Here is a 554,923-nt window from a genome sequence, read left to right on the forward strand (position 1 = left end):
GAACCTGACTCTGATTTCACTTCTGTCCCTTTGAAGTAATAGAGTTATTCCAGCACAGAGTCAGAGCAAAGTCAGAATCGTGTGCTTCTCACTGCAGTGCCTACATGCTGACAGGATGTTATGAAACCACAATACCATTCCAAAATGGCACACAACACATTTCTTGGTATATGGAATATGTTCTACAATAAGCTAATTGTTGATAAAAGCCTCTATCATGTTGCTAATTTTATCTGTAGAAAAGGTACAGAGAAGGATGGCAATCCTGACAGGTAAATTCTTGAGTGATGTGAAGTACTGAAGTATATACAGAAAGCTGTTCTTTTATTACCTAAGCACTAATGGCAATTTCAGAAGAGGAATTCAAGTAAAGTGGCACATAAGAGGAGATCAGTCAGAAGAGTAATAAGTAATGCTATAAGTCAGGCTAGTGACTAACTCTGGCAGGAATATAACCAGCTGGCTGGCTGTGATTGTAAAGAAGCTATGTGTTATATTTACTGCATAAAACAAAGATATTAAAGGATTAGGCAGAACAAAAAGCATTTAAATGCACAGGATCAAAGCCTATCACATGTTATCACTCTGTTTTATAGAATCCACGAGATGTGAAGAGTCTCCTAAAATGTCAAGCAGAACATCAACAGCAGATTCAAGATCAATTCAGGAATCTTGCCTCCCTGTGGTGTGTGTGTGTGCCTTATTTACCTGATGACAATGAGAGGAGCTGTCCTTTGTGGGGAAGAGAGAACAATTTTCTACCTTGCCTGACATATCACAGGCTATGTTTTCATACAGCTGATCATAACCTAGTCAGTGATAACCCAATCATAAAAAAACCATTTATTTAAAGAAATTAAATGTTCCCTTCAACAACAAAATTCCTTATCAAAATGCAGCTCTGCTGCTGGTTCCATATAGCAGGAACAAGTCCTACAAAGTGCTGGATGCAGTCAGTCTATTAACACACTGTATAAGCACACCTCTATTTTTGCCTTTGGGGAACACAATTAAATTTTTCTCAGTCATTTCACAGCTGATTTTTCCAATGCATAAGAACTCAGCTGTCTTTTGGGAGTGCAACAACACAGCTGCCTTTTTATGTGGGGAGGAGTATAGTGTAACCAATACCTCTCACAGGCAGCCCTCTGTGGACTGGCTTTTGCAAACACAGGGCCACTTAGGGCCCTAAGTGCCTTCTTTCACGAGGTATGTCCATGCATACACGGCAAGTCCTGATTTACCACGGATTTTCTCAGTGCATGCAATGATTCCATGGGTCTGCTGGAGCATGCCTGGCTCGTGAGCAAAGCAAAGATTTGGTTCACGTGCACAGCTCACTTTCTCCCTGCCTGTGTGAGCAGCACCTGAAAAGGAGCTGGCAAGGGGCTACTTTGGCCAAACATTCCTCCAGCCTGAGGCCTCCTAGGGCACAGGTCCTGTAAATACTTGTGTTTTTAATGATCTACAGAGCTAAGACACTTAATGCTGCCCTGCCATGGGCATCTGTTTGGCCATCACATATTTCCAAACAGTTCCTGTCCAGCTAAATGCAGTTCAGGGCTTGGGGTCATCCTCCCTGTAAGATCCAGGACATAATGATAAAGCATTCACACCCTGTCCTTTATCCTCTACTCTCTGCTAAGCACCACTGTTTTTACCAAATTGAGATCATCCAAGCATAAAATTAAAATGACACACTTTAAACAATGTGTGGCAGTTTCCTATCCACTTTCACAAATCTAAGCATTATAATAATTGTTTTTTTATACAGTCAAAACAAATTCCAACCAAAGCAACAGATCTCCCTCAATCCAAACCCAGAATGTTACAAAAAAGTGTATAATTCACAGAAATTAGCCAGAAGCATTTTTCTCTTCCTCCTTACCTCTGCCCCTGCTCAGGTTAGGATGCAGGGAATTCCATTGCTGCAGGCAGTCTGGTCTCCAGCTTTGAGAGTGAAACCTGCAAGACAAGGGCTCTACAAAGTGGTACATGATAAAGAAGATACAGAAGCACAACAAATGCAGATCTCTAGAAATGTGCTGGAAGATTAATTTCTTTCCCTGAGTTTATTTTGGGACAAACAGTGAGAGCCTTCAAGCAAAGAGAAACCTTCTTCAGTGAAGCTGTAAATGCCATTTCCCACATAGATTGCATAGAAATCATGAGAGGAGTTTTGAGCTATTCAAATAATTACCATATTATTTCAAGCATTCATTTTTATACTGCTTATTTAGCAAGTCAGTCTTCACACTTTGCAAATAAAATGCTTTTATGTAGGAATGGATGGGTAGGAATTACTTGATGAATTTAAGAGAGCCAAAAACTGTGCAGGGACCACTACAAAGCAGTTTGCAGGGCATGACTGGTGATATGAGCCCTCAGCCAGAGGCACAAGGAATCAGGATGGAATAGGCAGCTTTCAGAGCATTCACTGTGGTGCAAGTCTGGAGCCTGCAGCATGCCAGGTGACAGTACAGGGGGCAAGATGATTTTGGCAAGTGTCACCTGGTGTCTAATGTCTATGGTGGTGGTTGTGCAGGTATTAATGAGAAAGTTTGTAACCACTTAAAGGAAATGTCACTTATGAATTTTAACTAGCTAATAAATCATGCCAGAAACCCTGACTAATGAGCAAATCATAAAAACTTCTGAAATGGAAGCATAGCACATATTGTATGTTGATTTCATTAAAGTATCTAGAACAGGTTATCACACTTCAGTTAATGACAGAGGCTAGCACAGGGAAGCTTTATGGGTATAATTATTATTGCTAGATTGATAATTTTCAAAAATAACTGGATTGCCCACAGCAGACAGGGCCCCCTGGCAGAAAAAAATGAAAGGTTAATGCCAAGTTAGAGGGCAAAATTTCACTAGAAAAGGATATGTAGCACTACTTGCCTGGCAAAAGCTGTAGGATGTACATTGGACTGCATCACTGATACCTCTACCTCTTCACAACTGCTGTGGTGGGAAGAGATACTCCCCTCTTGAAAAGTAGAGTGGCATCAGGTGGGATGACAGTGGGATAAAAGATATGGTCCACCCTTTTTTTAATGTTGAAGTACATTAATTGAGAGATGGGTAACTCAGAAATTATGTATAAGAACAGTGAAAATTGATGATCCTTTCAAGGACAGGCCATGCAAGCAATGACTCAGAGTGATTTTCATCTGAGAGCACTTTACATGCATACATGAACTAAGCTTTTCTCTTTCCAATGATGGGATGTTGCTATCCAGAAATCCTCGCAGCTGGCAACTTCAGTAGAGCTTAAAATGTAATTTCATCCAGACCCCACCTTTATCTGCACAGAGGTACTTACTTGGGTTCAAGTCCCACGAGAGACATCAGAAAGGTAGCACAGGGAAATGTCTCTCAGTTGTGCATACTGGGACTGTATGGATAGAGAGAAAGTCATGGTTCAAAGCTGGTGTTTATTAAAGCTTCTATAATTAGAGAATACAGATGTTTTCTTTATGTGCATAATGTAAACTCCACATTGTGTAAATGCAGTAACAGTGAAGTGAAAGTTTCCAGCACACAATTTTTCTATGCAACTATTCTAAACTATTTTAACTATTACTTTCAAAAAACACCTATGAAGATAATTTAGCAAACTGTCTACAAGGAAAGCTGACTGTCTCTGGTGCAGTGAATCTCATTCTTTTCATGCTGAAAAGATGAAAACATAGGTTTACTATAAAAGCATCGCTTAAGTGCTAAGAAGCTGCCTGTATAATTTGTTTTTCTAACTCAGTGTGTTGACAGAGAATTCTTGGTCTCAAAGGATATGATTAATTGTGGGTTGAGGGGATGTTTCCTTGGTTTTACTGGTCCTGCAGAACACATTGGAGCACGTTTGGCCTCATAATAACTTCACTGAGTTCCTGAGCTGAGGCAGCTTGCATCCAAGCTGCTCAAATTTGTTGTGCCCTTATGGATGGGCTGTAAGGACTTGGCCACAGGACCAGAGGGAGTCAAGAGGAGAACAGGACAGTCTAACCCAGCTGCAGATGAAGATGGTAACATAAACATCTTTCTTATGCTAGACTATTTCTGTCTTGGTATGATTTGAACTCACAAAAGAAGGACCACCACTGCCTGTAGGCATAGAGGTGTCCAAATTATCTTTCAGTGTGGCAGCTCTGGCATGGCAGTGGAGACATTTACACTGCAGAGACCCCAGCTCCTCAGCAGGTTCATCTGCAAGGGCTCTGTGCTACTGTCACTGCTAAGGAGGCACGCCCGAACTGTTTCTCTTGAACTTCGCCTGTTTTATATTAATGGCTTTCACTGCTTGAGGTATTTTAATTGTGTTCTATTGCCAAAGGCTTTGTAATACCTTGATGATGTTTTATGTAGAAGCAGAAGTTTCTGGTTGCTTGAAGACTGAGATGACACTCTGAGTAATTGCATAGCTTAGGAAGATGATATCTGAGTATATGCCTGACAATTTCACATTCACATTTGATAATCTCATAATTTACATGAATAATCTAAAACCACAACAGAAATGCCCCAGTGGCTCTGATGCATTTATTTTTAAAGGCAATTAGCATACAGACTTCTCGACACTCCCAGCTATCTAGCCAGCTTTTGGTACAAATTAACTGGATGCTGGTAAAGAATAAAACAGCTCCATGTGGCTGCCCTCCCCTGAATTGTCCTTTCATGGTCCTGTTTTGCTACGTGAGATTCCCATTGACGCATGGTCACTTTCTGGCAGGATAGCATTTGGTGAGGTAACAATTTCAAATCATCTATTCTGCTTCATTTTAATGTAGACAGAACCCCAATCCAGGTCACAGGATTATCCCACAAACAGCTTGAATGAGGTGATGAGGTCTGTGCCACAGCAGTGGAAACAAGATGGGAACTGGCTGCCTAACATTTTGTCCTGAAAATTATGCTACATTAGCACAATTCCTAAGGAAAGATTATACTCAAAAGAAAGATCTAGAGTATATTTTTCTGCCTTTTAAAATTTTATTTAATTTTTTAAAAATTTATTTTGGGTGAAAGCTTGTTCTGTAATAATGCCATCTTTAAGTCTGAAACAAAAGACAGACTATTAATAAAGTGGAAAATATTATTTATTTATTTATTTATCTTATAGATGACTCAAGATGCTTTAATTCTCCCTTCCAGCCTTACTAGCACTGTTGAATAAAATACACTTTTCCCTCACATACGACATGGTCACAACTATGCAGCTGAGCAGCATTCCTGTTTAGATGAAGACTTCATCCAGTCCTGATAAAACTACTGTTAATTCATGCAACCCAGATACTGCTCTCACTGAAACCCATCTTGTATGCTCATTATATTTATAATATATGTACAAAGCTGACCACAAAAGCCAAAGGAATGCTGCATGGCAAGCTTGAAATTTTATTATTTACAGAGATTGTGCCACTATGTAATTTCAGTTTTCACCTCTTGATGGTTTTTGCAGAGCTTTATGTGAAGATATACACAGATAAGATGCTCAGATAGTGGGAACCTAAATGTCTGGCCCAAATAGGAACTAAATCAATTACCTCAAGATTTGATCCAGGCTTTTGTTGTTCAAAAGCTTCTTGTTTCTCACTGAAGCCAGCGTTCAGAGTGTGCAGTGTTACCATGTGCTGCTTTAAAGATAGTCTGGTTGCCAGAAACAGGGAAGGATGTCTGTGTGAAAAAAAAAAAAAAAAGCAGCAGGAGCAGAGGAACCTTTAACCCATAAGGGTTTGTAATTTTCAGGAAAATGTACTTAGCAATTAAAATCAAATGGAAATATATTATGGAAACTATATAATAACAGAGCTGGCTTTGTAGAAATGTTTTCTTGGGGTTTTTTGCCTCCACTATTTATCAGCAATTTTAAACAAAAATTACTTAATTAAAAAATTATTTAGATGACTACAGTAATTAATCAACACAGAAATAGATGACAAAAGACAAAGCTGAGGTAAAAACATATGATTGCTTAGTGAAGAGTAAGTGTCCAAAAAACAGAACAAACCACAATGTAAAAACTGATGTGATATTATTAACTGACATTTATAGAGTCTATTATTCTATATTCAGCTAAATATGACTTCAATTTCCTATTCCTTCTAAAATTCAAACACTGTATTACACTACTGTGCATTTCCCTTTTTTTTGGCACAGAAATACCCCAAACACCATTAAAATACACAAATGAGTCGAAGCTCCCATAGAGTTTTACTGCGTCAATACATTTTAAAGGATTCTCTTTAGTTTTGCATTTTAAATAAAGTTGATGGTTTTTTCTGCTTAGAGACTAGGATGACTTTACACTTCCAAAACTTCTTACCTTTCTTTGAACTGTTCCATCAGTATTAATGCTTCCTCTCTGGTTTTTAACTATTCAGGATCTTATTAGCAGATTAAAAATGCTGAAGATTTTTAAGCAGTTGATACATTTTCCTTCGTCTTTTCTAACTTGATATAGATGCTGCTGCTTATGAATAAGATATTGTGAAAGCTGACAATTATCCTGTACTGAATCTTACAACCCCTTTGGTAAAGAGGGATTTGAAAAAAGTCAATTTCTAAATAGTTATTCTAGTCCTTAGATGAACAGATTTATTTTCTAAAGGAAAGCAGGGTAATAAAAGGTAATAAGTAGTTTTCAAAGAAACACATTTAGTAATCAAAATAATTAATTCTCCTTGATGCAAAGTGGCCATCATCCACTGCAGGCACCTATAAGCTTCAGGGTTTATAAATGTAAGTCCACTTATTGACCAAAATTTAAAGATCTGTCTATAGCAAGGAAATGTACCATCTTTTAAAGGCACGTTTATCAGATATATATAACTTCTCATGCCACATATTTTACTGTATTATAGAACTAGAGAAGGGGGAGAATTGCTCATTTAAATGAAATAGTTACTGCTGGTCATACACAAAAGACTTTATATAGTACTAGTTAGATACCATTAAAATATGCAATTAAGAACAACTTCTGTAACACTTCCAGAGGCTCAAGTTTACAGAACTGTCCCACTGAAAAAATATTTTTCCATATGTGAGCTACCCTTTGAATTTCAAGTAGTCTATAAACCCCTCCTTACCATGCCAAAGTAGCAAAAAAGGAAAGAGAACTGTATTCCATCTCCTGTTTTGATTTATTACTGGTTTATTTGACATTTCTTGTCAGAGTAAGTGGCCTTCAGTGATTCACACAACAGTTAAACAAATGCCAAGTAAAATCAGATAATTCTGCAATAGGTCCTTAGCTTTCAGTTTGTCCTTGGCTGAAAAATTCTTCCATGTAACTTGGAAAGCAATAGTGTCGTCTTATCATCCTCCTAAAACCTGAAAATAATTTCCCCCTGTTAACAAGGATTTTATCTGTATCTTCATAGATACAAATATTCACTGAAAATTCTGGTTTAGGGAATACACAAAGCCCAGTATAATTCCATTTAAAATCTGCAGACATAAGGAAGTGCAAAACCAGATAATTCCACGTTCCAAAAGCTGTATAAATTCATTTTTAAAAACGCTGTATTATTTTATACGTCTTACAGAATAAGTCTATTTATTTTATTGAAAATTAAATTTAAAACAGGATAATAGAAATTAAGCTCTAACTTTAACAAAATTTATTAAAATTCTCAAAACATAACTGAGATTTAATGTCTTGAGCAGTTCATGCTTGTGTAATAGACCAAACCTCAGCATCAATAGGAAAAGTCATTAAATAGACTGAAACTTTATTGAAGTGATATTTCTGAGGTCTTGGCAGCAGCTGCTTCACTTGCAGGTGTAAAGAAAATTCCTTCAATGCAATTATTTCAATACCCATCTTATACAAATTTGTGAGCTCTGGCAAATAAGTTCAGCAAGACTCACTTTTTTTTTCCTCTAAAAACTGTAGTAAGAGGTTGTCCATTCAAAAAAATGGACAAATACAGTAGCCACAACATATATGTTTAGTAATCACATATAAAGTTTCCTCTGGTGTAGAAGTAGAGCAAGAAAGTTGCAATTCAAGAGCACTTATGTTATTTTTCAATGTTGTCTCTACATTTTCATGGAATCCACTTTTGAATGAACATGTAATTGGGTGGAAACTAAGTCAAACTAATACTTTTTGAGCAGTTAATGCTTTTATTGGTGATTCTCAAACGCCATTCACAATTGTCTAATAAAATTAAATTATAAAAATAGGTAAAAATATTTTCCCCTAGGAAATATGAGCTTTGTACTTATTTGCAGTTGCAATCTTTAATGGCTGCAAGAGAGAGGAAATCTACTTCTACACAGAGAAATTATCAAATTGGCACAAAAGTAAGGCAAGTTTAGAACTATTATTTGATTTTAGTCTTCCTGATTGATTAGAATAATCAATAAAAACATCACTTAAGTTGAATCTTTGCAGCTTTTATTGCAATGCAAGCAGTGTTGCTTGAGTCACAACTGAGACATTTGCAGTGTGGAGACATCATGTTTATAACTCACCTGTACCAAATCCCAGTACTCAAGAAACTCAAAAGGGTCAGATTAAGGTGGTCAAAGGAGCATTTTAGTTTTGGAAGGCCAACACAAGTTTGGTCAGAGGACACCAAAGATGCTTGGCCTTTGATCCAATCTTAATTTTCCTGAGAATAAAAACCATCTGCCTAGTTTTTCAAGCAGGATCCAACAATGAAATGCCCAGTGGATGAAACTGCTGTCAAGAATGTGTATCTACAAGGTCACCAGTTTTAACATTATTACGTAGCACAGGAAAACATTTCAGCCAGGAACTAGCGAGGGTTAGCATGGCCAGTGCAGAGCTGGAAATGCTTTAAACCAAGGTCACTGCCAGCCCTCTCCAGGCCACAGCCTTCATCAGTGACATTTCCATGCCACAGACAATTTTAAAAATAAATACAGCTTCCGCACAACACATCTCTGTCCCTCTCCCCAGCATGCCAGACTGCCCCCTTCCCCACAGCAGATCTGGTTCCCATGGCAGTGAGGCCACCTTCACCTGCTGTTTGGTAGCACATCCCCCACATCCAATGTGCAAATTCAGGCAGCTTTGTTAAAATTAACAGCCCGGGGGCTGGAGGGATGTAAACTCAGCCTCCTCTCTCGGATGTGGATCACCAATAACCCTCCTGGAGCTCGAACAAACAAACAAATGCAAGAAATGCCAACCATGTGTCATGGAGTTACTTCTTCGCGTAACCATGGCAAAGCGTGGGCAGCTAAGCACAGCCGTGATCATTTGCAATGGTTTAAAATATTCTTATTGTCATGAGGGAGGCCAGCGGATGGCCAAAACACAAAGAGGGTTCAGACCAACCATGTGATCCAGGATTAGGCACCAAACTGGCATGGTTGGTGTGTCTCTTTGCATTGGACTTTGTCAGAAAATGTCAATCTAATGAGAAAATTCAAAATTATGTTTCATTTTTACACAGCTCATTTCCCCTTTATCCCCCAGGATCTAAATCTCTAAGCATCCAGGACCATGATATCAAAATAAAAAGGACACAGTGCGGGTCCCTTTGTCCCCTCTTTAAAATTTAAAAAGCCATCATGGGCAGCCTGTTTGCTCCCTGCACATTTCTGCATAACTAAGCCAATGATAACACATTTAGGAAAATGTTCTATGAAGATTTTGCTGGTTAGCAGCTATTGCTGTTAGGAAGTCTAATGGTAAACTAACATTTAGTGTAATATAACTGCAAATTTTTATGGCTTCTTGAAAACCTCTTAGTACCTCATCTGAGCCGTGATTTTTCCATACCATTTATATTTTAATAACAGTGTCTCCGCACCAGCTGACAACTTTTGCATGTTTTATTTTTCCCCTCTGTGTTGCAACATGACCAAGGTTATTGCAAACTGCCATTCTCTTCTTATTTTATTTTTACATCCATCTTATCTAATATTACTCATCTGTTACAGCTGCAAAGCCACATCAGTAAAGCAGACAGCTATGCAACTGCGCAGCCCAGCAGAAAGAACTTAAATTTACGTACATGAGGGTTCTCTGGATTTTTTTTTTTTTTAATTTGATAGGAAGATGAGCAAAGCAGAGACACAGGTGCCTTCTGCCACTTGAGAAAATTGTGGCCTTTCTCTCAGCTCCATTGAGTCACTGAATCGCAGGGCTCATGGACATTTGGCTGTGTGGGCCCTGCTCAACAGCATTCCGAGGAGGAAAAATGGCTGAATGGCATCCATATGGCTGACAGCTTGCTATGACAAGCAGCCAGCTCAACAATTTGTCAGCAGAAGAGGGCAAAAAATACATTCTGAATATAACTTTTTCAACATATTCATTTAGGAGGAGTAGGTAGTTATCCAACATGCTGTATGTTCATCCGGTGGAGGATAGCTACCAGTGAAGCTCATTGTTCTCTGTATGTGCAATACCTGAATAGTTTGAGGGAGTTGTCATCATGATGAGACCTACAGCCAGAAACTGGAAATAGTGATGTGACTTACAGGGTGCTGAGCTCTTAGTTTAAAATCTTTTGATTGGAGGTAGAGATTAAAGTCACTGGAGTGAAAATACTGAATACAAAATAGGATCCTAAAATTTTGCACCGTTTATGTCTTTCAAGAGATTGTTTCCATATTGTATAATGAGCCCTTGTTTCCCTTGTATAATGAGCTCAGCATGTTTATATAACTCAGGATCAGCCTTGTGATGCCTTAAATGTCTTCATACATCAAAAATCTTAGTCTAAGATTGTACCTGCCCTGCCTTCTCACTGATAAACACGCACAGTCCATCTGAAAATGCTACCAGTCTTTATTTTCTCAGCCTCGGGCAGTACCGACATCTCTTCCTCTCAATTATCTTTGAGCAAAGTGGAGGTATGCAAAACACACAAAAGTAAAGTAACCCTAGCCAACCTCCTCCCTATCTCTTTTCTCCCTCCACTCCAAGATCCCTGTGTTTTAAACATTATTTATGGGGAAAAAAAAAAGGATGGAATTCTTTAGTGACGTCTGTGATATGGAAGTAGTAATAGCACCTATGGGAACAATATTTTTTTTATTATTTTATCAACTCTGAGCTAGAGGGTGATCAACACTAACAATCTCTCTCAAAAAAAATTACAGAAATAAATCGAGGAGAAGTTAAATATTCATTCTTCCATCTTCTTTCCTTCATGGAATGCTATCCTTCTATTTATTACTCCTATCCTTTAATTATAATAGAACAGGAACCTGCAAATTAGAATGCTTGACAGAATGAGTTATACTTTCTCTTCTCCATACAACACTCTGGATTAAGGACCTCTCATTTCGAGTGCAATAGCCTACCTGCAATAGCACAGTACTTTTTAGTAGGTCTGATTTTCATCACAGATATTTTTTTATACAAAATTTTACACACACAAGTAATTGCAGACATAGTTTTGCTCTATTCAGCAACCATTTTGAGGCCCATTTTAAAATAATCAATTGACCTATTACTTATCTATTGCAGTGAAGTATCTAATTCTAGGTGACCAAATTTCAGAAATCTGATCCAAAAGCTGCTCAAGGGATATTTTCAAGGGTATGCCAGATAAATCCAAGAGATGCCACAAAGAAAATCAAGTTTTGCAATCAATGTGCTTGTCACCATGCAGGATGGCAAGGAAATTGCAGCAGCACTGATTAAATGTGAATTTGTGCAGGATTTCCTTTTAGTTTTTTATTAGTATTACAAGGGCACAAAAGTACAGGTAGAGAAGCAGTATCACAGAATACTAATCCTTAATCAAAGTGGCCTTTTTGTGGATTCTCTCCTGTAGCTTCATCTCTTTTTTTTACTGAGAAAAATTACAGAAAAATTATGCAAAAAAGTAATTTTGATTGTAAAAAGCAATTTCTAATGCTAATTTCAGACTCACAGCATTAGAATAATTAGGTTTTTAAATCAGTCTCTGAATAACAGATAAAATTAAGGCAAAAAGTTATCTAGAGTAAAATGAGAAGAATATTTACTGTAACAGATGCTGTATAAAAATGTCCCTTCAGTAATAATGGATATGTCTTAGAAGCAGGGGAAGAGTGGTTTAGGCATATATTAATGATTATTAAGAATAAATATTTAGTTTCTTGATACATTTGTCCTGTTCTTATTGTTTTAGTCTTCATTCTGTCTCTTCATGCAGCTGACAACAAAATCAGTTACTGCTGAGCCTTCAAAAACTAAAATTCATATTCAGTAAAACTCATAAATGAAAGTCTAGACCAACTAAAAAGTTCCTCTGTAATTCTGCATGTTTTACACATGGCTCTGGATCAGTCTGTTGTTTTCAGACCCTAGATGTGAAGGAAGAGCCTTAATAAATTGCTTAATGCAGCATCTAATTGCTACTAAATGTCCAAGTTTTATAACATGGGTTATTTGACCTTATATGTTCTCTCAGCACTTGGGTTTTCACTGATTTGTGGTGTGTATTCTGCTTATTCATTAAATCAAAGCATGTGACTGTTAGAAGACAAGGATCTCTATTTTTCTGAAGTGCAGGGGTTTGAAAACACAGAACATGTGTTACTCATCAGCAGTAGTAGAAAAGAATATTTGAAATTCTCCCTTTTTATTTGTCTGTAAGACAACACATGTAAACTTTTCCTCATCTGCTTTGCAACATTAGATATGCAACAGCAAAAATGTTTTTGGAGTTAGTCACTACTTAACAAATGCCAGATATTAATTCCAAATACTTTAAGAGCATCACATAGCCATAAATAGATTTAAAAGTTATGCACAAATATCTGTGACCACAATTAATTCCCTAGAAAAGCTCTGAAACAGCATTAAGCACCATGGGAACAAGAGAGTACAGGTGATTCTCACTGAGATTACAAGAAATAGAAGGAGCTGTATGTGGCACTTGTTAATAGCAATCAGTGCCCAAATGTATAGAAATATTTGTCTTCAATGGAGCAGTTAAGTGTAGCTACTTCCCAGCAGTGCACAGGCAAAGAAGCCTGCTTGCTAAGCTGAATTTATCAACCTCATCCTCAACTACAACAAGCCAAAAGAAAATAAATAATTTTGGACTTTACCTGTACCTTCAGGCAGGCTCAGATTTAATTGAAAAAAAAAAAAAAAAAAAAACAAACCAAAAGTATCATGGGCAAGGCTGGTAGATTCTTGCTTGGGGATCTTCACAAAAATACCTTATAAATTTCCCACAATAAGTAGAGAACTACCAAATTCAAAATGCCACAGCTATCAATGACCCAGAATAATTTCTTCAGTGACCTATATGAATGATAACACTTCAGTTATTTGGATTTTTTTCTTCTTTTTAAAAAGAAAAAAGCTTTGAAGGAATATAAAATATTATTTTAAAAAGGCAACATGCACCTCAAAAGACATGGTCTTCCAGTCTGGAAGTTTCCACAGTGGATCAATTTGTATTTATTTTTGTTGTGAGATGGATTCTGAGTGCCTAAACATAAGGAAAACTTTATAATAGACAACTTTTTTTTTTTTTTTTACCCTCTGAGGTCTCCTTTCACAGGAGTAGTCAGGCAGTGAAAGTACACATTCATTTCTATGAAGGCTGAAGCTCTTTATAGGACAAGGAAATTTAACATCCCTATATAAGGCAAGTGAGGGCTGCTTATACTTTGTTATCAGTGAAAGGCACCTTGTAAGGCAATTCTTCTGCTACTCTACTGCTATCATTTTGCTGAAAGACTTATTAAATCAAAATTGAACATGAAGTGTCTTTACAATCTGTGAAACTACAGAGACAGTTCTATATCCAAAAGTGCTCTATGAGTCTTCTGGAAAACCAAGCTAAATGTTTAAATCACTAATGCTAATCTGAATTAATTTTTTAACCTGTTTGATTAAATTATAGGCTGCTTTCGTGCCCATAGTTATACACTGAGCATCAGTGAAACATTTCTATGCTGTCTACAGCATACTTAAAGAAAAATTCACATAAGACTGAGGCACAAGGTGGTTTTATAGTTTTTTTCCTCCTCACTGTTCTTCCTTTTTGAAGCACAATAGGCCATCAGTTCAGAGCAACTTATTCTTTTGCTACACGAGCCTCACTGAGCTGGTCCCATGTGAGAATGCAAAGATAATAGAAAAAGGAACAATAAAAATTAATCTCCTTGTTATAGTTCACAAGGGGGAAGTTTGCACTTGGAGATGCTTCCCTAGCCTTCTTTTTTTTTATCTTTGCTAATACCATGGTGCACAAATCTCTGAAAACCAAGTAAATTTGTGTGCAAATCAGAACCAAGGAGGCCTGACCCTGTAAAGATTTGTGGCTCAATCTAACTGCTGGCTGGTAATGAACCCAAGTCCCTGTCCTGCTCCCTGCCAGTGTCTCCAGCAACTCACTTACCTGCTTGTTGTCACTCTTTTGTCACTGACAAGAAACTTGTGGCCACATGGTCAGCTTATTTATCCACATCTGAGTTGGCCTGGCCTAGAAATGATTCATTTTGACCCAGATTAGCAGATAGTTCTGGTGACCACAGAGCCACAGGATTGAGAGCAGCATAAGGGAGGAAGCAGCAATGCGTGGCCTTTTCTCTCCAGGAACAGCCCACACTGGAAAATGTAAATATATCTGAAACATCTAACCTTTTGTCAAAATTTGTTAATGTCAGCAACAGACTGAAAACATGAGGTGAGAGCCTCAAACATGATCAGAGAATCACAGAATATGCTGAGTTGGAAGAGACCCACAAGGATCGCCAAGTCCTTGTCCTGGCCCTAGGCAGGACACCCCAGGAGTCACACCATGTGCCTGAGAGCAGTGTCCAAACACTTCTTGAACTCTGTGAGTCTTGGCACTGGGACCACTTCCGTGGGGAGCCTCTTCCCAACCACCCCCTGGGTGAAAAGCCTTTTCCCAGTATCCAACCTAAACCCCCCTGACACCTTCAGGCCATTCTCCTGGGTCCTGTCACTGGTCACAGAGTGCAGAGAGCGGTGCCTGCCTCTCCTCTTCCCCTCATGAGGGTGTTGAAGACCACAATGAGGTCCCCCCTCAGTGTCCTCTTCTCCAGGCTGGACAGAAAAGTGACCTCAGCTGCTCCTGACACAGCTTCCCTCAAGGCCTTTCACCATCAGGAATGCAGAGGTTGCATCGGGCTAACAATGTTTTGTGCAAAAAAAATGTGAAAGATTTGTCCCAGGACAATAAGAAAACCAGACTACAGGCTGAAACCGCACATCACTGCTAGCTGGCATGACTTTTTAAATAAATCTAACGTGATAGGAACTTCTTGATACTTAACTGCTTGAATCAGAACATTAAGAACTCTGTATTACTTGCTGCATGAAAAGGAAGTTTCCATCACTAAGAATTGCAAAAACACCCTTGAAAAACAAACTGAATTTTAAAGACAAATAGATTTTGGTTTCTCAAATCGTAGTAGTACGGCCAAGTGACCAATTTCCCTCAGGAAAGGGAGTAGAAACAAGACCTAATTTCTGAATGGCCATAGTTAGAAGTACCAAGCACAGGAAAAGCTTAAATTTGGAATACTGTCACTCACTTGACAGATAACAAAAAAACACACATTCATTAAGACTGAAAGTAAAGGCATGGAATTTCATCAAAAACCGGAAAGAAATTAATTTTTGGTCAATAAGCATTTCTGAACTAGCTGGAGCAGTTTCTGGAGCAGTTAATTTCTTGGTTACTGAAAACATAACATGTTTTTATTTCCAGCAGATGTTGTTTAGTTGTTCAGAATCTCACTATTTTGAAATTCAAGGAAAAACAGCAACCTAGCTTCCAAAACTCTTAGACAAGTTTCAATGTCATGAAGTCTGTGATTCTTTAGCTTTGACTTTTCACTTCTGACTTTTGAATCAACAGAAGACAATCAATTCAATATTTAAAGAGCTCCTCTGCAAAGGCAGACTGCAGACATTCTTACAGTATTTCACTTTAATGAGAGACAATGTTCGTAGTGCAATTTATTGATTCCAGAGCCTTTAAGGAAACACCCAAATCACGAAACTTAGGAACAAAGCTGAAAAGAACACTTACAGATTTGAGGAGACTTAAAATACTTGGTTTTATAAAAGCTTCCGCAAAGTACAAGTTGGCACCATCAAAGTTTTAACATCATCACAATCAAATCACAAGATTTGAGTCACAAGATTTGATTATGAGACTAAACTGATATTACAAAGCCTATCTATCCCAAAAGTTGGGCACCATTGGCTATTCTGTTTTTTGTCACTTTAGAGAAACCTGATCCCTGAAACCGCTTCCAGAGCACCTGCACTTGCATATGAAATTAATGCTTCTTTAAAACTAACTTGAACATCCCTGAAAATATCCTTCCTGTGAGTTCTATACGATGTTACATTTTCTTTTTAAGTTACACTTCATAGAGACAATATTTTAATTATCCTGAATCCAACTGTTTGCAACTTGGGGAAAGGAAAATGCTATTGCCACTTCAAAGTAGTGAAAAACCTCCTTGCAAGCCCTATATATTCCTAAATGCCCAGTCACTGTTGTAGACAGTCCATAAAAATGTCTTGCCTGAATGAAACTCTCAGCACCAAAGCTCTCTAAAACAGAGATTATGTTAAAAGCCTTTATTTCTTAAATCCAGGTGGTTTTGTTTTGTTTTCTTTCTTCTAGAAACAATATTTTTCCCCATCACAAAATGTGATAAAATATATGCTAAATAAAAAAGATACGTGGCTTCTTCTCCCTTTATTTCACAACACAAAATAGACATAGTGCTTTCTTTTTGCTAAAAGATGACAAAACATATATAATAAATATAACTTCTTTAGGATGGGCAAAATAGTCTTTTCTTAAACTCCAGCAATGCTAGCAACCTCTGTCAAGAGATGGCCAACTTGATTTTCAGGGATCAAAGGCTGTGTTTGAGATATGCAGGTAAATTTGTAACAAAGTTTGTGCACAATTGACAAAGCACTTTTAATAGAACCCACTAATCACTGTTGGCTGAATGTAAATTGAAATACATTGCTGCATTTTCAAAAATGCTTGAACGAACATTTGCCAGCATTTTATCCATCAGAATACACCAAGAGCAGCTTTTAAAAATGTAGAAATGCCAAGTGATACAAGAACCACCAGAGGGAGCGTCTCCAGCTCCATAAATGTGCTCCAACCCTACAAAGTCTGGCCAGGAACTTGAACATTACCATACTTTAATGCATGAAGATGCAGGGTTCAAGGTGCAATCCAGGCTTCACTCTGACCTTTGTTCATACAGTCTAAGGTGTTTAAGAAATAAGATTTCATGTATTCTTTCCTTTCCTGTAAAAGCAGAAAGATAACACCCTCCATCACATATTTATCCATTCCTAATACAAATCTTCAAATTTTTAGAAACAGTGCCACAACAAATGGTGCTTATGTATCAAAAAAGCTATAAACAGCTGAGATTGCCATGGCAACACCTTGGCTCCCCAATTTACATAAATCCTGGGTTACATTCTGACAAATCCCAAAAGAAGAATTTCAAAGGGAAAGGTAGGTCTCTGCCAAAAGAGATCTTGGGACAGCTGTGCACAAGGAACAACTGGAATTATTACTACTCATGCCCATCCCACTGGTGAAGTGAAACTATTTAATCTCTGCTGAAGGCGCCATTGGCTGACATTTATGACATTACAGCTTAAATGTTAAATGCTGCAATTAGATTTTATGCCGTTTATAATTCTTGTGCATTGCTTTCATCTTCTGTTCTAATTCTCACACCTGGAGCTTCATTATATTTTTAAAGACAAGGCAATCAATGGCATTTTCACAAATGTTTCAGTCACTCAAGTTCTTCTCTGGAAAAGCCCTAAAAACCCCATATGTTCTAGACAGTAATTCCAAAAGGGGGTTCAGGGATTGCTGCTATAAATAAAATACAAGTCTGATCTTCTGCTTTCCAGAATTTTTGGTTTTGTTACTATATACGATATCACACACATTATTTTAATTGTAACAGGAGTCATACACCCAGCAAAATGGGTGTCCTAAAGAACAGCAACCAACAAGCTTAAAAATTTTATAGAAAACCAGATGGTACTTGCACATAAGATGAAGATAACACAGGAGTATGGGGCAATATGTAAAAAGCTTATTAACACAAGGTTTCTCCACTCAATGAATAAATTAGAAGGAACAAACCAATATCTGTTAAGTTTCTGTCAAGATCATGAAGAAGATAATAAAAAATAATCCCTTACCTGTAATAAAAATAAGAGAAATAAAGATATAGAGTGTGAAAGCTCTCAGATCAGAGATTTATCCCTGGGAACAGCAATAAAACTAGGTACTGCAATTTAATTATGAAAGGGAAACATCTTGGACAACAAATTTATGTGAGCTTCCAGCACACAATTTAAGATACAGTATTTCGTATTCCATAGAATTATCTCTACATACCATAAATCAACAGAGGATGAAATTAATGTAAGACCCAGCAAAGCTAATCAGAAAGCTACCACTGCCTTCCTGGGGTTACAAAACAAGTCCTTAACTCAGAAACTTTCCTTTAGATTCAGAACAGGAACAGCTGCACCTTTTTTCTCCCAACATATTCTCAAATAGTAAAGGAGTGCATGCAAGAGAACTGCTGGCTTCTTTCCTTCTCAAAAGGTCTAATTAAAGAGCTATGACATAAAAATCAAGGACACCTCACAAACCTACAAAATATGCCAAGTTGCAAGGTTTGGATTAATTTTTCCTAAATTTTAGAAATGGTGTTTCTTTTTCTGAAGCTTTCACTCTGACCCCTAGCTTTTTATTCCATGAACAGCACAATTAAGAAGTGCTGGATTTCAGAATTTTGCATAAAAATTAAGATTTACATTCACTCCTTTTGAACTTCTACAATGGTGTTCTTAGGGACTCAAATTATAATTATGTGTGTGCTGAAGAAAATCTAAGGCTTTCTGGAAAACTTTTAAGAATGCAAAGGCCTGATGCTGCTCCCTGTTGACTTAGAGGAAAAATTCTATCATTGTGTCTTTGAAATCAGACCTAAAATGAAGAATAATTTGTTCCTACACTACTGATGATTTCCAGCACCTTGAAACCAAGTCAAACAAAATACCTATAATTTTAAATTAAACCCTATATAAGCAAAGGGCTAACAAAGCTTAGTAAAGTAGGTATTTATTAACAGTTTCTGATTTTTCAACCTTTCCTTGCACATAACACAGCCTGACTAGAGCTTAAGTACTTCATGAAATCAGACTGGATTTGAGCATATGCTTAAGCAGCATGCTGACACAGGCCTTGGGGATCTCTAAACAGGATTTATTATGGAACAATTCATTTATTTCACTTCTGCTGAGGAAAGATTTGACTGTCATGGAACACACTTCCTTATGATCCACAAGAGGCTTTGGATGGTGTTCTGGTTGCTGTCCCTCCATTCACAGCCCAGCTGGATTTCCATTTTGTTAAGTTTTCACTTTAAGCTCTTCTCTAATCCAGTTTAAAGTAATGTAGTGTGAATGGACAGCAAGCCAGTGACTTAAGCACTCAGTGAGGTGGGGAAAGCAGAACAGCTGTGCAGAACTTAGCTGCACCACAACAGACTCATTTTTTAGCTACTTTTTGTATTCTCTAATTCTCCCTTACACTATCATTCTAATTATCCAGCTACATATCCTCAGTGACAAGCACTTATAATCATACAGCTTAATTAAAACATGACTGAAATACCTGCCGTGATAAAAAATACCTCCAGGAAAAAAAAGCATTGAGTGTAAAGGAAGCTCACTTGGCATGTGCTGCTAGACCCTCTCTCTGCTTTTTGCACCCTAACAGCAGAGTTTTCATTGGTGCTGTGCAAGTTAAGCTTGTCTTTGTACTCAGTCACCACAAGAATTTGAAATAATACTGCAGTTCTCCTATGAGGAAAAAAAAACCTAGTTCCAAATTTTACTGACACTTTATTTAGTCACATATTTTTGTACATGATCAGTGAACAACTGGTGAAGCCAAGCAATTCAGTAGTAGTCATTTAGAGGTTCTTTCCACAAGTTACACATGGACCATGCAGGGAAGACAACCTTGGGCTCTCCAAAGCATTCAGGCTGATAAACATCTTCATACCATGGCTGAGCCTTCAGAACAAAAATATGTGCTCCCCACATATGGCTCAAGCCCAGGAAAGATGACTAAAGGACTGGAGCATCTCCTGTGAACAGCAGTTGTGAGAGCTGGGACTGCTCAGGCTGCAGAAGGCTCAAGGGGGATATTATCAGTATATATATAAATGAGGTGATGGAGGCAGACACTTCTCAGTAGCACAAATTGAAATACAGGAAATTACACTTAAACAGAAGTAAAAAAACCTTTGCATTGCAGGGATGGTAGACACAGTATAGCCTCACTTTTCTCTCTCTTTCACACTATCTAATCAAAGCTGGATATCTGCATGGCTTAGCATACATCCCTTCAAAACTATATAACGGTTCTTTATGTTGAACTTTGTTTCCTTGTGACTTTTGTTTTTTTCGCCAAGCAGCTCTTATTCCTGACACATTCTCAGCAGTGTCCCGTTCAGAAAATCTAATTAGCAATTCAGATACTATAGGAGAAGGTAGCTGCTATGTCATTATTTTTATCAGTTGATGGGGTTCTCTGCAGATCCTGAGGAGGTATCTTAAAGCTGCAGAATACAACAAAAACTTACTGTGAATCTGAGAGAAGAGAAAGGTAGTTTCCAGAAATCATTGCAGTACACTTTTTATGCAATTTACCTCATTACATCAATTTTCAAACTGCATTTTACCTCTTCACTATTGCATGCATCTGTGCCTTTTCTGCTTAAATTATTCAAATTCAGCATTGACCTAGAAACCCCTTGAAAATCAAGAGTCATTTAATACACTAGCAGGAATATTACAGGTTAAATTATGAATATGTATCCTTATAATTTGTTTCACTGCACATGTAGGCATGCACAGTTCTTAAGCGCTATTATAAGACACTAGGAATTTAAATGAAATATTAATTAGAAAGCGATTACTGGATTTAGCAGCAGAGATGTCTGGACAAGAGTTTGCACTAGGAGTTTTCTGAGCCACAGGAGAAAAGGAGACTGATGGTGCCATCTGTTGGTCCATTCAAAGTGGACAGCGTTAATGGAGGTTTGCGGTCTCCTACACCGGAGATAACTCCAAAAGCTCACCCCTGAGCAGTCTTAATTGTGACCCTCACTGTTCTCAGCCCAGGAGCACGTGCAGAGCACAGCAGAGCCACAACGGCCAGCACAGTCAGGGAATTGGAGCTCTGCTCCAGCACACACAGCTGACCTCCTACAACATCCCAAAGTATTCTTTATGCAATGGAAAAGGTGAAGTGGTGCCGAAGCCCCCCTTTAGGTAAGGGGAGGCTCTGTGTGGTGGAAAAATCTCTCCTCCAGCCCTTGCTTCCAAAGAAAGGCTCAGCAGTCTCTTGTTTTTCGGTCTCGTGGTTGTTTATTGCAAGTTATCTAAAAGATTTTTTTCTCGGGCTGCTGCAGTTTGCTCAGCAGCTCAGGCAGAGACACACACACCCCTGACATCCTCTCTGTCCCTTGACTTCTTCTCTCTCCCCCCTGCCCAGGGCTGCTGCTGTCTTTTATATGGGACATTACGTGTTACATGTTTACAGTTTTTCCCCAATACCTACTACCTATATTAAATGGTGTTTTCTACTCTAAACCAATCTGTGAGTGCCAACATCACCAAGAACATGGAGGTAAGGAAGAAGAAAGAGGAAGGACAGGACAGGCCCAGATGCCTCCATCTTGAAACCTCTGACCCCCATGTACAAAACCAAAACCGCCCTGTACAGGACTTAAAATCTCCCTGTACAGCACTCAAAAATTCTTTCCTCTATATTGTGACTACTTCTACTATAATATCTAAACTTGTATGACTTCTTGTTCTTCCTGCAAGATCAGTAAATCATTCCATTGTTCAAACCCAAAATCACAGCTGTTTCCAGCTGCCTGCCAGGGTCTCAAATGCTTCTGACCTGGATCCGGAACCTCCAAAAATGTCTGAGGGACATTTTGAGTTCCGACAAAGTGGCACCCAGGTCATTACAGTTCAACTCTGAAGAGCCATGGTAGCACCCTTGGAAAAGTTTGTGTTTTGCTGTTTGCTTCACACACCATTTTTATGTCTCCCTCTTCACACATCCCATTACCTTCTGTGCCATGTCTGTATTCATTTCCACACACACAGAGAATCATGTTGGCTCTTGCAGGAAATAAAGATTTCCTCTGAACAGTTTTGCTGACCAGATTCTCCCAATCACATTTTTGGCCTTTGCTCCTTAGCAAGCAGGTGTTTTCTCTGTAATGAAGTAGCAGGGATCTGGGGAAATGTCATGAGGCTGTCACGAGGCTGCCACAACAGAATCACATTCCAAATAGATGTTTTTAGTCTTTGCATGTGAGAAAGGTGTGAAGAGCTTGGCCAATAGAGAAACATTCAAATCCAGCCATCCATAGGGACTGTTGGCACATTGTCATAGACATCATTCCTCACAGAAAGGCAACTGCAATCTGATTGCATTTCAGAATTAAATACAAAAAAGCCCATTTGGTTGGCCATGAGAGCGTAAGTCATGGCTATGTCCAGATGTGGACAATTTCAGTATATAGCTCAGGAAACCATAAAGAGTAAAGGTGTAGTCAGCACTTCCCACACTCCCTCTGAACATTGTGGACATCTTCTGGAGACTCTGGTCAGACTTCTCCCATGATACAACTGCTCATCACAAAGAGCTACTGACCACTGGGAGTGGTGGTTCACTGTGCTCTGTAGGACCAATCTTTTAAACCCAGAAACAGTTTTGTGGAACTGCATCTTGTGATGCTCCAGCTCTGGTGCCAGCTCACAGGAGACAGCATTGACTGGGCTCTTTAGCCTGAAGTTCTGCACTCACTGCTGTTTTCCCCACATCCCCAGGACTGAGTTCATTACCCAGGCTCACAGTATCCTGCCAGCTGAGGGCACAGTCACCTCTTGGCAATGACTTACTGTCAGTGTCCACCAGACAACAGGACATTTCAATGGAGAAAAACATCTCCTGAGGTGAGGGACCTTACCAGATGAACTGCCAAAGCCTCAGAAGTGTTTTTTCAGGCAGCACATCTGTTTTCCCAGTGCCAATACTCAGCATCAGAAGGTTGTTGATTGTGCCCTTTGTAAACAGGCAGGAAGAGAAGCACAGCAACAACAAAATGAAGAACAGAAATAAAATTTAGGTTTCATGGGTATAGAACCCATATCCACAAAAAACATTACAGCCAAACATTATTTCTCTGTCACATAGGAATTAAAAGATTAAAGAGCTAATGAATATTCTTGGCAGCAAGTATGAGCAGTACTAGGCTTAGGTAGGATGCTGGGCAACAGCATGATGTGAAGACTGAGTGAGGATCTTTTACAGATTTAATGTCAAGGACATCACTTTTGAAATGTATTTACATACTCAGATTTACTGTTGGTCTCTGTTCTCTTTTCCCATCCATCACCAATTTTTGCAGCTAAGCCATTAACCATGGTATGGACAGGGAGGAGGGTGGAAAATGCTGATTAGTGAGGGAATAAAACAGACATTAACAAGCTATGAATTTCCTCTCCATTCACAAAAAAAAACACAAAACAAAACAAAAAATGTATTTCTCCTTAAGTACAATAACTTTTTTGTGACAATTAGCATGCTTGTCTATATAAAATTAAGTCCTAGCAGGGAGAGGGGGAGGAAACCACTCTACAAAACTTCCTCTTTATATGTATATGAAATAAATAATTCTAAAACATCACAGTTTTGAATTCTCAACTCAAAATACATACAACAGTCTTTTGCACAAGAAACTGTCAATGCACTCTGTTGTGACAAAGTGCAAGAGAGCACAGCAGCATGTTATACTCCATAAAAGTTTTTGGTAAAATCATTAAAGCATATAAAGACTGGAAAAGTATTTTCATAGTTTCACCAAATTCAGTTTGTTACCCATAAGAATCTGACCTTTTATATTTTCCACAGCAAATGTTACCAAGCATTTTTTTTCTTTCTTTCTTCAATTTATTTAAATAAGGAGTAGCATAAATTGAAGAGGGTGGGGGGCAGAGACAGGGAGAGAAAGAAGCTTTAGGCAACTGAATTTTCCAAAGTGTTTGGAGAGATAATTGGAAAATGGATTGAAAATGCTGCCAATCACCTTAATAGATGCAAAAAATCACAGGAGACACTCCTGTGGGACACCAGGAAAGAACTCCACTCTATTTGTTTACATTGAAAGAAATTTCAGGCTACACCAAAATTTCATTAAACTCCATTAAACTTCATGTCTGTTCCCAGTCATACTGCTAATTATTACAATCATTATTCCATTCTAGAGCACAAGAAATATTAAAATATAAACACAAACCCACTCTGAATGAAATAATTTTTAAGTATTCTGTAGCATGAAAATTTCCCTGATGTGGAGACAATCACAGTAGCCAAAAAAAAAAAAAAAAAAAAGGTAAAAGAGATTTCCTGCAGTATTTCACTATTTCTTTACATTTTCCCCCTTGGATTACTGGTGTAAAACTGTTCCAAGTCTTTGGTCAATCTTCACTTTTCCCATGTCTAGAGGACACTTTCACCAACTACGGAACCACTGTTTTTACTTGCATCTCTGTATATACTGAAACCAGGGATACAAGATTCAAACAATATTACAGATTTCCTTTTAAGATTTAGAAACAGAAAAGAAATTGAATTAAGAAAAACAAACATTAATGAATTCAATTAATTTTTTAAATTAAGAAAAACAAGTGTGTTAAGCATCTATATAAAATGATTGAGCAATCTATCTTTTACCAATTCTCTTCTCTTTCTGCACAGTTTACCTTCACTTAATATTTGGAATTCACCATCTTATATATTTGGGTTAGTCTTCTCTGGCTAAGTATCAAAAAAAGGAATAAACATCATAAAAAATAGACCTCTCACCCTAATTGGTATGTTTTTCAAAAGAGGTATTATAGAAAACAGAGAAGGAAATGGACAATGTGTTGATCATGTCCAGCTGAAAGGGTAGGAATTGATTCCAGCAAAGTGGCAGCATGGAAACTTGCATAGAGTAACTTAATTTTCAGAAGAGCAGGTGGCTCACTATGTATGTATGAGAGTCCTGACTTAAAAGATAGTTTTCTCTAAGCCCTGCTGACAGTTAGCACAAGTCACATTTGTCAGTGAAAGCAAACCATGGCACATCCTGCTCCTTATTCAGATCCTGTAATCCTGTCTCAAGCCTTTGGTGCACGTCAAGAAGAGGAGTGCATTTATATGCCAGACTAACACGTTGTAAAGGAAAACATTGTACTGAGCTGTCATTCTTCATATGCAAAAATGAAAAACACGAGATTTACCACTGCCATCCTCTGTGACCTGGAGTAGAGCAACCCCAACAGCGGGTGGTTCAGCTGTTTTGATTTAGCTCTTATCTAGGAAACTCACATAAACCCCATTTTGCAAGTCTAAATCTCCAACAAGACAGTGCTGAGCAAAAGAGAGCTCCAGTGTTCGAGCACTGAAAATGCCTGGGCAGAGATGTTCTCCAGGATCACAGGAGTTCCCCAGGATCACACAAAACCCTGGCAAATGCCAGGCTGTGTGTCTGCTGTCTGCCAGCAGCACACAGACCGGCTGCAGGCTAGCACATTTCTGAGCTGTTTGGCTGCCACACAACAAAAAGGCAGCAGCACACATATGTACAAAGAGACCCACAGAATCCAGTCCCCCCTCTGCAATGGCAGTTTGAATGCCATCAGCTTAGTTTAATTTTTAATTAGATTTTACTGTAACAAATACCATAGATTGTGCTACAGCTTGCATACATGAGTACTGCTGCCAAGACTGCTAATAAAATATTATGTATTTTCACGATTTAGATAATCACAAATCTGCCCTTTCCTTTCAGCCAAAACCCATTCTTAAAATTCAGAATGAAAGGTTGTTTTAAGTTGATGAAATAGGCAAGATAATTGCAGAAACAGCTCATTTCTCTCAGAGATGATAAAGAGGATATAATGACCATCCCTCACCCACAAAATCCTATTTATTATTGCTTAGGACATTTGCACAGATTCTGGAATGCAGCTTTATGATGCTATTTCTTTTTACCGTGCTGTTACATCCTCTTTCACACAGTGTTTTGAAAAACATTCATGTTAGACCCTTTTGTCTTCTACATAGAATATTTATGGAAGATTTTTACTGCAAGTCACAAATTAATTAATAACAATAGACTGTAATACCAAGAGCCAAAAAACTGCCCTTATAAAATACTGACTTCTCAAAGAAGTTAATGACACTCCTTTACATAAGATACCAACCTATCAGAGATTAAATTTCTATCCTGAAAGAGATTGCGTAGAGTACCTATGGGGTTATATTTATACATTCAGAATCTTTAACATGATGATACACTCCATAAAGGACATCTGAATAAAATAAGGAACTAATTTGGATGTGTTATTGCCCAGTCACAAAGTTGGACCTCATGTCTTTATGACAAGGAGAAACTTTGTTTCTGATGCATAAAAATAGTTTTGTATAGTAATTTTCTGAAGCTGCCATATTTCAAATGTCATACAGATCCTTTATAGAAGCACAGTGGTTTCCAGATAATAATAGCTACTTCAGTGTCTTTCCTTTAAAATACAAGTTAGTTACCCACTAAATGCTGAAGGTTTATATTCCTCTTTCAGATACCTGTTTAGGACACTTACATTTAGTTGCAAAATAGCATATATTGTTGCTTGATGCAACTTATATTAATCGTAGGAATATTTTATATGTTGATGCAGAGGGGGTTTTTGATAATATAATCAGGTTTAAATGTAAGATGGCATCACAGTACAAAACACTGATTAACTGGTTAAATTGAGAAGTACATCAGTTTAAAAACTATTCTTTTTTCAAATATAAAGTGCTTCTTTCATTGAGTTAATGAAACTAAGGGGTTGATCTGAGGTGGGTTTGTTTGTTTTGGGGTTTTTTAAATTGTCAATGCTTTGCTGAGGTGATTAATAACTTTTATAACTACTCTTGGGGCTTATGGATGTCTACACAGATCTGCTTTTCTTCAAGGGGGTGGAAAACAAGAGAGGGTTGGGATTGTTCAGCCTGGAGATGTGGAGGCTCCAGGAAAACCAACTGGCAGCCTTCCAGTGCCTAAAGGGGGCCTACAAGAAAGCTGGAGAAGGACTTTACCCAAGGGCATGCAGTGATAGGACAAGGGGAATGGCATTAAGCTGAAGGGGGGCAGGTTTAAATTAGATATTAGGAAGAAATTCTTTACTGTGAGAGTGGTGAAGCACTGGCACTGGTTGCTCAGACAAGCTGCAGATGCTCTATCCCTAGATGGGGTTTTGAGCAACCTGGTCTAATGGAAGATGTTCCTGCCCATGGAAGGGAGGTTGGAATGAGATGATCTTTAGCATCTCTTCCAACCCAAACCATTCCATGATTCTAGGTCAAAAAATCAAGTTAAAAAAAGTTTGTGAGATTCGCTGCGTTTAAATTAGGTGTAGAACTTCAAGGAAAATGACATTCAGGATTTTTTTTTCATTTACAGAAGAATTTTTAAAAATTTAATAGTCACAAAACGCTCACAATTTTCCAGATGTACTAATTTAGGGGACAAGATTCTCTTCCAACTTCCACCAATCTAAATTAGAACAACTGAAATTAAACCAAATGGCAGCATTGTAACAAAAAGCATAAATGAAAAAGGCTGTTAATTTTATTGCCACAGCCTTCAGAAAACTGGAGACAATACAAGAAACACAGAATGTGTGAAAAGCCCTGCATAATACTTCATCTTCCCGCCAGCCCTGGGTGCAATCTCAGCAGTGCTCCGAGTGAGCTGTGCATCATCTATTACTCCAGCACTTGAGAAAATCCAAATCGCATCTCAAATCACGCAATATCCCAGATGCCAGTGATTAACAGAGGTAACTGTTTTATCTGGATCTCTGCGGGCATGAAAATGTGCACTTGTCTAGGAAAGCTAACTCTGGGCAAACAGCTCTATTTCAAGCTGGAGGGAGGTAGCACAAGGGTTAAGAAAAACTTTACCAGCCCATGTTGTATTGGAGCAATCACTGTAATGCCAGTGCTCTGGGCAATGACAATCTGTTAGGTCTTTTCGAAACCCAGTACAAGCATTTGTAATGCAAATGTTGGCACACTGAATATATCACACTGTTCCTACATCCATTGATACCAGCAAGGGGAGGAATCATGTGGTTCCATCCTCCCTCTGCAGCAGCTTGTTCCCTTCAGCTCTTCTTTACTTCCCTGTGTTTTCTCTAATCTAGTTCTAAAGGTCTTTAAGCACAGTGTTTGTTGTTCAGGACTAGTTATAGCATGTTAACCTATTTTCTCCCCTTTCATGTGATTTTTAGCTCGGTTTTGTCGAGCTGTGTTCAGCACACTATGAACAATCCTCCTGTTTAGAAATTGAAAACAGGAATAACGGCCAAGAGTTGTGAGAAATTTATGACTCGATTTCCTTGGGGTCTGGTAAAGTACTTACACTTGGTAAAGTACTTACACTTGGTAAAGTACTTAGAAAAACTGGGAAACTGGGTCTGTGAAACTGAGAAAAGTTCAAAGACAAAGAAGAATCTTCTAAAGGAAAATTATAATTTGATATTGCCATTCAGTTTGCTGCAGACAAACAGATAAATAACACACATATAGCCTTTTGCGTGCATCACGACTCATTTGCTCTGGTTCACAAACATCTTTTGTTTAGAAGCCACCATAAGAATTTTACCACAAAAAGTGATGAACACTTGAAAAAAACAATTTAAGCCCACCACAGCTTATCTTTCTGACTGACTTTTAATGGATATGCTAGAAACAGGCCTCAAGATTTTTGAGGGACCTGTAGAACAACTTGGAAACAAACTGGAAAGTGTTACATGAGAATATTTACTTTTTCCCTGACAAAATCACTCCACTTACAGCTCACCATGCTGTGGTGAGCTGCATGAACAGGAAGATTTTTTTCCCAGTTTCTCCTTACCCTTTGTTAAAATAAACAAAAACCTCTCAGGAATAAAAGTGAATCCAGCTACTTATCTTGGAAGAAATTAGCAGAGACAAATATATGACAAAAGTACATCAAACATATTCAATTGTTTAAGTCCGTTTAACCCAGAAAGCTAAATTTTCAACTTATTTCTCCTTTCCTTTAGATGCATATTTGAAAACTAGGAAGCCACCAAATGTTCAAGGTCACGGCCATGTTCTTTCAAGGCAGACACATCTGTAAGAGCAGTAGGCATGAGGTCAAATTTCAGGGCTTTTTTGCACCAGTGCTAAGACGGAGTTCACAGCTTCTCACTTCTACTTGTACAGAGACAACAGAATAAGTGATATGACCTAAAAATTACACTGGAGAACTTGCCATGACATGTATGTGAGCTGAACAAAACACAAGAAAAAGGTGCTAAGTGGCCTGCACAGAGGGTGAGCTTCCACATAGTTAAAATATCTACAAAAATCTCACAGGGAGGGCTAGGAAGTACAGTATAGACAAGAAATGTGGGAACTGATCTTGCCCAATCCCAGTGTTCAGTTGCAGAGGAAATTCCCATTCCAAGTGGTGTATTTGCAAAGCAGTGGGAACTCACAATAGCACTGAATTAGTACAGATTCATTGGAATGACCATTGCATATATGAAAAATAAAACAGCAATGAAAAGCAGAGTTTTACCTGATACACTAACTTTAATTTTATTTCTATCTCTATGTATCTCCTAGTTTAAGAAATCACTGCTTCTAAACATGAAGATAGAAAGTGTGAAGAACTATGAATACATTTTCAACAGTATCTAGCACCACAGCTACTCACAAAATCTGAAATATTTAATGGTGAAGGCTAAAGTTAAACTGACATAACCTTCACAGACAGACATAAGTAAAGCAGGAAGAAGTTTCATCTTCAAAACAGGAATAAGCAACTATTTACCATTCTACCATAGGACTGAAGAACTGTTTGTGATGACACAGTAAACTAACAATTTGAAGACATGAGTCTTGTTTGACTGAATATCCCTTCTCCCTGCAGTGGACTCATGCACCTACTGAGGTGATTGTTATGAAAATCCAACACTACATGTAAAAGTTTTCAATTATTAAAAGAAGCACCATTTCTCAATTTCTTTCATTGACAATCAAGGACTTTCCTGGGTTCTCTTAAAAGTGATCCCCAAGCATGCAAGCCATTAAGGATGAGTATTCTTCATCTACCTGGCTGCATATATTGAAAACAAATTGAAAAACTGTAATTTCAGAATATAGGTTAGACAGGACATTTACCTTTATACTTTATAGAGTAAAATAATTTAACTCAAAAACTAACTTGGAGGAAAAGAAATGTTAGAATGGATAGCATATAGCAACTTACCTTATTGCATTTCTAAATGTATAGAACAATTCCATTTTGAATTGAAACAAACAAATTAATAATACTTTAAAACAACAAGGTCCACATCTCTTCCTCAAAGTATTTAACATTACCATCATTTCTTAGGGAAAAAAAAAAAAAAAGATACAATTCTATTTTAGCATATCAATGAAATTAGGAGGGAAGTCCTGCTGAAGGACTAACTCTCCTTAATGCCCTTATTCTGCCTTCATTATGCCACTGATGCCCCATGACAACAACATTAATTTGACATGGATGAGTTATGACCCACAGTGTCTTGCACAACTCTCAGGAAGCCTAAGGCAGGGTTTTTCTGCTTTGGGTATTGGGACCAGAAGGACCATGCAGAAAACCAGTGCAATTGAAGGAGCAATTAAGCTACAGGTTGTTTTGCTGTCAGCAGTTAAGCAGCTGTCCCTAATAAATTATTTGATTATATAACATCTTACAGCTTTGACATAGAATGTAACCGTGCATACAACTAACATTCAGTAGCTTTGTATATTTGCTTGTGTGATTATAACTTTTAATTCCTCCTGCGACTCGTTAGTGCACCCTGGCAATCCAAAGCACTGTTGGGTTTTCCATACCAATGGTCAGCATGCACAGAGCACTTCAAAAACATGGACTAAAATACAACCATCTTGAGAAGAGGGAAAGGATTGCTATCACTTTTTGCTGCTAAAAAACAAGGCCACTCTCACTCCGAGCAGAAATGAGTAAGAGGGAGAAACTGAAGCACATATAAATCATATGTTTGTATATTTACAGTGGACACATGCAAAACACAACTCAGAGGTATCTGAGAAATTCCTGAACTAGAATCCTGATTTATTATTTTTTAATAGGTAGAATACCATGCTAATGGACACAGCTTCTTTCTGGCACTTGCACTACCTTCTTCAGGTAGCAAATTATCAGGTAGTCAATTATCTCTGTATGCAGTGCTTCCTGCTTGGGAGCTGAAACTATGGACGTCACATTCCCAGTCCCACACTGACCCTGTGCTACTCTGCATGCTCAAAAATAAAAGGGGAATTTGCTCTGTGCAAGGTCTTGCACAAAACTGAATTAAAAAAAAGTTCATTGCAAACATCCTTCATAACCACTGCAAGTCTGAAGAGTTTCTCCCCATCATGACAATCATTTCCTAAAACATGCTGGCATATGAATCTTTTCCATCTCCTCATGTGGCCACAAAGAGCTGTGGACCCTGTCATTGTTCTCGAGCTGAATGTCCCAATCCTCCTTCGAGGACTCAAAAATTGTCAAGATGACTCAGAGGACCATCACACACCACATATAACAAAGCAGTGAATTAAGCACATCTCCAAAAAATTCAGACAGCAATTCATAAACTATTAAATGGAAGATTATAATAACAAATAGATGAATTCAGTCCTCCATGGATAATACATGTAGAAAAATGCTAATCTTTGAGGCTAAATTATTCACCACGAATGAGTCAATCAGCTCTATTCCCTTATAGACCACTGTTTCCGGGAGCTATTTATAAGTGAGACAAAACTGATGTGCTTGTATTATCTATTTCTCTACAAGAGGAAAGTGCATGATAATTCTCTTTTTATTCCCTTTATTAAGGCATTCCATGAATGTGAATGGCAACAAAAACCACAAGAACCATCTGTAATTGATACTGCAGTGACAGCTAAACAGTTAAGTTAGTGAATTTGGCCACCATTACAAATTTCCTTGGTTCTGATCAGGCACTTAATAATGAAATACCTCATTTATTAAGTGATGTAGTCAGCAGAACTTTGAACAAAAAAGCCCATGCCAGAATGCTGTCACTGTCTTTTAAAATAACTGGTATACAGGGACTATTCTTTAAACCAAAATATCTAATTCCCAGGAGCGGCTACAATCAGAAATCTCTACCAGAAAAAAAAGTAAATCACACATGTCTCTTCCCTGACTTTCTAGCTAGCTGCATTTCCCCAGCCACAAGACTCCCTCCTACTTGGAGGGACTCAGATCTCCAGGGCAGCAGAGAAAACTATGCAAGTTCCAATAAAGGGAATTTTCTGCTGAAAGAAGGATCAACCCCTTGAGGGCAGGTTCAGAACAACTTTAAGGGACTGGGTCATCAGAACTCTCTGCAGTCCATGTTCTCCCTCTAAAATAGAACCAAAGTTTGTAACTGTCATGCACACTTTTTTTGGCAATTACAGCTCTATCAGAATTAAGGAGTAAGTGAACTTAGTGATGATATTTTATAAGCAAACAGTTGCCTACACATTACTCATTTCAAAGGAAAAGAGAGGACCACAGAAAGATGCATTTCCAAACCAATCTAAAGGTTAAGCCAGACGAGTTCTCTGAATCAGGATCTAATTAGATTCCAAGGCTAAGGTCGGGAGACTTGAAGATGTACCAGCAAAGGAGAGGCTGCTCACACCTCTCCTGTCAGAGACAGCTGAGCCTCCCAGAAGGATACTGACACTTCCATGGATCCTGGCTACCTCATTTACCAATGGAACATCCCAATTAACTTCTGTAGGGATTATGCATCGAATTCTTGCTGAAATTAATGTGCTCAAATGTCTTGCCTGGCTCTGTAGGATTGAATCCTCATTTATGTGTGGCTGAGTGCCTCTCCCCACCCTGGAAATGGCATATATTTTATCCTAGCTGTATATAGTGACAATGGCATTAAAGGTTTAAGAAAGAAACTGTTAAGTATGATGTACAAATACAGTTTAAACTAATAAAAATAAATGCCTTTTCAAACAATGAAAACAGCATTAGTTTCTTTTTTCTTTTTAAATTTGCTTGCACAGACAACAAAGAGAGCACAGATTCAACTAAAATCAAATTAAATTCAAAATTGCTTCCAGTGTTGGTGCTGAAAACAAAGCATGCACAAGGGTCTACTACACTGCTCTCTTGTAAGGCATAAACCAGGTCTGTAATAAACTGCTTGACGCTGTCTTGCTGGTCATAAAGCTACCAAAAAAAAAAAAAAAAAAAAAAAAGGGATAAAAGGGATATGCCATTTTTTTATGACTCTTTCGGGTCCAGTGCAATATAAAATATATCTGTCTGGCAGTGTATGCTTTCAGAGCAGATTCTAGTGACTTTGAGGTTTATATATACTTTTGTCAGAGAGGAACTGAAATATTTTTTGTTGGATTGGGCCATAGGCAGCTATAGCTGTACCCAAAGGACAGTGTAAATGACAAACATTCTAAACCTCGGAGAAAATATAAATCATTACCAACAAGACCAAGATAAGAGCTCCTTGAACTGACATTTCCAGTTTTAAGAGATAGTTTGCTATTAAAAGAAATACTAACTTTCCTAAATATATTAAAATTATCTTCACATGGATTCTTCAAGAATACCATCACAATGCCATTCAATAAATAAAACCCTAAAAGATCATTTCTTTGGCCACATTGCCATTTTCATTGCCTCCTTCTTTGGTTGTCTTCAAGGTTTTCCATGGCCTATCCCAGACTCCACACCCTCACAGACCACACCAATTCCTTCAATTCTTTCTAAGCTTTTAGGACACTGTTATTAATTTTGCTTCTAAGAAGCATCTTTTGTCTTCTCCTTACTGATACTTTTTTCTAAAGCTTAACTTCTTTTTACCTTTACACCTATGCACAGACAACATGTGAGGCTACATAACTTGACTTCTGCTTTCTTTGCACAGCCCAGTTTGTTGACACATACTATTCCTTACTATTTTGGGACAATATATTCTCGGGGGATGGACTGATATTTCCCCCCCCCCTCCCCCCCCACATTATGCAGCATTCCAAACCCAAAGCAGCCACGTTCCTAGATAACAATGTCAAATAAATAACAATCAGCAATAACACCTCGCTGGATTTTCTAGGTTTTTAAGGCATTATTGTAGAACAACTACCTGTAGTGTCTGTTACTCAAAAAAAAAAAAAAAAAAAAGCACACATGTTCTTAATCTGAACCTATACAACCCAATCTTTGATGTGTTAAACTTTGATGTATAGTGAACTCCAGCTAAATTAAATGTAGAAACTTGACCACTAATGCAGCATTCTTCCTGGGCAAAATACACTGTATTTTATCTAAGAGACACACAGGGAGTACAAACAAGAATAACACTACCAAAAAGATCTTCTATTTGGAACTTAAGATCTTCTCTCAGGATCAACAGATCTGGGTTATAGGGAAATTATTTGAAAATAAGTTGCTGAAGCAATATTCCATCAAAATGACTACTATCAGCCATAAACATATGGGACCCTCTAACTACCCAGGGTAATAAGTCTTGTATATTATTGCTGGGAATTCCTCCAAAGCCCAAATCATTTTTAGTTTGTGGAGCTCCCTAATTTATTTTCCATGGTTGGGAGGAATCTGGTGCTAAACACAAAATACAGTTCTACCCCCCATTATCTCTGCAGATAAAGAGTCACAGAGCTTTGGGCTAGAATTAACATGAGATAGGTTATTATGACTGCAAGAACATTTAGCAGTCCCTGTTGACTTTGCAGTTTGCAATAATAAATATCCTCCCCATAATATCTTACTCTATTTTTTCTGAACTTGATGCCTTGAGGAAGTCTTGAAGCTTGTGATAAAATGCTAACAGTACTTACCTATTTTTTTGCTAGCCTGGAATTCCTTTTCTCCCTGGGAAAAGTCATTTAAAGAAATGATATTTGCAAGCAAAAGCTCTTAAAAGTATAACCTCTGATTTCATGAATGCCCTACAGAAATATGATGTCCTACTGTATTTGATTACTGAAGCAAAACTGACTCTGCTTGTATAAAGTAATGGCACTATTTTATAGTGAAGCATTTGCTCTTCTAGAAGGAAAAACCTTGTAATCAGACGTGAAGGTTATAAAAGATGCAGTTGCAAGTCAAAAGTGTCCTATTAGCACCAATCAAGGTGATAATTAAGACCAGATTTCTGTAAGGAGGGGGTAGGCTTTTAGGGGGCTTCACAAAGTACTGTACTTCATGCACATAATAAGCAGTTCAAAGTACCCTTACTTTATTAAGAAGATGCTGAAAGTGGCTAAAAGTAAGGTGTACTCTTGCATACATAAACATCTTACTTTGTTAGGCTAACTCTGTGCAACAGAAAAAACTTGCCTACCCTCACATATATTAAGGATGAGGGAGTTTGGCAGTTTTCTTTTTGTTGTTGGGGATTTTTTTAGGAGTAGAGTTATTTTGGGTTGGGGGTTTTTTGCACCCAGAATTGTTCATAAATGCATTTAGGAGAAAAAAATTGAAATAAAAGCAATATCCTTTATACATTCAATGTTTCAGTTCACTAAAAGCCTTTCAGCAAACTAAAGTAATGTTTCACATTTCAGGCACTACAATTTTCCTTCAACTCGTTCTTGCTGGTTTTTACTTATTCATAGGTCTGTCAAGCAAATTAAGCAGAGTATCAAGCAAAACATGCACATCACAAATACCTTCTATCATAAAAAGACAATCTCAATCTCCATAGATGTCAGCAAGTACTCACAAGAACAAATTAAATCAAGCCATGCTTGCACAACTAAATGTGCATTACCCTCTACCCGTTGCACCTTGTGTGGTATAAAGCTTAGAAGAGGGGCAGTCTATTGGCAATTGATTCTTTTTAGGCAGGGAAAGCAAAAAACAATTAAGTTATGAATAAGACCAACAATACACTCTGCTTCACACACATGCCCGGTTCAAGTTAAATTGTGAATCGATAGAAAGGGAAACATTCTCATATATTTCAGCTTCACCACATTCCTCAATATTTTTCTAGATCAATAAAAATACATTTTTTAAAAATTAAAATGTTTAAAATTATAAGCTATTTCCAAATAGGCAATCTACTGATCTTTAGCTTACTGACTTGTTTCCCTTTGCCACCTCATTGATGGTGGCATTAGTCTTACTGAACAGCAATTCACTATGGGCATTATTTGTCAACAGTTAATTTTCTCTTATGAAATCAATTTCAAAAATTTTACTTTCAGCATTTATAAAGGTTATTTTCATACCTGTGTATTTGCTGGACGTGGCTCCCCATTTTCCTCCTACAAATGAGGTATTTTTCAGTTCTCATGAGCTTTCCACAATGTTGCTGGAAAGGTGTCTAATCTGCAAGGTGAGAGTGAGATATGCTGTATAAAACAATGTTTTTACACTTGCACAAATAAATAAGTGCTTTCTTTTTTAATAAAGCAGGCAAATTAATCTGGACTCATTTAAACGCTCTAGAACTGCAGCACTGGAGAAAACCTCCACCATCTTACAGCCACAGCATTTCCCATACTGTTCCTCCTCAGCTTCTCTATCCTCTTTACTAGGGCTGCCTTCATTTATTGCTACCATTTCCAACACCTTACTCGTCAAATATTTGCACCCTGGTTTTGTGCTGGGCACCACTCCTCACCTGCTCTTTTCTGCTTCACTTTCTTCTAATCCTGCCAGATTTTGTGCCTCTGTATTTCCATGCCCTCCCCACCATGGAGAGCACACTCCCAGTGCCAGGTTCCACTACTAATGGGTGCAGTTAGAGATAAAAGGATGACACACATTTAACACCACCACTACATTGGACACAGCCACAACATTCCCCTAGTGCCACTGCAGATCCAGATGTCTGGGTGAACTGCAGCCTGAGCTTCATTAGGGTCTGGAATTTTCCCCCTGCTTTTTCCTTTCTGCCCCCCTCCTAGCTCAGCCCACCTTCACATGACAAGGTATAAAGTCCTAGTAAGTACTTTTACTCCCATGGAGCTCCTCCAGGATAAGGTAAAACATTTCAGAATTTGGAAAGTGGCCACTTGCTGAGGCACCAAAGACACTTCTCTTCATAACTTTGTATAAATGTGTTGCTATGTGAAATGTGCAGCACTTTACATTTAAAATAGTCTTTGATCATTTATCTTTCTCAGGCCTCTAATTTTCAAGTTAACCACTTCATTCTTCACTACACACAGCCTCATTTAATTTCCTTATATCTGCAGAGCAGGAATTAGGCCCAAAATAGATCAAGCAGTGCTGAATTTGGGTCATTATCCACAAAGCAACCCAAGACAGCTGTCAGGGAAAGTTCAGTTGCAATATTTTACTCACACTAGAAAAGGAGATAGGGAAGACTGGCAACCTTCATTAGACCGCAAATCTTGAAAAGACTTAAAGCATGACCTCAAGAGCTTCTTCGAGGCTCACAAATCTGAAAACTCACCTGTCCTTTTTCTCCTGAGACATGGTCAGGAAAGGATTTTTTTTCAAATCAGATTCTTTATCTGCTAATCTATAGAACAGTACCTGAAAGCACCAATTTTTCCGTGTCTTGTTATCCGTTCATTTTTCATATTTTGATTTGAAGGTTTTAATTTTTAAATTAATACAGAATATTATATCCTCCTGCTAAACCAGTTGTTGTGTCCCAGTTTCACTGTAAATCCAACAAACAGGAAACACAGATTCCTTGCTTTGGTTTGCTAGAGATATTTGCATATAGTCACTAAGGAAAGGTTATTTATTACATCTGATTGATTTTTAAGATTTATCTGTAGCATAAAGAACTAAGGTATTTTTTTTTTACATTTTTATTGGTGATTAGATCCTGAACCAAATCAGAATCTAAAAGAAACACTGATATCCAAGCATTATAATGTAAAAGATAAATCTCTTGTCACTACTATCAATACATACAATAGCATTCCAGCATTCAGGCTTACAACACAGAAAAGTAAGTCTTGGCAAGCAATAGCTCAGACATACTGTATTTACTGCAGTCATGAAGCCTATTATGGACATCTTTGTTTATCTCATCACAATTAAACATTCATGAAGAAATATTATGGAAAAATGCATTTCTGGTCTCATAGCTAATTAGCACAATTTAAGAGTACCCACAGTTAAGCTGCCCAGCCTCTCTCTCAAGGAAAGTGGGGATCTGAATCTAAATTACAAGTGCTCTCCTCCCCCTCATCTGTGCACTTTCAAAACCTGAATTTCAGTCTTGCTTACTAACCCATGTCTGATCTGACCTAACAAAGAGTACAGACATGCAGGAATAAACTTCTAAAGTGTATTTTATTTAACTTGCCTCATGGAGAAGCACCAAATTTCCACAATATTGATGCCATCACACATGGTCTGGATTTCAGCCTGTAACAATCAGTGAAAAATAACTAAAAAGACACATGCAAAACAATGAAAACTTGCTATTTACAACAAAATCAGTGTTTTCAGAGAATCAAGGAATACTGACAGCAAGCACACAGTCTGTACTGTCCTATGCTGACATACATGCTTACATTGCTATTACAATAGTCTAATAGATTGTTGCTCCATGCAAGGTTATAAAAGTGTGGTTTATTAGGGTACTGGAACCATAAACTTACGATTGTTTCTCAGGCTGAATTTATATCTAGCCATCAAAATGCATTACTACATTCCAGTCACTTCTTTTTTTCCTTGCACATTAACATAATCATCCCCAACACTTCAAAGTAAGGGAAGTTATATCTAGCTGGTATTCAAACCTACAGCTCTGTCTTTTTTAATAAAGGCCCTCTTTTTATTTTCTAAGGGCATGATGCATATGAAGGCAATCGCCAACAACGAAATCACAGCTATGTTATAAACTACCTTATTAAAAATTTAGGATTGTAATTACATATTGAAACCAAGAAAATTATTGTTCCTTTTTCCGTACTATTGTGCACAGCAGTGCTTGTGACCCTCAGACAAAGGCATATCCACAAAAACGAATGTGTAATCAGTTCTCCAAACTCAGCAATGGCTCGGGGTGAGGGCCCAGAGCCGGGATGATCCCGAACAAAAAATCCCGAACCGCACGGTTCATATATCATGGACAGGCAGCGACCCCACTGCTTAATTGTGTGTTTAATGGACCCGTGCCCAAATCCCTCCAGCTGCCCACGCACCAGGTTTCCTTAGAGAAGCTCGCTGGATTCCCATAGTCGCTGTGCACACATGATCTGCATTTCAGCCAGTGAAAAACAACTAAAGGGGCGCATGGAAACCACTGAAAACTTGCGATTTCCAACGAGACCGCTGCCGAATTAACTTTTGATATGCTTTCATTTTAACCTTTAATAACTACACGTACAAGAAGAGACCCCAAGGTACCGAGCGGGACAGGGAGCGGGGAGCCGGGGCATCCCCGCCCGTCCCGGCTCGTCCCCAGGATGGCCGGGCCGGTCCCGCAGCGCCTCTCCCGGGGCTCGGGGTGCCCAAAGGAAGGCGGACAGACCGCAAAAGCCACTCAGGGAGCAAGCGAAGCGCCGGCCACAGCCGCTCCCGCTGCCCGGGCCGAAGCCGAGCCCCGCAGGGTGGGCGGGCGCAGCGCGGAGCCCGGCCCGGCCCCGCCCGCCCTCGGCGCCGGGAGGCGGAGCCGGGCGGGCGATTGCGGCCCGGCCGCTTCCTGGTCAGCGGAGCGGGAGGCGACAGGAGCCCGCCGAGGCGGTGCGGGGTCCGGCTGCCGCCATGGCCTCGCTCTTCAAGAAGAAGACCGTGGACGGTGAGTGGGCGCCCGGGGCGGCCCCAGCCCTCGCACGGCCCCGGGCGCGGGGCTGCTCCCGGCCGGGGCTCCGGGGCAGCGGGAGCCCGGCGGGGGACGCAGCCTCGGCCCCGCGTCCCGGCGGAGCGGCAGCGGAGCGGGAGGCCCCGGCCCGCCCGCCGTGTCTCCCCGCGGCGCTCGGGGAGAGCCCCCGGCCGGCCCTGGCACGGCGGGGTGAGGCATTCCCGGCGCACCGCAGGGTGGAGCCGGGCCCGGCCGGCCCGGGCCGTGGGTGAGGCCGGAGGAGGAGCAGCACGGCTCGGTAGCAGCCAGGGACGCAGAACAGGCCCGCCGGGAGCTGCTGGGCCCGGGGGGAGCCGGGACGCGCTCGGTGCCGCCGTGCGGGAGCCACGTCCGGGCTGCGGGAGCCGCCGCCGCCCGCCCCGGGCTCCGCGCCGCTGTGCACACAACTTGGTCTTGGCTCTTTGTAGCCAGCCCGGTACCAAAACGCTTTAAACTTCAGCTGGAGCAGCGATCCTCGAAGTACAGCCCCCACGGACGCCTCGGCTGCCGGCAGGCCGCTGGGCCGCGCTCATCTCCTCACTGCCGTGCCCCAGGGCTGGCCAGCCCCAGGTTCGGCTCTCCGGCGTGTTGGGGGCCCCGTGGCACAGCTGCTGGGTCGGCGTTTGAAAAGGGCTCGCTAAAATGACGCTGCACATCAACCAATTGTGTGTCACCGGAGGGGAACACGCACAGGTTCCCCCGGGCTCTTCCCGTTTTAGATGTGGCACCTGAGAGGGGAAGAAGGGGAGTTGGCATTAAGCTTCCATGACCAAGGAAGGGTTGCAGGAGTCAGGTCAAGCCCTGCTGGATGTCTCTTGTCCATCCTGTTTTAAGGAATGCTTCCTCCTTGCCCTGGTTTGTGTGTGACGATAGTGTGACACGCAGGAGTGGCTATTAGCATAAGATTTATCTCAGAATAACCTGTCGTATTTTGCCTGCTCTAGTAACTGGGAATTTTCCTCAGTTATCAGAAACAAACAAGAACCAAGTTCTCATCTTGGCCTTCACTTAAAAAAACAAATTAAACAGTTTGTAACTGCAGATAGTTGTTTTCAGTTTATTCCTATCTTTAGTTTAAGCCACTGTGGGGGATCAGAAACTACAGAAATAAGCATCATGCTTACCCTTATTGTCTCCTAAGTACTGTTCTTGCTTGGTGTTACCTTGAAGTTCCTACCTCTCAAGCTCACTATACTAAGGATTTTTTTTCAAAGTAGTGTAGTTAGAAAAGCCAGTCTTGTATGTAGCTGTCATGCTTTTCAATATCACCAAGTGCAGTTGTGCAAGTAATATACATTTATCTACCTTCAAAATTACTTGCCTGTAGCATTTTCAGAATTATATTCTCTGCTGTTTTGCCAGTGTGAAGAATGCAGTTGTATTCCATGCCATCTTTCAGTTCGTAGTTATTGTCCACTTTTCAGTGCATCTCCCAAGGATGCTTTTTCTGTAGTACTCACAGCAGTAGTAGCATTGTAAAAACAGGTGTCATTTTCACACTGTTTTTTTTAATATACATTTCTTTGCCCAAGAACTGGGCAATCTCCAGCAAGGTTGGAAGAGGAAATGTATATTCTGTCTTTAAAATGCCACTAAAGGTTTGGGATTTTGTTCTGATTCAAACCTATTAACGTTGTTATAATTTTAGTAATGGATGTTACAGTATTTCTGGCTTTGGGAGTGAAGAACGTGAATGTTTCTCACTGTTTGTAGCAAAATTGCCTCAAACCTTAAAAAATGAACAGGGTGGCCTGTGATTCTGGAATCTATCCTTCATGAGCTCTAAAGAAAGTTTATGTGAAAGTGTACTCCTTTCAAACTCCCACCCACAGTGCAGGCATAGAAAAGGAGTAGCTGAATCTCTCCTCCATAATAACTGCTTTCTGCTATGGAGGTCAGAGGATGCTGAGTCACATGCAGACATCCTGCTCTGCCTTTGCCCAGGTGAATCACACCCAAGCATGTGCTGTAAATCCTGTCAAAAGTTAGTTGCATCTAGCATGATTGATGCCTAGACTGTAAATAATACTTGCTTTAATAAGAGGATGTTATCAGTATATAATTTTTAATAGTATAGTGCACAAAACTTCTATGAAGGAGTCAGTTTCACCTGACAGTGTTCAAGCTTTGCTTGCTACATCAGTTGTCAGTAAATTGAAATTTGTTATAAAGGCCTCCACTTTCTTACCTTACTATTCTTAAGCATCTCCTAATTAAAGAGTTTCAAACACTGTTGCTTTATTGACTGACTTGGAGAAGGGCTACACAGATGTGGAGGAGAGGAAGTTCCCCCAGAGCAGAATAAGGACAGAGAAGAGTAGGATCCAGGACTTGCACCTGGGATTATTGTCACTGTTTTGTGGAGCTGGGGACTCCTCACCTGCTCTGAGATCTCATAAATCAAGGCTCCTTCAGCTGCCCTACCTGTTGCAGTTAGGCCTGGCTTGGGGAAAAGCAATGACCATAATATTGCTGAGTTAGTGCTAGGCTTGCAGGAAAGTGTGTGTACAGATCTCTTACTGTGGGGTTAAGGCTCTTGCTATGGTTATGGTGCAAAGTAACATCCTAGGTAAAACAGCTTTTTTTGATTTTAACAGGATATAGCCCACACTGCTGGCACAATGATGATGTATACACCAAATTGTGTTTTGCTAATATTTTCTTTATCTGAAATGCTGACACTTTAGTCTGAACAAAGGGAGGTGTCAAACATGCTGCATGTCTGCAGGGTGCTTAGCAGATGTTTATGGAGTGTTGAAAAACTTTGCCCAGCTATCAATATTTTCTTTCCAGATATAATAAAGGAGCAAAATCGAGAGTTAAGAGGTACACAGAGGGCTATAAGCAGAGATAGAGCAGCACTTGAAAAACAGGAAAAACAACTGGTAAGTATGACAGGGAACTTTATTTGCTCTTAAAAACACAGTGATACACATGATAAAAAACTTGCAAGGTTTTAAAGATACAAATCAATGCATAATAATGAAATACTAAAAGGCAGTTTTCTTCCCCTTTTCATTTCTCAGTTAAAATTGTGTTGGAAAATATTTACTGCCTAAAAGTGATTCTCAGCCTTTGACATAGGAAAATCCTGAAACATTGTGTTTAGATAAAATAACCACATTGGGTTTTTCCCTACAATTCCCAGCATTCTCTGTCTTTCAGAAGGTTTTTTTTCTAAAAGCTTTGTAAATCACTTGTCTTTTGGTGGAAAAATTAAAAGAAGTAGAAGTGCTGTCACGTTACCATGACTGTCCAGTGGGAGAGAGTACTTGAAAAACCACAGGATATCACGAGTACCCCTAGAATTGTTCTTTTCATTCAGATAGAACTTCCCTAAAATTAGCTGATAATAGTAGGACTGTTTGCCTAAATTAAGATGTATTCAGAACTTTCTGTGTGTGAGCTTTCAAGTACTCAGTGCCTGAATGCTGCACCTGTGTGGCTCTATAAGAGGAGAAATGGATGTGCCAGATGGTGGGGTTTGATGCGTGAAGAATGCTCAGACTGTGGGAAAAGCTGTGCAAATCCAGCCTGTTCCAGCAGCTATTGAGGTGCTGGTCTGTGGCAGCAGGTTGCATGAATACCAAGAGCTGGGAATAATAAACGAAAAGATCAGAGAAACTGTTTTTGAAAGCCTTGGCCATGTAAGATATAGTAGGTTGCTCATAAATAAGTTAAAATTTGCTGCTGGAGTGAGAGTAGCAATGGACAATAAATACTAATTTTCAGTGTCAGATCAGGTGAAGAAGGATCAGGTGCCTATCAGTCAAGCTCAAAACATTTCATTATGTGCTTTCTCTAGAAAGACCTTTTTTCCACTTAATTTTAAAGTACTACTCTGAGAAAACCCAGTTACACAGTAACATTAATTCTATGGATGAAAATACCTTAATGTATGCGGACAGCTCTGTTTCAGTTCAGTAACCTGATATAACTATACAAATTTTGATTTTTTTTTCCCCCCAGAAGAACACAAGAACTTCAATAAGCTTGCCCCAGACCTCTCAAAAGCAGATAATGCACACCAAATTTACTTAAGTTCTTTTTAATTAGGAATAAAATAATCTGTATATAGGGTTTGATTTCTGCAGGTGGATTATCTGCAGTGATTTAGCAATGGTTTGTATTTTGCTTTGAAAAAATCAGGTTATAAAATGTCTTTCAACTTACTGAGAAAATCCCTATATTCAAACATCTGCTGTTAAAATACGGGATGCTGACTGATCCCTCCAACCTTCACAATACTTTAGACACAAAAAAAAAAAGGAAGTGATATTCTGGTGATGTTACAGGAATTTTTGTGGCTTCTGTGAGCTACTTTCAAAGAGCACAGCTTTACTTCTATTTCAGGCCTCTAACGTTTGAACAGTCTCATGCTGCTTCACTGCCACTCTGTACCCTCCTGGATTAAAAATAGTGTGTGTGACACACCCTTTAGAAATTAGGAATCTGCAGAGGAGATTTTGTGCCAGAGCCATCTCTGGAATAAACTTAACTATGAACTTTTCTGGTAGGGTAATGCAGTGGGCCAGTTTACACCTGCCTTTAAAGGTGACTGTTCTGCATGTTCTGGGGACTAGGATTTATCTTTTCATAGCTTCTTATAAGTGCGGTTTTCTGGATTACCAGTGCACATAAAGTGAAGCAACTTCATACCTGTAGCAGGCCTATTCTCCTGAAAAATCCAGGAGAAAGCTGGTCTTTAAAAGCTGCTTTTATTTAATAGTAAAAATCAAAATGGACAAATGGACACCTACAGGAAACCGAGCCACTGTGGCAAGTCCTGCTTAAAAATGCTGTAAAGGAAAAAGTTGTTGCAATTTTTACATTACCAAGTCACAAATCAGAAGGCACACTTAGAAGAATCCCAGTTGACAAGATTATTTGTGCCAGGCTTTTTCCTGGTACCTCTGGGCTAAACAGATTGTTATTTCTCTTTGAATTGACAGACTGGGATTTGGTTTTCTAAGACAGAAATGTCTTTCTTACAACATAAGCCCATGTTAAATTATGCTATTTTTTTATTATGATTTAAGTCCAGCTAAATCATAAGAGAAAAGAGCCTATAATTTTTGGCCTATAATATAACTTTATCTACTTCCCCAAAAAAGCTGTGAGGTTCTTTTGAGGCTGAAAGAGAGTTGAAAAGAACTGTCCATTTCTTACATGAGTGATGTTGTTTGCAAGAAATCCAAGTTTATTAGAAACATGGCACCAGTACTAGACATCATAATTCCTTCACTTTCTGGGGCTTTTTTTTGAAGTGTGGCTGCTTATCCAGATATGGAATCAAATGTGCACATAGCAGTGGATGTGACATCATGCAGAAATTGAAGTCTTTGGGGGAACTGTGTGCTACCACACTGTAATTGAGTTTCATTGAGTTTTTTCCTGTGGTCAAGTCATGCCAGTGTGACATTGATTCTGCTAAATGGCCTTGTTAAAAAAGCAAGGAACTATTTATATAACTTAAATGTCTTAAAAGATTCAAGAGGATAGTTAATTTTGAATTTCATTATTAGAGCTAAGGCTTAATTATAGTCTTTACATGGATGAAAATTCTGTGGAATTAATATCACACCTTTTTTCACAGGAACTGGAAATCAAGAAAATGGCTAAGACTGGTAACAAAGAAGCCTGCAAGGTGCTGGCAAAGCAGCTGGTGCAGCTGAGGAAGCAGAAGAATCGAACCTATGCTGTGAGCTCTAAAGTCACATCCATGTCCACTCAAACCAAGGTCATGAACTCCCAGATGAAGATGGCAGGAGCTATGTCAGCTACAGCAAAAGTAAGGCACCACATTACATTCAAATGCAGCATGTGGTTGCAAAAATTGTGTTATTTTAGGTAATTGCAGGGCTAAAACTCACTGCACAGGGGTGGTGAGGCTACAGTATGGAAACATAATTTGGATTTATATTGTTACATTTTTGTTTGGTCAGTCTATCCACATAGCACTTACATACTTTCTTGGGCTAGACATCTGTCAAATGTTTACATAATAAAAATAAACTAATGCCAGTAAATGATTTCTTTTAGTACATAAAAAGCCCCAAACACTGCTGCTACAGTGCTTTGCTTGTGTGTTTATTGTCATAAGCAGTTTTTACTGGGAATAAGTAGGGCATGATTCGTCTAGAAGTCAAGGCATGTGCCACAATAGCTTTATGGCTTTTGGAAAAAGTAGGTTATTGCTTTGGATCTTAAGTTCCTAAAAAAATCTAATCTGGAGTTTGCTGTCATTCTCTCTATACTCTCTCAGGAAAGAGTATTGCATTAAGTTTTCTCCCAAATCTCATCTTATAAAAGAGTGAAAATTCTCAGTTTTCTGAGCTAGGTGTGAACTTTCCCCTATTACCCTGAATTGATAAAAAGGGATTTGGCTTTTGACAAGGAGGACTGTTCAGCTGGAGGTGCAGGAAGCAGAATTAGTATACATCACTGTAGGCCAAGCTGGGCTTTGGATCCCAGTCCAAGTCAAATCCAGTTAAACACAGCAATGCAACTTGTTGCAGAAAGGAATTACCACAGAGGCTTGGTGGTCAGGTGCCTTTTTAGACACAGCATGAGGTCAGATTCCAGCCAGCCAGTGATACAGAACTGTGGCTCTGCAGCAAATTTACAAATTGGACTTGTCTGACTGATCAGGTTCAACACCTTAGTAAGTGTTCTTACAACAGCACTCCTGAACAAGTTAGTCTTGCTTTTTAATTATTACATGGGTGGCTTGCTTTTATTTGTGATAGATCTTGGATTAAATTTCTCAAAACCAAAGTCACGGGAGTAGTTAGGAAGATTAGGTCAGTAGGAAAAAAATCCAAAAGTATTTTTAAACAGCAGGTAATTGTACGTACAATTTGTGTAACATTATTGGAGAGAAAGGTCTTAAATTATTTTGATTGCTTTTAAAGTGAATATTTTGCCTTACCAACATGGGAAGCTCAAATAATTGTTAATCCCATAAAAGCATCAGTAAAAAATGTTTGGGATCAGTTGCCTTAACAAGCAAGGCAAATATGTGAATGCAAAGCTTTTCAAGTATGTATACTTTCCATATACTTCTTAGCATATATGTTGCTAATTTTGAACATAGTAAAGTCCAGCTGAGTTGCCTGTTTTTCATGCATTTGATCCTTATTTTCTGAAGATATGTAAACTCTCTATCAGTGCAGATACTTTTGACAACCATTTATACCAACACCTTCCAAGTCCAGAACAACTTCTTAAATTCAAATAATGTGACCATGAGCACAGTCTTTGAAATTCAAGTAACATTAGTATCATAATACATTATCACCTTGAAAAAATTCAGACATGAAGGCAGAAGCCCTTCTGTGAAGCCTGTAGTGGCTTGTTACCCTCTCTTTTAATTAACCAAGTCTTTTATCTCCTCAAAGATAGTTAAATTTTACATTTGAATTGCTTATGTCTCTATTTAGATTCTGATAGTCCACAGTAACTTGCTTTTTAGGAAAGAGGGAAGCACCCCATAGCAGTGCCCACAAAGGCAGTGCTGCACACCTGTATAGTAAAATGGGTGAAGTTTATTTCACTGCCACAGCAAGATCTCCACTTATAACACAGGTGCACCCTAAACAAGTACTTCCTCAACACTTGGAGATTTTCTTTCCAGAGTAAAGTAATTTTTCCATTAAATTGTAACATCAAGAAATAATTTAAGTCCTGTCCTCCAGTGGTGGTTCAAATAAATGGTCCTTTCTGAATAAGAACCTGCAGCTATTTACTTCTTTAATGTGTGTAGCCTTCAACTTAGGAAATGTTGGCCATTCTTTTCATTCAGATCAATTGGATTTTTCCTAATACAAGGCCATGGGAGGGTCATGGTGCAAGAAAGATGCACACATTTAAAAGTCTGTCTATTAGGTCACTAGACAGCAGTATTTCTTACTAAGTGCAGGCTGTACTGTTGATCTGTCACTTACCTGCAGTTCTCATGGGATGTAAAGAGACAAGGAAAGTGAAATTTGGATTAAAGCATTTTTCTTAATGAATGCATTGATATTTACTAATGTCTCATTGTATGATTTAAGAGTTTTTTCCATATTAATAGACAATGCAAGCAGTTAATAAGAAGATGGATCCACAAAAGACACTACAAACTATGCAGAATTTCCAGAAGGAAAACATGAAGATGGAAATGACTGAAGAAATGAGTAAGTTCTGCATTGCAGAGGACTGGCTTCTCTTGGCAGGGGAGAATCAGCCTAAAAACACTGATGTTTGAAGAGTTAATAAGACTGACAGCAAAAATGTAGAGCAAATAAAACAATATATATCTGAGTAGGAATGCTGAGCCTTAGAAATTTTAGAAGCTCTAGGTATTAAATCTAGAATCTGTTCCTTCCCATCTTCTGCAAAACATCATGTTTTTAGAAGGAACATTCTAAAAGGTGGAGAAGAGGGTTTGAGGCCCATTCAAGGCTTTGATGGCATAACTGGTAGGGGGACTTGAAAATGTGCCTTAATTTAGATACTGATGATCTCAGCTTTCTGCACATGGTGGTATGATATGGTTCTGTCTCCTTTTTCTTAAATTAAGCCATAAACAATTTTTTGGGGAGGCAGCAAGTTTCTTGTTCCTGAGTGCATGTGTTCACTGTCAGCTAATTCCTGGTGTTGCTCACAGTCTTTTCCCCATCCCAATTCCTGCCCTGTTGGTTATATTAAATAGCATGGACTCAAACCAGTGCTGTTGACCAAGATGGAAACACCTCAACTGCACACAAGTTATCTGAGTAGTTAGGAACTTGCAACATACTTGGAGGAAGAAGAGAGGAAGGGGATTTTTATGAAACTATAGGTGTTTTGCAGAAGTGTTAAAATCTAATGGAGGGGGAGGATACAGCAGCTGAACTCCTTTGGTGGAACTGAATACTTTTATAAAAGCAGCCATGCCTTACCCTGTTGTTGCCCTGGCTGTGCTCACAGGCTTTGCAAGGCAGAGCTAAGAAAGCCTCTAACGCCTTCTGCTGGAATCTTACACTGTAGTGTTACTGCTGTGTTCTGGGAGGGTAGAAAGATGGTACTAGGCCATGCTAGTCACCTTTTTGCTTAATACAGTCTGGATTCTTTTTCTTTCTTTTAAGTTAATGATACTCTGGACGATATTTTTGATGCTTCTGATGAAGAGGAAGAAAGCCAAGATATTGTTAATCAAGTGCTTGACGAGATCGGGATTGAAATCTCTGGCAAGGTATGGCTATTTTTGCACAGTTCATGTGCTTTTTCCGCTGCATTCCATTTTTTAAAAATAGTTTGTTCTAAAAGTCAGCTTGCATTATTCTGACTGAAGAAAACTTCTATCTTTCCAGATGGCCAAAGCTCCCTCAGCTGCCAGAGGTTTGCCGTCTGCATCGGCATCGACCGCCACCACCATATCAGATGAGGAGATCGAGCGCCAGCTCAAAGCCTTGGGCGTGGATTAACTGATCCAGTTCAGAGTCTGCCTGCTGGGTGCTCAGCTCTACACACATGTACAAAGTGCAAATACTCTTTCAATGCAACTGATTTCTAGGAAAACCCTGAAGTCTCAGAAACGACAACTTGAAGATGAATTTGCAGAGAAAAGTACTTTTTTTTTTGACCATTGCATGGAGTCTTTTTGACTCTGGACTAACCAGGGGTGTGGTTCTAACAATAAATTCACTTACACCTGATCCAGATCTGTCCTTTGGATTCCAAGTTTTCTCCCATCTCAGTTCCTGATCTGTCACTAGAACTGGCTATTCTGTGGCTGGTCATGCCATTTCCTAGGACAGCACCTATGTAATATTTATAATTGGTACAAAATTATCATTAGAGAAACAATTTAGTCTGTCATCTCTTAGCACAAATGAAACTTCACCTTGGCTCTTAGTTGGAAACTTTTTTCCATGAGAAATAGCTTTGAATGTCTAGCTAATTTAGGCAGAAAGAAACAGCATTTTATGTATTTCTTCAAAATTCCTTTTGAGTTGATGAAATAATAGCTTGTTATTCTTCTTACCAGAATGGAAGGATTCACGCCTTGTGCAGTTAATTTTTCTGGAAGAGGAGTTACATTTATTAATGAACTTTGTTGCATGAAAGGCACTGATCGAACTCTATTGTACTGTTACATAGCTGGTTTCAACAGAATTGCTGTGCCTTTATGTATATAAATCTTGTACCTTTGTGATTTTCTTTCAGAAGGAGTCTTTGAAAGGTGAGTAAACTTAATAATTAAGATGGTTTTACAAAATGCTGTGGTGAAACCTCTCTGTACACTTGATGGGACTCAGTGCTGAAGTGGAGAGATGCACTCATTCAGAAATGCAACTTGTGCACTTGAAAAAAGAACATTTGCCTGAAGCAACATTTGTATATATTTTACAGTACTTCTTAATGGAAGATAACTGCATAATTGTATTGTTTGCTAAGATGCAACTGATCACATTGATAAACTAAATCTAAATATTAGTTTTGAGAACAATTTTGGATCATAAATGATAACTACTTGTATAAACACTATAATAAAAGTGTTCTGATTCTCTGAAGGGTTTTCTATGGTCTCTGAACTGCATCAACACAATTCTAGCTTTAAGTGGAATATGCATTGTGCTAAGTAATAAAAACTGTTGGTACAGGAAATAGACAAAATGAGAATGCAGTTCCCAGTTATTACTTCCTAGATGGTGTGATGCTCCTCAGCCTTGACTCTGCTGGAAATATTTACCCCTCAGTGTTGATTTAGTGGTGCTGCTCATTGAACAGAAACAACAATCATCTTGGCTTTAAAAAGAGAAAATCAAAATACCTCCTAAAAGCAAAACCAGTAAAACTGGGGGGAAACAAACCTCATAAAGAGACTTTACAGTTAGGCAAAGTATAGCAGGAAACCTCAGTAAATCTGCTGTTGTTGCACCATCTACTGTTTAGGACTGAAGTCAGCAAAGAGAACTCAAAGGAGAGCCTTCCTTGGGCTTTAGGCCTAGAATTGCAGGTATTCTTTCTCTTTCAAAGAAATAATGCAAAACTCAGTCTGTCAGGTAGTGGGTAGGAATGTGTAAGTGAATATATTGCATATATCCAGTATGGGGTGATTTTTTTTTACAAGTTATTTTGTAAAAATCAAATAAAAGGCTTTTTATCCCACAATGACTTTGTCCTTTGTAGGGTTAGTCTTACCCATCTGTCTCTTACTGGGCTTTCTTTGTGAGCTCTGATAAATATTGTTTTGACTTGCTTTGATAAAGCACCATCATATTTATTGCTCATGGGCCTTTGCTCCAGTCAATATTCAGTAAAGACTTGTTCAAGTGTGTGTTCCCTTGTCTGAAACCTCATGCCCAAGTACTGCTCTGTGGTACTGAAAGAAATAATGGGAACACAGGGATAAAATGTTAGTGGTTGTTTGTAGTTTGGTTGAACACCAAGGCTTGTGTCCTTTCTGAATGAGGTGTGCAGTTTATCCTTTTAATACCTGTCAAAATTGGGCATAATTCCATAATGAGTTATTTTCTCTGGGTCCTTGAGGAGCAGGAAGAAGGGTATTGCTTTTTTGGTGCCATTTGGACTGCTGAACTAGGCCTGGTGTCAGTATCAATCCCTTGGTTTGCTACGAGTTACCATTTCAACCCTGCAGCTCTAACCTGTGTAAAAATCTTTGGGTAGCAGGGTGAGAAATGCTCTATGTGTCTGCAATTATGGTCAGTATGCTAGATCAGTCAAAAAAATTGCACCTCCTGCTCAGATATAAATTCCTTTTAAATCACATTGAGTGATTTAAAAAAACCCAATAAAACCCCTCAATCTTTATCCCTCCTTTATCCTTGCAAACACCTAAACAGGAACTGGATCTGAGTCTCCATCTGGGAGCAATGATGTAGTTGTTCACACACCTAAAAATGGCTCTACCCAGAGTCCTATTCCTCAAATGCCTAGAGGCAATTCCCAGGGGAGCAATGAGAACACAATGAACATCGATGATGCTTTTTCCCTTAATACTCTTCCAATCTCTGTTTCAAAAATAAAGTACATTCAGAGCCCTGTGCAAATTCTACTACACACACCAGCTTTAATTGGCTTTCTCATCTGAGAACTCATCCATACAAAGGAACTTCTGGCACCCACATGTTTTCCTTCCAAAGATACTTTTTCCCAAGCGTGTTAAAAACCACCACTTTGGTTTCTTTTAACTTCTTTCCATTTTCCATCTTCCTGTGTTTACTCCTAGTTCTTATATTTGGTGAACAGCTTTCCTCCACCAGCTTTTTAGTACAGTCCATAACTGAGCAGACTCTATAGCACCCAGTGCACACACATTAAGTCTAGCAGAGAGTAACTTCAAGTTATTCACCTTACCTTTGCTCAGCAGCTTGGCCTGTTCTTGGTCAGTTGTGCCCCTCACATGAGGGCATCACAGTTCTGCAGAGACAGCTGAACCTCAGATTTAAACGTCATGATAATGCCTTGTTTTGCTCTCTAGTGTGGTTTCAACAGCCTGCCTAAAGTTAGCATGGGAAAAGAAGAGCAAGAAAACCCACAAATATTTCAAAAACAGCACAGCATAGCTTGGCTGAATGGCTAACTGAACTGCAGGTTTATAGAGCTACTCCTTGGAAATCCTGCCTTATATTCAGGTTGGGCTCCCCCCACCCCAATCAAGAGTAATTGATGGCAATTAAGTTGTTCCTAGTGAAGAAAAAAAGAATTGCCACTTTCTCTTAAGTAAAGCTCCAGCTGCAGCAGTTGAAATTTATTTTGTCCAGCTTTTCTTCTTTAAATAATTTAATTTGTATTTATGTGGCAGCATAAATACAAGCAGGTGTGCTTAATTTATGGCTGCTTTCTTGCCCTTTTGTCATTCCTTTGCAAGACGATTTTGTTATATGTCACCTTTAATTTTATTTTATTCTGTTGCTGCAATTAGCTTTCACTTGTGAGACTTTCTGAGGGGCAAGAGACCACCACATTACAGTGAAGCTGCTCTGGAACTATCTGTTTAGAGCATTTTAAAATACATTTCAGCATGACACACAGCTAAAAAAAGAGTAAAGTGTTACCGAAACAGAACTACAAACCATTGCCTGGAGTGCCAAAAGTATAGGAATACTTTATTGGATGAGGAGGTTGGGGAGTACAGGCTGATAGCATTTCTAGGAAGTGTTTTATAATTAAGAAAATAATTTAGAATATAAATACAGATTTTATATACCAGATAGTGATGTCAACATAACATTTGACCACATCACATGAAAGGAACACCAATGCATGCCACCACTTTTGCTGAGTGCTGATCCTCTCAGCTGAAACTTTTTTTGTAAAGTTCATGACCTGCTGATAACCTGTGGTGGATAAAAGTGTGCATCTTGGTCTCTGCTATAGTGGGTGAGCTATGCTAGTGATGAAAGCAGCCTGAAAGGAGTACATGGCCACAGTTTCTCCCCTTTGAGTGATTAAATTGAACTTTTCTTCTCAGTTCAGAGCTTAGAGTGGTGCATTCATGCATAAAAATGTATTTTTTTAGAAATCCAGGAGCCTGATTTCCATTGCTGAATATGCTTACAGTCACTGTAATAAGTATCAGAGATAATTTAATGTACACTGGAGAGTGAGCACTTAACTTGTACATGCTGCTCCTAAGTGGTCTTGAACATTAAACTCCTTTGGCTTTCTGTGGGCCTATTATATAGACATTTTCTAAATCATCGGGTTTGTTTTATGGAAAAATAAAATGTATCTGGCCAGTATTACTTGCGTGTACTCACTTAATTTCAGTCCTGGGAAAACAGTCAAAATACTTACATGGTAATGGGCTAATTCCCATAACAGTTAGCAGGGCTGATGAGATGGCTGGATAATCTATCCCTGGTGAGTACTACAGTCATTAATTCAGTTTTCTCAGTGCCTGCCTGATAGGTGGGGCTCTGGCACTGATATTCTTTCCCCTCGATTATCTCTAGGCTAGAAGATGACAAATAAGGGATTATTTTCAATTAGTGGGGTGTAATAGAGGGGGAATGTGCAGTGCAATAAATTCTTTTTTTGTATACTTTTTAGCTTAACACACCAGCTTTTGTGTAAGTAAGTCTACACATGGTTTTAATCAGAAGAAAGTATAATGCAGAGAAAGATCAATGTAATAAAACCCCTAATAACTATTTTTCTTCCCCTCAGGCCACAAAGTCCTAAGGTCAGATAAACTGTGTTCCTGTTTGTCTAGCTAAGCCTACCCAAACCAAACTTTGAGGCACATAACAAATTAGCAAGAATTACCTTTGATAACAAGCATTATCCAAGCCACTTCTACTTGACAGCGGTTCGAGGCAGTCTCAGTCTGCTGGGCTGAGACAGAGTGTGCAGTAGGAGCAGCGTGACAACTCTGTCCTGGTGAGCTCACAGTGCCTCAATTAATGACAGCAAAATCCTTCCCATGCTACAGCTGCTGCTAGCATGTAGGAGGAACGAGCGCTTTACTGATTTTTCTCTTTCCTTTTTTATAACAATACAGTATTTACAATATTTTCAAAAAGCAAAACAGAAATCCACATCTGTACATGGAAAAGCTTCACCGGCATTCATGGTGCTCCTTGATAATAGAACTGAAGGCGTTCTGGTGTAAACTGGTCTTCACTCTTTTTTCCCTTTGTCTTCTGTTGCAAAACCAAACTCTCACGACTTCTTTCTCAAGATTGAGCCCCTCAGCCATCCTCATAATTTCCTGAGAAGACGGCTTACTTTGTTCTCCAAAGTGCCTCTCCAGGGCTTCTTTGGCAGCGATGCTGGATACAGGGGTAAAAATTCACCTTTAAAAACTTTTCTGTACATTCAGGCTTTCGCCACTAGTTCAAGAAAAAGATCAAGTAACAACACTGAAGGCAGTGACTTGGTTTATTTCATCTTTATGTAAAAGGAACCCAAAGCACTAAAAATACTCTGTAGTTCTCTGCTGACACAAGCAGCGTGACATCATACAGAATTTTGGCATGAGGTGATTAAAAGGCAAAAAAGCATCGAGTTCAGAGCAATTTCAATGTTAATTACAAAATATTGGTGCTTCTCCTAGATATTATCTAGGAGGCACAGCTACTAACTAGTTATGAGTGGGGTCACAGGAACTGGAACAAGCCTGACCACCCTTCTGCCCCAGGAAATGCACATCAGTGGTGTTACCTGGTTGTATCAAATAATTTGGGTTTACAGAGAGGAAGAGCTCTATCACGTAGATTTGGGAAATACTGTGTTTTGCATCTCACTAATTATAGAGACAGCACTAGAGTATTCCTAGAAATCACAGAGATTATGTCCAGCTGCTTTAGCCATCATTACATTCTCCAAGTGTCTGCTCTCATCCGTTCCTCAGAGTCAGCAGTGACCAAAACTGAGTGGTTCACTAAACAGAATAATTTAATACTCATTTTTTCTTATTTCCAGATAGAATTTGCTTCCAATTTCTGTTACATACTCTAAAAAACCCACATATGTGACATGCTTGTGTGCCACTGGGAGGCATCCAGAAGTTTCAGCAGTAGCTGTAATTTCTTTGGACACAAGAGGGCACTTCATGCATTATTCTGGAAGTGAAGTGCAGGTATTTGCTACAGAAATACAGTATCTGCTTGAGTTCTAGTCCTTTCATCTCCTGGTCTTTCATTTACAGGTCAGTTTTTCAATATTTACTACTGTTTAACAAAACTGGCTAATTAATAGCATAGTGTTCTGCACATACAGAAGAATAGAAACATCATTACTTTTGACTAGCAACTTCATAGGTTTTGAGCAGAGTATGAAATATAATACTTTGGAATTAATTGGGGGTCTGGAGGGTTATGCTGGGTTATTTTCACTAGAATATTTCCAAATATTGGAACTTTTAGAAGCCCAAGATGTAGATATTCATTAATCAAAAAGAGCACTTAAATTTTGATGGAAGAAAAAGAAGCATTTTAGCCAAAATTGTTCCTAACCTGTAATAATGTAAATATTTATTACCTTATGGTGGTTCTGCGCTTCCTCTTCCGTTCATTCAACCCAACCTTTTCATTGTACAAAGCTGTATTAAAAAAAGAAGAAGCAGCCAAACAACAAAAGCTGGCAGTTACATTCCACAGGGACTGGAAAACAAGAACAATCATTTCCAGAAAAATAGTCACTGTGTTTGAAAGAAGAAGAAAGTACAAGAGAAAGTGCTGCTGAATAAGAGGAGAATCAGACACAGGATCTTTCCATTGTTAGGATGGCTGGTCACTGTTTTACCTCCAACTATAAACGGTTATAGGCAGAAATAGTTAGAAGCAAAAGGACTTTGCTAGTGAAAAATCCCCATACACTGTTAAATGGGCTGTCCTGCAGATCCTACTCTGGCTCTCTACAGGACTGGAATTAGTTTGCTGGGATGGGACTGGAAGAAATTTCTTCCAGCAGCTCAGGAGATGTTACTGCTATTCTGTATACTCCATGCACTTCAGTTTTCCCTCCATGCTCATCCAAAATTAAGATTACTATACTTTAACACAAACACACCACAGCATTTAAAGCTGGTAAAACAAAATCTTTAGTCCTCAGAAGACATATAATAGCCCTAAAACATTTCTATGGGATTCTGCTTGAAGTGCAAATCACTATTTAGAGGATTTCAGTTTCTCTACCTCCCACTTGTTCTGCTTCCTCCAGCCACTTGGACAGGATGGATTTCAGTTTGCACGCATTCTTGAAGCTCAGCTGCAAGTTCTCAAAGCGGCAAATCGTCGTCTGGCTGAACTCGGAGCCGTGCACAGCAGCCAGGGCTTCTCCAACGTTGGTTTGTGTATAACCTGCCAGAAACAAAGGGAAAAGCAACTTTGAAGCTTTCTAGGAGGGTTACTTTCCTTGAGATGCTCACCCTCCGCTGCTGGCTCTCGTGGACAGTGTGTGCTGCAGTGCCTTCAGGCTGAGCTTCCTGCAGCGGTCCCTGTGGCCAGCGGAGCTCACCTCAGAGCTGTGCTCAGTCTCCTGGTGGTCTCTGTGGAGTGTGACACTGATTTAGTGGAGTTTCACACTCTATTAGGGAATTGAGAAGGATCCAGACACAGTATGTCTTTCTGTAGATGGTGCAAGAGCAGTAAGTGAATTGCCAGAGGCACTGCTGCTCTCCTGTCACTTGTTGCAACAGCTAAGCTGAAGTCCTCAGAGAAATGCTGCAGTTTCCATGCAGACTCTGACTTTGCTTCAACAGCTTCCTGCTCATTTCTCTGAATTTGGATCTGCTGTGGCTGGGGGACTGGATCATCATCCTCCTTTTCTGCTTTGGTGCCAGGACAAGGCAGGATCTCTTCAGGCACTCAGTGTCCCATCAGGCACCTTTTAAACTCCTTTTTGACTGCACTAACCCGGTGTCTCTCAGACCCACAACCTGTTTTCTCTTGTAAAGCTCAAACTCAGATTATTTTTCCTGTGCATATTGCATTTCTCCCATTCTACAGGCTCCATGTAATTTGCTTACACCAAAGGAAGTTTTGTTCCCTCAAAAATTCAGGATGAAGATGCAGCGATTAACTATGTGTGGCCTTCCATCGCTGTGGCTGACATCAAATAGAAGATATACAGGAAAATTGGCCAGTTTGCATATAATTTTTAAACCCTAATTTCTTTTATTTCTGTTTAGATTGCAAATGGAACATACTGGCTTGCTAGCTCTTGAGATAATGCACATACCCCATATAAACTTATAATTTTTTTAGATTTATAAAATAAAAGAATTCCCTATAGTTCTGATGCAATATTATAAGTGATAATGCCAAGGAGGACAGGGCTCAGCCCACCTTTGTCCTCAGCAGTTATCTCACAGCAACAAAGATATCAGTTGCTTCCCAACTGTGTCATGGCACAAAAAAACAAACCAGAAAGAGAAGCTTCCTACTGGAGTGAAGGATTTCCATGGATGTCATTCAGTGTATACTGAAATGACAGCAGACCATCAGATGAAACACAATGGGGAAAAGAATAGGTATGGGAGGTTAGATGGTTATGAGAGCTACCTGCCCTTAGTTGCAGATAATTTGGAGCTGTGCAAAATATTGCACCTGACACTGAAAGTAAGTTACTGAACAGAAAAAAATTTCTATGCATTTGACACAAATAATTTAAGGGCAGGAAAGTTTAAAGCCCATTTTTGCAAACTAAAAGCTGACATTAATTCCATGCAAGCCTTCTAGGAACGGAGAAAGTTTTGCAGGGCAAGGCAGGATTAGAGTTATGCTCAGACAACAGCAGAGGCCAGACCATAAAACACTCAGAAAGAATTGGGCTTTCACTGGAATCTTCCAGCCTTTTGTTCGTGGACATGAAGCACATACCCAGCTTGATTCTCCGCAGCTTAAACTCGTTGGCGAATTTCTCCAGCTCCCTGATTTCAGGGGAGTCCATGTCCACGGGCTCCTCCACGGGCTTGCTCTTCCTGCGGAACTCCTGCTTGAAGTCGGTGGCGGTGGGCTCGTCCGTCAGGAGGGGCTGGGGCAGGGCCGTGAAGCCGTGGCCCAGGGCACAGGAGCCGGCGCCCAGCGCGTGCTCCGGGAACTTGTACAGGCAAGGGGTCAGACCACCTGGGCGACGCCAAAGGGAAAGCTCATTGCAGTCACCCTCTGCCTTGTATCCCTGCAATTTTTATTATATAATACACCTGAGAGAATCCAGGAGTTAGAATTTCCTAGGATGTGTTTTCTCTTTTTTGCCCCAGTATATGGAAACCTATCAACAACCCCTTTCACCAGCCACAGGCGTCCTGACACTTAGCAAACTGTGAAGTACTTAAATAAAAGGCCTAAACTTATATAAATAAAAATCCATGCTCTAAGCTGGACTTAACTGGCACAACAAGATCAATGGATCTGTGTCATTTTGAGTCACTTAAAATTTGCCCATCTCTACTTTCTGGTACAAAGAATACTTCCATGTAGATGCCATTTGATGCTCAGACAAGGCACTATCTTGTCTTAGCTGCAGCATAGAATTTTCTTGAGGAAAGTAGACAGGTAAGATCTCAAAGGAAGAAAAAACAAACCAGAACTCATTCAGAATGATCCTCCAAAAATGAAATTGCTCAAGGATAAAACAGAACTATCTTTCACTACCTTTTGTTCCCAAATGTCAGACTTAACAAAGAGATGCAGTTAAAAGTGAAGGCTGATTTTTCCCTAGATATTGTATGTAGAGCTAAAAAGTCTCTGACCCGATGGAGGCATGGAGGGAATTACTGGAGAAATATTAATGCTCCTCTGTGTATCTGGAGCAGCCAGTAAATTCCAGGTTCTCAGGTCATCCTTCCCAATTTTCTAAACTACACAAAACTTGTAGAAGAACTCAGAACTTCATTAACCTCCCCACTTCTTCCTCCATTTATTAGGGCTAGGTTTTTCTTCACTGCCCAAATTACTTCCATCAGTCTTGGAGGTTCTAACCCCATAGAACTATTTTATACACTTCACATAGGACAACCACCAAAAAAAAAAATCCCAAAAAATAATGAAAAAATCTTTAAAAGAGGGGGACTTGCTTTGCAAGGTGCTGACACCATTTACCACATTGGGGTGGGGCATGCTGCATGTCTGTAAGATGCGAGTCTGGGAGAGACTTGCTGAGAGCATCTCTGGAGTTGCAGGCTTGATGCCTAAGAAAATAAAATAAGAAAAGAAGATGGAAATAAAAAGAAGAAGAAAGGAGAAGAGTACAAATGTATTTATTTTTTAATTAAAGAAAACTGATTTCTGAGCAATATAATTTATTATTACTTCTTAAAATCCTCCAGGGACCTGGACAATGCCAATGTTTGCAAGACACAGACATGCATCATGAAATACAAAAATTTGGAAATTTGCACACCATTAAGGTGTGAACATGGGGACACTCTGTCCCCATGCAGACATATTAGTCCATGTTGATTTTCTCTAGTATTTCTTTAATTCTTAAATGAAATAAAATTCTGAGTTTGATTTTGGATTATTTTCAAGTCCCAGTTATTTCCTGGGAGTTATGCTAACTTGGTTCATGCCGTTATCTCATTGATTGCTGCTTAAACTTGCACAGAATAAAAGTGAGCCTTACTTTTACTGGGCCTGGGACAGGGAAGAATGAGCAGGATGCATTAATGAGTGTAAAAACCAATGATCACATGGCTGATCTGCCTGCTGAATTCACCTATCCCTTCATTTGACATAATTTTATTTTATAGCTTCAGCCAGGGCTTCATCAACCCAGGTACTGGTCACACACAAGTGTGGTGTGTATGTCACTTCTGGCCCCTCAAAAAGTGATAATCACCAGGAGACGTGGCCAGAGGAATGCAAAAAGAGCAGGACTTTCCCAGCCTTGTAGGGAGACATAAGGTACAGAATGATTCACAAGAGATGCAGAGGTTTGGGACACTCTGGGCACTAATTTCCTAACGCTTTTTCTAACACCTTAATCCAAATCCCATCACCTTCTTTAAACGATTGTCTTGGATTGGTCCCTCTAAAGGAAAACTGGCTAAGATCCACATGCTGCCAGCCCATCCAGCTGAGGGCTGGCCTCTTACCTGTCATCACCCCGTAGGTGGAAGGCTGATTCCCATAGTGACAGGAGGGCACGGAGTAGTGCAGGCCTGGCCAAGGGCGTCGCGGCGTTGTCGCGGCAAAGCCGACGCACCAACACGCACGGGTTGGGAGCAGAGAGAAAACAGACAGGACTCATAAGAACTCAAGATTCAAGACAGAGCCTTCAAGTTCGAGGCAGGCAATGCCTTCTGTGCAGTTGTAGCTTCCTCTGTGAGCGTTCAACACAGGACCACAGGCATCAGGTTAACAGGGAGAACTGCCACTAGAACTAGGGGGACATCCTGTGAGGCAGGACAGGAATTGCCGTGCTGCTTTTGGTGTAATCTATGGGCATAATCCAGTTTGTGCAAACTGCTGAGCAGGGGAAGCATTGCACGCTTCAGGAGACCTGTTTCCTCACACAGCTTCCGCAGGCTGATTCATTCTATCTCACACAAAAACTAATTCTATGGTCTCAGGAAAGTGCCTTCCCTGTCGAGCAAACTCTGCAGCAAATGAAGGCCTGGGTTTCCAAAGGCAGCAGTTTGGGACATTTGCTTTGATGTGTTCAAAACCCACAATTTCTTGCGTGCCAAGCAATTTCAGAGTGCTTTGGCAAGGTGGTCGAGAAACAAGATGGTAAATTCTGGATTCTTCTAACAAGTCAGGCCTAAGTAAACATTTTCCATCACCAGCACCAACAAACACATTTAATTTGTCTCTAGTGTTTTCACAGGGGTATTTCGGGTCTGTGCTCAGTAATAGCCAGTGCCTGAAGAATGAGACCATTTTTTGCTAAATGCAGTATAGAGATATGTCTGTTTCTCATGTATAAATATAAATAAAAATGCATGTACTGCCCTCTCTAACAACTGCAATAAAACAGAATATTAAAAATTAATGCTCATGAACATTCAGATACGTAAAACCACATTTTAAAGAACACATTCCTGTTGTTCAAAACAGTCTATTTAATTAGGGATTAGAATCTTTGAGTTTTACAACAGTAATCATAACAGTAAAGTGTCCTATTTAAATATACTTGTACAGATATAAAATCTACTAAGATAAACATGCTTATACTAATGTAGATGCAGTGAAAATAAAATTGTATTAATAACTGCAATGCATGCACAGCAATTCAACTTTTCTGTCAAGATCTGAGCCTTTATAAGTTGCATTTTTCCACTATTTCTTAATCCACATACTATAAACTTTATAAATTAAAATACAATTTTTGATTTGCTAATAACGATTTAAAATTAAATAGTGAGGATGATGCTATTTAAATGAAATAATAGCAGTTAAAGTGTTGAGCATACTGCAGAGCATCAGCTAAATGACACAATGTAGTACTTGAACAGAAGTATTTTTACCTTTCTTGTGATGAAGAATTGTTACATCCATTTTTAAAACTTTTGACATTTAAAATGAATTCTTTCACTATTATATTTTACACAAATTCTCCTCATGTGCACTCAAAGTGGCACTTTTTATGAGAATTCCTTAATCTATGTATGAAATTTGTAAATCTTGACTCATTGTAGTTACCACCATTCTGTTTCTGCCTTCCCAGGGTCATTTTTTTCACAGGATCATCTTCTGGATGTGATCCTGCAATCAAAATTTCCACTGTCTGCAGTGACATTTGTCCTTGGGTGGCAAATACAAAATACCAAAACCTAAAACTGCAGCAGGTGAGCAGATCCTTTGGGCCAGCCCTCATCGTGAACCTAGAAAATACTGCTGGGATACAGACACATAAATCTGACCTCATACAAAATTTAAATTCTCCTATTCCCTGCCACTATTGCTAACCCACAGCTGTACTGGGATATTTTGAGCCTCTTGCTTAATGTATAAGATGATCCTATTTTCTGTTACCAAAAATCCATTTTCACTACATACATGTTTTTTCTTTTCATTAAAATGCTTTATTACCAATGCTTTTCAGGAAAAATCCGCTTTCTTGTTAAGACTCCTAATGAAATTGTAATGTTAATACAATTTCAAATAAATCAACTATTTCTTTTTCTTTCCCTGAAGGCTTTCTATCAACAATTCCTGTATTCCAGAATCCTGCCTCTGCAGTATTAACACTGCAAGAAAACTCTCTTTGGCTCAGATATTCAGTAATTAAATAGTCCTAGCATTTAAATTAATCAAATTGGATTATATACACAAGCATACAAGATTCAAAGATAATGACAAGTTTTCTACTACGCATTTTGAACTTCACACTTAAACCTTAGTCTTGATTCAGTTTGCAGTATGCCTTGCAAAGCAATGTTTTTCCTTCTTTAAAACTCCCCCAAGATATATTTACACTTGAGGTCTTTTAAATATATTTCCTATTTAAGGTAATATATAATATTTCAAATTATGGCTGCATAATAAACAACCTCTCAAATAATTTACATGACCATTGTCATTTGAAGACTGTAGTTATACCAGTGACAGTGTCTGAACCTAAGTTGGCAGCATATTTGAGTCTAATCTTGTAACAAACTTAAAGAAAATTACGTATTTAGCTAGAACACCAACATTTGTGCCTTTCCTGATTCACTCATATGCAGAGCTTTGTGAAATTGCTTCTACTGTGGCACAGTCCCAATCATACATAACACCGACACTGAACACTTTAAACACTGAGAACTCAATTATCACCCAAAAATTACAAATGACACCAAGAGTATTTTCAAAAAGTACCTGTAGACACAACATTGGTGGTATGGTTGGAGACCTGCAGGCACTCTGCAGCGCTGTGATGCATTATCAGAGGCAGAGAGGGAGAAGAGTCAGAATTCAAGGGCACAAAGGTGTCTGAGGAAGCAAATGCTTGGCAGCTCATACCCTCCTAGAGGCGAGAGAGCTGCCTGTCCCGTGTTCTACCAGAGCAGATCCTGCAGGATTAATGGCACCTCAAACTCTATTCCAGGATTTTACCTGGATATACCCACAGAGGAGGGCTCCGGAGCACAGGGACGTCGTGTGCAGGTATTTATACCACTAGGAAATCCCTTTATCCATTTTAATGCTCTTTTCCCAGCAATATTGCTACCCTGGTACAGAGCCTCCTTCCTTCCCACACAAACACAATACGTGTCCAATTAATGGAGGGGCGGGGGAAGAAGAGGGAAACCAGAGACATGATTTGACAGATATTTTCAATTAGGTCTTTTGTGGAGGACAATGACCAGGGAAAAAAATTAAAATATCGTCTCCAAAGTCGGTGGCAACAGACAAGTGAGTTTAATACTAAGTAAGTTTCCACAGTTAACACCTGCCTCCAAAATCTCATCCAGGCAATTGTCTGGAAGGCAACCTGTCTGAGAACTCAAACAGAAGTCTGTAATAGTCAAGAACCTATAGCAAAATAATCTGAATTAACCTAATTCCCAACAGTTGCATGGTGATCATTTGTCTTGACCTATACCAATATTAAATCAGAGCTGTGTAATATAAAGCAGCTGTAGCCAGAAGGAAGTTTTTGAGCAGATAGCTTTCCATAAGCATGATGTGCTAAATGTTTATCTAAGATGAGCTCTTGAGAGAGTCCATGGTGTCCCTTAAAACTCATTCACAGCTCCTCTTATTAGTTTATACTACCACAGAATATGAAGTCTTCTTCAGAAGATCCTAAGTAAAATCAGAATCCTTACTCAAAGAAGAAAAGTGGTTTTTTTGAAATGAAACTGGAATAATTTTGGATCATCAGAGAGCATACAGGTTACCCTAAAAATGATTAAAAATTCTGCAGTACACCATAGTCACATACATATTCAATATAGATACAATAATTTGAGCTTGGTTTGGTTTTTGCTACCAAAGATATTTGGTCATATTTTATGTGAAGATGACAATATTTTTTCTGTGTTTCATATTCTAAACTGGGTTAAATGTCTGAACTAGAATTTTGACAATAGCAACTTCAGATACATGAGATGGGAGCAATCATACTTACATTTTTCATGTGTTACTGCAGAAAAGTGGCATTGCATGGAGCCATTCTGTAGAGTCCTTTAAGTGTGCTTTGGGAAAGGCTGTGTTTAAGATTGTGAAAAAATTTCAAAATTACTGCATATGGCAAACTGCACATGTCTTTAACAGTGGTTATTTGCTACTTATACAGGCACTTTCAGATTACAAAATATACAAGAAGCGTCAAAATAATTATTGCAATATTATGGAAGATACTGTCATCTAATGAACCCCATCTGCATTACTTTGGGCTTGGCTCAATGTATCCTAATGTCTGTGGATTCATATTCAAAAATTATTTTAGTTATTTTCACCTCCTCTTCCCCCTCAGCAAGGGGCAGGATAAATCTAACAGGGGGTCTCCTCCACATACCAGAGTTTTGAAGCCATGGGAGAAAAAGAATAACTTTACATCCCTGTGTCTGACAATTTTTTCCTCAAATCCCAACAGGTATCACTGTAGACAGCCATTCAGTACACAGAAAATTTACAGTTTCACTGGAAACTCATGTCTAGATGCAAAGAAGTTGCAGCCTGTCCCCAAGTACAGGATGGAGCTCACGTCCAGATTTCCCTTTCTTGCCCAGGTCAGGAGAAGCTTGCCCAGCTTTGCTCAGGTGCTCAGGCTTTTCAGACCTATGGGGTTCATTAGAGGGGGTGCTCGTGAGTTCATGAATGTCACTCACCCACAAAACATGCAACTGATTGGGAATGGGAAAGTAAATTCAGTCAGGAGTCACAAGGCACTGGAATTTCCTTCAGAGTGCAGTATAAAGGTGCTCTGTGTCAGCATTCCAGACACCACCTCAAATGAGTTTTTTCATGCCCTGGCTATTCATTATTGTGTTTTATAGTGCTGAATGAAAAAACTCTAATTTTTTGTGTTTGTGCTATATTGCCTACTTTTTGCTAATAACTTCACTATTTTTCATTTTGATTATGACCAAATTTCTTTAATTGCATTCAGTTTCAAATAAAGGTTTTTTGCATTATATCTGAGGATCCTGGAAAGATGGATTGTTACCAATTCTAGTTACTGGAAAAATTTCACATTCTTCAGAGCTCATTTCTAATACAAGTAGCACCTCTCATAAAGCTTTGTTACCACCCTCCCCAGATACTGTGCTAAGGCTGCAGATTGCCTGACCCAAAGTTACCCTATATTGTGATTTCTTGGTCAGTTTTAAGACTGCTTCACAGCACACAGTTGAGCTGAAAGCTTCTGGCAGGAATTTCAGGCCACTGACTGAAAGAGGTCATTCCTTCTCTACACTTACAAGTGCTCTCAAAATTTCAGTGGGAGTTTTCTGCCCTGAAACCCAGACCCCATTCTCCATTTGGATGGTGGCATGATGCTGGTAAATGTCACAGTGAATCTCATCTGCTTCCTGCTGAATCCTCAGTTAAACTGGCCTTTTGGGGGGCAATTACTTCTATAAGGAGGATGGGGGGAAATGAATATTTATTGGATAATTCTGAGCTTACCTTAATGTCTTTCCTTAGGTTGAACTCCGATCCTTATTCCATGTCAGTAGTCTGATTCTTTGCTCCATAAATCTCTTCTGATTGAATTCCAAAATAATGAAGAAAGCCATCAAAAACCCATTGAGGGTTTTTAAGACAGCATGAAACTGACTGTTTTAGTGGCAAAATGATCCCTTCATGTGGTTTTCTTAGCTCAGAAATAGCATCTCATTGCAAGATCTCAGGTCTGGCCATGAGACAGGCAGGGAAACATCATCATTTTCCTCCACAGGAGCACAGCATTTCCCTTCCCAAGAGATGATTCCATGCTGGTCAACAACATGGATTTCCAGCCTCATCTTTGCCAAGAAACACAAAATGACAAAAAAATCTGGCACAGTGCAAGTCTTGGCAGCATCTTTGATTCATTCACTCCTTTTCCCAGGTCTCCAAGCCCTTTTGTAGATAAATTGAAAACTATAAGGCTTGTTCAGATAAAGAGCTTGAAAAGGTGGACGTCTCTACAAGCCTAATCACTTATGACAGTCCTGCAGCTGAAATATATCCCACTGAAACAGTCACTCACTTATACATTTACACTCTGGAGAGAAGTGTGTATGTCTATCTATCTATCCCAATAATGCATCTCAGAGAACTTGTGGTTCTTTGGGAAGTGAGCTTCATTTTTGCCTTCACTGCACATGGAGAGGGTGAACTTCAACTCTGTTTTTCCTGAATAATACTGCAATTTGCATCCTGTCACCCTGTACACTTTTGTACAATGTGTAAATATTTGTGTCACATTTCATTTTATTCAGAATACTGAAATTCCCAGGTTTTAACTCCATCATAATTCTATGGTTATTTTTTATTGAGTTGGTAAAAACCGTAAAACTGCTCTAGAGATCTGCACATTTACCCAATTCTTCCCCTTGTTTTTCTTGTGCAGAAAGTTCTTGAACTGGAATGATCATGCTCATTGTTATTGAAACCACCACAAGGCAGAGGGATATCACAGATCCATGTTGTACTTCCCACACTGTAAATGAAAAAGACGTCTCTAAGTGCATAACACTGTGCATGGAGAAAGAAAAAAAATCTCTTTTCTTAGGTAAGACACAAACTGACTCACAAACTGTCAGTGTATGCCACGGATAGTTTCATTCACAACGGATGGAAGTAGGGAGGGTGGATTAAACATTTTCAAGGAAGACACTTTCCCAGGGAGCAGCACAATGCAATTTGCTTTTAAAAACCTATAGAAAGCTTATCCAGTCTTGCTGCCAAAGTCTGGCTCACTGGAGTCTGAGTAGAACACATGTGCAATTGCATTAGAGCAAACAAAAGCCTTAAAGCCTGATTTAGACTGAGTGGGACTACTTGCTAAAGACCAAAAGGAATGTAAGATTAGTTGTTTCTCTGAGCCACCTGTCCTTAACTTCAGATCACCTCTGCAGAAAAGAGGCCCCTGAACATGCAGCACAGACATGATCTGTTATCTGCAGGGAAAGGTGGTGTTCCCACGGCTCTCAAACAACCTGAGCCAGGGCAGCAGCTCCCATCATAAAATACAGTTAAACTTAGCTATAAGAGCTACAACCTGAAATAACAGATACCAATTCCACTGCTTTTCTTCATGCTCCCAGTCAGACTGGTGGTCCTCAAAATTTTTCACATTGCAAATATACTGGTGGAGACCCTGGCACTTAATGGAAATGATCCAATCTCATTCCAGCCTTATTCTAGTGAAAAGCAGGGTGGGATCATAACTGCAAACAGTAATGATTGGGACCAGACAGGGGACCCATACTAGGAATGAGTTAGGTCAAGTAAGTGGGAAAAAAAAATCAACTTGCACTCAACAACTTTAAAGCATTTAGAAAATATTACTACTGACAATGATTTCACATTTGTTAAAGGCCAAGTTTAAAACTCACATGTATTACAATTAAGTTTGTACAAACATTTTCAGTTTTTTCAGGACGACATAAAAACAACTTCAGTAGCAAAAGTCTTTTCCTCCCACGGTTTCCTTTGGAAAATCAGAACTCTTCTACAGAGAGAAAGAAATGTATATACCTAGTTATGAATTTTAATCCACATAATGCTATTTCTAGAAATCTAACTTTTCAGGGAGTGCTTTTATTCTTCTCCAAGTGGCTTCTTTCCATTTTTTTATGTCATTTCAGAAAGGGGATCTGTAATTTCAGGAAGTTTTCATCATGCTACAGTAGCCAAAGCATTAATTCTTTCCCAGTTTTGCTTGTAAAGGCAAAAGTCAAACATTGCTTTCACAAAGCTTTGGTAAATATTCCTGTACACAGAATGCAGTGCAAATGGTGCTTTGAATCTTGCACATGCAAGATTTAAGGTCCCTTCACCTAACATAAAATGGAGCAAAATATGCATCCCCTGCTTCTGCGTTTATGCTTTCAGTAGCAGAACATTTTTTTCCTCAAATGTTGTTAATCAACAAGTCTTGTTTATTGAAAAAAAAAAAAAGGAAATAAGGAGAATTGACCATTTCCACATCTGAAAAGCTTCAGAAATTCCCCTTCAGACATACCCTGAGATAACACAAAGATGGAAGGAAAAACTAAATGAGTGTAAGTACAGCAGGGCAAAACAACACAGGAAATTAATAGAATTTAAGGGAGATTGCTTGCCAGGGTAAAGCTGCTAAGCCAGATTGCTGAGATGACAAATCTGGCCCTAGAAAATACCTTGGAACCACCCAGGTCAGCCATTTGAATATCTATCCCATTAATACTGAAATTCATCAACATTGCACATCACCTAAGAACACACCATCTATTGCTGCATATCTGCTATGAATTTGTCCTTTTACTACTTAAGTTGGCAAGAAAAGTTTCTGTCAGAAAAAAGAATCTAATCAGCAGAACAAACTAGTCCTGCTAGTCCCCTACCCACAATGCAAAATCTACTGAACACAACTTTTTCTTGGAAATTTGGCTTATATAATCAAGCAATTGAATGAAAAATAAAAAAGGACAGTGAACAACCCCCCAGACACTTTTCTTGTAAGTATCTTTTACTTCACATGTCCCCGAAAGCAAAATTTCCTTTTTAGTTCCCAGACAATACCACCCTGAATACCACCCTCACCATCTTTTGAAAGGGTTTCAGAAATTTCCATGTAGAGGTCAAAAATCCTGAAAGGTTCAGAGTGCATTTAAAGGCTCAAAACATTCTTCCATGGCTGTTTACCACAGCAAGATGCCTTTGGCATTGCAGCCTGTGCCAGCTTTGAGCAGCTTGCACCCTCTGCTTTTTCCTGGGGAAAAGAACTCCGTGGTCTCGGTGTTGCTCCAGCCCTTGGTGGGTCACAGAAAATTTTGTGCCATAGCAAGACAACACTCATGAGCATCTCCATGCCACATATGTAGCCCCATCTCCAGCTCTTAAAAATTAACTTAAATAAAAGGAATAACTGAGAAAATTTCCTAGCCCAGGCACATTCCATGATTCACAGGCAGAGGTGAGTGTGCGCCTCACATGCCCAAGCCTCTCCAGGGAAGTCTGAGGGACACAGAACAGGCAACAGCTGAAATAAGGTTCTGTGAGGCTCATTAATACTTTTGCCCATTGGTTAATTTTATTGGAAGCCTGGGACAAGGATGTGGTAAAATTCACAGGGAATGTAATGAATAATGAGGATGTTCTTTTTTTCTCCGCCTTCTTCTCCCTCTGGAATAAAAATCAGCCTCTGCTGTGCTCATCTGCTTCGTGCCTCCTGTCCCTACTCCCCACTCCTCCCTCGTTATGTGTCGCACGAGAGAGAAGCAGGATGATATGTTCCCAACTACATTTGGATATCTGACCAGCAGAACTGATGAACACTCTTCAGCTCTAAAATTGCTCCAAAACAAAAAACAAAATCTTCGGCTTCAGCAGTTTTAGCATAAAATCAACGAATTTAAATATAAACTTTCAGCTTCAATAAAAAGTAACTCAGAATTTTGAAGTTCTCTCCTAATGCTCTGAGTGTCTTTCATGAGCTTTCATAAATTAATTTCTTTCTTTTTTTTTTTTTTTTTTTACTTCCTGAGGTTATTTTAGAAAAAATATCCAAATTTTGATCTGTGGCATTGTGAGCACTGTATGAGGTAAATTGTGCAAACAGAATAAACTGTGGGAGGAAAATTTCCCAGACAAACTGCAATTTCAGACATCCACTCTTTTGGAATTTATCTAGATTTATGATAATTTATACAATGTTACTTAATAAGATTTTCAGTAGTAAAGGCACAAGATAAAAAGGGAGTCTGTGAATTTTTTTTTAATTCAATTGAATTTTTGTGAGGTCTGGATTTTTTTAGACAACTTTAATACTTTAGATCACAACCTGTGCAGATACATTTTGCTCTTTTTTACCAAGTCAATTGTAATGTTCATACTTCAACATGGTAATTTACTTACATTCCTCTAGTTTGAGTCTAATGAAAATGAGCAATCAAGTAGGAAAAAAACAAAGAGAAAACAACCCCCAAAAGACTGAAATTCATTTAAAATATTGGAGTCAGATTTTGATATCTTCACTGAGCAGTGAATTAAGCAGTAAACATTCTTGCAAATACTTCAGAAACATTACTCGGTAAAAGTACAAGATGAGGGCTAAGTGGGACTTTCTGATTTCACTAAAATGATTAGTGATGAGAACTCAATTATTTTCTGTATTCATGGAGATCAGCGATAGAGTAACACCACTTTCTGTCATTATCAGTGTAAAATAAAGGTCATCAGCTGGTTACAAAGATCAAATCCTAAAGGACACCATTCTGTGAGCTCCCATAAAATCCTGGTCATCTATATTCATCCCTGAACTTTGCCTGCACACACTGCATGGATGAATATTACTGTCTTAGACAGACAAACAGCAGCAGCTCAACACGGTCAGCAGTTTTGTGTTTCATTACCAAACGAAACATCTTGCCAGCAAAGTGATTTAATTAGCATATTCAAACCACTGGCTGGCTCAGTCTGAAGGTCATTTAAAATTCCTTGAAATATGAGATAAAATTTTAATTCCTAAATCTCATATAACATTTAAAATGCATTATTCTTTAGGAAAGTATCTCATAACTCTCACTGAAAATTTAATCCACACAACCCGATTAATCATCACCAAGCAGTGTTAAAACTGAAAAGTGCACCTTCTCAGGAGCACAGAGTAATCATCATGGTAGAGCATGATTTTTGCCCTTCAGTGTCTCCTGTCACCTAAAGATCTCATTTTTGTCCTCAAAAGGTATTGCTTGAATATTTTGGGTGAGGAAATCACGTGTTAAGCAGCTTGCCCAAGAGAATACGAAATCAGAGGCCAGGCTGGGGATAGCAGCCAGACCTATTGATGACATTTTGATCAGATCTTCACATAAAACTGTACAGCTTTTAAATCTATTCCTGTGTCATGGGGGAAAGTATGAAACCTCTCACTGGGCTGAGATAAGAACTCAGAAATTGCACTTTCTGGGGTGTGCCCACAGGCAAAGACCATGTGAGTGCAGTCTTCAGAATTCAGAAGCCGCTGCTCAGGATCTGAGCTGATTCAGTCTCTGTGGAAGTTGACAGCTGGGAGAGCATTCTTTTCTTCCAAATATAAATGAGCATGGGGGTTAGGGAGAGAAGGATTTCTGGTTTATTTGAGGGTGAGAAGTAAAATTATATCATTTGTATATGCACACCTCTTAGAATAATATTCTAGTAAAAGATGGAAAGTAGGAACTTCCCAGACCAAAAACCAACGCAAACAATAGTGCTTGGAGCACCTGTTATTTACAATTTGCACAGGCATAGAAGAATTACTTACTCTTGGAAAACATTCAGATGTTTTAATTTCTCCCCAAGGCAAATATTTTAATGCTTCTCCTCAGAACTGTGTCTACAGCACTTTCACAACATCACTGCTCTGCTAAATCCCTTTGAAGAGCCCCACCACACAGACACCACAACAAGAAGCAGGAACAACAGGGTTTTGAAATTTCCTTTTAAATCCCAGCACTGCACTTGAGTCTGACAGCGTGTACATTTAACATATGGCTAAAACCTTCTCTCCATCTGTAAATGTTCTGACCTGAAGAAGCAGATATTAAAAAAAATCACACCATTCTCCAGGTGTTAAAACAAAAAAAAAAAAAAAAAAAAAAACCACAAAAAACACAACTGAAATAAATACAGGGTACCAAGCACAACACACAAATGCCAGGGATTTTAAACATGATTTTTCTCTGTACACTCCTTCCTATGTGGGCAAGGATTTCAGCAGAGTGAAATTCCTCCATCTGTAATTGCAGCCTCCCCTGGCAGGGAAAGGACAAAGAACACAAATTGACCACCATTCCCTACATTTTTACACCATTTACCAGGATATTGCAGTGGATTAGGGGAAATAAAGGAATTATTGCAAGGAAAAGGTAAACCAACCCTTGCTATAATTTAAGACATAAATTAAGACATAATACAAATAACATTCTTCATAAGTCACTGTCAAACTATTGGGGTTTTATTTTACAAGAATAATAATTATGCATGTGTGATCCTAAACAAGTCAGCAACACAGAGGATTCTGTGCAGACTCCATGCTCCAGAAGTGTTGTACACAGGGAAATACTCACTTTCTCTAATCACATACCTGGACCAAGGCTGGGCAGAGTAAAACATAACACTGCCTTATCAACTTAACACTGCCTAAGGAAGAATTCCAAGAGAATTCCCCTCCTCATTCACCCTCAGAGCAGTATGAATGAGCATTTTCAGAAGCAAAGGGGAAGCAGGCACAGGGACATGATTTGTAAATAACATCTCGGGGTTCATTCTGCTCTCAAGGTCTATGCTGATGCATAGACCACTGCACTATAAAATAGATTTCCATGTGTAGACTTCAACAGACCTCAACAAACTTCAACAAATAACAAATCTAAAGTTAAAAAAAAGAAAAGAAATGGCCACTTTTACTAGCCTTCCTGTGGCATGATCCATCACAAAACACAAGAAAAACCTGAAGACACAGACCTATACAAAATATGTTACCCTGAAAGATATAATTCAGCTGAGTGCATCTTCCCAAAGCTCTTTAGATAACCAAACAAACATGGAAAATTTTCACTTTTCTGCCATTATCTTTGTTATTTTCTCCTCTTTTCAAACATTGCTTTCCCCCTAACTTGGGACTGGCTATAATTCCCTTTTCCAAACTCCCTCCAGCTACTCAGTTGACTCAACCACACGGTGCAAGATCACTTGCATTGGAGAACAATGTTTTTCTTGTTGTCCAGTAAAACTTAAAATTACAGGTTGAACAAAAATGTACACCCTATTAAATAAAAGGTTGGTTTGTCTAAGAGAAAGTCTATATTAGCACAATTTTTTCAGAGATTAGGCATAGTCCAACCTGTTTATATTTAACTAGAAGTGACTTTGGGTGGTGTATTACTGCATCTTCAATAAGAGAGTAATGAATAACACAGCACTGTCACAAAACTGTAGTAAAGGAAAAAAACACCACCATTGTCTCTGCAACTTAGCATTTATTAGAAGCAGATCAGAGTAATACCCTCATATTCCAATTACTTTTAATTGACACTAGTTTTATAAAATCTAAGTGGAATTTTTCCAGAACATCCCTTTGGATGTTTTCAGACTAAGTATCTATTTTCCCCACAGGGGAGACGTTTCCTTAGACTGCATAGACACCAAATTTCCAATTCCAGTCCTGTTGGAGCTGTTTAAAATACCTGGTGCACCACAGAGAGCACGCAGGTGTTTGCACCCCAAATACAGAGCAAAAGGAACATGAAATCAGATCTCCCTTCTCTATTTCAGTTCACTGAGACCATGGTGACTTTTTTAAATGCCTGGTGGAAAAAAAACCCAAAACATTTGATTTTTTTAACATCCCCATGCTGATACGATTCACAGCTATTGGTATTTATTCTGTTTTACAATTTTCACACAGATCATCAGCAGAGCAACCTGAATGATTAATTAAGTTCTTACAATTAAATTCTACTTCTGCCCTTCATGACTGTTCTATACCAGCCTGAAACAAATTATCTTTGAGTCCCCAAAAGATTTCACAGAGATTAACAATGTTAATTCTCTTTAACAGAGAAAGATAATTAAGAAATAAGGAATTACAGAAAAAACATGCATTTCTAGCAATACCTATGATAACTTCTCATCTCCACAGAGCAAACACAGTACCTGAACAGAAGATTTCCACAAAGCCAGCTCTTAATCTCTTTCTTAATCCAACACTCAGCCTCATCTTCATGTTTGCAAAACATAACCACTTGTTCTTTTTTCCCTCCAACTGCTGAAATATTGTCCATATCACCAACAGAATATTCTTCTAAATGAAAAGCAAGATGTATTCCCAATAGTAAGCCATTTTTTCAAGAGGCAACAAACTTTATATAGAGAATAAATAAATTTATTAAATGAATACTTCATATCTGAAGAGAGAACTAATTGATATTACTAAGTGCCTCCACCTGTCAGAGGATTTTATTAATAGCTTTGTTTTAAATAATCATTCTCAGGTAAAGATTGCTTATTTAATTTCCACTGCATGCTCAATAGTTAAAAATTTTACAAACCACCAAATTATCACACTGGATTGTGTTTTTTTCATAAAAATCCCCTTTGTAGCAAAAGCTACCAGAGTGATATTAGAAAGGAACGTTGGAAAGGAGTTAGTTATATACTGACACAAAACTATTTCTCATAGAAAAGGGAGGCAAAGCACCATTTTAGTGTGAGCTTGGATTTAAACACATCAAAAATCCAGAGAGAATTTCCATGTTCTTACATGAAATTACATGTTAAAAATAAGGCTACTAATCTAAAAGAAGTTGGGGCAGCATGCTTTGTTCTCACGAGGTGATTTCTGAATTTCTGAAAAAATTCTGAGATCAGGATTTTTTATGATCAAAAATCATCTTTCAAACATAGGAAATCCATGGGGAAAAGGGCAAAACTTGCAGCATATATTTGTTTATATGCAAATGGTGTACATACTTTACAGCTCTGCTTCAGATAGAGGGATTGAGCTGATTGTGTGCTTATATTACACTCACAGCTGAAACACAGAAGCTGTTCAATATCTGCACAGCCTCCTCGAAACAGAGGTGCTTTTAGTTCCATGAAAAGACACTCTAAATGATAATTCTCAGAATTTTCATAAATATTAGCAATTTTGAGTAAAGCTGAAGAAACAAAAATATTAGGAAAAAATGGCATAGTGGAAGTTATAAAATATAAACCCTAGGACACATTTTGGCCACATCAGTAAGCACAGAATGTGAGAAGCATACCCTGGTACCAGGGTGTGTTAGGTCTAACTGGTACAGCCTGTAAATATCCATTGGTCACGCAAGGTTTTTTACTGTTCTTCCACCAATTCAAATTAAATGTGGAATAATATTTGAATTAATAGTTTTTCACTGCTGTGCAGAGAAAAATACTGTTAAAACCTTCCATTTTGAAAGTTTGCCACCTTTTTGTGTTCTCTGGTGCTGAGAGTTGTAGCTTTGAATATGACACAAAACAGGTTTCAAAAATAAGCAAGAGCTGAGGTTCAGCTAAGTGTAATCTTTAAATAAATTTCACTGAGGAATAAAATTGTTTTATGCAACATATAAAACCTTCTTATCAACTGCTTTAACACAATGATCACAAAATTAAACTTATTTAGTACCCATTTACTTTCAGATTTCTAATGTAAGCTACACATTAATTTAAACTCTCTTAGTTCCTCAAAAACACTCTTCCCCACATTAATTTTTTAAGTTTTTTTTTATTTATTAATGAACTAAGTAATAAAACATGCTGATGATTAACACCACCATGGTGGTCAATGAAATAAAAGATGCTCAGACACTTCAGTGTGAAGATCACTTCTAGAAAAAGATTGGACCTATGAACACATGTGACAGGTAAATTTTCATATCAAATAACTAGGAAAAAATTATGATTTGGGATTAAATGAAATAAACTGAAAGGTTAATAAAAGTGATTAGATTTTTTTTTCTAATTGAAAAATAAAGAAGCTACAAATCTATTTCAAAATTCGTCTTTCATAAAAAGAAGTAGCTGGCAGCATTCAGTGTGTCTGAATTGCAAATTTTACAACAGACTTCATTCTGTCTAAAGAAAAAAATTAGCATAAAAATGAATCGGTTGTTATGAAGACATCGATTAAAAAAGGTTCTGTCCTTCACACACACACAAACCTCTACATTGTACTCTTTCCATAAATTGGCTTGAATTTTTGGCACATCAGGAATCAAAAATAAGAGTTCTTTGTGTCAGCAGGCATTTTGCATCTCCATTCAAACTAAAGCAGAGTAGATAAATTAATGCTGTCATAGTCAGTCCGATGTCCAACTCCATGTAGGTTTCACCTTGTTTTTCCATAGAGGGCTTCAAAATTTGTCCCACAGAGATTTTAGGTTTTCATTTGCACCATTACTCCTTGCATTTAAGAACAATGGGGGATAAAACAATTCAGCAATGTTTCAGTGCTTAAATTCAATCAGATACCATAAAACTTAATTATAGGTCTGTTTCATTGTCTTCTCATTTCATTGTATGCCAGCTTCAGGCAGAAGCAACAAATTCATTGTGCTGTGTCAGCACCCAGTGACCCCACAATTTGAGGAATTTGTACCCAAAGGTTGGTAGAAGCTTCTCTTGAGGACTGAGGTCATAATTGATGAAATGATGAGTGGTAGTCAGAAATGGAGACTGAGATCACCCAGCTGTTGACCTCCTGCTTTAGCAAGTGTCCCACACCTCTTCTTTCCCAACATCACCCACAAGCTGCTCTGTATGAATACCTCTCTGTCACTACAGGACACTTGAAATCACAACGTGAGCCGCTGTTATTGCAAAGGTAAAAAAGAAGAAGTTTATTTTCTGACTCTATCATTTATACTTTTCCAAAGGTGACAGTGGATTGGAGGGTGGATGTGCCACCTCTCCAATGACATTGGACAAACTACCAGTACATCAAATTTCTCCGCCTCTATGGAGGAATGCAAAACTATAGATTGTTTACAGAAAGTTGTGTGAGAAAGTTCTCTACAAGAATGTAAACTCAGTAGGCTTTAGAAAAATCTTAAGAATCAGAGCAACACCTCTCCTTCATGATATATAGGTCAAGTTCTTAGAAAGTAGAGTTTTAGGCCTTCAGTGGAAATTATTTAGGTTGTTCACAGAGGTGCCTCATCTGCATTCAGTGAAGGAAAGATTGATTTGCCTTCCTTTTCACCCTTGAAGTACAGGTGAGACTGCACAACATCCACCTTAAAAAACAAAATAAAAAAAGTCCTATCTTCAGGGTAACTTTTCTGGTGTAATAAGAGGTCAACTTGTATAGTTTACCACAGATCTAATGGTTACAGGCAAATCAAAGCCTCTTTCTGCCCTAGCCTAGGCACACACATTATCTGCAAAGCCAAAACTCAAAATGTGGGTACCTCAAAACTAAGGATGCCTTCACCTAATCACTTTAAAATAAACATATTCTGGGACAGACACAAATATGCATGCTCTTCTCTTCTCTTTATATGCTTGACCTCTTTTGGTCCTGTATTCTCCAGCCTGTTACTTTCTTATATTTCCGTATCTCTGTCTCATCATGACTGCTCATCACCTTCTTGAAGATATTCATAAATATGGATTATTGCATTCTTTTAACATTCTTTTGGGGTTTTTGTTATTGTGGATAAAGTTTCAGTCTTTTCAATGTTATTTCCTTGACCACAGGCCAGTTTCCAAAGGCACATTAAAAGGCACCTCTTCTTAGTCCAAATTTTGAGCACAGAGAAATATAGATATAATTGAAAAGATGCTTTTTTGTATTGCCAGGTTTTTTTAAAAGATTATCAAAACATTTTTCCCTTGCTCTTCTCTCATAAAAGTGGAATTCGTGGAAGTGTCCATAAATATTCATCTGAAACTCCCTTTAAGCATAAAAAAATCTGAAACGGAGGTGTCAAAGCCAGGCAACTATAGCATAGCAAACATAACAGACAAAGGCTAGGGCAGTCTTAAAACAGGCTCTAGCTCAACACATTTTTTTAATAAACAGACTTTCAAAAGTCTTGACAAAAAGAAAAAAAAAGACATTTAAATGCCTTTAAAGAAACAACTGAAAGCCAAGGAATCACCTGCCTCATCTCCAGTGCCCACACACCTCAGCAGGGAAGGTGGGGAGAGAAGTAGAAAACAATTCTTTAATGAACTGGAGGGAGAGAGGGGAAAAAAGCAAAACCAAACAACAACAAAAAAAATCCAAAACAACAACAACAAAAAAAAAAAACTCACACAAAAAAACCCAAAAACAAAACAGACCAAAAAAATGAGACAGAGGCAACCTTCTGTACTCCCTGTCCTTATACACACACAGAAAGGAGAGAAGTAGGTCCCCCTTGCAGAAATGTCCCATGACCTCATACCCACAATCCAACTGAATCCACCTGAAAATTAATTCAGTGCTGCTTAGGATCAAAAGAGGGGCACAGATAATGGGATGGAGCAGGACCAGAGAGCACAGAGCTCATGGCCTTCAGTAAAACCACTCTGCTGTGTCAAGTCCCCTTCAAGCACCTGCCCTGCAGGTCCTCACAATGCCATTTGGGTTTTGCCTTTTTTCTTTTACAACTTCTCTGTGCTCTCCACATACATATTTGTAACTCTGTCACCTGTTGTATTAGGAACTCGTTTTCCCTGTAATTTTCCACAGCCTTTTTCTAGGCAGATTCCATACAAATTCCAGAGCCCCAAGCCCTGGGAGGTACAGGGCCCCAGTGCTGTCTTGGTTCTTCCTGGGAACCAAGGCTGAGAACAACTCCTGGAGATCCATTCTCATGGACAAAGCACAGCCAGTGCTGAATGGGAGCTCCAGAGAAGGGGCTTGAGCTGGGGTGGGGATTTGTATCACCACTTGTCCTCCTAACTGGTGCTTTTTGTCTATTATGCTAATTTCCTAAAAAACCTATAAAAATGTACTTACCCCTGGGTGGGGGTGAATACATTTTAGCTTTCCATAACTGCCCCTGAGGGTCTTCATTAAAGATCCCCTTTTCTATTACCTCTTTCCTAAAATTATCTCGAGTTTCATTTCCAGGTTGGGAAAAAGGCAACGCTCACACTTCACATTTGGAAAGTCTCTCCTTCCCTGTGGCTGCCACAGGGATGTCTCAGACCTTGCCTATGACCATCTCCCCTCCCCAGTTTATCAAATCCCTGCTCGAGTAGCAGAATGCACACACTCCACAGGGTTTTACATCAGGAACTGCCAGGAGACAGCTGGTAATTCTTGTGCTGTGCCAAAATTCATGTTATGCAGAAGACAATGAGATTAGATCCTGTGGCAGGCTGGTAGTGGCCAGCACAGAGCTGTCACACACCCCAGACTTTTGGAGCAGAGAACATCCTCTCACATCTCTGGGACTATTTACCTCTGAGTCTGAACATGGATATAAGTTTTCAATGCCACAAGTGCAGAAAACCTTCAAGGCAGCAGAGGTGCTGTAGGGAAAGGGAATCTCTGGAACAGGGATGCACTGTTGTTAATGTGACAACTTGCAAATCACCACAGTTTGTGTGTTTGGGTTTGAGACAGAAACAGCACAAGCTGTGAGGTGGACATGCCTAATTCCAGAAGGAAATCCACAGCACCTACCTCTGCCTGCCACCAAAGTCATGCTCTGGAGAGTGTTACATTGGAAAATTGAAAAATGAACAAGGCATCCTCCTCAGACAAAATAAAGGCTGTGTATCATAAGATTTCTCCACACGCTGACTTTGACTTTTTTCTGGGTACAAAAAACCTACGCTTTTCATCCTGACCAACTTTTGAAATGCATTTCTGGGTGAGCTGTCCAAAGCTGCTGTAGGCAAATTTAAAACCTGGAGTTTTAATGAGATTGCCAAATTCAGGTCTTTCTGGTCTCTTTGAAAAGCCAATTGCTAAAGTGGCTTAAAAAACCTTCAGTAAACTAGAACTGAGCCTGGCACTTTATAAAATTTAAGCACTGCTCTTTTTATATTTGGTGATCTGCATAATCTGCAAATAAACCAGCAGCACACCCACATAAATTATATTTGAGAAAAACAACGACTATAGCCACACTCAAAATAAATTCCCAAGATAAACCAAACCAAAACAAAAAAAAAAAAAAAAAAAAAAAAAACAAACAAACAAAAAAAAAAGAATAAAGAAAAAGGAAACCATTTAATCAGAGGAAATACTCCTGTAGTTTTGCTGTCCATTTATGCTCCTGTGGAAGGCAAAAAACAAGTTAGGGTTGTTCTTGCCAGCAGGGAGCAGTGCCAGCAAAGCATTTTCCCGGTTCCCAGCAAGGATGATGCTGCTGCAGCTGCATTTTGTGTGTGCACATCTGCTGGCACACCGAGAGCTCTCTGCCAGTGGTATGGATTATTCCAGGTTGGACTACACAAAATACAAGCAGCTGAGCCCATCAGAGCTGGCAACTCACAAGGATTTACAAGAATTGATTTGTTCAAACAAATTAACCATCCAACAACAAGCAGAAATAAACAGCTAACTGAAAACCACTCCAAATCCTACAATACAAAAAACCCCAACAGACTGTAAGAAAGATGCAAAGCCAGAGGAGCAGAGCTTGGTTTCAGCCCTCTGGCTAGTTTTGGGTGGGTACCTCAGGGTGGAGGAAAGCACAAAAAATCAGCCTAGTTGTTAAAATCAGAGTGAAGAAGAGTGGGGCGGGGGGAGCCAAACCAGCCTGTGGCCAATGTGGGATTAATCTTCCATTTATTTTGAAAGCTGATTTATTTCACTTAACTTTAGAGATCTGCAGTGAAGATGCCAACAGCTGGGCCTGGAGCCTAGGAGTCTTTATAATCAATAGTGAGAAATAAGTACTTGAGGGCCCAATTGCCTGATCCATTTTTAGATTACATTCTTTTTCCCTCCAGATGAGTTGAATAGGAACTAAAAAGTGCCTGTTTCTCTCGACTGACCACAAAACAAATCCAGAACAAGCAGGCTGGACATTACTGGCTTATACACAGATTTTCTCAGTAAAAGTTCCCTCCCTGGAGCTCTGAAAATCCATTAATCACCAGTTGAGACACAACCCAGACCAGCCACATGCTTATCAAATGTCCCTCCATCCCTCTAGGAAACAAACAAACCAGCAAAAAACAACAACAAAAAAATCTTCAGAAAGGTAGTCCACAGAATAAAGCTTGTCTCCAGTACTATCAAGGCATTTTCATCACAACCCACCCCCAATACTTTTATTCCTCTCATACACAGGTTTAAAATATGAATGATTCCTGGCAAACAGAGACCGCTTCATGCTTTAATTGCAATAAAAATCCATTTTAATTATGTGACCACCTGTTGAGAGAATAAGTTAACTGATGAGAACTGTATAAGCCAAGAACAATAAATCAAGCTGAATGAGTAAAGCTGAGAGAATTAGCCTCTAAGTATTTGATTTAATCCTTTGATAGAAGCGTCTCATGTACATATCAATAGTAAAAATTGTGAGAAAACAACAGGAAAAACTTAATTTTCTCATGGGTTAAACTCTCCTTCTCTTGATTCTGGTACCACACTAAACTCTTCACATCTCCATCTTATTTAATATCTTACCAGGTAGGACTGAAAACAGAATTTATGTACAGTAAAAAAAAGCATAAGAGACAACAAACCTGTGACCACCTCAATTGTTTTTGTATTTACCTTCATTATTCAGTATTTTTTTTCTCATGCATGGCATCCATATTAATACAATCTCTCTTCCCTCCACTGAAGCTTCATCTGATATTCAGTCATCGATTTTGGTATTTGTCCACCTGGAAAGACATCAAAAAAGAGAAACCACTGTACTTCAAGCAGCTGGTTAGTGACCTCATCAGTTCAAGGTTCAGTAAGCCAGAATTGAGTCTAAATATATTTCAGTTGATTCCATCTTGGCTAGAAAATGACACTTCCCAATTCTCTTCCAGAATATAAAGCAGTGAGGATTGACTCTAAATTCTGTAACTGTAGATGAAAACTTCCTAAGCTTCTGCTTCTTGACTGTTCCTGCAGATGGATAACTATCTTTATGATTTAAAAAGGCATAACCAGCTAAACAAGCTGGGTTTTTTCCCAAAGAAATCCAGTCAGTTTTCCAGATTCTGGAGGGCCACTACCTCTCAGATTGTGATTTCTAGTTATGGATCAGGAAAGTGTGACACGCTGCTAGGCACAGAGGAGAATAATAACCAGAGTTCAGATACTCAGGAAATCCACAGCTTCCCAGGGCTTTAACAAGGAACACCTGTCCTATTTTTACCATTCTGATCCTCAGGGTTCCCCTGCTGAGGATTTCCTTAGATTTGAAAGCTCCTGAACCTTGGCTCATTTCCCCAACCCTTTCCCTAAGGGAGATCCCTTTGGCTTTCATTTGCACTGTGATCTCTTCCCAACTACAGAGTTAGAAACCTGTATCCTTTCTGAGCACTGAAAATAGATTTTGGACAGAAATTGCTCTCATAGAAATTTAGTAATACAATTTTTAAAAAGTACTAGAAAGGTTTAAATTTGTAGTAGCAACAACTGATTATGTCAAACCCTAAGAACATTTTCTGAATCTCAGTGATTTGGAAAAGTAACCAGCTCACAAAGGAAATAATTAAAATTCCAGAGATCTGTACCTGCATCCAGAATGCTTTAAAGAAAGAGAACTAGAAAATGAATACTCCTAACAAATAACCAGGTCTTGCAACCAGGAACTTAATTATAAAACAATCCTCACTACTTATGGATCAAAAACTATGTAAAACATAGGGAAATGGCCACAAGGACACACTGAGTAGTGTGTGCACCTTCCAATAAGCACCCCAGTTCTCACTGGGCAGGGAATGAGCTGGCTATTCCCCACCAGCCAAGAAATCAGGACTTATGGCACCCCAGCAGATATGGTCGGTCTAATCTCTCCCTCTATTTCTCTCCAGTTTTGGACATCAGGCCAAAATTTTATCCTGCTGCTCTGCATGGTTAAACAGGGAGAGGACTCCAGCCCAATGCACTGAAATGTTTTAGAGCCTGTAGTTCATGGACTGCTGGTGGTTCATAAAACAGAATGAGGACTCTGAAATCCTTGCTACATCAGCCCCTGCTCCAAAAGCATATCCCCATACACAGGAGCAAAGAAAAAACAAAACAAGAATAAATAATAACAGTAGAATGTTCCAACTTCTGCTTAATATTTTCTTAGTTAATAGCAAATGCTGTGACAAAGTTGCAAACACAGGTGTTTTCCAGAAGGTAAGCTATCCATAAAAAAAAAAAAAACAAAAAAAAAAAAAAAAAAAAAAAAACACCAACTAGAAAAAGTACAATAAAAAGTACAAGACACTGTTTCTCTTAAAGGATGCCTTGTAGGCCCCTGGACTTCAGGGCTGTCAAGTATCCAAAAAAACAACTGCTTTCTCTTTAGGAAAACAGTAGAGGAAACACTGCAGAAGTAGCCTTCTGTTGAATTCTGTGTTAGCCTGCATTCACACACCCTGTTTGTGATGTGCAGAAATGGAGTCTGTGCTATTGCCAGTGAAACCCATAAATGTTATTCTCAATGAATTCAGAATCTGGACTTTATAAAATTAATTCATGTACAAATCAAAAAATATGACTTAAGCACTGATTGAAATCAACAGATTGCTTTTCTCCCTCAGTTCAGTCCCTACAAGACCGAGTTGTTCCAACTAATTTCCTGACAGGCAGGTATCCAGATCACAAACAAAACTCCAAATTAACATTGGCATTCTCACCAAAAATCTCAGCAGAGATCCAGAGAGGAGAGCAAGTCTGCAGGCCATCCCAAATACAGTCCAATGCGAATACAGTCTGAAAATATGATATTCAAGGGGAGAAGGAAAATATTTCCTATCTCTTCATGTGTGTTCCATACTCCTTTAAAAGCTTCTGGTTCCAAAGCACCACTGACTGCCTTTAGTGGCAGAGGGTGGAGGGGGGCTCCTAAATTAGTGACTGGTAGTTTTTAAGACTTATCTTGTTCTTTCTGGAAGGGATTTTAACTGTGTGTCTGGCCTTCAGTTGCTCTGTTTCTGAAAGGAAACCTTTATTCCTGACAAGCTCTAAGATCCCTGAGTGAAGAGTCGTTTGAGAACTCTCTTTTATTTTGTGAAAGATAAAAAAAACTTTAATTTCTTTAATAATTTCTGGTAGGACATTTACCTATTCCTATCTTATTTCCATTATTAGAGTTAATTAGAGTTAATAAGCAAGCAATGTAATTGCTTATTATTTATTTTGTAATTGTTACAGTTAATAAACAAACACAGGGAAAAATACCTGAGGTAACCTGTAGATGGGACCCTTCAGAGCCTCTGAAATGAGCAGGAAAACTGACATGGGATGAACTCTTTAAAGTGTTTTTAGGAAAAGGCTGAAGTGCTCCTCCTCCTCTCCCCAAAACACATATCAATGGGAGCATCTGTTCTTTACACTCCAGAAGTTGAAATCTGTCACAGAAAGAACCCAGGGTACTCAAACTGTCAAAAATGGCTCTTTTCTGTTACTTATAAAGTGGTAGAAGCAAGGATTTTGAAACTAGAGGGTGAGCTATATCCCAAACTCTGTATTTATATCATATAAGACAAATTTCAGGTTATAGATTCAGAAACATGATAAAGGTTGAATTGGTAGCTTCAAGACATTGTGCTCATGGAGGAAGCATTTTCATGCAGCACAGCAAAAGCCTGAACTTCAAAAAGTTGCAAATCCTCTAGGTCTCTATGAAGAAGATGAACAGACCAGCCCAGCTCCTGCTCTTCTCCTTTCCTGGGCCTCTGCTCGTTGCCACAGGCACAAGGCAGCACCCAGAGGAGATGAATCCAGCCCACCCTCAGCACTGTGCTTCCAAGCTGCTACAGCTTCCCACCACTGGAATTCAGCAGAAATGGGTTTTTACAAGGCTTTCCCCCAGCAGCTGCAGGGACACGGCAGCCTGGCTCTGCAAAGCCCATCAGTGATGCTCCTCTATTGCTTGCCTTGACTTTGTTCATTATTTTCATGAAAGCAGTGTTGTAGCACTTCACATCCTTTCAAGGGAGCTGTTAACTACAGCAGGGAAAACTTCCCACTCCACAAGACTGCAGGTCCACAAATCTGTCTACATTTTCTGTTTGCTATAGATGAAATGCTCTTTGCTGTGCCTTTGAACATGGGCAGCAAACAAAACAAAGCAGTAAACACATTTACTACCTTCACTGTTATGCAAAGTAATTCTCCTAAATATTCAAGCTCAATAGTGCAATGATTTCCTTTTGAATGAAAGGCAATCAAATATATACATACACACACACATATAGACATATCAAGGAAGTAGTATAGAAAATGTTAGGTGAATAATTTTCTTGCTTTGTTTGTTTTTTTCAGTGGTCGCAGATATCTGATGTATTTTCTTTCATTTCCAAACCTCATCAATTAAAAAGAACAAAACCACATTTTTTTAAATCAGTGGTTGGTCTGGTTTTTGCCTTTATCTTGTTAGAACTGGGTATATCAAGAGAGAAACCACTGTAATATTGAGAATGTGTGCAGGTTTCACAGTGCAATGCTCTGGGTATGCTGACTGCTAAGTTTGTTTATCATTGCATTTTCAGCCTTTTTTTACCAGTCATGTCCTGCCAGGAAATTCTCTATAAACAGAGATAATCCTGCAGAGAAGTTTGTAACAGCTGATGCCAAAATATAAGCCTACAAAATAACTTGTCATTCTCTTTAAGAAAAATGTATTATACAGCCTGAGAATAAACCCTGATTTAATACCAGCTACTGAAATTCCAATGAGCAGCTTCAGCAACAGTTGTCTGCCTGCAGTCATCTTCTGTGTGAGATGTAATAAAAAAAAGGCAATAAAAAAAATTACCTTTGCCATTTTAGAGCCTTAGAACTCCAAATTTCACAAATGTACTTCTTCATTGTCTGAGGGAAAGAATATAAGGCATTGTATTGCACTGCCCTCTTCATGAGCAGATTTCCCTGGCTGGATTCACTCTCCCTTGGAGGCATCCTGGCCCACAGGTTCCTAAACCCCTTTGGGCAGGGCAGTCCCAAGCCCTTGGCTCTGTCCTCAACCCCCCACAGGTGCAAAAAGGAGACAGGAGGGCTGCCCAGGGTGGTTCCTCAGTAGGTTTAAATTAACATTTCAGGAAGACAGCACACATCAAAGCCAGCCTGGATGGGGCTTGGAGCAACCTGCTCTAGAGGAAGGTGCCCTTGAACACAGCACAGATGATCTTTGATGTCCCTTCTAACCCAGACCACATTGTGATTCCATGATCTGCACCACTTTAGTCATGTTGGCATGATGGAGGAGTGGTGAAGGCAGTTTCAAGAATGGGATTTTCATCTAATGTTCTGATTAAGCCATTCTCATCAAATTTCTGGGCACTCCAGGTGAGTAAATAGGAATTATTTGTGTGTTATAGCTTGCTTCTAGAGTTTTGGTTTGTGGTACACACATCTTTGAATTTGGAGCATCTTTTTTTTTTTTTTCCTAGAAATGTCCAGGGTTGAGCAGGACTGCCACACTTCAAATACAGATGCAATTTCTCAAGTTGAAAATGGTGTTTCCCTGATGCCTAACTGTGCCTGCCACACAAGAGGAAAAATATCCACTGTTAATCAGTCTTAGATTTACAAGTGCAGACTCCTTCTCTCTAATGGATCTGAATCAACACATTAGAATTCTCTCCACTCCCCCCAACAAAATATAAGTTGCTCAAAATCCCAAACAAAAGAAAACAGAACATTCTTCTATTTGTACTTTATAACAATACCATAGTTCCTGTTGAAGTCAGCTATACCAAATCAAATACAAATGGAAGTTAATTGCAGGTATAAACAGTATGGGCAATGAAAAAAACCTATATATATATATATATATATTTAGTAAGGAAAAATCTCTATATTGCTGATGCACCATGTCTTGTGATGCCAGCTAGGAAAAGCATGCAGGTGTTCTCCTGACAAAAACCCAAACACAAACCCAAACACAACACCCACACCAAAATCATGTCTGTTTGTCCTGTAGCACTGTGTGATGGCTCCATGCTTTGTTTTAGAGCATTTATTCCTTTGTACTGCCTTTCAAAAACTTAACTGAATAACCCTCAGGTTTCAAGTGCTTCAGTCAAGGTACACTGAACCACTTTCCTTTCTAGTCCAAATCCTCTCTTTTGCAAACGTCATTGTTAAAGCCTCTGCCTCTCATTTTTTGTGCAATAGCACATTCAAAAAGTGCCATCATGCCCTACCAAAACCTGGAATCCAGGTTTGATGTGGAATCCAAACCACATCAAATTTAGTGAACTGACTGTGTCAGTCAATAAAAGATGACCAGTGCCTGCTTCCCAGGCTGTCAATGTTCATGTGCTTGGACAGAAACAGCTTTGTCCAGATTGTGGGCATTACTTTCTGCAGAGATCTCCTACATCACTCATCTCAGAGAAGCCAAATACATGGTGGTTTTCTATTTCCAATGAGCTCTTTGTGTCTAGATAAGCTGTGGCCATCTCCTGTTCATCACAGAGCATGCAGGAAAGTGGCAAATGCTCAGGATGGAGGCGTGACAAAACAGAATATTTTCCTGTACTTTCCTAAACTTGGCTGTGGTCTCAGAGCCTGCACTGAAGCAGGTTCACTATCTGCCTTGAAGTGACACCAAATGCTCTCCCTAAACCACACAGCCCCTCCTAACCCTCTCCAGACATTTCCTAGGAGGTAAAAAAAAGCTTCCCACTTGAGAGCTGTTGTGGACTTTCATACACCACAGTCTCAAGGCAGCCAGCTACTAACCACTGCATTTTGGGCTACACTGGAAACAGTCAACAAACACAGCTAAAAAGTGTTATTTTAAATTCCTGACAGGTACAATAGATGCAAAAAAGAAAAAGATGATAGGTCTAGTTGCATCGATATTTTTATCTCAACTCTTTCCATGGTTATTAGGACACCCACATGGACAAAATGGAGATTGTCACAAGCTGAGAATGGAAGTTAATTCCTGTAAGAAGCAGGAGACCATAACAGTTACTGCTATTAGCCAAATATCTAACATAACTGGTATTTGAACAAACAGTCAACATAACTTGTTATGTTGACGTAACTTATGCTAACAATAGTTAACATAACTGATATTTTGACCAAATAAAGGTCAGGAATTACAGCCAAGGCCAGAGTGGGAAGTCACCTACAGATTGCCACTTGACTGTGAAAAGGACAACCTTGTCCTTAAACAAACAAGTTATTTCTTTAGAGGAGACAGCTGAAACTAAATGAGCTTTTGTCGTGGAAATGAGAATTGAAGTTGACTGAAGGCTTCAAAATCAGTTATACTTAGAGAGCCGTGGTTTTAGACAAATAACAAAAAGAACATGCTGCTTGTACATGGGTGAGCACTTTCCTAAACTGCAAACCTGATTTTAGGTCTGTAAAATGCTCTGTAAAATAAGGCACAAATAACAGGTTCTGCTTCTCTGGACATTGCTGCAAATAACAGCAGCAGCAGCATATTTGGGGTTGCTCATAATCATTCTGATCCTTGCATTAGCAAGGACATCCATGTTAGTGCTTCCTGCCCAGCTTCTCTGGTGTAAACCTATTCAGCTATTCCCTATTTAGTTAAATCCAAGGTGGGCTATTAAATGTAATCCTAAAGAAAGATGCTAATATTATATTATTAGACTATATTATAGATGTAAATGTATTATATTAGTATTATACATAACAATCCTAATATAATCCTCCACAAGGTATTATCACACTGCTTTAAATTATTCAAATTCTTAGCAATTATTAGCCAGTTAATCCACACCTTGCTGGGTATGTAAATAGTGGGCAATGCACATCTCTTAAGTGGATCCTCTTCCCACACTTCTTGAAACCATTACTAGAAAAACACTCATTTTGAAATGTTAAAATTTTCTTTTACATCTGCAAATTTAAATGTAACACAACACACTGTTTATTATCTGTTCTGTGGGAAACCCAAATGAACATTGAGAAATATATTTTTAATTGGATTTTTTTAGTTCTTTGGTAGAGCTAAGGGTCAGAATTTTAACCCATTGGGAGAGGAAGTTTGAATAGTGCGATCCTAATGGGCCATATGGAATTCCAAGTCCATACTATGGTTTCCATATAGCATAGGAAAATGGATAGATCTATCCATTCAGCATTAAACTGACACTTTCTAAAGCCAAACTGTCCTCTTGGAATGAAGACTCAGATTCTTTATAAAAATACATATTTGATTAATAGTTTATTGATATGGGTCATTTAATAGCATGAAAAGTCAAAGCTCTTACAGAACTTCAGCTTAAAATTGTGAGTAAAATCTTCCTCTTCTCTTAATGTACATTGAATTACAAAATTACAGCATGCCTAAAACAGCTATGCACAATCAAAAGAATGTAGATAATTTCTTAGAATATTTCCTTATTTTCTCCTGTTCATTTACTAAGGAAATATAGAACTTTCAAAATATTTGCTTCTGCAACCATTTCAACACCCTATTTATATGGTGAAACAGAAATATGAACTTGACATTTGGACTCCTTCATAAGTTGTACAACATTCTGGTTACTAATATTTTGATTTAATTACTTGTATTTATGCTGCAAACCACCAGCAGTGAAAATTATTAATAACATAATTGACTATTGAATTCAAAATTGGCTCAAATTCAAGCATACAAGTTAACCTTTTATTTGCATCCAGACTAGCAAAAAACCCAACAAAACCAAAAAAGCCCCAACCAATCCCCTTTTGTCTCAAATTTTGAAGTGATTGCAATCAACCCAGATTCCAGCAGTAAATCATTTTTGTGCACAGTATTCCAGTCACCATGCAGACAACAGTTGAAAGAGGCACCATGCAAAGAACTTTCCTAGATTGACAGTATTTTTTTGAGTCTGGATTTTCTCAAGAATAAAAGGCAGTATCAAATTGAAAGTTTATACTGTAATATCATATAAAGTCTTGCACATTAAAATTGGAGCTCTGGATTTCACACGAGATATGCATCATGGTAGACACTACTCAAAATGCTGGAACAAAAAAAAAAAAAAAAGCCCATGTGTTTCCAGACAATTCTTGTAAAATTCTTGTCTTGCTGTCACTTGGCCTTGCTAACAATTTCTGCCAAATTAATTACTATGCAGGCAACCAATTTTTTTCTCCTTCTCTAATGCATATTTCTCCTTTAATCCACTACTACTGGTGAGGAGATATCACTGTTCTCTCGCATTAGGGTTCCTGTCTCAGCCCAATCACACTGACAGTGGGTTCTTTGCACTCAGATTTTGAAAATATCATTTAATTCTTTGTCCAGGGATGTTTTCAGGCTTCAAATATCATGTCAAACATCTTAAGTAAGCTGAGTGACACCTAAACATCATTTTTGCTCATGCACATGCAGTAAGAATTATTCTTACTGACTTATATTGTAGATTATAAGAACTCTGTCACCTCAACTTCACTTTTTGCCACAGAGAGTTTATAACATACATTCTGAGTAAGATGCTAAATTTGATGTATGTTTCATGCTTCTCTGCACTTAAATATTCTATCTTTGACAATAATATTCTAAAGAACTTTGCTCAAGATTTAAATACTCTAAACAGAAAAAAATGTGAGATTTTTGCTGAGTATCTTCTCCCTCCTAAGTGTCAAATACAACATATCATGTGCTGGGAGGGGAAGACTGAGAAGGAGGAAAATAATTATGCTGTGCAGCTTGGAAGGCTGCTACGTGTCACAGCTAAGGATTTTTTAGACTCATAAGAAAAGTTGCTGAGCCTTGTACTCTCAGATAATTTTGTGAGATGTGTATTCCTGTATCTTGTACTGCTGCATAGTCTTCTGCCATCTGCAGAGCTGAGGCATTGCCCTTCCACCTCCTTGTGAAATATTCTCGTGAGCAGGGGCAGAGCTGCCTGCATTGAAAAGCCAATTTCCTTGCTAATTCAGTAGGTCCTTATGACCTTCCAGAAAGCCAGAAAAAAGAAAGGACTGCAAACCTGCAGCACATCTGGGGCACCATTGGAGAGCACCAGGGACAGACAGCAGAAGAAAGAAGGATGGAAAGGCCAATACTGTGTTGCACCCCTAAAAAATTAAAGGACTGTATTCTCTCATTGCTCCACACAGGAGAAGCTCCATTCACTCCCACACACACACAGAGGACTCTGCATTTCAAACTCTAGCTTTGCTAGGAAAGAAACCCCAAAGAAAAGGCTGCCTTCTGTCTGTTCCTATCAACATTTTACACCCCAAATCTCTGAGTTCAGTACTTTTTTCATGTGCTTGAAATGTGGCCATGTCAGTCTGCCCAGCCTGCATGCACCACATATAAATGTCATCCTGACAAGTTTATTCTCTTTATCAAATGTAAAGAATAAAATTTGAACCTGTAGTAGAAGATACAGGAAAGCCCTAAGGCTGGAAATGGGTAAACTAAACTTTATCAAAAAGTTTACAACCCAATTTCCAAAAGATGTTTAAAGGCCAAACAGAGAGCACAAAGAGCCATTACTTGTTTTAAGTAATGATTGGAACAAGAAAGCAATTTCTCCCACTGATGCCAGTGCACAGAAAATAATGCTGTCATATACAAAGAAATCTCATCATTCAAAGGCTTTGTAGAGCACCAAGCCAGCAAAAGTTGTCTCTGTTCAAATCTGTGGTCCTGCAAAAAAATCAACAGCATTGTGCTAATTGTATCTTTTGAAGAGAAATAGATAAAACATGCAACCTTTGACCACACAGGGCCTACTTTGACATTTCTAACATCCTGAGTGAAAAAAAAAAAAAATAAGGATCCCCAAAAGACCATAAACAGTATCAGTTGTATTTTGTCATAGATTAAGAGATTGGAAATTATAGAATCACATTTGCTCAAGAGGAGAGGGTCATTATCATGGAATTTTGATCATGATGATAAAATTAGCATAGTTCTGATGTTTTTGCATGGTCTAAATCCTAATGATTTCCATTCACACCCAAAGTCTCAATAAGTTAGACACCTTACAAATCTTAGCAAGAATGAATCTTCTCGGAAAAAAAAGATATTAAAAAGACCAGTAGTTCTTATGAGGGCTAGTCTTCAAATGGCAAAATTAATGCCTTCATAAGTTGAAAGGCAAACAGGACAATACCACTGAATGCCCACGCTCATACTTCTGCTGGACACAAACCTTCTTGATGGCACTTTACCTCCAAATACCTAAGAACCAGATATGAAAGAGAAGATGGTTTTGTAAAAGACAGGAAGGTAACAGAAAACTCTGTCAGAGTAGGAGGACAGATTCTGCTTTCCCTCATTCTGAGAAGGAGCTGTGATGACTTTGCAACCCATCCTGAAGATTTCCTCTCACTCCCATCCTCAAGTGCAGTACCACAGTCCCAGACCAGCTGTAACCACTGCGCTAGCACAGGAAAAAGGGTGGAAAGACTTGAGAAAAGCTCCTTGAGAATTCAAGAATTTGTGTGCATGAATCCTTCACGCTCGAGGAGCCGCTGCCTCTTGAGGGAAGGCAATTACAAGTTTCTCACCTGGCAGTCTTCAGAATGAGCTGGGAGTCAGGCAGGCAGCGCTGGCATGCACGGGCAGGAGCTAATTAGAGTCAGCTCCCACATGGGGAAGGCTGCAATGAGAAAGTTCCAGCGTGGAGCATCATCAGGGCAGTCACTTCAGACGTTCCTTATTGCTGGCCCTCCACAGCAAGTCACCTCTGGAGCACTTGCTCACTGCTGCTTTGAGCTGTTCCTGCCAGTCAGATTTTTTTTTTTTTCAGAGCTGGCCTTTTACCAAATTCCTCTGTATTCACCTCAGGCTGTCTTTCTCTGGCTTGCTGACAGAATCACCTACAGGTGATATCTTTGTGCTGCACTCTCATGCCAAATTCCATTCTTGTTATGATATTTCAGCTATTTATGCCTAATGCACAGGTTTAAGTTGTGTCTTTTATCCATAAATCCATGCCCACATGAGGCCATCAAATCATCAGGATATTTTCTTTGTAAAGAAACTTGAGCTCAATTAAGATGGTCAGTAAGAAAAGACTGTTAAAAAAAAAAAAAAAGAAGAAAACAACAACTGAAAACCCACACTAAATAATGCCACACAAAGAGCAAACAGCCAATAGAGTTTCCCCTCCAAAAAAAAGAAAAAATAAATCAGAAATTAACCTGGGTAACTTTATAACGGAATCAGCCTTAAATGGGCTCCATAAATTACAGAAGTGCTTCATACAAATCCACACTACTCACATCCTGCCATTTCCAGCCCTCTTGCCCCCTCATCTGTGATTCTGCTTCCCATTTTCTTACTGATAGATGCTCCAACAAAAATTATTCATCAACAAAAGTAAGTTTCACTTAGCAACAGTTTCCAGGTGAGATGTGCCATGCAAACCCACATCAGAGGCATTTCTTTGACTGAAACAAAGGAAGATCAAACCTATTAAAACACTTAATACAAAATCTGTTCAAAATACAGCAATCTTTCTCTGTCCTAGCAATTACCATTCTCTTAGAAAAAATATTAACTAAGAAGACAAGCAGGAAAGTAATTTTTGCATCAGAGCAGGCAAGAGAATATATTTACTGGACAGCATTTGTTAGACAACCCAGGAAAAAATACAGCTGTATGAGGAAGCTGCAGCTCAGACAGGAAGATTTCAACTAAGCCTTGAAACAGGAGCACACAATATTAAAAAGTTCCCAGAGGATCATAAACTATCTGAATGCTTCCCAGAATTCCCATACAAAGGACAAATATTTAAAATGGCAATATGGAAGGAGAAGAGGGAAACAAAACCCATGGATACTTATGGAAACAGCTAGAGGGGGAAATGACAAATTCAAAGCTTGGCAAGAAGAACCAAAGACCTTTACATAATAATATGACACAGGTGTGTGGGGTGAAGGTTGTCTTTTTTACCCTATCAGTTGGCTTTTGCATTTTTTTGTCATCTACTCAAACAAACCTAAACACCCTGAGCTCCAGGGTGTCTAATATTACAGCATTTTTGAGAAAATATGGAGCCATAATCATTGCATGCAAATATAGTCAGGTAAAACTGACTGAGTGAATGCCAAGGAAAGGTTTTGTGGGCTTTTTTAAAACAGCTGTGACAATAACAAAATGCCACTGCAATGACCACAGCAGAGCTCAGGCAAGCATGAGGACTTCCTTACACCACTGTTTATGGTTAGAGTAGCATTGAAAGCCAAATTATTTGCTATGATGAGGACCATTATTGTTCATCCAGCCCTGCACTGTTGTAGGACCCCACTTGTTTACACCAGACACAAAAAAAAGGGTTGGGATTACACATAAACCTGGCTAGTACTGTAAGCACCAGATATCTAATTACTGCCTTAAGGCTTTGTTACATTTTTTTCTTGGATCCACCTGTTAACAGGTCATCTCCAACAGCTGACCCCCAAATTTTCTCTTTATAAGCAAAAAACTTTTCTTAAGTGTTAACAGGTCATCTCCAACAGCTGAACGCCAAATTTTCTCTTTATAAGCAAAAAACTTTTCTTAAGCTACATGAATACAGAAAGAAAGCACTTTGCATGTTTGGTTGCAAAAATGAAAGACTTTTAGGGTCTTTAATACTACAGCATAAGCTAAGAGAGACCAGTGGATATTGGGACAGAACAGGCAGATTTGAAAAAATCTCATGACATTTATAAACTTTTCAGAGTATTTCTGTCCATGAAAAACAGAAAAGACAGCTTTATTTAATTACAAATTCTGTCTTTTTGTTGATTTTTCTGTTTGCCATTTGTTTCAGTTTTGCTTTAATTTAGAAGATAACCTGATTTTTATTTTTTAAACAAAAATATAAGGAAGTTTTTGCATGACAAGCCCCAAGTATATGCTTGGTAAGAGTTCTTCACAGTAACACTTGAAATTCACTCTCATTCAAGACAAAAATGTACAATTAATTTAATCACTGATACACTCAAATAAGAAGTTTTTCTATCTCCAGTTATTTTTTTTTTAATTAAATACTCCTACACTCCAGGTAGCTATCAAATAGAAGTAAAAATGTAGGAAAATATATTTGGGTGCAATACAGATGAAAATTTTTAATCAATATTAGTTTATATCTTCTACCTGCAAGAGTATCTTTAGCCAACCTGGGGAAAAAATTACTACTTTCAACTTGGCTGCCATGGTAACATGAAATGGTCCAATTTATTGCAGTTATCACAAATGCCATTAATCCTGGGGATAACGATGGGTGGCAATGAGCCATACTGAGGAGGATTATTTTCTTTTAAGTTTTGCTAAGGGATTTGGGAAGAAATAGAATAAACAGTTCTGAAGATGATAGCTGAATAGAGACGTTGGTAAAATGAGTTAAAACTGAAGAGCTAAGCAATTTTTTTGTTCGTATTCCTATTCTGAATAGCACCAATCACTGAAAAGGTGAGCCACAAGTCTGCATACTTTTGGTGGAGAGTAGCAAGTTGAGTGGTTTCTTTTGCTGCTTTAGGTACAGTTGGAAACAGTTTTCTGAATCTGCAAGTCTGGTTTCAAGCACACTTTTATTTCCCGTGAGAACAAAATGAGACCTTTAACTGTTCTGTCTTTCCTTTTTCCTCTTAGACTTTTAAATAAAGAACATGCTGGTTTATATACCCTCTCCCTCCCTACCAGGGAACTTGACAACATGTCCAGATATTTGCAAGGTGAACCAAAGATCATTCTAGTGGAAAGGTCTCTAGAGATCATCCAGTCCAACCTCCAGCTCAAAGCAAGACAATCTTCAAAGTCAAACCAAATGGCTCAGAGTTTCAGCCATTCAAGTTTTCCATACCTCCAGGTATGGAGGCTCAACATCCTCCCTGTGCATCTGCTGTAATATTAGACCTCTCTGACAGCAAATCCACCCCCGCCCCTTTCCCCACAGCTTCTCTTATTTTCCATTGGAGTTTGCCTTTTCATGACTTATGGCTGTGGCCCCTTATCCTCTTGCTGTGTCCTGCCAAGGGGAGCTCATATCACCATCTCTCTAATACCCCCAGCAACCAGAACCTCTCAAAATCCTTCCTTCCCTAGGATGAAGAAATCCAGGATCAGGCCCCTGAAGGCACTGACAGGCCTTACAAAGCAATTGCTGATCAGTAGCAGTCTGAGATATTTTATTGATCAAAGAAAAAAATTAAGCAACACTTCAATAGAACTATTCTTAGAGTAAAATGTTTCCATGCTATATGAAAAGGAGGTGTCATCATCAGAAAATTACTGCAAGAAGATTTTCCAGCACAATCATTGTGAAAGCACAATCATTATTAGGGGCCAAGACTTGTATCATGCTGGGCTCTTAAATCTGGAGGTGATACAGATTGCAGGAAAAAATTCATACATTGTGTTGATATGATAGCCTGGAGTAATAGAAATGCATGCATCAAAATTTGTAGGATCAGCTGAGGCCCTTATTAGGTGGACCCTAAAAAGTGCCTCCTGATGCCCAGGGACTGAGCTCACTTCTGAGTAAGGGTTTCAGGTCTGCAGAATTTATAGAGAGAGCTACTAATTTCCACATGTGTGACCACAGGGGAAGGTTTTCCAGGCAGGCCTTAAGGATCATTGTGTCACTCCACACTTCTACACCCTCATTTCTGGCGCAATTAACAGTTTGTTAGAAGCTGTTCAACCTCCTATTTCACAAAGTGTTTGTACCTTTGATGTGCACAGGGAACGTCCTTGCCTTGAAGTCCCTGGTTGATTAAATATTTTTTGTTGCCTTTTTTCCCCTCTTTATTTGTCTACAAGCAAATAGTCTTGCCCCAAAGGTATGAACAACACAAACATAGGCAGTAGTATATAATTTTAAAAAGGCATCCCAAAAGAAGGGAAATAATTTCAAATTAATTCTTTAGTCTTGTTCTGCAGATGACTGAAGTGTAAAATAGGTATAAGGTGCCTCACAGTCACTAAGCATAAGAAGCTTCTGAAGTGTAATATGCATGGATTTCTACAGAATTATGCAGAGCTGGCATGTGTTGTTTACTAAAAAGAAAATCACACTTATTAATGTATTTGGGTATTAGGTTAATTGTACACTGGCAAAGGGTAAGTCTCACTTTGCAAGTGATTTTGTAGGGCCTTGGAACAGCCACCCTTTGAAATGAGTGTAAAGAAAATGCCTTTCCCTTTCAAATACATTTGTATAGAATCCAAATTGAAGCAATTAAAAGCATCCTACTGTTTGGAAAAGGATATTCCTGTCTTAATTCTTTGGAACAGTGAGCAACTATACACATGACAAAACCAAACATTATTCTAATCCTGGAAAACTAAATCACAAAAATGGAACTTCAAAAAGTCAGCACGAGAAAAACAGGAGATTCCTCCAGGCTATATTGTAACTTCTCATTAAACATGATATTTTTTTTTAACAAATAATGTTCCACAATTCCAATGCAAATAGAAATTTGTAGGGGGTAGCTGGAATTAAAAGACTTAACAAAGGTTTTTAATACAGATAGTTTTCTTGCAAATACATCTTATTAACAGAAGATTTCACAAAGGTTAATTGTTGCCATCAAAAGGTGATAATTAGACATTTCTCACAGTTCAGCTTACTTAGAGAAATACATCTCTATTCAGGAATATAATCAATCATATTCTTAAGATGAAAGGGAACTTCCCAGCATGCACATTTACAGGAGAACATCTATCACTCAAACCTCCTAGAGAATTAATGATAGAAGCATTTCCACTATCCTCATTATTTAATACTACAGATTACCTCAAATGGCAGGAAATACTCATTAATATTTATTTTTTGCCTAACTTGAATCAGAGCATTTCTTTTTCAGGCACCTGGAATAAAATGAAGCCAAGAAATAAAGAGATGGGCATCAGATTCCTCTCCACCCTCAATATCCATGGTAAATGGAAAGGAATGCTAAATTAGGAGACACTAAAGAGATTCGGATTAGAAATACCAGAACAACCAATACCAGAATATCTGATATAAAAGAGATTAGGGAATTTTCTTTGGAGTTAGACAGTAGTAGTTCAAATGTGCTTACAGAAGGAGGCACTGAACTTCAATATTCCTCACTATTCCTTATTGAATACATCATAAAGCTTGATATTCTGGTGAATACTTCAGTCCCAATTTAGTCATTTGAAAAGCATAATTGTAAATGAATGAGCAGTTTTGCTTTACCTAGAGCCTATGCTTCTCTGCTGATAGGACTGGTAGCTTAAAAAGTTCCAGTCTTGAAAAATAGCATTTATAAATATGCACATAAAAATAAATAAAATATAAAAATATCTTGTTTTATCATTAGACTGCAGAAGACTCTTCTTATTCTTCTAAAACTAACAGATCAAATCATTGAGGCTGGTGCTATCTATATCATATTTCTGTCTAAAGTTGAATTTTTAGGGTAAGGAGGGTTTTTCCTCCTTGCCTTGGGTGGCGTGGGGGCTGTTTTTTTTACAGGAGTCAGCCATTTCTGGAAGAAAAACAGAATAAAAGAGTTCTAGTTCTTTTAGAAAGGATAAAACATTCTCTAATTTAAAACCTCCTATATCTAATTTAAAGGCACTGAAGGATGGGTAGAAAGAGTGTGTCCCTGATTTTGGAAACACATAATTTCATCTGTTCAAACTTGGCAAGTTAAATGGCTTTCAAAACTCTGGGGGTCATGAGCAGTCAGCAGACACCATGACAAAAGCAATTCATTTCCAGGAGCCATCAGCAGCATCAGACAAGTTCCAGCTCTCTGGGAAGCTGAAGGATGACATTCTTACAGCCATCACTCTCCTGGCAGAATTTCTCTACTTCCCTCACAGGTGCATAAAGAGGTGCAGGAACACAAATGCCATTTAATGTCCTTGGCCAGCCTGCCACTTCTGGATCCCCAAAGGTGTGGAAAGGAGGGTGTATTACTTTAACAAAAGGCAAGATAGATGGCAAAGCAGCCAGATGGAGCAGCACTTAAACCAAGCTGGTGACAAAGCCAAGGAGACAGAGCATGGCTCAGGTGGCTGAGTAAGGAGCAGGTGAGTGGGACACAAAGTGGGATTGATTTCACCTGGTTTTAGATGTTCATCTGTGGGTTAGCCCACCCCTCATTCAGAGAGGAGTGCTGGAATGCACTCCTTGTTCTGTTTTAGGTGCCATCTGTGAGAGTTCAGACACAAAAGCATCTGTTGTAAATGCCTCTGTTTGGTTGTGTGGTCCTTCTGAAGCCTTTGGTAGAGAATGGGCAGAGCTAAGAGTCAAAATTGGGATTCTTACTCAGCAGGAGACCACCAGGACTGGGAGGTTTTGGTTATTTTTCAGACAGCCTTCATTAAATAAATGTTCTCCAGTCTGAAAGTGTTTCAGAAAAGATTCCACTTTTTGTGGGAAGGAAATAGTAAATGAACATATTAATGAAATGCATACAATGTGTGGGGAAAATAATTTTTCTTCTTAATAAATTTTAAGCCCCTCTCTCTTCTGTTTTTGAGTCTAAACCATTCATTGACAATCTGAACAAGCTTAGTATTTTGTTCTTGGATATATATTATTGTCAGCAAATCCTTTAAAAATTAAAAATATATATTCCATAAATTAATCTGGTTCTCCTTGCAGAACACCTGCAATGCTGCATTTTTTTATTGGACAGTATTTAACTCCATCTACAAACCCTGTAAGGAGTGAAGACTTTGCCCTAAGGGTTGCAAAATCAAGTAGGTGAGATTAATTCAGTAATTTATCTTCACATTGGTGGATTTATACCCAGCCAAAAGATGAATAAGTAATAAACTCTTTATAAATGCCTAGAGTTACATTAGATTGGTTTTATTCCTAAGAAATAATATATCTTTTGAGATTTTGTTATCAAAGAGAAACATCAGTCCCAAAAATTATTCAGACAAATGCCTTCTCGGTTCTATGTGTTCAAGTTCAGGATCTAAAACAGAGCTTTAAGTGAGAAAAGGCCAGTATATTCTGATTATTTAGATAGACATAAAACTGTAAAACTGTTCTCCATATGAAATTTTCTAGGCTTGAATACCCTCCCCCTTCTCCTGAAGCTTCAAATAAATCACACACTATGCAGTGCTTCAGTTGTACAGTGCAAGAAGACACCAATGACTTTGATAAAAACACCATTTCCCCCTCCACTAATCAGTACAAGTCTCCATCAAGTGCACTACATTCTCCATTAAGCAATTACTCTGCCCATTGTACATTCACTCCTCCAAGGGTTCTCTAACCTCCGTGTACTTAACTGGAGCCAAACTGGCTTTAAATCGCTGAGTGCGTCGTTCCCCGAGAGCTGAAGCTCATCCAGATGATCCAGGGTGCTGAAATTACTGAACAGCAGGACTGAGCAACTCACCCTGCATCATGCCTTTAATTTATGTGCTGTGATTTGGACACAAACCAATTCCAAATTTCCGTGCAACCTAATTGCCAGTGTTCTTGAGGATCATGGGATAATCTCATCATAAAGAGCATTGGAAGCAAAATCTTCTGCTTACACTTCAGGGTAGGTTTTCCTTCTGCCCCAGGCCTGCATATTTCCTTAACATTGCTCAAGTTCTGCTTGTTTTCATGCAACGTTTTCTAGAGTTTCCTTGTGCATGACAAAAAGCTTTATTGGTGTTTGTGACACCACAGATCATTTTAGGCTTTAATATCTTCATTAACTTTATCTTCCACATCTACCCTTTTTCCTTTATTTTACTACCCAAAATTTGACAAGCAGCTGAAAGTTTCAAGAATTGGAAGCCTTTCCTGTGTGTGTGAGTATTAAATAAAGCATGATAACAGACTGAAAATGCTATATGTACAATAATTACAGTTTTTCTAATATTGAAATATTTATCTATAAAGTTTGCTATCATATGGAAAAACTCTTTAACAATCTCTCCAAAGGGCTTCAGTGCTCTCTTCTTATTGCAGCGAAAAATACCAAAAGATGTGATGCACATTTAATTTGACTTTTCATTAAGCAAGAAATTCAAAAACCTGTACAAGCACAGCTTCCTGTTGCACCTTAGTTCCAATTTGCTAAGCTGGCACTGGGGAAATGCTCTTCCAGGCTATGCCATGGACAAGAAAACACCATTTTTGCAGACCTGGATTGGCTCCCCTAATGCCAAAGGGCTTAAAAGAGAGGTGGGGAGGAGGAGGAGGAGAAAAACTTGAAGTAACCCACTTAAAATTATGATAGAGGAAATGGGTTGGAAATGTAGGGAATTCTCAGATCTTTGGGTCTGTAAGCCAAAGCTTAAAATTAAACACCGGATTTGATCTGAAACCTTAGAAAAGGTTTCAAACTTAGGTGATAGAAGCTCAAAGAAGTGATAGAAGTTCAAAATGTTTATAGTTCAAAACAGAAACACATTAAGTTAAGACGAGGAAAGTTTAGAGTTTTAGAGTTTAAAATACAGAAAAAATAAAAGTAGTTATAAAGGTAAAGAAGAAGTTTAGAATGCAGTACCATAAGTTTCTGTATGATTGGCTAAGAAAGCTTACACTGTAGCATGAGTCCATAAAACAAAATATTAAAGAATTGGGTCAAAACCATAAAATATTCTTGTTGGCAGTATTTTATGGGTCAATAAATCCTTAAAAATCTGTAACTAGGGGTCTTGTGACCTTCTGAACCATGCAGTAAGGATGTGAATCAAACTCACCCTTCCTGTCTATGTAGAAAATAAGAAAATAAATTGTATCATCTAAAAAACTCACAGGTTCCATCTCTAACTCATTCAAAATTCCTTCAAAAATCCCCATAGAAATGTCTGAGGCTCTGGAGAGGATCATTCTGGGTGCCATTGCAGCAATTTAAGAAGTTACTCCTGACAAATGTTTTTAAACTGCCCACTGCTAATCTGTGCCAGGGGGTCCCAAAAAAACTCCACATGGCTTCATTCAGACCCTGATGGGCTCACTGGGACCTGAACCACCCCTCTGACCTTGAGCTGTCACAGACTTGCATTCCCAAAATCCCATGCCCACGGGATTCATGTCAGGTATCAGACATGGTCAATGGCTACACTAAACCTGAAAATCTCTGTTTATTTCTCCCATTAAGAGCAAATGGGTCTGGCACACCCCATCCTCAAGAACTGAAGTAAGCCCAAAAGACTAATAGGGGTAAGAATGAAATATATCTTCCATATTTCCCTACATTCCCTCCCCTCTCCCCTTCTCTTCAGGTATTTCTGCCATTCCAGCTATTTCAGACAGGGCCATCTGGTGGTCTTCTAACTACCAAGAAAAAGAAGGAAATAGCTGAGGTTGTCAAGAGACCAGTAATGAGCTGATACTCGGGCAATGCACCATAAAGGAGGATTTGTCCTGTGACAGGCTTCTTGCAACCAAAGCTGTCACTTGTTTGAGATAAATTCTTGCAAACAAAATATTGACATGATTTATCTTGATATTCAGTTTAGTCCTTCTGAAAACAAGAATATTCAAGAACATAGACTGTGCAGAAAGGGTTTTCTGTTTTATCTGTTGTCACAAGGCTATTTCCACTCTCAGATGCATTACTTTTCCTTTTTGGTACTACAGATAGCTATATTACAGACCAGTAATACAGTCCAGTCTGTGATTCCTTATTCAGTTTCATAAAATACATCTTGTGCATCATTTATTTTATAATAATCTGTTTTATTTATGTGAGAATCCTTCATTGAGATTCAAAACAAGTGGGTTAAACAAAGCTTCAAGCACACATTGGCATTCACAAGGTTATGATTTTATCTCAGCCTTCCTTTCCATTAAATACTATTGGCAAAAGTCCAAGGTACAGATCCACAGATCAATAAGAGGCAGGTCCTGCTTGCTTAGGTAGCAGACACTACCTAATGGAATTCATGGAGTTATTTAACCAAGAACAGTGGATGCTAATGAACTATAAGGTATAGAGCCAAAACATGCTTCTGCCCCAGTTTTTAGTGACATTCTAGGTCTCTATGGCATCACTGGGTACTACAGCAGCCTTCAGCCATAAATTATAAAAGGCACCCAAAAATCATAAATGATTTTTGCAAAAAAATTCAACCAAATGGCACCATAAGTATAATTTTGCATCCTAAATAAATTACCTGTCATGCTTTACTTTTCATTTACAAAACTGACCAGTTTTGCAGAAGAAGCAAATAGTCTTTGCTGCAAATTTCAGTTCAGAAAAGGACTTTCAAGTAAGAACTAAACACAAGGTTTGCCTTACTGATTTTTTTTTTTTTTTTTTTTTTTTTTACTCAGCAGCCAGTAGCCTCTTAAGGTTTAGGGTGTGCTCAAGCCCTGTAGGAGTCAATAAAGGATAAGCTGAGTACATTCTAGTCAAGTTAGGATGGATGCATTTGTATCAGAAACAGTTTAGCTGTTTTCTCATGTATAAAAAGTCACCTTCCTAGTCACTCTTCTTTGCTGAAGAAAGATGGTTTTCTATCACAGACAATTATTCAGCTAATAATAAGGAATTAGTTAATACGCATTGCCAATTTCAGTATAAGAAGCCTTGTACTACTGGACCATCCATCACCTTAAACTCTTTAAACCTTGAATTTTTCTGCAGCCACTGCTACCTGTTTGCACATGCCATTTGTATAAAGAATTTGACATGAAGAAGAACAAATGACCTCTTTGATGAATGCTTTATTGACTCATTTGTTCAAGAGGCCTTTCCTTCACTGGGAGGGAGGTTATTCATGCTGTCTCTTCAGCAGTTACTGGAACTACTGTCCTTGGCCACTGAGAAATGTTGAAATAATTAAGCTTTGGCATCTACTTTTTGAAGAGAGGTTTACATTAAATGGCTAAGGAGAAATATGCTGTCACGGCCTGAGAATGCTGGGCTCACCAGAGTTTCATTTAATCTTAGACTAAAATCACTTACTCTTTAAATGGTTTTTCTCAGCCTTCTCTCTTGTACAGACAGAAAATTAGCTCCTGGACTTCCTGAACACATTCTGTGCAATAGTCAATATGCTGCCATATAATTTTTTTGTGGTATTTTTCTCAACAAGCAATTGTTTTCAAAAAACAACCAAGTTTTCTAAAGACTATTAGCTTGCATAAACCTTTTTACTTTTATCAGAATCTCAGTGGAATGTAGAAGGAAAAACATCAAATTTCCTGCTCTTGCAGGTCTCCTCCATTTGTAGGTGCAGGAAGTGAAAAATGCAAAGCTGGGGGGAAGCAGATTAAGAAAACAATTATTTGAACATTATATATTTTGGCTTAAAAAATAATTATTTACTTGTTTCCCATTTTAATTCTCCACCATTGAAATGGTGCTCTCAGGAAGCAGCAACTTCCCCTGCCCTGATTCATATTGAACAGACAGTGATTTCTGAGGTTTTTCTTTGCAAGTGACTGGACAATTATCAACACCTAAAAGGCAACTCTGCTATCAGCTGCTACAGAGCCTCACTTGCAAAGACTCTTACTTGCATTTGTAAAGTCCTTTTCATTACAAAGCCCATTTGAGATTTGAAAGTTAAATCTCTCAGAACTAACAACATGATGTGCTATCAACTCTTCTGGTAAAACAACTTTGTAGTTGATTAAAAGCCATTCCCTCCCCCACTTTTATAGACTTATCAACTCCCATTGGGTATTTGTAGTCACTAAGTTTCATTTCACATAGAAATAAAATTCTTCTGAATGTCATTGTCAAAACTCCAGATAATTTCCTACTGTGTATACTCAAAGATGTTTGGGTAGATCTATGATCTTCTCAAGAGGAAATAGCTATATTTGTATTACAGAACAGAACTCATTTACAGTTTAGATCATGTGCAGCATGCAAAATATTTAAAATTGGTCCATGAGAACATAAGACCCACAAACTGACAATAAGATATTCTGAAGACTACACTACTGAGCATGAAAATACATAAATTCATGAGTAGAATTGTTCTCAGTATTCATGAGGAATATTTTGCCTCCTTTTCCTGACCTGATTCAATTGCTATCCCAGCATTACTCTTCCTGGTTTAAGCACACAGACCAAGACATAAGAGTGGATATAGATATTTTTATCCCTTTTGCTGATCCATTTATCACACTTGTGATAAAAGAAAGTGTTTCCACTTCAGCTTCTAGCTTGCTCCTCTTGCCAGAATTGCCTGTACTTACTAGCTGATCTTACTAGCTTACTTGCTACAGTCCCAGTGACTCCAGACTCCCCAGGGATGTAGGCAAAATCTGGTGGTGGCAGTAGCACCAGCTAGTGGGTGATATTCATCTTCAAAGGCAAAAAAAAAAAAAAAAAAAAAAAGCATAATACCTACTCTTTGGACTGCTGCTTACTCAAGCCAGCCTTAGTCAAACCACAAATATCTGAGCTATTTCAGACACCCAATCTCTTCCAGTTTCTTGCCTTTTCCATGAGCCAATGCCTGATGCAGCACAACAGCAAGTAACAGAATTGGATTGTCAGCACAAGGGAACTCAAACCTCATAAAGAATTCATTTACTTAGGTGATAGAAAAGCATGATTTAAAGTTTGAATAAGAACTAATTTCTGTTTATAACCAACATTTTGGCAAGGGACAAATGAAAAATGCCATCCTAGAGCTCAGCCAGTCCCTTGTGTGAATCCAGGGCTTCTCTCTGGCTGCCCTGGAAGGTCTGGGACCCTGGCAGGGGGTCAGGAACCCCCTGGACAGAGCCCCCAGAGACACTGTCTGGGATCTCTGTCCATGGAAAAGAGTTTTCAATCTTACAGGATAAATTACAAGCTCTGAGTGTTTGATAGAAGTAATAATTAAGTGTGGCACGGGTGCAAAAGTAAAATTTTAGGATTCTAGATTAGGGGTCCAAAGGGGACAAGATGGAGGGAATTGGGTGTTCTCCTTCTTCATGCCCTCCATGTTTCAGTGTGATGTTGGCATTTTTCTGTTGGTTCAGGCTGGGGACACACTGTTCAACGTAGGTGACAGATATTGGCACGTTATTGTAAATCCAGCCCAGGGAGTTTCTGGTATTTAATGTTTGTAACATCCCACTGAGGGCAGAGCCCCACACGCTGCCCTGCAGGACAGAGCTGGGCAGTCCAGCAGAACATGTTAGAGATAAACAGAATAAACAACCCTGAAACCAGCACAGACCAATTATGGCTTCTGCTTTGGCAGCGGGGCTGAAAGACAGAGACTTTCTACAATCTCAGAATCATCAATACCACAGATTCTGACAGCCCCTCAGCAGAGGTGTCTGCTCTCACCAGGCAGAGCCCTGGCTGAGGTTGTTTCCCTTTTACTGCAGAACCAACTCCAGCACTACACATCTGCTGGAGAGGAGCAGTCCTGCTGCTGCAGCAAATTTGAGACCAATGGATCTCTGATCACAGCTGCAAGCTGAATGTCCCTTCGTTCTGTGTTTTCATGCTAAAGATATCTACTGAGTGCAATGAAATACCTGGGGGCTAAACTGGACAAAACCTGATAGGTCTCTCTCAGATATCAAAGCTTCTGCATGTGATGGGCAGATTTTTAAAAGGAATCACCTGGAGCTGTGCAGTTCTTCTCTCCTACACTGCTGCCAGCCACTAGGTGGGAATGTTCACCCTGCAGACTCTTCGAGAGACAGCAGAAGCCCCAGCTGAAACCCCGCTTTCAAATAAATCCTCCCCTTGCTTAGAGATGTGCAGCCATGCAGTAAACCAGAAATGAATTTGTTTCCTTTCAGATCAACAATTTTATTTATTTTTAACTACGCTCACTTTTGTGCTAAGCACAGAGAAGCATTGTCACAGCATCTCACATCCATTTGCTGCTGTTTTTTCCTTGGACCTGTAAACTATTCCAAGGCAACTCCACACACCAGAAATCAATTTCCTTCAGTGGAAGTTTCACAGGGCAGATGCATGTTGCATCACTACCATTCAAAGTTGGTATTGTAGCATTTTCCTTTGTTTCTCTGATACTGGAGCTAAAAGATGAGCTAGGAAAGAATGGGAATTTTATCTTCCCAAGTAAATTCAGAGTTTATGATTTGCTCATAAAATGTTACATTGAAGTTCCCATGAAAAGCATACAGAAGAGGTCAGAGAAATCATGCACTGAATTTAAAGGAGAGAGAATATTTCTCTATGCATCCAAATCCTTCTGTGCACTGAAGAACTTATGAGCAAACGTGACAGAAAAAAAGAGGGCAGCACAAAATTCATATGCTCCAAGAACTACAGAGAATAAAAATGAACATAGAAATATTCTGAGAACAAGAATGAAAAATTAACATTCAGTTTCTACTCCGGATATTTAATCACAGTGTTTTTCTGATATTACAACTTCCCTTCATCATAAGCATGTTTTGTGAAGTTGAAGAAAATAGCTAACTTCTGCAGTTGGTCACAATGTTCTTTTTTTCCTTCTTTTCCCCTGAGGAACAAGGAAAAAAAGAAGATAAAACTACTTCTGCTTAAATGAAGGTTTGTTACACAGACCAAGAGAAAGTTAAAGGATCTGGTTAAGCTATTTTAGGGAAGTCCCTCAAAGCAGACTTATTCAGGGTTAGACCTATGCCTGACAGAGCAGAAACAGAACAGAGAATCTCTCGCCACACTTCAGAGTTTCCTTCTCACAAAGTCAGCAGGACAGTCTCCCCTGCTCTGTGTATTCAACTAATTAAATATTTAGAGGTTGAAAGGGGAAAATATCCAAATAGCATGAGTAAAAACCAGAACTTACCTGAGCCACACTTGCTCCAGAGATGAAAGGTTCAAATCACTACTGTGAAATGAAGTGACAAACACTTCTGTTCAGTCTGGTCTCTCACTGGCAGCTTTTTGGACCCTTGTGCAAACGTGTGCCACATCCTCACAGATGTTACCTGCACTGGTGTGGGAGAGCCCTGTGTACAAATGCTTGCCTCATTAAAAAAACAAACCACTATATTGCCTACAATCATCCCCTTGAAAACCAAAATCAATCCCTAAACCAGGTAGGAAGTTTGCTCAAACAGCAAAATTCACTCATGGTTACAAATTTTGGATAGATTTGTGTGAATTACTGCAATTACTTTGGAAAAAAATAGAAGAATTATTCATCTTAACCTAAATAATTCATCAGAGAAGACAGCTGCTGAAAGCCAGGGAAAATTGCAACACACAATATAATTTTACAGTTTTATTTCACCACTAAAGAAATCTTTTTTAAGAGTAGTTAAGATAATTTGAATTGCAGACGAATAGAACTTCAGGTCTTGGATTGTTTCCTGTGTGGATAAACCAGAATTTCAAAGGTCAAACAGTAGAATAATAAAAAGCAAGGAAAGTTAATGGACCCGCACCTACTTATACCAGGACATAATTTAAACTATTTGTGGGTTTTTTCCGCACATTTCCTCTCTGTCCCATTTAATGGAAACTCAGCAGCTAATTCCAAGCATTTTAATTTGTTATAGCTGTGTATTCTTAGATCGTATCCAAGGCTACCCTTGAAGAATTCCTTGTCAGAGTCATGAGTTGCCCTCAACTATACTTCTTGCTTAACCCTCTGATAAGCTCTTAGTAATATTGGCATGGAAAATTGGATCAGACCTTATGAAAAGGAAATAACTTATTCCTTTTCTTCCATACATCTTCATTCTATTTTCCTTAAATAGCTGCAGAATGGCAGAAAGGTCTGGGCAATGTCCAGTGAAACAGCCTGGCAGCTGAGCCATGGCCTGAAACTGTGCCCCACTAACATCAAACAGGAATTATTCATGTCAGCATTCCTTGTGTATTCATAGGTTGTGTTGCACATAATACTTCACAGAAGCAGCCCTGCTAGCTAAGACCAAATCTGAATATACTCAAAAAGCCATCTTGGCCATCTGATCATAGAATTGTGCAATGGTTTGAGTTGGAAGAGACATTAAAGATCATCCAGTTGCAGCCCCTGCCGTGGGCAGGGACAGCTCCCACCAGAGCAGGTTTCTGGAAGTCCCATCCAACCTGGCCTTGGACACTTCCAGGCAATCACAGCTTCTCTGGGTCAGCACAGACTTTTATGATTTTAAAGAAGAGCAAGCAGAAAGCCATGGAAAGAAGGACCAGTCCCCTTCCTGGGCACTGCTGGGCTGGAAGCAGCTCTAACAAAAGGACCTGGCCACAAGCCAGGGCTGTGCTCTGGAGAGCAGATGCCCAACAGCATCCTCGGTGCCATGGCAGCAGTACAGCTGGCAGGCTGAGGGACAAACTGGTGCAAACATCGACAGAGCTCCTCAGGGCTCAGCACAGGTTGCTCAGGGACTGGAGCTCCTGCCCTGAAGGAGAAGCTGGGGGACTGGGGGTTGCTCTGTCTGGAGAAGAGCTGGAATCTCAAGGCAATTTATCAGTGCCCAAAGTTATCAGGGAGCTGGAGCCAAACTTTTCTCTGCTGGGCATGGCAGGAGGACAAGAGATGAAGGAGTGAGCTGAAACATGGCAAGTTCAGATGAGCCATAGGGAGAAACTTTTGCAGAGGGAGTGTGGCCCAGTGGAGCAGTTTGCTCAGAGCAGTTGTGAAGATTTTCAACACCTGCCTTGATAAAGCCCAGAGCAACATGCTCTGACCTCGTGACCAACCACGGCTTAAACAAGTAGTTGAACTAGATACCTCCACATGTCCCTTCCAACTTGAATGATCCTGTCATTGTAGGAACTCACAACTTAGGCATTTAATATTAAAAGAAATTCTGAGAAAAAAGTCATCATTTACAGTGGTTGTGATGAAAACCCAGATAATATAATGGGAGTTTTCCTGCCTCAGATAAGCAAAGGGATTATGGCTCATTACCACCCATAATTTTTAAGATGATGAAATTCTTCCAAAAACTTTTAACAAGTAATGGGAACCATAAAGGGACAAAAATACATTTGAATACTAAGCAGCCATAAGCCAACTATATATATGGATAGTTTAATCAAACTGCTAAAGTGGTAAGAGAAATTCAAAGAATTAGTGATGCAAAAAAGATCTGTAATTACTTGCTAGACATAGATACAAGAAAATTTAAGAATTCTGGAAGTCCTTCATAAACTTAATGTTTGAATGCATATGTTGTCAGTATCTATTTAAAGTGTTAGCTTTATCTCTAAGATAATTCTAATAATGATTTAAGCAAGAAGGAACTGGGTTCTTGCAAATCCAGTCTGGTTAAATCTTCATGGTTTGGCATGATTACTTGGTTTTGACTCAAATAAATATGAATTTTCACTTACTAAGCATGTAATGAGTATCATAAAGTTATTTTGACATTACAGACTTTTGTGAAAAGTCACTACAAATATTAGGGCTTTTGATAAAAGATTTAAGAGACTTAAGATCCCAGCAATGTGGCCCCTATGACTAATGAACTATTTTTTTAGTTTAATAGTGGAAATATATCCCAAGTATAACAGTTAATCGGAAAAACATATATTTTTGCACTGTAATTAAGTCACCTTATTCTGCCAAGCAAAGTAATTTTCAAGTAATCAGCAATCTTATTTTATTACCTCCATATTCCAAATATAACTTAAATTTCTAACAAGAAAGAATATTACCCATGTATCTTGGATTCCTCCTAAAACTTTCTCTAACAATTGAAGTGTAAGAGAGAAGAACTAATCTTGAGGGAAAAAAAAAAAAAAAACACTCTTAAAAATAAAAAGTCAAACAATGCATCAAAGACATTAAGTTTTGTTTCTAGGATCAGCCCCAGCAAGGAAATTTGCTCCAAGATACCTAGTCTGTCTGGTGCCAAGAAATACATGTCTTGTGATGGTTATTTTTTAGTTTGAAAGTGCAGTTGGGTGTTGTATTTTCAGTAATGTAGTTCTGTCTGAGGAATACTTTAGAGTACAACAACCTCTGTGTCGTACTAGATCATTGCAAATGCTAAAATAATGGAACATTCCCTTAGTGGAACAGGCTACAGCCCTAGATTTCATCTAGTTTCTAAAATAATTCTCACAAAATAATTGGCCACCCAGACATTTGTAGTTTATCCAGCACTGTAACTTTACAGAGAGAGACCTTATGATTCTCTCCTCTTGGTCTTTCTTTTTCAATATTTTCCTTCTTAAATTCATTAATTGCTTGTAATTGACTACCATCACATCCCCATTTGATCAGCACCTTCACTGTTTCTTTTCCTAGCATAATTCATCTCCCTAGATGAGAGGGCATGAGGCACTGTCAGTCATTTCCTCCTCTACCCATTATCCTGACTCTTATCTCTGTACACTGGATTTGGTTGTGAGCAATTTGAAACAAAGACCAAACCTAATGTAAAAAGTTTAATTTTAAGTCAAGTCCCTACCAAGGCCTTTATGTAATGAAGCAAGAGATTTTCTCCAGAAGTAGAGATATAAAGTAAAAACAGGGAAATGCCCCAAGTTTCCAGTTTCTGGATCCCAGGTCCAGGTACCTGAACAGTTCAGAACCTCAAGAAAAAGAATTACAAGGTGTCCGTGTGGAGCCTCAAGCCCTTTAAGCAGCCTGTGTAATTTCTTTCTTTCTTAGTGAAACAGTGCTTAGGAGAGGGATTAAATCTCTTGATATCTAAACCCTTTTTTGTTTAATCAATTTTATCAGCAAACTTAAGAACATTGGAAATTTTCCACATAGTCACAAGTTTTTCTTCCCCCAGAGTAATTGTAGGAAGTTTGTTCCTTCGAGTTTCAGGGCATCAGCTATGTAATGTGCAATGCCTTGCCTTCATTAAAGCCTCAAGGTGACCCTAAATTAAAATTCAGAGCAAACATTGTCATGGGATATATACAGAATGAGCTGGATAACTGCTGACAAATTATAGGACAAAAAGTGAATAAAATGTCACTTGTCAGTGTCAACCCTATGTCAGTGATGCTGTTTAGAGAACAGACCTGATTGAAACATCAGGCTAATCAAGTGACCGACATGATGACTCAGATAAAAAAATATTTGTTATTTTTAACCAAATCAATTAAGGAGAAGGTTTGCCACAATTCACCCCTAAGAGATCTACACAAAAACTTCTTTAAAAATGACACAAGAAATTCACATAAATCAGACTTCCACTGTGTGGGTTGGAAGGGTTTGTTGCCTTTTCTTTTTTTTAGTAACAAAAAGAAATAAAAACCCTCAAAACTTATCAGCTGTCCCCCTAAGTTTCCAGGGAATGGGTTCTAGTTGTAATGTCAAACATCAACAGATTAGTTCTGCACTGCAGAGTCTGTAGTAGAGGGGAAAGCCAGGAGTTCATTCAATCCATGCTTCAAAGTACCACACTCCTCCACCTGCAATCTTTTCCTCTATTTCCTATTGCATGACCTGTTTTGGCACAGACCCTTCTGTGTCAGCACAAACTACATCCCAAAACAACCAAAATTTGCACCACAGTCAACAGCCTAACTCTGAAGCTTCACCTGTTGCTTTTTGTTTCCTAGGATTATTAAAAAAAAATAGCAACTTGTTGGAAATTCTCCCCCTCTGAACATACTGCACTTTTTTTTTTTTTCTCTTTATGTTGCTTGTTAAATATTTTGGCCCAACTTAGAGTAGCTTAGAGATCTCTACATTCCAAAATAATAAATCTTAAAAAAAAAAAACCTTGTAAAAGTTTGGGGTTTTTTGTCTCAACCCTCCTTGGGGAAAGAAAAAAATTAATATTTCTCTGTATTTAGTAGTTTAAGGGATAATTTTCTAGGGAAGTGTTAAAGTATTTTTTGTGTGTATATCTTAATAGAATACACACAGCTTTGACTATGAAAGCTCAAGGGCTTCTTGGAGCAACTCTTGCATGGTTACCAAGAATTGAAATGTAGATAATGCAGAAAACCCCCTTTTTTGTTATTGACTGAAATCTATTAAATTTCAATTTTCCATGCATTCCAGTTTAAGCAACTTGTACCACAGGGAACCAAGTGTATTTGGCTTGGCACTTCAGTACCTTGGCACTTCAGAAGCTGCAGAACTGATAAGGAAGAGAGCCAGAGGGAAAATCTGTGTGCAGACACACACAAAACACCGATTCCTTTCAAGAACAGGTAGGAATCTGTGTTATTAAATACACATTTCATCTTAGTTTGTGGCAGTAACTTATCTCAAGAGATGTTTTTGAACCACAGCCAGAGCTGTGTAGCAATGGAATAGTTTGTATTCCAAGGAATAGAGAGCTGATAATGGAAGCTGGTGCCAGCCTCTGCCCCCCATCATGATATCTTATATTATCATTCTCCCTTCTTGCACATTTAACCACATCACTTGAAAGGATGCACATAAAACCTGTGTTCTTTTAATCATCTCTCACTTCCAAGCAGAAAAGGAGCTCCATGGCCACCAGCAGTGTAAAACACCTCAGATTTTACTGTAAAACTTGTTTGTGTATTTGACCATCTCTGAGGAAGTGGACACGTGCAAGCACAGCATCAGATTGAAATGTGTCTTTATTTTACCTGTCTTTTTAAGTTTTCTGATGCTATTGTTAAAAAAAAAAAAAGACTGGATTATTAGATATTAATGAACATGAAAATTTCCCAACATAAATTTGGAATACAGTACCCATGTATCATAATGCAGTTCCAGTCCCCATTTCACCTTGCCACAGAACCTTTTCTTATAAGAAATACTTTGAAAACGTGCAGAAAAAATACACTATTAGGTTAGAGAATACTGTGTTTTCAAAACAGATTTATGTTTCAGACAGTTCCTAACAAAACACAAGCAGAAATACCAACAAATCTTTATGCAAGCACCTCAATGTGGACATGATACACAAATATAAAGCAACAGGTTACTGGTAGATGAGTAGTGAATTTAACTACTCCATTTGTCTTTTGTGGGAGCATAATGAACATCCTGTGGATTAGGATATTTGGATAACCTCATGCCCTAGCCTTTCAGCTCAATGATTTGAGGAGAATAATGTACTACTGGAGACCTGTGCTGCAAAGTGTCCATTTATCAAACAACAGGCAGTCTGTCAGAGTATTTCTATTCCACTCATGACATAGCTGCAGGTAGTTTTAAAGAGGGGAATATCAGTAGAAGGAAAATAGCCAGTTAAAACAGAACTTTAAGGCAGGGCAGAGGCTAACAAACAAGGGCAGGAGCACAGAGCTCACACTCCAGTAAGATACTAAACTAACAGCAGCTGCAAAATCTAAGAAGAGGAAATGGTCTACTTGATGAAAACTTCCAAGAATAAGTGAAAGAGATACTCTCTTCTGGAAGGGGCTAGAGAGAGAATTGTTTTCCAGAGCTTTCCTGAATACTATTCCAATTAGTGACAAGTAGTGATACTACTGAAAATGCTCTCTTTTCAGTAAGCTTATAGAAACTCAGCAGGGCATTTTTGAAGGCACTAAAATGAATACCATAACTAGGCTTATTCTCCAGTAATTTATGTAAATTAATTCATGAAATTTATTTAATTGTGGTCCTGTTGTATTTGCAGTTAAGGCTTCTTAATTTTTTGTACCATCATGCCACTTGCCACAAATGGAGACTCCATGAGACATTCAAATGCCCCAAAACTGAACAAAAACTTGCATTCTTACTGCTAGTGGGAAAATTTGCTTCCTCTTTCACACAAAGTCACATGAAATATAATTGACTGAAAACATTAGAGCTATCTTTAAGAGCAGGCCATTATTTGAGCTCTGATGTATTTCACAATACAAAGCCAGAAATAGTCTAACAGTATACAGTGTATCTCTAATTCATCTCCAATAAAGTAAAATATTTTTCCTATTACTCTATGGTGGGTTTTTGTTAATTCATGGAAAGTGCCATCATTAAAACATTGGAAGACTTAAAATGGACAAATTAGTTTCAACTATGTCTCTGCTTCTGCTATACTTCTGCTGAGGAAAAGTAGCACAAAAGAACATATTTTGCTGGTCATCATTAAAGGTTGCCAATTTACTTAGTGTGGTGATTTAATATATAGTCATTTTAGTTACAGGTCACAAGTCAGACCTAGCACCCAACACATACATAAAAAGAAAGGCTGGTAAAAAGACAAAGATATTATTAGAAAAGAATATGATATTTAAGTAGTCAAAGTTTTCAGAGAAAATTCTCTGAACTCTCTTCTCAAACTTACTTAGAGAAACTTTAGTTTTAGTAGTTAATTTGAAACACCTGTAAAATCATGTAAAATCAACATTATGATTTTTCTTTTATCAGGATAATCACTCAAGAACTGACATAAATTCAACTAAGTAAAGATAATATGCAAGAACTTCACTTTTCTTTTTCTAAGGTCTGTTCCCCTAATCATATCAATGACAAGGCCCAGTAACCCTGGCCTTTGTTCCTTGAATCAGATAGCTCATGAGACACTTCTGAGTTTTGCTCATGTAAAGATCAACATCTATAATTCCAGTCCCAATCACCATTTTTTGAGTTTTTTTCTGGTTGCAAAGAAAGGCAGCAAAATCAGGATGCTACATTTTATTTGGTGTTCCAGGGACTAAGTTATTCAAGAGAGACACCATTAAAAAAAAATATTCTTTTCTACCCCCCAAAAAGGGACTGTCTTTTTCTAGATTTAAGTAGTTTTTCTGAAGTGCTTGCACAGGCATTGTTACACTAAGACAACAGGAAATGTTGCATTGCTGTAAGATTCTATTACTTATTCTGGCATTTAAGTTTCCAGAACTGGCATTCTCTGTAGTGACCAATTTAGGAATAAAGAAGACACAAGAAAATGTAGGTAAACTTTTCCACTTTGGAGAATGACAGAAATTTTCCAAAGCAAGTCCTGTATTCCAACCTCACTTCTGGATTACTTCTGTAATTTCTATGGTGTTATACAGGGCCTTTGCACAGCCTATGGGACAAATGCAGAGATAAAAAATGTGGGAGTTGGGAAGCCATCCAAAGCTAACAAGATGTGAGTGGAATTGTTACCTTCCCAGGTGGATATGATTGGCCATGGATGTTTTTGGAATTGCTGTATTTACTGCCAATTTTTTTTCACATTGTATTCTCAGCTGGGCTGTTTGCTAGCAATCTTTTATCATTTTCAATATACAGAGCCTGTTTTAGTTAAAAACAATAATGGTACTTTACAAAAAAGATAAGAGCCTCCAATCAGCAAGTGCCAAATCTGTGGCTCAGAGATAAATTAGACATTCGTATTTGCTTAGAAAGGAGGTGGGGTTTAGCTTAATTTCCTCCCACAAACTGAATAAAAAAAAGTATTCAAACCCTTAAGCTCCACAGCCATGAAGCCAAGGTCTTGACCATATTAGAATGTAAGACATTAAGGATATACCCTGTAAGAGCAGCCAGGTTTGAGGGAAAGAAATTGCTGAAACATAAATCTACTTTAAGGTTCCAGGTCGCAGAAGGTATTCAGTGGAGCAGCAAAGACAGGCCACGGGCTCAGGCAGATTGCTCATCAAATGACTCTGTTACACCAATAATTTCACACAGGGATTGGCAAGGAATAGTTGTATATTAGGCTGTGCTACACAGCAAAAACAAGAGACATTGCAGCTTTAACACAATGGCCACTCAAACTGTATTCTGGGTCTTCAGGAGAATGTCCCGAATGGTCAATTTTGATTTAAATAGGAGGAAAGAGATAACTACCCAGCCCAGCAAGACCTCTGAGGATATTAAAACTCAAAGTTTTAATATCCTCAAAAACAAGTGCCATGTAAAAAAGTCAATTCCTTCTGGTGTGAGGAGAATCAAGCTGTTTAAGCCATGGGAAAAATCAACTTTCAGTGAGTGACAGTCACAAAGTAGGAAACAACTACATAGAACACCAGAAAAGTACAAAGACTATCAAGTGTGCAAAAGTATTTTTGAAGGATTATGTCTCCATTTTCATAATTCAATAGCATTTGAAATAAGTACATCACAGGCTGGCTTTCCATTAAGAAGCTTGCTTCAGCTTTTGTATTTTTCACATTAGGAGAGTAAAAAACACAAGTGGCTACAGATTTCTTATAAATTAAAGCATACATAACATGGGGGAAAGAAGTAGTGAATCCTCTAAAATTACAACTGCTTCCAACATAACTTACAGTTATAAAATACCACCTTTGAAATGTCACTGTCATCAAGGAACCTCAATAAAAATATTCATAGTAGGGTTAACAGTGGGACCCTGTTAAAAAAATAATTGATTCAGAGACTAACTTATGTTGTTCAGAATGAAATACATCCTGGGGTGTGTTTGTCTTGCACTAAGTGACTTGTGGAAACTTTTTGGCATTTCTTAAACACTTCCTGCCCAGCAGCACAGATTCCCTCTTGGAGTTGTATGGAGAAGGGAATCAATACCAATCCAGGCTGCTGGTCACTGATGGATTTTATTGGCTGGATGCCTTGGTGAGAAGCCAAGAGGAGCCCTACATTTCCACTTTTTTCAGAGATGTTGCCACCTGGGTGCAGACTGTCCACAAGCAGGAGCACAAGGGAGCACACAGGCACCAGAGATGTGTGAACATGCTCTGTTCTTGCTCTGCTTTGTTGGTTTGCTGCTTACCTGGCAACAGCAGGAGCATAGAGGGCTCATTCCAACAGATATTTATTTACCTGTACTTTCTAAAACACATCCCTGCCTCTCCCAGCAGAAAACAGAGCATCATGATAGAGAAAAATAAATACAAATAATGAAAAATAATCAGTGCCAATTAATTTACCTCTAATTAAATGCTGTTTGCAGGCAGTTTTCCTAATTATAAGACCTGTGTATGATCAATTTTGCCTTTAAACATTTAATTCTGTCTGCTGTTTTTATTCTTGCTAGTTTATCTGTACTAGATCCAAAATATCTGTACTAGTCCCAAAAGCAATGCAAGCATGATTCAAGTTTCATCAGGTGACCAGTCAATCAATGTCTGCAGACCCCATGCAGGTCTTCCCCTGTTGACAGGAGAAGCTCTCATACAAGCTAGTATATTAAAAATCACCAGAGAATCCCAGCTAAAGGAATACTTCCCCAGAGACTCTCATTTGGAGGTGCTCCCTCATTTCTGCTGCTCAGACTTGTCCTTGGTGACAGAGGCAGAGCACTGACACTCTCTGTGAGCAGCAGCAATTGTATTTCCTCTGCTCCCCTCATTTCTGCAGGAGCACAGCAATGCCACGAGCCGTCCTCCATCTCCTCCTGCTATAAAGACATTATCTGTCTGCAATTACATTACTAATTCAAGGCAAAGCAGGTGGTAGCTGGGAAGTTAATGAGAACAGAACACGAGCAATGTTTTGTTTTCAGATTAAGAATTCTCTAGAGAAATGACAACTTTGTAAAATCACTTGCAAAGCCAGGCTCTGTAGCAGCAGCAGCCCAAAACCTGAGCAGAGCTGCAGTACCTTTGCTGGGATTATTCCCACAGAGCACGAGTTCAAACAGCAATCAAATAATGTAAAGATAAATGCAAGGGGAATCTTCATACATCAAATAAAAATGAGGTCCTGGAAATAATGGCTGTTAAGTTTTACAAGATGAATATGAGGAAAGAATTCTACAGCAGCTATATCTGAGTTTTTTCTCATTTATACTTTGGCTTGTTGTGGCTTTCACAAGGTTGTCTTCCCAGTGCTTTTATTTCTTTCTTGCTGGGCTTAAAAAGTTCATTTTTGTAGGCCTCTTGTATCTGTTGGTTACACAGAAAGATTCTGAGCCTTCATCAGAAGTTGTTTCTCAAGATGGTATCAAACAACTCTAGATAACAAAGTACCAAAAGCAGGTTTAAAAGACAGAAGTTCCATTGTACCCTTTTCACTGTGGGACCAAACATGTTATTGGACTAAGTACATAATTCTTTATATCTGCATGACCCCAGAAACTCCAAGAATTATTACATCTCGCTTCATTTCTGTTGACCTCAGAGTTGTTATATCACTATTAGAGCCTGCCCTGAAAACTCAGAATTTTGGGTTCTCAGTTTTTTAAAGGAGTGAACTTTTCTGCCAAGAAAAAAATTCCACCACTTGGATGTATATAAAAATCAGACACAGCAAAAGAAGTGAACCTCAGTTTAAAAGAACAGCTATTAAAAATAAAACCACACCATACACTAAATTAATCCAGGAGATTAACTCAAGTTATTTCAGGATTATTTACTTTTTCTGCACCTTGTGCTGATCTTGTGGGTTATTTATTATTCAGGGTAGGATGGAGATAAATTAACTTCTATTCTGAGAAGGCCTTTGATTGCAATGAAGCACAAATTAATGGCTTAATTGACTTATTGCAAGTCAATATCAACATTATTACAACAAGCTTCCAGCTCAAGAAATAAAACTAGGTAAAATATTTTCAAAGAGGAAATATAGATGTGCAGAAAACAGTTGTTCAAACCATAAAGATGCTACATTAAAGCCAAATCTTACTTCTTGGACAGTGTTAAAATAGCTATAATAAATCACAGGTAATAAAGATCTCAGTTTTACAGCTCCTTTGAAAAATGGTTTCTCTGTAAGCATAATACAGACAAATGACACCCTTCATTCACCCTAAAATGACCTAGAATACACAAGGTGCCTATTGAATTACAGCATTCTGCAATGCTTCCCCAGACCTTCAGCCATGTGCCCCATCCTCATGCCAGGCCAAACTGCTCCTGGCTAAAAACAATTCTAATCTGGCAATGGGGATGGATCATGCCCACAGGTTTGTGTTTTAAATTGAAACCCATAGTAAAGCTTGTATTAACCCATTCTCAAAGCCAAACTAACATGCACAATGCAGAATTTTGCCTTCAGAGGCTGAAGCAAGGACTTGCTACCTGTAGGGAGAATCCATCCACTCATACTACTGCTGCCTTTGGACCTGTAGCAGAGAGAGTTTCACACAATATACAAAGTTAACATAAGGACTAATACTGAGTAAAAAGACCCAACTTCTGAATAAAAAAAAAAAATCTGAGAATGCACCGTAATTTTGGTTGGCTTTAAATTATGGTATAATTATTACTCTCCAATTAAACACAACTACTGCTTTGTTCTCAGTGCAAGATGACCCCATATTTAGAACAGCCAGTTCTTGTGTGCTGCTATCAGCTGACCTGATCAAACATGATATTAAATATCCTATTTATATGCCAAGGAAAGGAGAGCAGCAGAACTTTCATAGTCTGGGCTTTAGACACTATGAAATAAGGCAGAAGTGGCTGCAGTGAAGGGCTGTGATAGAGAATATCCTGTGTCAGTAGCAACAAAATTCTCTATGTCCTATTCCCATTCCCAAGGTCTGCATGCATTTAAGTTTGGCCCAAGGTTCCAGCATTTTCCCTGGATTAGGTGCAGATGTGTTCCACATGTGGATGTTCCTCACACCCCTCCCAAAATGCTTCTTGCTCCTCATCTTGTATGAAAAAAAACTCAAAAAACAAAGTGTCCTTAGAACAACTCCTGCTGGTTACAGCTCAGCAACATAAAATCCACTTCTCCAGGACTCTAACCTGATATTTATTCACCCACTCAAAACAACAGAAGACAACTATGATGTACAAAACCAGAAAAAGTGGTTCTTTCTGATGTTTACAATTCAGAACAAACCAGTACAACCTAAGCTACATTCAGCAGACCTCTGGGCTACATCCAGGCCCACACAATTTCTTCACTGTCAGCCATGCAATGGCCCTGCAAGGTCCTGTTATGCTGATACAGGGTACACAGTGCCACAGAAAGTTCCTAGAGTTTTCTCCTTCCTGTTTTACTGTCAATCATTTTCTCTCACTGTTCATTTATTCCGTGACTCATTCTATCTTCAGATTCAAATAGTCACAGAGAGAAAAAGGCCTTTATCTATGTCACAGAGCACATTAAACACACACAATAGCACCCAACACCAAAAAAAAAGACAGATGTTCTCTAATCTTCCAATTTCATCACTTAAACAGCTAAACTACAACTTCTCATGAAATCTAATCACACAATCTCCCCATTTTACTCACAAAATGTCACTGAATTCTGAGGCACTACTCTGCACTTTTGAAGATTTTGAAGCTCAAGACTCAAAATAACTTTGCTCCAAAATCTCTGTGAAAAAAAGTCTTTCTGTTCTGCTGGTGAAAACAGACTCTCAGAAGTTGCTGCTCAGAAGATGCAGCAACCCTCATTATGTTAAGCCCTTTAGAGAAGGAGGTTTAACTGTTCCCTTCCTGTTCCAGTAACTTCAGTTTTGTGGTTGTTTTCTAGAGGTTACACACGATGCAGCTCTGCTTGCCACAAACTTGTTTTGTGCCTTTATCCTACAGACTGCTTTCTCAGACACAAAATGGAACAGACTGGAATATATAGAATAGAATCTATTCCATCTGTATTGATAAAATGCTATCCTAGTTTAAAAACAGGAACCAAGTGTAGGCAAGTCAAAATGGGAATGTAATTTTGACTTGAGAAGAGAAGCAAGCACCTGAACAAAACCTGCTCAGGACCTGGTGACTGTTCACACCAGTGCTGCAGTCCCCAGAACCAAGCTCTGCTGTGAGTCAAGGACAATTTGGGAAGGTGTAGCTCTCTTCTGGCACTCACTCACAGTAAATCAGTGAAGGGATCACTTCAAAGGGCTGCAAAAAGTGAAAAGTTAGGGTAGTTGGGCATTAACTGTTTCTCATGAATCATTAGGAAACAGAGTCCTGACAGATACTTCCCACAGCACTTTTGGAGGCTCTCATTTAGAGCCCTGCCCTGTATGAACAGGCTTCACCTCATTTCCAGTTCAAGTGATAAAATCTTTCAAATGCCTCCCTAAGACAGACCAACTTAGGTCTCAAAAACCCCTTTGCTGTGACTTTATGTCACATTTCAAATATTATAATGCCAGTTCCCAGTGGTTTCAGCAATTTGATCAATAAGGAGGTGATACCATGTTCAAGACAATTGGTTCTCTATTCCAGCCTTTTTCACCCTTTTAGAAAGTATGGCAAAAATATGACAAAAATTTACTGCTGTAACTTGAAAGCAGGTGGCTGATCATTATGTAAAGCAGGTCTTCAAAGTAATTCAGTTGAAGTCCCACACTATCCAAAAATATGAAATATCCCATTTGTTCCACAAAAGGCAAGCATTTTTAATTTTAACAGTACCAATCAAATTACATCCTTCGTGGATTTACTTTATATTCACACTTCTAATTAGCCAGAAATACTTTTTTCTTTTTAATAAAATCACCATTATGCAAATAAAAGATGCCACTCTGTCATATGCTTGCACTGACTTCAACAAATCCTCAAAGGTACATCATTATTATTTCAAGCATGTTTTGAAGATTTCTCACTTTCTGAACTTGTTCCTTACCAGTTAATCAGTAAAAAACGGTCTCAAGAACATGATGAAATGAAATTTAGCAAAAAAATCTCAGAATAACAACATTATTCATCAATAGCACCAGGTTAAAAGCAATCTAAGACCTAACGTTTTTTAATTTATTCCACTTGAAACTGCTAAGATGCAATTAAATCCTAAGTTAGTTCTTGTCTCTTCAGCAAACAAGGAGCCCTGATTTCTGCTCATCCCACCAGACACATCCTACATGTGGACAATGAGGAGTGTCATTAATTACACTGCTGCTGGCAGAGACTGGTTAATTGTCTGGAGTTGAGATATTTTTCTGAGGTGCAAATATCCCTTCACACTTTGGAGCAGCCCCTTGGTCCTTTAATGACATATTTAGTAGTACAGGAAATTCAATTGTCATAATCAGGCTACTCTATTCCAAATTGTTCACAGACAACAACCACTATTGATCTTGTGAAGAAAATACAAAAAGGACCAAGAGGACAGTCCTTTGACATATTACCTGCTAAAAGGAGTGCCACAAAAGGAAATTAAGTCTCTTAAGAAAGGAAGAAAAAGATCATCTGATGAAAAGTGCAGCTCATATGCCTAACAAATGAGAAATTCAATAGTTTAAATTTAGCTTATGCTGTCATTGATTTTTCTACAAGAATGAATATGGCAGCGTGCATGTTGTCAAATCTCCCCTGATATGGCTCAAGATGAAAGAGGAAGGACTCATTCTGACAGAAAAAAATCCTGTGTGTAATGTAGGGGTCTGGTTCACAGGGCAAAGCTACTCAAGGCAAACTAACACCACTAATAACTACTGTCAGGGTTATTTACACGCTGAAATGGACTTATTTTGTTCCAAAAAGCTTTTATTAAAAGCTAAATTTCTTCATACAAACATGAAAAATGCCCAACTCATGGCTGGTGGAACAAAGGTGGCCAAGTCTCACCAGCTCACACACACGGATGTTCTGTGTGAGCTGCAGGGAGAAAAGCTTTAGAAAGCAACTCCTCCTGAGCCCATGCAAATGCAAACAGCACAAAAAACCACTCTGAGAACACATTCAGAGCACAGCTAATCAAAACCTCAGCACACATTACTCTGCTGCTGTCATGAAAATGAGACAGGCCAAACAGCAAACCATCTTGCACAACCAGTTGCTTAAAGAAGATATAAATTACAGAGCATATGCTGCTTTTCAAACAGCTATCCAGCACTTCAATGCAGCTGCTCTTCCATCCTACAGCAAAACAGAAAAGCAATTATTCCCAGTGACGCAGGCCCACCATCTGAAGTTATTGGATATACTTTGGCTTCCGTTTCTCTGAAAACAGATTAGTTTGTATAAACATAATTTTCATGATTTTATCACCCCAGACTGATTAAGTGCTTCCTGGACCACAAAGGAAAGAAAAGAAAAATCCCTTCTTTCTCCATTATCATCAACCCCAAAACTCACACTATCATAAGCCTGGCCTGAAGCCCTCACACCTTGGAATTAGAGGATAAACACCAGCTAGCAGGAAAAGTAACCACGATGGTCAGGGCAGCCCCATTTTTATGAAGAGCCCTTCTCAGCAGCCCCTGGGAGAGAAGAAAATCTATTCCTCAGCCTTCTCATGGCCATGATAAAGCCAAGTGTATAAGTCATCCCACACATTGGCACGGTCTGCTGGAAAGTTGATTTATCTCGGGACCTCCAACGGTATTTATGTGAGAGCCTAAAGCCTTCATGGCAAAGATAAAATGGGCATGGGCATTTGTGTATGGCCTCAATTTTATATATTGACTTATATTTAAATCAATCTTCTTTGATGAAATTTATTATTCAGTTGAAGTGTAATACAGCCTTAAAATGAGACAGCATTTCATATATTCCAAATTATTTTTAAGCCTGCATACAAATTGATAAAAATTGAATATAGGCTTAAAATAACTTCTATAATTACACTATCTCAAACCTAAAGGTAAATAAGTTAGATCCCTCCCTGCCTCAATCCCTCAATTTTTTAAACACCCTTCCCTAAACAGGATAGGTGATAGCACCCAAATTTCATAGAAGTGTAAACCATAGTTGTTTCACTCCTGCCATAGATCACTTAATTTAGACTTTAAATACATGTAAATCCAGATCAGTTTGCTAGGTCTGAATTTTTATATTACATTTCAGAAACAAATATTTCAGCATTTATCTCAAACTGCATGTCAATCACACTCAGAGCTAAGCTATGCCATCAAGTTGTGTCAGTCATTTAAACATCCAAACTCACAATTCCTGATAACCATTTCTGAGAATTTCATATCTCTTTCTCTTCATAGCACTTCTCCACTTCCACTAAAAAAATAATGGTACTGTCTAAAATAATGGCACAAGAGGAAAATAAATTTCTTATTCTTCCTCTTCATGACACTGTTCCCTTCCCAGACATGAGGAATTAGAGCCTTGGTAGCTGTCTCTGTTCCCTTTGGTACTAGCCCCTTCCGTAGGAAAAAAGCCAGAACAGGGGTTTCAGTTGGCTGATATATGTCACTGTCCTACATCACTGCACTGATAAATAGATTTTATGACTCTTTGAGACCTGCACAGAAGTTGGGGTGGGGGGGGAAACCCCGTTGTTTACTATATGATTTATATTCCAAATGAAGACAAAAAATATGGGAAGCTTCTAGGAAAAGCAAGATGCTGAATAAAAGAAGAGTCTGGTATAAAAGAAACACTTATTTGCTATGCTTACTGAATTTTAAAAGAAACACTATTCCTTCACATATAAAAGGTTTCAGAAATTCCTAAAAATTGGCCAGACTTGTTAAGATTAATTTTATTTTCATTGATGTTTCACTTATGCTTAGTGTGTTTAGGAGGAGGATTACCCCATAGCCTAACCCAGATCAGCATCAGATTTCAGAAAGCCTCTCCATAAACATATTAAAAGTTTTTTATTTGATATAAATGAGAAATAAGTAAAAATCAATGTAATTTAAGGTAATATAAAAGCAAATGGAGCAAATATGATCAATAAGCTGACAATCCCCAGAAAAACACCAGTGATTTATAGGAAAACACATTTACAGAAAAGTTAAGAGGCAGTTATCTTCCTTTGAGTATAGAACAGCCTCCATGTCTGCCCAAGCCCAGTACCCTGACTGGGTTCTTTTAAAACCTTCTGCACCAGGAGGGTTTAAGGGTTTTTTCAAAATACCAAAATCACAACAAAAGCACAACAAAAACTGCACCATACAGTTCAATCAATATTAATCAATTGTCATTATCAGCCTTTGTATGCTGATCATCATGACACTGGACTTGTTTTCTTTGCCAGTTCCTTAGTTTTCATTCCCTGCTATTGAGCTGAGCCAAGTACAGACTGCCTCCATGCTGAGCTGGGTGGCTCTTTCAATTAACTTGGGCAAACACATTTGTACAATCAGTTGAGCCACTCAAATATACAGCTGGTTAATCTAAAACAAAGGCCACCTTCTGGTTACCTTTTTTTTGAGGTATGTGTGGGTCAGTGTGGGTTGGGTTGGTTTTTTTACTGGTTGATGACTTGGAGTTTTTTCTCTCTGGCAGCTTGGGGGTTTTGGTTTGGGGTGGGTTCTTGGCACTTTTGTGAGGGTGGTTTGGGTGTTTTTTTTCTGGAACAGCTGCAGTCAGTCACACTCTATTTTCCTCCCTGAACACATCACACTTACACACCTCTGAGCCTTCTTGCACTGCAGGGGATTATTGAGTGGTCACTGTGCTGCCTCTGCATCCCTTATCCTTTATTCTTCCCACTTCCTCCTTCCTCTGCCCCATCACCCCATTCCCTTCATTCACATCCTCCTTTCTCACTGACCTTTCCACTTGGAATTGGCACCCAAACACCCTGCAGGGCAGGAGAGTCCAGCCCCACATGGCCAGCACAGTTCTCAGCCAGGCACTGCTCAGCTGTCGGCAGAAACACCAGGAGCACTTTAAAACCTTCTCAAACATCCAGAAAAATACAGCCAACCTCATAAGCAGCCAGCCCAGGGTAGACACAGGACCAGCACTGGGTGAAAAAGTGAGTGTGAGCTGTCACCCTCAGTCCCCAGCATCCCCACAGCCCACCTACACCTCAACCAGCCTTTAACACATTGTGATGCACTCCCAAACTTCAATTTCCTCCCTGTCAGCACCTCATCACACATTTAGGCTTGGGCTGGTCTAATCTTGGCCTACAGACACTGCAATTCTTTAAACATTATGCCAGCAGATAGGTTACCTGCCTGCCCATATCCTGATTTTAAGGCATCTGCAAAATAGTCACATAGCAACTTATTACAGAAATTAAATCTTTTACTAAATAATTGAAATAGCATTATTCCTCTGATCAGTCATATCACAATGAGCTGTGTTTTCACAGCAAAAAAATTAAACATCCTTGCTAACTCATTTTAAACCAACATTTTAAAATGGAAAGAAGGAATAAGAGCACTCCGAGGCAGTTCAAGAATCATACTGCAGATAATCCATAGCTAGGCTGCCACATACAGCAAAATCTGTCAGGTAAATTTTCCCCAGATTCAGGCCAATGACATTTGTCTGATATTTCCAGACAGTGGAAAATCTATGTGTCAGCTTGCCTTTGAGACACTAGGAAATGTTTAATCTCATATTTCAAGAATTAAATACCAGGTTAAACTCATAGCAAGTCCTTTAAAATACAGAGCTATGGAATCATTTTGAGGCTGAGAAGATGACAGCTTCCTTGCAAGGAAGTTGAATTTGTTACTCACTACCCATTAGGGGAAGAATGAAAACATTATTAATATTGCTACCTGAGCTTCACACTTGAAAAATGTCTGCCCCCTTGAAAACATGGATTATTTCAAGTGCTGGCTCCCTGTGACCCAAGTGCCAAAGCTGCACAGTGCTAGTCACTGAATGCTCAGCATCGTTGCTTTCCAAGAGTTATTTACCTTGTTGTTTAGGAAACAGAAATCATATTCCACAAAAGTCCCTGTTATTATCTCCCTCTGACAGTGTTTGCCAGCACAGCCAGCAGCTCTCACAACTTTCTCCTCTGTGCTGCTCTCATCCCACGCAGCACCTCGCAGCCTCTGGTCTCGGAGCTCCTGGAGACTCTCTCACTTCCCTCACAGAATTTTTGTGCTTTTGTATTTTTGTACCTGGCTTTAATGTCTTTTCCTCATTACTACCACACTGCTGTTTCTCCAGCTTTTTATTTAAAAATTAGCTCTTTAATAAAAAGAGTTACCTGGACACCACATGAGTATATTAAAAGTGCAGAGCTTCTAGCCCATTTACTGGGACTAAAAATATCTAAAATTATAAACCTAAATTCCTTGAGCTTGAACTAAAATGCTCTCTTCCAAAATACCTGTCAACTGAATTTCATGGAAATCACAACAGTAGCCTTAAAAGAAAATAACTTCTCCACGACAACTTTTTTACAGAAGCAACTTTTTAGTGAGCCCAAATAATCAGAATGCTTTAAGAAATTCCACCAATATGTTATAAATCATTAGGACCATCACAACAATTTTTAAATTCTTTTTGCAAGATGTAAAACAGCAACTATTCAGAAACCTTCAGAATCATACCAAATCAAAAAAGAACTAGCAACAAATTCAGGGAATTCTAATGGATGTTGGGAGTAGCCAGCAAGATTGAGAGATAAAAACATAAAATAGAAACATAAAATAAAAACTGGAAGTGGTCTTACCACAAGAATGCTTTTTCTAGTACATTGTTTCTTAAATTCAAAGTTCATTCCTTCAGCCTAAAGTATGCCATATTCTTTTTTCTATTATACTGCATATATTATCACATCAAACCATGATCTAGTTCTGTTCACTTTTGAGAATGCCACTTATTTAAAGACAGCTTTGCAAGAGTTACTGTGTTTATATTGCTCAATATATAATCAATATAAACATTGCCATCTCCTACAGCAGATGGAAAGTGCAGTTCTTAAATTATACATTGGTAAGAGGCTGTTCCTTTGGGTTTATCTGAAAGAGCCACTGAGAAAGATATGGATTAAAATTCAGCTGAAATTACATAAAAAGAACTTAGTGACAAATTGGACATTTGTGACATCAGCATTCCATGATTTGATATAGATTATGCTGAATCTGTAACTTAGAAAGACTTGGGTATAAGAAACAATTGGAGGGGTTGAATCTTTTCCCATTTTCTGCTGTGTCTTCGCAGGGCAGACAGGAACTCCACAAAAATAGTAATTTTCTTCGAAATGGTAACTCTTAGAGAGTACCCCTTTAAACTGCTTACCATGTGTGTGGACAAATACACACCAAAGTGCACCACTGGAAATTAAACCTAGCTAATGATACAGAATAAGGCAAAATAAAACAATACATAATGGGAATGCCCTATCTACAGTGCACATTAAGTATTATGAAGTTGCATGCAAAGATCAAATGAAACCACACCTAAAGTATTTTAATTTTAATTCAGCAAACCAGAGTTTCCTGGCTTTTCATCAGGAAGAAAATAATTTATATTTTCACCTGGTAAAGGTCAAAATTTTAATTCAAATTTGAGAATAATTAGTTTTGAAATACTGAAGCCTCCAGTCAAAACAAAGTTCATGGCATTTAACTCACCATTTCTTAAATAACTAGCCACCCTGCACATAAAATTTGAATAAATAAGATGCCACAGAACTGATCCAGTGCTTATGAAGCATTGTGAATGCCAGGGTGGAAGTTTTTTACCTCCTTTATTGAGACACATAAAAGCTCCAAAATATCTGCCCTGTGGAAACAAAACAGCATGTAACAGGGTCAGAAAGCAGTAGAAGGATCTGAAAAGGGCTTGTGGCTTTGATTATGGAAATCTAAATGTGCACATGGAGCAGTTCTCTAAAGACTGTTGCTACACCCTTCAGGCAAGATCTGTCACAACTTCAGGAGTAGGTGGAAGCAAACTGGGAAGAGGTACACACACAGATCAGCGACAGTCCAGCACTGCCATAAGCCACAATATTTTCCTACTTGTTAATTTAACAACTCCACTAATTCTCTGGTGTACCTGTAGGAGCTGTATTATTCATTCATTTACTGGAGGTATCACCACATTTGGCATAGCAATGAAAAGACTTTGGGCGTTTAGCTGAAAGCCTGAGCACCTGGGAAAGCTTCAGCAAGGAAATAACCCTGTTATTTCTACTTCAAACAGCAAAAAAAGCTGTTTCATATCTCATTTCAAGACCATGATTTCCAAGCCAAAACCCAGGAAACCACCACCAATTTTGTGAACTAGCTCTGTTTTAAATAATGACATCACCAACAAATGTGAACATAAAACACCTCCTAATGCAGCACATTCCCTCATTTTGGATTTGAGCATCACAGCAAGAGGGGGAAGGTACCATTCTGTGGCACTGACAGTACTGCAGACATATTTTCTAATTTTGCTTTTCTGTTGGGAAATTTTCTGTTGGAGTACAGACTAGTGCTTTTTCCCACACACTGATGTCACTGAGATGTAAATGGACCATTGGAAATATAGTTACATACACAGATGATTTCTCAGGCTTTTGTAGTCTTCATGGGAAACAACTCCTTCACAATCATTTTCTTGGCACAAAAAGTCATGTGACAACAGACATGAGCAAATCTCTTTTCAGCTCAACAAACCTCTGTGCAAACCAATTTTTCCCATTTCAGAAAAATCCTCCATGTTTTAATATTATGTGCCAGAATAATATGACAACTACCTTCTCTTACCTAACACATAGTTTGACTCTTTGGCTTTTCTTTAGAAAGGTTCAGAAAGTTCTCCTTTGTCAAGCTGGTTGGAAGAGGAGTGGGAAGAAGGCAGAGGAAGTCTGAGAAAACAACTTAGCTATAGGAATGTCTTAGAATATTGCCATCAGTGGATTAAAACCTATCTGCATGTGTTAGAGGGATAAGAAAAATGTTGCACTCTGTTCACTTAATTTAAACTTAGACTGACAGCAATTAAAATAGAATTTTTCACATTGTTATCTAGACAGTTCTATTTATTAAGTTTGGGTTTTTTTTTCTTTTTTTTTTTTTTTTAATGATAGAATAGTTCCAGCTGGATAAATTACAACTGAAAATAAAAAAAAAAAAAAGACTGCAGTATAGCTGCCAGAAGTTGTCTTTCCACTTATTTTGCTGGGGTTACAATATTTTCAGTAGGTGACACTTGGAGATGAAAGGTAGAAACAAGTCACACAATCAGTCTTGGCTTCTTGAAAGATAAAAATAAACACTGAATTACCTTTTCCTAAATAAAGGCACCAGCAAGAAAAACAATCCAAATGTCTCAAAGTCCTGTGATCTTTGAGTCAGTGTCATGTGGCATTACACTCAAGGCTTTACAACAAACTGCTGTGAATTAGTAGTTTAAAGAATTCTGTGTAATTAAGCAGTAAATTATTCATACAGCCATGAACAGCTGCTCTGTAGGATTCAAGACATGATCCATGATATTTATAGAACTATTATGCCTAGTCCTGTTTAAACAACTGGTAAACATTCCAAGTGGAAGGATTATTAGAAAGCAAAAAAAAAAAAAAAAAAAAAAAAGGAAAAAAGAGCAACGTAGGAATCCATCCCAGCCTAAGCCTCTCTCAAAATAGGACAGGCTCATTCACCTACATTCTTGAAAATATCACCAAGAGTTTGCTATTTGAGTTTTGGACAACAGCTATAAAGATATCGCTAAATAAGAATGGAAGGGGTTTTTTTTAACTTCTGGTTCAGAACAGATATAGAAAATAAATCAGGAGTAATTCACTTCATAAGCAACATTAAAACCAGGACACAAAAATAGCTTTTGATGAATGAAGTTTGCAATACCTTTGGCAGCTGTATTTTGCCTTAATTCTACAATGATGACTTTCTCAGAGTCAAATTAATAACATAACACATGATATCTCTATCTTCCAATCTGAAGACAGGAAAGTTTCCAAGCTATCACTGTCTTACGCTTTTCTTCATTTTGAGTAAGTGTTCATAGCTGAAACACAAATTAGTGTATTTAGAAATATTATCTAAATTATTTACTTTGTAATACTGTTCAAAATTATTTCTAGATTTTACCTCAAATATTAGCCTTTATATTACAAAAATGTCATCTGGTTTTGAATGGCATTCAGTTCTTTATGCAGTAATAGATAATTATTTCACTGCTTTTCATAGGGAGGAAGTAATTTTTTTAAATTAAATAGTCTGAAGATATTTCTAGAAAAATTTGTTTCCTTTTTGTAACTTCGTTTTTTTATTTTTTAAATGAGAATGTGAACTGTGAGACATTAATCAAAACAAGGATTCAGTCACAGAGGATATCTGGTAATGTAGCACAGCATGGAGAGGAAAAAGTAAAACGAGTCATAGCAATTCTCTTTTCAAACTGTTCTTAAAGTGGTTATTGAGTGATGTGATACTTTGAAATAGTAGAAAATTATGACAAAATGCTAAAATAATGAAATTTTCATAAAAATCTTAGTACCTTTACGATAAAAAACTTTACAATAACTGCCCAAGACGTGACTGTATAAAGGTGATGTTTATTCTTGCAGAACTGTCCCAAATGTCACCACAAAAATGTTAATGTTAAGTAAACTAGAATAATTTAAATGTATCAGAGCTCACTGCTGTACCATGTGGAGTTCACAGACCAGATGTCATAAATAGAAACAGAACCCTGGGTAATCCTTTACATAACACACCTATTCATTTATCCTAAGCTTGTTTGTTGTTCTGCTACATCTTACACCAAATTAATCTTTAATTCCACTGCTATGAGGATAGTAACATTGGAATTTATTAAGAGAATAAAACCCACATAAAATAATCCTGTCCACTCATTTCCAGATTTCTTTCTACTACAGTAAATTTCTTCCATTTCTTGAATGCTGTCATTTATTTTCATTTGATAAACCACTCCAAAACTTATTCACATGCAAAGCTAAATCAGACACTGTTTAATACATTCTGATTTATGCCAAGATTGTAAAATCTCTATCTCAATGAGCATTATATATAAAATTATTTCAACGGATGGCAACGTAAGTCAAGAGGCAGAAGAGGGTCTTTAGAGATTATCAGCATACCTAATTTCTGTCAGAGATAAAGTGTGTTGGTTTTTTTTTTTTTATAGCTATATTTGGAACACTTAGAGTCAGGTTCTGCGGAATGTGTACAAGCACAAACTCAGGCTGAAGCAGATTTGATATAAAATAATTTTCAGAACAAACATTTCCAGGCAAGCAGCATAGCCTCTGTTGTGGTAGAGAATCATCTCAGCAAAAGAACATGCAATATTTACCAGCTGAAAGTCATCTCAAAATAGCAGAAAAGTGTTTGTTTGTGTCATTGTTTGACACGGAAAAATAATTTTCTCGGAAAGAAGAGGTCAGTTTGGATATTGACCAATTGAAGGTGGACACGCCTCTGAGAACACAGAGGGGTTAAAAGCAGAATTCCCAGGGGAACTCGCTCTCTTTGGTTCCGCTCAGCCGCAGTGCAGCCTCTCCCCTGCCCGGCCGTGGCTGGGTGGGGAGGGGAAGGCCCATGGCCTGACTGAGGTGGGCCCAAGGGTGGAGGAGCTGGAACCCCTGCAGATGGAAGGGTGGAGAAATCTGGGATGTCTCCATTCCTCCCCAGAATTTCTCTCTCTCTCTCTCGAGAAAGAGACATCGGCAGTTTTATCAGCAGTTCACTGCGGGGAAGAGCTGGGGGGGGGGCGCAAGGTGCCCGTGGGAGCCAGAGTCTGGGCATCGAGCCATCCTGGGAGTTGGGACTTTTAACCCTTCCTGAGAAATGAAAGCTTGGTGAAATTTCACTCCTCCTCGGTTTGAAAAAAGAGAAAGAGAGACAGCTTGGACCCTGGGACGTTGGAAGAAGAAATTCTAGGTGGGAGGAGATGATGGAGTGGCTTTTGGCTGGACTTTTTCTTGGTAGCCACAAACGGAACCAATCTCCTCCAAGAGAGACTGTATTTTAGGAGGATGCCAGTGAGCCAAGAGACCTGCTTCAGCTGGGAAAAAACAGAATTGGAGCGAACAGAGAAGAGTTAGGGGGTTTGTGGTGGTGCCCTCTGTCCTCAAAGAAGGAGAAGAGAAGAAGATCTCTGTTCTTGGACCCTCGGCCCCAGGGGAAAATGGGGGGGACTGTGGTCCCAAAAATGAAAAACTGAACTGTTGGTTTTTTCCCCTCTTGGCAGGGCATACTTGAATGGAAAAATCCTAAAAGCAGTCTGTCCATCCATGCATTGGTGGTGAAAGCACTGTGCATGGAAAGGAGAAGGGTCACCATGGCAAACTTTTTTCTCCAGGCGATGCCATGTGTGACATGGAAGCACAAGAGGTGGCAGCTGTGTTTCTTGGGGGGTCTGTGGCACAGGGAAAAGGAATGCTTTGGAAGGTTTTCATTTTGAATTTTGTGTGTCTTTCTTTCTTTCTTTTTTTCTTTTATAGTAGCATAGTAGTAGTAGTAGCTTAATAAAGTTTTTTCTTGTTATTAAACTTGGGCCTGCTTTGCTCCATTCTCGATCGCATTTCACAACATTCAGTTGGGAGATTGCATTTTCATGAGGGCATTGGCATTGTGCCAGTGTCAAACCATAACAGCTTGACAATACAAACAGCCAGCACACAAGGCAAAGAGTACAACCAAGACGTATCTCCCAAATCTAAATGGAACACACGCTGAGAACTCCTGAGAGGAAACCTGTATCCACAACTATCTTTATAGAAGCAGAAAAAGGAACAATTGCTGATGTTCCTCAATCATCTCTTGGACATGCTTTCTTTTTCTTCCTTCTTTATTAGAAGGAACCTACAGGTCGGTTAAGAATGAGATGAGCCAGTATGCTCTGTACACACCCAACCCATCTCTGTCTGCTCTGGTGTCACCAGACACAAAAGGGGAGATTTCCCTACTCAACAGGATTTCAAGCAGTATTTGGGTTATCCATCTATGCAAAATCCAGCTGGAGACACAGGAGCAAGAGCAACATGTTCATCAAAAACTGTCATGTCACCAGTTTTCTTATTCCATTTGTTCTCCCTTCTCCTCACTCCCCTGGGGTGTGTGATTAGGCAGCAGAACACATGGATTTGGGCCCAAATGTTTTCTTCTCATATCAGACAGAGACCAGCCACTGAAAAGATATAACAAACAAAGCAACACATAATGTAGTTCCCAATGAAGTCTTCTCTGAAGCTATAAAACGTCCTCAGCCTAAATCCCCCCGTGATCTGTGGCTCTGCTCTTCAGAGTCAAGTCCCCTTTTAGAAGTATGGGCACATTAGTGGCTCAGCTGGAATCAAGATATATAAAGCAATCCAAAATTGAAACAGATCCTTTGAATACAAAAAGGAGCATAAGGCTTGATTTTACCTTTAATTCCATCTTTCTCCTTGTTTGCTTCTACTTATATAGTTTATCCTTAAAGATTTGGGATTATCTAAGATAAATCTCCTGATAGACTACCAGCAAAGTCTGAAAGCTGACCCAAACTGTAACATTTTTAAAAAATAATGCAAGAAGTGCTAATAGAGGAGGAAATATTTTAATCTCATTATTTGGATTACCATTAGGACTCCCAAAAGTTTGGCAACTAAATGTTTAGCATGATCATCTGTGAAGGTTTTTTTGCTTCCTCAAATTTAGGAAGCTGAACTGAACTGGAGCAATTCTAACCTTGAATCTTCTCATACAATTTATTTCACTGAGTTTAGTTAGGAGCCACTGCAGAAGCACTCACCTAATTTGGTCTCCTAATTTAGGCAGGGGGAGGTCAGTGCTTGGTTTTCTGAAGGAGACTCTGCAGAGAGCAGAGCTCAAGCTAGTACCTCCCCCCACACTTCTGCAAGGTGGTTTATGAGCCTGAAAACCAAAACAAAATGCAGATTTCTAATTCTGAGATAAATTTGGAAGGACTTCCATAAGCCTGAAATTATCTGGGTATATATAATGCATTTATAAATGTAACTTTGGTATTTTGCCATTCAAGTGTCTTGAAAGCAAAAGTTTCTGTGGAAATAAGGTATCTGACACAATGGAGAAAAAGTGAAATTCTAATTGCTTCAATAACCTCCAAATGCTTCTCTTCCTTTTCATTAGAGATCCATCTAACACATGGGCTGGCCTGAACGTTCCCTGATTATGATTCAAAAGGCAAAACAAAAGACATTAGGATTATGGAAGCCATAATATTGTTGTCTTAGGATAACTACTCAAATTAATCCACCACCTGTACAAAATCTTCTGTCCTTTCCCCCTTATTATATTAAGTTTTATTCTGCTTCTGTAAGGCTTGGCATTTTAAGTAACCACAGAGTCAGGTATCAGCTGCTCTGCCTGGACCCTAGAGTGTAAAAACTTCTAAAAATTATTTATACTAGAATTATTTTTCTCCTCCAGATTTTTTGTTTCATATTTCTGAGACAATGTAAGAGTAAGGGCAGCGCTGAGGAACAAGAGGGGCAGACCTGTTTGAACAGAGTTCTAGCAATTCATACCAGGAGTAGGCAGTTCCAAGTCCTCTTGTAAGACTGCAGGGCCATATCCCAAATTTTCACAAGCACAAAGCCACTGAGTACTTGAACAAGCTTTTATTTGTGTGCTTCTATTCCATCATGACATTTTAGGCAGACCTGCTCTGATATGTTCAGGGTGAAAGTTTTTCATTCCAAACCAGTGACATGTAGGTGTGTGAATGTTTGTGAACATTTTAGTGACACTTTCAAGAACCTCTAACATCAAACCCCAGAAGTTATACCCAACTTCAAGGTAGGCATTGGACTGGTAGTGAAAAGTTCTCCCCAGCTGATGAAGTAGCTGACTTCTTACTTGGCCATGTTTAGAAAAAACAGGAACTTCTCAGGCTACAAGAATCTCTTAGGTTTAAATTAAAAAAAAAAATATAATAAAAAAGATGGCACAAACATTAATATATATATATATATATATATATATAAAGGAAAAAAGGGAAATCACAGAATTATTAGGTTGGATATCAGGAAAAGGTTCTTCACCCACAGGGTGGCTGAGCACTGGAAGAGGCTCCCTAGGACAGTGGTCACAGCACCAAGACTCAGAGTTCAAGAACTTGTTTGGACACTGCTCTGAGGCATGTGGTGTAACTCCTGGGGTGTCCTGGCAAATATCCAAAGAAAAGGATTATTCCCCTTTTTGTGAAGTCCTGAGCCTAACAAGGACTTTGACCAGGACAGCAATAGGCCACCCAATCCCCAAAGCTGCCCTCACCACTTGTACCTGTGAGCTGGAGCCATGAATGAAACCAGTATTACTGGGGATTAATTTAAATACCAAAGTAATACCTGAAAGAAGGAAAGATATATGCTCTCAGCCCAGCTCCAAAGGGAGATAAAGACACTGTAAAGATGTAATAGTCATTTTCCTATGGTTGGCCTTTTTCTCTAGAGGCTTTCAGCTAATTCAGGTGAAAGCAAACTCCTGCTAAGCCATCCCTGGCTGCAAAGCTCCCTGAGGAGTTACCAAGCAGTGATATCACAAAGTGTTTCCCAAACAAGCCAGCAGTTCTTGATAAACATCATTTATTTATTAGTGATTCTTATTAACCAACAATGTATCATTTAAAGAGGTTGCAATTAAGGATCTCAGTGAATAAGTGAAACTTAACCCATCACAGCTTGTAATTGGAACTATGTTTAATTACAATGGGTGTAACAAACCAACTTACTTTGTACCACTGCACTTTTAGATTTCAGTGAACTCAAAGGACAAGGAATAAGTTCAGAATTTGTATGAGAGGGCCCTTCAGAGCAGCACTGACTCTGCTCTACCTTACATATGAAAAACAAGTTGCTACAGGATTACTTCCCAATTCTGGTCAGAGCATCCTGGCAGCAGCTAATGCTGCACAGGCAACACCAATGTTATTACTTAGTGGTTTCAAAACTACCAAAAAAATCTTAAAACCATTAGGAAGATGACTACTCACATTTATGAAGATTAATATCTGACAGGACTTAAATGCCTTTAAGTCACTGGCTACTGTAATACTGGGCTCATTGCTGTTGCAATTTTAAGGCCTGTAAAACTTCTTCTAAAGATGAAAGGATCATGGCACAAAACTCAAATAGCTTTGATTCGAAGTGTTTGTTTCGAGAAAAGCATGAGTAGCACAGCAGGTAAATTATGGTACAAATCCAGCCCGGGATGTCAAGTGAATTTCACAGTAATGAAATGAATTAGGCATGCTGGCAGATGGGAGCAAGAAAGATATGCATCAGTATGTTAATTGTGAGAGTCTGTCAATGACTTCATCAAGTTTAATCTGCTTGCTTGCTACTCTCCATAGCCTCTGTGACAAGACCACCCCATCTGTCTGGAATTATCAGACACATCCTCTCCTTCCTCAGTGAGTGCAGCTTGATCAGACAAGCAGCAACTGGCATGGAGAACTTTGGGTTATTTCAGTGACAGACTCAAAGAAACCAGGCAAATAATTTTCGAGGAGACAAACAAAAAACCGCTGCCTGAGCTTTGGATGTGCACAGAAGTGCAGGAAAGCCAAGTTACCAGGTAGAGCTGAATCAACAGACAGTAAAACAACTGCACAATTAGAGTACATAACTGTACTGAGTCTGGCAGGGACAGAGCTAACATTGCTCATAGGAGCCTGCAGGATGCTGTGCTTTGGTTTTAGGTCTAAACCCATGTCAATACACACCAGTGCACTGGCTATTGCTCAGCAGCACAGCAGGAAAGGGGGTTTGAGGTTAGGTTTCTCCATTCTACTCTGTCTCCAGTGATGCGAGAAGTCAGAAGAGAACACAACCAGGAGAGCTGACCTGAACTGACCAAAGGGATATCCCCTACCACATCTCCTTGTGCTCAGCAATTACAGCTCAGGGAAAGGAAAGAGAAAGGAATATTTGTGGTTATGGCACTTTTCTTCCCAAGCAGCCACCATATGTGATAAGGCACAACTGCCTGGACACCTACCTGCTGATGGGAAACAACAAATGAACTCCTTGCTTCAAGTTGCTTGCATACAGCTTTTTTTCAGTTTATTAAACTCTCTGTCTTGACCCACAAGTTTCCCTCTCTTAGTTTTTTAGTTCTCTTCCCTATCCTGCTGTGGGGAATGAGCAAGCTACTGGGTGGGAGCTTGGCTGCTAGCTGGGGTCAACCCACTAACTTAATATAAAAATAGAAATAGCTCGAGTTCCACTATCAGGAGATTGACACTTTCTGCCTGCAGTGCCCACTAAGTCCCTACTTTTTTTCCTGCTAAATTCTCATTTATATAAGCAGAAAGCAAAACAGCAGCAATGCCAATGCAAGTACGTATAACCTGTAATTATAAATACTGTGAGAGGATACATGGTCTTCACAAAGTACTGGTTTAAAAGCATTTGTAGTATGCAGAAGTATGCAGGTTCACACTGTCACAACATTTGTAACATGAACATTGGAAAAGAGCTCATATTTCTACTAGGGAAAAAACAACTTAGAACAGGAACCAACAGAAGGCTCTGGTTGCAGATTCTCAAGACCAAAACCTAAACATTTCTAACCTAGAGAGGCACAGAAGTGCTGCCACCAAGCCCCTGCCTGTGTGTCCCTGTCCCACGTGCCAGGTTTTTCCATCATGATGTGCCCATTTACAGAGCTCCAGGACAAGGTTTAACTGTCTGCGCGGCTTTTCAGAAGAGATGGATCACAAAAATCAATCTTCTATGTAGTGGAAGAGAAGGGTTCAGTCCCTCAGGATCTTTTGTGTAATTCCATGCAACTGCAATGAGGTGATTTGCCAGGGGTTTTTTTCCTCAAAACACAGCCTTGGAAACAGTTGAATGAGCAGCTTTGTGAAGTAGGCAGCTAATCAAATACACATTTGTAATAGGATAAAGGATTACATAAAGTCTAGATATGAATAAAACTCAGTTGCAAATAATCACACTAATTAATCAAACTGGTGAAAACCCTGAACTAAAAATATTGCATTTGCTCAACAAAAACAGCAGTATGATGGGATTTACACAGAACTGAGAACTTCTTCCTCTTATCATAGTGTATGGAGGCAAGCAGCCCCCTTCCCATGTACACCACCACCTATATGAGCAGCCCCAAAACCAGTCCAGCCCCTTTCCCTCACAGGGGACTCTCTACCACTCCACATTACTGTCAGAGTCAACATGAAAAACCCTGATGAATTTAATTCACAGCTATTTTAACAAAAAATAGCTAAAATCTTCACCTACTTTGTCTTCATTCACAACACCTGCCCATCAAACACGCAAAAGGATTTGTGATCTTACAGAAGAGAGCAAATTTTCAACCAGATGCCCACCACATCTTGCAGGAAATTAATCAAAGCAACCATTATTGGCATTAACAACTAATTAATGATCAATAATCAAGGAGTCATTTTCAGTATACATATGTTCAGTTTCCATAATTTTCTCTTTTCATGTTGTCCAATACACTTAAGAACAAATCCATTTTCACAAACCCAGTTATGTCACATTTTCTAACACCTGCACTGAACAAAAAACAGGAGTCATAGAAAAATATGAGAGAAGAAGTTAGTACCAGTAAAATCAGCACCTTTTTTCCTCTTGCTGTAACCAAGATTTCAGTGGAACACCTAGAAACCTCAGAGGAAGCTACATCAAGAAATTAACTTCAAAATCTATCCTCAACTTGTTGCCTAAAGAGAAAGAAAGGTTAACAGCTGTCTTACTAATAGGTGACTAAAAGCTACTGTAATTACAATGGCTGAGCAGCAGGTAAGATTTTTTTTGTATTAAAATTTGCTACTTTGTTGGCAACATTTTCACACAAATTATTCCTTTTCACACAGAATTATTTCCTTTCATCTTCATCAAAAATTTTGTTAATGAAAAGCAATATCCCTTGCCTTAAATCAATTAAGAATAAGCCCCTTTACCTTCATTAATCTTCCTGGCATATCCATTTTACTTTGGAATTGTTAAAATTTCTCCCTCCTCAGATATTATCCCACCAGCCATAAATTCATCACATAACACCTAACACTAACAAATTTCTCACTAGGTTCAAAGTATTTTTTTCAGTACCCAGTAAATGGACAAGAAAATAAAAAAGGATAAAAGAATTTCTGAAATAACCTGCAATATCCCTCCCTCTCTTCCATGAATACCCATTTTACTTGATTCACTGAATTCCATGGCTAAAAGATAGGTGTGAAACAGCTCTACTGGATTTTTAAAATTACTTTTGGCTAAGCAAACACTTTCCTTGCATGCAGTAAAAAAGACAGAGCAGTCCCATTCCTGGCATGAGCCAACACAACACACTGCAAAGATGTCTCAGGCAAAGCAGGAAATGAAGAGGTGAAAATTGTTCCACATTTCCTAAGTTCTATGCAAAGTTTTAGTCCCCCTTTTTACACTTTTACTATGAATACCACAAATATCAACAAATTTCTGCCTGTACTTTTATGAAAATGCAAAACTACATCTCATTTCATTTCTTGATAAATGCTGCTTTGTTTGCTGAAGAAAGATACAGCTACAGTCACAAATGACTAACCTAAACTGGTTAGGAAGTGTTATGTGTAGTAAATATAATTCACGCCATTTCTAGTATGATATATGTGATATTGAATATTTGTTGGAGTATACACATTTGTATAAGGAGTCCCCCCACCCTCACAGACAAGTCCTGGTGTATATTAGAACCCAATTTACAAGCCCAGGCACTGATCATCGCATGAACGACCCGGGATGGAGATCATGGACATCCTCGGGCAGATCCATGTGAATGCAGCGTTCCGGAAACTTCATCAAGGGATTCAGCAACTCCAGACACTGAACTGTTCTAACTGTTCTCCCTCATCACCAAAAAAGAATCTTATTAACATATGGACTCTGAATGGAAGAAAAGACTGATTGCTGAAATCTTGGCCTCAGGCGGAATTTTCCCTATAAAAACCGCTTGTGCCAGGATGGAGGTGTGTGGGCATAGGGGAAAACCTCTCCTGAGGCTGACTCCTTGTTGCACACCCAGGGCCCACCCCGGGCTCGGCTCTGTTCTTTCCTTGTGGCTGGCTAGATAGAATTTGATTGCAAAATAAATATCTTATTTTTTCATTTTAATTTGGCTGGACAAATTTTCATTTATAACAGAAGGATCACACCAAGTGCTCATGTCTAAATCTGCATGAGTCACCTTTGGTTCTCGTTCCAGTCAGTGGAGAAAAATGGGCATTCACAAGGCATGAGTCATCTTGTCCCAGCATCCACCGGATTGAAACGGGGTCAGACAAAACATGACCTAAGAGCACCCATGCCTTTTCCCTGACTATGAAGTGCCTCAGCTGGCTAGAGCCCAGATGAAGACATCAATGTTGTGCAGATATTGAAATGCAGCCGAAAAATCAAAACTCCAAAATTGGAATTCAAAATTCCTATAAAGATTTGTAGGGACAGTATGGATGCATGTGGGGACTCACTGCCCTTCAATGGACATGTGTGCCCCTAAGAACTCCTGATCCTTTTATATTGCCCTTACTGATTTACATATGCATAGAATTTCACAACAGGTTCGTGCATATTCATTCTGCTGATTTCAGATTACACCTACAGCTAGTTACACTTGTACTCAGTTTTTGTCAGAAAGTACAGAAAGAACTCCTGGGTCTCTGCCCTGTTTCAAGGTCCAAGGAGCCTTTCTTATCTCTTATCTCTTCAGCTTAGAAATTCACATTCTTTCTCTTCAGCTGGGGCAGTTTTATTAATGTTGCAAAGTTACCAGACTAAACAGCATATTTTACTTATGCTAGCAAGCTCAAAGCAGCACATCTCACCTAAATCCAAATGGATTTCTACCCTGTTGAATTTTCACTCTGTCTCAATATAATGGTGGATGATATGAATCCTGCCCATTGTGACCAGAGCACAGCACAAGGTGTGACTGTCACCCCGGTGCTCTTCACACAAAGCTCTTCCTGCACTACTCATCTTCTGGTCCAGATCTCCCAGTCCAGATGATTAACACCACATGAATAATAGGTATGTCTGTTTGGCAGCCAGACTTCAGACAGGACGAAAAAGAAAAATTACATTTCGATTGCTCCAACAAATGTTAAACACTTATGGGGGAAGAAACCTCATGTACTAGCAAAGTGGGAAAATCTCATCCTAGACTACTCTTCAGAAGCACTTCTCTATAAATGGGTGGAATAATAGCAAGGGAAAAGAGAATGAAAAGAGAGCATATTTCCAACATTATAGGAGCTGGGGAGTCTCTTGGCTGGCCATGATTACCTCTGCCCAATGACTTTTTTTTCTTCTTAAACATGTTACCACAGAGGCTTTATCACCATTTCTGATACCATCTTAGCTGGCACTGGCTCTGCTGGGGAAGTTTCTGGCAGCTCCTCACAGAAGCCACCCCTGTACCCGCCACTACCAACACCTGGCCATTGAATCCCAACATATTCTGCAATTCAGAAGCACTTACAGACACTCTAAATAATGTTATCTGTTACAACTGAGCATGTTAATCCCCTGACTTCTTCCCTGTTTATAGCACATTATGAGCACACACTGCAGTCAGACCACCTCCATCTGAAGCTAAAGGAAGGCAGATCTTTGTCTTCAAGATTGGACTTCACTGTCAAACTGACTCAAAAATCATTCACAGTAGTCAGGACTGAGCAGGACTGCTCAGTATTACAGCTTTCTTCTTTTAAAATAACATGCTACCACTTCCACAATAGCCAAATATCTTAAAAAGAAAAAAAAAAGGCCCAAACAAACTAGGAAACAGGAAAACCACAAAGCTCCTTAAAAGATGTTTCTGAAGAATGAATGCCAGCACGAGGTGCTGCAGTCTTATTTTCCAAGTCTGTAAGATCCAGAGAGTTGATGGCATCTTTTTTTAACAAAAGTTGTTTAAAATGTTGAAGGAAAATGTCCTTTGTCTGCAAATCACACCTATACTCCGCTGCAAGTATAATTGTATAGATCCTACTCTGTACAGTAAGTCATGATGAAATCAAAGCTGTGCAAGTTTCCTCTTCCCTCCATCAACTCTTCCTGACTAGATTCAGCCACAAAGAATGTTTCCTCAACTCTAGCTTAAAGTAAGACATCACAAAACCAGTAATTTCAGATGGTTGAAAGCTAATTAGTCCTGCTTGATGTTCAGCTGCAAGATTTTGTAGTGGGGGAGTACTGTGCCAGCTTATGTGATCAAATACCTGGTTTTAAAATATTTCAGAGTGGACTAAAGAGATTGTAATATCAATTACTTGGTTAACATCTCACAGGCAGGATTATAAACTTCTGTCAGAGGGTGCAATACTGCAGCTTTGCTGGAAGTTCTGTAATGAGGAACAATTTGTCTTTACACCAGAAATCACCCATGAAGTCACAGCTACTAAGCATCCAAAACTGCAGCTTGATTTCAGGGATGGGAGAGTACATGGATACATAGCTTTGTATTAAAAAAAAAAAAAAAAACAATATAAAACCCCAAACAAAAACAAAAAACCCCCACAACAACAACACAGCAGCACCACCAAAAAATGTTTGACTTCCTAGCCATGAAAATAGATGCACCAGGAAATGGGTGGTAATTTGAAAGCACTAGCTGCTCAGCTGAGTAAATAGATCACAGATGTAACAAAAGTACTTGAGATGTCCTGTCATTGCAATAAAGAAGCAAAAGGTCATGTACCCATCTGTCTGCCTACTTCAAGATCAGCAACCAAAATTGAGATGAGATGATGGAGATGGAGCATTTGGACAGAACAAGGTGCCTTTGGGTCAACACTGTCTGCCTCCCAGCTTTGGAGAAGTCTTTTGAAGGAGCTTTCAAAGCCCTTTTTGAAACATGTCACCTTATTTCTGGTTATTGCAGAAGTTGCATAAGCCATTTGAGACAGAAAGCAGCTACAAATGTGCAGTGATTTTGTCTGCAAGAGATTCTTTTCTTTTCATGTCAGTGAGAGACTGTGTGGACAGGAATTCTGATAGTAAAGTTATATAGATATTAGCCTATGAATTTTCTACTGTATAAAGCTACAGAAATTGGCATGTTTCAGTCTTATCCCCGTGTTGTAGCAACTACCTAAAGTTTAAAAGAAAAAAAGGGGGTGATTTGTAGCTATCAATTTCCACACAGCAGAATGAAAGTGACAGGAGAAATGCCTACAGAATACCTATTTAAAGGAGTTTTAAAAAACTTGTCTTTCATCACATTAAGATAGCACTTGAAGAGGTATTACCCCTCTTCATTTGCCTACAATATTACCTGGTTACAAATTCCAATGAGCAGTCATGTTGTAAAACTTCAGTCAGTCAAAGTTGGGTGGGGGAAAGATTGAAGCAAAATATTTGGAGCCATTACAACTTTCATACCCAGGAGACTAATTTTAATCCCTGACTTCCAGAAACAGGGTAACACAGTTCCAGCAAGTAGATGTTTTGCTGGTGCTGTAAGTACTGCAGAACAGCTTCTTCCTACAGCCACATCCTGTCTAAAAAATTGCTGCAGTACAAAGGGCAGAATGATGGCAGGCACAAGACCAAGTTCACCCTGCAATAGTGCTGCCTCTTCAGGTACCAAGTTAAAAACCCTTCAATGGTGAGCAAGAGTTCTACTGTACATCAGAAATATGCTAAAAAAAAAAAAAAAAAACACCAAAAGGCTTGGAACTGTGGTGTACAGCAAAATAAGCAGCTAAAGGCAGGGAACTGCAGCACCTGGGCACAGCTGAGTGCAGAGAGCACAGGGACCCAGAGCATAGAGTGGAGGGACTGGGGTAGCAGGACAGAGGAAAGGATGGTGACAAGGCTACCAGAAGTTGTAATTACTGTAATTACAACTCAGGAATTGCAGAAAACTCATAGCACTTGTCTTGTTACACTTTCTTACACAGCTTCAATTCTGCTGCCCATCCCTACCTGTACAGCTGAAATAGCAGCAGTGATTTGTTTTACCTGGGTATTTGTGTGGATAAATGGGTTTATTAAGAGTTTCAGATTCTACCACCAAGGAGAGCTGTGCTGGAACAAGGCTGTGCTTCTCCCCTCAGCATTCACTGCAGCTCAGGGTTTCTATTTTGCACCATTCCTCCCTTAGCAGCAAACACTCACTGGCAAGGTGCGTGTCCTCCCTAATTACTGGAGGATCTGCTCACTCCATGAAAGACTTTGGTTGCTAAGGGACAACTTTATTCATTCCCACTGAAGATGACCTGACACAGGGATCAGCAGAATTTCTGTTCAGCCTTTGCAGTTTTGGGGTGGGTGAGCCACTGGATGGAACAAGGCTGCTGAGGGATGAAGCAGTCGTAGCAAAAGCTTTTTGTGCAGAAACTCAGCAGCAGCTGCAGCTATGGGGTCCCTTTAAACTTTGAACTTGATGTCTGCTTTAAAGGTGCATAGCTCTCTGTGTTTTAGGCACAGAAAGAAGAGGTTTTGGGGCCTTTATTCAAACTCTTCAAATCCATGGAGGTCTTTATCCTGATATTTCTGCCTTTCCATTCCCCTTATGTAAAGTGGGAGGGTATCACTTCACCTTGAAAATATCTACATTGATGGTAGCAAAGCTTGTAAGATACCACGAATAAAAGCATTACCAAAAACCACAGTTATAACAAGTATTTTCTGTTCAGATCAGGATTTGAATAATCTATGTGAACAACACACAGGATCATCTTAAAGCATAAAATCTAGAACTAATATCAACTTGCTTTTAATGCCATCCATCTTACAAATTTCATGAGTCATAAATCCATGGAAGAAATATATGACCTCATAATTAAAAGCCATTGTAAAGCATATACACACACGAAGGAGCTTATATAGGGTAGCTTCTAAAGAGCAGTTGTTTAAAATAAATAGAATTTAGATATTACTAGAGTAGCAGAAAATATACAGAAGAAAGTATTCTCTATAAGTGTTTTTTTCCTGTGGTGTTCAAATCTTTAAAAAAAAGGCCTTTCCCCTTTCTTATTATCTCTATTGAAGTCAAGATGCAAGGCTGAATATATTATTCCTATAAACCATCATAGCATCTCCTATCCTGTGCAGTTAATCCCTTTTCCAGCAGTGTGTTTCCACATAGGTTTCACAGAATGGGTCAGGCTGGGAGGGACCACAGTGGCTCATCTGGTCCAACCTCCCTGCTCCAGCAGGGTCATCCCAGAGCACATGGCACAGGATTGTGCTCAGATGGTTCTGGAATATCTCCAGTGATGAAAACTCCGCAGCCTCTTCCATCAATCTGCTCCAGTGCTCAGACAAGGCACATAGAAAGTTATTCATGTTAAGGTGCACAGTTATCTGCCCATTTCCTCTTGTCCTATGAGCTTGAACTTTGTTTCCATTCCATCTCATCAGTCACTTTGGAAATCTCAGATACAAACCAGATGTTTAATTTGTCCTAAATTTCTAGGGGAAGCATAATTCCCACACAGCTGCCATCCATGTGCTGCCCGTAATATGGCTAAAAATATTTTAACTTCCAGTTTCAAAACTTGCTAATGACATAATGAATTGAGAGAGAATGAAAAAATACTTCAATGCACGGTATTTTACACATGAGGAAGGCTAAGAAAATATCACAATGCAGGGACTGCTGAAAATATTTCAGTGAGTTGAATTACACAGGTATTGCAGAACAGGGATGCAGTCCATTTGAAATCTTTTGATGCAGTGATCCCTAGTCCCAAAGCCAAATGGTCATAACCACATTGCCAAACACAACTGTAACATTTAATTTTAAATGTAAGGAAATATTAAAAAATAATAATTTTATCAAAACTAAATGCAGTGCTAAAACAGGTAAGCCATTATAATGTGAACTTTTTACTTTATCTTTAAAGTGTGGATGACATTTATTCTTCCACAGCATTGGCCATATCTTAGAATTACACTAATTAAAACTATAAGCCAACCTCTTTTATGAGCAGGAGGATGCAGAGTTGCTAGGAAACAGAAAGTTATGATCCCAGGGTAAACTTTCTTGACAGCTAGAGGCAATATTTCATTAGAAATCCAACTGGGGCATTTCGGGAACAGAATAAGAGACAATGGAAGTGGGAGTCTTTTCCATATTTAGTTCCTCTAAATTAATAGGACATTTTGTGTAGGCAAATTCCTGCATCTCATGCTAAAAAACCTGTCTTTGAGGAACCAACCTATTGAGAAATATTAAACAGAACAGAGCTTCCTCCCTGACTTACCCCTCCAATCAACTAAAAGCCACTAACACCCCCCATAAAGTCGTAACTGCAGTATTTGCAAACTAATAGCAAGTCTCTAGGTGGAAATTTGGGAGTTTAGCAGCTGAAAGGAGCTGAAGAGGCTCAGAACAGGTGTGCAACCATGGGATGGTGTTACCAGACTTAGAAATGGCACTTCCCACAAATGTATGAGGTAACCAGAAGGATGGATTAATATGGTATTAAGGACTTATGGGAGCTCATCTTTAACATTACACACTTTAATCAGTGATGTTTGGCTTTTGAATTAATACAGAAAGGTGCAGACACATGTGAAAGACCCTTTTATTAAGGAAATGGTGTTATGACAACATGAGAGTTCAGGAGCCATGCTATGCAAACAGAAACTATGTCTATATACACACTCAAACATATTTATATGTATGTACTTGGATATGATTCTAAACCAATGATACTGCATAAAAGTTTTCTAAATAAGATTTCATATCTACAAAAACTGATCTCTGCAACTGGGCTGTCTCTAAATAGAGTTCAGGTGGCTCTTTTTGTATTGAAATGACAATTCAGTATTTTGCTCATTTAGCCAAGTGAAGTGAACAGAAAGACCACAAAGCAAAGCAGATGGGACAGAGAATATGTGCTCTCAAATCCAACCTGGGACTTGTAAGGGTTAATCATAATTCAGTCCTTATCAGACCTCTGTAACCATTGAACTCATTCACTTCAGGAGCAGGGTGTTCACTTGAGGTTTACTGACACAGCAATGCAAAAAACCCCAAGCTTCCTACTTCTTATCTTACAGTTGGCTGCATATTTGTGTTTTCCCCACATGCACAGAAGAAGGAATTCCTCCTAGAGACAAGAACAATCAATCATTCTCACCTCATTATCAGTCCATCTGAGAAAGATCCCATTTCTAATCTCAAATCTGCTGCTGCTGCAGATGAAGACCACAGCATGCTGAAGGCATCCAAGAGATTTTGGTGTCTGCATTCCTGTCCCTGTAGGAGGCACAGCTCCCTTGACATGCTAATTTCCCTTCCCATTAAAGAAAGCCTCACGGGAAGGCAAGAAAACTGAACCTTAGTGTAGGCTAAGCTTGGGCACCTTCCCAAGGCTGTCCAAGAGCAGCTTAGCACCTGAGCCCAGCCCAGTGCCCTCCTGCACCATGGAAATTCCAGAAGGATACAGCTCAGCTGTGCCAAAGCTGGATGTTGGTGGCACTGAAGGGGGAGGTGTTGCCCTCCTTCCAGATTCCCTCCAGCAACAGCTTTGCCAGCCCTTCTATTTCCATCAGCCCTCTAATCTGACCATCAAATATCATATCAACGTGATTTTCAGACTGTGCAAAGCAATAAACAAGCAAGAGGCAACATGGGTTTCTCCTTTATAATCCATTTCACCCATAAGGATCAAAATTAATGCCCACTGAGGGTGGATCAGGAGTCTGGTAGAACACACTCAACACCAGCAGCAGAGCTGGGTGAGGCCATCACCACCCCAAGCAGGATGGATACCCTGTTCAATACAGAATACTCGGAGAAAGAAAATCTTAGAAATATCTAAGAAAAGCATGCCATTCAGTGTTTTCCTCAGTGCCTTTCTCCACAACATGCATTATTTACCTCAGTGACATAGAGAACAAAGTGCCCAGCACATCCCACATCCACTGGGACTTGGTTAAAACCACAGTTAGCAAAGCAGAGTGGGTGAAGAATAACAACTGAAAGACAAAGGCTGCATCTGGATTCCTTCCAAGGTCTGTCCTAAGGCAACTTTCATATTTACAGGTGTTTACAAAAAAACTCTAGTCTGGGCTTCAAATATTTTTAATAACAGAAATGCATTACTCTGGAAACTTCATAGGAAAGAGCTAGTCATCAGTAAGTCTAAAAGTTCTGTTTCTGCATGCAATCTTTGCCTTGCTTTTGTTCTCAGATCACCACTGCTATAACAACTGCATTAGCATTCTTTACAAAACCTGCTAATAATTCAGTGTCTATATACACTTTGCAGTACTGACCTGACAAAAAGCTTAGATCTCAGACATCACTATAATAAACATTCATCTTAAAGGACAGGATGTTTTCTCAATACCTTTGTTGCACATTACTGACTGCACAAAAATCCAATACTGCCAAGTAAAATCTGTCATTTGAAAGGCTACAGGATGCTTTGCAGAAGGGGCTTGGCAAAGCTCCCCTTTGTTCCACAAGCTAATTCCCAGGCTCCTGAAATTTGTCAAGAATCACAGCTGATACCTCAGATGAGGGAGGGTGATCAGGTTAAAAGACAATTTAAATGAAGTTTGGTGATGGCAGATCAAGGATTTTTATTTGGAGCAATATATACAGAATATATTTAGGATAGGTCTGCAGAGCCTGAACTCACAAAACACCATGTCTAAAACCCAGCACTGAAATAAATCAAAAGCTGAGAGGAGTATTCTAGCCCATACATTATTTAAAAAATTGTTTTATAAACCAAAATTCATTGTTTTATAACTGCGATGATTTTTAAAGACAGACAGCACTAGCCAGCAGATGAAAAGAGACAAAGGAAAAAGTTGAATGTAGACTCCCTCTGCATTTGGACAGTGTCTCCCCTTTTAGCAAGGTTGTGTGTAGGATGCTCAGACTTTCAACAACAGGAAAGCAGAAGTTTGTATCCCCAGGGATTCACATGTCAGGAAAGTCTGCAAGGAATCACAGGCCGGATATGGAGACAGAGGATTCCCCTTCTCCACTCCCATCCATCCCACTGCGAGGCCTGCAGATCCCCAGGACTGCTGTCCTGGAGTGAAAAGTGTGGTGAGTCCAGCATCCTCTAAAGACACCTGGTGGTAAAATCAAAGGCCATGGAACCAACATCCAAGCACTGCTGCTGTTCCTCCTGATTCAGGGCACGTAGCCACTGCTCCATTTAGCACATTTTGCTCTCTGCTCTTCCAATAAATATAAAATCCTCAGGAAAAAATTCTCTTAATTGCTATTTGCTGATCAAGATGTTGTGTGAAAACCATTTAACATTTTAAAATTAAGGAAAAAACAAATTGCCAAAAAAGAAGCCCAGCTCTCATAAAATGGAAAAAGTGGAACAAGAGGATTCTTGCTGTACTAAGTTCTCTGTTAACCTGTGATTTCTGAACATGAAATGGAGCGGAAGCAAGATTTCCATTGATTATCCCTTGTGGTGCAGGGAACTAAATTGATGGTCTCTTCAAACATCACTGTTTGGACTCCAAATACTAAGTCATTCCTCTGAGTAACAGAAAAATCCCTGCTGAGAGGCAAAGATTTTGGAAGAAATTATCTTTTTTTCAGTTCTGAATCACTGTCTGTATCTAAGTAAAATCGGGGCAGAGATATTTGCAGGTATCCAGTCAGGTACTGTAACTTAATATTTACTTTGAAAAAAAAACCCAGGAGCTATTCTAGGATATTCACCCGGGGGAAACTGAAAAACACTGTTTTAGGTAGTTTATTTTAATGTGAATCCAACTAACTTGCTGGTCCACATATGGCAGGGCTGTTTTGCTCATAATCCAACAGATCCTCCAGAGAAACTGCCTGCAGGATTTCAGCTAACACAGCTTCATTCTAGAGTTATAAACAGCTTCTGGATGGCTGAAGAGCGCATGAATCTAGGGCATGCCACTGACAGAAACCTCCAGGTCACATCAATTTCTGTTGGCCATTTATATTTGCTTCAGGCTTAGGTATAAGAAAGGCCAGCTTCTCTCTTCTCTACACGCATGCTCCAACCCTCCAAGACTAAATAACTTATCAATTTTCAGGGCTACATTAACTGCTGATTAGTTGGGTGCTAAGTTAATTAAGCTTGTCTCCTTTTCATTATCAGATATGGCCCAGTACTCCATTTGCTCATTAAGCAGAATGCCACGGTCATTAGAGGTGTTCTGAGTGCAGTTTTCCAAAGAGGAAGATAAACAACCCTTTATCTTTGCTAAATGTCTATATCTATGTTCTAGATATACTAAAAAAGCCCCAAACACAAAACCCCCAAACTGGGACATGATGTGGCAGCTATCTCAGGTGGGAGAGCAGGTGTGGATATTGTCCTGGTTTGAGGTGGGGTAGAGTTAATTTCTTCTCATAGCTGGTACAGCTCTGTTTTGGATTCAGAGTGGTGATAATAACACACTGATGTTTTGGGGTTTGCTAAGTTATGTTTATCCTAAGTCAAGGACATTTTTTTTTCCTTGTCCCATGCTTTGCCACTGAGGAGGTGCAGAAAAGAAAACTGGGAGGGAGCATAGCCAGGACAGGTGACCCAATGCTCAAAGGAATATTCCACACTATAGAACATCATGTCCAGTATAAACTGGGAGGAGTTACCCAGAAGGGTGGCCAGCCTGGGTTCAGGCATCAGTCAGCACAAGGTGAGCAGTTGCATTGTGCATCACTTTTCTTTATCCCCCCCCTTTTTTTTCCTTCTTTGTCCTCCAGATCGATTACAGCAGTCAAGAATTTTAAAGTCACTCAGTAAAAAAGCTTTACCAGAAAGAGTCAAGCAGGACAGGCAGAGTAAAAGAGGAGGAAGAAGCAGGACCGTCAAAAGGCTGACTTTTAGGGCCATCATCAAGGTCATAATCAGAACCAGAAGAGGAGACAGAAGAGAGGTCCATGACTTGATCCCTATTCCTGAATGAACTGCAGGAGATAAGAAAAGATTTTAGCTTTTGTCCTTGTAAACTGAGACAATGGAGGCAAGAGTGTGGAATTAGAGGGTAAGGAAGCCAGCTGGGATTACTTGCTAAGGAACCAGGCACTGACAACACAACTGGGAAAAAAACACAAGTCCTTTATCTCTGGATGTGACTCTTATCAAGTGTGAGGATAAGGTGTCCCAACAAAGATGATGCCACTCAGGCAAATGGGCTGCAACAGAGAAAGGTATTTAATACCAGAGGGAATTAGTCATGGGAGAAATTACATCTTTTGGAACCAGGACTTTCTCCACAGTGAGACTTTTTATATATGATGCAACTTGAAAGCATCTCTTTCTGTCCTTTCCCATGGTCCATACTGAAAATAAATCCATCTGGATGGATCAAATTACATCTAAGTGAAATTAAATTTCCCGTAATGCAAACAACAAATGTGAATCTTGGGTTAAAAAAATGGGTATCGGAGAGGTTTAATAAAAGCTGGGGTCCAACATAAGCTTAAATGGCAGAGAAAGCAAAGAAGTATTTGGAAGACATATCAAGATCTGTGAGGAAGATACTAATTTTTAACTTCCTTCTGTATCTTCATTATCTGTAAAGTAGTAAAATAATAAAAGTTCATGGACTTGTGAAACTATGGTTAGCAGGGATTTCAGATATTGGCATGGGTCTCTAGCTAAGAATTCTGGTACTTGACAAGGCTAATGTTGAAGGAAACCTCTTGTAATTCTTTTACCTATTTAAAGGCATATTAAATAAATAACAAAATAAAACAAGTGCTCTATGGCTGAGGGTTGAAAATAATTCAGAAACAAAGTGTGAGAGAGAATCCAAGTTATTTGTGCAGCTGCAGCATTCCTATAGTAGAACAATAAATCAGTCTATAATTTCCTTGCTACATTTCAATGTTTTGCATCCAAAACTGTTTACATGTAAATAAAAAAAGTATCTCTTCCAAATATATGGATGAGGGAAAAGCTAAGTTACCACCTGGTAGTTTTCAGAGATGACCTATATTTCAGCAATACATTTATACCCTTTCAGTGTAATTTCAGTTAAAAGCATTACCAAGACAAAAGCAGATTGAAAATTGATTCAAGACTTTCTCTGCACTTGCATTCATTTTTCTTATTGTCAGAGCCAGTCTATTCATATAATGGTGATATGCACAGTATTTAACCTGAATTTCAGGCCACCAAAGATTATAGTTTTAGGTTACAAGCTTACACAAGTGCTCTATCTGGTTGCAGTTATTACATTTCTGTGATTTATAGGTACAGTCTCTCCTTATGAATTACAGAGGCAAAGTGACACCTAGTTTGTGATTTCTGTTTGTTTGGGGTTTTTTTTGTTTGGTTGGTTGGTTTTTTTGGTTTTGGTTTTTTTTTTTTTTTTTTTATCTCACCGTAAAACACATCTCTCCTGTAAAAGAGCACCAGAAATAATTTTAAAATAATTTTACAAGAAAAAAATTCAGTGTTGGCCTTGAGATGCATTGCATATGAAGAGCAAGTTCACACTGGCATTGGGTATAACTCGATGTTCCTACGTGATCTGTGAAGCACACAGAGGGCAATTTGGGACAGCCCAGGAGTACTTTCTCCCTGTGGACCACACAGAGAGCTACAGCTCTTGATTCCTGCCTTCTCATTTAGCTAAAGGTGGGCTCTGAGGCATTCATGCCATCCAAGTGATAAAATGAGGTCATTTACATTTGTCTGCTGTTCACCTAATGTGCACCTAGGAGGCTCGAAGAGCAAAATCCATTCCTAGCACAAACAGAAGAAATGTTAATTGAGGTCAATAAGACAGGCATTTGCTTGCTGCAAGGCTGTCCTCCACTCCATGAGCACGGGGACATCACATTGTTCAGCTCAGAAAATCCTTATCTCCTGCCTTCTAGTGAAATGCTTTTCCACCCACCTCTTCCCATCATCAAGCAGTCTGTCTTTTGCTTTTTCTAAGTTTGTGGAAAGGGGACTGCTGAAGGTCTAAGGCTATTTTGATTTATCTCACTATACTTAGGAAAGCTGTTGCAGAAGCTGTATTCCTCAAATACCAGATTACCCGAGTTGGTACATAACTAACAGGAACAGCAGCTTCTACCTGACACCTCCATCATACCTCACCTGTTGGCTTAGATGCCACTAACATTTCTTTCTTTCAGGCCTCAATGTACATCTCAATACCAGGGAACAGAAAGAAAAACATGGATAATGGAATTTGGATTATATTATTATTATTAAATTCTCACTGTGCTTTCTGCACCAGAAAATGCAGAAGGGCAAGGACAAAAATCCCCCTATAATTAAGCAGAAGATGAAAATCGGCTGCTTATGCCTTGATTCAAGTAGAAAGATGTGCCATTTCACCATATACTGAACTAGCAGGACAGCAATAGGTACAGGTTAAAGCTCAACCTGTAGAGTTTAACCTAAAGATGGACCAAGGCAGATTGGATTGCACTAACCGAAGGAAAGAATTCTGGTAATAAAGGGCTTTAAATCTACCTTCCAAATTCTAGAAACTACAGACAACTATTCCATATTACATGAAGGTACTTGCTTTAGAAAGCAAAGATAATTAATTAGCAAGATGTCTGGCTCAAGGACAGAGCTTTCACTCTGTAACAATTTTAAGCCAACACAAGACATCCTGTAGGAGATGAGCCAGAACTGGGAGCCCCTGACAAGCCAAGAGGCACCTGACAAGTTTCTACAGTTAGTCAAGATGGGGGGGGGGGTGGGGCATTGTGTTATTTGATTTAAATATCTACACTTAAGTAAGAAAGCTATCAAGATCTTAGCATAAAACAAGGTACTTTTATCCTCAATATTCTCCTTTGATTTAAAAGTAGGTATCAACTACACTTGTGACTGCTCAAAGCACCTTCATACAGCAATATTATTCCTGTTCTCCTGAGATGAGACTCACTGCAGTCTGTTTCATACAGTCTTAACCCAGACACTACACTGTCACGGTAGGGCAGCCAAACAGGACATTGAAATGTCATTCAAAGCATTTCTGTAAAAGGTCAAGGCTATGTATTTTTTTATTTTAAACCAAAATCAGTGTCACCATCAGTTTACCATGGAAGAAAGCTGGGATTTTAATTAAGAGAACAGCAACTTCTCAGGTAATGCCTGGATTGTCACCTCTAAATTATCACTGCAAGCACAGACCTCTCTCACCAAGGACAGGCCCATCCCAAATTACTTCATATCCCATTAAAGCAACATGAAGGAACCTGTAATTGTCTCTAACTCCAGGTGACTCAGCACCAAGTTGGGTTTTTTTCTATTTCAATGAAGATCACAATCAAATCAGAGCATCTGTATCCATGTCTACTGGACTTCAATAATCAGACTGCCAAAGAGCTGGCACTTTTGGTCTGAAAGTTGCACGATTTATATTGCCTCCCTCCCCCATGAGCACTTTGCAAAAATACCAGATGAATCCCTTAATATCTTCATGTTGCAACTTCACTAGAAGATTTCTGGTAATATCCAACTTGCACTTTGTTAAAAAAAAAAAAAAAAAAAAAAAACTGAGAAGAAACCACCTGGCTTCACCCAGCAATTGCTATATAAAGAACTGGTATTAGCAATATCCAGAAGGGAAAAAGCAAGGAAACTGAAGCACTAGGAGGTGGCTGTTTTTAGTAGCATGACAGCACTGACAAAGCTGTGGGTCTGAGCAGGTCCTAGGATGTCAACAGAGCACTAATTGCTCAGATTAAGCACCACTGGCAAGATTCAGTACCAACCTGGATGTTGGGGAGGAAAGGAAAGAAAAGACAACAGCAAAACAAAGTGTTAGCTAAGGACAAAGAATGACCAAGTCAGATCCAAGTGGGAAAGCAGCTCTGGGCTTCCACCAGCCCACAGCAGCATCCTGTCTCTGGAGGACACAGAATCCACAGCCCATGGTGCTGCACACAAGTGGGGCTGATTCAGCACTTGCCTCAAGCACAGGCATTCCCCAAGGCTCACAGGGAAAGATGCAGCCAGGCAGAGTTTTGGAATAACCTCTGTTCTGCACAAGCTCTTTCTGAACTGAGCTGAGTAAATGAAGCAACCACTGCAATTTCCCTAGAAGCGAGAGAAATTCAGCTCAATTACTTGTATTACATCTAGGGGGAAAAAAAGTACACCCCAGGACCCTCACCGTCCTCACCAGAAGCAGCAGGGAAGCATTTGAGTATCAGGAATTGTAAACAACCTTCAGATTTCAAGGACAAAAGTAGTTTAGGGATATACAAGATCAACAATCTACTCCACAGGTACAACCTGACAAAATACAATCAATAACTACAGAAACTTTAAAAAGAGGTTTTTTTCAACTATCATTTCAGATTACACACTTGGTTGAAGTGCTGTCCAAGCTAAAGCAGGCAGCACAAACTGCAGTCAGGAAGATTAACTGAGCTGGATTAACTGAGTTGTGTACATTAAGTAGATGCTCTAAGTTTAGCATACATCCCATACCACTGTAATTGTAAAAACCATTTTTTAAATGAGTTCCTGAGTCAAGGGATGGAAAAGAGCCTGCACATCACAATCTGAAGCTGCATTACCAGAAAATGGCATATCTATACCTCCTCCCTACCTGTGGTGAAAATGTATCTCACCACCAAGTGCCCTTAAAACAAATCTACATACCAATTAATATATCAATTAACTGGGAAGAAGAGAGCACAACTCTGCAGCAACCCAACCTTTATTTATGTTGTGCAGCCTTGCAGGGTAAGGCAAAGAGCACCCACCCCAAGTTAAAACAGGATTGTTTTCTAATAGATCATAAAGCTGACTCAAAACACTTAATAAACCTATAGCTGTATTTTAACAAAATAGTTTTAAAGGTGAATAGCAAAGGTGATAGCAAAGGTTTGGCAAAGTTGATGCTGAAATGGATAAGGATCCAGAATGGATCGGGGCTGGAATTACAAATGGGGGTGGGGAGAAACCCGGACTGGATTCCCCATGGATGGAAAAACCGGGACTGGATTTCAGCTGGGGTACTGTGAAAAACACCAATCACTTGTTTTTAGAATTTTAAAAAGTTTAATAATAATAAAATGGTTATAAAATAGTAATACAATTACAGTAATAAAAATTTAGCATTAGAACAATTACAAGACAATAAAAAGCAAAGAATTACAGACTGGGATGTTTTTGGACACTAAGCTGCTAAAAACATGCCTTGCAAACAAAGGGATAACCCTTAAAAGCAATAGCCTGTTGCATATTCATACATCTCGCACATGATGCATAAATTCCTTGCAAATTAAGAATTTTTCTGGCTTTTGTTAACTTCTTCTCCTTAATCTTGCTGGTTCCATAAAGACAGAGAGAAGGTGGAAGAATGTTTTTCTTTTCCAATAAGGAGACTGTAACTCTGTGTCCTGTCACTGTCATCTCTGTGTGAAGAGTTTCTTGATTATCTCATCTCTTTCTTGAGCTAGTAAAAAAAATCTTTACATCACAGAGTTTCTATTTTAACATTATGTTATAACCTAAAATTACATTTAACACACCTCTCAAGAGAATTAATACAGCATAACTTTCTAAGATTAACATCTAGTATTCATTTTAGTATTTGAGAAAAGCCAATCATAACATGCATTTTTCACAGGTACGGACTGGAGGAAAAACCCAGACTGGATTTCAGCTGTGATGAGGAATGGAGGAAAATTCTCCCAGTGAGAATTTAGTTTTCTTGCTTTAAGTGTTCACCTTTAAAATAGCAAAGACTTAGGGAAATATCAAAGGATCAGTGCTTGGGTATGGAATGGCAAAAAGCCCAGACTGGATCTTCTGCTTGCAGGATGGATAGATGTTGCAGGGAAAAAGGGAACAAGATTAGGTTTGTTTAAGCAAGCAAAAAGAAAATATGGGAAGCTGCAAATTTAGGGGTTTCCAGCTTGTATCCTGAAATTCAGTCACAGTCATTCACAAGAATGTCTGAGCATGGTGAGGAGGAGAAAGCAGCACTACATGGACATTAATGAACCTCCAGTTTCACTGTCTCAGGAGCAAGGACAGCAGTGTATGCCTCTGTCTAAGGGTGAGCAACACTAAAATGAATGGCTATTTGGGGACTGCAAATATATTTGAGTTACATTTTTGTCTCAGACATGATACTGAAATTATTGTCCAGTTTTATTGTGGGGAAGATTCTCTCCTTCACCACACTGGTCTACCAGAGAAATAAAATCCAAACAAGAGAAGGAAGATGGGCAATGCCCTTTTTCCACATGCACATTCCACTGGGAGCCCAGTAGCAAAGATTGTAATTCCAGGGGTTTTCAACCCACTCTCAGCTTCCTATAAATAAAGGGTCATGGCCCGGCAACCTCTCAAGGTCAGCTTTTTTCTGTTGTAAAGCATGGCTCACAACACAAGAGAGTTTCTCCCTGAATTTATTGTCTGTTAAGTAAAACCTTCCTCTGCTCCTGGGTTCACAGTCCCAGGATATCCTGGCAAGCAAACACACACACAAGGTTGCACTTGGAGATCATTTAAATAAAAGAGAATTATAATGAAGAGCGGAGGAAGGGGAATTTTCAGAATGTTTAGTTTAAACATACTTATGGTTAAAACCTTCCACTGAATTAAATTCCGTTTTCTTGCTTTAGCATTCACCTTTTCAATGACATAAAGACTTAAGGAAAAATCAGAGGCAGCCAGTGACCCCTTTGAATGATACTGAATCAGGAAACATGACCACAACGTGAACCACTTAAACACAGACATCCATCTTTGGCAATTTTTACTTAGCTGGAGCAAACGCTCCATAAACCTGTTCTCTGAACACAGAGTACAGTCATCAAACATTTTCTTGTGAGGATAAAAGGGGAAGATGCCTCTCTAACAGTTTTTTCTTGCTTTTCCTTCTAACAATAGTGGAAATTTTTTTTTAAGATAAAAGTTCCAGAAATGTCTTTTCAGAGATATTGCATCTATCTCCTGCCTAAAATTTTATTTGCAATGAATTCTCATATTGATATCAACGGGAAAAGCCTCAGAGCAGTCCTGTATGAATCTTCAGCTACAACATTGCAGAGCAGCCTTCACAGCAGCAGTCACTCAGCAATTTTAACCTACTAAATGACTCTACTAAATAGCCTTTGTCCCAAATACAATCCCAAAACAAGCTGAGGAGTGATATTTTCAGCAGGTGTATGCCTCTTTTACATGCCATGCACAGGGCAGGCTAAAACAGCCCAGAAAGAATGGAAGGTGGAGAAATTGCCCTTTGAGGACCTGTGCAAAATCAAAAATGAGTGCAGTCTCCATAAGAAAGGAATTGGTGGCTTCACAGGACTAAAACATTTTCCTCCAGCCTTCCCCCACTGAAGGTCAGGAAGCCATTAACTGTCCTGAATGTCTCTTTTTGATAGAGCTGGAAGGATCTTTATAAAGAACACATAATTTTGAATCTGATTTTGGAAAAAAAATGCAGATACTTCCCCCTAAAGGAGCAGAAGTACTGCTGAAGAAAGTTGTTTTGTACCATTCACTGACATACTATGAGGCTTGACTTCTGATATTTCTATTTTCCATGAATCAAAAGAGTATTTCCCTGGTATTAGAACTGTGAAATTGCACCTGAAGAGAAAATAGTGCGTTTGCCAATCAGTGACATTTCCCTCTCCCCAATGTATCAACCTAACCTGAACTGATGTTTTCTAAAATATCAACTATATGCTTTCATAATAGTTAAATGTCTTGGGGTTTAACTAGAGCTAGTGAAATAAAATTTACTCAAGGATGGTAAATTAAACTGGGCATGCAATATTTGAACAGGAAATTAGAGTGTACAGCTATACTTTTTTAAAAACCTAGTGATTAGATAAACACAGACCTTCCTGTCTTTCTTTAGTGAACCCATACCCTATGTTCCTATAAAATATGACAGCCAGGACAGTTTCAGGTCAGAATATATATCTGTTCTCATCATTACAGTCTCTCCTGTCTCTGACACCTTGGATAATGCAACAACCCACACAGATGCATTTCCTGAGCAAAGTTACATTAAAAGTATTTTTTTAGAGTTGAATCCAAATCATTGGTTGAACCCAGTATCCATACATTTCTAACCATGTGCTAATAAAAATATACACAAAGGCTTAATAGAGAGGCAGGGACATGTGATATAATGTAAAAAGAAAATTCACAAGAATGAAAAGCAGCTTTGTGCTCAAGGACAAAGCTTGCCCTGGTAAATTGTTTTGTGCATATGAAGTCTCTCAACCTGAAACACAATATTTTGATGCCCCAAAATGAAAATTCAGTATGCAGGTCACTCCTTTGAACCCAGCACTCAAAGTTGTTTTAATAGCTATGAAGTTCAGGACGTCAGGTAAAGCAAAACTTTAGTTATAGATAAAAAAAGATTGGCAAAGTTATTTGCCCTGATTGCACTATTTCCACCCTAAACCAAAAAAAAAAAAACAATAAAACTTGGACCAGGAAATCATACAGAATAAACCAAAGTCCTACAGGTTAGTTTAAAGCAAAAATCCTTAACAAAAGAACCTACTCTATATGTACAGGCCAGACTAAAAATTACCTAAAATTTCTGTAAGTATATTTTTCAAATGAAAAATTTAATACAAAGGATCCAGTCTAGGAAGTTTCTTGAATCAGAAAACTTCTATCTGTTTTTAAGGGGATAACGAAACTGAAAGATTAATCTTCTGCAATTGAAAATTAGGCTTGAACTTATCAATTCTTTCATGTTGCTAAAAAAAAGATTCTTTAAATGTTCATTGATTTTTGACACCTTATAAAAGTGTTAATGGTGCTATATGAAAAAAAAAATATTCAGTGATGACTATGGTGAGTAAAATTCACCATGGAGAAAAATAAGAAACTACTTTATTCCCTGATTTTTGACTTCATACCCATAATTTGCATAAAAGATTTCTAAATGCACCATCTGGGAAGGACACAGATGTGAAGGATGAGAGCACACTTGATGTGAAGGAAGAGAAATTGAAGATACATCAACTACTTGTGTGTGGTCAGGGTGACCTGTAGGAACAGAGCCGAGAACTTGCTAAGCTTCATGCTGTAAAATCTCTGTCGATGCCCCATAAGTTAAAGGCCAGTTAGTGACCTGTTTTTCCTCTGGAAATGGAAAATTTTTCCATCTTCCTATGGTCCAGGAGCTTTCACCATTGGTTTCCCTTTTCTCAGTGCAGGCTTTTCTTCTGCTTGTGGGAGTCATATGTATACGTAGAATTGTTTGCAGCCATGCCAGGCACATTTCCAAGCAGCTGGAAAGTTAATTTTAAAGAGGATTCTTAGTTCCCCTGCTTTTTTTCTGTCATAAAGATATTGCAGTAAAGCTGCCAGCCCCTTCACCAAAACAATGCACTTCCAACATATAGAAACTCTCCTATTTGTATATTTTTTGCACAGTACACAGTTTTATTAGTGAATCTATGCCACAGAAAAACATTAAATCACAAATTTTAGAATATTCAATACCTTGAAGGTACAGCTACCACAGAATGACAGCTTCAGCTTCACTTTTGGGATCTAGAGTGATACAAACCCTGGCACAAGGCATTTTGTACAAAAGGGAAGTAACTTTTCCTGGAACTTAGAAAAAAAGAAAAACTTGGGGGTTCCCCATATCTGCTCATAAAATGATGATCTGATAAAACCTAGAAAGAGCAAGGTCATAAACTGTTATTTGGCCATGCAGCAGAGGGACTATGTGAGTGAGCATAGTGCAGTGGTTACATACCCCAAAAGACAGCAGTGATAGACACACTATGAATTTTGGCAATTTATCCCCTCTCCTGAACTGCCCTGTCACATGTATTACCTAGTAAAGAAGTCTCACTCCTAAAAACTTCTACCACACCAGGGATAGAAGTCATTTGATGCCATTGCAAGTGCACAAAGACAAGAGCTGCACAATGTTTCAGGTAAATTAAGATGACAGGATGCTGAAGGGTTCAATGAACAGTCTGTTCAAATGCTACGGCACAAAAATAAAATCAAAACTTTTTAAGCACCAGAATAGGAAAACAGCATATTTTTCCCCTTTGCCCAGCTTTCACCAAGCAGATAAAATTTAACTTGCTGTTCCATCTTGCTCTGGGAGCCTGAGGTAGTTTCTAGGTCAGACACTGAAACTGATGTTTCCAAAATATCTACATGAACATTCTTTCAAGCATCCTCAGGCACATTTCAGTGCACAAACAGGCAAACATTTGCTTAGGAGCAGGTACAAACTCATTCTTATATCCAAGAGGAAGACAGTGGCAGTGAGGAGGATTAGACAAAGCCACTTGGAAAAGAGAAGGAAAATACAGATCTGGAATAAGACTGAAGGAGAAGGATGGGGGAGATCTCTGCAGGAGAAGAAATGTAGTGGCAAAATGACCACCTGGGGAAGGGATGAGTAAGGAAACAGGATCAAAACTCAGCCAGCAGGCAAAGACTGAAGGATCCTACCTTGTCAGGAGGGGGGACAGTATGAATCCGAAATGGGATGTGCTAGAATTGGAAGTGAAACCAGGGAAAAAGGTTTCACTGACATAGGGTGAGTTAGGCAGGATACACAGAGTCCTATGCAAGAGGGGAAGCAGTGAACACTGCCTCTTCCTTGCTCTCTCCCACTTTTCTCTTTCCTCCCTTTCCTTTTCCTACTGCTCCTATTTTTTTATTTTTTAAGCTACCTAAACCCAGCAGTTCTACACACATCCACTCTGGCCTCCCCTAATTGAGCCTTGCTCAGTTCTGGTTGTCACAATTCAGATGAAAACCATGTCTTGTGTTTTTGAAGTGGAGATATTCAAACTCAACCATGTAGAAATGCAGCAGTACAGCACAGTCTGTCTTGGAATGTGAGACTTGAGAAGAAAAATAGTCCTCTATATTGTTCCTATTGTACCAAGACTTTTCCCAAAGTCTCATAGGGCCAGTGTTGAATCATTTCAAAACACAGATTTTGTGTGTTGCCACCACAATTGCTGGAGACAACCCTGTTCATATGTGTTGCCATATTATACAGCATTCAGCATCTCCAAACAGCTGTCCTAACACAAAGTCCTTTGTCAGTCAGGTCTTCAACTCCCCTGATTCCTATAGAGAGTTTGGAGGAAAGTGTTCAGAGAGCCTCATCATATTTTGCCCAGCAGTATTTTAGGTACAATGATTTGTTACAGACCTGGGTTTAGTTAAATTAGAGATGCTTTTGTTGCTGTTATGAAAAAAATAAACAAAAAACAAGACCTCAGCCACTGGAGTCAGGAAAGGGTGAAGCAATGCCTTAAGAACCTGTAATTCTGCCAGTATGACAAGTAATTGAAGCAACAGAAACTATTTGCAAACTTATTACAAATATTTAGTTTTTACTGAGAATATTAAATTTGTGCTTGGTACTCTGAAAGGTACTTAGCACTTACACATGAAGCTCAATTTTTGTCATGCAATGAGTTAGAAGAGGCAACAACCTGGCAATTCCATAGAGGTTAAAAGGTCAACAGGGCTTTTCTCAACAGATCAATGTAGTGATGGGATCTGAATACAAATTTTTTGTAACCATGAAGCAGTCACTCAAAGATCTGGGGAACTGACAGTTATCAACTCAGTTAAACAAGATATTGTGAAATAGCACATTTTAAGCTTGTTTTTATTTAAACAGAGGACAATTACACACTGAATCAGGTCAAGTACAAGGGGTCCCTGCCTTCACTGCCTGTTGCCACTACTAGCCATTGTTAATACTTAAGGAGCACCTAGCCAGGACATGGCTCTGCCCATTTTCCTACCAAGCAAGAACTGCTGCTGTTTGGTACAAAAACCTTCTGAAAAAGCAGTGTTGGTTTTTTGCATCTTATAATCCTTGACAGTCTCTCCCTCACCACCATGAATTCCTTCAGCTTTTTGTTTCCATAGTTTCCCATGGCAGGAGTCACACAGCTCAGTGGGCACCATCACGGTGCCACTCAAGCACCTCCTCTGCCTGCATGATTCTGAGAAGGACTTGAGGGTTTTCAATGCTTCTCAAGAGTCAGACCATGCTCTCAGATGAAAGGCTTTTTCTAAAGTTCTCTTTCATACTGATGCTGCAGTGAATTTATACAGCAAGAGCAATATCTGTTCTGCAGTTCTTAAAGGCACATGCACTCTGCTACTACAGCAATGGATCTTACAAAAACCTTCAAGGCACAAATTTCCATGTGTCTCCTTTCTGAGTTTCAGCCTTATCTTGTGAGCATAACCTCCCCAACAATCTCAGCCCAAATCTTTTCACCTCAGGCAAGTGCAGATCCGTGTGGCACAGCAAGTCATGACACTACTCATGCAGGAGTCACATCATACAATAGCAACACTTGCCACTCAGCAATACCAGGGAAAAGATTTCTGTAGCTGGAGCTCTTCTCCTCTAGATCCAGAGGAAACACTCTATCAGGTATTCATTAATTTCTTTGGGTTTGTGGTGCTGCTGTTAGAAGGTCTTTGCGTTTATTGAGAGAGAGATGGGGTGCTAAAATAAGAAAACAAATATTAGGTGATATTTGCATTCCTGTATGAAGTCTTAGCATCTTAGTCAAGCACAGGAGGACTTTACAGGCATAAAACGTCCACAGATTTTAAGAATTCTGTGAACCATAACTGAATTATTTCAATTCAGTAGACCAAGAACATGCATAGTGTGTTCATCAGCTTTGAGAATTATATTACCTCTTTTCCATTTTATTGAATAAATTACATAAGTACTTTCCATGCTCCTCTGATACACCTGTACTATAAGTTAGAAAAAGCTGAAAGTGCTACCCTAGTGAAAATCTACTTTTGAACAGGTTAAAAATGTTTCTGTAAGTTTGAAGATGAGAAAGCCACATGTTTTAGAGTGATCCTGCTTTCACTGGAGGAGGGTGTGAGGTAGAATAGCAGGAGCTCTGCAAAGAGCAGGAGAGGAGTGCTTGCCCAGAACATCTGGCTCAGCCCCCAGAACTGACTTGGGCTGTGCCATGGCAATCTCTCTTCCTGAGGAGAGCAAATACCAGTGCCCCAGGCAGCTCATCCCATCCTTGCCTGCCCACCTCTGCTTTCTAACCCTGGCTGAACACCTTCTGAGGGATGGCTCTCAATAACCCCTGCCCTTTTTTTCAAGGGGTACCACGGCCCAGAGCCCCTGCCCATCCCAGAGATGACAGCCAGTGATGACCCCTGCTATAACCCACAGGAGCCAGTACCAGGATGCTTAAGGAGGGCTCCTCCACCACTCTAAAACTACCATTTAATGGTCAGCCAGCCTCTCTCTGAGCAAACAGATAAACTGATAAGCAAATTTAGCCTTGTGGCTAAAGCCAGCCCCTCTTAGGCAAGTCTTGTTGTCAGGGGGTCAGACTGTTCTCAGCTTCCTAAAAAACAAACCACATGAAGATGGTGCAAGCCCAACAGCGCTGAAATATCTTTCACAATGCTCTCCACTAAGCAGCAATAAAGCACAAGCATTGTAAACAGATGTTCAGTCTTAAAGCAGCTTTCAGCTGCAGTATATAAATACAGCTTATGCTAAAGAACGGTCTTCAGTGAATTTTCTTAACAACAGCTCGTCATGAGAAGCCAGTATGTTTTTGTAGCAGCATTACAGATAGTTATTGTGGCTTTATGGGTAGAAATAGGTCAAATAGATTTATACAGCAGCCCTGACAATATAGTTGTTATTAATATAGGGGTAGTTAAGTTTATCACCAAACAATGTATTCTTATCTCATTTTCTCAGTACTCCAGAGCAAAGTCCACAATATGATGCACATATTACATACACACCAGAGCAGCAGACAGCTGTGTTATTAAAGGCACTGCACCACCAAGAACACTGCTTCCTAAGCAGTTATGAATCATAAAATAAAACATTAAAAGTGATATCCTTTGTGTGGACGTGATGAGAAGCTTTAATAGAATTAGATTCTCCATTTGGCTGTTGTTATGTCACAGAAGTGTTCATGTGCTATTAAGTAATTTGGCTGATTAACTCTTTTGTACACCAGGAACAAAGCTAATAAAAACCCAAAGACAGATTCCATTACCATCTTGTTAAACAGTATCAGAAACAAGGAAAATGTGTTTTGTTTTGCAACAGTGTGCAAACAAATACGATTCTTACCTACACAGAATATAAAAGCAAAACAACAACAAAAAGAGTCCTGTAATTGCCAAATTGCCATTGAAATATTCAGAGTTTTTTGGGAGGCCTTTTATTCTTTTCTATAAAATATTTTCTTTTATTCTCTTCTATAAAATATTGACTTTTATGTTTGAAGATAATAAACTACACAGTCAAAAAAGTTACATGTCTTCTCTGGCTTAAAACCAAGCTGAAGTCAATGAACCAAGTCAGGAATTCCTGAAGTATCTTGGTGCTAACACACGTCTGTAGGAACATCCTTCATCATCCTGTAGCAACATGGACCATAATGAACAGCAACTCCCACAGGCACAAGCTTTGAAACCACTTACCCTCACATTCCTAAATTGGAAATTACTTTATTAAAAGGCACTTTAGAGCAGAAAAGCCTCATCCGATTATAGCATTATTAGCCAAATAAGGAACTTTTCCCCTGTTTAACATGCAATTCAAATAAAGTTACAAAAAGCAAGCAGCTCTCAGCCTGGTTTGAGCAGCTCCCTGGGTGCCCTCCAGGTCAGAAGACCCAAGAAGCAGAAGGCAGCACCCAGCCAGGTGGCACCTGGAGGTGCCACTTCCAGAGCAGCTGCAGATCACAGAGGTTGTAGGGCTTAACCAACAAACCCACAGACACCAGGTACATCTCAGACATCTCACAGAATCCTTCGAGCTGTGCCAACCCACAGTGCCCCAACCCACAGTACTGCTGCAGCTCTTGCTTGCTGGAGCACTCTCACGTCATCAGTCCAAATTCCACACTGCATCCTGAGATCATGTTTCCCCTCCAAATATCCTCACCAGCTGCCCAGGATCCTGATGGCTTCCTGTCATTATTTCTTGAATAAACAAAGTGACTCTCCATCTAACTGAAAGGGTCATTTTGGAGCTTTCTTCAGTAGTTCTTTTAGTAGTTTTGTCTCCAGGAGAATGCTCCCAGACTTTGCACACCTCCTCTTAGCAGAATCTTTCCATACCACTAATTATTTTTGCTTCTTCCACCTCCATCTCTACACTCTTGTCAGCAGCAGGCTAAGAAAGCACACACTGCTTTCCAGGTGGCTGCACACCACACTGAGGATGACTGTCATTATTTCCCTTGTTCTTTCCCCAATCTGCTGGCAATTATGGTTTTTTTTATGGCGGAAACCCATTTGTTATTTGTAGACTGAAGGCAGTAAAAAGGAATGTAAACAGCACACATTATTCCTTCTGTTGTACATTAACTTTCATACACCAAGGAACAGTTTGTGCTATACAGTTGTTTTATTTTGCCAGGTCCTTGCAAAGCTCCTTAGGGTAGCACATATCTATTAAGCAGTAAACAGGATGCCTCAGGGTTTAAGAAAACTAACTTGAAAATGAACTATCTGAAATTGGACCTGGTATTTTCTGTGATGTGACAAAAATAGTAAATTTTACTCCCATAGCTTACCACCTTCCTTTAGGACCCCATCCTCCATCAGTTTCCCTGGTATATTTGGTATACTTTGGCACTTTTCAGAGGATTGTGAGGAGAAGGCAGGCACAAAGAAGAACTGAATATCAGGACTCAAGTCTGCTGACACCACCACATCCGTGTGTGCAGCCCCTCCAGGCACATGCAGAGGCACCCTTTAGCCCAAAACATTCAAAGCTCAGCCCAGTTTGAAGGCAGAAGGCATGGTTCATACAGATCCAAGGACATTTATGCCTCTCCCACAAAGCTCCAAGTGCCTTTCCTGATATTTGCTACTGCAGGATTGATATCTGGATATGGTTCTGTCTATAACTGCTCCTCCTAGAAATAACTTCCAATATAACCATTAGCTTATCTCCAAATGGCATCCAGCTGCACAAACATGTAGGCAGTAGATGACTACACCACTTGAAGATCTCTGGTTACTATTCAACATGAGTAAAGGTGACCCATAATTGGGCATTTGTTGCTCTTTATAGCAATCTCAATGTTTCACCACTAGGCAGTGTGATCAGAAACAACACTGAGAAGTCCACCTGGCTAAATCTGAGATGGATCTCTCCAAAAAAATTCATTCCTCAGACTAGAATGTTTCACCTATCCAGCAATAACACTGTGTGAGCACATAACAGCACGAATTTATGTAAAAGAGCAACACAGTGAGGGTGTTGCAAGAAGAAAAATGAGAACTAAGGCAAAGAAACACTTCCATAAGATGACTCAGAAATTTAAACATTTGCATGAAAATGCTTGAAAATGAATGTAAAAAAGGCAAAAGGTGGAAGAGCTGCAAAATATTGTAATTACCAAAAAAGAAACAACCAGAAGTAACAGTCAGTAGAAAACAAGGAGACATAGAAATGAGTTTTTATTCTACAGGCATTTTGCATATGCCTTGGTTGCACAACTAGGAGATTACAGAAGCCAAATATATTTCCAACTCTGCTGAAGGTCATTTGAAAACACAAGGTAAGGGGTGAGGGGAACATGGGGAGAAAGCTTCTTCTAAAAGGAAAAAAGCCTCCAATAGCAACAAAAAAATCCAGGACAATTTCTTAAAATAGTTGAGGTTTAAAATGCTTCAGAAATATAAAGATCCATAAAATGCTTGTAAAGCTATTTCAACACCTTGATATTGAAAAAGAGTACAAGGCATCCTTTGAACATGACTGTCATGAGCTGGGGAATTCTAGGATTGGTAGAAGTTTAGACCTGGGACTTTCAGGAAGCGCACAAAAGCCTTGTTGTAACTGCAAGACCCCACCAAAGCAAAACCTGACTTGGGCTCCACGTGTGCTGCAGAGAAAGCAGGCTGCTCCAGCTGGGTTAGCAAGAGCAGGAGGCAAGGCTGGAGTTACCTTGCAAGAAGCTTGCCATCAATCTGCCCAGTGCACCTACAGTCAATAAATCCTCAGGCAGCTCTGACAGACTCTTTATAGACAGCACCATGTTCAGAATTCAGCCCACACCATTACAAACTCCACCAGACTACCACTAAAATGAGGATTTCAAATACAGCATTGATTTCCTTCTCCAGCTGTTCCCAAGTCTTCTTATAAAAGCATCACTGGTATTTGTATTTCAGAGGAAGGATACAATCCAGGGTTCATTTGTTTCGTAAATAGTTGATTAGGTCTTAGAAAAAATGGGTTTCCCTTCTATCCCCTGCTATTTTATGTTGAAGATACAGGAAGGAAAAAAAAAATAATACTCTACAAGCACAGCTTGTGGTTACTTCATCTCTTTGGATTACATCAAGAGAAATGTTTTTGCAAAGTAATATTACCCAAGGCAACAACTATCACTCAGATGAAAAGAGAATTCACATATTTTCAGTCATCACTTAATCCAGTTTAGCATCTGTACTGACACTTCCACCCAGTTTTTTGCATCCATAATATCTCAAACTGATGTTTGTGCTGAAGGACATTTTCTCTCAATTCAAGGAAGGATCTTTGCTCTTTGCTCCTATAACAGAAGCAACAAGCAGACACCTCAGGATAAGCAGCCAGCTCAAATGTCTAAGGAAGAAATAAAACCCCAGATTCTGAGCAAAGAGAGCATCTGCTCTATAGCTGTGGAATCTCTCCCTGGGGCTTCATGGAAATGCAGTTGCTTGTTAAAAGCAAGGAGGCAGGATAGATTCAGGGTTTTTTTTTTTTTTTCCTACAGCTACTCTTATTCCAGAGGAGAAGCTGAAAAACAAGGAGAGAGTGTCTGTGTAAATCCCAGATGATGATAAAACTGGCACCTTGGGCACTTGGGCATATACATTTGCTCTTTAAGAATTAGGGTTCAAAGCAGGGAGAGATCCATGAGCACTCCAGGCAGATCTAGAAGGGAACTGGCCTAAGGAATATTTATTTGAGACAGCACAGAAAGAACAGAGGCTTAGAGATGCCTGCTGCACGAGTCCTGGCAGCACAGTACACCACCATATCCTGGCCATTAATTTTCAGTGTCAGCCTGTGTTTTTCTCTTTTTCTCAAGGACAACAAGTAGCTTAGAAAAATGCCCATGAGGAGGGAAATCCGGGGTCTGCACAAGGAAGCTGTTTCACTGAAAACCCATCCTTTCTTCTTTCTGCATGATAGAAGCCCTCCAAGAGCATTTCTGAAAAAGCACCTAAAACACTCACCACTCTCTCCAAACAGCTTCAGCTTGGAATTCATGGAGTACAAAGTAAAATAAACCACAAAGCCACATAATAGGCTGAAATATTACCCAGCTGTGAGGAAACATCAGAACTGAACACTATATACTGAGAGATAAGCAGCACAAAACTACTGGAGTAAAAGAAACATCAGCACACACATAGATCCAGGTTCTTGAGAGAGCTGCAGTCTGAGCATTCTGGTCACACAAACTAAAAACACAAACTCCAGCAGAAAGTGAGAGAAGAACAGAGAAACCAAACTTCTGGGAAGCAATCAAACAAAATTAAACCTGCTTGGCTACATCAGAAAAAAGATTTCCTCATCTTGGGAGCACTTAGTATACATCAGCTGGTAAAATATTGGACACTTGCTTCTCAGATGGATTTCTGCATCAGAGCTGTTTCTATCCACCTACAGAAGCACAGCTCTCCTCCTGCTTTACCTGACAGTGTATTAAGCTCTACAGCTACAGGAAAAGCACAAGAAACAGCACTCTGGGCACATCTCTTGAAGTAAATGAGTGAGCTGTTTACCTTGGAAAGTCCTGGATTATTGAACTGTTAGCAGAGATTTCAGTTTAATATCTTCTTGCTGTAGCACGCAGAAACTAAGCCATAGTTCACCCACACAAGATAGTGATCAGTTCAATGCATTAACATCAGCATGTCTTTTATGCTTGATCAAATAAAATCACTTGTAAATCATTTATTAGCTTGCTTACCATCTCAGTTGTTCCAGAAATGGAGTCAAACTGGAAGGAAAACAATTAATTGAACCACATGATAATGTTCAACCCTGGCTTGTGTCACTCAAAAATTGCTAACAGCTAAGACTACTGTAAAATCTAAGAGTAGAACTAAGACTGCATCACAACAGCATTCTTAATATCCAGACTAAATCTCCCCTGAACACAACTTCAGGTTATTCCCTTGGGTTCTGTCACTGGGCACCACAGAGATCAGTGCCTGCTCCTCTTCCCCACATGAGGAAGTTGCAAACTGATGAAGTTTCTCTTTTCCAGGCTGAAGAGAAGAATAGAATCAGTAGCAAGACTATTTGAAAGATCAATTCATTTGAACTACTACCAGTTACAATAGTCATTATGAGAAAGTAATATCAACTTTCAGGTGTGCTGTTTGTTGACCTGCTCTAAACATCAGCAAAAAATAACCACTAGAACACCCTCCCTGACAGTACTTTGTATTTCTAAAGTGACTTGTGGTTTGTACCTAGTAACTGTTCTCACAATTAATACTTTTTTATGCACAAAACCTGAAAGTCAAGATGCTGAATTATTTGCATTGATGCAGCAAAAGATAAATGCTGACAAGGCAACCACTACCTCCTATTGCTGAGAAGCACAGCTGAGAGCTTGAACTTACTCCATAGTTTCAGGTTGCCATTGGTGAATTTATTGTTGCCTAAAAACTTCACAGGATGTATCTCAGCCAGCAAGAAGTCAAGCCATGGCCATATTAAAGACAATTTGATAATATTTACCTGAATATAAATTATTTACATAATGGGAATCTGGTCTATTCATAAAGTGGAAACCTTAGGCCTCCTCCTGCCTTGTATCTGTGTTTTCAATAGCACCAACTCCAAGTACATCACAGGATGTTCCTTGGGATCACTTCCATGTTTGCACACAAATCTAAATATACTATAAACTCACCTTTCTCAGCCTTATCAAGCTACGTGATCCTATCATAGAAATTCCACTGTGGCAATGGTAAGAACAGTCATTTCCAAGTTCAGATCTCTTTCACTAGGAGTAGGAAGGACCAAAGGCATGAGTGTGACATCTCGTTTTTGACACAGCCTAGATGAGGCAAAGTGTTTTCTCCCCTTCCTTTTCAAAGAAAATGCCATAATAATTCCTACAAACAGGGCCACTCCCTTACCAGATCTGCTGCATGACCATTGACTGACTGCCAACTGCACCTATCCTGAGCTCTTTTTTGAATGCTGGATTAAATTAAACCAGAATTTACATCAGCTTCTACACATTTTTAAAAAAGTACATCAGTGGTGAGTTGTACAGGCAAGTGACAGTTGTTGGGCTCATTTTGTAGTCATTCACTTTTGGGAAGTCCTTTCACCTTTCTGAGTACCCATTTCAGGGACAGAGACACCAGGGCAGGGTTGCAAGCAGTGACTCCACACCCATTTGTATGGCTCTCAGGAATCTGCCTCTCAGATGTCAGGAAGACACAGTAAGGTCAGTAGAAGCACTGAAAAAGTCCTTTTGGTACTTCAAGCCAGCAAAATTGTTATCCACTTCAACCTGTTCCACTCAGATCCCTTTGATAAAAGCAAAGCCGTGTTTTGCAGCAGGAGTTTTGCAAGGACAGGCAGCAGTAACCTGTAAGTACTTTATCAATTACTGGATGTTTATTCACTGAGTTGGAAATACTACAACACTAAAGAAATACAGTCCTTGTTTCTGGAAACAAATCCTATTATAGCCCAAATCATTAACTTCCCCAAAGACATGATGAGTCAAATATTTTCCTGCATGATAACAACATCCACTGTAGCAGAGTAAAAATAACAGCATGTGTGCTCTGGCAGCTGAAGAATCACCATTTCAGTGGTAACAGCTTTTCACTGTAAGGATCAACTAAAACTTTAATTGCTTCATGCTCACCTCTCTTTTCCTGCTCATCTTTTTTTATATTATACCCATCATTTTTCTGCTGTACCACTGTCTTGCTATTCTCAGTTCAAAAGCAGAGCAAGCCAAAATGATTATCTTTAATCACTGAAAAGATGTAGATACTTGCATATGACTCAGTTTTACTACTTCAAAAGTATAACTTAATTTAGTAACTTTTATCTTGAAAGATCATTTCTCTGACCAGTATAATTTCAACTATTGCTCTAGCATCTTTGTTGCACCATAAATAAATTATTTCTTCCATAGTACTCCTCATATGACACAATGTCACTTTTTCCCTTCTTGCTTTACTCCATTTAATAAAAATGCAAATAGAACATAAGAATGTGAGCACAGTCACACCTGTTTATAAGGTATTGGTCCATTCTACTCATGCCTTTTTAAAACAAAAGCTTTTCAAATTTGAGGGTAGATAACTCACACCATCCATTTCAGCAGGTTTTGTCTTTCTTAGTATAGTGTATTAGGTACTACAGCCAAGCTCTTATATTATTATTTTCTTTACTCTTTTATTATTATCATCATCATTATTATTATGGGGAGGGGGCAGCAGGGAGAAGGAAGGAGAGGACAGAGGAAGCTCTCTTTCCCTTTCTATAGGAGAATACAAACTGACCAACCTCCTGAGCAGAAGAATTTGTTGCTACAGGGACACTAAAAATGAACTTGACTCAATGATATCACAGTGAAATGAAGGAACAGACTGTTGCTAGAATTAAATATTGTATAATAGCCCCTCTCTTTATAATGATCCACCATTTATCTAAATTTCACAAACATACATCTTTAGAAATTGCAAAAAATAGTAATGCTTCAAGATACTGCTAGTGCTGCAAAAGCACAAATCAAAATGCCTTCAGTTCTCCAGTCCCTTATGTATCCATCAAATAGGAATAGAAAGATGACTGGCTTTAAATTAACTGTCTGACAAAGCACTACAAAACACAGTTATCATGGAAAGATTGATATTTAGTTTCTTATGTTAATGAAAAAATAAATGAACACGTAAGCCTTACAGACAGATTCAGACTTTTAAAATAACTTAGCCCAACAGCATTAATGTGTCATTATTCTCAAGTTCAGTTATATTAATCCTTGCAATCTTTCCAAATGCACGGCTTAAAAGCATGTATTCCAAGCAGTTTGCAGTCCCTCTGATGACTAGGGGTTCATTCCAGGAGAAAACTTTATGTAATAACCTCATCACCAGTTACACAGGTGAGAAAAAAAGAAGTCAGAAAGCCTTATTTGTAGCTGTGTCTTTCTCTAATGACTGTTATAGCACAAGATTCTACGTAGGCCTAGCAATACATTGCTACACCTCAGAAAATACCACATAAGTGACAATACAGCATTTGTCCATGGCAACATATACGAGGGCAACAGTAACTAAAAGTGACAAGTGCTAAAAACAGCAGACGAACTCACAGAGAAGGTTTTCCTTGTGTGGATAGGCTAAAATCTGGAAGCCCTGTTCCATCTTCAAAGAGAAAAACTTTCTATTTTCTTAAAAAGTGCAATAGTTGTGGTTCACAAAGCCATCATAAATTAAGATGGTTGTTTTTCCAGCAGTTACTCTACATTATCAAAGTTTTCTTACTTTACTATTTCCTCAAGTACTCCATAACATCAAGAATTTGTGGATTTGAGGGGGAGCAAAGTAAAATAAAAATAAAAAGTATATGGGGAGGGAAAAAAAGTGTAGGCCACCAACAGGAAACATAATTCAGAGAAGAGCAAGTCAAAATCGATCCCTCCCATACAGATGGCTGACAGCGGTGCCCTCAGAACTAGAAGTGGAGTTGGTTATTTCATTTATTCTCCCTGCACAGGCTCTTTGGATGAGCCATCTTCTAGCTTTGAGCTGAGCTCCCAAATTGTGCTTTAGAGTAGATTTAATTACAGCACAACCCCGTCTTTAAAGATGAGGAACAGAGAGCACATACAGCTCCCCTGAGCTATCACAGCACTGGGGTTTGGTCCAACTCCTACATGCTGCTGTCCTTGTGCAGAAGTGTTTGGAACATGTTAAGAGCTGACTACACCAAAATACCCAGCAAGAAAAAAATATCCCCCGGTTCACAGGAGTGGCACACGAGTTCACTCCTGGTTGCAGGCAGGATTTAACCAGACAGCCCGGGGATACAGACCCCGCGTGTGTGGGGAGGGTGAAACCCCTCCAACCCCGCTCAGACCAGCTGCCAAACCGCGCTCGGCGCACAGCACGCGCTCCTTCCTGCTGCCAATCCCAGCCTTTCTGCCTAAGGCAGCGTGCTTCTAGCCTGGGCTCTCCTGGCTCAAAAAAAACTCTGTTTCCCTACTTGCTCTCTGAACATAAATTCTCCACAAGCTGTGCTGAGGCTTTGCCTCCCCTCAGTGAGTTGTTTTGCAGAGCACATAGGCTTCCTGTGAAGTATTTCCTCCAGCAAAGGGCTGTTTTTGACTTTTGGGCAGGATACGAAGCTTAAACATATTAATCATAGATTTATTTACAGGATTAGCAAATCCCCAAGTTGTGGTTTTGGTGGGAAGGGAAGGATGGTGTTTAGATGTAAAAACTATGATAAGACAGCATTAAGATTAAGGTGTTAAGATATGAAAACCAGCATCTCTCCCTTGATCAACTCAAATGCCTTTAACTCTCTTTTCTCCTAGAAGTCTAACTATCACTAGGAACAAGATGTACTTTGCAATGTTTTCAAGCCTGCTACTTTGATAAACCTTCTCCCACATACGGGATCATTCACACACAGCAGCCACTACGCCCAGTATCAGAGAAGAGGAAAAGAACCTGAGATGTCCTGCATAAACCTCTGGCTTTAGAGTTGCAAACACAAACCAAACACCATTAAATCAACACTGAAGGCCCAGGCAAACCAACCAGCAGGCAAGGTAAGGCAGGAGCCAGGCAGGGTCCCAAGACAATCCCTAAGCCAGTTCTGTAGGGTTGGACCTGGCCAAAGGATCCCCCATGCTTCACTGAGGGAAGACAGGTCTCACTCCCACAGGCATTTCCCATCTCACTTCTCTCAGGAGAGTGTGAATGATTTTTTTATAGAAGATATACAGCCATCAGCACATTAATAGCACCAAGAAATGTTTAGACTAATGCTCTTCCAGCAGCTGGGGGTGACCAGAGCTTAAAACACCATCAAGCCATATTCTCCATACTGGCAGAATTGCTGCTACTGCATTATACTTTCCATGCTGGTAGACACAGCTGGCAGGAGGAGCAGGTCAGGATTCAAAATATATTATAGCCAGAAATAGGCCACCACACACCAGTGGATCACACTGGGATAGAGCCTGCCCTAGGGAAACCATGGTCCAGTCCACAGGCATGGGTGAGTTGGCCACCAAAGACACAGCTTCAGTCACCAAAATCATCCTACACAAAAAATGCCCATGACACTGCACAAAGAGGCTTAGTGAAGGATTTGAAAGTGACTAAAATATTACAAAAATTCACCCTTCTCTTCTGCAAAACAGTTCCTGTGGCTGCTTAAGCAAAAGGGAAGATGATACCATCTCCGCTATCAACATTTGCGTCAGAGCAACAGCTTGCAGCAGCTAACACCACATTTCTGTGATCACACAGAATTTCTGGCCGGTACCATCTTCAGATTTTGTTTTTCCCCCTTCCTGAAGGGATAACAAGTCCATGCAGAGAACACATCATTAGAAATTGGAGCAAGGGGCATATAAGTGTCTGTTCAGTTCCATATCCCTCCTGATAAATTGGTAGTTCACAAATGTGTGCCAGCTGTTCTCAAATGGATACTCGTTCACTTGAATTACAATAGACACTTGTTTGGTATTGTTGCTGTGGATAAGCCACATCTACCTCTTCTCATCCTTTAAGTCTCACAGCAGCTTCAGCTATTTGAAATGCAGTGTAAGCTCTTCATGTTTAGCAACAGCTTCTTTTGTAATGTTTCCTGTTTTTGTGAGCTGTACAAAAGAAACTGAACGAGGAACAGGTCCTTGTACTAGCAAATAGCTCTGTTGGGTATCTTGGGATACCCAATCTCTCTCATGCCAAGACACCAGCAGCAGGACAAAACTGACACTCTTCCCTGTTAACTTCCAAAAAACCATTGGGATTCTCCATGAGGATCTTCCTCAGTGACTGTAGTAGACTCCTAAAGATTCAGTACCGTTATACAGATTTCTTTAATAAAAAAGGGCACCTGCACAAACCCAGGCCCCAAAATCAAGTGCATAGCCAGTTAGACATGGTTAAAATGCTGCTGTGGCACAAAAATAGCCTTCAAAGCTCTTTTCTGTATCTTTCCTTTTGCTCATAGCCCTCTGATTTTCATTTTTTTACAAGCTTTTTCATTCTCTCTTTCCAGTCTGAATGCAAGGTTTGCCAGGACATCCCAGGGGATCCACACAGAAGCAATGACCACTTTGCTGAAGGATCTCACATACTCGGGGAAGAGAAGTAAGAGCATCTTGAGATGCAAGAGCAAACCTCTTCCCCATCAGGGAGAAGTCAGTCACTAACAGCAAGGATTAAAGCAGAATCTGCTGTATTTTGATACCATTTTCTCAAATATAGTTTTCAGTTAAGACACTGGACAACACATCCTCTACCCAAGGTTTCTACCCCATGTCTCTTAGCAAGATTATCCACTCACACCCAGGGTCTGGAGCTCTCAAGCCTTGCCAGGAGTGTTTGAAATCCAGGTGTGCTCAGAAACCTCACAGCCTCAGCCTTTCTCAGCACAGGAAACTGGTACTGGAGACACTCCACCAGACTCTGACCTTACAAGTGAATCTAAAAAACAGTGTCAAAAAAATGTGAAAGTGAAAAGGCTTTTTATTGCTCCCCAATTGAGACAGCTACAAATTCAGAAAATGGTATTTTCAGACAGTTTTCCAGATTGCAGATGTTGGTATGAGCATACCAGCTCTTGGATTCTTTACCCACCAGCTCAACCTTCAGATTTTTCCAAATCATTAGCATAAGATCTCCAAGTAAAATATTTTCTCTGATGTAAAATATGAAACTATTTCCATAGATATTGATTGAACTACCACTCTTTTCAAAAGAATCCAGATATGGACAAGGATGTGCATTATTAGTCTGATGACATACAATGTAATCAAGCTAATTAATTTGACAACTTGAGATTGAAAGGTACAAATTGAGGCATGTGCTGTAACAAAAGTAGGAAAACATGACAGATTCAAGCAAAATATTGCATGCAGAATGCAATGTTTAAAAAGGAAGTTTAATTAGAAGCACCATATTTTTATTGTTTTGAGAAGCAGTAACTAGAAAAATTTCCAAATTATTAATTGGAGAGAAAGAAATTTTTCACTTTCTTCACAGAGATGGAACTGAATTAATCTACATACAAGTAAGCTAATGAAAACTGCATTAAAAGACTCCTACAAGTTAAAATAAAAAATTCAAAATTATACAATAAATTGAGAGCAAGAAAAGCACTTTTTGTTACAGGCACTTAGTAACCTATCTTGGAAAAATCACCGTAACAGGCAACTCTGTTGAAGTAAAATTCACTGGAGGAAATATTTTGGTCATTATTTTATGCTAACTACCTCAAATTGGCAGTCACTTCCAGCCCAAAGCTACATCTCTACTGTCCAAACCTTTTGACAGTATTGAGCAGCACACATAATGCTTACACAGCAGTATTCATTTTCTTAAGAGCTTAAGATGAAGAAATGCCAATTTCAATGTCTCCCTAAAAACACTTTAAAGCATCATTCCTTCTCAAAAAGAAAAATGTAACCCTAAAACACATTTGTGAAGAAAAGGCCACCAAGTTCAAGTTATTTATGCAGCCAATATCCAAACACACCAATTTAATTTAAATTATACAGCTTTTCAGTTAAGAGAAAAGGCTTTAAGTCTTCTTCTTCAAATGGAAATTTCTGGTTCTCCAACTCCATTCACTCATCAACTTCATCCTCCCTCCATGCTACACATAATTCTTTCAGATCATCCAGTGATCAGAATATAACAGAGGTAAAAATTGATCTTCAATCTTATAATTCATGCTGTTATTAAGTGTTCATAAATATATTTTGAGAAGTAAAAATAGCTAGTATTTCTATTCTTGGATTGGGATTAATCACTACCAACAAAAAAAACTGTGAAATTATTATACTAAATTATCACAGAATCTCTTTAACCCTCTTAAACAGGGTTTTTTATGAACTTCTATGATATTAAACTGAAAATATTGGACAAACATCTGTACATCCTACAAGAAAAAGTGGGTGTAGTTGTGTTGAAAAGATCAGTGGATTCCTGTTATAAAAGATTTAGATCCCCCTTAGACCCACACTCAAGTATGACAAAATTGTGTTTACCATTATTCATGGTGAGGGTTAGCACACATTGATGCTGAAGAGAACTAGCAATAAAAATAATTTGAATAAATAAATGGTTTTCATCCAAGTTCCCTTAGTTTCATATCCATACAAGCCATAGCAGATAGGAAAGGGACCACTAGGTTCAAACATCACTCTGACACATTTTACTACCTAACCATTCACACTAGCATCACCAAAATCAGTGTTTCACACGCTTCAAAAGCTCCAAAACAGGTGGAGGCAGAAACAGTAGGGCTCTCACCTATTCTAGAGGCACAAAAAAAACCACAAAAGAGGTTTGGGCACACACTGATGATCTCTGATGTCTGAGCCATACATTCATCTCATGGGTCCAGAATTAATGGGGTGATTGCTCATAATTTGTCAATGCCTTACAGGCAGCAGAGGTACCATATAGAGGCTTTCAGGTGTAAAGTTTAATGACTGAATACACCAAAAACAAAATACCATTTTATCTTGCTTTCTGTCATATGAAAGCTTCTTCAAAACCATTTCATTTTTCAGGCATATTTTCCTCCTGATTCTTTTTTTTTTTTTTCTCATTTTAATCCCAAACACATTTCTAGGGGCAACAGTGGTTGAGTTTAATGCCACATGCAGCAGACAAGCACCATGAGCTCTTTCCTGTGCAGTGAAGATTATTTCTTGTCACACATAATTCATAAAGCAACTTAAACATGTCAGAGCTAGTGAATATTGTGAAAGTGACTCTTGGAGAGCAGTCAACAGATGGAAAACAACAAGGTAATCAGGGCCTCACAAATTACTTACAGGCTGAGATTTTTTGACCATCTCAAAACTGTAGTCAATATAGCAAGGTGAGGCTGAAAACATTTGGCAAATACTAAAAGAGCAAAAATTCTTGGCAAGATCTCTCATATGACATAAAATTGTTCCTCTCCATACGAAAGGAGCAAAATTCTCACAAAGTGCAGAATATGGATAATTTATAACTGAAGTGTTGCACTAATAAACCAAAGTAGAATAATATATTATGGTTTTTAGTGAGGCAGAAGTGTTTGATACAGAAATCATTGCAGCCCTGCCTAGTGCATGCCAAACATGAAAAATTACAAAGCTGTGAGTGCAGCAACCTGAAAACCCTTTTAAAGGCTTATATACATAAAGATGAAAAGTTTGGCATAATTTTCTCTTGTTCCATAGCATTACTAAAATTTCTCAAAGAACTTGGCTTTTGCTAGTTCCAGAGCTGGATTAGATAGAAATCAAACCATTTTGTTGCAAATGCCAAGTCAAAACGGGAAAGAACTGCTGACTTACTGCAAGTTTGTATTTTGGTCCTTCTTGTGAGGAGGAGGAGACTTCATGCCAACAGCCTTGGTATAGTTCTGTAATAAATCACATCTCCTAGTAATTATACTATCACTCATAATAAATTGTGTCATCTTCTCATTACTGTGATTGCAAATCTGCCTCTGTCTCACCAGTCTTGTAAGAAAGGATTTCATTTTCTTTGGGGTAACAGAGTAAAAGGGAAGAATCAAAAGGGAAAACAAACAAGGGATGTGGGGAACGAGAAGGAGACAATAACTTATATTAGAAGGCAAGCAAAACAAGAAAATTCAACATTCCTTCCCTTTGTGAAATTTACTTTGTACTCAAAGTCAGAAGCCATTGCCATTTTTCCACGCACCCAAAGAAATATTACACATACAAGTTGCTGCTTATTGTAAAGCTAAACCAAAATAATTTTTAGCTGTTGTGCTTGGCTCATTTTCTGCTCATGGTGAAACCTTTTCTAAGTAGAGAAAACCTTCAAATCTGAACTAGCACAGCCAATTCAGGGTACAAACCAGAATAGAATTCTCCCTTTACTAGCACAGCACAGGAAGCCCTCCAAAGCTCTCCCACTACTTTATTCTTCTGGGTACATGGATGGAGAACTCAGCAGTTGGTTTGCTGACAAATAATTCATTGCATTAAGAATGACAGGAAAATGTTCTTAACACAGCCAATAACAGCAGCACTAGATATTACTTTAAAATAAATACCTCTAATATGAACTGAATGTCATTTGCAGTGGAAAAATATCACTGGCAATGAGCCCTTTCCCATTATCTAAGTATATTTTAAATAGATATAAAATTATATTAGTATAAATAATAAAGAGACAATTACTTATTTTAATTGTTGTTAGACTTAAAAGGTAGAATATGTTACTGTTAGTGGAAGACGACTAAAATATTTCAGTTAGATAAAATGAACTTCACCAGTGAACCTACATCACTGAGTACCAGAAACAGGTGACAAACTTCTCTCAAAAGAAAAGATGCAACATAAAGGAGGTTGTGTGATCATGTGCATATCTATACAAGTTCTCAAAATCTAAATTCTCTTATAGCAAAGACAAGATAGGCATCCATATCTCCACAGTGACAATTTTTGCTGAGGGCCAAGGCTGCAGCCCACTGGACTTGTACATAGAGCTGTAAACAACATTTTTATTAATGCAAATTATGCAGCAGTCACCAAGCATCAGAAAATCTGCTCTACCAACACCAAAGTTGTTCTCACCAGAGAGGACTTGTCAGTGCAACCATGTTCTACACATATATGGGGCCAGTGGAGAGAAATGCTTTGACATTCAAAAAAGACCCTATCAAATCAGAAGGCAAAAAACAAATAAAAATTTCTATATTTATATTGTAATTGAAAGTCTAAATATTTTCAATAAGTGAATTCCATGAACTGGAGCCATTCAATTTCCCATGTTTAGGACCTTGCAGTGACGAGAAAAGAACAACGAAGCTGTAAAAGTCCAGCTTCATTTATTCATGCCTGATATTTCAGCATGTGCTATATCCTTGCAGCAGTATTCTGTGAGCATCTTTTTCAATTTGCACCAAGAATATCTCTGCCATTGTAATTCAACCTAAAATCCATTAAAGATATTATATTGTGCATAAAAATTGATGAACAGCAAAATTTTGAGCAAACCTAATCACCCATATATTTGGAAACATCTGTTTGATTTTTACAGGAAGGATCAGCAGGGTATAACATGTGGCACAAAGCAATGTAAGTCTCAGCTAACTATAAATCCTGTAACTAAATAAGAATTACAACAAACATAACAAACCTGGGGTTACCCTGTGGTTTTACAGCAGCCCTCTACTGTAAATGACAGTTTCAAAATTCTGATCTAATCTAACATTTACCACATTGCTGTTCAATCCTTCTCATAAGGAGTAACAGATAGACTGATTTCATATCAGCACAGGAAATAAATATGAACCACATTGTTCGACAGCTTAAGCCACAATCTGAACTTAGAGGAAGCTAAGAGCTCAAGATTTCAGGTCAGAAAGAAATAATTCTGCAGTGAAGAAAAAAAGGCAAAAAAAGGAAGCAAGAAGTTGTTGGTTGACCTTGAAGTGCTTCGGCTTGTTTTATTTTTCAATCCACACCTTCAAGCACAATTAATTCCTGTCTCCCTCTATGTTATACAGCTGTTTATTCACCTACCTATACATTCATGAGTTCACAAATTCATATTTCACTGAAAATGTAGAGCTCAGGCAAACTTAGAAAAGCATCTGTCACCGTTTGTCCTCCTAAAAACCTGCTTGTGTTCACAGGAAAAATCGACACACCATAGTTAAAGGGGTGTTATACAATGGCAAGACATTGCAGCACTCCTTGAATCACCCAACACAAGCATCAGTATTTCATAACATAATAAGAATGAACTTTTCATTGCAAAATTTTACCCATCTTCAGTATTAGCATTTCCTATAAAGAACGAGATTTTGTCCTTAAACCAATAAAAAACATTGTCTTAAATCAACCCTCAAGCAGCTGTGTGACCTTTGGATATTCTAAGGAGAAAAACAAAAGCTCTTGCAAATATCTGCATTTATTTGGTTACAGAATTAATGGTGGCAGCCCATCTCACAGATGACACAAAGAAGCAGCAGCAGCTGCTCTTTCAGACTCTGACTGTAGCCAAGTGACCGTGCCTTGAAAAATGGATTGCACTTCATCAAACTTCTGTGATGTGATTTTATGAAGGCAGCGTGATTTAATTCCTAGCGTAGAAGTAGACACTTTCCTGCATGATGGATTTCACATCTAGACATCCAAGACACTGGACAGATTGGGTTCTTCATAACTAAAATACCAGCTTGTTATCAAATTGACAGCTGAGTGTGTGTTCATGCGCATTCACATGTTTCAAGGAGTTTAGGAAGCTCACAGGAAGTACATTCCTGTGCAGAGCCCACACTGTGGGAAACAAAGTGAAAGCCTCCCCTGGTCCATTCAGGTTTCCATGGACACTTCAGAAACAGGTTGGTACCCTGGAGGCGGTCAGGAACACACAAATGAAGAGCATGCTGAAGAATCAGGTGGTTGCTGCATCATCTCACGATGGGGTTCAGCAGCAAAATCGACATGGTGAATCCAGCCACTTGAGGATGAGAAAGGTTTGTATGATTGATGTGTTTCATGGTTAAGTGTTCTGTCTACCAGCACATAGACTTGTTTAAAACTCCACTTATAAATGCTTGTATAGAATACTCTTTCCTTAAGCATTGATTGTCTTGGCCATCACACTGTTCCCTCTCTCCTCATTCCCTGTTTCCTTACAGGGCACTGGGGAAGGTGACTGTCACTCCTCTATCTTCTCAGTCCCTTGCCAACAGACACAAAGACTCCCACAGCCCACCAGAGTGATCAGTGCTCCCTCCACTGCAGAGCAGAGGAAAAACCTGGTGTCTCCACAAAGAGCAGCCTTCAGGCACTTGGTGACTGACCAGTAATTAATTATCCCAAAGGAGGAACTGAAGGTTGAAAGCACAAAGCTGATCAACACAGTCATTAGAAAGAAGGATGCTCACCAGTCTTCTGTGCTATTCTGGAAGTGCAGCTTTCAAAATCATAATGTAAAGTGTTCAGGCATTGTATGTGCATTAGTCTATTTACATTGTGTAGCTCAGAGTTTCAAACAATTTGTTTAATAAGCATTTTTCATTTGGAACACGAATATGAAAATATTCCAGCTTCCAAGACTTCCTCAGTTGTCTGACTACAGAAGACCCTCTGCCTTCTACTATCAGAATAATAATAAATAAACTCAGCTGATTTTGGGTCTTTTAAAGAGATGTACAAGAGCCACTTCAGCAAACCCCACATGATGAAACCCTCTGGAAAGCATCAAAACAAATACCTGTCCATCCTGAGTAGTGGCCAGAGATTTGCCACTGGTTACGCAGAAACAAATCCTTGTTATATGATGCAGTCAGAACATTTGTGCTCAGTCCTAACTTACCCCTAAAAAAGCCTTACCACCACTCCATTCCCAATTATGACCAGAAATTTTATCTTTATTATTAGAGTTTAATTTCCTAATTAAGTCCTGTCTGAATTGGCACCTAAGAGAAACTTCTACTGCAAATTCATGATCACCACTATTATGAAGCATCCTCACACAGCCAGCAGACCTCAGTGTGAAAAAGAGGTCACTGTGAAATTACTGTTGCTTACAAAGTTTTTTTAGAGTGTGGAAAACTTGGCCATTATTTCCATAAGTCATATTTTCCATACATTTAGTATTATGCAAGAAATCACCCTTATATAAAAAAATATTCTCCATGAAGCATTCCAGAAAATTATAAAATATCCATTAAAAAGATATTTCCCAGTTTTTGTCATTGTCCCCAGTGGTCAGTTAAGCCAGGTTTCACAGCATTGTTTCTTTTAAGTCTGTTTTTTAAGTGATTGAATGCTAGAGAAATGAGCAAAACGCTGCCTGCAGTATTTATGCTTATTTGTCACAGCTTGAAATTGAACTGGGATACTGAGAGCATTTCAGAGCCTGTGCAAATCCTCTCTTTGGATTATTTACAACCTGTTGATGCATATTCAGGAGCACACCATAAAATATCATTAAAATGATAAATCTGTCCTCGACCATGAGCCTCCCCATCTCCTCTTGCTCTTTCATACATTTTCAATTGTTTTTCTTTCACTGCTAACCCAAATATGACATCTTTTCAATAAAACAGTCAGAAAGTCCACAATGCTGAGATATTTCTGCAATATCCTCCCCTATATGGTGCTGGGAAACTGAGGGCAGAGACTATTTTACTGAAAAACAATTATACTGAGCGAAGAACAGGAGTAACAACTACTTACTGTAAATAGATGCTGCAGATATCAGCTGAGCTAAGATGCATTTCATTGTCACCAATTAAATTTGGATATACAAGTTGCAAAAAAACCAAACCCAAAATGATAAACGGTTCCCATCCATAGCAGAAAATCTTTTCTTGAAATCAACCTCTGTGATATTCATACAGCAGCATTGCTATTAACAGCTTATAGTGAAGACTCTTCTCTTAAATCTTGAAGTCACCATCCTGCATGCCTGTATTTTACTTTTTTCCCCCTACAGTTTAGATCCTTTTTATTCAATAGACTTTTTATTCAAAAGTCAAGAGAGTTAAATTCTTAATTCTTGCCATCATTTCTGTTCCCATAATGCAGGCAGAGTTTTTTGTGCTAGAAATATCCATATTCTAAAATAGAAAAGAAAGTCAAGATCCCCTGGAGTGCAGTATTTCTTTACTTTATCACAAACATCCTGTATATTAAATGGCATCTGTCTCCCTGAAGAATTTTTTTCCTTCTTCCAAAGCAGTCAAATATGGAGTGCACTGAAAGCTGCATTTTGTGGTTATTACACAAAAGAAGAAATATCCCATCGTTTATTCCCTTTCCCCAGGTGGCTGTCGGATTACAGCCAACTGTAATTCAGAGGGAAGCAGGGGAGAAACACAAGTGCTTAACCAGCAAGCAGAACTGCTCACAGGCTAAAGGGAGTGTGTGCTTTTACAAGAGAGGATTTTGATAGCAGGAGAGGTTGACTGTATCTCAGTCATGTGCTGCTTCTGCCAACACCATCCCTGATGTTCCAGGGCTGCACGACTCCAGAAGAACCACACACGCACTTAAGGAGCAAAGATTAAACCAACACTTGATTGCTCAAACACTCAGAGCTCTCACATGCAAGCACATGGAGGATAAAAGGCAGAAATCTCTTCAATGACAGCTACAAGACAGCCAAGACTCCTTGGCTGATGATCACACTAAAGCCAGGGAATCTTGCACACTCGGAGTTTTCCTTCACCCTGCCCTGCCTTAGCCAAAGCATCCTCTCATCCCTCTCCTCAGGGCTGGGCTACAGCAGCTGGCAACCTGCTAAACACAGCTTGAGATTCACAGAGGCTTTTGTCCCAGGAAACACAGCTCAGTTACCAGCCCAGGAAAAATGGCAAACTACCTAGCTGCCTCTTGCTTCACCCACAAGCTCTTAAAGCAGTCAGACACTAAAATAAAAGTAATCTTATCTCTGGTTTAGCTGCTCCTGCATCGCAGTGCCAGCCAAACCCTGGCTTTACACCTCATACTGTACAACCAAACCATGGTTGTACAGTATGAGGTGTACTGTACAACCAAACCACACACCCCCATCATGAAAGGAACATTAGTATTATTAAAGCCAAACTTCCCAATCTAATGTGAAGACAAGGGGAAAAAAAAGAACAAAACATAAAAGACAAAAGCAAACAAAACAAACAAAACAAAAATCACCAGATATGAAGAGTTGCTCATGGTGTACATATTTATTTAATTGAAGAGGAAATGCAGCATCAGGTTGATAACCCGTCTTCCCTGATCCCAGCCAGACTCCTGGGCAGGCCCAAGTATTGCAACTTCCATAACAGCTTGTCCATTCACTGTGCAAAGCTTCTGATAACAATTCTACCTTTCAAATATCTCAAAATGCTTTTTACCCAGGAATTAGCCTGAATTTCACCAAGGTGTTTTTTTCTGAAGAGAAATTCTCTATAACCTGTCATCTAAAGATTTGTTTAGTTTGTCTCATTTACACTGTAGGAAGTATACTTGTGATCTGAGGTGATGGTTCCTCCTATTTCTGTGGTTAACTGCATTATACAGGTTATCTGCAAAACTAGGAGACCATTCCTTGCTTATTCATGTCTTGCTTTTACTGGAAGAATCAAAGAAACCAAAAATTTCCATTTAGACCACTGATTAGGAAATGGAAATATTACATGTAGCAGCTGTTAACATGGTTTAAAGGACTCTTTTTTTGCTTTTTCTTGAAAACTATTCCAAGTCCAAAAATCAGAAGTCAAGAATTAATTCACAAAATATTATTTCAGATATTAAAAATGGAAGCCTAACCTGCATCTTGCAGTTATCACTATTTACTATTAATTTATGGCCACATAATTGTTGCATGTTTCTTAAAGACCATTTAGATAATTTTGAGGCATGAGGTATGGCACAGGTCAGTGAGGTGAAAGGTAACAATAGTAGGCAACACAAGGGATGAGCTGTATGAAAAGAAGAAATGTGTCCAGTCTGTGGACATAAGTTTTGTATAAAGTTGCTTCATTTTTGTTATACATACATTTTTCAAGCCAGACATCAGCTTTTATCAACAGTGTTAGCTATTAAGCATTTCAAATACTTAAGATAGCAACCATACAGAAAAATTATGTTTCTGCTGTAATTTAAAAAAAATAGTTTGCAATAGCAAGAGACTTCCATAAAGCTTCAAAAATCATTGTTATCCAAAAGTTGCATTATGCCTAGTGATTTATTTACATAGCATTAAAGCTGTCTGTAAGTAACTTCAGAGTTGCAGGTAATTAACAAAGTCACTGAACTCAAAGTAAAATTATATATACCATAGAGGAAAGAAAAAAAACCCCACGTGTTGTATTTAGTTACTGGTTATTACCCTGCACAAGGACACAGGAGAGCTTTAGGGTAAAGATCAGCTCTATAAACCATAAGTCCCTATCTAAACCATCAGCACCTCCACACCTTTCAGCCTCTCTGAAGCACAATTCCTTTCTTCTGCATATCAGGCAAGTTCAGCTGATCATGTCACATTTACTCTAGGTGACACCACACAATGAATTCCTCCACCTGAGCAGATACTTGGGGATTGTGTGGCTCCTCCTCAGGAAACAAGGTTTTTTGCCAATTTTCCACAGGAACAGAAAATTAGCAGAGTTAATCTTCATGTAGGCATTAATAATCAGTGAGTGATCTCTGGCTATTGCAGCAGTCCTAGGAGAGAACAGCTCCTCTGAAGAGCTGGGCTGCTTTCCCACAGGGTAGGCAGACACTCACCTCACCAGGCTCCAAAGCCCAGTGAGATCCCCTCCAGCTGTGGAGGATCCAGAGATCCTGACCGGAGCACATTTTTCAGAGAGGAGAAAAACCAAAAGCAAGTTGTCTGCTGAGAGAAATGATAAACATTTCAGAGACTAATGTAAGAAACACTTCAAAAACTCACTAAGATGAGGCAAGATTCCTGAACACAGGTGGTGGAGGGAGGAGCTGTGCAGAGTCAGGCACCACAGCCTCGCAGAGAGGATCCCCCAAAGAATCCCAGGGCAGCTACAAAACAGCCTTTAGGTTTTCCCTGCAGTTACTGACAGCACATTACCCCAAAATGCTCTCAGTGCAGTTCCTAACACCTTGGCCTGAGCTTGGAGGAGTAACAGTGCTGGATTTGGAGCAAAACACATTGACCAGTTTGTGCAGATGTTGGTATGAAGGCACAGTGTAACAGTATATTGAACATTGCACAGAGACATGGATGTAGACAAGCTACATCAAGACTTACAGATAGTAGGGGGGAAAAAAAAGCTTGGGAAAACTCTAAGTCTCCCAAGTTTCTTTTGCAGTGTTGTAGCCTTGAGCAAAATTCTAATAGCATCATTTGGATTTTACATTCGCAAAACTGAGTGTGCAAATTCTGCTGCATACAAATAAGACATTTGCATATATTTCACCAAGTTCTGGAAGTTTTGATAAAATTTATTAACTGCTATATCAGTACAGTAGGAAAATCTACCCTGATGTTGATATGAACCACTTTGAGGAAGAAAAACAATAATAAATCAGGCTTGGCAGAAATTGGAATTCAGAAGGTAGGCTGATCATCAAACTCAAAAATGTTATTTAGTGATGCACAATAAAACAAATAACCTGCATTCTCCAATTCCCCAGTTAATGTTTATTGATTAAGTTTTGTTAGGAAAAAGCTATTAGCAGTGCATATCCTTGGACAGGTGCTTAAAGCAAGTGGTGTAACTTATATCTAACCATTTGTTCAGTGAAAAGCATTTACAAGGAATTGTTTTTCACTCTTGAGGGGGAAAAGAATGGGAGTACTTTGCAACAATGCAAGCAGGACAAATTGAAAAAAATTCATTCTATTTTATTGGGTTATAAAAATAAGTCATTGCCAAACTTTCATAGAGGTACAGTTAGTATGTTCAGCCTTATGTTGTATTGAAAAAGTTGCTTTTATATTTCCAGACTTCAGAGCAAGCTTTGGAAAAGAAATCCCCACATTACCTAATGCATCAGAAATAGATATTGAAATTTAAGTACATTAATTGCATGCAACATTCCATTTACCTACATCTATTCACCTATACTGAAATTAAGCCAGTCTTGAATATTAGAATTTCCACCACCATTCTTGCATGTTTTAATCCTGCAGAGCAGTTTTCATTCTAAATTAGTCAAGGAGAAGGGGGAGAAAAAAGCTACAAAGCATTATCAGGCAGCTATATTATTGCTGCAAAGGCATCAACCAGGTGACTCACTTAAACCTAGAGAGAACACTGTGTTCTTCTTCAGTTCTCACCTTTCAAGAAGGGGAGTTTACTACAACAGCAGCATGATAGCAATAAATTTGTAAACAAGTATGAACATTCCCTGGACATTCTCTTATGACCTTTGCTTAAAGCAGTCACAGGTTTTTGTCCCAACCAATCTTTGCTTCTAATTGTACTTTGGGGAATTGTGGTTTAATGAGCTCAGCCCAGCCCCACACAGCCACTCACTCCTCCACAGTGGGATGGGGGAGAGAATCAGAAAGCTAAAAGTGAGAAAACTCACGGGTTCAAATAAAGACATTTTAATAGGAAAAGAGAAAGCCATAGATGGAAACAAAGGACACTTTTTTAGATAGAAAATAGTCATCCAACAGTTTTCTACTGGGTGAGTTTTACATCAAATAATTAATGCACAACATGTTTTGTGGTCTCTTCTGCAAAACTTGTGTTTCAGCTTAGTATTCAGCAAAATAGATGTTCTTAAATACACGTTGGATCATCATCAATAAGCAGCACATTCTAAAGGTCAGTATATACAAGTTCTCCAAGAAAGAATAAAGGAAAGTCAGCTTTAAACAGCGGGAGAGCAGGAAGAGTCAGAAGGATACTAAAAATATTCTATTAGAGTCTAGCATCCTCTCAGGAACAATCTCTCAGTAATACCACAGGTGCTACTCTGCTGAATATTTTGTTTCTTTCCAAGATTATATTAGTTATCACAAAGGGACAGTTTTGCTTAGGAAAATAAGTGTGGGAAAAGGCTAGTGCTGCAGGGTTTGCATTTCCAGCAGTATTCAAAACCTTTCTGTAAACTGTCATTAATTACAAACAACTACACAGAAAAGGAAGCAAGTACTGCTGCCCAACCTCTGTTGTGCTACACCAAAGCCCTTTACAGATTATTGCATTATTTCATTTAAAAAAAATTCATAAAGTCCAATTAATTCCTATTTCCATCATCTCCATGGGCTCTGATTAAGGCTAATAGTACGTTATAACAAGAGAACAAAAATGCATACACCAAGAGTTAAAATAGGGATATGTCTTTTCAGAGCATCAAAGCATTTGACTGCCTTATTTCCAAATATTTATCTCAAGGTTAATGGCAAAACATAATTTTATGTTCTCAAAAGTGTGCTCAGCTAAAGCTTAAGAATAATAGGACTTCTCACCCCTTGGTTATTGGCACCAACATTTCCATTCAAGGCCACCAACAGCAAGGTCTTCCCAAGAGAGCCAGATACTCCACACCAGATACTTCCTCACCTTTAAATATGAGGGCCACAACATGCATCAAAGCTTTGATTCTTAAAACAACCTCAAAAGTCAAGCAACAGTGATGTGGAGATGACCAGCAAAGACAAGACTGTTCACCCAAGAGACCCCTAGAGCAGCACACGGTGGGGCTGGAGCCCATCCCTGCAGGTGATACCCTCCAGATATAGGAGCCAGGTGCCACCTGCACCTAACCTGAGCAAAATACCAAAATGGAAAGGTATCAGCCACAAACCTCCTTACCTCGACTTTGCTGAGATTGATTAGAGATGTTCTGTGGAGTCAGCAGCACTCGCCTGTTCCCCGACATCCACCAGGCCTGAATGCTGCCACTTCAGGTGCCAGCCCCAAACACTCATCTTCTTCTCTTCCACTAACTGAACTTTCAATTGCAGAGCACCAAAACAAGCTGACAGCTCACCCAGAGGAACAAGAGTTGCCACTAAGGCATTACTTTTGAGGACACCCTCTACTGCTGAAGAAGAGAGGCCACCCAGCCCAAGAAGCTGAAATCAGTTAAGACCCCACCACCTCCTCCAAACAAGCAAACTCAGCTGCTGCTTCTGTTGCTTTATGGAAATCACCTCTTTCCCACCTGGATCTGATTACAAAGTCAGCTGGATCCCAGCCTCAAGCTCCACCTAGTTGGCAAAGCACATCAACAGTTACAATTGTGAACTCAAAGTAATGTGTTTATAGTTTTGAATGTGTTTTATTATTAACTTCAAGTGCTTTTCCTCATAAACACCTTCCAAAAGACTGGTGAACAATGTTCCCATGTTCATTATATGCATATATACATATATATATACACACAAACATATGTGTGCATGTGCATAAAAGTTCAGGAAGAACACATAGGAAGAATCTCAGGGTTTTTGTTCCCTTGCAAAGGCAATTTCATAACATTAATGCAAACCAAGAAGGATTAAAGTTCAAGGAAAGAAGTAGCTGAGCTCCACACAGATGATGTCAGGAACAAACTAATGAGACACTGGTCACTCCTATATCAAATAAATCTCAAGATTATGGATGTGACAGATGGTCTAATGATATTTTACTATTCCTCATAAAGATTCTAGGCTATTCTAAGACAAAACAGGAGTAAGAAGCAAGACCTACCCTAAGGGTATGAAAATGATTTTGAAAGACTGTCCCTACTAAATGTTAAGACCAAAGGTTTTGTTAGAGGTGGAAGGTCAGATCAAAGACTGAAAAAGCAAAAAGCACGCACAACACAGGAATCAGAGGAAAGAACATGCTCAGAAGGGAGGGAGCAGGTGAAGGTCTAAGAGCTTTGGAGGCATGCAAGGGTTTGCAAGGTAGAAGAGACAGAAAAACACTAATGGAAGGATAGAAGTCATATGTAGAAAGTGGATGCTCCCAGGAAATGTATGAAAGAAAAATGTTCAAAGCTCCCTGGTGACAGAGAGAGCCCAGCATCTCTCAGAAGAAAAAAAAAAAAAAAAAAAAAAAAAAAAAAAAAAAAAAAAAGAGGGGAGGCACAGGGATGAGTAATGCCAGGCAGAAAACTTAACAGAGGTGGTTTTCTATTCAGAAACAATGGGACAATCAGCTAAAGTTCTTCATGGCAAAAGCACAACTGCCAATAACTTCCTCAGTCTTCTTCTCTTTGATGAAAGGAAACTATCCTTAGAAGTTTCCCCTTCATTTTAAATAACTGGAAGACTGGATGTAGTGAATGACCATGAATTTTATCAGCTTCAGATCTTGGGGCTCTCATCCAATATGCAGCCAATCAATATAAATCTATGTAAGTGCTTCCCCATGACAATCTCATCATTACTAACAAAGTTACATTTAAATATCTCTTGAAAAATAAAGGCATAATCTAGCGATTTATGTAAAAAAAATAACACCACAAAGATTCACCTATATTCTTCCAGCAGGACTTTTACAGATTGAAAGTCCTCTGAACTTCAAAATAGTATGTTTTTTCAGAGATGGAGGAAAACACATAGGTAGATTAATGGCAGAGGGTCTTAAAATATGATTTACATGTTTACAAGTCAAGAAACTGAGTGCGGGGGGAAACCTGATCTTACAGATTTCAAGAGATGTAGCTTGGTGGTAAAGCTGTTTTTTAGAAAACAGAGACTTTTAAAATCTTAAATACATTCATTCCATAGTCTCTACTCAAAGCAAATGCACAAAGATTTTGCACAAAACAAGGTGAACAATCAGCCTGCTATGCACTATTTACTAATGATGCAAGAAACTATTTCAGAGAGTGGAATCTTTAAAAGCAAACATTGTCATGGAAAGATGAATTTATTTAGAAGTCATTCGAATATTTGCCTCATCTATTCTTCCATTTTCTCACCTGAGCTCAGTCTGTTTAAGAGCAATACAGTCAAGCTCTTTAATAATGGAAAATTCAAAACATTTGCAATAAATATATCCCTAGGCTATTTATTTTCCAATGCAACTTTCAAAATATTAATTAAAGCAGCAGAAAACAAAAGGACTCAGAGATTTCTGAGCAAATCTAATAATTTTAATTTATATTAAATGTTTTCTCTCTTGTGTGAGCTATTTATTTTTTAGTCAATCAGAACCAACCATACACAAGGATTTCTTTAAGAAAAGCAGTAGAAGCTATTCAGTGCCACGCAGGATTGGAATTTTTTTAATATCTTCCTGGATGGGGTGGGCTGACACCAGGTGCCCAGGAAGCTGGTCTATCATTCTCCTTCTCAGCTGGAAAACAGAGAAAATATATCAAAAGGCTGATAGGTCAATTTAAAAAAAGCGAGAGGTCACTTAACAGCAAAACAGATTTGACTTGGGGAAATGGCTTTATTACCCACCAAAGTCCTTTTACCCAGGTTCAACTTCGCTCACAATTTTCTCTCCCTCCTCCCCACTGGCAGCACGAGGTAGAGGGAGTGGTAGCTGTGCTCAGTTCCCCAGAGCCTTATTTCAGACATCCACTGACAAAGTCACATTTAAATATCAGGCTCCACTGTGGGATCCTCCATGGCCTGCAGGGGAATCTCAGGGATCTGGAGCACCTCCTGCTCCTCATTTTCCACTGAAATATTTTCCTGGGTGTCTGCAGAACTGTTTCTTCCCTTCTCACCTCTCTCTCCAGCCACAGGTTGTTGTACAGGTTTTCCTCCTTCTCCTACTCAAATCCCAGGGGCTGTTCCACCATCCCAGAGGAGCTTGGCATTGAGTCTGTCTTGGAGCCACCTGGCATTAGCTCTGTTGGACACAAAGGCAGCTTCTGGCAGCTTCACACAGAAGCCACCTGCAGACCTCCACCAGCAAAACCTGGTAATGCAAACCCAATATACTGAATCAAGAAGGGGAAGGAAAGGGGAGAAGAATTTTTTCAAATAAGAAGTCCCACAGTCTTTGTGGCAGTCAGCACTTGGTTGAAGCAAACAGTGGCAAATACTGATATAGCTGTGTAAAAAGTCATGTTAGTGTCATTCAGTCAAAATCATGACAAATGTCCATGAAAAGTGAAAAAATAAAAGCTTAGAGCAAGGGATGCTAAACTTGGCAGCACTGAAATAAATGCATGCACTCCATTTAACCACCTTGGAAGACTTGCTTTATTATTCCTCTGCTGTTTGGCTGTCTTTTTCTGATTCTTCTCCAGCATAGATTCTAGGTTCATTTCGAAAAAGGTTATGTAGAAACCTCCTTTGTCATTCCTGATGACTGATATGGATGACTTTTTCTTTACTGAAGAAAACAGATCTAAGTACTCTTAACATTTGCATTGTTAGACCTGCTTTTTTTACATTAGGTGGAGGCAGTTATTCCCTTCAACAAGTTCTTATTAGTTTTAAAACTGTCTTGAATATGACAAAGATTCTCAATCTCAGTGCAAGTGACTGAGCCCCACAGACTTCAGTAAATCTTCAACAAATCTGAGTCAGATCAGCCCAGGAACTGGTCAGCACCCTTGGGCAGACACCAGAGTGGTTCTTATCAACATGATTCTGGTAGTTTATTGGAGGGAATGAAGTTCTGGGTTTTCTAGACAGGAGTCCAAACAAAATGCTTCTACACTATCCAAAGGGAAGGAGTGTTAGGGTTTTTTTTTACCTCTCCATCAAATCACAGAATTTTACTGGGTTTAATGATGTGGTGTTAGGGCACTATTACTGTAGCTATCAGGATATTGTACACCATTTTGCTCTGTAATTAGCAATTTTCCCTTTTGCTGGTCAAACTCATCCTTTTCCAGTGGGATGTTGCCCTGATAGCAGGCTCTGTGTGTTTGTGTGTGTGTGCATGTGTGCAAACATGATCACAACAGCTGACAGAACAGCAGCACCCAGCCAAGGGGAAGATACAATTTTCAGAAGATAAAAAACATGCATTCCCAGAGACAGCAATCTGTCTAAATAAGTCATCTGTTAAATATAGTTAGCCAGTAATGGAGTAGCAAAAATGATCAAGATTTCTAGTGGCTCTCATCTAGAGTTTTTCTATGTTCTCTGTTATAATTAAAAATACATTTGATAAAATAATAGAATCATTAAGGTTAGAAAAGACCTCCAAGGTCATTGACTCTAATCTTTGACCCAACACCACCATGTCAACTCAGGGCTGTCATATCCACCTACCTCTTAAGCAGTTATCACTTTGGATAAATAATTGTATTTCATAGAATATAAACGTAAAAATATACAAAATATGGAGGACATCCTCACTTTTGAAAGACTGAGGGATTTTGGCAGCTTCTGTGTTTCTTTGCAGTACATGAATACACACTCTGGTATATGCTGGCATGAAGAAAGCCACCAAGGTCTCAGTGGACAACTGGAATGGAAGTCACTAAATCGAAGAAAGAGGTAATAAACTTCTCACTGACATAATAAATTAGGATATAAGTATCCTTGTCCTCCCTCTCTGCTGTGTGTCATATCCAGTTTCAACATTCTGAAAACTCAAATTAATTTTTCTGGTGACAGTAAGACCTATGCTTTTCTTCTCAGAGATTTCTCATTGCATTCTGCTTTTCCTGTCCATTGTGAAGTAGCATTCATCCTTTTTTAAATTTCAGTCTTCTTCTTCAGTCTGTAGGTGCTGGGCATCTCCTTTCCCACCATCTGACATAATAGGTCTGGCATTTCCTTTTTTCCAAGAGGCAGCCTTAGCTTCTCCAGCTTTCTTTCAAGAAGAGTAACACACCATGCCCTGCCCCACAGCCCCTGCTAAATGTGCTGGAGGGCTCCCTTGAGCTTAATGCCTTAGCCTCTGTGATGAGAGCAGGTTTGAATACATGGAGTGTAAATATTATTTACAGGGAACAAACATCTTCACGCTTCTCCCTCTTTAGACAAATAGCAATGAGACACACACATTTCATTAAGCAAAAATGATCATCTGTTTTCCTAAGCAGCAATCTTCATTCTCACTTAATAATCCACCTTTAAGTGAACTAAGAGTGTTTTAATTAAAGGATGCACACAAATGGTCTGACTTTGAGAGATGCTGAGCACCTGGAATTGCAAACTGCAGATGGTCTGTCCCTGCTCCCCTGACCTGCTCCTCTGACCCTCGTTAAGGACACACCACAGCACACGATGGCTGTGCAGTCAACTCTCACCTCTCTAGACATCGTAATGTAAATAATAACATCATACATAACCCCTGTCATCTAACAGAAGCTAACCTGGCATCTGTATGGCAGTTTATCCCAAATGTGTAGGTATTTCTGGTAAAGTAGAAAAGGCAAGAACTGTGAGGGATCAGGCTCTAGGTCATCCTAGGACTCAACAATAGCTACTAAAGATGGCTCTGATGCAAAACACAGTTCAGCCAGCTCCTTTTCATTTTTCTTATCCACAAAGCCATTGAGACTACTCACACTGCTCTGAGGGGAGTTTGCTCTAGGGCTGAGGCTGCCCCAAATCTCTGTGTCACACTGATTCAGTCTCCCTTCACCCCACATGAGCTGGTCAGGATATGCACAACAGACAGATATGCTCTGAAAGGAAAGCAAAAGTGTACAGGGATTTAAAAGCAGAGGTAAATGGTCAGCTATCTTCTAGGAGCATAGCAGTAAAAATCAAAAAATGATGTGCATCCCTTGCAATGCTGAATTATCACCCTAATAAATGCCACTGCCAAGGAGGAGCTTCTTGCACAAGACAGTGTGGCCCCAGAGACTAAACAGCCTCTTTTATACTTGCCTTTCATAAACCCAGTGGGAGAAAATTTTTCTGACAGCAGTATCTGCCACATTAATTTCTTACATCAGTTCAAGCTGTTTTATCTTCTGTTTGGTGTCTTTGGTTATATCCACACAAATGTGTTCAGGGCCTCTTCTCCACTCCCCAGAAATCAAATGTTTCCAGGTGGGTCTGATGGAGGGTGTAGTGCTGTCACAACTGTAAAAACCTCACTAAAACTTTCCCTTGTCCCTCTGTCACAGCTGATATCAGCAGAGGTAAGGAGGTATTATGAGAAGTAAGGGGGAAGAACAGGAGGGAAAAAACTCCAGCATGCCAATCTAATTAACCTCCAGACCTGCAGTTACAGCCCAAGAAGAGAGGAAAGGCATCTGCCAGCAAACTTCAGCAGCCTGACCCACATAAGTGAATGGGAGAGGATGAAGAAGCAGGAACCAACTAAAGCTTTTTAACATTCCTGGAAAGAAACATCCCAGAAAGGAAAAGAGCCTGCAAAGGTATTCCATACAGGAAATACAAATTATCCACCTGATTTATTGTACAAGGTGAATTTAAATGTGATGGCAACCCCCAAAAGTTTCGGGTGTATAAGCCTACAGTGTCAAGAAGTGAGAGAGTTTACAAATTACGGTGGCTTACAAAGAAGCTCTAGTCCTTCTTTCACTACATAACCATGTGAGGTTATAAAAGAGGAAAGCAACATGGACTTCACAGCTGGAATTTTCAACAAGGTGCTAAACCGACAGTTTCCTGCCCTGCTCTTCTCCAACACCAGCTTTACACACCAGCTCAGAGACCAGCCACCACATAATTTTTAAATTTTCTTTTTATTTACCATTCAAACAATCCACTGATACCATTTTAGTGTCATCGTGTCTTAGAGCCTGAGTCCAGGATCAAGACTTTAATGCAGAAGGTGGCATGGACACTCAGGGCAAAAAGACTGTCTCAAAAAATTGAGATTTAAGGCTGTGTGGGCATTCTAACCCAAATAAAACCTGAATGCAGATGTTTCCAGTTTAATTACCCATTTCTGCATTTTTTTCTTTTTAATTTCATGCAGGGGATTAAATAATTTTATATAAACTAACACAAATATCACTTAAGCTCAGCAAAACTTTCCCACCACTTCTTGATTTTCAGTTTGACACATTTTATTGAAAGAAGTTAAAAATAATCAAGAAATATTTTTCCATAAGTCCCATGGCTACATGTGCAGTAGAGTGCCTTGCAGGAGTGGATACCAAAAGCTGAAATATGTTCAAAAACCACCTGTAGACACTCTTTGAAAAAAGATCCCTCAAGGTGGTTAGATAAAAAGGCACAGGCAGTGTTTCAAACCTGCATTGCCTAAGCTTCAGCCATGTGAGAGGGTGTTTCAGGACAAGGATCTGCCTGTATTTGTCCAGGTCTCGTAATCTTTTCCCAAGTTCCCACTGCCAACCCTCCTCAGGGAGAAAACAATAGACTCAGAAAGAATTTCTGCCTGCCCCAGCATGACCATTCCTGTGTAAAAGACAATGACAAAAAAAATTGGCTCAGTCAAATAAGCTTTAAATTGCTACCTGATATGATCAAAACAGAAAAGCCTACCATCAAATCTATTTCTGTGAGGCACAGCAGCTGAACAAGATGTCACTACACTGAGCAGGGCACAATCTGAGGATGAGACACAGTTTGAAACCAAAACAGCACACAAAATAACAACAAGCAAACTTTTAGCAAACACCACAGGAATCAAGAGGTCCTAATGAGATATTTGAAGGAGATGGAGAGACTACTTGCTCTCACTGTGACATCCGATGCCCTTGCATACTGTTTTGGGAATCACCAGAGAGTTTCTGCCACAGCAATGTCACTCAGGCAGCTTTCCCTAGGAAAAATGTATTTTAAAGGTTTACAGATACAGGAAAAATATAATATACTAAATTGTCAGTTCTAGAGAGGCACTTTCACATTCCGGCTGGACTGAGTGTAATGGCATCAATCTGACACCAGATGCAGACTACAGTGCAGAGATTAATCATAAACAGTTGACTCTCACTGGTCAGGAGCAATGGACAGAGCAGGAATGTTTTGCTATTATTTCTGTCATTTCTAAGGTCACTTGTGGTATAATACATTAATTCAAACAGTAGCCAGTGATGCATGTAGCTAAGAGAGAAAACTGCATTCACTAGTGCCAAAACCTACAAAAGGAAAAAGAGTGTTCAGCTCATATAAAGCTAGGACTTAAAAAGCCTGCAGAAGACAGGTTCTAACCTGCAAGTCCAGCACCTGGCACGCACCAAAATTCATGGGGAAACTGTATCTAATTAGACTGATGAAGTTATAATATGGCTGTGTGATGCAGGTAGTTTTTAGAACTTCCGTCTTCAAAGGCTTTGCTTCTCTTAATAAACAACAGAAGAAATTACCTTCTAGTACTTTCAACTCTTTTAAGCTTTTGTGGAATAAATATTTGCATTTGGATGTAGGGGCTGGTTTCAGTGAAACACAATTTGAGTTCGCTTTAGAAACAAAAATTCATATAAATAGAGGTCCAAGCAAACAATAAACATCCTGAGCTAAAGGAAAGCGCACTGAGCGGCACTCTGGATTACTTGGCACCAAGGCAAAATGTGCACCATGGAAGGGAGCTGCGAACAGCACGCAAAGAGGAGCTCAAAGCACTGTCTGCAAACAGGCTGTGTGTGTGGCACTCGGCCCTCTCCGATGCTGGGCTGGAAACAACCGCGGAGAGGTTTCGAGTGTAGAGTCCCAGCGCTGAGTGCCGAGGAGAGGGGGAGAGAAGGCTCCGAGGGCGTGTGCGAGCGCTGGTGGGAGCTGAAGAGCTGCGGCTCAGCCCAGGGACAGCAGGTCACAACTCCAAGGCGCGTCTGAGCTCCTCGGCAAGCTATCACCCACTTCGGGTTCTGCTGCTCCAAATATACAACTCTGACAGCTGCGCTGTTTCTCTGCAGAAGAGCTGAGCACATGCTTGTCCACCTCTGCACGGCTTTACGCGCACCTTGGCACCCCTTCCTCACAGCCCGGTCGTAGCATCTCCGAGCAGATGAGCAGCCTCACCCACGAGCACGCACTTGCGAAGATCCCAAATCCCACACAAGTCGGGTGCTTGGAACAGACCTCCCCCTTCACCCCTGCTCCCGGCAGCAACCTTTCCACCTAATTTAGCATACACCAGCCCCCCCCGACCACCACTCCAGAGGCCTCGTGTGGCCCCTCCCAGCCCTGGAGCCGCGGAGGCGGCACAAGCGCAGGGTCCGCGGTCAGCATCGCAACGGGGCTGCAGGTGGGCGCATCCCGGGAGCCGCGGGCGGAGCGCGCCGGGCTCCGCGCCGGGCACCACGCTGGGCATCACACCGGGCATCACACCGGGTATCACACCTGGCACCGCACCGGGCATCACGCCGGGCACCGCGCCGGGCACCGCGCCGGGCATCACACCGGGCACCGCGCCGGGCATCACGCCGGGCACCGCGCCGGGCATCACGCCGGGCATCACGCTGGGCACCGCGCTGGGTATCACACCTGGCACCGCGCCGGGCATCACGCCGGGCACCGCGCCGGGCATCACACCGGGCATCACGCCGGGCACCGCGCTGGGCATCACACCGGGCATCACGCCGGCTGAGCTCCGGCACCGCCCGCCCCGCGGCTCCCGCGAGTTGCGGGCAGCGCGGAGGGCGCGGGCAGCGCGGAGCCGCCGCGGCCGCAGCGCCGGGCACGGAGCGCTCGGGGCGGCGCCGGAGCTTTCCCCGCCGGCTGCCGCTTCCCCGCCCCTCCCCGCCTTCTCTCGTTTCATTTTTGGCGGGGGCAGCGCCGGCTGCGGAGGGAAACGCTTCGCTCTCCGCGCTCCGGGACCGGCGCCTGCTGCGGTGCGGATGCGTATGGACGAATCGTCGTGAAAACAGCTCCCGACGTTTTCCCCTTAAAAAAAAAAAAAAAAAAAACAAAACCAAAAAAAAAACACCAAACCCAAACAAACCGCCCACTTGGATAATTAAAACGGTAAATTTAGCTAACTTTTCATTATCTTGCTTGCTGTGTGCTTATATATGTAGATATTTGTTATTTATCTGGCTTCGTTTCGTCATCCTTTGGTTTTTGTTAATTATCTGATCTTGTGCTGCCGGAGAACTTGAAATATTGGGGTTTGGAACAGAGGAGGACTTCGTTTCTCCTTCATAAAGTTGGACTGAGGAATGAAAATGTTCCTAGCTCATACCAGCCTTGTGAATATGTTTATTTGCACTACCAACCTGAACATAGATGAGATTTCCTGTGGCAGCATCCTCTTGAGTTTGCTTTTCCTTTAATTTTTGCCAATAATACAGCAAAGATGAGTGTATTGCTACACACATGCAGTCCTGTAGGATGATAGATTTTGTATGCTGGCATTCACAACTGAGATTCCAAGCAGGCTTTGAATGTCTTTAGTTTATGATATTAACAAGTGAACTGTCTTCTGTTTTCATCCTAATTCAACTTGTGGATTCTGCCAAGAGATCATCTAAACCTAATCAAGTAGTGTTTCTTAGCCCTATAATTATTTTGTTGCCTTTTCAGAGATAGAAGCATGCTCTCGTTTGTACAGGTCACACAATTTGTACAGCTTTATAATCCAGAGGGCTTTTGTTTGAGAGGATATTCATTTTCTACAGTCCCTGTACTGGTTGGATGCTTTATGAGACTGGGCAACCCCGGGCTTTCTGCACATTATGAAAACCAACTTTAGGAAATTAAATGTCTTTGTTGGGTATTATAATTCCACAGATACTTACGCTTGCTACTATAAGTTATTCTTCTTTTTGGACTATTAATCCAGCAGATATTTACCTGAGGAAAATAAGACTGAGAGGTTAGTTTAAAAAAAAAATCAATGTATACGTGGAGAAAAGACTGTCTTATTCTCATCAAACAAGAGAAAATGAGAACATCAGTTGCATAGTTGCTAAAAATTACTGACCTGAACTTTGCTGTAAAATATGGGCTAAACTTCTAAGTCTGACTTGGGAAAAACTTAGCTCAGGGCTCTGAGCTCTGTTGCTCTTCATTGATTTTTTTCATTCCTTTCTGAGAAGTCAATCATGTATTGATCTACCTACCCATAGATGCATGAGCATATTCACCTGCACAGGCACACACCTGATACTGTCCAAGTGCAGGACTTGTGAGTTGAGGTTTTGAGCCACAGAGGACTACAAACAGTGCAAGGAAAACAAAAAAGGAGGAGGGATTTACAATATTTGTTGTTGGGCACGAATTTTAGGGACCTTGCCTTGGAAATGAGTCTCAGTAGTCAGAGAAGAGAGGCAGGACCTCACGTGCGCTTGGCACAGCTTCTGCTCTGAACTGCTGCCTGTTATGATTACATCTGTATTTAAATTAACCTTCAAAAAACTTGTGTTCATCCATCATTTATCTTGTTAATGTTGAAAATGGGGTAAAACATGCATTTGCTGGTTAATTTGGTCTGCTAAATTCTAAGATCTGTTGACCCAAGAGACAAGTACTTTGCTTAGGGGCTGAAAAAAATATTTTTGTTTATGATCATACAAACTGCTGTGTGCTGGCGCTGCACGCTTCACTTCTTGCAGTGTTGCATGAAACAGGAATATGGAATTAGGAGGCATTTCTTTTCTTCTACACATAGGACTTAAAGGGGTTAAGAGATTGGTCAGCAGTACTTCTCAGAGCATTAGTTACTCCAAGGATTATTAATTTCTGAACACTTGGAAAGGTGCAAGTTGCTTTAAGGTACTGTAAGTAAACTGCTCTTGGTACCCCAGCCTCTTCCTAGTTACCATTCATACCTTCTCTCTTTGGTGGAATTTCTGCAAAGTTCAGATTTCCACCAAGCCTGTCATAAATGGCTGGAAGTTTCTTCTTTTTGATTGTGGAGACTGAAGCACCTGGAATGTTAAAGGAGAGAAAAAGGAAATCAGCTCCAAGCCATTGTGAAAAGTTAATAAAATATCTAAATTAGGATTTCTGACTTACTTAAAAGTCTGCTTTTTTTAAGAGGAGATTAATCAAACCTTTGTTGTTTTGAAGTTTTATTGTTATTGTTATTCCCAGAAGTTTTAGACTCTACAGCTCTCACTGCCCTCAGTGTAACCTGCAAATAAGCAAGTTTCCCTGCATGCTTCCTCCTCCTTCCTTCCCTGAGAGTTCCAAATTGCCTGTTTTTTTCATCTAGGCAGCAAATGAAAGGGCTGACAGAATTCAGTCAGGCAGGAGGCACCACTGCATGCAGAATCTGACTCCAACACCGAGATTCCTCTTGAGCTGGGGTTACAGGACATCTCTCAGGTGCTCATGCCATTTTGTGCTCATTCCACATCTGAGGGTGCCATACCACTGTTCCAGTGTTTGAGAGAGCACAAGTAATTAAAATTCAGATATCTTTAATGACTTACTGATGTACAGCTGTTAAAAGCGACAGCTGAATTTATTTGATCTGAAAGAGTAATACCTTTTTGCCCCAACTTCCTCTAAGGTATTTACTAGGAATAAAGCCTTAATTTGATGCCAGATTCAGTGTTTGGCCCTATTATTAACCTCTCACCCAGAAACGGGGGGGGGGGGGGGGAAGGCACAGCTTCAAAATGCATGAAAAACTGACTTTAAGACAGCTTTAGCAGTTGAGATCAGTTTTTATACCTTTGTCTTTTAAATGACTAATCTCTATCTGTGGGTGTCCATTTAACCTGTGATATAACTTTAGAAACTGCTGGAGGCAATTTGTACTATAGGATCTGAAGTGACTAACATTGGGTACACATATACATTAAGCATTTCAGTATTTGATGGGTTGCATCTCTTGGCTTTGGATGCCTTTCTCTTTTTTTCTAATGTCACATCCTCATCTGCAGGGTAATTTACGAGCACAAGCAAAGGTTACAGACTCCCTAATTCAAGCTTCAACTGTTATGGCATTTTTACACAAATGCTCATTTTCTTTGTCATACCATTTAGCAAAAAGGATCAATGCGCTCCATTATCCTGCAACTATTGCTTGAAAAAAAGTGGTTCTATCAAAAATGTGTCCCCTGGTTGTATTTTTTTTGTAAACCAATTATATATGTCAGACATAATGTTGCCCTCTGCTATTATATTATATTTCCAAATGTAATAGAGTTTGGGAAGTTTCAATGTATGAAAAAACAAAAGTATTTTTTCTATGGGCATTTGATGTCCGTGGTTGGAGATTTACTCCTGGCAGAGGAACAAGTCCTTCTGCCTATACAATTCACATTTCAATTAAAACCAGGGCACATTTTAGAAAATGTTGAGAATGTATATTATAGATACTGAATTTCAAGTGTTATTTTCTTGATGTTTCATGTTACAAATTGATGCTGGAGTAAGAAAATGGGATTGGAGGTAATTTCCTCCATGTTCTCTTTAGTTCCTCAGTTTTGCAGTTACTGGAGGAAAAAAAGCACATGAGAGTATAGTGCAATATGCAGACCTAGACATCCTAAGAATTGACTGAACACTTTTGAGTTTGCCTTGCCTGCAGTAGGAGTGTGTCACATGGTAATTTGGGAAGCTTGCTTGGAAATGGAAGAGTTATGAAACTGGGTTTGCCTCCTACAGGTGCACACCCCTGTGTGTGCATTTGCAGGTTTGCCGTAGGGGAGAGGTCAAAAGCCCAAAATTAAAAGCAGGATGGCTAATTTTAAAAAGGCTTGCTCTGCCATGAAGCATCAGCTGCTCAGCACTACAAAAAGTCCAACCTAAGGACTCCCACATCACTGGCTCCTCTGCAAAATGGGAGGATTGGAAAAGCTCTATCAGTATATGAGAAAAGTAGCCTTGTTTACTATGTTTAAGTATTGCTTCTTCTTATCAAAATGCAAGATAAGCTTTGAAAACTTTGAGTTGCAAGCACCTCCAAATTTAAGACAACACTTATCAAAGTGAAAAAATGGGTGCCTAAGTTTTTTTTTTCTTATTTGTTCCTAGAATCTTGTGCCTAAATCATTGTATTTTGTAAGAAACCATTACTTCACTATGTTAAATGGCAGTTTTACCTTTTTAGGCTTTGAGTGAACTGGATTTGTGTTGATTGTGAAAAACAGAATGGTTTAATGGTGAAAACACCCAGAAAGAATCAGCCATTCAGCTGGCTCATGCACAAACACAGCAGTTATGCCCTAAGTGCCTGTTAAAAAGTCATTCTCTGCCACAGGGAATACTGGATTGCAGAGTGACAGTCCTGCTATTGAGCTGTCTGTGAGGTGCAAAGAGGGGCCAAGGTGATATAGCTGTCCACTTGCATAAATAAGTAGGTGTCTGTGCTTACATAGGTACACTAACACACAGAACACTTCCATGGAGGCCAATACAAAACGCATGTGAATGAACAAAAAGTTGTGGGGAAATGTGAAGCAACACTGAGATGATGACCTGCTGGAGAAATAGGAAAGGAAAGCACAAATGAAAACTAGGAATCACAGAAATGTCCGATCCAGTACGTAGATTTTTGACATGGGTGAGAAGGGTTGGAACTGGCTACCTCACCCAGAAATGCTTATGCAGTAATGAGAGGGGATTATAATTTGATGGAATTCTGCCAAAGGGTATTTTGTACCTACTGAAGTGTGGTTTCATTTGGCAGCTTCTCCTAACTTGAGGAGAACTTCCAAACTCTGCTGCCATATATCATAGTCAAAAATATGACAATGTTAGAACACTTTGACCTTCAAAATAGAATTTGAGAATATTAAATTATTGTACCTGTAGTATACTCATGTCTGCAATAACAATTACAGGCAAAACTACAAGTTTCAGCATCCTTTTCCCCCTTTTTCACAGCAGTGGAAATAAAAGTTCATTTTAGTCAAGTTATATTTCTTCCTAAAACTGTCTGTAGTTGGTTCCTGCAGCAGCTGAGTGAGCAGAGCAGGACAGTTGGCTTGGGTCTTCATGGACTGGAATGCCAAATGTTCGTGCTTATTGTTCCCTCCCTCTGATAGGGGACACGCTGTTCAGTGAATCACTCTCATGGCCAGCAGCAGAACATGACTTCAGCATCACCTTGCATCTTCTGTTCTCCCAGTCCTGCTGTTTTTCTTGCCTCACAGCAATTAGGTTTCAGGCAGACCATCCATCCTCGTCTTCCACTGTTTGAGCTTCCTGGGTTTTGACTTGCTGGATTCCACTCACGTGGAAGCACTGACCTGCCTGGAAAACTTCCTGCATGGGCAGCAATTATCCTTTGGGCTGTTGTTTCTGCCGGAATCCAGAAGCCACTGTGCATGACACTTACTGGAGGGTGGCTGTAGTACATCAAAACAAGCATTTTCCAGTTTTAAGTACAGATGATTTATTTGTATTATAACCACATTAGCTAGTCTCTAGATGGCTATAATTGAATCTTGCACTGTATAAGAGGGATCCTTCCTCTAGGAGGAAAGAAACACATTCTTTTTTTTTACATAGCACTGTTGATTTGATAGCATTAAATCCATCCAGTTTATTTGTATTAAGCCTAAGATTATCTCTAAATTTAATATGAGGGTGGGGTGAAGTAGCTATCAATACTCATTTTCTTATCCTTGGCTTTGTGCTAGATTATAAAAGATCAGCCTGGCTTGGAGAAACCACTGCAGTAGGCAGTGGTGGAGCCCACGGAGTACAAGTTTGTCACCTCACTGCAATGACTGTGGCTCACTGAGTCACTGATGAGAAGGGGGTGCTCTGAAACCAGCAGAGACAACTGAAACAAATAGGTCTGTGATCAAAATACCATCCTTGAGAGAGATTTTAGGCCATGGTTTATTGGCAACTCAACCACTAAAGGATGTAGACTAACTTGGACCTCATCAGTATTACTTAGTGATGCAGCCCAGCCAGTTATCAGAGTATCTTCCTCTAATTTGTGTTATAATAAATCCTGGTAAATACAGCACAAGCTTTTTACAGTGCCACAGACACAAAGCAATAAATGTGTGTTCAGTGAAAATACTAGGAGTATGTTCTATTGTCTGGAAAGCTTTAATCAAAAATAGCTCATTATAATAACTATTGTCAAATTATAAACCTTACACCACTTGTGATTGTTCAGGAGACTCTCCTGGGTACACAGAAGTGTTTTAATTAATAGTTTAGTAAAAAATTAGTGTTTAATTATTCATTAACAGTTCAGCTGAGGGAATAACCTCTAAAGTTGGTAAGCATGCAGGTGATAAAAGGTTGGGGAGGAATGCAAATGGATGGAACTGAGATAGAATTAAAGACTGTCTTAAAAAAATGCAGCTGAATACAGCCAGTATCAGGGATGGTCTTGGGCAGGAACAACCAAGAGTGCAAATTTAACAGGGGAAATGACAGGCTGGGCAGAGATGACACCCCAGCAATATCACAGAGCTGATTCATGTCCTGATGATGTCACAGGTCGAATCCCTTTAGAAAAACTGGTATGTGGCCATCCACATCCTGAACCTGGGCACCTGGGGAACAGAGGGAGCAGGGCTGCTCTGCAAGGAGGACATGGGCTGGGAGCCAAGGTGACCCCAGCACAAGCACTCCTCCCAGAGAGGACACAGCCAAGCACAGGCAGGCAGAGCCAGGTGCCCATAATGGGACCAGTGACAACCCCACATCAGAGAGGGGTCACCCAAGGGAGCAGCCAGGAGTAAAAAATGACAGACATTATTTAGTGACACACAAAAAATTTAAATGTACCAGAGAAAATAAGCAAATAATATAATTATCCTCTTAAGAAAAGAGGAAAGTAAAACTTTAGAAGTCTAATAGCATTTTGGTCTCTGTAAAAGATGCATTTAAGGCTGTTGATTGCTTTCCTAGGGAAATGACTTCCATTCTGTCCTAACACTTGCATCTACATAAACAATCTTCTGTATTGGGCTTGCCCAACATAATGGCATCATTACCATCTCTTCCACAGAAAGAATTTTTACATTAGGGTCATAAATCAAGCTCCTTTTCACTCTGCCTCTTACTGAAGGCTTTTAATTTTTTTCTTCCATTCTAGTCTCAAAGACCATACTGCAGGTCTTATTATGAAATTACCTGAAGACTGACAGTTGCCAATGGCAAAAAGGGCCCCTGCTGTTCTGTAAAAGGCAAAATGTGTTTCTTTTCATCTAGACCAAAGCCTTGTGTGATTATGGGGTTTTGGCTTTTTATTTAATTAATATTTTAGGATGTTTACATCTAGAATAAACAACCATTTACTATTAATAATAAGGATCTGTGTCTACACTGTCACTTCTCTGATTTGCTGCTAAGTCCCTATCTCCTGATCATCAAAGCTGTATCCGTTTGAGTTTGTTTGGACCCTGTTACACAGAAAACCAGTCGGCTCCTTTCAAGACAAAAGCCAGATGTGGATTTAGAGGTGATTTGCTGAGATCACCATTTCAAATAAGCACAAGAGCCAGGACCATATGCAGATTGGGATCTTTCTGTGCTGCACAGAATTTTCCAGCACACTTCCAGCAGATCTTCTGCTCTCAAGGGCTCGCAAACCTTCATGCCATGTCCAAGGATGTGCAATTTATCCCCACTTTGATATTAGGCTATCAAACTACCAATCCACTGATTGAGCCCTCATGCCAATTTAGGTCTTTTGAACCATAAAATCTCTACAAAACAGTGATGCTGTCTTTCAGCCACATAGCCCTGTGTTACCGGCCACAGAGTGTGGGCACAGCTGTTTGTTCACACCGCTCTAGATGGAGGTAACAGGAATACTGGGGCCACCAGCCCCACTTCAGCTACAGAGTAGGGAACTGTCAGCAAGAGAGACATCTTTTTCTGTATGTTTTTGAGATTTCTGATTCAGGATTAAGTTTTTTGTTTGCATTTCAGATTTTGTCAGTGGCCTAGAGACACCCTAAGGTTTTTCCTTGGGAAAAGCAGATCAGGGTCTCCTCAGCCCAGAGCAAGGCAGTTGCCACTGGGCAGATGACAAAATGAAACAGCAAGATGAGCAGACCAGGATGCATCCATTAGTTTTTGGCACAAAAGTCAGCGGTGCTTTGAACTCTCTGTAAAAACAAATCTGACCTACAAAATACCTGTATTTGGATCCAGCTGCCAAAGAAAGACATGTAAAGAGAGCATTAAGTGTGGACCCTGCTCATGACTGTCTGTAGTGGCAGTAAGTGTTGGACCATCCAGATCCCCTCATAACAATAAAGACTAGAGGAGCATTACAAATGCTTTCACTTTTCCAGGACACAATTTGCTCTTTAGTGAGGCAGTTACAGAGCCCCTCGTGAACAACAGCCTGGGCTGTGTGTGTATATGGTATTGGGACATAATGTGCTGATCACACTGGAATTCCCAATCCACTGTAGTCACCCAAAAGCCAGGAGTGTCATCTGCACTTAGATATGTGATCTTTAATCAGCAGCAACAGCGCTGGGTGTACATCTTGTTTTTAAGATGACCTATGAAGCTGTCAGCTGTAGCTGCTTGACCTATAACAGATAATGCCATCAGGAGGAACAAGCACTAAAATGAAAAACAGCTTTTCTTGCTTTGCCTCACACTTATCTGACACTCCTAAAGGCTGGAGCTGGGCAGCACAATTTCACATAGAATATAAGTTCACTATGAAGTTGCACCTTAGTCACCTCTTTCAAGTGGGCTTATGTCTCTTCTCTCTCAATTCTCAGGTAGCAAGTCAAGTCTGCTGCTCATTAGTCCTATCCTTGATCTTGTGCTGAAATTATTTATTGGCTCCCCTGGTAGTTTGTTAGACTAATGGCACTCATTTCTTGTCATCTACAGCTACACATAAGAAATAAGCAAACCACATTTTGTAATTTCAGTCATTTCAATCTACAAAATCTCCCAAATAGAGCAAAGAAAAGGAGGGCTTAGATGCACTGAAACTTCATCTGGTTTTTAGTATTAACGAGCTAAATTCAAAAAAGGTACCAGAAAAGTGTGAAAAGTATTATTTCGGAAAATCAGACATTAAATTTACAGTGAGATTCTTTGGGGTTTTTAGATATTATCCTTCAGAAGCAGCTGCTGTCTCAATGGCACACATCACTGGTTACATGAAAGATTTCTGTCGAAAGCATGACATCTAATTTCAGAAAAGCAATCATTAGTTTCTAGCTTCACAAGTCTGTAAAGTGTGTCAATCAGTAATGACAATTAACAAAAAAATCTCAATGTACCAATAATTTAATCTCTAAAAAAGAAGAGAGGATAAAAACATGTCTTGGACATTTGCAGATTTATATGGTTAAACTAGAGAGTTTTTGTCAACACATTCTGTCTTCAGCTTCAAAATGTTTCTTGTCTTGTGCTCTGAAGAGCTTCAAATTGTTTATTGTCTTGTGTTCTGAAGAGCTAAAGAACCACTGTAACTGACAGAGGAAATAAGAATTTTAGTGGACCAGATATCCACCAAAATAATGCCATTTAGAGAAGTAAATTTTTTTGTTGATACACTCAAATTTTTTTACCAGAACAAACCTTAACCAAACATTGTTGAGCACAGCTTTGGGGTTTTTTTAACAACCCTGATACACAAGCAGAGGAAGGTAGTTGCAACAGCATGGCAGTATTTCTGTTTCCCTAATAGTTCAGTAATTGGAAAGCACAGTCCAGGCACAACTTCTTGCTATTTGGGGGTTTTTCATCTTGCAACAGTTTTAACCTCACCAAGGACCACTGTCACAGTCTCCTGCTCCTTCTGCTCATTACAGGATGTTCTCAAACAGGCTTGGAGCAGCAGCAAGAAGAGCTCTCTAACCAGCTTTTATGACAGTCTGAAGACAGAGATGCTCTGGATCAGTGCTCTTTTATCTCTATTTAAGAGGAGGGCCTGAAATGGGCTGAAGTTAGTGCTGTGAAGGGCAGTGGGTAGAAAGCAGAACCTTGTGTTGCAAGGTGTGCAGGCACGCACACTTTGAACTGCTCTGTCCATCCCCAGCACAGGCAGAGCTGACCTCTGCTGGAATCAAAGAGTATAGAAAGTAAATCAAGGGATTTAATTTACATCTACATGAAGAGAGGAACACATTTTTGGCAAACTCCTTATTCCTTTTCAATATGCTTTTGCAGAAAATCCCATTAAATTCCTCTTTGTTGAGACCTATTTGTGAAGGCTGCTGGATGCAACTCATAAATAATGGGAAAACACCAAACCAGAAGCACAGGGTATGTGTTGCATCCCTTGCAAGAATGGGCTGGTTCTGCTTGATTTGGACAGATCCTGAGGCAAGGATGGAGAAGGAGGAGGACTGGTCCTGATTCTCTTTGGAAAATGCTTTCCACTGCAGACCCTCAGAGATGCTTCTCTCCCTTTAAAGCCTCATGTGGTCTCCATTACTGCAGTATCACCTGGGTTTTACTGATTGTCCATCCCACTGCAGTCTGTGAGGTTGGAAATGTGACAGTTCCTTTCATTTTATTGATTCAGAGGGAGAGGAAGATCCCTGCCTATGGATGGTATGGGAGGTCAGGGGTTTGCTCTCATCTCCCCTGATAACACAGCAATGATGCTGCCTGACTTCTCGGGTGTGTGGTGAGGATAAACTGGTGACCCTCTGCAGCTATCAGGGCCATTACAACACACCCAATCAGTTCATAACTCAAAGCCTTTTTTAGAAATTGCTCATCTCTGCTCCATCAGAAAAGTTACATGACAAAGCTCTTTATAAAATACTGGAAAAAAAACAGAATTGGCAGAATATATCTGGGAAAATATAGATTTAAAATGGACTTAAATGCAGAAAGATGACAAAGCAGACGCTTTTCTGACCTGAAGGCATCAGTCTGCTGAAATCTGACTTCCATGTATCAAAGAGGTATGTAACCAAGAAAGAAAGGAACAGTATATATATCTTCACTTCTCTCATAAATCTGGAAGGTACCTTGGTGGAAGTGGAACAGAAATCTGGATTGAAATTCAATGCAACAGCATAGAACCTAAGTTAAAGTCTCAGAGAGATGTGCTGAAAATACATATGGGATGAAACACCATTTACACAGGAAGGAGCAATGGAAACTGCAGGAGCTGCTTGAATTTATCAGAACTTACTTCACATAGAAGTGTAATTCTGACTTTTTATTGCCAATTCTTTTCCTAAAAGCTGCACTTTCTTTAGTTGTGACCAACTAGTTTCTTCCCTAAACTGTTACTGAGGGAACTACTTGTACAATGACATAATTTAGTGATACCTTTTCTGCATCTTAATGTGTAGTACACCTGTGACTAAATGATTTTTACTTTCTCATTTTTTATTGAGACAATATTGTGCAGACTTCTTTGGCAGGAACCTGACATAAAGCTCTGTCTGTGCAGCCCAAACACATTTACTTTCTGGAAACTCATCCATTTAATCTAGAGAAGAATAGATCATTTGAAGAATGATAAAATTACATGGTCAGCCTGAAAATTAAGCCATTTATATGAAGAGGTTTGCTCTTATGCAGCTGTAGATATGAGTCACTGACCTAAAAAGCTAAGGCATTGCAGAGATATTAAGAAAATAAAAATAAAGAATTTAATAAGTTGGTGAAGTAATAAAAGAAGACAGGAAATAAAAGACTTGTTTGTCCCGACTGAAAAAAAAAAAATCTTCTTTTTGTGTTAGTGAGAACAGATCGTACCCCTTTTGTTTCCTGTTACAAATCTTCTGGCCCAACACCTGTCAAATGCAATTGCTGGATGTTCTGCCCTTTTAAGAGCTGTAGCAAACAGTGATCAAGGATCAAGAAGTATCGCTCTTGATTTCAGTACAGAAAACTTTGTCACTCCTTTCTTCAGACTCTTCCTGCCTGCAACTGCTGCCAGCTCAGAAAGAGCTGAATTGCAATGAGGAAATATCAAGGAGGGGTAGAGAGGGCCTTGTGGGCAGAACTGCTCTCCTTCTCAGACACAGCTACCTCCTAGCCAGGGAAGAGAAGGTAGTTTTGATTGAGGGTAGGGAGGGGGAAATAAAGGGTAAACAATACCTTTCTTTCTTTCTTTGCATCCTCATCGACCTCTAAAATCTATCCTGAAAGTTCGAATCAGTTTTTCTTTTGTCTCTGTGGTGGAGAGAACTGCAGGAATCTGTTCTCACCTCTCATTTGGTGCCTTTGAGGGATAACTGTGTCACTCCAAGCTCTCAGGCAAGACCCTCATCTCCAGCATCTACAGGGGAGCAGCTCATACATTACAATAAACTGGCTTGGAGTCAATTCAATTTAGATCAAAGTGATAATAATGCCTTTAAGGGAACTAAAGAGGTGATTCAAAAGATGTTTCTGCCTTCTGGAAGTTTATCCAGGTAGCTACTCTTATCCCCTAGGTTTATTTGCAAATTTAGGTTCCAAGTTACTTCTAAGAACCCCTTGCTCAAATCACAATGTTTTTGTGTGCAAGTGCTCGTCTGGTTTTTACCCCACTTTAGCTGAGTGACTGCAGAGGCCAGTGGGATGTAGAAGGGTCCCTATCAGAGCAAAGGTAACACCTTAACAAATAAATTGTGAATACAGAAATATTCCTAGTGCAGTCTCTGCTGTTCAGATTTAGACTCTCTGTGTTAGGGAGGAGGCTGTACCACAGACTGCGCCATGGGGCTCTGTGTCTGATTACAGAAGTAAATCCTTCTTTAAACAGGTTTTCCTGCTGATAACTTGCTGCCTCTCAGACACAGGCACACACCATCACCATCCCTTTATGCTCCTTGTCAGGGATTTATGAATGTGCTCCATGCCAGCATCTGTAAGTGGCTGCAGGGTGCATCTTCCTTAGCAAGGGGCAGGAGCTGGGCTGGACTCAGGGACCGTGCCTGCTTTTGTGGAATAGTGATACAGGAAAGTCATTTCTGAGGCAGAAGAATCATTCATGGATTGCAAAAGTCCAGCAAGTCTGAGTCAGGAATTCCAGTAAAAGTTGTCATCAGATTGCAAATATACATATTAATATACATATTAAACATGATCCTAGAGAAGCTGCTAATGCAATAATTTTTCCAAAATGCAATAGGATAAACACAGATGATGAGAAAAAGATTAGAATAATTACAAGACAGAGACTGAAACTTAAGTTCTGCTATATCATCTGTTTTTCCCTCATACCATCCTAGCACTCTTGCTAGACCTTTCTGAATCACACTTATGATATATTGTCAGTTCAGCAGCAGAGATGGGGATCAGGCACCATCTTTAAATCCTCACAGAGACTGTAACTGAATAAATCAAATTATGTAAGTAGTTAATTTTCATAATTTGAAATTACTTGTCTTTTATGCAGTCAGAATCAATCTAGGCTATTAGCAACTACTTTGGAGTATTTCTGGACATAGTTTATGAATGCTCTAAGGGAAGGCAGCAAGCCATTTTTGTAATATCAAGTTTGTAATATCAAGTCTTGCACTGGGTTATACTCAAAAGTCATTTCAAAAGTGCTGGCATAATGGTCAGTTCTAGGAAACCTGATAGGCCAAAGCACAATCAGAAAAGTGCAAGCAGGAATCAGAGGGCTGGTTTGAGAAGGAAGAAGGGCAGAAAGAACATGGAAGAGCTTTCCACCCTGTGGAGAGCCCGAGGCTGCCCCTTCACATGGCTCTCAGTCACTGCCAGCCCACAGCTGAGAGGATTTGGGTTTAACTTCATTCTCTGCCAAAATGTGTGACCTTGGTGTCACGATTTATTCTCCCTGCATCTCACTGTCCTGACTCATAAAGCAAGGTGAGGAGCATTCCTCTGATTAACAAAGAACTGGTAATAAAATCCACACTGAACAGTAAAAGGCATTTGAGCTCTGTGAGGATGTGCCATTGCTTACACTGACAGATCTTTCTGTGAGGAGCTTCCCTGCAGCTTCGAGTCAGGGTTACCCAGTCTTTCTCTTGGTATGAATACCTGCAAATAAGTTTTAAGCAGGACACACAGTTCTGGAGGCCTCCACATAAGAGACATGCCTCTGATTTTCTCTATAGCCAGCTCTAAGTTTAAAGGACAGGAATTTGCAAATGGTGGTTTGGTCTTACAGCTCTCCCCTCCCACCAAGCTGACAGAAGGCTTTCACAGCTGGTTCTGCAGAGCTTCACAAGACCTTTCTGTCTTTGCAAGCAGCAATGGCAACTGAACATTGATTTTCAATGGGGCTTTTCATCACTGAAATGCTGACACTTTAATTATCAAGAGGCCCTGCACAGGTTGGAATTAGAAAACAAGTACTTGTATCATGGAGCTTAGTACAGCAACTCCCAAAAAGTTATATGAGCAGTGACACTCAAAGCTTGCTTGCTGTAGTTTTTGTTCTTACAAAAGTTTTCAGTCCTTCTGTTCCCTCACACAGATTCTCTAATGTCTAATAATATGTTGAACACATGCTGTGGCCTTTCCATTAACAGGGGCTTGCCTTGTTTTCATCAAAGGCAAAGGGACTCTTGATCTCTCTGCAAGTTTAGTTGAAACTGGGCAACAAGTTCAAAAGGATCTCATGGGGACTGACAACAGCACAGCCTTGTAACTGTTATTTCCCAAGGAAACTGGATTAAAAGGAAGCATCTGATTATGTGGTAGGCTAAGTCAAACCTTCCTTTCTGTCAGTTAAAAAAAGTGAGGAAACATATTTTTACACAATGTTTACTAGCTGAGTTTCAGTCAGAGGGAAACTGACTCCTCATATTATTTTTTTCTCATTAGTGAGTCTAGAAGAAGGACAGGTTTATGTCCTTGGGCATAGCTAGAAGAAATTACTATTTTAAAGTTACCTCTTTCATTAATTACAGGCAATTTGCTTTGTCAGGGGTTTCCATGGCATGGTGTCTTCTTTGAAATAATTGCAAAATAATACTCTCTTTAGGGTTGTTTTGAGCAACATAATGGAAGTCTCCCATAGCCTGGTTTCCTACTGGAATTTTTTTCCCTTCTTGGTTATAGGCTGTGTTCCCATGACAATTCCTGTGCTCATGCATCCCAGAATTAGCTCCTAACACGTTCCAGCCTGATGGTACATTAAGCCCACTCAGTGCTCTGCAAACTACATGTACGCTCTAGGCTCTGAATATGTGGGGAGAGGAAGGTCTCTAATTTGGGTACTAAGGCGATGGGATTTAAAGATGGGAGAAGGGATGGACAGAAGGTAGTGGAGGAAGTAAAAGATGCCCAGGTTTATTCCTCTTCTATTTTTTTTTTTTTTTTTAACTAGAAATGCCTCATGTCTGCAGGCTAAGAAGGGTATGTAAGAGTAGTAAGTATAAACTTTTGGTAAAATGGAACACTTGCTTGAAAAAATGACATCACTTTAACTTCAGAGTCAACTGACACGGAAAGCAGTTCCATGTTTTGAGCTAACTTTCCTGCAGCTTTCCTTCACGGAGCCCTCAGTTTAGCTGAAAGCTCCCTGTTTCCATGGGGTCCCCATGTGACATTCCCACTTTAAACACAGCAGCGTTCCAGCTGCAGAACTACACACCTTCCTAGACATCTCCTCCAAGTCCAAACCTGAGGAATCCTAGTAAAGACTTTCTGAAAAGGACCAGCTCTGTGCTCAGTCCTAGCTGCCAGAGCAGTGCCAGAGCTGATGGTAACATCCAGCAGTGCCAGGAGCCAAGAAGGGAGCACTTGGATACTCCACCACCGCAAGAGAAGTCAGGGTCCATTGGCAAAAAAAGGCTCCCAGTAGGTGCTGGTTTGGCTCCAAATGGCACTGATGAATTATTAGGAAGATCACCACTGCACTCCCATGTTTAGTGGGCAGCATTAATGTTTCTCAGTCAAGGCACTAGGAATTCCAGCCAGGACTGCTGATGGATCTTCATGGACATCCAGCACTGCTACCAGAATATGGTCAACCACTACAGCTACTGAGAGAGCTGCTCACTGAATCTTTTCCACCAGCAGTTCAGTTCACACATTAAAGCTGTTCTGAGGCTTTCTGGGTGTTTTTGCCCCCAGCCTGTTCTCAAGAAGCTGTCCAGACTGGAGAAGCAAAACTCTTTAATATGTTTCCATCTGAGAACAGCCTACCATCTCACCATCTGTCACAACAGCACTTTCTAACATTTTCTTCTCCTTCGTGGTGCTTCTTATGTCTCTTCAAAGTTTGCCCTCTGGCATTTTCCAAATGGCACAGCAGTGTTCAGCAGTGTTGGAACAATTGCATTTGTGGAGTATCAAAATGTCTCCTCCCTCACAGATTTTTCTTGCTCAGTATGGTGGTACCATGAGGGTTAAAAAAAAAAAACCTCAAAGCTTATTATAATGCAAGCATGGTAACCAAGATATCAGGTATAGGAGAAAATGCAGTTGAGATTGTAGTTTGCTTTACAGTTTGAATGATGCTCTGAGCCTTCAGCTACCTTTAACTTCTACAAGATACATTACCCAAACTAAGAAATGTAAAGATGCCTACAGATTTTTAAATGCTCAGTTTGCATTAATCACAGTCTCACACTATTAATGGTCTGAATTCAGAAAAAAAAATAGTCCAAAATGTCTATTTTTTTGCTACACAATTTGCTCAGACCTTCAGATTACCTAAACCCAAATTTAAAGGATATTACATTCAAAGGCAAGAGTGTCTCTCTGAGGAGTCACCTTTAACAGTGACATTGACCTGTCATCCCCACAGAACCTCTGTGAGAAGCTCCCCACAGAATAATTGCTGCCTACTGCACCAGCTGCCATCGCCATCTCAACAAGACCCTTTCTGTTCCTTGATGACAAACCTCCTGGTCTGATCTGTCCCACACCTCAGGGGCAGCCCATAGCGTTGCACCAGGAGGTTACTACTGATTTCTTCAAATCTCATCCATTTTCCAACAATTCAAAGCCATACAGGCACCTTCCCAGTCCCTGTGCCATTGCTGGTCTCCAGGCTGAGCCCAGCAGGAGACCATAGGAGGGGAATTCCAGGAGTGAGGGAAAAACATTGCATTAGTGTTGCTATGGAGATGAAAATTAGCACAATAACTATTGTGTTCTGTTTCAAAGCTTCCCAGACTTCAGTTTTAACTCCTTCCCCTACTCTACCACTGTTTCAGTTCTGTCCCAGCAACATTCCAGCACACCTGACCGATTTCTCAGCCAGGAGATGGAAAGGGAATGGCAGAACACACAAGAACCTGAAGTCTGGGCATACCAGAAAAGAAGGAGCAAAAAGTGAGGCCTTGTAGAAGGAGAGGATAAAATAAAATCAGGGAAAAGAGAAGATAAATTAGAAAGAAAAAAAAAAAAAGAGAGAGAGAATTGTAAGAGGCAGGGATATGGAAAAATTGCTTTTGAAAATAGTGCAGAAACAGACTTGGAAAATACTTTGGTACCATATGGTCACCCTCTGCCATTCCATAATGAAGCCCTGCCCCTCACAGGGAGCAATGCACAGGCTGTGCACACTCAGCAGTGAATACTGAGATCTCTTCCTTCCAGGATGCAACAGCCTCTCACTTTTCTTCAGCACAGAGAGGAAAAGCAAAGCTTCTAGGAAGGAAATATAACATCATGCTTTCTTCTCAGAGGAAGAGCAAAAGCTAGAATTAATCTGATAATTTGGATGTTTTTCACATCCACATGGTTGCACTGAATTAGGTGGTTGTGTCATTTCTGATAGGGTTTATGTTTCAGTTCCCTAAAGCTTGCACTTCTTATGGATGAATTACTGTTGACCTGAGTTCAATCCTTTCCATAAAATCACTTGGGTTGTAAAAGTAATGCTCTGCCCTTCTTCAGAAACACTGGAAAAGCATTCAGGCAGGATAATAAAAGATTCAGCAGAGCTTGTAGATGAAAATTAGGAAGATGAGGCACTTATGATCAACTAGGCTTCACAACTACCCACAGGGGCACCAGAGGCAGCATCCCCAGATGTGTAAAGTGTCTCTGAGCACACCTTTCACCCATGGAAAATGTCTTCTTGCTGCCACAGCCCTTATACAAAACCCAGTGAACAACCATTGCTCTGTTACCTCTGGCTCTGCAGCAAGCCTTTATCCTTCCACTCTTCCAAAATCTCATTCCTTTGCAGTCACTGTGGGTACAGCTGAAATTTTATTTTGCCCAGCCAGCAAAAGACACCACGAAGCAGTCAATAAGAAGAGGACAGAATGTGTCTCCCAGGAGAACAGCAGGATGCCACGTCCTGCCCAGCCAGGGAGCAGGGCTCCAGTCACAGGGAAAGGGGGTTGCAAAAAGGGTCCAAAACATGGCTGGAGGGTATTCACACTCATACCATTGTTAAATACCCTCATCCCACATCACATCCATTCCCAAAAATGAATACTGATTTCCTAAGCCCAGAAACTGGGTGACTAGAAGTCCATTTGGTGCAGGCAGAGCTTACAAAAACTATTTCTTAGACTTTATCCTCCTTTGTCCAGACTGACAAAGCCACTTACTGTTGTGGCCACCCATCTGAGCCATGGCACACCCAGAGACAGCAGCACCCCTACAGGGATCTCACTGCACCCCCTTCCTTCCCTGCTGGCATACAACAACTGGAAAACAGCCATGGTTTGCAAAAGACATGTGAATGATACAGTAGATTTTTGAGTTTCTGTTGGTCTCCAGTCCCAGCATTCCCAGATCTTATATGGTTTCTCACCACCCTTTGAGGGGGAAAAAAATGCCCACAATAAATTTCCCCCAGCCCTTCAATATGAGACTTGTAACTTGCATTGTAGGCAAGCCTTAAAAAGCAGGGAGATGAATGTTTTCTCTCCCACAGTTTAAAGAGGAGAAAAAGCCTTGAGTAATTTATTGATTTGTAAGGTATATTTTGTGGAAGCTCAAGCAAGTCCAAAACTAGAATAGGGATCAGTGAGACTATCGGTCCAACTATAATTCTACTGTTACCATCTCATTTCTATCTCCTTTCCCTCTTCCAGCCTTGCAAAGGAAAATAGCTTCAAAGTCCTATACCTGTTACTTCTGAAGGCTCATTCCCTTGTTTTCTTGTGAAGAACTGTAGAAAAGCCTTTCTGAGAAAACTTCAAACCAGACACCAAACAGAGACAGAAAAACTGCTCTTTCAAGCTCAGAAAGTTAAGGAAAAGGCTGTTGCAAATCAAAATCCTCAACTAAAGTTTCTCCAGTCAACAAAACATCAGTCTATCTTCTTCTTGAAAGATTATCTTACTTAACAAATGATCAGTTTAAACTTGAAATTCACATGCAGTATAGAATGGCTGAAGTCTGAAAGTACTGAAGGAATCATGGAGTTGGGTGAGTATGCTACTAATTACCCCTTTCCCTGAAAGTAATTTCATTTTCTTTTTATGAAATATAATACATAAAACTGGGACAAATAACTAAGCTCTTTCTAATTGAGGAAGTATCAGGAAAGGGAGAAGCAGCAGGGTATGGATTTTGTTCACATGCCAAAAGCATGGTATATGAAATGTCATTGTGAAGTTCCAAAAACACTGAAGAGCCTTGCTTGGCAGCTGGTTAGTTGGGGAGATATTTATCTGCTTAACTCTCTAGCAGTGCTGAAAGTTTTAAGTGCATTTCAAAATCATCTTTCTGCCACATTTTCCTCTCACACTTTTGCAAGACAGGGTGATGAAATTCTTATTTTGTGAACTTTAAAGAAAGACAAGAGATTACCAAGATTTTTTTTTTTTTTTTAACTTCTGTACCCTAATCTTTCTGGTTTTCTGAGAAGTTTTGCCTTTAGGATTATTTACTTTATCCCTGGAATTTTATCTACCACACAGAGAATGCGAATTTTTAATAACAGAGTACATGTTCATGTTTCTATTCAGGGGTCATTTCATAGATAAAACACTTGTATGGGTCCCTAAATTAATTATTAGTCACACTGAAATAACCCAAACACCCAAGCAACAAGCACAGTTTTGGAAAAAAGTTGTGTTAGGCTGGGACCATACTGTCTTAATCTAGATATTCCCATCCTGATGATGTCACTGAGACAGGATTAGTTTTGCACGGCTAATTAATGTCTTTTCCCTGTAACATCACAAATGCTACCAACCAGTCTAAGTTTGTGCAGTGTTGTTATAAGCATCATCTCACAAATAAAACTTAGCCTGGCTTGTCAGTAACTTGGGTAACATCCATTAACAAATCCTTCTTACACAAGATTTAGTCTACAATTTCTACTTTTTAAGCCTTAAAACAACAGAGTCAGTGTTCAGGTATGGGGAAATTTCCCACCTTTAGTGAAGGGTTGGACTGGATGAGTTGGAATGTTATGAAATAGCTCAGATGGGTCATAGTGATGGTCTGGTACATGCAAAGCCATGCCTGAATCTTTGAACAATGCCTGGGTGAAAAGCAGTAGAGTTTCTCAGAGTGCTCCATCCCACCTTGTAGCAATGCATCCCGCAGGAAACACGCTGCCCCCCTGGGCTCTGGTTTAATGCCACCTGATGGCGAGTGCAAATGTCTCGGGTGATGTGAACAGAACAGGAATCCGGGCTGAGCTCTATCCCTTTGACTCCTGAACGGGCAGAGCGGTGCCACACGGTCCAGCAGAGCGCTGCTGGATGCTGATGCTGCTTTCTCTCCTCCAAGGAGTGCTGTGCACTTGGGAAGCAGAGTTAAGCCTTTTGCACACAATGGCACATGTTGCTGGGGTCCTTCCACTGTCATGTAAAAATCATGGATGTTGCACCAGCTGTGCTTTGATTGCAGTGTTTTTCAAGCCCATTTTCACTTTCCCTTACGCTCAGCCTTTCCAGCTTTGATCACAGTGCAGCACAGCTAAAGGCACCTGAGAAACATTGCTAGGCAACAGATGCTGCAAAGGACAGCTTCCCCTCCCCTCACACCGAGGTGGCAAGAGACCTTACAGTGCTCCAAGTTGCCTACCACAAAATATTCAAGGCAAAAGCTGCTTAGTTTTATGAAGGCAGTCAGTTGAAGCAAGAAATTACTTTGAAAGTAGGAGCTGAAAACAACCTGCAGTAGGAAATTCAAGGAAATTCAAGAGAACCATGATGGGAGACAACAAAAGGCAACCTTAATAAGGAGTTATTAGATGTGTGGGAGCAGGTGGAGAATATGTGGAATACAAAACAGAGTTGAAAACTTCTGCGTTAGCATAAATATATCTATGCTTAATGTACTGTCCTTGTTATAAAACTTGATTTATTGCTGAAATTCTGGTTAGTGTTCAGTTTACACCACCGTATCAAAAATTATGTCTTCCTTGAGGAAACCAATACTACTGTTGTGTTTTTCTTCTGAATTATCAGAGTACTTCACATTCATTCTTGCTCAGTCCATAAATGTCATCCATAGAGTAAATAGAAAAGTTTCATTTCATCATCACTTAGGAGTGAATATAGAAGCTACATAAAGCCACATAAATCTTTATAGAACACAAATGGGTATTTCACCCAGAATAAAGCTTGAAAGCAGCCTATAAACAGAAAATGGTACATACTAAGCAATGCTAAGTAAGCAAAGGAAATGTTGCGTCTGTCTAATGAGAGTTTCCTTTAGAACAACGAATACAAGCTGCTAGAATAACCTGACCTGGAAGCTGTGAAGCACAGTGCAGTACCACATTTAGGAAATGTGTTTTTCCATCGTTTGAATCTTTGATTGCTCTTTTAAATGTGTAAATAGGCTTGCCCAGTAGGATGAACAGTGGCAACAAAAACAGATGTTGGGTATGAAGAACCAACACAAAAGTACTGAGCATTAAATTAAGATGTGTGTTGGAAATTAACAAATGCAGACTTACAAGTGACAATTAAATTTGGCAAAGGATATTAAAGTAAACTGCAGGGAATGGAATTACTATGCAGGAAGGACAGAGATTAAAGAGATTAAAGATAATCTAGGTATAACCCAAAAACTGGGTAAATATTCTGTGCCTCGTTTCAATCAGAGTAGATGATGCTGAACATGGAACAAGAGGCAGAATGGCTAAGGGGAATCAGGTTAGGAAAACTGCTAAGGAGCTTATTTAGTCTTTTGAGACCAAATATTCATCACAGCAGAATTCTGAAAGAACAGGATGCAAAATAGCAGGTAGAGCAAATACTTTCAATAATTCTGCTGTGTCGATCCATTCTTAAGTGACCATACAACTGCAAAGAGGTTGCTGAATGACTAAGTTTGCCAAAATAACAGCTTTGGCAGATAAGCATTCTGTTAAAAAACATACAGTTGAAGTAAAACCAGAAAAGGGAAAATAATATTTAAGCTGAAGGGTAATGTTTCCATGAAAACAAACACAACATGAAGTTAGAAGAACATATCCCAGCTTCAGTGCAATAAGATTGGGTTTGGGGAACAGTTTTCTAAGGGTAATTGGCACAGAAGTATTTCAAAATGGCGATTGATGATTTTGGGTAATTATTAGCGTTGAATTTGCCTGAGATAGGTAGAAGATAAACCATTCCTAGACCAAAAACAAACAGATCTGTTCTTTCTGTTCTCTCAGAAGGCAAAGGTTTCTGTTCAATGTGCTGGCATGACGCAGACTGAGTTCTGCCAGTTGTTCTTGGAGAGGAGGGAGGAAATGCAAAAGTCAAGCCCTGCCTTCTGTACCAGGGGTTGAAATCCCTACATGGCTTGCCCTCCACTCATGGAATTGACTCTACACATGCTGCCCAGATAAGAGACACACTTAGGGAAAAGCAACCAACTATTTTCCCTCAATCAATTACTTCTTAACTTTAACAGAATTTATGCGGCTTGTAAAACCTAAACCAAACTATTGACTGTGTTGAAATATGAGAATAGAAAGGAAGGCAGAAGTATCTTTAGATAACTGTTATGCTTTTCAAGTTTCAAGAAAATGGAATATTCCCTCCAAGGGCTTAACCAAAATTGGGTATGTTTTGCTTGTAAGCTCTTCAGCCAGCTCTCTCTGCCACTGCCATCACTTTGATAAGTCCCTTTTTATTTGCTTCCACACACCCAGTTAATATATCTGACTCATTTCATACATGTACTTTAAGGTTTCTTATTAAAAAGCTTTGCAATAGTCCAAGAGAAAAAGGGTTCTGCAAACAAAGAATAAAGTTGACTATTCTATTTTTGGAAAAAGAGCAGTGCTAATTAGCCTGCAGCAGTCTGATGGTGAAATTCCCCATGCCCTACCAGTCAAGGTCACTGGAGTTATGCCTGCATGTTGACACAATCTTTTAATACATATACGCATTTAAAATAATTATTTTGCATGTCAAGCTGTATCTTCCTCTTCTAAGTTCATTTCCACTGTGTAATGGATGGCTTGAAATCCAATTTAATTCATTTTCTTGATGCAATTTTTTTCCATGTCTACTATTTTCAGTGTATATTACAGCTTTACTACTTCTGAATGCATCTTATTAAGTAATAATTGCAAATATATATAAATATACACCACAAATTTCAATTCTGTAATTTCTTCTTTCAGGCAACTCTAATGTTTGTCATTTCTGAAAGCTTAAAAAAAAATCTGTTGAATAAGTATGCACTTCAATTGTTCTTCAAACCCACTGAACAAAGACATTTTGTAGCTAACTTGTATTTATTTATCCCTAAAACCAATTCCATTTTCTATTGAATCTTCTTACTGTGGGTTTGTTTGGTGGGTTTTTTTGGTTTGTTTTTTTTTTTTGGTTTTATAATAATTGATATGCAGTTATGGAATTCAATTGGAACACAGTATTTTTTTTCAAAGCTGGAAATGAAATTTGCTAGCATCTCTTTTCTCATCCTCAGAGCATTAGTTTGATGTATTTGAAACATTCCTACAAACAAAGTGAAAAAAGAGAACAGGAGGCTGTGGGAAGGTCTGGAGAATCTGCTGTCCTTCTAACCCTGAAGCATGAAGGGGTCTGGAGGGATGCTGGGACATTGTTACCCTATTGTTATCCACAATAGGGATAACATGGAGGAGGGCTCAGGATTTTGGGCAGCATTTTTGAGTTTTGCAAACCTCATATGAGGTTCCTCCTGTTTATGCAAGACCACTTCTTTCAAAAGATTAACTTTAGGAAGAAAATTCTGCTTTTAAATAAAGCAAACAACAACAAAAAAAACACAGTCTATCTTAAATCTGGCTATCTCACAAACACTAAATTTCACAGACCCTCTCATTAAAGCTGTTTTTTTTCTTCAATTCTGTTTCATAGAAGGGACAGGCTGTTTATCAACATGTTTTTCATGATGCATTTAAAGGTGTTCTGTACCCAGCTATTCCATTCTAAATAGATTTAATTTGATCACAATGAAATCTTCAGGAGAGGGTGGTAGTGCTTTCTACTTCCATTTAAATGATGATTATGCCTGCAAAGTGGTCATACAAGCAGCAGGCAGGAACTTTATAAGTTGTTGTCTGTCAGTTATTTCCATGTAAAGTATACATTATCTGGAAGTTAAATTTGGTTTGGTTTCCCCAATCTGTCAGTACTACCAACTCAAACTGACAATCAAGCAAAGTCCTTCTCATGCATAATTACCTTTAATGAGGAATCCTCTGGCCCAGTTGTTTCACTGACACTTGAGCATTTTTTCTTGCCAGTGTTTTTTTTGCACAGGCAGTACAGACAAGAACTCAACAAACAATGCCAGTGATGTACAGGAAAATGTTGAACCTCTGTCAGTACATCTCCTGTGCTGGGCTTGCACACCAAAGAAAATAGTTAAAACATCAGTTTGACAGGCAAGCAAGTAGCTGTGCCTTTGAATACACATAAATAACATGCTGAGTGGGTGGTAATTTTACATCGAAGTGGGAGATGTTAAAGTCTCTTCTCAGAGCAGCTTTTGAAATACCTGGGACTGAGTCCTGCTTTCACATTCTCCTTACTCTGCCCTTTGCTGAACACTTGTAACACTTCCTCTTTACCCAACCCCATGGAAAAAATTTCTAGGACAAATAAGTTTCCAGGTCTCGGAAAGAGACAATTAGACAATTAGCTTTCTCCTTTAAGAAACAATGTAAATTTTAGTGCTTAAACTTCTCACTTTTGTTTTCATCCGCTTTTGGCTTTAGAAAGTTGGAAACCTTTATATGCATTGTGCAGAGGTAATGGAATGGCCTGAGCACAGGTAGAGTGTTCTTTATATGATACAATAAGCATTTATTTTAAACTGGAAGCTACAAACTGATAATTGCTACTTAAAGAATGAAAAATGTGTTTCATAAAACACACTTCACCCCATAATATTTGTCTTATATCCAACCCAGCAGGCCAGATGTTGATTTTCAGTTGGATCAAAGGTCAGGAATCCCTGCCAGTGTGAGTCAGTATGAGAGCCCTCATGAGCAGGAGTGAGGTGATCTCTCAGTTTTTTCCTTTTTTTGTACAGGGTAACATACACTGATTCCTGATAAAAGTATTTAGTTTTATTATATTGTTATCTGCTTTAATTTATGGAATCACATCACACACCACTCATCTAGTAGCTAGGAAAGACACATAAATTTTGCTCTGATGAAAGACCAATGTGCCACACACAATATCTGTGAGACATTTATGTTGTACCCACTCACATCCAGAAGTCAGCCAGTCCCTCATGCCTAAGTGATTGCTTTCAGGGCAGATGAAACTGTGTTCCCTACTTCTCCAGATGCGTGAATTTTTCAGCTTATTGCTTTTTTTGGAGGAAAGGGGATCAAAGTAAAGATGATGATAAATCTCTCTAACTCCATCCATATCAACATCTTCAGACATAAAGATGAAGAGCTTTAAGTATGTTTGCACAAAGATTCTTTCAGCATTATACTGATCTGCAAGAAATGATATATGTACTAGTGTCGGTGCAGCAGAACTTTATAAATACACTTGAAGATTAAATTGTCAGTGAATAGCAAATAATCCTAACATTTGCTGACACAGTCAACAGAGGACTGTTTAAAACAGACAGATTGTTATTTACAGCTGTGCCAGATGGGACAGTTTGAAATATATTTAACTGCTATTTAGTTAACATTTAAAATATATTCCTCAACATTCTCAAATAATTTTAAGTTGCTGAGATTTTTATTTGAGTAAAATTTACCTGCAAATATTTTTACATTCCTGCTGTCAACTACAATTATATGTGCCTGTAAATAACAGACAAACTGTCTACAGAAAATTCTTACTGGAGCTCACAGAATAGAAGCATTAAATAGTAATAAATTAATACATCAATGTCATACACACTAAGTGAACTTTGTGGGAAATTTAATGTGTTAATTTACAGTAATACATTATTTTAACATGACACCTGCACTATGCATTGGTGGGGAATTAGTGCCACCTCTGTGTCTAGCTCTCAGAAAAATGGTTAATAACTAAACCATTAAAAAAGGGCCATTGAGGTGGTGCTGTTTTGATTCGGTGTTATTTTCATATTTTTTAGACCCTTTATCTTTCTTCTATTTTCTTCCACCCTTTTGCAAAATCCTCAGAGAACTGTAAAATTAACAAAAGATTTTAGCGGAGTGGCTGGAGTGATGGGGCAGAAACCACAGCCTACAGAGCTGGACACAGCTTTATGACTTAAAACTAAAGAAGTGTTAGTTTTTCTATAAAGCCAGAAGTAATCAGTAAAATACAGTTGTAGCATTGTCATCAGACCTCCAGTGAGGCATTACACAGCCACTTCATATCTGAGCAGCAAGCTATACTGTTTTACAAGCTTTTAGAAATTTTGTTAACAGTGTTTATGTACAGGATACGTACCTGGTGAATATACCAGGGAATGCATCTGTGTGAGATGCTTTTTTTTTTTCCCTCCAAAACAGGTATGTAGACTAAAGCACCTGAGCTCCATAATAGCCTCTCATTGCCCCTTGGATATGATTCAGCTCAGATGTCCCGTGAGATCTCTGGGGACATCACAACTTCAGACTTTGGCTTGTCTGCTAAGACTTCTGGCAGCACTATCAATTATTTCAAGAGGTACAGCCCAGGATCCACTGAAATGTGGGAAAAGTTAATTTTACATACACTGACACAGCCATTGTTAGCTTGGGCTGGATTTGAAGCATCAGCCTGAAAAATCAGCTTTAACCACAATTCCCAATTCTCTAACAGCCCAGGGACAAGGAAAAAAAAAAAAAAAAAAAAAAAAGGCATAGATAAGGAGAAAATACAGGGAATCTGCTTGCCCTTCCCTCTGGTTTTCCAAAGCATCATTTTTTTTGTGGTTCTGAATGCCAAAAACTTGTCAACAGGGGGTTTGGAACAAGGTCATGCTGAGGGGTGGAACAAAGACAAAGGGGTTTCTGAGGTGGTGCCTGGACTGCCCCAAGCACAGGGGCCAGACCCAGATCCAACCTGATCTTTTCTAACCCCACAAAACCACAAGACAGCTCTCTTCCCTGTGGCAGGGCTTTCTTTGCTCCTCCTGGCCTCAAACTTTCAAAGAGGAGAGAAAATGGTTTTTGTTTTTAGATGCACATAATGCATCAATGTGCATAAATAGAAGCCTAAAGTTTTCATTTTGATGCATGCCAGTAGCTTGTTTCTCTCATGGCATTGCCTCAAGCATGAATTTTAGCACAGGTGCAGAACAGAATCTTTGAATTTGCATTGGTATTTTAAGCACTGTGTGTTCCCTTCAGAATTCTTATTGCATTTTGGATGTGTGTCTAAGAAAATCCAGTGTGAAGTTGATCTAACCTATTATTTGTATAAGTGGTTTGGACAGTCACTATTTTATTAGCTGTTAAATCATTTAGCCTGTGCATTGTTTTTGCTGTTATGTGCTGGAAACACAAATTACAAGATTCTTCTAAGGGTAAGCCAATATTTATTCACTTTTGGTTTACCACAGGGGTGGATGGGGGTGGCACAGTTAGCCGCTGCTCTTACACATTTATGGCTACCAAAAGTGGTTCTGGTGGGTTTGTCTTTTGGGGTGGGGTTTTTTGGTTTTTTTGTCTTAATACTGTGCAAATTAAAGTAGTCTCTATCACTCAGGAAGAATGTGGAGTCAGAAAACCCAGTAGCCCAGCTGGAGAAATTTAAGAATATTTCTTTTGCTTTATTTTCCAGCTACAGTAGTTCTAATGGCAGAAGCATTAACACATTGGATCAACAGCCAAATGAAATCTACTGTTCTGGTCCTTTTTACAATCTTCAGTAGATGAGCAGGGAAAAGGAGGAATAGGGAACAAAAAGTTTGAAAAAGAACCCCTCAGAGACCTGAAAGATGAGTTTCTCTTGTTCTCATTTAAAATTAAATTTGCAAGATGATTAATGCAGGGCTGTTTAGTCATGGTAATTTCAGATTTGGCACAGTCCTTTGTGTACTGTACACAGATCAGGAAAGGTCTATATCCAATTTCCAAAATTCTCACTTGAGACATGAACTAAATAACTTACACTCTCTATTGTAGTTTAGCACACACCTTCAAAAGAGATGTACTATTAGGGAAGAGATCTTTTCCAGGACTGTAAGAATTGCAGCCAGTTGCAGCAACTGCAGAGATCTGGGATAGTTACAGACCCCCTAAAAAAAAACAAAACTTCATTTATGGTGGCTCCTGACTGTGGTGAGGAGCTGCTTCTGAGCACAGGGCTGTAGGCTCTGCTCAGAGCTCAGAACTGACCCAAAAGTAGAACCTCAGGTGTTTGACTGCTGCAGGAGGTTTCAGAGGAGGGACCTGCAAAAAGAATGAGCTACCTAGCATCTTCTCAGCCAGGTGGACTCTGGACTACATGTTTAAGTAGCAAAGAACTCCCTTACCCCCATTTCCTCAGTAGAAAAAAGAAAATCTTAGCTTAGTAGGAAAGATTTGCCAAGTGGTATTTCTGATCCACTTTAAAGCATGCTGGATTTATCACAGCCAATCTTCAGTCCAGCCAGATATTCATACAAAATATAGTAATTCAGCAACCATATATTTTCTATAAATCTAGTTTTTTAATGAAGTTATATCAACTGGTGCCACTGAGACAAGATTTTAGTATGTCATTTAGAAGCCTATCCAGGCAGGTCATCCCACACTCTCTTTCTAGCCAATAAAGTGAAAAAGCAAAATTCTCTCATCTGTTTCAGACATTTTACTTTCAAATGTAAAACACTGCACCCTAGAAAGACTATTGAACATAAAGAAAATGAAAAATAAAACCACCCTCATAGTTTATACATCTTTGCATTACATGCATCCAAAGAGGAACAATAGAGCTAGGGAAGGGTTTAGAGCAGCAGCTGAGGGAGCTGGGATTGTTTATCCTGGAGAAAAGGAGGCTCAGGGGAACCTTATCACTCTCTGCAACTCCCTGAAGGGAGGGTGCAGCCAGGTGGGGATTGGTCTTTTCTCCCAAGTAACAAGTGACAGGACAAGAGGAAGCAGCCTCAAGTTGTGCCAGACAAGGCTTAGATTGGATATCACAAAATATTTTCTGATTGGAAAAAGCCATCAAGCCCTGGAACAGGCTGCCCACAGAAGTGCTGGAGTCACCATCCCTGGAGGTGTTTAAAAGATGTGCAGATGTGGTGCTTAGGACAGGGTATGGTGGAGGACTGGGCAATGCTGGCTTAATGCTTGGACTCAAGCCTAAACACTTCTATGTGTCTACATTTAAGGAAATTTCTCTCTTCCCTGAAAGTTTTAAGCCTGCTGGAGAACTAAATTTCCATTAAAAGTAGAAACCACATCACTTCTTTTAAATGGATGGATTAAGGTTATATAAAAATCATGCTCCTCTCAGAATTGTGTCACTGGAATGCTGTGTTAACTTCCTCAAGTAAAGGGACTCTCTTACAGTAAAAATATTCTCAGTCACAAGCTAAGCTAGTTCAGGATCCTTAAAGTGGAATGGGGATTTTATGAACATTTACTCCTCCTAAATAAAAGTATTATAAAATAATCAAGCCAAAAAGTTCATTTCAAGGAAGCATAATATGAGAGAAGAACACTACACTGAGCATAAAGGATGTCTGGCTGATGTGAAAAACTTTTAATTCCACCACATATTCTCTTCCAGATGTAAAGATAGCTCACCCATGCTACTGTCTGGGATTGTTTTAGCTTCTAGCATTACAAGATTAATTAGTTGTTCATCAACTGTGACACCCTTCAAGATGATATTGCCACTATTGTGGCTTTTAAATAAATTTCTGACATTTGATACTTGTTGAATCTCATCTCCTGATTGCTTAGCTTCCTTGTTATAGCCCAAATTGTCTTTACTTACATTACTCCTTCAATAACTCCTAAAAGAAATTCTTGACACACCAAACCATCCTTGCACAGCATTTCTGTTCAATATAAGCATTTTGTTTCAGCACTTCACTTATTAGTTTTCTATGCAGCAATTTATTCTCTAGCTTTTCATGCATTTGAAATTGTAAAGCTCTGGTAGAACTCTTAAATTTTCAGATAAACTTTTCTTCACAAGGCTCTGTTTGTCTAGTACAGAGAGCTGCCCACCTCCTTCTATTATCAATGCATCTGAGTGCACATGCTCCAGTGGCAAAAATGTTGTTTAGTTAGTGCTACTTTCAGCCATCAAAATACTTTGCAAACATTGTCTTTGGAGGCTGCAAGGGTAAGATTTTGGAGTATCATTAAGTGCCTTTAACATCAAGAAATACCAAGGAGAATAGATGGCACAAAGCTTTTGAAGGAGCACAAGGTTGTGATTTGAACACACTTCTCTCTGTCTTCAGGCTGTTTGAATCTCTTCTTACCTTGACAAGCTGTGCTTTGGTGACATACATCAGACATAGTAATAATAATTTTCTAATGCATTTTGAAAATATGTAGGTATTGAAAACACGTTGGTGTAGAATGGGGCTGTTCAGCTTTTATGTGTCTCGTCAAGGAGAGAACGTCATCTGCTCTTCCCTCCATCTTCCCATGCCTCCTCCATCCCACATTCTTTTCAGCATCCTCACAGCTCACTATTCTCCAAGGAGTGACTTGTGTTTAGTCCCTGCAAGCATATCAGATGTAGACTTGTGGGAGTCATGGAATGTAATTTTTTGTAATCTGTCACTATTAGGGAATAGAACAGTGGCTTTTTGGCTTTTACACGTTGCGAATAACTTCAAATTTTTGCAATTAAATGTGCTTTGTTTGATGGTGCTATTTGTATGTTTACCTGCTTCTTCCCCATAGCTAAACATTACCTGATAAATAGTCTGGTTATAGACAGGAGATCAGAGCAAGGTCTGCAACATTACACTACAAAGCTATATGAAGAACTTCCAGATCATCCTCTAGTATGGCAGCTCAGAGTGGTATTTTTAACACTGACTTTGTTTTTGAAAACACCTACTCTAAAGAAAAATCAGGGATGAAATTGTTTATACACTCAGAATCTCTTCACTTTACAGTATTTCTATTATATTCAAATTCTTGTTTGTTTTGGCTCTTGTGCATATTAAATGTCTAAAAGCTTCATAAGTCTGAGTATTGTGTCCAACTTAATTATATTAGTTCTGCCTTTTTTTTAATGACTTTAATCCAAAAGAGTGGATTTGGCAACCAAACCCTTGTCAGGGTTTGTCTTGCTGTTGTAATCACAATCACCAACTTGCGTGGGCCACATTTTAGGTTTTATATGAGTCTCAGGAAAGTTTGGAAGTTTTAGTTGATCAGTGAATGAGATTTATGCTTTTATCCTTAAATATGACCTTGCAAAATGCTGCCTAACATGACTGGAGCTCTTGGGTTTCTATGCCAAGAGGCAATAACACATTCTCGCAAAAAAAATAAAAAAGGGGGAAGATATTTTACAGTTTAGGAGATGGAATCTCATCCCTAATCACTGCTTGATTAGGGATCAATATCAAGAATTCATACTATTTCCATAGAGATTATGTCAAAGAAATAGCTAAAAAGAGGAAAGTCTGGTTGCACTGGTCAATCAGCATTTGGCTTTGAGTTGTTGGTGTGATGAAGGTATGGAAGAAGTTAATGATATCAGAAAATGCTTTAGTCAAAATAATTTTGGAAGAGAAAAAGACTGTTTTTAAAGATTTCACTGAAATACTACTTGGATACTTTTCTGGTAATTCACATTCTTGAAAAAATAATGTAATGGGTACAGGAAGAATAGAAAAATGATTAAAGGAAGATCTATTTCAAAGGCATCAGCAAAACTTCAAGTAAATACAAACTTGTAATGCAACAGATAGAACTGGAAGCTGTGCAAGATAAAAAAATTGCTTTCATGCTTATCAGCGTGAAACTCTGGATCAATCTTCCAGACAAAGCAGTTGGGATGAGGAACTCTCACTCTTTTAAAACATGATTCAATCACATTACACAGGGATTTATAAACCTGAGAAATTCTGCAGACTGAAAAAACAAGTCTGTACTACAGACTCTTGAGTTGTTATCACAGCAGTACAGCCAAAACAATTACTATTAAAAAAAAAAAAAAGTACACCTATACTGTATTAAGCCTCTGTATCAGAATTCCTTTTGTTTACTTGCCAAGAGCAAGAAAGTTCTTTCCACCTTTCACACATCATTTGTTTTCCAAGCTTTTTTTCCTCCTGCCCCAAATCCTGTTTGATAAGTCTCAAGTGTCTTTCAGCATTCAGCTTTACTGCCCCAAGTTTTGTCCCATTGACTGCTGCAGCTCAAAACAGGCTGTGAGTAGCACGGGCCAGCTTCCCTGCCAAAATTCAATTCCCAGGTCTAGGGGCATCAATTCCCCTGCACTTCCCTCAGGCTAAGCCAAACCATTTCAGTACCAGCTGAGAAAAGCAAAAATAAATAAAATAAAATAAAGCAGTTCACTACCTTTAGCAAGAGAGAAACTTTTGGAGCTCTGGACAATTCTTGCATCATATCACCTACTATTGCAAGTACTTAGTCTTTTACAATATTTTGTTTGTCCATGGCTTCTGCCATTTTATCACATATGGCCTGTGTCTTGGTAACAGCATAATCAAGCAATTTGCTCCTGGACTGCATGCAAACATTCAAAGTAGATGTTTTACAGACCTGTGGTCAAACAGCCTGTGCATGCAGGAGGCTGCCACAGGTTTCCTAGCATCTAAAAGAAATTTAGTCTTGTAAAACAAATAATCGTAGATGTGGAAAGTATGTTTATATAAGTGCTCTGAAACAGCAGCTGAGCTCTTCTGAAGTTGATAGTATTTACCTCAGGCCAGGAGCACTGTTGAAGCTCTGAAAATAATTGGCAGCACGCCCTATATAACTTAGTCTGAGAATTAGCTTGCTAAAACACAGTAATAGGCATCAATTTCCTAATACCCTTCCACCTCAGCATTTTTAACACCTCCCCCTTGACCAGCAGCTCTACCTGACAATAAACTCCTGAGACCTTTTCCTACTTATGAAAATGCATTAAAGTTACTCACTGCACAGAGAGCTCAGCAAGCTTCTTCCCCTCCCTTGATGGCTCTGACTGGACTTGACCTGTTCCCAGCTTCACTTGGAAATTTCTCCTTCCCCAGGTGGCCTCCAAAACCCACCTGGCCCCAGCCAGTCCCGTGACCTCCCCTCCCAGCCCACTCCATGACCTTTCTCTGCCCTTGCACACAGGGCCCAGTTGGATTCAGCTGGGGCTCATCTGCCCCCACCACACTCCTCACCTGAGTCAACCATGTAGAGCAGCAGGGAATGCACTCAGCAGACAATTTTATCAATTCCATAATTGGAATTGTTTTAACTGAACAAAACATGCTGCAAAATGAGTAGGCAGTAATGGTAACTATTATCACTTGCACTATTCATGTGCAGTGACAAGACAGTATGACCTAACTGCATCTTTCCTGTAGTTCAGCTATTATAGACATCACAGCTGTGATTTCCAAGAATGGTCTTGGCAGTTTGGACATGCTGCTGCCAAAAATAATAAGCGAATTGTAAGTTCAGTGTCACAGCCAGCTTTAAATATTAATTCATCCTCTGATTTTGTTTACTAACATCTAAGATCTCTGCTTTTACTTTTCTGTAATCACAGTCTTTGCTGAAAGAGGATCTTGGGGATAAATGCAGGAGGATTCCTTCTCAAAATAGGAATAGTTCAAAAATTAAATCACCCTACCATATAAATGGAGGAGCAAATTCTACATAAAAGTAAAATTAGTATGCTGACTGAAAGCAAACAGGGAAGGAGAAAAAAGAAAACAACTATATCCCTTATTTAATAATGGGTGTTCATTACAGTTTTCAAAAGTGTGATCTCCTCTAGCTACACATTATGGTTTAAAAAACATGATGGAACTCCCCAGGTGTGGGAGTTACAATATACATTATCAAGGAAAACAATATATAAACAGATACAAATCAAAACAAAGACAATCTATTTAATCATTTTCATAGAGCTGTAGTACTTTATGATTTCTTCCAAATATCATTCACTGAAATATCAGAGATTAGTTTTCTCCATAGGGTAGTACTTTTAGAGAAAATCATCTACTAATTAATATTAATTAAGATCATAAAAGATGAAGTATTGTATAGAAGGCAACTCTCTAGGGTGAGAAACATTAAAGCATCTGTCTGCTTAATGGGTTGAATCCTGTCTAAGCACTCAAGCCCACCCTTCTATCAGCATCCACACTGGCCATCCCTTGCATCCTGCACTCAACCTGGCTTTTTTCCTGCTTCCCAGGAATTTAGAAATGGAGCCTGAAACACAGATTTCAGACATGACACTGAAAGAATTTGAACCATGTTGCACAATGGGTCTCCCGTTTCCAAGTGTTGCTAATTACTTTTAAATTCAAGATTGAAAAATATGTTCAAGCTAGGGAATATGTGGGAAGCTGTGAGCTAGGTACATCTATTGATGGGTTCTTCAGGTCAGAAATGTTCTTTCCCCTTCTAGCAGTCCCATCCTGGAGATCAGGATGGTCCCTGCATGCTGGAAGCGTGTCCTTGGTGCACTTGTTATCAGGGGAAAACAAAAGAAATGAGGGAAACTGGAAAAATAAACTAGAAAACCTACAGATCATAACTGATGACAACAACAGGGATGGAGATTAAACAGGATCTTTGGTAGGGGCATTTGAGCCACCATCAACCTTGGAGATAGCATCCAGTAAGCAACAAAGAGCTGACAACAAATGTCACAGCCCTGAGCCAGGGCAGCCAAGCCTCTCAAAGGCAGAGGTGACAGAGAGTGCTGATGCCCTCAGTGTCCTGACAGGGGGTCCAGCCCTTCTGTGGAGAGAGAGGTGAGGGACAGGAGAGCAAGGTTCAGGAGACAGACAGTTCTCATATATACATATACTGGAGGAATGGGGTGAAAAGATAGATCAGTTTATTTGTAGATGATTCTAGTGCCAAACCCTCTAATTTGGAAGGAGAACATCAGCCAGCATATTGGACTGCATGCTGGGTGGAAAGTAGTGAGGAAGATGAAAGGGAAAAATAACAAAAAGAAGCAGCAGCTAATGGAATCAATTTCTGAAAACGAGACTAAAGAGTTAGAGATGCATGTCCCTGCCATGTAGAGGTCTAAACGTGTAGGAGGAGAGTGGGGGTGGGAGTTCATGCAGGCAGAATCTGACATCCAATACTGACTCTGTCTATCGTCTAAAGTTGTTGAAACCCCGTCTTAAAGAAAGCATGCTTTTACAGATACTCTTCTAACAATTTCTTCACTTCAAACACAGAACAAAAGAAATTCAGGAAAAAACTTTTTCAAATCATGATGGAATTAAACACACAATTAAAAGGTGACTGTTAAAGCAGGTATCACCTGAGCTTATTTTCGTTTTCTAAATGCAAGAAACAGTGTGAAATCAATATAAAAGAGAGAAAGAGTTCATTGCTAGAAGGTCATTTAAACAAGGAGCTTCTTAAGAGATGTAAAGCAACTTCAGTATTATGTAATCCCAGTCACTCAGCAGGGTTCAGAGACCTACTCTCTTCACGGATATCCCTCCAGACTATACCAATACTTGAAACACTGCAAAACATTTATTTATGCTTTTATAGTTTATAGTGATCACAAAGAAAAGCCTTCCCTGGTTTCTAAGTGTTAGGAAACAAATCCTACCCAGTTTTGTGAGGCAATCTCTCCTGCAGATGCTGTTGTGAACTCACAGAGCAGTCACAAGTTCTGGGCCTTATTTGCAGCCATGCAATCCCACTGTGCCCTGAAGAGAAAACAACACATGCAGTGGAGATCAAAAACACATAATGGCACAGACCCAGATCCCTAGAGACAAACTAACAGCAGAATAAATGCTCTGAGTCATGAAATAGCCAAAAGGACAACCACTGACATGAGGTAAAGCTGAAGTCTGTCAGAGTTTGGGCATTTTTGCATTAGCAAAAAGCTTAAACAATCAAAAGAAATCTTGTTAAACACCTGTTCCTTGTATTTCCTGCTGTTGCATCCAAATATTATTTATATTCTGTTCTTTCCTTATTTAGTTTTCAGGTTACAATATCATATCACCCTCACAGTCAGAATCCTGCTTCTTCTTTTATTCAACCTTTTTATTGAGATCTGGAGACTCTTGGTGTCTCATTCCTTCACTCATATGCAAATATATACATAGATATAGATATATCTAATACCCTGTTATGCATTTTCTTCATGATCTGAAGATGCTTTTTTAACATGCTATTCCTGTGCTTGTGAATAATGAGGACCAATATCGAGACATTTTAAGACACACAATATAAAAATATTTACTCCAAATGCTCAGAACAAAGTACCCTTTAAAAAAACCAGCTGTGTCCTGTTTTCTGCTAGCAGGAGAAAAAGAGGTGAAAAAGCTGCACTGATCTCCGGATGCTGAAATTGGCTGCGTCACTTAATCAAGCATCAAATCACTTAGTGTGAACATAAAGGAGAGCTGTAGCGTTCAGTTTTTCCTTCAGTTTTTGAGAGGGCATGACTTAAGTCAGAGTGTACCCAGAAGATGAGGAGGAGGAGGACAGGGATGAAGAGAGAAGCCTTTGGAAATTGCCTTTGGCTTTTGCCTCTTCCCTCACGCTTTCTCCCTCCCCTTTCCTTCTTCCCCTCATATTTGTTCTCCTCACTCTGAGCAGCCTCCCTTGAAACTCCACTCCTACTGTCACCACCCAGCATTCACCCTACTTGTACCTACTCTCCTCTCTATCTTCCTGGCACCTCTGGAGCCACCTGCTCTATTTTATCATCAATCCTTCCCTTACCTGCCAAGCAAATATGTCTCAACTGTTACTATCCCCACTACTAAACCAGATATTAGTCACTGCAGAGCCCTTTCCCACAACAGAAATCCTATCTGCTCAACGAGCCACATGGGTCCTGTGGTATTTAGGAGTAAATCTAATTGCTTAGGCTCTTTGAGCACAAATCATAAACCCAATGCCAGCATTAACCACATCCATGCAGGCCATGGCTAGTTATGAGCCATTTGCCTTATCTCCAGCATTGCTCATCCAAACTCTTCTTCTGTGGAATCCTCCAGTCCCTGAAGGTTATGGTTAAGCTGAGGGCTAGCAAAATCCCCCTTTCTTGCCCAGCACTGTTCCATTGCTATGCCCTCTTTCCTGTGTCTCTTGCCTTGCAAAGTAGCTTGAGAACAAGCTGAGTAGGGCAGAACAGAATCTTGGCTTAAGTCACTCCTTCCCAGGCAAAGAAGACCAGCCATGGGTGCATTTTTCCAAGCCAACTTTGTGTTCCAGTCCCCACAAGCAGATCAAATGCTGCCAGAGATGGAGATGGCAGCAGTTGCCAGTTTTGAGGCAGTCACAATCTCCACAGAAGCCACCCTGGGGCAAGTGCCAGCCCTCCTTTGCATCACATGAGGTGAGATACAGCAAGACTATCAACTTGCACATCTCTGGAAATACACAGCCAGGTGTTCCAGTCTTGACAAGTGCCACATTGGCTAAGAGAGGCTTCAAACAACAGGGTCTGTCTAAAAACCCTGCAATCTTTCCTGTTTCAATCTCCTCACTTAGAGGATTTGATATTTTAAGACTATTTTCCTCCCGGCTAGCTGAGCTTGCAGCTCTGCTTTAACAGTCTACAGTCAGGATAATGAGAAATTTGGTTGGACCTCACCATTTCTGGCTCAGGTTGTACCTTGCTCCAACATTGCAAACTATTTTAAGAGGTGGGAGAAGGGTTTTTTAGGAAAGGGAAGAATTACTCATGATTGAAAAGTAAGCAGTTCTGTCTTCAGAAGCCAAGGGGGGAGGATATGAGCCTGAGGTTTAGGACAGGAAAATAATGAGATGAAACACTTATCTGCCTTTTCACTATACATCCAGCTTTCTTAAAGATGTGTTTTCTCTGAAGGAATCTGAATATGAAACTCTGAGATGTTCTACACATTTTTTCCTTTACTTCACAGGTTTTATCTGAATTTTTGCAGCAGCAAATCTTGGTTTCAGATTCTTGAACTGCCCATAAACAATAGTGGAAAATTTATGGTGGAGCAAGCACAATATAAAGAATTAATTTCATAAGAATATAAAAGAAAATATTCTAGATTACTCCCCAAGAAATGGTCTGTGTGCACTTCAATATTTTCAATATAAAACTGATTATCTAATCTTCTGCATGAACACTGCGCACTTAAAATCAATAGCATCTTTTCAATTTTAAAACCTTCATATTTTGAAGACTGATCTTTCTTCTACCTGTACATTCTTATCCTTTGCAATGTTAAAAGGTGCTGAGGACAATGAAAAATTTGTTTTCTGTTTGCTGGAACTGAGTGAAAGAACCAGTTTCAAGTATGATTAGTTACAGTAGCTTTGCCTACCTTCATCCCCTCCACTGCACACCTCATTCCAGCCTCTTGTCCTTCTCTAACCTCTCCTTGCTTACTCTCTGTCCTTCCCCCTGGCAGGGAAGTTGGAACTCCGATGATCTTTGAGGAATCCCAGCCATTCTAGGATTCTACCGAATGTCCTATTCATCAGTAGGACAGGCAGGAAATGTCCTGCCATTGGTATTTGTCTGCTTTAAAGAACATCTACCACTTCTTGACAGATTGTGTGGATTTTTCCATTAAGAAAGGAACAGATTTACTCACTTCTTCAAAAAAGCACTTTCATCCATTGTTGCTACTTACAGCTTCTTCAAGGCAGGTACTTAAATACTAAGATGTTTTAGGTCCTAAAAGTTTCTAACAAGCTGAAATCACTTCTGCAGGTCTTGCACTCAGATCCATATCTCCTCCTCTCTCTTGCCTTTCCCTATTGTTAGATGCTCGGTTTCTCAGAAGTGCTATGCATGGTGAATTGATGAGCTGTATCTTGAAAATTCCCAACTTTTCTGTAATCTACATCTTCCCCAGAGAACTGGCAAGCCTAAAAAGTTTAGCTGCAAATATGTCAGCCTGAACCAAAGAGGTGCAGATTGAAGGCAGTGACTCACTAGCTCACGATGGAGTGGCTTTGTGCACTCAGGTTTTTCCCACATTAAACAGTTCTAGGAGAAAAAATTGTGGGGCTGGAGACTATTTTGGGGTTTTTGTTTATGTGAAGACTTCTCCTCCCATATTAGCTTCTGGTTTTGAACAAAATGAAGTAAACCTAGTAAACCTTTTTCACAAAGAAATATAGTTAATAAATTCCATATTCTATCATCCATTTTTTCTTGGAATTTGCTGATATAGGTTCAAGTGTGCACAGATATCACCACCAAGTCTACAAAGGAAAAAAGAAAATTTCTGTAAGAGAAAGTGATCTGACAAATGTTCACATTTAGTTAAGCCTGGAGAAACTGGATGAGGTGCAAGTGACCATCCTTAACATTGAAAACTTATCTAGCTTCTGATCCATAGTGAAAGGGAGCGCTGGCAAATTTCAAATCTTTCAGCAGAGAATGGACAACAGATAGTGCAGCTATCTCAGCAAGTGGAGCAAATGAAAAATAAAGTTGTTTCACTCACAGCAAAAGTCAAGCCATTAAGAATTTGCAGCCTGTAGCTGGAGAGGACTGAATGAATGTTTTTGTCTCAGAGTAAATAATAGCAGCAATGGTCTGTGACTTACACTGGAATACAGTAATTACCATGCTGGATCATAGTGGTACCTCACCTTTAATCAAAAACAGGCAGAACACTAAACTGGCCACCCTGGGCTGGAAAAGGACAAGGAAGAGAAGGGCATTTTCTACATTTGGTACTAGAAACTGAACTGTGTGATTTTCGAGCCCTAGCACATCATTTTTAAACTAAACCCTACTGTGACGTGTAGACACTTTTAATGAATAGACAGATGCAATTTAGTACACAATTCAGCAAAAGATTTTGGAGAGCTTTTCCCTGAAAATATTTTAGATAAATCTAAACATCTTTACCTAAATCTGTGGTCTCTTTAGTTGATAAAGTTTTTATCCCAAATGTAAAACAAAACTGGCTATTTCTGCCTCCACTGTCTTTTAAATAGAAATGCAATTACTTTTGAGCAACTTTCAGGTACAAAGCCAAAATAAAGAGTGCACAGCATTTTCAAAATTCTCGTATTTCTATGGCATTAAAAATTGATTTCTTCATAAAAGAAGTCCTATTTTTCCTCATTTAATTACAAACCTCTCTACAGTGTTCTCAAATACATCAACAGAAAACACTCTACGTGCAGAAAGTTAGAAGTGATTTATAACTACATATTAAAATTATGTGCTTGAGATGTAAGCTCAGCCAGGCTGCAGTGAATTTTCCTAAACAGATCCAGATTTTGGATATGGCTTAAAGATTGGAGTGCTGAAACAAAATGTAATTTAGCAGAATGAAGAGCAATTCTTTGACTGTAAATCACCATTAAACACATCTGTTTCAAAAGGTACCTCTGGCAGCAGCATCCTTTGGAGCTGCATTCATCAGGGCCTCACAAACACCAGCCAGTTTTGAAAATATTGTGTAGAAGTTGAAATTCTTAAATTGAATTTAATTGAAAGCAGCAGTGAAGGATAATATAAACATTTATGCTAGCTCTACAGGCCTTCTCTGGAAGAAAAACATAATCAAGTACCTTTAGTGGCCCCCTGCTGTATCCATCACCATTTCTGTGTTTCACAACTGGAACTCTTCCCCAAAAACTCTTCCAACAGCAGCACCTGCATCAGGAAGAAAGGAGTTAAAAAGCCTTAACATATTTCTGTAAGCCAGCATGGTAAATAGACTTAATGTGTTTCTGTAAGCCAGCATGGTGTCCAGAACCCCAAACTCTGAGAGTAAAGATGAACCAACACCAAAGTTGTTTGTCTCCAAAGGGTTGCCAAGCCACTGATAAAACTTATGGCAAGATTCCCTTTCATTTTCCAAGAACTTTGTCTTGCTTAAATCTTGTATCACCAGTAGCTATATTTTAAAAGAGAATGACTATTTCAGGAAAGTTTGAGCCATATGATAACTTTGCTAGAAGAATGTTACACAGGACTGAAGGGCTGCCTGCTCTAGAGACATGACCTTTTGATACGTCAGACATTTGTCTGTTATACCAGTCCAGAAACAACATACACATTATTTAATCCCATACTTAGTCCTCTGTCTGTTAATCCCTGTCTTTCTTCACTAGAAGTGCTCTGATTGAGTGATTAAATGACAAGAAAATTAACTCATTTTAGCAACAGAGCTTTTGCAGAAAGATACTGGTGTACACCATAAACTTAGATGACCAAGAACCAGCAGGTTACATCAACAAGTCTATTAATACAGCTAAAAATTTTATTTGCCTTTAATTCTGAATCTGAGGCATTTCACTATTTCCTAAGTAAGTCACAGATTGTTCTTCAAATTACTTTGAAAAAGACATTTTTCTCACCAAAATGAGAGCCCAAAATTTGTCATGGGAGAGACAGAGATGTGGAACTGTGATTATAACTTTGTTGGCAGAGAAGGAGGTAGTTTTACTGCATATTTCTTCATTAATTAAAATAAACATACTTTCTCCTTGAAAGTAGAGTTTAGGTTTTATTTTCAGTCTTAATCCAGAAATCATCCTTTTCAGTTTCCTGATCTGTCAAGGTTTGACAGACAAGTCCTGAAAATTGTGACAAAACTCTGTGGTTTCCATTAGAAGTCTGAAGAGAATTCATATCACTCTGGCTCAGGTTTGCCACTTTTTGGAACTCTTGAGTCACTTCTGACCTTGTTGCAAGGCTTGAGGGATTGTTTTTTAAAGTAGACAAAGGGGCATTTTCATGAAATTTCCTCTACTTACGTGACTCACTGAGGAATGATCCATACAGAAGAGCATAAAGCAAATCTGACTTTTTGGCCTTACTTATTGTGTCCTATCTCCTCAGACTTCAACCTTTCAAAGAATGCTAGGGCTAGAGTAAAATGTCTTTCCAAGCAGTTCACAGCCCTAGATGGGAATTTACAGGCTCTTTATGATACAACATTCATTTCCATGAGAAAAAGTTCCCTCAGTCATGGTTAATCAATGCCTGGGAGCCTAAATGGTTATAAATATTGTATCCAGTACTTGGATTTATGTTTCATAATTGATTCATCCTGAAGCAAAAGAGAGGGGAACACACATTGACATAATTCTGTTGTAATTCCACTTCAATTATGTAATTCCTTAACCTTATTAGCCAAACTGGTAACAGTTTGACATTAAGAAGTGGGAATGCTCACAGATGGTGAGGGCTTGCTTAGCCACTGCTACTTCCACACTTGTGTGGTGTATGTGAGGATACAGTGATTCAGTTTACAGTTTAATACAAACACCAAAAACTCTGTTGAGGAGAAAGAAACAATCCCACAAGTGTAATCTCGGTTTTTTTGGTCTTTTTTTTTTTTTTTGAGTTAAAAGTGATTCCTCTTTGCAACTTCACACTCCCTTGTGCATTATGAGCCAACTAAGTTTATGTAGTCCTCATGGCAGAAATGGGTCTTTAGGAACAGTAAAGAAATCAGTCTTTCATCCTGTTCAACAACCAACAATTTTCCCTTGCCATAAGGTGAGGACAGATGTGGGAGGCAGGCTAAGTTCCTGGAGCAGCAGAGGCAGGCACAAAGCATCCACAGCCTAATCAAGACAGGCCAGGCAATCTCATCTTTGTGCATCTCCTGCCCAGCCCTTCTTTGAATCCTCATCTGCAATTAGTGATGACATGTTTCTAATCCTCTTCATACAAGCCATCAGAGGATTGTAACTTCATATGGGAAATGTCAGGAGAAGAAAAATACAGAACAAGAATCCTGCCTTCTTACAAAAGCATTCAATAGCAAGGAAGGAGGAACTAAAAAAAAAAAAAAATCAGACTACAAGGTAGTTTGTTTAAAACTAAATAACTCCAGAAAAAACAACTGGGCTTTTGTTCCTTTGTGGGATTGAGATCTTGTTTGAGGGTGCAATTTATGCCTGCAAAATTTTATACTGAAGTAGTTGCACTTGTGAGTAGCTATTATCCTCTTTAGGTAATAAAAGGAATAATGATAACAATCAGATTTGTTTCTAGAATGGATCAGTAGCTTAAAAACTGTCAACAAGGATTATTCACAAAACCAACTATCCTACATATTTAACTCTTTGTTTTGCTGCCACTTTCTAGATTGCAAAGGTTTCTTTTAATTTTATGACAATGAACACTGGAAAGGGATCTTTTTTTTTATACACAGATGATGTCATATAATGCTTCACCCTCAAATAATGTATATTTATCATACTCAAATAAATGTTATTATTATCATCATCACCATCATTCCTATACAGAGGAAATACATTTTGAACATATTTCTCTTTTTTTCCGCTTGTGGCAGGGAGTTTTTGACATTTGAGCATTGACTCTTTCTTCTTATTTTATGCATTTGCCCTCTGGCCATTGTCAACCCCTGCAGTCTGAATAATGAATTCCTCTTTATTGCACTGACAGTGTGCTGTCATTATTGCAGACTTCTTCTCCTCTGGAAGGCTGGTTTGTAAGTTATTTCTGAAAAGATATACTACATATGTGTTTGGGATTTATAGGGCTGTACTGATCCATCTTTTTCTGGAACATCAGATGCAGCCACTGTAAATTTAAAGAAAAAGAGAATTCTCATCCAGCTATGGATGTCAAGCCATTCTAGGGAGTATTATCTGCTTCTAACTCCTTGCTACTTTTGTACAGGAAACACAAACTCAGCTCATAATCACAGAGAGATTTCTGTTTGCCTTTGCAGTAAGATTGTAATTTTCTTTATGCCACCTTCACTTCCTGCTGCCTTTTGAAAAGACAAAAACTTGTGTGTGATCTTGAACTTAGATCTTCTGCATGATAGGAAATGATGCTGCTAGCTGAGCCTTTAAAACAGCAGTTGGATTCATGGAAAGCTGTTTTTCTTCCATAATTATCCTAGAAAAAGGTACAATTTAAAGTCTTACTTAGAATCCTCCACACAGTAAGAAAGTCACTTTTATTCTTCTCATGGAATTATTGCAGATGCTATTTTTAACCTCAAAAAAGCTTTCCTTTCACACATTTCCCAAGATTTTTCCCGTTGTGTTTCACAAGACCAAAGCCCTCATAATATCAATATCTTTGCTAAGAAAGGAGGGCAGGAATTGATAGTTCTGGGTTTTCATCACTGGCAGACTTCAACCTGCATAACAAATATTCAGACTTGAAGTAGGAGTACCCTGAGGCTTGAGAAGCAATGGAAACAATAAATGTGTTTCAGAGATGGAAGCAGGTCCAGAATTTCTTCTGCTGGACTATCTTCCTAGAGGAAGTTGCTGCCACATAAAAACTGAGACTGCTGGGATTTTGAGCAGATGTGAAATTATTTTATATTGGGTAAAAAGAAGTTTGAGTTTTGTTCAGAAATATTAAGTCCACATATGTACAAAACAACTGCAAATCCTTTAAAAGCTTAGCTTCTGTTTATTAAACAAAAGAGAGAGTTCATAGGACTTGGGGTAAGTCCCCTTTTTTTCTGCTTATGTGGGGATGTTCTACCATAACAAAAATTACTCTAATTGTAAATTACCTATTGATAGTTCCAAAAATCCTTATTTCTGCAGTTTTGTAATGTCTTCTCTGTCTTCGGCTGCATTTAGCACTACTCTAAACCCAGCCTCACTTAAATCATTGAGCATTACCTGAGTTTTTTCTGATGCATAAAAGAAAGCATAAATCCATATGAACATTGCTTTCCAGCTATGTAAAATTCATCTTGGAGATGTCTATTCAGTTCTTGTGCTCATCCTCTAGGTCCAGGGTACTTACATTTTAATTAAGCTGAAAATGATAAGGTAATGATAATGAAATTATAATGATAATGATAAATGAAGAGGTAAAACAGCTCCATCCATGCAGCTGTATCATCAACAAGGACTCCCACATCCTTCCCATTCAGACAAGGTCTTCCCAAGAGCTTGTAGGCAGCTTGCAAATCTCCCTGCACAGGAGTGGCTGGCAGCACTCCAAACAAGATAACAGGGAGCAAATAGTAATATAAGCAGCCAGGGGGCCTCCAGATCCCCTTCAGAGGTCACTTTTCCCATTCAGACAAGAATGAAGTTATTGGATGGCAGTGCCAACAATTAAATTCTTGACTGTGTAACCACATGCATGTCAGAAATACTCCTTTTTGTATTAGAGGACAAGGAGAGAAATAGGGAATGCAATTGGAGATGGCCTGACTACAAAGAGCTGTGTCGAGATGAAGATGAAAATGTGAAGATGTAGGAGCTGAAAAAGAAGAGAAAGTGAAAAGGACAGGCTGCAGGGGTAATGCATGAAAAAGACTTTGTGCTTGTGAAGAAACAGAGACTTCTTATTTGTTAAAAAAAGCCAAATAAATCTCTGAGGTGTTTAGGTGCTGACTAGATGTTCTGATACATAAAATTTCTTACCTGGGAATAAAGGTGCAAGATCTCAAACAAGAACTAAAGCCAGCTTCCTCTTCATCCACCCCTTAAGATGGAAAACCTTCTTAGCATTTTAAGATAACCCTAAAATTATCCCAGCTCTTGTGCACTCCTGCAGTCTCATTCAGAGCAGAGTTTTCCTACATCTGAAGGAGTGTGGTAAGAGAAAAGGATGGAGGCAATGGTTGCAACAACTTCCAAACAAAAACAGAGAAAAGGGCCATGCTGCGTCTACCTCAGTCAGTTACTGATGGTCATCTGGTGGATGCTCAATGAGATACAGCCAAGTAGGTCATTATGTTCTGAGTGCTGCATTTTCCCACAGCAGGTCATGCTGGCCCCTCTGCCTTCTGTCCTTGCCTATAGAGAGAAATCTGAATTACAAAGTAGAGTGGGAAAAACAGAGCACAGGCACTCATTTTACTTTTTAAATTCTATTATTACTGCCAACAAGTTACATTTTGAAGGTTAATGTTCTGTACAAAGGAGACTTAATTTTTGAAAAATGTCTTATGTCTACTGGTGGCATGGGTACAAAAGTATAAAAGCTTTTACTTTTCCAAGTTTTTGCAAAACAGACAGCACTGATGTTGTAACTCATAATTTGCTGGGTGCTCTCACCCCTCCATTAGCAATAATGAAACCAGAACTCCCCAAAGTTGCCCTGACAACCTCAAGAACCCACATGACCTAGTATCCTAGCCTAGCCCACAGAGCAATAGAATCAGCAAGGCTGGAAAAGAACTCCAAGATCATCAAATACAACCCTTGACCAAACACCACCTTTTCAACTAAACCACAGCACTAAGTGCCACATCCAGTCTTTTCTTGAACACCTCCAGGGAAATTAGCCATAATGCCAACAAACATGTCTGTAACCATCCTCAAAACCTGCCCCAAGAACACTCTGAGCTGAAAGAACTCATCTGATACCAACTAACAGCCAAAAGTTAGCATAATTATATTCTGGATAAATTACCATGTTATTTGATAATGTGTGAAAAATTATTAGGTTTTATCCTTTTTTTTTCCCAGGAAATCAATGACATTTCCTTATTTCTTTTGTCACTTTGTCTTCTCTTTGTTCATTTTTCTCTCTGGCTGCTATTCTCCTTTGAAACAAGAACTGCTTTTGTTATCTGATTTTCTACATTTTAAGCACATTAGCTATTTAAAGATTTTATATTTTAAATTAAATCAGCCTACTCTTGGTAGAATGATATATTTCTGCACTTCACAGTGCAGACTTTTCACAGTGCATATTCTTTTGCATTATGTTTCCTCTTTAGGCAGTTGCTTGCTGTGAGACACTGCTAACTGGGAAAAAAAAAAAAAGAGATCTTAAAGTTGGGAGAATGCAAGAAACAATGCCTTGCAGTTCAAACATCACATACTCTGGCATGTCTATCTCTTTAGCTAAATCACAGCAGGTTAATAATGCACAATGCCAAGTGCCCCGGGCTCCTGCTGCAGCCAGTGGGAGTTGACAATTAGCACCTGACAGATGCACTCGGTGCTAAAAGCTTGAGACACACTAAAACTGCTGGTTTGGCCAAACAGCTCAGGCTTCCTTCCCCCTTTCCTTTAACTGGTCATTTATCTTCAGGAAAGTACAAGTCAGGCTTTTCGATTTCTTGAGTTCTTCAAGTGGAGTCGATTTCTGGTGTGCCCAATCCTGCAAGGCCCTTTCTGGTCATTAGCTCATTCCAAAGTATTTCTGTCATCACCAGCTATGCTCTTATGTGAACTCTGAGTGTGGGGAGCTCCTAGCACTGGTCTCTAAGCTTTTAAACAATCATTCCCAGTTATTTGAAGAGATCCTGAAGAGTACAGTTTAGGCCTTTCTGAAAAATCTTTTTCTTCCTCTGAAGCAGACATCATTCATTGTCATTTACAGAGCCTATATTATGTTCTTTTGCAGGTTTTTGGCAGTATCCAGTGTTGCTAAGGCTGATTGAATTCCTACTACCAGTCCTACTCCCAAAGGCAGCTTTTCTAAGCTGATTCCTGACACAGGAGATGGTGAGTTGCTTTCTACCCTCACACACAGAGACTTCATACACGTGTATGTGATGTACCTGCTTTAGAGATCAAATTAATTTGGTTGGGTCTTCCATAGGGATTCTGCAAAGCAGGTTGAATACAGAGTTTTGCTGACCTCTGCCAGACTGACCTTTCCTTAAAGTAATACAGGAGGAGAAAAGTCTGCACTGCAAAAAGTCTCAAGTGGGAGCAGGGAAATGCAGCCAAGTGAGGGTTGACCTCTGGGGCTATTAAAGGCTTCATGGGGTAATCTGAGTGCACTCAGTGCAGTGGAAAGCTGCAGAGCAGCCAGGAAAAGATGTCAAAGAGGACAATCAGTTTAGAAAAGGAGAGCAGTGGCTGACAGAAGGATGACTGAATAAATGAAGAATGTCCAGCCCAGTCTGAGAAATTCAGGCACCACAGAAGAAGCATAGTCTGCAGTCCTAGATCTGAGCGACCTTCTCCACAGCCTTGGACATTTAAACACTCAACAGCTACTTTAACTGAGGGGAAAGAAACAATGGTGCCAATATAATGCTTCATTGCACAGATATATTTTAAAGACTTAACCTTTGCAAGACATTTTGAAGATGGAAAGCCCAGTAGCACATGATATTTTGTGAGAAGACTTTTCTCAATTTTTGCATTAGCAAAATGAATGATTTTATTTATGGTTTTGCCTTCTGCTGTTTTACCAAGTGACTTTTTCCATAGCCTAATTGTAGATTTTTAACAACAAAGATGAAATCCTTGTTTCCTATATAGTCATTCAAATACAACCACTTAACATTGATAGCATTTCAGAAAGGACAATTGGTTTGAATACAAAAATCTTTAAAAACAGAAGGATAAAACTTCCTGCCGCAGTATCGGGAGAAAAAATTGTAATTTAACACGGAGACATGTGAATAATAAAGCAAAAAGAAACAAAGTAAATCTTCAGCAATCATTTAATTGCCTGAGAAAATGAACATGAAATATGATTGTTCATAAATGAACATGAAAATTCCACATGTTGAGACAGAATAGTCATGTGCCACTGTTTGACAGTCAGAGACTTTCTAAGGTATTTAATCACATTGTTTTGTGGTGGTTTTTTTTGCTAGAGAAAGAAAAAGCCCTTTAAGGCTGATGTGTTCCCATGTTCAGTTCTCCTTACCCTCATCTATATCTACATAAGCTCTGACCCCATCATCTCAGGATTGTGTCCACGCTCTGAAAGATACAGCAAATTGCACTTTAAAAGTCTGGCAATAAGAGGCAAAGACAAAGTTTCTGCATTTGTAATAGAAAAAAAATAAAAATATCACTGGGTAGCTGTAAAATAGATTAAAGTCATCCAGTTGGTTCATGGTAGTTAATGAAACATACAGTTTTTAGTCAAAACTAGATCAGAATAGGGCCAGTTTCAGCCCTCATAAGCCTTTGCTGCTTCCAAGAAGAATGTACACAAAAAGACAAAGTTCCCAGACTTGTATTATTTCCTACTTCTAAACTGGATTTTACCTGGGCCAGGATTTCCTCCAGCTGCCATCTGTACACTTCATAGAGAAGAGGAAGATTTTTATTCTGTATCTGGGAAGTTCAGCAAATTCAGGTGTGGGGAATGCTTGGTTTGAAAGCTTCTCTTTTCTTTACTCTTGTCATTTTTAAAACCTATTTTCTCTCTTCTAGTTACGGGTGTTTATGCAATGAAAGAGAAATTTTGGCTGTTCCTTAATTCTACTATAATACCTGTGGTGACATTAGAAAGAGAAATTACCTGGTAGGAGAAAATGAAAGTGAAGTATAAACAGGGCTTCTGTTTCTGATGGAAATGGTTTTCCTGGCTGCATGCTTGTTTCCAAAAGACAATGACAGGCTGGCAGCTTGGAGAAAACAGGTCTTGACAGCACATGTTAGTGAGCCAAGCATTTTCTAACACCTTGTGTCACACAAAGCACTTTCATACCATCTGTGCTCCAGCAGCGAAGGGTTGTTCTGTCCCAGGCAGAGCCTTTTGTCTTTGCATAGTCACGGCAAGCAGAGAGCAGGTTTACAACACCCGTCTGAGGCTGGATGTGTGTCAGCTCCTCCGGCAAACCCTCTGTGTGTCCCCGAGTGCCCACAGCCTGCCAGGAGCACCAGCACTCCTCAGCAGACAGGCAGAGAGGAGTCAGATGGGAACTGGTTTTCTTCTTCAATGCTGCCTTGGCTGGCTGAAGATGAGAAATAAAGATGGGAGGGAGAGGAAGAGGGAATGCAATTCAAAGGCAAGCACGTGCCTCATTAGTGGTCGCTATGCAAGTTCCTTATACTCTATAATATTTTGCAGCACCTTTTCAAATATTTCTTTTTAAAAAAGGATTTTATAAGGATAACATATTTCTAAGATAAATATAAGTAGCACAATCTGCAACATAAATAGAGACCAGGAGGGTAATTAGAAAGCATATCTTGATTACAATAAATTGCCTTCTTTGAGCAGCTCTTATTAATGGTTTTTGCCATTAATAAGTTGTAGGTTTCTCAGTGTTGGAAGAAGGAAAATCATTAAAACTAACACTTACATAAGTAGCATAAAGGATTATCCCTGATATCACTATCAGGCACAGGTTTTGTGCTAGTAAACTCCCATATGCCTATGGCAGTTTAAAAGTAACTAAGTTGCCAAAACTTTATGTGTTTTGTCAGAATTAAAAAAAAAAAAAAAAAAAAAAAAAACAGAAACAAAAACAAAAAAAGGCAAGCTCTCTGGAAAGCGAAAACAGCCTCTCCCATGCAGTAAGTAAGCCCTAAATGCAGTCTCTCCTTTCAGTATTGTCATCTTTGAGGCTCAATATTTTTCTCATTATCATCCCTTTTTCATGGATTTTTTTTTCCTTACTCTAATGAATTTCTCAGGCACATAGGTATTTTCTTGGCTATCTTGCTTCATTTTGCTGATGGAAGCAGCCTTTTAATTTAAGACATTATTATTAAAAGCAATGCATGAAAGGCTTATCTGAAAGATATATTGGGTTGGCAAGAGATGCAAATCAAAATGCAACTGTCTAGGTACTCAATTATATATTTTAATGGAAGAATTTGAGTAAAGCTCAGGCAGGAAGGAAAAAGATACTTATCAGCATCTACCATTTAAATTACCAGCATATTGGTAGACTGTTCCTATATCTCATACCCCTCAATAAGGCTTAGACTGAAGCTGGGTCAGTGGACAGCAGTTGGCTTGTGAAATCTCCATACTTGGAATACACAGACAGCAGTTTTTCAGAAGCACAAAATATCCTTGTATTTTTTTTTTCTCCCATGGATTAAGTACTTGCATCTTCCAATATCTGGTAGGCTACTTCATCTTTTGTAATCCATGTAAACATTTACCATCTACTTACCTTTGAATGGACTCCATAATTTTTTTCTTTGGTGTCTCAGGAGATACTCTCTGTGATTTAGCCTGAGGATGCTCCACAGGAATGCACATTCCCAGTGGAGTGATGCCTCCACTGGGGCACTCATCAGACATTCAGCTGTCCCAAATATAGTTGAGACAGCTGAATGTCTCATGGAGATTACTTTTACATTTCAAATTTGCAGGGCTTTCCTTCTCAGTTCAGTACAACAAAAGTGACTGAAGTTTTTTGAAGAGGGCAAGAGCTCCTGTACATGACCAGAGAGGATGCCAGCAAGTTTAACCCCTGCAGTGCCCCACAGAACTCAGCCTTAGCTCTTTGATGTTTCTTACTGCTCAGCCTCTTGGCAGCCACCTCAATCCAAGTCCTTTGCAATGCAGCAGAGGTTGCAGGGATCTCTGTAATGCTGGGATCTGGGATCAAGCATCCTGAACAAGTACAAGATCAGAAAATAGGCACACAGATTTTTCTAAAACATGAATGAAGACTCTCTGTAACTTACTCCTTCCTAAAGGATAATGTAATGCAGATTTTAGGAGTCAGCCCTTAAGCTCACCTATTGCTGTGCATGTAAGGAAAGCAAATGTGCTCTGAAAGCAACCTCAGGGTCATGGAGTACTCTGCTTCCCTATAGAAGCACCTCCAGCAGGACAGAGAATAAGCTTGTCATCTCACTCTGTAACTGATTCATATCTAATACACAGCTTAATTTTATTCTTTTTTAGTTGCTGTCCATCTTTTTATTTTATAGCAGTCTGTCAGCTGCAAACTGGTTTGATGGTCAAACAAAACATCACCACATAAATATTAATGTTTCTTTATTTTAGTGGCTCAGCTTAAACAATTTCTGGAGTTTGTAGGCAGCAACAATGCTGATAGTGGTAAGTTTTGTCCCAGTGCTGAACTAGAGCTCATCACAACTTTTGGATCATCTACTTCTATTTCTGATTTCTGTACCTGCACTCTTTTAACATATGCACCAACCTAGACTTTTAACAGCAGCTTAACGAAAAGTCATCACAGCAGAAAAACATTTAAAGAGGAAAGCTGAAATGAAGGGAAAGTTCAGATTTAAAATGGAAAACTGAAAAGAAGATAGGCCCTGCTTGCACTAGAGTTTCATTTTGGCATAGTTCCCATTAATATAGAATAATTGCTTCAGCGGGGCTTTTTTGTTCAAATATTTAGAAATTTGCCTGACATTCACTCAAATCTTAACAGCCTTAGCTACTTTAAGAAGGATTGATAATTTAGAGATTGTTTTACTTTCATACACTAGAGTTAATTCAAAGAGTTTTATCAAAATTCTCACCTGTTAAATTTGACTTTGAGGTTATTTTAATTATACTGGAACCTTATAACTTGTTAAAAAAGTCACTGAGATGCCAAACTTCAATCAGAAATTCAGGACAATTGGTACAGGCACTGAGGCAGAAGAAGAAGACCTATCAGAAGACTGTGCTTAATGAGATTTCCACAAGACATCTGAAAAGCTGACCTTTGCCAAGTGCTTCTTTTATCATGTATTGCCAGAAATATGTTACTTCTTTAGGTTATGTATCTGCAGTAGAGTCTATCAGCTAAAATCATGCAAGTTGTAATTCTGCTGAAGCCAGTGCACTCTGGGGAGGACAATTTTAGCTACAAATGAATAGGGTCATTTACAGTTAAGGGAAAGCAAGTTACCACTACTTCAGTAAAATGCATACACTTATCATAATAGGGGAAATAAATGTTCAGACTTTGAAAATGTGTTTTTTAGAATATGGTAACTACAATATATTTAATAAGTTGGTGTCCTGTTTTGAACACAGCGTTGTCATCACCTAAACATGTTTAGTTGAATTAAACCAAGCTCAGTTATTGCAGATAGGGTGGGTACAGCAAAGCTCAGCAGGTTCACTTTTTAAAAGCTCAGAAAATGAATGCTCAAATTTGGGATTTTAGTCAGGACCTAAGATGCCATACTGAAGGGGTTTTTCACTTGCACTTCAATCTACTTCAGGGAAGATACCCTTTTTTCCCTTTCAAAAATGTGAGATTCTCAGGACACTAAACACCAGGACTATGCTGTAGTAGGATCAATTAAAATCTATTAGAATCTATTCCTGCTGATTATCACAACAACAACTTTCCCACCAGAAAATTGCCAAATATCCCTTATTCTCAGTCAAAGCTTAAACACTTAATACCTGCAAATAAAGGTTAGAATTCAACAAACCAAAGGTAGATATCTTGAACAAATCACTCCAACTTTCTTTTTGCAGTATTAGAGAGAAACAGACACTGGTAAGGTACATGGCATCTGGTGTAAATAGATCAGTACAATCTCACCCCAGTATTTGCTTCACTCCTTTCCCAAAAAAGGTGCCTAAAGTACCAAAGAGTACCTGTCTAGCACAGATTGCTTTTAGCTTATGTAGACACATAGAAGGAGGTGAGAGGAATTCTGTTAAAGAAGCTGAAAAACTTCAAAAATGACAGTTTCACTTCTGTTTATATAAACAGGTGCATGAAACTTTCTCATGCAGTAGGAGTTGGTGACTTCAGGAAGAGGAGTTTATCAGAAACATAGGAAAGAAAAAGTAGGGGGGAAAGCTTTAATTCGCAGGGTAGATTAACATAAGCAAAAACCTTTTGCAATGTCCTCAGTACAGGGGAACAGGTAGCATAGTCTGGAAATACTGGCAAATCTTTAGTGAGCAGCAAATTCCATGGGTTCCTGTGTGTGACACCTGTTGTGTCCTTGCTGCAGAGTTTTTGACAAGGTCTGTGCTGTTTTGAGCCTTGTCTCCCATGACAGCAGCTATGGGCTATAATCCATAAAAATCAAAGCTTGCATGTAAATGTTTTCCTGAAAGAGTGTGTTTGGTTTTATATGAGCCTGTAGTTAGAAACTTTTGCCCTGGTATCTTTCAGGTCCTTTCTTGGAAAGAAAGATCAATATTTCTCTAGAGAAAAATACAAGGCAGCCAATTGAAAATATTACTTATTCTAAATACAAAATTTCTTGATGTGCCTCTGACCTAGAGCAGCTTCCAAAGATGAATCTGCTAACAAAGAGCTGTTTGACAAGGCAGGATCCTTTGGAATCAGCTGCTGACGTGCTGGAGATGATGGAACGCCTAAGAGACTTAGCTTGGAGATGGAATGGAAATACAATGCATTGTGGTTTTCCTATGAGGAAACAAAACTTAGCACTGGCATTCTTTGCAGAATTCATTTCTCAAAAATCTATGAAGTCTGTACTAAGCCTGTACACCTTGCGAGGTTTTATTTTTTCTGTTAGTCAGATTTAATTGAGCTTCTGCAAAGATGTCAAAGCCACCAGCAAGGTCATCCTGTGTCAGATGTCAGGGTCATAAAAGACAGCTAGAATTTCTCAGCCAAGAAAAATATTCCCAGACATTTTACATTGACAAAAACAACTTAACTTTTCTCTGTCTGTCTCTGAAAAACATGACTGCTGGAAAATATTCTAACATGTATTCCCTGGAAATGTTTTTTTCTTCTTTTCCTATGCTGAAAAGAAAATAACCCAAGGCAGACAGAAATTTCAACCAGCTGGTTAAGGTTAGCTTGGAAAGCAGAGAACAGTAGAGACAGGGTTTTGGAATGGAAATTTTGAGATAGTGATCATCAGATCTTCACCTATCCCTGCACTAAGCTGGAAATTTAGATTTAATTCTGTACTCCTTCAATGAGTTAGTAGTTACTTAGCCAGGAAAACAAAGCTCCAGTTCTCTGAGGTCTGTTATGAGAATAGTATTTCCTTTACTTTGGAATAGGATTTGGTTTTAAATTATAAATATATATACTGCTAAGCTGGACAAACACACACATGCCTTTAACTGTATCTGAAGGAGTAGATAGCATATAAAAAAAAATCAGAAGACTGCCTGCTTAAATATGATTAATATTAAGGCAAAGTGCATCAGTAAGCAGTTTACATTTTGTTATTTCAGCTTACAAAAAGACAACCCTAAAACACAAAAATGCTCTGTTTGACCAGGAGAAGACATTAAACCTGCATTTAAACTTCATGTCTTCAGATATCTTGGTCATCACCTCCATAAAATGATTCCTAAAGTTTAATAATTAGCAGTTATTTCACTGATTAATTATGTAAAATAAGGAAGCAGCTGCGAAACCTGCTGTGGATTCAGGCTGGCATTTAAAATAATAGAAATGGACTATTTGGCAACAAGTCTGATTGCCAGATGCTGAGCTGCTGCTCTGAGAGATTTTGAACTGACCCACAAGAAGAAAGGGCAAAAATTGACAGTTTTTCTGCTCTTGCTCACCAGCACAAAGTTATTGCTGGGTTTGGACTTTTTAATTTTGTATCTCTTTCACTGCTTTAAGACACACAAACATGAGCCCCAACTTTCAACACTTGCAATTTGTGTTTCAAAAAGATAAAACAGTTCCATTACTTGGAAGCTACAAACATATGTCATAAGTAGGCTCAGATTAGCTTAATTAATTGATGCACTGAGTAAGCTGTGAATGTATCTGAGGTACAAAAATGTGAATATGAAAGTCTGTATGGAATTACCCTGGAGTGGTTATTTGCTCCTAATTGTGTTACTGCAGTAGTGCCTCAAAACCCAGGCACTTGTAATGAACAAAAATACAATAATAAGTAGTCCATTTCCTAGAGAGCTTTCAGTATGAATAGGCAAAGTGAAGGCTTGGGGAAAAGTGGTTTAAAAATGCTTGTGGTCTTTCTTAGCCAGATGAATTGTAACAATTTAACTAAAGCCCTTCAGAAGCTGAAGTTATGCCAGGCAATTGAAGGCCATATAGGTTGGGATGTAATAGTTTACATCTGCTGACCATCAAATACACCTTCAGTTGTAAACTTGGAGCCCTAAGAATATTTCCACAGGCAGCTGTTTTATTCTATGCCTAAAAAATGGATGTTCCCCTACCCAGCTGTCCTCAGGTATTGACTCAAAGCAGCTTAAACTGTGTTTTGGGCTCACAACCCTTCAGAAGCAACACAACTATGAAGAACTTCTCTGTGGTCTAAAAAGCAGGCAGAGCAGCAGAGCCCTTTCAGAGACTGCAAGCTATGGCTCCAGCTTTTAATAACTTTTCCATCAAGCATGGCAGCTTTGTGATTTCACCAGTTTCCATCGTTACTGGAAAGCAGAGAGGAAAATGAACCAACCAACCAACCAAACCAAACTTTGCATGGGTTTGAAGGAACCCTTTTTTTTTTTATTGTTTTTTTTTTTTGTAAGTTCTGGAAGAAGGGAGCAAGTGAGAGTTTTTGGGTTTGGTGTCTTGCTGCTGCCAGTTCTGGGTGGCTGGGCTATGGTCACTGATGTTGCAAATACAGAGGGTGCAGCACAGCAGAAGCACAGAGTATACTCATGCCTGTTTCAAATAAATCAGCCTTCTAATCTGAAGGACATTGAAAGAACATTTCTTGGTTATCTTAGATACTCCAGGAGTAGAAAGAGGTAGTTGCAAAATTTAGCAGGCTATCCTACAGAAAGGAAAGTCATAATTTTGTGGAAAATAGGGGAGTATCCACTTTCCTGAGCTAATCTGAGGATCCAGCTAGGAAAGAATAAGTCATATAGAGGAAAACCTAAGGAAGTCAAACTAACTAGAGGCCTTTTGTACTTTGAAGTGCTGGCCTAACTTGCCAACTCTTGTATCTCCCTCCCATTCCCTCATGAGCCTCAGACAAAAAATGACTTTTGTTTAACAATAGCTTTTACAGCTCAGCGTACTACAAGCTCTGGTACAGCAGAGCCCTCATTTATTCTCAGCTGAAGAAAGGCAGAGCTTAGAGCAGCAGCCAGGGAAATGAGTCATTGTGCCAATGGAGGGGAGTGTCTGAGCCCTCTGGCTCATCAGGGCCCAGAACCCATCACTAAAGAGGGAGCTGCTACTTTGCCACAGAATACTTTTCAGCTTGGTTCTCCAGGGCTAGAGGAATCCTTTCAGTCAATTGAAAATCTGGCAAAAGCTTTCCAGCTTGCATGCTAGAACCCCACGGCACTAAACAGATCATTGTCCCCGTTAAGCTCTTTACAATTCACTGCTGTGAACCAATAAGATCTTCCATGTCACTACACAGGTATTTTTCACTAAGACCCAAAAAACATTCACTTTGTGACACTTCCTAAATACAGCACACACTGGAATAGTCCTGCTCAAAACATCTTAGGAGTTCCTGGGATGGAGGTTACCTGTAGAGTCATCACATTCAAATAACAGTGGTGGTTCCTTACCCATGAATTTGCTGTGATCTGTTTCCAATTTATTTTTATTGTTGGCTGTTTCAGCATCCTGTGGTGATCAGTGCTGCAGTTTTAATAATTTCATAGCCAGGGTAACATGAATTCAGTAGTAGGGTGTATGTTATTATTAAAACCATGCTTGCAGGACCTTCCCTGATTCCACTGAAGTTTCTCTGTAACTTGTTTTGCACAGCTAAAAGAAATTTGCAGCTTTGAGTCTCAGAAGCTGAAGACACATTATAGAGAGTTGAAAAAATACAGGAGAGGCTTTTGCTTGCACACTTCAACTCTCAACAATTCTAAATCACTTACCTACAAATTACTTACCTTCAAATAATTACTTTGCTAGTAGAAATTAAAATTCAGAAATTTTTTCCAAGTTTAGGATTCTCCTCCCCAGTGGTGAGCATCTGGAAACAGCCAATATAGTTACAGCCCTGAAAATGGGTATATGTATAAATGCATATATAAAACTTTAAACAAGTCTGACACAACTTTATAAACTATAAAACAAATGTATAAATTTTACTTAAGGTAATTTGAACTTTGAAAACTCTTGCTGGAACTGCCTTCACAATGGCATTTTAATGATAAAAAACCCTCCAATGTATTTGGTTTTACTTTAAAAGTAGAAAAAAGAGCTTTCTTAGGAAAGCTTTTAGAAATTTTAGGACCAGAACAGAAGACTAGCACTTACATTAATTCATTATCTGCTTCAAAACAATTTATTCAGAAGCAATGGAACAGAAACAAATTAAAATGTCCCTTTAGATTTCACTCAGGAAATATATTCTTTTACAGGGCTTTGACTCCAACCTTCTGACAGCTAAAATTAACTTTGCATTACTGAAACAGATAATGTATTGTCCTTATTCTATCCAGAGATAATACAGTAAATACTGATTAGGTTTAACATGAGGTTTAGAGCAGAAACATTTCTTAATTTATATTAGTCTGTCTTTGTGAATGATGTCTAGCTGCCCATTAGGCTTCCCTATTTCAAAACTTTATTTAAAATCAACATGTCAGCTTTAATTTCTTTTTGTTATGGGTTTTTTTGTTGTTTTTTTTTTAGTGCTTCTATGTGTATGCATTTATACAAATATTACTTTAAGTCACTAAAACTTAATAATAAACATTCTCTTTATTTCCGGCTGCGTGCCAGACAGCTTGCTTGTACAGAAAAAAAAATACATCCTATTTAGGATTAAATCTGTTTAGTATTTTCAGAGATGTAATAATCTTCATACAGTAGCAGAAAAATGATGACTTTATAGTGCCATAAAATGTGTCCTTTTCCCAGGATTTTCAAGACTGCAATATGTAGGTTAATACAATCAAATCCCAGCTACATAATGTGGCTCACAGTGATGAGAATGATGTAAAAGCACCATGTGCATTATAGGTAAGGGGAATGGTTTGGTGGCTTTTTTAAGCAATCTTGTCCCTTTTCACTTTTGGGAAGGCAGCTTGGTCAGCACACAAATTTTTATGTCACATAGTGCACTTGTCCAACACCCCCAACCATTCCACTTATTCCAAAGGCTGTGATATATTTCTTAATTAAATCTTGACAGTGAAATTGTAGTTTATGAAAACAATCCATGGTGGTTTGCAAGCCAGTGTCTGTGCATATTAAACAAGCACTTGACCGGATTGCGTTTTTTACAGTTCAGTCAGGTATGCCTTGAAAGCATTATCAGGGATAAGTGATGGGCATTTGAATAATAAGCACTCTATGTGTGCCTCTGGGATGGAATACAAAGCTCCTCAGGCAGTCTGCAGGGCTGTAAAGCTCAGTCAGAATGTTTGGTATTTTGTTCTGCTGCAAGCAGCCACAGTTTACTTAGACACCAAGCTATTTTCTGATCCTTTTTCCCCTGGCAGCAGTGATGCCTCATCAGCCCATGTAGCCAGAGGTGTTATTATTCCCATTCTCTCTAGCTCCCCTCTCTGACCTATATTCACTCATCTGTTTGTTAGCCTTTCACTTATAAATAGACTTTAAATGTTACTGTGTGAATTCAGACTTATGTTAATAGGTAACACCACCCACTCCTACTAAATAGAAATACTATTTTTCACCATCTTATATGCTTAGAGCCATAATTAAGATAAATTTCAAGCATACTTAAAACATCTCAGTCCAAATGCATGCACATTTAAGAAGTGCTCTTATTAGTAACTTGGTGATAATTTTCTTCTTGCAGTTAGAGGTGAATTTTATTCCTGAAAAACAGAGTTGCTTTTCAAAGCACAAAGTTAATCTCCCCATTTATTTGAAATCCTACTTTTCATTTGAAACAGTGACAGTTTTCACCTTGCTTGCTCTGTGGTGACTCCTGTACAAATCCAAATGCACTGGACAAGACAATAGTCAGCAGCATGTAAGAAGCCAAAGGGGTTGGAAGTGTAGTACCTCAGTTAAAAACTGTCACCAAAGTCCAATGTGTAAATTAACATGGAAGACTTAAGGGAAACCAGGAATTCCCATTCCAGTTTAATATATTCCTACAGAGGTATGTCATTTTCTACGTAGGAGAAGTAGATATCTAGAATTTAGTCTTCATTTAGAAAATTAAAACACTGAAATTGCAGCATAGGCACCTGAAGCCACATGAAAATTGTCTCTGTGCAGCAAAAAAGAAACATAGCCACCAAGCCAGCTGGTGTAAATGGTCTCAGGCTGCCCAGACCTGGCATCCTTTGGAGCAAACATAATTTGACAACAACTAATTTTTTTGAAAGAAATTCATGGAAAATTTCTGCATGTTCCTGAAATGTCAGGAGAGAATGAGGTGGACCAGAAAAGTTCCTGGGGGAAGTGCTGTCTGCACTGCATTTGTGAATTTATCTGTAGGTATTTGGACAATTTTCTGCCCTTTAGTTCTTATTACCCTTTTATTTGCAAAAGCCAAGAACAGAGATAAAGACTGTCAGGTGTGAGTGAGCTTAGAGGACAGAAGTTGGAATGACATGATTCTCTAGGAAGGCACAATTCATCACAGCAACTCATTTTACTCGTTTCATGGTCAGCACAGGAAGCTGACCCCAAGTTTGAGCCCTAGAGCAATTTCCAGTGTGCTTCCAGAGCCAGGCTTAGCACCTGCTGGGCCAGTCCATTTGCCAGGTTTTATGATGGGAAATGCTGCAGCCATGACTCAGGGCCAAAGCAGTGTTTGATTTGAGCCTTAATCTTCTCTCAGATATTCTCCCTCAGGCTGGTAGCTCTTGTGGCACCAAAACATAGTTATTATATATAATTTTTATCACATGGTTGGGGTTTTGTTTCAGGTAAAAGCTAAAAAGATGAAAACCACATCCTAACCTGGTAGAGTAATATTTTCACACTGTAACAATTAAATTACATGGTTGTGCTATGGCATGAAGGAGTCAGAATTTGGATACAAAGGGTGTTCTTCTTGGAGGGGGACAGATATGTGTGACACAGCTGCCCTGTGTCATTACTACTGCTCTGCAGCAGGCTCAGCACAAAACCTGCAGGCTTTGGTGTTCAGGTTTGTCCTGTTAGAAATTGGCTTATTCTCTAAGAGAGCCAATGTTAGTGCATGAACAGCATGGATAACAAAACAGGAGGCAGAAAGGCAACACAGCCAGAGTGCAAGGGCAGCATCTCCTCAGGAAAATGAGGAAAAGAGGGAAGAGAAACCATGACAGGAGAAGATTTATGAGGCAGAACAGTCTACCATATCCCACAGCCTTTTCCAGCCCTCCTAAGGGAGACATGAAGGTTGCTTTTACACACTGGGATCAAAATTTAGGAAAGGAACAAGAGGAAGTCCTTCCCTCTGCATCTCATAACTAGTGGTGACAAAGTCAAGCAGCCATCCATCAGGTCTGTGGGTAAGTCAGAATGAAACAGGAAAATTGTGCATCTCAGATTAATTTCTATAATTTTAAAATAGAATATATATTGTTCTTATTTAACTAGCAGGGTACTTTCTGAATCTAAGTAGTTTTTTCAGATTTTCCAGAATTCTAAGTAAGATAGCAGTAAAGGTTATAAAATTATATCTATTCATGTAAATGATAGGAAGACTTTTAAGAAACACATTTTATTTACAGTGCAGTCAAAATTTAAACTGTAAGTTTCCTTAAATAAGTGTATCTGTAAGAGATGCCATTCAAGGAGTTTAGACAAATTATCAGACTGATATTTCTAGATGCAAAATCATTAAAAATATCTTCAGAATGATCTCCAGATTAAAAGTGACACACTAAAAGATGGCTTAATTTATTCTCTGACATTGAATAAAGTAGGTTTCCCTTACCCAGAAATGTAAAATAAATAACTGCAAACACCCATGGTGAAAATTCTAAAGGGAAAATCGATCACATTGTAAAAACACAAAAGTTACATAGGCAACATTTCTAGACATATTTGGGAAGGTAATACTTTTACCCCACAGCGAGTTAGAAATGTTTGTGGTGTTTTCCAGTGGTGTTCATTAGTACAGATTTTCCCAAAATCCAGTTAAGGCCTCTGACCCAAACCCCATGAGCAGTGGCCTTAGGTTTTAGCAATGCACAGCCCTTTGGTTTTACTCTCCATCTCCTGGATATCAGCTTTTCACATTATTTTATCACTCCTGCAAATCAGAAATGGGCTCTCAAATCAAGCATTAGAGATTATACAGAGGGACAAGAGCCTTACTTAAGCGACTTCAGTGTTGGTAACTGAGAATAGAACAGAAAGAGGACTAAAGTTGATTTTAAGATCCAGAAGCAAGTGTCTAATCCTGAAGTCTTTAGATTCTTTTCTCGTTCATTACCAATTCATCCTAACGCACAAAATCAGCATGACAACTCTTTTCTATTTGGTTTGGGGTGTTTTTTTTTTGTTTTGTGGGGGTTTTTTTTGTTGTTGTTGTTTTGTTTTTTGCTTTTTGCAAAGCTGCAGGAAGTCAAAAATCACATTTAGAGTGGAAAATACGTGGATAGATTTAGGCATCGGCACCTGAATGAATTTCATGATTATTCCATTCCCCTCTAAGGTATGAAACTGAAATTCTATTTCCCTTTTCACTCTTCTCTAGCAAACCTGGAGATTCAATAATGTCATACAACATATTGCAATGTGACAGCAGACTGCTGGTATGTCCTATACAGGCATTTTGTCATTTTAGGTGTGGGATGATTTTTCAATATATTCAACAAAACTTTAAAATATTTGCTTAAATTAGATTTTTTTACCTTCTGTTGTGCAAATCTAGTTTATTTTCATCCATACAGGGACATTCAAGCTAAAAGAAGCTTTTGTCAACACTAACAGGAAATAGAAATAGAAATCCCTATGAAAACCAACAGCATGCAGAAGGAAGATACTACACTCTGGAGCATGTACAGTAATAGGGATGCCAGTTAGACCAGATGTTTATAATTAACTAAGAAACAGCCAGACTACTACAAATATTGCAGTGCTCCCTGTTCTGTTCAGAAATGTGCACATTCAGAACTAAAATATTCTGTTCATCCATTCCTTTGGAACACAACAATTAACTAGTGGCACAGGTAACAGAACTGAAAGGATACCACCACAAAAAAAAAAAGTTTATAAATTTATGTTGAAGTTATCTTATATTTGAAAGGCAGTAGTCTGCAACCCAGATAATGCTGTTATTTTTATGTCTTGCTCCCAGTGCTTCTAACAATGCTCAAAACTCATTTTGAAGAAATATTATGTATTCATCACTTTTCCCTGCTCAAAGCAGATGGAATAACTGTGGTGCTTCTACCATATTTCCAGGTTAGTTGTTACAAGTGAATTCACAGCTCAGACATGACAACAGCTGGCAGAGAGCAGGAATGATTCCAAAAGTAATTTTGGAAGTGAATGAATTGAGGATTCTATTGTATATTTGTTAACTATGCTCATTAGCTAAGTCAGACTTTAGTAAAATGAATTAGAATTTACTTTAGTAGAATCATCTACTAAACAAAGTTAAGTGCTTCCTTAACCCTTTGCATAGTTTACTTTTTGGGTTTTTTTCCTCAATGTGCTGCCATTAATCCTTGGTGTGGAACTAGCTTAACTGTTTATATTTAATTTATTTTAAAGTTGCCATGACTTATAGAACTGAGAAAATATACTACTTAAACACACTAGGCAATGAACCTGACTTTTAAAACTATATACTGATTTTTCCCCTAGAATACTCCTCTATTTTTTTTTATTTTTAACCTTCCCTGAAGGCCTACGGCATTACTGTCTCCTGAGCTGCAAGTCCTCTTCTAGAACAACAGTTCAATCACAGATAATTGCCTTTTTCTGGTAAAATGTGTCCTTGATTGTGGCACAACTCTGACAACTCAGCCCTAAATCAAGAACATCTGTGGGCAAACTGGAGGAACGGCCCATTTAAAAAGACACAGCCATTCATTGTCCATAGTGAATTTTAAAGCACTACACTGAGTTAGGAATAATCATCTGTACAAAGCAGGGCCATGAGGGACTCTGCAGATTAAGGATTTAAGGGATCACAAACAATGCCATGCTACTGGAGAGGGGGAAAAAAACCCACAAAATATTTTAGTGTAATACATAAAACATCACCCCAGACTGGTCTGTTCATTTTTGACCACTCTAGGAGGGTCAGGGTATACTGGAAAGCACACAGGAAAGAATAATGAAAAAATTCAAATAAGTAGAAAATGTGGACTAAGAAGAAATAGCAAAGACATCAAATTCTTCAGTCTAAACAAGGGAAGCACATTTGGAAGCCTAAAGGCTGTTACAGTGAGGGAGGGACAAAAACAGGCTTCATTCCCACCCAGAGCCCAGCATGCCTGGCAACAAGGGAAGTTTAGCTCCAAATTCTGACTGTGTAGGGAAATGGTGCTAGGAATTGTTTATTTCTATTGCTGGAGTGCCTTAAAGAAAAACGTAAATATTTGTCAGATGTGACACTAACACTGGCGTGGTGAAACACTCGAGATTACAGTTCAAAACTGGTTTTCCAGCAGATTATATTTCTGCCTTTTATGTACTATTTTCACAAAGTGAGCTTTGCCTTCACTGAAGATTAAAATTGGGACTGGCATAACTGGGTGTTTGGCTAGTGTAAATAAAAGCCTTTAAGGGGTAATAACTCCTTGAATTTTATTTTTGTCAACAGTACAGAAACTCTGGCAAAACATCAAAAGTTGCAGTCCTTAGAAGTCTTTCGTTACTCATTTCTGGCAAACTCAACTATTCAGACTTTCATATAAGCTTTTGTTCTGGCTTTTATTTCAAAAATACTTACTAAGCATACTTACAACACCCTTGTTTGTGTTTTACCTACTTCATGTCTTCCTTTTGGTCCCCTCTCTACACTTCACATTCAACACATTGTCTGAGGACAAAACATCCTCTGCAGTTTAGCAAAGCTGAGATACCTACATGTCAGAAGGATGCTCATGCAGGAAGCAGGGGATGTTTTACACCCAGGGCTGGTTATTTGGTTTCAGAGAACATAATTGCACACTTGGAAGGCAGTAAGGTCTTAATTACAGTCCTCGAGGGAGTGGGAGGAATCAAAGCAATGTCATGTCTGAAAGGGACTTGACACAAGTAGCCAAAGTGGCCTAATCCCATCAGAGGAGAAAGCACTTGATCTGTGCTCCAGCAAGCGCCCAGCCTTCTTCAGGCACTCTATAATTAAGTATTTAAAATTGCTCCCCTCAGTGCATTTCTCTGCTTCTGCTTTTCTATCAGCTTCATCCCTGAAATCACTAGCCTGGTTAACCAGCCCTGATTTCTGCTTCCCGCCCCGTGCACTCTCCAGTTTCAGTGGCTAGGGGTGGGATCAGGGCTAAGGCACTGGGCTGGGGGTCAGCTCTCAGTTTCTGCATGGCCCATATCACACACACTGGGTTTTGGGTGTCTATCATGAGGCCCCATCAGCTGAATGCCCACGGGAATTCTGAGTGCATGAAATGATGCTAGAAATTATCGCTTTTTTAAAAGTTAGGACCTGGACGTTGGAAAGAACTCATGCTTGAGAACAGTGTCGGAGCACATGCTAGTTTTATTTATTTCAAAATATCATCCGAGTTTAAACAGAACTAAAACACATTGCTGGATCAGGACATGTGACTAACTAAAAAAAGGGAATATCCACACCACTTCTAAAGTGTGTCATTTAAAAAGGAATGCAATTATTCATTCTTCAACCAGCAGCCAACCTGCAACCCTTGGCAGTTAAGAACAAGCACTTTCCCCAGGCATGGTTTTTCCATGCATCCATCTCAGGCACTTTCCTGCTTATTCTCTAGCCCCAGTGCCAAACAAAATCAGGATCTTGGAATTGAAAGATAAAACCCTGATAAAATCAAGGGTAGATTCCCTTACAAAGCAGTGTGAAATAGGCAGTTATTTTAGCTGAGGAGATAAAATGGCCCAGCTAAAATGGCTGAGCTGCTGCCCAGCCCCTCAACCACCACCAGTCCAGAGACCACTTTGTGAACTGTTTCAGATCATTTTTCCTACAAACCCCAAATTTCACTGTGGGAAATAATATAAGAAAAATTTAGGGTTATTATCTAAGTTCTCTTTCTGGGAATGCAGCAAACCATCAAATCCATGAAAACTAGGTACCACTAACACCACCAGAGATGTCCTCTGATATGGGTAAACTCATCCACAGCTAAAGCAGGGTGGAAGATAATGAAATTGCAATGACTAAACATCTCTTTATATAAAATGGGTAATTTTTTTAATGCTACAACCAAGAAAGGAAAAAATGAATGAAAGAATCTTTTTGTGAAAAATTATAACCTGCAGAAACCTGAACATTTTCAGACATTTTTACCGATCTTGAACTTTGGCACCAGAACAACATACTCCACAGGGCTGGTGCCTCATTAATACAGCCACAGCACTGCAATCCATGAAGGGAGAAATGGGGGAGGAGGACTGTGCTAATTTAGCTCTGAGTTCCACAGAAGAGAATGTCACACTCACTCCCCCTCAGCAGTGGGCTTTTCATATGGCTGCATCCAGGATGGCTGGTGGCTGAAAAGAGAAATTGCTGCTGCTGAGAGAGAGCAAGTCAGTCACTCATCAGCCCAGTGCCTTTTTCTGCTGTTCTTAACAGTACACTTCTTGCCCTGTTAAAATACTGTCCCTCTTACCTAGTGCAGGTCCAAGTTGAGACAGAACAGAATGAGGCATGCTGATTTCATGTTGTAAGTTTTTGTTGAAGGTGTCTATCAAAGTGGAAGATCTTTGTGGTTTCTCAAAACCAGATTTTGCTTATTAGCCCTTTATCCCTTAGTGAACAAAGGGAGTCAAATGTGTGTTTTGCTGTGAATCCTCCAGGCAGTATCAGCCATATATACATATTAGCTACAGCCTAAGATTATTCCTTTTTTGTTTTCCCATCAGATAAAACAAAATGGTAGTTTTCATCTTTATATCTGTATCTTTTCATCTTTATACGTAAACCTTTATATGAACTGCTTCTAAGAGATCCACACAGAACAATAAAGCAAAAAACAAACCCACCACACTAGTAGTGCATGACATCAGTTATCACATGGGGATCTGCATTTCTACTGAAAGAGTTTTAGTAATCTACACATTGGCTGGTGGAAAAAAAAAAAAAAGAACTTTAAAACTACTACAGACACTAAATACACCTAAATAATATCTGCATGGTAAATAGCAGAAGGCAGATAACCCTTGAGAGAGACTACAAAAATTAAAAAAAAAAAGAATATGCACAGAAGTGTATTCATTGGGCCCTTATTGTCTAAAATAAAGTGTCTAAAATAACATAAAAGGGAGATCTGATGAAAATACAAGAAAAATTGGGGTGTATCAGATGTTAACAGGTAGGGTAACAAGGAAACCCCACCATGGGTTAACTGGCCCTAAGTTGCCCTATTTACAAATAATGGAACCTTAAGAGAGGGGAACAGGCAAGAAGGCAAGCCAACATTTTATGCTAAACAATTATTAATGCACTGACAGTCTGAACATTAAGGTTCTATAATGAGGCTAACAGACTGTGGAGATGGTGCAGTCATAAGACTGTTCTCAGCTTAATGGGTGCCATAACAATTAAAGATGAAACACAATATTTGGAAGGCAGAATAAATACAAAGCAGAAGAATATTACTGCAACCAAAAAAAAAAAAATAAAAAATAAAAAAAGTCTTGTTCCATTCCACTCAGACTTGGCCCTGCACAGCAGGATGAAAAGAAAACACGATACTACTTTCTCTGTATCTCCCACTGTTCTCACTTCTGGAAACTAAAGCTGAAGACACTCAAAAGGCAAGCATAGCTTAGGCAATAAGTCTTGCATGGTTCCCTCTATAGTTAATGGATAGAGAAATCTCCCCCAAAAGAATAAATCGCAGCAGAAACTTGCTTGTGATTTTTTTGTAGCCTCCAGGATAATAGATTAGAAGATTCTGACATGACAAAAGACAGACACAAAGGGAGCCAGCCATAAATTTGAGAACTGAGCAAACAAACATCATGAAGTTCAACACAGCCAAGTGCAAAGCTGTGCACTCAGGGAGGAAAAACCCCAGGAAACCAAGTGGGCTGATATCATCCCTGCCAAAAAGGTCCTGAGGTTACCATGGGTGCCAGATTAATATAAACCAACACTGCACTCATGCCAGAAACACAGCAAATGATCTCATAAAAATAAGCAGGTCCATCAAGTCAAGAGGTAATTATCCCAATCCAGTCAGTACTGATCAGGCCAGACCTGCAGTACTTCAGCCACTTCTGCAAAGAAGGGTGAGATCAAGATGGATGTGGAGAAAATGGAGAAAGTCCAGCCAAGGAGATGATCAGGGCTCAGGGCACATGGCTTGTGACAGAGGGTGAAAAACAGGGGTTGTTCCCTCTTCAAAGAAAGGGTGATCTATCAGATTAAAAGAAAGATGATCTAGTGCCTCTATTAGAGAGGTTAAAGACCATGAAGTCAAACTAGTTTTGAGAGTGGCAGGCAAGATAATGAAGAATGACAACATTCACAAACATTGTCTTGATATGTTCAGGTTGGACACTAGGAAAAATTTCCTCACTGGCAGAACAGAGCAGTTGTCCACAGAGCTTGTAATGTCTCAATTATTGAGGATTTTCAAAACCCCTAAACACAAAGCCATGGCTGACCTGGTCTCTAATGTCAGCAAGTCCCCAGCTTCAAAGAGGAGGCTGGATGAGGCAACTTGCACCTGCCTCATCCAACCAAGACCTCTGTGATTCTGTGACTCTCCACAGGAGTCTCACTATGAATGGGTTTAGGAAGACAAGTGTCCCCACACAGAATGAAGCAGTGTGAATGAACCTCCCTGAACCTGCAGGAGCAAACAAAGCTTTAGAGCTCTTCGCCCTTTCTACATATTGTGTAAATTAGAAAGAAAACTTGCTGCTGTCTTTCCTGTTTCACCAAATTAATATCGCAAACAGTGCTTCAAAGTAAGAATTCAAAGCCTTGCACCTTGCAACAGTAAAAAGAAAGCCTTTGCAAACAATGTGGCACAAAATACAGGTATTCATCAGCTACATTAGGTGTCTCTAGATACTAAGCAAGTTAATGGCAGCAGTATATTTCAAGGTGGTTATTGCAGGCTGGGGAACAAACTAAGCATGGGGGATGGTTAGCAAAGTAGACCTAGACATCATGTGACTGGTAACTGTAAGTCTCAAGTCTTTGGCAGTACTTTTTTAAATTGTTTTCAATAGTGGAGTACCAAATTTAAATGAGATTGGATTTTAACCAGCACTGCATGTCCACTATGGGAGGTGGAAACTGCATATTTAGTAGAAAGTAATCTGAATATGTGCCCAGAATTTAAAAAAAAAAAAAAAAAAAAAAAAAAGAAAGGGTGTGAGGGAGAGAATTGTTTGAGGTTTTTGGTTTTTTTTAACAGTCTGTTTTATTTAGCAGAATCCTCATAGTCCTCTCCCATATTTGTGGTGGGGTTTTTTGTATTTATGCATTGCTTGGATAACACCAGATCCAGGAATGTTGCAAAACAGTACAAGAAGGTATTTCAGGCTATTAGACTTAGCTTAAAGCATGAACTGCAAGATATGACATCCCAAAGAGAGCTTGTTCCTCAGAAAGTTTTGGAAGTTCAAGCGACTTACCTAGTATTCATTGTGTAAGCATCTGAAATTGCCAAGGCACACCTTGGCACAAGGCTTTGTGCCTAACACAACACTGTTCGCCCATGTCATATTAGAGATTGAATGAAGCATGGTGCAAACCATAGATTGAATAATAGATATCTGTCTCCTTGCTTCTACATCTCTCTTTGGACTAGTGTGGTATGAAGATTCTATCAGCAATACTGCAACAGCTTCAGAGGCAAAGAAAGGAATGAACTATAAAGGCCATTCCATACAAACACTGCTAAAGCTTGTTGTTAGCATCTCCAAAATTACCAGCCCTCATTTCTGAGATTCAGAGCCCCCTTCTCCCCCAGAATTCACCCAGTTCTCCTAGGGTGGATCTCAGTAGTAGTTCTGTTTTTAAGCACTGCAGGGTAGAATAGCATTTCTGAATAACCTCTCAGTAGATCACAGCAGGATAACTCCTGCCCTCTGTTTCTGATCTGTACAGCTGCAGTGGGTAAATGAAGGAGCGATTGGTTGCTTGCTTGGATGTGCCAGTATGGGCAGTAATATGGGGATAAAATTGTTCTGTACTGACCAAATTAGAAATAAGTAGCTGAATGTACTTGAATTTATGCCAGTAGTCTCAGTTAGATATGGCAGAAACTGAGCAGTGACTTATGAGATCTGCCATCATCACCCAAGAGCTTGTTTTATAAATAATAGTTGATTGGCAGCAACGCAAAGAGTAGAAAACAGAAAGATTAATCCCCAGTTAAAGGACTTAGCAGCGATGCTCCTTGTGGAAGAAAAGATGAATTACAAGTGACAAGGTGCCTCTGCAAGACACTGCTGTGTTGTGCACGCTTTGGAGAGGAAAGGGCTCCTGGGTGAGAAAGGCAGCTCACACATTCTTACTGGGACAGGCTGGGAGAGGGAAGTGAGGGGGCTTTTCAGCCAGAGACATGGGAAACAGCAGCAGCACACAAACCCAGGACTTTCTGCTGGGCCAACATCAGTTGGTCACACTACCAGTGCAGACAAGCACTACAAACAAACACAGTGGAGTTCTGGCTTACACACAATAACATATAGGACAACACGCACCTTTCTAAATAATTTCATGAGGCTCATCCAGAGCTGTAGCAAAATCCTGATCTTTTACAGGGAGACCACTGTAGGGAGAAAGAACCAAAAGGCCTGTGAAGAGAAGTTTCTAGAGACTATGAAGTAAGCTCTTCAAAAGAAAGAAATCAGATTTCTCCATCTGTTTTTACCTAACACACAGAAAGTATGTTCTTGGATAATGCACTGAAAGATCAGGAAAAATACCTTGAATATTCTTCCATGCCCTACAGCTGTCAGAGATAAAAATACTAATTTTGCCTTCACTAAATAAATCAGCACATTAAGTAGTTCAATCAATTAACAAGACAAGCCTGTAGCTAAAGATATCACCATGAACAATGGGTAGTAAAAATTGGGAAAATACTGTTTTCTTCCCTCTGAAGGTCTCTACTGTAAATGTCAGGTGGGAGGCATTATTGTATTTTATGCAAACAGCTTTTCTCACTTCAAAAACTTGCAGATAATCAAATTCTAGTTACGACCAACCTACTTCAACACAGAGGGAAAGTCTCTCACAACAGGATCCCTCCATATAAATTTTTATACCCCATGAACAGCAATGCTTTATATCCAGAGATCCCACACTTGATCTATCAGTGTAACTACTGGTGTTATTTCTGAAAGGCCTAACTGGCCTTTATGAAATTACACGGCTGCATTTCTGCTCAGCAGTGATGAACTACCAAGGGCATTGCAAAGACCTAAGTCTTAATAAAGTTCTACAGTCTACCTACAGATTTACTGAGCACACAGGATCCCCAAGCAGCAGACAGCTGTTGTTTGATGATAATTTTGCAGAAATCTGGCCCCTGCACAAGAGCAGAAGCTCAGCAATAGTTTACCAGAGCATGCACAGCATGAGATCAATGCAGGATAGATAAACCATTGAGCTACCAGGCCATCTATTGCCTAAGAACCCAAACTAACAATCTTAAAATCACAAAAAGTTCCATTTTCTTTTTTGTCATACCCTAAGGCAGAATTCAGCGTTCACCTCGCCCTGCTCATAGCAAAACTCAGGTTAGCTCTCTTTTCCCTTCTTGTGCCTTTTCTACCTCTAAAATTAGGATAAGCCATAGACAATCTGGGCTGCAGAACTTGCAGCAGATAGATGAAGCCCCTACCTGGTGCTAGAAACACTTCCCATGGTGGAAGACTTGTATCTGCCAGTCTCTCATGATCTCTTTTCTACCAAAACTACAAAAAAGAGTTGTTATGACATCAAAGGAGAAAGAAGACCATTTTCTCAGTTATATGCCTACTTATCATTTCAGTTTTGTTGCCTTTCAGGTTTTGTCACAACTTTGCCATTACTCTCTACAATTTTCTAGTATTGCCATAAAAAAAAAAAAAATCAAAAGTTGGTGCTTTAAAAGAATATTTCAAGGTTGAAACAATATTCTAGAACAAGACACTGCTCCCTGTAGATATTCTTTAGATGCCTGCAATCACCACTGATTCAGTTTGAGGAGATGGTAAACTGGGGCTGAGAGCCATCAGCTGCAGTGGACAGCCTGAGACTGGTCAGTGAAATGGCCTTTTACTCAGGGAACTGCACTTGAAAGAAAAAGGTGCAGAAGTGCTGCACCTCTACCTGTCCTTTTCCTTTTCTTCCAATTCATTGAAATGTAGCCCCTTTGGGGCTTGCCCTTTGCAAGGCAGATTGTAAATCCATGCAGCAAGTAGCTACACTGTGCCTTTAATGGTAAAGGACAAGTAATCACTCATCACAAGTATCATTAATTTAATGGATAGCATTAAACACTTTATCTGTGGACTAACAGATTACCCAAGACTCAAGCAACCTCCTGATCTGTTATTTTCTGATATTTAAAAGTAAAGAATCTCTAACTCAATTCTCTTAGATTCTCCTACTCATTATTCCTGTAAGTCAGGGTCAATCCTCATGGAGACTTTTAGCCAGGGCAAAAGTATTCTTTGAAGAGAATAGATAATCCAGAAAGAGATGGAGATTTCCTCCATGGAAACACAAAGGGAAGAAACTGTGAAGTTATTTTGTGAAAGCAGTTTGTTTCATTTGTATTGAACATGAAATTAAATGCTCCAAGCAGCACTGAAAACAGTAATTATCTTCACGTAGTATCAGTGACATTTTTCACCACAGCATGCATGGTGTTGGGTTTTGAGCTACAGCAAAATACAAAGCAGACAGGGGACTGGCTAAGAGGGAAAGGGGAGATGCTTGATTTGGTTGTGTTTGCTGGGGTTTGTTTTATACATAAAAATTTCAAACCTCATCACCTATCAGGTATTCTTGGACAGGAATTAATCTTTCTTGATGCATTCTGGTATGACTCAAGCAATTTAGTTCAGAATGCTGATGTTCTTGCTGTAACCAGAGCCTTCCAAACCCATCACCAAGACATTAGAGTGATACTGCATCTGCTTCCCACCTGAGGTTTTTGAGACATCACCCACTCCAACTGGAATATCAGCCTCTGTAAATTCAGACCTAGACACATCCACTTCAGGGACTGTGCCCTGCACTCTGCACAGTCTGTGGCATTCCCAAAGGACGAATTTCTTACTGGAGGCATAGGTTGTTAGAGAACAAAACAAGACTTAATGAGTTCAGAATAAGAAATCTTACAACATTATGTAAGTATTTTTTGGATATTTTTCATTCCAGTGACTTAGGCAGAGATCTAAAGGTAACTGATTTACTTTTAAAAGTTTAAAAATCTACCAGACTGTCCAGAACACAGAAATTGGGTAACTTTTTCTGCTCTTTATCCTTAATTTCCAAAGGTTTTACAAGCCAAAATACTTCTCCTCTCTAAGAGAAGACAGCTGTGTGCTTTACAAGACTCAATAGATTACCCTGCCATGTTTTCTAGGAGATCACAGTGGTTTCAGTGTATCAGGCTGTCCTCGGCTGACAGAAAGCCATAAATCTGCTGTAGATTTACTGCCTCTCCCTCTAGGGAGGGGAGAAATCACCATAAGAAGAAAAGGTTCAAGCATATAAAGGGGGAAATTTGTCCAAGCAGGTTAAGTGTCAATATTCAGGACAGTATGGGAAGGGAGATATCCTTCTGGAGCTCCATCTCAATAGCACAGGCTGTGAATTGCAGGAAGGACATGCTTGCAGCACCTCTTCAGCAAAATCCTTTTTATTTCTAGTGGTTTGGTTCCCAAGGGCAGTGACATAAATGAGACAGCCTCGTGCTGTGGTGCACTTTCAAGAGAGGTTGCATTTCTTTTGTCCAGGGGTGGATAGTCCTACTGCCAGATCCACACACCCAGTGGCAGAAGTTTCCTCCATTTCAACAGAATGGAACAAATTATATGTTTTTAAAGAGAAAAAAAGTCACACACTGTGTGGGTAAAATCTGTCCTGTCTCTGTTTCTGAAAGCAGAGAAGAAGAAAGAAGGTGCAGAATTGTTGACAGTAGATTGCCATTCATCAAAGCACAAATGTTTACAAACTGAAATAAGTACTTTCAAAATGCTAGCAGCATTATGTAAATTAAGCTGCAGCTCTAAAAGCCCTTAAATTTGAAGCCTCACAGTAGGCCACTTCAGGATAGACAATATGGTTATTTCAAGCATTTGAACCCTGCCAAGAGTAACAATATTCAACAGCTCAGAGATGGAAAAGCAAGAACAGAATCAGTATTAATGTTGAGAAAATAGGTTTGCAAATGATGAATAAAATAACTGCTCCAAGAACAAAGCTGTCTGTAAGTCTAATGCTGAACAAGTACATGATGCTTTTAGCAGACAGCACATATTTGTTCACAGTAGCTGCAAGAAACAGAGTACTAAACCTCAGTGTGACTTCAGGCTCCTGGCAGTCAGTAGTGCCAAATTAAGTTTGTCCTATAATGAACAAGTTCCTCAAGATACAAAGTGCTGAGCAATCGTGTCTCTTCAGAAGGGATGACCACAGCTCTCAATCACAGATCTGCACCTTGAATCCCCTTGGATCCCAGTCATTTGTTCACCAGTACAGCATCTGTAGCCCATGGAGTGATGCTCAGTCACTTCTAGCACAGGGGATCATTAACTATTCTCCCTGCCCACTTAGGATTTGAGCAGGTTCTCCTTGCACCTTTGCTGCACAGCAAGAATTAATAACAAGCAGAGCAGAGCCAGAAACCCTACCAGCAAGACCTGGGGGAGGCCCTGAGTCTGAGATGAAGGTTGTGATGCTCACCTGCTGGATCCACAGAGGCCTTGGAGCAAGACAAGTGCCAGATCACTGTGCCCTGAGAGGGAATTGGGTGCTGTCTTGCTGCTAAACTCTTTCTTCCCCATCAGAGTAGCTCTGAATATTTTGGCAATATATAGTGTTGGATAGAGTCCATGGAAAGGAAAAGGAAACACTAAATCTCTGACCTAGACTCTCACATAGTCTTCCCATTAATTAATAAATTAACCTGCAGCTATCCTAGTCTCAATTTTCAAGATATGATGGACCAGAGAGGCCCCTTTAGACCAGAAGGGCAGTGCTGGAGAAGCAAAGTAACAATCCTCCAACTGCAGTTTTTAGTAAGCACTCTGTCTGTAGGTTACATAACACATTCACCTAGACAGATAAATTTTAAAGGTGATTACTACAGGCATGTCTTTTTGCATACCCAAATTTAACTATCAGAAAAGGAAAGCAGCAAGTCTATTTAAAAATGTTAAGTCAGTCTCAGTTTTTAAATTACTATAAGGCTGTTTAAGCATGCTGTTCCAGTCCAGAAAGCTCTGGGGAAAAGAAAATGAACTGGCCCTATCTTCATTTGTAACACAGTCTAGTCTTCCATAAAGGGATTTGCTTACATAAAATAATTTAATTTTATCTTTCTCATCTCATAATAAAATCAACAAGTTCTTACAAGCATAACACCTGACCACCAAAATTTTGTCAATAGCATGAGCTACTAAAGATATCAATTAATTGCCTCTTTCATCTGCAAAACACTTTTAGAGCCTTCATTTTCTTGCACACTGTTTCCATTGGCTATTTGGCACAGCTCATTCTTCCTCCCCTGAGGCAGCTCAGCTTTGACTGCTCTGATGAGTAACTTCTGCCCAAAGGGGTTTGGTTTCAACTGAGGCCTGCAGAACAAAATGACAACCCAAAAAAGTAGACCAGGAGTTCATACTACATACTCGGTTCTCTTCCCCAGCTGCTGTTACCTCCTGCAGTATCTCAGCACACCACTGGGATAAGGAATGTTGACCACAAAACCAACTAAGAAGCCTCTTCCTTGCTAAATGTCTTTTCATAATATACTTACTAGTTGTATTCATAATGGTTTGGATATCCTAAACTATTTACAGCTGAAAACTGTTTCTTACTGAGCACTTTATTCTTATGGAGTACGTTGTTTCAAACTGCCAAAATAGTCTACTGAAACAAATTAATTTGTGTAGCTTTATGGTCTGGTAGTGTAAATCAAGATAGTTGCAAGTTCTGGTCTATCAAAACAATCTTAAAAGATGTAAGTTCATTTCTTTCTGGAAAACATATGCTGTTCTCTGTTTACAGCAAAACCAAACTGCAGTTACATTCACTTTGCAGACCATGTGTAACAGCTGATGCTCTGCTCAGTCATATTCCCCTAAGTAAAACCAGAACTTACAGCATCTGATCTATAAGGAAACACAAGGACTTATTTCCCTTTACCATTACTCTGAGATATTTAAATTCATGGAAATCTGTTTGTGACAGCTGTCAATGGCTTCCTGGAACTGGCACCCATTGTATCAAGCAGAAAACAGCATTTCTATGGCAACTGTCTCATCACATTTCAAAAAACGGACAAACAAGAAGCATTCATCACCTTCTACATTGCTTATTTTCTCAGTAGCACCTTGTCTTTCCATTCTCCCAACTCTTTAGGGCCAAGATAGAAAGAGAACACTCTTCAGTCAAGCTCTATAGAAGTTTCTGGCTGCTTGCCCACCTGAGCTGATGGCTCCAAGAGATCTGTGTTGTTATTCCTGCCTCTCCTACTGACCCACAGCAAGGCACTGTCAGCTAGAACTTTAAGTATCCCCATTGTCAAAGGACATGAGGCTGCCAAGGATGTCCAGTTTATCTCTGCCAGAGCTAAACACAGCTAGTGCACCCTGGGCTGGCTGCTACCACCAGCTGCATGGAGGGAGGAAGGCTGTGGTTCATCAGCTTTATTCCCCCAGAGGCCTCCAGAAAGGCATCACTCATGTTTGTTCTGCTCTTCTAAATGCTCCTCTGAAATGCAGCTCATGTAACACTGAAGAAATTGCTGAGAAGTGAGAAGGGAAGTCTGACAAGCAGGAGGGGCTGGAGAGGAAATACAGGACAGCAGCATCCCCAGGGAGACTGGCCTTTGTGCTGCATATTTGCACCTGTGCTTGCTGAAACTGCAGTGATCTGAATGCAAGGCAAAGCTGCTCAGGTTTTAGAGTTTCTGAGGAAGAAATGTAATGGCTATTTTTAACAAGTGCTTCTCTGAAATAGGAAGAGACCTAGAATTCTATATTTTAATTTTTTTTTCTGTTTCTTCCCAAAATGGACACTTTAGTATCCCCAGAGAGAGAAATATTTAAAGCATTATGTGCATATACTCCATTCCCCTTTAGAAAGGACTATAAACAGCTACATCTCGTTCTGCAGTTATCTCATCATGAAAAAGACAGGCAAAGAGCATGATTCAACCATTCTTACTTTCAAAGTCTTTTTTTGAAAGATCTTCAAACTTTTACCATTTTCAAGACTGAAACCTGTCAGTCACAACCCCCACATTTCTTTGTGCTCTGTTCAAAGCACAAGATATGTGATTTCTTCTGTTAAGGAACTTCTACAAATTTTTTCAAAGAATGAGCAAGTTCTGTCTTATTTCACTCTCTTTTTTTTTCTAGTTCTGAATAGTATCAATGCGCTTAGATTTAGAAACACTGCACTGACCTGCTCTAAACATAGACATGCATGGGATGGAGTTTGGGTTTCCAAACTTGCTGTGTACCACATGAACTCTATTAACACACTCTATTTGCATACTGTATTTGTACTTGACTTACTTGGCTTACTACTGAAAATGTCATTTAAAAATAGTCAGTTTAAACATTTCCATTAGATGCCTAATGGATCGCCTAAACCATCAGTCCAGCAAATTAAAAAAAATCATAAAGCCAGTAAAACATGCTTCCTTAGCAAATTTCTCTCCTTATTTGTCCTTAAGGATCACTTACTTTGTATACACACACACAAAATCTTTCAAATAATCTTGCTTTCCCCAATTATTTAGCATTAGCTGTATGCAAGGTTACATTCATTAAATCAATTAAATTGTTCATCCTTTAGTAATTCCCACAAAAATTAAAGCAATAAGTCTTGCAATTGTTGCTTTAAAAATAGCTAGGTATTTATCACCAAAAAAAGGCATTACTAAGAAAATGCATAACACATTTATTGTGCTGTTACAGCTTCATGCTGCAGCATTGTGCTAATCAGCTTTCTTGTACAAATGAGGTTTATGGGATTTGAAATAGAGAGAATAAGATAATCAGAGAATTGATATTCTATTAATGAACCAATACCATTATTGCAGAACTAACATGATTATTGCAGAAACTGTTGCTCATCTGCACTGCATTGTAATATCCTAGATGGATTTCTAGAGGACTGGACTGTTCTCTAAGGAAAATTATGTCTGGAGAGGGCCTTCATCATCCTGTAATTCTCAAAACCAGTAGGGAATTCACAGAAAGTTCATATGACAAGCTTATATATAGATATATATATTCCTATATTTATATAAATATATCTATAAAGTAAGGAAAATTAACATCAATATTCCAGTGTTGGTTGAGAGCACCCACTTAATTGTTGGCTCCGGAGGGCAGGCAATTCTGGGAGCATTTTGGAGGAACTAACCAGTTTGAGAAAGGCCAAGCAGAGGCTGCTGCTCAGGTACAGCAAAGTGGGCAGTAATACTGTGAAATGTGAAACTTCCTCATTTCTGGGTGCACAGGTTTTAGAAATCCCTGCCAGCCATCCATTCTAGACACTAAATAACCGCAAAGTAACTCCCAAAGTTCTCCTTCCCCATAATACAAAGTTGTCATTGCAATGCAGCAACTTGAGGATGTGTGGAGCAATTTGAGGACTCTTACCATATAGAAAAATTCATTGTATTACTTGATAATGAAAAAAGTCTTCTGTTTACCAATATTATCAAAAGTGCTACGATGGAGGAAATACTTTTATCTCTCCTACTAAACCAATACTTCCTACTAGCCTAGTACTTATAACTTTTAAATCCCAAACTCTAGGTCAAAGAAATGACCAGAAAACTGCAGTAAATTGTCAGGCAACACAACTGAATGAACAAGACAGCAAACTAATCTGATGATGAGGGAGTAAAAATTTGATAAGCTTTTCAGAACAGATGTTTCTTCAGCAATCCCCTGTTATGCTGGTAAAACAGTTAATGTAATTTTGCACCTGGCAAGAAATTTTAACAACTCAATTGGACATTTCCTGCAGAGGAGTTTATAAAATACTTCTGTCTGAACTGAAGAATAAACTCATACAGGCCATTGTTTGAATTAATAAATTTTACATTGATTTAAGAAAAATAGTATCAAGTGATCTGAAACTACCAAGAAGACAGTCTAGCAGCCTACATTTACCAAAAGTGACTTTCTGTAAGCGTTCAATTACAAAAAAATGCTAGGAACAAACATGACTTCAAACACAGATTAAGCATCAAAATCCCTTGAAACCCATTGCAAGCACCAGCATACTGGATGAGCTGGGTCATAAAGAAAGTGCAAGACATTGTGTACCAGCTTCCCACAGCAGCATCACTCACAACTGCCACATTAAATAATGGTCCAAAGGAGCTTTTCCAAGTTATTCATGGATCACTTAGGAGGAAGGATGTGAGAGTTATAGGAAATTACTCCCAGTGGTACTGGTGTGGAAAGGGTGAGGTAACCAAAACTCAAACAGGGAGGATGGCTTGGAGCCTGCCCCGTCAGACCTCCCCAAAATGCTGTGGGCACAGCAGGTGGGGGCAGCAGGGCAGAGGGAACAGGCACCTCCTTGCTGCACCTCACCTGGCCCAGGGCAGGCTGGAATCCAGAAGATGGGAACACCAAGCTGTGGTGTCCAAGAGGGCCATGGAACAGCTGCTGGGAGGAGATTTCCCACTCCCCTCCATCCCTGAGGGCTTTTGCTTTGTCAAGGACCCATGGCATGCACTAAACACTCAGAAGTCCCACCAGCAATGAAGGATGCAGGAAAGGGTGATTTTATGCAGGATTTCCAGCCCTGGGAATCAGGGGTCCCATCTTTGGCTCCAGTTATCCCTTTCAGGCTGTTCTGCTTTCTCACAAACCCCTACAACAACTTCTGCTACCACCTCCCCTCCCACCCACCAGTGCTACTCAGAAAGATGCCTATTCCTGGTTTTGGAGGGGGTTGTTTTGGGATTTTTTAGTGTGTATAAAACCCCCTATATATCTATGTGTTTATAGACATTTTTCAATGTTATTGCACACAGTGTTTGCACACAGACACATTCTTCAAAACTACCAAGCAAATGCTTCACAGTCCAAGTTCTCTGCCTTCAAATGCCAAGGTCTCCCCAGTGATCCCAAATACTCACACATCTGCCGCAATTTCCTTTGAGAGACATTTCTTTCATCCAAGAGGAAATTTATTAAAATGCTGACTTTTCATTTAGGACACTTTCTAATTAAGTACCAATCTTTAAAGCTTCTGCCTTCTAAGACTTATTGTTCTTTGCACAAGATGAGACGGCAGTCACAATTCATTGTCTTTATAGAGACACATATTGGTTCAAAAAATACATATATTTAGCAGCTTGCAGTTCTATGTCCTTGAAATTAGAAGTGCTTTTATAGTTTAATATAGGGAAATAGCCAGCTTTTGCTGTTCTAGACACAGGCCCTCAATACATCCCCTAGGTCCATGGTACATTTTAAATATACGTAAATTTAGACTGTAATACATTGTTGAAGACTCACTGAATGTTCTGTAGTTCCATAAATTGGGCCATTACCTCACATCTTATATTCCCATATTCTCATTTATGAGAAACTGATTATTGCCAATAAGATAAAATCCAAGTGGCACCATATACAATTTTCCAGCTAGAAGAGAAAGGGGAAAGGAGAATTTTAATAACAGAAGTATTACAGGAAAGCACCTGTCTTGTCAGAGTAATACAAACAGGCTGAAATGAGATGAAGCCTAAGTTCTCTTGCTTTTCCTCTGAGTTGCCTTTTACGAGAGTGTAAAGACAGCTGGTGAACTCCAATGGGATATATTCCAGCAAGGGTCATCTCAATGTTGACATTACTACAAACATGCTAAAAAATGCTCCTTGCATGCCCTGCGCTGTTGGTTATCTTTACTGATGAACCACTGCAGCTCTGAAATTTTCATGCCATGTGTTCTCTGGCCACAGTGTAACATCACAATGGACATGACAAATGTTCTGCTTGGAAATCTTATCTTTAGATTTTCTGCTATTGATCTCCTGGGCAGGGTTGATCTCCCTTAGCTCTAGAGGGGCACACTGCACACTTCTATATCTGAGTCAGTCTTCCCCTTTACAGTCAGTGGGGAGAAATAAGCACCTCCAGGAATAATTCACCTGACTCAACTGAGACAGCTACTTTAGGCTTAGAATAACTCTGCCCTGGAGATGACTGCTTCCCTGTGTAGGGTGACAATTAAGGATTAGATGGTTGCATTTAGTCATTTAAATCCTACCATTTCTGGTTTAAAATGTTATTTTCCCCCAATGTTCCCAATGTAGAGCATGACACACGGGTGGTGAAATCTCTCACAGTCATAAGTGGAGCCTGTACACAATAACCTGCTGGAGAGTTTTCCCTCTAAAGAGCTGATTTTCTTTTGAGAGTACAGAATCAACATTTCCCAGCAGAAGAAGATCATCAGTTTGCTTTAATTAATGTGGCTGAACATGTGTACTAAAATGGACTTTCTCCATTTCTCACCCTCATATTCAATGATTTGACAGAATACTTCATGCTCTTAGGTGCCTATTTCAATCTAAAACACTCTCTGAGCAACACTTGTAGCTAATTGATTTGTTGTAATTTACTTCCAGCTTGCTCTCTAATGCTCCAGCAGGGTACTATTTAAATTTTGAACACAGCAGAAAGGCCCTCCTGGGAGAAAAGCTTCTCTGAGCTTCCTCATGGGGTTTTCAAGCCGCAGTTCACAGATGAAGGAGCAACGGGAAGACAAACACCACCTCCAGCCATGCTAGAGGTGCCTGAGGCAGCTGTCACTCCCACACACCTCCTGAGTGACTGCATTTCATCCTTTTGACCAGCACTGACAAGGAGACAGGGTGATCCCTGAAGTTTGTCCCTTTGGGATTTATAATAGGACCATTCCTCTCCAGCTTATAAATGGCAGTTTCTCAGAGTGAACAAAGAGGTCACTTTGGGAGCTATCTCACTTTCCCAGTCCCCATGTCCAGTGCAAAGACAGGTTTTATTTTGTCCATACACTCAGGCAAGGTACCACAGAATAAACATCAGCTGTGGATCTTTCTCCACTACCAGGAGCTTAGGCTTATGGATACCTTTCTCCAACAGAAAAAAATATGCTATTACTTTTAATGCTTCATGTTGCTTCTGCTAAGAAACACATGATCACCCAGTGTAAAGCATGGAGGAAAATCTCTGCCTAAGAGAGGAAGCTGACAATGTAAAATGTGCTTGAAGACAGCCTACGAAGATACAACTTTCCTTCCTGAACTTTGCTGCTTGCTTTGCTTCTTGAGGTGCCAAGTACACTAAGGACTGACCCCTTTATGGCAAGGATAATCTACCTTGGGAACAACACTGCTGATGCCTCATCTGGAGGTGGGTCATCTGCCATCACTGTCAGAAAAGTGTCTTTTTCTCCCGCTGCTTCCAAACAATAGCTCTTGCCAATAGCCATGGAATCAAATATGTGCCACAGTTTAACTTCACCATGTGAAATGCAGAAGGGATAAACTTTCAAGTTAAGTACCAAGTTAATTTGAAAATGAGGAGACTGTTGCCCTTTGAAGCCAGTTATTATTATGCCAGAGTTATTTTCAGCCACATTTTCTTGGAAAAAAATATTTTCTTACTAGAGAATATAAGACTTGGAAAGAAATTCTACAAAAATTTTCTTTCCTTGATACATCTTTGAGCTGCACCTTTTTATGTAAGAGATCTTCCACCTGTAGCTCTGCCCTGGCTAGAAGAAAACCCAAGAGCCTCCTTCTCTCTTGTTATGCTGAAGCACACCAAAAAGTACTTAGTTAAAGAATTTAGGCTTTACTTGGAGAGATGTTTACAGCTGCTGACCAGCTAAATTGTCTTTAATTTATTTATACTCAGCTCTCTTTCCCTAGCAACTAAGAAAATTACTGCAGCCTTATGCAAGTCATGAACATGTTGATTTGCCATGTGCTTTAGATGTTTAAGGCACTTGGATGGCTTCTTCTAGAAGGAGGCACCTTTTGGCAGGGGTATTGTGATGGATCAATTAACAGGCTCAATCAGCATTTGATTTCAGCTGACCCTTTGCATCCATCAAGGCTCCCAAGGACTGGTGCAAAGTACTTGCACACTAGATTCCAGCTTCCACCTTCAAAAACCCTCCTACACTACCAGACCTGGGTGAAACCATAATCACTACAAGGTAAAAAACCTTATAAATGCAAATGCTTCTGAAACCAGTATGCCATTCTCAATGGTAGGCTCCTGGTCTCAGACAGCTTTTCAGCATCCTAGACACTCATTACATTTCCAAATGGCTCTCCAGGCTTAATAAATCACCCCATGAAGTTCAAGCAAGAGCTCACAAAGTCCTTTGTAACCTTTCAGTGTGCTTAGGCTGGATTTCTACCTGACAGATCAGAAGCAGTGGACCCAAGAAGCAAATCTTCTCCCCAGGAGATGCATCAGGAAGGATTTGCTGCTGGGTTCTCTGCTGCAGAACTAATGGACAGTGCTCATGGCTCAGACTACTTGCAGACTGTGCAGAGATTGGAAGGGAAAATGCGATCAACTCGCTGCTGCCAAGGGGTATGGAATGGGAAAGGCAGCCAAATGGGAGCATGTGGTCAAATTGCATGGAAAGATATTCTAAAAGCTCTATGAAATGGGACTGAGCTCAACTTTACTTCAAGACATTTTTGCCACTAGAGCAAAAGGGAAGTACTTATTCCACCCCTCCTGGGGCATTAAGTCATCCATTTTTTACACTTCTTTGCAGCTAAAGCGAAAAGGTAAAATTCTTGTCTTTAACTACACTAGTGTCTGTTTCTAGTAGATGAGCAAGGAAATGCGAGGCCAGGAAATATTCAACTTCTCTCCCTACTCACAGACACTCTACTGCTAATATTATCAAATATCTACATGATTAATAAAATAAAGAAACCCAAAAAACAATTTTAGTGCCATGTGTTGTTGGGAATCCAAATGTCCAAAGACAAAAAATGGGTAATTAAATTTAATGTATGTGAATTTTCTATTGCCAGTCATTATTAGTGTCATAGTTCTATGTGCTGAAGGAAGGGTTACGTCTCCTTGATAGAGAAGGTTTATTTTATTAACTCCTAATGTCCAAGTAGGAAAATTGCAGTAGAGCCTAGAGAAACAGGTGCACCATTAAGCCTAAATATTAAAAATACAATTAAACAAATACAGTCCCTAACATACGCTTTGTAATACAGCAGAATAGGAAAATAGTATTTAACCACATTTAATCCCTTTAAATCACTTCAATTTTAGATATTTAGCTATAGTATTTCCTAAGGTTGAAACTAATTTGATTTAAATATCAATGCAAGATGAAATGTTCTTTAAAGGTACGCAGGAAGTCACCAAGATGTTAAAAGAGCTTCTCAAGAAATTGATGGATGAGGTTTTTTATCCAGTTTCATGGAGAACAGGATATCTTTATGAGCTTTTCTCTGGTCATAAACAGAGCTTCAGGAAAAGCAAGTAGCTGAAACCAAATGGATTGTTAGTTCTCTAGAATCTGTAGCAGGCATATAGGAATAAAAAAATATCCTGATTGAACAGGACACAGAATTTGAGCAAGACTTTAATGTTCTGATCAAATGGCAGTAGAATTTTAAATGAAAGCAAAGGCTTGAAATGGCAAGAACTACTCCGACTGACATTTTTACTGAAGTCAGAAGAAAGTTCCTGTGCTCATCAGTTTCTTGTTTTGATAGATAAATAGTCCAAATAGTGCTCTCCCTGCAGTCCCAAGCAGCATTTGTGACATTCTTAAAGGCAGTTACTTTTCAGACTACCTGCTCTGAGACCACACAGATAAATACTTAATAACACAGCTTATGAAAACTTTTCAAAGTCAATTGCCTTTCTTCTGACACACCTTTTGCTGATGTTACATAACTGCATTTAAAAGTGCAAATGCAGTAAACATCATCCAGGGTGAACTGAGAATATAAAAATACCTATTTCCACATATAAGCCACTGCAATCTATAACACCACTTTTATTAGCAATCTGCAATGCAGCCAACACATGGAGATGAAGAAGCCTGAAGAAGTAACTGCTGTTATTATTGTTCTTATGAATCTCTCATACAGTGGCAGTCAAAAATCCAAATACTTCCTTCAGTTCCACATTGGAAAATAACTTCGTTGTGCCATAGAATCAAGCAAATGAAGAGCCCCCTGCCACCAATTTCCTAAACAGATGTCTCAGCAATTATTCTGAAGGCTTCTGTTACCACAATGCTGTCACTGACGCAACCCAGCTTCCTTCTTAGGCATACTTCCCACCCACACAAAAACTCAAGAAAGCACACTCCCAGCAGTTGAAGAAAAGGTCAAAAGCACCTTTTCCCTACTCTTACATGTGAGCAAAAGAGTCACAATGACACCAACTTCTTGTAATTTGAAGGCACCTCAATATCCTTCTTCTGGGTATTCCATAAAAACTATTATAGCAGTTAAAGATTTTTAATCATATTAGGCTGAAAAACTACATTATTAAGTAACAAACGAACAGTTCTTATCTTAAAACCTATCAAAATTTACAGACCCTAAGCCTTGATCTGGCAATTGTTCAGCCAGTCACAGAAAAACGTGTATGAGACTATCAGCAGCACAGGACAAGGAGCCCCAGCTAGAATGAATCTATATTTTCCAGCCATAAAGAAATTACTGCAATTAATTAAAGCAATTAATAAATAATTGCCTTGCGTTCAAAGCATCTGATGAGAAAGCCCCCTTTTTGCTGCATTTCACTATGCAAACAGAAGGAGATGAGAGAAGAAGGACCTGCTGTACCCCTGAGCACAGTGTCGCTGATAGCAGCTCCCTGAGGCTTCAGCCATTCACTCTTTCAGAGACCCAAACTTCTCATCATCACTTGTCTTTGAAAAGGTTACCTCGAGCAATGTGCAACCATTTGACCATGCTGAAACCTGTAGATACTGAGCATTGTTATTTTCGAGTGGTTCTGAAGCATAACTTTCTGGGGGTCACTATGGCACTCCACACCACGGCATCTGAGCAACCTTGGATGAGATTAAATAGATGTGATTAAAAGATCCTGCACTCAGACTGAAGGAAGAACAACAGATTATGGAAACTTTCTAGCCTAAATGCATTTTACACCTTAATTCAATCTTTCCATCACAGGGCTATCTGCAGAGCTGACAGTTTTCAATATATTTAAGAAGCACAAGTGCTGGATTATCCGTTTTACATGCTCAAGTCATTCACTCACAAGCTCTCCTAGTACATCATTAAGCATGATTTCTTAGCAGTCAAAAGCAACAGCAGGGATCCCACCACCCTGCTTGGCACCAACTGCTGGATACTGCAGGGCACATGGGACCTGGGCATGCAGGGTGGATGCCAAGGTGGCAAAGGGGTGCCCTGGTAAAGAAGAAAGAAATCAGTTCAGGGAGGCAGAAAGGGGCCAGTTTGCTTGGTTTGTATTGTCCTGCTCTGACATCCAACAGGGACCTTTCCAAAACAGTTTTGGCACTGATATCAACTTCTCCCAACTGAATAACAACCTCTAGCATTTAAACAGATTTATCTGCTTCACAGGCCTGAAGAGTTTTTTGACACAGTTCTCTAAATTGAGCAGAGGCAAACCAAAAAGGGTGGCCAAGTTCTCTGAGTTGGGCAGATGCAGCTGCTTTTATCCAGGATGACCCACATGAACACCGGCTACACCATTCTGCTGCAAAGAACATAATTCCTTCTTGCCACCCAAATTCAGCATTGCTCACTACAGGAAAAGTAATTATCTGTTAATCATCACAGAAGTCAGAAGCCAACATAAAAGCAGCAGTTATATAAAAAAGAAAACCCACAACAACAGACCATGTCAGGTGCCCATTTATCTAAATTAAAATCTTTATCCGTTTCAATGTAATAAGGAGCATAAACCTACTGATCCCATTAAATACAGCTGAAAAACATCTTACAGCAATGCTTTTCATCATAACAAAAGGTTAATCTAATGATCCTGTGCTGTGTTTGATGGTTATAAGACATAGTCAAATTTTATTTTTGGGGTTTGGTTTGTTGTGGTTGTTTTTGTTATTTTCAATTTTGTTGGTTTCTTCTTAGACTTGGGGGGGGGGGGGGGGTGTCTTGCTTCTTTCTTCAGTGCTCTTCTGCACCTACTTTCCACAAAATATCTTATCTCCACCTGAGATAAGAGAAACCTTTATGGTATTTAAAGGTCTGCAGAATTTTTTCCACTACTAGCTGAAAATAACAGGAAAGCAAGGACTTCAGCGCATTGCATTTTTACTTCCAACAACACTACCTCAAATCACAAATTTTCTGAAAGTTTCTGAAAGTGCTGTTTGTTATAGGGTTTTTTTCCAAATTAAAATTTGAATTTGGACTTAGAATAGTTGATGAATGAATGGTTATATCTTTGCAGTTTTCTTCCATGCAGTGCTGCCTATTATCTAGGGAATAGAGAATATTGAGAGTCAACCAGGTCATACTGCAGTAATCAAAACAAAATGTGTATGTGTATAATGCAATGTTATTTCCCACACAGCCGATTCTAAGATTTTAGGATAAAGTTTGCTGCATGGCCTAAATTAGCACCTAATTAGTTGTTTATTGGGGTTTTGTTTTGGTTTGGTTGTTTTGTTTTTTTTTTTCATTGGGAGGCATTATCAGAAACAGAGAGAACAAAGAAACTCACATAAACTCTTTGCAGGTAGAAAATACTGTGACTGCTTGCCTGGGTCTAAAAAAAATCCATCTGAATTATCAGGATAATAAAGGATAATAAACTTGCAGTAGAGGTCAAGTAACAGCAGAGCCAGGAACTGCAGCTAATCGTGTTGGAACTTTTCAACCTCAAATCCCGAAGCTAAACAAGTACAAACAGATGGAGTTTCCATATAAAAATACATATAATTTCTACAGATGCTAGCAACTACATCCATTTTTGCTGTTCCAACAGCTGGTGATCTGGCTATTTCTCTTCAGTCTTACTTGAAGCCTTAGATACTCAGCTCAACTGATTAGAGAGAGGATCCTCCTGATTTACGCATATATAACCACCTGTGTCTTTTTAAGAAAGCCTCTAACACTTTGGACTAGGAGGGGGATTAATTGGGATATATGAACTAGTCACATCCAAAAGATATCAATACAGAAGCAAAGAGGAAAAAGAATCACAGAATGTAATGTCAGCATTTAGTGGCTGAAAATGGCAAAACTTGAAATGAGGAAAAAAACCCCAAGGTATTATACAGAAGTGGGCACTTGCCTGAATTTGTTCATTGCTCCTTTCCAGAAGAGTTAACATTATAACATTCTTCAGCTTCAAAGAGCAAAGAAGCATTTTGAACACTAAGGAAATGTAGTTTTCAATGATGACTTCTTAAAATAGAAAACACAAAAATTATGGGGAAAAATATGATGCAATATACACATGTGTACCTACACAAGGGCAAACAATGTGAGAACCTGTACTACAGTTCTCATTGCTTGTCAACAGTATATTGGTGTTAAAATGTTAAAATACTTTTTCCATAAATTTCAGTAACTTCAGAGGTTAAAATTGAAAAAAACATTTTTGAGTAGAGAGCTTTAAAGTTATAATTTGGTCTTTTCCAATCTCCTGGTAGAAAAACAGTTTTTCATGCTCTAGTCCATAGAGAAATCCTCCAGCTTCTCAATGTGACAGCTGGACTGTAAGCAACCCAGGGAAAGGAATTCAGCATTTCCAGCAGCGCTAAGCACGACATTGTTCCCATACATAACAAACGAGGCAGATCATGCAGAAGCAAGGGCTCACCTTTGATTTTTCCAGGCCTCTTCCAGTCTCTGAAGATCAGCATTTAACCATTTGGCTCTGGTCCTTTACTCTTGCTTTTTACCATGTTATTATGTGAAAGCACATCTTGCAATCTTGATCTCTTTCAGAAACGACAGGGGCCACAGAAAGCCTGCAATTGCTGAGAATCCACTGGAGATGTTCTGAATTCTCCTGCAGCAGTTCAGAGCACTGATGTGCATTCTATGGATTTGGACAATCAGACATAGTCTGCTTAATGCTTCTTTTCACAACCAAACTAATATTTTATGTTATCATGTGCAAGTATAGTCAAACAGGTTTTTTAACAGTCATTGTGAAATATATTGAAATATATTGCAAGCATGCACCAGGTTTTCAAAGAAAGATTCTTCTCATATAACAACAAAGATATAATTTTCACAGCATACAACATAATAAGAAATCTACTTCTAGAATTATTTCCTCTTTATGTTATAATTACAATCTAAATCTAAAAGTTAGATTTGCACAACTTTCTTTTGAATCTGCATAGTTTTTTCTTACTCAGGAAACAAAGAACTCAAGTGCTGCCTACAAGAATGCCTAGGACAAAGTTGTACCTAAACTTCTACACAGTGCTGAAAGCTTTCATAGTCACAAAGTTATGTTTTAAAAGATCTTAGAAAGCCAACATCGATAGAATCTCAAAGGAAAAAAAATATCAACAACAAGAAAACCAAAAGCTTTAAAATATTTCCTTAGTCTGTCATTCAAGATTCTTTAGTTGCTTTATCAATGAGAAATTTTGGGGGGTCAGCTGGAGCTGGGTGATCTTAGACAATGATCATCTGTACTGAATTCCTATAAGAGACAACTATAATTCCTATGAGGGACAACTATAAGATTGTTTTTCATAATTAATTCTGAATCATCTGTTTAAATTTTAAGGAGCCATTCACAGTCATCTGTGCTGTGTGTCAAGTGTCACAACTACATCTGAATTATGCAGAGGAAAAAAGTTGTGTGTGACAGTCTATTATTTTCCTATCAGAAATGAAAATGAGTTCACAAAGCATCACAGAGCCTAAGAGCTGATTTAGTAATCACAGCACCTACAACAAGAGACCAGGCACATCCAGGAAACTTCCTAAGAAAGATAAATCCTTGTTTCTGTGTTTGGACACTTTTGACACTGTCCTGCTGCTATAAGCTTTCTGGAAAGTGTTGTACCCCTAAAAATACACCCAAGGCTGAACGTTTTCAGGAATTCTTCAGCAAGCTTTGATAGCAGCTGACCACAGAGACAAACATTTTCTGCCAAAATAGGATCTTGGGAGATTTTGCTGGGCTCCCAGTCCTGACTATGCACAAGTCATTTCCAGACCAGCTGCCAGTCTGGGCTGGTGGCAGCTGCTCCAGTTTGCCTTCCTCTCATTCTCCCTGCTGCAGACACACACTGAGCCAGGAAAACCTGCCAGAAATCTCAGAAACCCCACACCCTGACCTCCACTGCACCACATGGAAGTGCTGCTTGATGCATCTTAGGTCTTCAAGGAAGTTGCTGTATTTGTATCATTTCAATGCAATTCAGCACCAGTGTGGGATACAGACACATGCAAACACTAAACAGGGGTTCCTCCAGCAGCCCTCCTTCCAAGCCATTCCACTTCCTCAAGTGCTCCTCACAAGTCTTGCACGTGATGTACTCTCCCCATCTCTACAACTCCCCTTATCACACACTTGATTTCATACAGGCTGGGACTTACCCTGCCTAAATGCTGCTGCTTTTAAAGAGAGTCACATTGCAGTGCAATAAGAAACTGAAGTAAAGAGAAAAGCATGCTCAAGAGCTGCAGAGTAGTTGGAAATGTGAAAAGGAGGAAAGCTAAAGCCCAATCTACACTAGAAAATTTTGCCAGCATAGCTGCATCCCAGATCTCAAGACACAGACGGTTTAAACAGCCCTGTAACTAATGGGGTTTCTGCCATTAGCACTTATGCCAATTCACTGTGTGAACATAATTCTTCTGGCTAAAATATCCAGTTATGTCAATGCTAGGATTTAAATCCCTAAAAAAATACAATTAGAACCAAACAAACAAACAGAAAAAAACCTCCATCAACAAAAACTCCACACAACAGGAAAAGCACATGAAAGTAGCAAATGAGGACTTCCTGGTTATCCTGTGGTGCTCATGGAAAGTCTGATCAGTTACCTACCCACATTAATGCTCTGCCTCCATGCAGGAGAAAGCAGGTACAAGAACAGTTCTCTGTATTGTATCACCAGCACTTTGGCACCCCTGAGTGCAGAGTATAGCAAAAATCACACCCTGGTTAGTATAGATCTAAGTTTGAAGGCACAGAATCTGAATTTTAGAAAGACAGCCCCCAACCTAAGAGTACAAAGTCATCAAGGCAAGGCAGCCTGGCATCCTCTAGCAGAAAAGCATTGTCTGAAAGAAAAAAAACCAAACATTCCTCCACAACAAAATCCTCTGCCCTGAACGCATCACTCTGAGAAAGCTTTCCACAAATTCTTCCTGCTTTTCTGGCAGTTTTTCTCTTCCTCTTTCCCATGTAGTCTGGGCAAAAAAAACCCAAGCATCTTGAGTTCTGCTTCCTATAAAAGGCTGATGCTCTTAATATCCCTCCCTATTCCAAAATCATCAGCTTTAAGGACTGTTCTGTTTGTTGTGCTTGAAGTACTTCTTGGCCAGGGCTACATCCACATCATTCAGGAGAAATAGCCTGAATTGTCTCAGTTAGTCCCAATAAAGGAAATGTTAGAGAAGTGCTATTCAGGGCAAACTCAATGCAGAGTTTGCATCTGATAGGATTATCCTATGCCATGTGGATAATAAGATCAAGGGGAAACGACCTTCAGTCTCCAAGATGATCAGATGAGGACTAGAACAAAGACAAATGACACAGAGAGAAGAAGTACAGAGAAAGACACTGGGAAATATGCATTAAGACAAACATTATATAATATAGCATCAGTCTCCAAAAACTAGTCAGAGATGAGATTAAAGATTAAGTTAATTTTGCCATCTCTCCTAACCATAAGTGATCAGCCACAGACTTGTGCTGTTCTTGTGTCACACAGAATCCTGCTGCAGATGAGGAGCACAGGGACCTGTCGCCTTCACTCCACTTCCAGCAAACTCTCCTGAGAGCAAATCTCCCTCAAAGCTGTTCTGGTGATCACACAGCAGAAAAATAATTCCCCAACTGTTGCACCAGGGTATAGTCTGAAAATTATGTTTTCTTACCTTATAGATTGAAATAGAGATCTTTTCCAGGCACACATTTGAAAATATTGTTTTGCTACTGAACTTCCTTCTTGCAAAAGAGTTTCAGAGGAAGGTCTGTCAGTGAAAGAGGTTTGGGACTTGCAGCTGCACACACAAGTGTTTTCAGAGGGCTGTCAGAGAACACATGGCCTCAAAGCATAAGGACAAGTGGGAAGTGGGAGAAACAAGGCTGCATTTTATGACTGTTCAAGCAAACTAAAACTGCCTCTAAATCTCCTTCCTCCAGCACTGCCTTGTGATTCCGACAGGTTTCAAGCCCTTACCCGAAAAGGCAGTTTTTTTAGAACACAAGCAAAGCCATTCTGCATTTTCAGCTCCCTGTTCCAATTTACTTGATATCAATGAAAACAAGTCACTCCTGCCTAGTAAGAAAGTAGTTGTACAAATCAGATAAAAAATAGGTAATTAGTCACTTCTTTGATTCACTACCAATCAAAAAAATAAAGGAAAAAAAAAAACCTTCAAGTAAAAACAGACAGGAACCTTGCTTTTTCTTCAACAGGACTAAAGTAAAAATTGTTAACTTTTTCTTAATACAGAAAGTTTTTGGTTGAATGGAACATTTCAGGCATGTTAAAACCAAACTAAACGAAGGATGAATGCCAAAGAGTAGGGATGGGAAGTGAGTGGCCCACTTATGTTATGGAGGGTTCAAGTTCAGAACCCAGCCCCAAGTCCAAGGGGATATGTGTCTCTAATGACAGGGTGGTGGCCGCAGGGTTACATGGGATTTTGTCTTTACAGAACACTTTCCATCATGAATGTGCCATTCTGGGCAGTGTGGAGCTCACACTGGGGGATGGGGTGCTCAAACACTTTTTTTCACATATATTTGTTTATTTAAACAACTATGAGCATCACCAGCAGAAAAGATGGCAGGAAGCAGCTCCTATGGGCACTATGGTCCAGCACCTGATCCTCTGGGACTCTTCCACAACATATACAACACACAGACAACTAGCCAGGCCATTATCCTGAGAGATCTGGACTAGGGGCTCAGACCAGCCTCAAATAAGAGAGGAAACCAAATCCCTTCATCTAAAGAAGAAACAAATCACTGTCATCTCTTCTGGAGATCTATGAATAGGGGAATTAAATTTTCTCTTTCTTCAGCCAAAAATGATCAAATCATAACAGGTTCACTCTGTGACCACCCAAGTAACTGAAGCTGGACTGGGGAGTCGTGTTATATAAGCAAGTCCATCATCCTGTGTTCTTGCTGCTCCTCCTTCCCTCCCCCCCACACCCCTCAGCTAGATTAAAACAGATGGCAGAGGGACATGAAATAAAGAGCAAACACAGGCAAGTGACTAATTTTCCAAAAGGAGACAGAAAGCCAAACTCTTAACTTCAACGTTAGAAGCAGCAAGGAATGCATAATTACCCTCTGAACATCACATTCCTCCACATAAGCAGATGCAGTGGTTGCTACAGATAAGATGACAACAAGCAGGGGAGGGATCCTCCCGGCAGGCTTGACAGGCAGTCTGGGACTACACTGCAAACCTAGACACACAAGCAGAGAACCTGGCAGAGGAATCACAGTAGCAAACATGAAGGAGATGAGGACAGTTATTCCAGTGCTTCCCTGTTACCAGAGAGCACTGTCTTCATTCCTGTCCTGCTGGAGTTGGTGCTTGCATCTCTCCTGTCAGCACCCAGTGGAAGAGGGCAAATTCCCCTTCCCTGGCAGCTCGAGAAGGCTTCAGACTTTGCATTTCAGCTGCTTCAGTGGAAACACTACCTACCTCTGTTGGTTTTGCTCCAGGAGCAGAAACATGACAGAGCAGACATTTGGGGTGGTAATTTTCAGGGCTAAATCTATCAGACTTTGTCATTTTAGCCATTTGGGATTATTTCTGCTGGCTGAACGAATTTAAAGAGACATCCATAAAATTTAAATCCACCATAATCCTTGTTGTGCCTGGCACAAAGCATACTGCACCACATCATTTTGCCAACAGAAGGACTTTTAAGACTGTTACACAGCTGAAAAAAGCACCAAATACAGGTTCAAGGCTGAGAAAGGGACTTTGCCATTCTGTAAAACATCAGAGTGCCTGTGCTCAGACATGGAGATACCTATTCTCCAGGACTCAGATGTTTCCTTCCTGTGTTATATTGGTATTCAGAGCATGCTGCAAAGACTATTTATTTGCCCATGTTTCTGCTGAGGCGTGCTTGGGAGACAGAATTCTACATTATCTTTAGTTGATATTAGTTCAATTGATTTGCCTGTAATTTTGCAGTTATTTGTTCTCTGTGTTTCTAGGTCTGTTGTGACCTTTTACAAGTGGAAATTATAAATAACTCCAGTTTGTGGAGAGTCATACAGCAAAAACTAAACAACTGTTGAGATATTCCTCCAGTTGCCAATACATTTCAGGTCAAAACTGTGCTCAGTCCCATGGACTGGATAACACCACCCAGACAGGGAATCTTAAGCATTAATTTAGCATGCATATACAAATATTTGCTGACAGATTACGAACTGGAAATAACTCTACCTCTGAGTTAAATTGCAGATATGGGGGAAAAAAGAAAAAAAACAAGGTTTTAAGCATGAAAAAATGCAGACTGGGTAAGGAGAGTTGGCAACCTTGTAATTTCTGCTTCGCACTTCAATCTGCTGACAGACATCTACTTTGCATTTCAGGAAAGGCAGGCTTGCTGCAGCAGCCTTCAGCTGGCAAGGAACTTCCCTTACAAACCTTCCCTGCCTTCTCCCAGGGCACTGTGACTTTAGGAGCCTTAGGAACAGTTATTGGCAAGAAAGAATTTAAGAACACCAAGAATCAGGTGAAAGTGTCCTTCTACCCTTCCTCCTCTGTCGGGACCTGGGAGATCAAGCTCCAAGTACACATCCCCTATCAGATCCAAGTACAAGCTCATCTTTCTTAAATGGATTTTTTTAATCCAAAGCAACAATATTTCCCTCTACTCACACTTAATATGATGGATGAAGCTAATTGTCATTAGTACATCACCGATCAATATCTAAACACATTAGGAAGTCACATTAGGAGGTATTTGTACAATTTTTTAAAGCATCATAAAAAAATTTAGATCCAATTGGCTTGCAGGTCAGAGTGGCCAACAGAGCAAGGGACACCTGCTGGCAAGTGAAGTGTTTCATTTCAAAGACAGCTAAGTCTGGTGGAAGGTAGAAAAGTAGGAGCTTTCTCTACCCTGGCACAACTTTGTGTTTACTTAAAGCACAAAGGTTGCTACTGCTGCCTGTAGCAGTTTAAATGCTCTCAATACAATCCCTGGCTTACTTTGCTGTCTAATTACGGTTACTGTTTTTTAATTAAGACATATTTTGCTAATGAACCTACATGGAAAAAAAGCAAACACCTTCTCCCACCCCTCCCAGTACCCTCAGAAAACCTGTATTCAAAAAGCAGTATTAAACCCTAATCAGCAAGTTTTCTCCCTACCAATGCTTAAAGCAATATTAAAAAAAAAAAAAAAAAAAAGAAAGAAAAAAACAGCCCCAAAAATCAAGAGCTGTACATTTCTAGCAGTTCAATCTACATTCAGAACCCCAAACAGCAGACTGATGATGCCTTTCCCAAAGGTGTTCCTAGTAATGTTTCTCCAGCATTAGGGATTTTTAATTATTTTTTATGTTTTCAAGGGCAGAGTAGTACTGTTTTCCAAACCTGGAAAGGCACACTAAGGCTGTTGAACAAGAGCAATTACATTGTTATTTTGTAAATCTTCGTCACAAATGATGGGTTATGGGCTTAATAATACACACACATGCCCAGGAAAAGCTGAAACACCAGAAACATCCATTTTTCTTGAGTGGCCACTATACAAACTCAATGCTTACTTTGTGATAAAGCTGCACAAACATTTTTACCCCTGCCTTCTAGACATGATCAGTAAGATGATATATGTGCGTGTTTACATTCAGGTCACCTTAATATGCCAGATCTGGAAGGGAAGGAGAAAAGATATGTAGAAGTGGCTAATTCCTCCTTAATAATAATATTCTTGTGTCCAAGATAAGAGGCATGCTATCTTAGGTGAACAGCAGCTTCCTTTGTTTACAGTGCTCTTGCTCAACAATCATAAATAATAATAAATAATTAATAAAGTACAAGACACCATTTTCACCAGTCTTGAATTCAGGACAATGTAATGCAATCAAAATTTCAAGTCTTTCCAGAGTTTTCCAACAACAGCTGAGTATTGAAATAGTAATAATAATAAAAAACAACACTTCCATCTGCAGCAAGAGCAGGTGCCATGGAATTTGAGCTTATCACTGATAAGTGATAAGCTGAAAGATTCTACAAGAGGGGCACTGAGCTGCCAACTTCACAAAAGTAGCCTTATAAACATCTGGACTGTAGTAATTCTGAAAATAGCTGCATGCTTAAAATAGTCGCTGCTAATCCCATTCCACAAGAGATAAATCATGCTACTAAGAGAAAGCAATAAAAATAAACAAACTAAGGTTCCAGGGAATTCCTCTTGTTTTTCAGTGAATTAGTGGAAGCACTATAATGAATTTGCTCAAAAATTGACAAGGAAAGGCTAAAGCAGAGGGGCAGAGGCCAGCTCTCCTACATTCTAATCCAGTGCACTGTCTACAGGATCATACTTCATACTTCTAAAAGTGGGTTGGTTGCTTGCTGAGGACAGAAGCCAGCCATAGCAACTGACTGAACTGAGTTCCACTTAAGAAAAAATCCAGAATTAGGTCACTCTGGCAATTATCAAAAGAGAAAGAAGCAGCAGTCATTAAACACTGCCAATGCTTCAACTCCACATATTTATAAAACAATCTTTTTAGTTAATGATCACCCAGTAAAGCTGCACCAGTTAGAAAAGGATCCCCACCTCACTCAACAAGGAAAGCCACCAAATTTTGTGACTGGCAGTCCTAAGCAGCACAGCCCTCTGCCTGGCTCTGCCTCCACACAGAGAGGCATAATCACTGCACAGAAATGTGCACTTTTCTGCCACTGTGCTTCTCATAAAGAGCCTCCAAATCACAGCAGCACTAAGGGAACTACTTATTCCTACATGCCACTTTTACAAATCTACCTATACTATCTTCCCTACTCCACAGTTTCAAACTGAAGAATCTTTCAAAAATGATTAATCAGCTTTCATTTGTTCTAAATTGCTTTTTCCTTGCTTGCAATTAAGGACTAATATCCAAAGAGTTATACATTTATAAGGTGATTAACCATAATGAGAAACTGTTTTAAAGTATGATCAACTGCTAAATATCAACAGATATCTTCATTTTTTCCCAATGAACATTTTCCCCTATGTATATGCACAAGCTTGAAAAGGAAGATTTATTTAGCAGAGGTTGAACATTCACCAAATAGTAGCACATGTGTCTGTTCTTTCCCTAGAAGGCAAGTAGGTATAGACAAAAATCTGCAAAACAGAAATTAGTGTGGATTCAGAAAGTTTTAAGGTGATGCTGACATGATGAAAGATCTATTTTTACATGTGTGATGTATATTTCAAGTTCAGAGAAAGGAACAGAGAAAGCACACACATGTTGCAATCAGCTCATGTACAGAACAAGTACCTGCTCAGCATATCACCATATAAAATATATTTAATTTCCTTATATTTCTATTCAATTAAATGTTGGCCAACCAGTGCTAAAAACATTTCTGAGCAGACAGTATCATATTAAGCACTGTCTGGGTTAAAATATCAAACCAAGTGAGTGAGTTGGGTCCAAGGTTATAAACTGTAAATGAGATTATTTTTCAGCCACTCCAGCATAATATCAGAAAGCTTTAGTTATGTTAATGAAACCAAATTTCTGAAAGAAAAATTATTCACCAATTTCACGTATTTCCCTACATGTGGCATCCAATATAACACAAGTGCAACTCACTCACTACACTCAAAAATCTGAGAGAGATAACTCCACTTAGGTGTTCATCAAGTAGATCTTACACAAGAAATTGCAGGTCAACACTCACTAGAGGACGAAACCTGATCCTCTTTAGAGCAGAGCTTGTCATTCACAATAAAAGCTGGAAACTCCAATTCAGCTGCACTCTGCAGGGTACTCAGAAACTCTTATTGGTAAGAATGTATCCCCAGAACACAACCAAGAACTTATTTCATTAGTATTTCTCTGCATTTTCCTTCCTGCAGAGCCATGGGAAGAGTTAGGCTATTTCCATAGAGAGAGCCATTAGCAGAGAGTCAAGTAGCATCCAAGTTTTCTGCAGTTTTCTTTGGCAGAAACCACAGAACAGTAAAACTTGAGGAAAATTAAATATGTTCTCAGGACTTTAATGTACATATAATACTTCAATTAGACAATAAGTGAAACATTTGAAGCTTTAAAACATATTAAGCTGTTTCGTTTTAGAGATGTGTAAGAGGAAGACATAAAATGACACATCACACAATTTTTTTCTTCTCCTGTTCGTATGGTGTCACTCTAGGGCATGTTTCACATTTTTATTTTCTTTTCAAAACTATGTCCCAGTTAAGAAATCCCATGTTTAGCTGATACACGAGGAATGAGTCACTTATTGATGGGGAAAATGAGTTTATATGGGGAAAATAAGCATTATGCCTGCTGGATTAATGTTTTCAACAGTCATTACATTGCTTAGTGGAGCAGACAGCACAAGCCTAAAAGTAGTAATAAGGCTTACTTTAGGATGAGGTTGGTTGCATTAAACCAGTTTCAGGACTCCTCTACAAAGCATTCATAATAAAGTGCTTCTAGCTAGAGGGCAAATAAGTATTTTTAGCTACTCAAGGAACAAGGCTAGAATTTGGAGCCAGCATAATTTCCAATCATAAGTCTGAACTTCTTGTAAGCTTAGGGCCCACAGTCTTTTAGCATGACAAAAATCAAGGGTGCAACATCTGAATGTTTTTACTTTTCCAACAGGTAACTGCTACGGGTAAAGATCATCTTTAAAAGGGAACATGGATTTAATAAACTCAACTGAACAAAACAGTACATCAGAAGAACCTTTCAAATGGGCAACATCCAAGATTCTCATTTCCATTACCCTGTCTGTGCTTGCTCTAATGACAACGGCCATCAATTCTCTCGTGATGACTGCAATAATTGTGACAAGAAAGCTCCACCACCCCGCCAACTATCTAATCTGCTCTCTTGCAGTGACTGACTTCCTTGTGGCAGTCCTGGTTATGCCCTTCAGCATTGTCTACATCGTAAAGGAGACCTGGATCATGGGGCAGGTGGTGTGTGACATTTGGCTGAGCGTGGACATCACATGCTGCACTTGTTCCATCTTGCACCTCTCTGCCATTGCTTTGGACCGGTACAGAGCGATCACAGATGCTGTGGAATATGCCCGGAAAAGGACACCAAAGCACGCTGGCATCATGATAGCAGTTGTTTGGATCATATCCATTTTTATCTCCATGCCACCTTTGTTTTGGAGGCACCAGACAACCAGCAGGGAGGATGAATGCATCATCAAACATGACCACATAGTTTTCACCATTTACTCCACATTTGGCGCCTTCTACATCCCACTGGCCTTGATCCTGATCCTTTACTACAAGATCTACAAAGCAGCAAAGACATTTCACAGGAGAAGCGTCAGCCGGATAGTGAGGGAGGAGGGGGTGAATGGACAAGTCCTTTTGGACGCAGGTGAAAGAAGCACCAAATCAGCTTCAATGCCCAGCACAACAGAGAAAACCTCAGATCCCCTGGTGAGCTCTGATAAAATCAACATCACCCTACGAAGTCCCAGGTCTGAATCCAAGCACGAGAAGTCCTGGAAAAAACAGAGAATCTCCAGCACGAGAGAGCGAAAGGCAGCAACAACGCTGGGTTTGATCTTGGGGGCATTTGTGATCTGCTGGCTCCCATTTTTTGTAAAAGAAGTAGTTGTTAACACCTGTGAAACATGTCACATCTCAGAAGACATGTCTAATTTCCTAGCATGGCTGGGATATATAAACTCCCTTATTAACCCTTTAATCTACACAATCTTTAATGAAGATTTCAAGAAAGCCTTCCAGAAGCTTGTACGGTGCGGGCAATACCTTTAAGAGCTTTTGTTCATATGAGGAGAACACAGTCATTATTTTTTAACCTGTATAAATTTCTATAACTGAGATGGCATTTGTTGTATTTAAGGCAAAGCACCAGGACTCTGCATTTACATTATAATGACTTCTTTTGTATAGGTAATATTTAGAGCATTAATTGCCCAAGTTTTAAAGAGATGGATCATCTGGGATTGGTTTTGCTCTAGAAAAAGGGGTAGCTGTGATCCAGCTGGGATTTGCACAGCTGCCTAGCTTGAAGCATAAGGTATTACCTTAAAAATGAAGGAAATATGCATTTGAAATAGAGAAGGAAACAAAACTTTTTTTAAAAGTAACCCTCAGTCATCAATGAAATGTTAAGTAAAACAACTTACACATTTTAAACCCTACTGATATAAGATAGAAAATACATCATAGAATGACAACATGATTTTAACAATCGGGCACAGGCCTGCAGCATAGAGCCAAGCCATTCACAGTCAAGGGTAGTAGCTTTAAATATATCTACAATCATCCTAAGCCAGTGAGCTGCAGCCCTGCCTTGTCCCATAGGTGAACTTCCCTGTGTTACACAGCACTCCAGCAGCAGGCACAGGGCTTTCATGAGTTACCAGTTTTATAGCAAGCCAGTGTTGGGAGCCCTCTGCCATGGCACACCCACAGCAGATGTGAGCATAAGCCCAAGGGAAACCGCCAACAATCTGGGGCACCTCCAGTGAGCTGGGTGAACGGAGTGCCTGGTGCTCGGAGATACCACTTCTGTGGGAAAGGGAAGGCTCTTAAAGAGCAGACGGTTCTCCTTGTGGAGATATTAGAAGGGAGAGAAGCAGGAAACAAAGAGGCACTCCTTTCTCCATGTCCTCACACCTGGCCAGGCACAGAACCTGTGACCTGCAGCACCAAACCAGCCACAGCTCATACCAGGGCTGACCACTTCTGACAGAGGGTGGCTTAGTGAGGTTTGAAGAACTGGAGCTTACAGCCCCAGCTCAGCAAGTTCAGCCCTCCATCCTCAGAAGCCTGATGGCCCTAAACCTTTTCTCAACTGCCCCATGCACCAGGGCTGTGCTCCCTTTCCAAGCAAGTGAGAAAGCACAAAAGTGCTGGCAGTGTGGGTCTCTGGAAAAGGCTGTGCAGCACCTTCTGCAGCAGGGGAAGAGGGATTGACCTCAGTACGCACTGCACACCTAGGCAGGGAATCCTGTGGAGTACTCACTGAGAAGCTCACCTCTAAACCCCTCCTGTCCCCAGAGCACCCATCCATATCCCCATTCCCAGAAGAGTTAAAAAGGCATTACAGGAACTCCAGCCCACCCTAACTTATTTAGTCAAAGATGTCCTCTATGAACAAATTCCTCCCAAGGCCTGAAAGATGGCAGCTTGGCCAATCCTGACTGATACATTCTAGATGCCAAGCCATTAAGTTGTTAAGAGCCACACCAAAGCCCAGGCTTTGCACTTTTCAGGACAAACAGATTCAGGCTGTGTCACTAAGAGCCCAGATTCAAATTCTTTGTCAGACATTCAGTGCTGCTTCACAGGAACAGATACTTGAGGCTCCTTACAGGGATTACAAACTCCACAGCAGCAACCTCCTGCAAAGGTTCTCCAGTTTGGCACCTGGGCCACCAGCCTAGGGACACCACAAAGGAACTGAGAAAGGACAGCACCATGGTCACCTTTAGCTGGGGAAAGGTGTCACTGGCCCTTGCAATTGTTCTTCCAAGAGACTTTCAGTGGTTTGTATTAGACAAAAAAAGAAAAACACAGAAAAAAAGTCAACACTGTCATTTGTCTCTCCCCCTCTCCCTCCTCTGTATTACAAACTCTGGAGTTTGTAATAATTTTTGTATTTTCCCCACTGGCTACCAGTTAACACAACAGCTGTCAAAAGGGTTTCCTGCAAGATGACGAGGTTTAAAACTTGAGATACTGGACTAATTTGTTTCTGTTACTTGCAACTTACTGTATTCTGCTTTCACATCAAGGTCCAAATGAAATGCAATTCAGAATTAGCAGAAACAGTGCATTTGCTTGGTTGTTGATTTTAACACAGCCAGAAATCTAATGGAAAGCTCACTTGTCATACCATGGAGCTCAGCACAGCAGTGGCACAGCTAAATTTTGAAGATACTGGGATGCGACAGAGCGGAATTGGCTCATGCTCAGTGCAAGCCAGCACACTTTATTACCATTGCAGTCAGAGCACAGCCTCTGCAGCCCCCATGACCTCAGCACTGCCTGCATTATGCAGAGAGAAAAAATTGCTCTCAGCATCAGCTGTGCTCTGCTGTCTCCAGAAAGAGCCATGAATTTTAGCTTTCCAAAAGGATTAGCAGATTAGTAGGAGGCAGTACAGAAAACCCCACAAAATCGTTCACTCTTGAAGACCTCTGTTTCCCACATTTCCTGAGTCATAAACCTGGGTGTCTTGGTGGAATCCATTCCTCTCCCCCCACCTCTCCCTTTATGGCTGCTGGAGTACAGACTATATTGTTTATCCTCTTACTTGTAAGACGTTTGACAATATCTTGTAAAATCAAATTGGAAGGAAAAATAGGGGCTGCTTTTCAGGAGAAAAGATACTTAAAATACTCATTTAAATAATAATGAGTGAAGATCAAAGAAGGAACCATATGTAGATAAACAGAAAATAGCTGTCATTTATGCACTGTTAACAGTATTATACTCTGAAACTAATTAAGCTGCTAAACATTTCTCAAGATGCAGGGTGGTTTCTTTTGTATCGTTTTCACCGAGCTGTATCTGCTCACCCTTCAACACAGAGGTGGGAGAGGCAACTACAAGAAATCTGATCGAACAAGTGGGAAGTTATTCCATTAAAAGCACTTGCGGCTTGTGGACCATCATTTCTTGGTGTCTGACTGCGACTCATCACTCGTTCCCTTACAGAACCTACTGTGCCAAACACTTCCCCACACAGCACCACACAGTATCATTTCATCTCTAGCATTTACCCATGCATGTGATGCATCCAGGAAAAAAAAAAACAAGAATTCCCCTTTCAAAATGGATAGACATTAAGATGTCTGCATGATTCTGCTTTCCCTCCCCATGAAGTACACTGGACCTTAGCACCAGGCTCAAGGAGTACTATTTTATGCACTGAAGCTACGATTTTTTGCAAGTAGCTCTGTGCCCTGTGAGAGTTCAGTCTCAGCAAAGAGAAAAAAAAAAGTGTCTGGTTTCCCACCTTCGTCAGAAGAGTCTGTGTGTATATTTCAGGGAAAGGGTTTACATGTCCTCCAGAGTTTGCACAAAGCTTCCTGGGTTCCTATCCCTGCTGCAACTGCCCTCCCCATTGCTGTTTGCTGCCCACCCATCAGTTTAGATTTCTTCCAACACCCAGAGGACTGGATTTGCAACAGCTGACCCAGTCCCACTTCATCTTTCACAGAGAATTGTTCCTGAAGTAGCCATGAACACGATATCCAGCTCAGGTGGATGGTTTTTACAAGCAACAAGCAGTTAGATACACCTCATTGTGCTGTACTCATTTCTTTGCCTTTCCTCCCTGCCAGATGCTTTATTGGTGTCCTTTCCTCCTGAGGATGGCATGCCCCTACAAAGAGCTTGGGGACTCAAAAACACATTTGTTTTAGTGATGCAGTCACACTTGTTAACACATGACTGTACCACCCAGAAACACCCACCTCATCCAAATGTGCTTTTGGCAGTCGCTGTATTCAGCTGGCGCCTGATTGTTCTCCGTGCTGGGGAGGTGCACAGAAATAGCTCCACACCAAATTATTTTCTCCAGTAGTTACAAACTCAGCACATTATTTCTAGGCAACTACACATTACTACTCAACCTTTGCATGTCAGATTCCCCTCGCAGAAGAGAAACAGAAAATCACTGCTGTAGCTGCTGCTGCAAACAAAACAAAACAAAACAAAAAAAAAAAAAATAAAACCAAAAAGGGTTCTTTATAACTCTGCACAGCAAGGAGTAAATCCTGCAAGAAAGTGAGAGGAAACCCTTGTAGCAGCCCTGTAAAGATTAAGAAGAACCTTAACACTTGTGTCGGTCCTACTACACAGACAGTACTACCAATAGCAGAACTGCTAAAAATTACTAGCAAGATACCAATATCTCCTCCCCTGTGAAATCCTAAAATTAATTAAATTTTTTTTTTTCCAGATCTTTCATTGTCTTCTGGAGAACCAGGATCAAATTTCTTACTTTACTTCTCAACCAGGAAAGTTAAACCTCTAAGAAAATCATAAATGGTTTTATGATTTAGTGTTTCTAGCCATCATAAAGTAAATCCAAAAAATAAAATCTTTGATGATACTTATCTTGGCTAAGAGGACAGATTACAGAGAACAGAACAAACAGAAGTCAGCAGCAAGGGCTGTGAACCGCCAAGGTTACCAGCCAAATTCAAAACAGACCTTCTGGTGCAAATCCCCCACATGTAATGAACACCAGTGACTAAAAGCAACTTTATATCCTCAATTACTATCCTAACTTAGCAAAAGTATGAGTTTCATAAATTTCAGTTGTTTACTTCACAGTCAAGTGAGTTACTTCTTAAGTAAGAACTCTGCAACTCAGGAAAATTTCAGAAGGGAATATTTCCAGGCAAGGGAAAAAAGTACTGTCTTTCATTAGTCAAAGTACATTTGTATAATTATGAATTTAAAATCTTAGGGCTGTGTACAGTCAGAGATGCTGCTTATCAAATAGTACTGCCTTTAATCCACTAATAGCTCAAACCAATTCTATCTACTCTTATTCATAATATAATACTATATTATATATATAATATAGGCTTAAAATTATTTAAAATATAGTTTTGAAGGTATTCATTGCTATGCACCAGATGAGCAGCACTAAGAAAAATTAGCCTCTCTTTTTACTTTAAAGCAAGATACCTCCTATACATGGATGTTATTTTCCCCTCACTAAATTAAGAGTTTTCCTTTCTTCCTGTACACTTATTTTTTCTGCAACACAGAACTGTATTTCATGGTTTGGGTTTAAAGATGAAAAACATGTTTAACACCACAAAAAGCACTAACTGCTAAGGTAATGCTAGAAGAGGGATTAATTTTCTCACTTTCGGTTTAGATCATGACTGGTGGTAGACATTTAATGCAATAGCTGGTTCTGTGCTCTGGCAGCACTCCAAGATGCAAAAGCTGTGGTTAATTTGTATGACAGCAAGCGTCTGCTAAGCAACTTGCTCTTGGCTAAGCCTGGTTTCCTATCTTTCACAGTACAAAGCTGCATGAAACAGTCCACAGCCACAAAATAAGGAATCAGCCAGTTTACACCCCAGATGTTCCTAGTCTGGCAGTAACTGGAAGACAGCTGCCCCACAAACACATGCCACTAACCAATAGCAGCAAAGCTCTGCCTGCATCCACAGGAAAATAAAAAAAAATCTCTTACATTCATCTACTACTTTGGAGGCAGGCTGAAATGACTCACGGCCTGGTGGGCTCAACACAGAGCAGCACTGCTCCCCAGCCAGACACAAAAAGAGATCCCTTCAAGGAGAATGTCAGTGATTAGCAAAACAGTGTTGAATTATCTCAACAGCTCTGGTCAATACAGGGCTTGCATTCTCTGTCATAAAAAAGTTCACCTCTGAAGCTTGAGGTGATCCATCAGCTTGGATGTATGCAAAAATGCTGAAATTTAAGGTAAGAGAAATTCAAGCTACATGTTTTCATGTTGGGGATTTGTCTTCCAAATCTACTTTAACAGCCATTAAATACAGTCATTTTGAACCCAAAACAGTTTTCCAAGCAAGATATATCCACAACAGCTAAGCAGGACTTCATTTTTCACACACATAAATATATGTTACTATTGGACTGTTTCAAACCTCTTTCATTGATGCTCTCCTCCATTTTAACAAGTATTTCTTTCATCTGGTTTTCAAAGTGTGGAAGAAACACTAATTAATTAATTAGTTATCTCAGGTAAGTCTTATTTTTATAGTCAGCAAACCAAAAGCTAAGGGAAGAAGACAGCCAGCACCTCATCCCGAGGTCCTGGAGTGGAGGGGAAAGGAGGGGAAGGGAGAACAGGAATCCCTTTTTAACTGCACAAGGAATCACATGCTACTGTCTGAGGGATGAAAATGAGAGCTGTGGAGCAAAGCAAATCAGGGAAGGGGAAGGAGGAAGAGAACAGGGAGAAAGACTGAACAGCTTTTACCTTATAGGGCCTGGCAGCCTTGAAATAAACTCACTTGAACTCATCACAGCTCAGATCCAGCTAACAGAAGTGCCAGTTCAGAGCTGCCTGGCACCTCCCGGAGCTGAGAGAGGGTGAGGAGGTGGTTTTGCCACCTCCATCCCACGCAGGGTCAGTGCAGCACTGCACAGCTCAGCACACATGATCCTTCTCCAAAACTGCTGTGACAACGCTGGTCAGCACCAGCTGTGCTCAGCCAGTGAGGCTGGGGAACTGCACAAGTACTGAGATCTTAAGAGGTACAAACAGCAGAGGGAAAAAAAAAAAAAAAAAAAAAAAAATTAGTAGTAAGAAAGGATATCTTCAAATCTTATCTACATTCCAACAGCCTCCCACCTTCTCAAAAGCCACCTCAAGTACCTGGAGAGCTGAACTGGGACTTTGTCCCTTGCTTTAGATAGGAGTAAATGCTCAGCTTGCTTTATATTTCAGAACTACAACTTTCACAGTCAGACCACTACCATGTTTCCTGCTCTTCTTAGTTAAATACCCCAGTGTATGCCAATCTTCCCCAGCCCAGCCCTCACCTGTGTCTCCAGCTCACTGAACATGATGTTAAAGCACTCCATAACAATTTACTCCAGCACTCCTCTCTTTCACTTGACTGGATAAGAATAACAAAAAGCAACTGAAACACCCTCTAAGCTCTAAACCTGCAAATAGCGCATAAAACAGAAATAGAAGGAAGCAGCCTAGATTTAAGAGAAAGTAAATCAAGTGACAGTCCTCTGAACTACCTTTTCTATTCACCCCACTCCACAACACACACACACTGTGAGGGAAGAAGTTATTTCAGTAGCAGGTTTGACTTATTTTGTATAGTTGGGTAAAGAGCTCTCGTTTAAAGATCCTTCAGGGGAACACGGAAGGCTGTGAAATGATAACCTGATTTGCCTTCTCTCATTTTCTATACAAAGAAAACCAAAGAGGAGCGAGGGATTATTGGCTCAGGAACCACAGCACACATGAAACGGGAGGAGGAAGGAGAGGCTCTCACGGGACACAGCAGCTTTGCCTCAGCCCCCGGACGGGGTTTGATGTGGGGCTGCTCTGGCCCGCTGGAGGCTCGCTGCAGGGCCGGGCAAGCGGCGGGGATGTGCCGGGCCGCGGAGCCTTTTCCCGGGCGGGCGGGTCCCTCTAGCGGCGCCTGAGCCCGGCAGCGGCTCCGGCGGTGCTGCCGAGCCCTGCCCGAGGTCACGGCCCGGCCCCGCGCCCGCCCGGCCCGGCCCCACGCCCGCCCGGCCCGGCCGGGCCGGGCGGGCGTGGGGCCGGGCCGGGCGGGCGCGGGGCCGGGCCGGGCGGGCGCCCCGTGCCAGGCGTCCTTGGCGGCGGAACCCACATGCCGACAAGCGGGATACCCCGAACCCCCGTGTCTAGCTTCACCCGCGTTCAGTAGGGTTTATCGGAGAATCGTGCAATACCCCGATCTGTAAGGGAGGCGCAAGGATTATCGAGTCCAGCCGCCAGTCCGGCACGCCCCAGCAATCGCATCGTGTGGCCAAGCGCTTCCTGAGCTCTGGCATGCTTGGATGTGAGACCAGCTCCCTGTTCCAGTGCACAGTGAAGAGCCTTTCCTGATATCCAGGGCACTTTCTCCTCCTCGACGCAGCTCCATGGCATTGCCTTAGGGCTAGGTGCCAGAGAGAAAAGAGCTGTGTCAGCCCCTCTGCTTTCCCCCATGAGGGTGTTGAAGACCACAATGAGGTCTCCCCTTAGTCTCCTCCAGGCTGAACAGACCAAGAGATCTCAGCCATTCCTCATCAGGCTTTCCCTCTAGTCCCTCTGCCATCCTCATGGCTCTCCTTTGGACATTCTCCAATGGCTTCATGTCTTTTTTTACATCATGTCACACAAAAATGCCCTCAGGACCCGAGGTTAGGCCCCACCAGTGCAGAGCAGAGCAGAACAATCATCTGCCTCGACTGGCCAGTGCTGCTGCGCCTGATGCACAACAGTGTCTGCTCAATTAAAGGTTTGCCACGCACACAAAAGGAAGAATTTCAGTGGAAGGTTGATTCACATAAGGAATCATCACTGGGACAATAACGTGGGAGGAGCCATTGAGCACAGAGCAGGTTGAAGGCTGGGTTGGTGAACAGGGGAGCTGCAATATAGCTTTCCTGTGAGTTAATACTCCCGTAGCACAAGGCTCTTGGGACAACCAGGTGCCAGAGGCAATGGAGCTCTCCCAGAAAGGGAACATGACATTTGCCCCCTCTCATGGCTGCTTCAGGACTGAGGTAGTAACATTCTGTGAGCTGAATGGGACTCCAGGGCATTCCACTTAAATTTGGCAAGTCTGGGGAGTTCAGCAGTGTGTGTACAACCTCCCAAGCAAAGGTCAGAAAAGACTGTCATTTGAAATGGTGTGCAGAAACACCTATGCAGTTGAAAAATGTACATGAGGGAGAAAAATTGCAAATCACCAGAGATCAGGAGAGCTGATAACACAATAAAAAAGGTCTCAGCGACAAATAGACACTTCTGAGGTGGTTTCTAGAGAAGCCGTTCCTTTCTGATGTGTTATTTGGTTTATTTCAGGATTTAATTCTAAGTATTCATGAACAATAGCAAGCACTACAGAAATAGCCACTTAGCTCTCTATTTAAAGTAACGACATAATTTATGATTATTTTTGATTTGGATTTGTTTGTGGTTACTGGACTAGAGGTTTTGTTCACAGTTGCTCTTTACCACATTTTGATATTGAACAGTACTGTGCAAAGCGGCCAGAAGTTCCTCATTTCCAAAACCTGTAGCTCCTCTCATACTGCACAAGGACAAAGCAAAGCACAGGGCAGTGGGGAGTTATGCTCTGGAATTATAAAGTGGTCAATAACTTGAATTTCATTCTAGGAAAGAAAAACCATGCTGAAGTATGAATAACTGAAGTCTTACTGTCTTCATACATTCTCTGTGAAGTTCTACCAACAGCATGCCTGAATTTGGTGGAATACTGGGCAGCAGTACATCAATGCATAGTCTGGGTACTGAGGAGAGGAATTTTAAAGTTTCAGCTGAGACCAGAACATGTACACAAAGAAACATATATAGGCCACACAAATATTTATATATTAACGTAGAGCTGAAGTGCCACCAACAATCCTTTTCAGAGTTAGAAATTACCAAATATAAGGGATTCATGACTGCAGATCTTTTCTGAGCAAGAGAAGAACTCAGGAACTGTTCTAGAAAGGGCTCTTTCCAATTCCCCTGGCATTTTTCATGTTAAGAAATTCTCTCTTGTGCATTGCCTAACCATTGATTTATACCCAAGTGCTCCAGCTGGTTCCTGTCAGTTGTCCAATTCTATTCCTGTTTCTGGAAAACTAAATCTAGAATTGTTTATGCAATTCACTCACAGTTTGAATTTGCTTCTTCTTTTTTTTTAACTATAGACAGCACAAAAGCCACAGAAATACTTGAGCTGCTTTGCAAAGCTAAGAAAGAAAAATTATGACAGATTTTTTTACTCCTGTGCTTCTGTCAAACATATTTTTTTTTTCCTGTCCTATATGCTTTCTTCACTGTCATACAGACATAAAACAAAGAAACAAATAAACAAAACAAAAAACCCCACACAACCAATTTTGCCAGACCTGGAAATTCTTTCCAAGTTTTGTTGGATTCCCAGGGGGAAAAGGAAAAAAAGATCAAACCAAGGATCAAAAAAAATTAATCCAAATCTTTCATCACAACTGTGAAGCCAGTTACAATTACACATGCTGCATTTCCAAGGGAATACACAGGGGCAGTATGATCCCATCGCATTCCCTTTTGCTGTGGAATATATTACTAATATTGGTGGTAATTACAGATATTCAGACAGCCTCAAGCCAAACTAGTTTTAAATAGCAGAGAATTCATATTTTTGTTGTTTCGAGATATGTACAAACAGTAACCCTCCATTCATCATGGTCATAAGGTGGTGCAAACCACATCCTCCTATTCAATTGCCCAGAAACATGTGGGTAGGATTTCTTGCCAGATAGTGATCTTCAAAATATTCAATGTTTTTTTGATGCAAAAATATCACAGGGACTCTTTCTACCTGCAGTAGTTCACCATATAATAAGCAAGTGTGGAGTAAACTCCTTCCCTTATTCACCTACCTCAATTTATTTCTTTCTGTCACTACATAACATCCAGACAAATGTTCTGGCATGGGAGGGCTTCTTGCTCAAATGCACCTCCTGGAATTTCATTACTGTATCAGGTAAGTTCAGACATTGTCACCAACATCTCAGGAGATCACAGATGAGTGAGTGATCAACTCTGCATCACACAAGGTACCTGCCAAAGGCCCCAAGGTAAAATGAAGTTGACCTGAAACAAATAAGGATAGGAGCTTCCCCAGGCCCTGGTAAGGAAAAGGAAGATTGATGGTGAGCCAGTCTGCTGAGTGTGGCTTGGAGCACAACTAGAATTAGTGAAATCCACAGTCCAGCACCCAGGGAGAGCACCCTCCCAAGAGGTCTCTCGGTGTTCAGCTGAGTTGGTGTCCCAGCAGCAGCTGCAGAAGGACAGTGTGGGGACATGCTGGCTCACAGGTCCACAGGGCTGAGGTCAGGGAAAGGCCAGCCCAAACACACAGCCAAGGAAGATGACAGGACTGTGCCCCTTTAGTCCTCCCACTGAAATACAAACACTGCTTGCTAGACAGCTGTCATTAAGGTATGGTCACTTCTGAGCCTTTTGAGGGCCTTTTTCATACAAGGAAGTCTCCTGCTGACCAATTAGTCCAGATTGCCCTTTGTTTTGCATCACACTGTAGAAGCAATGCAGATCATGAATATGCTCCAGGTGACTCTGGCCTTTGTTGGTAGAATGGAATGAGGAGTATCACTGCCTTCAGCAATGCATTTTCTGATTTGGCTGTCTATGCATATAAAGTACAATTTAGTAACCCAAAATATAAATACAAAATAATCCTTTATTAATGCACCAAATGACTGACACTGCTACCATTTCCTCCCTGGTCTTTAGAGGTGTATTTCTATTTCCTTCTTTCACACATCCCCCACACTGTGGTCTAACCCCATCACCATGATCTCCTCCTGCTTCAGTACAACTTCTTCACAGGTGGCCCACTGCTCAGAGAGGCTTCACAGACCACAGGGCAGCCAGAGTCTGATACATAGCTTCTGTGTGGAGAATTACTGACCACAAAATCATGGGTTTTTCCATTTGCACATTTCCAAGTGTGTCAAAAGAGCAAAGTCAAGCACCTGAACTTTTTTTCAAGTACAGAAATACAGATATTACCTTGCCCCAAAAAGGCTAAAGAATGCTCCCCGAGCAAATGGGGATTATAAAAAAGGCAATAAACCAGACATTCATCTGAATAACAGCACTATCAGCCAGCAGTTTGTCCTGTTGGGTGGCTGCTTTGTCTACATGTTCCAGGGAAATTCCTTCCTTCCCGGCTGCTTCTGCCTGAAGATCATCAAATCCAAAAGTATCAGCCAGCACCATTTGTGGACAGTCTTGATTGTTATGGGAAATCAATGTTATGTGCTATTTCCTTGCTGATCTACTAATCTTCCTTTCAAAATTGTTAATAAGCCCAAGCTGTAGCAATGTAGGCACAAAACTCAAACAGGACAAGAGTTTTGTCTTACTTTCTATTTTAATAACAACATCAATCAAAAAAAAAAAAAAATCCACCGTAAACCTGAAAAAGCCATTTCATTCTACACTTCCATTTCACAGGTGGGTGTGTTTTCTACAGTCTTTTTCAACATCAGAGCTTGACAGTTGCAAAGATACTTGCAAAAGTGAGACCAAGGTCTGAGTTGGCAGCAGAAGTCATATCTCTAACCCAGTAAAGTGCAGATGTTATTGGTGTCCTCACTCCCCATGTTCACAACAAATTTATAAACATATTTAAACAATCCAGCCTTAAATCATGAATCTCAGAGTAGCTATGTTTTGGGCTTTTTTTCCCTCTCTTGTATTTAACACAATCCACTTGCTTTACTGTCCGAGTTCTTCATTGTCTTTTATAGTAACTAAAAGAATGCATCTCCAGGAGAAACAAGAAAGTTTTGTTTGTTCTGTGTCCTCAGTTAGAGATAAAAAAATCATACCAGAGAGAGACAGAGAAGGATAAACTATTGCCCAAGATCACAAAAGAAAACAGTTACACAGAATTAAAGACAGTTCTTCTCACCTGCTATGACATTATTTGATTCTCTCCTTAGGCTTCATTATGTCATTTCTAAATGTAAAATGTTAAAGTCAGGAAACAAGCAAGGGACCTCCTTTGACATAAAAGTGCAGGGTCTAGAGTAGAGATTTGATTAAAGAATACAGAAGTTGATTATTCTTGGCTAGTTTCCTTATTGTTAACCTTTACTGTTTGAAGTCATAGCTGGGGCTTCAGAAAATAGTACAACTGAGATTTGTTTAATTTGCCATCAACAGCTGTGGTGTCAGATCCACTGGGTTTTCAATAATTTTAAAACCCAGGAACACAGAGTAACCAAACACCAAAACTGAGACTCAAACAAGTGGGATTTTAAGGTAAAACAAAGCAAAAACCATCAGAGACTCTGAGTAATCAGTGAAAACAAGCAAGGCTGTAGACAGCTTGTGTTTTCAGAGATGGTGGAAAGTGCAAATTATTTCACATGAGGAAATTTTGCATGAAGCCAGTAGGAAAAATGTTAAGCAGGTTTCTGTGGAAGGCCACAATTAAATTTTCACTCTGTCCATTCAAAATCACACTAAGATGTCTCCTCAGGCTACTACTTGGTACCCTGAGGAAGGGTGTGATCTTCCAAACATCAAGCCGACGTCAAGCTCTTACCATATCCAGCAGTTTTCTGATCCAGACACAGCCACCACGGGATTTGAGGAGGGGTGCATCCTCCTTAGGTGGTGATTTTAGGCAAGTCTGTTCATCCCTCCACGCACCCAAAGAATGGACACAAAAAACGTATGGGAGTCATACTGAATGTCTACCTTGCATCAACACAGATTCATTTGGATCTCTGCCCAAACAGCTGCTGAATCCTCTGATGTGAAGCCATCACACATCAAACTAGTGATGAGACTGATAATTAAAATTCCCTAACACTTTGCAGTGAAAGACTTCATTTGTACCACTTCTCAAGGCTTTTCACTACTCAGACTGACCCCCTTCTGCCTCAAACAGGTGCCTCATATCACAGGAGTGTCTGGGTTAACACAGAGCCCTGGCCTAGACCACCTTGCCAGGTACCAAAGCAAACCTGGACCAAAATGCTCCTCTCATTACAGAAAAAAAATCCAAATGTTTCTCTGCAGCAGCTTTTACCCGCACACACCCTTTCCTACTTACAGAGCGCTGGCTGTCCATGACTCCAATCAATCCCACAAGATCCTCTGGCTCTCCCAAAGTCCAGGGATGCAATGAGAGCTGTGGGGCTCAGAGCTGCTCTCATCACAGCTTTTCTTGCCCAAAACCCAGCAAGCCTCCTGCTTAGCAATTAAAGGTATTTTGCAAGACCAGCTGTGTAGTTGCACAGGTGTTAGCAATTCCCTAAGCTCCTTGATCCATAGGACAGGCCTTTTTGCAGGGCAATCATATTTCCCCATCCTTTCGGGGATTCCCCATGTTCCTAATGTCCATTTTAATTGAATTTACCCCTCTTTCCAGAGCTGGCTGGGCTGATGTTTCCTTTGGGTTAGAAGTCCCCAACATCTCTACATCTTTAACATAAAGAAACTCTCAGCTTTATTTAAAATGAATTCTTGAGCTTTTTGGTCCGTTCTTCACCATTTAGCTCCCCCTAGTTATGCATGATTTTCTCTTTTTAAACTAGGATCACATAGCCATGTTCCAGGTCACATCAATTAAATCAGCCTCACTCACTTAAGGGTTTTTCTGCAACTATTTCCTCTAAGTTGTTAATGTTTAGTTTCAGAAACAAAATTTTAAGTCACATCAACCCCTGGTTCATTGACTGTGGAGTTAAATAGATTTTCTGTTGTCACTCCTGTGGCATATGATTGCTGATGGTTTTCAGTCTGGATGACTAAGAAAATTTCCTGTGACACAAATCTCTGGAGTATTTCATCTCTAAAAGCATTCAGTAATTCTTTATTTGCATCCAAATTCAACTCCCCAGTCTATCCCAGGAGATTTTCCTTTGACATCTTTTCCTGGAATAATTCTGATAGAAACTAATCAACGTTATCCACATTACCCTTTTTTTTCTTAACATCTTTAAAGTATGTTTCTACTCCTCCAATACCTTTAAAATCATTATTCTATCATTTCTGTACAGCCCATTTCCAACATGATTGCTCCTGTCATGTGATAATCACTGCTGCTCTTCCACCTCAATGTAGTTGATGAGGATATTCAGTTTCCTGCTCTAACAACACCTGCAATAAACATTTGGTTGGTGTTAACATCATATCTGTTGTTTCCTGACCATACTTTCTAGGCATATAAAAGTAAATACATTGATATTGGCATTGCCCCCTTAACTGCAGTTGATAGCAGTCTTACTCTTTTCCCCTTCTCCTGGTATTATAAAAAAAGCTGTAAGGACTTCACTGTTTTTCCAAACAATTTTATTAATTTCTTTATTTAGATTTCTTTTCACAAGCCAGTGTGATCCCAGGAAGCTGTGTCTTCAGCATTATCCATCCTCAGACGGGGGATGCCTCTTTGCATGGCTTTTCCTTCTAACCATACTCCTTGCACTGACTGCAGTGGAACTCTCCTGTCCTTCCTTTCTGTCCTGAATCCTACCAAATTTCATTTAAACCAAGTCTTTGTTGAGTATCACTTTCACATAGTTTGGTTTCTGTTTTATTCCTTCGGGACATTGACAGTTTGGTTTTTTTTAATAGGGAAAAATCCACTGTTGATCCTTCCTATGACCTTCAGAATCTTTTTCAGCCTCGACACCTTTCGTAGTCCTTCCTTAGGGATGTGGTTCGTGAGTCTCCCATTCACCAGTGAAAATCAATTTTTCCTGTTTACACTCCTGGATGTGCCCTTTGGGGGCAGGTGGGAATCTTTGAGGTCCTTTCCCTACTATCCTCCTGACTTTTGCCTCTCTTTTGGAGAAAGGTGCTTTGCTCCTCTCCTTTGGCACTACTGTTTCTTTTGCTACTTGTTGATTTTCTTCAGCTTGTGGTTTTCTTCAGCTTCACCGCAGTAATGCCTTGTCCTCTCAGCATATAACTACCAAGAAGTGGGTTTCAACCATCAGCAAAAATATTTCTTTCACAGAACATAATTAAATTTGTGGAACTCACTGCTGGATCTTATCTTATAGATTAAAAACATAATAAAGGTTAAAAGACATTTAAATAATTACAAAGGGTAGGTTTATCAGTAGCTGTTAAGAGATGTCTCAAACACAACCTCCCTCTCACAAAGTCCTAAGCCCTTGACTGTAAGAAGCTGAGCAAGGTTTTCAAAGGGTCAGATAGCTGTTGTTTCCTATGGTCTTTTCTCTTCTGGCTGTTCTGGACCATCCTATAAAATATTACAAAAAGTTAAAACTGTCTCAAGCCATCTCCAGAACGTTCCTCTGAGATGCTGAAAAAGAGATACATTTCACAATATCTGGCTTGTTTCACAGCCAGCTCCTCATTCAAATCATAGAATCATGGAATGGTTTGGGTTGGAAGGCGACCCCAAAGTTCATCTGGTTCCAGCCCCCCCCCGCCATGGGCAGGTCATCAGACACCCATAGATGCATTCAGGAACTGATTCAGACCCGATTCCATCAAACTCTACCAGGCTGAGCTCTCCATTGATGGTACTAAAACTGGAAGGGCAGAAGAATTGCCTGCTCAACAGGCAGTGTTTATATCTAAAATGTTTGCTGAGGGTGAACTCCAGATATAGGACTGCCCTTACATAGAACATTACATCTAGTAGATGTATTCCAAGAATTTGGCTTTTTATGTATTTTTTTGTCACACACACACACCCTCCTTTTTTTTTTTTTTACAGATATGCTAATTCTCCATTGGCACTTAAGCACAATGACCTTTCAGATGCAAGCTGTTCTGCAATAACAGTAGAAATTCTATGCCAGTTTATATATATATAGATTTATACACGTTTAACTACTGAATAAGGGATATGGGACTAATGCATTTGCAAATCATTGTGCAGACTGATCTTAAATCATTCTTTGTGGTATTTCAGAATTTGTGAAGAAAACATGAGGCTTAGCCAGCAATAATGCCTGCATGAAGCCATGTCTGCTATGTTTTTTTGCCAAACAATCCAGTTTTAGCAGGTCAAGAATCAGTTCCCAATGCTTTTTGCTAGACTGAAAATCACAGCAATAGTTGGCCTCATCTTTTCCACGTGCATCCTTTGTGTGACCAAAAAAGATCTTCAATAGATGAGCACTGCAAATTGGTATTTTTCAGTGCCTACTTGGAGCTGATGCTGAAGTTATTTCTTGCATACAAAACAGATTAAAAAGAAAAATCACACTGCAGGAAGAGCTTGTTTAACAAAAGCTAAGTTTATCTCATCAGCTGCGTAGCTCAGCAGGAGTGATTTGACAGAGCACAGCACAAGTTGGGGGATTTTATTTTGGGCTAGCTCTGGTCTGATCCTGTGAGCTGAACACCCGTGAGCAGCTGGAGAGTGTTAGGTGAAGCCCTGGGGTGCTGCAGAAAAGATGCAGCATTTGCTGTGTGCTCCAAGGCTGCTGGACAATACCAACCCCACACAGTGAGCACGGGACCACCGGGAGCTTCTTTTCAAAAGCACATTCCTGACCCAGGGATTCACCGTGTGAATGCATCTGCCAACAGATGACTGCAGAGGACAACAGCTACAGGAGAGTCCCAAGGACAGAGCGTGGACACCAGCTCTGGTGTGATTCAGCCTCTCTACATTGAGCTCAAATCTCTTTTTGCTCATTTGACAGCCCTTTTTGAAATGTGTTTTTCTAAGAATGTGCTATAGAAGGATGATGACAGCTGCAAGCTGAGAGCTAGAGTGATTTGTGTTTAGCCAAACATTTCCTCTGTGCCTTAACATCTTCTATGTGTTTCTTATTCTCTCCTCTATAGCCTACCCCAAACTGTCTCCTACATCAAAATCAGGTCAAATTAAGACACTGATCAGTTCAAAACTGCTGCAGCTGTTAGATATGGACAATCCTGACCAACAGGAATTACATTTTTTTCTGCTCTACACCAGACTGATACCAAGACAAGAGAAAGGCTTTAAGTACTCACAGGAGAGGGAAAAAAAAAAATTCCATTAGTCTGAGATGCACTTTTGTCAAGATGGCATTTCCATTTGTGTATCAGAAATTCATATTCTTTCTAAAAGAGGGAAATGATATGCAAACAATATTCTAATAGAAGACAAAGACTGGGATTTTGAGTGCACAGAAGAAAGATTTTTTTTCAGGTTATGGTTTCCACAGCAACTTTTCATTTCATCCCTGATGTGTCTATCTGTCTTATAAGGTCTTTCACAACATTTATATAAAACAAGATGTTCTGTTGATGGGAAATTATTAAGAAATTAATTTCTCAAGGAAAAAAACCCTGTAACTTTTCCTGTGTATATTCACAGCTTCACACACACTCACACACACCAAGCAATATACCTATGAATCAAGATGTTTGCATGTAGGTGTACATTTTTATTTTTGCTATCTATAGGAACATGAAATTGGCAGCCACTGTTGATTACACAAAAATGACAATGATGAAGGATGTGATACTAAGTGTAGCTGGTAGATATTCAGACCTGGAGGCAGGCAGTGCTCCTGAAGGTATCAGAGCTTTGCAGGCACTAACTTGCCTGATTAAGGAGGCAGACCTAACAATACACTGACTGGTGGTGTTGGATTCCAATCTTCCTGATTTGAATGGTTCAAGCAAGTTACACAAAAAGACAAACAGCCAGACCAGAGCTTTTCAGTAGTTGGCTCGCTCGTCTGTTTATTCCACACAACACTCCTCTCACACAAGATGGAGTGAGTTACAAGACATTCGTGTACTAAGCACGTTGTTCTGCAGCATGTGGCCGCATGTTTTGCACAGAAGAGGGGGTTGTGCTCTTCAGAGATCATAAATCTAGCACAGAAACGATTTCAGGAGGGATGTCCATGGTTTCTTTTTCAGATGTACACATGGAAATCTAAAATATAAGCACAGCTTGATACGAACATTATGATATGACAATATAAACGCTGTTGGACTGTGGCAGAAGTGAGACAAAAATCAATCCCAAAAGCACTTAGCCTTGTTTGCTCAGCAGTACTTATTGACAGCTGAGAGAATAGAATGAGTGGAAATAAAATTTTCAGAGCTCAGTACACAGTGATGAGATTAAAGTCAGAAGACCTAGAGAGGGACCATCGGCATAAAAATGCCTTAATAATGTAGAATCCAATGTTTACAGCATCCTCTTTCCTATTATAGCTCTGCTGGTGACTAAGCCTTGCCTGGTGCATTGACCTTGGCTGGCTGCCACCTGACAGTGCCCAGCCAGACACTCTCACTCCCTCTCCTCAGCACAACAGGGGGAGAAAATATGATGGAAAAGTTCATGGGTCAAGATAAGAACAGGGAGATCACTGGTTAGTGTCATGGGCAAAGCAGACTTTACTTGGGGAAGTTAATTTATTTTATTGGCAATTAATAATACAGTAGGATAATGATAAATAAACAAAATTGAAAACACTTTTGCTCTCACTCCTTCTTCTTCACAGATTTACCTCATATTCCCCAGCCCCAGCAGTGCAGCAGGGTGAGGAATGGGTTCTGGGGGTCAGTTCATACCTCTGCACCTCCACCACTCCTTCTTCACACAGTTCCTCTGTTCCAGCAAGTTCCTTACCATGGGACAGAGCCTTTCACAAACTGCTCCAGCATGGGTCCTTCCCACAGGCTGCAGTTCTGCACGAGCTGCTTCAGCATGGGTCCTTTCCATGGGATGCAGTCCTTCAGGAATAGACTGCTCCAGTGTGATTTCTGCCAGAAAACATGTTCCTGCACATATCCCTCTCCAGGGTCACAGCTCCTGCCAGAAGTGTACTCCAGGATGGGATCCCCATGAGCTGCAGGTGGAAATCTGCTCCTCCATGGACTGCTGGGGCACAGCTTCCTCACCATGGTGTCACCACGAGCTATAGGGGAATCTTAGTTTTGGTACCTGGAGCACCTCCTGCCCTTCTTCTGCACTGATCTTGGTGTCTGCAGGGCTGTTCCTCTCACATTTTTCTCACTCCTCTTCCTCACAGGTGCTGCAGAGTGTATTAAATATTCAGAAAAGTTTCTTCATTAAGAAGCTGGTCAGGCATTGTAACAGACTGCCCAGGAAAATTGTGAAATCACCATTCCTGGATGTCTCCAAAAACATGTAAATCTATCACAGAGGAGCACAGTTCAGTTGTGACCACAATGGTGCTGGGTTAATGGTTGGACTTGATGATCTCAGAAGTTATTTCCAACCTTAGCAGTTCTATGATTCTGTTAGACAGATGTCAGCCAAGAACAAATAAAATGCTGCATATTATGCATTTGGATTTGGTAAGTGAGCTTAGATTCACAGAAGTCTAAGAACATAAGATGCTTCTCATCAAGAGTGATTGTCTTCCTGTTATGCACTGGGGGAAAAAATGGAGACCTGGAGTAAGTATGTCTCTATGGAGAAGTTCAGTGAAAAGCACTAAAAATTACAAACCAAGTCACTATTTGAAACCTCTTGTTGCACACATAAAAAAAGGCAACAAAAGAATGAAGAATAAAATTGTATTTGATGCCAAAAAGAGAAAGAAATAAAACTAGATAATAAATTACTTAGAGAACATAAAAATCAATAAACTGAGAAAACTAATGCATGGAAATATTGGGGAAGAAAAAGAGTAAAGTTGGTACTTGCTTAAATAGGCATCATTAAGAGCACAAGTACAAACTATGACAGGATAGAGAAGTGATAGGAAATGTAGAAAAAGTCCTACTTGGTTAATTCCTGAGCTCTTCACTGCCTCCAGCACATGACAGGTGTATACAGATTGTGGACAAAAAATTAAGGAGCTGACAAGTTATCATTAAGAGCAAAGACTTCACAAAGTCAGAAAGACCAGGCCACAAAGACATCACAGGTGTTACAGTTACTAGAGGAGAACCAAATAAAGCATTATTTTCTCATCTGATAGGAAAATTTGTGACAAATTGATGCCAGGAAGTTTAGACAAAACTTATAGCTGCAATTTCAAACTTAGGAAAACTGAGCTCTTCACTGAACTGGCAAATACCCTTTGGACATCTGCTCCATTTCCAAAGTCTGTAGGAAAATTGTTTACCTTCTTCATTTCAATCCTGGTGTTGAAATCTGTGTTTTTAAACAAATATTGTTCATCATCTGAAGTCACATTCCAATTTATGAGGCTCTAAGCATAATGCTTTGTCACCATTTTTTTCCATATTTAGTGAAGAGAAAGAGGCATCACAACACCTGCTATTTCCAGAAGACAAATTGTTCATAGATTAATCAGAAAGCAGACATCATCATTATTACAAAGAGTGTCCTATGAACAATGTGAGTGAAAATCCACACAATAAACAGGAGTATTTTCATCTATAATCACATCTGGTGCTAAAAAGCTCAAGTGACATTCAGTCAACTGTGCATTTGACTAAATAGTGAATCTGAAACAGCAGTGTCATGCTCCCAGTCTTTTTAAATTTTTTTTTTCTTGTGACAATGTGCAAATAGTTCACTCCAATTCCCATCACTTTTTAGTAGCTCTCTCACAATGATTATTCAACAAACAGTCAGCATTTTCCTACACATTTTGGCAGTCTAAAATACCTGCCTTGATTAAATTTTTTTTCAGTGCAAATAAAAGACTAGGCTCACCAAGAATGTACTCATAATTAACAAGGGGGGGGGGGGGGGGGGAGGGGGGAACCATGATAAATATAAAAACATTTCAAGATGCTTATTTTTGAGACCAAATTGTTTTAAGATACCTAACACATTTTGTGTTGTTCTCTGGGTTACACCAAGCTGCCTATTCCATACAAAAGCAGCATGACAGAAAATATTTAAGTGATTATTTCTCATTCTCTAATACTCATCAGCTCAGCTCATCAGCCCAAAAAGCATGGCACACATTGCTCTGGTTATGGTAGGCAAAGAGGAAGTCACCAAAGCCCACACCCAGAGCTTCACATATGACAAAACCCTGCCCTTTACCAGTCATAGCCAACAGTGAAAGTACCTGTGAAAGCTTTATTAACATCCCGCCCTTTCTTACAACCACCCTCAATAGCCACATTATTCTCTTTGGTCTGATAATTTTTATTAATCATATACAACAAACCTAAGGGCCAATTTTATTCTAGGATAGCCTGTGTCATTGCCAGAGCACCTCATTTCAGTACTAAGCCTGCTCCAAATTTCTACCTTAATCGAAGAGCTGACACATTGCAGGTGACTGGGCCAATTCCACCAAATACAAATTAAAGGTGAAAATAAAGATATGAGTGTGAAAACCATATCCTTTCAGCCAGGACAAATTATCACAGCTTCAGAGAGCTTTCTCCCCATACACCATCATCTCACTGTCTACATTCTAATCTTTTCTGTCTCCATTAGATCTTACCCTTCAACATCACTTAGGGCAAAGGAATTAAGAAAAGGTCTTACATTACAGCCTAATGATCACAGCACACCTGCACTGTGATTCCCAGAAGCAGGCTGCTCCGCAGCCTAAATCTCTTAATTTTAACAGCCCTGTCATCCTTCAGTTTGGCTGCAATGATCCAGCTTCTGAAAAAGGCACAGATTGCTGCACTTGTCCAAAAAAACAATCCATGCTCACTTACCCCACTGAGAAACACCAGCCCAGGAATCCAGGTTTAGACCTGACTGGGCAGCTCCTTAAGAAACAAGAGATCTTTCCTGTATTTCAGAAGTCACAAATGATGCCTCAACTGCACCTTGGACAAGGCACTGATGCAGATTTCACTAGAGATGCAAAACACTTTTCCTGTCTAGAGTCATTTCAAACCTATTTGCTCTACTTCCAAGCTGTCACTTATTTCTCCCAGAGGTTTTACACATGAAAAGTGCCTCTCCCTCCCCACAGAAGGCATGATGATGATGCACACCAGAGTGAGAGTAACCCAGCACTGACATTCGACACCACAGGAAAGGCTTTGCTTGTCCACAAAGCCTGGAAACCAGCCTGGCCTCTGTAGACCCTTTTCCCTAAGGCAGAGTCACTCTTCATGCCTTTCTGAAAGGCTGGAGTGATGTCAGCAGACATCCAGGTCTATTTAGAAGTGATAAAATGCAATTAAAAGGCACAGGGAGATGGTCATGGCTAAGAATGCTTATGGAGCAGAGATAATCTTGCAGAAACAAGCAGGCAAAGGCTCTTCAAAACACACATTTCAGTTTAGTTACTGCTGCATTAGTATTTGGAAGTTCTGACAGACCTGACCAATAAAAACTAAAATTAACAACCAGTCTGTGGAGAGTTTTTTATCTTGGACATATGAAGATGAAAAGAAATAAATGGTGTGGTTAGGGTTGTCTTTGTTTCCTTTGTTTTAAACAAGCACACCACCTGCACTTTAGACAACTTAATACTTCTGTTCTCAATAAAACCATGATGTGATCTCAGCTTCTCAGGAACTGTTCAACAAACATTTACCCAAATAACCACAAAAATCCTTCAGGTGAATGTTTGCATATTTGCACATTTACATTAAAGAGTGACCAAAAATTTCCATTGCTGTTTCTTATTTCCGTATCCAGTATAATGTCAAATTTGTCTTATTTTCTACCAATTATCAATGCAAGCACATTAATTGAAAAAGAAACATGTTAAAAATTCAAAAATAAACAAAGATATCAAATACTAGATCATCATATGTCATGTGCAACCAGAAAACAAAATAACCAAAAAACCCTAAAACTGCCTTCTTTCTGCATTTCTGTTAGATGTATTGCTTAGACCTTCTGTACTTTTGACCTGTGTCATTTTCTGGTTTCCAACACAGAACTTTAAAGAGAATCCAGTTGTCAAAATGGAAAGAAAAGTGCTATATTTTCACCAGCAGTCTTTTACTCTGGTACAGAAATATGTTCATTATTGTTTTGAGGAAGGGTGGTACATACATCAGAGTCTTTTTCAAACAAAATTAAGGTATTTCCCTAATTCAATCTTTGAAAATTCCAACTTTCTCTAGAGCTGTATTGCTATCTAGAGAAAGACAAAAAAGCTTACTAAAAAGGGCCTTTCTGCCCCACATCATCAGGTCAGGAACAACCAAGGTTTTGGTCTTTTGGGTAAGGTCTGAGGCTTAAGAGTTGAAGTACCAGTTTGAGTAGCTGAGTATCATTAGCAGCTGAGCTGGCTAGTTGTGCCTACGCTCTCCTAAGAATACATAAATAGATCTTGGGTTGTAATTCGCATAGATGTTCTCCGGAGAGCCAGGAGGCTTGACTGCTTCTCTTCTCGCACGTGAAGGTGGGAACTCCCAGGCTCTGGTCTGCAAAAGGAAGAAAAACATGCACCATTGTATTACATTGTAGAAAATTGTAGAATTTTGTGGGATTGTCATTCCTATAGATCCCAAACTAAAAACAAAGAGCAGAAGAGACCTGGTAGGTAACATTACTGTTGAAAAAGAAATGTGATTTCTCTGAGCTCTCTGTGCAAAAGGGTAGAGCACAGAGGGTGAAACATGAACTGGCAGACAGATCAAGAACAGCCTTCACAAAGCCTCAACGGGACAGTCTTTGAAATTTTTTTCTTAATATTGTTTTTTTTCTTAATATTGTCTTTTCAAAATCAAATTTTGAAATGTTGGTCTCTACGGCAAAATAGATGGAAACAAACAATGCTAACTTCTCTGAAAACAAAGTACCAAAACAAAAACAAAACAGACAAGCCACAAACAATCTACTTTAGCACCTAAAATCACTGGAAGCCTTTGATCTCTGCAACTCCCCCTCTCATCAATGAAATTGTCCTGAATGGGGAAATGAATCATTCTAGCTTCAGAACACTCTGACCACTTTGCAACAAACAAGGCACACGAACCTTAATTAAATCATGAGCAGAAAACAAAATAGGAAATAATTGGTCTTTCCATGTGCATTAAGTGAGGCAGAAGCCCTGAGGAAAAGCAGCACATTTTCATATTTTTAAATATATATCACAACACACTGGAATTAGAGAGTGAGTAAAAGTTATGGTGGCAGATTTATCCCTGGTGTTTCCTGGCTTACAAGTATATGAACTGCTACATAAAATAAAAGTTTCATAGCTGTGTTTGTCTCCAATACAGCAAAACAAAGTGGGCCTTTTTTGCTCCTTGTAAAAGGCATGTCTGATTCCATCCAATCTTAAATCAGGCAGGCCTATGCCATTAAGAATACACATTCTTAAATAAAACATCTGAGTAAAGACTACTCTGAGAAGCAGAAATATGAAAATATTAAGTTTTGGGAGAGCTAAAATTCAGCATTGTAAATGTGACCTATAGACAGGAAATGCACCGCACCACTCTCTATCCAGTGCTTAAACAATTGCTCAGATACTCTGGTTATACATGAAGATAGGGCCATTCAAACAACAGACATTCTCATAGATGATGTGTTCCTCATTCCCCCCCTCCAAGTGCTCACAGAGGTATATGGGAGGTTTGTCAGAGTTGACACACTGCAAAGAAATCACAAGTTTTAGTGAAGAATACACGAAAACCTGCAAAGCACAGACACACACAAAGCCCACTTACTGTAAAATGTTCTGCTGGGGCCTGTGCTCGTTTAGGTAAGCAGCAAGCTGAAAGTAGGAAGTTAGAATGGTTTGATGGTGCAGGGTACACAACTCTTGTAGCTGGGGTTCTCCTCTAGCTGCCCCCAGCTCTTGAAAGACTTTCTTCAAAACAGTTCCCCTCATATCTTAAGTTCTTATTATTTTACATCCTGCTCCTTAACATGCTCTTGTTTTATTTTTCCCTTCATTGAAACTTCTGGTCATGCTGGGTACCCTGGTTTCTGCTGGGATAAGTTCATTTTCTTCTTAGTAGCTGTGTTTTGCATTTAGTGTGAGAAATTAAACAAATCAGCTGTCTAATATACCCAATGCACAATTATCTGAAAGATATCAAACTATGTACACTTGGCCTAATCTTACACTTGCTCAAGGGAAAACTTATCACTGCTCATGGAAAGAGATCATTTGTGTTTAGTCATTACTTTATAAACTGTCATTCTTAAGTATAGAATTTCATGCTAGTAAATGCAGGGCAAACAAAATCATTCTAAAAACTCAGAGCCTTTTAAACTAAAAACAGACAGAACACTTTTCATCTGCATGAATCTCTGACATGTCTGTAATGCACTAATACCACAATACTTATGGCTCTTTCAAAACTCCAGACTTATTTTAAATTGCTACCCCTTGTTTCATTATGACTTCTCCAAAAGGACAGTGCATATGAACATTTTCCTCCTTGCCTCCCACTCCCTCTCAGTCTCAGCAATAAAGTGCATATCCTTTTACCTGCACATAGTCAGCAATGGGATTGCAATGTATTTCAGATTCAAAGGACTCACCTCTGCGCCTGAAAATCAAGCATAAAGGCACACCAATGACAGCAACGACACCTGCAACTGCTCCTGTCAGGATGTAGAGAAGCCTATGGGAGGTTGTTCTGGTTTGAAGGACAGAGGAGTCTGAGCAATGAGAAAAAAGAGCAAGTTACAGAGCTAGATTCAGTATCCATGAATTTGTGACAGAACTGCCTACCTTGTCTGGAAGAAAAAGCTAATCCTCTGCTTTCAAACAAAGCAGAAAGATGAGAAGTCTGGATGCCAACCAGCAATAAGAAGCTGCCTCACATCCCAGTCATTTGTGTGTACATGCAAACACATTTTCATTTTCAACTCATCTGCCTCTACAGTCTCATTTTCTTCAAGTACTACTAGCCTCGAACAACTGAGCAGCCATCCCTGCAAAATGCTGTTATTGATGACTGGTTTATGCTGATTTCTGTTCTTCATGCCTTTACTAGTAGAGATATTTTGGTGATATGAGCTCTTTACCTGCTCTTACAAATCCTACTGCGATAGACTTCCAACAGGTCCAGCACAGCCACAGAAGCTGAATTTTAGCCTTTACTACCTTTGCAAGTCACAGGCAGATATGCTCCAAGGAAATTTTCTCCAGACCATCACTACTGTGGAAAAGCTGGACAAAATGTTGTGGGGAAGATGCTTTTCTATTCTTTCTTGTTTCTTGCTATCCTACTCTGATTTGAGTGGCAAGAAATTACTTTCTCTCAAGTCTCTTTTGCCTATGACAGTAATTGGTGAATGATCTCTCCCTGTCTTCACCTTGACCCACGAGCTGGCCATTGTGTTTTTCTCCCTGTCTTGTTGAAAAGGAGGGAGCAATAGAGCAGCTTGGAGGGCACTGGGAACCAGCCAAGGTGAACCCACTGAAAGCAGAATAAGCAATTCTTGTAAACAGAACAGGAACTGAAAGAAAAACAAGCCAAATTTTCTCTCTACAGTGCCACAAAGCATTTGGTTTCAAAATTATTAATTTATCTCTCAACATGCACTAGGACTTCACCTCATAACCACACTAACCTAGTTCCAGGGCCCTCGCGTTTAGTGGGAAGAGCTGCACAGAACAGCAGAGAGGAGCCCAAGACATAATGAAAAGCAATCACAAAATAACATTATTTACATTTCAGGTCAATGACCAGAGTCTGGTTCATGGCTGCATGGGTGACCTGGCAGGTGACAGAAGGAAATGAGCTGTTGGTCCAGCCAAAGTAGCTCACTCTGGTCACTGTTCCATTGGGGTGCTGGAATTCTTCCTCAGAGCTGTGATTGCTTGCAGGGATCCAGGAGATGTCAGCAGCTGGCTTTCCTGCAGATGCCTGGCAGGCAGCCACCCTGCTCTCATCACGGGTCAGAGTCACCATAGGAGGGACTGCAGAAGAAATTTTAAAAAGCCACAACCATTATTTCTATTCATATTTTATATTTCTATTTAGTATAAAATCACCAACTGAGAAACCGACAAACTGGTGATATTTTTTAGATTGTATAACAAATTAGTGAGATTTTAAAATAATTTGAAATATTAGCACCCCTTAAAGGAAAAAAAAAAAAAACATCAAAAAGTCCAAGGTGGACACCTCAAAAACTAGCTGGCTGCATCTAAAGTACTGCTTCCTCCTGTTTGCCAAAAGGTGATGACAGATTAACAGGAGATGGGATGACAGAGAGGGGTGGATTCAATAAATATTTTCAACTTGACTGATGAAAAGGCAGATTGCTGAAGATTCAGGTACAATATTTAGGAGTTTGGATATGTAGAATCAAAAATCTGATAGTAGGGAAATAAAAGAGGAATTGGGCAAAAGTCTTCTGCTTGAAGTCCAGCAACTCGTTCTGCATTTGGCAAAACGGGGAAAGGTTTGCACAACACCTAAACATTTATCAGAAAGGCACAATTCTGAAGGGAACAACAAAAAAAAATGAAAGCAAACTAATAAAAGAACCCAACCAAAAAAAAAAAAAATCAAGTGACTAAAATTAGTAATCACAATCATAGAGTTAAAAATTAATTTCTTATCTTTTTCAGTTATATTGAGATGATTTAACTAATATAGCCAAAACACAAAATCTTCCTGTGTTTTTTTATTCACTATGCTTCCAAATATTCTTTTGTTCCTGCCTATGTTGCAAATAAACTAATTTAACTTTTATTTTAGTGTTGCAGTCTTACCTATTACAATCAGAGAAAAGAGAAAATGAAAATTCCCTTCACTGTTGGCAAATTCACAGGTGTAAATTCCCTCATCCCCAAGGTTCACAGGGTAAATACGAAGTGCAGGGTCAGTGACAGGTGAATATTTCCACGTGATCCTCTCACTGCAGTTCAGCCTTCTTGTCTCATTCTGATCCCTTCTATAGGACAAGCAGTAGCAACTTTTGCAATTCCTCTTCCATGTCACCAGCAGCAAAGGCACCTTGGAGATGTTGGGGCAACTCAGCACAACTTCATGGCCAGCCTCTACACTCACCCTTTTGTGAGCTGCATAAGATGAAATAAAAATACACTAAAAAGATGCTACAGTCATTGTAAAAGGACAGAAAACTTTTGGCTTCAGCACCTTTCAAAATAGACTTCCTGACTGTACTGGCAGCCTTGGGACATATTAGCATTAAACTTCCAGATCCACCTTCCTGAAGTTTGGAAGTGGAGTGGAGATGATGCCATTTTGCTGTGGACAGTGATGCTGCAAGTCCTCCACCTTTATTTTAGGTAACAAATTTCTATCACTTTTATGTAGGCTTTGAAAAATTGATGGGGCAGGCAAAATTCACTCTTAAGGGAAAGGAAGCTACTTTTAAAAATTTATTGCGTTCCTGAATTAGGTGCCTTGCTTCAAGTGCCAGTAAAACCCAGAATAGCTTTGGAACACACACCTGTGGCACGGTTAAAACCAGCATCACTTGGAGCAGAAGTTTAGTAAGAGATATATGTGGATCCCTTTTATTCCAGAAATCATAGCTCTCCTGCCCTTGTCCCAGCTGAACAGATGTGTCTTTAGATGACCAGTTTTGGATTCCTATCAGATTTATCATTCTGTAAGGCACGCAATTATTTTGCCTGCCAAGGTGACATTACTCTTTCCATTCCTACTAAACAATAGGCAAAATTTGCTCTGGTGTACTATGAAGTTTCAATGTCCTGGCAAGTTGGAAATGCAGAGTACCAAACAGTGCTACATGTAGTTTTGCATCTTTCTCACTTACCTTCAACCAGATTGATTAGCAAGAAAAGGAGCACAGCCAGAACTGCCCATTTCTGAGCCATCTTCAGCAGAAGGAATCAACCCTGCAGAAAATGAAGGCAAAGAAAATGGCATATAGTCACAAAGGGTTGTGCTCATCACTTCAAAGAGAACATGTAGTAAAACCCCTGTTTCCTTTGAAAGCAGTTCTAAACAAGACCCCATGTCAAGTGCCACTCTTGCAGTGAAGAAAGTAAAGCAAAAACAGGGTTAATTTTTTTTAAAAAAGAAAATAAAGACAAAACAAACAAACAAACACCCAAACAAGCTACTGTTTATAAAGAGTTTTTTAAATCCTGGATCTCTGGTACCACTCAGGATCTAGACTGCATCAACTATTTGGCAAAGAAATTATTCCTAGCCTTTGCATGCCTTTAATTTCTTGCAGAGTAGCTCCCCTTTTGGAGCAGAACAAAAAGAGCAGCCCTCCTATTGCAAGGGATCAAAACCATATGAATTTGTTTCTTCCTTTCATAGGCAGGGTGAACTAAAGAGGCATCTAGTAACTCCTGCTATTCTACAACTATCTAAACCTTTTAACAAACCACGTCGTATAAATGCTGCCATTTCTATCTCTTTAATATTTTACTTTCTGAATCAGGCACCCACAGCTAGAGATGATTGGAAAATCGTGCTCCCATCCCATGGGAAATACTGACACAATGTTTTCATTCCCAAGTCAAAATCCAAGATGCAAGCAGACAAGCAAACACCTCTGTGCAATGGCTGATTCAGAAATGTCATATTTGTAGTAACAGGACTTTCCTTGAGGCTTGTTTGGATCACACACTGTTCACACCCTTATTCAAACACAACCAAGTTTCCCAGCACGTGCTGGGAGGAGAGGGAAAGGCACCCAGAGACCTGAATCCTCATCTGGTACCAGCTGCCATTAAAGTAACAACCTTCAATTATGCAGCATTAAAGATTTCATTTTAAATACGAAACAATCCAAGAGAGGCTGTCAGGTATAGAGGAGAGAAGCCACAACACTGCCACAAGTGTGGCACAGGAAGAACAAATGCTGCCACAGGCACGAGAGGCAAGAGATGGTGTTTTCCTTAACACAGGGTGATACAAGTGCGTGTTCAAGTCACTGAATCACAGAATGGTTTGGGTTGGAAGGGACCTTAAGTATCTTCCAACTTCCAACCCACTGCCATGGGCCCTTCCACCAGACCAGGCTGCTCAGAGCCCCATCCAACCTGACCTGATCACTTCCAGGGATGAGGCATCCACAGCTTCTCTGGGTAACCTGTTCCAGCACCTCACCACTCTCAATAGAATTGCATTCCTCAAAGAATTGTTTTGCTCACAATTCTAACAAAGAATTGTGATGCATCTGGATGAAAAGCTTTCATTACCACCTGGTAAAAATGTCAATACAATCACTCCGATCTATATTCTGCTACTGATGTGTAACAAGCAAGGTAATTCTTACATTAAAAGCACCTCAAATTACATTGTCATTCACATAAAATCTTTGCCATAAAGGAAATATTTTGGTTTGTTTCATTTTATTCAGTGCTGTCAGAAATTTTGGGATTTTTTTCTTTGCAATTTGGATATATTATGCATGTAAAAGTTGCTTCCAATCAAAAAAGTCTGAAACTTTGAAAACTGATTTTTTTAAACCAAAAATAATTTAAAATATACATTTTGACCAGACTTATGTACTGAATGTACTGAACTTGACCCAATTTGCAAAGATTTTCTCAGTCCTTTCAAAAGGAAAGTAAAAGAAAAAACAACAAACCTTCCGCAATTTCTTTCAGCAAATTCAGTATTCACCGATTTTGATGGGTCCATAAATATTCATAACAGAATATTGTCATATTGGAACTTGTCCCAGAGAAGTATCTTTTTTTTTTTAATGCATACAAATCTCATATATGCCATTTATTTGCTCAAAAGAACAGGCATTAATAATTAAAAATGGGACCTTACAGAAAGAAGAGAGTATATGACTCTGTTTAAATATTCATGTGTGAAAGGCAGAATTTAATCTGCAATTTTTAAAATTCACAACCCTTGAACAGTTGTGCCTCTGAGCAAGAAGGAATTCTCAAAGTCCAAAACCGAACAACCAAGCAGAGATGAATCAAACCCATTTAAAAGTAGCAAACGAATATGGCTTGCCTTGTGTTATTGCCTTTGATGGAATTAAAATGCCTCAACGGCCGCATTAAAATAAATTAAATTCTTTTCCTCAGCCTCGGTGGCGGTGGCTGGCACAAGACCGTGCGATGCGTGTGCCGCTCTTCCCGCTCGGATCCATCCCAAGGAGAGCTGAGGCTGGGGAGATGCACTCACTTGACAGGCCAAGAGGAGCCTCCTCACCCTGGAGCCTGGCAGGGGAGCAGCAGCAGCTCCAGCGTGTTCCGATTCTCCTGCTGGGCTGAGCAGGGAGACTTCAGCACCCGCAGCCGCTCCCACGGGATCCCAGGCCTGAGGGCTGATTCCAGGGCAGCTCCTGCACACCAGGGAACTGCAGGGATGTACCTGGAGCTGCCCTCCCTCTCTGACCCCACCAGGGGCCCAGGTATAGCTGCAAACTATCTCAGTTGAGGAGATTCCATCCCTGCGTTCAGCTGTGTGCTTTCATTGGTTTCTTTTTGTTGTTGCTTCCGAGACCTTAACATAGCAGCTGATTTTTCTTAAAGACAGATAAAGCCTCCACCCCCCTCCCCCCTTGAAAGAGATGCCCTGAAGAGGATGTGGCAGAGTTAAATTGAGAGAAACAAACTGCTTTGTGACATGCGAACAAGTCACAGCCTTAGCTGTCTGTTGTTACACGCCAGCCACAAGCCTTGAGCTATGCAATGCACCAACTTAAAACCAGGCAAATGCATGCAATGTCCAACATGACTTAAATATTTGCTAACACAACCTGAAAAAGGAAAAGGTCAGGTATGCATCAGTGCATCAGTTGTCACCACAACTTTTTGAAGGATAACCAGTATGTCACAGAGCCATTCCCATGTTTAACTCAGCAAAATATGGTTCTGTTTTGAAGTGAAAGCACATTTTAAAGAGTACAAAAGACCCTGCCTTAGCAGGGTGTCTGTTCTGTGTAAGATGTGTCTTTAGGAAAGGAATGGTTGGGAGGGATGGCAAGAAGAGAAGCCATGGCACACATCTGTATCAACTCTCTTGCTTCCTCTTACAAGGATAAGGATTTGCTCTGCAAATCAAGGCTATATTATTTAAAATCCAAACCCACAATTTTGGCAGTCAGAGCAGCAGCAGTGTCTTCTAAGCAGTATTTGATGTTTCTACCTCATCACCAAGACTACACAGCACCCAACTCAAAAGCCTGCAGTTTTTCTGAAGTGAGAGATGTTGGCTATGCTGTATTTTCAACATGCCCAGGTCAGGCTCTTCTGCTCTCTTTCTCCCTACCAATGGTCCTCTGCTGGGAATTCCTCAAGTCCCTCCACTGAAAAAATAGCAACAAAATACAGCAAGACTTTGAATGCCCTCTGTGGAAGACAAAAGGGGCAGCAGGTAGATATTCCCAAAGCTGAAAATGGAAAGCTCTGGGGGGAGAGGAGAGGCTGTGTTCTTTCTCTCTTCTTAGGCATCTTCCTTAGTCATCTGTGGCTCGCCCCTGACAATGCTGCTGGGTAATGGACCTCTGCTTCGACTTTGGAGCCTCCTAGTATTTTTATTCTCTTAAAGATACCCTGGCCCTAAAAACTGATCTCTGAATTCCTCTACTAGCACAGCAGAAGACTTTTAGCTCTGTCAGGGACTGATGGATCAGAACCTCCATAGTGCATTTTCTCCTCAGACTCCCTGTTTGTCTCACAGCTGATGGCACCTGTTGAAGCTAGACATTATTTGAAATTTAGTCTATCCAGTTTGTAAGCTAGTTTAATTCAGTTCCAAACTACAAAGCTTTCTCTGCAAAATGGGAAATAGAGGGTGGATGGCTTTCTGAAAGAGAGAATTATCCTAATAGAATGAGCTCTCAAAACAATCACAAGCAAGTCATACAAAACAACTGTAAAATTACAGTGTTTAGGTAAATATATACCTAAAGGCAAATAGTTTTGAAATTTCCTCCACAGCAAGGCAGAGATTTGTGCCATCTATTGAATTCATCAAGATACCAGTATTTAGAGTAATACCAACATTACAAAGTGTGTATTTTTCCCCAGGGGAAAAAAGTTTGTCATATATAGTAGCTGTAATTCCAGAAAGCAGTTGGGCATCTCCCCTCTTCTCAGATATATTTACCTTTTTATCACTAGCTTGTCTGGAAAATAGTTTAGTGAAGTTATTGCACAAGCCAAGGCATATTCTTCACACCTGTAGCTGCCTTGCAGCCACTCCCTCAGGGAGTAATCCACTGTTGGGAAGGGGGAGTAGGAGCAAAGAATGAGAACACCACCCCTGGTAGCTCATTCTCTTCTTTCCAGAAAGGGAGAAGAAATTTGCTTTCCATTTTATGTGGAAAAAACCCAGTTCTTGTACCTAACACCTTGACTTTCTCAGGTATAAACCATCTGTGGCTCTCACCAATGTCAGCAAACAGATGGGGAAAAGCCCTACTGATAATGAAGCCTGTAAAACATGACACTTCCATGTTAAAATATCCAGAGGCAATTATATCACAATTTTCAGAGATCAAGGAAATGTATTTCTTTTTTAATCGTAGGTCATTAACCTCAGGAGCTTCTCGCACATCCCAATACTGCAGCAGACAAATCTACCTACCACACATATGTTAATGATCTTAACTGCTTTAACTCCTGCCCCTTGTGGGCCTACTGTTTTTGCTGCTGATTTCCCAGAAAAAAAAACTGGGAATTAGCAACCCACAAGTGTAATTACAGCTTTCAGGACTGTGGCTAACCAGAGGAAAAGTCTTCCATACAAGTATTCAGAGATGAGCAGAGAGGAGATGGTTTATAGCTTGATGTTTAACTTCTTTAGTAAGCATCAGGAAGTATCTCAGGCTCCCTAGATGAAGGTTTCCTCCCCATCTTTCAGTCAGAGGTACTGGCCTCCCACTCCACAGCCAAACACGATGGAATTGCACCACACATCCCAAACTGCACATAAAGAAGCTACAAACCTCCAGTAATTCCTGCTTTAAAAAGAACAGAAATAGCAGAATACCTGGTGCATAGCAGAAATAAAATCCCAGGTAGTCCTTCCTCACCCATCAGCCAGTCCTACCTGGAGCATCACTAACTGTGGTTTGGGCAGTGCCAAGCAGGGACTTACCTGACCTCTCTCCTTCAGCTCTTCACTGCTCCTTCTCCTTCACACTTCAGGGAACATAATTTTCTCTGAAATCTACAGCTTCCCCATTCCATGGACAGCTGTGAAGAACCTGAAAGAAGCCCCAGGAATCCCCATCAGCTGGGAGACAGCTTCCCCAGCCTCAAGGAGCTGCATCCTCCACCCTCATTGGAGTCATTGCATAGATATGTATTTTACTTATTTATATATTTAAGGAAGGGACAAAAAGTCCCCTGTGTTTATAGAGCAGCTAGATCAACACTTATAACTATGAAATACATTCTGCTATTGTATGACAAAGGAGGAAGAGTTTTCTTTCATTTCCCCTTCTGTATTTTTTTTTTTACAAGTGGAATAAATTGGTTGTATAACAGAATGTACCTAAAATAGAAACCAACATCTATATTGGAAAAAACTACACATCCCACCTCTCAAATACCAAGTAAAGTCGTGACACCAGGGTCAGGATGCCATTTATCACTGCCTACACTCTTTTGGTGTGGCATAATACACCAAAGGGGACTCTTGTCCTTTTTCCTTCCTCACCACATAGGTTTCTTTGCTGTCATAGACTCCCTTTTCTCATGAGCCAGACAGCTCCATGTCAGTGATGTAGAAAAACTTTCCCTGGTGGTTTCCAGTAAAACTTCTCACCTCATTTCTTTTCTGGTTACCAGCACTTCTGGCAGATTTTAAGCTCTGTTTGAGGCAGGATGATGTAGGAGAGTGGAGCAGCTGGGAGAAGTCCTACAACATGTCCTTATTCAGGTTTCTGCTAAGCAAACTTCCTCCATATTTTGTAGTCCAGTGGTCTGCAGGTGAAAAGTACAGTATAAATTCAGGTAATCTTCCATAGATGTTAATGCTGTCATGGGACTGTGGGTATTGCTGATAAAAGATCTTTATTTTCTCATCTTCCCAGAATGGCTTAAAGTACAGCCCAGAGTGGAAGCTCCTGAGGACAGGGTGGCAGAGCTTCTCCAGGCTGGGAGAACATGCACATCGTTGTCTCCTGATTCACGTCCAAAGGCGCTGTGTGAAAAGTTGAGGCAGGGCACTATGACACAAATGAGAGAATGGGAAGTAAGATGCAAAAAACAAACACAAAAATGTCAGCTAGCACACAGAAAGCAGAAGTGTCAGACTCAGGAAGCCTCTAGCTCTCCACCTCATTCACTTTGCTGAATGCATTCCTGCCACAAACCAAAGCCTTTTTGTCACCCCTGCCCCCAGGCTATGTGCAAAACTACAGCCTGTGGCTGTGCCTGTGTACAGCTAAGAGCTCACTTAAAATACATGAAAAAACATGTCTTAATTTGCTAAAAGTGTCTGTGCTGTGGCCATGTCTATGTGTATTGCTACATACATTAATACTTTTTTAAATCATTATATAGAGGTACAACTTTATGCACACACTTGGAGCTGCTGCAGTCACAGCCATCTGATGCAGCAGGAAAAGTTAATTGGCTTTTTTCAAAGTCTCCTCCACTAGAAACCTGAGTTCTGCACATTGATTCCACATTGTTTGTTATCAGGGCTAGTTTATGGCTTTTGTAATTTAAAAATGCATCCAAAGGGATAAACTAGAGGCAACTTTGAACTATAGAGGCTTCCAACAAACCTCTTTGAGAGGATGATCTTCCCCAAAGAAGATAATTCTTCATGTAAAAGAAGAAGACCTGTGGACAACTGATGGCATTGTACATGGGGGTTACCTGCAACTGAACAATGAAGGAAACAACCTCACTCAAAGTCCAGGTTCAGTGAGTCCAGCACCTCTACTCCATCAGGGTTATGTATGTGTGCTGCAAAACTCCTCCAAAGTAGTTTTAATGCAGTTAACAAGGGCATAAGGATTATATGGTGTGAGGGATCCTGGCTGAATGCATACCTGGACAGTTAGCTTGAAAATCCATTTTCACTTAAAACAACATTTGATCTGGAAGCTTTGGACTAACAGTCTCTATTTCTTTATAGGCTCTAGAGACATGTATTACACAATGTACTCAAAGTTGTTGTTTGCTTGTTTACACAGGGCAGTTCTGAGATAAAGAACTGCCATTCTTTCCTGTGAAACAGGGGGGTGGGATTGCCCTGGCATGGGACAAGAAACAGGCACTATAGATTGCTGAGCAGGTCCTGAAAGAAAACCCAGCTCTGGCTCTACCATTGTCAAGGACAAGAGAGGTCATACAGACTTGTGCAAGAGAATTTTATTTGGGGAAATTAGTGTTTTCTTACTACTGAAGGACACTCACAGAACGCCTCCCCAGCGCTCCTTGAGCTGATATGATTTAAAAATGCTCATTGAGCCTTGGCCTTGATGAGCTGCATCTGGGCTGAGCTTCTCTTGAGCTTATCAGAAACTTTGTCTGTTCCAGGAGCTAGTGCTGTCTAGCAAGCTTTTGGTTTTTAACAAACAGCTTTGGAATCTTATTTTTCTTGCCCAAATAACAACCTGGGTTTAGGCCTAAGCCATTGGCCAAGTCTGGGCCCAAGTTTGACAGTGCAGACCTCCCTGAACACTGGGAGGGCATTCCTTATTCCTTTCTATATAATTTTTCCCCTTTTCCTTGCCTAGATCAGTGTAGATCATTTGTCGAGGATTTTAATTTTAGATTGATTGATTTTCTATTTCAGGATTATTTTTCTCTGTGCTTTAACCATCTAGTAAGCAATAGAGTGAACCTTGCCAATGCCTTTTTGCACACTTTAATATTAAACCTGCTTTTGCCAACTCCTTTGATTCTTTGAGCCACCTAAAACACTCATTTTTGACCAAAAATTAGCAATTTCTTGTTACTCAAGGCTAGTCACATCACAGAATTCCTAGTCTTGTTTATGTGTTTTCCAAAACAGAATGTGCCTCTATAACAGCTGATGTTCCCAACAGACAGAACGCACAGGTATTTGGAGCTGGGATTTCAGTAGGTGTGTTCATGTTAACAGTTACCATGGATATACACTGATGCTCCCTCCCTCAATGTAAAATGTCTCTCTGGTGTCTTATTACTCACAGACCTTCTGCAAGCACCTTGTTTTTATCACCCTTCAGCTCAAGGACTCGTATTCACAGTTGTTGTAAAGCAGGATATTTGGAAGCAGCTTCTATGCTTATACACAGCATAGAATACTGAATGCCAAGGAGTTAAAAATCCCCCTGAGCTCAAGAGAACTGCCTCTTTAAAATTCCTACATCATCTTCTAGTGCCTTGCAAAAACAACAAAAAAAAATTCTCCTTAGTCTCTCCACAGCTATTCCTCGTAGTTGCCAGGAGGTGGAAACATAGCTACACCAAGCTAGGGAGAAGCGTGGATTTGATGTGCAGTTGTACAGCGTGCTGCCTGCTGAAGAAAGGTGCTAAAAATATCTGCAGTCCAAACTGGCTCACAGGAGCCCAAAATACAGCATCATACAATGCTCCCTGAGCCCCTCCACATCCCTTTCCCCCACCTAGCAGGACATCTCTACTGCTTGCTAAGGGCACCCTTCAAGCAGCTGGTTCTGCCAGATGTGACTTACACGTTTATTTCAACAGGAATCCAAAAATCAGAAAATCAGGCTGCCTGTGATTGAAAGGCTCCCACAGCAGCAGCCATTGCAGCCCGTCAGAACTAATGAACATCAGATCCCTTGCAAAGTGACAAGGAGATAAATTTTCACTTGGTCTGTGTGTCTGCTTTGACACTCAAAAACATTACACACGTGTCCAAGTATGAAAAACATGGCAGAGAACAGCAGTGCTCATCAGACAAGCCTTAATCACCACAGGAACAGCTACTGGTGTAACCATCTTCCCCTTGTCATTTGGTACCACATTTTAAGGCCTGAGAGGGAAATCCTTTCACAGAAGGCAAACGTACATCAATACTTGGAAAAGGGGAGAGGGACACAGCACTGTTAAAAGGCTGCAGACAAAATCAGCTTTCAAAATTTCACAGAGTTGGGTAGAACATCACAACTTATTTTGGTTTTGTATGAGAGTGAGTTTGACACTAACTTCATTTCTGTTTCCTGTGCATTCCCCACCTTTAGCTCATCCCACTGAGAATGTTCTCAGCTTTCTCAGAGCAAGCTGAAGAGCACAGAGGATGGACTAGAAATGAGACAGAAGATATTTCAGAGGAGAGAACAACACAGGAAAGCCTTCTTCATGCAGAGAGCAGTAGAAGAAAGGAGAAAACCTCCCTGCAAGGAGAAGCAGGTCCCAGAAAGTACAGCTGGAAAAAAAAAAATGGGGAAGGGATGTCAATGAATATACAGACAATTCCAGAAATCCACCCAAGAGACTTGCAATTTTATAAAATCAATCATACACCTTATTTTCAGAAAAAAAATATTAAAATATATGTATATATTGTCTTACCTTTGACATAGAAAATTATCCAGGATATGATGACCACAGCCCACATCTTTTCCAGCCCATAATCCACTCTCACAGCTCTTTCCATTCCAGGTAACCTCTGTGCTCTCTTTGGAATTGGCAATGCCGCACCTGTTATCACAATGACAAACATGCAAGTAAAAGTCTGCTGAACTGCATCTTTTCTTGCCTAAAAAACTGGTGTCAAAAAGGTGACTGAAGGCATAATTCTCATTTTATTTTTTGCCAAAATATTTTGGAGAAAACTTTAAGAAGGAGAAAGAAAGGTGAATATAAATCCCTAAGTTTTAACAAAGCTGGGGAACAGCTTGGAAGGAATGTGAGCTGCTTTCTCAGCCCAACACACATCAGAATCAACCCAAAAAGCTCTGGGAGCTCACCACCTTGGCCACTTAGGCCAAATAGATATTTCCTTTTGCTGGGGGTATGGAGCTGAAGTCACTGGGTACAAGTAGAGGACAGCACACCTTGTGACTAGTTAAGTCACTTAGGGAAATGATTGCACAGGGGCACTGCCACTGTGTGTTTCAGGCTCCCCAGCCTTTCTGCATAATACCTTTTTTCTCTTCTAACCAATGAAGCAGAAGCATTAAAAAGGCACCTCAAAAAGAACAATTAACTCCCAGCAGTGGCTGCCATACATGAAGTCACACTCCCCCTAAAGCACCAATCCTCCCTGAGTTCTACTTGCACAAAAAATGAATTCCAGAGGTGATAAGGCCAGGCTGTTTGCACATACAAAGCTCTTAAATGAAGAAAATTCATAGCTCTCTGTCTTAGGTAAAATAACTTTGCTGCCTGTGAATGCAGCTATGGCTATGAACCCAGAAGAAATGCTAGGTGAGCTGGAGTAGACCTGCATCTAACCCAAGACTAACACACATTTTCCCACCCTGCTTTTTTCACCCAAATTCTTTCAGCTCTGGTGACAGTGCTCAGAGCAGAAATCCCATGGGAAGTTATTTCCATCAGCTCAGAGAAATGCACAGCCAATCTAAAACAAATCCCTGACATTTTTCACGTGTCAACCTTGCGTTTAGCATGCACAGCTGAAGAGACAGAGGAGTATGAAACTTATTGCACATGTCACAGTGTGGCAGCAATCCATTTCAGTTTCACACCCTAGGAGGAGAGGATACATCTTCATGAACACGGCTTTCATCATGCAGAAATTTCTGCTGAGACACTACCGTGACACCTCCCAACTCCCTCTACAAGTCCCTGGACACACAGGGCTTACCTGTTTTGAAGTGGCCCACAGCAGTTAGGAAAATATTCTTTATTTTGGCTCTGTACTGATAGCAGACACTGTCTGACTGCTTGACTCCTACACTTTCAGAAGTTTTCAGTGAGGACGTGATTTTTGCCACGGGCTCTAAGTTTTGTGGGAGTTGCAAGCTTTCCATCTCCTTTCCTTGCTGTCCTTATTGGCTCTTTTTTACCAGTGAGCCTCAATTTGTGATCCTGTTGGTGCCTGATGAGGCAGCTCCAATCCAGGTTCTTTCCTTCTTCCAGGTGTTTCGTGGCAGATGCAGAAATGATTTCCAGCATGCTGTGATCTGTGGTGGGAGAGTGTCGCTGTCGAGGCAGGACAGGAATGAGAAGACTGACTCAGAAGGCTGTGAGAGTAAAACTCTGATTTATTCAAAATACACTACTCTTTTATACAGCGCTCAGCAAGGACCAAATCCATTTGTTCTGAAGTGAAAACAACCCACACCATTGGTGCAAAGTGCTTGACGCACAGTGATAGAACTTAACTATAAGCAATGTGAACAACAAGAGAGATAAAGAATTATTTACATTCTTCTCCAGCTCTTTCCCAGGCTTCTGCCTGGATAGAAACTCTCAGTTTCTCTCTTTGACTGAATCCGAGTCCCACAGGACAGTGTAGACATTAACTGAGCTGACCTTTGTGCCAGGCCAGTCCCACTCCCTCCCCATTCTTCCCCACTTGTTTCTGCACTGTAAAAGAAGGGGCTGCCTTGTGCTTCAGAGGTGCACACAGCACCCAGGAGAACAGGCAACACAATGAAAACTGTACTTTTTCCTTCACATGAGAAGACAGGAAATCTACTTCCTAACATAGATCTTGCAGCAAAGGCCTTATGCCAACAGAATATTCTCTATAAGCCTGGCTGTTTTCATAGAAATGGAAAATGAGGAAAGCATCCTCTCTTCAAAAAATAAGCAAGTGAAAGCTTCAGGGGAGAGGGATATTTGGGAGGGCTCTTTGTTCTTATTTCTTCAATTTGAAAGTTTTTTCCTTTTATCAAATATTGAGCTGTTCCATTGAAAGATAACCTAAAAATAATGATTGGCTCAAAATTGTTTTCATTTGGGATTAGGTTTCACCTCCCAGCTCTCTGGGCAAAATTGAGCATAGAGAAAACAAAAGACTGAAATACATCATGCCTCAAAATAAGCTTATTGCAATAGATGTTTTTTTCTTTCCCATAACCCAGGCAGCACCTCCTGGCCACAAGTAACTCCTAAACTGGACTAAAAAAAAAGCCAAAAACCAACAAAATTCCTTTGTCATTATTTCTCCTCCTCAAGACAGCACCTGTATCAAATTATCTGGCTAGCACAGGTAAGAATCTGACTCCCACCAATATGAATATATAAAACAACATGCTACTGGCATCTCTTTTTAAATGATGAAAATTAAAACTCTCATTACTGTAATTTAAATAAATTCTTAATTACTGTACTTTAAGTAGGAGAATTCTGATGTGAGCACCAGGAAAAAAATAGAGAAATTCAGAAAGAAAAAAGAGTAATGCTTACCACAACATCCTCCTGTTTCAGACTAGTATTAAGAGGCAGGAGAGCTTTTTTTCTTTACTTCAAAATATAGATTTTTTTTTTTTCCCTAGAAAAACAAAGCTGTCTTTTAGAAACATCTTAAAGTGCCAGACCAGCAAGTGGAACTTGGTACACTGCTGGAAAGGAGAAAACAAGAGTAGTTTGCTTGGCCTCCATTTTCCAGATGGGGAGATGGCTTGAGAGGTTCCGTGATTTGATAGGAAACTAAAAATCAACAGAAAGTGTTTGTTTGCCTTGGGATTGATTTTTTTTTTTTTCCCTCTCACCTTAGTTGTTCCACATTGCCTGGTCCTTTTTAAGCTGTGCTTGCATCCTGTGTGCTTGTGAGAGTTAAATGAGTTATTTTGGGTATGCCCTGATCTTGTTGGCAGGGGAGGACAGCAAATGGGATTAAAAATTACAAAACATTTATCTGCACTTTTCTATGCTGCATAGAAATTCCTGTGTAGGCTATACTTGCAAGAAGTTAAATGTCTAGTTGGTTTCTGTGTTATTTTAACTATTCTCTGTATTTTTCACTTATCTTTTGGCTCTCTCTTGGTGTTCTAAAAGGGTCCACATCGCACTCTCTGCTGTCAAACTCTCAGCTATGCGTCAGCTTCTCAGGACCAGGAGATTTTGTTGGCTTTTATTAACTAAGGCCAGCTTGGCTTGGACTTTCATGATGGCCTAGTGATTTTCAGATTCTTAAAAGACGTTTCAATTCCAGACTGCAGGAAACAAGCACGAGTTCAGCTGCTCTTTTAACAGCTCCAGATGTGCGCAGAGCCCGGTGGTTCATGGAAGGGGAATAGTGGGAGCTGCCAGCTCACAGCCTCTGTGAGTCACTGAAGCAATCAAAACCCTTCCTGCTAACAAAAAGCACTTCAGTGTCCCAGACCTGCTTACTGAAAATGCAAACTCCCTGGGCAGGCAAACATTCGCTTCCAGAGTTGCTTCCAAACTTCCTTAAGGAGACACGAAAGGCTGAGACCTCGGACACAAGCAGCAGCCATTCACTAAGCACGCACAGCTCTGAGAGCAAAGCAAGGTGCCCTTTTCTCTGCTCCTTCCACTCTCTGGTATCTCATGCCAATTCCAAAGCAATTCCTCCTCCTGCCGAGCGAGCAGTGGACTTTGAAGTCCATTCAGCACAGTGCAGTGTAATCCCAGGTACTCAGCCTCCTCAGAGAAGCCTCTGGATTCACATTCACCAGCAAACAGCGCTGGTCATGTCTCAGAGGTTTTTCTCTCAGAACAACCTTTCCATCTGCTGGAGCCAGCACTGTGAGCTGCTCACACATCCTCAAGTGTGGCCCTGATTCTTAAGATTTTCTAAAGCCTTCTGAGTTTACATTCTGTTAGAAAACTTTCCCACACATTTTCTATAAACAACGTATTGTTTTGCATTCCTTCGTGGGGGTGGAAGAAGTTGATGTACTGGTGGTTTGTCCAATGTCTTTGGAGAGGTGGCCCATTCACTCTCCAATCCACTGTCACCTTTGGAAAAGTATAAAAGTTGGGGTCAGAAAATAAACCTTCTTCTTTTTTACCTTGCCACTTGCTTTATCGCAGTCGCTCGTGTTGTGCTTCCTCGTGTCCTATAGCAACACTCAAGAGCATTGGAGCTGGGTAACACAGGAAGACAATGTGCTTAGGGCTTAAAAGAGGGAGGGAAATCTCCTATTTCAACTACAAAACAAAAGTAAATATCAAAATAGCCACGTTTCTCTTGATGATTAAATCTAAATATGTGTCCATTTGTTTTCAGGCAAGCAAGACCTCCTCAGACAGCCCAGATTCAGTAAATCCATCAGCTTTAATACAACATTAACAAATTTCATTACAGGACTGCGAGGCAATCAGGACTAGAAAAAACAGATTACAGGATCAGACAGTGTGCTCTCTCCACTGCTCTCCTGTATCCTACATATCTCCTGCTTTAGAAACCCAGCTCCTCTTGAAAGAGGAGGAAAAATATATACATGGTTTGAGTTCCTGTCTGTGTTTATATTAAATCAAAAATTAAACAGTGATAAAATTTAGCTATTGAAATCCTGATATTTTTATCCTATTTTGCTTTTTAAAAAAATGCATCATCATGGGGAAAATACATATCCAAAAAACTCAATGATGACAAAAGGCACTTTTTTACCCTCTTGTTTTACCTCAGTTTAAGACTTAGTTCTTTGGGTTTGCTTTCCTAGAGTACCACTCCATTATTACATATCTTATCCACTGGCTTCTAGAAATGACAAATGGGCTGTCAATTTTACTTTTTTATATCAAGATAGAAAAATAAAATTTAAAAATTAAAAAACTAATATCAAAACCCAAGAGATCTATATTGAATTAAAACAGGATACCAATTAGTGAAAAGATGCATCTCTTTTTTTAATCAATGTAACAAAATTAATTATGTCAATAAAATAACAAGTATGCAAACCTTGAGAAATCAAGACTGCAATATTAGCTAAATGAATTAAATATAGAATTTCACAGTATTACAGTGGAACAATAGGGTAACAGTCAAGTGAACCAGCCCTCAAACTAAAACAACAGATTATTGCCACTCATTAAAGTAGGAGAGTTTAATACAATGACAGCCTTTATTTTCAATTTTCTTACTTAATATAAATGCACTTTGAGTGTGCACTAGGTTCTTTTTTCCATTTATCATAGGAGGGTTCATCTTCTATAATTCTCTTTTTCAAAAGGACACAGTGAGCTTTAAAAAAATGTCTAATAGTTAAGTCATGCAACAGCTTAAAATACAACCATTATTATGAGAAAATCTGGCAGAGTGAGAAGTTGTGGTTTAAGTTTAGGAAATCATTAAAGAACTCTTCTGGGAATCTATCATGTGCACAGAAAAATGAAAACCAAGAGATAACAGTGTAACTGCCCCCTGCAAGGCAAAAAAAAAAAAAAAAAAAAAAAAAAGAAAAAAAAACCAACAAAAAAAACCACCACAAGAAAACCCAAACGAGAAAAAATAATTTTAAAAAACATCATAAAATAACATAAATATCTATGGATAATGGGACCTTTTGTTTTTCTTTCTCTGGTCTTTACTTCTTGAAAGGGCATGTTCCACTCACTGCAGCTCTCAATCCAGTTCATTTCAGGATCATTTAGGATCACTTTTTTAGACCCAGCCAGGATGACCAGGGTGATTTTCAAGGCAGGCAGTAAGATAAGATGTAGGTGGGTATTTTCTAGAATGTTTGTGTCATATTCCAGTTAAATCAGTGCACAAGTTCTGCTGTAACTAAAACCAGTTTTACTTTTACAATCAAACCAACCTTAGTTCCAGGTATGCATTTTATTAAGATTTATCCTGTCCTTAGTACTTAGGCATGGTTTCCTGGTAGAGTCTGTTGCTTATTTGGAAGGAATTTTAAAATAATAAATAGAAGCTCATACAAATTCTACCGGCTTTTACACTATATTAAAATAATTTAATTTTATACTATTTTTTATTTATTAATCTCGAGTTCAAATAGGGTCTAGATTTATATCCCTCCCAAAGCTTATAATAATGGTTTTCAATAGTTACCCAGGAAAAGGGCTGCATTCTGCATTTCTGCAGTGCCAAACATAGCAGAAGCCATTTCCTTTTTGTGATAACAGATAACAAGCCTTTCAAAGCCACAAAGTGACAAGAACTAATAAAGACCAGGCATTATCCACCCTCACGTTTCTATTAAAAGTTCTATAAGCATCACAAAAGCCTCATCAGAGCAGAACACAATAGTTCTCCCAACACAAAAGCCAATATACAGCAACCAAGAAGATGGAAACCTACAGGAAGTTTGTATTTCTCTTTGCCTTTAAGGCTACATTCAGATTTTTTCCATTATGTTCACTGATCTCAGATAGAAAGGTAAATGAATGCTAGTCCAATTTAAATCCTTCTTGCTGCAAGAATGAATGCACCCAATGAGAAATTTGAAGTTAGGTCCTAATTAGCTGAGACTAAAGCACCCAAGCATTCCAAACATCAGTTCAGCCTCATCTTAGGGTAATGAAATTTCAGGATAGAGTCTTTACTAGCGAAGTGAAATTAAACACTGACTACTACAGACAGGTTAATGCAGAAATTGGGGGCATTTCCTTGAAGGATTACAGACTTGCAGGGTGGAGTGGGACGAGATGGGACACAGGGAGCAGGAAGAGGAATGGAAGAAGGGAAGAGGAGAAGAAATCGATGCCTTAGGCCTGGATAATTAGTGTCTCACTGAGCTGTATTTCTGGAGGAAGAGGATGTGCTCTCTCTGGTGATTGTATAAGCACCTTCTTGTCATACTCCTTGAGGAAAATACTAAATTAGACATAGTGGTTATTATTTATACATTTCAAAAGCTTAAAAGAGAAGGAACACAGTCTACTATCAAATTCAGAAATCTGTCTCCAAAGGGCAAGAAATGCACATGCAACAGAAAGGCAAATAACTTACCATTCTCATTCACAGGTCAAATTAAAAAAAAAAAAAACAAAACATAAGGATACATAGTGTAGTAATAAGAAAAATCCATGAGCTGGATGGAAAAGCCAGACTTGTAAATGTATGACATTATTTTTTATGTCTCATCATCATGCATGTCCAAAGAGTACCAAATGATACAGCAAATGAAAGGCAAAACTGAAGAAATACACATCCAGAAAATGAAAATGTCCAATGGGATGAGCTGGAATGAAAAGTCTTCTCAAGTTACCAGGGCCGGAGGTAGGAGAATTCCAAAGGCATTTCCATACAAGCAGCATTAATCACCCCAACATCAGGTCCAGTTACCCAGGCAGGGCTGCACACAGCCTGAGTGCTGTGCATGCACATAAATATATCCACCTGTGTACTGCCATTTACTACAACAAATCCACCAAAAAACTCCACTCAGCTTGCATAAGTCCTCCTTTTTAAGACCTTTGAATTTTTGCTGCAACAGAAATTTCCAGGTTTTTAACACTGATTTCAGTCTGACATGCAAAGAAGGAGCTCATAGTTAACTCAGTAGTAAATTCTGCACCTTAAAACCCAAATTCATAATCAATACAGAACATTCTAGAGAAGAAAGCATTGTTCAGAGTTTATATTCTCCAGTAAAAAGGCCAGTAGGGAAGACAATTCAATATTTAAAGCACAAAAGACCAAAGCCTGGGGCAAGAGGACTGCCACTGTAGTTCCTTGCTGACAGGTCCAGGGCATAGAGAATCTCTTTGCTGCAAACACAGGGACAGCAAATTAATTTTTTCCCCTCTCCTACTTTTTAGGAAGATATCAAGCCCAAAATGCTCGAAGGTGGGGTATTCCCCCCTTCCTCTAGGATGCTGCAAACCAGTAGGATTGCAACATTTGCTTCCCCTCCTTTTTTTTCTCTGAGTATCTTTACCATGTCAGAAGAATGTGGTCACTAGAAGAGAGAGAATTAATTACCACTTGTCTTTTTACAGGATGACTCATGAGTATTCATTTGGTAGCTCAAATGGACTTTGCTTCATGATTACAGAGAACTTCAGTGAACCAAATATTTCTATTACCAAATCACACGGTGCTTTATAAAACAATTGCCAAACAAAAGTGGAAAAAACATAATTGGCAAAAAAATGGGCAAAGGGAAAGGGCTGCAGTGATTTTCAAAGGCTTAAAGACAGAAACAAAGTATGCTTCCAAATATTTAACCATGAATTTTCATTGACTGCTGTGTTATGAATCCAAGAAAAATAGAGCACTGCACAGAGAGAAGTGAGCCTGTGGTCAGCAAGTCTAGAGTAAGCAATAGGTGAACAAACACTATTTAGAAACCCTCATCATATCCATTTTTAAGGGAGGTACATGCTCCCAGGTAAGAAAGTGAGTCACCATAACAAAGAAGGAACATTTTTACACCAAAATAACCACATAAACCTTTTGTCAATAGAACAATACTGGCAGTGTTACACAGCATTTGAGAACAACTTTATTTTCAGGACCAAACATATGAAGTATATTAATTTCATTTTAGGGCTAGACACAATGTAATATTGTGTTAATAACAAAAGGCACCTTTTAGTCAACTGAACTTTGTAAATTTACACTCATAATAAAGATATAGTTCACCTGTGAATTTACTAAAGTCAGAGATCCCAGCAAGTACCAAAATTAAGAACAAAGGTGCTTTCCTCCATTCACCCAACACACTGAGAAAACAATGTGAACACTTACAACTACTAGAAAATGCTTATTTCTGACCATTTTTGCTAATACAGACGAGTTACAGAATTTCTTCTAACTAAACATCAGGAAAGCTTTGGCAAAAAAGAATTAGAGAAAATATTTTGTAAATGTTATCCCACAGGATAACACCATGACACTAGAAACAAAGGTTCGTGTATCACTACAACCAGGATACAGTTGGAAAGAAACATAATTTGGAGAAAGCTGACGCCCTAAGGTCTAGTCCCTGTGCCAATAGAACCACACCACCTAAGTCACTGTTGCCAAACCCTGCAATATAGGAATATTGTAAATTAAGAGGGTTTTTTTTTTCAGATTTTACCACTTGTCACAGTGTTAAAAAGATATCTTCTTTCTCTTTTTTTTTTTTTTAATTATGATCCTCTTTTTTGTAGCTGTATGAATATGCTTGAGAAGAAAAGGAGACATTACAAGCTGCCTTTACTCTGAGCAATTCTCAAATAATTTTCATTCTTCTGATGGAAGGATAGGAAATTTTTTGAATTTCTGAGCTTCATTAACATTTTACATTTGTGTAGCACCTTTTTCTTGGAAAAAAATCCTGTCAGGACCCAAAATTACCTCACCTGACTATGGCAGTGGCACTACAATTAAAAAATAAAACTTGGATCAGGTGCTGTTTCCTTGTGTGCTGGCCTGAGATGCTTGTAGAGTTCCCATCTTGGCTGATGAGGCACTCTGATGTCTCCATCACCCAGAATGACTCGTGTGAAAGGTTGCAAGCAGAGGACAGGGCAGGTTTGACTTGTCTGGTTCCTACAACACCGGGGCTCACTTACTTCACTTCATGGGTTTGAAGTTGTACCAAAAGGAGCAACTCCAAACCACAACAGCTTGCAAATCCACTTAGGGTAAGTGGATTACAGTAAGGCTTTTACAACACCAATGACTGTCATGTTGCAGCACATTTGGGTTATGATCTCTTCTATTACCTTCCCTTGGAATTAGACAGTCGCAGCAGACAGCTGGGGAAAACACAGGTATTACTTCTAATAATCCAATTCCACAGCAAGTCAACGAGAGAAATAAGTAGATTTAAAGCTTTTTAAAATTGAATTAGATTTTTTAACAAGAAGTTCACACGGTCAGTTTATTAATTACCTTGGTATCTCAAATTTAGAGGCTTCCACCTCTAAACATTAGAAACAACCCTCAGGTCAGTCCAAGTCCGTAAGTATATCCTGCACATGCTCATGGATCATGGGTAAGCTATGCCCTTTGACAGCTGACCCCAGCCAGCAGCCAAACACCCACCCTGACTCCCTCTCACTCCTCTCCTGCTGAATGGGGACAAAATAAAAAAAAGGCTAGACTTATGCATTGAGATAAGGATAAAGCTATTCTTATCTCAATGGAATGGAATGGAATGGAATGGAATGGAAAGGAAAGGAAAGGAAAGGAAAGGAAAGGAAAGGAAAGGAAAGGAAAGGAAAGGAAAGGAAAGGAAAGGAAAGGAAAGGAAAGGAAAGGAAAGGAAAGGAAAGGAAAGGAAAGGAAAGGAAAGGAAAGGAAAGGAAAATGGGAATTCATTCCCTGGTTCCCATCAGCAGGCAGATCTCTAGCTACCTTTGTGGGAAGCCACACTTCAACAGGCACAACAGCTGCTTGGGGAGACCACCACAACCACAAAGAGCTGTCCTTCCTCCTCCTTTTACCAAGCTTTTAATGCTGAGCACAACATCAAATGGTATGGAACATGGAATATCCCTTTGAACAGTTCAGGTCAGCTATCACCACTCTGTCCCCTCCCTGTAGTCCAGGAGGAGTGAAGGGGAGAAAAGCCACAAGAAGAAGAAAACAGTGTTTCTCAGCAGCCAAAAAAGTGGTGTGGTATCAACACTGTCTCAGCCACAGATGCAAAGCACAGCAGCATGAAGGCTGCCAGGGGAGAGTTAACTCCACCCCAGCCAGAACAGTACAGTTCCAACTCCTCATTCCACACCATTCATGTCATGTGTGATCTGAGATATCAAAGTATCCTCTGTGCCACTCATACATTGCTTCATTTCTATGCCCTACTCAAACCTTTTCATTCCATCTATTTATCCTTCATGAAATTGCTTCTTACCAACATTTACAACTTATACTACGTACCTAAACCATTGTTACATCCAACAGTCAGGTTTACACATCCTCTATAACCACTATACCTTGTCTCTTGACATATATGCAGATAGTATTCCCCCATTCCACGCCCTCCCTCCCCCAAATTTCCATAAGAACAGTCAATTGCTTTGGCCCTATCTGTCAAGGGGATCACTCAGGACAGCACCACGTTGGATTGTTAAGCAACAAGACCACTTGGGGTGGGTGAGCACTGCACTCACATGGTTCCTGGTGAGGCTCATTCTCTGTTGGTTCAGATGATTCCTGCTGTATTCCTTCCTATATCACACAACTCAAATAATGGATTCTTTTCTGCCAGGGGTAAATCTCCTTGAGGTAGACAGCAGATTTCCACTTTCTCCTGCACCAAGTGCACCTGGGTTCCTGAGCAAAGACAATCCCACAAACGCACTTGCCTTTTCCCAAGGCAGAGAAACCCACACAGCCTCTCCCAGTGCACCTACAGTGTAGCCAGTTTGCCATGCCTCACCATATTGATATCACAAGCACCTCCCTCCACCTGCTCCAGGGAGATTGTACCTACACAGGTCACTTGATTGCAGTACATGTTTCACATGTGTTAAGGCCTCAACAGTCAGGGTCCACCCCTCAAATCACAAACCCTTTTTTTTTCCAATGCATCTCTCCCAGGCATGGTCCCTATCTTGAATTCTTCAAGTTTTTCCATCCTGTTTTCTCCCCATGTCCCCATGTAGAGGAAAGTGGCTCAGTGGGCATCTGGCTGCTGGTCAAGGTTAACCTGGCACAGCCTTTTATTTTTCCATCCAACAATGGGCATGCAAATTTTAACCAGTAACTTCCTAACCTGCAAGCAAATGCTGCTGGCCCAGGTCAATCCAGCAGCACCTAAACCTGCTCACTTTAAGACATTTCTCAGAGCAGAAGACTTTAGCCCAGACAAAGGTCAGGCTTGCCTCAGATGACCTCCTTGAGTGAGTTTTTGAGTATAATATCAGTAGGACAAAATGCAAAGCTAATGAGAAATGCACGTGATTAGCACTTCTGCCCCCAAGGACAAGATAGCCTATCAAAGTATCACACATTCAGTGAAACTTAGTTAAATAAATAATCTTTTAAATCAACCTTTACCCAATCAAAGTCCAGTCTTACTTATACGTACAGCTCAGGAGGAACGGCAAAAGACAACTCCAGTCAAGGCTGCTCTACATTGATACAGGTAAGAAGTTCATTTTTTCCTAACCCCTTTTCCCTTTGGAAAGTTATTTTTGCAAGACAAATGATTTTGCATGGATCAAAAGGTGTTGTATGCAGTGCACTGTAACCTTCTCTCCACTTCTAAATATGAAGAAATAATTTTCTCTCATAGAAGCCTACTGTTTCTCCAGCTCTGTGTAGTACTGGTTTTGCATCTTAATTTATGAATTATCACAGATTCCCAGTGTTTGTCGAGAAAAGCTACTTTGAATGGTACTTGCAATTGATACAGTCTGATGTGTTCTAAACCATGTTTAAATAGCAGGGAAGTTCATCCCAATATTAGCTAATGTCAGTGTAATACACAGAGACTCAAAAATACTCAAAGCACTGGTCCATGGACTACAAGTGAATCATGCTCTGCAGGATGCATATCCTTGCAAACTGAAATTCCTGTATTCTCCAGCTCCAGTGACATCTGTGCCAAACTCACCCCACACATCCATGCTGTTCTATGTGCTGCCCAAGTAACATCAGCAGTGCAGCAAAGAGTCTGCACCGTGGGTAGCTACAGCAGTGGTTCTGCACTAAGCTGCTCTCACAGAAGGATTTGACTGCCAGCAGATCTAAAGAACTGACTTCTGTCAGTAAAGGGACGGGAAAAAAAAGTCTTTCCAGTAAAATAGTAACCAAGGTTGCTAATTATCTGGATTTTTACAACTGGAGGAATTTGTCTTCATTTGTCTCGTTCCCCCATCTTCATGGATCTTCAGCAGGACAATGTTTTGAGAGATGTTCTCTGGCCCCACCTGTTATTTACTTTCTATACATGGTATTCCTGCATGACGAACTTCACCCAAACCACAGTTTCTTCACATCCCAGAGCATTTTAGGTAGGGACTTTTAGAGGTGGCCTGGTGCAATGTCCCATAGAAAACAGAGTCAGCTTAGATCAGGTTACTCAGGGCCCAATCCAGGTATCTCCAAGGACAGAGATTTCACAGCCTCTCTGGACACTTCTAGTCATACCTGACTGGCCCCAAGAGGAAAAGCTGTTCTTATGAATGTCTGGTTGGAATTTCCCTTGCTGTGCTGCAGCCTGTCTGTTCCCTCTCATCCTCCCACTGTTTATTTCCAAGAAGAGTCTGGCTGTGTTCTCCACACAATCCAGTTAGGCAGTGGGACGATATCAAGAAGATCTTGCCTTTAATTTCTCTTCCCAAGACTGAACAAATCCAGCTCTCTCAGCCTCCTTAAATAAGTGTTTCAGAACCAAAATTCCCTCTGTGAACTAGCTCAAATATGGTAATTACTTGGGGAGATCAAAACTGGGGATAGTATTCACATGTGGTCCCCCAAGTGTCAAAGGGAGGGGAACAATCCCTTCACTCCATTCTCTTTTCCCAAAACTTCATTTCCTTTGTAAGACTTAATCCTGGTATTACACCCTTTCTACAATCCTTACTATGTTTTCAGGCAGGCTTTCCTTATTTCAGTTCTGCATTTTGCTTAACTTCATGTGAGATATAGAGAGAAAAAAAGCAAGGAGGGTCAGAGATTCTTCTTGCTAGTCTTGTTAACTAAACTCAGCTTTGCACAGCTGTTTTTTTTGGGGCCAAAAAAATCCAAACCAACCAACCAAAAAAAAAAAAAAAAAAACCTAAAAAACACCCCAAGAATTCTGAAGCAAACCCTCTTGATATGCAATTAGGGAGAATACACCCCAGGTAAGCTTCCTGTTCATACTCACAGGTGTTTTCTCCATCCTGTCTGGTAGAGATGACTCCTGCTCTGCAGCCCCGAGAGTGCACAGTGAGCAAGAAGCCCCAGAAGAAATACGGCTTCTTCCTACGGATCGAGCAGGACACGGCGGGGCACATCGTGCGGAACGTGGAACGCAACAGCCCGGCCGAGAGGGCTGGCCTGCAGGATGGAGACAGAGTGCTCAGGGTCAACGGTGTCTTCGTGGACAAGGAGGAACATGCACAGGTACAAATCTGTTCAGGCTGGGATCCACACCATGCCCCAGGCCCACAGCTGCTGTGTGAAGCTTTTTCTTCCAGTTTTTATGGCTAGGAAACCCAGGAGCAGAGTCAACTGCTCTGAGTATCCCCCTGTATCGTTCATTACCCACCATGGGCATGGAATGTCTTTGGGATGCCTCCCTAGTGCATGAGCAGGGGGTGAGACAACAGAAGCAGTAGACAGTGCAGCTTTTCCTGGGTAAAGCTTTTAGCTCCATCACTCCAGTGCCTGCTTCCATTTCCCCTTGTCCATTACAGGTGGTGGAGATGGTCAGAAACAGCGGGAATTCCGTTGTGCTCCTTGTTCTGGATGACGCATCCTATGAAAAGGCACAAAAGGAGGGAGTGAACTTGGAAGAGCTGGGTCAAAAAGCATCCACAGGACAGCAGCAGGAGCAGCAGTGCCCACCATCCATGGCCACTGCAGCTCCACAGCCCCGGCTCTGCTACCTGGTGAAGGAGGAGACAGGCTACGGCTTCTCCCTGAAAAGCATAGAAGGTGAGAGCCTGGAGAGAAGAAACTGGAGATAAAATATAAATATGTATATATTTGGCTGCAGGGACAGAGGCAACCACAGTTAATATGTGGGGGCTAGTGCGGAGACACAAACTGTTCTTTCTAACAGAAAGAAAGTGAGGAGTAGCACGATGAGTTCAGATTTATCTCCAGAACACTTCTGTACAGCATATGCAGCACAAGGTTTCCTGAGGACCATGCTTCTCATGGGGTGGAAAACAGATTAAAAAAAAAAAAAAAGAGAGAGAGAAAAATAATAAGCTATTTTCTGCTTGTTATTTAAGCCCACTTAACAAAACCAAACTAGATACACACTCAATGTGCTATGTTAAGTCCTGTTCCATTCCTCAAAATCACCTCAGGAATCAGCACATGAGATTCTAGACAGCTGTAAGAAATACTTTCCCTGATTTGTAAGTTAATTTATCTAGAAAGAAAAGGATTTTGAACCTTTTCCATATATGCCTTTTTTTCCAAGGCCAGTCAACGGAAGAGGGAGGTCTTCTGGAAAGCACCACCTCTAAAGAGCCCTCTAAAGGCTATTTTGGAATCCAATATAATTGAGAGACCAAACATAGAAGGCTTCCAAACACAGGAAGTTATGAAACGCATAATACAACAGTAAAAGCAGCTTCTCTCTTCAAAATAATGGGGGAAGTGGAGGATGGGAGGGAGCAGGATGCAAATCCCTTTCAACTATGTTAATCAGCCCTTTTTCACCCCTAGTAGGGAAAGAAAAACCATTTTGAGCTGCAGATAGTGAACGAATATCTCCCTCTACCACTGAAGGGATTTTTCCAGGCCAGAGTAAGAGACAGAGGAGTGTCTGTGTGGAAGGTTTGTGGTGCTCCTGTAATATGTGTGCAAGCAGAGACCAAGAATCTCCGAGGACATCAGTGCTGAGTTTCCTTAACCACTATATTCAGGCCTATTGCAGTGACTTGCCCTGTGTAATGAGTTTTCATTTATTTTAGGACAGAAGGGGTTGTTCATAGTAGAGCTTTCATCACAAGGAGCAGCTGCAAAGGCTGGTGTCCAAAATAACGATCGCCTGATTGAAATCAATGGGAAAAATGTGGAAAATGACACCCATGAGGAAGTGGTGGAAAAGGTATTGATTTATCTTCTGTTCTGGCCTACTTTTACAGCAACCTATCAGGGTTACTGAGGAGGCCAGGCTGGCTGATTTAAGCACTTCACAGTAAATCTTGGGAGCTGCTGTTCATGCACCACCAGCACACCAGTGTAGCCCTCTGTGCTGGCTGTGTTATCAAGCGGCCTCTTGAACTGCCTCTCAATGAACATGGCCATCAAGACAGGCCAAAGAACTTTAAATAACACAAGTATACTGCTGCCAGGAACCCTATTAAATCAATTCATTTGAATTCATTTGAACAGAAGTCCTGGAAATGCTGCTAATGGCAGGAGGGCAAGTCATCCAATGTAGTTTCCAGGGCAGGAAGAGGGAAGCCTCTGATGACAGTCAGCATGGAGCAGGGAAGATTTCATGATTTTAGACAGTAGTCCCCTTTCTCCTGTGAAGAAGTCCAAAACTCAGGAAATTTACTGTGCAAGTAATTTCACTAATTGGCTGCAAAGAACATTGCTAATGAGGCTTCCAGCTTTCCGCTGTTGGCACTGCTAAAACACAGCTGGAGCTGAAGAGATTTCAGAGAGCCATGAGACTCCAGCATTCCAGCAGCATTCAGTGCACACAGCTAACTATGGAATCATACACACCTGTGTTGCTTTGAGCTACTGCAACACCACCAGCAGAGTGACACTGGTTAAGATGAGTAAAAAGAGCACCCATTAGAATAGAAAGGACTAAGAGAAAGACTTGGAGAGGTTGAACAGACAGGGAAAAAAAAAAAAAATCTCACCTCAGAATCAGTAATACAGGGAGACAGAAGAGGATCATGAGTGACAGAAACTTGAAACTCCCGTCACTGTAATCTAAAGCAGTGGTATAGATAAGTCTGTATCACAGAGTTTCACACCTAGAATAGCCAAACACCATCTACTCAGGCTCCCTGGATTCTACAGCACTGTATGCCACCCCTATGGCCCTCCACAGGTAATTCCCTACAGGTCAGGAACACAGTATGAAATATGGAAAATTTTCTCATTCATTACATGCCCTTGATTTTGTCATGGTCCACGTATCTGACAGGAAACGAAAAATCAATTTATAGTAGCATGGTGTGGACTAACAGCACCCAGACTCCACTATATATCAGTGCACCAGTTACCAAATATCCCCAATTCCCATGTGCTGTTGAAGGGGTGACATCTGAGACTGTACATGTGCTGTCACAGGTAAAGAAGTCTGAAAATCATGTTATGTTTCTACTTTCAAATGAAGAAACAGACCGCTATTTCACAAGCCAGAGGATGGCACTGAGCAAAGAGAGAGCCAGCCTAAGGTTGCTTCCCCTCAAACCACGACTTATTGAGATCCAGAAAGGAAAAAACGGGTATGGATTTTATCTACGGATGGAACAAAATACTGGTGGTAAGATCCAAGTTAACACACAGACCATGACATTTGCTGTACCATTTATTCCTAGATGATGTTTGCAGCCTCATTCTCTTTGGTTTCTTACTGGTCATCTTCAAGAAAAACAGCCTCAGCCTGAAGAGCAATTCTGACCATTTACATTTGCCATGCTTTTTAATGTTTTTAAAACTCACCAAGCTCTACCTTCACAGCAATCTTTCTCCCCTTCTTATCTCAGACCATGTAATCAAAGATGTGAATTCTGGAAGCCCAGCAGCCGTGGCAGGTCTAAAGGACAATGACATCTTAGTGGCTGTCAATGGCGAGCGAGTGGATGGGCTGGATCATGAAAGCGTAGTGGGGAAAATTAAGCAGTCTGAGGAAAGAACCTCCCTGTTGGTGGTGGATAAGGAAACCGACAGCATGTACAAGCTGGTAAGAAAATGCAAACTACTGCTAGGAACTGATAATTTATCACAATGAAACAGCCAATCTGCTCTGACACTTTCAACTAGCAGGAAACATCTAAGAGACACCTGCATTCCAGCACCTCCACTTACACTGAAACAGTCACTGAACACCAAAATCTTTGGACTCTTCCTGATGTTTATAGACACTATTGGAACAATTCTAATACATCACAAATACATCACAATTCAAATACATCACAAGAAAGGTTAAGGTCTGCTGTTAAGACATCAAATTCAGAGCTACATGACTGTGTAACCATTTATGAATAACAATCATAAATGATTGTTCCCTTCTCACATAAATCAACACTGCAAATTTCCACTCAGAATAGGGAAGAATTCTTCACTGCAGCTAAAGTCTGAGTTGTTAACAAAGTTTCAAACAAAATATGTTGAGCATGAGAGCCAGAAATAAATTTCACAACAGAAATTTTTGGTTTAATGTCATTTTTTCACTTCTTTCAGGCTCAAATTTCCCCTTTCTCATACTACTACAAAGCTCAGGATTCAACCCCAGCTAAAATGGAGGAAAGAGTGCAGTTGCACACTGAACAGAAAGTGAACCACAAGCCAAGGATCTGCAAGATGGTGAAAGGACCTAATGGATTTGGCTTCAGTTTAAACATGATCAAGAACAAACCTGGATTGTTCATCACTGAGGTACTAATGAAGAATGAGGAGCAAGGAGAAGCTCAAGTAGTCTGTTGGGCAGCTTCCTCCCCTCCATATCCTGCAAACAAATGCAAGAAAAGCCACAGAAGTCTCCTTTCCAGTGTTCTCAGATCAGAGCTAGAATTGTTTAAGTCAGACTAAAACTGTTGACCCAAGATAAAAAATGAGCACCAGAAAACACTCCTTCTTTTTAGAAATCTAGAGGGATTAGTCAGCTTTTGCATAATTTTTGCTTTTATTCATGAGTCTGGCCCACTAAAATTATTTTAGACAGAATTGGTTTTTACTGTAGAACAGCTTAATGATAGAAGAGACACCTTTGCCCTACTTCTACCCACATTCTGTGAATTCCACAGCTGGTAAAAGTCAAACTCCTCCTGTCCCAAATTACATCTGTAACTTCAGCTTTCTTGAGATAAGGGGTTCCACTCATTACTAAGGGATCTGTGAATTGTACTAAACATTTAAGTTATTGGACAGAGACCTCCAAATAGTACTAAACACTGAAGTTATTGGACAGAGACCTCCAAATAGTTAGAAAACACTTTTTCTACCTGTCTTCATGGTTCTGCCATGCCACATTCCCATAATGTAAGTCTATCAAGATAAAGAAACGTTTTAAAATTTCAAATTGATGGGCTCTGTTACATCTGGGCCCACTGCCCATCCCAATTCCTTCCTGCTCAACAAATCTCCCCTTCCCCACGCTTCTTTCACCATTCTCCAGGGAAAGCAGTAACACAGCTCCCCCCCAGCTGTTCAAGCATCTTTCCAAGCTTTATGCCAAGATGCTTTGAACTCCCCTCTGCAGGTACAAAGCCAGGGACCAGCTGGCAGAGCAGGTGTGGAAAACAACGACTTCCTGGTGGAGGTGAACGGAGTGAATGTGACCAACGAATCCTATGACAAAGTGGTGGCAAGGATCCAAAGCACTGGGGACAGACTGACACTGCTGGTATGCAGCAGAGATGCTTACAGGTACTTCCAAGGCCAAAACATTCCCATCACAGCCTCCATGGCAGATTCAGACACTCCTGAGCCTGCTGCTCACACAGAAAATCATCCACCAGAGCCAGAGAGGAGCTCACCTGAGCCGAGGGAAAGGGTGAGTAATCCTGCATTAGGCAGATGCTGAGGGATCACACATGGGACAGAAAAAACACTTTTTTTTTTCAGGTAGTAAGTTTTCCAGAGCTAGGATTGTTAACTTGAGCATGGATTTTTCCAAGTTATTAAAAGGAAAGCTGTTAATTATCACAACTCTTTTTTCCCCCACACAATACAGGTGAGTATCTTTAATGCAATAGTAAAAAATCACACAAAGAACTCACATATAAGAGATTTTATGGAACAAGATAATTCAAATACAGTAATCCCAATGATGGGAAACGGGCAATACAATTGTGGAAGTGGAGGGGAAAGTGCTTAAATACACAAAAAACATAAACAATGTTTGTGAAAACCACATGAAATATTTCAAAATTGATCACTTTGGAGAAGGAACAGCAAGTGATAGGTTATGATGACATTTTCTACGCAATGTGCCGTTTTGAAATTATTTTACTCACTTCATGTCACTAGAAAGAATCCAAAGCATGACTAAAGTCAGAAAAGCAAGGTGTTAATTCTTGAAACACTTTTAACCCTCTGTGGTCAACCTTAAATATTAAAATGCTTATTTTCTGATCATGCAAAAGAGACAGACAAGGTAAGACCAATAGTGTTTCCCATTTATTTTTCATTAGCCTTGTCTGCAAGTTTTTCCAAGAATGTCTTAGTCCCCAAGCTGCATTTTGCAGAAGTTAGCACTACTTTTGAGTTCAAATTGAGCAGCTATGGGAATTCAACAATAGAAACCCTCTTTTGAACAAATTTCTCTCAAAATGTACTTAACCTAAAAACCCTTTAACGACAAAAATGGTATTTGTTGATTCCTTCTGCCATCTAAACAAGTGCGTGATTAGTGCAGATGAAAACAGGAGTCTGCAACAGTGCAGACTATCAAACATGTTTACAAACTGAAAAAAAATCACATCTTTGTTACTCCTCTGCAGGCAAACTCATCCTCCTCCTCCCAATCAGCTGCCTCCACAAGAGCTGACAGTGACAACAGCAATGACACAAAGTTATGAAGAGACAAAACTATGCCAAGAACAACAAAAAAGAAACCTGCCAAATATTGTTTTCAGTTCATCTTTGCTATTCCACCTCTCAGAACTTGGTTGCTCTAAGGAGTACCAGAACCGTAAAGGACTGCAAACCCTTGCTGCAATAAACACTTCAGTGTAACTTGCATCCATTTAGAACTCTGCTCCACTGGCACACTTTCTGCCTTGTGAAATGGGCACTCCCATCACTCACTTCTGAAAAGGCTTAAAGAACTGCAACTTTATAATTAAGTGTTCTGCAGCAGAAGCTGGAAATGTTTTATAGATTCGTAAGCATCTCAGGCTGTTATGGATAAGCTCTTTATTAAGAGCAATTGATTTCTGCCCATGTCCCAGGAAAGACAGCTCTCCCCCTAATCCAAGTCCATCACCTCAATCTTGGTGGCATCTCTGCTTACAGCGGTGGTGCAGATGCTTTGAAATGGCATAAGCCCAGGGTACTCTGTGCATTATGATCCTTTTTCCTGCTAACATTGCAGAAACTTCCTTCCAACATTAAGCTAACTTTGTAATTCACAACTCAAGATGTTTAATCACTATTTTGTATGCTCTGCATACAGCTGTGGATTAGAACAGTGTATGTAATTCAGTCTAACCCCAAGTCACCACCATGCCGTCCTGAATGTGACATAAATTGTTCTGCAATACTGCTGCTGTGCACTTTGCTTCCTTGCTGTACACCTAAGACAATACAGAAATAAATTCTTTAGAGTGGTTATTTTCCCCACTCCAAGCCTTACTCTCACCAGCTACAATTTATGTTCCAGAACAATTATAAAACAAAGCCTCAGAGTGGCCATGGGAACCTAGAAGTTTAAGTCACAAGAGTAAAATTCCTAACATACAATGTAAACAAGGCATGGTCTTCAACTCAACACTGAATTCTTCCAAAGAGGAACCCAAAACTTCAGTTTCACTTATGCAGAGAGAGAAAAGAAAGTTTACATTCAGTAACAGAAAGCAAATCTCCAGTTCCTAAGGATAGTAGGTACTAGTGATACACTCTAGCATACACCACATACAGAAATGGAGCTCTCTCCACTCCACTCCTGCTGGACAGCAAATCCCAACCACCTTCTGGCTCAAATCCAGCCAAATCTTTGGGACTGACAAAAAACAACAGTAATACTCGCATATTACAAACACTTATTTAATTCCACAGACTCAAACATTCAATTCCAGAATTGCTGTCCTCCAAATCCCAATTATAAGTTGATTTTCAAAAGAAAAATCGCATTTCTTGGTGCCTTCTGTGAAGATGGTGTTCCAACAGTAGGAGGTGTTCCCTCAGCCAGCCTACCACACAAGCTCTGACGCCCCTGCATAGTGGTGTGTCCAGGATTGCTTTTATTGCTTGGCAATTAACTGTTTCAACTTTAACACACACATCCCCATCCCTTCCAGCTAAACAAACAAAACGAGCCTCAGAGCTTGATGATGACACATGTGGAAGTTCAAGGAGCCAGAACACACAGAGTAGTCCTGTCTCTCCAAGGTTTGCAGTTACACTGCCAAACACACAGAGCAGTCCCGTCTCTCCAAGTTCTGCAATCCACAGGAATTGCAGCAGTGCAGCTGACAGGACAGAGAGCAGTGCATGGCTGCCATTCTGCCTCAGAGGGCCATATGCTTTTCTGGGGCTTGTTTGTGTGCTAAGTAGAGAAAGAGGATACTGGACAGGGCACTAACTAGGAATATCACATCAAACCAACGGTGGTAGAAGTTGAACTGGAGCTCTCCCAGGACCTCAGTAATAATGGTGCGGTATTCCGGAGGCATGCTCATGCGGATCAGGAGCACTGACGACACAAAGTACATTCCCTGGAAGGTAAAACAGCAGTTACTGCCTCACCTCAGCTCTGTGGCTGACAGGGCAGCACACAAAGATCTGTCATGTGTTTAAACACACACAAGGTATGCATGCAGAAACGCACACGGGCATGCCCACGGCTCTCCATACTTACCATTATCTGGGCTAACAGCAGAACAATAACATTGGAGGACTTGCTGCTGGAAATGGCATAGAAGAACTAGGGAAAAAAAACCCAAAACCATTGGAAACAAGCAGTTAGGTAAGTCTGACCTCCCTTAGGACAGCATTAAAGGAAGATACCATTCAATACCTGGCATTTCAAAATACCCTATCAAAACCATACATTCTAAAGGGCTACCTGTAAACTACTTTCTTAAACCTCAAACTTTCATAAGCCCTAGTCTGCAACAATCTTCCCCAGCCAGCTGCACCTTGTGTTAAAAATCACAAAACAATACAGAGAAGTTTAAGCATAGGTACCAAAGACCAGATCAAGTCAATGAGTCACATGTCTGTTAATGCCTTTCAGTCCTACCAGCAGCTTAAATTAAGTAAAGCAAATGCTTTTAATTACCATCTCATCAACCTTACTAATAAGCCTTGGCTACCACAGCATTTTGAACCCTTGCTTATATTTACCACTTATTTAACACCTAGATCCCTTCCTGACAGACTGGGGAAATATCCTGCAAAAGGTATTCTTCCTACCTTCCTCCCTCTGCAAGAATTTATATTTAGATACCTAAACATAAATACAAACATAAATACATATTGACAGTTTATACAGTACTTGTTCCATCAAAAGGTAAAGATCTGATAATTAATTTCTCTATGTAAAACCACTTAAGAGTCCTGGTTCTTACCTTTGTAAGTGTGATTAACAACCCTCTAATAGAGGTAACAATGATTATTCCAACAAGAATAAAGGAAATGTGCTGAGACCAGAATTTGACCTGTAACAACAAGAAGAAAAGAGTTAAAACTTCAACATTAACTTCATTTACACCACATTGTATAGCTGCCAATGCTTCAGGGTCTTTGTCTCTGCTAATTGTACAGGTAGGTATCTATTGTATACAAGGTTTATATAACAGACATTTCCACAAATGTATTAGCAAGTGTTTACTCCAAACACAAGAGAAGGAGATTTAGTTTATACCAATCACAAAACCCCCCATTTTCACAGATTGTGTAAATGACAGACCACCTATTCACATAAAAAATCAAAAATACTCTGGAGCTGAATGTATTAATCTAAGTGGATTGTCTAAAGTGCTTCTATTTCTCCAAAACAAACACAAAAATAAAAACAAAAAACAAACCAAAAACAACAACAACAAAAACATCACTGCCTCTCTGGCAAGACCACATCCCCATCCCAGCACAAAATCATTGTGAAAGCAACATTCATGGTGCATTTTTCTTTCCTCCTCAATAAGTTAAAAGCCAAAGCCACATTCTCAGGGTCTATCATTTTCTCCCTAGCAGCAGGATGATTTTATTTAGATAAGATATGAACTGCTGAAAAGACTGCAAGAATTAATAAAGGCTCACATCAAACTGGATTCCCAGGTAATTTACAGTGATCTCAATTCCTCTTGTGACTGGATCAGTCTTCCCCACACGGTCAAATACAATATTGATGGTTGCCTGCAAGAGAGATGGATTTACATTCAAGCAAAAAGGCAAAAGCATTTCTCACTCTCACAGGTGGGGCTCATGCACGACTCTTCTATTGTACCACCATGAAAAGGGCAGGGGGTGGTCAGATTGCTGAAGGCAGCACAAACACATCCATGTAAGAATTACTGGAGTAATGCTGTATATAAAAAGCCACATCCAGAGCTTTTTTCCAACCAAGGGCCAGTTTCTTTCAGATTTTCTGGATTTAAAGAAACTAGAGCATTACTTAATGAACTGCATGTGTAGCATGATCTATGCAGGGTATATTTGCATACATCCACAAAAAATGAGATAAAAAATTTACATACCATGAAGATTTTCCAGACACAGTAGATGGAGAAAAAATAGCCCAAAAAGTTAAAGTATTTTCCCTGAAAAGTTTTGGAATACTCTATTCTCTCCTGGAAATACAAAATAAGAGATAGGGAGTAGAACATAAAAAAACATGTCATTTTCACAATCACCCATAACATAAAATTGTAATGGAGCACGAAGAGTAGCAAACACAGCCCTATCTTTCTACATCTTTTAATTAAAATGTTTCTGAACTCTTAAGTGTTAATTCATAAGCTTCTAAATAGTTATAGGGCCATGGAGAAGACTAAAGGATGGATCTGAACTGTCATCTAGCCCCAAAGTTAAAGGAACAGATCCTCACTCCACTGCATTACAACATTTCATCATTTACCTATTGAACAGGTTTCAATCTCTCATAACACATGTACTCTTTCAAACAACTCTGACCTCCCAACACTCATCTGGGCAGTTATTTACTGTGTACCTTTGTTGCATGCAAGTCAGCAGTTTCCAGGAAAAGCTGACGACTCAATTCTTCCAGGGCATCCACTTCTTGCTGGATAAGGGACAGATCTGGCAAACCAACATAGTCAAGGCTACAACACATAATGAATTCTTAATTAAGAAAACATTCCCTACCTTCGGCTCAAGGACCACATCTAATGGTTTGGTTTCCTCTAGATCCAGATCAGCTTTGTCATTCAGTCTTCATGCTCCTCATTAAAACAGCAACCAAGAAATCTCAAGGATGAACTTGATGCACACTACTCCAGTTTAAGGAGGTAGGCAGGACACAGTATTTAGGCAGTCATGCAACAAACTCTTTATTTCTTTGCCTGGGAAACACATCACAGAATAGAACCAGAGCTCTCAAAAACTGCTGCTCCACTTTGACCAGTGTCCCTTGCCACTGAAGTGCATCTCACAATATGTCATCTCAGATCATCTTCATAAACGAAACTGCTGAGATTAGTGATTACTATGAAGAGTCTGTCAAATAGCCAAATTCTGATTTTAGCAGCTAGTGTGTGTCGTGGTTGGTAAGCAACTCTGATAGAGAAGTACAGACCCTTGTCATTCCCAAGAGATTCCTTCTACAGGGAACTGGATGATCTTTAAGGTCCCTTCTAACCCAAACTATTCTATGATTCTGTGGTAAGTGTGCACATCAAGTCTCCCCTGATCTGCTGTACACCTCACCCATGGTGATGCAACAGAGCATCTATAGAGCAGGGCAGAAACATAAAACCTCTGCCTGTGTCACAGTGAAACTGTGCCCAAGGCCGGGGCAAAAGGTCAGACAGTGCCAGAGAACAAACTTCCCAGAGACATTAGGCTTGAAATGTATTGAAACACAAATGTTTTGTGACTGTCCCAACTAACACTCTACCTCTCAAAACAAAGAAAGCTGGATCCACCTCCCAAGGCAGGTGCCAGCATGCAGATGAAGGATACTTTCACTGCCAGGAACAGATGTTGTAACACTTTTTATCATTCCCCAGAAGCCAGTGGGTCTGTTATGCACTTCTCCTCTCTGGAACATTGTCCTGTGAGCCACTGCTATCCTGAAAGAATAGAAAATGCAAGTCCTTAGGAATATAATATTTTTATGAAAAATCAAAACAAGAAAAAAGAAAAAAGAATCCACCAGTTTCTTAGAAGATGCTGTTAAACTAAATTCACCAAAAAGAGATGGCCTTTTTTCCTTCCCCTAAACACCAATCCCACTACATAAAATTATCCTAATTGGGTCTGGAGTAGAGCCCAGATCTAATCAAGTGAGATTCAATGACACACTTCCCAAGTCTTCCATTCAGGATCCTGTTTCAATCCTAGAGGAATTTAAACCCAGTTAAAAATTCAGAATTCAAATGGATTTCTCAATCATACGATTAGTTGCTTTCCTTTCCTCAAACACATGACTGTGTTATCTCAAGCTCAGGAATTAGATGACTTCTCATGCTCCTCCCTCCCCTTGGACACCCCTTCTTTATCACGGCACATCCGCCTTTTCCATGGAGCTATGAGCTCTGGATGGTGTGCAGAGCACTCTCTGGTATGCTGTCACCCACTGCTGGGCTGCATGACAAGCTGCTATGAAGCACAAACACACAAATCCATCCTTGGACTGAACCACTGGATGCCTCAGGCGATCTGAATGTGACTCCAGAAGCGAATTCCAACAGCTGCTGCATATCGTCACTCACACTTCCATGCGCACCACAGCATAATCCCCTCGAGCAGTGCTGGCTTCTGGTCTCGTTCCCTCACATTTCTCCCCACTGAAATTTGTGAGCAAGGTATCCATTCCTAAGCTGAAAACTATTCACAGGGTTCTCAGGACGATCCATGATTCTGTGGGATTTAGTCCCTTTGTTGTAGCTGTAGCTGCAGCCAGCATTGCTACATTTGGCACTGAGCCCTCTTCAAGGATGTTGATAAGCAGTGCAATAAAAAAAAATTTAAAATCCTTCCATCATTCCTTTCACATCATCAAAATAAACACCCTTGGGGCACCCTACATACAGATAAAAGCACATATGGCCACAGACTACAAATAACAGAGATCTCAGAATCCTGATAGCTGCCAAATGTAAGAAATGCATTTTTAATCCTTGCTTTCTTCACAATACACAGATTCACATGGTCCATCCTAAATCATCCACAGCACTGCAGCAAAAATGCACCCAAGTCCAGGTGAAACACAAGGCTATAAATACACAAAGGTAAATCTTCTCTTTCTAGATCTCTATATCCACACAGCAACAGTTCTGGAGACCTCACAGAAAGGATCCCCAGACAAACACCACCGTGATATTTGTGTCACATCAGCTGATCTGACTCCAACATGACACAAATAAAGCAATGCCAATCACAATGCTGGCATTTCAAACCTCAGGATTAGTTATGTCACACCTGTAAGAATAAGTATAAAGAATCTGACAGCCTTAAAGGTGAGTTTCCTAAAGGCTTTATTTGATGGTGCTCAGGAAGGAGAGAAAAGTGATTCCTGTACAAAACCCATCAGAACAACTTTCACCAACTATCTCCTACTGACTAGGAAGCCAGCATGAATAAGGGTTGGCATGAGAAGAAATGTCAGGATCAGCAAAGAAAACAAAAGCCTTAGGTTCTACTGCCTTGCAACTCTTGTGCTCACTGTTAAGTTCTGAACTATCAGGAGTACTGAGAAGGTGGCCAGCAAGCACATCAGTGACATTTATGGAACTGCAACATTTACCCAGAGCTGGAAAATACTGCTATTCCCACTTGTTCTAACAATTACTCGGTTGCAGTTGGACTGATACATATCTAACCTTTTGAATTTGGCTTTACATGAGCAAATAGTCCAATCATGTAAGCCCACTGCTCCCTGTCAAAGCAAAAAGGAGAATCTAACTTCTGCTATTTCTTGCACAGTTCTGAGACTACTTAGTTTTGCACACTGTTTTGGTTTTTTTGTTGTTTTTTTTTAAACATATACATGAGTTTCATTATAATTCCCAAGTGATTAATAAAGGGCTCTTCATAATAGTTGGGAAGTTGCCATATCCAGATTTCCTGGCCAAAGGAAGGCACAAATGTGCTAGTTAGTTACCAGCCTCTGGCATCCTTTAACCCCAACATCACTCTCCCTGGACCAAAGAACCGAAAACATTGTACGAAACAAAAAAACAGTCAGAAACAGCACTACAAGCACTACACAGTATCTTTTAACTCCAAAGGCAGTCTTTTAGAGTGTGCTTCCAGTCAATTACATCAATTAAGCCTGAGTAATTAAATTCTCTCACTACTTACCATCTCATACATGACTACAAACACAAATTTGTTCATTGCTTAACATTTTCAAAGGGGAAGGAGGTTTTGCTTTAACTACACTTCCATCAGCTAATACTCATCAGCAGATATATACATGGTGATAAATTTGGCAAGGTTAGGCTACCTAAAAGCTCCCCTGCACATGTTAAAATGTTCCATTGAAACATTAAGGCATCAAAAGTAAAGTTTCGGAGACTGTTGTGTCAAGACAGTCAAACCTTTGAAGTGACTCCAGTAACTGGATTTATTCTGCACTACTGGCAAGACATGATATATGTAATATTGATATGAAATATGCAGACAAAAATCTTCAGTATAAATGAAACTACATTGTTTCTAAAAGTAGGGTGGTTATTTTTTAGCTTGGGGAACATGGAATAAGCTAAACCAATGCCAGCAGAGTTCTGATGGCACACTGGTGTACTATAGTATATCCACATTAGCAATGTTTTGCAATTCTGCAAAACTTAACCAACATAAACCTTGCTGTTTGCAAGAATATAGCTGTGTCCACACCAGCTCACTACCCTGCTTCAGCTTTGGCCAGGGTCCACCATATGTACAAACCACTTTCTGTCCTGAAACCACGAGTAAGAGCCAGCTGTAGTGGCCTAAGGCTCCGTGACTCCGCAGGAGAGGAAGGTGCCCATCCAACAGATTAGTTATGCTGCCAGCAGAGAGCTACAAATGGTGTTGGAAGCCTAATCTGTGCCACTGTAGCCACAAAGGGCACTACTTAGTGTTGAAAACAGTCATTTATCAAGCCAGAACAAAACACCACACAGCTCAACCCAATTCAGATTTCAAGAACCATCTCATACCACACTGACTGCAAATCCTTGAGATAAATAATTCCATGCTACTGTTGTCCTCTCACCTTTTTTTCTTGCTAACAATCATGTCCATAGTCTGAAGGAGTCGTCGCTCCAGAGCCAAAATATCTGCATCTGTTACATTCCTGCAAAATAAAGACCCCAATTAGGCTTGCTACCCCATTTCAGAGATGTGCACATGCCTATGAGGCAAAGAAAAGCCTGTATAAAGGGAATATGCAGAAGCAGTGGAAATGGTTCTAGCACGCAGACATGACAACAGCTAGATTCAGAAAAAAAGTAACAAAAAACTTGAAACAACGCCACAGGAAAAGCAAAAAATAATCTCAAAAAGCTGGACAAGTATTTCACAAGGCTGCAGTTACCTGAGAAAGTAGGACATGTAAGTGTATGGACAGTTGACAGCCCCAAATCCTGACAGCAAAGCCATGAGTGTCACCCCAATCACACCAACACGGCTGATGAGCTGTTCTATAGATAGGATTCCTGAGGGAGGGAAAAACATGGCATCAGCAACCTTGCTCTCTTCACCCTGCTCCAACACTTTATGCCTTCCTAACATAACACAGAGCTGCTTAATTAATCTGACTGCCTTCCCACTGCAATGACCCCAGGTAATGGGAAGGACAGACAGGGACTAAGAGAAGAAAGGGGTAGGAAGTCTCCGTCAGAAATCACCGAACCCTGGTTAGAAACAGCGATGGGGAACTCCAGCTATGAAGAAACTTAAGACAGATATATAGATATGCAGCGAGTACTAATTATCAATATTTTGGTTCCAAACTAATAAAATACGTTTGCCATTTGCTGAGGTGGGAACAAAGATCATCCACCAGGCAGTTAAAAAGGAGTGTCTTCCAGAAATTTTGCTATTATTGCTATTATTATTTGCCAGTTGGTCCTGGCAAACTGGCCTAAAAATGTCTGAACCCCCATCCCATTGGAAGCGACCCCTCCAGATCAGGCACAAGCTGTGCTTGTAGGACAGTGGGCTTGGGAAGCTTAAGCTGCTCCTGGCTGTTGAGTGTTCATCTGGTTGACACAAACACGTTGTTGAGGTGACCACCAACAAGGTCTTCTACCTGAGCACCAAGTGGACCCTAAAACATGTAATTCAACACGAACATCAAGCCTGTGCTGTAACCATCACCAAGCACTGAAACTGCATTTATTCTTACCACAGACCTCAACCTGCCTTCCCAGGATACGGTGCCATGTGCAGTAAACACCACTCACTTTTTAGGGAGCTGGTTATAGAGCAGCTGCCACACACAGCACATTTAGAGCTTACACGATCGCAAAGCTGAGATGGCTGAGCGCCAAACCACATTTCATGCTTCAGAGAAGTGGAATGAATGATGAAAACAAGGCAAAAAGACTTCACAAAGGGAAACCGAGACACGCAGTCATGTGCAGCTGCACAGAGATTTACAGGAGCTACAGAATGTGCTACAATACACTGGCCTTTTGCCCCACACACTGTCAGACTGCAGCACTTCAAAGAGAGGTGCCTTCAAAATGACATGACATTCCACTGGTTGGAGCAATGCTTCCCCACGAAACTCACACATAAAGTGAATTAATGTTCCATCAACTCAGACAGAGGTAGGAGCTTTATTAGAATATTGGTGTGTCATTAAGCATAACCTTCCTTCTACTACAAGCTCCCAAACTCAGGTTTGTGAAATAAGTTCAAGGCAGCCTTTGCTCAATGGTGCACTTCTCAGCTGCAGGACACTACCATCCCCATCCCCACCTGCCTGAACTGGGTCACCACTCCCCAGTGAGGCCCACAGCAGCCTTGTCTGTACATGCAGGACAGGAGAACCCAAACAATACAGCAGGGAACAAACATGTAGAGTCCTTTGCTCTACCCTCATGTCTACACCTGGTAGGATAAGGCACTAGAACTCTTAAATGGAGGTAACACACCCTGTAAAGTACAATTTAAAACAGAAAACACCCTACTACCCATTCTGGAAATCTGCAGGTGTTACATAGCCTCCCAGAACTTTTTGGTGACCTAAAGAGCATTAGATAAACCCCATGGCTAAGTTTCCACTGGATTGTTGCACTCTGCCAACTCAAGCACCTTCTGCAGCTCACATTGGATGCAGGTTTTTCTTGGCAATGCAACACTTTGCAGAGGGATCTGTGCTATACATCAGTTGCTGGATTTCAGAGGCAAATTACACAATTACAAAACACAGACATACATTTTCTCTGAGGAAACTTTTAGGATCACAGACGAAAGGGTGAGCAGACCCTACAGCAGTTGGTGTCCCTCAACTTCTCATGTGAGTACAGCATCAAGCAGCTTCTCACAGAACAGAAAGACTAAGTTGAGCATTTTGCATGCAGACAGACATATTCACCAATTTCTGTGAAACTGACTGAATTTCACCTGTGGGAAACAATATCCAAACAATTTTCCAGTGCAGGGAAAACAGAAGGGCAATGTAAGTTACACAGGTAACACCAGTGACAAATAGTCTGTTTCTAACAGCATTACAATCCTTCAGCACAGTCAAGTGTCTCAAGGGTTCAGCACAGCCAGGCACATGCTAACTCTGCTGGACCCAAACTAGCCCAAGTATTTTCACAATGAAAATACTCATGACCACAACAGAGACACCCAAGCTATTTCTGTACACAAACAGCTCTGGCATCCAGTAGGACTTACCAACCCACACTCCAGTCCCGTGCAACTGCACAGCCTCTGGGCTCAGGCACAGCAGGAATGTGTACCAGAGCCAGCACAAATGCCAGGCCCCTTGCTGGCTACAGTCTGTGCAGCTCTGGAGTTTAGGCACACTGCTGTGTTTCGGACACAACTGGACAGCCACTTATGCTAAACTCATCTGACTTAAGCCACAAGAAAGAAAAACCTGACTAAAAAAAGTCAGATGAAGGATAGGTTGATGATCTGCTTCTTAAATAAACTAGGTTTCGTCTCCACAGTAGAAAGAAGTAAGTAAACAAAAATTGTGATCAGCTTTTTTTGCAGAGATAAGTTTCTGTGCTCTCAAAAGTACACCATGTCCTTACATAGTCTAGGATCAGTTAGGACTTAATTCCTTCAAGTGTTCCTGTGGTACTGAAAGAAAACTAATGAAAACAATCCAGATGTATCCATCCATTTCTATCAGTCTGATAACCTTTACATTGCAGATTTCAAAGCAGAGCAGACCCTTGGTTCCAGGAACAACTTTCTTTCTACAGTCCCAGCTGCAGAGATGGAATAATAATAGCTCCAAAATAAAAGTGAAATAACAAAGTCTATTTGCAGGAGGGAAGAAATCAGCAAGAAAATGAAACTCACCATGTTTTGGGCTGAGGATTGGAAACGGATCCCCCAACTTCCAGAAGAAATACATGAAGGTCAACCAGACAACACATGCAAAAAGTAGTTTCTGTCTGTGCACTAATAGAGAGGAAAAAGGGAGTGTTTAAACTAGGCTCTTCCTTTAGGGCTTTTTAGAGCTTGCAACATTTCTACACTGATCTAAATGCTACTTGGAGAACTGGTGGCCAAAGCAGGTGTCACCTGACAGCACACCCCTTCACCTCAAACAAGGCTCCACTGTCCACATGGGACCACTTCACTGCTTCTTTCTTGTGTGATCTTGAATGTGAATCTTAAATATTTCATCTTCATGGCAAAACTACACATTTAATATTCCCAACCTACGTGCCTAAGCTTCACACAAAAGAGTGATGTGTATCACACATCAAGGTGTGATGTGCATCACAGCTCAAGGGTTAAGTGTCCATTAGCCCATGGAAAAGGCCTCATCCAGATAGCAGAAACAAAAAAAGCAAAAGTAATTTACTGAGTTTTACTGCTTCAGACGTGATTTATTGAGCTTCCCTGCCTCATTTCTTTTGCCCCCTAGCAGAAAAACACAGCCCTGCCAAGGGTTGCAGAGTTTTGGCTGCAAGCTTAAAATAGCAAAGGAACAAATCCCAGTAATATTACTCTGAAGTGCTCAACTTTGTTGAAACCTGTGAAGAAAAGCAGCATTTGCTGGGGTCACGTTAAACATTTCCTGATTGTTCAATGAATGGTCCATGATAAAGTATGAAAGTCCAAAGAGAAGGTATTTAACCAGAACAGAAGCAGGGCAAGGAGGGAGGTACGAGGACAGAGACCAGAATTATTTCTCATTTGTATCCCTAATGTCAAATTAGCAGCTCCCTTGCCACAAACCAAGTACTCACATAATCTGATATTGCTCACAACAAAGTAACCAATGTAGAAAGGCACCATGAAAACTAGGATGAGCAGAATGACACACAGGTTCAGCTTCCAATGAAAATATCTAGAGCTGAAATAAAATCAAAATACTGATTTAGCACAAGTTCATAATACAACAAATTTCTCAAAGAAAATTGCATGTCAGTGAAATCTTTTTACCTACATTAAGCAATGAATAATATTGGCTTAGCATATAGAATATTATGGATTTTTTTTTTATTAGTGTGGAGGAGAGGGAGTTGTTTGGTTTGGGGCTTTATATAGTTTTATTTTTAAACACAGAGGTCAAGAATGTGTATTTAAAACTAAACAACTATCCAGAAAACCACACTGGGTATTTTATCAAGTACTGTATTTTCTATGGTGACTACTGCCAGTTGCAGCATGATTCATGTGACTGACTGTTCATCTAGTTGAACAGTAAATCAAAAAGTATAAGCAGTAATTAATTTTCTAATGAACAGCTGAGTCAAAAAAAAAGCCAATTCTTATTGAAAAGACTAAAAATATTTCATGTTGATAAGTCAGCATGTTCCACTTCAGAGTGAACTGTCTCATCTGCAAGACTTTGCAAAGCAAGGTTTTATAAATACATATACAGATTAACATGATGAATACTCCTCTGACCAAATCAGAGTAGTCAAATGCAGGTGAGATTCATCTTGGCTGAACTGACCTTTCACTTTACTTGAACAGAAAAATACATGTCCCCATTCCCAACATTAACTCATATCCTTTTCATCCTAAGGGAAGAAGAAATTACAAGGATCCTTGTCACTTTTTCCTAACTAATTCAGAAGCAAACATTTTCATCTATACTTCAGTCTAGTGCTTTATTGAAGCTTATAAAAGCATTCTCCTCAGTGATCTCTCTGGCTACCAGCCCCATGTATTAATAACACGCAGAACTAACATTACCTTTCATCACTTCTGTACTTCTTGCCTTTCAACCCCTTTGACTGCTCTCTTATACTTGTATGATGAGATAGAATAAGAAGAAACCCAACTTAGCCTCTGCATGTTACTGTTCTATCTTCTCTTCCGTATTGACTTCCAAAGAAGAGCTTTTAACATCCCCTTTATGTAAAAGTTCTCACCCTATTGTTAAAAGGGGATTCACCTTTGATTCACAAATCCTGCATTGTTACAGACGTACCTTTCACTCCAAAATTAGCTTCACATCTTATTCACTCCTCTGACCACCAAAGAAAAACCAGTGCTTAAAGATTCTGTAGTCTTTAGCATCTGAAAAGTGCTCTTAGTATGATCTGAAGAGTTACAATACTTCCATAAAAGAAGTAATTTCTTTTAACTTGACAAATGGAGAATGTCAAAGGCAAAAGCCTTGCCCTAAGGACCTAGACCAATTGTTAATAGCAATTGCATGGAAAATTTAAAACTTATGGCTACTAGTCCCATATTCTGTCAAATAAAAAAATGTTCCTGCACAAACATCTTCCTTGAGCTGCTGACAGTTTTCTCCCATGATTTCCCCAATCCAAGACAAATCCATTAGTTCAGAAATTAGACTGAAGATGCTGCAGAGCACAAGGCAGGGCAGTCCCCAGTAGGCTCCCAGACTCACCTGCTGTTCAGCACTCCCAAAATCTCAAAGATTATGAGCTCAAACATGGTACAAGAGAAGGCAAAAGTCACAGAGAAGATCACCTGGACCACATACTGTCGTACCTGCAATGCAGAGAACAATCCAGAGACATCAGGCGTTTACATTTCTGGAATGGCATCCTGATTTCCTCAGATAACAAACTAAATCACAAGGCATGACTGCCCACAACTTGGTCTCTTGCTTAAAGGCACCAAGCCCTTTATCTGCTTAGGAGGAAGCCAAAAGCTTCTTGGAAAACAGAGGGCAAACTCACACACTAAGAGAGCTCTTTTATATCAACCTTAGATTTAAAAACAAAATCCACATCAGAAAATCTGCTGGGGTCTGAATTTGGCTTGCACTTAAACCATCTCTAACCTAGACTACAATCTCGTACTCCACTATGGATAAGAAAACGGCATTTTTATTCCCCACAAGGAATTCAGCTGCAATTGACACATCTCACTGGATTTGATTTTGTCTCAAAAATTTCAGTCTGTATAAACTGGGCTTACCCACCTTTAAAAGGCAACACAGTTCCCTCAGTTTCCTATTACCCCTGCATCTCCACCATATTTCTTTTTATTTAACAGTAGCCAGTGTAGAAACTGGCTACTGTTAAATAAAAAGATACTGTCAGTGGCCACAGAAGAACCCATTTCTTCAGACATTTAGGAGTCTTTCAAACAGAAGCACAAGAGGAAATTAAAAAGAAAGTTAACTGCAGATAAGATAAAAGGGATTAAAGAGAGGAATAAGGCTAAATGCAGTTTTTAAAATATTTCTATAACTGGGAGTATTTTTTACGACACAGACTTGTAATGAAAGGTTCCTTCTCACCTCATAATCTTTGAAGAGCTTTCGCATGAAGAAGAGCCACCCAAATCCAAAGAACAGCACCTGCAGGAGAGATGAAGCACTCAACATTTGCATCCTGCAACTCGCCAAACACAAACCCACTGCACTGCTGACTGTAAACTAAACAAATGGAAGGAACAGAGCTAACCCAAAGTACCCAAGAGCCACAAAAGATTAACACCTGCCAAGGTACCATGGAAAAAATAATGTTTTAAATATCTAAGTGTAGCAAACACAAAATGCTATAGTAAGGAAGATCTCATCAAGACAACAGAGTTTCATGTTCCAAAACTCTCAGAATTCCTCAGTTCCTGGCCTGCCAGAATCCTTTGCACTCTTGATTCTTATTTCACTCTTGTAATCTACAGAATTAAAGACAATGGGTTTTTTACAGGAAATACAGAAATGGAGTGAAAGCAAATACTTGAATGCCCACCACATACACAGCTTCTAGGCATGAGTAAATGTTATAAAAACATCTGCTGTTTCTTGTAGACTAGAAGTGCAATGAATATTTTGTAGAGGTCTTTACAGTACATCTGGTTAGACACCAACACATTGTGGGTGAAAGATGCTACAGGGATGATCTCTAAAGTGGGGAAAAGGCAGTGCTGAATGCCTCAAACCACAGTCTGGTGCTGCAGGAAGCCACAAGGACAAGGCAGGTGAAGCAGAAAAAGTCAATAACACTTCGCTTTTCAGTGGACATAAAAGAACATTACAAAATTGGTTAAAGTTTCTTCACACTCCAGAAGGGATCAACTTAATATCACAGCTATTTTGCAGATGATTTAAATGAAGTAAACACAAATTGAACAAGGTGGCCAAAACTGCAGTTACCTGTCTTCAGAGAGTAAAAGGGGACTGTGTTGTCAGGCCTCCTGTGGCAGTCCCATCTATTCCTCATGAGACTGAAAGGGAGTGTAATGATTTAAAAGAACCCAGGCAAAAAGAGAATTCAGGAAATACTCAATATTTTTTACAGAAGTAGCTTTGTCCAAGGCAAAGACAAAATTCAGTATATGTCAGACATCACGTAATAAAATCAGTTTATCTCCTCAGAGCACATGGAAAAAGCCAGAGCTTTCTGCCCACCCTGCCATGGAGATGAGAATCATCCAAAGACAAAAACAAAGGAATTATTGTGCATTACTTCCCTGCACATCAGGAGTAACCACAGTAGCAAAGGTAACACACTAACATGATTTAAAGACAAGGAATACCTGGAATGCTGGGCAAGAAGATCAAAGACAGCTGCCTTGAAAGAACAACTGAAATAGGAATGAGGTCAAATGAGTGATTTGTAACAGCTGCCAAAACTTGTTCGAGGAGGACTTCAGACTTTAAAGTAGCTGCTAGCAAAAAGGAAAGATATTCCATAAGCCTCCTATCTAGGGGTCATAAGCTAAATAAGTATGATAAGCAAATGAGATCTACATAAAATAATTCCACATTTAACTGTAGGAAGAAGAAAAAGGTAGAGACAAACTCTTCAAAAATAAGTAAAAGATGAAGAGATAAGTAGGTACAATAATAACCGAAAACTAAACAAAAAGATTAGACTCCCCTTGTGTTAGGGACCATACAAAAGCAAAGAAAGACATTTGGGTAGAAGTTCACACTCTGAGACACTGCAGGTGAATGTGACATGTAAACTTAGCAAAATCTTGAGCATTAGACAATTACATGCAGCAACTCGAACATATAACTTGGTAGTGTTAAAGATAACGAGAGCCTTCAAAGCTGTCATCATAAATGAAAGAAAAGCTATTAACTAAATTAGAACTCAAAGCAAAAAAGTGGGAGTTTTTGTTCTGGGTGAACTGTTAACAGTACCAAAGCTATGCTCTAACCCTAACCCAAACCCTAACTTCCAAGCCACCAAGAGTGATAAACACGTTGTAAGCAAAAATCAGAGCATTATCAAATGGGAGGGCATTGTTCTTCTAAGAAACAGCCAAAAGCTGTCCTGAAATTGTCAGGAATTAGGGTTGTGTATCAAAGTTTACCTAAGACAACCACCTGCTGCTGAAATGGGAAAGGTTCCTTTTCCTCAGCTCATCACTACAGAACAATACTTTCACACCAGCTCAGAAGATTAAAGATTAAATCAGATCCCTCTGCGATCCACTTAAACGCATTTTCATCTGCTCCAATCGTCTAGGGTCAGTATTGCCATCAAGGTCCAGCTTGCCCGCAGCCTTGCTGAGAAACATCAGAAATAAACCAAGCACCGGGCAGAGAGCAGCAAGGTGAGCAGCAAGGCGAGCTTCCAGTGCCAGCGGGAGGAACTGGAATTTAACTGGAGCGGAGCCCGGCGCTGCCCGGCTGGGCCCGGCCCGGCCCCGCCTGAGGGTCGGCGCGCCCCCGGCGCCGCCCGCGCTCCGCCAGCCCGCACAGGGCGCCGGGACAGGCAAGCCCGGTGACGGCGGGACCTCCCCGCTCCCAGCGGCGGGGAAGGGCTGGGTACCTGCGAGGTGAACATGATGCTGGAGTCGATGAGGAAGCTCATGGCGGCGCCCAGCACGGCCCGGCCCGGCCCGCCCGCCGCGCTTCCGGCTCCGGCGGCGGCGGCGCGCAGGCGCGCGGGCGCGTGCCGCGGGCTCGGCGCCCCGCCCTCCTGCCGGCGGGGGCGGGGCCGGGGAGGGGAGCCACGCCCCCTGGCGGCCCGGCGGGGGCGGGGCCGCGGAGGGGAGCCACGCCCCCTGGCGGCCCGGCGGGGAGCGGGGCGGGGCCGCTGTGGGGGCACGGCGCGGGCGCGGCCGCTGTGGGGGCACGGCGCGGGCGCGGCCGCTGTGGGGGCACGGCGCGGGCGCGGCCGCCAGCCTGAGCCCTGCGCCGCTCCCCGGTCAAACTGCTGCGCCCAAAGCCGCGGGAAGGGCACCCGCTGCTGGCCCGGGGGCAGAAGGAGGTGTACGAGGCACAGGGAGAAGGGCAGGGTGAACGCCGCCCCCTGAGCTCCCCAGCGCGGGAGGGACACGGAGCTGTTGCAGCGAGTCCTGGGGAAGCCACCGGGTTAATGGGAGGGATGGAGCACCGCTCCTGTGAGAAAAGGCTGAGAAAATTGGGATTGTTCAGCCTGCAAAAGGGACGGCTTGGCGGTGACCTAATTGCAGCCTTGCGGTGTCTGAAGGGAGCCTGCAAGAAAGATGGAAAGATGGAAAGATGGAAAGATGGAAAGGGGCTTTGTACAAGAGCGTGCAGTGACAGGACAAGCGGGAATGGATTCAAACTGAAAGAGGGCAGGTTCAGATTAAGCATTACAAAGAAATTCTTTCCTGTGAGGGTGGTGAGGCACTGGAACAGGTTTCCCAGAGACGTGGATGCCCCATTCCTGGAAGTGTTTAAGGCCGGGTTGGGTGAACCTCTGAGCAACCTGGTCTGGTGGGTGATGTCCCTGTCCATGACAGGGGTGTGGAACTGGATGATCTTTAAGATCTCTTAAAGACCCAAACAATTCTGTGATTCTGCCATTTTAGCACCACTGTGACTCCTCTGCAGGAGCAGGGCAGCAGAGACACCACAACTGCTCCTGGCCCATCTTCCCCCGTAAGGGGAGATTGATGGAGCCCTCTGCATCCTCCTTCCACACTGAGAACTGGGCTCTGGGTGCCTTTCAGGACATTCAATTACAATATATCAAGGAATGGGGCCAGAAGGGAAGCAAAAGTGCAGACAGGGAATTTCCTGATGGCTATCAGTATGAGATTCAATCCTTCATGTCATAGTCATGTTCCCGCTTGACCTTCATGGCATCTGAATATTTTTCTTTTTTTCCTCTTAAATACACACTTTGAGGAAATGGCCCCAGGGGACACCAGGGGACATTTTTTCCCCTAATGTTTAATTTAGATTAGACATTAGGGGAAAAAACATCACAGAAAATATTGCAAAATATTGGAACAGACTAAGCAAGGAAGTGGTGGAGTCCCAACCCCTCTGAATGTTTTAAAATCATGGATATGGTGCTTGAGGGCATGGTTTGATGGTGGTGCTGGATTGGCAGTTGGACTTGATGATTTTGGAGGTCTTTTCTAACCTTAATGATTGTGATTCTGTGATTCTCACCATTGCCACTCAAAACTGTATTCAGAATAATAAACAAGAGGAGAAGAATCAAGTTGTGAGTTTAACAAAGCACAGATCCCCTGCTGACTGAAAATCAGGAAACTTTATTCATTATAACTCATTTCACTAGGAAAACAAATCTATGTTTGGTTGTGCTAAGTTACCAGATTAATCCCACAGTCTCTGATTACTTGGCTTTCTGTCTTTCTCTCAGACTTCTTGGTTTGAAATTTGTCTCCTTGTCTGCAGTATTGCAAAGAGCAGAAAACATTCCATTTTGATGGAGAAATGAACTGAGGGAGCAGGTTATTGTATCTCAGCTGAGACCTTTTATTTTACACCTTCTGGTACCACTACCAGTTAATGCAGAGCTGAGATCAGGCCTTGCCTGTTCTTTCTTTCTGTATCTGCTACTTAAAAACTGTTGTTTCCTAAAGTGATGAGATTCCTGAGTTAGGAGGGATTTGTGGTTGTTTTGTTCTGTGCTGGTAGGTTTTGGGGCAAGGTTAGCTGTTGGTTGCCTTTTAGATACCAAGGTTAACAGGAAATCCTTTAAAAATAAGTTATACAGAGCCAGATACTGATCTTATTTATGCCTTGGCAACTCAACTTCCACACAAAGGTAAAAAACAAGGCAGAGTTTGGTCATAGGTCTTAAACTTTCTTCTTTGCATGTGTTTGGAAATAAGCTTGAATCATGCCTCTGCTTAGCTGTAAATTACTGATACTCGAGCCTTGGGAGAAACACACAGGGAACAAGATAATTCCTATAGGAGGGACCCAGCCCTGCACCCACCTCTCAGCCCCAGGACTTCTCCTTCAGGGAAGACAAATAAACAAAAAAAAAAAATAAATAAAGAAAAGGGGAAAAGAAAAATGGGAAAAGAAAAAAAAAATGGGGGAAAAATGGTGAAAATAAAAGAAAATGGGGAATTTATTTTGTGCTGTTTCTCTTTAGTCACTGATGTGCACGTGTGGGGAGAAGGGTCCATGGCCCTTCACAGGTACAAAGGCAGCTTCTCAGTTATAGTTATTCTTCCACATATTATAGTGAATGAGGCTATTTTGTGTTCAGTTTGTAGAGAGAACCACAATCAGGCTTTTTAAGTAATGCAGGAAGCTGCAGCATGTTGAATTTAATCATGGGGTTTGGCCAAGAGTATATTTAGCAATCACACAGGTGTTCCAGAAGGTGCTACGGGGCATATTTATGACAAATAGCCTTAGCTGGCAGCCAGCCACCCATTTTTTTTTTCTTCTCTCCAGAGGTTTTCATAAACAAGAATTCTGAAGCTGGAAGCATTCCTACATCGTTCTGATTTCTGCATTTCTTTTGAGTTTATTTTTGATGAGTTCAGGTGATGATGTTCACTGGCAATTCATGTATTCCTTTACAGGGTTGTCTATGACTCTTTTGTGAACTAACATGTATGTATTGAAAAACTTACCTGAACATTTTTTTATATAGCTTTTCCACCTTGGAAGCCAATAAATGGCTGGTTTGCTTTCACTGTACCAAGCTGGATCTAGCAAGGCGAAGGCCAACACTCTTTGTTTTTTCAAAATGTTCTGTCAGTAGCTCTGTAATCACCATTTCTATTCAGTGCTGCTTCATCCCAGATCAGCAAGCTTTAAAACACACAGGTTTTTGTTGACAGAATGTTAAAATGCAGTCCTCTGCACTTTCAGATGGATTTAAAGGCACACTTGATGCTGAAGTTAAAATATGGAAAGACCTAAGCTGCTATGTTTCCACGATTTTATCTGTTGAAAAGCATACTCTCTTTTTTCTTTTTTCTTTTTTTTTTTTTTTTTTTATTTATAATGCTTTTTCCAAACCAGTTACACAACACGATTCTGGCCTCAAGCAGCTTTTGTAGCTACCAAACATCATTTCATAGAATCACAGAATCATAGAGTAGTTTGGGTTGCAAGGGGCCTTGAAGATCATCCAGTTGCAAGCCCCTCCCATGGGCAGAGACACTTTCCGTCAGACCAGGCTGCTCAGAGCTCCATCCAGCCTGGCCTTGAGCACTTGAGCAGCTGATTCTGTGTGTGCATCGGCCTCTGCCGGTGCCTGGGGAGGGGCTGTGGCCTTTGGGAACGCCTAGACCAGCTCTACCAGAGCACCCCGCGAGGCAGGCGGCACCTGCATGTGTCATTCCACCACGCAGTGGCTGCACTGGGCTTTCAACTTGGGATATCCCAAGGGATAGACAGTTCAGGCTGGAAGGCATCAACTGGCCCAACCTTCAGCTCAAAACAGTCAGATCAGGGTGTTCAATACTTTCCACAGCCAAGCTTCTTCCCCCAAGGATGAAGATCCCACCATGTCTCTGGACACCTGCTTTAGTGCTGAACCACTCTCCATCTGAACATTTTTTTCCTTGTCAGAGTTTTTTTAGGCAAAATTTTCCTTTGCTCCTTATGGTGATTGTTGTCTCTGGTCTTTTGCTGTGCATCTCTGTCAAGAATCACCATCTTCCCTGGAATTCCTCCCCCTTAGGAACCTGAAGAAAGCATTTAGGGCTCCCAATGCCCTCAGCCCCCTCCTCTCCAGGCTGAACAAACCTCCTGTGTCTCTTTGTACAGCAGGCTGCAGAGAGGAAAGCTTGAGTTGTTGACAGATATGTAAGTCTTGCCTCTTCTACTGAAATAGGCTGGTGCCAAGCTAGTGGCAAGGAAAGGATTGTGTGCCAGGCTATATCTTGGCAAGCCAACACATATTCACTTGCCATGGTTACTGCTCAGCTGTGTGAGCACATTTTGTGTTGGCAAAAATCCTTTCCTGAGCCATGTTAAAAGGTACAGCACACACAGAGCCCAAGGAATGGCAATGTCATTCTGTTGGGGGGGGAAATTATTCCAATACTTTGACAAGTCCCCTGATTTTGGTACATTTATCCAGCCCTGGCTCTCAGGAAATCTGGCACTATATACTATTTTATCACATCTACCTTTGGTTTACAGGAAGGCCTTAGTGTAGTACTCATGGATGTTCCTGTCTTTACTAAACAAAACTAAGCCTAGGCTAGGATTACTTTCAGTTGTCAGCCTGAAAAGCCATTTTCTATACAAAACAGCAAACTGCCACCTTTTTTTTCAGCATTGTGTGACACAGCTGCTCTTTAAATGTAAAACTGCACAGTCAGTGAGTTACTGAGCAGCAGGAGAGATAGGACTTCCCCCATCATTAAGTAGATTTGATGCCCACACAGACCTAGAGAGCAGAGATCCCCCAAATCTCTCCTCTCCTGCAGAAGGAGGAATCTGCACCTCACTGTTTCAGCACTGAGAGGTTGTGGTTGTCGGTCTCTGTTGCTCTAAGTGGTTTAAAACAGAAGCCCAGCAATATTCTGTATAATATAACCCTCTCCCACATGCCTTGCAAGCACCTTAAAACTGTCAGAGCTCCACCAACCTGAACCAAGTGCTCTGGAAACTGCCTTATTTAAGCACAAATGCTGCTCCAGAGTGGGTGCTGGGGATGGAGAAGAGGGGTCCACATCACCACACTGTCACCACAGCTTCATACATGGCCTTGGCTAAGGTGGGAGATATGGGTGAGGGAATCAATCAAGTCTTTTTTACCCATGGCAAATCCATGTTAATGTTGTCAGTGCAGTGTTCACATTTCCAAACTACTGCCCTTCTGGTCAAGGAGTCATATATTACCCAAATTAGCAGTTCTGCCAAGAAATAACAAGGATACCATGCATTTCAGCAGTGCTTTTCATCAGATCATTCCTACTTACTTTACAAACAGAATTAAGGAAGCCTCACAACATCCCTGTGAGGTAGGTGGAAATTCTTACACCCATTTTACAGGTGGAGAAAAAGGCACCGAGAGGTAAAGTGATTATCACAGCAAGTCAGAAGCAGAGCTGGAAATAAATCTAAGATTATTATCCTAGGTCCACTGCTCTAGACACTAGAGAACACCAACCCCCACATGCTATTGTAAGCTAAGAGACTACCTTGCTCTTCTACTTTCACCTCCTTTGGTGATTTTGACACTTGCATCTTATGCTCCTTGCAGAGAGCCATGTGATCAGTTAGGTATTTATTTGTACAGGGAGCCAAGGGGATAAACACACCTCCAAATTATCCAGGCATGGCTCTAATTGTCCAGTGATTTCCCCCTTTCGAAGGAAATAATATTCCTCATTCATCATATATATCTTTATGTTTTGCTAAGTTATTTTTGAGAGAATTATGCGCTGAATCCATGGCTCTGAGGCTGTTATGTAACTTCACTAGGAATTTTTTGAATAAACTATTAAGTTTATCTCATCGAGAGGGAATAAGGCACATTTATGTACTATCACATCCAGAAATAGCAATAATCCTTTGCTCATCTGTACGGCTTTCCATCCAAGGTCCTCCCTTTCCATAACTAGCACAACATGTCAGGCCTCACATCATCATTGTAGGGTAGGAAATTATTCCTAATTGCACAAGAAGGAAGAATGGCTTGCTGAGAGTCCCATAGAGATTTTCTTGCAGAGATGAGGCTGAGTGCCAGAAGACTGGACTGTTCCCTGCCCCCTTTGCTGAGCAGCATTGTCCTGATGCCGTGGCCTGTGCTTGGTGGCTACAGATTCACTGCCAGCCAAGCAGAATACTTGAACACTGGCTTTTAAAAAAATAAATTAAAAAAAAAATCAAGAAGCAGTTGAGTGGATGCAGGAGGAAAATTCCAGCTTCTTCTTGTGCTGTTGGGACCCGGTGCAAGAAAGGAGCATTCCTGTGGCAGCTGTGAGAGAACTACAGTGTCTGTGGAGTACAGTGCACATGGTGCATTTTACTGAGGCTCTCCAGTGGAAAAGAGCATAATTAACATGTGGTAATTAAAGACTGCCCTGCCTGACAGCCATGTGATTAACCATGCACTCCTGATGAACAAGCACTCATCTTTAAGTAGTCCTGTAGTCTAATGAATGTATGAATGTCAGAGATCAGGAGTGGAATCGTCAAGTAATTAGGAATCAACAGGGGTAGATGTGATACCAGTCCAGTACCTTGGTATCTGGAAGGGTCAGATGCTCTGATGCAGATACCTCATATAAACTGTTAGAAGGTGGTGGTTTTTACCTGCAGAAAAGTATGTTTCCCACCCCCTTCAACAAGTGGGCTGGTTGATGCTTAGAATCACTCAAACTCTTATCTCTTTCTGTGGAAAAAATAAAACAGATCCCTGTTGGGGGTCCAGCGTCCCCGCAGATCCCATCTAGTATAAGTGTGGTGATTTTGTTGTTCATCTAAATCTTAGCCCTTTCTTTAGTTCTAGTATCTTGAACTGGGCACAGTGGACTCTTCCTGCTGAAAAACATTCTCTTCTCTCAGTTGTGATAACAGTTCTCCTGTTTCTGTATTAAGAGAGAGGATAAATGGTAGCCTCCAGGCTCTCTCTCTGCATGTGTTGCTTTGTCATATTCCTTCCCAAAACTGAGGAGGTACCTTCTAGTCTTCCTTCACAAGGAAGGATACCCAACAGCCTTTGTCTAAGGAAAAAAGGTTTTGACCTCAGGCTGCAAACCTTGGGAAAATACATAGGCCCAAGAGGAGTAAAAGGGTGAATAGTGTGGGAAAAAAAAAAAAAAAAAAAAAAAGAACACCCACAATACATGGCACTTCTGTGGCACTGAAGAATCCCAATGCACCCTACAAACTCTCTACATATGTACAGTTTATTGTCACTCAGTAGTGAAGTCCATCCGCCTTCAGAGCTGTGGCCAGGCAGGGAACTCCACCAAAGGGGTGGGATCAGGAGCCACAGGACTGACTGTTCTGGGGATGGGACAGGACCCAAGCCTACCCAGGGCTCTCACAGACACCCATCTGCCTTTCCTGGGCTTTGAGTCAGACCTGCTACAATGGGAGGCCACAGGGGGTCTTTTCTAGCTAATGGCGGGATGAGTTTGATGCATTGTGCCAAAGACCTTTTTTTCCCTGACCTGGATTAGAGCCTGCTCTGGGAACAATGGGATGGGCTGCAGCCCAGCAGAAAGAATTTGCTGAGATGGCAGGGTCTGAGGTTTGCAGAGCAGAGCAGAGCAGAGTGCATACCTGCACTTTTTTGGCATGGGGCTCAATTTTGGGGGGACATAGCTGTTAACCTGAAGCTTTTGAACACATTGCTTCACTGTCCCAGCCAAGAGTTGCTACTGTAGTCCTAAAATTAGAAATCTATATTAGACATCTAAATATTTGCAAGCACATAATTTTCTGCCTTCTGTAAAAAAAAAATATTTTTCTGACTCTCTGAGAGTTCTGTACAGACCTGTTGGCACAAAAGGTCTAAATCATCTTTTGAAAGGCATTATCTTACTTGACCAAGACTTTGGCATTTAATGGCGAAGTAGCCCACTGAATGGCTCCTGTCTGTCAAATTAAAAACAAAGGCTGTCAAAAGACTTTAACCATATCAGTCTTTTCAAACTTGACCAACCAGTTTTGTATTTAGAAGTTTAAAAAGTCACATAGTTACCCAGACCCCTGGTTTAGGTTCACAGGTGCCTTCAGGACTCTACCTGAGATTTGCTGAGTGCCTGGGAGCCTGGAAGCTCCAGGAACTGAACACTTGTCAGGATCATACAATGAAGGTTTGTGTTTGGTTTCATGCTCTGGGTGCTGTAGCTGTCCCCTCCTTTGTCAGAAGATTTTTCCCTCTTGCTTGGCTAAATCTAGTTTCAAATCTTTAAGTCACGAGGCTACAAGTAAAAAATATCACTTGAATTTATTCTTCCAGTATTCTGAACTAGTCTCAGGGCTGGATGACCCTCTTGGGAACAAATAATCCATCTCTGGGCATCTGCTAAGTCCTAGTAGAGAGCTACTGTTAACCTTGCCCACTATCAATGTCACTTGAAGAGCAGAAATATTTTTGACCAGGGAAAATATAGTTACCTAACTCAGATATGCATTCACAGAGAAATTTGGAACACTTTTGCCTTTATTTTCTGAATAAAGAAGGAAAGTTTGGTTTAGTATTTTAGTGTGTTGATGCTAAGCATAGAATTCACTTTGTGAATTAAATAGCTGCAATTCCATGCCAACAGCAAAGGGGAGATCTGCTCAGTGAGCCATAGGAGGAAGCAGAAAGACTAGATACAGTTGTTGATCAGCCTTTCCCCTCACTGGCTAAAATACAGATCCACCCCCCATTTCTAAAGAAATGTGGAACACAAGGCTTTCAGTAAATATGATCACAGTGGTGACATTTGGGTATCACTGCCACGTTAGGCTTTAAAATACATCACTTATGTGCACAGTGTAGATATTACTGTAAGGAGTGAGCTGGCATGTGGAAACAGGGAAATACAGGGACATATGGGGCAAATAAGGCACTGTTACCATGGTAGTACCTTTCCATTTGAGAATCATAAAAGGAAATAATATTCAAGTGGCCATTTTAGCACTTTGCTTAAAAATATCTTTTGATTCTTTCTCTATCTCTCCTTTTCTCTTCAACCTTTTTCTTTCCATGTGCTCCCCGCATCCTGCACCTTCATACAGTCAAATCATCTGACCTGGCCCGGCTGCTGGCTTTACTTAGCCTGCTCAGGGGTCTCATATCAGCAGCAAGCTCAGCAGGTGCTGAAGGCCCTTCCACTTCATCTCTCACCACCTCCTCTTCTGCTTTCTTCACCCCCGGCTCTTCCTGAGGCCCTGGCTGCTCCTCCTCTCGTTCCTCCTCCTCTGCTCGTACCTTCTCCTCTTCTGGTTCCTTTGCTTGCACGTATGATGGTAACCTCTCATCGAATGCCCTGGAGAGATCTTCCAGTGGTCCCATTCCAATCTTCTCCTCAAACTCATTATAGGCTGATGGAAGGGGGCTGGGCTCAACCCCTACTTCCGTGAGAGGGAAATAGTGGGACACTGGCTTCTCTTCTTCCAGCAGCTTGTAGCCTTTGGCCTTTGGAATGGAAGGGACTGTGATGGCATGGAGGGGCTTCTCTGGGACCTCTCCAAGCTGCTCCTCTGCCGGTCTCCTCAGAGCCCTCCGGATTCTTTTCAAGATCAAATGACTGATCTCCACCAGGTTGAGGAAGAGGGACACAGAGGCCACCACCAGCATGAACATAATGAAGATGGTCTTCTCCGTGGGCCTGGAGACAAAACAGTCCACAAGATTGGGACAGGGCCACCGCCCGCAGCGGTAAAGGGGGAGAATTCGGAAGCCATACAGGAAGTACTGACCTACTATGAATCCCACCTCAAAGAGGGTTTTGAAAATGATGTGGAAGATGTACGTTCTCAGGAGAGTACCTTCCAGGCGAAACTTCTTGGTTCCATCAGGGTTGTTGCCTTTGTTTTGGTTTGGAGCCAGGGGCAGCTTCTCTTCATCCACCTCGGCTTGCTGGCGCCTCTCAGCTTCCTCCTTCTCTTTCCTCTTCTCCTCCATGCGGACGTGGTGCACAGCATGCCCGAAGTACATTAGTGAAGGGGTGGATACAAAAATGATCTGCAGGACCCAGAGCCGGATGTGGGAGATGGGGAAGGCCTCATCGTAGCAGACGTTCTCACAACCTGGTTGCTGGGTGTTGCACACAAAGTCTGACTGCTCGTCTCCCCACACGAGCTCGGCAGCCGTGCCCAGGATCAGGATGCGGAAAATGAAGAGCACCGTGAGCCAAACTCTCCCGATGACAGTGGATTGCTCGTTCACCTGCTCTAAAATGTTCCCCAAGAAACTCCAGTCACCCATTTCTTATGGTCTAAGGGAAGAAAAAACAAAGAGAAAGACCACAAATTATGCTAAATTTTAAAGATTTCAGGTTTTCCCGCTGATGTCTTTTGTTGCTTTGAGAACAGAAAGGCAGGCAGTTGCTTGCTTGATTTGCCTGTTCACAATGATTTATTAACAGAAGAAGGGCTGGGAAGCCAGAGCAAGCTGCCTGCTAAATTCTTCCTTCCATGGCTCTAAATGGGCAATTACTTTTCAGCCAGGGAGTATATTTATCTCCTTTTGCAGGTGAGAGTCTTCTGTGGCACCTTGTAGGTTCAGTTCTGTAAGTCTGCTTAAATTTTGTACACGTACAAACATTCACCAGCAATACAGTGGAACAGATTTATCAGCAGGCAGCTGCAGTGGTTAGAAGAGAGAGTGAAGCTTTCAAGCACACAAATACTTCTGCACCAGAACCCCTCATGGGTTGAACAGATCTTGAATCTGCTCCCATCTTGCACCCACACAAACCTGAATTCTCTCTAGGTTGCAAATGTCAATTCTACTTTAGCAATCACTGTTAGGTAAGAAACAGCAATTACAACACCATTACTGTGGTAGTAATGCTGTATAAGCTTAACAACTATATAGATTAGTTTTGCTATATAGATTATGTTATATGCAATATAATTATTTGGTGCTATTGCATTCCCTTCTGAAGTTAGCTGCCACACAGACAGTAGAAACAACCTGGGGAAAACAACTGGGCAAACAACTCTAACTGGAACCTAAAATGTTATTTGCTGTCTCTAAAACGTCAGTGCCACTATCTCAGGCTAACACAGAGCTGGAAGCCAGCTGCAGGTACACTATTGGAAAGCAAAGGCAGTCATCCATTTTCAAGTAATGCAATTCAAATATTACATCTCTCATTACTTTTGCATTATAAGAAATTATTCCTAGGTCAGGGCTTCATTCTGCGTATCCTGAACTTCCCACTATATCATTTCAGGCAAGGGAAGATTTAGGAATGAGGAAAATAGAGATGAAAGTTATTTTGTATGGGTTGATTTAACACATCACAGCAGTCTGAAGTCTCTGAGGAATGTGGAATATTACAGTGGCCCAGAAAGACCAACTTGTAGAGCATCACAAGTGAAACAGGGAACATTATTCATAAAATATCTGTTCACAGGGATTTAAAATTTCATCTGTTAGATACTACCTCCATCTATAGTTCCCTAAATGCAGACACATACACAAGCACTCAGAAAAGGAAGGTACAGTCAACAGCATGAAAATCTGAGTATCTAAACTTCCCTCCTCCTTCAGATACCACTGGGATATATTTGTAATGCCATATGTTGTGACACACCAACGCATACCAGTCTGTTTCAACTACTCTGTGTACATAGTCACACATAGACAAATATGCAAAATATTGAGAATTCTATGGCTCGAGGGAATTTCACAAATTTTCAGTCAAAAAAGCCCTCAAAAAACACCAAAAAAAAAAAAAGAAACCCACAAACTTATGATGGCATTTTGCTAAAGCAAGATGGACTCATATTTCTTGCATTCAAACCTTACAATATTTTTACCCCGGACACGCATGTTAGAAAATGAAGAACAGAACACAGTTCCTTCAGCTTGCACAAACACCTCATATACATAAGTGGCAAACATATAATTTAATCACCAAGGAAAATTGCTACTTTCTCAGTCATTAAAGTCGTGTAAAGAAGTGTGTTAATGTCAGCGCTTACATTAACAAGTCTAGCAGAAGATTATGCTGTTTACATACATTATCTAAACTGATTTAAACATCCTCTTTCTGCAAATTCACAAAGTACACCCAATACTTACTAATCACGTGCAACTTTGTAAAAATCATGACTGCACACAGTACAAGCTTCATTGTCCCCCAGGCACCGCAGTTACCTCCATCCCTTTCTTTCCCTGTGAGTCACACTGATATCTATGCTACCATTTGAGCATTTCCACTGCAGCACACAAGAGAACGGTCTAGGTGTGATAAACCTCATCACGCAGAAAACTCACTGTACAAGAGAAGGGAAAATGTTTCCTAACATTGTCTAACTCCATCACACGACTTGCTCACAACTTGCTACGTTTGCCTAAGCCCTCCCTGAGATCACTTCCAACTGGCCACGTTCTTCACAACTCTGCCATGCCCATCCCCTCTGTTTTCTGCAAGTGATGTGGTTCGAGGTTGCTCAGTCAGTTCAACTGCGAGCAACAATATTGGGTGAACGGATGAGGAGTAGCACAACCAGTTTGAATGTCTGGGATTCCACCTGCAAAGCAGTCGACCCCTCCAGCCTCACCAAAAGGGGTAAGCGAGATATTTAGGGAGCCACCTTTCCCCTGAAATTGCCTGTCATGAGGAAAGAGCAGGACTCTGCCTAAGCCCACTCAGAGCCAACAGGTCGGTGTTCTGAACTGTCCCAGGCTGGCTGCAGACCCCCACCCTGCGCTCCCAGATGTCGCAACCGGCGAAAGAGGCCGAACAGGTTAAGGATGTTGAGCAAGCAACTTGCCACTGTGAGAGGCTCCACCGAAGAAATGTGTCCCCCTCCTCTCTTGGCACTCTGCAGGGAAGAGTGAACTTTTGTCTCTCTTCTTCCCTACCCTAAAAGCCCCAATCTTGTCGCACGACTGAGCAGATATGACTGAATTGGCTCTGATGGTGGGTTTTAGTTGCCCTGCAATATTTAAGCTCCGAGCCAGACGGCTTTATGAAGTGAGTGACAGTCAGTGACGTGGGGAACAATAGGGAGAAAAAAATAGAGAGAGGCAGAGACACAGAGAGGAGAGTCCACTGAACATGAAAAAGCAGAGGGGGGAGAGGAACAGGCAGCAGGCAGTGAAAACCTAATACATGCATAAATGGGAGTTTGCTCAGTTAAGCAGGGACCAAAGCATCTCTGCAATTCCACTGTGGTTCAGCACAGTGTGTGTCCACACTCGCTGGTTGTTAGGTGGTGTGGTGTGGCAGGTGAAAAGGGAATGCCAACATCGCTGATAGTGGCAGCATTAATTGAATTATTTTTTTACCCTACACCCAGCTCGGACAGACAAGTTGCACTACTGATTTTCAGGCAGGAACTGAAGTATTTGGTTTATATTTGGCATTGTCAGATACTTTGGTCTGCACTTTAACATATTTTACTGGAAAAAGCATCAGAATGGGAAAAAAATATTATCAGTCAATATTAATCAAAGCCGAGAAACACCAGTTTTACAACCTCACCTCTCAGTGTCTCAGCTCTGCTTAGTTTTTCCTCCAAATGCATCTTGCATGTGCACATGTATCAAGAATGTCTAAACCAAACTGTTTGGTTAAGGAGCATAGTTGAATTCCAGCAGCCCAGCACACAGGAATGTTACCCCAGGCACATTCGCCTACCACCAGCCACCTGCAAAAATGTTGGAGAGGCCAGAGAAGAGAGGAACCACAGGCTCAGTAATGAATCCACAAGTACAACTAAATGCCCTGAGAGTTTTAATTAAAAGTCAAAGGCTATAACCTTACTCTGAGGTACGGTTTCTGTAGTCTTTCTGGAGGCATTGCTCAGAATGTGCTCTTGGTGCTCAGCTCTGAAGAAAAAGAGGATTACTGGAAGCAAGATTTGCTAAGCAGTGATACAGATGCCAGGCTCATAAAGTGATGAAGCAGCAAGTACCTCTCCTCTCTCTTTGTGCAAACTCGGCACTGAATTTAATTTCCCAGAATGGCACTGGGAGACACTCTATCTCCAGAAATGTTGTCATTTGAATGAGATATTAAAACACGAGAGCCACAAAATTTTGTACCTTCAGACCAACAGCTTCAGGCCACTCTTCTGTGTTTCTGGGCATTTGTGTCCATGTAAGTTCAGAGCTTCATCTCAGGAGTTGTCTTCCCAAACAGGTTTAGGATGATTTGCAGAGCCCCAAGGTCCAAAGCACAACTGGAGGCAGAGATGATGATTTTCAAAGTGGATTTCAAAAGAGCTAAGGCATAAGTGAGAGATGGAAAAGAGTCATATTTTGCAAGTCTGGGGACACAAAAGAAAAATCACCTTCAATGCACGTAGTTGGACTGAAAGTCATACTCTGAACACCTTAAGAAATCAATCTCCTAAACAGGGAAGCAGTAGCAGAACATATTTTAGCCCAATGCTACATAAAGCATGGGAACAGTCTTCCTGGAGAGAGGACACCCAGTGGAGAATTCACAAGTTCTAAGAACATGACATGAATAAGAAAAGGCATGATTGGATAAATGAGAGGAGCAAGGAGAGTAAGGAGGAAGAATGAGCACCTTTGTTGATTTGTTTTGTTATATACTATTGAGATAAAGTAGTATCAATGTATGAGGGAGTGATCATCACTGCCACCCTCAACCCCTCTCTGGGAAGCAGTAAAAGAGGGAGGACTGAAAAGTGCCACCAGCATCCAGCACTTTTAGAGAGTGTCTGCAGGCTGGTGCATCACAGAGGGCAGGTGGTTTAGATGTTAAACTGCCCATTCCTTTTCAAACTAAAACTGTCTTTTTGGAAAACTCAGCTCTAGCTGAACGTGCACATCCCTTCCTAGGCCTTTTCTCTCTAATATAATGAGCCAAACCCCAAATCTGGTATGTAACTGCATGGCTGTAGTCCATCTCTAAATTACATCCAGCTACTGTCAGAGACCTTTCCCATTAACCTTCTATCTGCCTTTTGCTAACACTATCCAAATATCAAACATTGTCTGACAAGTTGCAGAACAGCTTGCAATATGCAACTGTTGCAGAAATTACATTAAAGTCTGTGATTATTGGGTCTGTGCTACCTTCATCCAAATGATCAGGGCTGACTTTCTTTGGTGTCACAGAGTGCAGAGCCTTTAGCATGGGGCACATCCAGTTTTGCAGGACAATTCTGGTTTGTGGAAAACCACAGAGTCCCTTCTACTGGAGGCCTTTTATAAAGGCACCACTGAGCTCTGGGTCAGGTTGTCCAGCTCCCTAGGGCCTCCTGCCTCTGAAGAAAAGGGTCTAAATGAAAATGAAGCTGGGCAGTGAGGAATTAGTGTTGTACTGGGGCTATGCAGAGAAGTGGTTGTTTGAGATGGGCATGAAGAGGAGAAGGCAGATCATGAGAAGAGCAGGAAGGAGACTTGATTCTCTTAGGTAGCAAGGTGATGCTGGAAGTCAGGCCTACCTTTGTAGCATGAAAGCAGTGGCTGTGCAAGAAAGGAGTACAGACCATAAAAGCAAGGGTCAAGAAGTCTGGACCTCGCGTGCAGCATGTGACAATCACTAAGTCTACAAAAGGACTGCAGCACTGACAGCACCAGACTAAGAAGGGCAAACACTTTCAGCCTGTGTACCTTGGTATTTATGTTCTCATTAGGCAACCTGTAGATGTGCTGAGTACTTTCATCCCCAAAAACCAGTGCTAAAATTGTACCAGCTAGTGAAAGTAACACTGTTAACTCACAGTGGCTTTTCCTTGCCTTTGGGACTCTTCTTGCCTTCAAAGAATCATGGGCATTCCTGCACTTTTCAAATACTATTTTCTTTTGGAAAGAAGTTTGCTTCATTGCTGACTTCTCAACCTTTATCTGCTTTGAGGCTGGTGACTGAGCTTCTGTCCCTGGCACCACTGAGTCTGTGAAGTCTCCACTGCAACTCAGCCTTTTGCTCAGAGACTACGAGGTCACTTGGGGAATGTGGGATTTTTCATTCCAAACGGATTTCCAACACAGACATGATGTCAGGACAAGGCAGGGCCATGCTATTGAACAGCTCTGTTCATGCATGATAGCAGATTGTGCAATTATATAGCGCACAACCCTGGATAACGATACCCCTCCCTCAAACAAAGTTATCTTCTGGGGATCTGCTTAGCTAGGAAGTGGCACACGCCTCGTGTTCTTCTGCTGAGCACACAAACCTCTCAGTCGTGGCTGAGGCTGAATGCTGGGCATATGCATCCTCCCTGCAAGAAGCTGGGACCTTCACCCAGCACTCTCCTCTGCCAGACACTCACCCAGCTCTCTAGTAACACGTGTCCTTGTCCATCCCAGAGCCAAAGTGATCTGTCCTCTCATCACCAGGATCAGTCTCCCAGATTTTATCATCTCTCTGCCACCTACCGGTCTCAGAAGTCATGTAAAGTGTAGCCAGCCCTGGACAAGTCTTTTAGCAGACCTTACCATGTCCCTGCAAGCCTAGCAAATGTCACTGCCTGCATTTTTAGGGCCAGGCTCCCAGATTTTTCCAGGACTCTCTCTGGGCACTGGTGGATATGAATTGCTGGGGAATATATCTTGCTAGGCAGCTGCAAGCAAACCATTAAGAAAAGAGAGGGAGGAAGATATAAAGCTTCAAGGAAGAAGAAAATTGGGAAAGTATGTTACAGGAGGACAGGAACACAGGAGAGGTGAAGATAGGGCTGAGTTGTGCTGAGCCTCTAGTGGAGGATGAATACTTGTGGGAAACATGGTTTTAATTTAAGGCATGGAACCAAACTAGACAATTAATAAAGATAAGCAGGGCAAAAGTGGAATGTCTTTCAATATCTGTTAAATGCAGTTCTTCTCTGAAAATTACTGTTCTAGGAGGACCTGGGGAATTACAGGCCAGTCAGCCTAACTGTGATACCAAGAGAGATACTGGAACCAATTATGAAACAATCAATTTATAAGCAGCTAAAGAACAATAAGCTGATAAGAAACAACCAGCAGGGAATTTTGAAGAACAAATCATGTCAAACCAAGCTAATTTCCTTTTTTAACTAACAGGCCTGGTAGATGAGGAGGAAAGGGTAGGTGTAAAATACTTTGATTTCAGTGAACACTTTGAAAATATCTAGATAACAGGCTCCCAGGGCAGCAAGCAGAGTCACCATGCAGAAGGCACATGGGTTGAAGTACCATAATCAAGGGTAATTATCAGGGCTTCACTTTTCCAGCTGGGAGAATTGTGTCCCTGAAGTTCTGCCTCCAGGGCTGTTCAGTAGTTCCTTGAGTGTCTTGGACAGCAGACTAGAGGACAAAAGGAAGAGGATGACAGCTGGGCTGGGGGTCAGCAGTCCCTCCTGAAGGCAGGAGGCTGAAGTGATTGGAATTTGAGAGGAATGTGAGACACTGGGGAGCTGGGCTCCAGCTCAGGAAAAGTGGCTGCACAGACACCACGTGTGCTGCTCCAAACTCAGTTGTGACCAGTACAGCAGAGAGAGCTGGGGTGGGACCCAGTGTGTGTCTGTTTAATGAGATCCCCACAGAAGAGGACAAATGTCATTCAGAGGTGCTTTAATGCAGATTTTGTGTATGAGGCAACGGAAGCAATTATTTTGTGCATTTACTTGATACTGCTGAGCTCCCAGCAGGAACAGTGTGTCCACTCCCAGGCACTACATTTTACAGGAGATGCAGACAAGTTGGAGAAAGTCCAAAACAGAGCAGCAAAATGATAAGAGAGGTGGAAAAAAAACCCCATGACTTATAAGGAATGAATAAAATAATTGAGTTTGTTTTCTCTAGGAAAAGAACAACGGGAGGGGAGGCATGATAACAGTCTTCCAGCACATAAAAATTTGTTATAATGGGTGGAGAGACTAAACAGTTGTCCCCTACATTCACCAAAAGTAGAAAAGGAAATAATCAGCTTAATTTGCAATAAAAATGATATAGCTAAACATTAGAAAAACACTTTGCAATGGCAAGAATAGCAAAGCACAGCAGCACACTGCTTGGGGAGGCTGTAGAATCACAGGAGGTTTTTATGAAGAGGTAAACAAACATCTGTTAAGGATGATCTTACCTCATAAGCAGAAAAACAAGCAGGGGGAGAGGGAGGCTTTCTGAGGTCTTCGGCTCTATGGTTTTGGGTAGGACCAAAGACCTGAAGAAAACTCAGAGAAATATTTTCAGTTAAAAAAAAAAAATATATATATTGAGACTTTTGTGGGCTTCTGAAAAACCAGCCTGGGGGGACACTCAGATCTGGAAGCAGGCTGACTGTGCCAGTAAGGAATTCCACTTGAGTTAATGATCTCCTCCGGAGTGGGGTAATTAGCTGGGGCAGTGAGAAGAGCAGGGGTGCTGTCCTGCTTCCCGCTGCTCAGCCCAGGTGTCCCCACACTGCTGTCCCCAGGGCACCTTCAGGGCAGTCACAAACACGTTCTTTGCCTCCAGGGAGGGTGTGGGATCCAGGGCTTCCCTCTGGCTGCCCTGGAAGGTCTGTGACCCTGGCAGGGGGTCAGGAACCCCCTGAACAGAGCCCCCAGAGACACTGTCTGTGATCTCTGTCCTTGGAAAAGAGTTTTCAATCTTACAGGATGAATTACAAGCCCTGAGTGTTTGATATAAGTAATAATTAAGTGTGACACAGGTGCAAAAGTAAAATTTTAGGATTCTAGATTAGGGGTCCAAAGGGGACAAGACGGAGGAAATTGGGTGTGTCTTGTCCTTTTTCTCCTTCTTCATGCCCTCCATGTTTCAGTGTGGTGTTGGCATTTTTCTGTTGGTTTAGGCTGGGAACACACTGTTCAACGTAGGTGACAGATATTGGCACATTATTGTAAATCCAGCACAGGGAGTTTCTGGTATTTAATGTTTGTAACATCCCACTGAGGGCAGAGCCCCACACGCTGCCCTGCAGGACAGAGCTGCGGCAGGGCAGCAGAACATGTTAGAGATAAACAGAATAAACAACCCTGAAACCAGCACAGACCAGTTATGGCTTCTTTTGGCAGTGGGGCAGAGAGACAGAGACTTTCTACAATCTCGGAATCATCAACACCTCAGATTCCGAGAGGAGGGCTCTGAAGGTGCTGCAGACGTAGAGGTGTTCGCTCACCGTAAGCCCATTTCAGCCCGTTTGCTGCTCTCTCGCCCAGTCCAGCCCTTCCCAGCGGTGCTGCTTTCTCCGAGCTCCGTGTCCCGGCTCCGCTAGCGGGCGGTGTCTCCTCACCCGTGCGCCGGCTCCAGGGATGCTCTGCGGGACCGGCAGCGCCTCGGGCGCGCTGTGCCTTCCCCGGGCTGCACCCACCTTCCTCCCCACTCACTTCTTAACCTTCGTCTGCGGACACAAAGCCAAGCACGGCACACGCATGCGGTGCTGTAATGGCTATTCTGAATACGGTTTTTTCACTTTTACTATGGTTAAATAGATGGAGTTAAGCCGACATGAAGATCATTTTGCTGTCTCAAATTTTACCTATAGACTCAGTGTAAACTTCGTTGACAAAGCACCTTTTTAACTAGTAAATTCTGTACTTTCACCTGAACCTGCTTCCCTTTTCCAGCAAATACTTCATAGGTATACCAGCTGACCTGCATGATTTTCCCTTTAACAATAACGTGGTTAACAATAGAAATTTCACTAAAATTATATCAATAGTAAAAAATCATTAAAATTAAAAAGAACAAGTAACGCAAAAATGATGAATTCTCATGTGTCAAAGGTGGGTGCTGTGCTACTGTAGCAGCAGCAGGAAGAGTACTCCTTTAGACACATTGCATGGATCAGCATAATTTCACTTAAAACCTGACCAGACTTTTTCTAGAAGCATAGATCATTAGAAATTGTTGGTTAGAAATTAGAAGCTCTTAGTGCATCTGCAATGGCATTTCTGAAGAGCAGCACTGAGAGCCCAGAGCTCATAGGTAAATTGTTAAACATGCATTATACACAGAATGCCTTTCCCTAGGTCCCCATATAACCTCCTCTTACCTGTCCCTTTCTCTGCCTCCTGCCTACAACTTTCGCCCTGGTCACAGAGATGGAGCACGTCACTGAGAAGATATAAAAGCACAGGCACACTGCATACTTAAGTGGTCCATGGACTCAAATTTCTCTCAGCATATATTCGAGGTTATGGCTCTTCCACCAGTGCTGAGACCCTCAGGAGAGGAGCAGAGGAGCTGCTATCAGGAGCTGGGAGGTACCAGGCCAACCAGGGAACATGTTGCTTACAGCCAATCTGGGCTATGTGAAGTGGATCCAGGGAAAGCAGTGACAAGTACCTGATAATACTTCTGGTAATTAATTGCTCCAGGCCTGCCAGTAAAAGAGGAGCTAATAATATCTCCCAGCCTCTTGAGGGGATCTCCATATGTTTGTTTTATCAAGACTTTTTGTAAAATCTCTTAACATTCCCAGGCAGAACAAGCTAGAAGGGACAAAGCTTCTGAAAGATGGGAACAAGTCTGTATGTCTGGAAGCATCCCATTATCTCACTGTCCATGGGGGTTTTTGCCTTCCAGTTTTTGATGGGGGCTCATTCCCTACTCCTTTCTCTCTTCTTCTGGGCTCTTCTCACACCACCAAGGCCTGCCTTGCTGAGTGGTAGGCTCAGGGCTCTCAGGAGCGTTGTCACCACCCACTCTCCACCTTTATCTCCCTGCCTTCATTTCCACACCACAAACCCAGTGAAGGTGCATTCTGCACACAGGGTGTGAAGGTGGCCCAGGAGAGCTCACCAGCAGGTCAGGGCAGGGAGGGGGATGGCAAAGCAGGCCATTATCTCCTCTTCCCATCCCAAGAGATGTGCATACCTGCTGTGCACTTTGGCTGACCTCAGCTTCCCATTTCCCACAGCAGAGCACGTTCCCAGCCTCTCTGGGGAGGACATCCGTGGGGATGGTTCCTGTTTCCCTGCCCTTTCAATCTTCCTGAGCCTGATATGATTGTTTCTTTGGGCACAGTGTAAAAGATGCCAGCAAGGAACGGAAACCTCTCATGCCTCAGCAATTCATTTAGTGAAGGAGGTTATTGAACTTGGAAGCTGTTGAGCCAGTAATTTTCATTTCCTGATCAAGAAGACAACCCGTCCATAGATACATCTTTCATCCAGAGGTGTTCAGCATTCACTGAGACAATTTGGCTTCAAACTAAAAAAGAGCCAGATGGAGGAAGGCAAGGATTATCTATGTACAGACCTGCCTAGAAAGCATAGGTGTGAGAGCCAAAGGGCTTCTCCCATTTGGAGAGGCCTGGAGAGTTTTTTCTTCTTTATTTTCAGCAAGCATCAATCCCTTGCAGCCCTGTTACTGCTCAGTGAATATGATATTCCTAGGAGGAATATGGTTTAAAGCATGTTGTGATCCTTTTAAAAGAAGCATGGGGGTCCCCCATCATGTGTGAAACGTGGCAGAATTTTAAGGAGCTGATTCTATGGCAAACTTCTAAATCCCACCTTAGCACAGCAACTGTAGAATACTCTTCCATGTGCCCTGAATTATGAGGACCATTCTTGTCTGATTGATAAACATCATCCCAGTGAATGCAGCTATTACAGGTAGCTCCTCAGCAAAATGTAGGCATGTTTTTTAATGGGCTGTGTCTCTCCAGTCCCCAAAGCTCTGAAGCAAGGACACGAGCTCTAATATTTCTATTTGCCCCCCTGCTTTGGCTCAGGGTGCAGCAGGTTTGGTGGGCTTAAGTCCCCCTGAGCAGTGCTGAGTTTCTGCAGCTGCAGCCCCGACTCTGCCTTCCAAAAGTGTGCCCTCCTTTACAGGAACACAATACAGAAGTCAGGTCCATTCCAGTACATCCTCTTTAGCTGCATACAATTGTGGCATTCCTTTCCAGTTTATGTTCATCAAGGCTTTGCCTTCCCAGGGGACTACAGCTGTAAGACATTGGAATAAATGCTGGCATGGCTTGTAATACAATATTAAAATCAATAGGTATAGCCCTAAGACAGACTGGGGCAAAAATAAAAGTACTTGCTAGCCTGTTTGTGACTTTGAATCACAATTTCCTAGTTATCAGTATTCAATATTTGTGAGTTGGTGCTCCAGTAACAGGATTGATGATTTGGATGGATAACCAAGAAATACTGAAATATGGCAGCACTGGTTACTCAAGCACTCAACAAAGGAAAAAAATTAAGTTATTGCTTAGCTTAATACATGACGATGTTGCTGACTCAATAAACAGCCTTGGGGATTTTTAAATGGTCTTAACATCTTCCTCATCTGGCAAACTTTAAATCCAAATTGAACAAAACTTGTATTTCCCTTATGAGCATGGGTAAAGTGATGGCAGAAATGAGAGGCTGGTAGCAAGTTCACTGATCTCCAGCTCGCTGCGCTCTTACATGAAAGCAGAAGAAGGTCCAAACTGGTAATGCAATGCTTTAAAAATATATGTTTCTTTAAAAAGTCCTGTTTTCCAGCCTTGAAGAGAATTCTGGGCTAAACAAACACAAAGTTTTTATTTAAAGCATTTAAATACAAAAATATAAATGATCACTAGCAACTGCTTTAAAATTATTTACAAGGCACCAAAAATACACAACTCCTAGCAAAGAAAGAATAGTGCAACTGAAAAAACAGAACCTGATGTAAAATTGAAATAAGGCAGCTTGAAGTATAACACATGTAACAAGCAGTATGAGAGAAGTCAAATATAAATTAGAAGATAAGAAATAGAAAAAAATATGATGGAGGTGAAAGGGGAGAAAAAGACTGACAAAGGTCTTTTTTTCAAAAAGTAAATTAAGACCAGAATGAGTCTGACTCATAGTATTGATCTGTTATCAGATGGAAATCTTAGATTATTCAATAACAATGCAGAGAACAACAAAAGAAATCAATAAATACTCCTGTTCTACTGCTGAGAGGAAAAGTAGTTGATGAAGACCTCGTTAATGACATGTCTATTCTTGTAATACCTCAGAGGAGTTAAATACCACCTACTAAATCAGGCATTTTAAATCACCAGGACTAAGAACCAGCACTGAAAATTTCTAACTTTCTTTCATTTTGTTTTTTTTTTTTCATAAACTGCATACATCATTTAATTATTATGTTGATCTTCTGTACTTCTTCCTGTAATGGGTTAGTCCTGGAGGAGAAGAAGAAATTCAATAGTCTGGCATTTTTACAGACTTATGTAGAAGGGCATAAATATTTTATAATTATCTCATAATACTCACAGGTAACTACAGACCTGTGATAGGATCTTAGACCTGAATTAAATAATGAAGTGGTTAACAAAGAACACAGGGAATAAAAAGAGGGAAATATAACTATGGGCAACCAACAGGGGTTTATAGAAAATTCACTCTACTGATCTGTGTTCCTATTTTTCTCTGAGGAAATTGCATGTACAGTTGTTAAATATAACAAAACTGGTACAATATACTTGAGATCCTGGAAGGCAGTTTCCCTTCTATCATGTGGCACTATGATTAAAGAACTTGCTTGGCATAAAAATAAGGCAGCGGTCATCAAACAGACTATAAGTGACCTATCAGACTGGTTCCAAAAGACAATTGAGAACTAGAAGTGATTTGGTTTTTTTTTTGTAGTGTGTTTGTACCAAGATCCTGGATGGTGTCTGGTATCAGGATATTTTTAGTCAATAACCTGGAAGAAAACATCAAACATTTTACAGAAGTCACCAAGTCCTGGAGAAGGATCATGCAGATCTAGAGCACCCGTGATGGCTCAGAGGGCTGGACAAACAGAGACTGGGTTTGCTTTAGCACAGGGAAGGGAAGGGCAGCTCCGGCCCTTCTGCAGGGAGAGCAGCTGTAGCTCTGCTGTGGAGAACTTTGTCCCAGGAAGCAGTGACTTCCTGCAGGGCTCTGAGCTGTGAGAGCTGAGGAGCTGCAGGAACTCCCACTGCACATCTCAGGGTTGACATGTAGAGACAGGGTGGACACATGTCCATCCTGCCTGGTTTATCCTCCAATTTTCATGGAAGCCCTCTGCTGTCAAAAGCTCCTGTTATGTGTTCTCCATGAGCCCTAATTAATCAAATTAGAAAAATAATGTTTATATTCTGGTTCATATGCCAGCTTATTTTAATGCCTACCTGCTAGCTTCAATGAAAAGGTGTCAAGGCACCCCCCAGAATTATCTTCTTACCTTGTACTGATCACAGGAGACTGCAGATCTACACATGCACTGCTGGTATGCAATTTTAAGGGCTCAAATCTGCTCATCTCCATCCACCTCCCAAAAATAATTTATGATCTGTGAGGTAGCCTAGAAAGCAGAGCCACAAGTGGTGAAGTGCTGCGTCACCCTGAGGATTCTTACACAGCATGAGGGTGCCAGCAACCTCCTGTTTGGTACTGCACCATTTCAATTCCATTGGAGCACAAACACCAGTCCTGGGGGCTATTGATGAACCTACAAAGACTTCTGAACAACCTGGAGATAGACACTTGCATGAACAAATGCAAGTGGTCTTGCATCCCCCTGATGCCAAAGAGCAGTCAATGATGAATCTCAGATGTCAAAGGCTGGAACCACCCCATTTTTCTGGAAACTAGTCCAGTGCTGTTGCATTCTTTGACTGACAAAGCATGGAAAACATGGATGTCTTCGAAGCATCAGTCCTGGGAAAAACAAAGTCTGCCAAAGAATTTAAGGAAAGGTTCTTTGTTTAAGGAAAGGATGCCTGCACTTGTCTGGCTAGAAAGGTCTCATTCATGGAACAATAGAACAAAATAAACAATACAGGGTTTCTTCTAGGGCAGCGAAGAGGCTGGCTAAAGCTGGGACTTCTAGAGGCAGCATTTAATCTACAATGTGTCCTTAGAGAGAAGATAGAGATTCTGTAGATTGCCATGAAAGGAGATCTGTGAAACTGCCAAGAGATCCTGATGATCCAGGTCCAACTCTCCCTTTTAGGCAAGGTATTTAACAGTGACAAAAGTAAAGATGGTTGAAGGCAGACCACTCATCCCTGCCCCATGGAAACCACTGCTACAGGCTGGGCCTGAGCCCTGAAGGACTGCATTTATTTATCCAAAAGGTTTCAACAGCTGTGTTTGCTACTGAGAGGGGAATGGGCTTCTTGGGAAGTATTTCCATCCAGGCAGCAAAGTCCCCATGCAGCAGGGACAGAGTGTTCTTAATGACTCATTAACTCGCTGTTTAGCACAGCAATAAGCCCTGGATAAGGAAAGAGCCAAGAGCAGCCCTGATTGCCAGAGAGGGGTGGGGTAGAGCAGAGGTCCCTGCAGAGGTCCTGACAAAACCTCTCACCTTTACTCCCCACAAGCAGATCTCCACCTCGGTGGCACCACGAGCACGGCTCGTTCCGGTACCACAGAACACAGAATGGGGCTGTACCATGTTTCTGGCAAGAGCCATCAAGGCCAAAAGCTGCAAGGCCTGGAGAAGGTCTCCCGGGGCCCGTGTGCGAGCACAGCCGCCCTGACCGGGTGCTGATAACATTGTGTGCCGGGGCTGGCACAGGCCAGGTGCAGTCACAGGAGGAAAACGCTTCCCACCCCGCACGGCCTCGGCAGCCACATCCACAGCTCCCCACACGCCCCACCCAGCCAGCCCTGCTGCCCTGCCTGGCTTTCCTGGCTGCCCTGGGCTAGGGCTGGCTCACAAGTGGCCATTGTGTTTCCTAGGAAGTTTTGTCACTCTTACAGCAAGGACCTGGCCATGTGTGCAAAGGCTCAGAGCCTCTGCTGGCACCTCTTGATGCTGTCCCAGCCTCCACCCTCATAGACGCCCATCCTTCTCCTGCTCTCAGAGCTCATTTCTAATGGCACACTGCACCTCTGATTCTTCCACAGGCACAGACTTGGCCTCTGACTAAGTTTAAGTCTTCAGGGAATAAGGTAAGAAAACCCCACAAAAACCTGGCATCATGGGACTATAGCTTTTCCACCAAAAAAAAAAAAAAAATTCAGATGTTCATTGAGGCAGCAGAAGGAAAAACTCATTCTAGTTTGGCTAAGAAATACAAGAGAGTAACAAGGTTTAAAGTTTGAAATGGATGACAGAGCCATAGATGATGGTATGTAAAAGTAATGTCTTGATTTGGCTAGAAGAGAATTAAAGCACCATTGATAGATGTCAGGAATGTCTTGATTTGGCTAGAAGAGAATTAAAGCACCATTGATAGATGACAATTAGTCATCACTGACCAATTCACTGGACACTGATGAAGTTTCATTTACTTTGGGATATCAGTGCAACATAATCCAATAAAAAGGTGAAGCACACACTGGTGAGTGTTTGCACAGGGCAGGGTGAAAAGGAGCAGTGCCTGGACTGAGAGGGGGAATGCCTTTGCCTCTTTCCCTGAGGTCCCAGTTCTCAGCCCCAGAGCTGCCAACAGCTGTGAGCCAACATCTGACTGTAATGCCAGGAAGAAGTGGCAGGAGCATCCAGACCCACATCTTCACAAACTTGCATCAGAAAACTTGGCAGAAATCCTTCCCATCTCTACAAGGGTCCACTTTCTGACAAAAATCCAGCCACAAAATTAAAGCCTTGTGGGAAGGATCCTCCAAAACCTCACCGAGTTTTTCTAGTGGTTAATTACAGATGGTGTTTAAAAAATAGTGCTTTTTCTCACATCATCTTTTGGTGTTTTTAATCCAGTTTCACATTCCTGCTTTTGGGTCTTAATGCCCCTCAGTCTGCTAGGCCACAGGAAGTTTTTTCTCCTTGTAGGTATATCTAGACACTGAAAAGGTTACCCTTCAGCTTTCCCTTTTCACCCCACCTCTTCAACCTCTTTTACTGGAAGGCACACTTCCAATTCTTTAACACCCTCAGGCATTGTCCCTGAAACCTTTCATCCAGGAATTACCAACAAAAGCACTAAACAGAGTACATGGGAAGTGACATGTTAGTACTAAATCACACACACATATACACTCAGCTCTTCCTAGAACCATTCTGTTTGAGGTTATTTACTGAAATCTGCATGAGTTTCCCCAGCTACAGCATCCTCCTGGAATTCTGTAGTCAGCCAGTGAGCTGCACCAGCCCCCACTCCTTCCTGAGACAAACTTGCCAACTGATAAATGTAGCCTGTATTCCTAATTCTTTGACATGTGACTTACAGCAGCTAATGTTATGTTTGGCCCCATCTTTCTGAGTCATCCAGACTATTGCAGTAATGTTTTCTTGGTTTGTGGCTGGATTTTTTTTTTTTTTTTAATCACTGATTTTTGAGTCATTCTTACTGATCAGTTACTATCTTGCTGTCTTGCTCAATAGCATTGAGCCACAAATGACCAACTTTCCAACATTTACTCCTCCTTACAACTACACATCTCCACCCATTTGGAGCACTGATGGGTTTCCCCATAAAGTCCTAACATCTGCACTGCAAAAAAACAGCAACAGCAAAGCTCTCTAGATGCACTGTAGCAGCACCACCTATTCCTGGCTCAGCCTACCTCGTGTAATTTGACTCTCAGAACTTTAAGTAAAGTCAACATTCGGTGAGTGTTTCTGTAGAGCCTACCACAAACAGGACCACAGTGAGGAAAGTTTTCTCCTCTCTGGCTGGGACAAAAACAAGCTTAAGCACACTCTCAGCTCCGTCCTGTGTCAGAAAAAACATCCTCAATGCACCCTGAAATACAGGATTACCACAGGACTGGGCACCAGGGAGATGCATGACCTGCAACAGGGGAGCTGAATCAGGAGCTTAGATAGTCACAGTTTTCTTTATAACGTTGTATACCCAAACCTCTTCTCACATCAACTTTTCAGTTGTTAAATACACAAATATGCGATTACATTTCCATGCCTGGTTTCCTCAGAGGCAGTATACAAATTACAAATAAGCAAATATATGGATTCCTTGACTTCCAAGGGATTTTTTTGAGATTAACTACTTAACCCCTAATTACACCAACGCTAGCTGGCTAATGAATAAGGTAAGGCAACACCCTTGGCTGGTAGGATTCACAATAGAAAAAAAGGCATTTCATCCCACGGAGGAAAAAAGGGCTCATGGATCTGGCAATCTTACCATGCAGATTTCCCACCTGGGACAGGGTCACATAGTCTGTACCTACAGGAATATCTGAGCTTCACATTTTACTGTAGGATCACTTTACAAGAAGGTATGAAATCCCATGGTTTTGCTCTGTGTAAACAAATAGTCCAGGTGAAACAGGTCCTACCTGGACAGGCACTTTTCCTCCACCTGTCATAGCTGATGAGTGTGAGAACAACCTACCTGCTAGGAAATTTTAGTTTAGCTGTAAGGGACACTTCTGTTCCTGCATCATCCAAGTGGTTTACATTTTAGTAACCTTCAGTTCAGTCCCCTGTCTAGGACCAGGCAAAACAGAGCAATGCCTTGCAAATAATTCCAAAGCACCAACACCCTGTAAACTCTGCACCCAAAGGAATGGCTGTGGGGACAGACCCATGGAGATCTTTTATGCCAAAAGCCTACATGCTAAGAACAGCTTCAGAGTCTCAAGCTGCAGCACCACTGTCTTCAAGCTAACCAGAGGAGTAAGGATAAACACAGCATCCGTGACTACTGCCTGTGGCACTTGCCCTGTGATGCACAAAGTAAAATACCAAATGCATTCCCTTGCTCATATCAATCTTCACATTACTTTAGGGAATACAGGCTTACTCAGAAATCTGATACAGAGGAGCCAGACCATGCTAGAGCCACAGCACCTCCCCCCAGATGAATTCAGGATTGTTATATAGGTGATAAATTCTACTCTCATTGAGAGAGCAGCAGGGCTTGGGGACACACCATTTGTGTACTTGCCCCCACAGAGGCCATTAGTCTACATGGCTGAAAAAATACAGTGTTTATGGAGTGCATTTCATGGCTGAGCCACTTCTCCATTGTACAAAACAATACTAATAGTTCTCCCACCTTTGCCTAATTATTTTCTTCCTCTTTCCTGCCTTCTTTTTGTTTTGACTCCTTCCTCTTTCTGTCTGTCTGCTTCAGCTTGATGGGACTTTGATTTTCTCTTTGCCCCATGACTCTCTCTTCAATACCATCTTCTTGGATGATCTACACCAGTAGCACTGGGCACTTCTGTCCCAACAAGTGATGAGCTTCATCCTCCCCACAAAAGCATGTCTCAGTAGTATTAGACCTGTTCAGAAAAGCAGACAGCTCCTGAGTTCTGTTAGGGTCCTTATTTTTCCATACAGGAAGAGCCTGTTTATAGCCTGGAGCTTGCAAGGAATTTGAAATGCCTTCTCCTTCCACTTGGAGGGCAAGCAGCTGAAGAGAGCAGGAATCCTGCCTCCCCTCACAAATATCTTGGCATTCCAGATATCAGCCTTACCTTTAGATCCTGCAAATACCTTTAGACCCAGCAAATATGCTATCACATATCCCAGTGTTTACCCAGCCTGTGCAATCTGATAGGCCACCTATACTGAAGGGGGTGATTAACATCTAAGAAGGGATGGGAGGCAACCTTCCATACAGCCATGATATATTTTTGGGAAGGGCAAGGCAAAGTCAGAAGGTCTTACTAAACCCTTTGATCCTTTAAGTTTCTGGTTACCAAATGACCACCAGTGTCCTTTTCATAAAAGCATTTATTCTTAGCTGCATGAATTCCCATCCCCATTTCTGCAACATTAGCTTCTACTCCCAAGCTACATCTTTCCTCCCAGCTACCCCAGCAGCTCCAGTAACCCATTCCCCAAATGCTCTCCTTTTCCTGACTGAAAACATACCGTGCATCTTGCTTGCTGCACCCTTCTCTCACCTTCTACAATATCCCAATCACTTGACACGAGCAGCCAGCAGGACACACTTTGAAAACTTCCACTTCTAAGACCTTCACACAAAGACAGTAAGAGACTCTGCTTAATTCATGGAGTTCTCATAGCTTCTCTCATTCCCCTGACAGTTGTACAGCTGCTACATCTGCTGCTGCTAACAAGACTTGTTCTTAGCAAAGCACAGCAGGAACTAAAGAAACCTAATTCTGGCAACATTATAATACCAGAAACACTCCCTCACTTTCTTTAACTTCATGCTCTGCTTTTTATTTTCTCTGTTCCCTTTTTCTTCTCCTCCTCCTCCATTTTTGCTGGCATGGTGAACTTTTTTCACCAGGTCAGCAGCAAACAGGGGCAGCTCAGCTGGTAGCTCACATCCCCTCACTGCTGCACAAAGAGTGGAGGTGGCTGGCACTGGGTGCCTCAGAGGAGCACCAGCAAATACCAGCACCCTTACGGGATGCCACATCAGATATCTATGGAAAAACAGTTGCTGAGGGCATGGTTTCATAAGGACATGGATATCTCACCCCCACCTGTAGCACGTGTATCCACCTGAAAATGGGACTCACCACCTTGCTGTCTTTCCTGGTCTATGTACAACATGTAGGGGGGGTGTCATAAAGCACTCAAGGAAAAAAAGTGATAAAATTATAGTAAGTCTGGCTGGTGGTGATGTGGCCCAATAGGCCACTAATTAGGATGTTTCACTAGAATGTGGGAAAAAAGAAGAAAAAAGTCAAGATCAATACTTCCTCCGTTTGACCTCAAGTGTCTTGGACAAAAGGATCTGCCCTTCAGGCTGGAGCACATTCTAGAATGAAATTGACTCAAATCTGAAGTGGAAGCTCTTTAAAATTTCAAAGAAAAACCTGTATGAGATCTAGCTCTGGCAGAGGGATCCCAGTGGAGAGAAGCAAGAACTAGATGCCATCCTCAGGCTGTTACAAAATACAGACTTTGTGGCATTACTGACATTGACCAGAGACAAGGTGGCATCAGCAGCACTGGGAATACAAGTATTGCTCTCAAAGGGCTAACAGTGGGTGCCAGGTGGCACACTGGCAACAAACACCTTAGTGTTCCCTTGCCCAACTCCTAGCTGGGCAGACAATCAGTATTCACGTCAAGAGGAATTAGTTTTTCACTGTTTTCAAGGTGTTATGGTCTCGAGCCTGCCTAATATGAACAGAGTTTAAAAATATATTAAAATTACCAACAATATTAAAGTGTAGTATAATAAATTTTGAAGGCTTGGAAAAGAGGCATAGAGGAGCTTTTGAATCAGACTGTATAGATAGAAAGTCAGGTTTCAGAGGAAAAAAATGATGAGATTTCATATGTTCATATGCAAGGCAGGGCTTAGATACAGTAAAAGGTGTGGGGATCTGAGTGTCACTGTCAGAGAAAAGAGCAGAAGTGCTGGGAGTGATCAAGAGTGGCGGTCTTGGGAAAAGACCCAGGTTTCCCACACTGAGTTCCAGATGTTGGTGGGGGATGATGGAAGACTGGAGAAATGGTGAGGCTTCGAAATAAAAAGATGCTAGCACAAGATGTTGGACAGAAACAAAAGAAAGCGGAAGAGGAGAACACTTCAAAAACACAGAAAATATCAGAGTTGATGGGAAAAAAGTAAAAGACTCCTAAAGGTGACTGGGGCAACACTAGATATTCCTGTGAGAAGAGCTTTGGGACTATAATTTTGAAAATAAACTTTGAGGTACCCCAGCAAGTATTGAACTTGGCAAAGCTCATGTCAATACAGGGAATATGGAAGGAGTTTGCTCCATTCTGCAAGTTTGCAGCATGTGGAAGTGATTACAGGGATGATTCCAACAGCAGTGCTATATAAGAGATCTGGGTTAATAGCATTCAATGAATAACATTGTACAGAGTAGAGCTGTAGCCAAAGAAGAAAAAAAAAAATACACCAAGAGCTGCATAAGCCTATTGTCTCAATAAGACATAAAATAAGAACAGCAAGTCAAATTGAAACCTTTCACTGATTTCACTGCAAGTTTCTGTTGTTAACTGTAATTCCTTTCTCTAAAGAAGCCCCTTGTTTCACCTTTAATCACTTAGAATATTTGGACCAGTAAAGGTGAAGTCAAAACTTCAACCATGAAAAAAAGTAAAGGACTTTGACCCCATGTTCTGTGGTAAAATCTTTAGAGGTTTTTTTCAGCAAGGAACTCTGGCATCATAGATTTTCTCTCCAGTTCAGGAAGAAGGACACTAAGTTTAAGACCCTTTAATTTTTTTTTTAGCAAAATAAAGGAAAAGAACATCTAAGTTTCACACTCAGAAGGAAAATTCTTCTTTTCAGCCAGCCAGGTTTCATTGTTCTCCTGTAGTGGCAAGATACTGTTCACCAGTTTAGCAGCAGTTAGAGGTTTCAAAAATTACATACCTGCTCAGCAGATGCTCAGGATTTTATATTCAGGGACCCTTAGTTCAAACCCATCAAGAGGACTCTCCCAAGGGTATCAGTGCAAGTTGCTCACCTATTAAAAAAAAAAAAAAATTATAAAACTACCTTTAAAAATTGCTGTGTGCCCACAGGTAGGCCTAGAGATAAGGTAGCAGTAACATGTGAGAAAATAATACCCTTTTTTAGTGATAACTAAAAAAGCACCAGAAGTACTTAGGTGTTTAATACCTCAGGAGAGAGAAATGTTATTACTGGAGAAGAAAGAAAAAGGAAAAAAAAAAAAAAAAAAAGAAACCCTGGGCATTCCTTCCCAGCTCTACTGTTTATAGAGAACTAACACTCTGCAATCACTTCACATGGCTAACACTTCCAACTCATTAGGTATGGGAAAGTCCCAGCAAGCCCAACTCTTGCAAACCACCCCAATTCTGACCCAATATTCACCTGCTGCCGTGCCCATCCCATGGCGTACACCTTGGAGATCATCCTGCCCTTGCCTTGTCCCGGCTTCGGAGCGTTCCTTTGTTACCTTGCTGTGCCCTGGAGCCCCGGGCTGGTCTCTGGCAGCTCAGGCTCCCATGCTCTGCAAGGTTTTCTGCAGGGCTGCTCAGCAGATCACCCCGGCCCTGGCATTTTATCGGCACCGCGCGAGGTGAGCACAGACACGATAAGGAAGCGCTAAAAGTCAACGAGGTGCCACTGACAAGGACTGAGCTGGGCTCACGCTTCCCCACGGCCCACGTGTGTGGTGACACTGAGCAGCCCAGGCTCCTTCTCACCAGCTGCTGCCTTGGAAGGAGGCACCTTTCACTCTCTCCTCTCGGTGCGCAGCCTCCTGTCCATCCATCCATCCACCCCATCTCCACTGGAAGCTGTCACAACTCCAGCCCTGCAGCGAACAAATTTTTTCTTACGAAACACTCGTGGGTTCCTTGGTGAGCACTTAAGAGATTTTCATTGCTCAAACACGCTGATGGATGTGTCTCCTTGCCTGCCTACCATTCCCTCCCAGGGAGGAAAAATTTGCTGCCTTCAGTGACTTCTTTCCCAGGCAAGCACTCCCATATGCCTGGAGCAGAGCCCCCAGCAGCATGCCTGGCATACACACCACAGAGATTAGCCCCCTGCTCAGGCAAACCCCCAAGGCCTGAGAAACCTGCTGTGACTAGCAGCTTGATTAGGACTTAAGTCTTTTTCCACCAGATTTTCAGGGGAAGGTGAATAAGCTCATGAGAAATTTATTTCTGTTGTGCACCCATGGTCCCTGAGCTGAGTCCCACGAAAGAACAGGAGGTTTAACCAGCTCACAGGGCAATATATGCTGCTAGAGCAAAATCATCCTGCATCCATCCTTGCCATGGTGACCATTAACTCCACGTGGCAAGAGCAGAGACCGTCCAACTGGAGTGTTTCAAAACAGCCTGAAACCCAGGAATCTGGAACCAAACGTGTACCAAGGACACCCCCTCTACCTGAGCTACCACAGGTGGTGCCCAGTGGCTCAAGCAACACTACTCTGGAGAGCAACCAACTCAGCACAGCACTGCTACCAGGCAGAGGCACACAGCAAACCCCCACAACCTCTGCAAGAAGCTAAAGGACTCCCTTGTCCACCCACGGGGTGGGTGTGGTTGGCTTGGCTGCTGCCTTTCCCAGCTGGTGCCAATGAAGCCCTTTGGAGCAGCCTCAGCACAAACAGCCAGGTCTGAAGAGAAATGTTCAGCTGACCTCCAGGGAGTCCCCACCTGTGCAAGGCTGAGCTGCACTGAGTGTTTAACCAGCCCAGCTGTGTGATCCTCTGACACCTGAATTTACATCCATAGATAGAAGAGAGAGTAATTTATTCTTGGTGTGTCCTTTTTGGAAAACACCTCCTGAGAAACCCATGCCTTCTGTTTCCTTGTTTTCATAAAGACACCATGGGCAAAAAGAGTGTCTCTCTACTCCCTGAGATCCAATACAAAAACACAACTCACCAATGCACCTTGCAGGCAGTGACAGGACAGGCAGATCATCCTGCTTGCTCCTGGCACAGCAGGCATGTAGGTTTAGGGGTGAGAGCTTGCTTTTGGGCCAGGCCAGCCCTCCCCATGCCCTACCATGCTTGTGTTGGCAGGCTCCCCATCTCATGCTGTGAAAAACACATCAGAGGCTCCCGGGAGACTTAAATATGCAGGGATATCACTAAAGGGAGATGTTTCTTTCCCAGAAGAAACATATTTCCTATGTGGGAACTCTGTCACACACCTAGAGGTGGATGCTGACCTGTTTATATTTGCACAGGGGGAAGAGGCTGTGACAGTGTCTGTAATGAGTGTTGCTGTAGGGGTATCTTTGAGCAACACTCAGAGACTACGTGCAGGAAAGGCCTGGCTCAAATATCTTGTAGATGCTGTTTCAGCTTAATTTGAAATAATTTCTCCATTGTCTGTAGTTTCTGTTTCTCTCTCCATTTCTACTCCTCTCTCTGGTTCCTGACAGGCATCCTGAGCTCCTGACTCCTCCGTGCTATCAGTTCTCGAACGTTTTAGTTGAGAGCCGAGCCAGCTCCTCATGGACTCCATGGATAGCGGCTGAAGGTCTGCTCCCAGCCCCAGACAGGAGCAGCAAGTTTGCCAGTCTGGCAGGCTTCCCCCCAGCATTTTCACAAGCACTTGCTTACCTTGTTTGAGCTTCAGAGAGTTCAGTTTGGGGTGAAGGGTAGGTCAGCTCTTATCTCACATCTACACACACAAATGCAACCCTTACCAGTTCCCTTTGCAGCTCCAACAGTTCCTGCCCAGTGGCACAGCCAGCACCATGCTCTCCCCCTCTGCTGAGGCCTTTCAGTGGGAGACAAGCAGGGCCAAGAACCACAAAGATGTCCTAGGGACACCCCAGCCCTGAGGAAAATCCTGAAGGTCTCTGAGCTTTCTTTTCCGCAGCCTTTGGTGCAGGTGAAGGAGTAGAGCCACAGGTTCCCCTGCCCCACTCCAGGCTGGAGAGAGGAGCTCTGGGGAGATGCTCAGGGATGACAGGAGCTGGATGAAACCCCAAAGAGGATCCTGCAAGATCCTGTGAGATTCGGAGATTTCAAAAAGCCTCACTGGCCCCCTTCTCCTTCTGGAAAATATTTTTAGTGCATCTGAGGTGGATTCAAGAGCTTGAGCTACTGGATCTTGCAGTTTGTTTAAGCAAATATCACTTTTGTCAATTTTCCAAATGTCTGTTCACACACAGACTGTCTTAGCATCCTGCCAGGGCTCTAAACATTCATCTGTGGAGAAATTTTCTGGAAACCTGTGCCTGCATCCCTGTCTTGCCTTCCAACCGTTTGAAAACCAAACACATAAATATGAGCCCACATGGAAATGTGGGTGTGAAAGAGTGCATTACCTAAAGCCTTGCAGGTGTGTGTGACTCAGGGTGCCCTGCTCAGAGCACAGTCACCTTGTCCTGACCACAGGACCTCACACTCAGCTCCAAGTCCAAACTAACAAATCATATCCATATCCCTCAATGCTGGAGGCTGCCACAGGACAAAGGCAGCAAAACTGAGTGGGGGTGGTGTGGGAAGGGAATGGTGGAGCAGGCAGAGACACTCGGTCCTGTGTGTTTTCTTTCCTTAAAGATAAAACTTTACCCCAGTCAAATGAGAAATTTGGAACAATGTAGGAATTTTAAAGAGGCCCGAGCTGCCACCTGACTCAGCGTCTAGGCAGGATATTGATTAGCAAGGCCATTCTTTATTCCTCTGCTATTGTTCGAGACCGGCCTCCCCCATGACAGCAACAGGCGTGGGAACACAGCAGCTTTGGTGTTAAAAAGTGCTTTTATCACTGAGCTGAGGACAGGGGTCTCTGGGAACCAGAGATGGCTGTGTCTGATAGTCAAGGGAATGCATTCGAACTGAGAACCTTATTCTGGGATCTCTGAGGTGCTGGGGCACACCAACACCGTGCAGCACATCCCCTGTCCACCACTTCGACTGAGCTGTGTCCAGGTTCTGGTGAGTTCAGAGAGCTGCAGGAAGAAAGCACCTCTGCCTGCTAAAAATTCTTGGATTTCTCCTTGAGCTGCAGTAGCTGCCGTGATGGCTCTTCCTACCAGACCTTGGTTTTAAACAAGCCAGGTTGAGTTCTGTAACTCGTGTGGCACAGCACAGAGAACAGGCTCACCACCCATGTCCTTATCCCTCCTCCTGAGCAGGCTTACTGCCAGTTTTTTGCAGGGATTTCTTTTCAGGATGGGCTCCAGCCTGCACTAGCTACCACAATGATGTCAATAGGTGAGGGCATCTCCTCCTTGTTCAACAGACCAAACAACTGTGGGGTGTTACACATCACTGCCACTTCAATTACCCAGCTGCCTGCAGCCAACCAACAAGCCAACACAAGTCCCAGTCAAGTGAACTGACAGACACTTACACAGCTTCCTGGGAGCTCCAGGCAGGGATAAAGAAAATCTTAGGTTTCTTGGTAATTCTCAGTGCATTAGAAAGAAACACAGTTCAGTACTTGAAGACTTCTGATTTGGCTGAGTAGAGGCCAAGCAGTGACCAAGAACCAGGTTTTCAGGCAACCAAAATATTTCTGGCTGTCCATAGAGCCATACAATTGGTTCCTGATTTTATATTCTTGTAGGTTTGTTCTTCATTTGCAAAAAAAATCTCATCTGTAACCACTTTATATATACACATGGTGGTCTTTAATTTCACCTACCCTTAAGATAAAATTTTTAAGAAATGAAAGTCCTTCAGGTGCTGCCTGGACAAACATCAATATACAAATTCATTCCAAAGACACCCCAACTGAAAGAGCACAGTGCACTAGGGAGTGGATCTCCAAACACAGCATGTGCTCTCTGCAGACACAAGATAGTTATTACAGCACCTAGAAATTCTCTGCAACAGTGTCTGTGTAAGAATGCAGTTTGGTAATAGTGTGACTGCACCAACTTTTTCTGCTTTCACGCAGAAAAACATTTTCATGCACCAACTTTTTCTAGCTTTCATGTTCCAGTTTCATTCTTTCCATGAATTTTTCACCTTCCCAAAGTTGAAAAGTAGTCAGGAATCAGCCAAGATTCTCCTTCTCCAATCTGTGACAAGTGGACAACCAAGCTAAACTTAGATGTTTAATAGCTGATGGCTTCCCTTGTACAAAAAGCAGAGTTAGTGCACAAATACTGTTTTTCAAAGCTGATGGACATGCTGTCTCAGGACTGACTGCCTCCAAACCTGCTTGTACTCAGTGCCCAGCACAGAGCAAGCCATGCACAGCTTGGGAATTCTGAGGCCCAGAGCTTGGCTCACTCTGCTCATGGAGATACCACAGACAAAAAAGGCTGGAGCCACTTGTCTCTGCAAAAGCCAGCCCTACTCCAGCACTGACCTGCACATCAGTCCAGAACTACACAAAGTAGCCCCTGCATCGGCTCATCAGTTTAGCAAAGGTGTTGATTATGTCCTTATCCACTTTTTTGGGCAGCTGGAAGTTGAGGAATCCATCACCTTATCCACTACCAAAAAAGCAGTCCAATAAATGCAGCAGGTTGCAATTTAAGGGATTTAATTTCTCCTCTCTCCCTGAGCTCAGTGGCACAGTCATACTTCCATTGTTTACTTTGTGACCATGCTCCTCTTCCAAACCCAGTGTGCTCTCAGAAAGTGAAGGTCCATCTAAAATTCATAAACTAAAGGGCCCAAGGCACAGGTTCCAGTCTGATCCCACTGCCATCAGTACTGCTGAACAGTCAGGGTGTTCCCTGACCATTTATTCACAGGCCAGTGATGCTCTCCCAGAATGATTCAGGAGGTCGGCTTGATGAATAACAGCCCCCACAAGACAGCATGGACAGAAACACCCAGCATAGGGTCTGAGGGAGGAAAGGAGGCAGAGGAAAGCCAAATGGACATAAGCTGTGCCACATCAGTTGCTCTCAAGATGAGCAGAGCAGTCTCTCATCAATATTAAGACATTTTCTTTTCACCTCCAGCAATAAGCCTCATGTTTGGGCAATCGTGCCTCACTTTTAATGGAACTGCTCACAAGAATGCTTCTCACAACCTCTTCTGTGAGGAGTTAAGGTTACCCTGGAGCCTGGAGTACTTAAAGATCATTACACTTCCTCTGCCAGTGCAGCAGCTCATGTTCCTGCCAGGGGTTTCTGCTACTACCTCACTGCCTTGTCTCCTGGCCATTTTAGATTATTCCATCACAGGAGTCCAGCCCCACAGGACTCGTGCCATGATGTCTCAGAGCAGGAGAGATGGCTCTTTGGGACAGCCTCAGAAACCCCCTGGCACATGAAAAGAAAGATGTCAATCTATGAGGCATCTCAGCAATTGTTCCCTAAATGGAATGGGAATTCAGAGGCAAGAATAGTCTCTGTGAAACCTGGAGACAAAGATCCTCTGCCAAAGGAGTCTCAGCCACAGAACAATGTTCCAGGGAATGCAAACAAATCCAGAATGTCTGTACTGTTTTTCAGGACTTCTTACTAAGAAAAGCCAGCCATGAAAAAGAGTTGATACATTTATTTCTAACCAGGAAAACCCAAGCAAACAAAACAAAAAAGGCCACTCTGACAGATATGCACGTAGAAAAGTAAGTAAAATGTGTGTTATATAGAAATAACATAGAAGAGACAACCTGAATGAGCAATTTAACCCCAAAATTAGAAATGTTATTGATGCCATGGGACATAAGTGCCTATGTATAACACTACTTACCAGATACATACATCAGTAGGTAGATACATTTGCACTAGTTACAGTTTTGGCCATGCTCTTCTTCCTTTTCAGGTCACTACCACCATATAAACAGTATCTGTACTTTGCGATATGTCCATTTATTATTTTTTTCTGTGTTACACTGGCAAACTACTTCATTAATTTCCTTCTTTTTACTTATTCATGATCTGTAGCAAAGCTTCCTTCTCAAACCAAGGCCACTTGGCCCCCTTAGCAGCCTGATCTGAGGATTTTTTTTTTTTTTAAATAACACAGATAATTTCTCCTTTTACTACTTTTCTTGAAATGCTGAGGAAATTCTGTACATTGATAGGATTCATCTGTATAGAAGCTTCTGTATTGACCTGGACCTGTTGCAGACCATCTGCTCCCAGCAATTTACATCGTAGCATAATTCAGGTGGGAAGGGACATCAAGAGATTTTGAACTTCTTGTTCTTTAATTTTATCAGCTGAGACCAGCCTTCCTTTTTGACACCAGTTCTTCCAGCAGCCCATCTTTATTTCCAGACAGATGAGGAGTCTAGTCTGGATGGTGGCAGGGCTGAGGAGGGGTATAGCTCAGAGGACAAACTGTTATCAGATAGAGCTGCTTGGAGGCTGCTCTGGGTAAGACAAGGAGCCTCAAACAGGTCCAGAACTCTGAGGGCTTTAAGATGGCTTAAGGTACAGACACAGGTGCTGTGTCTCCATTGTCCTTCACTGCCCCTGAATGAATTTCTCCATGTTATCCACATTGGCCATGTCACCAGAGTCACCACAGTTCTGCTCCAACACCTGGAAATGCTTTTCTGACCATCACCAGCTGCGTTCAGCCACTTGGACAGGAGATAACAGCTGAAGACCAAAGGAAGCAGAAGGCCCAGAAATTTCCATCTTTGGAGAACTCTGACCATTACCAAGGTCAGATAATATTAATGTTGGCATCACATTAAGTTTCTTCATCTCCATCATCTTTTTTTTTTAATAGCTGAACCATCTCGCAGCTTTGTTGTGCTTGGAAACCAAATGTGAGTTCCCATGCAGGCTAGCACAGAGCAGACTGCCTGCACAAAGCAGGCCAGACACCAGTCCACAGACAGCACTGACCTCTGCATGGATTCCTCTAAGGCTGGTCTGTTTGCTTACACAGCTGCAGGCTCCTAGCTCACATCACTTTGGTAGCTGAAAGATAATTTTGTGTCATTCCTGTGCTGGAGTTTTCACACGGGCCAACTTTTTGGGGTGGAGAATAATTCTTTTTAAGCATATCAAAAAGTTTATCAAAGTAGCTTTTCTAATGCAAGAATGAGCAGAGTTCTGAGAGGAGGAGAATTTGACAGGATTGCTCAGGTGGAAGGAAAAGTGGTGCGACCTGGATTAGAAAGAATTTGACTGGAAGACTGGCTTGGATTTGTCCAGACCTACCAGAGAGAAATGGGAGAAGAGCTTCTCTCAGAAATATTTGGGAGAGGGTTGTAGGGAGTTCTGGAGAAAGCACCTCTTGGGGCCAGCATGGACAGCCACAGGAGCTTCAGGAGAAACATTTAAGTCAGATTTAGATTAGCCCTAAATTGTGGTACTCTGAGAGTTCTCCAGCTCTTAGGAATCTGATGGCATTACGGCATCAGCTTCTACTCTCAAAGCAGCATTTCTCATGTTTTCCAACAATTTGGGAACTGCAAATCAGTGCAGATTTCTCAGCTCAGTAATTGTGGTGTTGCCTCAGCATTTTTCTATCAAGATTCTTCAAAGCCCTTTAGATTCTCTCCCCAAATGCAGTCATCCATCCTCCTCCAAGAAATCCCAGACCTTACTGATTATTACCAATAAAGTTATTGATGTTGGAAATGCTGATACAGGAAGATGAGGCTATTTAGGAACGTTTTACCAGATGCTGGTTGAGCGATACTGCATCGTTTCATGCAGCAAATCACAAAACCTCTTTCTTCCCTGCTGTGTTAAATTGTTACTTTCCCTGAGGGAGAAACGTGGTTCTTCACAAATCTGGCCTGAGAGGAAAGTGGGGAAAGAGTGTGGGAATAGCAGACAACATCAAGGATTCCCATTTCCCTATTCTTTGCTCCTTGTGAGCAGTCTTGCTTTTAACCACTGCCACTAATTTTCTGAAGTGCTCTTTCAGTGGCCACATCCTGTGCTGTGTCTGGTTTGGTGACAGCACTCCTAAATACTGAGAGCACTGTCAGTAAAATCAGTCTTGGGTTCCTCTTGGGCTGAAAGAACCAATTGAATGCTCTCCTTCAACAGGCATAGGATCATTATAGGAAGCCCCTATGCAACATCACATGGGTATCACATGCAAAAACCATATATCCTCCTAATGTACACTGCTTAGGCATCTCTGTTTCTCACACACAGAAAGATGAAACTGAACACCCCCAACCAGGAAAAGAATTACGTATTATTTTGATAGCTATTTTTTCATATCCCAATTGAACCTGAGGGGTAGTTTTTAAGGAAAATAAATTACACATTTCTCACCAAGAAGCCAAACAGAACTGTAAGATTCAGAACAAAATCAATGAATTTATAGGCACTTCAGCTTGTTTCAATCAAGTTTAAATATTTCTTCCTTTTCCACCATTTCAAGGGAAGCAATAAACATCAGCAAGCAAACACAATCCTGTCTGACATCACTTACTGGTCAGATTTTATCCCCAGGTTTCTGCATGAGCTCATATAGGTGTTTTTCCACAGTGCAAGCCCATTTTAACAACATCTGTCAATCACTTATTTAGAGAGATAAAAGACATTAACCCACAAATGAAGCATTTCTGTACAGGAAGCAATTCTGGGGATAGTTTTCTCTTAGGTGTCCTGTGGTCACACTTCATCTTTGCCTCCACTTAGCATTAGAGACAAGAAGCTCCAGCATGCAAAGGAACCAGTGAGAATGGAGTGCCTGGATTTATATGGAGCAGGACATCACACTATGTATGAGCACCAAGAGAGAATTCAAATTAAATTAAATGGGAAGCTAAGTGGGGAGAATCCTGTGTTAGACCACTGGCAGGACTTTAGTCCTCAGAGAACTCTAGCCTTCTCCCCACCCCTTGTAGCTTTAAACATGAGCTTGTGGCCACCTCGAGAGCCAGCAGGGCTCCCTGTGTGGCTGTGGGGAGAGGGCAGGGCACCACATCCTTGCCTTTTTTTGGCTGCAGGTGACTCATGCAGACACCTGCTTCCTCTGCAGCCTCTCACCTCTCTGGGAAGGGGGGGCTGGCAGGCAGACAGGATTTTATCAGGAAACCCAGGTGTCCAGAAAAACAATTTAGGATATTTGAATTGTCCAAATCCTTCACCCTTCCAAAAAGCAAAACTGGGTACAAATCTTCTCCAAGCTTTCTTCTGATAAATCCTCAGGACACCACGTGCTTGATGCATTCCTGTAAGAGCATTTGCCTTCATCCAGCCACACAGAAGTGCAGCATGAAGGAGGAGGGATGCCTGCTTGTCCCACAGGGCTCATGGCACACTTGGGAAAGGAAAGCCCCTTAAAAGGCATTTTCCCTGCCCCATAGCTTGTGAGCTCTTGCACATACAGGGATATTTCGTCTTTTAGTATAAATGCACCCTTCTAATTTGCTTGGGCCAGCAGTGTCCTCCTGCTCTCTCCCCCCCATTTGCTGTGATTTACTTTACAGAAGGCTTCAGAATCCAGCCAACACACATCACAAAATTGTGGGAAGAATCATGATTCATTAATTTTTTCAATTAATCAAGTTCTTAATTTTACCCAGGAGGTCATGCCTTGAGATCCTTTCAGACCATCACAAAAGAGAACAAGCTGGCTGGGAGCAATAAGCACCATCTGAGAATCCTCCCCTAACTCAGGCTGTTTACTTTTCAGTTTCACTCACCATCATCCAAGCACATGTCTCTTTTCCCTCAAATCTTTTCAGCTGTTCCTTCCTCTGAAGCTGACTTCCAGGGAAAGCTCTAGAGATCCTTGCCTTCAGAGCTGATTCACGTCCTGATTTCTCTTCCCTCTGTGGACAAAGTGTAGAGCAGGCTGAGGTCCTTGTACCCCACAGCTTGCTTTAGGAAGAGACATGTCCCTGTGATTCTTTCCACCTCTGCAGACTTTTCCTAAAGCCTCAAGATTTAGAGCTGGGATCTTGCAGCAGCACAATTCCAGGGTGGGAGAGCACATCTCAGGAACTTGGTGCCAGCACTAGCACCACATGGTAGCATGTCACAGCCTTCTGGGGTGAGAAGTCCCCCAGCAGCCAGGTGTCCAGCAGGCTAGGAACTGTTGACATTCCAGAAGTTTCTGAGAAACCATGCTGGGTCCTGGAATTAAAAAAAAAACAGGAGTTTCCACAATCTGTAGCACTTTCCAGTCTATGAGATTTGTACATGGAGGGGCCTTACCCACAGAGCTGGCCCCAGGCTGTAACTATATCGAGTCACTCACATGGCCAAGACTGTGCAGGATCTCAGCCTCAGGGGCTACCAAGAGTCCAGCAGGCCTGAGAGACTGACAAAAAAAACTCCCACAGTTCACATTCAGGATCAAAACACCACTTACTAGAACAAAGCACAGATTGAGTGATACCAGCCCAAATGACACAGACCCCAAATAAGTGCAAATAAAATATTTTTCTGCTGCCAGAACACCATCATGGGATTTGCACGTGGCATCTCTTCCTGCAGAGGCTATGGAGAAGTGTATCCACTATCTGCTGTCTGCCTTGGAAGTCCCCCAGGAAAGCTGGCCTGGATGGCAGTGTAGGGTGCCTAACTTCCAGACTATAAAATTACACTGCAATCAATGCAACTCAAGAATGTACTTAATTTTAAGTAAACACCTACAGAGTGTGATGAACTAGGATGCTGCTTTGCTCAGTGCACTTCTTTGGCTGATTTGTTCACCAAGGCACTACCTCAGAGGCACAGAAATCACAGAAACCTTCTAAAAGCTGCAAGGATACCTTAAATAAAGGGAAGACTGTTGCATTTAGATTAAAATTACGAAGTTTTTAATACCCATTTTCTTGGCCCTTACAGAGATAATGCACTCAGTGTGACTCTTTTATAAACACTTAACCTGGATAAATTAAAAGGAACATACAAACCAAGATCTTCTATCACTTGCCAATATAAGATGCATTATTGCCCCAGGCCTCAGAGAAAACTGCAGCTTTGCATTCCCGCTTTTAGTTAAGCTAATGAGAAGAAGGAAGAGAATTTTTGAGGTGGGCTCTTCTTCCTTTCATCTGAAAAGTGGTTACTGAGCTGTGCAAAGCCTGTATCCATAGTTCTTCGAGCTCACTGCCTCAGTGCCTGAGATCCCAGAGACTGCACTGCTGAAAAGAGAGGCGAGTTCTTCCTATATCCTCCCTGGAAGCTGGTTAAACAGTCAGCTAGCAGAGGGCTCTCTGAGCAAAGGATGTGGCTTTGCACTGGATAGTTTGCAACTGATGCTCAGTTACCTGTTTTATTCTCTTCTTGTTTCGTTGCAAACCACGAAACTCCTCAGGAAGGCTCAGGCTCACAGACACTGTGTGACTCTGATGGTTTGGCTGCCCGTTCTTCTCACCAGCCACATGCCAGCGTGCATTCAGTGACTTCATGGTGTGGCTGCTTTGGGGGAGCTGGATGGGGAAGCAGGCTGCAGCTGCTTCTGAAGGATATAAATATTTTTTGCAGTCGAGGGGCTCCAGCAGTCCAGCAGGGTCAGGGACACCTGGGCTCTATTCCTGACTCTCCTGCAGACCTGCTGCATTGTTTTGCTCCTTTCTGTGGCTCTAAATGAAGACCTTTTCCTGCCAAATTTGTTTTCTTAGGTGTGAGGCTTCCACTTGAAAATTCGAGCCACAGTAAGGAATTTGGGGTGATGGGACTTGTCACCCTGTTCTTTTGAGAGTTTTAAAGTTCTTCTAAAAGTTCCTATACCTTCTAATATTTACATATTTCAACTGAATTTTCTCTCACACTGTTCATGTAAATAATGATTGTTTTGTGTTCTTCTTTGTGAGTAGAGAGAACTGGCAGACTGTTGGTTTGACCAGTGCAGTTGAAGAAGTAGCTACTTCTTCAACCACACTAGTCAAACCACCAACAGTCTATCAATTCTCTCTACCCACAAAGAAAAACACAAAACAATCATTATTTACATGAACAGTGTGTGAGAAAATTCAGTTAAAATATGTAAATATCAAAATATATAAGAACTTTTAGAAGAGCTTTAAAACTCTCAAAAAAACAAAGTGACAGGGACTGGCCTGTGAATGCAAGTCCATTCATTCGATAACAAATCCCACAAAAGACATTGCACTGGTGAACACCACGAATGGCTCACAGGCCAACCTTTACCAGTTAGCCATCTGCTCCCTTCAGATATTATTTTATGGCTTTCCTTTGTTTTCACTAAGGCCCAAACAGGAACGAAATTGTGGGTCCTGTAGCTAGCCCTTTTAAATAAATAGTTCTGCCATCACTCTAATAAGTTTGACAAGTTGGTCACAGGCCCTGGGCAGGAAGCTAATAAACTTCAAGTTGCTTTTCTATTGTTTTCCTAAAACAATTTGACTTCCTTTCTGATAGCCTCAAATTCCTTCAATAAAAATAGAGTAGCTGGGAGCCAGAGGAAGAGCTGAACCTGAGCCAAGCTGCGCTCACAATGCCGCCTGCGTAAGATCACATTTTATCCTGGTCCACGAAGACCCTTTAAAAGAATAGCAGGCAGACAGCTGCCAGTGCATGTCAGGAACAGCTCAGGGGTGAGTCCCCCCCAGCACTGGTCCTCCAGGCTGGAGGGGATCTCCAGGCAGTGAGACAGTGTCAGAGCACAGGCTGAGCTCCTGGGAGCTGACGGGGGTTCGCTCAGCCTGCCCGCAGTGTCCTCCCTCAGACACTTCAGGATCTCTTCTGGGAGCCCAACACTGGCACAGAGGTGCTAAAGCTCACCCACCCTTCAGTCAGCTTTACCTGCTCCTCTCTCTACCTGTGCAGGCTCAGCAAAAAAAAAAGAGGTAAAGATCTGTTCTTTCTTTTCTTCTTTTGGAAACATATCTATGGATATATGCATACACATATATTTCTGTCAAGCAGCAATTCATCCAGCTGGAAGTTTGCAGAGCAAGATGAATGTTTGGTGGCTAGGTAGATGAGGACTCCTTGCTTTAAAATGACTTGCTGAGCTTTTGGACAAATCCTTTATGCTCTCCATGGTCTGGTTCCTCCACCTGTAAAACAAGGAGAGTGTTTATAGGAGCTGCAATTTCATTATCATCTGCAAAGCACTTCTCAACTACTCAGAGATGCTGCAGAGTTGAGAAGTGGAGGCAGGGGGGGTGAGAGGGCCATACTTTGTTTCCAGTAATATAAAGCTGACAGCTGAGCATTTACTTTGGGATAGATGGCAATTTCTTCTCAGTGAGATGAAAATCTCTTCCAGTTTTTCTTGCTGAAAACTTTACTGGCAAATGAGTCTGACACAGGGTGATATTTCACAACTGGCTGTTTCTTGTTTCCTCTTTTCTCACTCTGTGCTGGTATGGAACTCTGGGTTGGGAAGATGAAAACATCCATCCATATGGTATAATTTGGGATTTTTTTACTAAATGAGGAACTGTGACTATAAAACTGTTCTTATGCAGGAACCTTTGGTACTCCTCTTCCCTTGGGCCCAGCCTGTCCTTGGGAATTTGCCTTCTGCTGGAGGATGCCTTCAAACTGTCTCTGGAGGTCTAATGTATAACAGAGCACTTCCCTCTCTGGCCTTCCCTTTCAGTCATCTCCATGCATGAGTATTTGAGATAAAATGTTTCATCAGGAAGGTACCATCCTTTGGTGCTTTGGAGAGGGTACTAAGGTGCTTTAGAGAGGTGCCTGTCCAGCATGGCACATTATGAAGAACCAGATTAAGTGCGGTGCTGTGGCCAGGCAGCAGAGGTGAACTCAGCCACTGTTGGCTGGTGTTTTTTTTCTGAAATTTCCCAATGAAGTAAACCTGACATCCTCCTCAAGGACAAAAGTCTTTCAGACAATCTCTTTCAGTTTTCACATCTCAAGAGAGCATCCAGCTGCATTTCAAAAAGCCTTCCAGCAAAGCCAGGTGCTCTGGAAACCTCTGTTTTATGTGAAGAAACTCTTTCATTGTGACCTCTCATCTATACTACTGCATATCTTCTCCATGCATTCTCTTGGCTTGCAATTTTTGTTTGTTTAAATCTGAGGCACAGACTGAATCCCTCTACTAAAAATCCTTGGGATCAATGCTGAAAAACTTATAACACAAACTCTGTTCCAGATTTACCTGGCTTTTGTATGCAAGGGTGCAGATCTGATAAGGCACTATGCAAGTACAGGAAACAGAATGAAAAAGGGACCTCTTGGCTTATCAGGTTCAATCCCTTTGAATAACGGGCAAGTACAAACCAAATGGCCTTTTCTAAACTTACTAAACTCTGTCCTAAATCTCATTAGGTTTCCACCCTAACTTGTGCTGCTAAAATGCTGTTCCAGCACCTCCTTGCCTCCTCTGTTGCTTAGAAACCTTCTGATTTCCAACCTAAATTCATTCATGGCCAATTTATATCTATTTATTCTTGTGCCACATTGTCCTTTAGCTTATGTAGCTCTGCTCTCTCCTGAGCACTTACTTTCCCAACCCCCAATCCCTAAAAGTATTTATAGGCAGCAAATTTCTCCTCTCTTAACCTTTGTTCTGCCAGACTAAGTAACTAAGCTCCCTTATAGTATTCACCCTGCAGGCACATCACACCATGGTTTAATTACTTTGTGTAGCTGCACTAGCATGAAATTCAGTGCAAAATAATTAATGCTGAAAAGCTCAAACTGGTAGCACATCTATTTTCAAATCAGCTGGAATATCTCTGTGCAGTCACTGCTGTGACTGATAAGTAAGCACGCTGTTGGCTGAGACACCTTGATCCCTCTGACCACCCCACTGCCTTCCTCTGCACCTGCTCCAGGCTGGATATCTTCCTTGCATGTGGGGAAGCAGCACTGCAGACACTATTTTGGAGAAGTCTCATCCTCTTGAATGACATTACTTCCACTCACTGCAACTGGAAATACTGCTACATCCTCAAAGTTGGCTTACCTTTTTCACCCCATGAACTTTCCCCATCTTTCTCCATCTCTTTCTCCTGGGAGATGGAGATTCTGGTTACTCTTCAAAGAAGCTCCTAGTGTGTGACTTTGCACTCTCCCACTTAACCTCACATGATCACTCCAGTCATAAAGAGCCTTCAGCTCTGGCAGTGCTGGAATCTACCTCTGCCCTCATGATACCTCCCAGCTTGGTTTCACCAGCATATTTCATTAGTATTTCTACATTCCGTGCCAAGGTAATTAACAAAAATATAAAAAAAAAAAAAGGATCAGTCCTAAGAGCAATCTTTAAGCAGCCTCATAGATAATTTCTCTTCAACCTATTAAGGAACTGGTGTATCAATTCTGTCAGTCTCTTACTCACTTGAGGATTTATTTAATAATCCCTGTCTTCTTCAGCTGAATCTTCTACATTAATTTGCTTCTTCTGGGACACCATATCATACGGTTTACTGAACTCCAGGTAGGTAAGAGCTGCTCTGTTCCTTTTACCACAGGGGTCAGGAATCCTAATCCAAGAAAGCTCTTAAGTTTTGATCAAAAGATAGTACATATTGTTTGATTTTCCCTTTCCCTCCCAGTTTTATTTCTGCTTTCCTTCAAAATGCATTGCACAGCATCACAAACTGCTGTGATCTTCAAGCTGTCAGCTGTTTTCTTCATTCCCACTGTCTGGGGCACCATTCTCTTCCACTTGCTCTCCTTACTCAAGTCAGACAAGTTTTGCATAACAGGTTCTTGGGGAGGGAAGTCAAAATTCTTCTTCCTTGCTAAAGATTGAGCAAACCAGCTATTTTTCTATCTGATAGGCTAGAGAAGCTGCCAAGACTCCTCTGTTTTCCTTTGAAGAGGGTGCAGTAGAGAAGGAATGACATTGATGACATCTCTAGTACCCTTTCTGTCTTTTGCCTCCCTGTCTGCCTTCTACCATTTCCTTTCCGTGCATCAAAATCCAAATAGTTACCACTAGCACCAAACCAGAAAGAGCTCCCAACAGGTACCTCCCGTGCATCATGCATGTGTTGGACAGAAACCTTGTCCCCTCCCTTCAGAACTGTATTTGCTGGATTCAGGATTACCTCTGTATGCCACTCAGGAACAACCCTTGGGCAGGAAACAAAAAGGAGTGAGCAGGAAGAATCAGACCTGATCACCTGAGTGTACAGCAAAGTGTCAGCCACGCAGGGAGGTGAGTGCATTTCAGACAGCTCTCTCACAGGACCTCTCTGTCTACAGCATGTAGAAAAACACTTGACAAGCCTTATCCCTAGCCTATCCCAAAGCCATCTGTGAGCTGGACCTGTATTATTAGCACCTTTTTTTTTTTTTGGACACTTCTATGATGAATTCCTTGACAATCTCCCTGGCATAAAATCAACATGAGTTTACATAATAATGCTTTGTGAAATTACTCTACAAAGACAAAAAAGCTGGAATGATATTCTCCTTCCCATGAATTTCCCTTGCAGATACACAACTGCCACACAGAAGAGGGAGAAACAACTCCAGAAACATTTCTATTTTCTTAAAAGCCACAGAAGGGCTTTCAATAAAGTTAGAAATGGAGCAGCATGTGACTATAGATATGTCCATAGCAGGAGGTTACTGAGCTGCTCTGGGATTTACTGTGCACTCTTTGTCCTGCATCCTGCACTAACCATCAGTGAGGATACAGCCCTCCTGGAAAAGAGTTGCACTCCTAACTTCAGAGTGACAGTGTCCACACAGGACATGCTTCCAGAGAAAGCCTCTGCACAGAACTGTCCCTTTGTAGACTGGCTTTCAATATTGTGACTAAAGGAGGTATTAAATTAGCTGGAGAAAAATTATTATAAGAGTTGGCCAGCATTGTGTTTTAGTCCCTGGACTGCTTTTATTTCATGATCTACACTCACTGATGCATAGAGACCACCAGGCAGTGTTCTGGGTGGGAGATATCTAGCCTGGGAAGGATTGCTGGAGGAATAACCACCAAAACTTGTATGCAGCAAGTTGATTCTCAGGTCAGCAGAGTCTTCTCTGCAAATCTTGATCCACTGATTCTTTGAGACCTTTATCAAAGCCAGAAGGCATCTCTGATTCTGCCTCCTCACTGGGCCATTCTGATGTGCAGGAATTAGAGGCTCAGCTTGACACACACATGAAATACAAGACCTTCAGACACTTGATAAGTCAAAAAACATTTTTAAGAGAGGCCCAAATGCTCATGAGTCTGACTGTGTGTGCAGGGAAGTGGTGGTAGGGTGGTGTGACAAAAAACACCTCTCTTGACAGGCAGATTATTTTCTACTTATCAGTAAGGGGGCATGTAAAAAGTCTCTGGGAAGCATTTGGTGCCCTTTAGGACAAGGCTGCAGCCGTGCTGGGCCCTTGGTCCAAGCCAGCAAAGCAAGTTCTGTGTGATTTGAAGAGGTGGAAGACCCTGCTCCACGTGAACTCTGCCAGATTAAGCTTGAACGAGTCAGAAACATATCCTTTGTTGGTTGAATTGTCTTTTGTCTTGCGTGGAAAAAGCTTTCTAGGGTCTGACTGGACTAACTGTGGGGCAAGGCTGTCTCTTTTCATTTGGGGAAGGCTTAGACCATAGAGTGTTATCTGTGGGAAGATGTGCAGAGGAGGAGCAGGAGCAGGGGCTGGAAGGGACTGCGCGAAGCCGGCAGCAAATGCATCCTGTCGGCATGAGGAGGGTGGCACAGGGAGAGGCTGAGAATGGAGAGGGAGGAATGAGATCCATGGTCTTTAAAGGAAAAACAACAGGAAACCAGGTTTGAAAATAGAAAGATTAGTCTGGAGGGGGTGGGAGAGACAAGAAAAGTAGGTGAAGAAAGAAGAGGGGGAAAGGCAGAAAGTGACACAGAAAGGGGGTGGAGAAAAAGAGAGGAAGAGAGAGAGAGAGAGAACCATATTAAAGGAATAAAACGAAGCAACTGAGGAGAACGAGGAGTTCAACTTCACTACAAAAAGGGAAACTGCTAAAGCAAGGAAAGGAGACTGAAGACAAGACATTGGGAATCAGGTAAGCAACCATAAGGGGGAAATAATAGAACTGCAGGAGTGCCGATGGTAAATCAAGTTATTACACTCAAGGGGAAAACTGCATGAGGGGAAATAGGGATTTGGAGAGGCAAGAAAAGAAGGTTGGCCAAAAAATAACTTAAGAAATTTACTTTTTCTTTCATTTTCTCTTCAAAACATTCCCACTAGTAACATGGTAAGCTTGGGACATTTTAAAAATTAAACTGTTTTGCCACAGGCAGCTACAGAATTAACAAGTAACTTCCCTGCAACAAACACAGATACCAATAGATTCCAAGGAATAGGAAAGCATGATAAGAGCCCCAAACATCCTCCCTCAGACAGTATAAAGTGCAAATTGCCATTTCTGTCAGATCCCATTTCAACATGCTGTCAAGGTGCTCGGGGGACAGTGGTGAAGGGAACTCTTACCAGGAGTGGCTCTCAGGGTATAAATGCTTTATCAAGTGTCGGCATTAACCACCTGAAATCTGAAGTGCACAGGATGCTTTCAAAATATTGCAGTTTCTTCTCCTTGAGAGCACTGTGTCCTGGCTGCTGTGTGACATGGAGCCTGGGAATGTAACTCCAGTGTAGAGAAGTGCCTTGCTGGTATCTCGCAGTCACACGTTCTGTGCGCGCCGCCAGGGAGCAAATGCCTTTCTCCTCCATCCCCACACTGCCCGTGGCAGCCTCGGCAAGGAGGCACACAGACCTGAAGGGACAAATGTCCTCTCCCACAGCAGCAGCTGCTGCTTCTTTTTATTTGCCTTCCTAACTTTCTCCCCCATTTTTGTACTTGTAATAGTTATGCAATTACATTTCCACAATTTAACATTGCTTTTTCAAAGAATAGCCCACCTGGAGAATATGGTACCACTGGAATACACCCACCTGGAAAGAGGCAATCTCAGCTGAGTGTAAAGGCTGCTAATTGCCACCTCAGATATGTGGTGGCTCCTTTGATTTCCTGAAGGGTCATTTGGCTGCCCATTTGTCATGTCTAAGGAGCTTTGTGCCATTCTGGTTTTAAGAGATCAGGTAAACTGAGGCAGTGCCCCTGTCCCTCAAGTACCATAACAACCTTTAGAGGATAAGTGGCTTTTCTGGACAAATCTCACCTAAAAAAGTCCTGTGCTGAGTGAGCCTTAAGCATTGAACTCTTTATCCATGATAATAGACCTATCAAAATTCCTAGATGAAGCAGTGTGGATGACAGTTTTCCCCTACTGCTGCCTATGTGTTCTTCTCTTTAAAGAACTTCATGCATATAACGTGTGTGCATGTGTGCGTGCAGCTAGGAGCAGCTTAAACAGTTATTCAGAAGCCTCACAGTATTCAGCATTTGTATCAGGAGCCAAAAAAATCTGCATTTGCTGCTATTTTCAAAATCTACTCTGAGAAGAACACACATTTCTAACTTTGTTCCCCTTTTCCTTGGGAGCAGAGCAATGCTTTAGGAGAATTCCTGAGGCTTCAGGGTTTAAAATACTCATCAGCCTCTGGTCACTTGGGAACTATGTTAAGTATTCTTGTTACTATAAGTATTTGGGGTTGGTTGTTGGTTTGTTGGTTTTTTTTTTTTTTCCACTCAACAGTATATATTATCACAATATTTTTAGTATTATATGGGCATTAAAAAAAAAAATTAAGCTCTGACAGAAAATACAGAACTTCATACCTTAGCATGTCTTCTTTTTGACCTTCAGACAGATTTCTCACATTTTGCACACATTTGCCCACTTTCTGACTTCTCTTGCAGCATTGAAAATAGACAAGGAAGAATTAGTTATTCAGCACTACCCTATGCCATTAGGGAGCACAGTTTGTAGTCTGCTCCATGCTTTGGGTGCTATTGTAAGAGGCACTAGGATAGAGGCTTGAAATTAGAAATAATTCCCACAGGTCAACAGAAATACTTAAATATTTGGGGGAGGGGGGGATCAATTTTATTGCTATTGATAAGCAACAGAGAGATCTCTGTGAGCAATACTCAGCATACTAGCTCTTCCTTGAAACAAAGAAATATTCATGCCACACAGCATGCAATGAGCAGAGAGATGCACGCTTTCAAGTCTCTCTAGTGTATCTTTGAAGAGAGGTCAGGGGGTTTTAATGTAAGAACCATGGGGTTTACACTTATATTTCTGCCTTTCTCTATTTTTTTATGTCATTATGGACATGCTTTGAGACTGGTTGAGAATTTCCATATGAAACTGCTTGCCCTTAGAAGCAGAAAAGCTGACAGATGCCTTGGTCAGGGCACAGGGTGGCCTGGAAAGTGAAGCAGTCTGGCAAGGGTGATGCCTGCAGAGCTCCAGGGTCTTCTGCTGCACTCAGATGCCTGGTGAAGAAAGGAGGGAATAGTGGGATGGGAGAAAACTGTCTCCAGTTTGTAATCAGATAAAGCTATCCAAGAGGACTGGGGTTAATTCTTGCTTCTTAGTCCAATTTCCTCTGTCATGATGAGGCAAATCACTTAAGCCACATTTACCCACAAATGCCCATTTCTTGTCTTTTGGGTATCTGACTTCTACATGTGGTGCAACTGGTGGAAGTGATAAACTCTCCCACTCCAGCACAAACCAGACAGAGCTCTGCTTTGAATGCACATTATACACTGCTAAGTACACTGGGAAAAAAAGCACCAACAGATTAGCCACATTACCAAAGAGCTTCCAAAATTAATGAACAGTTTTTATCTTGATCTCTCACTGCCTTAGTCCCTCAGCTGCACAGCTGATCTAATACCATCTCCTCACCTCTGGGTGGTAATGAAAATAAGTAGATTTATAATTGTGAAGTGATCAGATACTGTTGTGATGAAAGCCATAGGAAAACCCATGAGGAAACTAATAATTCTGTCTTTAGAGCTGGACTTGAATAATGTACAGTAAATGAGGCACAGGCCACCCACTGAACAATGAGGAGAAAATAAAACATTGAATAGCTGCTGTTCAAGAAAGCCCCCGCCAGGCTGGCACAGAACAAGGCAGGCATCCTGTGCAAAGAATGAGGTGACAATGTGAGGATGTGGTTAAGGACTCTAAGAGGCACAGGCACAAAGAGATTGAATTAAGATTACTGAGAACACTAACCCCGGTATTTCCTAACTCCCTACTGCTGGGCTTTGCCAATGTAGTATTAGCTGGTTTCAAAGGGGGTTGTATTTTTGTGCATATGGTGCATACACTACAAAAAATAATCTTTTCACATAGCCAGACTGAGGCAAGGATACAGCAATGAGGCTGGAGTGTGAAAAGAATCCTACAGATTTTTGGAAAGAAAGAAGAAATGAGATTTGATAAGGTAGTAATAAGTGAGAAATAGATAGTGGCTGAAAATTTCTCCTTTCTAAGGCTGAAAGAATTAGCAATTTGGGTGCTGTGTAGAGTTAGCTGGTCAAAACTGCCAAAAAACTCAAGCAATACTCTGGGGTGAGCTTGAGTAGGGAAACCACAGGGAACTGATAGGCAGGGAGATGCTGGGGTACTGGGGTGAGAGGAAGGAAGAAAGGACAGGAAAAGTCTGAATGAGAGCTCTCTCCTTCTCCCATTACCTCTCCAGTCTGTTTCATTTCAGCACTATAACGAGTTGCATCTCATGCAGTCTGTGAACCTAAAATCACATGGGCAGGTTTAATTGCTTCTATACTGTGCCCAGTGTGAGCCTGCCATCCCTGAACATCTCCTTACACCAGCCTTCCCCACGGACTGAGCAGTGCTTGGGATCAGCATCTCTCAGCAGAACTCAGGGACAGCTTTTACTACAGCAGCCCCCAAATTTCTCAGCTTGGTTTTGTTTTCCAGAGCTCCCTATGCCCTCTTTGGCTATCTCCTCACTTCTGCTTTGCCCAATTTAGTCTCATCTGCAATTTCATACAGGTCAGCTTCTCTCTGCAAAGAGAAATACTGGAAAGAGCATCAAGTTTCCAGCATTTACATTAGAGAGAGGATTTATGGTTCTTTTTTTTTTTCCTAGAAAAAACACAGTGACTCTTCATTTAGTTTATCCCAAGTTTATCCCACATCTGTTGTTGTCTCTAAGGACCCACATTTCTCTAAGACCAAGAGAGAATCCCAAGAGAATTAGAAGATGCTCCCTGCATTTTAAATGTAAGCCTGGATACCACTATCATGTAACAATTTGATGCCAGCTTTTCAAATATAGTGGGATAAATTCATCCCTCAGCTTGACTCATCTGAGTTCAAGGTCTCTTCTGTTCTTGGTCTCCTGAGACTACATCAGGCAGAGCTTGGCCTTAATATTTGGATATATGAAAGTACAGGGGGAGGAATAGCATTAGATGTTCTGGACAGAAAACCAATAAAAATTCAACTGACTGGGAGTCTGCACCTTCCACTATCACTTCAGATGAAAATATTCTACATATTATTATCATCATCTGTGTGTGTAACACATCCCTGATGTACACACTTGAAGGTGTTGAGTGATTCCCCCCTGTCTGTGTCCCTCTGTGCATCAGGGTTGTGTGCCTGTGTGTGCAGGAGGTGACGGGTCATTCAACTCCCTTATCTTCTCACCCACTCTCATTTTGTGAACTCTGAGATTTTCCACATTTGGAGAGGAGGGGAAAGCACACCTCGTCAAGAATAACAAGCTGTCTGCAGCTACAAGTAGGGCCAGTGGTCTGGATACCAGTATGACCCTTCCAGAAATTACAGTGAACTTGGGAGGAGCAGAAAAATAAGAAACATTGGATGTCTGTCTTCTAGGACAAGAGCTGTTAACACAGAGCTGCTCTTCTCCCATGAGATTTCAGCTCTAGAGTCAAAGTCACTCTGATACTGGCTCAACACAGGATTTTGAACCCAAGGAAACAGAATGGAACCTATGCAAACATGTCAATTATTTTTCTTTAAAAGCATAAGTACAAGGCTATTTATTCCAGGTTCATGTGCAGATCAGAGTTACAAATTTGGCTCAAGAACTGGCCTGGTTCAGGCAGAAACTTATCATAAGCATATGCATGCACATATGAAGCCAGAGAGATGGTGTTTGGACAAAAATGCCTAATAGGTTGTTGCTCATCTATTGTATATCCATAGGAAGGAGCCAGTGCCAGTAAACTCTGGACAAAAAGATATCTGTTGAGGTGGTCTTTAACACCACAAATCCTCTGTAATCCAAAGCACCACACCCACTCTGTACAGTGCATTTCTAACTCTATTCATCATTTAACGTTGTAAGGCACATGTCACCACAATGCAAAACAAAACCAAACAAAACAGAACACCTCTGGTACTGCCAGGTGTACCCTCTATAGGGCAGCAGGACAGGGTTTTCTTTCAGGTAGCCAAGTCAGTGTTGTTCGAGGGCACAGGAGAGAAGGGCTGTGGGCTGTAGAAGCAGATATGCAGTAGAAGCAGTGTTGTATTGCTGTCATGAGGTTTAAGAGGCAGTGCTGCATAGGAAAAAGGACACAGTCTCACAAGTCACAACCTCTGAGCTCTGTCCCCAAACTGTCTCTAACACAGTGACCTCAAACAAGCAGTTTGTCCCTTCTGTATCCCAGTGACCACCATCTGCAAGCAGAGGTGACATCTGCACTGCATGGGATGTTGATGCTACTAACAAGGAGCTGGAGATCCTAAAGTAAAGCAGCATTAACCAACCTCCAGTGCAGAGCTGGAAATGTCCTTCCCAAGTGCCTACAGCTGTGTGTGCACAGTTTAGCAGTGCGGGCCCCACTCCTGTCTGGGCTCAGCCTAACAAGTGTCAGCACAGGGCAAAGATCTCTGCCCACACACCCACCATGATCTGTTGTGCCACGTGTGGCCTGGACCTGGATGAGATAACACAAATGGAGGGAGAAAAGCCATGAGCAAATCTTAGGCACTGACCATGCCCCAGCCAGCCTGGATGCCCCACTGCAATGTCACTGCTCACATGTCCAGTATCCAGAGGGGACAGCTGCCTCCTCACTCAGTAGCTTGGAGGGGATGCACTTCTTGCATGGCATCCACACACAGCCACATGTCTGGAATGTGAGCTTCTTAAAACATCCTGGGCCCTCCACTTCGTTGTGAAATCTCATTAATTCCCAGAGACACACATTTGTACCTGATCGAGCAAACCACAGAGACTGGCAAAAATGCAATGGCTTTGAATCCAAAACTTTCCCCCTCCCTGGGAACTGTGCTTGCCTCACACAAAGGAGACCTCCTCAGAGAGCCTCTCCACCTGCCCCTGGGATTTGCCACAGGGAAGAGGTGAGCCCAGCAAGGGAGAGCAGAAACAGTGTTATAATCAGACTCTCCACTTTATTTTAGAAACATCCCGCAGAGATGGCGACCTCCTGTCACCTTCCTTGTGGGAAAAACTAGCTTGAAGTGTTGAGCTCAGCTATTTATATCACTGCTGATAGTCTCAAAGAGGGAAAAACTTTCTTCCTAGCGACCCCCAGGGAAATAAACTCATATAAAGTTGATTGCACAGGAACAGCCCTCCTGGCTCTCTGGTGTGGATTTGTTAGCTGTTCATCAGAGCCCTGGCTAGCTCCAACCAGAATGAGCGTGCTGGCTGGAGCAAGCAGCAGTGATGTGAAATGCTCCCCTGTCCTTCAGAGCACGTGGCATCACCAAGAGGATGGGAAAAACTGCTCAGAGGGCAACAGACACTTCCCCTCCCGCAGATAAAGGTAGTGCTAAAAAGGAATGGCAGAGAGCAGCCCATGGCTGGCGAGCCAGCCTGGCGTACTAGCAGGTGCCCTCCCCGCTGGGGTATTTTTATCATGGAATTTGGCAGTCACAAGGCAGCCCAGAGCTGAGCAGATTCCATGCTTGGCCTGTGGGGTGATGCTCAGTTTTCCTCAGCTTCAGTGGCGTTCCAGGTGATGACAGAGGCAGGCTGGCCACGCCGCTGGGTCTGTGCCAAGCTGTACTGCTCTGTGTCACACACGCTTCTCCCGGTGCCAGGGTCCCGTGATGGCGCCCAGCTCCCGTGTGGATCCAGGAGAAAGCATGGAAGGGCAGTGGCACAGACCACGGCTGCTCATGAATATGCATGACCCTGCTGCCAAGACTGTCTTCTACTAGGTGCTGAGAGTCCACAAAAATACCCAGAGGTGCTTATTGCCCAGTCACACCAGAGTGAGACGAGATTTGTCCAACTGAGACCAAAGTAGGAATATAAAAGGCCGCAAATGCTCAGTCACTGAGAGGTCAAAGCATGTGAGGGCAACAGTAGTCTGGGACTGAGGAAAAGGAACTATATGGAAAATTCCCAAGAATAGTAAAGCTATGAGGAGAAAGGCTAGGTCAGGGGCAGCTCTGCATAGCCAGGAAAAGCTGTCAGGAGGTGACAATCTTTCTTTTCTTGCTGGCAGCAAAGAACTAGATGCTCTCAAAGACCCTTGGTCTGGTGCTGCAAAAATAGCTCGCTAATAAGTATCAAATGTCTAAGCAAAAAATGGTGCTCTAGGAGGGAAACTCCTTCTCTTGCCAAAATCTGTTCCCCTGTGGCCACCCACGCCCTTACAGCAGCCACCTCAGCTCTCTATGGGGCTGTAGCAGGATGATCAGGAGGCACCTCCAGGCCGTCCCTTCTTTGAGACGGTCTATGCAGGGGAGGGCAGAGGAAATGTCCCTGCTATCTAGCCTAAGCCTCATGACTACCAGTCTCAGATCCTTCTGATTTACAACCTCTTGAAATATTCTGTGCATGTGTGAGACAGGTAAATGGCTGTTCTTCTTGCATCCATTAACATTTTTTATTTCTGGATTCCTCTTGTGCTGATGTTTGCTTTACTTTGTGTCCTCCACATCCTGATTTTTACAATTCGCAAGTGTCTAGGCTTAGTAGCCATCCCTGGGGAAAGCAAGCTGTTATAAAACCCCAAACAACCTGCACATAGTAGAATGGATGGGAAGAGGGGCTCAGTTTGTGATTGTACTTCCCTGTGGCAGTAAGTAAAAACAGCCTGTGCACAGCCAGGAAGAACTGTGTTCATATTTACACCACCAAGGAAGGTGAAACAAGAAAAGGCATGTGTAAACAACATAAACTCACCTGAAAAAGTGCTGCCTTGTAAGGAATATTCCACACATGCAGCTGTGCTACAGCACAGTGATGTTGGACACCTAACACTGAGCTGTAGGTAGCTGGTTGCCTTCTCTGCACTCTGGGGGAAAAAAAGCAAACACACTGATCTCAGTGCCACACTCTGTAAATATTTCCCATCACTGATTTATCTGCCTGTATTTAATCCCCTGGTGCTCCTGGAATGAAGCCATATGCAAATTTTTCCAGAATGCAGTAACTGCACCAAAGCCATTTCAGAAGGTAAGGCAAACCCACACATTCACCAGTTTCCACCAGTGCAGACAAGAAGAGTCAGAAAGACCAGATGATTTTCTGTGTTACTGCTCCTCCAGCTCTGGGCTGGCAGCAGACCAAAGCTTCTGCATATGCCAAGCAGCCACCAGGATCTCCATCAGCATGTTTGCAGCATGTCTGCCAGGGCAGGAAAGCACCAAACCCCATCCTTTGCTTCCTGTATGTCCCTTCTCCCTGCTCACATGGCTTCTGACAGGTGGTGGGGTAGCAAGTGGCCACTGCCCTGTCTCCTTTCCTGGCCAATCCTCACCTTCCCCAGGGCAGCCCTCAGCAGCACCAGGAATTTGAAAATTCAACTTTTGATCTTTGTCCCATCCATCCTTGTAGCTGGACACAGCTGCACAGGAACAAACGATGGGATGAATTATGGTGTGTGCTGCTACATTAAATTACATCACTCACATAACTAGAGGAGGGGATATTTTTCCCTCAACAAGTGTATCTGTTCTCCAGCTTTTGCTCACAGGAAATCTACACAATATTGCTACAGTAAATTTTCAGCTTTTAACAGTGTCTGCTCTCCACAAATGTTCTTTGCACTATAAAAATAATTGGCTCCTAAAGACAGGACAAGGAACAATAAAGGAGAGTTAACAATTTGGTCCCTGTGGCTTTGGGATTTACCTTGACTAGTGCTTTTAATATTCCATTATGATGATTATTTTTACACTTACTTATTAAAACGCTATTTTCCAAAAGAATGACTGTGGGAGGACATTAGCTCCAAGGTAATAGTGCACACTTTATAGCACCCAGCCCTTAACTCTCACCAGGGAAAGCTTTGCAATGCCCTGGGAAGGTAAGTATGGTGAGCATAACTGGATTAAATGATTGCCCCACAACAAATGGACTAAACCCAGGCTCTCTTTTTATCCATCAGGTTAAGTGACTTGGCCAGAAACAGTCAGAAACAAATGTGAAGCAGGCTCTCCTTCATTTTCACTTTTCAATCTTTCTTCCAGTCTAGCAAACCTTTCCTGTCATGAGACCACCTACCAACAGCACTTCCCAGGAGTTGCTGGTCCTTGGGAGGCACTTCAAAGGAGGCTTTTTTCTTTGTCTGTTTCATTTGAACTGTGAATTTTCCTCATAATTTAAGAAAAGCAGAAGGAGCAAGACCCACCATATAGATTTTGCAGCAGTTCCCTCTCAGAGAGGTATGGCAGGGTGGCAGCAGATTAGGTTTCCAGAACTGGCACAGCCCACCAGAGTCTTTACACTCCCCTAAACATTTGCAGTGTGTAAATGAAACACTTGCAGCTGAAAGCACTGCAAAACCAAAGCAAAACCTACAGACGGCGAGCAGGTGGACAACAGAAAGGTTTTCACTGCACTTCAGTGGTGGCACTGAGCTCATAAAGGAAACCCAGAGCTGCACACACTTCACATTCCAGGTGTTGGTGCAGGTATTACACAAAGTGCCACTGCTCAGGCCAGGCTGTAGATTCCACTCTTATCTCCCAGGGGATCAGCCCACTAAGGATTTCCCAGAGTGCAGTCTACAGACAGATGAATGCTGCTTTAACTATCCAGTCCACAGAGGATGCAATATGCAGACAACAGTGAAAGGATTTTCTGAACCAAAAATAAATCTGGCTCACCCTCAAGGTTTTGGGGACTCATTTAACACGCTGTAGATGAGTTATGTAAAAAAAAAGATCACTTTTTGTTTCAGTAGCTGAATTTAAAAAGAAAAAGAAATCCCAAACAAAACACAAGGTTTCCAGCAGATGTGAAACAAAGTTTTCAGCAAACCAGACATCATTCATTTCAGGTCAAATGAAAACATTTCCTCTGACACAAAACAAAAAAATCTATTTCACTCCATCCATTACCAGCTGGGAATTTCCTAACCCTCCTTAGGACCACTCTCTGTTTTCTCCCAACAGAGGCTTGCTCAGTTCTCAAGAATTCTCACCCCTCCTGTTGAGCAGAAATGGGGGAGTGGAGTTTCCTGGGAGACTTCCTCGAGAAGGTCCACAAACATTCCACAGTGGTGGGGAAAGTCTGGCTGACTGTGCTCTTCATCTTCCGGATGCTGGTGCTGGGAACAGCGGCGGAGTCCTCCTGGGGGGACGAGCAGTCTGACTTCATGTGTGACACCCAGCAGCCCGGCTGCGAGAACGTCTGCTACGACAAGGCCTTCCCCATCTCCCACGTCCGCTTTTGGGTCCTCCAGATCATCTTTGTGTCCACCCCGTCCCTGGTGTACATGGGCCATGCCATGCACACGGTGCGCATGGAGGAGAAGAGGAAGATGAAGGAGGCAGAAATAGAGGCCCGAGAGAACAAAAATGGTGGTGACACATACTATCAGCAGAAGTGCTCCGTGGCAGAGAAGGAGACCAAGCTGTCTGGCTGGGATGAAGCAGGAGGCCAAATCATACTCAGGGGCAGCCTGCTGAACACCTACGTCTACAGCATTTTGATTCGAACTGCCATGGAAGTGGCCTTCATTGTGGGGCAGTACATCCTGTACGGGATTTTCCTGGAGACCCTGTACATCTGCCAGCGGGCACCGTGCCCCCACCCTGTCAACTGCTACGTGTCCCGCCCCACGGAGAAGAACGTGTTCATCGTCTTCATGCTGGCTGTGGCAGTGCTCTCCCTCTTCCTCAGCCTGGCCGAGCTGTACCACTTGGGCTGGAAGAAAGCCAAGGAGAGGTGCTCCAGGTCTTACAAATCCAGCCCCAGCACAGCCCCCGGCAGGCTAGAGTCTGCCCCGCAGGCAGACAGGCCACAGATGTACACCCCGCCGCCGGATTTTAACCAGTGCTTGTCAAGTCCCAACGGGAAGTTCATCAGCCCCTTCAGCAACAAGATGGCCTCCCAGCAGAACACCGCCAACTTTGCCACTGAGAGGGTCCACAGCCAGGAGGATGCTGCTGGGGAAGGGCCCTTCATTAAGTCCAGCTATGTGGAGAGTCCAGAGGTGGCCAGTGAATGTGCGGCACCTGCCTTCCCTGAGAACTACTTCAACGAGAAACGCCGGCTCAGCAAGGCCAGCCGTGCCAGCAGCAAGGCAAGGTCGGATGATTTGTCTGTGTGACCCGTCTCCAGCAGGGATGAGGAGAAGGAGCTGTCCCAGCGCTCAGTAAAACTTCTGCAAAGTGGACTCCAAACTCTCACCCCTAACCTCCCTGTTTTAATATCCTCTCTCTATCCTGTCCAGACAGCACACCTCACAGCTCAAGGCAAGGGCAGCCACAGCACTGAAGAGAGACACCAATCTCGGAATATGAAGCCCTCAGCTGTATTTTCACCATGGGACCCACAGGGATTAGAGACTCCCCACCCTTAGCCTGGTAGAGCAAGGGCCAGCAGACTCCTGCCCAGTGAGTATCCACTGCGATACTGTATTCACAGACTGACTGGATCTCTGCATCTTCTGTGGTCTCTGTTTGCAACATCACCTTGGCAGTTATACTGAGCTGAAGCTTCTCTCACCTGCAGGGAGCAGAAACACACCAGTCGGCTTTCTGAAAGAGAGATTTTTCTCATCTGCTTCATTTTGGCTCTTTCTAACCCTCCGTTTCTCTACCTGAGTCCAGATATTTTATACCAGTTTACCTAGATAACAAATCCTACTTGAATTTTTGACACTGTGTATATAACAACTCCTCCCCATAAATAAGGACATCTGTGGTCTCCAGTGCACAGCTGCCTCATGTCTAACATTGGAATCCCTTCCTCATTCCTAAGTCAGCACAGCAGACTGGCCCCAGGGAAATCACTTAGATGATCAGTTGATGAAGACTGGGGAATTTTCCCAAGATACATATGTCATCAATCCTAAGCAAGACATCCATTAACAGAAATAGAGACTCTGTGAGAACAGATATCTCACAAGTATCATGTAGAAACAAAGTGGTTTTCCCCTTTTTGAAACTCATCTTTCAAGCAACCTGAATTCTGCTGAAAGGGTGCTGCCAGCTGCCCACTTGAGAGAAAAGCATCCTCTGTTTATCTGCAGAAGAGGTACGGCCTGTGTCTTCTCACCAACCTACCAAAACACTTTAGGATCCTCTGCAAGCAGCAAGAGTCCTGCTCAGGTCCTGCACATCATTCTAATCTTGGTGGCTCTCTCAAGTTTGCCAGCCAGTACAGGTCAAGTTTTTTGTCCCCACGGCAAGTCTCTGCTCTGCCACCAGGCTATCCTCTCCACTCATCCTTAGCACACACAGTGCTAGAAATCAGCCATGGGACAGGGTCTTTCCACTGCTGCAGCTTCTCAGAGCAGCCCCTGGGGCCTGAGGCTGCACTGTGAGTCTGGTGGGTGAGGTCTGCAGGCAGCTCCCACTCCACATACATCTCCTCAGTGCAGAGCTGACATCCCTCTGTTAAAGATCTGCTAAACAGAGCCAAGCTGCTCCCTGTTGTTTACCCTGCACTGCCCTTTCAGACACAGGCCACAGCTTCCCAACACCAGACTGCACAAGCAAATGGCCTGGGACCAGCTGATGAGGGGACTGAGCCATTCCCTCTCTTAGGGCCACTGAAAGTGAATCCCTGCTCCTGATACACAGCTTTGGTACAGCTCCCTGTACATTTAAATACACATTCACACTCAGATGGGGGAAACCATGTTTTTGTTTGTAAGTTTTTATATATTTGTATTTTTTAATCCTGAAAAGACCTGTGTGTTTTCCTTAGCATGAGATTTTAGTCAGTCGTGTCTAGGTTTCTCCTAATAAAGTTCTAACTCCATCTCTCGTTGTGGATGTTTCTTCTCTCACATGGCTGAGAATGAGCTGCTAGTGGGGATCAGGCTGCCCGCCAGCCTCTGCTGCACAGAGATCACGAAAATTCCCATTGCCCAGAGTGGCAGGAATGAGAGAAGGGCTTGCCAGGGGGATAAATAATAAACATCAGGAAATGATTGATTGACTGGCTAACAGGAACCCCCCCAGCTCCCCTGCCTGCCTCTGCATTACCAAGGAAGGAGGAGCTGGGCAGGGGGCAGAGCTTCCATCCTCTTGTAAACACTTGCTCCCTGCCTCTCCTTGCATATCCCAGCACGCCTCTGTACTTAGAGAGGATACCTGTGATGTGAAGCCAACTCAGCAGGAAGAGGGAAGCAAAACCTGTCCCCCATGCATCCGATTGCTTGTCCAGGCAGTAACTGAGCCCTGAAGTCTTTTTAAGAGACAAGGCTTTGAGAGAATCCATTGCTAACCATCCCCGCAGCGATCCTTTGGGTACCCAAATCTCTCAAGATGTATTTGCCCAGCCCAAAGAAATTCCTTTTCTTCCCTCAGTTATGTCCTTCCTCTGAAATTTATCCTTTGCTTTCCCACTTTCCAACTTTTACAAGTTCCCTCCTTCTGGCCTTGGATCCCCCTGTCCACCCAAAGGAAGTGCCCTGCTTCACTTTCTCCACACATCTCCCATCCCGTGGGACTCTGCAGGCTGGGAAGCTGGATACCAATAAAGTACTTGGTCCCAGCAAGGAGCCTGAGAGGGGACATATAGAATGAATCCAGAATTCAATGAGGACACTGGGACAAGGACCTTTAACTGTGTTAGAAATGACAGGGACCCTTCAAGATTAAGGAGCTGCAGTTTGGGGCTTTTCAGCTCAGGGGTGAGGATGCCACCTGAGCAGCCACAGCCCCACAGTGCAGCAAGAAGGCAGGATTGGTCCTGCAGAGCCTGGGTTTTTAACTGGCATGTGTACAGCCCTGAGCATGCCTGTCCCTTAGAGTGCCACCTTGCTGCGAGAGACAGGCAACGGGGAAGTCAGGAGCACTCCCCGGGGAACACTTGGCTACAGAGTGACATTAATGTTTAGTAAAGCCACTCAAGCATGAACATAGACCTTATTTAATAAAGTGTTTGTGGTTTAAAACAAGCAATAGCCCAATCTTTAAAAACTCTGAGCTACAGTCTCTGCTGGAGGGCAAGGTAGAGCTGAAAAGAAGAGGACAAGGATCTCCTCCGTGCTGTCTCAGACCTCTGTAATCCAGCCATGTTCACAGGTGGGGTTTTGGTGATCTTTGAGACCAGAGGAGTACAACCATCCCAGCTCTCTCTCATCCTAGAGAGTGAATGTATCAATGCAGATAATTTCACCTGCCACCCATTTCTTAATGCCTCCAGGCTTCTGTCTTCTTGGTATAACAAGTGGGGGATATTTGATGGATAGATGTTTGCACTAGCTGACAGATCATAAACTTGTGATTCTTGGAACCTGCTGTCAAGGCTGGCCAGGCTGTCACACCATGATAGGAGCACATTTACTACAGGCTGACCTGTCCTTTCAGACAGATTTAGTATATATTGCTTTGTACTAGATGGATGGGTAGACAATCTTATAGTAACAACTTGAATCAGCATTACATATTAAATTCAGCCCTTGGATAGGTACTCAATCTTTAAATGGCAGCATTACAAAGACAATGCTCTGAGAGGGAGAAAAGAGGAAACGAGAGTTTTTAATTCTGTTCTTGCCCCTCTTTTATCCAATTCTACCTGCCGGGACTCCTCAGACTCTCAGAACTGTGAATTCTCCAGCAACATCTGGAACCAAAATTTGACAGAAATGCCAACCCCAGTTATTTCCTTGGTCAACACACCTCAAACCATTTCCTCCTCTAGCTGATGTCTGAAGGAGCCAGAAGTCAGTTCTGATCTACAGTCTTGTGCTGATCAGCTGCTGAGCCTAAGATAGGAAGACAGAGAAACGTGTTTCAACAAGCCTTTAAAGCAGAAATACTTAATCCTATAAAAGGAAAACCTATATTTAAAAATACATAGAATGCCAAAACTAATAAAGTATTGAACTGAGACAAGGTCATGCCTCTGAGTTCTTCTCCATGAACAGCACAGTGGAACAGCTGAGCAGACTAAGAGAAATTTGAGGGAGAAATTGAGGTAGAGGTTTAAAAGTAATGGCTGATCTAGAGGACGTGGATCAAGCAAGTTGTTTCCTCTTTCAGAATGTGTGAGCAAGACAATACTCAAAGCAAATTCAATGCTAATAAAGTTTCAGACTGTTAGAAGAGAATTGGTAAGAAGATGACAGACTGCACAATTCCCCTTCAAACACTTTTCCATGAGACATCACTGAGACCAAGGAATTAGGAAGACCCAAACTCCAAAGAAGAAAAGTACTGTGTGTACACAGGAATGAGACCATGCTTGACTGGACTGCAAATGGCCAAAGTACAAAGAAGGCAGAAATTCAGAAGTCAAAAAGCCAGTGTAGCATAGCAGAGAACCTGACACACAGCAATGGCAGGTACTCCAGAGCAGCTTCCCTGCTGGCATTGCTGCCTCCTGGGAAGCCTGGGACTAACACAGGCCAAGGGGAACTGCTGTTCCCAGGGGAGCTCCCTTGGGAGGCTCACAGCAACCACGCAGCATGGCCAGAAGGCTCTAAGCACCCCTGAGGGAATCCAGCACCTCCTCCGAGCAGGGGTGACAGGAGGGGATCCTGTACAGGGCTGCTGGCAGGTTCTGCACACAATTGTGAATAAAGAACATTTCAGTGATTCGGGTTATTGGGGCACTAGCGGTATGGATAGACTAAAAATGAGGATGGAGAGTGGCAGCTCTATAAGACACACTTTGTAGGGGGAAAAAACTGTGACTTTGAAGTGCAAAATTAATAGCTTTGCTTTTGCCTGAAGTGTTCATTGCTTATATGGTCTAGATGATTAAAGATCTTTCTGGGGAGCTTGGGAATTGCAATACCATACATATATAACTTTGTCATGAAAATCTGATGACAGAAAAAGAAGGAGGATCAAATGAGCTTGTAAGACTCACTGTAGCCAAATAATGCAGAAGTGCTTCATTTTTCCTCCAGTGAACATTGGTTCACATTTTTAAAAATGAATTTGCTGAGGCCACATTCACATACCACCACTGGTTTCCCACAGACCTTTGAGCAATTGAGTTTGACGGGCAACAGAATTCTCAGAAAGTAAATGTCAGTCAAGGAAACCAAATTTTAAATTCATATGGGCCAATATCCACCCCAGAGGCAGCTCTGTGCTCCTCCAGCCCTCGGGAAGCAAAAACAATATTGTGTAACCAATCCAGTGCTGTGTAGCCAATCACAAACCAAACACACCTCCACTGGAGACTTTATGCAATAAATACTTACCAAAAGACATTTTAAGGACATTTAAATGCATTTAGATTAGTAATAGCAAACACCTAAGAGAACCGTGATGTACTGCCTGGTGGAAATAGTGGTTACAACACCAAGCCAAGAGTTCAAGAAGTGTTTGGACAATTATGTGATTCTTGGGGTGTCCTGTGCAGGGCCAGGAGTTAGATTTGAAGAGCCTGATGGGTCCCTTCCACCCCCACATATTCTATAATTCTGTGGTTCTATGATTCTATGAACACAGTGCAGCACCAGCATAAAACCCACTCCCCTGTCCTCTAACATGCCAGGCTTCATAGCCAACCCCTTAACACAAACCCACTGGTGTCTGGGGGAATAAAAGCAATCATTCCACGTACATTGGAAGAAAGTATTCCCCCAGAGCAAGTCAGAAAGCAAAATGCAGAAAAGCTGCAATATTTACATATTCCTTTAAAATTATTCCCTGACTGAGGCCTGTAGGACTGCTACATTAAGTCACTCTCCTCCCTCGGGGTAGCTACATTTTATTAGAAGATTAGGCAGTTTTTTCTCTTTTCATTTCTGTATTACAAACTCTGTCTGGCTGCCACAAGACAGGCAAGAAAAACAACCCCTCTGCAGCATTTGTAGGAGCAAGACCAAATCTGCTGCAGACCCCTGCTATCTTTTGAGAGGACATCTCCACCTCTCCGGGCTGGATCACAGCGGGGAGCTGCTCAGGTATTATCAGATTCAGGGTTTGTGACTCACTATTCATATGCAAGGGCTCCTCTTTACTATAAAGTTGTTTTAGACAGGAAGGGGTAAAGCAGATGGGGCCAAGCTAGGGGTCAAAATGAACTGGTAGGGACCAAAAGAGAGTTAAATTTCATGCTCTTATTGGACATGAACATAATCTTAGGAAGGCATGTCAGTGATGGTCAGCCATATGACAATATAAAGAATGCAAAAGACACATTTGGAAGATTTTCCTAGAAACTGGATATGGGTGTGTGGCTATGACATTTTTATCAACAGCCCCAGCAAAACCCAACACTCTCATATTCAGCTGCAAGCAGGGTTTCACCAGAAATCATGTTAACCACCCGCTTCTACCCTTAAAAGGAATCAGATTAGCAGCAAGAGGCAAGCCTGAGGTCAGAAACTTGCTGCTATTTGTTTGGGTTTTGGAGTAAATGTCGTGCCAGCTCTTCGGCCTGGGAACAAAGTTTGAGGTTGAAAAGTGCTTCTGACAGAACCAGTTTGATGTGTGCCAGGCTACAGGCAAGACTTTTCAGAAACAAGAGTCCAAAATTAGATATTGCAAAATCATGTAGTCCAGTGAAACCATGTTTTCTTTCTCACCTTGCTTTTCTTCCACTTCAGCCCAGACTCAAGAAAGCACTTGGGTACACATACATAGCAGAAATGACCACCATCTTTGCTGCATATTCACAGAAAAATGCACTTTCTCCCAATTCATATTAGCCTTCACATTCAGTTCAATTCATTTTTTCAACCCTTGTAGATCATGAGAACTCTTTTCTCACCTGTTTTTTTCCTCTGAAATGAAGTTTTGGATTATTTTTTCCCCTCTGTGGCCTTGTATTTTCTTAGGATGTAATTACACTTTGCTCTCCCTATCTCTAGCTTCACGAGATTCATCTCTGACATTTCCAGAGAAATGCCAAATTTGAGGACTTTCTAAAAGTTCATTAAAGTACTCAGTCCTAAATCAACAACAAAGATATTCATTAAATGAAAGAGAACTTGGAATAATCCTCACTGATTCCTGATGGATATCTCTGACCACTCAAGCACATCACAGTGAGGTACCTGAGAGTTCCATATCATCAAAGGAAAAAACATGAGATACTTTATCCCTTTTCCTGCCCTAGTGTACACCTGGCACACTCCAAAGCACTCCTCCCACGCCCCAAATCAGGGTTGCCATCACACCAGGTGCATTTCTAAGCAAGCAGCGAGGCTGCAGAGCACATCCACCTCACAGCACCACACATCCACAGCATCTCAGACACACAAACACAGACACAGGCCTGGCTGCTCTGTACTTCCATGCAGTGACACCTCCCATGTCACCCCCAGCATCTCTGCACCACAGACTGGCCTGCATGGGAGTCTGCAGCTTGCTCTGTTCCACTTCCCAAGACAAAGGTGAGAAGGTCTTCAATCCTGCTATCTTGCAAAAAGGAACAACATTTCTGACAGCTCACTGCTCTTCTAACAGAAGCACTCTTACAATGAGAAGTAATATTTTAATTAACAATTGGAAAGCACAGTCTAGGGATGAGGTAATTTCTAATTACTGTAATGGGATTTTAAAAGGTGTGCATTGGTACCAATAGAAGTTACTGACCCCATTGGAAATTACTGGGTAAGGTCCTCTCTCCTACACTAAGCAAACAGCCAGACCAATCACCCCAGCATTAAAACCTACAAATCTGTGGAAAATTCACTGTGATTGATACACTGCAGTTCATAATGACTATTTTTTGTCTAACACTGCTGCTGTTTGTTTCAAACCATTTAGCAATATTCATTAGCTCCCCATTTCAAATTAGAGTAATTGAGAACAAGAGAACATGCAATCAAGTTTCTTTCTAAGAGAGACATGCCCCTTTCCCTTCTCTGACTCAGGTGTTGACTGTTGACTTACAGTCAGGCTGTACGAGGAATCTTTCTTCAAAAATGCCAAACGATCATTAAAAATGTCGGGCTGCCTCTTTCTTAATATCTCACCATCACTGGAAATTTTAAAACATATGTTTCTCCTCCTATTTATTATATTTTTTACAAGAGAAGGATATTAAATTCTGATACCAGAACTATTGTGCCTCTGACCCTATTTTATGGCTGAAACCACTGACCCTGAAGCACAAGGAAAACTCATGTGTGTCAACAATCCTTAAAATTAATACTAAAACATAGTCTTACAACAAAAACTATGTCAGCTATACGATTGTCTGGGGTACTTCAAATTCTTCCTCTCCAGGAATCTCGGTCACCCGCATTAAATGACTCCCAATTGAGACATGAGAACTGGCAGCAGCATGAATACCCACGGAGCACTGGCTGGTACAGCTGACAGATAGATGGGATCAGAACAGCAGCAAAAGATAACACTGAGTCTGGACAAGCAGCTCAGGCACCAGCCTGGAAATTTGGAGAGTGCCCTCAGGTTCCTACTCCAAGAAGTTTTATGTCTGACAGCAGGCCAGTCATCTTTGGCTTTGCCTGCCTGAAATTCCCATCTGAAAAAATATAGTGGCCCCTGCCTCCCACTAAGGAGGTGCTGAGAGCCTACAGGAGTGCCATGACCTGAGATAGGCAATAAATGTACAGGGGAACCAGAATAAAAAACCTTTGTGTCTTCAGAAAGATCAGTTGCTGGGGAAGACAAATCAGGATAAAAGTTTAAACTGCAACTTCAGCAACACTGTGTGTGTACCCATGCAACATGCACAAAAGCAACCCAACTATTTCCATTTTGTAAGAGCGGTGTTTTCATAAGCATAAGGGTCCAGAGCTGTCAGAAAAGACCTGAAGGAAAGCTCAAACAGCTACTAATATAGTGTGAAAAAACAGCTGAGCTCTTGCATATACAAAGCCTTCTGCATGTACTTTTGCTACCTCACAGCCTTCCTGCAGAGCCAGGGAATAAGTGTTATTCCCATCTGCCAAAAGATAATCTCAGTTTGAACAGCCTGCTGAATGCTGCATGAGAAATTATGCTGACTTTGATTTAGCTCAAGTTCCCAGTGCTCCCTCCACGCTCCTCACTGGGCGCCAGGACCGTTTCAAGTTCATTACCTTTGTGTTTTGAATTAGTGCCTGCTGCCCACATACAAATGTACTGTTTGCAGCCAACATTCCAACAGCTTTCCAAACCTGGGAAAACCTTCAGAAGAGATGCAGTTCACTCCTTCTAGCACTGTTGCATAAGTCAGGTTGCTGTGTGCCGTTGCCTGTTTTGCCATGGATTCTCAGCAGCACCAGGGCACTCTGTTAAATCTCCTCCCAACATCATCTCTTCTGGGTGGGCACCAGGAATCATCAGGATGTGTGCAGGACTTCACCAGGGAATGGTGCAGATTAACAACTGCAACCTGCTTTGCACTGCATGGATGGGAGACACTTCCAAAATATGGACCATAAAATTAATAAGGGATAGATATGTGTTTCTTAGAATTATCAATTGCTACTGGATTTCTCTTGCAGATTGCACAAAAGAGCAAAATGTCTATGAAAGTTTATGAATATTTATGAATGTAAAAAAACATGGTATGTCTCATGTCTCTGCTAGTTCTTGGTAAGAGGAGCATTCACCCTGTGATTCTGCAACTGGTGTCACCCCACATGTGGAGACTGCTCAACTTCTGCCAAAATTCAGCTGGTTTTATGCTTCCTCAGAGCTGGTGGTAGGGAGCTAACTGCTGTTGGCTCCCTGGCATTTTACACCATCCAGTGCCTGAATCAGTCTGATATGCAAAACAGCTTCTCCATTTGACCATATGAAACACATTAAAGAGACCTGCCACACATCTGCAATTAGGTGCTGAAAAATAAAGTGACAAGACTCCATGTCTGCTTTTAAAAAGCTCTTATTTAGACCAACAAGTCTGATTTCCACAAACCTGTAGCGAAAAATGTAGATTTTTTTTTAAGTTCCTTGTTTTTGGGGGTTTTTTAATTTTTTTTTAATTTTCTTTTTTCCAGGGCATGAGAGCTGCAGGACCAATAATAGAAGGTTGAGTTACAAACCTTTCAAAGCAGAGATTTGGCATGGAAATTCTGACAACCATCAATGTGAGAAATGCCGCCAGGCACCATTCACAATCCACAGCATCTTTCAAACCTGTTGGGGGTTTTTAGAAAGGGCTAAAAATAAATGCAGAAATGCAGCAATATATATACACACACACACACATATTATTGTTCAAAAAAAGAACAGGTGGTCCTGCCAGCAGTGTAAACACAGATGACTCTTGCAAACAGCTAACAAACACCCAGCTGAGCAGCCTTTCCTAGCCATGCAAGCAGCACTTTGAGAACTCTCCTTGAGTTCTCCGAGCCAGAATCATCTGGGATCCAGACTCTCTGTCATGACAAGGCCTGGGTACTCCCAAGTGTCTTGATTTCCTCCACCCAATATATTCACACAATTCCACCCTCTTGACCTCCTGTGGATTATTGCCCTTCTGAAAATAACACACATAGAACAGCTGGTGAGGCCAGAAATGTCTTAAATGTAAATAGCACAAGTCCCTGTTTTCTAGCTCCCCACCACTTGATCTGACCCCTATTTTCATGTAATGAAGAGGAGAATTTACTGAAACGGAAAAAGGATCAGGGCACTATGGACAGCCCAGAAGGATTCAAACAGTAAACATGAGTGGCTGCATGTTGAAACCCATGAAGTCCACTACCTGCAGGGAAAGTAAAGAAGAAAACATGAAGCAGTCCTGGAGTCTCAAAATTTATCCTAAAAAAAAACCAACCAACCAACCAACCAAAAAAAAAAAAAAAAAAAAAAAAAAAAAAAAAAAGACAAGAAAAAAAAAGATAACATTTCCACCCATATTTCAGTTATGTCTCCTCTGCCCACCACAGGAAGCTGACTGATGTCACAGGCTGAATCACACACATAAATCCTCCAATGTGGTCATTTCTCTCTGAGTATGAAAGCATGACAAAAAAACTTTGCTAGGAGTCCACTGTAAGGCTCAACAGCAGCCCTTTTCTTTGCAGCCCTTCTCTCCTGGATGTTTTGAAAAAAAAACAAATGTAATTTACACTTGCACCATCTCCTTTTTAATTTCACCACATTTGGTCTAATAGAAATACCCTTGGTTTAATATATATCTATGAAAAGTAAATGAGGTGATAAAGCTTAGAAGTGCCAAGTGGTTAAGTGCTCCCACAGGGGAGTACATCTGCCACGGCATCAGAGCACCGAGTCCCAGGAGACAACATCTCGGGCACGGTGACAGACTGGCAGCTCTCCCACCACACCTGGACTGCACAGAGAGTCCACCTGACATGGCTGGGAACAGCTTATCCAGCTTGCTTCTGGAGGCTCCTACTTCCCTCAGCCTTCCTGTGCAAGGGGAAAACACTCTTTCAAAGCTGAAGAGAAAACTAGCCTGCTGTTCTCCCAGAGCGGCGCATAATTGAGTCGGCATGATGCCGCACACTACCAAATGCAGCAGATGGCTGCAGGCATCATCCAGTTTAGGATGACAAAGTTGGAACAAAAGAAAAACAGAAGGCAGGGAATGCATCTTCTGTGCTGGGTTACTGGGCAGGGGCTGAACCTTGGCGCAGCCGGTCTGTCACCAGCACACAGCCAGCTTCCAGCTCTCCCACTGCCACATGGACAATGACCAAATGCCCAAGCCTTGAAATGACAAAGGAAAGTGAGGGAAAGTCACATCTCCCCAGGTAAAAGAGGCAGGAAACTACCAACAGTCTGATGACCTGTTTCTAAAGTACATAATAGAAAATCTCCACAAATCCCCTCAGAATGCCAGCCCTAAATATGACAAGTCTGACTTCCAGGACTCTCCCACATAACCTGCAGGAATTCGGAAATTAAATTATGACTTCTGTGTATCGACACACATCATTTCACTGCTGGAAGGTAAAGCACTGATGCGAAAGCATGCAGAAAATGAGACAAGATGTGTCAGATCTGTACAGTGTACCATGAATGGTGTCTTGCAGGGAGGGCTTGGTCTGTGGTGGCATTTAGGGGTTTATTTTTTCCAAATCCACCCCAAAGGATCACAGACTTTAGGAGTGGAAACATTCCTTCCATTTCCCCAGGCGCCTTGCTCACAAAGCAGCTGGCTACAAGGTTCACCACAACAGACAGACTGGAGGAGACAAGAGTGATATGGCTCCACAGGAAGCAGCACAGCACACTCAAACAATTTATTTATAAAGTTCAGCCCTTCGTGAATGCAATACAGCTTCCATGTCCAGACTGACTGGTTTATAATAGCCCCTGTGGTCAGCAGTCCTTGCAGGACACAGAGACACCACCATTAGCTCCAGAGATGGCAATGGAGAAAGCTCTTTTGGCTGCAGGATGCAGCAGCCTGTGATCCCGAACATGAATCCTGCACAAACTCCTGCCCATGTTGCATTTGAGATGTCAGGACCTGTGATCACTTCAAGGGACCAGAGTGAAAGCACCTTCATTGCACTCAGAAAGCCAGTCATGGGAACATTTTGGGGTGGAAGAAGTTTTTGGAAGGGCAGGAGAACACTTTGTGCTACAGCAGAGCAGCCTGTACTTCACCCAGAGGTGGAGCTGCCCCAAAACAAGGCTGGCACACAGAGATACCGTTCTTGGCAGGAGCTGCTTCTAGCCCACTTTGAGCAGTCACACCAGGCTGGTTAAGCCACCCTTCTCCAGAAGCCAAGCTCCCAGCCCAGCAGCAGCCTGTGTAGTGAAGAGCTGTGGGAGAACATTTCCAGTTCACTCTCCTTGCTAAGCAAAACACACCTGGGAAAGGAACCAAAGATGGCAACATGTCTATTTTCTGACCCCTACCAAGTGGAGGGAAATAAACCCACCTCTCTAAGGGGCTTCCAAATGCTATTTGTGCCTCTACCATACAAACATTTTATGGTAAATCTCTGATTTACACCATAAGGAGATAAAGATCTTTCATAGAATGATAGAACGGTTTGAGATGGGATGGGACCTTGAAGATCATCCAGTTCCAAACCCCCCCATGGGCAAGGACACCTTCAGCTATACAAGGTTGCTCAAAGCCTGGCCATCCTTTACCTTTGTTCCAGGACAAGGTGTTCACTTAGTCCAAAAAACAATAAATCACACCAACTCTTTAGGCTAAATTGTTTCTTTTGTGGGTATTTTTAAGCATTATTTAATTTTTATCCACACTGTGGAACAAAAAAAAATCTAATCATGCTAGTTGGCCTCACACCTTATCAATGTATCAGCCACACTATGACTGCGTGACTTGGTCAAACTACAAAGCTCACTATGACTCAGTTTCCTCTTGAAAAAAAGGAAGATGTAAAGGCAAAATTAAAAAGCCACAGTGTTCTGAGGTGTGATACATTTCTGCAGCACTGTAAAAGGCAAATGATAGCAATCATAGTATTTAGCAAAGATAGCAGTCATTGCAATTTTGGTTAAATTCCAACCAGGAGGAAATTTGTGCTGTGCTTTCAGAGTGGAAAGTTTCCTAAAACTTGCCTGTTCATTAGAGCTCATTGCTTTCCTTCAGTGAAAAAAATTTCACCCCTGGTGGCCATTGGATTAGCCTTCTGCTCCTCGTCTGGTCACAAAAAGCAACAGAAGGGTAAATATAACAAGTCCTTTGAAACTGTTTCTGTAAAGATGGTGCATCTTAGAATAAATTTCTACACAGTTGGACAAAGGAAAAAAAAACAAAACAGGGCAACACCATTTGCTAAAAAATCGACAGCCGCCTGCTATTTTGGTGATCTCTCCTCTAATTGCATGCACCTGCTGTGGCGCGGTGTACTCTAAAATACATCTCGCCAGTAATGCTGCTCGGCAGCAGCCAGGGCCACCCAGGAGGGACCCTGCAGTCCCAGTCTTCACAACTTCACAGGAACTGGGGTTTTCTTCCAGGCTAGCATTTGAGTGGAAATACAAATAAATTCAGTGTGAGCCTCTCTCCCTGCTCACTTCTATCACATCACCTCCATCTCTCTTCGGCCCTCCCTCCCTCCCCCCTCTTAACTACTTTTTCCTGTTCCCTCTCCCCTCAGCATTCTTGACCCCTCACTCTCTTGCAACACAAGATTTAGGCTCGATTCCTTCATTTTCTTGGCTTCTGCAATATTTTTTCCCCTTCTCTCTCTGCTTTTGTTGTGCCTCTGTGTTTCACGTACTCTTAAGCTCAGAAAATTGAGGCAACCCTTTCAGAACTGCAGGGCTTTGAGAGAAACGAGGTGACCAAAACCCCTCTCCTGCACGTGCTGGTGTCCGTGCCAGCCTCACAGCACCTGCAGGGCTCCTCCCTCTGGCCTCTGTGCAGGTCACCATCCTCTCCCTGCTTTCTCCTTCACCCTTGCCCTGCTCCCTCAACACCTCCGGGGACTATGACTCCAACGCCTCCCCGGGCAGCCCACTCCAATGTCGAATCACCCTTTCTGTGAAGGAATTCCTCTAAATGTCCAGCCCGAGCATCCCTGGCACACCTGAGGCCATTTCCTCTCCCCTGTCCCTCGGTCCCTGGGAGCAGGGGCCAAGCCCCACCTGACACGCTCCCTTCAGGAGCTGCAGAGCGGGCAGGTCCCCCCGAGCCGCCTCCTCTCCGGACTGACACCCCCCGCTCCCTCAGCGGCTTCTCACAGCACCGCGCTCCAGACCCTTCCCCGGACTCGCTCCGGCCCCTCAGGGCCTTTTCCGAAGTGAGGGGCCAGAGCTGGACACAGCATTCGAGCTGTGGCCGAGTACAGAGGGACAATCCTGCCCTGCTCCTGCTGGCCACGCTACTCCTGCTCCAGCCCGGGATGCCACTGGCCTCCTTGGCCACCTGGGCACACCTGGCTCCGTTCAATCGCTGTGACCAGCGCCCCAGATCCTTTTCCAGCGGACTCTTCCCCAAGCCTTGAAGGCTGCACGGGGTTATTGGGCACACTGGCGCCCGGCGGGTCCCCCAAGGAAGATAGCGAGAGGAAGAGGGGGAGCGGAGGCACGGCTCCCATCGGGGCGGGGCGCGGCCGGGCCCGCCCAGCGCCGCTCGTTCCCCTGCGCGGCGCCCGCCGGGAGCCGCAGTCCGCGCCCGGCCCCCGCCTGTGCCCGCTTCCCGGCGGGGCTCAGCCGGGGACTGCGCTTCCCACTGCTCCCCGCGCTGCGGCCGGGCCGGCGGGGCCGCCATGGCCCGGGGGGTCCGGCTGTGGGTGCTGGGCGGCCTGGCCGCCTGGACGCAGCGGCGGCGGGCGGCGGCCGAGCGGGACGGCGGCGAGGGCGGGCGGCGCCGGGACCTGGAGCTGAGGCTGGTGCAGGTCGTGTTCCGGCACGGGGCGCGCACCCCGCTGCGGCCGGTCCCGGGGGCAGAGCCGGTGAGCTGGGGACGGGACGGGACGGGGCAGGGCGGTGCGAGAGGTGCCCCGACCCCGAGCCGGCGCCGTGCCCGCTGCTGAGCCCCTGCCTTGCCCGCGGCAGCCTGGTGTTTGGCGTTTATTCCCCTTCCCGAGGCGAAAGCATGGGAATTTGGAAAATTGCACCCCATGCCGCGCTACAAGGCTTGGGTAAGAGTGGCGGAAAGCTGCCCAGTGGAAAAAGGGCTGGAGGTGCTGCTTGACAGCGACTGAAATGAGCCAGGTGTGCCCGGGTGGCCGAGGAGGCCAGTGGCATCCTGGCCTGGAGCAGCAATAGCGTGGCCAGCAGGAGCAGGGCAGGGGTCATCCCTGTCCAGTTCTGGGTCCCTCAGTTGAGGAAGGACATTGAAGCACTGGAGCGAGTGCAGAGAAAGACCATGTACCTGAGGAAGGGTCTGGAGCACAAGTATTAGGAGAAGCCACCAAGGAAGCTGGGGGTGTTTGGTCTAGAAAAGAGGAAGCTTAGGGGTGACCTTATCAGTCTCTGCAACTTCTTAAAAAGAATTGTACCCAGTAATGGGCCAGGCTTTTCTCCCAGGGAGTAAATAGCAGGATGAGAGGAGACAGTCTTTAATATGTGCCCCAGGAGGTTCAGGTTGGACATTAGGAGGAATTTCTTCACAAAGAGGAGGATTAGACTCTGGAATGGGCTGCTCAGGGAGGTGTTGGAGTCACTATCCCTGGAGGTGTTTAAGGAAAGACTGGAAATGGCATTGTGGCCTGGTTGACACCATGGTGTTCAGTCACAGGTTGGACTTGATGATCTCGGAGGTCTTTTCCGACCTAATTAATTCTGTGATTTAAAGTGGAACAGCAATAGTACATTAGTAGGACAGATGACAGCAGAGGGAACAATTGCTGCAACTGCAGGGAGCCCTCAGGGGCGGGATACAAGGATGGGCATCCTGAGGCTTTAGTCCAAGGCCAAGTTCTGCACCTCACAACAGGTGCTCAGCAAAGGTGTGGCTCCTGCCACAGTGTTACCACAAGGGATTCGGCTCCACCAGCTTCCACCGAGATGGCCTGGGGAGCCAGCAGGTAGTACCTGCTGGGGAGTCAGCAGGTACCCAGCTCAGGTAGTTTCCTACAGCAGCTTTTCGATGTGTAACAAAGAGCAGCAATTCTGATTTCCTACAGATTCTTCTCTTGTAAGGGGAGTAAAGCAAGTACTGCATTTCCTGCACATCAGATCTGCAAATCCAGAGTAGCACTGCTCTCATTTCTCAATGAGTTGTATAAAGAGATCCCTTTGTCTCCGTGTTGTGTTGTTGGCAAGGCAGCACAGTGTAATATTGCAACTTTAGTTTAATGCTCTTTAAAGTTCTTGGTTTAATGCCCTTGAAAGTTTTCCACTGAAGCAGTTTGTTTTAAAACAGGTGGAATGGCATCCCACTCTTTTAGATGTACCTGCTAAAACTAAGTTTGATTACGTGGTGAGAGACCTAAATGGAGGACCTCAACCCCTCTCACTCTTGGATGAGGAATACAAAAAGACTGTTTTTAAGGTGAGGGTGTATTTCTTGGTGGGTTCCTCTTTCCTCTGTAGAATTTTTGTTTCCATGGTCCACTGGAGACCTCTCCTTTTCTTTGCTCTCAGGGTGGTGTGGTCGCAGGACAGCTGACAAAAGTGGGGATGCAACAGACATTCTCTCTGGGGGAACGGCTGAGGAGAAACTATATGGAAGAAGTCAAGTTTCTTTCACCAACATTTAAGCCTTCTGAGGTCTTGTGAGTCTCTCAGTTCCCTCCTGGACCTTCCTTTCTTCCTGCCTCTTAATAAGTAGCCTTGTGCTAGGGAAACTCTGGCTAGCATATGCTTCTCCACCCCACAGCAAGCTGTCTGGCCCCCCTAGGCCTTCATCTTTGCTCAGCCTGCAGAGCCTGGCACTAGAACTCACTCATGACACAAAGCATCCAATTGCCCAGCAGTCCTGAAAGTGATGCCAGGGACAGATTCATCTCACCTAGGCTAAGCCACTGGCAGTGCACTTTCATGGTGAGCGAAGAGAAACAGGCATTTCTGGAACACACTTCAACTCACTGTAAACAGCTGAGATGAAGTAACCCCTGCTGCTCACATCAGTAATGCTGAGAACATCTGGCTTAGGATGAGATAAAAAAATCACATCAGAGAAGTGCCAGTTTGTTACCTCCACTATCTCTGATGTGCAGTTAAAGGGCAGTTCAGATTATAGGTGTCTACCTAAGATATCTATAGCGACAAAAGATGAGTCCCACCACAGATTTCCACAGCCATGGTGGAAGCAGAATCCTCAGTTCCAGCAAAACCTCCCCAGCTGCAGCCATGTTAACATGAAGGAGAAAGTGCTGCCTCACAAACTGCTTTCTCTCTTTCAGCATCCGTTCCACTAATATTTTCCGGAATCTGGAGTCCACACGCTGCGTGCTAGCTGGGCTGTACCAACAGCAGAAAGAAGGTTGGGGAGACTTCTGAATAGTGCCTTTCCTTGCTTAGTCTTCCCTAGATGCACACACCTGCATCTCTCTGGCCCCTCGTTGTTACTTCTTCCTTGGTTCTTTGCACTTGGCTCCCTTCCCCAGTTCTCCTGGTCCTGTAGATTCTTCACCAGCTTGTCACTTGTTCCCTCTCTTTGCATATCTTTCTGCTGCTCTTTCAGACTTGCTGAGGAGGGTAGTGTTAACCCTCTTCAAAATCAAGAAGGCAAAAAGTTCACACATCAGCAAAAGATTTCTCAGGGAAACCCAAGTATCTTGGATACAAGTTCAGTATCTGGAGCAACTTTCACCTGTATCCTGCAGTTGGTAACTACTTGTTCTAAAAATATGCTCTGCGTTTTAAAGATCTCACATCTGCTCCTTCCACATTCAGTTCCATGAAAAAGTAGAAGTGACTTGCCAGAGCTCCTTACACTTCATGACACAGAGACTAATTTTTGGTGCTAAGAAAAATGAACACACAACTGGGAAGCTTTACAAGGTGCACAGCAGGCATCCCTGTGGAAATAAACGCACAGAAATAAGTACAGTGGCTTGTGTTGCAGGTGATAGCTCGGGGGAAATTGCTAGTTGATAACACTGGACTTGAGCACAAAGACTGTGGGAGTGATTGTAAAGCAGTCTAAAGAAACACAGATGGACTATGATCACAGAAACTTCCTTCTTGTTCCACAGGACCTGTTGTCATTGTCACTGATGAAGCAAGCTCTGAAATGCTCTACCCTAATTACCAGAACTGCCCACGCCTGAAATACTTGACCAGGTAATTGCCAGCAATATCTCCCCGTGATACTCACTGCTGTGATTTCACTGCTGTTTCATTTCAGCAGTAGTAATTTACAACAGCAAATTTTCTTCCCATTTCCCAATTTCTTTCCCTACCACTTACTGTTCTTTGGGAATGGTTAGCTAGTTGTATAAAATACTTGGTAAGCGGAATTATACACCAGGCAGTGGCAGCATAAGAAAATAAAATAGAGACTTTTCTTTGAAAGACCAGTTTAATTTAGTCTGTGTCTAGCAAACACTCATTACTAGCTAATGTACAGCTAGTCTGTAGCATTGCTGCAGGGCAGAATTAATGTCATCTACATCCCTTAACAAGCCTTTCAAGTGTGAACATATTGGGCCTCCTTTTTATATTCAGCTTCTGGTTTGGGGGTTATTTCAGCAGTCTTGTCACATGCATACCTTGAAGAAACTGAAATATACTTAGCCTTGACACATTTAATGAAGACTAATGAAGTGAAATAAGGAAGATCCTACATAGAACACTCATGTTTGTGGAGTCAAGTACTCTGAAATGCCTGTGCCAGTTTTGGGCACAGGGCAGAAAATAAAAAAGAGAGGCAGATATATTACAGTTCGGCTAGATTGTACATTAGCATATTTTTGCCCAGAATTCAATAGCTGTCAGAATTCACTTGCAAGAACTCACTGTGCAATGCTTGACTCTGCAGGCAAAGGATTGGTCTAGACAGTGGCGAGGTGACAGTCCCTGGAAGCAGCATATTCAGCCTCCTTGAGTAACATCACCTGTCCAAAAAAGGAGTAAACTGCAGGGTCTGCTGCTCCTGCCCCCCTCTGCCCACCAACTGCACCTTTTGTGACTATATCAAGGTAGACTTCTTGAGCTGCACTAAGCACTGCCTCAGCTTGCAGACTACCTGGGGAGTACAATGGCCAGCATGGATGTTCTCAGCTAAATTTTTTTAAATAACATTTTAAGCAGCACAAAGATGCAAATGGCTGCTAACAAAGCAAAAGCTGGAGTTAAGCTACAAGCAAGTATCTAGGTGTTTCCTACTTCCCACACCATACAGCAATCAGTTCAAAGCTGCTTCTTTCATGAGGTAGTTAAAGGCTACTCCCTGAAGACACAGACCTGTACTGTTCCAGTGTGACCAGATCTGTTAGCTGATACACAGTCCTTGACTATGGGAGGCACTTCTGGGGTGTTCATATCTCATCTTCATTTTTCCCTCCTGCCTTTGTGAGAGCAGAAAGCCAGCTCTGATCCTTGAAATCTGGATACAGCACCTGTCCTTTCTGCAGCTCAGAATCCCAACATCAGGAATTCTTCAGTAGTCTGCAGTGCTTCTCTTCTACCCCTCACTGATGTGGGAGAACTCCACTGGGCTGGGTGATGAGAACAAAAGATAGAAAGCCTTGTGTGTGAAAAATTTTTGGTTTTCTTAATTCCTTTACAGGGATAGGTCAGATAATGTTATGCATCAGCCAGGTATCTCTGATGACTTGAAAAAAATTAAGAAGAGGATGGGCATTGATGGTGATAAGTCCGTGGATTTTTTTGTCCTCCTCGATAACATTTTTGCTGAGCAGGTGAGCTGAGCCTTTCTGTTGCACTATCACAGAAAGAAACATCCCCTTACCATGCACATGGAGGAAATCACAGTGCCAACACCCAGATACTGACATGCACTCCAGTACCTTTCTATGCAACCCATAATGCTTATAGAAGTAGCATAACCTTTTGAAAAAGCATGTTGTGGGGTCAGCCTTGCTGTAGGATGGATGAAGACTTGTCTCCAGTATTTTTGTTCTTACCTTGAAATCCAGTATTTCTTTCAAGTGTAATGTAGGGCTAATAGAGGCATTGGGCCTTGCTTTCTCATTATAAAGTGCTTTCCCTTTTTTGGCACTCAGCACCTAACAGTTATCTTAATCCCAGTTCCAACTACCTGTGAGCCAGACTGCTTCTGCTACTAGAAGGAAGATGGCAAATTTCTACCCCTCCTTAATACCTCTTTTTTGCTGGAGCTAATGATAACTGGTCTGTTGGCTGAATGGCTCGATGTGTTACATTCCCCATGGAATTGGATCCTAAGGAGCAAACATCCATCCTTTTGGTACACAGAACAAGCCTGTGTGTTTAAAACCATCCTAAAAATCCTCACATGAGTATCATAGTACAACACTGTAGTACAAATGGTGTAACATAAGCAGCTGTTTTCTGTGGGCAGTCATCCATGTGTCTTCAGGCTGGGTTCAGAAAGGGTCAAACCCTACCACTCTGCTGTATCTCCTCCTTCCAGGTGCACAATATGCCAAGCTGCCCTGTGCTGAAGAGCTTCCAGCAGACAGTGGAGCGACGATGTGTTGACTCCATGCTTTTCCTTCTGGATGACAGTTCCAGGTGATTGCCTATGTCCATGCCTCTGGTCTCAGCGGCTGTCTTACCTGGGGTGGATGTGCTAAACCAGCTTACTTCAGCAGAGAGAAATGCTTTCCCATCTGCTGCATTCCCTCACCAGAGCCCACTCATGAGGGCTGTGCCTCAGCCATCTCAGTGTAAAGTTCAGCGCCTTGAGTCCTAGGAAAAAGGAGTGCACACTGAGGAGACAAGAATGCCACTGAGGTAGGCAGTGAAGGCCTCAGTTGCCACAGGGGTTTAGGTGAAACAGTGGCAAAAGAAAAGAGGAGATGCTTCCAGCCCATGCCCTGAGGCTGCCCATGCAGTTGCACAAGTACAGTCCAAATTCCAGCCTGGGAAGCTTATCCTGGGGATGGCACCTGCACAGCTCGGCTGAAAAGCGCTGGCGCTAGCGGAAAAAGTGATGCCAGGTCCTGCACACATGTAACTACTTGCAAAGAGAATCTGCTGCTACGTGCAGCTAATTACCTCCTCCACAGTTGTTTGTAAAGGCTGGATGAGTTGCTAGCCTAGCAGTCATTTTCCCTTCAGATTCATTTGCAGCTGCCACATTCACCAGCTCTTCTCAGGTGGTAGTATAGGACTGTCTTTTTACAATGTATTAGAGCTCTCAGGTAACGAAAGACTGATTTACCCCATTCCCACAACACCCAGGAGAGTTAGTCACACTCATCTTCAATTTCCACTGATATATTCATTAGGTAGAAAGGAGTTTCTTCCCACCAGATACTGTATAAAGATAATCTCTTTGTTTAATAAGAAGCTAAAAATTACTTTTTAAATATAATAACCACTTTCTTAATCCTGCCCCTCCTTACCAAAGACCTCAACCACTTCAGCTGCTATTTTCAGCAGTCATCTTCCCTAGCTGAAACCCATGCACTCAAAAACCATACCAGGGAAACCAAATAGCCTAGAGAACAATCGAGTTTCTAGATTGCTATTTTACATGGCCACACCTCATGAGACTGCTTATTAACACCTCTCCTCTCATTCTGCAGTCACATTAGAGTGGTGACTGCACCCCAGCTGAACTAAAAACTGGCCATATTAATTGCGCTTAATAGCTCTTAGCTACACTCAGTGCATGTTATCAAATCATAAGAGAAAAGCAGGTTCTCAGGTTTTCATGTATAATTGTGTGAAAGTTTTAAAACTAGTAAATTTATTCTGCTTCTTTTCTAGAGAAATTCTTCAGATGAATATTGGCCTTCTGTTCAATACCTTCGAGAAGAACATTAAAGCAGCAGTAAATCCCTCAAATCCAGCTGAAAAGGCCAGGTACAGCACAGAACTCCTCCTCTAATCATTATAAATTTTAACCTGATGGCACTGTGAAAAACAGGTTCAGAAAGACATTGAATGTGTGGGATAAAAAGGAGTGCTCACCTGCTGGAAAAAGCATGAATGCTACTGCCTATCCATGGAGGAACACAGCTGACATTCCAGGTCTGTTTTTTTCTTTTTCCTTCTATTTTTTGCAGAAAGCTCTTCCTCTATGCAGCTCATGATTCCACTCTTATTCCTCTCCTGCTGGCACTGGGCACCTTTGATAACAAGTGGCCACCTTATGCTGCTGATGTGACCCTCGAGCTGTACCAGCACCAGCACTCCAAGGAGTGGTTTGTGCGCGTGGCTTACCGTGGAGAGGTGAGATCCCCTGGGAAGTCCCTCCTATGAATCTTGGGCTTGTGGTTCCACCATGCAGCACAAAAGGGCTTTGACAGTGCACAGTATCTGTGATTCTGTCTCTTTGCCTTGCAGGAGCAAGTGGTGAAAGGCTGTAAAGCAGGTCTCTGCCCACTTGAAGAATTTCTGGAAGTTCTTTCACAGTACTCAGTCACTCCAGAGGAGTACAATAACCTATGCTCCAAAGTGGACAGGAATTGGCAAACTAACTCAAATTAAAATTAGTTCATTGTCACAATCTTCGACTATTTTTCTTTATGTCCTTGCTAGCCTTCTGTATTCCAAATGCATTTTAGATGAGGGGACATTTTCCTACCAGACACAGGGTGGCACAGTGTCACTTTACACTGTTAGCAGCAAGCTGAAAGAAGCCACGTGATAGAATGGCTCAAGTTTACTTCTGAGGTGACCACACAAAAGCAGGGAGAGGCTGAAAACAGCAAGGGCGAGAACAGACCATTTAAAATTGCCTCTCTGTATCAACAATATGTGACAAAACATACCTCTTCCTCATATGCTGGGACTACGGGCTGAAGCCCAGCTCGTGCTAGCTTGTGCTTTCAAAACTTGAAAGCTTTGACATAATATTGATTTTTTGTTTGGTATCTGCAGAAGCCCTTGTGCCTTTCCCTTTCTTTTGGCATGTTGGAGGGTAGCTCGCTAAAGACAGATGAGCCTCCCTAATTGCATAGCATTTAGCTACCCCATCTTCTTGAGGGCATTTTCATGCACAGAAAACATCTCCAAAGGGACAGAAAGCCTCCAAACCTCTTCCCTGCATTCCTCTAATAATGGAAATTCTGCATTAACATGCAGAACAACCAGAGTGGGCCAAGTACAAGAACACGTAATCTTGGTGAACTCTGCTTAATGTGCTTTAAACAAGGAAGTCTGGGGAGCTGCTATTGACTTCAGCTTTGGGAGGCAGTGATCTATTTTGCCCTTGCTGAAAGAGGAATACAGCACTAGCGAACAGCAGTACTTCTGGCTGAGATGACAGCTTTTCCCATAAGAAATTACTAGGAATCACAGTGTTGCCAAAGTCACAGAATCACAGAATGGTTTGGGTTGGAAGGAACCTTAAAGATCATATCGTTCCAACCCCCTGCCATGGGCAGGGATGCCATCCACTTGAGCAGCTCAAGGCTTCATCCTACCTGGCCTTAAACACTTTCAGGGATGGGACATCCACAGCTTCTCTGAGCAATCTGTGCCAGTGCCTCACCACTCTCACAGTAAAGAATTTAACCTAAATCTCTCCACTTCAGTTTAAACTGTTCTCCCTTGTCCTATCCCTGTCTTCCCATGTAAAAAGTCACTCTTCCTCCTTCTTATAAGCCCCCCATTAGGCAATGGAAGGCTGCTCTAAAGTCTGGAGCCTTTTCTTTTCCAGGCTTTGCAGCCCCAACTCTCTCAGCTTGTTTTCATAACAGAAGTTTTCCAGTCCTCTGATAATCTTTGTGTCCTCCTCTGAACTGATTTGTACAGGTCCATGTTTCTTGTGCTGGATGCCCCAGAGCTGGATGCAGCACTGCAGTGGGGTCTCACCAGAGCAGAGCAGGGGGGCAGAATGCCTTCCTTGACCTGCTGCCCACAGGGCTTTGGGTGAAGCCCAGAACATGGTTGGCTTTTTGGGCTGCAAGCACACAATGCTGGCTCATGTCCAGCTTTTCATCCACCACAGTTTCCAAGTGCTTCTCCAAAGGGCTGTTTTCAATGAGTTCTTCTAGACTAGGTTTCATGTCTGGGATTGCCCTGACGCAGGTGCAGCACCATGTACTGGGACTTGCTGAACCTCACTAGGTTCTCACAAACTCACTTCTCAACTTTGTCCAAGTCCTTCTCTTGTGTCAATGGCACCACTTGACTTTGTGTCCTCTGCAAACTGTTGAGGGTGCATTCAATCTCACAGACTATTTCATTGAAAAAGATCTCCACTTTTCAATAAGTAAATAAAACATGGTCCCTACTTCCTTTGGGATGGGCAGAGGTTAAAATACGGGGACCATTTATTAAAATGACCCTGCAATTTAGGTTCTGTCTTACTTCTTACTTAGTGAAAAAATAATTTAATGTAAGCAATTAACAAATATGTGATGGAGGCACTGCAGCACCTTTTCTCTAAGAAGAATAGGCTGGATTTACCCCTACTCTTTCATTAGCCTGCCCCCACCACAATTACATGTTGACACCACACACAGTGAACAGAATAATTAAACTACTAAATACATTGCTGGAGGTCTCACTGAACTACTATTAGAAGCTGTCAAAAAAGCAAACAAAACATTGTTATTTTCCATCAAATTTTTGTACAGCCTGAAACCATAATGCCACCATATAAAAATCAATGCCTACACCTCCTTAAGAACAGTGTGTTCTGCTCTAATCAAGCTCTCTCTTATACACAGTTTTAAGTATTTGGGGAACAGTGATGAAACTATTAGGTCTATGATTACAAGTTATTTGTGAGGCATGGACTGCTTGGAAAAACGCATCAGGAACTTTGGACATACAAAAGGGGAATTCACATACCTACTCTTTAATAACTAGGAGCATCCCCAACAAAGTTGACCTGCAGCCAGGTAAAAAAACTGCAACACAGCCATAACCCAGAGCACTCAGCAGCACAAGTTATTCAAGAGCAGGTAAGATTTCTAAAGGGTACTGCTTTTACACAATTAAGATCCTGCTGTCACTCTAGGAAGGGTAACACAAATTTCAGTAACAGCAGAAGACATCAGAAAAGCAGGCCAGTTTCTTGGCAGTGCCTTGGAGGAAGACACCACTGGGAGCATGGGAGCACTGTCTTGCAGGGTTTCTGCAGTGCCCTCTCTGCCCTGTTCTACCCTTACCCTTCTCCTCACTGTCAAAGCGGTTGGGCCATGCAATGGTCCATGTCATTGAGCGCTTCCATGGTAGTTGTAGCACAGAGGATGAAGGAGGAGTTATTTCTGACCACAACTAGTGTAAATGATCATTTCAGAAGAGGATTGGTTGGACAGTGGAGCAGTTTAAATGTCAAAAGACAAGGTAAGTGGGAGCTACTTTATTGCAAACACAGCATGGAAGAGCTGAGGCATTCCTGAGAATGTGGAATAAAAATTCTCAGAAATCAAAAATTTCCCAGTATCCCAAACAAAACAGCATAGCTTTTTTTCCTGCATCATTAACTATTTTTAGGTTAAGAATTACTACCCGCTGACAAAGTGAAGCACATTTTAGTAAATACAAGCCTATATCAAACATGGATCACTTTTCCTCAAGAAGTGTCACATTAGGGAACAGGTTTTAGCCAGCAGCCTGGTGCAGCCGGCACAAGGAAAGCATTCACCATCATGAGTGCAAAATGACACCACCAAAAAAATGTAGCCTGTCCTGCCACCTGAGTGAAAACCAGCATAGCAGAGAGCACACAAAGCACCTCAAAATTAAGCCCTGCGTATATCTGTAATTGTCCCAAAACTCTGGGGGAACAAAAATATAAGGCATTTCAACTTACCCTCAGAAAGATTTGGGCACCCACATCTGCTCTGATCCAGAACACATGTATTGTACCAGAAGCACTGCCAGCATTCAAATCCCAACCAAGACTGATCCAGATCAGATCTCCACACACTGGTTTGTCTTCCGAAATGTGACCCATTAGACGCCTCATGGATGTCAGAACTAAACTCCTAAGGCTGGCTCCTTGCTCTCATCTTCTTTGGCAGATTAGCTAGCTCATGATACAGGTACAAATCTCGAGTTTATTTGGACGGTGTGTAAAACTGCCAGTGTACTTCACAGATGACCTGAGTGCAAGTCTACTAATTTAAAACAAACAGATTTCAAATATTTTAAACTTTTGATTTAGCAGGCACATTACTTCGCGTTTCAGAAGTTCACCATCTGCTGGGTTTACCTTTTAAGTCTCTCCACACTCCGGCTGTGCAGCCATCTGGGATGAGATAATTTGAACAGCAGACTGTTTCCTCCCATGTTACTAGAGAGGAAGAGCAGCCAAGCATGTATGAATAAAGTCTATTTCATTCTTTCAAACAAAGGTGGAGGAGGATGATTTGAAAGCTTAAAAAAAAAAAAGGGTGCAGGGGGTGGGGGAGGAAGAAAACTAAAAATGGCAACCCACTTTCCATCTTCAACTGTACCATGACTACCAAAGCTGAGTCACAGTTACTATTGATAAGCAGGAAGGAACAGAGCCTGGCTTACAGATCCTCAGGTGAATCCACAAGGCTGACAGCTAGAAAGCTTTTCCATTTCCAATGCAAAAAGGGAAGAAGTAGAAATAGAGCAAAACAAAGAAGTTCATCTATGAACATCTACAGAGTAATTTTCACAACTGGAGCCAGCTAAGACCTTAGCAACTCTTGTCCATCTGCTGGTGCAAACACTGAGGTTAAGCGCACCTATGTGGACTCAGGAGAATCCACATCTTCTGCGCTTTCGGTAGGAAAAATCTCATTAAGATACCAAATGCCAGCATCATAAATTAGACAGACACAGAAGGAACTTTAATTATACAGCATGTTTAAAATGTATCCTCTCACTGTTCAGTGGCTTTGAAACAGTGAATTTCCTATGCTAATTTTCCTAGAATAAGTCACAGCTACCTCAAATCCTTTGCTTTTCAAAATCTTAAGAGGCATAGGAGGCCCTATGACAGTTTAAAAAAATCCCAAAACCTCCGGCTCATTTCTATGTCGATCAAGAACTTCGCTTTGTTCAACATGCTAAAAACAGTCAGGAGTGATGGCAGAAGTAGCAACACTTAAAAAGGTTGCATTGTAACAATTCCCATGCAAGGTCCTCAAATGGGAGCTGTGCAACCACTTAAAGAAGAGGTAATTCCGCTCTACAGAAATAACACTTACTGTGTCATTGTCATCTCTTTCCAAAATCTTGACAAGCCCGTGCTTCACGCTGCCTGTCTTGTCAGAGGGAAGCACCACAACAGACATCCTACACTTTGTCAAAAGAGTAATTCTCACCCAAAATCATTGTAAATTTGCATGACAGCACAAAGGTGAATTTGGAAGCAGACAACAGAAGGCTCTGAGGCTTGCGTGCCTCCAACAGTGTATGGCTTCACTCGTTTTATAACACCAGCAACAAAAGTTTACTAAATCAGCCACCAAGAGGAATTCTTTTTCCACCTGTTAAGGATCAGTTAACTCTAAAAAACTCTCACACTCAAGCATGTTAAAAATACTTATTCTCCACATGAATTTTCACACTAATAGCCAGCCCTCTGAAGAAACTACTCATTGAAATCATTTTAAGTAGCAGTAAGTGGAAGGAAGAACAGATTACCCACTCCATATACAGTGCTGGGGGACCAGAGAACAGCCAGCCACAGAGCCTGCATCCTGGCCTACAGATCCATATCTGGCTCATGCTCGTATTCTCCAGGAGCAGGGCTCAACTCTCAATCCACGTTTTGTCATCCAGCCTTTCACTCCTCATAGGCAGGACTATAAAACCTCCTTGCTGAAATCCTCTCAAAAGGCAAGTTTGAAAAGACAGGGGATTAGGAAGCAATCGATGAGAACTGTGGCAAAGCAACAATTTACTCAGCAGGGCTGTCTTGATAAAAATCTGCTCACTGACAATTTCTGTCTCACCTTTGTTATTACAGTTCATCCGTTCCCCACCATTTCAGGCTCTCAGTGCTGGCAGTCAGAGCCAGCAATGACCCAATCCAGGGTCCCCAGAGAGGGACACAATCCCAGCATCTCTGCAGACTGACACTGCTGCTCAGGGGGAGCTCAAACCCATGTACCTTGCAGTGCTGCAAACACTCTCCAGGAGGAAGTGACGGAGACAAGTTTCATCTGCTCCTTGACCCTCAACAAATTGAGGAAGTCTCTAAGTATAGTTCCTGGGGTGTTCTGAAATAAGACCTCCCTCCAAGGGAAAACAAGCTCAGTTCAGGATTAAGTTAACAGAATTGCTACAAAAGGAGCACACAGCTGCCTATTGACCAGACTTTTAGGAGCTGTCAAAGTTTAGCCCACCTGGTCTCTAGGCTGGCTGTGATCACAAGGAAGAGCAAACAGTCATCTGACCAGCTGTTTGATCTACACAGAAACAACTGGTCTGGATAAAGGAGACAGTTCATTTTTGTAAGAAACAATATATTTTATTTTTCTGACACCACAGCCCTGGCAAGTGGTTTTGTACCAAATTCAATGGAGGTTACACAGAACGTTTTACGCTGGGGAGGAAAAAAAAAATAACCACAAAAAAAAATCCTGGATAACTTTTAGTGTCTGTTCCACTCCCACATTAATAAAATCACTTGGGGTTTCTAAGAAAAGGAGAATAGGAAACAGTGAGAGAGACTACTGTAGGATGTAACAGTGTCCAAGTCCAGCCCCTTCCTAAAAGTGGGAAGAGTCCCCACGTGAGGAGAGGCTCTCCTAGATTTACTCCCCAAAATAACACAATGTATTGCAGCTGCCATAGGAGGAGACAGAAGGGGACGGAGAGAGAGAGAAGCCTATTTAATAAAGAGTGGGAGGGAGAGACAGAAGGTGCTGGACAGCACGCCATAATTTGAAAAATATGTCCTTAACTTATTATTTATTTCTTTTAAAAGATTCCCCTCACTGAACTTAAGTTCCTTTTTTGTGCTTTTCATTAATACTCTGCTCTGAGGTCGTAGTTTGGTTTTTCTATACATTGGAGTTGAAGGAAAATAGTCCGAAGTTCTGAAGATGGATTCTCCACCTAAAGTAAACAGCCTAGAATCCCATTCTCCTCTCACCCCAAAGACTAAAGTCTCTGCTAAAATCCCTTTTACAATATAGTACAGTACACAAAAAACCCCAAAAATAACCAAGAGTCCTGGGAGAAGCCAGTCCGAAGGACGTAAACATACAGAGAGAATGGTGCAACTTGTGACAAATGGCAATTCTCAAAATACAGCTACAGATTCTCAAAGCAGGTGCCGTCACGGGATACCCAAGTCCACAAAAATAATTTTTAAAAAATAAATCTTAAAAAAAAAACAACCTGTTAAAATGAATATTTTTTTTTTCAGGTAATTCCATACATTCGAGATTTCCCAAAGCATCCTCTGGTCTCTTTTCACCTATTGCATGGCCAAACTGTACTCCTGAAGCTCCCAAAAAAGCCCTCAGGACTTGGAATCTCATCTTGACAAGGATCAGAACATCCAGTCTTATGGTAGCAGCTTAAAACATCATGTTCCCTGGGTTTCCAGGGCCTTGGCTAAATCCTCCCATGCCAACATCAGCAGCCATACCTCGGGGCCTCATCTGGGGGGGAATCATGATGTTTTGTTGGGGTCCCATCATGCCCTGCATTGACATCATCATGCCAGGTGACCCCACAGGGCCCGGGTGGCTGTACAGCCCGGCGGGGGCTCGGTCCTTGCCCGGGATCATGCCCACGGCGGCCACGGGGTTGCTCATGAGCGCGGGCTGGCCGGGCATGGCGGGCTGTGCTGGTGACATCATGCGGTGGTGCGGCCCCATCATGCCCTGCTGCAGGAAGGCCGGCGGCCTCATCGGGTTGTGACCGGGCATGGACGGAGCCGTGCCAAGAGGGATATCCGGAGTTCCCACCGGCCCGGGGCCCCCCATGCCGGGCAATGTTAGTCCCATCCTCGGGGTCTGCTCTCCTATCATCCCCTGCATGTGGGAGAAGCCAGGCCCGGGGCCCTGCGGCTGCTTGCGGCCTGGCACCTCCCCACGAGGGAAATACTGTAGTGTCTGGCTGGGCTTCTCCGATGGAATAATCCTTGACAGGTCAAACTCAGGTATTCCCGTGGCTCCAGGACGGATCACCTCCTGCAGCTCTGGATCAGTGAAAACCGAAGGCATGTTGTTTCCAAGAACAGTGAAGGAGTCTGGACCTCCAGGGCCTCCAGTCTTGCAAAGTGCTGGATCTGTCGAACTTTGGGGCAGGTTGGTAGGACGCCCCAGAGGTCCTTCCCCATGGAAGCCCATTCCCGCTGGGAAGTTGCCTTGTCCACCGCTGGGCCCGTTGTGTGGAAATGGCACCTGCTGTGGAGGGGACTGTACGGGAGGGAACCCCTGCGGGAAGCCCAGGCGTCCTTGAGGTACCATTGGAGACTCCTGGGAGCCATGCCCCATCATTGGGTTGTGTGACATCAGGCCGGGTCCCACGGGGACCCCGTGAGGAGGTATATTGGGTCCCATAGCATTTGGAGAGGGCATCTGGTTGTTATGGGAAAGAGGCTGGGTCATTCCCATTGGGCTAAGGGTTGGCATTGGACCCACTGGGTTTGGACCTGAAATTCGAGGATTCTGAGAATTAATGCCCATTCCTAGGGAAGAAACAAGGAATTGCATTTAGACAACAACCAGTAACAATCAATAAAGCTGTCAGAGAGCTTTCTGCAAGGTTACCAAGTTCGCACACACACAGAAAAACTGTGCTAGTAAAAAAACCATCAGCAGTGGCTTTGAAAAATGTTATGTTAACCAGGAATTTGATGTCACTCCAACAGCCACTGTCCAAAGCTTGTCACTGCCCTGTCAAGCAGTGACTAAAGCCTGCTCCGTAAGTAGGATTTCAATCCAAACTATACTTTTACTACCTCCCTGGCAGTCTGGATGACACAGGCAGTAGCAAACATGTCTATGACAGATTATCAGCATATGGGCACTTGTCCACTGGGAAGCGACCGGAACTCCTTTCAAACCTCAGCAGTGATAAATCAGGTAACCCTCATAAGACTAAGGGGCAGTGATCAATGAGGTTAATGAGTTACTATCATGAATTTATTCAATTAGCCAGCTTTCCCCAGATATATTCAGCCATTACTGTATGAAACACACTGCAAAGCTACAGGTAAACACATCAAAAATTCATTACCAACTGCCATTCTCTTGAAACTTCAGCTCATCCCCTTTTTCAACTATTAATTCAATAGGGTGGGGGTGTTAGAGCCTATTCACATATTTTTGATAATTCAGTGTCAAAAAGACCCAAACAAACCCCCCCAAAAACAGTGAAGCTTCTATGGAACTGCCTTAAGACACGAGAGGCAAAGCTTCCCCTAGATAACACATTGTAGGTCTGACCCTTAATGAGCAGCCTTCATCCACGCATGAACCCATGAGCAGCCTTCATTCAATCCCTCCATACACAAGTGTTTTCCATGTTAGATACCTTCTGAAGAACACACATTTTCTGGACAGAAAAAAAAAGTTGCAAGGAGAAGTTCCATCTCTACATTTCAGAGAATGGCAACTTCTTTCTCAAAAAAAAAACCGATGGCTAAACATTCCTCAAGTTTTTTCCCATCTCACTGTCTTCATTTCACAAGATTTCCATAAAATCACCCTGATACCTTGTGCTTATGGTCCTTTGATTTGCTTACCTGGTACGCTGTTCATAGGTGGCAGGTTTGGGGAGCGTGCTGGAGGGGAGTCGTCATCCGAGCTGGCCACAGTTTTGATGGCATCATGATAGAGCGGTGTAGAGCTGGGCATGGCAAATTTGGACATCCTGGACATCATAATGGACAGGGGATTCTGGGAGAGGGTTGGCTCTGGAGGCATTGTGTAAGGACTGCTAGAGGGAAGATTTCCAGGAAGAGTCGCAGGAGCAGACTGGCTGACTGTGGAAGGAGGTGGACCGCCTTAGGAAAAAAAAAGAAAAAGAGAGAAAGAATTTAATTTTTTCCTCCTTACTCTTTTCCTTACATCAAACTCTTTTCCCCTAGAAGTCTCAAAAACTAGAAATGTTTTCTATTGCAAGACTTTACATGACTAATGTAGTCAATGGCCATGAAAATAACCAGAAAAATAAACCTATTGGTCAAGTTGATTAATATCTGTTATCCTACTGCATAGCACTTCTAACTAGAACTATCTTGAACCTCCACAAATCCACATGAAGAATTACCAGTTTAGTCTGAAAATCTTACTATTCAATGTCCATACACTGAAGACAGACTTACTTAACAGAGCTAGCCATAAAAATCAAAATCTAAAATCAAAAAAGACACAGGCAGCACAAGGAAAACTGTAGCAGATATTATGCTGAGACATGCAAGCACATTTCTGACAAGCTTCATCAGGAGCTACAAGTAAAACTCCCTGTTTATGTTGCATTTCTTGTTTCATACAGAGATATTAGCTGCTTATTCCAGGAAAAGAAACATTCTCTGCACCTATTAGCTTAATGTCATCCTTTGCTCTCACAAAATTAGAAGTAACTTAACTGCACTTCCAATCTTCTTTGTTCTTCACTGATGAATTTTACACCACCCAGACCAATGTGCAGATGCTAAACTGAAGCTCTACTCTCACTGAAAATTCACTGCACGTTCCTCAGCCCCTCCCAACCAAAAGAGGAAATGAGAATAGGGAATATAAAAAAACTGCAATGCTGAAAGATCCATGCTTTGGAAGAGCTGCATGTCAAAGCATTCATTAAGCACTAAGTAAGGCACAGACTGAAGCACTTGGGTGCCCTCCCGAGCCGCCGACCCCACAGGCACATCCCGGTTCTGGTCCCCGCTGTTACCCACGGCAGCACTAGAGGGCAACGTGGGCAAAGGGCTCCACTTTCCCAGCCAGGAAAATTTCCCGGGCGGGAAGGCTGCCCAGAGCTGTGGAAGCCTGGACTGAAGGGCAGGTGAGCTTCGAGAAGCTGAGAGCAGAAGTGAGCCAGCAGCAGGACCCCGAGGTCCCAGGCACAGCACGGCTCAGCACGCAACCAAATGTTATGTACAGTGGTTATTAGATTGCTCCAAAATGCTTAAAGCCTGAACAACTTCCTGTCTGCAATGTAAACCTAGAAAGGTAAACGCAGACATACCTAATTGTAAACCTGACCTGTGCCTAGATACACAGCTGGTCAACTGTTTAGCATGTCTTTGTAGGAACCTTTTATATCAAAGCACTCTAATAACATCAACAGATCTTTTCCGTTGAGCTACAATGACTATGAGCCATGGAAGAACAGCACAAGACCCTTCCAAGGAGAGACTTCTCCCATCAATGCTCCACACCTTTTCACATCTCTTAACCCCATCCTTTTGCTTTTACATCCTCAGAGTGACCAGCCCTCAGTTCAACACGTGGGAGGCAGGGTGCAAACCCACAAATACAACAGGAGGCGGAGAAGCCCTCACCCTCCACTTGCACGGCCTTGGCACAGCCCCACTCAAGTAGGCAAAGGGCCACCCAGCTCTTGCCCTGCTGCAGGAACCCTCCTCCCTCCCTTTGCTGCGCATCTTTGATGACCCAACACGAACCAAAGCACCAGATCTGGGGAGCAGAGGCAGCACTCACCCGACTCCACGTTCCCCAGCATGGCTGGAGAAGACATGGTTAGAGACGCCTTGTGGTTCGGGGGAATCCCAGGGCTCTGCAAAGGAGGCTTTGGAGATGAAGTCCATCCAGGAGAAGGTGCAGGGAGAGACGGAGACTTGAGGTGGACAGGAGAAGCAGCAGCAGACCCCAAGACAGGGGGGGATTTAATGGAGGCAGCAGCAGCTGCGGCAGTGGGGCCCGCGAGCATTCCTGCCAGCTGGGAGGGCGTCTGAGGGGACTTGAGGTTCCCCGAGGGAGACCCCATCATGGGAGACTGGACCTGGCGCATGGTGGGGGACTTCAGGGGGTTGATCCCTGGCGAATGCACCTGACCGGCTGCAGAGATATCCAAGGGCTTGCGGCCGAGGCTGCGCTGCGCAGGGGGAGCAGTGTTGAGGCTATTAGGGTTACTGGTGGGATTGAGAGGTAGTGGCGGCATGTGGCTGAGCCGGTTGTTAGTCCTTTGGTCAGGCCCGATCTGTTCTCTGAGATTCCGGAGACCGACTCCTGGGCCCTGAGACATGGGAAGGAAAGGCCTGGGACCCATGCCATACTCCTGCTGCGGGTGCTCCCCAAACGGCAGCGGCACCATTTTCTGCTGAGAGGAGAGCATCTCCGAGACACCGGGACGCAGCTTTATCATCTCTTCCGGCCCGACTCCTGCCTCCCTCAGCTTCTGAGGGACCAGGGGTGGGTTGGAGCCCATGCTGACATTCATGCCCATGTCCCCCTTCATGCTGCCAGGGCCCATTCCAAACTCCAGCTCCCTGCTAGAAGCCATTTGTGGGGGTATTCCTTTTGGGAAGTCCCCCCTAGAGGGGCTCATCGGTCCTTCTACCGGCATGCGAGGGAAGATGGGGTTGTTCCCAGGCTCCATGTGTCTCTGGGAGGGCATCATTCTGTTGATCTCCATGCCAGGCCTGATGCCTTCCATGTTCAGACCAGGAGGGAGGCCCATCTGTTTCTCAGCCAGCTGCTGCTGATAGAGCTCTTCAGGCAGGCCCTGTGGATTTGGGAACCGCTCCCCTCGGCCAGGGCCACTGAAGACACCCTGACCAGGAGGGAAGTTTCGCCCATCTGGGATTTTTGGCACATCATCTGGCCAATTAACTCCTGAAAGCCCAGGCCGTGAGGTGGGATTTGGGACATTAGGGCCTTCCATGTCAGGGTTCATCATTCCTGCAAAACCAGGCAGGCGCATCTGGCTTCCAGGCACATTGGGATGAGGGGCCATGCCCCTGGGGGGCAGCGAGTGTGACATGTTCATGCCTTCAGGGAAGGGCTCTGGACCTCCAGGTCCCCAGCCCTCACCAGGGGTCATCTGGTAGGGAGGGGGAGGACCTCGGACCACCCCACGAGGCCCATGCTGGTGGACCATCATATCCTGCAGGGAACACTGCTGCACAACCACCTGCTCTTGCTTCCTTCTCTTCTCCTCGTAAAACTCCTGCTGCAGCTTGAGCCAGGCCACCTGCTCAGGAGTCATATGGTCCAGGTGGTCTGGGCCTATGGCTCCTGACTGGGAGTTCATTGGTGGTGGCCCCATTTCATCTGGGGAAAAAGGCATGTCCCTGTGTCCTTGAGGGCCAAACGGAGCCCCTCCATCTGTCCGAGACCCCGACCCTTTGCCTAAACTTTGGGATTGAGCCATCATAGCCTGTATCGGCCCTTCAGGTTTCTTTTGGGGACCATCCAGCACCCCAGCATTTGGGGGTGGCCCTCCACTTTGTCCTCCTGCAAACTCCTTCTCATCAGGGAAGAGCATACGCTGGATGTCTCTCAGGGTCTGCAACGAGCGCTCTCGGTGCTCCAGCTGCTCCTGTGACAGTCCATCAGGATTCTCACCCAAACTGGATGGGTCCCCACCAGACCCCTGCTGGGGAGGACCTTTGGGGTCTGCAGCAGAGCTATTGCTACCTTGGGAAACTGGGCTAACTGCTCGATTATTGGGTGTTGAACTCTGCCCAAATCCTTCTGTCTGCAACGGGGTAGAGTTGGCAGGGCTGCCCACAGACATCACTTTGCTTTCCACACTGGGACTGTCCTGATCTATGGGACAAGGGGGGCCAGTGGGTTTGGATACTGGCGCTGACACGGGTGGAGTCGGCTGCATTTTGGTGTTCTGGGGAGGGTTCTGGTCCTGGGCAGCAGGGGGCTGGGGCTGTGGCAGGGGCTTGGGTTCAGTCCGAAGTGCAGTGATCTGAGGATTCTGCAAGAGAAAGCCACACTCAGTCACTTGCTCTTCTTACAGGCATGTCACATAAGCAGCAGTGCAAACAAAACACCCAATCTCAATCCCATCAGCCCAAAATTTGCAGGATAGGGTAGCCTTCATGCAGCAATTACACAGCAGCCTCTTGGCAATGCAAAAACCTACTTTGCTCAAGGCATTACTGCAGGGACCCCTTTTGTCTGTGCTAGCTCTACATTACCTACAAGTTGGAAATACACTACCCAAATATTGCAAGACTAACTTTTCTTTGGATAACCCAAGACATTTATTTGCAGACAGTCAGAATGACAACTGTTGTCCTAAAACTTATTTCAGAGTGTAAATAATCATCCAACTCTCTGAACCACACAGAGGCACATTTACCATTTCCCCTTCTCACCCCCATGCAGGTATTCCCTACCAAGGGTACAGTGTTCCGTTCCGCCTTGCTGTTTGAGATGTTCTGGATATGAAAGGACACAATGGTTTCCACCTGTCCCTTCAGCACAGCTTCTGCAGCCCTGCAAAGACAGACAGATAGATGCACATATCCAGTCGAAGCTAAGAATCAATTTTTCTTAACTGGTCTCCTTTCTATCTTTCAGCTGGCAAAAGAGAGAAAGACTCAGCCATGCATATTTCACTCTAGATGAGTAGCAAAATAAAAATGCTTACGTCCACAAACTCATCAGCATTCAGGGTTCATGTCTCAGTTTAAGCCATCCTGGCTGCTATTCACTGCATGGATTGCAAAACAATATCCACCAGCATTTGCAAAAAAAAAAAAACCCACACCTCAGAGAAGTAAACTATTATTTCCCAGAGCAAAAAGGTAGGGACGTGGTCCACTCCCTCTTCAGCATCCCCAAAACAAGCAATGACTTTTTGCTACTTGATGCAAGAAAGTGCCTTTAATAATCTCTTAAAAGATGAGCACAAATGTAATTCCTGCTCCCAGAAGACATTCAAGCAGCTACCTACTTACTTGTTGGCCATCTCAGTAGAAAAGACGTAAACCACTTTGGATGGAGTTTTCTGCCCACTTGCTGGCTCCAAAGTGGCAGTCAGACCATGGGAAGGTGTGGAAGACCTTGGGGCTGAAGCATTTGAAGGAGTCATGGAGTGTGGTGTGTGCTGAGACTCCTGGGACTTCACATGATCAGCAGAATTGCAGTCTGGAAAGGGACAAAGGGGTAAAGAAGGGAATCACTATCTTGGGATCTCTTTGGAAATCAATTCTGGAAACTGATCAGAGCTTTTTTTTCTCTGAAATTTCCGGCTTCTTCCTCAAGCACTACTAAAGGCAATTCTTCTATTACATCATACATCTTTCCTCTAAAGCCTTGGTGTCCTTCAAGTAACACTGGAAGAAAGTTCCTCTTGTGTCCCATTCCAAGGAAAGTGGCAATTCCCACAACTGGTCTCTTTGAATTCTCTAATGACCACATAAAAAAGCAGGAAAACAACACTTTATGTAGGAACAAATATGTCAAATATGTCTGCCTCAAGAAAACATGCCTGCAAAATTTTACTTTTTCTTCTGCTCAGCCACCTTAGCTAGGTGACCTCACAAATGGACAATAAAGATGGACAATTGAACACGTGGTCTGGTTTTGCATTGCCTCACAGAGGCAATGTTGGAGTAAAGAAGAGAACACATAAATCCCAACTAACTCCCTGGCTTGAGTTACCAGTTAGGGTGCTATGGGGGTTATGTATCTGTGTTGACAAAACAGACCTGAATATTGTTAAAACCCCAGTTACAACAGAACAGTTCCTGAAAGGCCAAAGGCCAGAAGGAGACCAACAGGTTGCATTTGTACTTTTAAATCCTCTGGGGGAGTTTAAAAGTTACAAAGGAACTTTCCCACCAGAGTCAGGTCTGGGCTCTAACCGAGCGTGAACAAGACATTTACCAATGCCAGCTATGACAACCTCTCCTCTTCGCCTGCTTTCAAGACCTTTAGACTTCATTGGCTGGAACTTGTAGAACCCCACACAAACAAATGTTTCACTCATACTTGCAGAGCAATTCTCCATCTCACAGAGGATTCAGACTGATTGTCTGCACTTGCACATGAACCCTAGCAAACATACCTTTGATTTCTGGGTCGTCATTAGGAGTCCCAGCTTCCCTCTGTTCAAAGGAGTCTGCTGAAATGCTCCTCTCTCTCTTCCCCTTCCCCTTGGCACCATTTCCAGCCCCATTCTTCAGCCCCATACTCCCACCCGGGCCCGGGAGCACTTTGGGGGTGTGACCTCCACTTTTGGGATCACAGGGAGAGGGCTGGGATTGGCTGGTAGAGCCCCCTTGTTTGCCTTGGTTGGAAAATTTGGAATCCAGCTGAGGGTTGCCAGACGGGGACATCACTGTAGGGGGACGGACCATCACCTCCTGCTTTGATTTGGGGCTACTGGGGAGAGAGAAAAAAAAAGACAGAAAAGGAAAAAGTGACAAATCACACCATTGATTCATTCAGCCCTGTAGGAACAGATTACAGTGAAGCAGAAACAACCACTGTCACCTTTACAAGCTAAGACAATTGCTGACAAATAAAAAATGCCTGCAAGCTTAGAGTCATGCAGGTGCTTTTTTGAACATGCCCTGAAAGGGTTATTATCCAAGATGGGATCTCATTGCTCAAGAAGGCACCAGGGCAAACCACAGACCTGCCAGATCCCAGAAACTACTGTCACATGAGGACCCACCTCTGGCGCCTCTGTCAATAAAGACAACGGTTTCTATGTGCACAGAGAAGCACCTCACACCAAGACTAGCTCAGAGTAAACAAACAAGGCACAGTAAAGTTCCCCTCACCATTCTCCTGGACCCCAACTACGCTGCAGTTCTGATCAGAGCAGACCCCCCCACACCCCCTCCCTGGCACCTCCCTATCCAGTTCTACAGGGAGCACAAGGAAAACCCAGCATTACTGCAGCATTTGTCATCCACTGGGGCGAGCTGCCAGAGAAACACAAACCTCTGACCGTGAAAACAATTAAACCAGCTACAACCTGTCCCTGAATAAGGAAAGAGAAGGATACCATCTCCAAGAACACTCCTGCAAAATGGGGCAGATGACTCCTCCTCAATTTGCCAAAGGAGACTCAGTCTTTCATTCCTCTTCCATCCAGCAAACAGCATCCTGGAAGTATTTTGCTCCTCTGGGTTCTACAAATATTAGGCGCCCCTTCCCTCCTCACCCTCCATTACTCCATTGCTATCAAATCTTCTGCACTGTGTTTCACCATCCTCACTATCACTTCCAATAGGCAGTGCTTATATATAATAGCATCCTCACTGTGGGACTCACACAAGCTGTTTGTTCCTTTGGACAGACATCGGACTCAGAAACATTCCCTCTGAAATACTGTTAAGCTCCAGATGACCTCTAGGAGTAAATAATCAAACTCAAGAATGCTGTCAATCAGAACATCCTAAGTCCCTGGACACTGCTTTGCTTTCATAAATTTCCCTTTCCAAATTAGTGGAGAAGAAATGCTGACCTGCTGCACTGGCAGGTGACTGACACAGAGGATCTCAGTGCTCAGCTGATCAGTTCTCCAGACTGCTCAAGCCAATAATACAGAGAAAGCATTTTGTGTGAAAGTACAGACAGAGAGACCTTCTGCTGCCCAACTACCCCTCAGGAAATAGGTAATTAGAAGAGGAGGAAGGGAAAAAAACCCCAAGATAGAAACAGCAGGTTTACTCTCCTACAGCCTATCTAGGCACCTTGTGGAAGGGAGGAGAGCACAAAGAACAGAGAATCCATATCTCATGGGTCTACAGCTTTCAGTTCATCCTGAGCCTTGCAAACATGGAGACCACCAGCACTGTACAGCTCCTGCTCAGCCTCAGCAGCCCTGATGGGAGCACAGAGGGACCAGGAGACCACATTGCCACTGTCCTTGGGCTAATCCAGCAGCAGAGCAGGGATGGCAATGTGCACCAACCCACAGCAGCTGACTGCAGGCTCTTCTCCTTACCTCTGTGTGTTGCCTGACGGGGAGTTCCTCACTTTGGGGTTACTGGAATGCATTGACAGAAATCCTGAGCTCACAGTCTCACACACACGCAGATGGGCTCTCGTCAAGTTCCTCTGGGGAGCGTGCCGCCAGAGGCAGCGTCGAAGCACTTTCTGCCACCCGCTTCTCTCAGTGCTGGCTGCCTGCTTGCCTTTTTTCTCTTTGCTCCTCGCTGCTTTTGCACTGGGCACTTCCCTCCTGCAGCTCCAGCATTCTCTAGATGCGTGCCTCCTGCTGCCCAGGGGAAGTCTCGCATCTCCAGGGCACACTGCAAACCACCCCACAAGGAGAGAACAGAAAACCAATGAGGAACTTCCCAAGCAGATGTGTCTGGTGTGAAGCAATGCATGGCAATTCTTCCCCCATTCCCAAGAAGACAGAGAAGAAGAAGAGCTTTCAGGCAGATGTGAATTTCAGACCCCAGGCAGCCCTGGCTGGCCATTCAGTTTACATGCAGTGAGGCCATCTTCCCTTTGTCCAAAGCAAGTCATTCTGTAGTCAACAAAACAGAGAAGCACCTTGCATCTTAACACTTAGATTCTGCATCCCTGCTCAACTTAAAGACACCTCAGAGCAGTCAGTAGCCAAAGCTAAAAGTACAAATCCCCAACATGACTTAGCTATCCAAAATTCCCCTGTGAATGGCCGTAATCTGATTCTTAAGAAAACAAACTCTGCTTGAAGCTTTTGTGTCTTTGGTCCAATATACCTAGATCAATGATGTGTGCTAAGGGTTACACAAAGGGAGAAAAATAAAATAAAATGCCTTCCTGATCACCTGTGAGTTACTGCTCTGTGTGATCACTCTGAAAACATGAGGGGTTATTCCCTCATCACATCTATTAGAAAGGTCAAAAAAGCACTGGAGTAGTACCCATCTAAATTTGCTCAGCAACACACTACACATTATTGAGGCTTAAAAAAAAAGGCACAAGAAAAGCAGCTGGTTTTTCAGCTTCTTTCTAAGAAACAATATGCATGATGCAGGCAATAAGGCACATAAAGCTGTTTCTGGAGGTGGAAACTATTGAACATTACTGTTTACGTGCTTTGGGCTAAATTACTTTGGAACAAATTTCTGTCTTGTTTATGTTTCAACAAAATCTCTCCTGTTCATCTCACCTACTCAGATGCAAATCCATTTAATTTAGAATCTAACCAAGATTTATTGTTAATGTATTAAGCATTGCTAGCTAAATATTATTCAAATGTAAATATTCCCGATATTCCATTTCATCACCAAAGAAGTATTTTCTTCCTATATATACACCAAATGAAACAAAATAAGTATTACTAGGATGGGAGTGTCTTGAATTTTATGAAGAAACTCCCACTCAAACTGCATAACTGCATTTCAAAACAAAAAATTGGCTTATGTGCTGGTGACACCAGAGGATTAAAAAACATGGGCACTCTATGACCACCTCTGGCCAAGTAGAGTTATCAGCAACTTGTAGTACAGAGCACCGTGGTTTCTCAGTTCCCCAGATCTGTACAGTTGTGAGGTGGTGCTGTTGCACATTTCAGTAACTTTGTGCTACTCTAATATGACAATGACCCACGCTGCAGTAGTCATGTGAAGTTCTGCATCACCTAAAAAAATTATCCTCTACCACACATCTCCTTCAGAAGCCAGAGAAGTCATCCTACTGCCTATTCTCACCTCCACTGTGCTGCACAAACCTATTAATGTGGGGAATGTTTCTGCAGAAAATGTCTCATTTTAAAGGCCTCTTATCAGGCATAATGATGAACTCTAGTCTGAGCCACACACTCCAGAGGACACACATGCCTCTCTGGGGCTATTAGTTGGTTAACTCACTGATTTTGGGAACAATGTTGGAGTTACCCTATCCCTATTGTTTCTACTATCATGTTGCAATTACAGCTGCTTCTGCACAGATGCATTAAAGAGGAGAGAGAACCTCTTCACACATATCTAAATTGCATTACCTTTGCACACAAATTTGGCTCCTATGTCTGTTATGTTAAATAAAAATATAACATTATCAACAACACCCAACTCTGCTTTCCAAGAGATTGACACATCTGTAAAAATCAGTGGAACTCTGTGAAATTTCTGCACCCTCACTTAAGGTGCAGGTGTGACTGAAAATACAGTGAATTCCAGCTTAAAAAAAGATGAGAACAGGAGTAACAGTATAACAGTGAGCAGAGCTTGATGCTTACAGCAGAACGTAGATGCTTGCATGATGAACTTAAGTATTCTGGTTGTTTAATCCTCTGCTTTTCCATTTGGATATTTATACATTATATTACCTTTTATTACAAGGTGAGAATTGTCTCAAGGGTCCCAGTCTTGCACAGTGCAATGAGAAAACATGAAGAATCACAATCACACTGGCTACATGGTATTCCTGACATCACCAAGCTTTCAAGTACTTCACCCAGGGGTGGGAGGAGAATGCCACAATTTTTTAACCTTACTTTTTTATTATTCTATATACACATCTTCCATATACTAAAAGTGATGCACTGTGCAAGAGAACTGTGTTTTCCAATTTCAGTTTAAATTTATTCTTACTAGAGAGAGCTATAAAGGATACATCAATATATTCATTGGAGGAACAACAGCAGCTCAACTTCCTCAGCTTCTTATTTCTGCACACAGGGAATGTACCATCTTCTATAACGTGAAATAGAATGTCTCATGATTTTTCTCAATGCACTTCTAACACATATATGCCTGGGAATCTAGGGTTCAATAATGGAAAAGCTCTAGAGAAATGTATTTTTGCAGCAGGAGTCTGCCTGCCATAGCAAAGCCTGTATCATTGTTTTAAAATTAGAGGTAGGGTCAGTGACAGTGAGTGGTCAAACCACTTTTCAAGACACATTGGAAAGCTACATCCAAGGCTGTATTTTTAGGATGGCTTTAGGGTATGGCAGGCAAAGACTATAGAGAAATGGGATGGTTCAGCTGGCTACTCATTCTCACCACATCAGGGAACGAGCTGAATGGGAACTAATCCAAGAGGAACAACAGAAATTTCTATTCAGCTGGACTTTTCTCTTGACCTGGTTGATCAGGTAACCACATCACTATCATTACAAGCTCAGATGAGGAGGTGAGAACAGGTGAAAATGTAGTCCCATCCCACTTGTTTGCAGCCTACAATTTAGATGGCTTTAAATTAATTCAAACTTTAACTGCAGAGACAAAACATATGGATCTGCCCTCATGGAGATATTATGGATCCTTGTTTTTCCAACAAGTAGCTTACCAAGACCCCTGGTGTCACGACACTGCAGTACTCATCATGGAGGCCATGAGTTGCAAACCACTTGTCTCACAAAAAACAGTCACCTGGAAAAAGGAAAGAAAAAGTTTCACCAACAAGAACTCACAGCCACGCTGTGTACCCCTTCCATGCATTCAACCACAGAAGCAGAGGAATTAAAAGTTGCTCTGAACTACCAAGGGGAAGCCTCTGCTCAGCCTGGAAAGATTTATCAGCAGCCAAGAAGCCACCATCAGACTGGAAGACTCTGAAGATCCATGCTGCCCATGGAGGGGAAATAGGGCAGACCTGCTTTAGCATTCCCAAGTTTAGCCAGATGGATTCCCATGAGCTCATCTGTGCTTAAGAGAAGCTGGCACAAAGCTTGGACATGTCACCTTCCCTTCTCTGCACCCATCTCTCTTCAAAGGCTCACCTTCCCCTCACAATGTGCCCAGCAACTCCTGCCAAACTCTTCTGCTTCATATATGCAACCTCCTCCACAGCCAGCCAATGTATAAACAGAAACATCAAGTATCAGGTAAAGCCAGGCAATCACATCTAGGGGAAAACCAGGCAGGTTTTAGAAGGAGGAAGCACTATCTACTGCTCTGGCAGCTCTTAATTCACATCATTGCATACCCTACAGGAGAAAGAGAATCCAAAGCAAGTCTAAGTGCTTGAAATTTCAGCAATATAAAGGAAACACAGGCTCTGAAGACTGGCTTACTGGTAAATTTGAGGTTAGTAAAAAAAAACAGCAGTGACCTGCCAGCTTCTACCTCACCCACTGTGAAAACTGTAGAGGCTGCAAGACAGAATGAATCCAAGTAACATTCACACTGTCAAGGCCAGTGTGGTCTCAGAGCACTCTCAGCTATTTACACAGCATGGACAGCCTTGCAGTTAAAAGTACAATTGCATATTGAAATCACTACCAAAATTTTTCTGTGTAATCCCAATGCATTCTGCTGACCAGACCTCCTAACAGAAACACAGGAGCTGGAGGCTCAACTAGTTATGCATTGTGAAAGCCTGTGCATATTCTCTTCCCTCCAACATTCTCCAACTATCATCTACTGCAGCTTCACCTTAATAATGTAGCAATGTGCTGCCATGTAATCCACTTCACAAAACCAAACTACAAAGCTGGCCCCAAACAATGCAGCTACATTCTCCACCCAGTCCAGCCAAATCAAACAATGAAATCATCAACGTGATAGACCATCCTTATCTAGCCAAGTCACACCTGCAGACAGAAGCTGAAACAAACACCTATCCCAACAAGCTGCTTCATCCAGTAGAACTCACCACAGCAGCACTATCATCCCTGAATCCAATTACCCAGTTCTATCTCCTCTCCCCTTTCCCCTGCCCCACCCAACGAAACAACACTGGCTAAGCCATGCCAGTGCCAGTACTGACACACCTCTACCAGAGCAGGGACAGAAATCACCTTTTCCGTTGAAGAGGAAGGCGTGTGAACACCAGCACACATCAGGATGGAGAGAATCTATCACAAACACTGCTCAGAGCTCTATTCCTTGAAACATTCAATCCCAGCTTGGCAGGGAAGGACCGCCTTACAGACCATAGCTGAGGACTGCAAGAGGGGCACTATCCATCTTTTAGGCTACCCAGTCACTGCACTGTAATTCCATTCCCTAGTGTCCCATCTCTGCTGCTCACCTGCATGGTCTCAGCCCTGTCAGCACAAGGCAGTTTGCTTCATAATGAATTTAAGAAGCAAAAGGCTGAGAGCATGGACACAAGCAGCTACCACAGAGTAACTAACAAGATGCAAATGCACATCTTAGTTTACCTTTCAGTTAAATATTTTGACCACTCCTCTATATCTACAAACCAGCCACAATATTACTGTATTGCAAATAGAAGATTTTAAAAAAATTCAAAATTGCTAATTCCTATTTTATGGTCTTAAGCTGAAGAAGCTTGATAGTGAGAAGTGGTCAAATACTTGGAGGTATATAGCATTATGGTTATTCCAGCAGGAACAGCTGTAGTTATCACTGATTCACTTCAGTCTTTTCTCCCTCTTTGAGAAGGAGAATGTGGAGAGATGAAATAAAGGCATACCAAGTAGATAAAAGTATCAGACTTGTGGCCTGACTGTGACATGAAGCATTAAAGGCAAGAAACCTTTCTCTGCACACAAGAAAGAGCACACTGCTATTTTCCCCTTGGCCTTTCTGAGACTGTCAGTCTGTGCTGGACTGAGGGTGGCGAGAGCTCAAAATCAGCATGGAAAAAGAAAAAAGGCTGGAGACCTGCTGCTGCAGAAAACAAATGATAACTTTGAATGCAAACTGAGCCTCCACCCTGAATTGTATGTGTGACACTGGAGTGGGTAAGGAAGGAGAGAGAGTGGAATAAGATTGCTCAGGGAAGAACAGAAGCTTTAGAAGGAACCAAGAATAGCAGCAGCAGGAGGTATTTGAGCAACTGCTGATCCTGACAGCCACCAGGAAACAAACTTCTGCCAGTGCATCCACCAGTGGATTCCCTGTGCGACCCAGAGGTGGGGCAAGGCAATGAATCAGCCAACGCGCTCCTTCAGCACATTTTTACTGGGAAGGGCACCTCCAATTTCCCCGACCCTCATTCAACCACATGAGAGGGAGAATAGCTGCACTGGCAAAAGGTGACTCCATTACACCCAAGAGCTACTACTGGTTTTCATCACGTGCTGCACTTACCAGTTTTTTTGAGCATTTGCTTATTTTACACACTTGCAGCTGAGCTGCACATTACTTTTTAATAAGCTGCTGTTTAATAACGTACTTGATTACACACCTCATTGATAAGGAGAGTGACTGGCAAGCAAGGAGGACACAGGAAGTGTAATTCAAAGCTTTATTGAGCTGTCCAACTTCCTTAAGATCATGTAAAAGCAAATAGATAAAATGACATGAATATTCTACACCCCACACATCTCCCTATGACACTTGAGGATTTAGGGACACAAGACACTTCAACCCCTCAAAGCAGTTCTAATTTTTAGACAGGGCTCCCTACCCTAATAAATACACCTTTAAATCTGTCTCTGCCTCCTAGCAAAAACTGTCCTCCTCATCCTTTCCTAGGAATGGATAAAGCACATGGCTATCACACTACTAGAATTGACCCCAACATCATTCAAATAGGTCTGTCAAAAAATGCAACCTTACCTTCTGCACACCAGCTCTGCACTGGACCCAGGAAAGCAAATTCAACCAGTGTAAGCCTATCCAACTCTATCCCTTCCAGCACTTATGATACAGCTGAAAACTAACTCCAGATATGTATACTATTCAGGAAACAACTTTCCTGTTTCATCCTACCAGGTGTCCAGGTGCTCACTGGCACAAAGGAGGCAGTGCTGACTGATGCCAAAGGCATGGATAGACTTATTGAAATACATTTGATGCCCATCTTCTGCCAGGTCTCTCTGCCCTTTTTCTTAAAACAAGGGCAGAAAATACTTCAGGTACCTTCAGATAATCTAAGGGTAGATAGAGATAAGTTGTTCATCTAAGGTGATTAGATAGCAACTCAGAGCCAGTCATCAGTTTCTAGATGGTCCTGATTTATCCTGAAACAGCATGGACTTTCCTATGCTTATGTCATAACATAAAAATTACACACAAAGTTCTCACAGTCTCCCAGAGAATTCCATCTTACCACATCAGAGAAATTACTGCTATTCCAAAGTCTGCACAGCATTATCTCTCTGCTCACAGTTTTATTCCAGAAATTACTCTCAATAAACAGAATAATCAAGAACTTGAAGCAAAATAAGCTTAGGTGACATGAATGTGAGGGCTACACAATCTCTATCAGGCAGCACTGCAACCTCCACAGGGAAATTACCTTCTCTTCCACATGTGGTGTAAGCATCTCTGTTGAACTCTAAATGAGTAGGTTATTGCCCACAACTACCTCCAGCCCTGAAGCACAGAGAAAGGGGCTGAGCAAAGAGAGACTTGCCTAAAATCAGCACCTTGAAGACCAACAGACACAGATGGGGAAAGGGCATGCAAGATTTTATGCCATTTTGTGGAGAGAAATTCCTTGAGTTTATTCATTTAATGTAAGAATTTAGGACCACAGGATAAGCCTCCCAGAAACTCAAAGAATATTTAATGAGGCCCATGAAAATGCAGTACAGTGTGGCCACAAAATGCAGCTCTGCTGAGCCTACCTGTGCCTGCCCATCCACACCTCTCAAGTAAGACCGTACAGACACCTTTCCTCCCATACTTCCCCCCACCCCCTGTCACCACACACGTGGACCTCTCCCAAAGAGCACATCTCTCCTGAAGTCCATTCAAAACAACAAAGGCCACAGAAAATCCAACCTTTTGCTCTACATCCTTAAAATGTGCAATGAAGACAATCACTGACAAAGCATAATACAAACTTAAAGGCTCAGAGAATTAAGTGTTTTATAAGTTTCTCATGCCACTATCCCCTTTTCTGAGAAAATGGTATCTCTAGCAACTATTCTCTTCCTTCTGACAAGAACATGGATAACCAACAGTAGCCATGATATAAAGGCTGTATAAGTAATCACTCTTTTTAGGTACTTTAAAAAATCATTCTAAAACAGTCTTTTGCAACAGACATGTTGCCCGCTACTCTCACAAGTGTAACTTTCAAGAGTTGTGAATAGCACTAACACTTCTTGTCAAACAGACAACTGTATGTGCATTAAACTTTATTTTTAATGTCTTTAACAACATCTCAGTGCATTATTAATCCCGTGGGGATGCACGGCTGTCCTAGACAGCTTCTGACTCTGTACAGCTCCTTCCCCAAAGCAGCGGAGGAGACAGACAGTTACGGACACCGGTGATCAGATTCAAGGTGCACACAGACAAACACTGAGAGCTTTTCGATTTCCCATCTGCTATTATGTAAAAAACACTTGAACTACTTGGTTCACTTGGGACTGGAACAAGCTCTTGGCAGATTCTGACACAGTTCCAGAAATCAGTCTGGGGAAAAAGCCAAAAGAAAAATTCTTTTAAAAACCCTCAAAGCCTAAGCTACAGCTATCTGCTTCTGTACGGGAACATTATGAACACTTCCCCTCAGTGTTCCTGCCATTTCAGCTTCACCAGCAGCAGTGGCACTGGCAGGTGCGGGTCAACCGGGGCGTCGGGGACGCCGTCGCGCACCCTGTCACGACATCGCGCTGACCTCAGCTCAGCCTGGCACACTCCAGCGCAGCTGCCAACATCACTTCAGCTCCACCTCTGTTAGCAGTGCTGGGAGCAGTCTATGTACTTTACAAGTGGAGTTTGGAGCTCCCTACGTGGAGCGTCGCTTACCTGAGCAGCAGCCGGGCTGCCATAGAGCCCCAGCTATTGTGAACACCGATAAAGATCAAAAGCTCGAGCAATAAGGGATTTTTCAAGAAACATTTTAACAGTATTTCCCTAATATATGATAGACTTCTGCATGTTATCATGTTAGCAGTTAACAGCCTTAGCATCGGTCAGCACTGCATGCACGAGCCCAGTGGGTAATGAGAGTTCTCTATGGTCCGCTTTCATAGCTTTGGCTTATGTCAGAACTTCATTTACTTTTCAGGAGTTAGGAGAAGCCACAAGCAATCTCCTTCCCCTTACTTCTCTGGGTTCATTTTTTCAAAAATTTAAATAGACACATCAGCATGAACAACCACAGGTAAAAGACACCTATGTCAAGCTTGCCAACAAGCTATTCTCTACAAATTAATCTGTTGAAAGGGGCTGGGGGAAGATATCCTGAAATACCGGATGGGGAGACAGGACAAAGGAGACAGCAGTTTGTTCTTTTACAAGTATTAACACCACACTGCTTAAACAAAAGGCTTGGGAAGAGCAAGTCACTAATCAGTTCAGCACAGAAAAAAACCCAAGTGCTCTTTCCCTCCCTTTCGGCATCCCTTCAACAGGCTTCCAGAATGAAAGATAAGAAGCAATCCTCAGGCGTGAGTCCTTGGGCTGCAATCTTGTCAGTTTTCATAAGCTAAGTGGGGCTGGGATGGGTCAGTACAGGACAGAGCTCCTCTGAGAAAAACCCAGTGCTACAGCAAGCAGTAATTCCCCACCCTGCTGCAAGGGGACATGACACACGACACCAGTCGGAATTGCTGGGGGCGAGCCATACACTTTCCTTCGTGTTAACCTTCACCTTTTACAGCTCTCTTGCCTCTCTCCTCCCAAATGAGCCCTCTTCCAAGGCTCCCTGGAGCATCACTACCTTCCAGCAGTGCCTGCCAGACCAGTTTTCATTCAGGACTGTCACCAACAGCCATCCCTCTGCTCTGCTCCTTTACAGAAGCCCTCCTGCTGTTCTCAGGCACCTGGGGAAGCTCAACACCACAAACCCAGCATTCCCACGGGAGCAGGGCTGAAGATTTACTATATCCCCTGCAGCTTACTGCTGAGTAAAATGTATGCCAGGGTGTGCTTGTCCCTGGTACACTGAATCTCTCATTCCTTCGCTTTTAGACCCACATTAGGCATGTGAGAGGCAGCACGACCCTCAGTGACATAGTGCAGTGCTTCCATACTGGCTTCCCAGTTATTAAATGCAGGATCTTCCACACAGCAATGACTCTTCTAAGGAGTAAGGCACTTCAAAGAACTCCAGCAAGCAAAAACTGCATGTACACGGTACTCCACGATGCTACACGATTATATCAAAGCTGCTGGGATGAAAAACTGACATTTGATAAATAACATGAGGTCACCTCAAAGATCTCGGAACACTGCATGTAGAAATGTTATTTTGACAAGAAATTAAGCAATTGTATAATCAGGTCTATTATCAAATCTACTGCTTTGACACAATCTTATAAAAGTACGAGGAGCATGCAATTCCAATTGCTGCAGGATCCTCCCTCACTCAACACAAGATGTAGGCATTTAATATTCCTCTAGTTAGCCACGCATGTACAGCACAGCCTAACGCACTTCAAAGTATTTACTGTGCTGTATAAACACAGCGCTATTTTCAAAGCCTCATAACTGTCAAATCAAAGCTGGCTTTCACTAAAGCATTCAGAAGCATTTCTGCTGGATGGTGGCTATTTGCCTGACAGTTTCAACCTTCTATCCCCCAACTACAAGAAGGTTAAATATTTTTTTGTATATATGCATATATATATAAAATTATTATTTTCAAGAGGCAGAAGAAAGTGTTTTCTTGCTAACAAGCTGTCAAATAATTTTGACCTGAAGTTTTTGCCTTTTTTCTCATACATACATATAAAATGTGGTGGAAAACTTCCATTCCACCACCAGAACTCCTGAAAAGAGTTTCTCCATACATGGGTCCATTGTACCAGCTGTCCCTGTTGAGGCTGTGGCTGATCACCTCAACAGGCTACAACTTGGTTTTATATTACACTGCAAATACATTTCTAATCAATCCTCAAACAAATCCAGATTGGTACATAGATAAAACATTGCCATTTCACAGGCAGTGGAACAGTGATAAAAGACACCTGAAGAAGTCAGTTTAGCAAAATGCAGAAAGCAGAGCTCTGAGCAACCTGAAAAAAGGTCTGCACTGCTTGATCTTGCCTAGTGTTTATATCAGTGAACCACTAAACCAGATTTTTGTTCAGGTCTTCACAACTCTGTACACACTGCAAAGGTGGCAAATATAGCTTGACACAACATACACAGGCAGACTCACAGACTTAAAGCAATTTGTAGAGCGTAAGTAACATGGTCGAGTAGATAAATCACAGGCACGTTAAGAGCCAAGCTCTGTTCCCAAGTTTGCCACCAAATCCAAGCAACCCTGGCTTTAAAAGAGCCCAAGGGCCCCAGCCACCCCGCTGATACGGTAAAACAGATATCTGCACCCTTTGTTCAGAAGGCAGAGAGGACAACCACAGGCACACGGAGACCATCCACTGACAAGGTGGGGTCAGTGATTTAAAGCTCTCTTGCTCTGCTACTATGCAGACAGAGCCTCACCAGAAAGCCAAGGAGGAAAATCACAGAGACACTGCTTTCTTAAGAGGCCAAACAGCCATGAAAACAAGACACCCAGCTCAGAGTAATTGCCAGTGCTAGGAGCTGAACAGGCAGCTGTGTGGCTATCTGTGCCTGAACAACAACTGCTCTGAACTCAATGCAGAAAACAGCAAGCTCTCCCTCGATTCCATATGCAGCGAAATTATTCTGTGTATCATCCACTCTTTATGCCATTGACTGTACCACTAAGGAGCATGTAAAGCCAGCATTTTTTTCAAGACTACAGCACCCAATTTTCAGTGAAATCTCAGAGGACATTGCTCCATCTTTCTTTGTTGAAAGAAATCAAGTCAGTGGTAAAAGGTACTTTTTCCTTCCTTCAAAAGGATTTCATTGTTTCTGCCTAGGCTTTAAAAAACAAACAGGCCAAACACCTTACAGGTGCACTGGTTCATCTCCCTTCCCAATTCCACAAGCATTTTCTTGGAGGCCAAACAAGGAAAATCGCACTTCTGCTTTTAAGTGTGTCTGAAAAAAAAGGGGATCTCTCTAAAGAGATAGCATTCATTCTTCAGATATAGTTAACTGCAATTTCATAACAGTATTTTAAATAAATTCAATTAGTGCTGTCAAAGTAGATCAAAACCAGAGTGCTCAGATTCAACTCTGGAAAAGAGCAAGTAAGAACAACCCACAAAAGTAGGAATAAAGAAAATGCAAAAAGTTGTGAAGCAGCACTTCACGATAGCCAGAATTTAGTAACTCAGACCAGATTTCAGGATGGTTCACCAGGATCCAACCAGAAGCCTGTGGCACATCTCATACAGTGGGTCTCACAAGTTTTCAGAGAGGAGTGTGAGAACCCTGCAGCAAACCCAGGCACAACAGGCTATTCCATCCCTCCCTTTCCCAATATAGAAGCACAACTGCTAGAGCAGAGTAAAAAAGAAAGTTTAGACCACAAGCTTAATATCTCTTCCAAAATTTCTACTGCCACTGATTACGAATATTCTTCATATTCCTAAAGACATCTGATGCTTTTTAACTCTTGTCGAATTCTTGCTCCTCAGCAAGATTCTCACAGCAGGAGTTTCACTGCCTAATTGCAACCATACTAAATAGTCTATCATCAATTTACAGTACATGTTCTGTATCATCAGAAAGTCTTGAGGCAGCAGAAACTCTTCCATAGCAAAGCCACCACACTCTTCTGTTGGCCCTGCTTAAAACTTCTTAAAGAGGGCTTCTCTTTTGATACCTTTCATATACGTTCAGAGATGATTTTTGGCACAAAGAACAAGGTAAGCTGGAGGAACTGTTCTCAAGCAAGGGAAGCTGTAACAAACAGGTGTAAAAAACATTTAGCAAGTTTAGCAGTCTCTTAGGGATACAGTTAGCTGAGCATTCCTTTTGGCTGCAATGCCAGCTTAGAGAACTGCTGGTACCAGTATTTACTCCCACCCCTGCACCACACTGTCTGATGTGCCTGTGGCCAAACAGCAAACCAGTTTGGCAAACTGATGCAGGCTAAGTATCATCATTTCTTTGCCAGGCTACTTCTAATCCAGATCAGCTCCCTGATCCGTTCCAGCATCCAGCTGCTCCAAAACAGCAGCACCAGCACACACAGTGGGGTGGTACAGAGTCAAAGCAGATGAGCACCAAGGACTCCTCAAAACCCAGCTCTAGCACTGAAGGAAGTGCTCCCAGGAATAGGAACAGAGAGCAGCTCAGCCCACAGATAAGGGTGCAGTCACAAAGCACACCCCTGCTTCTTCAAAACTATAAATCAAAAGTTAAGAATGGAACAGTTCACTTGGATTCAGCACATGAAATGTCACCTATTGTTGCTAACCAGCATTTATGAGACTGCATGATCTTAAAGGCAACCCTTCAGAAATTTCCCAACAGATTGATTTTTTTTTTTGTTCAAGTTGTTCAAGATTATCTGGACTTCCTAATTATGAATAAAGTTCTTGTTCTTCTGGACTTGTATAGTCCCTACTACAAAGGATGTCAAGCTCCAAAACAATTAAACTTTTAAAGCAGTAAAAAAAATAACAACCTAACAGACAAGTATGGGTTTGTAGGGGAACACTCTTTTAAATTCAATACAATAGGCAGAGCAGTGCTTGAACAAAAATTCGGCAATGAAATCTCATTCCATTCAAAAATTGCTCTGAAAAACTGAGTTAACACCTTTATTTTGCCAGCAGGAAGACTAGAGGGACTCCAGCAGAGCTTGTAAGCAGGAAATCCAAGCCCACAGCAAAACTTGCTGGGTTAAAGGACTTCATATCTATGTAAACAGACCACAGACCTTAGGGAGGCACAGAGATTTCTGTGAAGTCCAAGGCCACACAAACGAGTTAGAAGGATTTTATGAAGGCTGCCTGCATTGCTATGAAGAAATTCTGACAAACTTCTACAAAACAGAAGAGAAAAAGCCCTGCAAGGTAGCACAGCTCACATTTAAGATAGGAATTAATTTGAATACTCACTTGACTGTAATTACTTCACAGGATAAAGTTGAGGTTGCTGTTTGGGGTTGGGGTTTTTTCCTATTGAATTTATGAAAGACCAGCAAAATTCTAAGCCATAGGCAGGGTTTGTGAGGGAAGAGAATTGACACGGCATGTCAAGAACTCAGAGGAAAAAACAGCATCAAGGAAGAAACATGTAGAAATAGGTATGGGAAGTCAATGTGCTGCAGTATAGCAAGCCTTTGAATAGCTGGGAAATATGGATCAAAGGTACTCCATTCTTATCCACATCAAACATATAAACTGCTCAGAAAAGCTCTAGTATATGAATATTTTAGCCTTGTGGCTTACAGTCGCCTCAGATTCTATATTTGGGTATTTGGTGACAAATGCAGTTTGGCTGTGGACTAACCCTAACTGAAAACAATCCAAGCACATGAACTGTAAAGATGAAATGTAAGATGGGGGGGGGGGGGGGAGCGGGGGAAGGAGGGGGAAAGCACAGGGAAGAAAGAGTCCACACCCTTTGTATTCATAATATCCAGAAGAGATCTACAAAGTTTCTGGTTGTAGAACCAGGAATCTATTTATTTTCTTCCATATTAAAATTCAGGTCCTGCCTAGCTTAGAAGATTCTGTTGACCAATAAACAAATTAACTCATCACAAGAGAAAAAAGCAAAATACCTCCCCAAAACAAACAAGGAAAAAAAAAAATCCTAGAGTAGAAAAAGATGGTCATAACACTACTATCATAGTCCAGCTACTCCCCCACACCAGAGCAAATCACAATTTCTCCCAGAACATCTTCAGACATCTAGAAGCTAAATAATATGTATTGGGAAAACTACACTGGGAAGTCATAAACAGAACTTTTACCAAACACTGCAAAAACCAGTGCACAGGCACAAAGTACATCTCCAAAATAATTTATCATGTTAACCTGACCAAAGATGAGCAGCTGAATGGGAGGGGGACTTACACAAAAACTTGTTTAGGGTGGGGGTTTTTTTTGCTTGGTTTTGTTCACACTTATTTAACGTCAATGATTGATTAACATTTTGGATAAAGGAGGTCTTTGTTAGTGATTCAGCATCTCCACCCCTTCAATTAAGGTGTTAAGAGTTCACACAAGTGCAGTGAGACCCAAGATCCCCAGACCCCTCTCCACAATAAAATCCCGACACAAAAAAAAACAGATTAGAAAAAAAACCACAAAACAAAACAAAAACGCCCTTGCCCCACTGAGAAAATTCCAAAATCCCAAAACTAACATCGTTGCTAACTCCAAGTCAAAAAGAGAAAGATGCCTTTCTTTTGTTGTTTGAGGAGAGGCCAGCAAGGGAGACAGGGAAAGAATATGAGCCCTTGAGCCATTTTTATGCACTGAGTAAGAAAAAAAGGACACATTCATTAAAAATAATCTCTTTGGAGATCACTGTTAAAAGGAAAAAAAAATCCACACCACGTAACAGAGCCATCATGCCAACTTGTCCAAAATGGCTATAAAACCTCAGGAAAACAACCCCTGTCGTTCAGGCAAGAAAGCAGATCCCTGTGCCGTGGGATGCACTCCTGCAAGCACAGCTCCTCTGCCGTGGGATGGGCACAAAACGACTCTGTGTGTGCCCCCATCAACTTCCCGGTTCCACACCTGTAACACCCCACCTGAGCCAGAAACTGGCCATGACAGACCTCAGAAAGCAGGAGAGAGGTAAACAAAAAGAAGTGGGAATACAGCTGTTTAAGTATGTTAATTCTTTCATTTAATTTCATATTATGCCTTGACTACCTTTCCAACAGTTGTTACTGTAATATCTCGAGCAATCACTGATCAAATACTCCAACAAAACAGAAAAAGAAATCTGTATCACTTTTTTTTCCTCATGCTTTTAAAGCTCAATACATTTAAGGATCCTTCAGAGCATCCAATGTCTGTGTGGGCTTTTCACAGAGAAACCAAGGACAAAATACTTTCAAGGAAAATAAAAATGTCACTGGAACCCCTAAAAACAGAGAGAGCTGTCTCCCCCGCTTCCTCCAAGTGTGTTTTGACAGAAAAGCAACCAGTCACCAACAAGCAGGCTTAAGGAGACAACCTTGACTTGCCACAACGCTTTCCTCTCTGCCCAGACCAAGGAGAAGGTTTACTTTACCAGGTAAGGGCTACAAGACTTGATGTCACTCTCCCAAAAATGAGGTTCACAGTTCCAGACCAGCTTCAGAGTCTTTCCTTTCACCTTGGTGGGCTTTGAATCACTCCACAACTAGCTCCCATCTGATACTTATTTCATTTTTTCTTTGCTACATGGTAATTTTCTGATTTCTCATGTAGTTTACTATTAAAGCACTAATCATGTAATCATCCCACCTTAATATTTTACACCCAAATAGCAACCCACAATTGACTGTCACATCAGATTTTTCCCATCTGTCTCCTCATGCTTTGTCTACCCTCCCTGAGCAATATCCACCTTCCACTTCCCAAATGCTCCATCTTCAGAGGCCTTTTTAAACTCATCGCCTACACAGAGAACAGGGACAGGGGGCTGGACAACACAGAAATACAGGGTTCTCTCTCATCCTAGAAGAGGAGCCTTGCTGCCTGCATGCATCCACCTGTCCCACCTCTTCCGTAAGCATTTGGGGTCTCCACTATTCATTTTTTTTCCTCATCATCTAACCCTTACCCTCACGAAACTTCAGATTTAGCCTCTCATCCCTCTTTGCAGCCAGCCAGAGCACAGACTCCCTCTCATGCTTACACACGCAGAGCTTCTCCTCTACCTAGTAGGAATCCTTCCAAATAAACACATTTCCCCGGCCTTGACAGATACTGCTCTTCTTCCCCTCAATCCCCATATACAAGATCCCCTCCCACACTTAGTATCCCACCTACTAGTTTGATACTACAGGCTTAGCTTCCTGGATTCCTGCTCCCCTGATCTATCTACACTGCTTCACAGCTCTGGAGCCCTAAAATTTCCCTCATGACCATGTGCACCACCTCCATCCTGCTGAAAGCACTTCCTACCTTATATTCTGGCCCCCAGTGCTTCCCCAGTCCCACTCCCATATCTCTTTCTTACAATGACTCAAGTCCCAGCTCCTCACATGCTTCCCTTCATGCACCACTCTCCCCAGCCAACCTCACACTCATTTCTTCACCCAGCTCTCCACATTTTTTCCTGCAGACGCCCATAGTTCAGTACTTCCTGCACCACAGCCTCCCATCCATTCCTCACGGCACGTCCCAGGTGATCTAATATCCCACACACCATCTCCCACCCTCTCACTGCACGTCTCACCGTGTATCCCACTCCCTGCATTCCCTCCTGTGGATCCCTGTGCCCCAGCCCCTCACTTCAGCTCAACCACAGAGTTCACACACACACAGCTCCCGCCCCACTTTTACGGCAGGACAGTCTTCACTCCCAAGCCAACAGCCCCTCCCATCCTATGTCCCAACCCCTCACTGAGACTGGAATCTCACCACCACCTCTCTGGTCCACCCAACACTGTCCTCTTCCAGCACGGCCCGAAGGCGCTTCCACACACCTGAGGGCAGCAGATTCCCCCCGGTGTGCACCCACAGCCCAGCACAGCCCCGAGCACCCCACACACGCCTCCCCACAGCAGAGAGCCCCAGCGCATCCCCCGCGCCACCGAGCATCCCACACATCCCTCCACCAAGCACCCGGAGCACCACACTGCGGCCCAGGACAGCCCACACATGCCTCCTCCCAGCACATCCCCTATGGCATCCCATACATTCCTCCATATACCACAGCCCCCGGGCATCCCCTGCACCACGGCGCGAGTCACGGCATTCCATGTGCCGCTCCATACAGCGCAGCCTCCAGGGCTCCCGGTGCACCCCAAAGCACCCCACACATCCCAAGGAGCACAGCTCGAGTCTTCCGTGTGCCGCACAGCTCCTTCCATGGAGCACAGCTCCTGGAGCATCCCCTGCTCCCAACACGTCCCTCCACGGAGCACATCCTCCAGGCATCCCCTGCTCCCCATGGAGCACACCTTCCAGAACATCCCCATGCCCCACACCTCCCTCCACGGAGCACAGCTCCCGGAGCATCCCCCGCTCCCCACACATTCCATGGAGCACAACTCCCGGAGCACCCGCTTCTCCCCACGCATCGCTCCGCGGAGCGCATCCCCTGCTCCCCGCACATCCCTCCACGGAACGCAGCCCCCCAGGCACCCCATGCAGCCCCTGGGCTGCCCTCGCCGCCTCCTTTGGGGCGCCCCCACCTCCCGAGCTTGGGGCGGGCGGTGCGGGGCGCCGGTGCGCGGTGCCCGCCCCGCACTCACCGCGCTCAGCCCGGGGCCGGCGGGGGCGGCGCGGCGGCTCCGTCCCCCTCCCGCACACACACACAGGCTCCATTGTCCGCCGGCGCCTCCCCCCCCCCGCTCCCCGCGCACATGGTACCGCCCAGCGCAGCCCCTCGCGCCCGCTCCCCCCGCCCGCTCCCCCCCCCCGCCTTTTCCCCACACCGGTTCTTCCCCCCCCCCCGCCCCGCGCCCCCCTCCCGCCGCGTCCCGCAACCCGCGGAGAGAGGAATGGTACCGCCCGTCGCGCGCGCCCCGCCCCGGCAATGGTACCGTCCGCTACTCACTCGGCCGGCGGCGGGACCGCCTCTCGCTCCCCGCGCCGCGCGGTGGTCTCGCCCGGCCCCCCCGCCCCGCCTCTCCCCGGCCGAAGGGCGGCGACTGCGGCCCTTCCCCCTTCGCCGCGCGGTGGTACCAGCCGGGCTCTTAAAGAGACAGGCTCCCCTCGCCCTCGCGGCCCCGCCCCTCATTAACATAGTCCGGCCCCAGCCCCGCGGCGGCCACGCCCCCTTCACCCCTTTTTAAAGAGACCGCGCGCCCGGGGCTCTTCTTAAAGGGGCCACCACCCCCTCCACCCCGAATTCCCCTCCTCCGCGTCGGGCGCCGAGAGTCGCCCTCAGTGCCCCGGTTCCCCGGGAAGGGCTCTCCCCGTGCTCCCGGTGCCCGCCAGGTACCGCAGGGGAGGCGCCCCCGGCGGGGCCGGGAGGGGCCCTCGCGCTCCCCCTGAGGCGGCGCGCGCGGGGGGCCCGCCCTCACCCTGCCCCCCCCAACGGCGGCGCCCCCTTGACGGGAACGGCGCGCGGGGCCCCCCGCGGGATGCGGGACGCGGGATGCGGGACAGGGGACGGCGCCGCCCGGCCCCAGCCCGGTACCCTGCCCGCCCTCCTCCGCACCGGCCTGCCCAGGCCCACCCGCTGCCGCGGTATCCCCGCCTCAGCCTCGCTGCCCCCCGGCGAGGGCGAATCCGCGCGCCCTGGGGACCCGAGGCGGCCGCCGGGAATCGCCGGGAATCGCCGGCAGCCCGGTGGCACGGCCGGGGGAGCCGCCGGACCACCGCCGGGCGGCCCGGGCCGCTGGCACACGTCCCTTCCGCACGTTTCTGAAAAATGCGGGATGAGAGCGGAGGGAATTCGTGGAGGAGAAGCGCGTCCCTCCTCCCCGCGGGCTGAGCACCCCGACTGCCCACCCGCCGAGTGACCGGACGGCTTTCTTCTGATGAGAGAAAGCGCCGGGATAAGCAGCAGCTTGGAACTGAACAGGGAGGAACCAGGCAGTAATGGCAAACAGACACAACCTATCAACTCCTAAAAATGCTCAAGGGCCCCATCCTGGACAAATGCTCCGTGTTTGGGGGATTAGACATCAATGTAGTTTGGTTTCAAACTGGCAGTGAAGAGTTCTGAAAATTTTTAGCAATCCCCCGCCCTTTTCAGTCTGAGACTTACTCTGTGGAAAGATGGCTTTCAACATCCACTAATCCTTCACCTTCCACAAAATGTTCTTAAAATGGGCGATCTCGTGGCTATAAGGAAGAGGTTTCCAAGCCACCGGTGGCACACCGATGCAGCCGAACAGAAAAAGTCAGCGGATCAGTTTTGCTTATCCGCGCTGCCTGAATAACCTGTTTAGCCAATACAACATCAGTGAACAGAAATGCAGTGTCCTCCCTCCCCCTTTATCCTCAAACGACCCATTCTTTGTCCAACTCCCACTTTTAAGTAACTAAAGTATTTGGAAGAAGACCCTTTTAGAGCAACATTCATGCTGGGCGTTGCTCTCGGCAGATAAAACCACCTCCTCTCTTTGCTCAGCCCTCAATCCTTTTTTCTCTTTTTGTCCCTCTCTTCTCCTCTCCTTGTCCTTGGCCACTTGCAAACACTGCTGAAGAACTCTTTACAGCTTCCAGAGTACTGCAACGGTAGCTAATGATCACCTCTTACCCCAAATAGATGCTCTTCCTTCGGGAAGATACTTAACAGCGGGGTTTCAGTCCCTTCTGGTTTGCAGACCAGAGATCCGAAGCATTTCCCGCTGGACATACTTTCAGCCTACTGACACCTTTTCTAGACAAGTCCCTGGGGCTACAAGTTCCCAGGATCCAGGACCCGAAGGTGGAAATCTGGTCTCTGACAAGTCTTTCCACCCACTGACGCCAGCCCCACCTGCATCTTTCCAATGATCGCAGCCAGCACCTTCTACAGCTGAAGTGTCTGTGAAACTGGAACCACCACCTTTGCTGCCATCGGTTCCACATGCTCCTTTAAGTGATATTTAAACTTTGCCCATTTTTACATTGATACGGGTCTCTATTAATGCAACACCTGCAATTCCTCCTGTCCTTCACACATCCCACCATGCTGGCCAGGCAGCGCAGCATGGAGCAAGGAAGAGAATGTACCTCACAGTGCTTCCAACAGAAGACCCAGTCCCGCTCTCACTGACACCAGGAACCCATCGTGGTTTGCTTAAAAGGAAGTTGTTTGCCCTGGGCAGTAGAGGCTGGGATTTTTCTAAGAAGCCTAAGGAAGCCAGGCACCCAACTTCCGTTTTCCAAAACTACCTTTGAAAATCCTACCCTGTGCCTCAATCCCGACACATGCAACAGCAGTGATAAAATACGAGGAGTTAGCGAGCTGCTTTTTTTGTTCTCCTCCCTCCTCCAACTCAGTACTTCACTGTCTGGTCCCTTTAGGAGTTATACCGGGGAAAATGAGCACAAAATGCTACTAGTTTGCAGATGCTGTAGTTCCTCCGACTCCCCTCCCATCCCCCCGACCCCATCCCCCCACATTTCAAACAGTTATAAATGACTGTGCAACTCTGCAGGCAGCGGTCTCAAATAACCACACCAAGCCTCTCCCCTTCAACGGCTTTAAGTCTCTTCCTTCCTCTCTTTGGGGCTCCAGAGAGCAGTGATCAAGGTGATTTGCTTCACTCCCAAGAATTAAGTTGCAGCTTCACCCACCACCTTTGGGAATCTGCCACAGCAGTGAATTCCCAAGGCTGTCCTTGAAGGATTTTACCATGGGAACTGACAACAACAGGCTCCAAAACGATCCTAACTGGTTGTAAGTTGGGATTTCAGGTAGCAGAGCCCCAGATGATGGGACCGTCCCCACCAGCCTCAAGAACAGCCCCCTGTATTGGGGCCTTGCCCTCCCTTGGCCAAGCTCATTACAAGCTGCCCCAGAGAAACCAGCTGTCCCGACTCTTTAGAGCACTCTGGCAAATCCAAGAACATCTTGGAAGCATTACAGCTCTCACCACACTGTGTACGCTTTCCTCAAAACTCCCTGTCTGCAGCGAGGGCAGGAGATCAGCCCGTCTGTTCAAAAGCAGGGCCCTCTTCCATTAGAGCAAAGCAAACCTTAGGAAAGTTGCCACAGGAGCTCTGGTTCTTCACAGCAGACAGATCAGACAAGATAGCCCAGCCAGCAAAATACACTTGCATGACACTTTCTGTACATGGTTCAGAGCATGGCACACCCCGATCACGGCTTTTATTCTCTTCAAGGGCCTGGCCCTGCAAACACTTAATTTTACATGTGTAAGTAGAGTCCCACTGAAGCACAATGGAGCTACTCATGCAAATAACATTGAGAGCGTGTAGGGCTGTGACTCTGTTTCACTGTTCCATCTGCAGCAGACCCAGTTTTAGAGGATCCTGCCATGCTCTCTCGGTTATTGCCGCTCACTTGTGCCGGTTAAACTATTTATGTAGCTACATGCATAGGTGAGCTGTTTAAATGATCCAAGTTTTTTTTTTAAAGCACTACTGACAAGAACAAAACCTTAACACCAGACCAGCCCTGATGTAGATTTCATCCCCACAAGCAGCTGAACTGGCACAACTGGAGGAGTGGAAACATCTGAGAAACAGGAACTTTTGAAGATGGGACTGAGGGAAGGTGAAATGGAGACATGGATCCTCAGCATGTCAAGGCTCGAGACATTACCCTTTTCTGAAGCCACACCCTGCTCCTGACCATCAACTCTCCAAAGTGGAGCCTTCTCCAACCACACACACAGTCATTCCACATGAAACACTTTCACCTCATATACAACAGTAGATTGGATCTTTTCAATCAATGATGTTTAAAAAAACCTTGCCTCAAGGAAAGCGGTCAGCAGTAAGAAGAATCTGCCAACAGTCCCTACACCCAGGATCACGGACGGGCACTTCTACTTGCAGGTAGAGGATGTCAACACCATGCACCATGTAGCCAGAACATTGCTGCTTCTGCAGGCACAGGATCCCTTGCTATTAGCTTCGACATGGCACATTTGGGCCATGCAACGTGTTCCCTACTTTTTTTTTTTTTTTTTTTTAAGTTTATGGGCTATTCTATCTCTAGCAACTCTGCGCTGAAATTGCATCACATATTTCCTGTCTGCCGAGGCAAGATTTCCCTCTTTCAGTGCGATTATAACCTTCCAGCAGGGAAGCTCCACTAACTCCTTAAGAGCTTTGCTCTCTCTACACTGCTTCCCGACCCGCATTCGTGTACACCTGCACAAAGTGGGTGTAAAACACCATCACTGTTGGAAATTAAGAACACACACCATTAGGTGGATGTTTTGCTTTGTTTGTTTGCTTTAGGTTTGGCGGTTTTTTGCCCTCTTTTGTGCTCCCGTGTAAATGATCAGAGGAGCTGTGGGACAAGAGAGATCAGTCTCCATGAAACCATTTTCTTACAAGCTTTCAAGGTTTACACTGCTGCATGCTCTAATGAGCCTTCTAGAAAGGAAACAACCCATTTCTGTAAGGAATCCAGGTGATTATGGTTTGCATACTGCCGTGATCTCTCTGCATGGGCACAGGGGAGTTGCCTTCATGAATCTTGCTGCAGGATGAAGTCTAAAGCTGGACAGTGTGAAAGAAATGGAAAAGGACCACAGGGAGGGGTACTTTAACATCTATTGTTAACTTGGAAAAAAAAACGTTCTAGAAAATCTTTTATTTATTGTAAATCATTCCTAAAAGATTAGGAAATCAGGCCTGGGGGAGGGGGAGAGATTGTTGTGGCTTTCTTTCTTGTTCAGTTTCTTTTAGTATTAGACATTAACCCGAGTCTCCTCAGTTTTGCTGAGCCTCCATCCTGCAAACCACCAGACAATATTTTTAACATACTTCGTGTGAACAGTCCCTCTGCATCCCATTGTGGGTGGGACTTCGCAGCCTCCCAGAGGAAGGAAATGCCTCTCTACCCATACCAATATCAATATTCACATACATCACACACATTCCCTCAAAATACACATATATGCAAACCTCACCTCTGTCCTCAGTGCTGGTGAAAAAACTACGTGTAAGTCACCTACAGCAATGACTACTATCCGTCTGGCTGCACAGGGCATGGAGCTGTGCTGGGAATGAGACTGGCTGATGGATTTGACCAGCACTGGTTGCACATCACCCCAAGGCAACAGTGTGCAGATGATGGCAAATTCACCTGGGCAAGAAAGGTCCTGATCTCACTTTCCTGTCTGCACAGAAAAGAGAGAAACAGTTGATGTCATGTTTTCCTGCTCACGCAAACACCCAAACAATCTGAGCCTTAATCAGGTTTGGGCTGGAACATGGAACTGTGCCTATGGTTAAAATATCCTTCTGGATATCCACAGAGACTTATAGTTGATCTGCCCCACTTGAAGACATTATCTCCCATCAAAAACTGATGTGATGAACAAATCCTGTGTATTAAAAGATTCCAGTTGCAGGACGCTCTTGCCCTATTTAGAAAGTCTTTTCTCAAGTCATAAGCAGGTATGAGGCAAATATCATGCAGCATAAATGCTCACCTCTATCTCCTATGATTAAAAAAAAAAAACAGGTAGAAGAAAATGAGGGAGAGAACAGATACTGATTCAGAAGGGAAATCAGGTAAACAGAATCTGGGGAAGCATATGCTCATGCAACACATGAAAAATATGAATTCATACCAAACAAAGGTGGGAAATTTTGGCACAGAGAAGACTTCAGAACCAATAATTGCACAGGAATACTGCTTCCACCACACGGTCCCCATGCTTTACAGTGAACTTCTAACATACACTGAGTGCTCTGGTGCTGCCAGGAGAATTTGCCTTTGGAATTGCCTGACCCTTGAGCCTTTTAAAATTCTCAGCTATGACTTTACCCTCCCTTTGTATGTGTATGGCCGTCTTTGACATCAATGAAAACAGACATGGCAGCAGCTCACAAAATTGCCAAACTCATCTCCTGCTTCCTTTCAGCCACCTGCTGAGCCTGGTATAAGCCATCAAGCCCCCTTACACAGCCACACAGCCACGTTCTCTGTGCTGCCTGCCCACAGCACTGGGGCATGCATGTGCACCTCCATGGTGTAAAACCGAGTAAACAAAATTTCATTCCCAAAGCAACATTTCTGAGAAAGCCACGACCAGATGAAGAAAGCACCTCTCATTAGAAGCATCCTTCTCATAGGATAAATAGGAGGCTAAGTCTGCCCTCAGACAGACAGAAGAAGTCATCTGTCGCCAACACATACAACAGCTCTCCTGACATAACGGGCTTTTTGTGCCTTCCAGCACTGCTCCTCCAGCATCCAGCTGCTCAGGGCACCCGCCTGCTGCACAACAGGCCAGCAACATGGACATGCCCTTACAGGCAGCACAGAGTTGTTTGAGGGTAAAATTTTGCTCATGTCTCTCCTTCAAGGCTATGAAAAAATAAAAACAACCCCAGTGTGAATTCCCCTCTGGACTGTGCACAAAGAAACCAAGCCCCCAGTGTACTGCAGACTGGCCCATTAAAGCGAATGGTTAAATTCTTGCTATGAAAAAGTAGGCGTTGTTGTCTGTTTTGCAAGGCAGAAATCAATATTCCCGCCTCCTCTCCTTCTGCTATTTCACCTTGAGATACTCATGCTCAGTTAGATGAGATCTAAGTCTTACTCACTGTTACTGCAACTTTTTTCTCTCCAGCATTTCACAGGATCACGGGTGTTCTTGGAGTCCTGACCTGCCTGTAATTTACCACTCAGCTCCCTAAACTGATCACCACTGGTGACTGAAGTAGTGACTGATTTTCCTTCCAAATCACACTGCTGCAGCCATTTCTAACTATTTATCTACACCCTCTATCTCCGTCATTTTCCTCCCTGTGTTCTCCAATAACAACCCTCTTTCTGCCACAGCTTCTCTCTTCTCTGGACCCCTATAATTCACTCCCTGGTGCTAGCCTCTCCTGTACTGTGGCCATCTTATAGAAATTATGTTTTACTGTGAAATGCCCTTTCTGCTCTCACTCCCTCTCTAATCTAACTGTGGGAGGTAGCTTGGTTAATTCTCTAAATTTGGGGAGTGGGGGGTTGGACAAGGGGGGGAAGGACCTGGGTGACTGATGCTCAGCCCAGGCAAGCCTGCAGCAATGTTGACTGGGGAGAGACAGGCAGGGGAAGATAAGCCAGTACCATACCTCAACAGCTGCTCCTTCAACCAGGTTTCCCTGCGGCAGTTCAGATCCAGGGCCTGGACCGATTCCCACAGATCAGGTAGCAATAATGCCAGGCTGACTGGGCTGTTCTGATGAGTCCTCTTGGATGCAGCTCTGCCTACAATCATGCCTGCCTCTGTCACCTAAGGATTAGACAACTGCAATATGGTCTGTTTGGCACCATGCTTTAAATCCATTCATAAACTGAAGGCAGTGCAGAATTCAGCACTCAGTTAGATAAGCCATGTCTCTCACCCACGATCATTCTCACATTTGTGCTCCATTTTAATGCCATCTGACCACTGGCTCCCAGACAGATTTTAACATGTTCCTGTTGACCTCTAATGCCTCTCAACACAGCATCCTTCCCAGCAGACATATCACCTCTTATATTTCCTAGAATCTGAAAAGACACCAGGTACTCTAGCACAGGTACCTAGGAGAGTAGAGTTGAGGGTTGTTCAGTCTTTAGTTTGCCATTGTTTGCTTGTGACAGTCTGATGAAATTGCTTGAGTTATAATGAAGACAGTTTTCATTATCTGTCATTTAAAAATGTCAAGGGAGCTTAGACTGAATGGATAGGTGCAACCTGTTGTTTCAAATAGCTTTTGATGAAAGAAATACATTTCAAAAGTACCAGCCACTGATTTTCAGGTGTTATACCAAAATTACATAAAACAGAGAGATGTCTCCAAAGAAAACACAAAGATTTCCTCCCTTGCTCTTGAGATTAGACATTGGCTTATCATCAGTATGGTGCTGACTTTCTCCTGCAGTAATCATCAGCTTTCAGATCTGCAAGGTCTTAGATGATAGAGGACAGCACCAACAAACCCAAGACTCTCATTATTAGAGGGCACTCGAGAGTTTTGGCTTAGCTATATAAATGCTTCACTTTTCTTCTTTTCCATTTTTACTTATGCACTTTTATGACGTAAACTGTGGACCACTTTAGCAACAGATGTCATGAATGGACATACTTCTGCCCAAACATTTTGCTAGTCCCTCTCCGCTAGTGGTGCTGGCCTCTCACAGCTGAACTGCAATAACAGACTGCCTGAATGTTCCTCATCCATCTGAGCACAAAATCTGCCAGCGTATTTTAAATCATACTGAGCTATTCCCCAGCAGGAATACATCTGCTGACAATACCTGCCTTGCAGGTCCTGAGAGATACCTAGGACAGCACGCTTCTATTTCAGAGCATCCATTTAACAGCTGGTGCTGTACAAGGGACCAGCCTTGGTAACAGAACTCTGATGGGACACTCCCTGTGCCTTGACTTGCTCACAACATGGGCTGTTCCTACACACAACCTACATCTTTTGCCTGCCCTCTCTGTCAAACCAAGACAAAATTAATGCCAGCAGTCTATCTTGCTCATGCAAGAAATGCAGGTATTACTGTGTGCAGTGTCCTTAGAAATCACTTGTATTTTTGGTAATTGCTTTTATTTGAGCATCCAGCATCAAAGAGTGCAGCAAGAATCTCCTCTAAATATTTAAATGCTGAAGCACAGATACCTTCCACTTTAGAATCTGATAACAGATTGCTGCTGCTCTGTCCAGTGACACAACTTCAGCCTGACTATATCCCATGCAAGTCACCTAGCTTCCTCTTCCAAGTCCTTATTTCTCCCATGTGCAGAGATTGAAGTCTCCCCTGGGTGTTCCTGCTCTTGATGGCGTATATGATGTTCAAAACTAAGATGATAATGAGGAAGGAGAGAACTGAGCCTTAGGATGGTGGCTTCTGAAAGTCACAGATGTGAGGAAGAAATTAGAGTTGTTCTGTGACCTGATCACTCCAGCGTCTTGTTTCCGTTAGGACAATGTTTCCCAGGCATTTACTTCCTTACAAAGTATCTCCCAAAGAAAAGGGTTTATGTTCCTGGCAACATGTTCCAAAAAAACGTGTCCCCAGCTCCCTGCTGCCATAAGCAAGCACAACTCCAATGATTTCAAAAAAGCTGCACTTTCTGTGGCCCTAAGGCTATAACACTACAGTAAACAAAGACAAATTCCATAAGCCAGATGCTTTAAGGTCTGAATCCAAGTCTTCAACATCTTAGAGATACAATCCACCAAAAGATGGCTGATCCCACACCATCATCTGGCTCTCACTGAGATGTTCCAGCCACCAGCAGAACACGGATCCTGAGGCCTTATCCTGGGGCACAGAAATGGCTGGTGAACATCAGCCCACTCCTCAAAAGGGCAGTGGTACCTTGCTCCTCTAGGATCTGTGCTGGGCCAGTGCCCTCAGCCTTCCTGCTGAGTCCTCTGCCGTCTCCAAACAGAAATCCCTGTTCACCACTCTAATGGTCACAAGGTTGAGTTTAAGAAATGAAATGCTTGACATCAAAAACAAATGATCTTACAATATCAGCTGCTTACAACTCCAGTCTCTTCATGTCCCATTGTACAGCTTGTTTTCCCTTTACATCTAAAACATCCAAACACTGCTTAGTCCAACGAAGGGCCAGCTCAAGACTTGCCAGATTTGGTGTGGGATCCACTGGCACACGGTGAAAACAGACCCATGGCTCAGTTAGATGACAATGCACATCCTGGAGTAATAAGGATGTGATGCAGGATAGTGGCGCAGGACTGAGTGAACACAGCAAATGAATGGTCGTTCCAGCTTCAGAAGTGGTCCCTGAAGAGCAGCAGTAAGGGACTCTGGCTTGACAGCATAGTCTGGGGAATGTACTGCACACAGCTCCAGTGAGTAATGCTGAAAATCCATAGGCAAAGGAAACGTTTTAAAACAGAGAAGGAAAATCTACTTGAAATCAATACCGTGAAGGCCTATAAAAGGAAACACTCTGCAAAAAAGGGGCACATTTGCCACATATAAATCTTTAATGATATCTTGTAGTTTTAATAAAGCATTAAAAAACCCAAACAAATGACAACAACAAAAAAAAAAAGAAACCCCAGTTGCTGTAATACACCTGAGAGAGGAACCATCCTCACATGGCAAAATATGATTTTCACACCTGGTAAATGAAATAACTCTGCTGCATCCCAAGGCCAGGGTTAGGGTCTAAGGTGAGCTGTTAATGGAAGGTTAGAGACCACAAAACAGCTCTTCAGGGAGCACCTTTCAGATGCTCTTTTCATGTACAGCAGTGCACAGTAATCAGAAGGCAGTGGCAGCACACACTCAAGTCACTGTCACTGACAGTGGTTCTAACTGTGCAGTCACCACTTGATAGCTTGGATTAAGACTGCCGGCTCATGTGCCCATGCTCCTCTGACTCAGGAGAAGGCTCATGCTCTTGTAAGAGCAATCCTGTATTCTTTCATCTCCCTCCTGGCATGCCTTCTGCAGCACACCAGGGTTAACCACTCACCTTCTTCTCTCAGATGAAGAGTGAAGCTGCAGAGCTGAGACAACAAACTTTGCAACCGCATACAGCTAAAGCCTCTGCACCATTAAAGGAAAGCAAGCTCAGAAGATCAAGGCAATGCTGGTAGGAACCCAATGACATTCCGAATCTGTCCTGTATCAGCATGCTAGACTGCTGGATCCAGGCAGAATGGAGACACAATTTGCCAATCATTCAGGAACATGAGACAAGTGAGGCCTGTGGGAAGCCAACAAGCCCCAGAGGTACATACAGATATTTACAACAAAAAATCCCAACTGGAGTCAGCAAGAGGAAGAAGCACAGAGAAAAACACTACATGATCTAGCACCAACCAAGACACATGGCCTAACAAGATGCTTTAGACTATCTGGCTCCATAAATTAGACTGTGATTCCCAGATCTTTAGCTCCCAGCTCCTGCTGATTTCTGAGTATAAAGGGGATGTTTGTCACTCCCAAGATCAGACGCCAGCTCCAATGCCTTTCAAGAAGTACACAGATGAGCATGTTCCTAGGGAAGAATGAGCTACAGCTAAGCCTTCAAACGAGCACAAGGAGAACCTCCTGCCCACAGACAGGAAAGTGGTAACCTCCTTCACTTCCTTTGTGGCTTTAACCTAAACCACAACTCCTCCCTTTGGGTTAGAAGTCTCTTCCACTCATTCAGATGTTTGTCAGCTTGTCTCTCTAATACCCAGAATTCATCACTGCCACATAGGAAAAAAAAAAACCCAGATCTCTTCTTTTTTTCTCTCTCCCACACCCCTTTTGCAGTTTCTTCCCTAAACAAGAACGGCTTCAATGTATGGGAAAGCAAGTCTAAACTACAGCTCTTCAGGCACAGGCACAGAAATTAGCAATTGCAACATGAGGGGGCAGGGAGAAAGGAGACGTTGGCATACAGGCTACACCAACATTTGGGAATGCTGGCAGTGAGGAAACATTGCTGCCAGCAGGAAGAATGATGCCAAAATAACTCACAGGGCTTTTCCATGAGTGCAAGCACTCCTTCCTAGCCCAGGGTGCAACATCCCTCCTGCTTCCCAGGAGAGCTTCAGAGCATGGAAGGGCAGAGAGGGATGGGCAGAGAGGGATGAGCACAGGGATGCCACTCGGGAGGCGCCCTCTTTGTCCATGCACAGGGAGGTGAGAAGAACAGGCCCCATGATCCCCAGTGTGGGGCAGAGAAAGGCGGCAGCTCCCCCTCGGAGATCCCATCAGCTGCTGAACTGAGGTTTAACGATGTGACAAACAGTGGCTCCCACCCAAAACACTCTGCATCCAGAGGCGTAACCTTAAGATATCCAGGTGATACCTGGGTTTTTAGAGACAGTTGATCCTTGTGAAAGATTTGAGCAGTTTTTGGAGCAGGCATTTTTTGCTACATGCCTTTACCAGGTAGTTAAGAGAGGTATTCAGTGGGAAACCTCTCCCACAGCTCCCATTGCAACACACAACCGGGCAGGCACCCAGGGTGCTGGGTGATGCAGTCACTCCCTTGCCACCTGCCACTCCCAGGACAGTTCAGGACTATGCAGTGTGAAAAAATAAGCTTTTTATTTCTTCCAGATTTTCAGAAATTTCAAATAACTGTTCTACATCTGATCAGGTTAAAAAAAAAAAAAACAAACCCTGAAAAAGTAGTTTTCAAAATTTCTACCTAGAAACTGACTAAATGAATTAAATGCAAGGCTTCATTTTGCCTTCTTGAAATGTTTAATTTTGACAGCTTTAGAATTTTTCTCCATTTTTTTTTCCAAGATGAAACACAAAACTGGAGTCAACTTTTCCTGAAAATAGCAACAATTCTGGCAAATCAGCAGTTTTCCATGAAAAAATATCTCTGGAGAAAAATCCTAGCAAAACCTAGTTCTGTTATTTCCTCCCAACATCACACAAGAATATGCCTCCATGGTGTAATTCTCCCTTAAGTTTCATAGCAGCTCTGATTCAGACATATTGCACACACAGATATTAGAATATGCCTTTGACATCACCAGCACAATGCAAAACAGTGTATATACAATATGGCCAAGCAATGCTGCTATGGAAACCCTCGCTTTGAATTCCCGTGTATGGGGTGTTTAAATTCTTATCCCTAATATTGCTTTAACAGAATTCTGTGTACTTTATTTGCTCAAGTCATCTCCTTCCGTCTGGGAGGACTCTCCCTCCTGGAAAAGAAAGATGTTTTTGTGGGTGAAGCAGAAGGTGATGAGACCTGCCCTGTGTTCCTGGTGCTGCCCCATACACCAGCTCCATGAGCTGCAGCAAGAGAAGTAACCGATCTGTGCCTCAGTTTCCACAGCTGTAAAATGGAAATAAGATGACGTGTTACTTCGGATGTGACTCGAATGTGCTTAGAAATCCTTTGTGACAGCCAGAGGATACGTGCATTCCTATTTGTTACTTTCTGTAGGCGAGGAGTTACTGTCCTCTACAGACCTATGCTGATGATCTCTCTATGTTGGAGAACCAAATCAGGAAGTACAGTCGCCCACTCATGTAGCGAACAGATAAGTAATAAAGCAGCACACTTGCCAACTCCTAAGGAGGTGGTTTCTTAAAAAGACATAGGAAGCTTTCGTGTTTTGATGCTGACTAATTTCAGAAAGTTCCCATTATCGCTCTCTTAATTTTAAACGTCTTCAAAAAACATGTTTACCTGATATTCTGAAGGGTCTTCTGCTAGGGACAATCAGACCAGCCAGTCTGAAGGTAACGCTGCTGAAGAGGAGTCTTGTCTGTCCATCTCCTCCAGTTGCCAGGTGCTCCTGATGGTCCTAGCGGTACCTTCCAGGTCTCACCTCAACAAGGAGGGGACACTGCAGCCAGCAGTGGCCATCTGAAACTATGCCAGCTGCATCCTGGGACGTACAGCACCACTTCCCACAAAATCTGAGCAGAATGTGCAACCTAATAACCATCACCCAGCAGCAAACTCACCCCTGCAATCCAGTGATCGCAAATGCAGATTAACTCGCTTGCATTTGTCTGATGGTGTAATTGCCAGACTGCACATTCAAATGAGTATTTGTTTAACTGTGTGATACACAGATAGAGCTGATACACTTGAGGCCAAATTTACCCCTGTTGTAATTTCCCTAACTCCAGTAGCAATTACTCAAAGGACTAATTTGGCCCACAGTGTTTCCTAGTAGATGTGATTCATCATTTCTTTCCTATAACAAAGAATAATACACTGTTTCAATCAGTGGTGATGTCCTGGCCTCCTTGAGGCTGCCGGACTCCCTGCTTAATCAGACATAAAACAAATCACTTGCAGAGGCAGAGGCGTACAAGCATGCTTTAATTACAATATTGTAACACCAATTAGAGATCTATCTAATCGAGGACTCAGTACTTCCTACTCGAGTATTACTCCCATGTTGGGATAATTACTGCTAATTAAGCTTGGAACTAATTAGGCCAAATGATCTCATTTATACCAACATAGATGACTTCTAGGAGTTCACACACACAAAAAAAAAAAAAAAGTCCAAGGGTGATTTTATCATTCCTGGACCCATCAGCACTTCACTTTCAAAATGGACTGTCCTTTCCCAATGGATAACCCCTGCTGGAACTCAAGTCCCAGATCTCAGATGATCACACGTTCTCCTAAGGTGAAGAAAGACTCTCTGAAGGCATTTCAGTTGGTTGGCCCAAGTCACCTTCTATTCCAAACACACAGTAGATTAACAGAATCGTGTCCCATCATGGCCTGGTTAGTTCCAAACCTCCAGGCCACTCTCACACAGTTATTGTTACAGTTCTCAGTGCACTTAGCACTACCCACACCCCCAGGACAGCTGCACACAATAAGGAGATTTGCTGAAGGGTGCAGTGCAGTGTTAAGACAATAACTGAAAAATAAAACCCAAAACAACTCTTCAACATGCCAACAGTCACAGGCACTTGTTGAGTGATTTGCATCAATCCTGCTTAAAATTAGATAAAATACCACTCAGCGAGGGCAGGGGCTGACTGGCTAATGGAGATACTGTTTGTGCTACAGGACTTCCCATGTTCACAGTGCGACTGTATCTAACAAAGTAGGCTTCATACTGCAGTCAGAAAAATAAAGGACAGCCCATGAAGCTGTGTTTATGTTGCAGTTCCTCCTCCTCCCCTCCAGCCCCAAAATTCTGCACCAGCTCAGCACCGAGATTCTCAGGTTGAAGTGTCACCAAGGCAACTTCCATTTAAACCTGTTCTTGGCTCATGGAAACAAGTCACAAGCACTAAGGAGGGTGTTCCCCACCCAATGGTTGAACGTGGTGGGGTAAAACAAACCTTAAAAATAAAACCTTTACATTTTGTCCGGGTATTTTGGTATCTATGAGTTAGCTTCTCATCCTAAGACAGTTTGCACCAATTGCATGATTTCCTCCTCCAGTATTGGCTGATTTCAGATTCATGGCTGAGTGAAGGAAGAATGCCACCTATCAGAACACCAGTCCCACCTCTCTAAGTGACCAGACATCTTGCAAATGAAAAGAAGGACCAATATCCAAAAACTGGCTGGGGGCACCCATCCTGGCACCCATCTGCACTATGAACTTCATAAACCTACATAGTCTCCTGTCCCTGGGTACCTCAACACCTCTGCTTTGCCTGTTGCATCTGCAGAGGCTGCAAACCAGCAGGTCTGTGCTAACAGACACTACAGGTAGCTCAGGAAGGGCTCAGTTACAGTCACTGCACATCCACTCTTCCAACTCCTGCCTCAAAATCAAGCCTTATGGGACCCACTTCAAGGTGCAGCATTGCTTCCTCCTTACTTCTGGCTTTCTCTCACCAACTGCCTTTATTACTCCTAAAGCTTCCTCCTAAACACATCATTTTCTCACGCTTCCTTGTACCTCAGGCTGGAATCCTGAAGATCCTGAAGCTGCTGAACCCAGGAATTCACCATTGTCTCCAGGTCTTCTTCCAGCCTGCCCCTTTATCCTCACAGCAATCATTGTTCCCTGGTGAGTCAGACACCCCCCCCCCCCCCCTTCTCCCCTCCAAATGCCTCCTGAACAATCTTCTCTTTTCCAAAGCCTGTCAAAACTGAACCCAGCAGGATTCCCTACACCAACCTGACCTGGTTACAATACCTCCTGGAACTGATCCTCCAGCTGTCTGTGAAATTTCTGTAGAAGTGCCACTTCTTTATGCAGTACCATTAGCAGAAGTCTAATAAATAATGCACAGGAATAACACAATCCCCAATAAACAATGTACTGCTTCTTCTCCTATTTTCTGAAGTGAGCAACATGGATCCTAAATCTGATCTCCCCCTCCAGTTGTTACCCAATCCTCATCTTAGCTACCAAACTCTCTCCTCCCTCCCCTAGCAAGCCGGTCATTCCTTTCTTCCCAGCTGCCAGAGGCTCTGCTGCTACCTCCTCCAGCCCAAATACACTGGCAGACATGAATGCAAGCGTCCACACAACACAAATGCAAACATCCAGGCACATCTCAGGTTGCATGTTGTAAATGCACGTTTCCATACACTGCAGTAGTGTATGGAAACACGTGCACAGCCCACTGAATATCATATTTATTTGGGTATCTGCTGGAACCCCTGAAGGAAGAGGTGAGTTGGAGGAGATCTTCTAATGAAAACAAAATCACTGAACCCGAAGTCTGGGCAAGACAGTGGTAGATATATGATCAGGGCAGACTTCAGCAGAAGCACACATTGGGCCCAGGGGGCCTCTGAATGGCTTCTTTAACGTTAAAAGGGAGGAATTCAGGAGCTTTAGATCAGAAGTACATCCCAAACGGGCATTAGACTCTAATAAATAAGGTGCTTTACACTGACTGAATGCCAGAAACCTCCCTACATCCTCCCCACGGTCTGCATACAGGCATCTCTACAGTCGCTGGTGGTTTGGATGGCAGAAACCAAGCAAACAATCTCCCCATGTCGCAGAGGAGGGAAGGGAAGCAACATCCTGCTGAAGGAACATCAAGCCACAGCCACGACAGAAAGCACCATGAATTTGGTGCTTGGTGTCTGTTTGTAGGCACAAAAAGCCTGTTTTCTAGCTCTAATTTGGGACTGCAGTAAATCCTTCAGGACACGGACTGTCTCTTTCCAGGGTCTGGACAGCACACTGCACAATGGGACTCCAGCCCCATATCAGCACTCCAGCATGCAGTGTACAAATATTTACTGTCACCAGCGGCCTGCAGAGAGAGGCTGTCTCAGATGGACCTCCCCAGAGGCATCTGCAGAGACGATGGAAGTCTGAGTCAGTGACCTAAGACCCAGACCTGGGGAGCTCGCTGCAAGTAACAGTTCAGCATGTCCTCCTTCCAGACAGGTTCCCTTTTTTTCAAACACTCACTGATTTGGAGGTTTTAACGCTTCTTTTGCTGAGTAAATCCCATAATCTTATCCAGTGTCTGCATACATGCAGAGTTGGTAGCCAGCCCTGCAGGGGCCTAAATGGTCAACCCTATATTTGAAAACAAGAGGCAAAAAGCACAAAGAAACACACACAGGCAAGAAATAAACAAATTCTCATTCTCCCAGCACATTAGCCATGGGAAAACATGCAGGGTCCCAGCAGCAAGATGGCAGGAGTGTGGGGATGTTGGCCCTGTCCCCTTACATCCTGAATATCTGGACTGGCTCCAGCTCCTTTTACAAAAGGAAAGCATAGGGGCTGCTGCTTAGTGCAGGCAGCTACCAGGTTCATAACCTCAGCCCTCCCAGGAGCTCAGGCTCTTGTTGAATAAAACAGGGACACATACCTAAGTCTGAGGTTTAGAAACAATGTATTTATTTGTTATTATTTTCAGTTATCTGAGCGCAGTAAAGGTCAGAACGCTTACCTTCTGGGGTTGGTTCCTGCTCCCACTCATGTGGTTCAAAACCAATTGAATGATTTTCTGCATACTTCTCAGGCAGAAAAAAAAAAAAAAAAATCCAGAGGGAATGAAACCTGATACAGGGCATTTTCTAAAGAGGATCTGTGGGAAACAAGGATCCACCGCAATGGGAGGAAGGGCTTGTGGGCATTCCTGGGTACCTCCTCCCCAGTCTCCCTTACACACAATGAAACATGAATAAAGATGACTGAGGAGGCCACAGCTTTTTACCTACATTTTAGCCTCAGCTGATATCAAGGACTGGAGAGAACAGTATCACCTACATGATACTCCCAGAGCTGCATTTTGGGTGACAAGATTCAAGGACATAGCTGCATATCCTGTGCCCTGTGCACCGGCTGCTCCATAATCTCCAAGATTAATTTATGCAAAACATGGGAAGATGTGCTTTTTCCTTTTGCAGTGAATGACTTCATTAACCTTTCAGGAGCTTGCCAGTAGTGAAGTAGAAGCAATGGGAAAATCACACTTCTGGGAAAAGGGGACTTCTGCCATGTAGCTAAGAGCACATACCTGGGAGAAGCCAAAGACCAGAAAATTATGGACTCTGGTTCAGGAATCTGCCTTCGTGCTCTGCTCTCCCTCACACCCTCCAATCTCTGCCCTGCTCTTGCAATGGTCCTCCTCTCCTGGCTTCTGACAGCTCAGGGCATGACCACGGAGACAAGGAAGCCAGATGGGAAGGCAAATGAGGTAGGGGGTTTTAGACACAGTCTGGAGAGAGACCTAGCCCAGAGGCAGAGCAGGAGGGAAAAAGCAGGTAAAACAGGTGAAGCAGGTATGGAGAGGGAGAAAAACGGCTGTGGGAAAAATGGGAAAAGGTGCACAGCACCTGACATGAAGCACGAGGGAGGACACGCTAAGGAAGGGTCAGAGGGTTGCAGAGACAGAAGGGAGAAATCAGAAACTGTCTGGTCAGGGAAACTGAGGCTCATGACTTTAAGAAGCCTGGGATTGACACCTAACGGGGAAATGTGCTACCCAGGAGTAGAGCTAAACTCCACTCTACTCTGGCCAAAAAGTCACCATGCCCTGTCCTTTAGGACACTGGATGAACTTCAGCACATGGCTATCTTGACCTCTTTCTTTGTGCCTTGCTGTCAGGAACACCTCATGAGCCCTGATTTGGCTGTCTCTCCCATCAGCCTAGATGCAGCCACCTCTGCCTCCCCTGAGAAAGGGACTTCTCCATGCCATGTGTCCCCCATGTGGGGAGAAAACAGAGTGCATGAGGGGATATAAAAAACCCACCACTTTTTAATTGCTGCCACTGGACTCGATCCTTGCAGCCAAAGTCCTGTCCCTGAGAGAGGTGGTTAAATACACTGCAACCACCCTGGCTGACTTGGAGGAAACTCCATCCCACATCAGATAGTGGGATAGGCTCCTCGTGGGATCAGGTGGCTCTCTCAGGCAGATGGAGAGGGGTTCTCCCTAACGCAGTGAGTGTTATTCCTGTCCTGTTACAAGAGCAGGACACAAAGCACAGGTCTCCCAGGAGCATAGCACAGTTGTCTTGACCTGCTGGGCACTGGCCTGTGGGCTCAATGCAACTCTCCATCAAGATGCACAGGACTTCCCAGACCTTTGGTGCTCATCCTCCCCCTCCTCCATCATGGCTTGCCCTGGCAGAGCATAGGGCCCTGAACTCAGCTGGAAGTGACACATGGGACAGTCATCTCTCAACAACCAGAGATTAACGGGCAGCCAGGCACAACACAACCCATGTTTTCAGAACAGAGTGTCTAGAGCCAGGGAGAAGTCAGGGGAATGGGAATAGGACAATGGGACCAGAGAAAGTCACAAGGTCGTGTCCAAGGAGGTGAGGTGACATAAGGAGACAACATTTGAGACTACAGCCTTCATCAAGCTTCCAGGCAGAAACAAAGTGCTCAGACATTAAAGTGACAACCATGCTGCAGCTCCAAACGAGACTCGAGGCAGCTCCATCCAGAGCCAGCAGCACACACATGGAGGGAATCTCACCTTGCTCTCTCAGAGGGTGACCCCCACCCTGCCTGGCCAGCCAGGGCTGCAGCAGAGCTGTCCAGCTGATCCCACGCCCTGTCCTTGTCCCTCAGGCCTGGCCTGCCAGCCCTGCCCGCAGCTCCCGGGCCGCAGGGACCCGCAGCTGGCAGCAACAAAAAGGGGTCCGCGGTGGAGACGCACAGAAGGGAGGAATTTGGAGGATAAACCAGAGGGAAGCGATAGGAGTGTGGCGCATGAATAGTGGGGGAGGGTAGAAGATACAGGGTGAGAGAAGAAAATGACATGAACAGAAGGAAGAGAGCTGCAAATAGAAGGGGATATGGAAACAGCAGAGAGAGACAGATTGCAAGAGCAGTGGAAGTAGAGGAGACCTAAAGGGACAGAATATAATAATAACAACTCTTAAAATGAGAGGAAAAGGGGAGAGAGGAGAGGAGAGGAGAGAGGAAAAAAGGTAGAAAGGAGAAGGGGAGAGGGGTGAGGGGAGAGGGGAGGGATTTATGATTTCCTGGAGAGGGAAGACAAATGCCCTGCATGTTTTTCTCCTTAGTTTTCAAAGGTTTTGTGGAAGCAGAGTGAAGACTTGTCATCTTCATTTGAAGAAGGGAAGAACTACGGCACAGAGACAGAGAGGCAGTGAATGAGTGAGGTGGTAGAAAGAAGCTTGGCTCCCTACTTTAAATCTTCCATCAAAGACACAGGTGAAGAACAGCCCAGACTTTCTTCTCCTGAGCACACCACAGAGAATCCACTACTCAAAGATGGCAGGAAGAGAGCTTGCCAAAAAAGTAAGAGATAACCCAAAGTAACGAGAGAAAAAAAGGGGTACCTGCTTTTTTTTTTTTTTGCCAGCACCACCAACATCTCTGAAGATCTGTGTTTAGATGTATTCAGGGTAAATTAACCTAGAACACACCAAAATGAGCACTGTCTGAGTGCTTACGTGGGGAGCTGCCCACAGGGAGATGTTGCAGTGTGGGTTCAGGTACTTGCCAACCCTCCCAGCCCACAGCCAGCTGCAAGGAAAATGGAAGGAGGGTGCACAGGAGGCTGCATGACGGAGGCTCTGCTCCTGCAATGCTGACTTGATGTCCTTTGCTTACAGGTTTGGTTTTTTTTTAGGGTGTCTAAAATTTATCCAGTTTAATTTGTACCACCTTTGTGTTTCAGCTGCCACTATGGAAAACAGGCTTTTTTTGTCTACAAACAGACACCAAGCCCCCAAGCACATGTACACCCAAGCCAAACAGAGTTTGTAAGAGCCTTGAATAAACCAAATATCTGGTGCCTGCTTGAACTCCCACATGCACTTGGGCAAACAGAGCTTCCCAGTTATTCCCAGCACACAGGAACCCAAAGGATCCAGCATTTTCCTGATCTCAGACAATACTACTTTATGGCTTGCTAGCACAAGAATTGTCTAGGATTCCCTCATCAATAAGTGACAAAGGTCTCTCTGCTATAAATTGATGTTAATGGCAGGCTGTGTACCTTGTTTATTTATTGCCAAGGAAGAATATTTGCCGTGGCTGTCAAGTTTATAAAAATATTTCCATGGCTTCAGACAGCTTGGCATTTTTACATGCAGCTGAGAAAGTGGGTGAATGTACAGATGAAAAATTGAGGAAACATTATTGAGGTTGGAAAAATATCTCCTGGCACCACCAAGGTGGCTTAGAAAGGCCAGGAAGGTCAGCGATATTTCTGAATAAAATGCATTTTTTTCCCCACCAGGGGTTTCTGAAGAGTTGGCAATAATTAAGCATTACAACACCTTTCTGAAGTAGATAACCCAGTTAAGGCCATCTGAGGTTAAAGGACTTGCCCACGATCACACAAAGCAAATCAGCAGCAGAGAAGAGAATTAAACCCAACAGGCTTAGCTTCCATGACCCAAGTCCTACACACCTGGCTGACGTCCAGATGGAAGCACAGGAGCTGTACCAGCTGTGGACCTGACTGTCAAGCACAGGTCTTCCCAGGCAGTCTAGCAATTGGGCAAAGAGCTGAGCGACAGGCACCCACCCCAACTTCAGACAGTAATTGTGAAAACAAGTGACAGAAGGCTGGGAAGCAGTGCCTAGTTACCAACCACGGTGCCAAGTGGATTAAATATACATCGATAGATTCAATTACAAAGAGCAGCATGCAAAATGGAAGTGATTGCAGTCAACGACCCAGGATGGCAAGAAATAACCTGAAAATAAAATCACGGGTTTCAGTAAGGAGAAATCCATGCTTCCAGACCTCGTGGAGAAAGTTCAGCTGCCAGCCCCCAGGGGTATTGTCCCAGGCCACCCCAGGCTGGGAGGGTGCAGTGACACCCAAGCCCGAGGGCTAGTGAGAAGCCTGCAGGACTCAAGTTTAGTGGGCTGAGAGAGATCCATATCACCTAATGCTGAGCAGCCCTTTGTTATCACTGTCACCAGAGAAGCTGGAGAGTGAAGTGCAGAGAAAGTGAGCTGTTCTACTGTGTCTCCCCCCCAGCTGCCTGCATCTCACCGAGTGAGGAGGAGGAGATCTGTTTCACACTTAGGGGGTCCTGGGCTGGAACATTCAAGGATATGGATGCTTCCCAGCATGGATATTCAGCCTTGCATCCGTCTGTGCCCTAATTCTGTTTTGGGGGGCCCTGAAAGTACTGGATTTGGCAGAAGTAAGGTCAGATCCTGACAGCACTGACAAACTCAGCAGTTCAACACTCCTCATCTGTAGGAGGAACGGGAGCTCACTCTGCTCTCCTTCACTCATGCATTTCCCCTGGATTTCAAAGCGTTATGGAATTTTCATTGCAACCCCCCAGCCACCTCCATCCTGGACTTATCACAACACATGCACTGCCATGATCACTAGTAAAGATTTAATTTCCTTCTTCTTGAAGCAAAAATAGAAAGGATAATCATTCAGCACTCCATACACACAGCTGTCACCTGAAAAATGCAGGTGAACACAGTTAAATGCAAAGGCAAGTACAATCTCAGACCATTTTTTGGTACCTGGAGAACTAGACCAGCAGTATTTTGCATGCAAGATTACAGGTCTGTGTGTAGTTGCATTTTCACATTCCATTACTGCAATTGCACACAGCCAGTTACGTGCCTTAGCAGCAGCTTACAAAAGCAATTGCTGCTAAACATACAAAATCCAGCCCCCAGATGCACACGCGCAAGACTAAAAAACTGGTCCTTATTTTTCTGCCACAGAAAAGACGTGTATTTGCTGGCTGTGCCTGCTCCCTGTGCAAACAGCACACCAGTGTATTTCATTGCATTTGTATGTTGAGCCACATACTCATTCAAGCTTTGCAATAACCTAAAATGTATACAGCATTTTGCAATTAGAAGCATCCCAAAAATGCAAAAAAGGCCCCAGTTTTTGCATAAAAAAATCTTCTCCCAGCAAGCAACTGTAACCACCTCTCTACCCAGAATGTACTGTCTGTTTAAGGCTCCAGAGAACACAGTGCTTACCCTTTAAGACAGTAAGAGATGAATACTTTTTTTCATTTAAACTATAGGGAGTTTTACCTAGATAGACTGCAATTTCCTGAGCTCGAATCTGGCAAAGTGCCCAGGGCTAAGACCACTCCCCCTTCTTCTTTTGGCAAAAATTACCATGGCGTCTTTAATAGTCAGAAGTAGTTTTTAGGGGTTTTGTTTTCACAAAAGATGCTGAGAAAAACCAGTTGCAAGCAAGAAGGCAAGCCGGGTACTGCAGAACTTCTAAGAACTAGACCGATGTTCAACATCTGAAGAGTACTATCCCCAAATACTCTGCCCAGGGATGGTTCAGTTCTGAGTCACAGGGAAGTGAACTGAATCACAAATAGCCATTCCTGCTAACTGCTCTCAGCCCCCCACCCATCCCAAGTTTACAATCCCAGCAGTGACCAGGTTGAGGTTAGCTTGGGAAAGCTGATGAGATCACAGTCTGGGGAGATACAGTCTCAGACAGCCTCAAGATTTTGTTAACCGGCTCCTTGTTTTGCGTGGAGACACGGACAGCAGTTGTTTCACCAGGTTTACCATATGTTTATAATATTGTTGTTAGGGGAATACACGTCCAGTCCATGTCACTGGCAAGTTGTGCTGTTTTCTGCTGGAAGGACAAAACAGAATTCACCATCCAACAGAGTGTGTGCATGCTTCGAGCAGAAGTTACCGTCACGTGAGTCAGGCTCGGTGTGGACCACGCGCTCTGTCCGTGGGCACGGTGTCTGCACAGGCACACACAGCCCTTTGGGGTGCTGGGCAAGCATCACCCCAGCTCACAGACTGCAGCAGGAAGCTCCACGCCAGCTTTAAGGCAATTTGCCTAAGGCTGCCCATTAGATCAGTGCCAGGACCTCAAGTTCTGTGAGACCTCCACATCCGATGGCCATTTCTCACACGGAACAAGTGAAGGATAAAGTAGGGTCTCAGTTAGGATCACAACTTTGCATCACATAGAAAATGTGTTTGCTTCCCCACATGTCTCAAAATGGTGTTTAGGGCAGTGAGTTGGCTTATGGGACACAGGAGTTACAAGTTTGTGTGTGAGAGACTGTCAAAACTACCATGCCTGGGCTCCCTGCACCCTAAGGCACAGGGCAGGGAGCACCAGTGGGGCTCCCATCTCCAGTGGGGCTCCCATCTCCAGTGGGGCTCCCATCTCCAGTGGCTCTGCCATGCAGAAGCAGCACTGAATAACTGATAGCTGAGGAGAAATCTCTTGTCTGACAGCCCCCAACAAAATTCAGGCTGAAGGAGTGAAACACATTTTGTTTACTGCCAGCCCCACCAACTCCTGAGCTGCCACTGAAGACCTCTGAAGCAAGAGCAGCTGACTGGAACAGCACACCACCAGTTCAAAGGAAAACCGATTTACCCATTTAGTCTCCTTCCAGACATCAGCAAACAGCATAAGAAATGGCCAACTCCCCTCCCCGCCTCCACCCCCCCCCAGCCCTGACACGTTGCCATTTTCTGTCCCCGTCTCCATGCAGCTCGTCACATCCCATGCCGCAGTTGAGGAACGCCGTGCAGGGTTTAATTGTGCACACGTTCTCCGGGGAAGGGCGGCATGGGATGTCCACAAAGGAGTGAGGCAGGAGGCCAAGGCTGGTTATTGGCCTCGAGTCATACTCGCTGATTGGCGCGTCAAGGATTTTAAAGTGCATAGCTGATCAGATCAGCAGCTTGTCCTAGAAGGAGAAAAGTGACATAAAATATGCACAAGCCTTCCTTCTGTCCTGACAGCAGGTTGAGTTTTCAGATGATGTGGAAACAGCAGCCTGCTCTCCTCCCCCCAACATGGTCTCCTCTCCTGCCTTTGCTGCAGCGCTGCCGTCTTGTTCCCGACTCCAGAGACTCTGCTCCCTCCCCAGCCTTCACGCCGAGGCTCAGACTCTGGCCAAGAGGCTCCATGCCACTGTTTTTATGCCCACTCAGCCCTTGGCCTTTCTTCTCAGCATGCCAAGCAGGGGCTCATTAGTGTTCCCTGTTGTTAAGCTTTTGCAGTTCAAGCCTGTCCAGCGCCAAGCTGGAAGAGAAAGGCCATCAAATCCCCATCCAGGAGGGTGCAAAATTCCCTGTGCTGCCAGTCCAGCTGGAATTCAAACAGGTGATCCTGGAGAGGAAAGGTGGAGCGTGCACGCGTGCGATCTGCGTGTGTGGGAGCAGCAAGTGAGCTCTGCCTGAAACGAGCTGCTGCTGCTTCAGCTTCTTCTCAAAGAGAGTGACTCGGGGCACCTGCGACCTGAGATCTGTCCTCTGCGTGTGCATGTGTGTAACATTTTATTTGTGCATGCGAGACGCCTGTGGTGTGTCCCTGCACCATCATGGGAATGCTGCCATGAATGGAAAAGCTAAAACACGTCACATACTGGTTTTTTAAGTCTCAGCCACCTCACGTGCAGTTGGTGCTATCACAAAGTCGGCTGTCATATACTACTGCTACCAGGCTGAGGGAATAAGCTATCCTGTAAACTGAGGAAAACACGAGAGCTGGCCCATGTCTGTGCAGGAACCACGCTCACAACACGTGCACATTGCCCCTCAAGAGGAAGGATGTGCAACACAAGCAGGTGTGTTTGCACAAACTTCTTGTTTCCGTGTGCGTGGAGGTGCAGGGTGTGTGGGAACATCGATAAAGCAATAAAGGTTTATTTCATCCCCACACTTCACAAGGGACAGATGACTTTCTCCTTGCTACTGTCAGATTCCAGCAAAATAAACAGAAATTTACAAAGATATTTTAACAGAAGGCCTCTCTATCAGAGAAGCCACCTATGGAAAAGGCAAGCCACATGCTCTCTTCTCATTCTCTCAAATGTAATTCTTGCCCAAGTCACAATCACTCCAGCTACAAAAATCACTTCCCCTCACCAAATGCCCCAAACTCTGCCAAGTTAGAAACTCAACCTCTGTGTTCTTCCACACTGCAAAGTCCTGCTACATGACACTTAGCTTAGCTGTGCTTTAGCCTTGCCTGTGCCTTGATTCAGTTCAAAATCTCCCCTCTTTTTAAAGCCCTCCAAGGAGATAGTCCAAGGTCTTCCTTAGACATCCTCTCTCCCCACTCTCCCATCTGTCTACATCCCCTCTCCACGGATTTTCCACCCAGCTTCAGAACCATAGGTGCTGGAGCCACCTCCTTCTTCTCCCCAGGTCCAGCTGCCTAGAACAGGCATTCTTCCTCCCTACCTCATTGCCTGACAAGTCTCCTTTCAAACATGATCTGATACTTCTCCCCCTCCTGTGACGATAAACCTCAGAGTCTCTCTCCCTGCTTCTCACATACCTCCATCACTGGACTGCCTGTAAGGCATGTGGGATAAAGGTATCCTGGAAAATGTTACAGCAAATCACAGGGTTTTGCTTTGATTCTTTTCCTGCTTATTTATTTATTTTTTGAAGGGAGGTAACAAGTCAGAGAGAAGCTGGCTGAGATTTCTGCCGTACATTTTTTTGCAGCGGCAAGATCCTCCATCTTCCTTGCTGGATTGAATAGGGTCTCAGGACAATTTAGACTCCCTCCCCCATCTCCAATTCCTGCTCATATTCTTCAACACATGATGCTCTCCTCCCAGCGTTGACTGGGAAAGCACATATCCTCACTCTCTCCCCCTCTTCCAGCTCCTGCCTCACATAGGTTGTGCCAGGACATTAGGATGACGAACATTTGTGCAGCTCAGAATCTTGTCGGTTATTTTTTAACAAAACAACTAGAATCAATGAAACCTGAACGACGGCACACCACAAACTTAAAAGACCTCGTGAGGATGCACCTAGCATTTCAGGAGGCTTCCTGTGTCTCATGCCATAATGAAAAAAATATCCCTCCAAATTTCACCAAAGCCGGTACCGATACTGTGATAAGCCCGGGTGTGAGGAGCAGGGATTCTCTCCCCTTTGCTGGTTCTTTTTTTTTTTTTTTTTTTTTTTTTTGGCTCTTGCACATTATCACCTCACCAACAGTAGGATAACAGCTACAAAACCTCCGGCAAGAGAGCAAGCAAGCAGGCTTCACGTTGCTGCTCTCACGCCGAGCTCGATATTTACTTGCTGATAAACGGCAACTGTAAATACATCTCATCTAATCTCCCGACATCCAGGCGGGAAGAAAACATCTCCCATCCCCGCGGCGAATGCCCGGCTCGGAGGCAGCGGGATGGAGGGCTGACAAAGACCCCGCTTTCCGCCCTCCCCCGCGGGGCTTCCCCCGGCGCGGGGCAGCGGGGCCGGCGGCCGCCCCGGGCTCTGCCCCCGGCCCTTCCTCGGCTCGCCGCCCCCGTAAAAGCCGCCGGGACAGAAGCCAACAGGTGGAAGGCGCTTTTTGTCCCTTCCGCGCCCGGTCCCGGGATCCCCCCGGCCGGCGCGGTGCCTCCCCGCGCCCCGCCGGCGGGGGCAAGCCGAGACGGGGGGGAAACTGAGGCACGGCGCCGCGGCCACGGCCGCCGCAAAACTTTCCTCCGGCGAGCCGGGGGCGCCGGGCAGCGGCCGGGGCTGACTGCGGCACACGCGGCTCGCAGCCGCCGGGGCCGCGCCGGGGGAGCGGCGGCGGGCGGGGAGCGGCCCCGGGGGCGGCGGCGCCGGCTCGGAACCCCCGCCCGCGGCCGGCGCTTACCTGTCTCAGGCGGCCAGGCAGCGGGGCGGCATGGCGGGGGCGGCGGGGAGCGGGCGCTGCGCCGGGCGGGCGCTACGGCAGCATCGGGGCAACTCACGGGGAAGCCGTGCCGGGCCTTTTGTCTGCGCGGGGCGGCGGGGCGGCGGGGCCGCCTCCCCCCGCGGGCGCCGCGGCGCTTGGTACGGCCCAGGCATTCATGCCAAGCGGCTTTCACACATGGAGGCTTGTCTCCAGCGGCTGCTGACAAGCCACAAACAAGGCGGCCCCCTCCCTCCTCCTCCTCCTCCTCCCGCCTCCCTCCTCCTCCTCCGCCGGCCTCCTCCATGCGAACTCCAACTCCGGTGACAGGCGCGGGGCAGGGAGAAGGGCGCCCGCCGCCGCCCCGCGAACGCGGCCGGAGCCCGCTTTTCCCCCTGCCGGGAGGAGCCGGGCCCTTCCAGGCTCCCTCCGGCAGCAAAGGCAGCGCTAAACCCGCCGAGCAAAGAGCACAGGTCCGCCGCGTCCCACCCTCGGCAGCGCCGCCACGAGCCATGGCTCCCGGTGCTCCGGCTCCTCCAGGATCCGCCGAGGAGCCGGCCAGGAATTCGCCCGGCTTTCCCCCTCCCAAGGTCGTGCAAATAACCGGGCACGCCGAACGGCGGAGACCCAACGCCCAGGGCCCCGGGGTCAATTTCATCCCGCAGCAGAGCGGTGGTGGGAGGCGAGGGGAAAAGAGGAGGAAGAAATCACAAAAAAACAAGCCCTCCTGGACTCCGAAAAATTTTTGCAGCTGCCCATTACCGTAAACAGAGGGAAAGCCCATTTTTTCAGGGCGAAAGTCTAGGTGTCACAAGACATTGGAAGCCAAGACACCCAAAAAAGGCCTGGCCCAATGGCGGGGCCGTGTTGGGTTCAGGCTTGCAGAGATTTGAGCTAAGTTTTTTCAGTGACTTCAGCCGAGAGAGTTCCCTGGCCATGCAGGTTTGCAGGGCTTCCATCCAGCAAAAGCCAACCCAAAACATAGCCCCTGTGAATCATTAAACTCTGCTGCCTTGCGTACGGGTTCAGCAGGGTTCAGTCGGCCCAGAAAGCAAACCGCATGACCGACTGTCATAAGTTTCGTAACAAAACCACAAAACTCAATCTCAAAAAACACATCCCTGTCCAGGGATAACAAAAGATTTTTTTTTTTCTCCGAGTCTCACCAGTAAAGGTCTGGTGGAGCCCGGAAGAGTGTTGCACAAGAATCAGCTGGTTTCATTTAATAAAAGCAATTATAATAATCATAATAATCACCAGTTGGATAGCTTTTGTTGTCCAATGATCTCAAAGACATTTTACTAACCCAGACAAGTATTTTTATCTAAATTTAACAAGTGGTAAAACATTTGGGCAGATGAAGTGATCTATTGAAGGTCATCTTCTGAACCTGTAACAGAAAGGAGAATTTTTGAACTCAAGTGCCCAACAGAAAAGACACTTCCCAAAAACAGAGCTCCTACAATTACCCCAAAACTCAAAAAAGTTTTATTCAAGTCACTGTTTTGCTGAAAGAAATTTTAACCAGGTCTAATTTGTAGCTTGGATACTAGGGCAGATGCAAATGAGGTTCTTCCCAGGAAAGAGAAATAGAGAAATAGAGGTCAAGTGGTGAAGGAAGACTACAACCAAGGTTGACTGAGGAGAAAGGAGAAGGGGAAGAGCAAAGCCAGAAGAGAAGGCTGGAAAATCAGAGACACACCTACAAATTTCCCAGCTGGAAGAGCAGGATAGCTCTCTCTCCAAGAGATTTGGGTGAAAGGTTCAAAGGCTATGTGAAGAGTATAAAAAGGTGGAAGAACTCAGAGTCTGGAATTTGACCTGCAGGAAAACCAAGTCAACCACTTGGCACTAGAGAGTTGGTAGGGTGCACTCACACCAAAGCCTTGGCCAAGGTGTCAATGAAACAGGCCAAGGAGTCAGCCCCAAACAGGCTGCTCAAGGACTCTGGCCTTGGCAGGTGCTGGAGCTGTGCATGTGTGTAAGGTACCTCCAGAGAGGATAGCTGCCACACTCAGCCTGTTGGAAGCACAGCCAGAGCATGGACAGGGTAGACATCATGTCCAGCTTCATCTCCCAGTTCCCACAGCAGGACACAGGGAAGCAGCTGTGCCTGCTGGTGCACAGGGTTCTGCAGAGCCTGACATTCATCTCCAGGTTTCGGAGTCTTTAAAGGGAAAAAAGCCTCCCTGTATTGTCACAGGTTGAAGCCTGATTGTTTCAAGAATACACATTCTGCTAATGGGGTGAAAAAACTTAAGCTAAGTTTATCTTCTCTGGGAATGGTTTCACCCAGTCAGCCTTTCTCCACTGCTCCAAATCTCAATATTTTGAGTCGCTTTCCAACCTTGATGAAGATGACTTGGTCTTCCTTTCCAGTCTCTGGACTTCCTAATGCCTAATCAGCTCTGGGTGAGGCCATATTTCAGCTCTCTAGCTGAGAGCTGCTGCTTTTGGCAGGGTGGATTTTCCCTCTTCCTTCATTTCCATAACGTTTCCCTTCTGTTTACTTTCCCATTGCTCTCCTCATGGCCGCAATTCAGGACAGCGTATAAGCACATGTTTAATCTCATTGATCTCGTGGCACTCCATGTACGAAGGAAAACGCGGGTCCCTTTGCCCAGCTCCTGCTTATGAATTTTTCATTAAGGAGACATGAGATAAAAAGTTAGAAGTGGTCACCCAAGAGAGGACTGGAGCATGGGCTTCCCCCTCCTCTCTGCTGAAAGCTCAAACAGCCGGGCTGCTGATTCCTGCATGTGCTTCCTCTCCTGGGTGTGTGTGCACCCAGGAAAGCCACAACGCTTTTAGGAAAATCGTAATGCCTGTGGCAGAAGAGGTGAGCATGGCCTCTCCAAAACAGCCAGCACCTTGGGAGCTGGAGAACATCCATGGGACATGCAGACAGGAAAGCCCTGCAGGAGAGAAGGAAGAACAGGCTGGGTCTTCCATATATCCTCCGTGGGGAGGATACTTTGGACACTGCACCTTAAAAAGAAGGGCCAGCTTCTCTGGGGGCTCACAGAGAGCCCATCCTGGAGTTATGGTCCCCTAGGCAAAGAGAAATTTAATGTCTGGCCTTTTCCTACTGCTGATGTTGTGCTTAGCCTTGTCAGGTGGGAGCCTTTCCCAGGTAGGTGCAGAGCAGAGCCATGGTGCCTCATTGTCAGGTCTGGTGGGTGTGAGGGGTCTGGGCATCCCCAGCACACAACATGAGCTAAACAAAGATTTACAGGATCACATTTTGCACTGAGGTGTCTAAACTCCACTTGGGTCCTGCTTTAGGAGATTAGGAGCTTCCCTTTATTTGCCTGATCTCTCAAGTAAGAATTGTGATATCTCTTTCTTGCACTTCTATAAGTTTAGATCATGGTGGAAGATTTGGAGAGCAGCAGGAGAAATAACCCCTTTTCACTCTGTGCATGTACAGTGTCTTAAATAACAGGACCTCAACCCCAGCTCTGTGTGGGTGACTGCTGTAAAACAAGCAGCATGGCATAGGAGAGTCTGACCCCCACACACAGGGAATATACCTAAGTTTCTTTGCCTGCTGCACTAAGAATACATCAAGATGTGTAAAAAAAACCCTATGTTTGTCCTGTTTTCCCAGAAGGAATACATACACCTGCACGTATAGATGTTCTGCGAGTACAGGGTAGAGCAGACACCTTCAGAGCACGCTGGGCAAACTGTACATATGCAGATCATCTGCACAGCACATGCACAGCAGGTCTGACAATTTTTGGATTCATTAGACATAGTGTGTGAATGCTGTACAGTTCACCTCCCCAGTGTGCAGTTAACCTATCCTGAATTTCTGGATGTTCAGCAGTCCAACTATCTGAAAGGCCTGATGGGCATGTGGAAATTCTGGATAAGCATATGCAGTATTGAGATTTCATCCCAAGCAAATTCCCAGGTGGAGAAAGACGAGATGTCCAAGGAAATAGGCACATGTAGAAACTTAAAATGCTGAAAAAGAAGGGGTGGTTCACCTGTACCTGTGCAGCAAACATCCGTATCTCTCCTGATCTATGCTGCTCTGCCTTGCCCAGCACTTTTCTTCTCATTGAGTTCCTAGGCTGTTCCAAAAGCTGCAGTTTTGTGTCTGCTCTGCTACCCTGAAGTTGCACGGCTTTTTGTGGCTGCCTGTGCACACACATCCTGTCTCATAATGTGCAGATTGCTCGTATTTGCTGCCTGTCCCTCCGTCCCTTGGAGTAAATGTCCTGAAGTGGCATTTTGCAGCGCTCCGGAGAGTCTTTTGCTCAACCCCATCAGTATTTCCCCTTGTCAATACAGACCATCTAATCTCACTGCTAGAGATGTTGTTTCATTCCTGGTCAGACCTCAGACAAAATATTCTCAGGAAAATCTCAGGAATCCTATTATTGCCAATTTTCAAGCCATCTGTTACTTTTCTTGAAGTCCCTGGTCTTCAATTCATGGGCTTATGCAAGAAGATCAGCCTTCGCTAAAAAAAAAAAAAACAAAAAACAATTAAAAAAAAAAAAAAGGCAAAGTAACTTTTGTAGCTCGTGAAAGGCTCTGACACTGGAATAGCAGAAAAGGACCCTGAAGTGATGATGTGTGTGTGTTTTCAAGGCAGATTTCTGAGGCGATGCCCTGATTTTCGGGTCCCGGCTCTCAGCGTTGCTCCCTGGGGTGCTCAGCCCGTCCTGGGGGAGGCAGAGGATGCGCCCGGGAGGCGCTGAGAGGAGCGCAGGGCGGCTGCGGCAGAGGTGTCCCGAAGCTCCCGAGCGCGGGGCCGCTCCCGGCCGGCGCATTGTTTGCCGGTGGTGTCATGCCGAGAGGTGGTGCCGGCTGTGGTTGTAACCAGCAGGCGGAGCTGGGCTGGATAAACAAGCCAGAGCTATTCATAGCCATGAGGAGGGCAGAGCGCTCCTCTCCTAGCAACACAGCCAGGAGAAGAGCAGGAGAGCTCTGCCCAGCTGGTGGGGAAATGCGTGTGCGAGATGTTGGTGTCCTTCCCTTCCCGAGCAGCTGCCGCTCCATCGCTGTGCGGGGCCTGGAGCCCGCTCGCCTGCCGCTCTCCCTCGCTCCAAAGCCTCCGTTTGGTCTCCTGCAGGTGCTGGCCGGCTCTGTTCCCTGGGGTTTCATCAGTGAAAAATGTCCTTGCCTGGTTTAAAAGGACCGGGAGATGAAGGTGAAAAGGTGGGGTGCAAACCCGCGCCCTTGGGCTGCCGCAGCTGGGACATCCTGGGAAGGGCTTGAGCGGGGACACCTCTGCCCTGCTGCCTGTCCCAGGGTGGGTGCTGGACCCTCCTTGATCCAGCACACCCAAAAATACCCACATGCAGATGGAGGGCTGCTGCACTGTGCTGTTTCACTGCTCACTTCTTACCATAAGGGAAGTTACATCAAAACCTGCAGGTAGGGTCTGATTTATTTTCTTGGACGTGTGAAGTGAGGCTGGTGAGGCACTGAAGCAAATTGTTCAAAGCAGCTGTGGATATCTCATCCCTGGAAGTGTTCAAGGCCAGGTTGGATGGGGCTTTGAGCAATCTGGTCTAGTGGAAAGGAGGCTTTGCAACCATGGCTGGAGGGTTTGGAAACGGATGATCTTTAAGGTCTCTTCCAAGCCAAACAATTCTGTGAAATCTTAGGCATAGCTCTGGAAGCTTTGTGTGCAGGTATCAAATGCACCCATGGCAAGGGAATTGTACCAGGTAAGTGTGCAGAGACAGCTTGCAAAGGAAGCTAGCACACCCAGCCGTTTGAAAAATTAGGCATGTAGTAGCAAAGTACTGACAAGTGTTCCACACACCTGTAACACTGCCAGTAAATCAAGCAAAGGCATTTGTCAGCTTGTCATTAGGAGAGTAATGAGGTAAGTACAACAGAATTTAGGGCAAGCAATGAGGCCAGCATCCCTCTGCAGTAGATTTGGCCAGAGACAAAGAAGAGTCAAAGTTTAAAAGCAAACAAGACTCCAAGCAGAGGGAGCTCAGTCCTTAATGAAGAGCCTCCCTTGCTCTGACCTCTGCATGGTGCAGACTGAATTGGATTTTTGGGAAGGACCAAGGCTGCCTTTATCCTGCTCCTGCCATGTAACCAGAGAGGCAGACACCTCAGGACCCCACACTTCTGATTTCACCAGTCCATACTCAGAACAAATGCCCTCAAACCAGCATATAGGTATTTTAATCTCTGGCAGACCATGATGAGAAGATTGCTGACATACACAATAGTTTTCCAGCAAGGTTGCAATGTGTGAATGTAATAAATCGTTGGGAACAAAAAAGGAGGGGAAAACATCAGAAGCTAAATTTCAATGTCTATCTGAAAGCTGCATACTAGGCTTCCAGATCTCTCACGAAACATGCCACCACTTGAACTCCAGGAGTAATTAAATTTTATGGAGTTTGGCGAGAAGAGAGGGCCTCAACTCATAGTTTACCATTTGGTTACAAACTACTTGTTAAATAGCAGGAGAATTATCAAATCCAGGAATACTGGGTTCTGCTCCTAGCTATAGGAGCTAGAGGTTAAAACAGTAAAGGGGTCAATCCACTCATGTAAATTGGTCCATCCAGATGAAAGCTGTAAGGAGTAAGAGAAATGTATTCTAGTCCCAATTGTTGCCATACTGTGCAGCTTTGTTCTTTATTTTGGCATTGCAGGACGGTTAGGGCTTGCAGGGGGTCACAGAATGAAGCCTTGGCCAGCAAGTAAAGTTAGGAAGTGCCCTGTAATGTAGGTGAAATAGCAATAGGGGAAAGCCGGGGATGTAAGGTGTGCTTCCTCAGGGCAGCCTCCCTGACTCTGCAGGAAATTCAGCCCGGGACTCTCACTTAATGATCTCACCGATTCAGCTGAAAAAGCAAAAGCCCTGTACAGCTAAGTGTACGTGATAGAAACAATGATAAGGCAAGAGAGAGGGAAGAAAAAAGAACAATTGATTTAATGCCTTCTTCATTTGTATTTAAATAAATAAAGATGCCAATAGAAGGCTCTAGGCACCTTACCGCACAATTAACACAACCAAAGAGAAACCAAACTATGCACCACTCCCAAGCAGCATGAAATGATTATCCAGAATGTGCTCTGCCACCTCCCAGAGGAGAAAAAGGACTCGCCCCAGCCCTGACAGCCTCTCTCTCCAAAGGGTGGCATTTGCAATGTGCTTGCCTTGCAGGCATCTGCTGGGAAAGGGGGACAGCATGTCCCTGAGAGCCACTGGTGCCCTGCCAGGGACACCCCTGCACCTCTGCCTGCCCATGGCCTGAGGAGACATGAAGTGCTCCTAGTGACTAGCACAGTGGAAAGGGATACAACGTGCTGCTCTTCTTCCTTTAGCAGAAAAAATGTTGGCTCACCCGAGCTCCTGTTGACACTGAAGAATATTGCTGGCCCTGGTATAACGAGCTGGAAAACTTCTGTGTCCTAATGAAAAAAAGAAAGGGAAAGAAACCATAATTTCACCAGCAGTTGTTTCACTAGCAGGACTGCTACAAGCTCCAAGCCATAATGTTGTTAGCGTTTCTCCCACCACCAGGCAGTTTGAATTGATTCTGTTTCCCATTAGCATCTCTTGCCCAATGCTGCAGCTGCACACACACAGCCACCCGCCCCTCTCGCCGCCGGTGGAGCCAGGCTGGAGCTGACAGTGCTCCATCTCCCAGCCTCAGCCCCAGGGACACAGCCACAGCCTTCCCCTGCTGCCCCCAGCCCGGCTCGGCCGGGGGTGTCGGGTGAGGTGCCCGGGCTCTGTGTCCTGCACAGCAGCAGCTTTTTGCTTGGGCTCAGCTGGGTGAGCCTCCATTGCACCTGGTGAGCAGAGACTGCTTGTGCAGCAATCACACTCAAATGCTAAGCCAGTCTCAGTGCCCCAAAGTCACCTGTGAGAGAATGTTTTGTGCTGCAGGAGGGTCCCTCATGTCTCCTCTGGCTGGTCCCAGTGACCCCCAGCCCCACATTTCACACAGAAGCTCCCAAGAAGCTACAGTGCTGCAGGGCAAGCTCAAGGGCACACATCAACCCAGCAAAGCAGACCAGGGACTAAGATAAAGCAGGGGAATGGTGTATGTGTGTTAGTCCATATAAACCTAGAGCATTCAGACAGGACCCAGAGTCAGAGGGCACAGAGGCTGGGTGCCTCGAGTGGGGACAGTGTGGGAATTGAAACTTCACAGAATCATAGAATCAAAGAACCATAGCAAATGATGGATTGGAAGGGACCTATCAGGATCATCAAGTCCAGTTCCTGGCCCTAGGCAGGACACCCAGGAGTCACACCACGTGCCTGAGAGCAGTGTCCAAACACTTCTTGAACTGTCAGGCCTGGTGCTGTGACCACTACCCTGGGGAGCTATTCCAGCGTCCAACCACCCTCTGGGTGAAAAACATTTTCCTGATATCCCACCTAAACCTCCTCTGATTCATCTTCAGGCCATTCCCCTGGGTCCTGTCACTGGTCACAGAGTGCAGAGAGTGGTGCCTGCCCCTCTGCTTCCCCTCATGAGGCTGCTGAAGACCACAATGAGGTTTCCTCTCAGTCTCCTCTTCTCCAGGCTGACCAGAGCAAGTGACATCAGCCATTTGTCAGAAGGCTTCCCCTCCAGTCCCTTCACCATCCTCGTGGCCTCCTTTGGACACTCTCCAACAGCTTCATGTCTTTTTTGTATTGTGGCACCCAAAGCTGCCCCAGGACTGGAGGTGAGGCTGCCCCAGCCCCGAGCAGAGCAGGATGCTGGGCCTGGTGTCCCCAGGACAGGGATGTCCCTCCTGGCTGCCAGGGCACTGCTGACTCAGATCCAATTTACCATCAACCAGGACCCCCAGGGCCCTTTCCATGGCACTGCTCTCCAGCCTCTCATTCCTCAGGCTATACACACAACAAGGGCTGTCCTGTCCCAGGTGCACAGTCTGGCCCTTGACCTTGTAAATCTTCATACAGCTGGTGATCACCCATCTCTCATTTCTCAAGGTCTCTCTGCAGGCCCTGTATACACTTGAGGGAGTCAACAGCTCCTCCCAATTAAGTGCTGTCAGTGAATTTATTCAGTATTCCTGTCAGTCCCGTGTCCAAATTGTTAATGACAGTATTGAAAATCACTGGTCCCAGGATGGAACCAGCCTAATGTCCCCCCCATTCACTATAACTTGTCCCTAACCTGTGAGCCAGTTGCTCACCCACTGTGTAACACAGTTATCCATCTGTGTGCCAGACACTTTGTCCAGAAGGAGACTGTGAGAAGGACTATCAAAAGCTATGCTGAAGTCCAAAAAGGTTATATTTACTGGTTTTCCTGCTAATTGGTGTTTGTTCACTTTTTCCTGCCCAAGCATCAAGCAAATTAACAACTGCAGTTGATGGAAAAAAAACCTCTGCTGCAGTAAAGGCTCTCTGCTGTTGATCTTCTGAACTACCTGCTCCAGACTGAGCATGAGCTGTATCCAGACCACCTGGGGACTGCAGAGGTGCTGTGGGGCAAGCTCAGACTGACATAATGCACAGTTCTGAGCACTGGACAAAAGAAGGAGCTTGCCTGAGTGGGCATGGGAAGGACCAGTGTGTAGCTGGTTCCCCAGACCTCTGGCAGATCCGCTGTGCAGAGGAGTGCAGCCTCCAGGTCATGTGCCAGCCACGTACCTCCAGCCTTGGCAGCCTGGCAGGACTTGAAAGCACAAATCTCGAACCACAGACAGTGGTTTTGCCAGGTTAATCCTTACATCTTCTCATCTCTGGCTCTGGCCCTGCCTCTCAGTTGACATCTGACCATCTACTCTGACAGAACCCTAAATTCTTGCAGAATGAAGTTACAAAGAGGAGACTTTCAACACTCCAATAACTTTCATTTGTCTTTGGGTTCTCTACAGGTTCACAGTCATCAGCTACAGCAATAACCAGAGTGATCCTTATGAAGCAAGGCAGGGTTGCCAAAATCAGGGTCAGATCTGAAGGTACTTGGGAATCACAGTTGGATACACCTCTACGGTGATGGGGATCACACCTGGCAACAAGCCTGCCCTTATGAAAGCACCTCATGCATCTGGTAGGTCAGCTACTGCCCTGCAGAGCCAGTCTGCATGGTCCCACAGTGTTTGCCACCTCGGTGACCCTGACAGTACAGAGCACAGGGTTCTGCTGCTGCTAAATCTGTACCAGAGCATGCAGGCATAGCAGAGCTCATGGGACATGAGCTGGCTTGTGTCCAGTACTAGTCCTGCCTCCTCGGTTCAGCAGTGTGCCTTCTGCAACAAGCCTTGCCCTTATTACTTTGTGTGTGGCTCCAAAAAGGTGCCATAACTTCATGGGATCAAGGCCAGAGCTTTGAAGTCTGCAGGGCTCCCTGGTGCTGCACAGAGACTTGGGTCTTCACTGGCAGAGCATCCTTGCACCACCATTCGCTGTGTGAAGATGTTTGCAGCATCCAGGGGGAACAAAAGGAGGGATGAGTGACATCAGGAGATCTGCCTCTGGCTGGGGAATCCAGAGAGTTCATCCCAAGGTGCTCTCAGGTGTGCTTTGTCACCTGCCCCAGTGCCAGGTATGCCTCAGTACTCACACCCCCATAAGCCCAGCCCGGCAGCCATCATCACCCTCCTCTCAGTGGGCACTGCCTGGCTCGGAGCCTTCTGCTCGAGTTTCCATCAACTGGCAGAAAAGCTCCCTCTCTCCTGTCCCTGGTGGCCAGAGCTCACATTTGGCAAGCAGAGCCCAGCAATCCTGCGGGAAGGTATGTTTAAATAGAGGAGCTGAATATATCTCCTTCCTCGTCCAGCAATTATTCTGCTTCCTTTCCTCATTCTAGGTGCCCAGCCTGAGTGCCTCTGCCTCGGCGCACGCTGGATGCGCTCCCAGCAGTGCTCAGCCCTGAGTGTCAGCTGGGAGCACAGGCAGCCACAACATCAGGCGTGATCCCTGATCCCAAACAGCACCAGCTGTCACCACCTCAGCCCCCTGGGACTTCTAGTGTGCACATTCTGCCAGCCCCAAGCCTCAGAAACCCACCCGGGCTGTGCATTACTCAGCAAGCCCCAGTCCAAACCACCACGCCAATGAGGAGAAGCCGTGGTGGCTGTTCTGCCTGCGTGGGGACAGGCTGCTGGCAGAAGGAGGGGTGACCCTCCTGTGGCTCAGAGAAGCTCCTGGCAGTCTCTCAGCAGGCCCCTGGGCAGAGGAGTCGTCCCACCCACAGGTGCAGAGATGGCCAGCAGAGCTCCCAAGGGAGCTCCAGTGCCGTGCATGGAGGGACGCGTGGCCAGGGCAGGCAGTGTGCACTCTGTGGGACCATGCACAAAGGGAAACCTCTCCTACCAAACATCTAGCCTTGAAACAGTCTGAGTGACCTCATCTGGCTCCCACTGTACTCCAAGCATGTGGGTTGATGTTAAAACTATGCCGCTTCGGGTAGGAAAACCTGGTGCGCTTCCAGTGCGTTTCTGGAATATTCTAGGAATATTGCCACTGGCTCCAGGTGGGACTGGGTTTGGGCCTGAGAGAAGGAGAAGAGATAGAGGAGGAATCAGCCTGCACTTCTCAAAGCTATGCAGCCATCCTCCTGGAGGCAGGGGTAGTAAAAGGAGAACATCCAGACAGGAGCAAACTGACATCTGGAGCTCCATAACTCTTTGTCTCTCCAGTACTTATTGTTTCTACAACAGGAGTGATTAGTGCTCCCACCAAGGTCAAGGCCTCCCTGTACGAGGCACCGGACAGGCTCAGTGAGAAACAGCTCCTGCCCTGACAGCTGAACTGCAGAAGAGATCAAGGGCACGGGAAAGGGGGACACAGCTGGGAAATGAGTTGCTAACCCTGGCACGGGCCAGGAGAAGAGCTGGGATCACAGACACGGATCTCCCCAGCTCCCTTCTGTCCCTCTCCCCCAGCCCAGTGCCCTCAGCACAGAAACCACACAGACGCTCCTCCAGGCTCTGTGAGGCTGCAGAGTTAATGAGTTAGGTCTGTGAATTAGTTAATTTCCAAGAGCGGTTCTTTCGTGACAAACACCACACAGCAGGCATTTTACATCTACAGCTACAAGAACAGCCTCTAAGCCCACAACCCTTTGTCAAGAGTAAAAACAGAAAACAGTCACAGTAGATGGAAAGAGACAGGAATAAGGCAAGGGCAGGGAAAGATGGAAGCACTACAAGTTCTGCAGAAGAATGGAGGTTTTGAAAATGTCCAGTTATCTCCAGAATCTGCCTGCAGCACACTTGCTTCAGCAAGAGGGTAAAGAGGGTGGCTCAGGGCTACGATTCAAACACCTTTGACTCATTACTCAATAATTAGGGAGTCCATCCTAGCCCAGAAGTCACATCTTGCCACATTGGCTGAAGCTGAAGGAGGCCCCTGTGGGATCATCCCAGGGGGACCAGCAGCGTGGTGGCCTTAGCAGTGCTCAGGGTCCTAGAGGTGGGGAGCAGACAAGGCTGAGGGAGGCAGCTTCGAGCAGGGGCACAACAGCTGCAGCCCCCAAAGCCCCCGTGGAGGAGTGATGAGGAACACTGGGGCAAATATATCCTTGGGGAAGGATTCCTTTTAGGGAAAGAGAGGTTGCAGGGGGGGCACTCAGAAAAGAAGGCAGCTCCACCCATAGGCACAGCTGTGCTGGGCCAGCTCAAAGCTCTGGGCAGCCCTCTAACCTGTCTCCAAGTGCCACAGGAGGAGATGCTGGAGGACAAGAGCAGCCTTCCCAGGGACAATCCTGCTATCCTGAGCTGAGCTTGCCAGCACAGGGGTGGCAGTGGGTGCACAGCCTGTCCACACAGAGCAGCAGGTGGGCACGAGCAGGGCTGTGGAAGGCAGTGCTGCTGCAGGTTCAACAGGCACAGGGGAGCTGCGACTTTGGTGATTTCCATGGAGGGGAGCTGGGGAGGGGTGGCGAAGGCACGGGCAAGTGCCAGGCAGTGGAAAAGAAGGAGACAATGAAGATACTTTAGAAAATAATGGAGGGGATTGATGAGGAATGGAGCAAGAGGGAATGGTTAGGTCTCGAGAAGATAATACAGTGGGAAGGAAGAGAGGCTTTGGTGACAGGTGGTGGTGGAAGAACAAAGCAGAATAAAAGAGAGGCGGTGTAAGGAAGAGAGCGTGAACACAGTCAGGCTGAAATGAGAGACTGAAATAATGGTGGGGAGAGCACCCTCAGACATCCTTCAGAAAGGAGGTGACAAAGTGAAAAGGAAAAACAAAATCCATAAAATGCAAAGGGAAGAAGTGGGTATTTTATCACTGAGCATGAGGTGATGCTGGTGAGCAGGAACCCAGTGATTGAAAAGCACAGGCAGAATGGTAAATTCCTCTACGTGTGCTTGCACACCACAGGCACAGATAGCCTGAGGATGCAAGGACTGCCTGTTAAATTGGGGTGGTGTGCAGAAGAATGGCCCACCACCTTTCCTACTGTGTTTCTGGGCTGGGCCTACAGCTCAGGCAGCAACCCACCCCAGGCAATAAATCCTGTGTCAGTGTGCCCCTGCTTCCACAGCCTGCTGGGGAGGAACCTACTGATCTGTGCCTGGGGATGCCAGCCTTGGAAGCCCAGAAATCCTGCCTGCAGGGAGCCAGGGTGCTGAAAACATCAGGCTGCTTTGAACAATAAGGAGGTTCATCTCCTCACCTTAGGTGCTCTGCCTTTTCCTACGCTGAAGGCTTAAAATAGCCACAGGGAGACAACATCAACACTCTCAGGGACTGCCTGGGCTCCCCAGGATGAACGTGAGGCTGGTCTCAGCACACAGAGAGGAACCCAAACACTGTGTCTGTGGTCGTGGTCCCTGCTTCCATGCTCTTACAAGGAACATTTTCTGTATTAAAATAAGATTTTCCCTGTAGCTTCCCTTTTAACACTGCTGGCTGTTCAGCCTGGAAAACGTGACTCGGGAAGAGGCTGTGGACATCTCCCTGAACATAAGGGCAGAGCAGCGAACATCAGAGAACAGAAATCACATCCCTTGTCATACAGACACCACCCAGGGAGGCCACCCTGCCGCTGCTCTGGAGGAGGGTTTGGGCAGAGCAGGGTTTGTATGCACTGCCACATGCAGCCTTTCCCTTCCTTGAGAGGATCAAATGCATCATTTACAGCTGTGATTATCAAAGCCAATCTTTTGGTCTTGTTGGTCAAACTGGGGAAATCTCCCAAGTGCTTGTACTGCTAAAATAAGATCTTGTTCAGTGGAGATTATGCAGAACCATCTCTTTCCAGGCACATTTTGTTAGCAAGGGATTAACTAGGAATGTTGACATTTAAGTTGTTGTCACTGCATATTTGAGGCTGAGTGTACATTAATTACAGGGCAGCACAGCTCCCAGCCTCAAAGCTGCTTTTTTAACAGAAGGAACCAAGGCTATGCTTCCCAGAGTGTGAGAGGAGCCAGAACTATGAGGTGTTCCAGAAGGATTTCAAGGGGGAAATCAGGGGACAAGGGGAGACAGAGTGGTGCTGCAGAGGCAGCCTCAGCTAACACCATGTTCAGGTGAATGGGGCAGTATGCACTGATGGCAGAGACTGTAATTTCAGGCATCATCTTCTCATGTTTAAGGAATTGGACAATTACTAGAGGTTCTTTGATTAGTTCTTTGGTAAATATGGCAAAAGGTAAAAGGAAAAGAAAAAAATAAAAGAGAGAGAGAGAGAAAGGATAATGTCACTTCAGCGATTTGGTTTGTCCTCTTGGTGCTTCGATGGCAGGTAACCTCCAGGGCCATGCTCCCCTTTATCCAGCCTGGGCATCTCAGATGACTCTGAACTAAACCGGCTCAAAATATCAGTACAGCCATCCATCACATCTCATTCACGCTGGATTTCAAACATCACTCATTATGATCCAAAAAGGCACAGGCAGAGATTCACAGTTTTGTTATTGTCCTAGTATTTCCGGCACGAATGCATCCAAAATACCACGAGAGCAATGGTGCCTGGGCACACGGACATATGGCAGGACCAGAAAAAGCTGCTCCGGTGCAATTGTTCAGCTCCATTTCATGGAGAGAGCTGCACAGGGGGAGGGCTGAGCGCCGGGGAGAGGAACAGAGAAACACGCCAGGCTACACAGAGCTGACAGGGGGAGCAGGACGAGAGGGAGAGCAGGGCAGCGAGAGACGCATGCAACTCGAGGGGAGAGACAGCAACAACGGCACGCACTCCCGAAGGAAACGAGGAAAAGAAAAAAAAAAAAAGAGTGGGTGTAACTGGAATGAAAATAAAGGGGAAAAGGCGGAAAAAGGTAGGAGGGAGGGAGGGGAGGGAGGGCGAGGGACGCGCGCTCGGGCGGCGCGGGAGCCCCGGCGCGCCATCGCCCCCTGCGGGCCGGGCGCGGAACTGCGGGCGGGGCTCCCCCTGCAGGGCGGCACCGCCGAGCCCCCGAACCTGGGGTCCCTCCGAACCCCCCCACCCCGGGGTCTCTACGAACCCTCCCCACCCTGAGGGTCCCTCCGAACCCCCCCACCCCGGGGTCTCTACGAACCCTCCCCACCCTGAGGGTCCCTCCGAACCCCCCCACCCCGGGGTCTCTACGAACCCTCCCCACCCTGAGGGTCCCTCCGAACCCCCCCACCCCGGGGTCTCTACGAACCCTCCCCACCCCGGGAGCCCCTCCGAACCCTCCCCACCCTGAGGGTCCCTCTGAGCCCTCCCCATCCCGGGGGTCTCTCCGAGCCCGCCGCCCCGCCCTGCCGGGGACCGCTGCTCAGTGCCTTCTCTGAGCCTGGCGGCCCCGCTCCTGCAGCCTCTCCTCCCTCCCTCCCTCCCGCCGCTTGTCAGGGCGCTGTAGCTGCTAGCTGCTGCCCCAGTCTGCGAGGAGCCCTGTCTCCTCCATAAGAGGAGCTTTCTGGATAGATGAGACCCTCCTCAAGTGGCAGTGAGATGGAGAAGCAGCTTTTGAGGAGAGACTCGGAGAGAGCTGATATGACCCCTGCATCACCGCCAGGCAGTGAGGAGGATGTTGCCGGAGGAAGACGGGCACAAGCTTGCAGCCCACAGCAGTGGCAGACCTCAGCCTGCCCGAACCTTTGCTCTGGGCCCATGTAATCCAAGCGCAAACCACGGGATCCTCCCGTGGGATAAGGGTCGCAAAGCCCTGGCAAAAGGGACTGGGGCACTGTGCTGCGAAAGGCCACCAGAACTGAACAGCTTGTGGAGAGGGACATCCTCACTTCTGAGGATAACACGGGGCGGCCACGGGGGCGTCTTGAATCTTTAACCAACTAGTACAAGCTTCGGGCCTTTTTTCCCTTCCCTCCGTGTGTGAGGGCCTGCCACACTGCTGCCCGCGCTCCGTGAGCCCGGCCGGGGCTGGGAGCCCTTGGCCGAGCGCCGGGCTGCGGCAGCGGCGGCGTTCGTGCGGCCCCGGGGCCCCGCCCGGGCGCCGAGCGGAGCGGCAGCTGCGGCTCTGCAGTGGGAGGGTGCAAATTGGCCTTCGGGGAGAGCCGCGCCGCGCATTTCCCTGCAGCTCGGCTCGGGCGGGAGCGGGGGAGACCTCCAGCTGAGGAAAACAACCAGGAAGGCGAGTATCTGCCATTTCCTAGGGGGAAAGGATTCAGAGGAGAACTGTCTGAGTCTATTAACTGATGCTGGTTCCTGTGGAGAGATGGTGGCACACCGGTTTACTTCAAATAGTCTGTTTCCATCTCTAATACCACCTTCAAGCATTCAGACCCAGAAACACAAAACTCCCTTCCTGCTACCTTCTGCGGCGTGTCTCTCACAGAGAATTTCATTTTCCTAACGGGAGACAGGGAGAAGGGTTTGCGGTAAATGAAAAGAACCGTGTCCATTTGCATGGTTGCATAATCACGTTATACAGGGATCTTTCAGACTCTGGAGAGCGGAGAGAGAGAGGGAGAAAGAGAGAAAAGCGGGACGTCATGAGCGGGAGCTAAAAGCCAGATCTCTCGATGAGATCAAGGAATAGATGTGAAGTCAGTCAGATGGAGAAATATCTGGATAGCTCTTCCAAACAGTGAGAGTCGCAGGCTTAGCTCTGAACATAAACAAAGCGAGATGTTTCTGGGGGTTGGGCTAGGTTTTGTATAAACTCGGTTTCCTCTTCCATCAGTGAAACCGGATGAGAAGAGCAGCCTGTAGCCAGGATCCTTTGCCTCTCTGCTGAGGGCTTACACAGGGCTCAATTCCCAGGGTGCTCAGGCCAGGACCTTTCACCAACATCATATTCACTGCAGAGTGAAAGAAAAATCGCTCCCTTCATGCTGCCGAATGAGAAGCTCTATTTCCAGAATACACATTTGCCTCTTAGTAAATGGTAATTTACCAGCACTGGCAATATTCCCGTTTGGATCCCCTGGTGATCGTTGATTAGCCCAAGCCTCAGCTCAGGGTCACCAGAACCTCAACCCTCTAAGAGAGAAAGCTTCACTTGAAATACAAATGCTGCTAAATCAAAAGGCCAGATTTTCACAGAAAATAAATATTCTCTGAAACAAGGGAAACAAAAACTGGACAAGTGTAACCTTTCATTTATAAAGATAGGAAATTAATTTTGAAACCTAGCATCACTTATGTACTATCCTTTTTCCCTAAAATTCCCACCTGCTGTTCCTCACTCCATTATTTGTTCTGATGTCAGTAGTGGGAGGGTAAGAACATCTCCATAAACATTTCATGGTCCACTTTGTAACTCAAGTACTTCTGTGAAATTTTAAAAATCTAGGACATTTAGCCATCTAAACCATTTGAAATGTTTAACCACCTGAAGGATTTCTCAGCTGCTTCCTGGAGTGCGAAGTCAAACATCGCCTATCCTGTGGAAAAGGGAGAGTGGGAGGACATGTTTTTTACATGTTGTACCTCTTCACCTCCTTTGCACAGTCTGATTTCTTGTGCACAGAGTAGTTAACGGATACAGTATTTAAAGGAGATGTAACCCCAGCCAGAGAGGACAAGGAAGCAACAGGTGCCCAATCTAAATTAACTGTCTCACCCATTGGAGCAAAGCTGTCATCACCAGTCCTGAACTTGTTACGAGGAATAAAAGGCTAACCTGAGAGGCACAAGAGAGCTTCCCCCCCCGAGCAACCTGCAGCATATGGCAGCAGGAACCTGCAGGATTTCCAGTGGCACGGGGCATGACTGCCAGGGGCTGCCTTCACTTTGATGCCTGGACCTTTTTGCATCATTTGGGAAGTGTGAGGAGGCAACGGGTGAAATGCAAACCTAGCCCACTGTGCTCACATTAAATTCCTCAACATGCGGTGTTTCGTGCGAGTGGGATAACTGTCAGACATTGCCTCTAGAGGACACGTCCCTCAGTGGGCTTGGACTGCTCAGAAAATCCTGGATTCCTCCCCCAAGCCAGGCAGCTCCTGGTTGCCTATCTGTGCACTGCTGTGCCACATTCTGCCTACTGCAACTGTACCGTGAAAACTGGGGCATTTATCTGTACCTCCGTGCTCCACATAGACAGTTTAGCTAAGGACATCTCCTTTCACATCCTCGCTGCAACTGTGAGCTCCCAAGAGAAGCACCTAAACCTCCCAGGGACCATGAGCAGTCCCAAGAGTGGGACTGGAAAGGGAGCTGAGAGGAATACAGTGCCACAGAAGGGATACCTGAGATACCTGCAAATGAGCTTGTGGAGTCTCTGGAAGAAGACTAGGAGCTCTGGGAGTTGACTAAAATGTACATACAGATACTGCAAACTACTTGCCATAAGCCACTACACACTGGCAGTGGAAAGTATGGGTCTTACAAATTCTGCAGAAAATAATATATTGCAAACTTGTTGCTTGAGATGTAAGGGGCCAAGTTATCTGCAAGATAAAAGATGAACAGGACCTTTGCATCAAATTTCCTGCTAGTTTTCTGTCTGGAATGCCAAGAGGAAGAATGGGACAGTATTTTTTAATTATGAGAATATTAATTTTTGGCCTGGGCTGTGCCACATACACCTTACATGCTACAACCGGGATCAGGTACTAAGTAGAGAAAAGCTTCAAGCAGGACCCAGTAAGATGAGCAAGGGGTTAGCCTGAAGCTGGGAAGGGGCAGAACTGGGGAGAGAAGGTGATTTACTTTGTCTCTGCTTGCTCAGAGACTTCTGCTTCGTTTGTGGCTGGGTATGTCTTCTGGGTGGAACCCATGAAACAGGTATAGAAGGGCAACCAGGAACAGGCTCACTCCAACTAAAGCAGGATCCCTGTGGGGAAAAGCTGTCTGAGCAGGAGAGCTCCAGCAGCAGTGGCAGAAGCGTGGAGCTGCCAGGAATTGGTGGTGGCTAAGCCTGGCATTAGAGAGCATGTAGCAAGGAGCTCCCCGAGCCACACAGCCAGACAAATCCTTCCCCACTGCAAACTCACTGTGCTCTTCAAGATATGCAAGTGCTGTAAACACCAGCAGACAGCTACCAAACCATCACAAGCCATGAGAGCCAGCAGGACCACTCTGTGCCAGGGTGAGTCCCAGTGCATCAGAGCTGCATGATGCCAGTGGAGGGAATGGTTCCCGTGTTTCAAAATCCTTCGCAGGTGCAGCTGGAAGAGAGGGAGGCAAGCAGCGAATGCCTATGGAACAAATTGCCAAGGCAATTTGGTACACTGAGGCAGCTCTAAAACGGAGCATTTTCCTCATCAGGGTCACTGCAAGGATACTCAAAACTGCTAGGAAGAGTAACACCTGAAGGGAGACGTGGTATGGAAACCCTCAGAAAATGAGTATCATTGTCAAGCTTTGATTTCCCATTCATGCAAAGATTTTTTTTTTTTTTAATCTACTGGCAAAAAATAATCAGTGTGGAGACAGTGGGAGTACCCTGTGGAAAAAAACAAAGTGGTTTTCTAAAGGAGTTTATAAATAATTGTTCAGATCTCCTTCAAATTGCCATTGAATCAGAAGAAATAAATGGAGCTACTCAGATTTGGTAAGGAAGTGATCCTATTGTTTTAATGTGATTTCATATTAATGATGTTGGGAGATGATGACAAATTGGCTCCCTCTGGTTTGGATTTTTCCAGACTGGCACAGGACAGATGCAACAAATGAAGAACGCCAGTAGGACTATAAATGGAATAGAACTGTAGTTCATACACTCAGCTATGCCTGTATCTCACATACCAGAGGGAAAAAAAAAAAAAAAGGGAGGGAGTTATGGAGTTAGGGTTTGTGTTAGTAAATTTAGGGTAAGATATATCTCAGCACTGCAAACCCTCAGGGCTTAGCATTAACTTGAAAAAAATTACCATATCTCTGGAAATGCAGTGCTAAGGGCACCCAACAAAAGTGATTTTTGTCATGCAGTGACACTACTGATCAAGAGCATGATTATAGTTAGGTCATTTTGACATTGGAAACCAAGGACACTGCCCTCTTCTGCCAGCCACCATGGTAATTCCCAGTGGCAGTGGGAATCCATCTCTGCATTTTCAGATATCTGCATCTTTGGTTTAACCTTGAGTCTGACTTGCAAAATTTCTATTCACAGCACATCAAACAGTTACTTCCATCCATCCACAACAGTTTTCTATGAAGTTTACATTTCATCTTCATCAACACATTTTCCAAAGATGTGCATTTCATATGAGGTGAGTTCTGCCTTGTCAAAGATCTCATGCTCACTGGTTCCAGCCTGTCTCAATATATACTCACATGTGTATTTATTTCACTTAACCTTAAAGCAAAGCAGCTCAGCTTTGTTGTGTAGACGATCCTTATATTTTCTGGGTTTTGAGAATTTGTATACAGATAAACAACATTCAGGATCTGACATTTCACTTTGATTGCAAGTTGCTGTAATTAAGAACCAAAGCTTTATGAATTTTAATCATCAGCTGTAAGTGGTACATTATCTCTAGTTCACAATGAAAGCAATCAAGTGGACAAGATATTTTTAGAGACATTACTGTGGTAATATTACATTAAGTAGTGGTTAGTACACTATTTTCACACCCAGTGATTTCACACATTAATGCGGCTATAGATCAGCGTTAATGACAAGAGAAAGTTATTTTTCAAGTAGCATGAGAAGGGTGGTTAAAAGAGCTGCTGGGGATTTACACTCCAGCAGCAGGAGGGGCACCTCAGCAGGGGCTGCAGCTGAAGATGCTCCAGCAGCAGGGGCTGCTTCCACTTCTGCTGGAGACCGAGGCAGGAGCTCCTGAATGGATACAGGTTAATGGCAGGGACAGCATTTCCTCCCTGCTCCTCGGGAGGGAAGAAAGGACAGGAGGGGAGAGCAAGGTAAAGTACACCGGTGCTGGCAGTGAACCTCAGAGCTGGTGAGAGGAATAACACACCACATCTTGCCCAAGGCTGCAAGACAGCATTTTCCCCCTTTCAAAGAGGGCACAGTAAAGAACAAATCAGAAACACCCTAAGGCTTAAAGGTAAAAACAAACAAAAAAAAAAAAAACCCAACAGGGAGTCTGGCACATTTTAAAGTTTCAGTGTCTGCTACTCCACGTGGATACAATGTTGTCTAGATAAATCTGTAAATACAGATATCTCTTCTTTCAAGGCAGAAGAGACTAATGCACAATGCACAGGGCTCCAAAAGGAGCACATTTAAGTATTATCATCCTGCTGAACGATGCCAGTTCATCCAAAAATTATTTGCCTGAAACTAAAACTAATTAGAAACACTGTTCTGGAAAGGAGAAATTCTTCCTTCTTCCTGGAGTCTCAGATCTGGGATAATAGAAGCTCCAGCAGCCTCACCCCAGACCTGCAGGCCATTTTATTTTACTGCAGAGGTCCTGTGGGGATGGCAGGGCTGGGATTTGGAGAGCTCAGCAGCCAGATGTGCCAGGGAGAGAGAACGCCACAGAGAGCTGGCTGTGTGTCACAGTGGCAGACAGCTGTTGTTCACTGCATCTTGGATCCTGTTGGAAATGCCCTCAGAGAAAGCCAGTTCTGCTCCACAGAAGGTGGCACTCAAGGGGCTGATGTCTCTGCAGCCAGAACATGCTGATACCAACATCATTTGCAGCTCCAGTCCAAACTGCCTGGTCCCAGAGGCAGCTGTTGGCAGCAGGAACTTTCTGTGGCATCCAGATGGGGTGATGCAATGGCCTCTTCTGCTGCACTCCCTCACACAGCACCAGTTACACTCCAGTAAAAGGCCAGCCCTCAAATCCAGTCCAGAATTTTTGTGTCAGTGTAGAAAGGTTGGATCATTGCTGCTCTGGGATATAGAGAAGTGGTATGGCAATACCCATCAGACTTTAGGTACAATTAAAATGGCCTTTTCACAATGTTTGCCTTCTTTTGTTATAGGATAACTCAAGAAGCTCTGTCACAAAACAACCTGAACTAGGAGCACTAGGTTCTGTACTCTACAGTAGGAAAGGAATCTCACATTTAAGCAATAAATAATGCCCTCTGACCTACTTGTGCACTGAAGAATTATTTCTTTCTCAGGATCCTATAGATGCCTTCAGAAAGCAGCATTAACTGCCTATCAAAGGTCTATTAGACAGAATACCCACAGGATATCCTATATCCACAGAAATGTCACTGCAGTGCACACCAAGACTGTACAACTTGGGGAAAAAGAATGTTGAAATAAGATACAAGACAGAACAGGAAATATTCTACCTGAGAAGCTGAGAAGAATACACTCTGTTAATGCACCTTACATAAAACTTTATATGCTGTTTGCTTATTGCCCAGCTTTCCACACTCTGATGAGTTTTTTTCTATCTGGAGAAGGCATCAGTGCAGCAGCAAAACTTATCTTGATACACAGCCTCTGTCTTCTGTTCCAGTCCCATTTCTACACCCTGTAGAAATGCACAAAGAATGTGGTTTTCCTGTACAGAAATTGGAGTCTGCCTCTGGAGCAAGCTTTTGTTCCTTGCTAGGCAATGCTCCCAGATCTTCCCATGGATTTTCCAGGTGGCAACTCCACAGCTCCCTATCACATATTTTTCAAACAGGTCATTTGAACTAATGGTACCTTGTGTCAGGGCTGTGGCTTTATCAGTGTCCTCTCCCACTATGGGAAAGAAAATGAAATTGCTTCTTCATTAGTTCAGATGGGGGATGATTTACATATCCATCTATGCCTGTAATTAAAAACATAATGATAGGAAAACACTAACTATGATAATAGAGGATGAAGTGTCTAACAGAGTGAGAGGTTTCTTGATCATGGATCCAGACCTGTACACATGGAAAGGTGTGCACTTACATCACACAGGGCTTTCTTATCTGCCTCCTTTTGCCTTCCAGACTCAGTTATGTGTAAGATACAAATTTGGCATCAGCTGGCACACACAGACTCTGCTAAGTCTGAGAGACACAAAGAACAAACACCTTTCTCTCATTCCCTTACATCAAAATGTGAATTCCCATCTTTGGACTTCTGTGCAAACTGGGGCTGAAGTCAGTGCCCTTTTCCTGATAATGCTACAAATGGATGCTCAAGAAGAATATGTAAGAGTGTCCCTGGGAAGGGACCTCTGAAAATTGCCTGGTTCAATCCTGATCAAAGACACTTCAATTAAAGCAGCTTGCTTAGGCCTGTATCCAGTCAGATATTAAATATCTTCATGTGTCGAGACTTGGCAACCTCTCTGGACAACACGCTCCAGTACTCAACCCATCATCACAGTGGAAAAAAAAAAAAAAAAAGTGTTTTTCAGATAAAACTTCTTGTGTTTCACCTTGTGCCTGTGGCCTTTCACTATATACCACGGAGGAGAGTCTGTCTCTTGTCTTCTTTCCATCAGGCATTTATGCACGTGGGTAAGATCACACACATCTCCAGTCTGGACAGTCCCAGCACTCTCAGCCTTTCCCCACCTAAGAAGTGCTCCAAGCCTGTAACTATTTTCCTGGTCCTCTGCTGGAATAGTTCCAGTATTTTCCAGTAGCATTGGCATTTCACTTTGTAGAACTTCATGAGACTCCCACTGGCCCATTTCTCCAAGCTGTTTAGGTGCCTTGGAACTGCAGCAGAACTATTTGGGATAATCCAACACTTCTACATTGAGTCTTCCTGATACCAAACAGTTGGAGGTTGGCTTAAATCTGGAAGGTACAAGGCATCACTACCTTGAAAAATCCAAGCCTTCCTGTTGGCCATTTAAATGTCTAAGCACCCTTAGAAGTATGTCTGAAAAGGACTTCACGTGCAGATCACAGTGCCACCAGTACAAGATCACTGTGCAACCCAAAAGTCAAAAGCACTGAACCATGAGAGCTTTTTGCAAAGTAATAAAACCCTAAAGGAATTTCCAAGCATTCTATAGAGGACATGCCTGTTCCAAAAGGCTGGAATCCACAGTTTTGTGGGCTGGTTGGTTTTTTGTGGGTATTTTGGTTTTTTGTTTTTCTTTTTTCCCCTTCTCTTTAACAGTCTGTTGAGACTATTTCTGTAACACTCCAGCTTTAAGGCCAGGAGGTGTCTTGTCCTGCTAGGTCTTTAGCAGGGTACCATAAATACTTAAAAAATTTCCTTGAGCAGATCATCTCCCTTTAAATGTTTATGGACTTTATGGCTAGAGCATAGATTCTCTACAGTCTGTGAATAAATTCTGCTGTTAGGCATTCTGTGCTTGCCCAGCCTTTAGAGCCTTATCTTAGTAAAAGATTTGAAACTTGGAATGTTTCACAATATGCAAAAATTATTGTTCTTGACTGTCAGTTGGAGAAGAGGGAAATTTAATATCCACAGAAGTTACTGCTCCTTCTCCATCAAACAGGAAACATGCATCAAGCAAGATTTTTGTAGAGAACTCTCCTAGAACTGGTATTATTCAATATTTTCATGAATGACAAGAATGAAGAAACAGAGGCTGAGCTTATTAAACTTTTAGATGTCACCTTGTTGGGAGAGGTTGCAAATATGCTGGAAAACAGACAGTATTCAAAGCATCTTTGATTATCTGAGCAAGTCTGGGAAGAAAAAAAGGATGGAACTCAAAAAAGACATGTAAAATGCTACAGTTGCTTAGGAAAATTCAGCTATTCAAATGTAGTAGACAGGGGCAGGATTGGCTACATGGGGTTACAGTGTCAGCATTGGAAGGCAGGACTTGAACGCACAAGGAAAGCAAGCCCAAAATGAGCCCAAAACTGCTACAAGTCTGAGCAGGCTCCATCACTGCATATCTTTAAGAAAAGGGCAAATGTTGGTCAAGAATGGCAGACAAAAGTACCCATGCTATCGGGTAGAGGAATGGACAGAAGACACCCCAGTGCACCCTCCAGTCTTGTTTTCTGACTTTTCAGTGATATTATATTTGATAAGAAGAAAAGTTTCACTGCTTGTTTCAGACTGGTGGGTCTCTGAAACTGCACCCCTTTTATAACAGACTTAGTTCTCTGATGATAGGAAGTGACAAGAAAACCAACTTCTGCTTTTGGAAGTATCTTCCAGAAGCTCTGCTCTCTGATCAGCAAAAGCCTTTCTCCAATTTTATACCTCAAGGGATTCAAAAGCAGTTTTTCTCTTGACCTTACAGCCAATGTCATTTAAATAGTGTAGAGGGATGCAGAGTGCAGAGGAAGACTAAGTGTAAAAGAGAAATTCAGCTCTGCTAACTCTTCAAGTCAATGAAACTGCCATAGGGATTAAGTTAGCCTACACACTTTCTTCATGGCAAATTGTTCTCAGAAACCAGGTTGGTCTCTTTCCTCAACTCATATAGATATGAGTGCTGAATAATCCAGCTGTGCCAAAAACTGTGCCAGACCTGAAAAGAAACTACTGTAAGCAAGAGTTTGTGATTTTTTTAAAACCACATTTTTTCAAATCCCAAAGTTGTGGTTTGAATTTACTTCATTTACTTTTCCCTGATTTAAATACAAGCTTTAGCTTAACCAGACAGAATATTCAAAATGTCCAGCTAAGAGGGCTATCACTGTGAGGATAAAGCCTAATTTTGGGAAGACGGGATCTAGTAATGCTTTGGAGACCCTCTATCCTATTAAATATGGAATAAGAAATTGTCCATATTACTGCCACTTGAGACCCAGCTCTTATAAAGTTTGAGGAAACTAAACTAATCACCATTAGAAAACAAGGGTCAGTAAGTGATAATTAAATAGCTTGGGGATCTATTAAAAAACTTTAGAAATCAATGTTTACACTGTGTAGTTACAAATTAGCTGCAATGGGCATTGTTAAGGAACCATTTTTATACAACAAACACTGAATGTGTGCACATTAGAAGAGTTCTCCCATGATTAGAAATCACAGCACAACTCATTTTATCCCATCCCTAAATTAGAAACTTAATGCCTCAGTTTATTAGCAGAAGGAAATTCTATTACATTCAAGCAATGCTAGGACAGAGAAAAGCACAAATTTTGTACAGCTCTGCAAAAAAGTTGTAACAAAGATGCTCACAATTACAGTTCCATGCTTCAATGATTTAACAACTTCAATGACTTTTTGTCTGTGGAGTCACAAACATCTAGGAATTCTCCAGCGATGATGGTCTTCAGGGAAAAAAGCAGCTGCAGCAAGGACAGTGGCAGTGACAAGCACTGGGACTTTAGGAGGAAACAAAGCCCTCTCAATGCTCAGCACATTGTACCTGAACACGCCTTTTGATGCTGGCTGAAATAGCATGGAAGAACTCCCACGTTCCATGTTGTCCAGGAATGTCTCCTAGCCAGGAACCCCAAGGAGCTGTGCATGGATCATTGTCTGAGCTCTGATCGGTGCTGTTCACACAAGCCTCTGCACAAGAGCCCTCCAAGAGCTTCTGAAAGGTACAGCTCCCCAGAGCTTCCCTAGGGACACAGGTTCAACCACACCGAGGTAACAGACACCACAAGTACATACAAGGTGTCTGTTTCCCTAAGAAATGTCCCGTTGCCACAGATGTCCTCTGTTCTAACCCATGTCCTCTGGAAAACTCAACCCATGGTTAGCAAAAGGCCCATTAAAATGCTGCTTACTTTTCTAGACTACAGCCACTCTAAGCCAACACCACCAATGTGGAAGGCAGCAATTTACAGTTTCCCAATGGCCTGTGGAATTTGGAAAACATTAATCTAATCCTCCACAGCATGCATTGCCTACAACAACCCCTTTCATGGGATCACAAAATCTCCACAGAGCACACCCCATCTTCAGTTGTTGAGTCTCTCTGTTACTGTGCATCTCTATCACTTGTGAAACAGTGCCAATCCCAGGCTACAAAATCACAACATGTTTTTGTTCCACTTTTCCCGTTTGCTTATCTCAACAAACCCACCCTCACTGCGATATGAGTTTCTGCTAGCACAGATGTGACAATCCACTGCAACTGAGTAGTGCCAGGAGTGCAACAGATTGACACTGCCCCCTTCCTGGCAGAGTTTCGGCATCGCTTTCCGCTGCTGTGGAAAATTTAGGCACCGGGGATTAGCTGGGGTACACATAAGGTTGCACTGACTTGCAGTCCATTGACAGACGTGTTGTTATGAATATGAAATCCACTGTTAGGAGATACCAGCGACTTGCTCCCTTACAAAGCTGTAGTGTCTTCCCTCAGAGACTACCCTGCAATCTGAAAATGGCTGCTCAGGATTCCCACATCAAGCTGATGCCAGCCTGTTTCCCTAACTTCCTTCCAGAGGGTGAGTGTTTTCCACCAGCACGCACTCCTCCATTTCACATTGCTTGTATTTCTGACTATTGAGGGAGGCAGGGATGTCTCACGCTGCCTTCAAGCTCTAAATGGCTTTCTGTGTCTTTATTTTCCTGCAACACTTCAAGGATCAGTTTTCTTCATGCCTCAGAGAAGTGGCATCTAAATCGTTTTAAACTGAAACAGGGACAGAATAAGCTGTGCAAATC

The 554,923-nt window shown here is 41.9% G+C and overlaps 11 protein-coding genes and 1 long non-coding RNA gene across 34 annotated transcripts; 5 read left to right on the forward strand and 7 right to left on the reverse strand.

Moving 5' to 3' along the window:
- Window positions 1-16,664: 16,664 nt before the first annotated feature.
- LOC146768600 (uncharacterized) lies at window positions 16,665-39,736 on the reverse strand. Its single transcript, XR_014949859.1, has 2 exons — window positions 36,456-39,736; window positions 16,665-17,258 (listed from the first exon to the last, which is right to left on the reverse strand). It is a non-coding gene; the product is annotated as an uncharacterized LOC146768600 (long non-coding RNA).
- A 135-nt stretch (window positions 39,737-39,871) lies between these two features.
- Window positions 39,872-50,538, forward strand: CHMP2B (charged multivesicular body protein 2B). The gene is made up of 6 exons (XM_021541300.4): window positions 39,872-39,958; window positions 42,794-42,885; window positions 45,597-45,791; window positions 48,075-48,177; window positions 49,111-49,217; window positions 49,336-50,538. Exons 1-6 carry the CDS (start codon window positions 39,925-39,927, stop codon window positions 49,447-49,449), a joined length of 645 nt encoding a protein of 214 aa, XP_021396975.1. The 5' UTR covers window positions 39,872-39,924; the 3' UTR covers window positions 49,450-50,538.
- On the reverse strand, window positions 45,608-203,555 carry POU1F1 (POU class 1 homeobox 1). Its single transcript, XM_085559107.1, has 12 exons — window positions 203,473-203,555; window positions 202,441-202,495; window positions 194,578-194,771; window positions 191,718-194,195; window positions 81,740-81,852; window positions 63,241-67,015; window positions 60,534-60,683; window positions 59,514-59,627; window positions 58,318-58,563; window positions 56,632-56,796; window positions 55,976-56,036; window positions 45,608-54,765 (listed from the first exon to the last, which is right to left on the reverse strand). Exons 6-12 carry the CDS (start codon window positions 63,380-63,382, stop codon window positions 54,552-54,554), a joined length of 1,092 nt encoding a protein of 363 aa, XP_085415233.1. The 5' UTR covers window positions 63,383-67,015; window positions 81,740-81,852; window positions 191,718-194,195; window positions 194,578-194,771; window positions 202,441-202,495; window positions 203,473-203,555; the 3' UTR covers window positions 45,608-54,551.
- Window positions 201,629-304,667, forward strand: HTR1F (5-hydroxytryptamine receptor 1F). 3 transcript variants are annotated; one of them, XM_085558774.1, is made up of 4 exons: window positions 201,630-201,667; window positions 249,181-249,281; window positions 296,411-296,553; window positions 300,656-304,667. In XM_085558774.1, exon 4 carries the CDS (start codon window positions 300,694-300,696, stop codon window positions 301,795-301,797), a length of 1,104 nt encoding a protein of 367 aa, XP_085414900.1. In that variant the 5' UTR covers window positions 201,630-201,667; window positions 249,181-249,281; window positions 296,411-296,553; window positions 300,656-300,693; the 3' UTR covers window positions 301,798-304,667. The 3 variants fall into 3 exon arrangements, with proteins under 3 accessions (XP_021396987.1, XP_085414900.1, XP_085414841.1); XM_021541312.4 differs by lacking the exon at window positions 296,411-296,553 and having other exon boundaries at window positions 201,629-201,667; XM_085558715.1 differs by lacking the exons at window positions 201,630-201,667; window positions 296,411-296,553 and adding an exon at window positions 293,547-293,684.
- A 15,443-nt stretch (window positions 304,668-320,110) lies between these two features.
- On the reverse strand, window positions 320,111-350,475 carry LOC116184216 (cell surface glycoprotein CD200 receptor 1-B-like). Of its 4 annotated transcripts, XR_014949946.1 has the most exons (11): window positions 341,744-350,475; window positions 340,486-340,614; window positions 336,773-337,175; window positions 336,101-336,209; window positions 330,828-330,909; window positions 329,794-330,102; window positions 328,744-328,992; window positions 327,606-327,725; window positions 326,783-326,829; window positions 322,330-325,531; window positions 320,111-321,630 (listed from the first exon to the last, which is right to left on the reverse strand). XR_014949946.1 is itself a non-coding variant. In XM_085559807.1 (10 exons), the coding sequence occupies exons 5-10, from the start codon at window positions 330,886-330,888 to the stop codon at window positions 325,397-325,399; spliced, it is 921 nt and encodes a 306-aa protein (XP_085415933.1). In that variant the 5' UTR covers window positions 330,889-330,909; window positions 336,101-336,209; window positions 336,773-337,175; window positions 340,486-340,614; window positions 341,744-350,475; the 3' UTR covers window positions 320,111-325,396. The 4 variants fall into 4 exon arrangements, 3 of the variants coding, with proteins under 3 accessions (XP_085415933.1, XP_085416082.1, XP_085416012.1); XM_085559807.1 differs by having other exon boundaries at window positions 320,111-325,531; XM_085559956.1 differs by lacking the exon at window positions 326,783-326,829 and having other exon boundaries at window positions 320,111-325,531.
- Window positions 350,351-364,313, forward strand: PDZK1 (PDZ domain containing 1). 2 transcript variants are annotated; one of them, XM_085560035.1, is made up of 8 exons: window positions 350,351-354,817; window positions 355,111-355,351; window positions 356,344-356,480; window positions 357,689-357,884; window positions 358,108-358,304; window positions 358,805-358,999; window positions 359,823-359,989; window positions 361,066-364,313. In XM_085560035.1, exons 1-8 carry the CDS (start codon window positions 354,608-354,610, stop codon window positions 361,298-361,300), a joined length of 1,578 nt encoding a protein of 525 aa, XP_085416161.1. In that variant the 5' UTR covers window positions 350,351-354,607; the 3' UTR covers window positions 361,301-364,313. The 2 variants fall into 2 exon arrangements, with proteins under 2 accessions (XP_085416161.1, XP_085416224.1); XM_085560098.1 differs by having other exon boundaries at window positions 359,823-360,116; window positions 361,066-361,143.
- On the reverse strand, window positions 360,339-378,909 carry GPHRB (golgi pH regulator B). 7 transcript variants are annotated; one of them, XM_085559526.1, is made up of 15 exons: window positions 378,817-378,909; window positions 377,570-377,617; window positions 376,329-376,388; window positions 375,468-375,571; window positions 373,846-373,952; window positions 372,947-373,048; window positions 369,990-370,110; window positions 369,669-369,749; window positions 366,428-366,537; window positions 365,457-365,545; window positions 364,984-365,076; window positions 364,547-364,642; window positions 363,856-363,945; window positions 363,144-363,209; window positions 360,339-363,000 (listed from the first exon to the last, which is right to left on the reverse strand). In XM_085559526.1, the coding sequence occupies exons 3-15, from the start codon at window positions 376,353-376,355 to the stop codon at window positions 362,794-362,796; spliced, it is 1,293 nt and encodes a 430-aa protein (XP_085415652.1). In that variant the 5' UTR covers window positions 376,356-376,388; window positions 377,570-377,617; window positions 378,817-378,909; the 3' UTR covers window positions 360,339-362,793. The 7 variants fall into 7 exon arrangements, with proteins under 7 accessions (XP_085415652.1, XP_085415572.1, XP_085415702.1 ...); XM_085559446.1 differs by having other exon boundaries at window positions 377,187-377,617; XM_085559576.1 differs by lacking the exon at window positions 377,570-377,617 and adding an exon at window positions 378,356-378,368 and having other exon boundaries at window positions 378,433-378,909.
- A 7,949-nt stretch (window positions 378,910-386,858) lies between these two features.
- On the reverse strand, window positions 386,859-411,626 carry GJA8 (gap junction protein alpha 8). Of its 5 annotated transcripts, XM_085560230.1 has the most exons (6): window positions 411,461-411,626; window positions 410,996-411,089; window positions 397,940-398,161; window positions 396,902-396,982; window positions 392,923-393,102; window positions 386,859-389,134 (listed from the first exon to the last, which is right to left on the reverse strand). In XM_085560230.1, the coding sequence occupies exon 6, from the start codon at window positions 389,122-389,124 to the stop codon at window positions 387,925-387,927; it is 1,200 nt and encodes a 399-aa protein (XP_085416356.1). In that variant the 5' UTR covers window positions 389,125-389,134; window positions 392,923-393,102; window positions 396,902-396,982; window positions 397,940-398,161; window positions 410,996-411,089; window positions 411,461-411,626; the 3' UTR covers window positions 386,859-387,924. The 5 variants fall into 5 exon arrangements, with proteins under 5 accessions (XP_085416356.1, XP_085416397.1, XP_085416444.1 ...); XM_085560271.1 differs by lacking the exon at window positions 397,940-398,161 and having other exon boundaries at window positions 387,355-389,134; window positions 411,461-411,625; XM_085560318.1 differs by lacking the exons at window positions 396,902-396,982; window positions 397,940-398,161 and having other exon boundaries at window positions 387,355-389,134.
- A 12,822-nt stretch (window positions 411,627-424,448) lies between these two features.
- On the forward strand, window positions 424,449-442,912 carry GJA5 (gap junction protein alpha 5). Of its 5 annotated transcripts, XM_085562129.1 has the most exons (4): window positions 424,449-424,725; window positions 427,929-428,021; window positions 428,302-429,848; window positions 440,095-442,912. In XM_085562129.1, exon 4 carries the CDS (start codon window positions 440,142-440,144, stop codon window positions 441,252-441,254), a length of 1,113 nt encoding a protein of 370 aa, XP_085418255.1. In that variant the 5' UTR covers window positions 424,449-424,725; window positions 427,929-428,021; window positions 428,302-429,848; window positions 440,095-440,141; the 3' UTR covers window positions 441,255-442,912. The 5 variants fall into 5 exon arrangements, with proteins under 5 accessions (XP_085418255.1, XP_085418189.1, XP_085418297.1 ...); XM_085562063.1 differs by having other exon boundaries at window positions 424,449-428,021; XM_085562171.1 differs by lacking the exon at window positions 428,302-429,848.
- A 13,246-nt stretch (window positions 442,913-456,158) lies between these two features.
- Window positions 456,159-463,996, forward strand: ACP6 (acid phosphatase 6, lysophosphatidic). The gene is made up of 10 exons (XM_021541367.2): window positions 456,159-456,377; window positions 457,793-457,921; window positions 458,014-458,144; window positions 458,775-458,854; window positions 459,570-459,657; window positions 461,105-461,237; window positions 461,951-462,051; window positions 463,255-463,350; window positions 463,554-463,719; window positions 463,834-463,996. Exons 1-10 carry the CDS (start codon window positions 456,192-456,194, stop codon window positions 463,975-463,977), a joined length of 1,254 nt encoding a protein of 417 aa, XP_021397042.1. The 5' UTR covers window positions 456,159-456,191; the 3' UTR covers window positions 463,978-463,996.
- Window positions 463,997-469,875: 5,879 nt separating this feature from the next.
- Window positions 469,876-481,411, reverse strand: BCL9 (BCL9 transcription coactivator). 3 transcript variants are annotated; one of them, XM_021541486.4, is made up of 7 exons: window positions 481,276-481,411; window positions 479,383-479,699; window positions 478,271-478,460; window positions 477,707-477,806; window positions 475,053-477,282; window positions 473,132-473,392; window positions 469,876-472,072 (listed from the first exon to the last, which is right to left on the reverse strand). In XM_021541486.4, exons 1-7 carry the CDS (start codon window positions 481,326-481,328, stop codon window positions 470,955-470,957), a joined length of 4,269 nt encoding a protein of 1,422 aa, XP_021397161.1. In that variant the 5' UTR covers window positions 481,329-481,411; the 3' UTR covers window positions 469,876-470,954. The 3 variants fall into 3 exon arrangements, with proteins under 3 accessions (XP_021397161.1, XP_021397184.1, XP_085416590.1); XM_021541509.3 differs by having other exon boundaries at window positions 479,383-479,696; window positions 481,276-481,410; XM_085560464.1 differs by lacking the exon at window positions 481,276-481,411 and having other exon boundaries at window positions 479,383-481,240.
- Window positions 481,339-481,570, reverse strand: LOC146768601 (uncharacterized). Its single transcript, XM_085562327.1, is given in 2 exon segments — window positions 481,339-481,392; window positions 481,394-481,570. Coding segments are annotated over 2 exon segments (216 nt in total). The 3' UTR covers window positions 481,339-481,353.
- Between the last annotated feature and the right edge of the window lie 73,353 nt (window positions 481,571-554,923).

The sequence above is a fragment of the Lonchura striata genome, chromosome 1 (assembly GCF_050655825.1).
Source record: "Lonchura striata isolate lonStrDom1 chromosome 1, ASM5065582v1, whole genome shotgun sequence".
NCBI classification, from domain to species: Eukaryota; Metazoa; Chordata; class Aves; order Passeriformes; family Estrildidae; genus Lonchura; species Lonchura striata.

Coding starts and splice junctions, on each gene's coding strand:
- HTR1F (XM_021541312.4), top strand. CDS start 300,694: ATGGATTTAATAAACTCAACTGAACAAAACAGTACATCAGAAGAACCT.
- GJA8 (XM_085560230.1), bottom strand. CDS start 389,124: ATGGGTGACTGGAGTTTCTTGGGGAACATTTTAGAGCAGGTGAACGAG.
- POU1F1 (XM_085559107.1), bottom strand. CDS start 63,382: ATGAGCTGCCAAGCATTTGCTTCCTCAGACACCTTTGTGCCCTTGAAT. Junction 58,564..59,513: donor TGGTGTCAGCACCTTGCAAA/GCAAGTCCCCCT, acceptor GGCGTCGCCCAG/GTGGTCTGACCCCTTGCCTG. Junction 56,037..56,631: donor GGAAGCAGAACAAGTGGGAG/GTAGAGAAACTG, acceptor TTTTTAATACAG/CTTTGTACAATGAAAAGGTT.
- PDZK1 (XM_085560035.1), top strand. CDS start 354,608: ATGACTCCTGCTCTGCAGCCCCGAGAGTGCACAGTGAGCAAGAAGCCC. Junction 357,885..358,107: donor GATGGAACAAAATACTGGTG/GTAAGATCCAAG, acceptor TTCTTATCTCAG/ACCATGTAATCAAAGATGTG. Junction 359,990..361,065: donor TGCAGCAGAGATGCTTACAG/GTACTTCCAAGG, acceptor ACTCCTCTGCAG/GCAAACTCATCCTCCTCCTC.
- BCL9 (XM_085560464.1), bottom strand. CDS start 479,761: ATGAATCAATGGTGTGATTTGTCACTTTTTCCTTTTCTGTCTTTTTTT. Junction 478,461..479,382: donor TGACGACCCAGAAATCAAAG/GTATGTTTGCTA, acceptor GTCCCTTTCCAG/ACTGCAATTCTGCTGATCAT. Junction 477,807..478,270: donor TCTACTGAGATGGCCAACAA/GTAAGTAGGTAG, acceptor CTGTCTTTGCAG/GGCTGCAGAAGCTGTGCTGA.
- ACP6 (XM_021541367.2), top strand. CDS start 456,192: ATGGCCCGGGGGGTCCGGCTGTGGGTGCTGGGCGGCCTGGCCGCCTGG. Junction 457,922..458,013: donor ACAAAAAGACTGTTTTTAAG/GTGAGGGTGTAT, acceptor CTTTGCTCTCAG/GGTGGTGTGGTCGCAGGACA. Junction 458,145..458,774: donor TTTAAGCCTTCTGAGGTCTT/GTGAGTCTCTCA, acceptor TCTCTCTTTCAG/CATCCGTTCCACTAATATTT.
- LOC116184216 (XM_085559807.1), bottom strand. CDS start 330,888: ATGGCTCAGAAATGGGCAGTTCTGGCTGTGCTCCTTTTCTTGCTAATC. Junction 330,103..330,827: donor GCTAATCAATCTGGTTGAAG/GTAAGTGAGAAA, acceptor CATCTTATGCAG/CTCACAAAAGGGTGAGTGTA. Junction 326,830..327,605: donor CTTGATTTTCAGGCGCAGAG/GTGAGTCCTTTG, acceptor TCCTACTTTCAG/CTTGCTGCTTACCTAAACGA.
- CHMP2B (XM_021541300.4), top strand. CDS start 39,925: ATGGCCTCGCTCTTCAAGAAGAAGACCGTGGACG. Junction 39,959..42,793: donor CAAGAAGAAGACCGTGGACG/GTGAGTGGGCGC, acceptor TTTTCTTTCCAG/ATATAATAAAGGAGCAAAAT. Junction 42,886..45,596: donor AAAAACAGGAAAAACAACTG/GTAAGTATGACA, acceptor CTTTTTTCACAG/GAACTGGAAATCAAGAAAAT.
- GJA5 (XM_021541407.2), top strand. CDS start 440,142: ATGGGGGAGTGGAGTTTCCTGGGAGACTTCCTCGAGAAGGTCCACAAA.
- GPHRB (XM_021541351.4), bottom strand. CDS start 378,858: ATGAGCTTCCTCATCGACTCCAGCATCATGTTCACCTCGCAG. Junction 373,953..375,467: donor TTGGGAGTGCTGAACAGCAG/GTGAGTCTGGGA, acceptor ATTTTATTTCAG/CTCTAGATATTTTCATTGGA. Junction 364,643..364,983: donor GTGTCTGGAAAATCTTCATG/GTATGTAAATTT, acceptor TCTCTCTTGCAG/GCAACCATCAATATTGTATT.